The sequence below is a fragment of the Myotis nattereri genome (genome assembly GCF_964212035.1).
Source record: "Myotis nattereri genome assembly, chromosome: 4".
Taxonomy (NCBI): Eukaryota; Metazoa; Chordata; class Mammalia; order Chiroptera; family Vespertilionidae; genus Myotis; species Myotis nattereri.
The window spans coordinates 62699756-63276471 of NC_138079.1; the positions used below are offsets into that span (position 1 = coordinate 62699756).

Below are 576716 nucleotides of genomic sequence, written 5' to 3' on the forward strand. Positions count from 1 at the left end.
GATTGACTAAAGTGAAATCAGACAGAAGGAAAGATATTTTGAACATTTCCACGCTTGGTGCATTGTATAAGAATATGGCAACAAGTAGTTAAAATTGACTACTTGCCTTTTCCCCACAAAACCAACACTAAGCTCCATTACAGCCTAATTCCTACCTGGAAGGCATCTAAGTGAAATGAAACATGCTAATATATCTATAAATAGACTGACTTTTTTCTCACTTATATCTTGTTACTTTTTTTATATTTATAAGCTATGGTAAGATGATAGCATAAGTAAAATTAGATTTTAATTGGGAAAGCCAAATTAGAAAGTCAGAATAAAAAGAAAAAGTAGATTAACTTTTACAATTAGAGAAAGGAAGAGGGGCTTAATTTTTTACAAAGAACAGATTTATGTGCTAAAAATATTACATAAATAGACCTGTATGTGTAGCCACCATTGAAATTCTGACCTGTATACTTTTCATTTACCATCATCTATCTGCATCCACACAAATAAACCTCACAGAAGAAGCAGAATTGTACTCTGCCTCTGTGTGTGTGCGCGCGCGCGTGCGCACACACACACACAGACACACACACACACACACACACAAGCACACCTCCCCACTGACCTTATTGCCTTCTGATGGGTGATCTCTGAGAGGGCTTGCTCCAGGACAAGAGTTTTTACTCAACTCCCGTCAACTCTTGGCCCTGCCCTTCACTTGACTATGCTGATGCATGCGCCATCTCATTCCATTCAGTTCAACAGCTGGGTTCAAGCAACACTTACTGAATCTTCCCTGTGCCAAGCATTGTGCTACATGCTAGAGCAAAACTGGTCCCTATTCTCAACAAATGCATGGACTCGTGAATCCTTTAAAGTTCCTTCATACAAGGGCCTTGTATTCCCGGTAGCACCAAGCAGAATATTTGTTAAATATTTATTTTCTGTCTAAAAAGAAAAAAAAAAGGGGGGGGGGGTAATTGTTTAATTGGAAATCAGTTCACATCTTTTTCCTCTATGAAAAAAAATGTTCATAATGGTGGTGGTGGTTACATGCCCGGACATACAAAAGTTTATTTAACTCCCAATGTCTTTTAAATTCTGTAAGATGGCAAAGAAAAGCACAATTAAAAGAAACTGCACTGTTGTAAATGTATGCCATTTCAAATATGAATTTCATATTTTTAAAAATTGGTACCAACTTTCAGAGTATAAAAAGCAGATACTGTTTGGCCCCATGATATCAGAGGCTTCTTGATCTGTTTTTCTAAGTTAGGAAACCAGGCTCGGTGAGGTCCAGCCGCTCACTGGGAATCACCTGGTTAGGAAGTGGTGGTTCCAGGACCAGATCCTTCTGACGAAGAGCCCACATTCTTCTTTCTACCTGGGGCTGTCTCCAGGCACCTCTGGGGTAACACAAGATATTGCATCAAAACATGGAATTTTATTTAAAATTAGAAATAAAATGTTCACTTAGAAATTCCCAGCGTCCCTGGTAAATTTGATTTCTTCCTTGTGACTTCAAAGAGTAAGCACCTTGGAGAAAGACAAATTTATCCTGAAGCAGTTTTTCTGGAAGTGGGTGAGCAGCTGGTTAACCATAGAGTACTAGGTATATAGCTTTACTAGTTCTTAGTTTCATTTCTAGATAATGATAATCTTTTAAAAATTTCCCTTCAATATACAGATTTGAAAATCAACATACGATAAAGCAGAAAAGAGAGAAAGGAGCTGCTACTTAAATAAAAGGAAATGTTTGTAAAGACTGGTCTTGTTAGGTTTGGACATGAGTTGTCTAAACTTTGGTTTGTTTCTTAAATGAAAGAGTAAAAAAAATCTTAAGACAGTTATTAAGGCATTAGTTGTGCAAGGATTACATATTTTATCAAACTTTTTATGCAAAAGATTAGATCTTCAAGAAAATTAGATTTAAGTAGATTTTTTTTCTTTGCTAGGGTATCAAAAAGTCACCAAAAATGAGTGACCACTTGTAAAAACTGATTTTTAAATGAAAACATTTGAATTCCAGTCCTGTGCTGAAGATAAAGAAACAAAGGCATTTAGAACACAAACTGCTAAACTGAGTGTCAGAAGCAAATCTGTTGCGAGCAATGCAGCATCTCCTGATGTTTCTAAGTTCACAATACATCCTCTGTTTGAAGGCTTAGTCTTGCCCCCTCTGCCCAACTCCATCCCACTTATAATACACACATAGTTTATTACTGCACCAAGCAATGGTAACATATTACTTTTACTTTGCGAGTAGAATATTGCACTTTCCCACATGTAGCTGAGCTGCAAGCTTTTGTTAGCTCCCGTGGGAAATTTGTGGTGGTGTGAAGTGAACTCCTGTCACCACTCAATGGATTGCAAAAATAGCGTAGCACTTGCTAAAGACCTGGATCATATCATGAAAGATTGCACTGATCAAATCAATATCTTCAACAAGATTTGTTGTACCAGCCTTGTTTCAATGTGTGAAATGGATATAGTATGTTTAAGGACATGCAGTGGGTTATTCCCTTCCATTGTAGTCCTGCTAGCTAATCCTTTGGCATGGATTTTTATAAATGTAAAAATCACAAGGTAAGTTTACCCAGACACCTAGGTTGGCACTTGGTGAGCCCTAAGCTGACCACCTGGATGTTATGAGAAGAGGATGTTGTAGAGTCCCACAGACCCAAATTCAAAGCCAGGCTCTGTTGCTAAGTAGACAGGTGACCTTGGACAAGCTACCTAACCCTCTTAGCCTTGATTTCTTTCTATGCAAAATGGAAGTAATAATGTTTGCATCACAGGTTGAAAAGGACCAGACACAGAGCAGGCACCCCCTCTACATCAATTTACTCTCTTTTCTCCCACTCCTTTCTATTTCATGATCCACCTACTTCTCATCTCTATATTAGCCCCTTCCTGGGTACATCTGTACATTTATAGGTGTTTGTGCATATGTGTGGATTTATGTCTTTCTATGCATACCATTAAATATTAAGCCTAACAGTGGTTTTCCCAGCACTACATCTAGGAATTTCAAAATAGCTTCCCTTTTAACATTATTTAACATAGGTCGCTTAAATTATTTAATACCTATTTTTATCTCCATCTAGTACAATCAATAAAAAGAAATATGCCTTTTAAAATGTATTCCTGACTCCAAAATACATAAAAAGGAACTTGTGATTACAAAGGAAAGTCAAAATGAGTTCCATTTACTTGAAGGTTATCTGACAATACGTGGAAAAAATAAGCATATAAAAAATAAAGCATCTATTACAAATTCTAGCATTTTAAAATAAATATTGAATTGTAAGTAGAAAAAATTTTAAATACTCAGAAGGAATTTCAGAGGGGAAAAAAGAGCAAAATTTAACTGAGGGCCACACTCTCCATTTGCATGTGAATTCTATTTGCCCTCAGGATGTACCTGGAAGAAGGGTGGTGGGGAGGCTGAGAACCAGGCAGGTCCTGCTAGGAGTCCTGGGATTCATCGCTGTCTTGGTAATATGGTTTTACAGGGGTGGGCAAACTTTTTGACTCGAGGGCCACAATGGGTTCTTAAACTGGACCGGAGGGCCGGAACAAAAGCATGGATGGAGTGTTTGTGTGAACTAATATAAATTCAAAGTAAACATCATTACATAAAAGGGTACGGTCTTTTTTTTTTTTTTAGTTTTATTCATTTCAAATGGGCCGGATACGGCCCGCGGGCTGTAGTTTGCCCACGGCTGCTTTAGAACATGACTGCAGTCCTTAAGCCCGGATATTAGAGCACAACCATTTGAAAAAGTAGGAACAAACCTTTGTAAGCCAAAAAGCAGCCACATTTGAAAAACTGGTGCCAACATCCAGAGAGTTTGCCCAGAACCTTCATCCCGATACACAGCTCCGCTTCACCCCTCAGCAAGCAGGCACTGCATTAGGAGCTGCATCGCAGAGACCCTTTGAGGAGAGATATTTTGTTTATTAAGCTATTAAAGGCCCAAAGCACGAAATTTGTGCAAGAGTAGGCCTTCCTTCCCCCAGCTGTTGACACCGGCTTCCCTCTGGCACCCAGGACCCGGGCTTCCCTCGCAGCCCTGGCTTCGTCCGGAAGGTCATCCGGAAGGACGACCCGTCTAATCAGCATATTACACTTTTATTACTATAGATTTTGTCCTTATGGCAGAACAATAATTTGAAATATTAATCAATGTATCTTATACCCATTCAAGCAGCTGAACCACTTTAGCATCATCGCTTCAAGGGAAGGATGTTATACAGGGTAGAAACCAAAATTGCATTCCTGGCTTTTGTCATCCAAAAGCCTGGGCCCTCGAGTGCCCTGAGGAGAGGAATTGACAAAAAGAACGTGGATTCGAGAGGGAAAATGTAGAAATCTATTCCTCTCCACCCTTAACTCCTCAGACTAGAAAAATTCCCCAGGCTGGAGAAGATGGAATAGAGATGGGAGGAATCTGTAAGATTATATGGTGGTGCTCCTGGAAGAAGGGCCTTTGGCTCTGTCTCCCTGGCTAAGCAGGAATCCCAAGGTGCTTTGCAACATCTGAGACCAGAGGGCAGCTGTTCCCTTTCCCCAGGATGTGACATGGCTGTGCAGGGAATCCAGGTAGACAGAGCAGGACCCACGAGTGTCTTTCAGAGATGTTCATGCCTCAGCATGGCACATGGCGTGAAAAGAACATGGCACCAAGACGTGGAGAGAGATTAGACCTCAGGGGCCAGGCGAACATGTGTGAAGGACTGAAGACGGGGCAGAGGGCGGGCAGACTCTTTTGCAGAAACCCGAGTGGCAGACACTCCAAGGACCAAAGCTCTCAGACCTCCCACCCTCTTTCCCAGCTCCCTGTGCCTTCTGCAGATCATAGATGCCATCCCAGCGAGAAAGCAAGCCACAGCCTTAGGCTAATGGAGGGTACATTTCAAAGCTGAATGAAAAGCTCAGAGATGACACTAGAGAGGCTGCCAGAGAGAGATTACCAGGTGGGAGAAGGAGTATCTGGGACCTGGATGGGGCAGGAATGTCCCCTCTGGCAGAAGTACTGCCTCTTCTCTCTCTTCCTGAGCCCCATTTACAGTTCTGTTTCAGTTTTGAAGCTGAGAGGGGGGAAAGCATGTCAGAGGGAATTGGGGCCTTTAATTCTGTGCACCACAGTCAGTTCTTGAAGTAACTGGGCCGAGGTGTTTAAAACGAAGTGCAGTTCTCAGCTCGCGGCGCCTCACATTCAGCAACTTCAGGAAGCTCACGCGCCTTTCACATTTGTTCCTTACACCTGAGGGTGAAGCTCTGGGTTTTCTTTTTTCAGCTGCTCAAATGCAGTGTTTGGAGACAGGCACAAGGTTTCCATTCCAAAGCAGTAGCAGTGGAGAATGGAACCTGAGGCACGGCGAGGCTTTTTGGCCGGGTCTCAAGCCATGTCAGGTGCCCCAGAAGGCAGCCTCCGAGGGGCTGTGGGCTCAGACCCTCTGTCCGACTGGAGCCAGACAGAGCCCGAGTCCAAAGGGGGGACTGTGTGCTCCTTCAGACATTGAACAGCTGAGCTGAAAAGACTCCATGTCACTGAGTCTGAATAAAGCAGGCTTTATTTTACAATATGGCATGGGTGTCGGCAACTGATTCCAAAGATAGATGACAGATGAGCCATCCATATCCCAAGAAGGAAAACAGGATTGACTGAATTTTAAGCAAAAACCTTGGAACCACAAAAACAAATACGTTAAGAGCTGGCCAGGGGCAAGTCAATAAATAAAAAGGGAAAGACGCGCGCCCTGGAGTGGCTGCCAGAGGTTAAGCTTGATTACTGTGCATGTGATCTAAGAGAATTTGCATGTAATATACTTCATATTTTTGCTTCTAACCCACGCCATCTCTGGCCTGCAGAGGCGTACTCTGATCCTGGACGCACCTTGCCAGGCTTGGCAGGTAAGGGAAGTGCGACAGCCTCCCTATCATTTGTGGTCACTATGAAATCACTTGCATTGTCTGGGGATTCCTCTCAGAACGTGGGAAGGAAGATGACAAGAGCATCTCCTTGGCTTTGCTTGTCCACTTATGCCTGAAAGTGGGGCATTAGAAGGTGCAGATCTACCCAGTAATATTTCAGGGACACCTGGCGGCTCCTACGCCTGCTTCCTTCAATTACTCCCAGATGCTCAAAATTCTTTTAAATAAATACAGTCTTTCTTTCCACTGTTAGATAGAAAGAATTTCATATTAAGGTGTAAGTGACTGATATCAGATTCTTTCCCCAGGAAGGGTTTTGATAATAGAAAAATAAGAGGGAATGTGAGTTATTATTGACAGCTGATGTAGTGCCTTGGGGGAGAGACGGGATACTGTGTTGGGGGGAAAGATAAAAAACGGGAAGAGTAAGGTTGCGGAAAGTTGATCACTTCATAATTTTTCAGAGGACCAGTCTCAGCCAAAAGTAATGAAATGGCTTTGCTGAGCCAGGTGGAGGTGTCATTTAGAATAATCTACCAATTGAGAGATTTAATATGTACTATATTATTAACAACAATGTAGGTAGAACTCCCACAAAAACACCCTACTAACAGTTGGCCTTCTCCAGGTCTGACTTTCGGGACTATTGAGCCTTTGAGTATATCATAGTCCAATATCTGTCTAGCACAGCTCACTGCTGAGCCTGGAGGACAGTGGCAGGAAACCACCAGAATCCCCTTGGACCTTTTTCAAATGAAGGCCTCAAAATGTTCTTGATCAAAAAGCATTTTCATCATAAATATCCCAACCCTTCCAAAGGTATGTTATCAATTAAACATGGACCTAAACAAGCTAATTTTACATTTCATCTGGAAAAAAAAAAATCAACAATCAGAATAACCTGAAAATTTCCAATCAAAATAACCAAGTCTATTATATATTAGGATGTAATATAAAGCCTCAATATTTAAACAGTGTGGTGGTGCCACATAAAAAGACAGACCTTTGGAAAAGAATAAATATTACAGGAGAAGAATAAAATACATATGGAATTCAGTAGTTGATAAAGATGGACTTTTTATATAGAGTGTTGGAACAAGTGAGTATCATGGGCTAAAGGATAAAATTGGATATATACTTTATATAATATACCAGATTAATCATTTAAATGTGAAAAATGAAACCCCAAAAGTACTAGAAGAAAACACTGGAGAATTCTTTTATAACCTTGGTATAGAAAAGGCCTTTCTAACTGTGCCTAAAAATTCAGAATCCATAAAGGAAGAGAAATTCAGTGACATTTTAAAAAACAAAATCTTATCCATGCAAAATTCATATAAAAGAATTCAAAGGGAAAAATAATTATAACTCACATATAGACAAAGTTCTAGAAAAGAGGAAAAGACTACAATCCAAAGTAAAAATGATATGAGCAGTTTATAGAAAAAGAAAAAGATTACCAGTATCACCCATAAGAGAAAAGCAAATTAAAGCCAGACATATTCTCCTGATGAGACTGACAATAATCTGCAGGTTGGACATCACACTCTGTTGGTGAGGCTGGGAAAGAGGAGCTCTAATTCATTGCTGGTCAGAGTACAAAACAGTAAACCCTGAAGGTAGGCAATTTGACAGTACTCTTCAAAATAACAGTGCATCTGCCAGACTTCCACTTTCAGCCATGATAGTGTAATACAAACTAAATGTACTCTCTCACTTTAAACAACAACAACAAAGGAAGAAATACTTGAAGCAAAAAGAAGCACAGTACAGTTGCAATAGTTAATTTTATGTGTCAACCTGACTAGGCCACAGCATGCCCAGATATTTGACCAACCATTTTGGATGTGATAGGATTGCTGGATGAGATTGACATTTGAATCAGTTGAGTGAATAAAGCAGATTGCTCTCCCTAGAGTGGGTGGGCCTAATGCAGTGATGGCGAAACTTTTGAGCTCGGCGTGTCAGCATTTTAAAAAACCCTAACTTAACTCTGGTGCCGTGTCACATATAGAAATTTTTTGATATTTGCAACCATAGTAAAACAAAGATTTATATTTTTGGTATTTATTTTATATATTTAAATGCCATTTAACCAAGAAAAATCAACCAAAAAAATGAGTTCGTGTGTCAGAGGTTGGCCATCACTGGCCTAATCCAATCAGTTGAAGTCCTGAATAGAACAAAAAGGCTCTCCTCAGTAAGACAGAACACTGCCTTCTTGACTGACTTTGATATGTGTGTGTGTGGGGGGGGGGGGAGGCGGGGGGAGAAGAGAGATCTGATGGTTCTCTGGAGAACCCGAAGGTGAGTCTATGATTGCCATTACCTACTGCCTGGTGACAGTTTCCAGGGTACAGCCCAGAGAGGGAGGGCCCAAAGAATGTGCAGCCTTGCTAAGTAGAGGAGACAGAGTTTAGAATTCAGAGAGGCCAGGATAGTTAGACTTCCCGGGCAAAGTGCCAGGGAGGTTGGAGCTCTCAGAGAGAAAGATTCAGAGACTGTAGTGTCCCCTTGAATCTTCATCCAAGGACTCTCTTGATCCATGAGTTGGTCTCAGTTCTAGGTGACTCTCATGATAGGAGGATCTTGCAGGTTTTGGTTCTTGACTTTAAAGATATATTTTCCACGTAACAGGGTCTCTAAGCCCCAACCCACTACTTCATATAACTTGAGAAACAATGGTCTACTCTTAAGGAAAACTTGAGTGTGTTGCACTCAATGGAAGACATGTGTTTGTTCCAAGTATAGTGTCCTTCTAAGAGAATTTCAGAGGCTATTTTGTCTACCTGCTATTTTTACCTGGTGTATACTTCATCTCTGTGCAAAATGCAAATCAGGTAAGAGTATTAAAATTTTGAGTCAGGAGACTTGTTTTAGCCTTTGGTATGTCACATAACCTCTCTGGGTTTGTTCTCATCTTTATAAAAGGAAGTAGCTCAATTGTGTGATCTCTAAAGACCCCTGAGTTTTAGAATTCTATGAAAATTTCTGCTAATACATCACAATTTAAAAGAATTTATAGCACTCAGAGATACGGCATAATTGCAGTGGTTATAAAATATATAGTTATGCTACTTAATTTTACAATGAGATTTAATTAATTCTCCTTTCCCACTGTCAAAAGCCCCAGTGGGATAATTGTCTTTGCAAGTCGTGCAGAGCTTTGGTACCGTGATTGGACACTATGGATCCCAATTTGCTTTCATAGCAGCAGGGGGAAAAAACCTTGGGAAGCAGCAATACTTATTCACTAGAGAAAAGAACAGTTAAGCAGTTATGTGCTCCTTAACAATGGGAATTCCTTCCAAGAAATGTGTCATTAGGTGACTTTGTTGTGTGAACATCATAGAGTACACTTACACAAGCCTAGGTGCTATAGCCTACTATTTTAATTGTACGTGCTATATATTTTCATACGACTGGCAGCACAGTAGATTTGTTTACACCAGCATCAGCACAAACATGTTAGTAATGCATTGCACTATGGCATTAGGATGGTATGATCACTAGGTGACAGGGATTTTTCAGCTCCAATATATCTTATGGGACCACCGTCACAGAGGTAGTCTGTAGTTGACTGAAAGGTTGTATGTGGCACATGACTGTAGTTGCCATGGAAAAGCCACCTCCATCCTCCTCGTCACAGCCTCAGATGCCCTCCCAGAAGAGCTGTGGCACCAGGTGCCAGCTAAATGCCATGGGAAGGATTTAGCCCAATGGATAGATTTTTGTTCCTTTGGCTGCCTCAAGCAGGTGGCTCCATCTGAAGCAAATGTTACGAATTAGACTTTTTCATATAGCCTTGTTGAAATAACCAGAACCCCTAGGCCCCCCCAAGCCACTGGGGAATGTCTGACTTACACAGTTTTACTCATCTCTCAGCTGCAGCCAGTCTTCAAACATAAACCTGAGTTGTCAGGGGCACTGAAGGGATCTGTGACCCTCCCCGAAGGCAGTTTGCTCCCAAACCAAGGAATGTGTTATATGAAAAAATAAGGGCTTTTTTCTTAACCATCTGTGAGTGAAAAACATTCTTCATAAGTTTAACTGTTTCAAATTGCCATATGTCACACACACACACACACACACACACACACACACACACACACCTGTTTCGGTGCTGGGATCAAGTTGGTACTATAGACTTTGGACTCTACTTGCAACCTTCTGCTTTTTCTTTCAAGGAGACTATAGGTAAAAAGCTTCCAGGTTTGGGCCTACCCAGAAACAGAGCAATTTTAATCTCAGTGGGGGTGCTGTGGCTGACTTTTCTGGAATTTCAACCATCTGCTGCAATTCTTCCTCTCCCCTTTCAACCATCCACTTAAACTGCCCCCATGCTGCCACAGAATCATAAACATCTGAGGCCTCAAACCATGGCAAATAGGGCAACTTTATGTAGTTGTATTTTATGAGAGGGATGGATGGTAGAGAGAAAGGGGAAAAGGAAGAAACTAAAAAAACCTTCTGAAGTCAATTGTCCTTCATTAACTTGGAATAAGACAACTGAGTGGCTTCTTTCAAAGACTTTTTATCTGGTTGTTTGCTTGAATTATTTTTTCTGGAAAAAAACTAATAACTCAGGGCTTTTATTGTCTAAAGTTCATCATTCATCTTTCAAAGCCACTAGAAGATGAAGGAAAAATCCTTAACAGTACCTACAGCCAGAGCTCTTTTGGTCTAATCCTACCAAGGTGACTAAGGAATTGTCATGAGTGCAGTGCTAACCCCTGGAAGTCATTATTTTCTAAATCTGAAAGGAAAACCTCTTATGAAGGACCTTTAAATTGACTCACAGGTATTGCTAAACAAACGCTCTTACAGCAAGCACTGAGTACTGCTGTTCGCCGCCCCAGACCAAGCCCCTTCCTGACTTGTAGGCACACATGTTTCTCTGCCTCAGAGGGTTGAGAGTGATCCCATTCCTCCTGGATTGGGTTCTCATTTAGTCATGACAATGGGATCCCATTTCTAGACAAAGAGCTCTAAGAGACTTGAGACTTTTGGGAGAAGAAACTGTTATGGAAGAGATAGCCTATGTGCACTAATACCTAATTCTCCTTTCCTTCCCGAACATGGCAAATTGTGTCTTCCTTTCTCCCCTGAAGTGAGGCAAAGCCATGCAGAGTTCTGGGCAGTGAAATCTAAGAGGAAGTGACATGTGTCGCTGTAGACCAAAAGATTTAACCACGGAGCAAGACTTTCCAGCCTTCTCTTTTCTCACCACCATAAAATCTGAAGTTCTTTTTAAGGTGAGCGCCTTAATCAGCCTGCATCCATAGGTGAGTCAGCAATTCTGCTCAAGACAGGGAGCATGAGCAAGCAATGTACATGTATTGTTTTAAGCCATGAAGATTTGGAGGTTTATTTGTTACTACAGCATAATCTACTTTATCGTGACTAATACAGCTTTTCTTGCTTTTGAGAAATAGACATAAGATACAAGAATGAATAGCCCTGGAGACTATTCTGTTAGAATATGACTCTTGGGATTATTGCTGCCATCATGCAACTGTGAGGGGACAGACTGCAAATCCACTCAGGGCAGAAGAGGAGCCAACACATAAAAAACTAAAGAGTCTATCATCAACTTCTCATGGGAGACAATAAACATCACATTGCCATGCCCCTTTCAGTCATATGTTCTCTTATTTGCAGCCAAAAGCATCCTCACTGGTACACCACAGAAGAGGTTATCTGTCTCTCTCCTTCTTTCTGTATCTTTCTTTGTCTCCATCTATCCATCCACCCACCCATCCCATCCACCCACCCATCCACCAATCCACCCATCCATCCACCCATCCACCCATCTATCCATCCATCTACCCATGTGACAACAAAATATAACCCTTACTTTTCAGGCCATGCCAGCCCTGGGAAACCAAACCAAACAAACAAAACGACCCCCAGAATTTTAACTAAACCTGTACACAGATTTCCTGGGCTCCATCAAATCCCCTCATTAGTGACCCACTTCAGGAGGCCACAGACTCTTTTTAGGTAGTGCTGGAAAGCTGAGGGTCATCTGTGCTGCAAGGCCTCTTTGTTGGATACTTTTAGTTTTTTACTTAGTCCTTCTACAAATATGTTTCCTGTGTATAGGCTCTATGCTGGGCCCTGCAGTGACCACAGGGAATTACCCATAGTCACTGCCATGAAAAAGAGACAGGGCAGTTGGGCAGGGAGATAAGACAGACAAATTAACAGGCCACCTGAATACAGAACCTGCCACTGTGGTCAACTGCAGATCCCCTGCAGCTTCTCTTCACATTCTCTTTGGACACCATTCTGCCCACCACATCTGTGTCCAATGCAGGTCACCCATGTCAGCAAGCTCTGCATGTTCCATATGCTCCACACCTTCACAGCCAAGGAGCTGTCAAGCTCTGAAAGTGGCTTTGCTCTGACTGCTGCCCAGAGGTGGGTTAGAGCTTCTCTTTAATTCTCAATTTGCCGCCTTGCGGCCCCGCTTTGATTGCTTCAGGACAGACCTTACCTGCAGGTGTCTTCCTAAGCACCCATCGCAGGACTGAAAGGCAATCTTCAGCTCTGTTTCTTGATGCCTGGCTCTGGGACCCAAGATCCTTTCAAAGCTTGAAACGGAAGGAACCCGCCCAGAAGTTGATGCTTAGATGGTGTTTCTGGTACAAGATGATTTTTAGGGAAGAATGGCTATGAATGGAAGGCAGAAAATGCAGGATTAGAGGAAGAAGTGAAACTATGATGCAAGAACAACCAACCTCAGCCAGCCCGGTGTACTGTCCATCAGAGAATACACTCTGTTGGGCTGAAATGACCAGGCCTTCATACTGCTCTGTCTCCATCAATCATCACATGAGAGCGGGCCCAGGAACAGGGTGACCCTGAGCAAGGCATCCTCTGCCGCTGAGACAGACCATGACAAAGCTGACAGCAGGAGCTGTGTGTCCACTGTGCTCCCCACAGCTGGGCAGCAATCCTTCCCTGGGGGGCTGGGAGGCACATCACACTGTTCACTAAGGTCTACCCTTTGGGAGGCTTGGATCCACTTCTCCATATATGTCTAGGGGGCCGGTCCTCCAGGGTTCCATGGGCCTCTTTGAGAAAGGGGAAATCAGTGGACAATTCTCGATCCCAGATGAATCACACCCATCATGTGATGGATTCTTGCTGGGCCTACCCAACCTTCTGAAGTGGTGGGTCTGACAGGACCCAAACCTGTACAGGCTGCCTGGTTATTTCGTGTCCTGTGCTCAGGGCGAACAGCTGCCCAGTTTGCACAGGACTGTGAGATAATAAACATCACATTGCCATGCCCATGATGAGGGACTTTCAGTGCTCCAACTGGAAAGCTGGTCAAGTCTTGGGCAAAACGGGATGTGTTGGTCATCCTACCCATGGTCAGACCTTCTGTCCCTAGAAGGGCCTCGTTAGTGTGCTAGGAGTTGTATTTCCAAAGGTGCGTAATTCTCCACTAACGGTGACATGGCTTTGTACCAGAACCCCGGGAGGCTGCACTGTTGTTCTCCCACTGGGATGTGCCATACATTTTTTGAGGGATCCACCCGGATATTCTTATTCCATGTGTCAAGGTCCCAGGTTTCACAGCCGGGGCCCTGACCTTGGGTTGACTGACCTGTCTCCTTGGCTGAGCCACTCTAACTTGAAGTCCTGGGCCTGGGCCTCTGCTGGCTGCGCTCTCCAGCTGGAGATGAGGAGAGCTTCACTGCCTGCAGCCAAGAGGCTTCCATCCCCGGCTTGACCTTCAGTCGCGTATTACTCCTCTCAGCTGTTCACAATCTTTCTCTGAAGTATCAACAACACTCAGCAATAAGTTCCAGGTGCCTTGTAGATTGCTCTCACTGGTACATTCCCAGCTACGAGTGCACCACCCCCATCGCCACTGAGGAAAATTCTCACTATTGGACCACCCCCTGGTGCCACAAAACGGGGCCCCAATAACCAGCCAGGCCGTGAGGGGTGCGGCTTTCAAACCCCATCTTATCACCCCCAGCTTTCGCAGAGTCTTCTCAGTCCCAGCTGTTGCAAGAGTGACTCTTCAGAGGCAGTCGCTGAACACTGCGGGGAGCAAGGTATGCGTCGGGGGTTAATGCCGAGACATGGAAGGGGAAGAGACAGAATGGGTCCGAGGAAGAAGTTGACCTGTGCTGCGGGCCTGGCAAGGCTTTAGCTAACCTGGTGAGGTCTCCGGAACGTGGAGTCCGTGGAGCCCAGGGCAGGCTGCCCGGAAGAGCGGGACGGGTCAAGTGGGTTCTGCAGGTGAGCCTGACCCGGAAGGAGCCGGCAGTGGGAGGCGGGCTCCTAGTGCGCTCACTCCCAGAGCCCACTCCGCCACACCCGGCCCGGCCCGCAGCGCATGTGCGCCCCGCCCGCCCGGGGCACCGCAGCTACCCAGCTGCACGCTGAGCGAAGGTGGCCGGAGGACCAAAGAATAATTGTGGGTCTATTAGGAAATAAAAAAGCACTGCAACGCTCCGAGGAAGAGAAACATGAAGGCGTGTCCCTCTCCAGATATCCTCGTCCATTGACTCTTCTTCTCCACCTTTCCTAGCCCCAAGCCCAGACTGAAAGCATCTGGGCTGGGAATTTTTTAAAAAATTTCCTGGAAAAGAATCAGACATCTCTGGATGGACCTTTCTTCAGATTTCTGCCAGAAGCGTCCAATCAAACGAAATTCGCTCTGCTTTGTATTTGGAAATCCAAACAGGAAAAGAGAAATGTCTTATCTTGTTCCATAAAAGCCAGTTCTAGAAATCCCACCACTGGCCCCATTTCCCAGTCTCTCCCCAATCATCTCAGGGTGTGCCACACTGACCTTCCTGCAGAGAACGGACAGAGGGCGTCTGCCCTTCAGTATGGCCAGCCACGCGAAGGTAGTGTGGCCACTTTCTATAGGTCTACAGCCCTGAGTGCTTAAAAAGTCACGAGCAATTTAGAGTGCAAGTATTACTCTGAAAATGCTCCCTAATTAATAAATGTTCTACATTTTTATGTGGGAATGTTTAATATTTAATTTTTCAATAATTTTCTCATTCATAATTTATTAAATTTATTTTGTGGCTTGTATTTATTAAAAATTGATATTCCTATTTCTTTTACTCTGATGTTAGATTATTTTTATGCAAAATGAAAAAAAATTGATGCTTTTAAGTCCTAGAACTCTTTTTTAAAGCCTGTCGGTTGCAGCATATTAAGGCTCCAATATCCTAGGCCTTCCAATGTTTTATCAGTGACTATTGCATTTGTGTAGGTCAAGGGATCAGCAACCCTTTAGAGGTAGACTAAGGTGTTCAGCTTTTTCCCCCAATGATCTGGGAATGGAGGTTATTGCAGCATTAAATTTCGTGGTCTAGGAATGATACAGACTTGGAGCCATAATGCTCTACATGTTCCTGAATATTCAGATCCTGAATCAAGATGGGTGAAGTCAGGGATTGCTGGCTCTCGGGGGTTGACAGCTCGAGTGTGTTAAGTTTCCAGTCAGGTAATATAAAAGAAGGGGCGCGGCAGGGGGGGGGGTGCCGGTGGAGAATACTAGGAGTGGAGTTGCTGGTAAATGCCTCAACCATTTAGAACCAAATGTTTTCAAAGAAACAGAACATGCCTGCTGTCTGTGGTCTGGATTGTGCAAGTTTGCAGCCTCTGCAAAGAACCCTTGAGACTTCAACTGAAGTCTAAATATAGGGCCATATGTCCTCCTAGCTGGAAAGAATGCTGTTATTAAACCCCTTTTAACACTGTGCATTGAGGCAGCTTGAGTTGTGATTAAGGTCAGGAGACCACATGTGTGTTAAGTGGACTGGGATACTAGGATATTTCCGGCAAGCACACAGCAGGTCCAGTTCATCCACTGCACACATGTTTATTGAGCATTTACTACGGGAGAAGCCCATGAGGTCAGACAAAAAGAGAGGTGCAAGGGATGAGAAGGGCATATTAATGAGAACTGGAAGCATGAACAGAAAGAAAGCATGACCTTTGCTACCCAGTAAGTCACAAAAATTCTATGAACAAAAGCCCATCAAATAGGGCTATGAACTGTTTAAAAATATGATATAAACTCATTCATGTCAAAATCTACCACTCGTCACATTTTTTTGACAACTTGTGAATCTGCTTCCTCAGCCCTGCTAGAACCGAGGACAGAGTCCACATCTGTTTTATCTTCATTACCCAGCATTCAACCCGGTGGTTTGCTGATATTAACTCCCATGAAGGTGGGCCGAATGAGTGAATGTTTATACCCAGAGCATCTCTAGCTTGTAAGCCACAGGAAGATAGGTTGGAGGTCCTTTTCATCAATATGTCTTCCAAGGAGCCTAGAACAGTGTTTTGCAGTGAAGGTGCTAAATGTATGCTGATTCAGTTGAAGAGAAACCTCTGCTACCCAATCCTTTCCCTGATCCAGGCCTCCCATCCTGGCAATGCTGACTGGGTCTCCTTCAGCTCCAGACACAGCTCACTCCTGCAATCTAGCTGCTCAGCGTCTGCAGCATGTTGATATAATGCATTAAAACATTTCCTCAGCCAAGTGTTTTACACAACATAAAATATTTTCCTATGCTAATGTTTCTTTTATTGCATTTTTTACAAAAAAATTATCACACATTCTACAGATATTCAGCAACACTGACTCAACTGAAACACAAAATAAAATTACAGAAACACCAAATACAGACATTCTCTCAAATTAACTAGAAAGAACTGATTTTTATTGAGGAATAAACCCCACAATGTAAGTTGCAGCACAGTCCTTGCCTAGGGGTCTCTTCCATCAAAGGTGGCATTAGTGGGGGACTTTACTGGTGGGTCAGCTTTACTGTCCCCTCATCTGCTGATCCAGCAATCAGGATAGAGAGAGTGAGCATTCCAAGTTTAAGTTCATAGAAGAGGGCTTATGTTGTAGCTCCAGGGGTCCTAAAGCAGACAAATGCCACACATTGCACAACCCAAAGTGAATGGACGCAAGGAGGACATGTAGACGCAGCAAGAGCTACTGAGTGGAGAGAAACACTCTCCACCGGAGGAAAGTGGGAGTGGCCTCATCCGGGGGAAGGACCACAGCCGTGGGAGAAGGTGACGTGGAGATGTTAGAGGAGAGAGGCTATTAAAGATCTGGACATGGAGGTGAGAGTGTGAGGAGGAGGAAGTGTAGGGAGGATGTCAGGTAGGAAACCAGTGATGGGAGGTCACGTGAGGGCACCTCCGCTCTGGGAAGTGAGGCCACAGCTGTGTAAGGTACTCAGGAAAGACAGAGCGATTGCACAAAGCTCCACTCTAATGCTTCCATTTGCAACTCCAAATCACACCAGTTTGGTCCCCCTGAGTCAGAGGCAAAGAGCCAAGAAGCCTAGGCCCTGGGGACAGGCTGACTAGCACTCATGCATAGAGGCATCACACCTGACCTTCCAAAGCATGACGTATTTCCACTCCTAGCTGGCAGATGAGGAGACCAAGGGCTAGGAAGCTTGAGTAGCTTGCAAAATGTTGCACTCCATAGTGATGAGGAGACTCAGGACTGGAATTCAGGTCCTCTGACCACTCACCACTGGTTTGTTTGCTTTACATCTCTGTTCAAATTTCACCCTCTTGGTGAAGGTTTCCCTGGTGACCACGTAAAACTAGGAATCGTCACTCCATCTTAACACCCCTCATCCCTTTTCTGTGCCCTAACACATCACCATTACAAAAACGAAATACTTGTCTGCTAGTTTATTGATCTTTCCCCCTCCCCCATTACAATGCAAGTTCACTGAGAGCAGAATTTGTCTGTTATTCTGTATTCTCCAAACCTAGAACTGTGCCTGGTACATCCTTGTGAGTGATGTACTAGGATGAGTCCTATTTGATATGCATGGACCAAGGCTTCTGAATCATCTGGAGATTTTATTCAGATACAGATTTTGATACCTTTGGTAGGACCTGTGATGCTGGTGTGAGGACCATGAACCTAGCTATTGGGTCTTCTTTTAGCTCTGATTTGGTGGTGGAAGGAGATGGTCATAGAGGAGGGCAAGGTAGGGCCAGATGGAGGGGAACCGCTCGAAAGAATCTCTTACAGGTAATTTTCTATCTTCAGTAACCCCTCTTTAATCTCATGTGCATCTTGAATGTGTGATATTTCTAAATTGTACTTACGAACTTCTATCCCATAGCACTTTGACAAGGCACCAAGCCTCAGAACAAACCAGGCCACTGTCATGAGCACTTTAGGAGCAGCATTGCCATTGAAAGCCTGGTTCAGTTCCTAAGCACAATTTCAAACAGAAAAGCCTCAAAGGCTGCAGCAAAAGGAACCAACTCTCTCGCACAGGGACTTTCTTTAGGATCTGTTTGGCAAACACGTATGTTTCTTACTTTGAGGCAGGCCATGTCAGCAGTTTAATTTAAGACATCAGATGAGAAACAATCTGTCTGCTCTAACCTTTTGCCGGTGAAATGAACAGCCTCTGAGCCAGTTCTCAGAGAAGACTCTCATTATCCTGGTCTCCGTGACATGGGACACATTGTCTCTCTTCTTGACTTGACCTTAACACATCACTGATGCAAAACATATTTCTAGTTTGAAAAATAGTCATCTAGAAAATAAAACCATTTCACCATCTCAGCTGCACTTCTGAGCCTCAGCACTGTTGAAAATGTGTTTTATTTGTTTGATTTGTACTACTGACTGTGTCTAGCCTATTAAAAAATTAGGGAAATATTTCTGAGCAGAGAGGTACCCTGCAAAAATGCATTCTTTCCATTTAAAACATAAAGTCAGGAGGCATAGATCATCGACTGATTTTGGTCACAATATATTCTTGGAAGCCAAGGGATAAAGAGAATTTTGCTTGTAACTAAAGACTTGTGATCAAATTAAAGAAAAAATATAAAATCTCCATAACTGTTTAAAATACCAAAAATGTGAAGTACATCATGGAGAGTTTCAGTGGAACGGGGAAAGGAAAATTAGGGACTACTTAATTTAATGGGACATTTTCACCAAAATACGTAGCTGCCATTGAAAGAGGTAGGACTAGAATTCAGGTCTCCTGGTTTACAAGCTAATGGCCTCTTCACTATACCTACTTTCTTCCACAATAAAAGTCCTGAACAGTGTGTATGCCTGTACATAACGGAACATTACTGACATGAGGGCCTCACTGTACTCATACCAGTTAGGATTAGCATCAACTACTACTAACATACTAACAGTGGCTAGAACAATGTATTTCCTTCACTTAAAAGAAGCCTGGTGGTTGCCGAAACCGGTTTGGCTCAGTGGATAGAGCGTCGGCCTGCGGACTGAGAGGTCCCAGGTTCGATTCCGGTCAAGGGCATGTACCTCGGTTGCGGGCACATCCCCAGTGGGAGATGTGCAGGAGGCGGCTGATCGATGTTTCTCTCCCATTGATGTTTCTAACTCTCTATCTCTCTCTCCCTTCCTCTCTGTAAAAAAATCAATAAAAAAAATATATTAAAAAAAAAAAAAAGAAGCCTGGTGGTAGGCAGGTCTGGTAGATCTCTGAAGAAATGAGAGACCCACTATTCTTTTTGCTTGATCTTTCTATTGTCAATTCATGATTCAAGACAGACATTGAAATTCCAACCATTATGTCCATACCACATGCTGGAAGATGAGAAGAAAGATAGAGGGGAAGGGGGATTTTTCTTCTGCTATCTCTCTCTCTCTTTTAAAGAAACTTCCACAAATTTCTTCCCGTAATTTATATTCCTCTCTCACTAGCCAGAACTTGCTAGTTCTCCCTTTGTTGCAAGGGAGACTGAGAAATGGGCATTGTAACTCTACATGAAACTGGGGCTCTATTCCTGAGGAAGAAAGAGAATGTGGGTATTGGAAGGCTATGAGCTGTCTCTGACACTGCAAAACTGTCTGTGCAGCACAGAAAGCACTCCTCTGGGGTGTCTACATTTGGCCTCTTTTAAAGCAAGACATCATTAGGAGTTATGGTTCTGGTGGTGGCAGGACACCTTGAATTGGACTAACCCTCCCACGGAAAATAAACACCTGGAAAAAAACAACCCTTTGAAGTCACCGTGGAATAACCCAAACGGGCAGTTATTAAAGGAATTCAACCATTTAAAGAAGGAAAGCACACTCATTGGGCAAGATCCACTTTAACATGGCCTTTCCCTTGAGGGGACTCCCCAGTCTATAGGTACCAGGGAAGTTTAGGAACTGAGCAGAATGCTGCTCTCCAGAGATTTGGAGGGTGAGTGAAGAGTCCAAGAGATCAAAAATTGAGTGAGGAAATCTTGAAAATAAAAGAGATTCAGAATCTGCATATAAAGTCTCCACCAATCCTTGGCTGACTCCTGCACACACATGGGAAAACTGTAAACAGCTCAATGAAACAACAACCGGAAGGCTGAAAGATGAAAAAGACGCTTCAGCTCTGCCACACAGGTGAGAACGAGTTGGGAGTGTAAGTCTCTCCAAATTAGAGGGACTTGGCTATTATTTTTCCAAATGTTTTTCTCCCCCGTTCTTTTCTTCCTCTTTGTCTGGGGTTCCAATGGCATATTATTAAGCCACTTGCACTACAGGCTAGTGAAGCTTTGTTCTTTTTCCTCCCAGCTTTTACTTTCCTCTCCATTTTTCACATTTGATCATTTCTATTGCTATATATTCATATCCTATGACTCTTCTGCCAACTCACATTTGCTTTTAAAACCTATATTCAATGAATTTTCTATTTCAGATATTATACTTTTCAGTTCTAGAATTTCCATTTTTTTAAATATAGTTTCCATTATTTGCTGAGACTCCCCATCTGTTCACTCATTATGACCATTTTTTCCTTAAGTACTCGGGCATATTTATAATAGTTTTTTTTTAAAATGTTGTTTTATTGCTTAAAATATTACAAAGAGTAGTACATATGTCTCCTTTTTATTTCCCCGCTTGACCTTCCCCCGGCCTCCCCTACCCCCAGTGTCTTGTGTCCATTGGTCATGCTTATATGCATGCATACAAGTCCTTTGGTTGATCTCTTACCGCTCCCCCACCCCCCCAAACCCTCCCTGGCCTTCCTGCTATAGTTTGACAGTCTGTTCGATGCTGCTCTGCCTCTGTATCTATTTTTGTACATCAGTTTATAATGGTCTTTATTATCCATAAATGAGTGAGATCATGTGGTATTTTTCTTTCATTGACTGGCTTATTTCACTTAGCATAATGTTCTCCAGTTCCACCCAGGCTGTTGCAAATGGTAAGAATTCCTTCTTTTTTTATAGCAGCATAGTATTCCATTGTGTAGATGTACCACAGTTTTCTAATCCATTCAGCTGTTGATGGACACTTAGGCTGTTTCCAAATCTTAGCTATTATAAATTGTGCTGCTATGAACATAGGGGTGCACATATCCTTTCTGATTGGTGTTTCTGGTTTCTTGGAATATATTCCTAGAAGTGGGATCACTGGGTCAAATGAGAGTTTCTTTAAAGTTCTTGACTGATAATTACAAATATCTGGATCATATCAGGTCTATTTCAACTGACTGATTTATTTTCTTGAGTATGAATCAGATTTTCCTTTTTCTTCCTGTATCTACTAGTTTTTTTTTTATTGCACACAGGATATTGTAGAGCAGGTGTTGTAGAATTCTGGCTTTTGTTATCTTCTATTCATTTTTAACTTTTTCCCATTAGGCAGTTAGATTATTAGCCACTGACCTTGAGGCTTGGTTAGAGAGAAAACACTAATCACCAACAACAGGGTGGACAAGGGGTATCTTTATAGATTCTAAAAACATTAAAAAGATAACAGGGATTCTGAACTATTTTATGCCAATAAATTCTGTAACAGATGAAATTTAAGAATCCTTTGTGTTGTTCTGATACAAAAAAAAATGTAAAAAATAAAAACCCCAAATAGAAAACATTCCCATAGAAAAAACTCCAGGCCATATGATTTTACTAGGAGATTTCCTTAAAACATTTAAGAAATAAATAATACCAATTTTATGTAAGCTTTTTTGGAAATAAAATATTATGAGGCCATAGTATAAAAAGGAAAATAAATGAGAGAATCTATATGATCATGTTAATTGATTTCAAGAAATACTGAAAAGGATGAAGAAAGGTATCAGAGAAATGTAATAAATACGAAGTAATGAAAACTACCAGAAATGGTAACTATCAGGGTAGATATTAAAAGATTAAGAAAAACATTTGAGCCCTGGCTGGTATGGCTCAGTTGATTGGAGAGTCATCTCATATACCAAAAGTTCAAGGGTTCTATTTTTGGCCAGGGCACATACCTAGGTTGCAGGTTCAATTTCCTTGTCTTATGGGAGGCAACCAATTGACATTTCTCTCTCTCTCTCTCTCTCTCTCTCTCTCTCTCTCTCTCTCTCTCTCCCCCTCTTCCTCCCTCTCTCTTCTTTCTAAAATCAGTAAAAACATACCCTTGGGTGATGATTAAAAAAAAAGAAAAATATTTGACAAAATTTAATACGCATTTATAATAAAACCTTCAGCAAACTAAAAACAAAAGGAGTCTTTTCAATCTTATGAAGGATGCTACAAACTAAGATCTTACAAACCTACAACTAAGATCATACTTAATTGTATGAAAGACTCAATGTTTTCCTTCTAAGATTGGGAACAAGGATGTCAGCTCTCATTGTCTATTCAATATTGTACTGGAGAAGTAAGAGACATGCAGATTGGGGAAAAAATGAGCATTATCCTTGTTATTGTGACTAGGACTCTGCAAAACAACTATTAAGAACTAATAAGTGAATTTAGCAACTTCGCTGGATAAAAATAAATTGTACTTCTAAATATTAGTCACAATTTAAAAATGAAAAATATTTAATTATATTTATAATAGACTGAAGTGCACACAATATATAGAAATAAATTTAAAATCAGTATAAGACCTCTACTCTGAAAGCTATAAAAGATTGTTGAGAATAATTAAAGAAGACTTCAATAGAGAAATATATCTTGTTTATGGACTAGAAGACCCAATATTATTCAGATGTCAATTATCTTCAAATTTATCTAGACATTGAAATAAAATTCCAATTAAAGTTCTAATGGGCCTTTAAAATGGCTAATTTTAAAAGACTGACAACACCAAATGTTGCTGAGAATGTGGAATAATTGGGACTCTTTTTCATTGAAACTGGTATATAAAAAACAGTTTGACAGTTTCTCATGAGGTCTATGTTTATACACATGTCCTATGACTAATAAATTCCACTCCTAGGATTATATTTCATAAAAGTATTTGTACAAAAATATTTATAGCTGCATCATTTATTATTCCAGTAAACAAAACTGGTAACAACTCAAATGTTTATTAACAGGAAAATGGATAATTGTGGTATACTCATACCACGGAATACTACTCAGCAATGATTAGTACACAATGGCATGGATGAATCTCAAAAACAATCAAGTGAGAGAAAGACATTAAACACAAAGAATACATACTGTATGGTTTTATTTATAAGTGTTCAAAACAGGCAAAAATAGTGTAATAGAAATCAGCACAGTGGTTGTCTATGGTGGGATAAGGGGATTGGGGAAATTTCTGGGGGGTGTATACACACACACACACATACACACACACGTATCTGTATTTCTATAAACATACACACACACATTCTATATCCTGTGTTATGTCTATTGTATAGCTTGTTTGGGTTGTTTGTTACAAAAGTCTACACATTGTCAAAATACAGAAAATTGTATTTAACTGTATTTTATTTTAGGTAAATTACACCTCAATTGAAAAACTGTTGCTTTTCAAAACATGATTTCCCATCAGTTGGCTATCTGTTTGGTTCTAAGTGAGTACAGTGAAAGCCTTCTTATCAGCACAGTCAGGGTAGATAGTCAACTACTTCATTTAAAGTTTACTAAAATTATTTTTAAAATATCTGTACTTATTTTATTTTTAACATAAAATGCATGTATTATATGTATATTCATTTGCTAATATTTTGATGTACAGCCAAAACCTTTTTTCTTTGATTTGCATTCATATAAACCATCTCCATAACATAACATCTATGATTTCTCATTTCAATGTCTTTAAAAAGGAGTAAGAAATTAAATTCATCTCTGAAGCAATCTAAATGCAAAGTCCTTCTTGGTTTTTATCATTTTGTCACATTCTAAGTTTTGTGTGCCCTACAACTTATTTGAAAAAAAAAAAAAAAAAGAAGACTTTTTTGTGACTCCTTTCATCTGGATTTCTAAAGCATTTAACTTTTTTTTTTTTTAATAGCAGAAGAGTGACAACTCTCTTTTTCCCTTTATTTTATCAGTTTATATGATATTTACTTTAATTATAACATCACAATAACCATAAAATCTCACATTTAGGCAATGATCAGATCCCGTCTCATTTAAATCCAAGCTACTGGCCTCCTTCCATACATCAAGATGTAATAAAGTCACAGGAAGGGGAAGAAAGCTTTGTTTTTTAAATCTATAAACCTCTTACTTAAAGGGTTCCTCACATCTCTTGCCCTCTGCTAAACTTTCACACCAATGTTGTAATCCACGGGGCAACTGTGGCGATCCTCTCTACCCTTTCCTGTCTATCTTCTTTTCTCTGAAATGAGGGGACAATTGTTAGCTTAAAGCTCTTTAAAACCATTATTTCCTAAGTGGCCAATAAACATATGAAATGGTACTTTTCTATTTTATTTTGGAGAATGTAGACAAAAAACCATGATACAATGCCACTGCATGGCAATCAAAAGCAAGCAGGTGATGGATCAGTAAGGACCTTCATACTCTGCTGGTGGAAATGTGAATCAGTTCAACCTCTCTGGAATGTGGCATCACCTAATAACTGAAAATATGTGAATACTAGCACATCCTCTCCTAGGTATGCACCCTGGACATGTGCACTTGTCGTGTGCAATGACACATGTACAAGAATATTTGGGCAGCAGGATTTGTAATTGACCCAAATTGGAAACAAAGCAAATGCTTTCAATAGCAGAGTGGATACACAGTGTTATGTCCACACAACAGAATTTTATGTAGCAATGAAACTGTATAAAGTGGAGTTACACAAAACAAAATGGATGGATCCTACAAATACTATCACGTAAAAAAAAGTGACAAAACATTACATACAAAGGTCATAAAAGGTCAAAACCAGGCAAAGCCAAACTACACTAATTTTCTTAGACTCTTTGGTTAACTATAAGAATGAAGTAGAGCTAGGAAGAAGCGGGGACAGTAGCCTTCAATGGCATAGAATACAGTGGAGCAAATCCAGTCATCTAAATGATGTAATACTGAGAGTGCCTGTAAGAAAAAAGAGAAACGGAGTAGATGGCTTTCCATAAGCATATTTAAGGTTAGATGGTACATATGGGCACTTGAATGTGCACACATACATGTAGACGCTATTGGAATATTTCAGGCTGGAGAAAGTGACTCAGTGGGTGCTCATCCACCTGGTCTAGCCATGTATCTATCCTCAGACCACTCCACATTGATGCCTTTCATCTCCAGATCTCTCAAGTGATGCAAAACCGTGGGAAAAGTACAAGAAACAACCATCCATGTTTACAAGGTGAATAAAAAAGCCGAAAAGCTTGTTCTTGGATGTTTCTCTTTTCTTGGGCTGATGGCACAGATACATAGTTTTATTAGCCAAGCTGAATCATAGGAAATGCTAATTAAATTAGGGGTATTTCTTAGAGATTTTGAAGTTTACTTCCTGGGCTTGGTTGCATTTCAAGAACTGAGGAAGCTATATTACTGCATTTGTATCTACTAAATATCTCAAGAAATTAAGATTGATTTTAATAAGCATAATGCCCTAAATAGGAAAGAACCTAATATCCACCAGTGGTAGAATGAGTAAATAAATTCTGGTTTATTTAAATAATGAAATAGACAGGCTCGACCCTAATTTACTATTCATTTCAACTATAGATGATCACATTAAGAGGGGAATATCTTGTATTACTCAAAACTTTTGATCCCAGATTTATGTGTATAATTGAAAACGAAGTGATAATGAAAGGGGCCCCCCACTGCTTTACAAAACAGTGTAGTGGTCCTTTGATTCCCATGTTAATGACATGACAGTTATACCACAAGAATGCTCACAGCTGTCTCAGTACCACATGGACAGCTGTTGGGTTTAGAATTCCAATGATGGTCAGATAGAAACCAGGAAGTTATGAACGTGATGCTCCCAGCACAGGGGAGGGGAAGGAGAGACTAGTGTGTTCTCTGACCGCTACCATGTACTTAGGTGTGGCAGTGTATAAACTCGGCTTCACACAGAGCTAACCTCCACTACCAATGGGTTGGGAACCTTGCATCTAGGTTTAGCAATTCTTGATAATCAGTTCAAAGTATAAAACATTTTTCTTTTAAAATGTAATACAATATTTGATACAAAATATAGCATATTAATAAAACAAATATTGGTGATGCCACCCTTCAATTCATGAAATAGAACCTACAGATTCAGTTGAAGTCTTCCTTGTGACCCTGCAATCCCAGCCTACTGCCTGCCCACCCAAATTGTGAATGAAGAAGTAAAACTGTCACTATTTACAGATGGCATGATTCTATATAAGAAAAACCTGAAAAGTCCATCAAAAGACTATTAGAAAAAAAGAACAAATACAGTAAAGTTGCAGGATACAAAATCAATGTACAAAAATCTGTTGCATTCCTATATATTACCAATGAAATATCAGAAAAAAATGAACAATTCCATTTGTAATTGCCACAGAAAAGATAAAATACCTAGGAATAAACTTAACAAAGTGAAAAACCTATACACTAAAAAATACAAGATATTGCTGAAAGAAATTGAGGACACACACACACACACAATAAAATGATATTCCATGTTCTTGTATTAGAAAAATCAACATAGTTAAAATGGCTATGTTACCTAAAGCAATTTATAGATTTACTGTAATCTCCACCAGCATACCAATGACATTTTTCAAAGAAATGAAACCTAAATCCTCAAATTTGTATGGAACCATAAAAGGCCCTGAATAGCCAAAGCAATCCTGAGAAAAAAGAAAAAAGCCGGAGGTATCACATTCCCTGACTTCAAAGTATGCTAAAAAGCTATAATAATCAAACAGTATGTATTGGCAGAAAAAAAGAGACACACAGACCAATGGAACAGAATTTAAAGCCCAGAAATAAACTCACACATATATGGGCAACTAATTTTTGACAAACAAGCCAAAAACATACAATAGAGAAAGGAAAGCCTCTTCAATAAATGGTGCTGGGAAAATTGGAAAGCCACATGCAAAAGAATGAAACTTGATTGCTATTTGACATTGCACACAAAAATTAACTCAAAATGGATTAAAGACTTTTATATAAGAACTGAAACAATAAAATACATAGAAGAAAACATAGCTATGAAGTATATGAACCTTGGGCTTAGAGGTGTTTTTATGAACTTGATCCTAAAGGCAAGAGCAATAAAAGCAAGAACAAATGAATGGGACTATATCAAACTAAAAAGCTTCTACACAGCAAAAGAAACTATCAACAAAACAAAAGGAAAGCAACCAAATAGGAGGAGATATATGCAAATAATACCTCCAATAAGAAGTTAATATCCAAAGTATATAAAGAACTCATACAACTCAACAACAACAAAAAATAAAAAATCCAATTAAAAAATGGGCAGAAGATCTGAACAGACACTTCTCCCAAGAAGACATACAGATGGCCAACAGACATATGAAAAGATGCTCAACCTCACTAGCTATAAGTGAGATGCAAATCAAAACCACAATGAGCCGAAACCGGTTTGGCTCAGTGGATAGAGCATCGGCCTGCAGACTGAGAGGTCTCAGGTTCGATTCCGGTCAAGGGCATGTACCTGGGTTGCGGGCATATCCCCAGTAGGAGATGTGCAGGAGGCAGCTGATCGATGATTCTCTCTCATCGATGTTTCTAACTCTCTATCTCTCTCCCTTCCTCTCTGTAAAAAATCAATAAAAAATATTTTAAAAAAAAACAAAACAAAAAAAACCCCCACAATGAGATGCCATTTCATATCTGTTAGAATGGCTATTATCAGTAAGACAAGAAATAACAAGTGTTGGAGAGGTTGTGGAGAAAAGGGAACCCTCATTCACTGCTGGTGGGAATGTAGACTGGTATAGCCACTATGGAAACAGTATGGAGGTTCCTCAATGAATTAAGAATAGAGATACCATATGACCCAGCAATCCCTCTTCTGATTATCTACCCCAAAAAACTCAAAAACATTTATTTGCAAAGATATATGTATCCTATATTCATTGCAGCATTATTCACAACAGCCATGACATGAACACAACCTAAGTGTCCTTCAACAGATGACTGGATAAAGAAGATGTGGTACATATATGCAATGGAATACTACTCAGCCATTTAAAATGTCAAAATGTCACCATTTATGTTAACATGTATGGATCTTGAGAGTATCATGCTAAAGTGAAATAAGTCAGACAGAAAAGGACAAAACCATGATACATAGGATATAAAACATAAAGCAACAAACAAACAAACAAACGGATAGACACACAACAGTATGGCGGTTACCAAAGGAAAAGGGGCGTGGGGGGAGGATGAAGAGGGTGATAGAAAGAGACTAGATTTTGAGTAGTGACCACACAATGCAATATACTGATGATGCATTATAGAACTGTACACATGAAACTTATATAATGTTATTAACCAATCTTATCCCAATAAATTAATTTTTTTAAAAGGCCCCTCCTCACCCAGCTGGTGTGGCTCGGTGGTTGAGCATCGACCTATGAACCAGGAGGTCACGGTTCGATTCCAGTCAGGATACAAGCCCGGGTTGTGGGCTTGATCCCCAGTGTGTGGCATGCAGGAGGCAGCCAATCAATGATTCTCTCATCATTGATGCTTCTATCTCTCTCTCCCTTCCTCTCTGAAATCAATAAAATACATATTAAAAACAAACAAACAAACAAACAAACAAAAGCTCCTCTTCTGTGAAGCTCTTCCTTCCCAAAGCTGCAGCTCTGTCCTGTGTGTGCTCCCTTTAATTGTGCCCATTATTTTACCTGTTGTACTCCATTGCTACTGCCGGTTTTCAAGACTTTCTCCTTCCTAGGCTATGAGCAACCTGAGGATGGGATCTTTAAATACCCAGTGCCTCGTGTATGTTTTTTAATCATTAAATGTATTCGTTTACTTAAAAAAAAAAGTAAATGAGTATATTAATGGCTAATTGAATGAATGAGTTTTTAGGGAATGGGATTGTAAACAAACCACTTGTTTAAACCCTTCAGTTTTAATCTTATCTCAGTAATCACTAGCCAAACTAGAACCACCTAAACCGGGTATTGTTTATTATTCCCAATTAGTCAAACCTGCATAAAGTCCTAGTGAAACACACAGGGCATGGGCCACTGCCTGCCTCACACTCGACCAGCATCAGGGAGACCACTGATTGTCTCTAAAAGAAAACAAAAGACACAGTGGTTTTGTTTCTCTTTTATTGCAACCCATTGCAAGGTCAAAAGATTCACAGAAATATAGATACTACAAACCAGGTAAATTTCCTTTATCCACTCAAAAAGACATTAAAGACAAAGGACCAAAATTTCCACTACAGCAATATATTTCATAGCCTTTATTCTGAAAATACTGTTGACATTTTGGAGAGGATAAAAAGCCCTGCATTAAACATGTTCACATACATTTATGACATTCTAAGCAAAAAACAAAACAAAAAAAATTCTATATTGCCCAGAAAAATCATTTTAAGCCTCAATTCAAAGCATCTAATGAGAACACATTCAACAACCACCACAGGATCACTCGAGGTAATGCATTTTCTGGTTGTTTTTTTGTTTTTGTTTTTGTTTTTTGTTTTGAGATTAATGCTTTGAGGCTGGATAGGACATTTCTAGAGATTTCTACAAATATACCAAAGCGGTTTTCCAGGTTATGTGGCATCAGGCTTTCTGGATTAGTCAACATCTTAAAGAATAAGAGTGCAAGCCCCCCCACCCCCCAACCCAAGCTGAAGCATGTTATAGTGCTGCACTTTAGATCAAACATTGCAACATTAAAAAAATCAATTGTACACTTCTGAAACCATTTGACAACAAACTGTAACACTCCAAAATTATTACAATTTTGAATTGAAATGGCACCATCTGTATCAAGGATGGCTCTCCCTTCCTTAGTCTTTTTTTTCAACTATTTAAAATATAGTGTGACATATATAAAAATTAAACTTTTGCTTATTCATTCAAGCTACTATTACTATTCATACTGTCTTATAAATTAGTTTTGGATTAAAAACCAGTTAAAATATTATGATTTAAGATATTTTTTCAGTGGAGGGGAAATGAAAACAATACAGTTTGATGTGTAAGAAGAATTACAGTTTATTAATGGTAAACAGCTTTTTTTTTCTTACACAAACTTCATTCCCTTAAAATTAAATTAATAATCCATTTAGTGACAGAAAAAACACCCTTGGTGGATACAAACTAGATTTTCCTAACTGATTTGGATTAAAAGCAAAAAATAAAAATAAGAAAGCCATATCAGAAACATGTTGACATAATAAAAAAAAAAGCAGTTGTTTACATTTTTGGGAGTCATTATAAATAAGTGAATGACATCTGAATGTAAAGCTATTTTTTTGTTTCTTAAAGATAGTCTCATTTTAGCAATATTGGGACTTATAGAAAGTTAAACTCAAACTTTAGTATACCTGTTAAAGACCAAAAAAAAAAAAACAAAAACAAAAAAGAAACCCAGCTAGTCCATACTGGGGAAGAATAAATAGCAAACTCACAAGCCAGGGTTTTGTATCTAGCTCTACTGGGAAAGATAATCACTCTTTAGCATAAAAAGGCTCCCTGCTGTCTTGATTATAAATCTAGACAGAGGAAAGGTTATTTGAGCCTGAGTCTCTACATGGATTAACTGTAAATATGTGTGAAATCAAAACATTCATTTATATAGATCTTTTCTTAACTGAAAGGTGTCGATCTTTAAACAAAGAAATGTTTATTTCTGACAAGTGTAAACAGAATCTTAAAGAAAAGACTTTATAATTTTTCTTAACTCATACATTAACCAGCAATAGATCTTTGCAGTAGCATAAGAACTATTTAAAAATAACATGCATATGACCAAAAACCTGCTCTAAAGCCCAAAGCAAAACAAAGCAAAGCAAAAAAAGATTGTCTATTTATATCACTCATTAATATTCTATTAATGTGACTACCCCCAAATCTCAGAAATATAATTTCATAATTACCCAAATTAACAAAAATAATTAAATGATCTGTAGATTTTTTTAAAAAATAACTTCACACTATTAATTACATTGATGACTTTAATGTGAATAATGTGAAGATTAGCTCCAAATATCATTAAAATACATCCGAGACCAGTTACTATCCATGAAGTAAAAACTAACACAATGCTAATGTAAAACTCAACTGAAATATTTAGTACTCAACAGAACGCATTTGTAGACTGATGAATAATTAACTTTTGTGAGCTGGCCAGGGGACTGTTACCTCCAGATACAAATTTCACAAAAGGCTTTATCCTCTCTAGTTCCTAAGTCACCTACCAGATAGCAAGTTGGCCACCCATGGAGACACTGAGTTAGCAGAGCCACAGTGGGCAGCATGCTCTCCCAGTGGCCCGGAGGGAGGCCCCCATGTCAGAAATGACACAGAAAGAAACTGCCCTGGTGTGTGTGTGCATGGATGTGGGAGAGAAGCTGGTTTCCAGGCTTCTGACTACTGCAACATCACGTGTGTTCTGGTTGTCACAGCGGAAGTGCGCTAGTCTATCTCACTAGGAAAGAACGCAGTTGCCTTCATTTTAGGGCATCACCAAGTGGTAGGAATTAGAAGTTCAAAATACTATATTCAATTCTTTTTATTCCACAGTAAAAACATTTTTTTTAAAAAAGAGAAATAAGCCTTTGAACTTAAAAATTAAAAGGTTTGTGGCGTTTAAAATCTTTAACTTTTAAGAAAAACGACCAGCTCACCTGGGACTAAACAGCAATTGCGCTTATGCTAGGCAGTATGCGAACGAAACACAAATATACACACTCGGGTACACACACAGACACGTGACAGTTCAAACCTTCCCAAGAGATCACCCACCCCAAAGCTACACCCCGCCCTGCCCCGCCGAGCGGCCGCGTGGACCTGAGCGTGGGCAGGAGCGTTAGGAGGAGGCCGCGGACATGTTGGGGGTCCAGCCCATCTGATAGGCTCTCTCCAGGGTCCTCTTGCAGTCCTGGAGGACGGTGCTGAAGGTGATGTGGGGGTACTGCTGCACCAGCTGCTCCACCGTCACTTCATTGACCTGAAACCAGACAAGAGTTGCTGTCACACACCTGGACCGCTGAAACCACCAGCCGCCCGCGCGCACCCGGTGCTGATAGTGGCACCAGGAACCCGCCCCGCAATCCCTCTCCGCGGTGTGGGCAAGTGCTCAGTGAGAGGACACAGGCCCTTTTGGTCTGACCGCCCCGGTTTGCTAAATACCACATTCGCCCTCACAGACTTTTAAAAAGACCTAAGATATCAAGACATCAAATGTGTTTTCTAGAAGCATAAATCACTGCGACTTGCCGGGATCCTAAATGTGTCCATTGAAAATCTAGTGCTTAGAAGGTGAGGCTGCAGTAAGTGAGCGTGCGAATGTGCATTTGACTTTGTCATCAACCTGCCGGGCTTTTTAGGACAAGATTGTAGATAGAAATGCTGGGGGAAATGTTTATTTTTTCTTCCCTTTAAATGTTAAGATATTGCAGACTTCAAGTCCCTCTGCGGAAAGGGCTGAATCAATAATTAAAACATACATGGCTGGCAGGTCAGGGATGGCCCCACTAGACCTTAACCATCAGAGATACCATCTTGATTCTTGATTAGACAAGGCAATCAGACAGGCCTAATTAAAACTAACACCTGTACAATTGCTGTGCTGTGAAGGGATTAATTTGTCAATTATTTTTAAGCTGATTGCAGTTCATATCACAGGAGTAGACAGCTTCCTTCATCCTTTAGATAAATAAATGATTAACCGGAGAACCACAGCTTTTAGGGAGCTTTATTTAAAATCTTTACCAAACACTTGGGCATTTTCAAATATGTCAATAGTTCATTTAGACTAAGTAAGCTGGTCTACAGGACGGGGCTTGTGGTACACATTTCTCTGCTCCGTTTTCCTTGCTTGCCCACCACGCGGAAAGAGCAGGACCACCAGGGAAGCCCCAAGGTAACACGAAAGCCTTGCTGTGTGCCTTTCAATCCTGCTTACAAGTACGATGACCACGACGTTCAGTCGTCTGCACTGTTCTGAAATCATAGGGTATTTTCTGGGTGACTTGGAAAACTGTGATATATATATAATGTTTTAATATATAAATCTGAGAGTTGATGTTTCAGCATTGCATTGATGATAGTTAATCTTTGTCAGAATATTTCTCTATTCAAAATTTGCTTGTATAGAAATCAACTTTTATTCTAAATTCAAACAAGACATGCAGTTAATTCTTTTTGTGATACAGAGATGATGTATAACACTTTGTTTTCAAAAATAAGAAGAGAATAATTTTGAATAAAAAGGAAGAACTGATATATGGAGTTGAGAATATGAACTGATGGTCTTAAGAGGATTTTTAAGCAATATAATTTTTTAAAATTTAAATTTATGTTCTAAGTCTTGCCTATGTTGAGGCAGCTTCTAACAGTACATTTAGAAGGCCATGTGTCATATAGCCCTATCTCTCTAGCCTGTTTTTTATACTAGCCACTCACATGACTGAATTTCAGGTTATCAAGCTTCCAAGTTCTGTCTGGCCTCAGGACTTTGCACATGTTGTTTTCTTTACCTGGAATACTGTTTAATACACTTCCCCTTAAAACCACCTTCTCATGCATACTTCCTACTCATTCTTTATTTTTGTTTAAAATTTGTTAAACTATTTTGTAGTCTCATTTGGGTAGCACAGTGACTCAAGGTTTATATACTTTACTAGGGGCCCGGTGCACGAAATTTGTGCACTGGGTGTGTGTGTGTGTGTGTGTGTGTGTGTGTGTGTGTGTGGCGGGGGGGGGGGAGAGTGTCCCTCAGCCCAGCCTCCCCCCTCTCACATACTGGGAGCCCTCAGGCGTTGACCCCCATCACCCTCCGATCGCCTGATCGGCCCCTTGCCCAGGCCTGACGCCTCCGCCAGAGGTGTCAGGCTTGGACAGGGGACCCCCATCTCCCCCCGATCACTGGCTCTGGCCCCCACCCAGGCCTGAGGCCTCTGGCCCAGGAATCATGCCTGGGCAGGGGACCCCCATCCCCCTCTGATCGCTTGCTCCACCCCCCGCCCAAGCCTGACGCCTCTGACCCAGGCTTCAGGCCTGGGCAAGGGGACCATCATATCCCCCCAATCCCCGGCTTCGCCCCCCACCCAGGCCTGATGCCTCGGCCAGAGGAGTTGACCCTCATCACCCTCCGATCACCAATCACCGGATCGGCCCCTTGACCAGGCCTGAGGCCTCCGGCAGAGGTGTCAGGCCTGGGCAGGGGACCCCCAGCTCCCCGCGGTTGCAGGCTCCGCCCCTGGCCAGGCCTAACGCCTCTGGCCTAGGCGTCCGGCCCGGGCAGCGGGGACCTGCAGTGGCAGCGGCCCCGCGATCGTGGGCTCCACTTTAGGCCCAGGCAAGGGACCCCTAGCTCCTGGGACTGCCAGCTTCGACCTTGCCCAGCTCCCATCGCTGGCTCCACCCCTACTTCCTGCTATCACTGGCCAGGGCGGAAAAGGCACCTGATTCTCCGATCATGGCTGGGGGGCAGGGCAAAGGCGGCCCCAGGGCCGCCTTTGCCCTGCCCCCCAGCTCTTAGCTCCCCCCTGGGTTTCCGATCACTGTCAGTGGCAGGGGGCTTCTTCCTGCTTTCCCTTTCGCCTCCCTGCATTGTGCCTACATATGCAAATTAGCCGCCATCTTGTTGGCAGTTAACTGCCAATCTTAGTTGGCAGTTAACTGCCAATCTTAGTTGGCAGTTAATTTGCATATAGCCCTGATTAGCCAATGAAAAAGGTATCGCCGTACGCCAATTACCATTTTTCTCTTTTATTAGTGTAGATTATGTAATCACAAGTCTAGTCACCATCTGTTACCGTGCAAAGTTATTGCAATATTACTGACTATATTCCCCTTCAACTTTCACCCTACTCATTCTTGAGTTCTTCGCTGTAATGTCATTTCCCCAAGTAACTCTGGTCACTGCCCTCTCCCTGCTCCCCTCCCCAAATGAAGTGAGGCTTCTAGGTTTTTCACTCTTCCAATATTGCCAACCTCTCCTGTATAGCACCTATATTACAGAGTTAGTTTATAATTGCTTTATTTAATGTCTATTTCTCCAATGTAGGATCCATAAGAGCCATATCATTTTTTTTAAATCTATGAGCCAGGCCTAATTACTATTGAATGAATGACCTATAATAATAAAAGCATAATATGCTAATTAGACCAGACAGCCAAACGACCTTCCAGACATCTTTCTGGACGACCTTCCAGACAAAGCCGGTGCTGTGAGGGCCAAGCCTCTTGCATGAATTTCATGCATCGTGCCTCTAGTATAACAATAACAACTAGAAATAAAAATTAGAAATCCAAGAGCAAGGGCAAGCTAGAGATTAATGTAATCATAACCACAAAGACCAGCAATTTCCTCAGGAACTCATATTCAGCTCAAGAATTCCCTCCTTCAGGAAACCTTTCCACAGCAGGCCTATCTGCCCATGAGGTTGGGTTAGGCACCCCTGCTCTGTACACCCACAGCTGGCACCCTGTGAACTTTGTCCCTGATTTAAGCCCTCTCACACTGCATGGCCATCATCCCCTTACTTGCCCATCTCCCCTGAACTAAAGCCTCTGCCTTTGACTGAGGTTCTCCAGCTGGGCACATGTAAAGTAGAAACATGGCAACTGCGTTCACACCGTGGACTTTAGAGTCAACTAGAAACAGGTTTGAATCCTGGTTACACTTTACTTCTTTAAGATTTGACTTCCTCAACTGTAGAAACAGGATAAAAGTACTTATATCATAGGACTGTTATAAAGGATTAGCTGTAATAATATGCCTAACACTGTGACTGACTTAAAAAAAGGCCGCCAGACCCTGGCCAGGTAGCTCAGTTGGCTAGCACATTGTCCCAATATGCCAAGATGCCAAGGTTGTAGGTTTGATCCCTGGTCAGGGCATATACAAGACTCAACCAAGGAATGCATGAATGGGTGGAACAACATATCAGTATTTCTCTCTCTCTTTCTCTCAAATCAAGAAGTAAACATTTTTTAAAAAAAACGGACCCCAAATGGTAGATCTTTTTATTCAGCAGGCATGATTATGGAGTGCATGAGTTAACTGTCAACATGTTAGGATGACCAATTCTCTATAGTAATGCTCAATATTGCTCCACTTCTGAGATATTTCAGAAATAAATTTTTATAACATTAGTTATAATGTTCAAAATAATATAATCATAGGGCAAGAAGTAACCTTTAAAATATACTTCGTAGACCTAGCTGGTTTGGCTCAGTGGATAGAGCATCAGCCTGCAGACTGAAGGGTCCCAGGTTCAATTCCGGTCAAGGGCACACACCTGGGTTGCTGGCTTGATCTCCAGTGGGGAATGTGCAGGAGGCAGCCAATCAATGATTATCTCTCATCATTGATGTTTCTATCTCTCTCTCTCCCTCTCCCTTCCTCACTGAAATAAATAAAGATATATTTTAATAAAATAAAATATACTTCATATACAAGAAAGATCTATTTTATATTAAGGCTCTATGATTATCTCTCATCATTGATGTTTCTATCTCTCTCTCTCCCTCTCCCTTCCTCACTGAAATAAATAAAGATATATTTTAATAAAATAAAATATACTTCATATACAAGAAAGATCTATTTTATATTAAGGCTCTTTTGAAGGGACTACAAAATTTCCCTCAATAACACATTCTCTGGAAATCCTCTCTTTTCTTTACCTGATGTTCCCCATGCTACTGTTAGGTCACCTTGCCCCCTCCTGCCATAAATAAACCAGAAGGGTGCAGATCTAGGTAGGGAGAGCTGATGTCACTTGGTCAGAGAGGGTACTCAGAAAATATGTATCACATCGCAAAGGAACTAAACATACGCCAAGCCACTTAGCATTCAAGGAACGACTAACTGAAAAGAGATTAAAAAAAAAAAAAAAGATGGAGAAGGGGACACGTTTAAACCCACCATAAAGATGGGGCTGTTTTCTATGGTACATCCTTTCTACACTACAGAAGGGCTTGTAACAAGTTCTATACCTAGGTTGACAGGCAATTTGTTTTGAAGGTCCAATTTTTAAAAATAGAAAATATCTCCATGTGATAACTGCTTTGCAGGGAGATACAATTCACCTTAAGCAAACTTCATACATGAAAATATGGATTTATGGAGTATATAAATTAGAGAATCATTGTTCACTTTAGTAAAGACTTTCATGGTAGGGTTAACCTATTTTGTCAGCTCTCTCAATGTATTTTATATATCCTTTTGTTTAGCAAAATTCAATTTACCTATTTCTCTTGTACAAAGGAAGATACACTTATAGTTGAGACTGTTAATTTTCTGGCTTTCATAGGTTATGGGCAAGAACAGACAGGGCTTTGGCTTTGTACGCTGCATGAAAAAACGGCACTGTAGTTCCTCTGTGGATAAATGAGTCTTCTAAGCAATCTTTTTGCTAACTGTACTCTGTAAATTCTAGGAAACACAGCAGTGGGGGAAACGCAAATATTCCATTTTAGAGCTTTATCGAGTAGAAGTTATTCAGGGAAATACATGTGGCCCCACTAGGGAAAGTTCCATCTTTTACTTACAGTGTCTCCTGGCATTACAGTGTGGCAAGCTTTACACTAAAGTTACTTTCATCTACTCAGAAGTACAAATTATGCTCACCTCTTTGTATAGACTCTCTCAGCGTTTCGGTGCCTTAGAGAAGGAGTTCAGTGTAAGACACCAGAAGGGGCCACATCGTTTTAAATCATTACGCCTACATACAAAGTTTGCAGGCATTTTTGTCATGCACAGCTCCATTAGCTAGGATGAAAAGAACTGTTCTCTGTTCCAACTCATAAAATACATGTAATATAGAAAAAGACCATAAAAATAAATTTTTAAAAAATTTCCCCATGATCCCTGGTTTTCAGTATTCAATGTCTTTTCCTCTTGCTGAAAACTATCAATGGTACCACCTATATTACACATGCAATTTGAAAAACGCAGTGTATCTTCCTAAAGAAATACATAGCGGTGTCATTTGAAGAAATTACTGTGATTAAAGGGGGGAAAAAAAAACATGTGCCACAGGGTTTTTTCCCAAATATAAGAAATATTGGATTTTACAGTTCTCTCCAAAGACTGCATAACCATAATTTACATTTTCAAAATTATTATAACTCTTTTTAAGGTACTAGCAATTTGTCTGGTATTTTAATCTTTTTTGAGTTAACAGCTATTAGCACTTTTGGAAAATGTGAGGCAAATTGCTGTGCTAATTAAGGTAAATCACACCACGGTTTCATTCTATTGCTGCTGCTATAGGAGGCTGAGGGGAGCACTGCCAGTCTCCAGGACTCAGTTTAACCAATTTATCTAGACCGTCGCACTGTGTCCTCACCTCCTTAGGAAGACCTTCCCCACAAAGCTCCAGATAAGGGTTAGCCTTGGCCTGAATTATTTCCCCAATGATACCTATTGCTCAAAAAATAGAATTTCTGATAAAATTTGCTGAAGAATCTATATATATGAAACCCTAATATGCAAACAGAACAAACAGCGGAATAACAGAACAACCGAACAAACAAACAACTGGTCGCTATGATGTGGGCCAACCACCAGGCGGCGCGCGCATGGAACATAGTGGGCGTCGGCAGGAGGCGGCAGAGTGCAGAACATGGTGGGTGTTGGCCATGGCGGGATGGTGGAGCAAGTGAGCAGGGGCTCCAGACCAAGGCGGGCACCAGTTGCTGCCATCGGGGCGAGTCTCTGGTGGTTACTGAAAATTCTTTGCTCCTATGCATCGTGGTCCCGCCTGAAGCTTGCACCTGCTGCCGGCACCAACCCCGCAAACACCCACTTTTGGCTCCTGGCACCGACTCCGATCACTTGGCACCATCAGTGGGTGCAATCGGCGGCTGCTGGCCCCATTCACCCCTCAGGGCTTCTCCACCTCTCCCAGCTCCTGATGGGCGATCGGGGCCAGCAGCCACCACTCACACCCGCTGACGGCGCCGGCCCCGCTTGCAACCACTGCTGGCGCCGGCTCCAATCGCTCCCTGCCATCAGCGGGTGCGAGTGAGGCCAGTGCCATCAGCGTCAGCACATGGGAGCAGCGGCGGCAGGAGCAGGGCTGCTAGCAGAGAGGGGACCAGGAGCCGTGGTGGGAGGGGCCAGGCGGGGGTACGGAGGAGGGGCTGAGACCTGCTCCTGCGCCCACCACAGCCTCGTGGCCCACAGTTCCTTTCAAGGTGCACAAATTCGTGCACTGAGCCCCTAGTCCATTTATATTAAGTGACTTGTGTTTCCTCTTTGACTCATGCTGTGAAATAGGACATGCTTATTGTAAGGGGACAACTATTTGACACATGTGAGTATATTAAAATCACAATTAGGGATATAATTCAGGTTTGCCTCGTTTTACTATGCTTTGCTTTATTGTGCTTCAAAATGTTGCTTTTTTTTTTTTTTTAAACAAATTGAAGGCAAGATCCTCCACCAGCAAAAAGATTATGACTTGCTTTATTGTACTACTCTCTTTATTACAGTGGTCTGGCACTGAACCCACAGTATTTCCAAGGTATGCCTGCAAAGCACTTAAAATCACTATTTTTTTAGATGGAGAAAAGTTCCCTGCAAAAACTGAACACTATTTAAAATACCAACAACAGTAAAATGTACTGCGTTATTCCTGGGCTATAACTTCCTTGACAACAAGGAGTACTGTAGTCATCCCTTTGCTTTCAGTCTTACTCACACTGCCTGGCATGTTCTTGCCCATTAGAATATAACCTCTTGAGACAGGAGTTTGGGCTGTTTCTGTCACAGCCAAATCCCTAGCACCTACAGAATGCCCTGCACATAGTAAGTGCTCAATAAATATTAGTTGGTTAAGTTAATATGATAGTTCATTAAAGAATGCTTACTGAGTAACTAAAGAGGCACCAAATAATACTTCATCAGAAACTGTGAGGACAAGCTCACCTTGTTCCCAGACTGTTCCCGCCACATGCAGCAGTCTCTAACGTTTGGACATACGGCAGCTCCAAACTCCTTTAATCCTTTGAAGTTCACACCCAAGGTGATTCTTTGTGCTACTCCCCTTTCCATCTGACATCACAGGGGAGCCTCTTTCCAGATAGACCTCCCCTGGGTTTCCAATAGTTTCGCACAGGAGAAACTCATGATGGTGACTCGGCAGTTTTTGCTAGGTCACGTGGCTGTCAGGCAGGACTCCGGGAACGGCTGGGCTGCACCTCAGGTTAGTTGAGGGCAGCCTTCCTTGCTGGAGATCAGGGACACATTACACTGGGCGGAGGACACTGAGAAACATGTTAATGGCCCCTGGACAGGACTTGGTTTCCAAAACTTTGCAAAATCGCACCTGGTTCAGAAGACCTGCTCAGGGTGGCAGGCCCAGGGGAGCCCCACAGATGATGTCACAGTGACCTGGTAACACACGGGACTGTGGACAGGTCTCCTGTCTCAAAACAATGCTATCTCCACCCATTGATTTGTTGGGCTTCAGCAACTCCACATGCCTGGGGGCAACTGGAAATCTGAGGGGCTTTTTGATGACGGTTTTCATTGTGACAGTGGTGTGACTCTTGTTGCAGGGAGCCGGTAGACGGTACTGGGACAGGCTGGTACCGTCCCGAGAGGAAAACTCTCCAAACCAGCTCCCATGCCATCAGTGGGAGATCAGACACGTCTCTTCTCTGCAGCATGGTTTATTTGGGTGAAATACTTGAAATAATTGGTTCATTTTTTATCCAAATGACTAATAAGGCAAAATTAAAGTATGTCCAAGTTCCAGTAAGAATGGAGGTTGAGGGAATGGAAAAAACATTCAGTGAGCATCTACTCTTTCCCAGGCATCTATGCCTTAATGCCCTGATTACAGATGAACAGCGGCTCAGACAGATTTAGTGCTTCACACAGGGGCACACAGCTTCACTGACATTCACTTTCCAGCTACAATTAAGAAAAATGATTGTTGTTTTCACACAAATTCATTTCAAAGTTCTCTTAAATCTCTTCAACATGGCTGCTCTGTGGGAATATAAACGACAATGGATCCCACTTGGCCTGCGAGGCATTGTCATGGTGCTGTGGTCGTGGGAGACGCTGAACCGTGACGTAAACGTGACGGAGCTGCAAGGGCCTCTGGACAGCACTAACTGTCCCCTGCCCCCAACGGCAACTTCCCTTCCTCTCTCCCACCCAGGGGAACGTTGTCCTGTGTCCCTCAGGCAGAAGCCAGCAGGAAAGACAGGGCCCACGCTCAGAGAGAGGGAAGAACAAGGAAGCCAGCAGCAGTAAACCCCAAGGAGGGCCTTCTAGGGGGAGAGCAGGCCGCTGTGGACGGGGAGCTGAATGGCACCTGATCCTCCCCAGGGGGCTGGGAAGGGCTTTGCATAGGACGTGACCTTTAAGTGACTTGTGAAGGACAAAGAGGCACCAGCCCGTGGACGACATGCACTACATGTACACGTATTTGTCAGGGAAGAGGGAAACCCACCCTAAGCTAGAATAAAACAATGGCTCTCCCCCTTGCTTTGTGAGCTCTGTGGTCAGTTTCTCCAGCACACATAGCAACTTAGAGTATAAGGGAGGTGAGGTATGTTCTTGTTTTAAATGGCACTTCTCTGAGGGGGGAGGGTAGCTAAGAAAATGGATCCCCCTGTCTCAGCGGGAAAAGTAAGGGGCCCACAGTATGTCTGTGAAGGTGTCGCAAATAGCACACTCGGCGCCTGCCTCCTGATTCAGGGCTCTTGCCCTCACGCTGGTCTGTCATTCTCCAGACTCCCTGGGCAATGCCACTCACTGCTAACAGCCCCAGAGGCTGACTCCGGGGGGCCCAGCGGCAGAGTGCTGTCTCGCTGGCAGACACCTCCGGAGTCCGTCTCTCCCCGAGGTGCTGGCTCTCTGGCTATTATGGACCCTGGCATTCGTCAGGTGCCCCTGGAGGTCATCCTGGACAACGCACATTCAAATGAGACTCCACTGGCCCCAGGATGGGCACACATGGAAATGAGTAAAATAGGCGTAATGCAACTTTCAGCAATAGCTCCAATTTGTATGTGAATGAGATGCGTCATCTAAGTGCAGTTTAAAATATTTTAAATAGGACACTAAGAAAAAAATAAAAGAGCAGACAATACATTGGTTTTCCCAAGACCCTGCTCAGCCGACAGCATGCACACTGCAGGCCCTGGCAGGTTTTTATGATCCTTTTTCCTGCCCTTTGTGGCAGGACCTCTCACGTCCCCTTTCAGGAGACATGCCGCATCCTGGTGATGTTCCTCCACAGTTAGAGCAGGGAGGCCTGGGATGCCCGGCATCCAGCACCACGTTCACAGGCTCCCAGCTTACCTCTCTCTTTCTCGAGAGCAGTGAGGCGGATAAAGCTGGAGCTACATGGACAGGCCGCAGGCAGCACCCACAGTGAGGGGGATGGGTCTTCCCAGCCTGGTGGAGGCCGTGGAAAGGACTCTGGTGTGAGAGCAGCCTGGCTGCTCCCGCTCTCTACTCTGCAGGCAACTTGGGGGTCCCTCCCTTTGCTCTTCCTTCCTCAGCCACACCCAGGCCTTCTCCATGAGCCGCGCCCTGACTCGGCTACAACAAATGTCTGACACATGTTTGTTGATGTGAGATGACTTAAACTATGGCTGCAACCAAGATTACAATCAAGAATGCTGTGGTTCTCAGTCCAACTATTCTCGGGGTCCTTTAAACCTCCCCGCCCAGGCCATGTGCCAGGCGGCCTGTATCCGAACCTTGGAGGAGTGGGACCCAGGCATCATTATTCTTTACAGCTCCCAGGAGATGCCCAAGGGCAGCGCGGGTTGAGAGCTGCTGGACTAAAGCTTCCGACTGAGGAGCCCCTATAGGGTGCAGATGATATCTTCACTTGGGGGTTTGAAGGCAAGCCCTGAACTAAGATTACTGAAAGGTAAGGAGCGCGTACCTCCTCCCAGGCTGCCCTCCGCTTTAAACTCTGAGTCAGGGGTTCTGGAGAAAGAAAGTTGCTCCCACAGCTCACTAGCCCACCTTTCTGTTCCCCCAAATACTCATCCCTGCCTGAAACAGAAGTATACTTTTGACTACGGTAACCCCAGACTGGTTTCTTCTCCTTCAGCACTGCCTTAGATTTCTAGTGAGGGGTGGCCAGAGGAGGCAGCCCCTGGCCTTCCCAACAGCTAAGGGAGGGAAAAGTGCCCCAAACCCAGTGTTCACATGGACCTTGTGCTTCTGCAAGGGGCCACTCATGAGGTGGGAGAGGACTCAGTATTTATTATACATTTAAAAAGAAAACTGGATTATCTTATTGGAGCCTAAAAGCCACTTGCTAACCACGAGAGTCAGCTGACTGCAGGCTACCCATAATGCACCATGCTTCACACAGAAACCTCACACCCATAGCCCGAGGCCTCTAAGAATGCATTTTTAAATATAGATGTAAGAACTCTGACTCTTGTGAGGCAAAAATCTCATCTAAAAACCCCAAAGCATAGAAAGAGACAGATACTGAGAAGGCAATGAACCTGGCAGGGCGGCAGGCTCATGAATTCAGTCAATTTTGTCAAATGCAGTCATTCCATTTCAGAATCTGCAACGATTGGGAGTGCTATGCTCTGTCAATATCACAACAGGCCTGGCTTCGTGCTGTCTCTTTTTCATGAAATGTGGGCTGCCTGTGAGGACGAGCATTGCTTCTCTTCACTTGAATTAACACAGTGAGAAAGCAGCGGAGAACCCTGAGGACGGGGATCACAGAAACGCCTGCAGTGTTAAGGGAGAATCGGGGCTCGGGGCTCGCCAAGCTGAAGCCTCTAATTAGAGATTAGTGTGACAGGAGTCCCACAACCACACTGTCAGAGAGAAAAATTAGTGACATTTTCATTCCCTGTTTTACCCAGCGATCCTCCACCAAAAAAGATGTTTCAAGCCAAGTTTAAGTTCTAGGCACCAGCCCTGCGTAGGCCACTCTGAGGCCACAAGCCCATAGCCATGGAGTTGACCCACGGTGCAAGTCTGTACATTTTTAAAAAATAGATTTGCATGTGCAGTGCAGACGAACGCCATGACAGACATGTGCGGGACAGGGATGGAGGAAGCCACTTGGGCATTCATCTGCAGCGCTCCAAATGGTTCAGCAAAAGATCAAGTCTTTGAGGAAACCTGTGCCCTAATAAGATAATTAATGTAGTCGCTGAGTGGTAAGTGTGAGGTATTTATGGAACACATCTGGGTGTTTCTAAATTACACAGGCAAAATTAAGCTGGAAATACAATTGAGGATGAAAACTCTCAGAACTAAAAAATGTGTTTTCTCTTGTGCTTAATGGCTTTCTTCTTTTCAGCTTTCGTTTTCTTACACAAAGCTTATGGAGTGGTCATCACCAGTGGACACCTGATGACAACAATTTATTTCCAAAATTGCATCAGGTAGAATTTATGAATTTGACCTGTTTCCTAAAACACATTTATTATCAGCAAAAATTTATTCTGCATAAAAATAATCTATAAATCTGTAGATTAAAAAACCCCTACAACAGCCCGGCCAGCATGGCTCTAGTGGTTGAGCATCAACCTATGAACTAGGAGGACATAGGTTGATACCCAGTCAGAGCACATGCCTGGGTTGTGGGCTCGATCCCCAGTGGAGGGCGTGCAGGAAGCAGCCGATCAATGATTCTCTCTCTTCATTGATATTTCTATCCCTCTCCATTCTTTCTGATCAATAAAAATATATTTTTAAAAACCCTACAAAACAAGTGCTATTTTTGGTTTTCAGAAGAGAGGCTACATCAATCAGAGCATTTCAGGGCTGGCCTCTGAAGGATGCTGAGTCCCATGGCACAGCCGCTGCCTGAACTCTGTGACTGTCTTGAACCCAGGGAGCATACGGCTACACTCAGAATTCCCAGCTACAGGAAACTGGTCTTATACCCCAGGGGTTGTCTTTCTTATTCATTTATTCCCCTCTGCCTCGGTATTTTTTATAATCAATCAAATTATTAAGAAGCAGTGGGATCTAAAGGTTATTAAACTTGCTTTTCGCTGAACAACTTCTATAAACCACATAATAACTAAGTAGATAAACAAACCATATAAATAACGTAAATAAATAAAGCAATAACAGTGGGGCTCTCTGGTTGATGGCTGCAAAGCCCAGGCACCCTATCCTCTTAGCCTGAGGAATCTCCTCAGAAGCACGGTGTTACACAGAATGCAGATGGGAAACACAATCCAATCCATTCACCCATCATCTGTCCATACACCCATCCATCCATCTGCCCATCCATCTATCCTTCCATCCATCATCCAATACATATCTGTTTAGCAACTACAACATACCAGCCACTATGGGAGGGCCTGACAATACAGCACAGGAGATACTCAGGGACCTTACATTCTAATGAGGAGGAGAGTGGTGGGGATGAAAAAAGTAAGAATTAACCACCACAACAAATAAGAGCTACTAGTTAATCGCTTCCTTCAAGTAAGAAACTTTGCCCATATAAACTCACTTAATCCTCTCAATGGCCTATGAGATGGGTGCTATTTTTACTTCCACTTTACAGATGAGGCCATGGAGGTACGGGATCTGGAGAGAGAAAGGCCAGGAGCATGGTGACAGGGATGACGAGAGGAAAGCATTCTCACAAAGGTTAGCAGGTGGGCAGCTGCTAAGAGATGGAGCAGGTTGTGGACAGAGAAGTGGCCGCTGGATTTGGTGACATGGAAGTCACCGGTGACCTTGAAAAGAACAGAAACGGGGCACGGTGGGGATGGAAATAGGTGGTGAGGAGTGGTGAGAAAGGACGGACGACTGTTCACAGCCAGTCCTTCTCAGGAACTTCCCGGGAGTGGCCAGAAAGCAGGGCTCCAGAGGACCGCTGAGGCAGGTGTGCTATGTAAGTGGTTCTTCGTGCAGAAGAAAGGTAAATCTGGGTGCCGGTTTTGAAAATTAATTTGCAGTCTGACAGCACTGTGGCTGCCCATTTGCTTGTCTCCCCCAGGAGGCTGCAGGCTCCATGGGGTAGGAACTCGATCTTGTTCACTGATTTTTTCTGACCTGTCACCTATCAGAGTGACTGGAACATAGTAAGCAGCTCAATAGCTATTTCTTGAATAAATGAATAAAATATTTAATCAAAATTGGCAGGGGGGAAGTTTAGATTTTCTCTTTGAAAAACTACTTGCCAAACAAAATTTGCATGAGGCGCAGCATGGCCAGCCCTGAAAACCTGCTGCCCTATGGCGGGCCTCTCGAGCATGGCCGTTCCTTCCCAGCGGGCACCAGCCCCCCCCCCCCCCCCTCCCCCCGTCTCCTGAGCCCCTGCGGCCCATCCTTGTTCTCACTTTGCAAAGTCAGGTGCTTGCGAGTTCTGGGATTCGATCTGAGCTCTGTTGAGATATTGCTGTTACCTTTCCTATTTCTAAATTAGAAAAATAATATGATCCTGCAACCTCATTCTTTTGTATAACTACTTAAGTCGAATCAAAGTTCCAAGGAGATTATTTACTGCAAAGCAATGATGCTCCAGGGTTCCTTCAGGCAAATGCCAACCAAACAGTCTATCCACGCTACAGCATTTGGGGAACAGAAGGCCTCCTTCCTCCTCTAACACACACACACACACACACACACACACACACACACACACACACAATTTCACTCTACATCCATCCCATAACAGAAGTGAGCAAAACAAACAAACAAAAAAAACAGCTATTTGCAGCACACTTCCTCAAAAGGTTCTCAGGAGATGTTGATTTTTCTGAAGAAACAAACCAAACAAGTCCCAGCCTAGACACCGACTGGCTGTCATACTTGGCAAATCTTTCCTCTTTCTGTTCATCCGCTGGTCTCTAGGTTTCTTCTTCCTCTATAAGTTTGACTGTAAATTGATTGGTCTTAACAATTTTAAAAAGTAGATTCTATGGTTTTTTTTTTTTTTTAGAATTGTGGTCTGAGTCTCAGGGGCCTAGTTTTTGTTTGTTTGTTTGTTTGTTTGTTTGTTTTTGGTAAGATCTTAGCATATATGATATACATTCATGGCTAGGATATTATGAGCCAGGTGGTTCATATCATGGTTAAATATCCACTACATGATTCGGAGCAGGTATGCATACTACATGAGTAAATAATAATGAAAATAATAATAGCTAATAGCAGCTACATTTATTGAGTATTGTCAGTGTGCATATCTTTGGGTTAAGTGCTTTGTTGCAATATCTCATTTAAACCCATAGGCTACATAATATTATCCCATTTTTCAGATGGTGAAACTGAGACTTTTAGTGAGGAAGTTGTCCAAAGTCCCACAGATAGTAAAGCAATGGAAGTAGAATTTGAAAACACTAACGTTCACCAAATAAACGTGTCACAAAAGCTCCAGGCCAGCATTTTCTGGGTTTAGTTAGTATCTAAAGGCAGGAAAGGCCTTTCGGTTACCACTTCACAACAGTTCAGGTGAACAGGGTTGGAAGAAGAGGTGGGAACACTTGGCTAAAATGAGGTTGAGTGGTCACCTCTATATCTCAGCTGATGTGCTTTTCCCTGTTTCAATTACCAGGAATAATCAGGAGAGGGTTGTAAAAATGTGTTTTAAAGTGCTCCTGTGTGAAAAATCACCCAGAGAAACTGTTTTATCAGCAAAAGAAACAAGATGCTGATACTTCAGGTGAAAGACTGAGGTGCAGATTTGGGAGCCCGGCCACTCGCTCACCACCTCTCCTCGTCCCTTTGGTGGAGCACATGGCACTGCGGGTTGTTCATGTAACCAACGGTATGTTGCTCACGACCTGGGGCTACGGGATCTGTATGGTCAGACCACTCCTGCCTTGTTAGGAGAGAATGTTTTTGGTTTTTTGTGTTTTTTTCTTGGTGTGTTTTTCTTACACTTTATTTTCTTTGATAAGGCATACATTTTCAGTCTTAAAATTCGGCTACGGGCAATCTAGAAACAGCTGTGTGCACGTTGCAGGGGAGGGGCTCACCCCTGCAGGTATACACTTTGTTTCATGGCTGAATTGCTACCAAAACAGTCCTGGACACAGTGCTCCGCAAATTATTTTCCCTGAAACTGATTTTTCCAGTTAGTTCTGTGTATTAGTTACAGAGCCCTACATTCTTTTCCCCACAGGGCTTTCCTGCTTATGATTCCTAAATAAGCTGATAAAAACTCCATTTTCTCCACAGAAATATTTAGGTTGTTGAGGCTTTCTCTCACCATGATTACTTCCTGGAAAATGCAGTGGTCAATTCTGCCCTGAATATTTTGATATTAAATTGGGCACACACGACTTGGCCCTGGGTAGTTGAAGGCTGTACAGCAGATTCCTGGCTCTAAAGGGCTGACTGGTTTGTTACTTGTTTTCTATACTGGCTTCTCGTTGACTTGATTAAGCGAAATATCTCTACCATTTAAATGAGGAACCTGTGTGAAAACAAAGATTCCATATGACCTCAAGAAAGAATTTCTTATTTTAAAAAAATCATCTATTTCACTCCCCAACTAAGTACTTCGGGAATTAGGGCAGGTAAAGGGAAAGGGTCTTGGCCATGGCAGTTTGATGAGAAATGAATTAATTTCATTATTTCCATGGTGTGGATCAATAACAGTCGCCTCTGCAGCGGCCCCTGGCCTGAAGGCAGCTGGAAAAATCAATAGGATCACAGAGAAGCCCTTTCCTCCCCCCGCAGCCTCTCTGATCTTTTCTGGGTGGACTCTTCACGCCTGTGTAATTCTAATTTATGTCAACTAGAAATCAAAGAAATTCCGAGAGGCTTTGGTCATAGGACATTGGGGTGGACCTTTCAAAATCTATTTATGTCTCTTCCTTAAGTAACGTGGCCTCCACAGCCCTCCTGGCGCCTTAATGGGCCCAGGAGAAGTAGCCGTCCAACAGAAGGGCAGCTACCTGCTGCAGACGGAGGCAGAGGGATGGAGTTAGTAGATGGAGGTGCACTTTCTCCATCCTGTCTACAACTCTGCAGGGACAGAGGAACTAATAAGCATTTTAAGCAAAATGCTTTGCCAAGAGTGGCTCCCTCAATAACGCTCTTTAATGATACCCCAGACGCTGGCATTTTCAAATCAAATGAACAGTGTATAAAATTAGTTCTGCATGAAGTTAAAAAAAAAAAAGTAAGTGAAAGGGAGCTTTTAAAAGCTCCAGCATTTCTCCATCCAACTGCTTTTCACAAGGCTTTGGCATACGAGAATTGCTACATTTATGATGTTATTCGCTGCTCATAATTCAGGCTCTCTGTCTCCAAACTTCTGTATTAACACGCACGGCAGAGGTTTCCACCGCGACATTTTATCACCGAGGTTTCCTCAACCAGCCAGGCTGCCTCTGGCGAGGTCTGGTTTCTCAGCCAATGCTATGCCACTGGGCTCCCTCCCTTTTCATCAACCTTGTTACCCAAAACATTTTTCATTAACCTTGAACACTGCATTTCCATTTGCCCTACAGCTTTTCCATGAATTTTTTTTTTTGTCTTTTCCAGTTTTGTTCTCCATCCAAACTGCCTTCCGAGAAATGAGGAAAATACATTATTAGGAGAAACAGATCTATATAGAATCTAGCATTCCCTGAAGTTGTGAAAATGATTTCTAGAACCAAAGCCGCCGTCTGTAATTAAGGCAAGCAGAGTAAACATACTGCTCCTATTAGAGTCCCGTTGATTATACAAGTAGTTTTTACTAAATCGCCAAGTAAACGTGTGTTAAGTTGATAGGTGATTTCGGGTCAACTCTAATTCCCAAGGTCAAGTAAGCCTTTGAACAGTCTTTAAGAATATAAATTCACCCCAATTCATCAAAGCCATCTCACACAGCGTTTTCTTCTCTTGGTTCTTACAATGCATTAAAGTTTAGGAGATTAAGTGGCCTCAGCTTCAAAACCCAAAGTAATGCCTGTAACGTGCTTATCTATCCAGCAATCAGAAAAGCCATTCAAACCGGGGCTTCCTAACGCACTTCCTAATTTTACAAGTGCCCGGGGAACGCAGCGTTCCTCAAATGGCCGGAGGACTCCTCCGTCACCACTGTTGCAGCCAAACAAATTTTACTGCTGTTTTGCTTAGACATTGTCTGATAATCTAAGTACATGTTGCTTTCGTCTGCAAACAATATGTTTAATGTTTCTCATCTGTTCTTTGTTTACCTAATGAGAGAAGCGGGAGGAAAAACACCTTCCTGCAACAAATACAATGCGTTTTGTTATTCTTACAATTTTTCAAAAACTCAAGTGAGGAAAAAAGCGTAAGTTTGGTCACGTATAGCTTTCGGATTAAGTATAAGTGGCCCCAAATGAAGCTGACTGCACATGAAAGAAAATATAACCAGCCTTCAATATTTCTCAGAACCACAGGAGCACGGCGCATGCGTCCTGGGACACACAGATGCCACACACCCTCCCTCACCCCAGTGCAGGGGCCCCAGGGACAGCGTCTCTGAAGTGGGGGTAATTGTGCAGACCATTGAGATCTCTTGTTCACTCCTTTGGCTCCACGAAGGGGAAGGATAACTCATATTTATGAATTATTAGTGGTCAGCAGGTTTGGTTAAGGTACAGGGAGAAGAGAGAAAGGCCCAAATGAATTTAGTTAATTCTTTGTTGGCACAGATGATCGCATTGAGGTAGTAAATCGTTGTCTCCATATCCTAATCATAATGTCTCTGTGTTTCCTGTTTTTATCATTTTTCTCCATTATTTTTCGTAGTACTTTCTTTTTGTTTACCTATTTGAATTGTCTGCTCCCCAACTCACCCTTCCCTCCCATTGCAAATCTTTCTTCATCCCTATGCCTGGGTTAGTAAGTTGATCCCCAATACAGCGTGTCCCATGGATGCATTCGTTTTCCTTCGTAAAGTGTATAGAAATGTGATTATTGATATCTTTGTATAGAAAAGAATCTGAAGTTTAAATTTAAGTGAGGAAAAAAAGTAAAAGGGCAAAATCTCCTGTAATCTGAGGTTTTTTTTTCCCTTTCATTTTAATTCTCTTTCAAAACAGGATAGCAGGCAATACACTTTTTTTTTTTTCTCTCCTCTGGAAATTCAAATATTAAACCACAGGCTAATATAATGACATTGATGATAAGAATAATCAATAACACTGAGCATTTTATATATAACACAATATTCTAAGGGCTTGATATAAGTGCACTCATTGAAATGCTCACAACACTTCTACAGGAAAGGTACTATTACCATCCCCATTTTTCAAACAAGGAAACAGAGATACCAAGATGTTAAGTAACTGCTCAAGATGACACAACCAAGTGTCCAGCCCAGATCTAAACCTGAACTCTGGCTCCAGAGACCCTACCCTCCACTACAAACTGCTTTTCTTTGCTACTCAAATTTTTCTTTGAGTCTTGATAAAAATTTGAAAGCAGGTAATGGATAGCATGATACCAATTTTGAAAGCTGAATAGCTGGTTACTCTAGATTTCCATTCAACTAAATCAACCAGGCGTTTCTGTGCAGATTTCACCTGCACTTTGTGTGTGGTTTGGAAACTTTTTCTCTCCTCACAGAACCTCTCATGTTTGCCTCTGAGCTGCCTTAAGCCTGAGGGCGCCGGGCAGCAAGCCTGGGCCCCCGCACCCCCTGGCTGGCCACAGGCTATGGTCGGATACCTGGTGCTAGAGCCAGGGCCGCTCAGAGCAGCTCACAAGTTGGAGAAAGGATTCAAAGGCTGCCCCAGGAAATGGGCAAAACCCTCAGGGGTACCACCATACAGAACAGTCACCCCATCTCACTTTGAACTAACTTGTATTTTGGTAGAAAAGGATCCATTTTTTAAATTTAAAATTAGCAAAATGCTGGGCAGCAAATATATCTGAAATAAGCTCCTATAGTAATCAAACAGTAAATTTCTTAAAAAAAGTTTTTTAAATTGGTTTTTGATTTTAAATTTTCAATGACAGTTTACATTCAACACCATTTTGTATTAGTTTCAGGTGTATGGCATCGTGGTCAGACAATCCTATATTCCACGAAGTGTTCCCCCGATATCTCCAGTACCCAACTGGCACCACATGTACTAGTAGTTATTACAACACTACTGACTATTTTCTCTGCTGTACTCCCCATCCCCGGACTATTTTGTAGCTACCAATCTATACTTCTCAATCCCTTCACCTTTTTCACCCAGTCCCACAAGCCCCCTCCCCTCTGGCAACCATCAGTCTGTTCTCTGAGTCTGGTTCTGTTCTGTTTAGGACATAAATTTCTACAGTTCATCACTGAAGGTGGAGCTGATCTCAACAAATCCAAAGACTAGAACGATGGTGATGTTGAGATGGTTGTGGATACAGCGACCCACTTTGAATGCACACATTTTTGGTGTCCTTGCTTAGGTAGTATTCATGTAGGCATTCCTCTGGCTGAGACTGAGGACCTCTGCTGTCATTGCTCAACATTTCTAGAATACTCTGCCGACTGTGGGCCCTCCCTTTAACTTTTTTAAAAAGAATTTTATTTTAAAGTGGCAGCGTTAGTAGTAGTGATAGGTTTAGTTAGTAGTGAAATTTGAGGGAGACTTGTAACCCTTGGGTCTCAGTGCTGTTGCTTAGTAACAAAGTCAGTCAGCTTTCCAAGCTGGGCTGAGACGATATAATAACATCTCTTTAAACATTACCAATGGGCAAAGGCCTGGTATAAGTTGGGATTTTAAAGCATTTAGAGAACAGAACTGGGTCAATTAACAAAAATGACAAAGCACACAAAGGATTTGGGCTATTCTTCCATTTGCCCCAAATTTGCTACATTTAGAAAATGCATGTCCTTTGAGAGGCACATAATATTTAGTTTCACTCTCTTTTGCTAGATACGTCCCTAACCACCACTTGCAAAAGTATCACACGTGTGTAAATTACTCTAAGACTCCAGCGTTTTCTGAGCAAGTATCTGAAGTGCCTCTTTTCCAAGGAACAGTCCCTGTGCCTGGAGATGCCCCAAGGATGTGCCACAAGCCTGAACACAGACTCCCGAGACCTGGGGTACCGTCTGCGATGAGTGGCCTTGAGCCATGTGTGGTCTTTCTGAGACTCTATATTCTCACCTCCACAGTATGAATAACTATTCCTTAGATCCGTTATAGGGAAAACATCTTCAAAGGGCCCCGTGTTAAATATGGCCCAATTTCCCAAACTCACATTCAGGCCTCTGGGCCAGCTCCACAGACCTGCAGTGGGACCTCTGGGATCGTTTCTCATCGTGTGCTTAAGTGTGTAAGGATGCAAATTCCCATGTAATATCCCCATACCGGCCCATTCCTGCCCCCAGATAGTCAGAATGCATAGTTGTTGGGCCTTGAAATCGCATACTTCGAATTGGGAAAAAACAATCTGGCACTTTCTTTCCACCTTACTGCTGCAGGAAACGTGGAACCCAGAGCAGAACTTTACTGTCAGACCCTGCACGTTGCAATGTGCCATGCAAACATTACACATTTTGTCCATGGGCTTTAAGGGTAGGAGGCCAAAATCAAAGTTGACTATGAGTATGATTGTTTTTTCTTTCTGCATAAGCACAAAATTCATTTTTAAATAGAGAAATGCAAATATAATGTCAGATTAGGTTAGAAAGCCAGGCATCTTACAATGCATAGATGTTAACAGTGCATGTATGGGCATGTATACATATATACCTACATATATACCTACATACATACAAACCTACATACAGAGAGAGAGAGAGAGAGAGAGAGAGAGAGAGAGAGATAATGATATCCAGCTATTAACTACACTGATATGTACGAAATTAACTTAAAAGGTAACTCTTACTTTATCGCATCTCATCAGCCCCAAATATCTCAGAGACTTGCTGCTCTGCGCAATCAGGGTGGCTCCTTGGTCTGTAATTTCTTTACACCATCCGACATCCACCGTCTCTATAGTCATGCTGTATCGCCCAATGGCTATCAGTGCTGTGGGAAGGGACAGGGGGAAGAAGGCAGAATAAACATTAGCAGTGGAAGGGATAAATATCTCATTATTACCATTTCTCCCATTTCCTCACTACATTTGTTCCTAAAATGTTGTGTGTAAATGCATGTTTTATAAACAAAATTAAGTTTAGAATGCTTTAGGAAAGCTTGCCCTATGACAAACCCTTTCACAAAGTGAATGATCATTCCATAATTTCCATTTCATTGGAACACAACTTTTTATCAGTTTTACTCGTTGCAAGGTTACCTGTACTTGCAAACATTCATGTCTGCAGAAGGAATAAATTAAAATGAATTACACATAAAATGCTACAGAAAACCCCAACTAGTAACTAAACTTATCCCAAGATAATGTTAATTTTTTAAAAAAAGAAAAATCCATATAAACACCATTTTGAGGTGTGTAACACTGCATATGAATTTCTTTACTGATTGGCATAAATTTTTCCATCTGTTCATGATCTTAAAATGTAAGAATATATGATATTTTCCACATTAGTCCTTCCTGGGACTGTTAGGAATTAAGAGCACATTATACACACAGTTGAATCTAATTGGTGCCATGCTAGAGTGCAGTAAAGGGAGTGCATTTGTTCTGGTGAATTCTTCCTCATATCAGAAGTATTCTTTCCATTAGCATATAAAATGAAACCTGTCATCTGAAAACTATGACAGTATCTCTAGTCTCCTTGACTATTTAGCTGGTACTAACGTGCAGATGCTCATCCCGTAATCTTTGAGGTGCCCTCCTTATCACTGCTCATAACCAGTCACCCCATCAGAGCGACCAATCAGTGAATGTGGCTCTTTGCTGCGGACTTCTGATTGGACAGACATGCATGCCTCTACCTCTGTGAGCAGAAAAACAGATTTCAGTACCTCCATCCTGAGTACGTTTATGGTGCATTGGTATGTAAATGAAAACCCCCAAAGCAATGCCACAAATATTAAAAAGGAAGAAGTTGTTTGCTAATTATTTCCTCATTCTATGATAGGATGAATTGATTCACTAGATTAATAAGAGCAGAGTGAATTATTCATGTGAATAAATGTTAACTCTTATAGCTCAGAGAAAAGTATACTTGGCAAAATCACTTTGCTAATTACCTCAGTAATTTTTCTTTTAACCAGAAAACTCACGCCCATTCCTTTAAATATCAAAGACAGATATTTAAAGCTTACAAAAACAATAGTCATGATCCCAGTGTTTTCCAGTGAAAATGCTATAAAGGAAGAGAAAAATTTTTTCTTGGAAGTTCCTCATGCCACTAATTTGCAGATGCTCTCTTCTTTGTGTGTGCTATTTTGGTGCTATTTCGGTTAGTTTTCCTAGGAGGTAAGGCAGGGCAAGGGGGCGATCTGCCAAATGCTTGCTGAATCGTCTGAATGATATTTTTGTGTAGTAGAAGCAATGTCCCAGGTCGATCCCATTGGTGTTCTTGACCTAAGAAAACTGTTGTTATCTCTGCTATGGTCATAACTTTCATTGGTTATGATGTCCTGAGGATCCCCTATGATGAACGAAGTAGAAGATACATAAAAAATATTCCTTTCAATACAAAGGGCTCAAACTGTCATTTCAAAAGACCACAAAGCACAGGTTGCAAGATGGCCCTGGGGCGGTAGATTGTGCACCTTTACTGAGGTTGGAGGCTAGAACATGAAAGCCCTGCAGTAGCTAGAAAAAGGGAAAACCAAATGGAGTTTTCAGAGGCTGATTCCTGAGCAAATAGAGTCAATAGCAATGTGTTCTAGGTGCTAAAATCACTGGTGTTTGGTATTTTCTTTTTTTGTCCATATTAAAATAAACAGTAAATAAGACAAATGAAGATACATCAGGGTATTCGATTTTTTTTTGTCATAGTCCGATTTACTGAAGTAAGAATTGAACTTTATTGCTGCTTAACTTGCTTATTTATTCAACAAACACTCCATGAGCTCTCACTCTACAGCCTTCTCACCAATATTTATAGACTATCCATGTACTAGGCACTGGGCTAAGAATTTTAGGTGCATTATCTCACTTTATCCTCACAGCAATGTTATGCAGTCGTATTGTTATTTCCATATTAAAGATCAGAAAATGAGTCACAGAAAGATGGAGTAACTTTCCCAGTATAACCAAATAGCAAATGGGGAAGTGGATAATAAGCTCAGAGCTGGCTCTCAGCACTGGATGCCCACCCAACCTACTAAGTTGGAATCCAGTGGTCAGGCACTGGGACATTGTAATTCACTGCACTACCAGCATGTGGAGCTGTGGTGCGACACAGGGGTCCTGTGCTGGGTCCTGGGGACAGAACGATTCCCAGAGCTCAGAGGCCAGCTGCCGTGGGGGTGGGTGATGGGAGGTTTGGGTGGAAGTGAGGAACAGCCAAGTGAACAGTCACCATACAATGCTCACCCCCATCTCTTCCCATGCCTACCTCCTTCTCACTTTTCAGGTCTCAAGTGAGAGGTCAGCTTCTCAGAGTCATCACCCTATCATTTATTACTACTATTGGAAGTGTTATTTATTTATTTGTTTATTTATTTACTTTTTTGTGGCCCACCTCCCCCATTAGAACGACGGCTCCTATTCACTGCTGTATGTCCAGCACCTAGCATGTGCCTGGTACAGAGATGGTTCTTAAAAATACTAGCTGAATACACCAGTGACTCGAACATGTTTAGGTCAATTATAGAGGCATGCCAAGGGGGGCTGGGAGCCCCTCACTCTTCAGAGGAGGAGCGCTATCATGGGGGCCTCCTGGAAGAGCTAAGCCAGGTCTTGAGGGATGAGTGAGGGTTTTTCAGAAAAACAAAGGAGTGAGGGCAAGGGTGTGGGGCTGAGGAAAAGCATGTGTCAGGGCAGGGAGATGTGCAAGAACAGGGACTGCAGGTCTTCCTGTGTGTCTGAAATTAAAAAAAGTGCAAGGAATTGGCAAGACTTATTGCAGAAATATTTATTCATGATTAGTAGCACTGAGGTAGGCATAAGAGATAGAAAGGGCAGCAAAAATAAGAAGAGTCCTTGATGCCGTGTTTATATTCTAATAGGCGGAACAGATGTGAGACAAACACAAAGTGTGTGTAATTCTAAACTGTAGCAAGTGTTCTGAAGGCTGATCACTGTAAGAATAACATTTAGATGGGGGTGGGGGGGAAGGTACTGAGGAAAGTGTTTCTGATGAAGTTATTTTTAATAGCCCTGCAAAAACAATACCAATTTTAGAAATTACACACACACACACACACACACACACACACACACACCAAACATCTGATGTTAAATACCTCACCAAGGCCCCAATCCAAGTAAGTGGCAGAGACAGGGTACAAACTGAGATAGTTTGTTTCTTTCCAAAGCTAACACTCATTCTACCAACAGCAGCAGCACCAGTGCTGTAGGGGGTGGAGGGGGGGGGGTGGGGCGGGGGGAAGCAGGCTATGTGTGTTCAGGATGTATTTCCTTTTACCACAATTCTGGAGTGAAACATTACAGCTTACAGGTAGCCAAGTATTTGCCTGTGACTATAAGATTCTTTATTGGAATCTTTAAATTCTAAAATGCATACTGAGTAATTTACTTCTCTGTGACTATATGCTACCTTTGGATGTTTTTTCGTTGTTGCTCATGAGCTAGCTGTGAACCATGTAGTGCGATTTCAAATTCACTTGTAGCCTCACAATGTAGTAGAGGTCTGACCTCGGGATGACATTGAACATTTCTGAGCCTCGGTTTCCTCACCTGGACAAATGGGGATGTTGACTCCATGTCCTGCCTACTTCACAGTGTTGGCTTGAGGGTCAAATGAGATAATACATGTAAGGGACTTTGTACTACATAAATGTCATGATTTATGTGATATTTTCCCAAACCATTCTACAGTAGTGCAGTTGATTTAAAATGAAAAGACTTGAAAGAGTTTTGAAAAATAAAAACCTCCAGGCAAATGAGAGCATTATATAAGTACTTGGTCATTATGTCACTGCTATAGTTCTTGAACTGCCTACTCTCCATTGGTGTTCATTAAACCCTTAGACTGCACCTGGGATGACAGGGCTGTAAATGTATGTATGATTACTACCTTCATTAGGGGCTGTTGACACATTACAATGATATTTATTGAGCCCTGAAAAGGGATAAATTATGCAAGACTAATTCCTAATCCCCATGCAATTTTAATATACTTTATGTGCTAAGTGCATCTAATAAAGTTAATTTTTAAAAAGTTACACAAATTACAAGCTGTAATTCAGTAACTCATATGATGATCAAGGAAGGATATAGAATAGATCAACCCACTAACAGGCATTTCCATAGGCATACAGAGTGACTGAAAAACATGGGCACATACACACTTACTTTTGACTAATAAATTCCATTTCTAGGAACCTACCCTGAAAATATACTTCTAATTATACAAAATTACACACACACACACACACACACACACACATGACATATATCCTATCTAATAATAGACAAACATGGTAATTGACCGTACCTTCGCTCCACCTCCCATTGGCTAATCAGCAATATATGAAAATTAACTGCCAACAAAGATGGCGGCTAATTTGCATACTGCAGGCAGATCCCACTGCACTGCCCACCTGGGGCTGGCAGCTGTGCAATCCCGAGCGGCTGGCCACCCCAGCGGGAGATCCTGGCCTGCCGTGTGCGGGGTGGGGCGGGTGAGGTGGGTGGGGCAGGCGGCAACGCAATCCCGAGCTGCCGCGTGCCCCAGCGCAGGATCCGGGCCTGCTATCTGCAACTGGGGGAGACGGGGCAGACACCTCGGGATTGGGTGTGCTATCTGCCACCAGAGGAGCGGGCCTGAGCCAGCAGGTGGTTATCTCCCGAGGGGTCCCAGACTGTGAGAGGGCAAAGGTTGGGCTGAGGGACCCTCCCACCTGCCAGTGCACAAACTTTTGTGCACAGGGCTTCTATTATATATATAAAGTTTTTTCATGGGAGCATTGATTGTACTTGCAAACTTACAGAAACAGCCTTAATGCTCAAACATAAGAGTGTGGTTAAATAAACTATGCCACACCCTCATAACTGAACACAAGAAGCTGAAAAAAAAAATGGGGTAGATCACTGGGGACTTCCAAATCATTCAATGAAGAAATGAAAGTGCAAAAGGGCTTATATGGCGTGCTACCACCACACAAAAGGGGAACATAATAAAAAATAGGAATCTGCTCATTTCTGAGAAATGAGTACGGGAGAGATTACCCACAAAACATACTGGAAGAGTCTATTTAATTATAGGGGGTTGGTGGGAAAAGAGAGGGAAGAAGGGGGGCACAAATGTGGTGGTGAAGTGTGAGGAGGGACAGATACTTCTTGAAATATCTCTTTGGCTATAGCTTTGAATCTCTGAACCATAGTAATGCTTTATATACCTCCCACATAAAAAAATTAAGGCCAACTAGAATGTGGGGGAACCCAAAGTGGCATAAAAACAGCAACAAATAAATCCTAATTGTATTACCAGTGAGCAGCACGAACCTGCTGAATAATATAACCACACTGAAGGGGATGGGAATTAAGTCACTTTGGAAAACATGATTTTGACTGAATATTATAAGGAGCAAAATCAAAAAGAACTGCCAGCAAATATTGTTCTCTAGTTAGTAAATATGTTTCCCACAGAGGTGTGAGTTAGCAATTTAGTAAACAACTTTATGTGTAATCTAGGATTGTGGAAATTGAGTGCCAGTCTTCGGACTGTTAAAGAAATAGGTTACAAATAAGAAAAGGGGAGAAGATTATAATGAATCTGTGGTATTGAACTGAAATCAGAGGTATTAGAGTGAATTCATATTTTTTATATATACACACATACACACATAGTTACATAGACACATATAGAAATAACTAATAAATATCATGGATGTGCATGCATAGTTTAGTACACATACATATATTTCCTATTTTTTTCTGCTGAGAGGGACAAGAGCAATAACACCCCAGAAACAATGACCTACTAGCACCCAGATCTTTATTTCAAAACATTATTCTCCAATAAAAGGAATCAGGGCTTCTCAGAAAAATGGTTGATTCCAGGTCTGGGGCAGGGAAAATACAAGATGAGGCTGGAACATCTTGTGTTCACAACAAAAAAAATGCTTAAAAGGAATGAGGGCATGCCAAAAGGACACTGAATCCAATCAGAAAGAGCTGCCAATGGCCACATCTGGAACAATCTGAGCATCAAATAATGATAGCATTGGATTATAATTTAAAAATTGGAAATGCATCTATAAATCCATACTGATATAAATGATCAAATAAACAAATAGACAAGCAGGGACAGATCTTCCTTACAGAAGAATTCCGATTAAATGTGTATGGAATGAGAGAAATACAAAAAAAATCAGGCGAAAACCACAGTAATCACTGTTGCAGGCAAGATCTACCAGTGGATGCTAAAATCTGTTGGTGAAAGTTTGAGGAAAAACAGATTATGGGCAGAATGCCAAAGACATTTAACAATTTTCAAAAATCATAACTTCATAGTAGAGAGACCCAGCAGATTCCACCTTCCCCAAATGATCAAGGTTAGCATTACCGGTAACAACACATATATGCCAAAATGAATAATATTAACTTACTCATCAGAAAACATCACACAAAACCAAACTGAGAAACAGTCTACAAAATAATTCACTAGTACTCATCAAAAGGGTCAAGGTAATCCTATCTAATAACAGACAAACATGGTAATTAACCATACCTCCGATATGCTTCCCATTGGCTAATCAGGGCGATATGCAAATTAACTGCCAACCAAGATGGCGGCCGACAGCCAGGCAGCTAAGCAAACAGGAGGCTTGCTAGCTCCAGTGATGGAGGAAGCCAAGGTTCCCCGCCTGCCCCTGCCTGCCTCTGAGCTTGCACTCTAAGAAACAATATTGCAATTATAGAACCTAAACAAACTCCAGAAACCTGCTTTCAGCCAGCAGGGCTTCAGCCAGCAGGACCGCAACAGTGTTTCAATTATCGAACAAACGCAGATACCTGCTTTCAGCAGCTGAGGACTCAGAGCTGCAGCCAGGTCTCAGAGCTAAAGCTGGCTCTCAGCTCCAGTGACAGCCATAGAAGGTAAATAAATCCCAGAATTAAAAAAAAGAAAAAAAGGAGAGGTTGGGAGCTTCAGTCGCCCGCCAGCCTGAAAATGGCCTTCAGCCCCTCACCCAGACTGGCCAGGCACCCCAGTGGGGACCCCCACCCTGAAGCAACAAGATGGCGGCTAATTTGCATACTGAAGGCGGGCAGCAGCGGGCAAGGCTGTCCGCGGTCTGGGACCAGATCTGTGACCCTGCCGGGTGGGGGGCAGTGCTTAAGGCTGTCCACGGTCTGGGACCCGGATCCGTGACCCTGCCGGGCGGGGGGCAGTGCTTGAAGCTGTCCAAAGGACCAAGACACAGATCTGTGACCCTGCCGGGCAGGGGGCAGTGGTTGAGGCTGTCTGCGGTCCCGGGATCCGGATCCGTGACCCTTCCCGGCGGCGCAGCAGCTCACACAGGGGCGGATCGGCCGGGGTTGGGCAGGGCAGGACGCCTGGCTTCCACCCAGCCCCAGTCACTCTGGGCAGGTGAGCAGCGCAGAGAGCCTCTGGACAGGGGAGGCAGACCGGTGGAGGGCGGCCTATACTCCCCACATGGCGGTGGTGACAGCTGTGAGCATGCCAAGCGGAGCCTGCAGGCTGAGTTGAAGTAGCGCCTACAGGCCATCAGTGCCCAGGAGTGGTTGTGCAAGATCCGCCTCCTGGCCCAGAAGGTGCAGGATTGCAGGGACAGCCACCATGGCAGGAAAGACTGACGTCCTCCTGGCCACACTACGGGGGTTTGCGGATCTGCAAAGCCAGAGGCCTCCAGTATGCACATCCCCCCTGGCGTGCGAACATCCCCCAGCACACTGTCACCTTCCTGCGCCTGCAACAGTTGCAAACCAAGGCGTGCACAAGTTCCCCCCCCCGCCTCTCCACCGCACTTCCATCAACCCAGCATGCCTAACACCCCCACAGGATGTGCACACATCTTCTCTGATGCGCTCACGTCCTTTGGCGAGTGCCTGGGTGTTCTGGGTACTGAGGGTGGGCGCCTGTGAGATGACAGTGAGAGGGCAGAGTGGTGATGCCCTGTTCCCACAGAGGCCAGTGCAGTTACGAGATCACCTCTAGGGGGTTAATGCAGGTGCTGAGGTGGGAGCAGATGCAGATAGACACACCTGGTGGGCGTGGGCGGCCCTCGCTGAGGTGCCTTCGGTCAGCATTCAAGATCAAGAACCCAGAGGCAGAGAGGAATTCTGTCCTCTCAGTGAAACAGTGGGATAGTCGGGGCGACTGTAGAGGAATGTGCACTTTGGGTGCCAGCACCCATGAGCGAAGGCTGCCCTGACTGAGCCTCGCTTGCTTAGGGCCTAGCGCACTCCTGTCGGGCAGCGGGTGACAGGATGTGCTTTTCTGAATTAATGAGAGAAAACGTTGATTCTCCTGCTGCCCACGAAGGTGGAAAGTGAAGTGGGGAGACATGTGGGGAGTGAGCGAGGTTCCCTGTCTGGGGGTTCCAAATCTGCTGTTGGTTTCTTTCACCGCTGACTAGAGATATACATTTGGGTGTCCCCCCAAAATGTATACACACTTTGAATACCTACTAATTCTAATGGTTTTAAGCATAAGAAAGAAACAACAATGGAGCTGTTATCTGTTAAAAGTGTGGGCACAAACAGGTAGTTGGACATTCCCTGAGGGGTCTCAGATTGGAGAGGGTGAAGCGAACAGGAGGCTTGCTTGCTCCAGTGAAGGAGGAAGCCAACGTTCCCCACCTGCCGCTGCCCGCCTCTGAGCTTGCACTCTAAGAAACAATGTTGCAATTATAGAAGCTAAACAATCCCCAGAAACGTGCTTTCAGCCAGCCGGGCCTCAGAGCTGGAGGTGAAACAGTGTTTCAATTATAGAACCCAAACAAACCCAGAGACTTGCTTTCAGCAGCCGAGGTCTCAGAGCTGGAGCCGAGCCTCAGAGCTAAAGCCAGCTCTCAGCTCCAGTGACAGCCATAGAAGGTAAATAAATCCCAGAATAAAAAAAAAAAGAAAAAAAGGAGAGGTTGGGAGCTTCAGTCACCCGCCAGCCTGAAAACGGCCCTCAGCCCCTCACCCAGACTGGCCAGGCACCCCAGTGGGGACCCCTACCCTGAAGGGGGTGTGACTAGCTGCAAACAGCCATCATCCCCTCATCCAGGCTGACCAGGCACCCAAGTGGGACCCCCACCCTGATCCAGGACACCCTTCAGGGCAAACCAGCTGGCCCCCACCCGTGCACCAGGTCTCTATCCTATATAGTAAAAGGGTAATATGAAAACTGACCCTAACAGCAGAAAGACTGGGAATGACTGGTCACTATGACACACACTGACCACCAGGGGGCAGACTCTCAATGCAGGAGCTGCCCTCTGGTGGTCAGGGTGCTCTCACATGGGAGGAACTCTGCTCAGCCACAAGCCAGGCTGATGGCTGCCAGTACAGCGGTGGTGGTGGGAGCCTCTCCTGCCTCCTCAGCAGCGCTAAGGATATCCGACTGCAGTTTAGGCCTGCTCCCCGCTGGCAAGTGGACATCCCCTGAGGGCTGCCAGGCTGCCAGAGGGATGTCTGATTGCCATCTTAGGCCCAATTCCCCGGGGAGCGGGCCTAAGCCAGCAGGTGGTTATCCCCTGAGGGGTCCCATACTGCGAAAGTGCACAGGCTGGGCTGAGGGACCGCCCCCCCCCCCTCCACCGCCCCGAGTACACCGGGCCTCTAGTCTATATAATAAAACCCTAATATGCAAATTGACTTAACAGTGGGATGACTGGTCGCTATGAACTGACCACCAGGGGGCAGATGCTCAACATAGGAGCTGCCCCGTGGTGGTCAGTGCGCTCTCACAGGGGGAGCACTGCTCATCCAGAAGCCGGGCTCATGGCTGGCGAGTGCAGCAGCGGTGGCGGGAGCCTTCGCGGCAGCACTAAGAAGCAACGAGCTGAGCAGTAGGGAGCAGCAAGCAGGTGGGCGGTAAGGAGCAAGGGGTCCGGGACTGCGAGAGGGCACAGGCCAGGCTGAGGCCCCCCCCCCCCACCACACCCCCAGGGCATGAATTTCATGCACCAGGCCTCTAGTGGAATATAAAAAAGAATAAGTGTCACAGACTGAAGGAGTCTAAGGAGACAAGCAAACTAAATTTAGAGTAGTATGGCTCGGCTGGCGTGACTTAGTGTTGACCCATGAACCAGGAGGTCATGGTTCAATTCCTGGTCAGGGCACATGCCTGGGTTGCGGGCTCTATCCCCAGTGTGGGGCGTACAGGGAACAGCCAATCAATGATTTTCTCTCATCACTGATCTCTGTCTCTCTCTCTCTCTCTCTCTCTCTCTCTCTCTCTCTCTCTCTCTTCCTCTCCCTTCCTCTCTGAAATCAATAAAAAATATATATTTTAAAAAAATACAGAGTAGTATTCTGGATTGGATCCTGGAACAGACAAGGAAATTAAGGGAAAAACTGGTGAAATTCAAATAAGATTTGCAGCTTAGTTAATTGTAATGTTTCAATGTCAATTTCCTAGTTTGCTAATTGTACTATGGTTATATAAATTGTAACTTTAGAGGTCACTGACTATACCTCTACTATTTTTGCAACTTTGCTGTAATTCTAAAATTATTTCAAAACAAAGAGATTAAAACATGGAGAAGCTAATAATAGATAGTGAGTGAACTAAGTAGAGGACTTTCACTGTTGTAAGTGGAAGCAGGTATTATTTTCACACTGAAAGATCTGATATATAAATGCTGGGACTAAAAATACTTTTTTTTTCTCATAGGAAGATTAGTCATATGAGTGCATTAACGAGTGACCTGCATGGGTCATTTTGTCCTTTCCAGTTCTACCTTCTGCTATGGATCTAGGTACCTGGAATAAAATCAGAAGAAATGCCTTAGTGCTTGAAAGAATTAGGGTTAAAATTTAACAGTAGGATTAACGTCTTTCATGTAATACTTGGATAAAAGCCACTTGCAAAGAAATTTCTTGGCACAAATACAAAGAGACAAATATGAAAAGTGCTCTTCTTTGTAGAAACCACAGAAGCTCCAAAAACAAAGAACTGACACTTTCAGAGACATTCGTTGTTGTGTGATGGTCCCCGTGAGGGCCCCCTCCAGCCCGCGGGGATGACAGCAGAGGCTCCCAGCCCTAGCAGGTCAGGAGAAGCACAGGCGCCTAGAAAAAGTCCAGATGCCCACGTCCCACCTCTGGAGCAGCTGCAAGAGCTCCTGTGATCCCGATGTGCAGCCGGGGCTGAGCACCACTGAGCAGAATAACCTACAACGCGGGCAAAGTCAGTCAACTCAAAACAAAAGAACGCATTTTAAGGATATAAATAGCTCATGTGTTCTGACATTGTAAAGCAGCTCTGCCTCTCTTGAAGAGAAACCAATACCGTTTCATCCCACTATTTCTAACTTACATCCCTCCCTTCCATTTTTATACAGTATATTTTTCCAATTAATTATTATGTAGTAAACTCAACAGTGATTGCACTCTATGATATTTTTCCCGTCTGTCCCTTTTTGTAAATATTTTTCTTTATTTCATTCTAATGCAGACTTTATCAGAGTTTGTTTCCTATTAGAACTATTTATCAACACGCCTGTCTTGCTACTAGATAGTAAAGTCCTCAAAGTGGCAAATACAAAGAATGATTTTCTAGGACTCCTGAATCTCTGAAAATTAGTGTCACTTTTTTTTATATATATATAGTTTCAATGAATTTTTTTGGACCTATAACATACATGCAAAAAATTGCACGGATCCCAAAGGTGCTACTTGATGAATTTTGACAAAGTTGACACAGCTGTGGAATAGTCTCCAGACCAGAAACAGAGCACAACCCGCTCTGGCAAAGCCCTGTCATCCCCCGCTCTGGTCACTGCTATCCCCTTAACAGGATAACCACTGTCTTGACACACAGATGGTTATTCTTGTTGTATAGTCAAATACACAGCACTCTTGTATCTGATTTTTTGCTGCCCATTATGTTCATGAGATTCATTGACACTGGTATATGTACTGGCAGTTCATTCTCAGTGCTGTATAACATTCCATCCTACTGCAGATTGGCGTTTGGACTCTCCCCACTCTTTGGCCATTATGTATAAAGCAGCTATGAACATTAGCATACATGTCTGTGTGTGGATATATGTTCGCATTTCACTTGGATAAATACCTAGGAGTGGGATTTCTGGGTCGCAAAAATGAAAGTTCACCTCATCAGAAACTGCCAACATGTTTTTCAAAGCAGCTATACATTCCCACCAGTTATATATACAGATTCCAGTGTCTGCAAATCCAGGCCAATACTTGGTAATGTCTGTATCTTTGATTACACCCATCCTAGTGGGTGTGCATTCTAGTGCCATCTCTTTGTGGGTTTTAACTTTCATTTCATTAAAGACAAATGATGTTGTGCCTCTTTTCAAGGTGTCAAGAATTGTTTTTAAATCATAGCTTATTGCCTGTAGATGAAGAGGAAAGGAACATAGATAATTTTTCTATTTTTAGAATATAGCAAAGAATAGCTTTTTAGACAGCAGATGATTTTTCTTGCCATTTGAAGGAAAGTATCAGTAAAATAAATGTAGTCTATCCTTTGGAGACATGAAAAGTCTTAACATTTCTTAAAACAAGAAAGTAAATTCAAGGAAAAAAAGGTTATAGAAAACTTTCCAAAATGCTCGTTTGTTTGTGGAAATTTCAAAGACAGTGGAGTACACTTTATTTAGGAACTCTAAACCTCTGAAAATCAAGTGAAAAATAAACATAATACAAAAATTGTCCAGCAACAGTGGATAACATTACAGTGAAAACTTTGCCTTTTGCTAGAATTTTCAAGATGCTACATGTAAGGGCATCCACTTCACACAACTCTGCTCATTGCATTCAGAATAGCAGGTAAGAACTGCCTCACAGTGGGAGCAGGCCGGCAGTGGCCCTGGGCCTTTCGGGAGCGGATCTCCTGCCCTATATGTCCTGAAACGGAAGTAGGCATTATGTATAGGCTGCATCTGCTTTCCTTCCTCTGAAATAAACAAGTTGGTGGAAAAATAAGAGTTCAAGTGAAGGATTTTTTTTAAAAAGGTCTTTGAATGCATCAGGAGCAAGGATAAGTATTTTCCCTCCTTTATCCCTTCCTAATTATTTTTATTTTAATAGCACAAAGACACAAATCTGATTGGCTAGGTAGAAATTATGTTTGAATATGTGACTTCCCAAAATGTAACGAGCCAGGGGCGTGTTTAGAACTGACTGTCCTTCAGCAGGAACCTGGCTGGAGGATCTGGTCTCAGAGGTGCTGTGTGTGGTGGTGACCACGCCTTGGAGTGGAACCTCTGGTTCTCCTGAGAGTCTCCTTATTAAATTTTAGAATTCAATTTGAGGAAGGAAAAAAAAAGCCTTACCACTCTAACATGAGCTGAGAACCTTAAGACCCTGGTTCAATGATTCTTTTTTCATTCCAGCCTGCATAAACCTGACACCAGATTTTTCTCACTTTATGAGAAATGAATTATGGGCTTACCTATGTTGGTTTGTGGATATGGAAGCACATGTCAGTGTCATACACCTGCCTTGCCCACCTTTCTGAACTGGACTTTCCAGACCACCATCCAGACAGAGCACGCTCCGAGCAGGTGTCAGACACACGCGTGTACCAACCCAGCGTGCACAGAGCAGGAGGCAGTGCCAGCGACCACCCCTTAAGCAGACACCAAGGCCAGGGACCACATGTGTGGCTGTCAGACTGCCCAGTACACATCGTAAAAGTATCTCGATGTTGAAAGGGAAAGAAACCACGGAAGATGTCAGCAGAGTGAATATTATCTCCACTTTGTTTCAACAAATACTAATGAATACCTATGAACCAGGGAGCGTTTTAGGAGCTGGGAGTGAAAAGGTCTGATTCCTGCCTTCATGGAGTTTGGGTTATGATTACAAATAAATAACTAGAATATATAGTCTGTCAAATGGTGATAATGATTTGGAGAAAAATAAAGCCGGGACCAGGGGTGGACTGCTGTGATTTGAATGAGGGCGGTCAGGAAAGGCCTGATGGAGACAGTGACACTGGAACAAAGATCTGCCGGGGCAGGCGGGCAAGTCATCCAGGAAGGGAAGGCGTTCTGTACGGTGAAAGCCTCGTGCCAGGCGGCTGCTGGCTTGTTCTGGAATGAGCAGAGGAGCAGAGTGATGATCCATGGATGTGAGGTTGGGGAATTAATAGAAAAGGGAGTGGACAAAAATCATCTTACAGGCCAACTGAATGACACTGGCTTTCACTCTAAATGAAATGGGGATACACTGGAGATTTGGGGGTCATAAGTGTGATGTAACTTAAATTGTCAAGGGACGTCTCGGCTTCTGGGTGGAGGACAGAGTGGAAGGGGCAAGAAGCAAAGCAGGGAGACAAGAGGCAGGCCACGGCGGCTCTGCGCAGGGCAGGGGACAGCGGCTGGGTCCAGAGCTACACACAGAGATGGAGAGGAGCAGAATTGTGTGAGTAGATTTTTAAAAATAGGAACAACAGTATTTGCTGATAGACTAGATGTAGCTTGAGAGAAAGAGGAGAGTTAAGGATGTCAAGAGAAAAGAAACATTTTTTTAGCACTTAGCTTTGAAAGACATTTCCTACATGAGATTTTACATAGCTGCTCTTGTGCCCTGTGTGTCTAGATGTCCTTGTACTGCTAGGAATATATTAGTTTCTTCCATTGGATGTGAATTCCACTGAGAGGGGCAAAGACCACTTTTATTCATCTTTGTAACGTCATTGTCTAGCATATAGCCTTTACTTGCTAGTATTCAATATATGTTCACTTAGATATGTGCATCTTAGATATCACAATTAACAGCACTTAGGGAGAAAATGCTCAGAAAGGGTCTTGTTTGTATTCTCTGGAGTTCACACTCATTCTTTTATTCTAAAAATATTTATTGAGTAGCTACAGTATGTCAATCACCGTGATGACTATAGGTTATCTTTGGGAGATTATAGGTAATACATATTTTCTCTTATATGTTTTTGCATTAAAAAAAATTCAACACTAGGCATGTTTTACTTTTACAAAGGATTAAAAACAAGTTTTTAAAAAGGTGCTAACAGACAGATCAGTTACTTTTACCAGAGTAAAGTGAAGAACTTGACATTTCCTACAGTGGGGTTTCTTAACCCAGTGCTCCCCAAGGCTAACATACACATTTGCTGGTGCCAAAATGTAGTAGCTAAAATCATAAGAAATTGTGTGAAAAAAAGCATAAAGCTATTTGCAAACTAAAACTGGATGCAGAAAGTTGAGCTATCATTCTTCCTTCACTGTAACCAGCAGTTGTAACTCAGGGACTGTTGTCCGGAGCCTCAACTAGCTTAGACACTGGCAATCATTTTTGCTTATGGGCCTTTTTACCATAAAATGTGCAAAGGAAAAAAAACATGCAAGTAAGAGTATTTCAACTTGAAATGTTAAAGTTATTGGAGAACTAGATTAAAGTTTACAGAACACTAAACTTTCTATGTTCTTTTTGTTTCTGAGGGAGAAGGGAGGGTCCCAGTTTGGGACACAGGCCCGGCATACAAACACATCTATTCCTAGGCCCGAACACACAGGAAGACTCATTCTGATGCTAATGAAGCTTCAGGATCCATCGTTTATATGGACCTTTACAAGGGTCTGGGTCCTACAAGTGTATTCACATGGTAATATATTTTCATAAAATCTGTAAAAGATACTTTTGTATTTTTTCTTAAAGAGAGACCCCAAAATAATATAAACCCAGGCCTTGAAAAATCCTGAATTTGTCTCCAACCCAACCCAGAATATTCTGATTCAGTGTTTTTGGAGGTGAATGCCAGGAGGCTTTTTCTTATCCTTCTCTTAAAAAAAAAAAAATGTCATCAAGTGATTTTGATACACAGCCAGGTTTGGAAACCACTGACGAAGGGCTGCACACCGATCAGTTTAATGAGCCTCTGACATCTAGGTAGTATTTCTTTCTGGAGCTTTGCCGCTATTGATTAGGGCATAAACCATATAACACTATGTAGTTTGGAAAAAGCTGACAATTGGCAACAGTCGCTTCCACATTGCTGTGATGAATCACAGAGCCCTCGGTGCCGCGTAATTAACTATCCATTTGTATGTACTGGATGCAGTGGTACAGTTCTCTTCAACAGGAAGGAGAGGAATTTGGACATAACATTAACAGTTGTTAACACCAAGCAAATAGAGTAAATTGGATTTATTAAAAAGAGTATGTGTGTGGATTTTTTCCCTGGGAGTTAATACAATTTGTCTCGCTTTCTAATTATAGCTGGGACAGAAAATGGCTGAACCCAAAGACCTCTCACGGCAGCTAATAAACTTTTACTTATAGGGAGAACAATTCTTGGTTTGGAGAATGACAAATAATTTACTAAGCTTTTTCTAAAAGATAGCTAAAGGTGTTTCACCTATATCTAGCTGATGAATTAGCTTTAGCTAATAATCAGTGTCGGGAGACGGGGAAGAAGCAGCCTGTAATTACTTTGAAAGGAATGAAGGAGCAGATCTGATAAAGAAACTAAATCAACTAATTCCCCCAGGGGCATACTAAGTGGGAGAGAGGCTTACTTTACTGCAAGTTTAAAGGGAGGCAAAGATAGGGGACATCAGTAGTTTTACTCCCCCAGTATCCATTCCCACTTTCTGGTAACAAACCCTCAATTTTCCTTAACATGGGGGACTGTCATCAAAGGTTCCCTCCCTTCTCCAGGCTGCAGGTGGGCATGTGTCCCAAACCTGACTCTCCCTGGCAGATATGTGAATTCTGCCTGGAATGCTTCAGAAGAAAAACAGCTGGAGAGATCTGTCCTGAGGGAGAGGTTCACTACGGAGACTCCCATTCGTCCCAACTCCCTTTGATCCCATATTCTTGTCTTTACCACGGCCTACCTTATTTAGTTTTTATTTTGATTCTGGGAATTATCCTATTTTCTTCCAATACTTTCTTGGCTTTTGTTCCTGATTTTGTTTTCGCTTAAAGTAGGTTCTATTGATTTCTGTTACTTGCAACCAAAGAATCTTAACGGAAACAGAAAACTATTTACATGACAACTTCGTTGTTCTCTATGATCACATAAAAACCCCAAAAAGATTCTCAAAAATGCCCAGCTGAGTCACACCCGCAAAAAATACGAATATTTTTGAAAGATATTATTGCATCACTTTAGTAATCAAATTAAAATAACTTTATTTAGATATTTTTAAAAAAATTTCAAACAATGGCTCTATTAATTGTGTAAAAATGGTGCAGTGTATTGTAGAAATTAAATCAATAAAGGGAAGTTAAACAAAAAAAAAGAGTTAAAATGGCCCAGTGGTTGAGCATTGACTTATGAAACCAGGGCACAGTTTGATTCCCCATCAGGGCACATGCCCAGGTTGTAAACTCACTCCCCAGTAGGGAGTGTGCAGGAAGCAGCTGATAGATGATTCTCAATATTGATGTTTCTAACTCTCTCTTCCTCTCCCTCTTTTTGAAATCAATAAAAACATATTCAAAAAAAGATTTAAAATGATCTGTTATTTCCTTTACTTGTCCTCTGAGATTTATACGTTCAAGATGCTATGTGTTGCTATAAGAAAACTGTTTGGGTCACTTTTGTGTTGAATTCTGGCACTTTCTATTTCTCTCTCTCGTTCACCCACTTCATTCCTGGCAGTGTTCCCCATCCTGAAGCAAGGTGGCAGATGATGGAGATGACTCATCAACACGGTTTCTCCTTTAGTGACCTTTTCCCCAACATTTCTGGGATATTGAGAAATAAGAAATTATGTACAGTATTCTTGAAATGTAGGCTAATTAATGTAGGATTACTGCATATAAAATAACAGAGGATAAAAATGAGTAAAAGAAAGTCCTTGTCCTTGCTTTCAGTGTGGTTAGGGAGAATAAATAAAATAGAAGATATCTATATTGTGTAGTAATGTAAATACTGTTCACTGTTGAGCCAAGTACTGTATGATAGCCAACTTTCATTTCTCAGTTTTTATCTGGAGTTTATATTTTCCTCATATTTTGTTTACTTTTTTGGTCTATCATTATTTTTTTTAAATGTTCCTACAAATAGTTCAAATCCCTATCAATATTTTCCCCAAAGCGCAAATACATTAACTTATTAGTTCCATTACCCAAACACACCCTTCTATCTCCATGTTCTCCTTCTGAAGTCCTCTAAACACCTGTTTCTGGCTGAATTGAAGATTATTAGAGCTAGGTGCACAGATATCTAAGGTTTTCTTTTTCAGCTGTCCCATTGGTTCCATGATTTCACTCTATTATGACTTAATAACTTTTATTCATTTTCTTAAGGGTTAATGGGAGATAAAAGTTGAAACCTTAAATGTCTAAAAGCATCTTTATTTTACTTTCACAGTTAATTAATAGTTGGGCAGTGTATAAAATTTTAGGTTGGAAAACATTTCTCCTTAGTTTTGAAGGCACTATTTCATTGTCTTCTAGCTTACTATGTTGCTTTATTTCCCCAGCTTTATTGAAATAGCTGACATATAACATTCTATAAGTTTAAGGTATACAATGTGTTGACTTGATACACTTATATATAGTAAAAATGATTACTTTTATGAGATTTTTTCAGAGATGCTTTTAAGAGATTTGGAGCCACTCATTTCTAATCTGTAGCATGGATCCTGTTTTCTTTCTTAGGTAACTTTTGGAATTTCCTTTCTATCTTTGGAAATCTAAAATTCCATCATGATATGCCTTCATTTAGATTAATTTCCATACAAGGTGCTGGGCATTTGGTGGATACATTCAAGCTGGAAACTCCTTCTTTCTTTCATAGCAGCCTGCTCTTTTTCAAGGATGCAATTGCTTTTCTTATCTCTGACAAGAGTACTCAGGGTTTTTGGTGTTGTTTTTTACTATCAGCATTACCTCTGCTTCCTCTTAACCTCATTTTTCGGTTTGTTTTCATATCTCTCTTTTAAGTTTTATTTTATGAATTCTTCTGCTTTGTTAAGAAATCCTTCAGATTTCTGTTTTTTAAAAATGTGTTGACATCTCTCATCCTCTCTTATCTGCTTTCTTCTTCCCTTCAATGTCTTTTTAGCAAGATATTCGAAGGGAGAGAAGATAAATGCATGTGCTCTATCAGCCACTTCAACTGATGAGAAAGAGCATGGGAAATCTATGGTCTCTCCTAATTGTTCCAGTTTTAGACATTCAGTAAAGATTGCTTCCTTTGGGCTTGACTAAAATATGTAATTAAAGGAAAGGTCAGCATCTCTACATGTATGTCACATACCTAGTCTATTAAAAGCAAAAAACCAAAGGCAGAATAAAAACAGGACAACTTATTGTTAAAGGTGAGCAGTATATTCTGAAAAATGTAAACCTAAAAGTTAAATAATACAAATATCATTTTAGTTATTTTGGTCCCTGCACTATTACTCTGCTCTATATTTTATATTATTCTGCTCTAAATTTAGGTTAATCTGTATGGGTAAGTACAATATTTTAAAAAACCATTGGGATGTACACTATTTTATCAACTAGAATACTGTATTTATCAGTAAGTAAAATAAGATTTGAAATTAAATACCAATTGCTTAACAATTCACCACATAGTCTCAAAGAACAGTTTCTACGATTTGAATTTTTCTGTTATAACATATTTGAAACACTTTTTCTGATTTTGCCAGTACCTTAATACACTAAATATTTTTATTTCAAGATATTTGAAAACAAGTAAACATCTGCTATTTTATGCAAAATAATATCTTCAGTAAAGACACAATTTTTTGCTAAGATAACTGTATTAACATGACTTGATTAGGTATGTCTTTTAGAAAGAGAATTTAACTCAGTTTAATTGTAGCAAATTTTGATAAATTATATTACGCTTCTATTTACTTCATTCCTTTATCTATCAGCAATGTATGTAATAGTCATTACATTCAGTCAACTATTTTTCAGGTCCAGAGAGAAATGTCTCCAAGAAAATAGGCTATGATTGATGGTTCTCTCAAATCAGTAATATCATAAATATTTATATATACAGTTATAAACAAACTATTATTAGTTTAAGCAATGCAATTTATCCTCAGTGATAGTGGTTTTGAAAGTTAAAATGGAGAATTTAGTTCTCTGGAATTTTATGCTTTCAACAAAGCTAATGGCTCCAACTAAAGAATATCAGATAATGTAGTTCTTTATTAATTATTACATTTTATTTCTTTTTAGACATGCATGCAGCATACAGTAACCACTAAGTGCTTAAAAGTATTTGTGTGCACTGAATATATTACTTGGAAGAATTGTTCAGACACCAAGAAATGAAAGATTTTAAATAAAATTGTATCCCCTCAAAGCTTCTATTTAAATCCTTTGTATTTTCTGAAGCTTCATAAAAAAATCTACTGAATTTCAGGTGATGATCTCTTTTTTAGGTGAACTCTATAAAAGCAGAATGCTGCATCCATGGAAGGGAACTAACAAAGTGCAATGTAGTTAATTTCTAGGACATATTTATTAGATGCTAAATAGGGTAAGTCTCTACAGAGAGAGGATTACATCTCAGGAGATTAAAAGACTTGTAAAGCTACTATCTTCTCTTAATGAAGGGCTTATAAACTGCAAATTTTTCCATCATTACACTCAGAGTATATTAACATATCCATGAACATAAGCTATACTGCAGACTGTAATGAAGAACGATACTTTATATTTTAATTGCTTTTATAAGATTCACATAATATCTGCAACTATTCATCAGTACATTATGAATTTTATTAACCCAGATAAAGCACTGTCTCACTTATTTGGTATCGTGGGGAAGAAGGAGTTCCATTTCAGTGAAATAAACAGGCAGAAGAAACTTACTCTTTTACAGTTGGTTAATTAATGGGAGGGTGCCATTTTTTGTGGGACAAAACTTATTAAATATTGGCAATTTAATATGGTTCAACGTATATACCAAAAGTTTCTTATATTAACTATTTTAGACAGAAATATTTCTGGAGAGTTTTACATACTTCTTTATCTTTTTAAACAGCATTTATTAGGCCTAGTCAAACATTTCCTTGATTATTGTGATTTTATTCAACTGTAATAAGAAGCTGTGCTCAGAATTATAGAGGGCTCTTTATTTACAGACTTAAAGGGCCATGTAGGTAAAATAAATGAGAAAGCTGCTTTATTTTGAAACATACACACTTTTCTCTTGCATATCACGTCAGAAATATTCTCTTCCATAAAAAAAAAATGCACTTGCTCCTTTTCTTTCAATACCATTCAGTCCACTAAACCTGCCTTCCCATTCATCACTTTGGATGGAGACTCAGATGCAACAAATATGTTGTTTAGTTTCTTTTAAGCCAGCCCGTTAAGACAATGAACAAAGATAAATAGCAAACCAACATTAAGTGTTAGGGAGAGAATGGAGGTGAATGGAGATTGCGAATATTAAAATGCCCTCCCCAATAGTGGAGGTGGTGGCACACTGGATACCAAATACATTGCAATCAATCTAAACACCCAAGAAAGGTTGCCTTTTAGGGATATAGAATCAGTGCTGCCAGATCTTCAATTCTTCAGGAGAGATTTGAAGTCATTTTTTAAAAACGTGAATCACCTATACTTAAGTGTTAGCAACGAAACAAACGAACAACAACAAAAAATACTGGGTAGATCATCAACATAATGAGAGCTAAGCAAAACATGTTTATGAGAAGAATATGGCCCATGAAACAATCATTTGGAATCTGTGCTCTAATTGTTCCCACACTATGCTGCGTGGTTTTAAGTCTGTCCATGTATTTCTCTCTCTCCTGTTGTCACAGCTATTTTCAGTGGCTCCTAAGATTGCTGGACAGGTCGAGAAATCAGATCATCTCAATCATCACAACAGTACATACAGTTGGAATGAATGGTTTCTGCACGAGTAAAGGACAAGAAGCTTCTTGGAAAATATTTTCATTTACTTTATTGATTCCATCATGACAGCACAGGGCGGGTTTTAAAGATATATTTATTATTGGTGCAGTACTAATGCAACCAGGAGTGTCAGAGGGGCAGGCAAGAACGAAGGTGCCATGTTTTATGACCTTATCACAGAATCCCCTTTTAGGGTACAGATATGATCAAAATTGTTCACACTGTAAGATTTCCAAAAGCACAATTAGGATTATCCTTCGGTACCTGAGCAAAGCATGAGTATCTCCAAGGCTGTATTCCTCCTTCCACAAAGTAAAACAACTATCTGAAGTGATGTACTCTTAAAGACCACTTAAAAATCTTTTCATAATTTCTTATCATCTGCTTTTATTTTTTAAAGTTCTTATTATGGAAATTTAAACACAAAAGTACAAAGATTTTATGCATGCACTTTGTGGTATCTATTTTAATTACACAAAGTGTTCTTTTAAAATAAGCTGTGGGCTTTTAGTTTGTGTTCTAGTTGAAGTTGGCTAATAATTGCTCTCCAGGCAACTGAAGTTTTACTGTAATTTGTATAATAAAAATCACCATGAATGGCAGTGACTAAGTAAAAAGTGAAGAAAACAGAAATTTTGTGTTTTATCTCAGTAATTTATGAGTCTGGAAATGTTCCTTGTGTATTTCATCAAGTTCTATGTAATAAAAATGACTTTTTATTCTAAGAGTTACATTACCGCATATTGCTAAAGAACCCTCAATTCTGGGGGTGCGGGGAGAGAGGACGAGGTGAAGAAGAGAAACAGAGGGAAGAGGAAAGGGAAATCCCAAATTAAGTTGGACTCCTGGTTTCCTGCTTCCAACTCAAACAGGGCGGTTCAGCTCTCTTTCTCTTTTCCTAAATCTATTATGGTTCTTCAAAAAAATGCAGCTTTTAACTAAATAAACATTAACACAAAACTAACCCCTCTTTCATAACTACAAACTGTCTATTCTGTGTCTTCTTAAAGGTTTTCTGTTTACAAAATACTTGATATATCTAAAAGAACTTTATCCCCAAATCATGATTGTATTCAACATTATTTTGATTGATTTTTTTTGCTTTTATTTCTCACACAATCTAATTTTAATTATTGAGCAGGAGTATCCTTAAAACAAGGTGTGTGGAATACCTCCTCAGACTTCTATGCTAGTTAATATGTATTTACTATTTGTGCAATAATGTATACCTTAGAATTCAGTATATACTGCGAAAATGAGAGCTTAAAATACATCAAATACACACAATTACAGACATTTGTAGTTAAATACAGCCAGCAACAGGTAAACCTGAGCATAAAATCATCATGTGTGCGTATGTGTGTGTTTGTGTGTGTACACACGCATTTGTGTGTGTATGTATCCTCTCTGTATAGGTAGATGAGGCCATAAAGATCATTTTTAAGCCTTTGTACATCTGGAATTATTTTCATAATGGAATGTCATATCATATTTTGGGGGTGGAGACTTGCCTTTTAATATATTCTCTATGTTTCATATTTTCTTGGGGCCTCACCTGCCTCAGACAGCTGCGGCCTCCCCTGGTAATTTGTGGGTCTACCTCTGTGCCTCTGGGCAACATTTCTTGAGAGTGAAATATAGGACTGCAGTCAAATTCAGCAGGAACATAAAGGCAGGACCCCACTGGGAACCAACTTGCTATTATGCCAAAATGAACTGCAAAGGAAGAGAGGCAGGCTTCATTCCTAGAGTGCACCTTTTTTCTCAGGGAGTCTAGAAAATCTGGTTAAATTCCCTACATCCAAATGTACATTTTAACCTTTTCCTGGGAACCAGATGAAAGGCCAGTCAAATAGTGAGAATTATTTCTATTAATACATATTTTTTGAAAGCACAAACCTTAAACATCACAGGTATTCAAGCTATGTTATATTTAGCATGTGCATACTAAACGTAAATAAAATATATCTAGAATTTATTACTTTAAGCTTCATATACTAAAGCATAATGGGTAAAAGCTATTTTAAATAAAATATAAAGGTAAAATAAAATATAAAGCAATATAGAGACTATAAATAACATAATAACCAAAGGAGCGAGTTTATGAAGATGTGCTATCTGGTAACATTGTGTTAAGTGCTTTTTAATACATTCACTCAATTAATCCTGATCCTATTTTTGATATAGATGCTCTTTGTATCATATAAATGAGGAGGCCACATTTCAGATGAGGTTGAAAAACTTAAGGACCATAGGCTGTTAAGGCAGTGCCAGGGTCTGGAGCCTGGTTCTGTTGACTGTCCCAGGTTCCAACTTCTCACCTTATACCACTGGATAACTTGATACAACTTATAAAGGAATGAAGGCAGAATGACTTGGTGGGAGAGCATGTCCAGGAGCGTGGCTAATAAATGGGAATTGTTCTGAATAGTAAACTAAAGCAACCAAAGGGATTCCAAGGCAACTAAGGAGCAGAATAACCCTTCATTTAAACAGTATGGAGATAACAAAGAAGTTACACCATCATATACACTTACAATATCTGGCTAACTTATAATAAATACTACTGTTACATTAACTTAATTTTCGTTCAATAAGGCATATCTCTAAAGTAGTTCCCATTCTGCATTGAAAATAATGTGATACAGGATGCACACATAAGGGCTGACATTTCCCAGTCAGACTTAGAAATACAGTCAATTTTTGAATCACAATTAATATCTTAGTAAAAAAGATAAAACTCCTAGGACAAATACATTAATTCATTGATAAATGGAGTAAAATATTAATAGCTAAATTGCACCCCTATTGTCCTCTACCTCTCCTTGACCACACTATCCATTTACATTTCACACATTTACCTTGTAAAGCTCCATGAAGTGTGACTACAATGTAATGAATAAGAGATAGTCTTAAAAGATAACTAATTTGAAGGTGATAACAGTGATCTAAATAGGGACATTTTAGTTTATTGGTTAAAGATCAGTCACATGCTTTAAAGATGACCTATGTTATTGAGCAATTCTATATGCATAGCTACAATACATACACACAAGCTCAGTACTACACACCTGTGTAATCTCAGCACAATACTTGGCTCAAAGGAGCTGCAAATGAATCTCCCTTCAAAGCAAAGCAAACCCTTAACCCCCGCCAACAAAAAATGGAATCAATCAAGAAAAAAATAACCAAAGGATTCCATTTGGAGTCTCCTATACCTAGCAATATGATTTACTTGCTAATTTCAATGATATTCAAATACCTCCTTCTGCAGGCAGAGATACCCATTCATTTATTCAACAAATGACTATAAGTATGTACCAGGTTCCAGGCATAGTTCTTAGGGATTGGAATACAAAATAATGGATCAGGTGGGAAACATGAAAAAAATGTATTTTAAAGCCAAAATGTTGTACATCTACTCAAATTTAAAGGAATATTGAGCCCATTCAAGAAAATCATATATATATATATATATATATATATATATATATATATACACACACACATATACACTAGAGGCCCGGTGCACAAAAATTTGTGCACTCGGCGGGGGGGGGGGGGGGGGGTGCGGGGGTCCCTCAGCCTGGCCTATGCCCTCTCACAGCCTGGGACCCCTCGGGAGATAAGGACCTGCTGGCTTAGGCCTGCTCCTGGGTGCAGCCCCTGGTCGGGCTCAGAGCAGGGCCAATTGGGGAGTTGGGGCACCACCCCCTGTCATGTACAGAGCAGGGCGGATTGGGAGGTTGCCATGCCACCCTCAGTCACGCTCAGGGTAGGGCCGATTGGGGGGTTGGGGCACCGCCCCCTGTCACACTCAAGGCAGGGTCGAAGGGGAGGTTGCGGCGCCACCCCCTTTCACGCACAGAGCAGGGCCGATCAGCAGGTTGGGGAGCTCCCCCCTGTCACGCACAGAGCAGGGCCCATCAGGGGGTTGAGGAGCTCCCCCCATCACTCACAGAGTAGGGCCAATAGGGGAGTTGGGGCACCGCCCCCTGTCACACACACAGCAGGGCAGATCAGGGGGTTGGGGCGCCGCCCTCTATCACTCACAGAGCAGGGCCGATCAGGGGGTTGGGGCGCCGCCACTCTCACACTCAGGGCAGGGCCAATGGGGAGGTTATGGCTCTACCCCGTCACACACAGAGCAGGGCCCGTGGGGTGGGGGGATTGGGGCGCCACACCCTGTCACACAAAGAGCCGCAGGGCGATCAGGGGGTTGGGGAGATCCCCCCTATCAGGCACAGAGCAGGGCCGATAAGGGGGGGTGGCGCCTTCCCCTGTCAGGAACAGAGCAGGGTGGATAGGGAGGTTGTGGCCCCGGCCCCTGTCACACACAGAGCCGAAGGGCGATCAGGGGGTTTGGGCGCTGCCCCCTGTCACGCTGATCCCGGTGCCGGGAGGCCTCGCGGCTGCAGCTCCGCTGATCCTGGTGCTGGGAGGCATGTTACCCTTTTACTATATAGGATAGAGGCCTGGTGCATGGGTGGGGGCTGGCTGGTTTGCCCTGAATGGTGTCCTGGATCAGGGTGGGGGTCCCCACTGTGGTGCCTGGCCAGCCTGGATGAGGTGATGATGGCTGTTTGCAGCTGGTCACACACCCTTCAGGGTGAGGGTCCCCACTGGGGTGCCTGGCCAGTCTGGGTGAGGGGCTAAGGGCTGTTTTCAGGCTGGGACTGAAGCTCCCAACTGCTCCTTTTTTTATTTTTTTTATTTGTTATTCTGGGCCAGCTTTAGCTCTGGCTCCAGCTCTGAGGCCTCAGCTGCTGAAAGCAGGTATCTGGTTTGTTTAGGTTCTATAATCGAAACTCCGTGTCAACTCCAGCTCTGAGATCCCAGCCGGCTGAATGCTGGTTTCTGGGGTTTTGTTTAGCTTCTATATTTGTTATAATGTTTCTTAAACTGCAAGCTCAGAGGCCGGCAAGCCAGGCGGGGAACGTTGCAGTCCTCCTTCACTGAAGCAAGCAAGCCTCATGTTCAGTTTAAGCTGCCTGGCTGCCGGCCGCCATCTTGGCTGGCAGTTAATTTGCATATCACCCTGATTAGCCAATGGGAAGGGTAGCAGTCGTACGCTAATTACCATGTTTCTCTTTTATTAGATAGGATGATGAAAAATCGGTTTATAATTAATTCCCTATTAAGAGCCATAGGTTCAAAGATAGTGATCCTCCTATGTGTGCTGGAGCGGTGAGGAAAGACAGTAGAAGTGGGCTGTGAGCTGGGCTGTGGGCAGAGATGGGCTGAGAAGTGATGAGAGGGCATTCTAGAAAGGAGGTAGGGGAAGCAAAGGCTCTGGGGGGGAATGCTCATGGTGCAATGGAGCTCAACAAGCCTATCAGTGAGTGTGTGAATTTATGCAGAGAAACAGTGGCATCAAAGTGGTAGATGTAGACTGAGGTCTTCCCAAGAGGGTCTTAAATGCTGGTTTGGGAAGTTGAACTCTATTGAAAGCCCCTCAAAGCCTTACACTTATGAATCTGGGACTAGTGGTCCCCTTCGGAAATGTTTTTTCTTCTGTACTGACACAAACTTTTGCTGGCTGCAGCCAAGCAATTGGCCACAGTGATAGGTTCTGCCTAACCAAACCTGTGATACTCTCACTTGTGTATTTAAATGAACATAAGTAAATGTTTAGAGCAACCTATGAGATTCTGGGGGGGGGGGGGAATGAACAAAATCTAACAGAATCCTATACTGTGAATCAATGCAGACCGAGTAAAACCACAGTGAAGGGAGTATTTCCAGGCCGGCCCTCTGAAGACTCATTATTAACGCTAAGTGGATCCTGAGGACTTCAGAAAGAATAATTGCACCAAGTCTGCATGGAAAGAACCACAATTTTGCACAGAGCCTCCAGACTATTAAATTAGTTTCAAATAATGTTAACCTACGATATGTGAACAATGTTTATTGCTTAGTGGCTACACATAACTCGCATGTTCTTTAGACTAACAGAGCTTCCAACCGTAATTAGCTGCCTTGCCTAATGAGCACATAGAACTTCAGGAAGGTGGTTGAATGAAATCTTTCAAAATCCTCAAGCAACAATGTGAATGATGGCAATACAAAGAATAGCTCTTAGTTCTGCGGCCTTTGAAACATTTTCTCCCGGAACCGAAACATTTCTCCAGCCTATGCTGCTTCATAAGCTTAAGTAGCACTGTCTTACTTTTCTTACTAATTAAGGCCTTTCTGCCTCAGGGTTCATTTGAGAAAACGTAATACAAATGGCAGCCCACTTGTATGTTTCCTTCCCACCCTTGCCCACTGGATTCTGAGAGTCTGAATAAAACATAAAGCTGGAATACAGAGACAGGAGAGGTGAGTGGAGGGTTGCACACAGAGACGGGGAAGGCTGTGGATGTTAGGCGACAGTAATGCGGCTTCCCTGTTCCAGATTCGGTAAGCTCCCACTGGGACCCAACAGGAGCTGCTCTCCACTTCAGGGATAAAAGTCACGTACCATGATGTACGTAACAGTCACTAAACTCAGTCAACCGCCCTCCTGCCCTTGTCTTAAGGAGCACTCAGATCTTCCTTTAAGACTCAACCTACCCTGCAATTCTTAGCTGTACTCAGGTGGGACTGAACCCAGCTACAACTCAGGGGTCAAGGCTCTGAAGAGCTTAAGGACACCTGTGGATCCATCCCATAGTGGACATGTGACCTAAGTCACTCCCACCAGAGCAAACCCCAGGCCTTTGGCTGTAAATGCTGTGACACAGATTCTTATTTCCTCAGGAGGCATTTATGAGGTATTAGGTCTTGAACTACTACGGCCCTTTTTGCTAATATGAAGAGAGTCAGCCTGAGGACACTATCAATATACAGAAGGAGGCAAAATGGGAAGAGTTGCAGAAAACCAGAGCTGGAGCCTGAGGACCAAGAACTGCTGGTCTAAACCACACGGGCACTTCCGTTCCACGAGCCAATCGAAGCCACTCCTCCTTTTTTTTTTTTTTTTTGCTTAAATAAATTGAATTGGTGTTTTTACTAATTGCAACCAAAAGATACCCAACTGACAATATTCCACTTATTTGATCAACGATGTTAAAAACAAATATGGCTAGAACACTGAACTACAGTCTTCGTCTTTGATGGAGACACAAATCAATGATATTCTGTACAAAGAAAAACTAGTTTCTTACCATATTTGAAATTGTATAATATATTATTTGCTTAAACCCAAGCATCCCTTCATTATTTTTGGCACTTCCAAAAATTTATTCCATATGGGATCTGGAGGGGGATGTTTGAATTCTAAATGAGGAGCTTCAACCATTACAAGCTGCATAAAACATAAGTAAAACATTTTTGCCAATCTTTTTTATTTGTATGCCTTATTTAGATCTGGGAATCTGACACTAAAAATGGTCTCAGATTCAATGTTGATTTGTATTCAATGCCAACAATAGGAGGGGGAAAAAAGGACCTCAGTTAATGTGTCTTTGGTGTTTTTATTTCAGAGAACTGCTATTTCATAAAAGCAGTTTCCCAGATGAGGTGGGGGCTGAGGTGGCAGAATGGTTTACTCTTTATATGCAAAGGAAAATTTCCACCAATCGTGTGGGAAAAATATACAACAGTCTTTTCTGCAAGAACTTATGAAAGTAATGAGATTTTTCCCCCCATTTGATTCTAAGAAATTTGCAGTGAACAACATCGCTCTTGTGCAGTGTTGGGACATATAATTTTAGAACCTGAGTGTATCTTTTTGCATGTAAAAATAAAAGTAATTTTGGTTCTTATAATAAATCAATAGCTAAACAGGATAGCTGTGTTTACTCTAGCCTCATTCAGCTGCTAGTACCAAATAACCTTGATCCAAACTGGACTTCCCAAACATTTTACCGTGATTGCCAGTTCCCACTGCCTCCATCTGCCTTCAATCAGGCTGCAACTATTGGTTTAAAGCACCTTACACATCTGCCAGCGGATGAAAAGCTCGTGAGGCCAGACCTCCACGCTCACCCATCGCACCGCGGGACTTCTCGCTTCGTCGTTTTGCAGATTATTTTCTCTCACTATAGAAAGGCTCATTTACTACTTTCCTTGTTCCAGACAATAGATTTTTCTTCTTGTGATGGGGCAGCCTAATAAGAACCTAAACTGGTGGCTTAAGGACCTTCTGCGTAGCGCAGACCTCACCTAAGCCCACTGTCTGGTTCAGATGGGGCAGTAAACACGCAGCCCAGATCTCAGGGATTATGTCCATGTTTATTCAATAAAGAGTAGGTGGTTTGAGACGATAATCATCAATCCCTTGTTTTCACAAGGTTTTACAAAATGTAAGACCACCTCAACATGTTTTAAGGTCATGCTTTTAAAGTCTAAAACAAAATGTACAGCTGAGATTGGGAAGGCTCTTACAGCCGAGTTGGGGCTAAAGCCATTGTAAGAACCCCCTTTACCTGCATCCTTGGAGAGCACAGGGATGGGTAGGGTTGTCCCATTTACTCCAATCTCTTTTCTGACATTGTAAATTTCCGTAAGGCTATACTACTTTCTGCTTACTTTTTTTTTTTAATTGTAGTTTTACCTTCATAAAAATGACACCAACTAGTCCTGGGTGGTGTTGCTCAGTGGTTGCAGTGTTGCCTGCAAATCAAAGGGTCTCGGGTTCGATTCCTGGTCAAGGGCACATGCAGGAGGCAACCAATTGATGTGTTTCTCTCACATCCATATTTCTCTCTCTCTCTCTCTCTCTCTCTCTCTCTCTCTCTCTCTCCCTCCCTCCCTCCCTCCCTCCCTCCCTCTCCGTCTCCCTTTCCTCTCCCTCTCCCTCTCCCTCTCTCCCTCCCTCCTTCCCTTCTACTCTCTCTAGAAAACCATGGGAAAAATATCCTCTGATGAGGATTAACAACAACAAAAAATGACACCAAATAAAGAGATTTGGCCATATACAATTTCTGAGAAGACTGCCCTTCCCTCCAAGAAACTCAACAATAAACAGGCATTGTGTTTAATTATTTTATGTGAAGTCTAAAATTTGCTGTTTTTATTCCAGAGCACACGCATACAAGCATCTTCTTTCTTTCTTATATAAGAAAATAAATTTCTTAAATAAACTATCTTGCTTCCTGTGGCTGCTGGACATAAAATGTACCATTTAACTAAAGAATATTTCACCTGCTCCCTTTATCCCATTCATTTCCCACAAAATATTGTACATCCTTCACCTTCAGACTAGATCGAATGAGAAAATGCCTCAAACATACGTGGTTAAATAAGTGTGTTTTCTGAATTAAAAATACTCAGGATGCGAAACCGTTTGCTCAACATGCTCAACATTTAGTCTTGAAGCCTCCTCAAAGGTGGGTCACTAAGACAGAGGAACTTGGGGTCCAAGAATCTATTTAGGCTTTCCTATTTCACAGTCTGTCAGGGCATTTCTATTCTTTCCTAAGGGTGCCTCAAAGAAACAAGTGAAAAATTATTGACTATATAAATCTTAAATATAGTTTTCCTTTTAACTCACAAACATTAATAGACTGCGACCACCACCACTATTACTTATACTTACTGGCTGCTGACAGAACTGTGAGCTCTCTGGAAGCGAACAAATATGGGGGAAGTGGAGGCTCCCCTACTTTCCTATTTTAATTTCTAAGATATCTGAAGGTTTTAAGATGATTTGTGAGGATGCTGGTAGAATCACAGCTGAAAACCTAGAGAATGAGCATTCTATAAAACCCAAGAAGGAAATAATACGAAAGGCTTTAGGAAGCTGTGGAGTTTTTTGAAGGTGAAAGATGAAAGGAAAACCTGCACAAGTAGCACACCAAGAAACAGATGGTCTTTTCACAGAATGAACCAAGAGTATGCCTTCCACAAGCAGGCTTCTTAATGGTAGCATACTGTGCGCTTCTATGCAGATTATTTCACTTGCTAAGCGCAGAGGCGGATAAATAGGGTTAGCTCACTGACATTAAACGACATAGTGTACTTGGAGCTCATCTACTATTTAGTCTGTAAACACCTGATATGCAAAACCGTATGAAGAAACTACTGCCAAGACGGTTGAAAATGAACCAATGTTCAGTGAAGATTTAGAAGCTTGGCTTTCATTTTGCTAAAGATGCTCCCCTTCCTATTTCATCAATGATCCCAGTTCCGTTTTACGTGCTCCATTTAGAATGTGTGATTTCGTTTCATTTTGGCTTATTCTAAAACAAGTTCAAGGAAGCTTAGAACTAGGAGGGGGATGGGGTAGGGAAAAAAACCCTCAGGAACTTAGGTTTTTTTGAGTTAAAGAGAAGTCAAATTTCATCAGAATATTTCAGAAACAAATAGACTGACTTGAGCTTCCGCTGGGCAGACTGAGAAATCAGGGCTGAAAGGTTTACTTCCGTCTAGCACGGGGTCACAGAGCCATCGGTGATGGCCCTCCGTGAAGGCCTTCCTCTGCCTTCCTCGTTGTGGTTTGCCAGCTCTCTGCTGAGGAACCTTTCAGAGGGCAGAGGCAGACCTTCCAACGCCCGGGAAGCCAAGCTGCTCCCTCCGTTAGTTCCCTGGGGGGAGAAGGTGGGTGCCACAAGGGGCCTGCGCCGAAGGAGAAGAGCAGATGTCCCTTGTGGGGGAGCCCTCACTGTGGCAAAGCCAGAAGTGACACAGAGTCTGCACACAACTGCTCACCAACTTCCTCTGACGGCTGAACCCAGGCAGGGGCACCCTTCAGAGCTGGCTGGGGACTCCCCCAAATCCAGGATTGTTGCTGAGAGTGGAGGACCCTGTTACTCAATGTCCAAGATATGTGCAAGGAATCTGGGTCAATATCTTCTCATTAATGTGGGACTAACTTTCCAAACAGGCCTTTTTTTGTGGACAAAAAAAACTTTGAGTAGCTTATATGAACTCTTAGTTTATTACTGATCCCAGTAGCCAATCAATTTCTGAGAATATTTGGAACAAGAATATGGATGTTTGCATTCAGATACCTATATTGCTGACTTATGTACAGGGTGGGACAAAAGTAGGTTTACAGTTGTATGTGAAACACAATTTATTCTTGTATTTTTTTTATTAATTATTGTATTGTTTTCTATATGAACAACTGTAAACCTACTTTTGCGCCACCCTACATACATAAAAATATGTTGAAATATCTATCTATATAGATTTATATTTAATAGATCTAGACATTTAAAGTAGTTATATTATGACACGTATCTCTAAAAATGGTATAAATAAAACCTTAGTGTTCCAGTGAATTATGGGAGCAAAGTGTTTCCACTAGACTTTAAGTTTTTCAAAGACCAGGAATGTGGCATATTCCTTTGTTGACTTCCCGCGCTTAACCTTGCTGAGGGAGTAACTACACCAACCAATCTTTGCCCAGCCCTCCTCTGGATTTAGTCTCTTAATCCAGGAAACTCATGCATGATCTCTTGTTTTTGTTTTACTTATATTTCAAACTTGACCATCCCTCTGCTTGCATTACTTGTGGATTGTACTTTCGGGGAGGGGGGGAGGTTATATTACAGAATCTGGGCATTTGGAACTTAATTTTCAAGTAGCATCTCTATTTTATGTTATACCATAGTAAAACTTTGTTTACTTTGCAACAAATACTATTTGTACCATGTTGTTCTTTTTCTAGGCAGAGAAACAGATTTTTCTCTGAGTCAGAAAGAGGAAAAAATATGTAGGGCCCAGACTAAATGAAGATGGGATTCCTTGTTTTGGCTACCACATAACAAATAATTGAGACCACAACTCTGGCAGTCTTGACTCCTCTCTCCTGCTCACAACTATATTTGCTCTATTAGCAAGTCCTGCTGGCTCTGCCTTCCATCAGTCCAGCATCCAGCATCTTCTTCCCACCTCCTCTGTTCCCACTGGGGTCTGAGCCAATTTCCTCCCCTGCCAGCCTCCTAACTGGTCCTTCTCATTTGCCACTGTCTCCCTAGAATCTATTCTCTGAATATCCAAACAGATCCTTTTACTAGTGAAGTGAGTCAGCTCAAGTCCTTCCTCCTCGCAAGAGCCATCTATGGGTTCTCCCCTCACTCAGAGTAATGCCAAACGCCAGAAAGGCTATACACACTCTGGCTCCTTTGCCACCTGGTCTTGTCTCTCATTGCTCTCGCTCTTGCGCACGCCACTCCAGACACATGGCTCTCATCACTTTTTTCCAGAAAACTCACCATCCTTCCCTCTCATGGCCTTTGCACCTGCTGTTTCCTTCACCCAGACATGTCCAGTCCTCCCTCACCTCTATCTGCATGGTTCAGACTCTCACCTTTCAGATCTTTCTTTTAGAGTTCCCTTCACAGTGAGGCATCCCTCGCTCCCCTTGTTAAAATGGCACTTCTTCCGGCCCTCTCCTATCCCTCCTGTGCTGCTTTATTTGTCTTTATATCACTTAGCTGGTTTTACTTATTTACTTACATTAGAATGTAAAGCCCCTGAGGGCAAGGATTTTTGCCTGTTTGCTTCACTGCTTTATCTCCAGCACCTAGGACAGTGCCTGGGGTACAGTGCTCAATAAATACTTAAAGAATAAATTGAGTGATAACTAAATAGAGCAATTAAAACACTTTTTAAAATTTTGTTTTATGCCACAGTTACAAAAACTCAAACCTTAAGCCAAAACAACCATTATTTAGTGTTGTGACTCTTCTTCAACCACTAGATGTTTCAAAATTGCATATTAGTTCTTTTTTGACAAATTTGCAAATTGAGAACCAAAGTGATTGGACCTGCCACCTTCATATTGAAACTGTGTATGTGAATCTTAATATATGGTCACAAGTCTTAGCAGCACTGACCTGTCACCTAATCAGCAATTGATACAATTTTTACGTTAATATGAATTACTACAAAGGTTTGGAACAACCTAGTTCAACATGAATCTGAGAATATTTTTTAAATGGTCAACTTTAAGGGACAATGGGCTGATGTCTAGGATATGAAAGAATTTACACCCAAAACTCTGAAGTGAAGTTTGGAGAAAATAGAATGACTTCTGTATAGCACCTTTTATAAATCTAGCAGAAACCAAATTCACATCAATGCCAAAGGCAAAGTGAATTTTCCTGCAGGAAGTGCCTAATCCCATAATAAACCCGTTGAAGAGACAGGTTGAATGTTCACCGAGGCTAAGTGTTTAAGAGGTCTCCATGGTGTAATTTATCACTACTACAGCTTTAAAAGCCATGAAAATTGTTCCACAATCCCACTAGGAACTAGGTTGCTCATGTCAAGACCATAGTATACAATTGGTTTATATTTTCAAAACACTTCCTTGTTTATTCCTTGTTGAAAAAATATATCTATTATATATACTACAAAGCCACAGGTTATAGTCATATGAATATTCAAAAGAAAAAATATTTTGAAACTAACACTGTTTGACTATAATAAACTAAGTAAAAACAACATTATATTGTTCATCTGAGAAGGCACAATTTAAATAGATTTCAGATTTAAATGGGAATGAGGGAAGTGGTTATGGAATTTTTATTTCCAACCTAGTCAAAAATTAATTATTCATACATTCTTTTTTTTTTTAATCCTCACCTGAGGATATTTTTTTTTCCCATTGATTTATAGAGAAAGTGGAAGGGAGGAAGAAAGAGGGGGAGAGAGAGATAAAGAGAAACGTCCACGTGAGAGAGACACATTGATTGGTTGCTTTCTGCATGCGTCCCTACTGCGGATAGGAAAATTGCATCCGAGGTACGTACTCTTTTTAAAATGTATATATTTTTATTGATTTCAGAGAGGAAGGGAGAGGGAGAGAGAGATAGAAACATCAATGATGAGAGAGAATCATTGATCGGCTGCCTCCTGCATGCCCCACAATGGAGAGCAAGCCCACAACCCCGTACATATTCTTGACCAGGAATTGAACCTGCGAAAAAACTAGCCAGGGCTATTCAAATATTCTTAACACAGTGACTATATTATAGTGCATGAAGCTTATTCAGGAATTCTATAAGGTGAACATCCCTGCGTTCTTTTCATCATACCACTTGTAAAAGAGAATGTGTGCTATATTTACCAAGTGCAACAGTATTCAATGGTGCAAAACCTAAAGAGAACTTTTTTTGGTATTTATATGCCAAACACATAAAAAGAATAAATATCCTCTCTCATCACTGATGTTTCTATTTCTCTACCCCTCTCCCTTCCTCTCTGAAATCAATTTAAAAAATAAAAGCCCAGCCAGTGTGGCTCAGTGGTAGAACGTCAATCTATGAACAAGGTGGTCGTGGTTCGATTCCTGGTCAGAGCACATTCCAGGGTTGGGGGCTCAATACCCAGGAGGGGGCACGTAGGAATCATTAATAATGATTCTCTCTCATTACTAATGTTTCTATCCCTCTCTCCCTCTCCTGTCCTTTCTGAAATCAAGAAAAGTATTTTTTAAAACAAAGAATAAATTTAAATGTAGTTTGTACAGACTTATTTTTATTTTATTCTGTTTTTAAAACAAACCAATTTAAAAAATTCTGAAAGTCTACAAACACAAGCATAGTTAGTCGACACCAAGGTCTATTTTTAGGGAGAAATCAATGTACAACAATAACTATTTATTACCAGTGACAAGAGGACTGGTAAGGTCTGAGAAGCTTTCTATCATTAATGATAAACTGGAACCTTTCTTAGATGTTAATTCAGAGGGTAGGGTTTTAGAATAACATGTTAGAAGGAGATATGAAAATTCTAAAATTTACCCTCAACTTTAATATATATATATATATATATATATATATATATATATATATATATATATATATTGATTTCAGAGAGAGAAAGGGAGAGGGAAACATCAATGATGAGAGAGAATTATTGATCAGCTGCCTCCTGCATGCTCCACACAGGGGATTCAGCCCACAACCTGGACATGTGCCCTGACCGGGTGTTGAACTGTGACCTCCTAGTTGATAGGTCACCATCCAACCACTGAGCCATGCGGGCCGGGCTACTCTCAACTTTTGATTAAAATTTCAGATTTTTTTTTTTAAAAAAAATATTTCTTTATTGATTTCAGAGAGGAAGGGAGAAGGAGAGAGAGAGATAGAAACATCAATGGTGAGAGAGAATCATTGATTGGCTGCCTCCTGCACGCCCCCCACTGGGGATTGAGCCCACAACCCAGGCATGTGCCCTTGGCCAGAATCGAACCTGGGACCCTTCAGTCCACAGGCTGGCGCTCTATCCACTGAGCCAAGCCAGCCAGGGCTAAAATTTCAGATTTTTACAGGAGGTCTTTGGTTTAGAAATGGAACTTGAGCCCTGTCTGGGGTGGCTCAGATGGTTTGAGCATTGTTCCGTGCACCAAAATATTCAGGTTCAGTTTTCACTCAAATACATGTCCATATAGTCCACATATTTTCATATATGATCTTAGACTCTCAGTAACACAAAATTTGGTATCCACTAGCTCTCTGAATCGATTTTTCATAGCTCAAAGTAATAAGTTGAGAAGCAGAAAACAATGTGGCAAAGGGCAAGGCAGAGCAGGTGGGTGGGCATGAAGGGAGGAGCTGGTCATAGAATGGAATGGAGAAAATGGAGACAGCGAACTAAAATTTTCTTATTTATTTTACAAAACACAACTCCACATGGAACTTAAAGAGTTAAAGCTGAGTGGGCTGTCTTATGGATACTGAAAACCAGGCTGGGACGTATGGAGAGCTAAGAGCCCAAGACTTATGCTTCACTGGTGAGGAATTACGATGACTGGGGCAGGTCCTGTGATTGAGGAAGGGGCCCCAGTACCAATGCTGCATCACATCTGTGATCCTAGCAGGAAGCAGGGCAACTGAGAGGCAAGATCAAAAGAGAAGCACTTGATACCAGAAACCAGGCTTGGGCCAGAAGTCTGGCCAGGGACAAACCCTCACAACTTAGGATGGGGGAGGGAGACACTCCTCCGCAATCTATACTTAAAGGAAATCTCCTCTTCTTTCATGCTTGGGGCCTCCTGTGCCTGAAATTGGGAAAGCAACAACAAATGATTTCTCTCCTTTTCTTCTACCACTGCTGGTCCTCCCTCCACCTCCTGCTTTCCAGGGCTGAGACAGTCACACAACTCAAACCTGATTTGGCTCAGATTTATTGAGTCCTGATTCAACTTCGTTTCGGTAGCCATGGAGCACCTGCTGAATATCAAGTTCACGTTTCCTGTGGCCACACAGGTGGGAAAGTACCTCTGGGTGCTGGCAGAGTGAAATGTGGGTCCTGAAGCTTGAGGCAGGGACCTGGGTATCACCAGATAGATTTTGAGCAAGGATGCCTGCCACTGGCTTCCTGACACAGGTACAAGGGATAGCAGGAAAGCCCAGGAGAGGCCTTTCACGTGTGAAACATTTTATTTCCAAAATGGATTGAGGTCAGATAGAAATATCACAAGGCACACTGAATCTCTGAGTGTGGAAGGTTTGCAATGTGTGCTGTAGGCACCCAAGTCACTAATATGTATGAAAGTCCATGGGACTATTTCACCATGTAATACATTGCAGTGTCTGAAAAATCAATGTCCTAGGGCACAGAAAGATGAATGCAGAGCTTTTCAATTATCTTCTTTTCCCCCTAAAAGTATTTCTCCCTTCAAACAGATTCAAAGGCAATATGATATTGTTTTCATTATGGTTAAGAAGATGTTAGCCTATGCAAGTATCTCACCCAGTTCAAACCCACTGGGTAATAGCCCACTGGGTAGAAGATGATACAGACCCTGAAAACACAGTAGGTTAATAAAACTCTCTTGAGAGCTCAGTGAATGGGGACAAGACATCTTCAGCAATTGACTTGTCTGTTTAACAGTCTGCACCCAATTTCTTTAAGACTGACTTTGTCTTTCTTTTAAACCAACATTTTCTGTCGGTAAATACATGGATTATGGTATTGTTTTAAAATAAAATTTCCTGTCACTCTCACATCCTCAGAAATATAACAGAAGCAATCCTCAAAGCCCAGCTCCTTCCTATTCAGTAAAATAAGAAGCCAGAGTCAGGTTACTGGATCAGACAAAAAGCTAACTTCAATCTCAATTACCCAAAAGACATGGGGTCACCTGCCACCTTTGGAAAAAATACGGTAGGCCTGCACATAAATGATGCAATTTCAAGAACAAGTTTGGAGACTTCCCAGCTTCTTGAGGGCAGAAAGGAATATTCTAGCAGGACATACAGCATTCATTCTGTGTTCTGAAATAGGTGTATTCTATCTAGAGCCTACAGCACTCCCGGCTAGCATTCATCGGCCACGGAGAAAAGGCTTGTCAGCCTTTTGCCAAACGGAATTTTACCTGAAAGGCCAATAAATAATAAAATCAAAAGCAGCATGCCTCTGGGGCAATGGGCATGCAAGTGCACTGGGGGAAGAAGGAGTGGGAAGGGATGAGGCAGGAGTCCAAATAGTGTTAGTGCACAAAATGTGTGAAATGTGATAAATATTTGTTAAAAGAAAATATGACCTAGTATTTCAGGAAATGCTCTGAAGTTTCATGGTTTGGTTGCCTCAAATACACTCAGCCTGTCCTTTTGTCTGGGGACCTATGGCAGCATTTTCCTCTTATTCCTGGTCTTGCTTAGTAGACTCTGCACCAGGGAATGACTGGGGTGCTTGAGCCGTGAGAACGTGGGGATTTACTGAGCCTTTGATTCCTCCTGTTTCTTGGCTGATTCATGTCATCATAACCCCCAGGTACTTCCCAAATACCCTTCCATAGCTGCCTGGCACACTGAACAAGAGTGTCTGCTCCTGGCCGCCCCTCCCCCACAAAGCCTGCACTTGCGGCTCCTCTGTCAGAAAAATCAGGGTCGACAGCTCAGCTCCTCGTACTGAGGGGCTGCCTCTTCCCCAGACTTTTATACTATTGCTGCAGTGAGATAAAATGCATGTTTTTAAACTAGAAAGAGTTAAGGTTCTTCCCTAAAACACTATAGTACTTGGCATGCTACATTTATTTTCAAGGACACAGGATTTTTAATATCCATTCTTTCACTGATTCATTCAACAAAAATTTATTGAGTGCCTACTCTGTGGGAAGCTCTGTCCTTGACATTGGGATATAACAATGAATAAGAGAGATAATATTTTTTTCCCTTCATGGCAATAATATTCCAGTGGGAGAAGTCAGACAAACATATAAAAGAAACAAAGGAACAAGAATAAAATAAAGAACATAAGATAGTGATGAGTGTGCTGTATAAAATTAAACAGGATGTGGTGATGGAGGGTGTTGGAGATGAGGGGCCATTTCACATGAAGTAACCAGACAAGTTCTCCCTGTGGAGGTGACATCTGAGGCCAGGGAGACTTTTGAGAGTGTTCTTTGAGACCTCAGTTTGTAACCTTCACCAGGAATACCAAAAATAGGAAGGAAGTACATAAAATATGTTTTTTTATTTGTCTGCATTCATTTGGTTTGGTTCCCACTAAAGGCTAAACTTCATGGCAGAGAGCCACATACATCTCTAATCAAGTACAAGGAGTCTCATTAGAGAAATATTTATTGCATGTGACTGGGTAAAATACTCCAGATGGTATCTGGGCATTTGCATAGAGCTTCATGTCAAATTAATAATCATTAATTAAGGCTTGGATTTTTCAGCATAAGCAGGGTTGAAAAAAGATAAGTGGTCAGGCCAGCACCAACCCTCTATAAAACTTGCAAGCAGACAAGGTTTGGCCTTAAGGCTGCTCTATTCTCCCTCTAGAATTTATCCTATTCATCACCAATGTACCCAGTCTTCATATTTTACAGTTTAGCAATTCTGGACTTAACCAAGTAATTGAAAGGATCAGCCCTAAAAAGAATCTGAGGAACCCTCCCTTTAACCTAAAAGCAATTTCACCAGATGATCTGTCTTAAATTGAGTGAGCCATCCATCACAAAATTCTTGAGACCAATTTAAGAATTCAACAAAATGTCTTGTGCCTAATAACACTCTTGCTCAGCTGCAGAGGCAAGCTAAGAAGATAATATGTGAAACAGAGTGATTCTGAAATCTTTGCATTTTCTGATTTGTGGTATAATGCAATGAAAGAATTGCTTTGACCCTGTCAAGTGGAACCTCAAGGACAGAGATTTTATCATTTCTTTGCCCGGAAAATTGATGTAAAGATTCAATTTACTTTGGAGTGTCCAAGTGCTTCAGCAACTAAGAAAAAAATGGATTGATTTTTCATATACATGTTATGTAATTAAGTTCTAATTTGATAAAAAGAGCTGATCAAAAAGTGGTGACCATTCTGAAATATTCCTCAGTGCTGAACTCCTTGTAGTTTTAGAAAAATAAATGCTTAAGTATATTTCCTTTTTGGAAGTCAGGTGTTGTGTTTCCATACTAATGTTCTCAACCTTTTTCTTAAAAAAGGAATGACAGAGCCAGCGTTTGAGCACTCCTTTTATATTTCTATGTGTTTTGACTGTGCCACATACAGCTGTACGCTGTAGTTTTGGGGTGAACACCTATGCAGCATCTAACACCCACTGAGCATATCCTCTATGTCAGGCGCTGAGCCAAACTTTACAGCCTTTTGACTCTCTTTCAACAAACAGCCTTGTGAGGTAGACACTGCTGAAGGCATAGACTTGATCTAAGACTCAGCTCCTAGAATAGTACTTAAAACATGTAAGACACTCATTGAATACCTGCTGCATAAATCCAATTTTACAAATGATATAGTAGTAGTAGTGACTCGGAAAGGTAAGTAACCTGCTGTTGGTTCTGCAGCTATAAATGGCAGGGCTGATTCCAGAGTTCAAGCTCTTAACCACATACTATACAGGAGATGGCCTACATGAGGAAGAGGAGTGGGGAGTCTGTTTAATGATTACTTGTTTGCTCTGAGCTTGCAGAAGACTAAGTCATATGTGGGGTTGCTAACACAAAAATTGACATTACTTGCATCCTCACTTACTGACTATACAGTTCTTCTGGCTACCTGCAGCCGTTCCCTAATATTTCTCCCTGCGTCACCTGAGTAAGTAAATTCATGTGTCTGCCCGTGGGTATGGTAAGAGTGTTCCAATGATTAATTTGGTGATTAGCATGTGCTGTGATCTCTGACAAATGTCCTACTTGTCTCATTGCTATTCTTTAGGTCAAAAGTTAGGAAGACAGAATAACTAGCCTGCTTGTGCTTAGGTAAGGAAGCAAATAAATCTCTCCTTGATTATTATCATTATTATTGCCATTAAAAAGATAGTAATATGGAGGGAAGCAGGTAGAGAGGTTATCAGAGGCAATATTTATTTTCTGCTTCAAAATAAATTAGGAACATCTAGTACTTCAATAATTTTTTTTTCCCCAGTCACCAACACACATTGTTTAGCTATCTGTATATGATTTCTATAAGTTAATGACTTTGCTGGCCCATCAACTGGTAACCTATTCATTTTGTTGGACTACTGACTTGAGTTTTGTCTTTTAAAAAAAGAAGCACAATAAAATTACTGATGAAACATATAAAAAAACCAAAATAATAAACAATGTATTAAAAATAAGAAGTGTAAATTGCACAGGTGAAGGAGTAATTTAAACATATGCTACACTTAAAGTCATCTATAGAACAGGTCTTAGTGGTTATTAAAATGATGCCCCTAAAGTCCTATGACTTTTAATAAACACACTAAGTAGAAATATAAATGCGAAATCAATTTCTCTTCAAATATTTAAAATGTTAAAGGTTAATCTATTTTGGTGAACTAGCCATGACAAAGGACACACTGTAAACAATAAACAGCCTTTATTAATAAAAAGCATAACTACATTACATACTAACAATAGTTAAATAACAGCTCAGAGCCACCTCCCGTGCTATAGGCCAGGGGTGGGCAAGCTTTTTGACTCGAGGGCCACAATGGGTTCTTAAACTGGACCGGAGGGCCGGAACAAAAGCATGGATGGAGTGTTTGTGTGAATTAATACAAATTCAAAGTAAACATCATTAGTTTGCCCATGGCTGCTATAGGCAATCGGTCCTTTGAGAGAAAAAATGCAACTGTAACTCCTACTCCAGAATATGTTACCCAAATTTTGGAGAGAAGAGAGCAAGTTCTTAGAGCCTTTTGGAAAGTGTTAAAGTCTTTGAATTTTGTGCATCCCATTTGCCCAAAAGCTAAGAACAATCCCTGCCTTTTATATAAAAGATTATGAGCCAAATGTATAAATCAAAACATACATAAAAGAATTTCTCCAGTTAAGCTCTCATAAGACTTTAACTGTAAACGCATAACGATTCTCTAGTAAATAAAACTGAGAATATAAGAGTTATCTATCACAAAGTTACATTTTTCACTAACAGAGTAATTTTCTTCTGGAAAAAAAAATTCTTCAATTTCAAAAACAGTACTCTTTTTAGGGAAAAAAAACCCCTCAATTAAAGAACAATTATGATGATAACTGACACTCAACATAACCAGTCTTTTCCTGACACATGTTGATTGGTATTCTCCATTTCTTCCAAGAAGTTAAAGAGCAAGCATGAAGAAGGTGGACAGCTTTTTTCACAGCATATTCTCAGTTACTCTTTTAAATTCACCTGTTCTTATAACTGACCTTATTTGCCATTTAGACATTAAATATCCAAATACTTTAAGGATGGCAATTATATTATAAAGTGATTAATTTCTTACCATCCATCTACAGAACCTTTAAAAATATTAAGGCTACCCTGGGAAAAGAGATTATTCGGTAGTTCCTCTCTCCCATAACAAAGAAAATTCTAAATAATAATTAATATGAGAAAATACAATCGCTCGTTGAGTGCTGGTATACCAAACATGGGTACGTCTTATAATCTGGTGAAGAGAAGCAGCTTTTAGACACACAGAAAGAGAAACAGGGCTCCCGGGCCTGCGCAAGCTCTGAGGAGAGCTGTCTCTAAGATGAAAGAGGGAGTGGGGAAGCCTGTGACTAGCTTCGCAGGAAAATACATATACCACAGCATCCATCCCGACCTTTGTTGTGAAACATTTATTCTTTTAAACCTTTATTTACTTAAGAGACTTTGGCTCTAGGATTTATTCTAAGAGACAAAAAGCTACTTTGATTTTTAAAAAGTCAGCTAAGATGACCTTCCCAAAAATATTCTTAGATATTCCTTTTGAAGAGGCTGTGTTGCATTCGGAAATATTGCATTTTAATTTTATCCACAAAAACCCAACAACTGCTACTGCTTCTAAGTGATCCCATAGGCTCTGGGTAAGGAAGGCACTCTGCACTTTTCGGTCACTGGTAAGGAGCTTCAGGATTTTATTTTATGGGAAGGACAGAGACTGGAGAGAAAGAGGCAGTGGTTTTAACAGGATTAATACTTAATGTGTCATTTCTATGAGAGCGAAAGACACGTATGCCTAATCTCTGTTGTTTAGCCCTGGGCCTGCCCACGATGATGCAGTCAGCACCGCGAGAGATGCAGCATCTGTTCCAAACGTGCTCTTAAAACAGAAGTTATGTATTTCCTAATGACTTCTCTGGAAGAATTTCTTGCTAAAGCAGGTTTTCTGTCCCCCCCGCCCCCCTCCCACCCCCCCAAACGTACACTGACAGCAGAAGAAAGAAAACAATCTCCTGGCGTAGATGTAAAATATCTCCGCTCTCCATCCCGTGCACTGCCATTGTACCATGTACCTTGCTTTACATAGCTCAGTAGAGGGGAAATCACGGAAGGCAATGAAAGGTGAAATCTTTCTCGACCTCAAAAGAACTCGCCATATGGGTGCTAAAAAGAAACTCGTCAATATTGAAAACTGGGAAGACTAAACAGGCACAATAGGAAAGTCTTGAGAGAATTCATTTTTAAATGGCTTGTCCTTTTATTTCCTTTGGGGTAGGGTGGAGGATATGCAGCCAAATGCCTCTGAAAGCCTAAATCTAATTATTCTATGAGTTCCGATTTTTCCTGATGCTTCTTTTCCTGCTCCAGTCGCATTACTTAGAATGAGCCCCATTTGTTTGGCATTATTAAAGCTGATAAATTAACCTGGAGGCTCTAAAATTACGTTTACTACTACTCAGTGGGAAAATGTATTAAATTATTATAAAAACAATATTTAACTATGATAGGGTATATAAGTGTATGCTAATAAAATGAAAATATTTTAAATATGTATAGCTTTCTGATTTTTGAGTTTCTACATGCTTCAGCAGATTTTGTTGGATTTTACTCTCAATCTGAAATGTTGATTTACTGAAAATAAGAGCATGGTGTAAAAGGCAAAAATAGGAGTTGGAATCATATACCTATGAAATGCAATGGTTCCAAGAAACATTTGCTGATACAACTGCAGGGCCCCCAGGGCTTTGTGAGAGGAATCAGGAAGGGAGAGGCTGTAGGAGAGAGGCTGCTCCACCTCTGCCCCATCTGTGTGGACAAAGGCGAAGTGTTTCTGTGATGATCACCACCCGGAAGAGGACAGAGTCTAGACTAGAGGAAGGGACGGGAGCTGGGAGCTAGCAACGGTGAAATTTTATTCTCCATTTTCCTACATTTCTACACCTCCAAAGCCTGGATTTATACATCGAATTATTCCTGAAAATATAGCTCTAACAACTTCGTGTAAATTCCAGAAGAAAAGCCATTCTATCAGCAAAGTTTGTTTATTCTACCTCCAAAATATACCTGGAAGCCATTCACTTTTACCCACCTCCACATGGCTACCATCGTCTCTCCTTGCCCCACAGCAACCGAGGGGTCATTCTTCTACCCCCTCTCCAAACCATTCTGCATCCAGTAGCCAGAGTAAACTTAAAAAACTATTTCTGATCATATTTCTTTGCATAATACCCTTCAATGGCTTTTCACTGCAGCTAGAATAAAAGCCAAGTGCACTGCCACTACCTACATAGGACCTACTTATCTGACCCCTTGTGCATTCTCCCTGTCACTCCTGTCATATTGGTTTTTCTTCAACTCACCAAACCCCCTCTCTGTGGAGGGCCTTCGTGGCTGTCGTTCCCTCAGTTTCTTTACCCAGCTCTTCTTGTAGTTGGCTCCTTTTCATCTTAGATACTGCCTTGTAAGAGTAGCCTTCTCTGATATTTCTGTGTAAAGTAGCTGCGTCCCCACCCTATTCGTTACTGTCATAGAATATTGTAAATTACCTTGAGAACTATTTTATTTCTGGGTTAGTTCATGTTTGTATGGATTATACTCCAACATGTATACAAACCCAAGTGGTAGGAGTGACTATGTGTGTTTACTCTAGGCTACGCCTCATATCTAGGACAGTGCCTGGCACTGTCACTCAAGGAGCATTTGTTAAATGAATAAACACAAAAGAAAAAAGTGACATGAACAGGAGATCCAGCATTTCACTTCACTGTGTTACCTATTTTACATAATTATGACCTACAGTACAAACTGTCACTGCATGCTTCTCTATAAAAGTTGACTGGCTTATAGGAATTAGTGCTTTATTAGTAAGTACAGGACAGTGATATCCTTTTTTGAAAAGCTTTGCCAGTATGTTCTACCTTGACATTTTCTATTGATTGATCAAGCACCTTTTGGAATTTAGCTCTATCGTTTTTGCAGTGCTGGGTAGAAGTAAATAATGACATTTTTCCCTGGGACTATTTATTCAGCCTCTGTGGCTAGCTTTTGCAAACCACCACTGTTGGCTGAGCTGAGCGATTGGTTGAACTGAACAGCAAAGCCCAAGGGATGGACACTTTTGAGACTCCACCAGCTGCACTCTAAAACAGATCAGGCAGCAGCGCTGACCCCCCAAATAGTCACTTGATACTGTTTTTGCTATGAAATGTGTAAGAAACCCAGACCTTTTTAGCATTTCTTGAGCTATTTCTGTTAAAGGGATTTTTTTTTAATTGATTGATTTAAACAGGTAGGTGTCTACTTTATTGCACAGCATATTTATTCCTACTCCTTGTAAACAAGACTTCATCTGACATTTATAGTGCACAACAGACAGAATCGCTAGAACAATATGTTTAATTAATTTCTGTTAAAATTTAAAGACACCTAAGGCAAGGAATTCTAGATAAATATTTATCCATGTACTCACTCCATATGATAGGTCAAATGTTCACATTTTACATCCATTAGAAATATAAACGTAAAATATTAATGAAAGCCAATTCTATTAGAATAATTATCACTTGGTGATATACTTCTTTTTGTGTCTGTCATCTTGATATACAAGTGCCTCTCAAACTAATGAACCACAGAATAACTGGATAACTTATTTAAAAGTTATCCTGCAGATCATGATTCGGTAGGTCTGAGGTGGGGTCTAGGAGTCCGCATTTTTAACAAATCCTGCAGGCGAGCTGTTGCTGATGGAAAGAGGCGCACATTCTGAAGGACACGGGTCTTTTCTCTTCAGAAGAATGACTTCTACCCAGCACTTTCCAATGTCTCCTTCAGCACTTTGCACATTACCTGGCATCTCATAAGCATCAGTACATTTTCACTGAATAAACTGTTCACAAGAATAGAAAGTTTATGACTTTATGAAAGATCTAATGGAATATTCTCATTGGTATAATCTATCTTTTGAATAGCAATATTAGCTAATAGTCATTTTTTTTAAAGGACCACATTTAAGGAGTATATTTATGTTTTAAACTTTCTATGAATACAATGAAATTGGATATTTTAATGACTGCCATGTGGCTAGCAGCAGGTGGAATTACTGTGAGGAATAGGAGAGTGCTCTTTACTACTTAATCTGTTTTATGCAGTTCCATTAAACGGTTTGCAATAAAGTGCTGACTGTTGTCTACTGAACTCTCAACCCCAAATGTATTTAATAAAATAAATTTGATTTGTTTTGAAAGCATTATCGTATCTCAAGTCATTGGACTAAGGCAGTCTTTTTTCTCCTTTAGCATATGGTGAAAAGGTTTTTAAGAATCAAAGAAAATCTTAAAATATTCAAATTGAACATGATTTATTTCAAAATAAGAGATATCTGTTAAAATAAGATTAAAGAGAAACTAGAAAGAATAGCACAGGGGGGAAAAAAGCCTCATAAACTATCTCTAAAACAGTGTTTAGAATCCAAATTACTTCTAAGCCTAAAAATCTATCACCATCAAAAGCAAAGAGTCTGCTAAAAAATATAAAGAATGTCTAGCTCAATGTTGATGGCAGACATAAACTAGGGATTCTAGAAACAGGGTATAAGGTCCTAGCTATTAGGAAAGCTGAAAATGAAGAGATAAGTGGTTGGAAGAGAGAAAACAGAACAGCATCTGAAGCCAGGAGAAGGCAGCAGTAACAAAAGGATGGGATTTAGAATCGGAAGATACAAGTATGAAGTCTAGCACTGTGGCCTTGGCCAAGCCACTTTAAAGAAGTCTCAGTTTTCTGATTCGAGTTATGAAATGGTACTGAATGGTCCAAGGACATACTACAATCTATGTTACAAGTGTCTTGTAAACAATTGACTGTTATTTGGATCACCAGCTCTGAGGCACAGAAATAGAATCAATAGGCAAAGAATGAGACAGAACTTGGGAGATGTTGACATTAGGCATTCTACCAGTTTCACCGTCCGCTCAAAATTCACCCCTCACCGATCAGCCCACACACATGGTCTGGAAGGTACATCACTACTATTGACTTACCAACAATGAACAGTCACTTAAATTACACCTACGATAATGTGACTTGAGAGGCTTCCTGATAAGTTAACTGAAACTCAAAGAAATGGAAACTCTAAATGTGTTGTCTTTCTAATTATTTCATAGACATGAGAGATTTGTGTTAAGTGTATAGACTTTAAACAATACCCTGTCCCCCAAAATGTTTAAAATATAGTCACTGAAATGTATCTAATTCTATTTCTTACTTTTTACCACCTATCTTTGATTCTGCTGTGGGTTTTCATCTTAATTTGCTATTCCTCCTTTTGCAAAGTGTGAGGTAGTGTTAAAAGTTAAAAATCGGTGATCTATTCCAGGATATAACACTTTTTAACTGTCTGACATTGACCACTACATTTTTTACTTAAGAAACTTAAAAAAAATGGGGTTGGGGGAGAGGAGGCAAGGGTGTGAAGTCATACCCCACATATTCAGTTTCACACAGGAATTATATAAAGGAAGAGGTCTGGGTTGTTACAGTGAGATGAGGACAGTGGCTGCGCTTGAAGGCAAGGATCTGTCACTGTGCTGCCATGTGACAGGCGCTCAGGAGTCTCTAAGTACAGCCTGTCTGCTGACATCACGGGCGCACATTGTGAGACCCGAAAAACTGTGTATCTCTCTGTGGTAGCCAAAATTTTTTTCTCTATAATTATCTCAGATTTGCTTTACCTCTTCCACTTTCCATGACAAATCTAGGTGTTGGGAAAGGAATTATGTCATTGTTGAATAATCTAAAAGTGAAGATTAAGCAAAAATGCTATCTCAAATGACATTTAACTACATATAGTGCATTGCAGATTTCAAAGTAAACAATTCTAGTTTTTTATTGTCATTCAAGGCATTAAATGAACATTTTATGTGAATTAAATGAATCTTTTTCTTAATTTTAAAATAGTATGGTAGAATAAGCAGACAAGAAAAGCTCAGTTATGCCTTAAACATTTTTTTTTGAAGCAGGGTAACTTCACCAACGGTGTTATTTCTTTTCAAAAGCAGGTACATACTCCCAAAGTTAGAGGTTTTGCTTTTGTTTGTTTGTTTGTTTTTACTTGCTTTCCTATTTTGTTTTCTTAATTTCACTCTCTTCCCATTCTTTCACTGCGCACTCTTTGTTATGCAGACTGGCTTTAGTCACCATATGGGAAAGGCAGCCCTGAGGTCCTCTTTAGGGGGTCGGGTGGGGGGGGGGAGTGGGGGTGAAATGCAGCATTGCTCCGACTGCATTTCAGAGGGCCCCAGACTGCGGGAGTTTCAGGAGCTGGAATCTCTCAGTATGTATTGTGTTTCCTATAAAAGTATGAAATGCATTTTGAACTACTGCCCTACGTATACACATTTTATCACACACTTTAATGTACGCTGTAAAGTACCTGCATTCATGGTAAAAAGGTTGGTGCCGGATGTTGGCCGAAAACACAGTACTCTTGTGATTGGAAAGAAAACTGGTTCTGAAATGTAAACTTCAAGTCAGGTGGTTTGTGACATGAGTTGTTCTACGGAGATTATCCTTGCCATCTACCACAGAAAACAATGGCCAGCAGACCAGCAAGATAATGTGTTTTGTTCTACTGTCCTTTGTACATACAAGGTGCTGTTTAAATCAGGAGTGGTGTTTTTATATATAACTGCAATGTCTATTTCCTTACAGAACATGCAAAGTGTGCTAGATTAGGTTCTTTCACTGCTGGTGTGTGTGAACAACAGCCTTTAAAAATCAATAACTCTTAAGAATTGATTTGAAAGTAATTGCTGTCCCTTTTACATTGGCAGGAGACTTAGCAGAGGTGTATAAATGTTATTGACTCGCGTTAGCTTTTCTGCAAAAACCAAACTAAAGCACATAAAAATCATGCTCTTGATTATCAAAATGATTTTAAAATAAAAGAGGCACACACACATTTCTCTCTCTCCTTATAGATATAGTTTAGATATAGATATAGATATAGATAGATATAGATATGTACCTTATCTCAAAATGTTGGGTAACATTCATTTTAAAAAGTGTTGTCAGGGGTAACAGAATACTTTCCACAGTGATTGTTTGAAATCTTTAAGAAAGAAGATGAATGTGCTTTCAAGGTTTGCCTTAAAAACATTTTATACCCTAGAGTACTTTAGAAGTAATGATAAAATAAAAGGTATATCCAAGAGAATCATATAATTTTTTTCCTTAGACACTTTTGCAGGATGAAAAGATGTGAGCTGGCATACAGGACTAAGCCAAAGAGGAATGTTAGGTAACACATCTGAATAGAAATGCTAGCACCAGTCTGCCCAATAGGCTCGCTCACAAGAGCTCACTCTGCAGCTCAGACTGAACAGAGGAAGAAGCAATGGAGGGGAAGCTAAGATTGTATCACGATAGCAATCTGAGAGGGTGGGGAAGGGTTAGGGAACCAAATACCACCTGGTAATCAATCTTGAGCTGTTTTGCAAGTTCAAGAAATCCTGAAGAATCTGGGTAGGACTGGAGATACTGCTTTAGATAAAAGTTCAATAACACACAGAAACTTAATTGGGAATTCTCTTTTCAACATAACACTCAGTCATACTATGGACACCCATATATTAGTAATACTGTAATTTACACCAGTCACGTTGCTGTATCCCATCTACTCCAAAGAAATCTCATTTTGATGCTCTTATTGAAAGTATGATAGCCAGTAAGAAAACTTGCATTAATAATTTCCTTTGAATTTGGGTTCAATTGTACTACTGGATAAGTTTGAAAATAAACTTGAGTTTTCAAATGCAATATTTTATAATCTCTCATTAAAATATTCTCTACTTGCAATGTTTATATAGCTGTGTATTTTATACTCTTAAATCTGTTTAAACTCTTACTAGCTTGAAATGTCAAAGTACAAATACTTTACTAAGATTTATTGGTTTTGTGTGGCAAGATTAATCAACTTATGGCTGAATGGGGTCAAATAAATTTACTATTTATTTCTTTTAAAATTATTCCCTGAGAATCCTCTAAGTTTGTTGCTTTTCTTTTGCCTTCTGGCTAACTATTCCTCCTCCTCTTGCGCCACCTTCTACGTTGGCAGATCTAACAAGTATTCTTTTGTCCTACTTTTCTTGAATGCGAAACTATTGATGCTCCCACATTAGAAGGACGACTGATGTGTGACACAAAGGCCCCTGTGTAGGTGACGTCTAGAGATGTGCTAAGCAGCCCATTATTTTCACAGTGCAGTGAGCTGCTTGTTGAAATTTTCTGAAAACATTTCCAAGGGACAAGACATCAGAGCCTCCCTTCCTGTTTCATATTGACTTTTGACTTAACATTGGACTAGCAAATCCCATGTGTAAATATGAGGTGGGTGGCAAGACAACTTTCCTAAATATTTACAATGGTAAACTCTGCAGGTGATAAATTACAACAGAAACAAGATGATCCGCTTTACCATGAACTTGTCTTCTACTTTATTTTTGCCTGATATTAAGCAGGTTAGCAGGAGTTTAACAGGCAGTATAAGGGAAGTCAAAGAGGAACAAAAATTAGACTAGACAATTCATCACTGAAAATAACCATGGGTAAGAAAAATGGCTGAGAAGAAAACACAAAGAGCAGAGTTAGCACAGGAAAATGTTTTTTAAATTAAAAAAGAAGTCAAGATAAAACTTGGGTAATAAATAATTCCTATTATTTAGCAAAAATTCCATATTCTCATTTACAAACACAAAAGAGTGTATATTAACTTAGTGATAAAAATATTATACAATGTGTGTGAAACATCCAATAACCATCTGAACATAAATAGGCTGAGAAGCTCAGTCACCAATCGGTGAAGCAGGGATGCAAATCAGCCCCATCTTATTGAATCCATTGTGTGCAGCGATTCTCTGAGAGAAGAATAAAGGGCTCAGAAGCCAGCGTTAGACTGTGATTTTTGTCTTCTGGGAAACTCCACTTAACAACTCTGAATATCATTAAAAGCCTGTGAGACAGTCAGTCAAGGGCTGCTGCGGGCCGTGTGGGAGCTTTCAGAATGTACCGGCACAAAGACAGCTCATGGTCACAGATCTTTCTGCAGACTGAGTCCAGTGGCCAAAATGTTGCCAAGCTTACCCCAGCAACATAGCTTATCTGTCCCTCCTAATCAGGAGATGGACTTTTATCATCATGCAATAATACTGTAAGCTCCTTAAAGGTAGAAACTGTGCCTGTATGTCTTTCTATCCTGTGTCACCATGTGTAATTCTGGGCAAATGGCAGGTGTGCAATAAATATAAGTTGAACTGAATTATAGCATGAGATCACATACTTGTCCCCATTGGCAGAACCCCACACACTGCTCTCTGGCAATATTGAGATTACAGGGGTCGCTGGCAGCACTCTGCCTAATGGTGTGCGTGCTGACTGACAGAGTAGAAAATCAAATCAAGAAGGCCAGCATGACCTTTGAGTCAGGCAGACAGGGTGCATACTCACTGTAGCAACAAGGTCAAGATCAAAGTGACGAATGTCCAACCTTCTAATACATGGCTAGAGACCTGAACTGACCACTTCTGATTATCTGTGCAATTTCATCAGTATCACCTGAGAGTAATGCTCTAGCTAATAGCAAACAATGAGAGAAAAGTGCAAATAACACAATCCCAGACTATGGCAAATTTACCAGCTTGCAAGAGTGCACTTGACAACAGGCTTCTTGCGGATTACGCAAGCCTACCGATTAGACATGAAAACAACTGCTTTATGGTGACCCGAAATGGGATTAACGTAAGCCGGATGAGTGTTAGAAATTCTTTAAAGAACTCAGTGAAGTACCATTCAACATGAAACAGCCAAGCTGTTAAAAATCCTGGGAACACAGAGAAGCTGAGATGAATCTGTGATCAGTAATCAAGCAATGAGGCAGCTCATACTGAGAAATACTATGTGGGAAAACACGATTGGAGGCAACGGGGTCACTAGTTTCTATGAATCTAGGGTAAAAAGGGTTAGCAGTCACTTAGCTGTCTTTTAGCTACATCAGTCTTCACAAATGGTAGTCAGAACCAGTAGCCCTGTCTTTAAATACTAAGGACAAAAATGGACATACTGTATGTAAATATGTGTCTACAACAATTTCACCTTTAAAAAAATCTTCACTTTCAGCCATTGTAAAGCGCCTGTAATTCTAAGAGCGACATCAGTAGGTGACTAAGGCCCTGCGATTTACATCTGCTTGGCGGTGATACATTAGTCTATCTCCAGAGAGCTTCCCACCTAATTTTCTCCATATGTTACCCATATGTTATATTACCATAAACATATCATCTAAAAAACAGCCATATGCTTCACTTGTATACCTGAATAATAGTGGCCCTTCTTTATCCTTTGGTCGTGACCTCTTCTGTGAATTTTGAAATATTTATAGGAATTAAATATGAAAAGAATTATTTTTAAACCAGTGTAATGTAATCCCTGTTATTCATAACACTGCATTTCTAGGACCTACAAACTTAATTTCTATAAATACTAAAATTCTAAAGCTTGAATATTAAGATAGAATTATTACTTATATTTGGGTCAAACAGAATTTAGCACAAATTTTAATGCATCATCCTAAACAATGTTCCTAAATTCTGGAGGTGGAGGATTTTCTCCTATTGGTGACTTAGTCATAGATAATCACCAGCAATCATCTTCATCAACCTCCTGAAATCAACAACAGTTTATAATTACTGAGTACAGACAATAAGCCTGGTATTGTGCTACAGGACATAGTATGTCATTCTTCATTTTATCTAAAAAATGTAGTAATGCTGTTTACAGCTACACAATTCTCAGGTGGAATTTACAATCCCAGTGCCTAGGGCCTGCAACGTGAGGAAGAGTAAATGAATGATCTCTTTGCTTGCTGTCTTTTGTCTCCACACTTTCTCCTTTCTAGCCTTCTCACTCACTACCAGAGCCTCTGCAGGCAGACCACGGAGCAGGAAGGCTATGCGGATCTGGTTTCAGTGAATGCCTCTGGGTGATGACCACAGCCATAAAGTATTAGTGTGCATATAACTTTTTATTTCAGGTGCTTTAGAATAGGAACCCAGTGTCAGTCTCTACCCTGGGTAGACTCTCATTATTTCATGGCAGATTATTTGGGGGGAGGTAGCACACTGTTTCCAATATTTTCTATTTACAATCATGTAAGATTGTATAGAATAATTCTGTCCCACTACAATCTCAATTACCTCACTCTCTCTCTGTAGCATATCCTTTCAAAATCCAGGGTCCTCTGTTTGTCTTTCAGTATTCTCCCAGGCGATTCTGTGTAGCTCTGTGTACTCCTTTCTCAGAGTCAGCCAATCAGGCCTTGGAGGAGAGGAGCAGGCGGACGCAACCAACTGGATCAGACTAACGCAAACTTCACTGACCGTGCTTCACCTGTTTCATGATCTTTCACCATCACAGATAACACTTATATGGGTGTACCCGCTTTTCACAAGTTTACGTCACTTCGCTTTTATGAAAGGCCTACATTAGTTCCTGTTTTCCCTAATCAAAGAAATCCAAAGAGCATTTTCCCTTTTAGAAATAAAGGTGAAAGAGAAAATAGCATTCAGCCTTTGTTTTGCAGCAAACTTTTACAAAGGCAGCTTGCTAGTACCCTGAGCAGCAAGAGCGGCCCCGCCAAGCTCCTTCCCAGGGAACTATACCAAGCATCTCAGCACCAAGCCCCCACAGCTTTGAGCTGTTTCTATAAACATCTATGCTTTATCTCCATTTATCCTGTGCATCCATTAACAAAATGTGTCCTAAAGTAACTGCTTCTTCGCTTTGCACCATATTTCAGCTTAAGAAAGGTTTCATAGGAATGCTCTACTTTCAGATAACGGGGGAAACCTATAGTTACATCCAGAACAAAACAATTAGGAGGTAATAAGAATCATAGCAGTTAACATAGTAATTAATGAGTACTATGCATTAGGTCGTATACTAACCACAAATAGTATCCTATTTAATTCTCACAAGCCTATGAAGTAGGAAATAGTATTATGCCCACTTAATGGATAACGAAATTGAGGCTTAGAAACATTAAGTAACTTGCTCCAGCTGACAAAGCTAGTAAGTGGCAGACCTGTCATTTAAACCTAAGTAGTCGGACTCTGGAACCCCTGCTATTACTGCTCATAAAAGGAATTTTTATAATAAATTTCATTCATTCATATGCGGCGTGCTCACTCTATTTTAGGCACTGTATACGGTAGTAAGAATAATGAGGCATGAGCCCAACCTTCAAGCAACCCAGTGTTTTGGAGGAGGGGGACATGTAGATAAATAGTGATAAGTGAGAACCGAGCGCACGCCAGGTGATGAGGATCCACAGTGCAGAGAGCAGCGAACAGCGCCTGAGAGACCGGGGAAGGCGCGCTGAGTACGGTACCGTCGTGCAAGGGGCATCTTAAACAATGGAAACACTTTGGTTTCTTCTCCAAAGTATTAGTTAACACATGGAGATGGGAAATATGATTGTAATCATCTCACAATATAAGTAACTCAGATCATTACGCTGCACACCTTATACAGTGCAGCATTTCAGTTATATGTCCATAAAATTGGACAGGAAATGGAGTCGCTGGAGGGTGTACAGAGCAGCCTAGCTTGAGCTTATGCAGACAAGTGGCGGAGCCATTTGGGAAGGATCTTAAATGCTAAGGGGTCAGACCCGTGGTCGGCAAACTGCGGCTCGCGAGCCACATGTGGCTCTTTGGCCCCTTGAGTGTGGCTCTTCCTAAGCCTTAGGAGTACCTTAATTAAGTTAATAACAATGTACCTACCTATATAGTTTAAGTTTAAAAAATTTGGCTCTCCAAAGAAATTTCAATCGTTGTACTGTTGATATTTGGCTCTGTTGACTAATGAGTTTGCCGACCACTGGACCATTCTCTGTTGACAAAGGGTTTTAAAGTGTGAAGACACACAATTTGCTTGGCATTTTAAAAGGCAGGATTCTCCAACCTGGCTTCATATTTGAATCATCAGGGGTTCCTTTAAAGAAATACTGGAGCCTCCTTCCCACTCCCACAGAATCAAATTCAGTTCATCTGCGGGAGGGGACCTGGGCATCGGGATTTCTAAAAGGTCCCTAGGTGATTCAAACAGCAGCCCAGGCTGAAACCACAGCTTCTCAGCTTCTAGTGTCTAACTGATGAAATAAAAAAATAGACTTTAGTTAACATTTGCCACATAAACAGCAAAACGTAACCACCAATTCAAAAGATTTTGCCTAAGATAATGATTCTAAATAAGGTCTCACATGAAAGCATTGCTAAATCAAGGGGGGGAAAAGAGCAGCACTTCTGCTTGTGAGTGCATACTGAAGGGGTAAGGGTTTGCTGGCAAGATGTGTACAGCCCAGATGATGATGGCAGTGTGGGAAAGCCAGGACATCGGAAAGGTTAAAAAGAAAATCAACCACATCTTTAAAACCCTTTTTTCCTAAAATTCCCTGATTCTCTCTCACAGCATCTTGGGTGACAATGGTTAAAATGGATGATACCTTTACAGTATTCTATAGATCCCTGACTAAGCTCGGCGGCAGCACTGGCAGACACTCTCTGCTGAGTTACACATGGAAGCACCTGCAGTAGTAACAGTCAGTCCGGCTTGGGGCTAGAGTGACGGATGCTCCACAGTTTCTTCGGATGCGGAGCCACTAGGGACCTGGCTGCAAGCATGTATTTTTATAGACACCTCAGCTAATGTGAAAGTCCTAATGCAAACTTCGGTGCTTGGGAACATTAAATAGGTTTGGGATGTTTCCCCAGAGGGTTTCAGTTCCATTAACACAAGACTTGGTGGCTGAAGACGGATATAATCCTGATCCCGTGTTAGAGATAGAGACAGAGAAACGCTTTACTGTCTTCAAGTTAACACTCACATTTCAAAAGATAAGAAGGACCTTTCAACGTTGAGAGGACTGAAGAATTCAAGTGGAACCTAATTCAGCATCTTACACACACATACACCCTTCCCCCCAAAGAGCTCAAGTGGCAGAGTATAGCTAAATTATTCCAGCTGTTCGAAGAGAGGAAGACAGAGTTTATCTGTTACGGATACTGGCCCTTGGCCCGTGGAGGTTCTGACTGTTGGCTCTCAAGTGGCTAGGAGGTCCAGCTGCACGTGAAAATGTCTGCAGCCAAGTCAAAGGGGCCACAATGGTCACTGCCCATGGAAGGCCACTGTGCACAGATGCTCCTGTGTGGACCTTCCACCTCATGGCACAGGGCTAAGGTCTGATCATCAGCAACACCAGCAAATCTACTGAGCTCCTTCCTGCCATTCCCTCCGGAGGCCTTTCCCCATCACCATGGTGCCTCATTCATGTATGACAGGCTGTAAAGCAGGGGTGCGGGTGGGAAACCTTTTTCTGCCAAGGGCCATTTGGATCTCATCATTCGAGGGCCATACAAAATTATCAACTTAAAAATTAGCCTGCTATAATTGGTCGAAAATTTAATTAACTCACCCCTAATACCTTGGCAAGGCCAGACCAAATGATTTCATGGGCCTTCTACAGGCTGGACATTCCGCACCCCTGCTAAAGGAACAAACAAGACTTTGACCTCTTGGATAGTTTAGAGAAGTGGAGGGGTTTCCATGGACATTTAAGACTCCCCAGGGCCAGGACCCATAGCCATTTCCCCTTTTTCACCAGCCCTCAACCCCACCCGTTCCAGAACACCACCAACTCTGCCAAGTAGACTTCTGCAACATTTCCTCAGCCATCTCTTCCTCTTCATCCCTGCTTTCACTGTTCTGGTTTGGTATCTCATCATTTAATTTTTTTTTTTTTTTACCCAATACAGCCCAATCATTCTATCTAGTTGATCTTCTTGTTTCCAGTTTATTTTCTCCTCAATCTATCTTCTACTCCAGTGGCCAGTAAACTATGGCCAATGGCCAAATCCTGTCCGCTGGCTGTTTCTATATATGATGTGTAGCCAGAACGTAGCCATACCCATTCATTTATGAACCATAAATGGCTGCTTTCATGCTGCAGTGGTGGCAGAGACTACATGGCCCACAGAACCTTTATTTGTGTGTGAAGGAGTATACAATTCTATGCAACTTTATCCTATGTACAGATTCATGTAACCACCATCTCAATCAAGGTACCAAACTTCCATCACCACAAAACACCTCTTTGTATTTACATTCCCAGAAGTACATTTTTGATCACACTACTTCTGTGCTTAAAAGACTTGTGGCTACATTTGGTGGTGAGTGACCAAACTGCAGATGCCAAATACAGTATTTCTAACCACACTAAATAAACTCCTGATCTTGAAGGTGCCTTGCATATCATTGCTAACTTTGTCCTTCGGTGCCCATGCTGTGTGTTTTCATATCATACCCTTCATTCTACTTATCCTCTCAGGTTCAGTCCAAATGTTATCTTTACCATGTAGCCATCCTTTTCTCCTCCCAACGGTCAGATCCTCCCTAGACACCTTCTTTATTTCCTTTGTACTTGAAAATAAATAAATAAATAAGGCATTTACTTAGTTTTTCATTCATCCATCTATCTAGAGATCTGGTTGCCTTTCTAAGCCATTAGGTCCTAAAGTAATTTTTTAAAAAGCTCTACTTTCTAAAATCATGAAGTAACTCATTTAATTGTTGCTATAACTCTAACAAGTTGTTTTCCACATAGGATGTTAAAAAATATGCTCTTAATTTTAAGAAACTGAAGACAAAACTGTGAGAACTGCACAGTGGTTCTCAACCTTCCTAATGCCGCGACCCTTTAATACAGCTCCTCATGTTGTGGTGACCCCCAACTATAAAATTATTTTCGTTGCTACTTCATCACTGTAATTTTGCTACTGTTATGAATCGTAATGTAAATATCTGATATGCTATATGTGTTTTCCGATGGTCACAACCCACAGGTTGAGAACCGCTGCTAGGAATTGGCTTAAATATACCAGGATTAAACTTCCAAATGAGGATAATGAAGATTTCATGACCTTATTCATATTGAGGATTCTGTTATTTCAAAATAGTTTGAGAATTTCTCCTATATGTCTGCCTTCAGAATCACTATATTCATACAAGAAAAGCAGTCTTAACAGTTTGCAGTTACATAGCATTTTAAGTTATCTAAAAATTAAACTCTCTAGTTTCATCATCAAACTTATTCTAAAGGAGTTTTAATCCTTTCCAAAAATTAAATTAGCCCTTACGGGGAAATTTTACCAATCTGGTAGATATTAAATAATTTATAGTAGGTGTTTTCTTAATGTAATTTGAACAAAAAGGAATTTCAAAAATAGCAATGACAACTATATTGAAATAAATATTTTTGTTTGGCTATTAACTTTGACAGGAAAGCTACATAGCCCGGAAGGTATTTTTGTTTAATTAATTAAAGGACACTATGCAGGATGGAAAGCTCAATTAATGATTAACCACATTTGTAAAATATTGGATTCAGGTGGATAACAAATCTAAGTATAAAAAACAGTAAAAATTTTAGGAGAAAATGATCTTTATATATTTTGAACAGGAAAGGCCTCTAAAAGGCAAAATTGAAAGAACAAAACAAAGCAAAAGATGATAAATTCAACTAAAAATGAAATTTAAAATGAAAAACTTGTTCGCAGAGGTACCATCAACAAAATAAAGGAGAGTCACAGATTTGGAGAAGACATTTTCAAAGCATATAACTGACAAATATTAACATCCAGATTGCCTAAGAATAACTATAAATCAATAGGATAAAAGCAATCACCTAAGCAAGAAAAAAAAAAATATCAACAGGCAATATAAAAAAAGATGAAACTTGAAGGTCCAAGCAACATACCTAAAAATTCCCTATCTCATCAGGAATCAAATAAATACAAATTAAATCCATAATGAGATACCATTTCATACCAATCAGACTGGCAAACATTACTAGTAAATGCTGGCAACACCAAGTGTTGGCGGAGATGTTGAGCAATGAGAGAAATCTTATACCTGATTGTGGGTATGTAAATTAGCACAGCTTTGTAGAGCAAATTGGCAACATCTAGTAAAGTTGATGAAGCACTCCTACATTTATTCTTAGATACAAAGATATATATGGATATTTGTGGCAGCACTGTTTGTAATGGAAAAGAGAAAAATCACCTTATTGCCCATCAAGTTCGGACTATTTATATAAAGGCAAAAACAGATGAATTAGGACACATACCAATGTGTGTAAGTCTCAAAAGCATAATGCTTATCAACAACAAAAGCAAGAACATAAAATGTATATAGTAAAATACCATTTTATATGAAATTTTAAAACCTACAAAGAAAGTATCTATATTGTTCAGAGATAACATACAAATGAAGCAAAAGTGTATAGATGTGTACGGGAATGGTAAATACCTAAACCAGAAGAGTGGTTACTTTTGGAGGGGGAAGACAGATCTTAATTAGGGCCTTTATATCTGTCAGCATGTTTTTTTAGGCTCTGGTGTACTGATGTTTGTGTACTATTCTCTATGCTTTTCTGAATAACTGCAATTTTCACAATCACTTTGAAAACAATTCTTTTTTAAGGAAGTTGCCATAACATGGGCCTAAATCTAATAGCTAGACATATTCTAGTCTCTGACAACAAAAGTGTAATTTTAAGCTCCTCAGACAGTGTTATCAGTTCTAGAATTTGGCCAGACATGCTTTCCTATTTACAAGTAGGAAGATGGCTGGGGGACCCAATCGCTCGGTATGGTCAGATGGGGTAGTGACAGGGATAGGACAGCGGGTGGGTCCGCACCCTCGCTGCTACATTCCCAGAGCCAGAATCTAATAAAAGAAGGGCATTCTCAAGCACAATGGCCAATGTTCCGGTCTTAGGAATTTTATCAATTTTACCTAATCTTAATTCACAAATGTGTTTCTTGAAACCATTGTAAGGGACAGAATTCTCTGGATACATTCTGGATTTGAGGTGGCTCTGTATTATGAGTCCTTACAAGTATTTATCAAATAAAAATAGTGTGTATAATACAGCACCACCTTGTAAAAAAATGAAGGGAAATAAGAAAATTGTATGTGTTTGGCTTGCATGTGTGGAAAAATACCCATAAAAGGAAAAATTAGAACAGTGGCTAGCTGTTAGCAGGAATGGGTATTGGGCAGAGCCAATGACAGGACTGAGAGTGTGACTTTTCACTATACACCTTTTTATAGCTCCTTTATTATGAAAGACATTATTTTTCTCACTTTCTTCTCTCAGTGCACTCCAGTTCCAGCTTCTTATGCCTATGTGACCTTTCTCATGGACTGATCAGTAAATGATGGCTGTTGGTCAGGGCCTGACAGGTGGAGTACATGGCCATTACGTTGGCATTGCTATGGGCCCCAATTTCAAGGGCTCAGCTTCTTATGTACTAAAGATTTTGATTTTCGCTCCCAAGTTGAAATGCCTCATGCCTATTGCATTCTGCCTATAAACCTTAAGCTCTGCTGACAGATAACATGGTGCCGGCCTTGCCTGGTCTGTGAGGTACTCGGGTTTCTTTTGGTGCCTGGAATATGCCTGCCAGTCCTCTTGGCAATCTTGTCACACCTTGACCCCTAGCTCCTGGGTGCTTACTGGCTGTTCTTATCCTGTCTTAGGTTTGGCTGACCTTGACCCTTTGCTGCTGATTCTCACCAGGGAATCCACTCTAAGCTCCTATCCCCTCTCTTCTCACCTGTCTCACCTACTGATTCCTAAAATGTAGAATCCTCACTGATATGCAGGTATGGGCAAAAGTAGGTATATAGTTGTATGTGAAACACAGTTTATTCTTGTATTATTATGTAATAACTATTGTATTATTTTCCATATGAACAACAGTAAACCTACTTTTGCTCCATCCTGTAATTTTTTCCTATGATCATTTCCACCAAACAGATAGAAGCTACTTCTTCCTTAACTTAGAATTTGGTTTCCTCTTCTACAACTCCTTTAAAGCAGGGTCCTAGATCACAGCTTCAAAAATAACCATGGCACTTGCGAGAACCCTACACTGAGGACCTAGGGCTTCAGGTTAAATAGAGTACAACTTCTCTGGTCCTTTATTTCCTCAACTCTAAAATGAGCAGTTTAGTGGACATGAGCTGTAAAGGGCCTTACAGAGCTAAAATTCTGACTCTCCTTTTAAAATGTTTATTCTCTTCAAACCTCCTTCCAGCTCTATTCCATCTTCCATCTAAACATTTCGAACATACTCAATAGAACAGATGTTTAGACACATGTAGCCATGATTTAATCTCAGAGATATATCAGCGGAGACTAAAAAGCTTGGAAACATACAGGAACAAATGGGAACTGCTGCCTGCCAACCTTCCTCATGGGAAACAAAGCATTTTCTTGTGGAGAGAAAAATCTCTCGAGGAATTATGGTTAAAAAGTAAGACTCCATTTTCTCCTAAGGACACTTATATACTTTTCCTTAAGAATATGTATATATAATAAAAGCCTAAGCGACTGTTTGACAGGTCGACGGAACAACCAGTCAAACCAATGACCCATTGCTATGACACGTACTGACCACCAGAGGGAAGACGGTCAATGCAGGAGCTGCCCCCTGGTGGTCAATGTGCTCCCACAGCGGGAGGGCCACTCAGCTGACCTATGGGCACTGGCTGGCAAGCACAGCTGCCGGGCCTGAGCCTCTCCTGCTTCTGCTGCAGCGCTACCAAGCAGCAGCAGGAGCAGCAGGGCCAGGATGAGTGGAAGCCGTGGGGCGCCCAGCCTGGGCTCAGGCTCCGCCCTGGCTGCCTGCCGCTTCATGCACTACTACATCCCTCAGGGGATGCCAGACTGCCGGTTTCAGCCTGCTCCTCACAGGCCTGTGGGGATCGGGCCAAAATCAGCAGTCCAACATCCTCCGAGGGGTCCTGGATTGAGAGAGGGCGCAGGCCAGGCTGAGGGACCCGTGCACGGAGCCTCTAGTAAAGTAATAAAAAAAGTCAATCTCTGGAAAGCAAGTGGTCTCTTATTTTAACTTTAACCTGTAACATCCATCCATTCGGTCACCCACTAAGATGTTTTCTGGGCTCATAATCATGTAGCTAATTTGTTCTTTCTAACTAATTTGTATTTTTAGCCATCACTGTCACCTTGTGGCTCAAGCCAGAAACCTGGGAGCCACGCTGGAGTCCTCCCTTTCCTTGGCCACATATCCAACCAGCCACCAAACCCTGAAGACTCAAACTCCAGAACAGACTTTGAACCCGCAGCTTTGCTGCTCTTTTGTCTGCACAGGCCTACCTTGCCTTCTGCACTGTGGACATTCTCCTCTCTGCTCCACAGAGCAGCCTGAACCTGCGGGTCTTCAACCCACACACCTGGCTGTGCCACTCCCCAGGGAACCCTCTTCAATGTCATATGGATGGCTTTTGAATCAAATCTATACTCATTCCCTAGCCTTCAAGGCATGCAGGATTGTTTCCTGTCTGTTTCTATCTTTACTAGCTATGTGAGCTCGAGAATGTTATAGGATCTCTCTTTACATTATAAATTTTATGCTATAAAATACAGCTAAGATGTAGAACCTGCCTGTAAAGTGCTTATGAAAGGTCTTGGTACAGACCAAGTACTCAGTGAGTGTTAACTATCTGAATATTTTATAGTCAATAAAGACCTACAGAGCGTCCACTCTGTATACTACACTAGGCACTTCAACTGTTTCTAAAACTTCTCCCAACATACACCCTTCCTCATTGCTATATCAAAAGAGATTATTACATTTAACTGACTATATAAAGTCTTACACTTGGTTTAAAGTATCAATAGCGCTCCAAACGTGGCTTAGGGCACTTTCACTGTTAATGTGAAAAGCCCTTAAGAATTTTAGTTGATTGCAAGCATTTAAGAGAAAAGAGCACAGTGGTTTCCACACACCCTCTCTACCCCAATGCATACATATACACACACAAAAAGTAGTCTTAGGCCATGATATTACTTATATCTAAAACAAGTGAAGTCACCTGTTGCACTGGTCACATATTTAGTTTTATTATAGGAACCGTATTTTAATAGTGACATTATTGTGTAAATTAAGGGGCTGATTTAGGACAAGGAGGAAGGTAAGTGGCTTGTAAACAATGAAACATATGAGATAGTTAAGAGAACTGAGATAATTCAGGGGTAATTAGCTTTGGGAAGAAAAGACCTGGAAGGAAGGATAGACAAGACATTTCAACTATCTGAAAAGCCTATTTATAGAAAAGACACTGTATATGTTCTAAAGAGCAGAGCTATACCCAAAGTAGAGAGGTCACGAGGAAGAGGACCTCCATTTTCACTATCAGAACTGTTCAAGAACAGGAGGAAAAATACTTGGGAGAATAACAATTGTCTCTTCACAGGAAAAGATGAAGTTCAGGCTGACTGATCAACCTCTGAGAACCATGTGGAAAGAATTTCCTTTTTGGATAAGAGTGGGGACTAGATAATAATAGCTAACATTTACTAAGCACTTAATGCTGTGCTAAGAGCTTTACAAAATTACTCATTTAAGCCTCACAGCAACTTTAGGAGAGAGATACTACCATTTTGCTGATGAGGAAATGGATATAGGGTAAGTGATTTGCTTGTGGCCCAACAGGAAATAGCCAGAAACAGGAGTCAAATCTAGGCTGCTTGACTCCAGGATTTGGACTATTAGCCTCCATGCTACACAAACTTCTACACTAGCCAATTTATGCATGTGTTACACCTCTAATTTTCCTGTTTCCACCTCTCACAACTTTCTGCAGTCACTTGTTGACTGGCACCCATATGCCTGCAATTTCCTGTTACTAAGATTTGTGAGAAAAGGAAGTTTTTCTGGAATAGATGAATGAGTAACATTTCCTGGAGACATATAGGAATTCAGATGTACAGAAGGGGAACATTAGCCTAAGCAAACCCCCATGAAAAAGAAGTCTCTATAAACCAAAAAGGACCCTGCAAGCGATGCCGCTGACCATTCAGAAAGAGAATTTCTGAGATGGCTTTAGATACGCAATCATTTAAAATATGAAATACTGCCAAAACCGGTTTGGTTCAGTGGATAGAGCGTCGGCCTGTGGACTGAAGGGTCCCAGGTTTGATTCCGGTCTAGGGCATGTACCTGGGTTGCGTGCATATCCCCAGTGGGAGATGTGCAGGAGGCAGCTAATTGATGTTTCTCTCTCATCGATGTTTCTAACTCTCTATCTCTCTCCCTTCCTCTCTGTAAAAAATCAATAAAATATATTTTTTTTAAAAAAAATAAAATATGCAATACTTAAATAGGGCCAAGAGAAAAATCAAAAGGTATAGCAGCCTTTAAAAATACCTTCTTCTTGCCATTAGATTAAAAAACGATAATTGCAGGAAGTTATTAAAATGCTAACATTCTGAAAATAATCACTATAAAATATTCCCCATAAGGAGAGAGCTTACGAAGTAAAATGTTCTGAAGTAATTTGAGACCCAGATAAAAACGGGGAGGATAAATGAGATAACGGCAGCGCAGAGCAGCCCACAGAATGCATAGATATTCTGTTCCGGTAAAAACTTTTGGGTGTATTACTCCGCTCAGATGTCTCGTATGGTCTCACCTGGCACAATTCTGATGTGATAGTAAAAAATAGAATTTGCTCATTTAGAACATGTTTTAGAACTGGGTGAGAAATAATTTCCCTAAATTGAATATTTGGGAACCAATTACAACCCCATATCTGCTATTAACCTCAAAATAGGTAATTGCAAGTTTGCGTCTAAATCCATTTGTCATAATAGGGCAAATTAAGAATCACATGATGGATGTGATTAATGTGTGACAGTTATCATGAGCACCATGAGGCCAAACTAATAACAACATCAAAGAGAAATTCCAAATGTGATGCAGCCATGAAGGCAAAACTAATTTTCAAATTATAATAGCAATATCCCAAGAAAGCTAATGTTTTCTTTGTGTGCCGGTCGCGGCTGGGCATCTGGATGAGGGCCGGCCACTAATGTCCTAATAAATGGCAGGCACACACTGGAAAGGCTGTCATCCTGTGGCGAGCTGAGCACAGTTGTTGCTGCCGCTGTCCTAATGGACTGGCCAGGCGGTGGGTCACAGGGCGCCAGAAAAAGGTGAGCCTCATTACTGGCTGAGGCTCAGCGCAAAATGTGCCTGAGAGTTCTGCCTCACGCTGCATAAACACGTTTTCAGTGCACACAGGTAATACTCCCCCTTTATTCTTAGGCAACATTGCTGTTATATATATATATATATACACACACACACACACATACACACACACCATACACACACATATATTTGAGAGACTACCAGAAGACGTGGAAAATATTTGGAAGTGTCATAGCAAGCACTACCTTCAGGCAACAGTCACCTTGGAGTTATGATAGAAAACTACCTGCAGATTCTGTGGGAACAGGGACTTCCGTTTGCTACCTGGGGGGAACACCCACTCTGGCAGGCAGTGGGAATCTTGGTACTGCTGGGTGAACCACAAAAGAAAAGGCAATGACCCTACCCTGCTAGACTGAGTGCCACGAGATCAGAGAAAAGAGCTTTTTCATCTTCACAGCCCCGGCACTAAGCATGGTGCCTGGAGTAGGTGGCCAAGAAATAAAGGACAGGTTATAAAAGAGTTCAAAGCAAACGGGCTGGGGATACTGGCTCTGCCACTGACTAGCCTATGATGACCCCAGGCAACTTATTTCAACTCTTCGAGTCTCAATTTCTCTCTGCAAAAATGAAAAACAGTTGTGAGAATTAAATTAAATAATTAAAATATTTAGTATATAGTTGTGCTAAAAAATGGCAGTTGATTGCACCAAATACATTTGAAAGGTGCCTATAAAGTATGAGGGAAGGGAAGATAGAGAAAAAAGTCCAAGATAGTCACTTTTCCTGGAGCAAAGGTGGCAACAAAAGTTCTCTGCATTGCACTCAATGAGGTGACTCCAAGTAGCCTTTACTTGTCTAAGTAGTGGGTTTTTTAAAAAATACAATTGGCTCTTTAGCATTTTTCTTACAATTGTTAAAAAAAAAAAATCTATACACCCCTGGCCGGTTTTGCTCAGTGGATAGGGCGTCGGCCTGCGGACTGAAGGGTTCCAGGTTCGATTCTGGTCAAGGGCATGTATCTTGGTTGCGGGCATATCCTCAGTGGCGGGTGTGCAGGAAGCAGCTGATAGATGTTTCTCTCTCATCAATGTTTCTAGCTCTTTGTTACTCTCCCGTCCTCTCTAAAAAATCAATAAAATATATTTTGAAAAAATCTATACAAAACCAATACATTCTCGTGAGAGTAAATACTGGTTTGGATATACATTTCTTACTTCATTTTAGCTCAACAATTTTTTTGAAACTTAACTATTTTAACACTTGCAAAACTTCAAGGATAGAAATACACATAGAAAAACAAACTCCCTCTTTATGTCAAATCATTGGTGTACGTATGAACATATCTACCAGTTTAAGAGTAGAATAATAAAATAACCTATTATTCTCCTTCAAAATTTTACATTTATTCTTTGCAGTCTTTATAGTGACTTTCCTATAATTTTATCTCTTTTGATAGGATAAAAATTTGACTTTTTTGCATTGGTAATAGTCTTAAAATTAAAGTGAGTACTTTAGGTGTTGGAAATTTTCCTCATCTGCCTCCAACATTACTGAAACTCTTATTAATCTCAGTATGGAGATTATACAGAAATATACCCATTTTTCAAGGACAAAAGCAAATACTAATTCTTTAACCAAGCTTTCATACTGGTTTTCATACTGAGAAATCATCAATTCATTCAGGTCTCTCTTTCCTTTAATATCATGGAACACTGACTGAGTTTCCCAATTATTTTGATAATCATATATCTTATGATTAATTAACACACTTAAAATTGATTTGCATTTCTCATAAAACCTAGAAAAGTTTATGCATATAGTAGCTACTCAATAAATTCTCAATGTATTGAATCATATTTCATTGTAACTTATTATTGGCTGACGTATCTCAAAAACATGAATAAGATGCTTGTACATATTTTATGATAGTTTTGAATATTAAAATAAAAAATTGACTTCTGAATAAATAGTCCTCTTAGAACATCATCTTATTTAATATAATATTTCCAAGTGAGAAGAAAGGTTAATAATACTATGCACAAAATAAAATGGAGATAAAATATTTTATCAGGTATTATAGATATTATCAAAACAGGGCCATTTAAAAATAAACATTTTTCCTGACATGTATTTAAAACACACAAAAATAATTTTACATAGCAACAGCTTTAAGAGGGCAGTGCTGCTCATTAGGAAAGATCAGCTCAGGCAGTGGGCTGCATCGTGCCCTGAACAGCAGTCAACAGGCCTGAAGAGCGATGGAGAGTCCACTGTTACAGAATACTGGGCTCCTCAAAGGGAAAACACCCTATTTCAATTTCCTGCAACTAACTTAGGGAATCATTAGTAGGCAAAGACTGCTGATTTTAATTGTTCAGACTGGTACACAGGGAGAATGACAATCTCAAAAGTAAATTCTCTTCTCCCTCCTAATTAGTAAAAGAAAGTTGACATACCATGGCATATTCATGAGTCTACAATAGAGGCAACAGAATTTAAAAGAAGAGATGAATGAAAGGATAGCAGATGGAGAGAAAATGGTTTTGATGACAGATGACTAGGAATGAAGGAAAATTGAGATAAACTAATATTAGAAAGCTGAAATAGTTAGGGCAAAATTAATAGATCTGAAAAGCAGAAAAGAAATGGAAGAAAGTTAATTATAGAAAAACTGACTTTTCTCATTTTTATTATTATCTATAAAATTAGGCTCAAGGACCTACAGATTGTATAATTACTGCTCAGATACCAAATGCTGCTCTGAAGCTGGAGATTTACTCTAAAAAGCCATGCAGGAAATCCATCTCATTAATTTCCCAACACACCTTAGATATGTTAAGTAATGAACATGTAATACATTTTGAAAATTGACTCTCTAAATTTTACTCAACTTCAAGGAAATAAAATTAGCCTTTTTAATTATAAAACAATTTCTTAGAAGTGTTGAAAACTAGTGACCTTGAAGGAATTTCATTTTTTTTAACATATATTTTATTGATGTTTCACAGAGAGGAAGGGAGAGGGATAGAAAGTTAGAAACATCGATGAAAGAGAAACCTTGATCAGCTGCCTCCTGCACACCCCCCACCGGGGATGTGCCCGCAACCAAGGCACATGCCCTTGACCTGAATCGAACCCGAGACCCTTTGGTCCACAGGCCGACGCTCTATCCACTGAGGCAAACCGGTCAGGGCGGAATTTCATTTTTTATTATATCTGTTAATATCTGAAAATTGTTTCCATCAAATAACAAAATAATTTATATGAACAAAATTAATGCATCAAGCAAGAGGAAGTACTGGTCCAAAAGAACCACAAACTCTCTATGTTTCACAAATCAATTCTCTCTCTCACCTTAATCGCTCTTAGTCTTAAGAAAAACAAAAAAATTAGAGGAATATCAGTAGCATGAGTTTGTGATTTTTAAAAAACAAACAACCAAGATTCAAAGATGTTTCCCTTTTTTTTTTTTTTTTTTTTTTGCCCAGCTGGCATGGTGACCTATGAATCAGAAGGTCACAGTTCAATTCCAAGTCAGGGTATGTGCCCAGATTGTGGGCTCAATTCCCAGTAGGGGGCATGCAGGGGGCAGTTGATCAATGACTCTCTCTCATCATTGATGTTTCTCTCTCTCCTCTCTGAAATCAATAAAACTATATTTAAAAACAAACAAAAACAACAAAACAAAACAAAAACAAACAAAACATGTTTCACTTTTAAAAAACTAATAACTGAGAAAGATCACAAAGATGTCACTTTGCCACAGACTGATCCTGAAACCACCCTAAATGTTGATTTTGCAATCAGATGAGAGGCAGCCACTATTGCAGCTCCCTGTGACAAGACTCACCAAAGGAGATGAATGAGATCATCCCATTGATAAGGTCGCAATCGATCTGAGGCAGGCCTTTTTTAAATTAGCAAAATGTTGCAGCATTTTAGTGTCATCAACAGCCTTTCTCTATGAAAAATGCACTGGCTTATGGAAAACTAATTTTTAAATTAAAAATTTTTCTTATTAAAAAAATGTCACTATACCTATTTTTTCCGAATTCATTATTTCAGACTCAGATTCTCAAGGTAGCCTACTCTCATATCTGGTTTCAAGAGCTTTCAAAATAAGTTGTATTCACTAATCAAAATCAATGTCTATGGCTAAAAATAACCAAAAAAAAAGTTCCCTAAAACACTAATTGATATCAGTCTTTTAAATAAAATTATGATCTTAAAATGAAAACATCTTTAGCAATATCTGAAATGACAACTCAAAAACCAAAGACCTCTTGAATTAATCTGAAGAACACAAAACCAGCCCTTCAGCTTTCCTGGGAGGAAAAAGTGGACAGAGAATGAATGTTGAAATTATAAATGGCTTGACTTTAAAACTTAACCATCATGTGGCAAGAGAAACCTATTTATTTTTCCTTCAAGTAAAAATCATTGTAAGTCTTCCAGATATACATGCATGCACATGATGGATGGATGGGTGGGTGGATGGATGGATGGGTGGGTAGAGATAATTTTATTAACAACTTTAGAAAAGTGATTCTCAAAGTGAGAATACACATCAGAATTACCTAGTGTACTTGTTAACAGCTCAGATTCCTGGAATCTCTGCAGGTACGGCAAGGAATCTGCAGTTTCACTCTGCTTCCCATGCACTTATTCTGCACAATAAAGTCTCAGAACCAGAGTCATAGAAGGACTTGGTTGGCCACTTCCCTTGTACACAGCTTGGTGCTGGCAATCTCTAGCTTTCTTTCCCAAGGTAAAAGGTGAAGTGGTTAAAGGTTAGGTGGACTGAAGGCTCCAACTCTCTTCCTTCCCTTTCAAATTTAACTTTGGCAAGTGACTTGAACTCCCTGATATTCAGGGTCCTCATCGTGAAAATAAGAATTTTAGTACCTCACAGAGGTGCTTTGGGGATTAAACAACATTTATGCTAAGAGTCTGGCACACAGAAGGCTCTCAAAGACAGTGTTATTAGTTCAATGTCCACAGTGACAATTAACTTGTTCTGCAGCTGGCCCACGGAATGTACCTCAAGTCAGCAGCCAATAAAGAAAACTATTTTGGGAGTGGTACGCTCCTAACTCCCCCAAGACGAGGTGACTGATGAAACGCTGAGAAGTCTTATTCCCACATCACAGTATTAATTCAGCTTATCGGACAGTTGAGGGGGAAATCAAGAAAAGCACTAAGGAGAAATGGCTCCAAAACGAACGTAATTAAGAACATTTTTTCTCCTTGCCGAAATCTAGGCACTGACAGTGTCAGGAAGGTGGCAAGTCAATCTGCATGAATGCCACACTTAAAAGTAGGACATAATTTATCCCTTTCAGGACTGTGAGGTTGATTCCTTTCATTTTAAATTTACACAGCTTCACTGCTTTGATTAATATAGTCAATTCTTGATTATTCCTTTCTTTCCTTTGTGCTTTAGCAACCTTCCGGTATCACTGATTAAGAATCTTTTTATCAGAAGTACACAGCTAAGAGGACAAAGGGCACTGGCCTTATAGGTACTCCAGGTGATGATAACGGGGACAGAGACCCAGGAAGACTGGGTGTAAACAACATCTGCTCCCACCGACTGTTCTGCGATATTCAGCCAATTAGTGTGATCAGGAAGTAACAGGCTAATAAACAGTTTTAACACTGGAAAAAAGAGAAAGGAAACAAGATTCTTCCATTTGTTAGGAAAAAAAAAAATGGCTTCAGGCCAAATTACAAAAGAAAATCACTCAGGAAGAAAAGAATCTTTAATTCCTATTAAGAATATATATTTAGAAATTAATTAGTTAAGAAGTACTATACCTAAAAGAGGTTGCATGGTCACCTTTCAGAGATTCATGCAGATTTTAACTCATTGAGGATACCTGACTCCTCACACAGGGGAACATTCCATCTCTCCATCTAACTCAGGTACAAGCCAAGATGCTCTGTGCTCAAACCCAGTGTAAGTACACGGTTACGTACACAGAACGAAAGTAAGCACTATTGATTGTGTTTTGACTACATAGTTTGTAAATATCTAAAATGTAAGTGTGGCAGAAACTTCCTAGTGATTCAGTTGGATTGAGAAAGAAAAATGCTTAAACACAGCCCTCATTTCCCATTTTCACTGAGCAGTTTTAAGATGACCTTGTTGATTCTACGGAGTGAGAGAAAGCAACATGCAGAATGTGTCCCTGAGCTGCAGTTTGGGACCCAGGCATCCTGTGCAGGGCATGGCCCTGTGTCCACGTAATAAACTCTTAACTATTGCCGCTAGAGAAAAGATCCAGGTTGAAACAGTACGGCGCCATGAAACACAGGTGGAAAGCATAACTATCTCCCTTATGATGATGAGTCAACTATGGTACAAAGACATGGAGTGAATCATGAATATAAATAGGAGAAAAGATAGCCTAGATTCTGTGTGGTGTATTTTTTTGTCGGTTGGTCTCAGCACATAGAATTGTTCTTTAATTTTTTTTTAAGTTTAAATATCTCCTTTTGTTTTATCAGCCATCAATGTTTCCCCCTTATTTAGCTCTAAGACTCATCTTGACTAACATAAAATCTTTACTTTCAGAACTAAAGATATGCAGTACTGACCTCAAAGTGATCTTCATTTTGACCAGCTTAACATTTGATAATCAACATCTCATACAGCTTCTCCTACTTCCTTTTGTGAAGAAAGAAAAGCCTGAATTATGGATCTCTCTATAGTTACACAGCCACAAGTTAACTGTACTTAAAAGCACCAAAACACCAATGACTTAGCTGCAGATACACTTATTATGCACTCCTCTTATAGTCTCCTTTAAAAAAATTATCGTCCACTTCTCTTTAATTTTATTTCAAATTGATGTTACACAACTAGAGTTTGGTAGAAACATGACAAATTAGAAAGAAAGAATGTATAAGATCCTCCACTATCCTTTGATTGATGCTCCTTCAAGACTACCGCTCATGTCCAAGCTGTGACTGTTTCATCAGCAGCCTAAGTGTAGTACAAATCTCATGGAGGCTTTGGGATCACTGACGCATGGCCTCCCTTCTTTGAGAAATGGTGCAAGAGCTCTTAAACGAACCCTTCTACGGGTGCTCCTGGCATGCCCCTAAACAGTACTTTCTTCTAGGCCTTGTTTCTTCAGAGTATGTGGCTGCCAGCTGGCACCCTATGGCCCAAAGAGATAACTTTTCCTTCTGTTAGACAGGCCTGTGCTTTCTCAGAGGAATCTAACTTAAAAAGTATAACATTTAAGATGACATGGAAAATCGTCCTGACAAATTCTAAGAATAAGAAAATAACGGCATGGAAGAAAAATGGCATCAAGTGCAAATTTTATAGGGATTATTGCACATCGTTCAAAATTTTGCATCTTCAGTTTTATGAATGGTGGGGAGATCACACATTTTCTTAAAATAAATTCTGCCATATTAGAGTTTAAAATGTCAAGAATGGACAAGGTTCTATGGAAATTAGTGGAGACATGAAGATGGGGCACTTTAGCATCAGAAAGTGACTTGAATCATGTGGTCTCCATGGTAACAGCCTTGGTGCTAACATCAAAGGGCCTTCTCTTACATGCACAATAAATATCCCATGATATTTCTGAGGAGTGCTTGGGCCATGGACTTGTTCTCCTCATGGGGGGCGGGGCAGGGGGGAGGCTCTGCATTAGGGCTGATCACTAACTTTAGTTAGGGATGCTGAAAGGTGAAACTACAAATCACAGAACCCTGGGTCTAGCAAAGTACAAAACGCCTTTTATGAAGACGAGTGTTTGGGAATAATTTAGAAGAACCTCATGTATTTTCAATTTATTTTTATTCAGTTACACAGAAAGTTAAAGTATTTTGAGTTGTGATCATTAGTTAATATATAGGGCTGCTATATAATCACACATACACATACTCACACAGGCAGGCAACTCTTCATTACCCAGACAGGTTTTATTTCTGTATGCATTTTGCAATGTGTCTCACCTGCCTTTCACCTGGTTCTAATCGACCTCATAATACCCCCCTTTCACTCACTCATCAAAGTCATGAGTTCATTTGCTGTGTACATTTCACTGTGAAAAACAAAAACATGTTGATCTCACCAATCTTATGTTATATTGTAATATGAGTAGCTTTATTATGCAAAAAAGTTCACATCCCCAATGTACAACGTTTTGTTGTAATGGTTCTTCTATAACATGAGGTCTATGACTGCCACTTGTTACTAAAAACATCAGTTTCAGGTCCATTCCAACTGGGTGGGTCTTGACTGACACAGAATAAAGCTTAACGTGATTTGCTAAAGTTGCGGTTAGAAATGGTCTCTGAGTTCCCTGTTTCTTTATACTTTTTTTTTTTTTTTTTCCTTTGGAAAATGAACATGGCCTCACAAAGGAAGAAAAGCTCTGGGAGACTTATTCAGCACTTTCTAATAAAATCCATACTCACTGCAGGGAATGTTTCAGTAGATCTGTTCTCAATGACTAAAATTAATCTGTGTACCTTCCTTCTCACATGGCACACAAGTTTCAGAGCCTTACTCTGTTGTGGAAACTGATATTAAGATTAATCAAGAGAAGGAATGATATGGGCAGAAGGCAAATTTGGAGAATTTGTGGTTTTTCTTGGTTCTCAATTCCTTTTTATATTCGCTCCCCTGGATACCCTGCTTTCCATGGGAGCCAGAGCTCACTCATTTATTCATGGTTGCGGACTCCCCTTTTCCTCACTAAGCTTCCTAACATGCACACTTGCTCATTCATCTCCTCTCAAGAGTAACCCCCAAAGGTTCCCAGTAGACTGAAAATACAAACATAACAATCTGCTATGCTTGGGTTTGACAGGTTAACTACAATTGAAAAAATATTGTAATGATTATTTAACAACTATTTACTGACTCTGTGCCGGGTACTGTGCTAGGAAATAGAGATACAAATATTTATGTCACACTGCCAACCCTTAGGTAGTTCCAATCTAGAAGGAAGGAGGAGAGGACTTATTCTCAGTAGAGGTGATGTGGATTTCCAGAGGGTACGCACAGGAAGTGATGGGAGCACAGAAAAGCGGCAGCAGGCTGGGGACCAGAGGTGTCCTTGAGAAGGTCAAGATTGAGCTGAGCACAAGGCCATAGTGAGAACCAATGTGCCTGCAAAGAAGAGGGGGTCCAGGCAGAATATGCAATACATGCAAGAGGCACAGACATGGGAACTTCCAGTTCAGTTAACTTCCCATTAACCAAGGAAATGCCGATGGGGAGTGGGTATCAATGGTGTAGCACGGATAGGGGACACAGTCATAGATGATTCAAACAAAATCAGGTTAAAACAAAATCAGCCAAAACCTGGAACAATGTGGTAAGTTAAAAGTAATGTAATATGTTTTCCCTAATAACCATTTATTTCTTAAAAGTCACCTGTTTTGAGAATGCTTTCATGTGAGAAAGCCTATCTCAGTTACATGGCTTTCTCAGCTAAACTTTTTTTTTTTTATTTCAAGTGATTGGGATTATATGTATGTGAGAATAGTGGGAGGGAACAAAGGAGAAGAGATGGGTTCTTGGAGTTTGGGGAAGAAAAAAATCAAGAATTTTATAATGGTAACTTGTATTTATTAATTCCTTAAGATAAATGTGACTCCTAAGAGAGTGAAATGCCTTTGTAATACGGAAGGGGGACACAGCAAATGTTCACTACAGAGCTGTTAAATACATTTTTGTTCTCTAATTCTTTTAAAAATTATAATCATTTAAAGTAAAATATATACACAGTTTCTCTTTGGAAAGTCCTAGAAATTAAGAGTGATGATGATGCTTGTACAACACTGTGAATGTACTTAATGCTATTGAATTGTACACTTAAATGCAGTTAAAATGATAAATGTTTTTTTACCAAAAATTAAAATATATATAAAGATATGTATATGTTAGAATTTATAGTACAAAACTTTTTATGTTGAATAAAATGCCATCAACAACAGTATTTAATAAACATGCTTTCTCTGTGACTGCTAACATTCCACTATATAGTTACCAACGATCTATACTAATAAAAGGGTAATATGCTAATTAGACCAGATGTCTTCCGGACATCCTTCGGGACGTCCTTCCAGACAAAACCGCAGTGGCTGTGAGGGCTCCTGGACTGTGAGAGGGGGCAGGCCAAGCTGAGGGATCTTTCCCCTAGGTTCTGGGTGCGTGCAGCTGACCAGAGGGTGAGAAGCCTGGGTCCTGGTTGCCTGTGGCTGGCCAGAGGTGGGAAGCCTGGGTCCCAGGTGTGGGGTCCAAGGCAGAGGCAGTTAGGGGTGATCAGGTAGGCAGGGGAGCAGTTAGGGGTGATCAGGGATCCTGGGTGCCTGCAGCTGACCCAGGTGAAGCCAGACTGGGTCCTGGGTGCCTGCAGCCAGCCAGAGGGAGGGAAGCTTGGGTCCCAGGTGTGGAGGCAGAGGCGGTTAGGAGTGATCAGACAGGCAGGTGAGCAGTTAGGGGCAATCAGGCAGGCAGACAGATAAACGGTTAGGAGCCCAGACTGTGAGAGGGATGTCCGACTGCCGGTTTAGGCCCGATCTTAGATCGGGCCTAAACCGGCAGTCGGACATCCCCTGAGGGGTCCCAGATTAGAGAGGGTGCAGGCTGGGCTGAGGGACACCCCCGCCCCCCACACAAATTTCATGCACCGGGCCTCTAGTTTATTATAAAACACAAAAACTAAGCACAGAATATTTATCTCTGGGAGCATGAAAAATCAATTGTGATACTTCTCTATGACATTGTTTCCTATTGTCTTTAGCACACTTGAATTTTGGATATGCAAATCAACAATGTTATTGTTTGGAAACTCACTCTAGGGTTTATACAACAGAGAGTCAAGTGTGGGAAGTAGATTCTTTTCTAGTCCATGAGGTTAATCATCAGATAGTTCAGGACATCTACAAATTCTGTATAAATGTTTATGTGTATCTTCCTCTGCTGGGACAAAGGAGCCCTAATGTGTTTATCATCTAGGCAAATGTCCAAAGAAAGGAAGTTTGAGGAATGTGAATAAAGTGGAATCATTTTTATGTTAGTAAGAGCTTTTTAGGATTTACTGCAGTCCCCCTATAACACAGACAGGGGAATTCACCGCACAGCTGCTGATTTTTTACTTTACTTTGTGTATGGATGACCTGGCATCAAGCACAGGCTCCCACTTTCTTGATCCAAATGGATAATTTTGCCCAAAGAGATCACTTTGTCCTATGCGCTTTCATGTGGTGAGCTAGCAGATTTTTTGCTGCCTTATATGATCAAATAACAACAATAAAATTCACAGGGGAGGCAGTGCACGGGCAAAGCACAATTAGAGTCATGAATAATTCTCAAGGATAAAAATTATTACTTAGAGAATAAACACCATGAAATTACTGATTATCCCTTTCAAAAAAATTTTTCCAGAAGTAAAAAATACTTAAATACAAATATCCTAACTGGATCCTAACTGCATGAGTGACAACCCTGAGCCAAGAAGCTGCACCGACTCATATTTTAAATGAAGAATCTTAATAAAAACGATAGTTCCCATTAAATGTTGTCCCATTATCATTAGCACACAGTTAAGACTATACAGAATGGATAGCTTTACCTTCAAGGCTATTTCTAGGAAGCTAATAACTGAGACCCCAAAGACTTCAATTTGCATAAAAAGAAGGCAAGGCTACATTCACTCAGGTATACAAATGGCAACCACATAGACAAAAGCTCTAAGAACTCATAATCTCCTCTTTTCTGATTTCGTCAGGGATGGCTGGCTAATTGGAGGAACTCATGAAAGTTCCTTACAATCCAATTAGCACTTCAGTGCAATTAAGTGGTAGAGGCTTCCCTATTCTGCAGAGACTGGCTTTGATCTTGCAGTGAAAAGTGTCCTTCCTTAAAGCTGAGGTTTTGATTTTTTTCTCAGTAATTAGTGCTAATTGTAAACCCAAGCCTGACCTGCTATAAACAGAATGTTTTACCGCATTTGACACTAGGACCTTAAATCAGTGTTCTCTTTTGTCTATATTGTACTTACTTATTAGAAATCTGGCTATTTTGCTCATTATTTGATGCACAATGGATAAGTACACTCTAAAGTCAGCTGAAACAAATGCCTTGATCTTAAGAGCTTGTGTGGGTATTTTCACTGATGTCTTTCAAGCCCAGTTACCATAAAAGTAGTTGATTGAATTTCACTTAAGGAATATACTGTAGTTTTTTCCACACAAAGACTGACTATTCAAAAGCAATTTCTAAAGAGTTTTAGTGACCCTTGTATGTTTGGAAAATAAAAACAAAAGATGAAAATGGTCTTTTCATAGGAGCAGACATAAAGAACTGCATAAATCAACTGCAGCCGTCTGCTGAAAAACACCTATTATAACAGTGTCTGATAAATCAACTCCTTGTTTAGATACATTAAAATGAATGAAAACATCAGCCTATTAGTGAGTAGGCCAATGAGATATCTCTACATGGAAATAAGATGCTGCAAAATATAAAATCCCATAACTTCTTGAAGGTATAGGTAAGACGCTTTGTAATTAGCAAACATCCTCTACGCAAATATAGAGCAGCTGGACGTCAGTGAGGACAGTTCTCCCTCAAACATGCATTTAAATGTACCCCATTCCATTACTTTGTCAATGGTTTCTTCACAGAAAAAAATGCAAATGAAGCCAAGCCCGGTCCAGGTTGTACTATTAGATATTCTGAATTACGACCAATTTAGTGACATTGAAGCAGATATAGTCTAGAGCACAGACATAATTATCAGAGTGGAAAATATGTATCTAAATACAAATATACACTGCACATAAAATAGGATGACACCAATTAGCACTCTTTAGAAATAGCTATGTTGGTGATATAGAAAAAAGAGTCTAGAAATAGTATTTTCTATAAAGGAAAATATGATTCAATATGACTAAAACAAATAATAGGCCAGATGGGCTCTTAGAAATCATCCCTTATTTTATGCATTTTAACTCTATCTTAATACTTAAAAAAAACCAAAGTTTTATATTCATGTAGTTTAGGAATCAAACAATAATAAAAGGTCCGTTAAACACCCAGGGGTACTTGTCCTATCCTTTCCCCTCTCCTCTCCAGAGGAAACAACTTCCAGCTCTTTCAGCCTCCATGTTTTCAAATCAGCTATGACTCCTCTAGGGAGACAGCTCACAGGGACGAGCCCCGACTACCTGCAGTTTGGAGCTCCACTCAGCCATGTGGGCAGATTAGGCTTGCCCTGTGTTTTTGGCATGGTCCTTCACCCTCTTTAGGCCCTGCAGTCTCCAAGTCCTGAGACTTTCTCTTTCAGTCTTCTGGAGCATCATCTAAGGGGAGTAAGTGGTGAGGTCATCTGACCAGTGAACTGTGGGGGACGGGAGATTAAGAGGTCTATTGCAACTTGAACATATTTTCCAGCAATCCCTGTTTTTAGTATGCTTGCCTTTTATCTATCCTTCAATGTCTGAGACTTCTCTGAGAGGCAATCTGGCTAGCTATTCTTTGATACTCTCAACCTGCAAGCATTTTTGTTTAACTTCCTTTCCCTCTACTAAATCACTTCTCATTCCTTTAAAAAAATTTATTGTGATAAAATATATATTAAAAATTTGCCCTAACCGGTTTGGCTCAGTGGATAGAGCGTCGGCTTCAGACTCAAGGGTCCTAGGTTCGATTCCAGTCAAGGGCATGTACCTTGGTTGCGGGCACATCCCCGGTGGGGAGTGTGCAGGAGGTAGCTGATCGATGTTTCTCTCTCATCAATGTTTCTGGCTTTCTATCCCTCTCCCTTCCTCTCCGTAAAAAATCAATAAAATATATTTTTAAAAAAATTCGCCCATTTTTAAGTGCACGATTTGTTGGCAACAATTATACTAACATTGTATATCACTATTTATTTTCAAAAATTTTTCATTATCCCAATTATTTATCATTCTTCCATTTTCTTTTCAGCTTCATAGATTGTATTTTGGGGCTAAGATGATCTCCTACTTTAATCACAGTTGTGTTCCTTTTTCCTGGTTTTGGGTCTGATATTTAAGAGGAAGGTGCAGAAATCTTTTTACTCTATCATTGTAATACCTAAAGTCCTATCTTCCTATTTTAAAGATGGGACAACTCGGGCCTGGAAAGATTAAACAACTTGAACTAAATACCAATGTCATTTGCCTAATTGCCCAGGTAGGGCACTTTCCATTAACTATACTACTTATATCATTATTGGGCAGTTTGTAAGTTTAGGTCATCATTTTCTGGTACAGTTTTAAATTGTTTATATGGAAGAGTTTGAAGGTGACGTTTCTGTAGAAATTACTAGAACAGTAACTGTTGGATAAATGCTGCTTAGTAACTTAGATCTTCCTAAAGTCTTATGGTGACAGCAACCAGGAAACTGATTAATAGAATTAAATCTCTGGAATTTCTTAGATGTACAAGCATGGAAGAACTTGTTGACCAGTGTTGACAATTAAACTATCACCTTCTCCTAGAGCTGGAAGTCTATTTTAGGAACTGTTTAATACAACATTTTCACTATTTTACCTAGCATGCATCTAAAATGAAATGTAAATAAAAGCTTAAACATCTGATAATGTAATATCAAAAGTGATAAACTAATATTTTCTGTACTTGGATGTAGCTATTTTTATGTTACAAGTCATTCCTGCATTTATTCCATGTATCACTGTGGCCATCTATTTGAAAAGGAAACAAATAACATAATCTAATCTCAGGTATAATCTGTTTCACTGATGAACTGAAAAGAAAAAGGATAGTGTAATTTAAATAGCATGTAAGCTTTAAACCTATAGTTAATCTGAGGAAAGGAGGAGAAAAAAGAGTAGGAATAACAAGGACAACAATACTAAAGAAACAGAACAACTATACTGTCAGGTAGGTATCCTCGTCTCCTATGTTTCCATGTTTTATAGATGAAACTAGGGGCCTGGTGCATAAAATTTGTGCACAGTTAGGGTCCCTAGGCCTGGCTGGCCATCAGTGCTGATCAGGACCCGCGGCTGCCGGCCAGGGCCTCCCTTCATTCCATACTTCCCCCTGGTGGTCAGCGCATGTCATAGCGAGTGATAGAACTCCTGGTCTCCTGGTCAAACTCCCATGGGGACACTTTGCATATCAGCCTTTTCTATATATAGATAGCTGAGGCTCAGAGAAGCAAAGTAACTTGCCTAACATCACACAGCCATAAGTGATAGAGCTACCATTTGAACTCAATCCTAGTGCTCTCAACAACTCAGCTATGTGGACAGATTAGAGTTCCCAATAACTCTAAAACAAAGTTTAGTTATTTGAATAAAGTAAATCTAAGAGTAAGCAGAAAATATTATAGTAGACTCATCATGGTGAGGGCAGGGCAATTTCTTCTCATTGAAAGGCAATTTAGTCTCTTCTTTTAAAGTAGACACATCTGTTACTCTTGATAAACCATTCATAAATATGGAAAACACTGGATGAGACACACTAAAAACTATGCCCATGAAAATGTAGCTGAAAATTTGTTCTTACTTTTAAGCATATGTCTAGTTAAAATAAAAAACATCAAGCCACAACAAAAATATTTTAACACAAAAATTATTTTACACACCAACAATTTGATTAAGAATCTATAAATAAATTAAAAATGGCCACTGAACAAGCATTCAAAAGTAAAGTCACAGTAAGTGCACTATGTACCTTCTCCACTGGAAAGCCTTTGGACCCTCCCTTGGAGTTGAGTCACTCTTACTTTAGGTACAATTCTAACAAGCTAGATTTATTTTTCTCTTATTCTAGAGCACATCAAAAGCAAGAAACAGAAAGAAGTGAGATAGTGCTAAAAGTAAGAACATCAAAACATAAAGAAATAAGCATGAAGAACTTAAAAACAAAATAACTGGAGAAAGATGGTAGCTGAGGTCAGAGGCTGTCCAACCACAGCCTGCAGACTGCATCCAACCTCCGCCTGTTCAATAATAAAGTTCTCCGGGAAGTCGCTGTGCTCACTGACTAGACACGCTCGTGGCTGCTTTGTCAGGGCACTGGCTAGCGGAGTAGCAGCCGCAGAGACTAGCCTCCAAACCTGAAATATTTACTATTTGGCCCTTTACAGAAAATGTTTTCCAACCTCATGGTCTAGTTCATTAAAAGTATGGATAAATAGCTTTCCATACCTCACTGGCCCTGGTGGGCTCGGCACATCTGAGTTACCCAGAAATTGTTGGCTTATGTTTAGTGTACTTTAGTATATGCACAATGTTTAATGAAGCATTGAAAGATGTGAGGCATTTTAGAAAGGTTTCTAGGAAAAATGCTTAATTATTTAACTGACACAGCCCAAACATTTCAGTTAACCAGAAAACTGTTTGGAGAGAATGCCCAAAGAAATGACATATTTCTAAAGGAAAACCTAGTATTTCAAAAAATAAAACTATTCAGAGGTTGAAATCTTAAATTATTCCCTGGCACCTGGCTGGTGTGGTTCAGTGGTTGAATACTGACCCATGAACCAAGAGATTATGGTTCCCAGTCAGGACACATGCCCCGGCTGTGGCTAAGTCCCCAGCGGGGATCATGCAGGAGGCAGCTGATTGATGATTCTCATCATTGATGGTTTTATCTCTCCCTCTCCCTTCCTCTCAGAAATCAATAAAAACATATTTAAAAAAAATATTCACTAGCAAAAGGTGGTGGACAATATGCAATAATTTCAGGTGCCCTTGCTAAAATATCATGCCCCCACCCCCCTCTCCCCGCCTCCCCCAATAAGATGAAAGTTTGTGCTTTAAGTCCCTTCAGGTGATCCCTGTCTCATGACTATAGAAGCCTCCTGTTCCCTAATAAACTGAGCATGTTGGAAACACTGATATCAGACAAGTGAATGGGCATTTTTTGAAGAACTGTTGCTGTAATTTAAACTATTCCTTGATCTTCCCCCAAAGCATGTCAGAGAACCTAATTTTCATAAAACTTTCTAACCCAATTTGAACAGTCTAATGTGGACAGTGGGGAATAAATGGGTTTGGTCAATGAAGAATTTATGTGATATGTTAGTAAGCTATCCAGGCTAAGTCTTACAATTCTGTATTTTGAACACTAATGCCATGCTACATAACTTTAAGACGGTGCATTTCAGAAAAACCTCACTAGGGCATATTTGCATATTGGAAATCTAATTAACCCGGGCATATCTTGAGGCTTTCAACAGAGAACATACAGTAACAATTTTTGTCAGCTGAATGCTTGCTTAAGGCTAAGTAAGGATATTATCATCTGGTGCAAGTTAACACTCAGCTCCCAATTTTTAGAGTGGGGCTGTCTAATCGGAGAGACAAAACCTTTTCCTCTCTCTGGGCCTGTGGTTCAAGGCTTTGGCAGAACAAGGAAACTCCGGCCACTTCAGGAATACACCATGACATGCCTGTGAATGCCCTGCTACAAATCCAAAAACTGTCTCTGCTCCTCCAGCCTTCAATAATGCAACTAAGAGCAGCCTCCCTTGCAGGAACACTTGGATTAGGTGGAAAAAATAATCCACCGCATTGCTTAGAGAGTAAAACATCCTTTTTATAGTTTTTGTGGGCAAACATTTCAAAAGGAACAGGGGTTCAATGAGGGGCAATGCCTGACTTGCTCCCAGCTGCTACCTCCTCTGTGCTGAACCTGAATGTCCCCCAGTGGGGTTTCCCTCTTTGCCTAGGCCGGAATCTCAGCCCACTGCCAAGGAGGGAGCAGAAGGAAAAGACCAGTTCTTGGACTACTGGCTCCCCACCACAAGGCAACACTAATTTCTATGGGCTCTGCTCTCTGTGTGCCTGGTAATGGAGGTTGTTTGTGGTCAAAGCCCCACACTTCCATGATTTTTCCTTTGCAGTTTTGCCCATTTTTCTTGAGTGAAAAACACCTGCTGTCCTTGTTACTGTCTCTCCCCAGGGATTGCTGGCAGGAATGAGGCTCAGACTGCAAAACACTATTTCACCCGCTTTGCCAAGTTTCCTGCGATGCCCCCGTTAGAGAAGCTGATAGAAAAACATTGCTCAGGAAGAAATGGGAGTGGCTTATGCCTGCAATTAGTTAAGGATAAAACTGGATTTATGAGGAATCCTGATATGTCCAATGGAATCTAAATACATTATGCTAGAAATTTCAGGAAGTAAATAAAAATAATTATAAACTTAATTTGTAACCATACACCGTCAGTTCTTGTTTTGAAATTGCAAGCTTGTTCCAACAGGATATATTAGGGAACAATTTGCGCATAATACAAATTTCATGTTTGTTTATGCTGAGTTCTTGGTGAGCTACACCAGGTGAGCAGAGGAAACTGTACCCAGCTGAACTATGGAGAAGTTTACTAAAGACACACAAGCACCCACCTCAAACTTCTCCTTGCACTTCCTGTGTTATGACGCAGTTATGAGCTGCATTCATGCCCGTCTGTGGTCACAACTTCCCACTGGATTCCAGATCACCTCCCTCCACCACTTCACCCTCCGACTCTGACTCCCACGAGTAAATCAAATCTTTTCAGGGTCTCTGCCATACCTGCCATACTTATTATAGTGTCTACGAACTACTGTAGCATTAGCCTGTATTCCTTGGCTATTGGACATGTGTAAAATTGTGCTACCATTTGTTATTAGGGTCCTACTTTTTTAAAGTTTTGTGTGTCCCTGATGAAGTGTTTGAGTGCTTGCACCTAACCCCATTTCCTTGGAACTTACAGCTTTCTGTGCAGCACAATGAATTTAGAAACATGTGTGTTACCTTATAACAGAACCAACTGCAAATCAGATTTCATTGTCTTACTAAAGATCAAAGAAAGGGCAGAGGACAGAATCAATAACATGTTAGTTGATAAAAATGAAACAAATATTTTTATAGATCTTGCTCGGTAGAAACAATCAGTTCATATGATAGTTCTCTTGGCATTTTAGAGAACTGGGCTCCCTTCCTCCCACACCCCCAATTCAGCTCAGATGTCAACTCCTCCAGCAAACCCTTCCCAAACTCCAGAAACGACCACAACCTGTCTAAGATGTACCTAGTAGGCCCCACGTGTTTCAAGGCTGCCTACTCATACCTTTGTCTCAGGCCTTATCATAACACATTGCAATTCTGCTTGCTTACTTGACTGTGAGTTCTTTAGAGGCGTCTTTGCACATGTATTTTAATTGAGTGTGCGGCGTAGTGTCTAGCACAGGGGAGATGCCCAGCAAATGTTTGCGAAGGAAGAATAAAGGAATGTCCAGTTATTTGTATCACTCAGACTTGAGCATAGCACTCTGCACAGAGAGGGCAATCAATAGACACTTGTTGAATGAAAGAAATCAGAAAATAAGAAGTATACTTATTTACAGATAGGAAAATAGTAAGCAAAGGCATCTCTTGAAATTGTCAAATAAAGACTTAAGATAAATAATGTAAATTTATCTTTCTAGATGGATCACAAAGGAAGAGGACTGTGATATTTTGTAACTGTGATATTTTGTTAAATTCCTCAGGGGGTTGTCTGGCTCAGTCCTACCATAAAGCAGGCCAACTTTAAAGCCTTCCAACCAGGTGGGTGTTCGTTCTACTTTAAACGCCTTCAAAGATTCTCTTGGTAGACTTAGCAATGCTAAATGATATTTTATAATCAAGAAATCCCTTCCCATGGAAAGGCAAGTTCTCCCTTGCTACTTTAATTTTCTTTGGTTCTTCCTTCTGGGGGAATGGAGAGCTGGTCAGCACTCTTCGTCTAAGTGTCTGTATACGATGAGATGGTCATTAAGTCATCTCTTAGCTTTCTGTTTTCCTGGCTAAGCAACCGAACTCCTTTAATCTTTCCCCACGTGACCTATTTTACATCCCATTAAGCATTTCTGTTGTTCTTCTACAGACCTTTTCCAATTTTCACACTTCCTCTTAAAATGTGAAAAGTCAACAAAATAGTTTAATAAACGCGTATGCAACGCCAAACATAACAAAGGATTATTTCCTAACTCCCCAAATCCCAGCATCATATGTGTTTTATAGCATGCTTTACCAAAAGCCAACAAACTCTTACCACCTCTCCCTGCCTGCCAGGCCTCATGTACTCTCTGCAAGCCTGGTGACTGCACCCGTGCTCTCTCTGTGAATAGTTGTTCCAAGGTGCCTTGAGCACATGCAGTGCCCTCTGCTGCTCTCACCAGCTGGTTGAACTAGGGCTTTGGGGTGTGAAGCACAGTCCAGGTGTGCCTCATTTTAACATCGTAGTTCTGGCCACAAATGAGCTAAAGGGGCCTTTTGCAGAGCAAAGCTGGTCTTTGTGGTCTTGTTTTCGGGTGGGCACCACTCTGCTGACTCACCTTGAGCTCACAGTCCTTTTCTTCTTTTATTTGTGCTTAGATAATCTTCCTCCCTCTGCTGACAGTATAGTTTGCTTTTCTCTCTCAGGGTATAACCTTGACTTTGTTCCGTATTTTTGAAATGTGATTTATATAATTTATTAAGATCATTTTGAATTCTGGTTCAAGCTTTCCAAGTGTCTGTAACCCTGTTAGCGTAGTGTAATCTCCAAACTTAATCAGTATGCCTTTTATTCCGTCGCCCAGGAAAGAATGAAAATGCAAAACGAACTCTAATGTGGGCACCAGACTGAATCCTGAAGATCCTGAAGGCCCCTGTGGCTGTGATAAGGATTTTAGAGGGTAAAACATGCACACGTTCCTAATGGTGATGAAATCTACATAGACAAAATCATCTTAGTTTTTGACAAAGGGTCGCAACTTATGAGGTGGAGTTACAGGTGATAGTAAATTGATAATGACTCCATTCGTTGCTTTCCTTTAGCCTATGTGGGTTATTACCTCATAGAAGGAAATTATACCACTCTGGGTAGATGTGCTAGCCACCAAACAGAAAGATAAAATCATAACTAAGATTTTTAATGGTGATCTTTACTATACTTTATTGTCACTGTGGAACTTAAAAATAAAGTAATACCTAATTATTTAACTACTTAAAATGTAAAATCTAAGAAGCTAAAGGAAGTGATCTTAGCAATGGAGGTGGCTGTGACAGTGGTGCTGCCATGAGAGAAAGTTGCTGAATGACTTAACAAAACACAGAGGTAAAAACTAGTGAAAAGTAAGATTAAAATTAAATACATTCAGCTAAAAAAAAAAGTCCCTTTCCTTCTAAACTACAAACTAGATATCCTATTTGCACAGTTAAACAAAGAAGAGTAAAGAAATTGTCCTAATCGTTGTAAAGACTTTTTTTTACTGGTACTTTTTAACTCGGTGAGTTAATTTCCACTCAAAAATATTTGATCCTAGGGCAATTTCTATCAGACAACATTTCTGTCACTGATGTGACAATCTCCAAAAGATATAAACAACACACCTAGAGTTAATTGACAACAATGTCCTTAAACAACACTGTTCGGTCAATCAAAAATATTTGACTACCTGGCCAGTGTGTCTCACAGGTTGAGCATCGAACTAGAAACCAAGAGGTCTGGGTTCAATTTCCGGTCAGGGCACATGCCTGGGTTACTGGCTAGATCTCTAGTGGCAGGGGGGCGGGGGGAGGGGGATGCGTGCAGGAGGCAGCCGATCAATGATTTTCTTTCATCATTGATGTTTCTATCTCTTTCCCTCTCTCCTCCTCTCTGAAATAAAAAATATATTTTAAAAAATATATTTATTGACTGAAGATTTGATTGTTATACAATCTTTGATTACTTCCTATTTTCTTTTAGTTCCAGTTTTAGTTATTTCAGTAATCTTAGACTGCTTGGTTGTGTTGTGCAACTCTTTGTTAGAGCTTTACAAAACTGCACAGAAATGACTCAAGGGAGAATTACAAAAAATTACTCACTAGATTCAGATTTATGGAATGTTTGAAAAAGGGGCATTTGCTGATAACAGAAAAAGGAAATAGATCAAATGAAGAAAAAAATCTGAGCTGCATTGTTCAGCAAAGAGTTAGTGAACTAACCTTGGAATTATATTCTATAAACATACAATTCTCCCCCATTTAGTGTCTGCTGTCATTACACTCTGTCTGCATATAATGTTAATGCATCATTTATTTATATCAAAGCCTGCCCTAGACAAGCATTCTAAAAATATAGTAAGATTACAGCCTTTGTTCTGGAGTAAAAGGACTTGCAAAAGTTCTCAATCTTAAAATATGCTGTTTTATAAAATAAATTCTCAGGTATTCAGTGTCCAATCATTGAGCTATGAATGCCTATAAATATGCTCAAATATTCTCCTCTTCCTTCCTTTCCTTCCTGTAATGGCTTTGACTGCTCTTTTGCACACTGAGGACAAGACAGGCTGGGTGACGCAAATCCATCAATTTATAGCCCTGCCACTTCCCTATGGTAATCTTATTAAGGTTTTTGAAATATGTTTAATTAATAGGATTAACTCCAAGGTCAAATAAACAGATCACATAAAGAAATAATATCATAATATATCATTTCATTTCTAACATAGCATCAGTGTATATAATGCATTCTTGCTAAAAACTACCTATTATTTTTTATTTTATTTTACATAATGTTCAAGAATGAAGAGGTAGATGAAACTTTTAAAAATTAATACATATTATTTAATTTGTTTGAGCCCAATCTATCCTATCAAAGAGTACTTGAAAAATGTGACATTGCCAGAGATTTTGATACTTTTGTTTTTAATCCTAATCTGAGGATATGTTTACTGATTTGAGAGAGAGAAACATTGAAGTGAGAGAGAAACATGATTAGTTGCCTCCCTTATGTGCCCCAACCCAGTAACCGAGGTATGTGTCCTGACTCGGAATAAAACCCACAACCTTTTGGTGTTCAGGACGGTGCTCCAGCTCACAGCCACCTGGCCAGGGCTAAATATTTTCTTATTATAGTGTTTTTCATTGTAATGGCATCAGGATTCATGAAGTTTGACTTATGAATTGAAATGGGAAGAATAAACTTAGTTTTCTTCAATAATAGAAAAAAGAATTCTAGAAATTGAAATAAAAAGGATGTATGGAATCTGAATCCATCTAGGTGTAAACTTAGTTCATTTTTATTAAATGATAATTGGAGTTTTTGAAATAACAAGTTTATAAATGTTATATAAAAATAAAATATTATACCAAATATTCCATTTAAAAGGTTCAACGAGGAGTTTTGCTCTTACTATATTTTTCTGATTTTCCCAGCTTAGATAAATCTGATTATTGAGAAAAAAACTTAAAGACGGTTGACCTAATATAGGTAACAAAGTTTTCAGGGGATATGGTTAATATGCCAACATGAAGGTAATTATACCAATACTGGGAATGCTGTAAAATGGTTGTATAAGATCAAAATGAATATGAATGTTAGTTGACACCAACCTTTGTTTTGTAATACATTTAACAAATGTGGACATGATAGCAGGAAATTTAACAAAAGGTTAGAAGGGTTATGTTTGTATGTTTGAATGCTGGTGGTGGTGTTTTTTTCCCTTTACAATTTTTATATCTTTCAAATATTTGTCTATAAAGAGATATCATTTTTATAGACAGAGAAAAAGGTGTTAATGTAAAAAACTTTACAAGCCAAATACAATTCTGAGAAGAATGGAATTCTGCTAGCATTCTCCAAGGGGTCATAAATGTTCTATATGACGCACGATGACGCCTGCCAAGGCTGATACACAGCCATTTGGAAGAATCACGACTTCATTTTAAAACTCTATCTTATCTCCACTGGTTACACATATAAAGAACATTTTAAGTATTAAGGAATCAGAAGAATCTAGGATTCTCTTTCTGCAATTTTTCTTCTCACTGCTGGATTCCCCTCAAACCAGATTACTGAAGTTGATATAAGAATGACTGAAATAAAGGGAAAAAGATATTTGAATTGTGCCTGCTTATTTGAAGCAAATACAGAATACTTCAATAAAGAGTAATTGGGTAAAATTGTTAATTTTATACAGTACTAGCCACCAGACAAAAATGAATTTAAAAAGACCCTACCCTCTCAGGGCTCATCGTGTATAAACTCAAAGGCTAGGTGGAGGTGACATTGGTGGCAGGAGGGGTGAGCCATGATTTCCTGCAGTTCTACAGCTTGGGCGTTCAGTTTGACTATTTGGAGATGCCTGTTCCAGACAACAGGGAAGAAACAATTATGGGAAATAAGATGTATATAGAAAAAGGGACAGATTTCATTTAAAAAACCCCGCTTTAATGACATTTTTCTCTTTTTGAGACAATTCATGTTATGGCAAGCAATTAGAGAGAAAAAAGGAGAGTAAAAAAAAGATCATGGAACAGATTTCAATGTGAATAAGTAGTGTTTAAACTGAGGTCTCGAGCTATAACATTAGAAATAAACCACAATTGATTCTAGTCTTGCAGAGGGAAATTTTAAGTATTAGAATACACTAGGAGAATGAGAGACATTTAAATCCACATGCCCCTTCTCTCCCTTCCCTCTTTCCAAGCTCATTATCATTGGGAATTTACTAGAAAAGAGGTCTAGACATCTCAAGGGTATTTGCTATTTAAGTACCAAATTAAAATTAAAAAATGCTCATCCCTTGCCACAATTATAGGACAAAAAGTACATAGTTTGGTATACACAGGAAGGGGCTAAGCCTTATTCATGTATTATTATACTAAATTATTCATTGAAGACAATTCTTTCTAAGTAGGTTTACAAAGAATCATAATATACTGTTTGGTAAAAATGGGGTTTACTAAACTGTGCATATCACAACATGTTTTTTTTTTTTCTCCTTATTTTTTTTTTTAAATATATTTTATTGATTTTTTACAGAGAGGCAGGGAGAGAGATAGAGAGTCAGAAACATCAATGAGAGAGAAACATCGACCAGCTGCCTCCTGCACACCTCCTACTGGAGATGTGCCCGCAACCCAGGTACATGCCCTTGATCGGAATCGAACCCGGGACCCTTCAGTCCGCAGGCCGACGCTCTATCCACTGAGCCAAACCGGTTTCGGCCACAACATGTTTTAAAAATGAAAAGCAAATGATAATTTCTGAGTGATTTATTTATGGGTTATTTACTTTCTTTGTAATTATCTGTATTTTCCAAATGATAAAAAAATACACACATACAACTTAGTAAGTGCCCACCATCATGTTAGGAACTTTAAGTTGATTAATGTTAAATTTCAAAGACCCTACAAGTGGGTATCATTACCTGTAGCTTACAGAGAAAAAAAATTGAGGCTCAGTTTAGTTAGTCCTACTTAGATAATTACATGTCAGAGGTCAGATTTTTTTCCCCAAAGAAATAATACTAATGAACAAAGCTGAACTGTTCATTACTGTTGCATGAGGGGCAGCATGGGCCTTGGCAATTCTTTATAGCATTGCCTGAGAGTCTTCACCTGATCTCCATGGATATTCCATGGACTGGCTCCTGGAAAACATGATTAACAAACTCTACATGGACACAAAGGTGTGCATTTCTCTGGGCAGGAGGTTCATAACATTGATCAGAAAATGACTAAAGTGCTTTTCAAGAGAGAAAACTAGCATAGTTTGTTCTTTTAATAAACTTAAGTACAATTCCTTGTATGGCTGGTTTCATTAAAGACAGCACTGTGATTCAAGGAGGAGCTGGGAGATTGGGAGGGGCTGGGAGAATCAGAAAGCAGCTGCAGCCAGACCAATCCAGGCCAGGAAAGCTGGCGGGGAAGCTGTGCTTGAGAAGGGAAGAGTAGTGGAAAGCCATGATTCTCAAACTTTAGCATGATCAGAATCAGCGGGAGGCCTGTTAAAGCACATTGCAGAGCCCCATCCCCAGGGTTTCTGACTCAATGGGGCTGTGGTGGGGGTCTCTCAAAATCTGTGTTTCTAACACGTTTCCAGGTACTGGTGATGCTGCTGGATAGGCAACCACACATAAGGGTTGCGGCTTAGGCTTGGGGCCCAATAGGGTTCAAATCCTTGGTCTACTACTTACTGGATGTGAAATCACTGACAAGTTACTTAACTTCTGTCTACCTTAGTTTTCTAATCTGTAAAATGGGGATGATTTTACATAATGAAGATTAAATGGGATAATGCATGTGAAGTGCTTATTCTAGTGCATGACACACATTAAGAGCTCAACAGATGTTATGCATGAATCCATAAATTCAATGGCTCCATTAACATACATATAAAACCTCCTTGGATTAAACAGAATTATATAATAGTGAAACAATTCCCATAGGATAGGGTAACATATTAAATAAAAGTAAGCTGGATATACTATACAGTCAGCCCTCTGTATCCCCATGTTCTGCACTCATTAATTTAACCAAAAGTATTCTTTAAAAAAATGTTATGTTGTTGCTTAAGGGCACTCTGTAATTAGGCCTACAATGGTTGTGCTTGTATTGAATATATACAGACTTATTTTTCTTGTGATTATTACCTAAACAATGCAGTATAATAACTGTTTACATAGTATTTAAATTATATTAGGTATGATAAGCAATCTAGAGATGATTTCAAGTATACAAGAGGATGTGATAGGTTGTATGAAAACACACCATTTTTTGGTACATCTACACAATGGAATGCTATGTTGCTGTAAAAAGGAAGGAACTCCTACCATTTGCCACAGCATGGATGGAGCTGGAGAGCAGTATGCTAAGCGAAATAAGTCAGAGAAAGATAAATATCACATGACCTCGCTCATTTGTGGATTACAATGAACAACATAAACTGATGAACAAAAACAGATCCAGAGACAGAGAAGCATTGATTAGATGCTCAAACCTCAAAGGGAAGGTAGGGGAGGGTGGGGGTAAAGGGGAGAGATCAACCAAAGGACTTGTATGCACGCATATAAGCCTAACCAATGGATACAGACACCAGGGGGTTAGGGCATGAGAGGCGGGGGGGGGGGGGTGTAATGGGGGGATAAGGACACATACGTAATACCTTAATCAATAAAGAAAAGAAAATACACCATTTTTTATAAGAGACTTGAGCATCATCTGGATGTTGGTAACTGCTGGGAGAGGGTGGTGGTCCTAGAACCTATCCCCCATGGATACCAAGGGATGACTGTAGTTTAAATTGTCTTTTAGATAAACTCTATGAATTATAGAGTCAGGCTAATTATATCATTGCTATTTCCTTAAATCTGTAGCATTTCAATCATGGCAAGCCCCTAAATGCTAAGGGAATCCATGGAAACCACACAAAGTAAACATCCACCTACCCATTAGTGCCAGCAATTATTTGGCATTTGTTATGTTAGTTAAACTGTGTAATGATGTGTGAGAAATCAGTTTCTGCTTCCTTGCCCCTTTGCAAAGCTGGTTTTCCAGCCCAGCATGCCTTGCTGAGGCTCCGGATCCGACAGCTGTGACTCCGGGCATTTCTCTCTCAAGCCCCTCTGGAAATGAGGCTGCAGGCATCACAGTCTCCAGGAAAAGACTACGAGTCTATTACAGGGGCTTGATTATTGATAATGACCATTTCTATTTTGGGACTAACAGCTAACTAGGACTTTTGTTGTTCACTTTAACAAGTATTCATCATGAACCCTAAACTATATCCTAAACTATATTCAGAGAACATTAAATTGGGGGGCATGTATACAGTAGAATACAATGTGCTCTTTAGAAAGAAAATAATCTAATGTCTTTAGATTTCAAGAAACATATCCTGCTTACTTACATTTTAGATGTACAAAGGAACAGAGATAAAATAAATAAATAAATAATCTTTAACAAGAACAGTTTGAAATCTAAAAGCATCTTCATGTCTTCACAAATCCTTAACCTCTCTAAAGATATTAAAGGTCTACAACTACACAGAGATTTTATTTAATAATATTTTCAACTCAACAGGTATTGCCTATGTCTCCTTAGTAAAGTATTCTATATTTAATTCTGGGAGACATACAAAAGTGGGTAAGTATTAGGGAACTGATATGCTCAGAGGAGTGGAGACAAGATCTGGAGGGGAAGAGGGAGGGCATCGGGGCCATGGGTGAGGTCACAGAAACTGGCCTGAGGATGAAATGTTTAAGGCGGAGTGGGTCAAAAGAAGCCCAGTTTGTTCTGAGTAGGAGTTCATGTTGGAGAGAAGAGAAAGGGGGTGAGAGGGAGACAGTACTGTGGACTGGATCATCCTGTCCATAGCCATAGAAAGGCCTCATTAGCCAGACCTGATGTCAGCTTCACTTTTTTTCTTTTCTTTACTGTTCCTGCACCTCTGTGCTGGTCACAGGTAAACCTAAGAAGGTGATCACAAGGAGTGGCCCCAGCGGGGTGTCAGTGCTCTTGTCAGTCTCCACAGGAACAGGTTTGACCTAGCGGGTAAATCCTTGCTGGGAGCGGAATAGAAAGAGGTGCGAGCTGCTCAGCTGGGGCAGGGAAAGGTGGAGGAAGAAGGACCAACAGCCCCCACCCATGCCGTTCAGCTCAGAGCAAACCAACGGTATAATGAACATGTGCTCTCCTCAGTCAGATGAAAGTATGTTTTCTTTCCAGAAACCTGGGTTGGCAGGGGCAGCTTCTGTTTTAAAGCATAATATAATATGGCACCCTGGCAGGGGACGGTATACAAGAAAAACATTCTCCTTGATATTCTTGCCAGCGTGTGAAGGGAAGAAAAACCAATGAATAAACATAGTAAGGAAAAACAAACGTTTATTCACCAGCCACACCCAGCTGACTTTTACACTTCACCACATTGGTTGACCTCGTCCACCACTTCCCTTCATTACAGTTGAAGACACAATGCCTCCCAACGGAGAAGGCATGTCTGCGTTTAACTTTATTAGAGAGAAATATGTCCCAAGAGATCTGAACTAAGCCCATTTAGGAAAACGACAGACACAGCTGCTTGCTCACTGTGAAACATTTCTAATATGATGTTGGGATGGAGTGGGGTCCTGATTACAATGATGATTTAATGAGAACTGTTTCACAGAATATTTTTTAGGTGAAAAAAGAGACGCGGATGAATGCGGAGCACAAGGGCAAAATATATTTGAAAATAACATTACTCTCCACTTAAAGTCAGAGAGCTTCTCATCTTCAACTGGTCTGCAGAAAATACGTGAATGGATTTTCTTTCATTTGTAAACAGAAAAGCTTAAAAGGATTTTTGTACTTTAACATACATCAGGGCATACTTTACATGTTTCTAGTACCAGGCCATAGATATTGACCTTATCTGTACAAAAGATTTTTATATTAAGATGCCAATGAAAGTACCAGGTCCATATTAAAAACCAATCCTTCAACATTCAGTAACATAACTAAGAAGTACACTGTTTCATAATCCTTTAGCTCAATGCTTTCACAAATATAATAGACTAGAGGCCTGGTGCATGAAATTCGTGCACTTGGGGGGAGGGGTCCCTCAGCCTTGCCTGTGCTCTCTCACAGTCCAGGAGCCCCATGATCAATTGCCCCAAAGAGGTAGGCCCTGCCCACCTGGCTGGGGCTCTGCAATGGATTGCCCCCGCAGAGGGAGTCCCTGCCCACCCACTGCAGCCCGCTGATCAGTGGCCTGGGTCTCCCTTTGTGGGGCAATCGTGGAGCCCCCAATTGATCGATTGCCCCACCAGCCAGTGGCCTGGGCTTCCCTCTGCTGGGCGATCATGGGGCAATGGCCGGGCCCCCAACCAATCACATCGCACCTGCCTTGGCTGGCCTGGTGCCAGTGGGTGTCATAGCGTGGTGGTCATCCGGAAGGTCAATTTGCATATTATGCCTTTAGTATTATAGATGGCAATGAACTTTCTATGAAAACACACTAATATTTCAAAATGGAGCTTTTGCCTACCGAGAGCCAGAGCAAAAACACATCCACTTACTTAGGGTGCTGCCTGGCTACACTGCACTTACGCAGATTTGAAGTTGATAGGACCCCAGACAAGGAGCTATAAACCATTTTACTGTGCATGCATCCTGATTACAATGTCACGTTAAGAAATGGAGTGCAATCTGTATTCATGTCATATTTAATAGATTTCTAGTAAATAGCCCACAAGTGCTACTTCTAAAAGGCAATGAAATATATTAATGCCCTGTTGTACTTTCATAATTAATGCTCTGGCAGCATTTCCATTATAATCAAGACTTGACTGGGCAACAAAAGGAGTGGTTTTCATGTTTCCTGGCTCTGACCACAGTGCTCCCCTCAGGCCCCACTGGCGTTCTGGGCCATGGGCACACACCTGTGAGGCTAGACTCAGAAATCAATCTGGGAGGTTGGCTGTTAGCAGCCTCCGTTCTTACCAAGTCATCCCCTGTCTTCCCTGGATTGCTCGCCCGCTCCTTACTCTGCTGAGAGCCCTATTTCCCGTCATCAGGAGTGGGCCTGATGGCTTCCCTTTGATGCCATTTCCCTACCCAGATTTAGTTGCTGCCTTTCTTTTCCTCTGGAAGCAACCTGGCTGCCCTATGTCTTTGCCTTTTGAATAACAATGAATGAACTTCATAAATAAAACCAATATGAGATAGCAAAGGGATGGGGGAATACCGTTGATGGGGAACTCTCTTCAAAAAAAAAAAAAAAAAAAAGAATTTACCAGAAAGTTCAGAAAACAAAACCATAACCTCCAAGGGTCATCCCAAAGCAGCGCTTCTAAACAGTTAAGAATGCCAGAATAGCTAAGCTAGGAAGGAGAGGAAGGCAGGGTCTTGGTAGGACTGGAAACTAAAGCACACATCAGAAATGGAAATGCAAGAGAGTCGGCAGGGCGAGGAATAACAGAAGTAGAATGAGAGGAGGAAGAGGAAGACATCATAAGGAAGTTGGGACAGGTGTTCCAGGTCAGTTCAACCTGCTTTGAGGGGAACGAAAAGAACTGAGGTGTGAAAGAAGAAATGGAGTAGCCAATGCTGCCCTCAAACAAGCAATTTTTTAAAATCTTGTTATTTCCACCGCAGGCACACTGTGTGCTCTGGTACAGGTGGGGTTTTTGATTATCAGCTGTCCCCCCTATGAGCTGGTTGCATTGAACTGGGCAAGTTATCCAGAGACCATAATATTAACTTTCCTCAGCTATTATGGAGGCAAGTTTAGGTACTTAAAACACTTCTAAGAGTCACAGTCCCTTTTCCATCTCCTATTACGAACTTACAAGCTTTTAATTTTATAAACTTCTAACATAAGTTGTACTCAATTCTTATTTTTACCAAATTCAGACATGGTATGTTACTATTAACAAGTGGGCACATATTATTGGAATAACTACATTAACCAAGGCCTAGTCCCCAGAGGCACTCTGGATCTAGTTCCTGGGCATAGAAAGCTAGCCATGCAGCTGCAGTGGCCAGATGCCCATGAGTTCCTGGTACCCACTTGCTCTAACATACATTGCATCCTTCTAAAGACCTTTCCCTTTGCTCAAAGCCAAACAAGGTTTTGTTTCTTGCAACAGGAATAACCTAAAATAGTTGAGTCAAAGTCAAATTAAAATTAAAAATAGTTAACGTGCCATCTAAACTTCTACCTCTTTGGCGCTGGAATTATATGATCAGGAAAATAATTTGTTACACTTTTAAGATGGATAAAAGTTATTTAAATACTAGAGGCCTGGTATTGGAATGCATGGGAATTGTGCACTGGAGGGGGTGTGTGGCCTGTGGGGATCAGCCCATTGTGGGAGCACTGCTCATCCTGGTCAGCTGAGCGTCTGAGAACCCGCCCTCTGAGTGGCTTCTCCCTGGTCCGTATCTTCCTTGGAGCCAGAGCACTCGCCTCTCCAGGGGACCCGGTCGAGGTCAGGCCCAGGGACAATAGCACTGAGAGGCGGTGGAGTAGGCCTCAGTCCTGTGGCGGCCACAAACCGGCCTCCCAGCCTCCAGGGTCAGCTCGGCGAGCCTGGCAGCAGTGCTGCATGGCCTGCGGGTGTCCGGAGGACAGAGCAGGGAGTGAGGAGGAGGAGCCTGGGGAGTGAGGAGGAGGAGGCAACGATCGCAGCCCAGGTTCATGCCCGTTGGCCTGGGGTTCACAGTGGGAGCAGCCGCTCATCCTGGTCAGCTGAGTGGCACTCCCACTATGGTAGTGCACTGACCACCTCTGCATTGAGCATCTGCCCCCTGGTGGTCAGTGTGCATCATAGCGACTGGTCGACCAGTTGTTCTGGTCGTCCGGCCCTTCGGTTGCTGGGCTTTTATCATGTAGGATTGAGAGCTACTATTCAGGAAAGTAGTATTCACTTTAGTACACAATAAGAGTAGTGTGCATAGAACCCTCATATATGCATTTTTGTGCTAACACAAGAAACTGTTTTTGTTGCTAAAGATATATGTATATCCTTCTTTAGAGTGAAAACTTTATACTAACCTTTTGCAGGGAATCAGAATGAATTAGTATGGGGTATACGAAAACCTACTATGTCACTGTGCCAGAAGTTTAACCAGCTCCTTTTCATGGAAGTTTGAAAATGTCAAGTTCATTTTTAAACCCATGGCTAGTTTCATCTACTTTAAACTAAAAGTGACAAAATAGAAACTGACTGGAGGGAAAATTCTGCAATCCACTGTTCTTAATATTTGATAATCCATGTGAAGCAGGTTTACTACAAACTGCTGTGACAGAACAAAGATGACAGATAAACTCCTGTGAGCAAATTAATTGGAAATAGATGCCTCAGTCTTGTGATCCTATTTCAGTTTCTGAAAGAATTATATGCACCTTCAGAGCATGCCCTGTCTGAGGATGATTAGCCCTGTCCTGCGGGCATCGGCCGAGATGGCATGTTGCCAAGGGTCTCAGGAGAGAGAGAAAGGTTCAGTGGAGGTGGTGCGGACTGTAGCTATTCCAGGATTACCTTGGAGAACATTCTGGCTTTTCTGTTGAAAGCCTGTCAGAGTTTCATATCTATTCTCTGTGTGTGTGTGATATGTGTTTTCAAGCTGCCCTAAGAGGACCTTCTCAGATTGATCTCGTGTTTTTTTTTGTTTTATTTTTCACGTTTGCTATACTGCTGAGAAACATAATATAAAGTAACTTCAGGCATTGGATCAAGCCATCAATATCCACATATCTTTTTCCACCTTTATTATGATTTATAGACGTCAGAATGCTTTGCTATCAAACTATGACAACTAATCCCTAAGAGAACTCTTAATGTTTTCCATTTGTCTGAAAACAATAACACTACGCAAGAAGTAAATGGTGAACCATATATCTATACATTTGCAGCTAGCAAATTTACAGCCAAATGTTAAACACCATAAAAAATGCTGCTAATTAAATGATTAAATATCATACAAATTGTAACTTGTAAATATATGGTAATTTCTCTTGGATTTGCTTCAAAATAATTTAGTGCGTGGGAAGAGAGTAGAGAAGGTGAGAGAATAGATGAAACAAGTCTAGCTGTCTATTGGTAACAGTTAAAGCTGGTAATATGTACTTAGGGTTTGACTAAAGTTTTTTGTAGAGACTTTTTTTAATGTTTGAAAATTTCTGATGACAAAAACATAAAACCTAGACACCTAGAAACTTTAGAAGGTTATATTATTATCTAATGTGGTTGAAAATATTTTACAGACTAGGAATATAATCTACTGAATCATCAATATTAAATCTACTTTGCACAGTAACCATAGTAAATTTGAGATAAATTATATCTGTAGCTAGAGTAAATATTTCAATATCTAATATTGATGTTTTTTATATTCATAAATGTACTTCTTGACTTCTCAAACTAACCATAACTAAGTTAATATAAGGAAACTTGAAATAAACAATTATTTTAATAGAGACTTTTTTGTTGGCATGTTTAACGTCTAATCATATAAGATGTCAATGCTTTCAAGTTAAACTATTTTTTAGGCTAAGGAAAATGACAAATTTAAACATAAGGAAAAAACACAGTTCACTCAAATGTTGTAACAATATATTTACATGTGTATTACAAAGCTAACAAACATGTAAATATATTTATCATTTTCTTTTCAGTGTGAATCAGGTTGTAAGAAATATCTCCCTTTACACTAAAAGAACTCAAATCTCAATATCATATCTTGATAGTCTTAAAATTTAACAGAGATACTATTGAAATCAAATAAACTTTTAAAGATAGACCCAAATTGCAAAGGTAAGTTAAAGTAGAATAGTATTTTAAATGATATTTTATTGGAATTATTTTGAGAACTTGATGGTTATTCTCATTTCAAAAAGCATAATACAGTACATTAACACACTAATTTTTTTAATTAATAGAGTAACACATTTACAAATATGTAGCCTTATTTATAATGACAATTTCAAAAACTATCATTCAAAATGTAACAATATAGTCCAAGGATCATACTCGAGGATGGACATATCTAACAAATAATATAATTTTAACCTATAAGACCAATTGTGGAAAAATTGTGTTTATGTGGGTGAGCAATATTTTTTTTTTTCCTAATTACAATGCTACTAAATTTTTCAAAAGTCTATACAAATGTATTTACATCTTGAGTTCAAAATTACCAATAAACTTGGGCCAAAAAGTCACGTAAGTGAAACTTTAACACATTTTTAAGCAAAAGAATTAATAAAAGAATGGCTGGAGATGATCTGCTCCTTTGAGAAGGGACAGGGAAACACAGGATTGGGAATAAAATATAGTACAGTCATACATGTTAAATATTTTGTCTGTACAGTCCTTGGTTATTTTTTTAAGTGTACAGAAAGAGAAAATATATTTTCTAAGTGATATGCAGACGCTAAAAAACAGGTAAGCTACTCTTATCTGCTATTGCTTAATGTTTTAACAAACACTCAACTTTTCTAAATATTCAGATTCATAATGGTCAGATAGGTAAGTAAATTTTTCTTCCCCAGGTGCTAAAACCTATCCTGAAAAAATTACAGTTTTATTTTAAAAGAGTAACAACATTTAATTACTGAATGGAATATATCATAAGCCAGAACTTTGTCTAAGTTCTCTCATGTCTTCCTTCCGAAATGCTGCATGTTTATTCAAGTGAGAAAAATAACTCATGTAAAGTTAGTAGCTCAAGACACACACTGAATAAGACAGCAGTAGTGGCTTGGCCTGATGCCTGCTCAGACTCTCTGCATATTGTCTGTCCAGCAATCAAGCCTGTCTGCAGTGGGCAACATCTTTTTTGCGTGATGTCTACAATAAAACATCATGTGTAATGTCTACAATAAAGATATCCAAAGCCAAGTAATTTAGCGTATTCTAGCACATGTCAAATAGACACTCTGTGACGACCATGGCTGGTTATGAGAAAACTGGAGAATTTGTTTTAAATGTCCTTAGGAACAAATGAGAGGCTCTGCTCAGGCTAAACAATGAATAAATTTATACCTTTTATTTTTAATCAAAGACAATATGGTACTTTGATAGTGTTTAATTTATCCTGGATATATTAGGTGAAATTGAATTGATGCTGACAGCTAAGAGAATTATTAACTAAAAGATTATTTTTGCATTTATATTTTTGTTATATATGTTTAAAAACAAAAATCTACTAATGATAAATTTTTAAAATATGTTTTTATTGATTTCAGAGAAAAAGGGAGAGAGAGAATAGAAACATCAATGATGAGAGAGACTCATTGATCAGCTGCCTCCTGCAGGCCCCACACTGGGGACCAAGCCTGCAACCTGGGCATGTGCCCTTACTGGGAATCGAACCATGACCTCATGGTTCATAGGTCGATGCTCAACCACTGAGCCATGCTGGCCAGGCTGCTAATAATAATTTAAAATCACCAATAAAAATAAGAATATTACCACGTTTCTTTTGTGCACAGGGCCAACTTAATATTGCCTTTTTTAAAAAAAGAAACATAACTTTAAAAGATCAAATGACAAAAAATTCAGAAATGTTCTTCATAATATATGCTGTATATAATACAGCTACATTATCCTGAATTATGTGATTAGTCTGAAACCAAGTAAGCGTATATCCAGGAGTCTGGCAAGCTATCACCTTTCAACTCATTATCACTTTTTTCTACTGCAGAAAAAGATTAATTTGAGAGCTTACTGGTCAAACACTTTTCCAATTTAAAAAATTGCTCAATCATTTTCTCTTGAATATGTCATAAAGGGTGCTGATGCTTTTGTAAAAAAAAATCAGCATCTTTACAACACTAAAAAAATGATATGAATTGAATATATAGGCTTCTACAAATAGTCCTTTTAAAAAGTAGTTTAGTGTTAGAAGTAGTATTCTTACAGTGCGCCAAAAAATACTTTTATATAAGTAGAACAATGCATTTAAATTACAGATCTTTTATTACATGTGAACAAATCATCAAATACACAAATAACCAGTACTAATGATAATAGACCAATTTGAGATGTTCAGTTTTTAAATGTGAAAATTTTGCTTCAATGGATTAAAAGAATAAAATTACTCATCTAGATATGCACTACATTTGAATTTTTTGCTCCATTAATTAAATGTAAAAGTAAAAAACAGCATGATGATCTGATATTTTTGATTAGCTTAATATAGATAACTGCCTACCTGGAATTTAACCCCAAGCTACATTTTCTCTTCAATAGCAACAAAATTTGGCAAAGTAATAATTTTGTGCAAAGAAGTTTACCCTTGATTACAACTGATAATGAAGAGGGTATTCCCAAATGGCTAGTTAACCTCATATCATGTATATTTGCCCGTGGGGGTGTTGTCATTGGAACATCTAAATAGGAGTGTATTTAATGGAGTTTGTAATATTTCTAGATAAAAAATGAGGCCACACTGTGACTCACTAAATTAATTTTTCCATCAGGTCCTCCCATTGGAACTTCTGGTGGATATCTAAAAGAACCGTCAGCATGGGCTCCAGGAGGAAGCTTTGAAGTTTCCTTTCCGTTCCTCCTCTAACCACTCTTCATTTCTCTCCAGGAGGAGGAGTGTGGATCTCAAGACTGATCCCAGGAAACAAACTGCGTAACCTACTCCAGGGATAAACCTTTCAAGGGAAAGATCTTTTCTTTACTTGTGGTGGAGTTGTTGCTCTCTCCTGGCATCCTTCTCTGAGGCTCCACCCAGCCCCCTCCACGCTCCCCCTCCCCCCCCCCCCACTCTGCTCCCTGCAGAATGGGCAGACAGAACGGGGACTATTGCCCAGAGAGGAAAGGCATGAGGGGGTGCAGGAGGATGTGCCTTTGGTTTCAATGGATCTGCTCATTCTCAGATTGGTGTTTGGGGCGAATGGTGTGTTTAATTAGAGTTCTGTACTCGGTGTGGGACCAAGATGTTCATCATGTATTATTAGGTGAGTAATGATGAATGGTGTAAGCAATGCAGTCAGTCTCTGGAAATTTGAAGTCTAGCTCCATCACTTAAAAACGGCATAACCTGGGGCAGGTTATATAATTTATTTGTATCTCAGTTTTCTCAGACGTAATATGGAAATAATAATAATAATAGAACCTTCCTAGTAGGGTTGTTGTGAAAATTAAGTTAATAAATACGGAAACCCTTAAAAGAGGCCGGACACATAACAACTGCTCAATAAATATTAGCTCCCAATATTGAGAATTATTTAATATTAGAGACCCAGTGTACGAAATTCATGCATGAGGGTGTGTGTGTGTGTCCCTCAGCCAAGCCTGCACCCTCTCCAATCTGGGATCCCTCTCAAAATCCAGGACTGCTGGCTCCCAAACGCTTGCCTGCCTGCCTGCCTGATTGCTCCTAACCGCTTCTGCCTGCTAGTCTGATCAACGCTTAACTGTTCCCCTGCTGGCCCAATTGCCCCTAACTGCCCTCCCCTGCCGGCCTGGTCCCCCCCAGCTGCCATCCCCTGCTGGCCTGGTCCTCCCAACTGCCCTCTCATGCAGACCTGGTCCCCCCGCAACTGCCCTCCCCTGCAGGCCTGGTTGCCCCCAACTGCCCTCCCCTGCAGGCCTGGTGACTCCTAATTGCCCTCCCCTGCTGGCCTGATTGCCCACAACTGCCCTCCCCTGTAGCTCATCTTGTGGCCACATGGGGTGGCCATCTTATGTGTTAGAGTGATGGTCAATTTGTATACTGGTCATGACTAATTAGCATACCCAGGCTAATGAGCATATTCCTCTCTTATTATATAAGGATAAGAAACATTGATAATGCAAATCATGCTTGACAAGCAGCTAAGCAGGGGAGGACAAAAACATAAACATGAGAGGCAAGGCCCTTCTCTGCAAGGAGCCTGTCTCAGGCATTGCACATGCATCTTCTCCGGGCTGCTGGGATTTATTTGTCTGAGTCAGGATTTCTGAGGTGGTGTAGCATCTTAATAACAATCTAATTTTATCCTTGTAATGGACACTAACTATCTGAATGAGGCCAGGACCAAATCCGAGGCTGACTGGCTAACCTTCTGTTTATATTTGAAGAGGCCCAATTTTATACTTCAAGCTTGACTTAATGACAAAGGATTATAACCAGTGATATTAATAGGCATGTGAAAGTAAGACTTCCTGAAGAAGAACTGAAATGTACCCAACTGTAGATAACTGGAAGCCAGAAACTCAAAGGATGCCAGCTTTTCTTTCCAGCTCCTGAGGTCTGTCTTGTTTCCTAAAAGCCTCTGGTGTATCTAGCATAACCACACATCTAACAGTGTGGGCAGTGTGATCAGGGGGTGCACGTAAATGGTCCTTATAAAAGCAGAGACAGGAGTATACAGGGCTGAGTGTAAGGAGCAAGGCTGAAGCTTCATGGTTGGTAGGCCTGGGAAGTGCCATGGAAAGCAAATGCCAGCCACACAGAAGACACTTTACACACACACACATACACACACACAATGTATAATGTATAATGTATAATGTATAATATATAACATATAATATATAATATATGTTTAAATCTATATCATTTTGCCGAAACCGGTTTGGCTCAGTGGATAGAGCATCAGCCTGCGGACTGGGAGGTCCCGGGTTCGATTCCGGTCAAGGGCATGTACCTGGGTTGCGGGCACATCCCCGGTGGGGGGTGTGCAGGAGGCAGTTGATCGATGTTTCTCTCTCATCGATGTTTCTAGCTCTCTCTATCTCTCTCCCTTCCTCTCTGTGAAAAATCAATAAAATATATTTTTTTTAAAAAAATCTATATCATTTTGATTTAAAGAGGAATTATTAAACTCATCAGAGAAACACTAAATAACATTAGCAAAAAACCTATAGAGCTCTGCCCATCACCTCTATACCATTACCCCTCACCCTACTACAGGGATGGTATTTGTACTCTCCCTTCAAACCCCCAAGCTACTCAGAATATCTGAAAACGGAACCAGGGTTGGATGTGCTCATCTCAATCTGATCTTTAGAATCATTGCTGAGACCCAATCTCTGGTTTCACTGGTCTTGGGTGGGACCGGCCACTGGTGTTTTATAAAGCATACCCAAGCCCAAGTAATTCTAAGAATTATTTAGCCTGGGCCCTAGTTCGATGCTTTCCTGCTGAGAGCAGTTTATTGGATGTAATTTCTGTGCTTCCATGCAAAGAACATATGCATTGTCATTACCAGTGGGTGCTATCTGAGTCTTACTCTGTATAAGTTATAGCTCTGAGTGAAGACACAAACATAACTGAGAGCATTTATCCTAACTACTGATTAAGCCAAATTATAGGTAAGATTAAAAAATTAAATTCCAAGGTGACTAACCTTGGAATACTATGTAACTAACTTTCACCCTCTCCCACAGAAATAACCTGAAGGCCACTCTTTCTGATCTAAGATCCTCTTGCTATTTCACCTCTTTCTGTTTGTGGTATTTAGATACTGTGTATACTGAGAGAAAAACAATCATGCATTGTTTAGCTGCTATTTTACTATCTTCTTTCATCAGCTTGCAAAATGAGGAGTCAACATAGTTTATTTTCAGGAGTACCCTATATAAAACATACTTTAAAAATAATACTCCACTGATTTAATGAAATAAAAAACTAACTGCCTAAGTCAGAATTTCTTTCAAAGTAAATGAAAGGAGTGATGAAATATGATTTCACCTGTTTGAATCTAAAAATACAGAGATAAAAATCACACGCACACACAATGACTTTTAAAGATATAAAATTGGGGCAGGTATATGACCATGTAATTCTGGGATTTTCCTTTTGACAGATAAGAACTAGGAAGAAGTAGGTATAAATCACCTTTCTTTATACTATAAATCAAATGATCAATAAATTCAGTCAGACCAGGAAGGAAGGAACTTTCTATGTGAAAGCATAACATAATGAATATCCTACACTAACCTGAAAAGTATAGTATTAAATACAGAGAAAAGTGAAATTTTCTATTATCCCTCATCAGATAAGAATGCTCTGTCTCCTTGAAACTGGAACTAGAATCCAAAAACTGCTGGCCTTGAGAAAGGCATGTAAATAAGACTAGGCTCTTCCCATATCCATCATAATTTGTAGTGTTAAAATCCTGCATTACTAAGCAGATGTTCCTCTTTGTCCTATGAAAAGGATAACTGATGGCGCTTATGCCATTGAAACAGGAAGAACTTACATCAGTTCTACATGTGATTTGGTGGGCAAAGTTTTAAAGCTTTTTTTTTTTTTTTTTTTTACCATGGAAGATTTACAACATACACAAAAGTAGAAAAAAAATAGTACATATAATGAACTTCCATGTATCTATCACCTAACTTCAGTAATTAACGCATAGGCAAACTTGTTTCATATGTACCACTACTACTCCCCCTACCCTAATAGGCACACTGACTGGATTCTTTTTTTTTCTTTTTTTTTAAATATATATTTTATTGATTTTTTTACAGAGAGAAAGGGAGAGAGATAGAGAGTTAGAAGCATTGATGAGAGAGAAACATCGATCAGCTGCCTCCCGCACACTCCCTACTGGGGATGTGCCCGCAACCAAGGTACATGCCCTTGGCTGGAATCGGATCTGGGACCTTTCAGTCCGGCCGATGATCTATCCACTGAGCCAAACCGGTTAGGGCCTGACTGGATTCTTTTAAAAGAAATGCCAAAGAGCATGGCATGGCGTTGGGAGCGGGGGTGGGGGTGTGGTGGGCAGGGGGTGAGGAATTCATCAAGCCCTTTTCCACCTTTGCATAATTAGGGTTTTGTTTTCTTTTTCAAGGCGTATGTCTTATACTATTTTCATTCCTAAATTTTTTTTTTCCTATGTCCTGATGTTTTTATAAGCTGGCTTGGAAAAAAAGTTTTTCTTAGACAAGCATGGTAATCATTCTTAATCCATGTGTATTTCTGATGTGGAATCTGACTCTATTAAAACATATCATCAGATAAGAATTTAGAGATGCAGGGATTTACTAACCCTCGTCCGCCCCCCCCCCCCCACCCATTTGCAAATATGTTCTAAACAAAATACCACATGCGGGTGCGCACATACAGTGCGATTGAAACTTCGTGGCCCATGCGCAGAAGTCAGTATTTTGTGGAAGAGCCACACTCAAGGGGCCAAAGAGCCGCATGTGGCTCGCGAGCCACAGTTTGCCAACCACTGGTCCAGACAGATGCTTTTCATTCTTCTAAAGCCAACACCACCAGCATATAGAAAAAATGTCTCATATATTTTCCTTAAACTAGTTAATCTAACGTATTTTTCCCTAGGATGTTCATTTCAACATGTAGTATCTTCGTTTAACATATGCTTAAGAAAGGGTACATGTTATTTTTCTTTAGGAATCTTTCTTTGAATCATGCTTCTTTGTATTATGTTGCTATCTTAAATATTTAAGTCATGGAAATGCCAAAACATAATGTGGTGAGAAATTGAAATTTCTATCTGATAATGCCATAGCCAACCAATTTCTGAATAGAGCCCATCCTGACAGGTCAAGCTCACGTTAGACTAACACCCTTCAGCTCAAGAATACATATTCCCTTCAGTGTTCCAGTGGTGGCTGTGATGCAGGGATTGGAAGGTGAGAATTAGCTAGTGGAGATGTTCAAAATTACGTTAAAATCATACAGAAATTATCATTCTAGTTAATTTGACTTATTTTAAAATAAATTTTAAAGGTAAAAATTATGTCTAATTTACCAAGAAGGCTTGGAAGAGACAGGATAGCACTGATTCATAAAGCTGGATTTTTTCATCCATCTGCCCTAGGAGAGTGCAAAATGATTGCCAATAAAAACTAGTGACATGGTATCAAAATTTTTAAAAAAAAAGAAAATCCTCACTTTTATGCCAAATAATCCCAAATGTTAAAAATATTCAATGAAAAAAAATTCTTTTAAATTATACTGCTTGACATCAAAAGAATTTGTGGTAGGACAAAATCTGTGTGTGTGTATGTGTGTGTGTGTCTATTAGCCTTCCACTCTTTGAGGCTACAAACAATGAACTTAAATATAGTTTATCGTCAGACTAAAGATTGTTAAAATTACATAATTAAAATATTAAACATAAAAGACAATAAGCATACTATAAGACTTATTTAGATATTTTCAGAATGTTCCATATGCTTAAAGAAAAAAAAATTTAAGAGGACAAGGAGGCAAAATTAATCTATATGTTAGAAGTAACAACACTGACTGCTCTTGGGTGAAGATAAGGATGGGAAAGTTTCATGAGGTGAGACCTGTGGGCACTGGAAATGCTGTTTCTCTAACTGGATGCTGGTTAGAGGGGGTATTCAGTTTCTGAAGATTCACTGATACATGTGTAGTTTTCTCTATGTATGTTTTACTTAAATGTTTTTTTAAGCAGAAAATGAATTAAAATGGTATAAGACTATTTTATATTATATCACCTGAAGCATTACACTATTTCTGAATTTTTATATATTAGTACATATTTTACAATAAAAATATATATAACACAATATAATATAGAAGTTATTTTTTAATGAAATTTATGGGTAGACATCCTATATAATAAAAGGCTAATATGCAAATTGTCCCCTAGGGAGTTTGACTGACCTGGAGTTTGACCGCTCACTATGATGTGCGCTGACCACCAGGGGGCAGCACAGAACAAAGGAAGGCCCCGACCGGCAGCCAGCAGCCAGGGGAAGGAAAACCCCAATTGGCCTTGATCGCCAGCCAGGCCTAGGGACCCTACCCATGCACGAATTTCGTGCACCAGGACCCTAGTTGGTTAATAAATTTATAGAGGTTTTACATATACAATTCTACAAGACATCATATGTATATTGTACTGTGTGTTCACCACCCAAGTCAAGTCCCCTTCCATCGCCACTTATTCCCCCTTTACCCTCTTCCATCTCCCCCTTTCCCTCTAGCGATCACCATACTGCTGTCTGTGTCCATGAATCTTTCCTGTGTTTTTTTTTTTTGGTCTTCTTCAATACTGTGCAAGACCAATTATTTTCTATTTAACCTGATTTATTTAAAATACATTCTCCTTTGAGGGTTTAGAAATAATTTTGTATATGACTTAGCTTCCTTTTAGAGCAACTAAATGAACTCTTCAGTATAGAATATTTAAACTATCTCTATCAGATGAAACAAAAGAACCAAAAAACAAGAATATATTCCTCATTATTCCAATAGGCCTTATTTTAGAGACTATAAAATTTCCTTTACTTTAAAGGAAAAAATATCATATGTCCCTTAAGAGTTTGAATATATGTGTATCAATGTAACCAAAAGCCTAATAAACTCAAATTTCTGAGAGCTTTTATAATTATTCAAGATCTTTAAAAAGTTATTTTTGAAAAATTATGAGATGTGCAGTAAGAAATTCAAGTAGTCTGGTCTTATTTAAAGTTTAATTTAATAATATTATCAAATAAAATAAATAACATTAAATAAATTAAATAAGTAAATAGTATTAAATCAATGCGTATTTAAATTGGTTCTGTGAAACCTAATAAAAGGCATAAAACGGCTCTTCTAAAAGAAGGTGAAAGTTCTGGACATGGAACATAGGGAATGAAAAAACACAGACTTGGAAAAATGCCGACATTAAAGGAGTCAAAACCTTGGGACGGCGGCTGGAGCAGGACAGTGGGAGAGCCGAGTGGAGGAGACAGCCCACCGCAAAAGCAGCAGCAGAAGACACTTAATTTTATGGTTCACTTATGACCACAAACTCAACAACTTGAACCATAATGAAATGCTCATAAATCACTGCAAATTCTGAATGTCTTATATATCTCACGCCTGATTTTCACCTTTTTTTATACAATACTGCTCATTGTATTGCCCAGCTTTTCTCTCCAAATCCTGCCCACACTAGGCTGAAATCTTAGTCCTCTCTGAAATCTTTCTTGAGCACACTCAATTATCCTTTTCCTGCTCCAAATCCCTCTGACACTAAGAACTTAACTCTTACGTACGAGTAAGTGTTTTATGAAAGAAACACATTTTTTTTTTTTTCTGATGGGAGAAGAAAGAACAAATGCTATCTACACATTTTCTCATTGAATCTTTGGAACAGTCAGATACATGGATGAAGAAATTGAGACTCAGGGAGACTAAACTGCCTGTCTTCACACAGATGTTAAGAATCAAGACTGGGCTCTGAATTTGACTCCAAAGAATTAAAGCCTCCACCTTCAAGTAGATGAAGACGTTGGAGGACAGAAAGAATTACACTTCACCGTGGTGCCTCTCCCAGAAAAGTGCCTAGCACACTGCCCAAGCCAGATGTAGATATAGAAAACATTAGAAGGAAGATAAAGAATTTCCACATGTACATACACCCCATCAGTGGTGGGGCAGGGGCTAGATACTGTCTCCTGGCTCTTTCACACCACTCTCCTCTGAATACTCACAGCACAGAGTGTTCAAGGAGCAAAGATCCTGTCTAAGCATCTTAGTGGAAAGGGTACCAGATGTAGGCCAGAGAGATCTGGGTTTAAATCCTGTCTCTTCCATTATTTTGTACCTTAGACAACATTTGCAAATACTCTGAGCATATTTCCTTAACAGTACAACAAAAGTAATATAGAATATAGAGGGATTATAATGTGAAGACTTCTGGAGCCAGGTACGTTAAATTGCTAACAAAATACTCAGAGCTAGTCTCTGCCCCCTCCCAACTTACTGCTGAAATTCTGAACACTGGTATTCTACTAATGCTTCATCATTTGCAGGGGTTCATCTGAAGCACAGTCTGGAAATCAGGTGTGTGTCCTCTACAGGGGATCCACTCCACACAGGCGCCTGTGACCCCTGCAGGCATCCTAATGAGAGAACAGTGCTCCTTGCTATTCATTACCCAAGAGCATTAAGGAGATGAGATCTTGAAAACAATTTCAAGATTCATTATCATACCCAACAATACAGGTTTCATTACAAGAGGGCAAGGAGTTAGAAAGGACATGGTTTCCTTTTTTATTTCTGTCTGTTCTGTTCCTGTCTTCTGAGATGTCAGATAAACAGTTTGCTTTATTTATAAATAACATTTCAACTAAAAACAAAAGGATGATATTATGAAAAATAAAAAAGCCTCAGAAAGATGAAGAAAAAGGTAAACATAATGCCTATTAACTAGATGGATGAAGTCACACCCTGAGTCACCAGGCCAAAAAAAAAGAAAAAATAAGAATAAAATCCACATTCAGTGACTGTTTGCATCTTTGCCACAAAAAAACGAAAACAGAAGTCACATTGACATCTCTTTTCTCCTATTTCACTAAATTTAGAATGAACCATGAAATATAATTTTACACTAAAGACAGTTAATCCAGAGTTGCACTCTCCCATGCAGTAGCCACTAGCCACACATAGCTACTGAGCACTTCAAATGTGAAATAGTACAAGTTGAGATGTGCTGACATTCAAAACACACTCAAGCTTTCAAAGACAGTATTAAAAAAAAGAATGTAAAATATCTCAGTAGTGATGTTTTTAATTGATTATATGCTGAAATAATTATATTTTGGATATATTTTAGAAATATTTGTATTAAAATATACCAAAATAAATTTCACTTGTTTTCTCTTTCTTCAGTGTGACACTAGAAAAATTTAAACTGCAATATGTAGCTCACATTTATGGCTTTCTATTGGACAGTGCTGGTTGAGAAAGAGAATCAAAGATTTCTGAGCCCTGGCTGGGTGGCTCAGGTGGTTGGAGCATCGTTTTGTACGCCAAGTGAAGCAACCAACTGATGTTTACATTGCTGTTTCTTTCTCTTTTTCTACCTTCCTCTTTCTCTAAAAATAAATAAACATATCCTTGGGTGAGGATAAAACAAAAGATTTTATATTCAGGAAAGTGCCAAAATATAAGAAATAGTCTCTTCAACTCAAACAAGAGGGGTTGAACTTGATTAAGAATTCCATTAGCAAACAGTTTCATGAATCATAAATGTGCATGTGATATTATAGTAGATATTTAGCATGTTATATTGCCACCTGAAACATTTTTGCATTTTAAGATTACAATCTGCAGAGAAAACATTTAAAGAACTTTAATTTTAGAATATATATTTACTATATATATATTCAGAATTAGTTCTAATATATAAATATAAATGCTGGATAAGCTGTCACTGGAACACCAGAGTTCAGTATAAATAGATATACATATAAAAAATTTGAAGTCAGAAACTGAAAAGCAAAAACCTTAAGAAACCAGAGATTTGTTCTCCCTTTCCGAAGCTTCTCTGATAGCTCCCCTTTATTGGTCTCTTCACTGATCTCAGTACAACTCATCCTCCACACCACTGTTTCGAGTTCTGTTTTGGAAGATAAATTTGATTCTGTCGCTTTTCTCCTCAAACACCTCCAATAACTCCCAATATTTATAGCAATGAAGTCCACATTCTTTAAAGTTTGCCAACATCTCACTCCAAATTACCTTTCCATTCTCATCTCTGAGAATACTCCAGTGCAGGCACATGGCTTGCCCTTTTCAATCTTGCCAAGCTTGCTCATAGCTCTGCTGCCCCTGTCTCCCTCCTTGTCTGCCGGTGATCTCACCTTTCCTTCGGTGATACCTTGGTGACTCAGGGTGGCCTCTTCTATACTCACCAGGCATCTGGTATGTGGATATCATCATATACCCCACTCATCACATTATATTGTACATACAGATCTATCACCCCACCCAATATCAGTTTGACAGTGAGTAGAATAAAGATAAGAACCTTGGTATTTCACCTTTGTGCCTCTAGTATCTAGTACAGTGACAGACATGAACTAAGTCTTCAATAAAGATATATTGATTGAAATAAAACAAAACTCTTATATTTCTGAAACATCTAGCACTTTCTTGCAACCATGACCTAATCCCTATTGTTCTACCACAACTTAGAATGCTTTTCTTTTTGAAATGTTTACTCTTGTTTTACTTTTATTAGAATAACACATGTATATTGTTTACTTTAAAGTTAAATATTACAACCAGCAGTGCTATTTCCAAAACCTACCTCCTGAAATCAACTACTTCCACCTCCTTTAGTATTTTTTTTTTATTCTTCCCTCAGGCCTCTTAAGGAGGACATAGGTAAAAGAAGGCAGGTCTGCCTCAAATATTCATTCTTCCTTAAATATCTTGTTGAGTACTTTATACATCATAGATACTCAAACACTTGTTGGTTGATTAAATAAATGGATAAGTGAATATTCTTGCTCTTTGGTGCGTGTGCACAAACCAGTGAACATTCTGAAGTGGTGATGCATTCATATACCACAGTCAAGGGAAATAAACAAGTTAAAATGGGGCGCCAATTTAGAATAAGTAGGGAGGAGCTAACAAAAGGTAAGACAAGGTGGGCAGAAACCAGGAAATCCTCCAAACCAAAAAAGTCAGGATAGAAGTTATGTGAATGAGTTTAGAAACAGGTATTTTAAATGTGCATTCCAGCTGAATAGCCTTGGGCAAATCACAGGACTTTCCTGGGTCTCAATATTCTTATCTGTAAAATAGGGATAATGCCCCTCCCCTTCCTTTAAGTAAGGATCCGGCCTGCTCTATAAATGAAAGCTGCTTTATTATTTTTGTGAGTTTAGATGGGAATAACAACAACTACAACATCACCCTGGCAACCTTGAAAATGAGGCTGTCTAACCAGAAGCTTCTTGCATACCTACTGCTGAGGCTTCACCTGGCTAGGGTAAAAGGGAAAGAAGTGGTTAAACTTTGTAAGGGGCAGTATGTGGGCAGGATATGAGAACAGGTTCCTTTCAGGAGCACTAATCCTACTCCCATTAATATGACAGTCACCTTTTTGTTTGGTTGGTTGTTCAGGAAGTCTACCAAGAAACATCAAGTTTCTTTGATACATGGCACACTCAGAAGCACAATAACAATATTTTAGAAATGACAATGGGATCTGATTACTGCTAAAAGTTAATACATATACTTGATGGAAAAGTAAATTACATAACATCCTACACTAATGTAATCCATACAATGAGTTGAAACTCTATCTTCAACTTTCTATTAAGACAGAAAGGCCAGAGTCTCAAGACAATAAAATCTCACTAGAGAGTATCATATACCAGAACCTTAAGTTGCTCTCAGCATCTCCACAATGATTCAGTGCATTAAAGATAAGTGATTGGTTAAAAGCATTTAAATCAACATTATGTTCCTGAAATTTTCCATGAACAAAACAATATCCATATAGAAGGATTTTTAAAAAATGATTTCGTTGTAAAGGAAAAGAGAAACATAGCACAATAAATTATATTAAAGCATTTGCTAGTGAAGTAACATCATCTGCTAGGTAGAATTAACCCAAGGTCTTGAATCACGAAGTTCTCATAGGTGACAGCTAATCAAAAACACCTGTGCTCACTTCCATTTACCAAAGACACATGAAATTTATGAAATAGCTTCTGCGCATGATCATTAAATTGATCTGCAAATATAAAACCTCAAAGCAACTAACAATATTATAATATTGTCCTCATTGCCCTAAATAACCTAAATAAAGGTAGAGGGAAGAAAAATTCTCTTCATGGATGGCAGTAGACCAGCGGACCTCAACCTATGGGTCGCGACCCCTTTGGCAGTCGAATGACCCTTTCACAGGGGTCGTCTAAGACCATCCTGCATATCAGATATTTACATTACGATTCATAACAGTAGCAACATTACAATTACGAAGTAGCAACGAGAATAATTTTATGGTTGAGTCACAATATGAGGAACTGTATTTAAAGGGCCAGAAGGTTGAGAACCACTGCAGTAGACTTTGCTAGTTTTGCAATATTGTTTGTAAATAACAACTGAAACCATTTTACTGGTTGTGATCTAATTTTTTGAGGGGGATCCCAAACAGAGAAATAAAAATGGTACGTATGGATATTTTTATGTTTTTAATGAAAGCATAACAAGTCAAAACCAAGTCTCAAAATGAAATTAATTTTTAATTAAATTATTTCATCCTTACAAATGTTTAAAGTTATGCTCATTACAATAACAAAAACAAAATTTAAATAATCTGAATTTGAATATTTGAGAAAATTAAAAATGTATTTCTTTTAACATAATTCTTTGGCTAAAAGTGCAGAGAGAAATTAGTTTCTTAGTGTCAGCTCACCCGTGTCCTAGAAAAAAATAAACTACAAACAAACAAACATTCCATGGGTAATATTTTCAATATATACTCTATTGGTGTTTTCCTCCTGTGCTGTTAAAGGTCTTTGATAACTCTAATAACGAGAGAGAGAGAGAGAGAGAGAGAGAGAGAGAGAGAGAGAGAGAGAGAGAGAGAATGAGAAAAAGAGAGAGAAGGGAAGACAGAAATGCATAAATTATCACTGTCTTGCAAGTTATTATTTTCAAACTAGTGACCTGATGCATCAATTCGTGCACATTGAAAGGAAATTAATTAGAAGATGGCCGGTGGGGCGGGACTGGGCGAGACGGGCCAGACATGCCCTGGAGCCAACCTCCCATGGTCCCTCCCCAGCTGGCTGCACCTGGGGTGGCACCATGGCTTGAAAGGCATCTGCAGAGTGAGCCGTGTCCCTCTGGCAGTGGGGTTCCTCGGCGTGGCCTGTGGGAATTGGGCCGAAACAGGCTCTCTGACATCCCCCGAGTGCACTCTGCAAAGTTGCTATCGTACAGGGTGTGGAATGCAAACACAAGTGTGCAGTAAACCAGATTCGGGGCTGACAGTGGCCCAGCAACAACATAACCCATGGCCAAAGGTGAAATCATGCGGCCCTGCGAGGAACTGGGCTCCCTCCTCTCTGGTTTTGGGGTGTGTCACCTGAGAACCCACCACTTCCAAGTCACTGCAGCTCGGCAGCTCCTGTGTTGAGCGTATGCCCCTGGTGGTCAGTGTGCATCATAGCTACCAGTCAGATGGACACTTAGCATACTGACCTTTTATATATATAGATGACAAAAATTGCAACTCACAAAGTTGTAGGTAAAAGCCCCAAAACTAAACTTTTCTTTCAAAGATTATTGTGCTCCAGATATACTAAAAATCCTTTTACTACAAAATAGTTAGAAATTCTGGATAAAATATAGTAAGCATTCTTTTAAACATATTGCTGATTTTGTAAGAACATAAGAAAAAAAATTACCATTAAACCCAGCAATTCTTCTCCTAAGTATCTATTCAAGATAAATGAAAGCCTGCACCTATACAAAGACTTGCATAAGAATGTTCATAGCAGTATTACTCATAAAAAAGTAGAAACAACTCTGAATGTCTATCAACTAGCAAATAGAAAAACAGAATATGAAACAGTCATTCAATTGAATACTATCAGCAGTTAATAGGCATGAAACATTGATACATGTCACAACATAAACTTTAAAACATAATGCTAAATGAAGGAAGACAGATGCAGATCACATCTTATATGACTCAATGTAAATGAAATGTCCAGAAAAGGCAAATTTATATTATAGAGAAAGTGCAGCAGTAGTTGCCTGAGGTTGGATATGGAAACAAGGATTAACTGTAAACGGAAATAAATCCGGATTTCTAGAAATTAAAAATATGATTATGGAACAGAGAGCTTAAAGTGAAACTTAGTGCTCAACAAAAACATAATAAATTGAAAGACAAATCTGAAGATAGCATCATTTCCAGCACAGGGAAAAAAGTACAAAAGAAAGATTGATAATCACAGCACAAGAAGGTCTAATATACAATTAATTAAATGTCCATAAAAAATAATATAAATAATGGGGGAAAGTTAATGTTTAAGAAAATAATTATTAAAATTTTCCCCAAACTGATTCCTCAGATTCAAAATGCTCTACAAATTCTAAGCATGATAAATAAAAAAAACATAAGTAGAGCTAACACAGAAAAACCGTATGACACTACCAAAAAAAAAAAAATGATATTACCAGCAGTCAAAAGTAAAAAGACAATCACTAAGGACCGATGATTGACTGCTCTCTCAATACAATGGAAGCCAGATGACAGTGGAATAAATAATATTTTCAAAATACTAAAAGAAAATAACTGTAATTCTAATACTGGGTACCCACCTAAGTATTATTCAAAAACATAGATAAACTAAAATATGATCTGATATTTTTAAAATATCCTAGATAATAAAAAGCTAATATGCAAATTAGAGTGGACGGTGGAACGACCTTCCAAAACGACCTTCTGGAACAACCAGGGGGCGGGGCCGCAGGGCCATGAGGCAGCCAGGGCTGCAAGGGCCAAGTCCCTTGCATGAATTTCGTGCATCAGGCCTCTAGTTTGTGTATAAAAGCCTCAAACATTTTGCTTAATGAACACAACTTTTACCATTCTTAAATAAACTGACAAATAACAACATTATCCTACTTAATTCAAACAATTAGGTACAAAATTATATATTACTAGAGGCCCGTTGCAGGAAGATTCCTGCAAGAATAGGGCTTCCTCAGGCCTATTCCTGCAAGAATAGGGCTTACTGAGGCCGGAGAGAAGCAGTGGAGAAGGGAGCAAAGCCCTTCACCCAGGCTGGCCAGGCACCCCAGTGGGGACCCACACCCTGAAAGGGGTGTGGCCAGCCTGAAAACAGCCCTCAACCCCTCACGCAGGCTGGCCAGCACCCCAGGGGGACCTCCACCCTGATCTGGGATACCTTTCAGGGCAAACCAGCCGGCCCCCACCCATGCACCAGGCCTCTATCCTATATAAAAGGTTAATATGCAAATTGACCCTAACAGCAGAAGGACTGGGAATGACTGGTCACTATGACACACACTGACCACCAGGGGCAGACGCTCAATGCAGGAGCTGCCCCCTGGTGGTCAGTGCGCTCCCACAGGGGGAGCTCTGCTCAGCCACAAGCCAGGCTGATGGCTGCCAGTACAGCGGTGGTGGTGGGAGTCTCTCTGGCTGCAGCTTAGGCCTGCTCCCCGCTTGCAAGTGGACATCCCCTAAGGGCTCCCGGGCTGCCAGAGGGATGTCTGACTGCCAGCTTAGGCCCAATCCCCCGGGGAGCGGGCCTAAGACAGCAGGTGGTCATCCCCCAAGGGGTCCCAGACTGCGGTAGGGCACAGGCCGGGATGAAGGACCCCCCCGAGTGCACAAATTTTTATGCACCGGGTCTCTAGTATTATATGATACATTCTTGCAATATTTTCCCACTATATCAACTAGGAAGTTTCCAATCCTGATTCCTCATTTCCCAGCCCCAGGAGATTTAGTAATAGAAATACCTGCTTTAAGAGATGTTTGGAAAACTGACAGCTTTTTCCCCAAGAACAACACACTGGTCAGAGGACACTAGTTAGGGGACACAGGTGTCAGTCCATTTTCCCAACTGTAGGTCTTCCCAACTGTAGCAAAGGACACTGCTACACTGGCCACATTTCAAAGGTTTCCCCCTTGCTTAGTTATGTCATTTTGGGACCAGATTAATACATTAGGCACAGCAATATTCTTAGTGATGCTGCTGCCTGATATTAGCTAAGCTTTCTCCCTGTTGCAAAAATAAATTGGAAATCCGAAGGTGCCTGTGCCTGCGGCCACGTCTGGGCTGCGTGTAAGGTGTCAGGGTTCCCTGTGAGGCTGGGCCTGGCTGGCCCCGAGGCTGGAGCAGAGGGGTCCAGAGACAGCAGTGCCGTCCTGTCAGATGACTTACCCGCTCCATCTCAATCTTAAGAGTAAAATATCTGTTTATTAAAAAAATAAAACTGAGCAGAGAAGGCAAGAACTATAGTGTGCTGGTGGTTACATGTCTGCCCTCTAAAAAATATAAAATAATTTTAGTATTTAAAGTCAATCTAAAGCTGATTTAAAAATCCTACAGTGGGTCAAGAGGTAACAAAACCATTTCCCTTTCTGAGTGAGAATATGACCTTTGGTTAACGTCCTGAAGATGTTCTCCCTTAAAATGGTTCATTAACCATGTAACTAGGCAACATTGCTTACAGTAAGAGGGACTCTAATTGGTAGATAGCACCTATCTGGTGTGAGAGAACTTTCAGGACTGGAGGGGTGCCCCCGCTTTAGATTCCCCAGGTGCAGTCATTCTTGTAACTGGACATGTAACTTTTGGGGATGCTAGATGCTATGCCTATTGATTGTTCCAAGAGATATTAGTTCTTGGGGGTTAGAAGCCTCCAAGCCAGAGCAAGGCCCACACCCATGCCAAGTGGCCCTCATCTCCTTGCACTGCAGCCTTCATCTGGAGGATGAGCGATGCTTCCCTGGCTGCTGGGGGACTGTGCCGCGCACCGTCGCAAGGTGTCCCACCGGAGAGGGCTGTCTGACGCTGCACTGCCGCAAGCAGCTCCCATGCCTCACGCTGCTGGGAGACTGGACCAAGGATGGCCCATGTCTAAACGTTCGGCTGAACCTCTTAAGATCTTATGGTGTCCTAGGCACCTAAATGTTTCATTTTCAGTATTTTTTTGTAACCCAGGATAAATAGCATATTGCTAAAGTCATGAACAAATTAATTTTTATAACGTTTTCATTTATTCATTCAATTCACTCAAGAATATTTTTAAAGGTGCATCGTAGCTGCTCTGTGATAAATGGACTGTAAGGGAAGAAGACAAATAGGGAATACAACTAGGTGGCTAACGCAGTTGTCAGTGGAGCTATTAATATGAGCAATACTTGGAGGGTAGCACGCACTTGGCTTGTTAATGGACGTGATTAAAGAGACAAGAATCGTGAGGCCTCAGGGGCAGCCCAGTTTTGGCTGTGATGCCACTCACCGAATCAGAGAAGCCAGCAATGGTCATGAGGAAGGGAGAGGCACGGTGGTGAAGAACAAACAGCCATCTACTCTGCTTCCAGAAGAGCCCCCCGAGAGGTAAGCACTTACAGGAGCCAGGGAGAGGCAAGGGAGCTTTGGGAACAGGGACGACACAGCCCCAGCCTTAGCATCAGCATTACACACTTCCTTCCTCGCACGGGAAGCAGGGGCAGGTAAAGAAGAAACAGGAGAAACTGCAGAACACAGGTGCCGGTGTGCAGCACATCACGTGTTAAACGGGAACACCCCCAAGTGCAACTTCCGTGGCTGTTCAAGGAGAAAACCTTCCACGATGTACTTGAGGATAACGGATTTGCAGCTATATGGTGCTTGAGAAATGTGCGATGGCTGTAATTTAACTCCCTGTATGTGGGCTTCAGGATGCACAGTGGCATATTCCAAACCAACTTTTAAAGAAAATTGCATGGAATTTTCAAGACATCGGGAGCGTTCTTAGAAGTTATGCAGAAAAAACGGGTTTTTGATAGTCATGATAACACTCAGTGCTGCCAGCTCGCAGGGAGGCTCTTCTTGCCTCAGTATGGTTAGAATTACTGTTGACAATGTTTTAATTAAAAATTTGAGAGATTCAAATGGGAGAATATAGGTCACTGAATTTTCATTCACCGTGCAAGTATTACTAGTGGCAGAAAGCAAGCTTTGTGAGCGAGGGTCCACTGTGGGCCCCGGAGCCCATCTCCCCCGCGGTAGCTGGGAATTGAGTATGTGTTGGCGAGAATGATTTGGCTTTCAGTCAGCCAGTCAGGGGACTGAGCATGCACAGTTAGAGACCCGCCTGGCACAGAACAGAAGCCCAGTTCACAAAACACTCAAGTCCACACAAATCATACATTATCACCGCAAGCTGGAGGGGATTCGATCTTTCCTAGCAGGTTGTAGATTTAGATAGATTTGTAATAGTCCAAAAATACACTATGCAGCTCCAGAGCCTAATTCTACAATTTTCAACTGGTTTCCTAAAGTTGAAATAAAAAAGAGGTAAATATTTGTAGAGCCCGCTGCATGTAAAAAAACGGTTTAAGGAGCCTTAGCCAGTACCGGGAAACCTTGAGAAATTACAATAGGTATCTAATTTAAATGCAGTAGCTTAAAATAACTAATTTTAAAGTATATGCTATGTAGGGTATTAAAAATAAAGACCACTTGCCTGAATAAAAAGTTAAAATTGTATTTTTGCATAAATCCGAGAGAGTAGAATAGATTCCAAATCAACAGTGTATCCAGCAGAGAAGAATGAGCTGCATGGGGAAAGCAGCACAACTGTGGAAAGGCTATGGCTTCCCACATAATTTGCGTGTGTGCAGGAGAGAGTCTTTCTTCAGATGTGTGCTGGTTGGTAGCCTATCTGTCCTCAAAGGCCCCCAGCTCCAGAATCAGTGCTTTCTTCCACAGAATGATGAATGTGATGGATGATACTGACATGTGTAGCACTCACTGAACTTGCTCTAGCCCCCAAATACTGCGGAAGTAAAAGAGCATGACAGAAATGTGGGCAAAATATGCATATGGGGAGTAGGAGACCAGCCTTCATCACGATACATTTCACGAGCATGTAAGTAACTCATAATGGTGTCCTGGTAAATACTACACACTGAAAGCTTTGGCAACAAAGACGCCACAGCTTATGTGCAAATTCCAGCCTGCTTGCTGAACTTACTCCCCTTTCTGCTGCTCAAGAAAGATATGTTATCAGAATCCAAGTGAGTCAGAAGAAACCACGAAATCTGTTCTAATTTATAATTTTTTAGAAAGTAAATCATTTGCCAACCTTGACTGCAAGGTGTGTTGTAATGGCAAAGTTGAAAACAAATGCTTTAGAGGACTTTGTCCAATTTCTTTTGTAAACTAGAGCAGAAGGTATGATTTTCAGAAAAAGCCAAGTACATTTGCCTCAACACAAAATAGGACTGATTGAATTTCAAACTTCATTTATTTTGTAGAGCTGAAATGTTAAGTTCCTTATTCTGTTCAAAATTGACTTGAATCTTATTTATTATGATATATATGTGTATATATCATGTATGTATGCTATTATAACTGCTATGTTTTATTATATATATATATATATACTCATATATATATCATAATAAATAAAAGTAAAAAAAATAAACTATATTTTTTTTCTCATACATTTAAAAGAAGTTTCTACTGCCCAGTTGGCATGGCTCAGTGGTTGAACATTGACCTATGAACCAGGAGGTCACGGTTCTATTCCCTGTTAGGGCACAAGCCTGGGTTGTGGGCTTGATCCCCAGTGTGGGATGTGCAGGAGGCAGCCTAACAATGATTCTCTCTCATCATTGATGTTTCCATCTTTCTTGACCTCTCCCTTCCTCTCTGAAATCAATAAAAGTATATTTAAACTATATATATATGTATGTGTGTGTGTGTGTGTGTGTATATATATATATACACACACACACACATACACACACACACACACACACACACACATATATATATATATATATATATGTTTTAAAAAGAAGTTTTTGCTTACTAAAAGGTGTGACTGAGAATTTCAAGTACACTCCCTGCAAGCATGTCCATGAAGTGCCCTTCTGGATGGTCTTGGCGTGGTCATGGCTCTTTCCTGCATGGCTGTCAGGTCCTCAGGACACCAGAGAAGCACCTCTGGATTCCATATCACAAATGTGACTTCCCAAGGCTGACTGTGGAGATAGCCTCAGACACACAGAGGGCAGGGCAGGGGCTGGATCCTACTAGGAGATTAGTGATTTTAAATCTAAAAGAGCAGAAGTAAACTTTATGACAGGAAACAAAATATCTTCAGAGCAAACCTGCTTTCTTGGAGAAGATCCTAGAGCCATATGTGAGGAAAGGTTAGTAGGAAGGGAAAAAATGGGAAATTTTACCTAATTAAGAGATAGAGATGATTAAAAGCATGCTACAAGTAGTGAAAAATCAAAGAGTATTTAGGCAGTTTTCTACATAACTTTTTATGTTTCTAAGAGTTATTTACCTGAAAATAGTATCTTGGCAAGTGAAATTTATATTGTATTCATATGAAGAGAGCTAATTTTAAAAGGGTATATAATAACAAGTAGAAAAGTACCATAACTCCCTGAAGACGGAGAAAGTTTTCTTTTGTTTACTCCTTATTGCTAATTTTTAAAATCTCCATTTCTCTGCCCACACTCTGTCATTCCCAAGGAAAGACAAGTTGCTTTCAGGCATTCGGCACACACTGGATCAGCCACATCAACTCAACACAATTGTTTGAAAAGTTGAAAAGTTCAAACTATTTATTTAATGTCATGCAGACAAACCCAAGAAAAGGAACGAATTTGACTGATGAATTCTAGGTGATTCAGTCTTACAAACCCAAGGGACTGTTTGAGGATAAAGCTTAAAATGAATAGTTCAACATTAAAGTTAAAAGTAAGTTTGATTTACTTAATTAGGAAATTAAATGAATAAAACTACCTTTTTGCCTCAGGAGGCAGTGCCATTTAATATCTATCCTAAACTAAAATCACGAAGAGAATTTATTCAATTCTCTTACTCCCCAAAATACGAGACGGAAAGAACATTAAGCCCTTATTTCATATGTAATAAGATCAACATACGGGACTTGACAAGCTTGGGAAGGTTGGCACCTTCTACCTTGAGAAGAATGGTGTCCACTTTCACCAAGGAACGCCACCCATTTTTTGCTGTTGGGCAGGTCACTGACTGGCTGATCAGGTTCCTACCTAAATACCTAAGGAGAAATGGAAACAGAGCAGTGTTTTCCAAACTGCTGGTCATTCTAGTAAGTGATAAAATCAATTTAGTGAGAATCCAACAAGCATATTAAGTGCAAAATGTATTTTTCACTGCAATATGAGGAAATTTGAAAGCCCCAAATGAGATTATGTAAGGCCATATAGTTTGAACACTTTTCTACTCATTTCCAAATGGGCCCAGGGGGTCTAATTTTAGCACTTAAAACAAATGCAGAGAATCTGAGCTAAATAAAATCAGAAGGAAAGCTCCAGAAAGCTGATGGCGTAGCTAAAATGTAAAACTACGTCTCCTTCCCATGCCCCATGCCTAACTTCCCCCAAAGCAGAAAATGTGGGAAGGATTACGAGAGTATTGGGGGTGGGGGAGACTGGAAGTTTGTAGTGTGTTGGGAATCCCTAACTGAGGATGCTTTAACCCTGGGGCTGATGGTGTTGAGTTGTAATGGGGAGGCCGTAATGTGATGAGATATAGAATAGGCTTTAAGCTGGAGGAATACAAGGCAGTAAATACAAGATTCAGGATGCAGAGAAGATGAAATTTTCCACATACACAAGCCTAATTCACTCAAAGAACCAGAGTTCTTTAGAAAAACAGCTGATATCATGTCCCTGTCAGGAAATGCATAAGCTAAACCTGGTATATCTCAACAGAGTCCGTCTATGTCAAAGAGTAGGGAACCAACTTGAAGAAGTGTCTACCACCAAAGATAGACCAGTTGAATATCAATAAGAAAAAAATGTCTGTGATGGATTGTTCAGTTTATGATGATAATTTAAGAAAGAAACAACAATTCCTCATTGCTCATCTTTGGAGGATGAGGGAAACCAAAACAATATTTTGAAAACTGGTAAATAAAGAGACAGACTCATATATTATTTCTTCCTTTCCCATATACATTAAACTCAGGTAAACTAAAAGGCTGATAAAAAAAAAAAAGGTGCTCTTAATATAAGGAAGTCCTGCTAACAAATGAAAAGAGAAAGACCTGGTACGGCTTAATTGTATCATGGTTAGTGGATATAATGATGGGAGTCTAATTAGTGACAGACATAGAGTAGAGCCAATTATTTTAATGTTTAATTTATATTTTGCTATGAGTGTTTCCTTCGCTTTCTAATGGGAAACTTAGCAGATGTTTGTTTGTTTTTCTTGGTTTGGTTTTGTTTTTTCAAAATAAATCAGATGCCAAGTGTGTTAAGCAGTCTAATTAACCAGTAAATAGAGTAGGAGATTTAGTCAAACATCAACTGGGAAAAGCAAGATTATCTCAAAGAGAAGGTGAAACTCTTGGAGAGCAAGTGAAGGAGACATAGTTTGATGCTTTAGAAGGAGGCATGCAGCTCTGGGTTTTTCCTCCCTTTCTGCTCCTCCTGTTCATGATACCTCAGAAAATGAGGAGCACTAACATTAAAGGCACAGAGAAGACAGAGCAAATCTTCGCTGGAGAGAGAGTCAATCGGAGTTGGTAGAGAACATTCTTGGAGGAAGGTCTCCAAAGGGCAACTGAGGCAGATTGTGACAGAGCCCTGCAAACTTCAGAGTCAAGTATAAGGAAGATGAATGTAAGAGAATAATTGCTTGTGTTTACAACTGTGCACCTTCAGAAATATCTGTACTTTAAAAAACTGCTATGAAATTTTGTCATCTAATGTTGGCTAAAATTGCTTTTGAAGGGTCATTTGAGTGAAGAAATCATCTCTATATGAAAAGCAGAGAAAGTTGAGAATTATCTGCACATAACCCAGTAAAATATTTCCAGTGGGGAGATTTTTAGTTCCAGCATTGCTTAATTAATTAAAAGCTGTCCAGGCTCAAATTTCTCATCTATTAAAGAAGAGTAATAATATTTCTTCTTCCTTCATAAGTTTTTGGTAATAATTTCAAAAAGGAATGTAAGAAAATTTTATTACTCATGAAGAATTACATGCGGTTTTGAAATGATTAATAGAACATTTGTTCAATATATGAATACACACTGAACATCAATGAGAGTTGTCTCTAGCTTCTGGCTAGGGACTGCTTAATCATAGCATGTAACTGATACTTCTTGTCAGCATAACAAAGTTATGTGTATAAGCACATTAAATCTATTAAGTTCCATAACTACTGGTATATAATTAGATCCCATGGAGTCGCTACTTTGTAACATTGGATTTTTTAAAATATACAGATGGACAAACATGGTAGTATAAAATCATTATTAAAACTCTGACAACTGGGAAAATGCAAGTTTTCTAGTAATAAACCTAAGCACATCACTGACCTGCAAGTGATAATGCAAGAGACTGACTTAATAGTGAATCTGTACCATACTGTTACTCACAAGCCATGTGAACCCGAGTCTTCCCAGGCCTGTCTCCACATCTGTAAGCATGAGTATTAATAGCACCTATTTGAAGTGGGGTGTTTAGGGGATTGAATGAATAATGTCCACAGAAGACATCAATATATGTTAACTATTATGATTATTGTTGTAAAAGTTTTACATTGGACTTCTTTTAATTCAACTGGATACTTAATTAGTAGTTAAAACCAAAAGTAGTGTATCCTTTTATATATGTTAAGTGAAGTTGTTACCATGGGAATGGTGAAGACGACAGGAAAAGTGGAGATTAAAGTTGGAGCTTACCCTGAATTTTCAACTAGAATATTTTCATAAGGTTTCTTCAAAATTTGCCCATGTGTGCACGTAATCACTTTGGCTGATTTCTGTTCTTTCTTTAGATTAACCAATGCATGCAAACTCATCCATTCAGACACCTGTTCTTGCTTGGAGCCTTTCCTGAGGCAGTACTCCCTGAAATGCACTTCCTGTTCATCTCTGCCCCACCCCCCCACCCCCCGCACCCCGCCCGCCATGTCTCCTACACCATGAATCCTTCCCAACAATTTCAGCCTCTGATGACCCTGACCTCCTGAGCCCCAACATCTTATAGAGCCATGTAAATCTCTGACACCATCATATTGCTGAATGTTAGACAACTTTTTCTTTCTCAACACAAGAGTAGCTACTTCTCAACCATCTCAGTATTCTCCACAGCATCCAGCCAGCACACAGACAGCAAATATGTGCTGAATGAAACAAACATAAAACCAGTAGAGAATAAGTCCCAGGATTGCAAAAAGTTTTGAAACATCATACAGATCAATTCCTTACCCAAATGCTTCCATTTTCCCACATCCCCCTCAGAGATGATCTCAGCTTGAATAACTCCTGTAAGAGGTAACTCACTACCACACAAGACATCTACTTTCAAGAAATTTTAAACACTAGAAAGTTTTTTATGTGGAATACTAGAAATCTAGTATTACTGCAAATTTCTTGGTGTTCACTGCAGTCCCCTTTAGCTCTACTCATCAGTGATAAAATACTGATAATAATAAATAATGATTCTATTTATACTACAGGATAATACAAGGAAAACAAATGCTCAGTCTGTATACTCCAGAGTACTAAGCAATGCTGGGAAAAGATAGGAACTCTGTGAAAAATGACTGTGTGACTGAAACAAATTATTTTATCTAGAAAAGAACTTCACAAGATTAATGTTAAAAACAGCTAATTAAAATTAAAAACATTTTTGAAATTTGAAAAAATAATTGAGGGAAGAAAAGTTGGAAAGTTAATATTTCAGTTACTAATTCAGTTAAATCTGGAAATTTAGTATTTAATTAATAAAACTAATAAATGTATTTGGGGGTGTAAGAAAGTTTAGGGGTAGGTGCATTTGTCTTTTAAATGTAGGTTAGAAAGTTTCTTAATTCTAAAAAAATGTCTATTATATATAAAACTAGAGTTGGCCTTTGAATTGGTTACAGGAATATATTCTTAAAGAAATGTCTTAAGATGTCTTTCTCAATAGATTTGAGATCTGTAGTCTAAGATGGCAAAACATAATGATAAGCATTGTTATTGTTCAGTCTTTTATTTCAATGTTATGTAGTTGCAGATCTAGCACGAGATAAGAAATAGGGAAAAAAGTCACAATTTTTTGTTGTTGTTGAGCAAAGAAAAGCATTTAGAAAACGTGTAATTAAATTCATATCTTTGGTGAAAAAATCATAACCATTACTTAGAAGAAAGGAAAAAACAACAACATAATACTTGCTAAGTACAGCAGTAGACATATAAATGCAGTAGTGAGGAACTCCAGGAATAAAATAAAGAAGTTGAAGTGAAGAGAAATAACTTTTAAGATGGACATATAAAAAAAGGAAAATTTGAAACAACAGATTTAGCAATTTGATACTATTTTGCTAGAAACAATATAAGCTATCTATATTTAAATGATAGAATGGAGAGAAAGCATGAATAATCAAGAGTAAACAATAAGATATTCTTTTTGACTTGCAAATGTACTTTCTAAAAGTTCTTTTCTGTCACTTGATAACTATTAGAGTTATTTCTGCTGACAAAAGGAGTTGAATGTTATCCAGCAATCTTTGAAATACAACTCGAAACTGAAACAAAACATAAGAGGGAAAAGATGGGAATTTAATTTTAAATGGAACATCACTGTATGTAATGCATACCTAATAATATAAAAAAGATGATATAATAAAAAAATTATTTTTAGTACAATATTTTTTCTTGGATAATTTATCAGTGTTGGTTTGACTCTATGTAACCCAGAAGGCTTGTTGGGATTTCTTTCTGTTTTTTCAGTGTGCTTACTTTGATAATGTATCCTGGGTCCCCATTTTGGATTAGCTAACAGTTAAAGAGGTTTGGTATCCCTATAAGAGGTTGGGAATGTAGAACTATTAATCTTTCAATAGCCTTAGAAGGTCAATAAGGCTGGGGTGAGGCATGGGTTACACCAAAGCAAAGATTAATGTGAGCGGACCACTCTCTGTCATTCTTCTTGTCTGAGAGGAGATGCATTACCTTTTTACCGCCCCCACCCCTTTAAAAAAAAAAAAAAGTAGGCTAGCCCTGTCCTCTGGATCCCACCAGAATGAAAGCTCCAAGAATGCTGAAACTATACATGGCTTGCATCCACCACAGAGCCCACCACACAGTAGATGCTGAATCAATATTTGTTGACAGAGTGAACACATATCATGTCTGTCATGTGGCAGGCCAATGATAACCATGGGAACAATGACCTCGTTGACTTGGGAGACCTTTAGTCCAGAGCAATCCAAAAGCCTCGTGGCAAGCTTTTGGGTTAGGTTTGAAAGTCCCAGATCAGGCAGAAGCGCACTTGGATCGGGCAGAATAAGGGTCGGCTGAAGACCATCGGGGAGAGCAGCCCAGGCCTGCAGGAGTGACAGAGGCGCTTGTGAAGAGCAGAGTGAGCCATAGGTTGTCAGTGACCTTGTAGCCCCCAAACACCAGTGTCAGTAATTGAGGGTGTACAGTCCTCTTTAATTAAAAGTTATCTGACAACTTAAGAAGAAAAACCAAAGGATGTCCTCTAGAGAGTATTTCTTGGACCCTCGGGGGTGTTAAAGTCAAAAGAAATGCAATGACAATCCAGAAAGAAACCTGGATCCTTTTTACACCTGCCCCCTGACACAGGGTCACGCTGGTAAAATTCACGATAGAGACCACAAATAAAGCTAAGTGCTCTACTCGTCCATTTCATTTATTACACCATCCATTCTGTGCCTGCAGCCCAAGAGGAAGACTAGTTTTGACCTCCATGGGCTTGAATGGTCCAGGTTGATTTCTGTTCCTTGTTTTCCTTTGAATCCTAAATATACACTTTCCCAAGGAGGAAAAATTTCAACAGAAAAGTCTTAGAAGGTGAGTGGAAAGGTGGGTTGGAAATTCTTAACTGACAAATTACTATAGAAACAAAGAAAAGGATAAGGGGACTCAACAGAAAACCATCTAAACAAAAATGAAGATAGCATCGACAAGAGGTAGGTCAGAAACCTAACCCAGCAAATTAAAGACTTTAAACTTCCTGCTATAATTTTGTTATTATTTCCTATAACTTGATTTAGACAGCTTAGGTATAGAACTCAACTAGGGTATAGACTAACAGGTCAAACTTCTAAATAACGATTCCACAAGTGAAAAGCCACACTGAGAGGAGGAGGAGAGCTGATTCTTCTTAAAAAAGAGATGATTTTTATCCTAAGAACTGCCAACTGGTATGAGTATCCATATGTCACCAGGAATGACACAGATGTTTTATATTCATTTTCACTACCTTTGATGGTGAGTATTATCATGTGCCTAACAGATGATAAGACTAGGAGGTTAAGTAACTTGCTCAAGGTCACAAAGGAAAGAAGAGGCAAAGCTGAAATTCTAACCTAATCTCTAACTCTTACGGTTGAGTTTTTCCCACAGTACTGCCCATAACATATATTTGTTCAGTAATAGAAGAGTGACAATATTAGATTTCTCTTCAGGGAACAATTTTCCAAGACTATATTTTCCATTGAGCTGTGTCTGAATTATTGATTTGTTTATAATTGCTATCCCTTACCATAAAGATTTATGTTCAGTCTGGGGAATAAGAAGTCTATTGGAATGATAGTTTTCTTCATGACAACTACATCATATATAAATTAAAATAAACATAACTTCATAACGACCTGGCCAGGTGTTGCTAAGTATTATAATAACACATTCAACATCTGTGAGCATCTCGACAAAAATTACAAATGATACGCCAGGCAAGCTGCTGTTTCTAAATTAATGCATCCTGCAAAAAAAAGTTTCAAAACTCTCAGTATACTATACTGAAAATAAGTACAAACATGAGAAAGGAAGAGAGGAGACAAGTAGCTGGAATATGAGTAAAGCAACAGGAGGCAGAGTAGGGAGTGGTCCTCTTGAAGGACGACATTTTCCCAGTAACAGGTAACATCAAATTTTACAATTTCAGCCTGGCCGGCATAGCTCAGTGGCTGAGCCTCAACCCAGGAAGCAAGTGGTCATGGGTTCGATCCCCAGTGTGGGGTGTGCAGGAGGCAGCCCATTGGTGTTTGTCTCTTATCTCATCAGTTTTTCTGTCTCTTTCTCCCTCTCACTAAAAATTAATAAAAAATAGTTAAAAACAATTTTACAATTTCTAAGCAGCCTCCATAAAGTTCTATAGAACACGTTTCTACTTATCCCAGTTAAAGAAGGAGCGAGGCATGTGTTTTTCCTTCCTCATGTTTATAATTCACACAGGATAAGGGATCACACAGAGCCCTCCCTAGCAGAGCAGTTACCTCAATAACATGCTGTTTCTCTGGTTACAATGAATAATCCTTTTTGCTGTCTTTTTTGACAAAAATTATTCATGTGTTGTTGGCATGGAACCAGGAAAAAAGAGAAGAGCTGAGCGAGCTTTCAGTAATTTGTTCAAATTTTATAATCAAATAGCAATTATATGACAATCTCATAAACTATCGACCTTTTCCTCTCATCCTCCATGGGGCCCTAACATTTTGAACAGCAGAATCAAAAAAGGCACAGAGACATTCACCACAAACCCTCTGAATGCTGCAGACCGGAGGAAAAAGGAGAGAGACAAGGTGGGACAGAGCCTGGAAGGACTGAGGAAAACCGCGATGGGTTCTCATCACCATGGGGGAGTCCCAGTGTTCACTTCTGGTTCCTCTCACCTGCACTGGATCAGGGACATCACTGAGGCAAGTTTTACAAAACTGCTGCCTGGGCCCTATCTCCTAGACATTCTCATTTGTGAGTGAAGCTCAGGCATCAGTGTGTTTTCAAACTCCCCACGTGATTCTAATATGCCCTGACCTAAATAATGGAGAGACATGAATAAGTGCAAAGCATAATGGCAAGGTTTGAACAGGCTTTTCACCTCACCAGAAGAAAAAGAATCCAAAATCTCAAAACATCAAATCAAGAGACTATCACTAACAATAAATAGCAATGAACAATGGCACCAATAACAAAACAAACCTCTTCCAAGACCTATGAAAGGGAAGGAGAAGAATTTTGTGTGAAACTTTTATCCATCCCCCTCCCGTAGGAAAGCAACATTTATCAGTAGAATATTCTGTGCTAACCATTAAACTGAATGCCCGGCCCATAAAGGAGTATGAAGTCAAACATTAATCGCACACTTTACAAATGAGGAAACTGAGCCTCAGAGAGGTGAAGGCCAAAGGACAAAGACAGAACTTGATCCCAGATCTGTCTCAAGTGCGTAGCTTTGCTCTTCTCCATATCTTCTGGAATGTTTCTCTGCACTGTCTAACTTAATGGATGCTGTAACAGAGTGTAATTTCAGGAACATTTTCCACTGTGGGACCTTGAAGGTTTCATTCTAAGAAACTTAATCCATAGCTCTCCTGGCTATTAGCAGGCTAACATTGGTGGTGAATAGGTAAAGGGAAGGAAATAAAGTTGAAGCGGCAGATAGAGGCCTAATGGTAAAGGACCTTGAATGCCAAGTAAAGAGTCTGGAATGAATGACTGTACTACTTAGTTAACAAATCTATATTTACTATTCTCAAAAAATAAACTCTGAAAAGAAATTAGGGTTATTTTTAAGCCAAACCTTTTTAATATTATGTTTAAATTATAGTTTTAGTAGAGTTTTTCCAAAAGATGAATTTAGCAGCTGATAAAATACAACCCTCTTACTCAGGGCAGCTGGGCAGCCTGACATCCCCGGAGCGGAGTGGAGTAGTAGCATATGTCACCATTAACAATGAAAACTTAACAGGTCACTAGCTTCCCTCAAGGTAGACAGCATATCCTCAAATATAAATGCACAAATAAAACATCAGAAAAGAGAAAAGAAACCCACTTAGATCTCCAAAAAGCCAGATATCTGTCTAAAACTTCTATATTTAGATCAAATACACAAATTAATAAGAACAAATATAAACCTAAATAAAAAAGGAAAAACTAGGTTATTTTTCTTTATTTCTCCAACAGGATGATTTCATACCTTTCATATTTTTATAAAACAATATGATTTTTCTCCACCTTAACTGAATACTGAAAATTAAGATAATTTAAAACATTGCATACAAATGTATACTGTTTCCTTTACTCTCTATATATCTAAACAAGGACATTTCCAATGCTTTAAAAAAAATTGAAGCATTAAGACATTTGGCATTTGGAATATCAGCAGGAATGCATTTGATATGACATTAAATTAAGCAAATCATCTCAATGTAATAATTTTAGTTATATTTATTAATCAAATATTTAATTATCCTGATATTAATTTTCATTGTATAGATCTTTTAGCCATATGTTTTAATCCTATGTGAGTGTGTGCATGTACGTGTGATTACATGTAGCAATAGTTGATAGACATGTTCATTTTACTCTGGTATAGTCTCACAATTTCTTGCTTTTTTCCCGTTATGATCAGAGTTAGCCCAAATAAAGATAAAAGTCTCTAGGAAATATTGCTCTTGATGTCTCTTTAAAACCTTTCAAAGACTCTGTAGCTTTTTATTCTTGAAAAGGATTAGAACAATGGCTCATTACATACCATAATCTGTGATTTTGCAGGACACCAAGTACAGCTCTTTCAGGTTTTGTCCTTCCTTTGCGATGACCTCCACACACCTGAAACACACACACAAAGTGGTGAGTTACACTAATGTGTTTCAAGTTAAATTACAAGAGGTTGGCCAGGACCATAACAGGAAGAGGTCAGCATTTGATGAATGCCACAGCTCTCTTCTTTCAACAAACCTCTTTCAAGGTGTTTCAGGAAAAGGTATTATATTCCTGCTTTAAACTCAAGTGCTCTAATACCTAAATGACTTTAATTAAATACATTTATGACTAGTGCATCTTTTACAACCAAGCTATGAAAAAAGAGATACTCCTATAATGTTACATTTGGTAATAAAAGGCTGGTAAACATATACTATATAATGAGCAGGTCATCCTATCTAATAAAAGAGAAACATGGTAATTAGCCGTACGGCCGCTACCCTTCCCATTGGCTAATCAGTGAGATATGCAAATTAACTGCCAACCAAGATGGCAGCCGGCAGCCAGGCAGCTGACGTGAACAGGGAGGCTTGCTTGCTTCAGTGATGGAGGAAGCCAAGCTTCCCCGCCTGCCTTGCTGGCCTCTCAGCTGCACTCTAAGCAACACTGCAACAAATATAGAAGCTAAACCAGGGGTGGGCAAACTTTTTGACTGGAGGGCAACAATGGGTTCTTAAACTGGACTGGAGGGCCGGAAAAAAAGCATGGATGGAGTGTTTGTGTGAACTAATATAAATTCAAAGTAAACATCATTACATAAAAGGGTACGGTCTTTTTTTTTTTTTTTTTTTTTTAGTTTTATTCATTTCAAATGGGCCGGATCCAGCCAGCGGGCCGTAGTTTGCCCACGGCTGAGCTAAACAAAACCCCGGGCTTCAGCCAGTAGGACCGCAACATTGTTTCAAATACAGAAGGTAAACAAAGGCCAGAAACCTGCTTTCAGCAGCGGAGGTCTCATAGCTGGAGCCGAGCCTCAGAGCTAAAGCTGGCCCAGAATAAAAAAAAAGGAAAAAAGGAGCAGTTGGGAGCTTCAGTCACCCGCCAGCCTGAAAACGGGCCTCAGCCCCTCACCCAGGCTGGACAGGCACCCCAGTGGGGACCCCCACCCTAAAGGGGGTGTGACCAGATGCAAACAGCTATCATCCCCTCACCCAGGCTGGCCAGGCACCCAAGCGGGACCCCCACCCTGATCCAGGACACCCTTCAGGGAAAACCAGCCAGCCACCACCCATGCACCAGGCCTCTATCCTATATAGTAAAAGGGTAATATGCCTCACAGCACCGGGATCAGCGTGACAGGAGGCAGCGACCAAACCCTGTGATCGCCCTGCGGCTCTGTATGTGACAGGGAGCGGGGCCACAACCTCCCTATCTGCCCTGGTCTGTTCGTGATAGTGGGGAGCTCCTCAACCCCCTGATCGGCCCTGCTCTGTGCGTGACGGGGGGAGCTCCCCAACCCTGATTGACCCTGCTCTGTGTGTGACAGGGTACGGAGCCCCAACCCCCCTGATGGGCCCTGCTCTGTGCGTGACAGGGGGCAGCGCCCCAACCCCCCTGATGGGCCCTGCTCTGTGAGTGACAGGGGGCAGCGCCCCAACCCCGTGATCGGCCCTGCTCTGTGCGTGATGGGGTGGCGCCGCAACCTCCCCATCGACCCTGCCTTGAGTGTGACAGGGGGCGGTGCCCCAACCCCCCAATCAGCCCTATCCTGAGCGTGACTAGGGGTGGCATCACAACCTCCTGATCCACCCTGCTCTGTGCATGACAGGGGGCGGCGCCCCAACTCCCCAATCGGCCCTGCTCTGAGCCCGACCAGGGGCTGCACCTAGGGATTGGGCCTGCCCTCTGCCACCTGAGAGCAGGCCTAAGCCGGCAGGTAATTATCTCCCGAGCGGTCCCAGACTGCGAGAGGGCACAGGCCGGGCTGAGAAACCCCCTCTCACCCCCGAGTGCACAAATTTTTGTGCACCGGGCCTCTAGTTAATATTATAAAATAATATAAAAATGATTATAATGAAAGTGTAGACTATACAGATGGATGGTGATTATAAGTGGATGATAATATTGCTATAGTTCAATTACGAATATGGGCTTGAATAACTGAAACACATTGTTTTGTGAAATTTTATTTAACATAAAATATGCTTTAAAAATCTATAACATTTGCCAAAACCGGTTTGGCTCAGTGGATAGAGCGTCGGCCTGCGGACTGAAGGGTCCCAGGTTCAATTCCGGTCAAGGGCATGTACCTTGGTTGCGGGCACATCCCCAGTGGGGAGTGTGCAGGAGGCAGCTGATCGATGTTTCTCTCTCATCGATGTTTCTAACTCTCTATCTCTCTCCTTTCCTCTCTGTAAAAACTCAATAAAATAAAAAAATAAAAAATCTATAACATTGATTATAGAAAGAAAAATTTTTGCACACATAAGAACTTTAAAATCTTTTCATTTAAAGTGGTTTCTACTTAATATTTTAATGAATTATTGCATAGACACAGGCCATTTCAATAATACTGATATAGATATGTAAGATTTATAGTCTTTTCTGGTTTAAGTTAAAAGGTTTTGAATGGTACACTCTGTTCTAATAGCCTTAGTGGGACATGTAGTGCAGAATTGAATGAACTTTAAAAATAATGATTAACAACACTATCCATTTTGTGGCTCAGTTCACTATAATATCAGAAAAACCTGTACAGTCCCAGTGACACATGGGCACATGCAGCCTTCAGTGCACTCCCTGTTTTAATCTTTATAAATAGCAGGTAAGTAAAAGGGTAAAAGCAAAAAGAGTCATTAACCTTTCCTAGGAAGGAAGGATCAAGTAATTTGATACCTATGTGTATAATCCATCAAAAAATTACCGAGCAGCCATCTCTGTCTCTCAGATATTTTATTTGCTGTCTGGCTTATTTGTAGGTATCTTCATAAAATGTCAGGAAATTTTATGTAATTTTACTTCCTATAATTCATTATTGAAAGTTAAATTAGTTATATAAAAGGCACATTTTTCTTTAAAATATATTTTTATAAAATATTATTTTAATGGAATGATAAACATTTCAGAGTTCCTCAGAGTAACTGAATAAACATTCTTTTGGGGGTATTTTAAAAAATTATGATAAAAATTGATAAGGACTTCCATCACAATAAAAGAAAACTTAAAGCTTTAATAAAATATAATTATGATTGATACAGTTTATTATGAAAAGAAATTTAAAAACCTAATTCCATGTCATTTGGCTTTAATGTAGCATTTTAATAAAATCAGAAAAAGGGAAGAATAAAAGGAAAAAGGAAACATTACTGGCAACAACCATGTTTTCTATATAACTTTAAAAACTAATTTTCACATGCTAAGAATAAAAAATATAGGTCCTGGATAATTATAAAATCTTTAGTATTTAAAACAAAAGTCTGACTACTTTCTATCATATCAAGAAACATATTTTCCCAGTCCTCCATTACCAACCAAAAATGTTAGTAGAACCAATATTTGTATGGCCAAAATGAAAGAAAGTAGTGCAGAAATAATCGTCGTATCATTTATTTTGTTCTCATGCTCTTTTCAAGTAGTTCAAAATGCCCAATTTTATATTTTTTTATGAAAAAACTCTAAACAAATGCAATATCCTACTTATGTTCCTGCCACTTGATCCTGTATTAGACATGCTACCAGCACATATAAACATTAAAGATACACAGAGCAGACTACAAACAGCAAATAAGACAAATTGATTTTCCTACACAAGTCAGATCAAATGCTATTTCATAGGCAACAGGAACCCGTATTCATGTAACACAAGATAATCAATCACTGGATGGAAACTGTCCTAAAGCTGATGAAAGGCCATGAGCATCGGGTTTCCTCACTACACAGCAGAGACAAGTTATTATGAATAGATTCTGCAAATATATTAAGCTTACTCAAGGGGCAATAACAGAGATAACACATGATTAGAAGTAAGCAGTAAGTACCTTTCAGACAAAAAAAAAAAAAGAAGAAAACTGTAAGATCCTTTGCTTTTACAAAGGATCACCTATGATTTTTTGCTCTGTTTTTGACAGTTCAGTTACAAACAGTTTTCCAAATACTTTTAATTACAGCATGCTAGAAGTTATGTATTTCAGATAAGAATTCATGAAAAATTATTTCTTGGAAGATTTGTAGCAAACTTTAATGTTTTGAATTTGAATATCATCGTTTACGGATATGATATTTGAGGAGAGAAACTCCAAGTTCTGTGAATCTGGATTGAAATTCTTAACATAATATTAAAACACAAAATTGAGAGGTTCAAATTAATAGTTAAAATAGCTACTGTTTCCAGAGTTGAAAAATGGAACTAGTTCGCATTATCCTGTTATGACAATTGGTGTAAATGGCACCCCTCCTCAGGCCTCTGGCTAGCGCCTGAAGTGCTGTGATCAGTCTCTAGGTCTAGTGTCCAGGCAGCCTGTGCCTACAGCAAGTCTGATGACACATGATAGGTGGGGGGCTGTCCTTTTCTCCTGAAACTTTTAGAGTCTGTTCTAAAATATACTCACAGAAATGCCCTAACATAACACAAGTCCGTGCACCACATTTACTCTAATAATTCTACTCTGTTTTAAAAGAATCTTGGCTCTAGTCATGGCCTTCAGTGTGTTAACATCAGAGCATTTCCAAGTTCACTGTACATATCATATGCAGGCAACAAACAAGGTGGTAAAGCTTAGCAACTGTTTAAACTAAAGCTTAGTGATCATTTAAGCTTTAAATGATATAAATGATTATAGGTGTTCATGTAAGTTGTTAAAGAAGTGTTTTAAAAATGGTAGCAATAAGAGAGAGAAATATTTACAAGGTGATGATCTAAAAGTAAGGAGGAGAGTGACAGAACCAAAGACCACATTTCAAACATTTGCTCCTCTACCCCCTTTCCTACTCACAGATACCACATAGGAAAATATTCATTCATCTCTGTGATAAACTATAGTTTTGTCACTGGGGGCAAGCAGTGAGTCCCTAAACTCAAATTCCAGAATTCAAATATTTCCCATTATTAACCCACCCCTTTTCCCACCATCCCTAAGAGCAAACCTCAGAATACCATATGACCCATATTCTCTATGGGTCAGAATATTATGGGTTACCCATGTCATGCATGACAATCAAAGGAATCAAAAAATCTGGAAAAGAACTACATCCTTAGGGAGAGTGACAATCTATAATATTATTAAAGAGAAATTCGTAACAAAGAAAACTGGCATAGCGGGAAAATGCGGAAGAATGTCAAATACTGTTAAAGTGGCCCATGAACATTAAACACAAGCCCAGTAGACCATCTTCCTGAGTTCTGAGAAGTAAAGGGAGACATCTTAACGAGAGGAAATAAAGAATCAGAAGACATGCATACCAGCCTCACCTTCAAGAAACCACAGAATCACCATCTGCCTTCCCTAAAGCCCCGCATCAGCATTCTCTATAAAATGAGGGCCTGTGTGAAAAATTTCTCAGACCAAACGTCCTGGGTGCGTTTAAATATATTTTAGTTTATTCTGAACTGCCACCCCTCAGATTATTTTCCTGCTTTTATGTTTGGGCAGGGTTGTGAAGAGAATAAAAAAAATTGCACCCCTTGTAAATCCCAGAATAACAGCTGTTGAGTACACACATATAAACTCCATTAGAATACTGAAAAGGGCCAGAAAACCTGTTCCAAAGTATTCAGAATCACCCGTTATAACAACATAAGTTTACGCTCCCTTGCTTTTGATAATTTTTAAAATTACCTAAAATATTTGCTGAAAGTTGAAAAGCCAAAAAAAGGTTTCTTTTGTGAGCTATACAGGATTTTTCTTTTAAAGAAGAGAAGGTATTTCTTAGTTTCAGTGGAGGAAAAATCTGTCTCCTTAGCAATAGATTCCTAATCACCTGATTTATGTGAAGGGTAAAGGTTAATGAATTAAGCTGTGTAAGCTTCAAAACTATCAAAGGAATTCAAAAGAGCCTTGAATTATGGAAAACAATGGCCCATCCTACATACATACCAAATTTTATGGGTTTTTTTGTCTCCTGCTTAAAAGCAGGAACATGGCATTAGTGACAATTGAAAAGAACTAATGAGGAAATATGACTACATTGCTTGCAAGAGGAGTGTCCTAGGAGACCTTGTTACTGTTTGTGATGTGCTTCAAGCCCAAAAGAAGCTAATTGGAGCTGCCAGACACTGGTTTGCAAATCTCACTTTAAAGGACAGGCTCAATCACCTTAGAGGTGTGAAAAGAAATGTCCCCATTAGAGATGCATTAGTATGTGGCTTGGTGAATTTCTAAATAAACTTTAAGATGTTCTTCCCCTAAGTCACTTTTATATTTGAATAATTGATCTATCTTCCAGCAAAGGAAAAAAATACAAGACAAAACAACCCCAATGATTTAAAACAAAAGGTATAAAGAGTGCTGTAAAGTAATTGGCAAATAAATGCAATGGGGAGCTATGTATGTTTAAGGTTGAATAAACTCATAGATCAAACCTTAAAATTCCTGAAACACAAACACATCATAAAAGTGATCTATGTGGTGGTTTTGAAATGGAGCATCATTTTTATCATTTTGTGAAACTAAACAAGCCAACAAGCCACCCCATGTTACATAGATTGTAAGTGGGTAAAGGCATAAGAAGCTGTCACACACACACACACACACACACACACACGCACACGCGCACACGCACACACACACTCTCAAAAGGATCCACAAGATCTAAAGAGAGTAACAAGGGAGCAAATTCGGTCCAATTCAGTGCTGTGAAAGCTCATCTTGACTAACTCATATGGGGTCATTTAAATGATAGCAGAGGTCACCAAAACACAATTTGGCATCTTACAAAAAGAAAAATGATATCTGGTTGATTTTTCTAATGCCTTAAGTCAAGTTTTACTGAAGAATGATCCAATCCCAATGCAGCAAATGAGTGGGCATGATTTACAGGTATGCCCTACTTTCAGAAAACATACTGTATAAAAGATTTCTATGTACAAAAAAAATAATAATGAATCACCAAGAAAACACATACAAGATGAATCAACACAAGAATCTATTAAGAGTACATTTTCCTTATTACACAGATACTAGTATACAGTTTCCCTTATGAGCATCCTATTTATAGGTACTTTTTCTAGTAACACCTCACCTTAACCTTAGAGAAATAGCATGCAATACTTATTTTCAATCTTGACCTTAAATAACTGCACATTCTGACACATGAAAGAATACTTCGGGAAAGTGACACATGGCATCAAAATGATATACGGAGAGCTCTTTGTGTTATGGTACACTTTCTTGTAAATGTTCTTCTATCCCATTAACACAGTACCAAATATATACTTGAATCAATTTTTTATGTAGACTTCTAAAGATATTCTCATAGAACATCTCATAGAAATGTTGCCTGCAGGAGAGATTTTTTTTTTAAAGGTTGACTTGCAATTAAAATGCTAAGTTATCTACTCGAAGCATGTTCTTAATATACCAGGGAGTAAAAGGCTAGGAGGGACATGCAAAATGTCACTAGCTCCACAGTTAACAATTATCTTGGGACACTCATTTAGTTATAACTTACCAAATGTTATTCTCTGTAAAGCCAATATCTGATTAGTGAACCTAAGATTAACTTATGTATTTGCTATGTAAACAGTAGAGAACTGATGTCCATTTTGTAACATGCAGATACTGAAAGGTTACAAAATGAGAATAGGTTTAGTTTTAATGACATCCATCTTACTGGCCTACAAACTTAAATGTAATTGAAACTTAAGTTTTATGATTTGCATCTTGGCCAACAGAGGTGTCCCACCCCTGAGGGAGGCATAGCAGATATTGCCATTTGGTGATTCTTTCTGGACCACCCTCTTCTGAGTATCTCTAACTGGAGAGTAAGCAGGTTTCCTAACTGGAGAGTAAGTAGGAGTCAGCACTGAAAAGGAATGAATACAACAACGAAGTCATATTCTCTAATATATAGGATGTTCCCAAAAATGTATACACACTTTGAATAGAATTATAAAGGCAGTGTTTATTAAAATACATTTCATTTTCATTTAACAGCTATCAGCTGTTAAAGTGTATATACATTTTTTTGGGGACACCCTATATTTAGGAATGACTATTACAAACTAGCTCTTATGAAAATATTTTATTTCTTCATTCATATAGCAAAACATGTTTTAATTTACTTTGAATGTTACTTAGAGTACTTTAAAATGTTTTTCAAATAGAATAAAGACTGTAATATTTTTAAAATGCATATTTTCTTTATGCTACTAAGAAACAAGATGTTTTAAGTTCTTTCCAAAGAGGAGAAAAGAAGATCAAACTAACATTTTTGTTATAAACTTGGCTCTGGCTTTAATATTTCAGAAATTTTACCCAAAACTCTTATTTTTAATTTTAGCTATTGTTCCATCCTTTTACCACAATTACACTAAACCATTATATAATAACATGAGCTAACTTTTTTATGTATATTCCTCAGAATATGCAATAGGCGAAAAAAGAGTCTAAGCTTTTACTTATTTAATTTAACAATGTTTTATTAAGTGTAATCTATGTGCTAGAAATAATAAAAGATATAATCAGAAAGCCACATTGTTATTAAATGATGAAAATATACTTATAACCTTGACAGATCAAACAGTATTATTTTGTTGATATTAATGTTGATACCTAGGAGCAGAAAAATTGTATCACTATCTCTATATCTACTGAAAAGCAACTAAGAACAATTATATTTTAGGAACAAAGGAAATGCTAGAAAGAGAAGGGAAAAGGGTAGACAAGACTTCCTGAATTTAGCAGTTTATTCATTCTTCAATAGGGAAAATATGTAATTACTTTTAAATAGGAAAATTTCAGAAAGCCCCTCCTTCTTTAAGCTTTTTAGGGTCCATCAATTTATTTATTTGTTGTTGTTGTTGTTAATCCTCACCCAAGGATATTTTTTCATTTATTATTAGGGAAAGTGGAAGAGAGAGGGAAAGAGAGAGAGAGAAACATCTATATGAGAGAAACACATCGATTGGTTGCTTCCTGCAGGAACCTGACCAGTGCCTGAGCCAGGGAGAAGCCTGCAACCAAGATACGTGTCCTTGACCAGAATTGAACGTGGGACCCTTTGGTCCGCAGGCCGGCACTCTATTCACTAAGCCAAACTGGGTAGGGTCAGGCCCATCAATTTATAGCCAATAACTCTTGGGGAATCCAGGCAGTACTCAATGATGATACTGCTAAAACTGGTGCTATCTTATGGTATTCTGGCATATTTTAAGATAGATTGCAAAAGCAAAGATTATATTACCCTACATGTAACAAAAATTTACTGAGTGAAAGCAAAAACCTGGGCCCTTAAGACAGTAAAAGGCAAAGGCAAAATTCTGAGAAGTTCCAAACACTCCCCCGCCCCCCATTTCCTCTGCTCCTCCCCACCTGCTAATAATATAATAAGTAAAAATTTCAATGGTAAAACTAGAACTATTTCCAAAGACCTGTTAGGCTTCCAAACAGCTAAAATAAAATTTAGGTGGAATATTAAACATAGAATTGATCATAATCTCCCTGCCCATCTCAACATTCTTTACCCTCACTGTTACAAGTATTGGTAAGAACGTCTCAATGCAAGACATCAGATATTTTAAGCTCATCTTTAATTTAAAGTGGCTAAGAATATTGTCTTAGTGGAATATAAAGGCACCCAGAAGATGAGGTTTCAGGCAGCATCTAGGAAAGAGTTAAGTACTTCCTCACCAGAAGATGCACAAGTCGGCTTTGTGGTGACTAATTGCCCCTTTCACCCCTGTACTCTGGGAGTTGGCCTATGCTTCAATACCGGTTTTGTGATGCAGCGGAAGACTGATGTTCAACACAGACCTCCCATGACCTGCGGAGCCAAGGAGTTAACTCGGACAAGATGCTGACAAAAGGTTTCCTTCTCACTTGGGAAGGTACAGAAATTCTTTTTGGAGAAGCCAAATTCTCAGAAGATTATATATAAAACACAGTAGGTAACGGCAATTTATAAAAGTCAGAAGAATGGCTATACTTTAGCTAAAAACGATTCTCAACATTCCAAAGTACTAACTCAAAATTGTGCTTAAGAAATGATTTTAGCAATATATTGGTACAATGAAGACAGCACCTAATTTGATGTCTTTGGAAGCTTATAATTAGATAGGTGTAATAAGATACAAAGAAAAGCAAATCAACATTCTCCATTCCAAGCTTTTCCCAAGTGCTTCAAGTACTCATACTTGGGAAGCCTGCACTTTGTCATTCATTTTTAAGCTCAGCAACTTTCTGGCCTTATCAAAAGCCAGTAAAATGACTTTTACAGGTGATTTTAAGTAGCAATTATGTAAAATGAATTACTCCTGCAAGTGGGAGAAAAGAATAGGTGAAGGTGTCTTGTTAGTTTCTAAAAAAAAAAAAAAAAAAAAAAAATAGCCCGAGGAAGGAGTTCTGGATTAGGGAGGGAAAATTCAGGCAGTGGGAACAAAGTGACCCACATATTTATTCAGAAAGAAGAAAGATCACATGGACTTGATGGAGGCAGGGACACACATACATTTGAGCTCACTGACACTGAGCTAGGTTGAACTCTGAACCATTTGAGGCTGATCATCCCTGCTGAATTCATAAAACCTGCTTACAAGGCTCTGGTTCTGCTGCGCTTGCTTCCGGGTTTCTCCCATATCATTACCTATCAGTGTTCATGTCAAAGATAAAATAATCTTTGCTCTAACAGTTATAGGAAAGAATGGAAGCAGATCATGTTTAGTTATTTTGGTACATTATGTTTACACAGAGAGATAACTTTTTGACTTAAAAAATTACATTTACACTTTTAAAAAAGAAAAAAATGTAGCCACATATTTCTATAATGGCATTTTCCAAGGATTCCCTTATGGAAAGTATGCATTTTACATCTTTAAAGTCCCAACAGAAGATGATAGCTGATTTCAGTTAATTTTTATTTATCTGAAGGACAGAGAAACAAAGTCGTTCCTAATTTCTTCTCAAATAATATTCAAATGAATAGAATGAGATTTAGAAACTCCAGAAAAAAGCTATTGGAACCTTATACTTAGCTTTTCTGGCTACCAGGCCAGTTCAATGATTCCTGGCATTAAACGTCTATTTGTCTGTAAAATATACTTCTAGAGGATTCTTTCTTAACTCTATCCATCAATGCAAAGGCTTAATTATCAACAATCTAATTTATGTTAAAAGAATATATAGTATATGGGTGCTTGAATGTGTATACACATACAATTCTTAACAAATACATTTTTCCCTTACCAATACCACCATTAAATCAACAAAAATATAATTGTGGTAAAAGAATTTTAGCAGCCTAGCCCCTGAAATGCCATAGTCACTAAAATCCAGGTTGTTTTGCTTGGGCTAGTCATCAAGCCTGTTCATTACGAAGGGAAAATAAATCTCTTTGTTCTCAGAGAGAATAGTGAAAAGCTAATGAAACCAGTGCGTAAGACTGATAGAAACCATGGGGGGTAAGCATCACCCATTTTCTCCTCTCAAAAAGTTGCAAAAACAAGACAGTAAGAACACAGGGAAAAGGGAGAAGGCATATTTTACCATCTGTGTCAGACAGTGGGTACCTTGCAGGCAACATCATGTCTGGCAGCCTGCAGGAACAAACAACACTCCCAACCCCGTACTCATGGTTTTTTGGTATTTTAAAAGGTAAGTCAAAGTGCACAGCGCATTTCCGGTATATTTCCAAATGTTCTATTGTTGATTGTTCTAGTTACTGATCTGTCTGCATAATCAACAAATCATGTAGCAAAATGGAGTAACAGTATTAACATTTCTGCTCTGCACAAAAGAAACACACATCTCTCAAGTACCCAACGCCATAAAGGAATACACTGGTGTTCTGAGGAAGAAGCAGGACTGAGAGCTGAAAAGAAGCAATTTATTGTTTTCAAAGTCCTTTGTGGAATAAAGACGAAAGAGCAATGCCAGGTGTTTGAAAGGGATGTCAGGAAAATGTGCGTGGAGTCAACTGATCAGTTCTGTGCCTCTACAAGTTCTGAGGATGCTGTGAGGTTTGTCATGTGACTAATAGAGTTTTATTTAAAAAATGAATTTTTAGCACAAATTCCTATTATGATCTTTTACTGAAAGGTAAATACATGGTCATCAGACACTACACACTTGGGCCATTTAGAAAAACGTGGGACTTTGTGAAAAATAATGGCAATTCAATGTCATGTCATACTTTGAAAAAGCTGAAAAAAACTCTATAAAGGATAATAATATACGCAAGTCAGTGAATGTGCAATACACTTAGGGACGCATTATTTGAAGTCTTGGCTTGAATGAAGGTTATGTAAATAATACTGTAAAGAGGAAAAAGAAGAAAAACAATATATAGACTATATAAAAATATATAACATATATAAACATATTCACATTCTATATAATAAGAGGCTAATATGAAAATTGTCCCCTCGAGAGTTTGACCGACAGACCGGGAGTTCTCTACGGCTTCTATCACTTGCTATGACATGTGCAGACCATCGGGGGGCAGTGTGGAACATGGCAGGCGAACAGCTGCAGCGGTGGCAGGGCACTGAGGGAGCAAGGGAAGGAGTTGGGGAGGTCGGGAACCTGATGGGCCCTGATCACCAGCCAGGTGATCATGCACAGGGCCTCTAGTATTTCATAATTACTCAGGGGCCTACATTTATTTTATTTGTTTACTTCTATCCAGCTTTATTCCACCAAGAATGCCTATAAAACTATAAAAGGAGTATTTGAGAGAGTAAAGGAAGATAGAAATATGGATAGTAAAATAATAAAGTTGGGGATATTACTCACCCTCAGGGATTCACATGATTCAATCCTAAGAAGCTTCTACCAGTGGGATAAGGTATTGGAATAAGCTCCCAAGGAATCAAAGGAAAGAGGGAAGTATAACTATAAGATTCATAATATCAATCATTTTTTTAAAATCTGATTTTCTAAAGAAGCTATAAAAAGATTACATATACTTGAGGCATTTCTAGGGAAAGGCTGAAGTTTCAAGAAAGCACCAAAATATTCTGTATTATTTAGAAAAATTCCTCTCATTTCTTAATATCACTGTGAACTTGATCCATGAGAAACTAGTCTCTCAAAAAGGGTAAAAAGTATATTGCACATGATAAATAATATAATACAATCATAAAACAGAGATAATGCTTAGCTAGATCAGATTTTTACTAAATTTTAATGTTTCATGTACAAAACCAATCAGTTATGAATAATGGAAATATGTTTTGAATGCTCAGATTGTCAAAGTGTGTGTGTGTGTGTGTGTGTGTGTGCGCGCGTGTGTGACATACATCCTGGTGCTGGGAACATAATTCAACTTCTCTAAGTCTTTTCTGTAAAATGGAAATTACAATCTACCTCCAAGGATTTTGTAAAGGTTACATTTTATGATGTTTGCAACGGTGCTTTTAGTTATTTAACAAACGTTTACTATTTAACAAACGTTTACTAACCCCTTGTATGCCCCTAACTATATGGATACAAAGACAGATAAGACAAGTCTTTACCCAAAGGGAATTCACAATCTAGTCAACTGAACATCTGCCTCACTAATAAGACAATGCTATTTAGAATAGGACAGAATTTCCTAAAGTACATTTCTCAGAAAACTAGCACTCTGGGGCTGTAATAGTTGACATATACTAGAAAGAAATGAATGGTCCAGTAAGTTTACATTAAAATCTAATCAAAATTTTCCTTACTTAAAAAAAAAAGAAAGTGTGTGAAGCACATAGGACAGCACCTGGCACAAAGTAACCAATTAAATATTAATAATTATTATTCAGGGTCTAGCACAGAGCTGGGCATCTTTTTTTAAAAATGCCTGCAGTAGGCCCCCAAAGATAATAGAACCTATAAATGTTACCTTATATGGAAAAGAAACCATGCAGATGGGATTAAATTAAGGATTTGGGGAAGGGGAGATAATCCTGGGTTAAGTGGATGGGCTCTAAATACAATTCCAACTGTACTTACAAGAGAGAGGCAGATGGAGATTGGACACAAAAAGGCAGTATTACCCCAGACACCCAGACTGGAGTGGTGCGGCTACACGCCAAGGAATGTTCAAGCCACCAGACACTGGAAAGAAGAGGAATGGATTCTTCCCCAGAATCTCCAGAGGAAGGCTGACACCTTAATTTAGGCCCAGTGAAACTGGTATTGAGTTCTGGCCTCCTTAACTGTGAGTGAATAAATATTTTTTTTTTGTTTTTAAGGTACCAAGTTTATGACAATTTGTTATAGTAGTCATAATAAATAAATGCCTAGTAAATGTTATTAAAATAATCACTGGATTACACTATGGCACCAAAGAATATGGTTTCTAAAGATAACAAGCTAGTTTCAATGAAGGTAATGTAACTGAATAAGCTAAAATTTTAAGTTGTAAAAGGGACAAAAAAGAAATCCTTAAAGAAGGCTATCATATCTTCAGCCTTAATTAGAATTCCAACAGGTATAGTCTTCTAAACTTTTTTAGAATAAACCCTTACTTTTCTCCAACATTTTATTATGTAATTTTTCAAGTATACAAAAAGTTGAAAGAATTGTTCAGTGAAAACCGATTATCCATCATACTCTATAATTAACATTTTATACATGTGCTTTATCTCAGATGTATCTATCTCTCTATCCATCCAGGTTATCTATCCACCAATTTATCTTACTTTTTTATCCACTTTAGAGTAAGTGCAGACATAAATACATTTCATTCCTAAACACTTTGGCATACATATCATTAACTGGAGTTCAATGCTTATAATAGTTATATTTTAGTAAGATTTACCTACCATGAAGTTCACAAACCTGAAATGCACTCAGTTTTGACAAATGTATATATCTGTCTACCTTGCACCACTATCAAGATCTAGATTATCCTTAGCACCTCTTATAGAAGTAGAAGGTTTTGGTCCTTTAGTAGAGGATTCATGAATAAATGGACATTTATTTAATTTTAAATGATGCAAATTTTGGTTTTTTTGTTTTATAATCCCTCCCTTAACTCTTTAAACAAACAACTACTATTCCACATCAGGGCAGAAAAAAGGGGCTTCTATTATACGTCTGTTTTGCTGTTTTTTAATAAAAGTTTTTGACCCCTTTATAAATTGAGTCCGAAGATTACCTGTTTTAAAATCTTGTTCAAAGTATTTCAACTATTTAAATTAATTCATAATACAATTAAAATGGCATAAATTGAGAAAACATGTTTTATAGTTTTAATAATGAGTATCATATAACTACAACTATAGCCTGTTTGAAGGTGCAATCAAAGGTTACTAATTCTTCTGATTTTTCAAGAAGCTAAAGTATTAAGTGAGTGGTACTTACTAAACAACTTTTCGTATCTAGGCATTTTTGCAAAATTGCTGAACAAGATTAATATCCACATTAATTCAACAATTTTAAAAGAGTATTTAGAGAGGGTTGGGTATATAATTTTTAGCTCTATTTACATCCCAAAGTAGAAAGTTCAAATTTCTATTTACTAGAGCTATTCAAAGAATACACACTTCAATACTTCAAAAACAGGACAGCAAAGTAAGTCATGCCAAAAATAAACAATTATACTATTCTTTTAAAAAGAAACCTATGGTCTCAATAAATACAATCTAAAGCTACAGACCTTTCTAAATTATAAACAGCTGTGTTTTGCAGTTGACCAAAGAAAAAATATACAATTAAATGTACTGATATCAACTGGACATGGTAAATACTACAGCTTTGAAAAATTCTTTATTTATATTCTTCCTACTTAAGAGAGAATTGGCAACAGCTTAAAATGAAAATAAATGTTCATTTTAGCTAGCTATTAGACAATGAGATAACTTTGAACTTTGCTCTAAAAAGAAAAACAATGCTTAAAACAAACTTCTTTTCCAAAGCCAAGTTATATAAAATATTCAAAGTCACTTTTACTAAGTACCAGAAATTTAATATATTTTCCTTTTAAAAATTATCAGTCTTCATAAAAACAGCTGAATATCAGCACTAGCACAATTCTGAGTTTCACTCATACACTTTGAGGGCAATACTATAATCACAGAAAGCTACCAAAATCCTGATCTGTATGTTCTAATAAACTTAAGTGGAAAAAAATTTATCTCAAATATATTTTGTTATAGATTTGATTTAATTACAGCATCCATCTCAAAATTGTTAAAAAAAACACATGACAAAGCAGCAAATCAGCTAATATAAATACACAATAAATTAGTGCCTAAACCCCATGCCAGAATTCTTCATCATCATCAATTTTAATATGACAGGGTTGGTTGTATAAGAAATAGTAAAAATGTTGAAGCATATTACATTTTATCTTGGGAAAAAAATAGAAAAGTTTCTATTATAGTGTCTCTAAATCAAACTTTTTAAATTATAAGAAATATTTAGGTATAATAAAATCTTGAATTATGAACAAGCATTTAGAAGTCAGACACTGTGTCCTCAAAAATGCAACAGGCTACTGCCCAAAGACACCCAACATAAGTTACCAATAGAAATCTCTGATTGATCATTTGGAGTTTCTACCCTCACTCGAGAATGGGCTTATTTATATAAAATAGACACTGTGGACTTAGTTGTCAACCTTCATACCTTGCTGTGGGAGGAATATGAGGAAATGAATACACATGGCAGAAGTATGAACTGGCAAAACCACAGTTTTATTTATATGTCTATGGACCACCATTCATGTCCAGCAGATATACTAGGTCCTAGTGGTACAGGATGAGCAAAACTAAGAAAACTTTTCAATGAGTATGTCCTGTGACCCAGAAATTATATCACTGCAAGCACAAATAGATAAATTATGGTATCCAGATGCAGGCATGTAATAGGATGATACATATGTTCCTTAACATATAAAGATTTGCTAAAAATGCAAATCACAGAGCAACGTGAGTAATGTGATCCTTCCCGCATGATTGTTTCCTATTTCTTACATATTCTTAAATTGGTTGGGATTCAATATCTTTCTTTCAAAGCAGCAAGTTAATTGCCAAATGATTTGTAGGAATAAGGAGATCATTTCTGAGGCTTTGTGGGCTTGAGGTTTTTACCTTGCAGCTGATGAACAGACATTACATATGTAAGAATACAAAGGCAGAGTGCCCACTTGGTAACACAGCTGTGATTTGGTTTAGATATTTTGGGCAATAAAGCAGCTATAAAAACTGTCAGATTGTGTCAGTTTGGGGCTCAGATCTGGTTTTGTGTCATGATACATGGCCACAGACCAGGTTATTTAACCTTCATGGTCCATTGTTTTAATAAAAGAATGGAGATAATGACTTCATAAGGTTATTGTGAGGATTAAATGGTATAATAGTGTTCCACATTCACAAGTGCTCAATTATTATTTAAATTGGTAGCTATTTTAAATACTTCTATATCAGAAAACAAATATTTCTAAAATATTTTCAGTGTGTGTTTTTTCTTTAGTTGTTTATGTTAAAATTCTCAACCTGAGAATGTTCTTCTTCCAACAAAGGAGGCTCATCTTTAATCAACTCTCATGGCTGAGTAGTAAACAGAAAGAATTTCTCATGCCAATCTGTTGATACAGTGCTATACCCAGAAATGGAACTTAGTATACAGAAATTCATGGACTCGTACACTCTACAATAAACTCCTGGAAAAACATCAATGAGGTACTCTTTGCCATCTTTTATGGTATGAATATAGAATCTGGTCTATGATTTTTGGAAATGTAACCAATTTAAGCACATGTTAGATGGAACACAATGCTACCAATTATTCACATGTTTTGAAATGTTTCCTCAACAATGCAGCTTTAAAACTTTTCTGTCTACCCACTTAACTCCTACAGCAAATTATAAAATTCCCACCTAACTAATAGCGCTTGTTAAGTGGATTATGAAAACATAGCTGCAAGAGATAGGACAAAGCCATCAGGACTTTAGAGACATACCCAGGTAATCTAGATTTCTCTCCTAAATAATTAGGAAGGAAATGGAGATTTATCAAAAAGGACAGGTAAGCTATCTACCACCCAAAACATTTTACAAATGACTTCACAGTGGTTATATATAGAAATGGAAAATTTAGGCAAAAAAGTTTGACACAAAAAAGTATAAGATAAACATAATATATGTCTTAGAATAAATTTAAAATTTTAGTGTTTTGTTTTTTTAAAAAGTCCTAAGCTTGCCCAGCCGGCATGGCTCATTGGTTGAGCGTCAACTTATAAACTAGGAGGTCACAGTTTGATTCGCCGTCAGGGCACATGCCAAAATTGTGGGCTTGATCCCCAGTGTGTGGCATGCAGCAGGCAGCCAATCAATGATTCTCTATCATCAGTGATGTTTCAATCTCTTTCTCCCTCTCCCTACCTCTCTGAAATCAATAAAAATATATATTTTAAGAAATAATAAAAAAAGACCTAAACTTTTTATACTAAACTATTAAAATTTCACATCAGAAATGAATTTCAATAGAAAACACTTTAAAATCATTTAAACAAAATGTCAACACCAATAGTATCTTTTACTGTGAAATGAATAGATTTAATAATGACATACCTTAAATGTGATAGAACAAAATAAACAGTATGGTTTTCATGTAAGAATTTTCCCATAGTTCTAAAATGTAATTTTTAAGCAAAAAACACATTTTTCACATTTAAAGTTCCCAAAGACTTATAAAATTTTAACTCCTTTTCCCCAAGCTCTATAAATTCCCCTTTTTGGAGCCTTTCTGATGATGCACGGATTTGATCTATATACAATTCAGCTAAAAATTAACTGCACAATCTTCAAAAACTCTAAATCTTTTACAGTTGTGCAGTTGAAGATGAAAGAACTTGTATACAAATGTTTAAAAGTACAAAGCCTTCCTATGCAAGACAGAAAACAAGGGGCTCAGTTCATTACCTTAAATCTGTCCTAACGGATTTTGTTAAAAAAAAGTATGCTCTTTTCAGAAATCCCACTGCAACAGATATTTCACTGGAAACAAAAAGGTTTCACTATCAGACTAACAGTTGGGAATAATTTTACTACTACTAAAAATAAGTATTATTCAATGGAACTTCAAAACAATATTTTGAAATTAATTATACATCTATTATTTTGGTGTATACCTAAAAAACCCATGCAAAGTTGTTTTATCTCCATTTGATAGGTTAGAGGACTGAGTAAAGGAGACATTAAGTTCTGGGGCCAACAATATTACATTTGTGATCATTAGCAATGACTTAGTGATGGAATGAGTCCAGATTACTCCCTCCTAGATCTAGGACCTCTCAGCTAGAAAATGGAAGAATAAAGGTAGCTAATACCAGTGAGCCTCAATTAATGGTAATTTGCTGAATATTTACTTATTTAATTCTGGGAAATACTATTCCACCATTTTACCATGTCCACATTATAACTACAGAACCACAAGCTCAGTCTGAGAGTAAGTGGCAGCTTTAAGCTGAGATCTGCATGATTAGAATTACAAAGTTCATGCTTTTCCCCAAAGAGAACAAACTTAAAGCTAGATATAATTAAGAAACTAAGATATGCATCCTCCCCTACTATTCTGTCTACATGGATACTTTCTTACATGAGAAAGGAGAGAGCGAAATCCACTCAAACACCAGGTAAGTGGGGGCAGGTCTGATGTTCTTAGTACTATATTCTGATATTCCTACACATCTTCCTAACACTGAACATAGCCCAATGCCTTGAAGCCTTCCACAGAAGTTGCCTCTGTTGGCTAGCACAAGCTAGGAGAAGGGCAGATTTGGGGAAGAGGAACACTCACTCTATTTGATCGGTAAGTTGAGAAGAGCAAAAACAATTTCCCAGAATGTACAGACTTTCCATACAAAAAAGAGAGATCACCAAAATCAGGTGGAAAGACACTGAATTTCTAGAACCCTCAGACCCTTGGGTCATAGTGCAAAAGCATAAAAAAAAGCCCCAAGCAGTATTGCTGAACCAAGGCCTGTTTCACTCAACTTTCACTTGAAAACCCTATTAATATTCCAGGGAACAACTTCTGATATTTCAGCCTAGACTCTGAAAGTAAGCTATGGGTATGGACCAGACCAGTGATGGCGAACCTTTGAGCTTGGCGTGTCAGCATTTTGAAAAACCCTAACTTAACTCTGGTGCCGTGTCACATATAGAAATTTTTTGGTATTTGCAACCATAGTAAAACAAAGATTTATATTTTTGATATTTATTTTATATATTTAAATGCCATTTAACAAAGAAAAATCAACCAAAAAAATGAGTTCGCATGGTTCACATGTCATAGGTTCGCCATCACTGGACCAGACTGTGCTTTTCTCTTAGAACAATTACTATATAGTGGAGTCCGTCATAGTGCATGATCTGCTAGGTACTGACCTGTACAGCATTCTTCTAAAGGTAAAGACATAGAATAATCCTGGGGCAGATGAGACGAAATGGCGTAATCTCTGGAAAATAGACCTGGCAAGGCCTTAAGGGTCTCATCCCTTCATTTACATATGAAGAAAAAGAGCCTAAAGAGATGGAAAACCACCTGCTCCAAGATCACAGGACTTTGGAAAGTGGCTGCTGTGCTAATGAGTAATGGCCTTTCTTCACCAAGCCAGGCCAGGGTGCCAACTTAGCAGGGTGATCTGTTAGAGGTGCCACCTCCAGCACATCCTGTCATCAACTGCTTGCCTGGTCCAGGGCCACTACGTGGAAGGCTAAGGAGTATCTGTGGGGACACAGAATACTGCTTCAAGATGCTGCTCTGCCTTCTTGCTTTGCTGTTCTGTTCACCAAAAGAACCAGCCTAAACATGGTCAGCTTGCAATTTTGAGCACGCAATGTTTGCAGTGAGAATATCAGGCATGTATCTGACATCCTAAGATGTTTGTTTCTAGGCTAATATACACACAATTTTCCCCAACTACTGTACTGGAAGGCATTTATAACACCCCAGATAATTTCTAAATTATCCTATATAATAAAAGGCTAATATGCAAATAGACCGAACAGCAGAACAACTGAACCAAACAACCGGTCGCTATGACATGCGCTGACCACCAGGGGGCGCGTGCGGAACATGGAGGGCATTGGCCATGGCAGGATGGTAGAGCAGGTGAGTGGGGGCACCAGACCAAGGCAGGGCGCTGGATGCTGTCATTAGGGCAAGCCTCTGATGGTTACTGAACATTTTTTGTTCCCATGTGCCATGGTCCCACCCAGCACTTGCACCTGCTGCTGGCGTTGGAGCTGTTGCTCACACCCACTGCTGGTGCCCGGCGCCAGCCCCGATCACTCCGCAAGGCTTCTCCAGCTCCCCCTGCTCCTGAGAGGTGATCAGGGCCAGCAGCCACCTCTCACACCTGCTGCTGACACCAGAGCCACTGCTCGCACCCACTGCCAGCACCGGAGCTGCCGCTTGCATCCACTGATGGCGCTGGCCCCACTTGCACCTGCTGCTGGTACCAGCCTCAATTGCTCAGTGCTGTCAGCGGGTGTGAGCGGGCTGGCACTGTCAGTGTGTGGGAGCAGTGGTGGCGGGAGCAGGGCTGCTGGCAGACAGGGGACCGGGGGCAATGGTAGAAGGGGACAGGCGGGGGCACAGAGGAAGGGCTGAGACCCGCTCCTGTGCCCACCACAGTCTTGCAGCTCACAGTTCCTTTCAAGGTGCACGAATTTGTGCACTGGGCCCCTAGGATAAGATTAATTTGAGTGGAGGGGAGAAGAAATTAAGTACTTTTTGACAAATCTATGTTTAAAAAAGTGTTTTTCTAGTGGAAATAAATGTATAACCTGGAATTCAGTAGGAAATTCTAAGATTCTATATATGTAGTAATATTATGCCGAGTATATACCTACATTTTATCTAAATATCTCTATACCCATATATGTGTCTATCTATATAGGCATCTCATAGCTAAAATATATACTTTTGGGTATCAATAAATTCTGCTTCATTTCATTTTTTGGTTAAGTGGAAATGCAAGTTTTTCTTAGTTGAATCAGTAATTATTTTATTTAAGAAATTAACTGGTTTGCATTGTAAATGGAAAAGAGGTACAGTGAGATCACGTGGACATCCCTCTGCTGTTCAGCCAGTTTGTTATTTGATATCCTTAGGTCTCAGTCACCCACCTCTACTATGATTGTATGGGCCACCTCTAGCACTTTTTAATATATATTTTTCAACAGGCAAAAAGTGAGTTCACAGGATAGTGAGTTCAGTAATCCCGTACATAGTAGTACCTTAGCCACGTCTCCCACTCTCAAGTTACATCTTTAAAAATCCTTTCCAGAAATCCATCTTCCTAAAGTCCCTCTCATCACAGAAAGCAACCACCTCTAACCTCTACGTTTAAATCTCTAAATTTCCCCATCACTCTTTCAAAGACACAGCCTTCCTTAGTTTTAATTTTTCTCATCCCATCCCCACTTCCACACTCTAGGCCTCCCTTCTCAATATAAATCAAACTTCCCAGACTCCTTTCACCTTCCACTCCCCACCCCCATGCACTGAACCAGTCTGCACAGCATCACCAAAGTGGAGGTCAGAGAAGAGCATTCTGGGACCTCATTCCTTTGATCTTCTCCATCCCCAAGGCCCTGCCCCACAGATCCAGTGCAAGGCAGTTTGAGAACCACAGACCTACATCCAGATGTCCTCTGAACAAGATGGTCATTTATTATTGATGGTAGCATTATTTTTATTTTTTAAAATTCTCTATTTCCTATTAATCTCTTACTCATTCTCTGACAACTAAGAATCCACATTTGAATTAGTACAGCTGAGAGAGAGACAGAGAGAGGAGGTGTGGATGGAGGGAAGGAGGGAGGAAGATTGATTGAGATTAATTAAGTGAGGGAGGGGCTCATTCCTGAGAACCAGCCCTTCCTTTCCTGCCCTGACTGGACCTTGTCCACCCGCTGGCTGCCTTGCTCTGGACCTCTGATCCGCACTCACAGAACTCTCAAAAGTTTGACCCTAAAACCCTGTTTCTTTCAAGTTGAGTTCTTTTTGTAATTTTGGTATTTGAAGGCAATAAATGAATGAGTCAGGTTCATGAAGTTACTCTCTCTTATAGCTCATTTTCGTTACGTCACTATTTTCTCTAACTGAGCTATGACAAGAATGTGATAGCGCTGATTTTTCACTCTCCACAGTTTTGCTACTCTTCTGAGCACAGCATATAAATTGATATGCAGGTCAAAGAATCCTGAATATTCTCACAGATATATATTTAATTAAAATCACGACTTCCGTTGTTGCAGGTGTGGGCTTCCTTCAGTCATTTAGGCTCTGTAGGCTCATTTTTCCTACTTAAAAAAAAGACCGGGGAAAATGCTACTTATGCATAAAACACTTTGAGCTTCCCAGATGAAAGCCCGCATATATAAGTATAATGCATGTTTATTGCCTCTTCTCTGATGAAAAGTGGCAGCCTTCTGCTTGAAATGGGATTAGAAATTCTGACTATAACAGAGAAGAGGGAAGCACAAATGAGTAACAAGCAGTCAGAATAAATAAAATTGAAAAGATGGAGAGCGCTCCTTTTAGGAAAAGAATATCAGTTATGAACTTGTGGTTTAATTTGGCATGCTTTCCACTTATAAAAAAATTGGGCTCCACTGCATGTATAATGAGCTACAAGCAGAAGGTACATGCAGTAGAACATGAATAAAAAATGACCTTTTCATTTGCTCTTCCGTAGCTTGGCATTCCTATATTATTAAAATATAATGTATTAAAGATTAAGTAAGCATATTAGCATACAGACATCATGCTTATGTGGCTATGGATATGTAAGTTATCCAACATAAAGCTAGATCAATCTATATAAAATTCACATTTTTAATAGTATAGTTATTAACTAAAAATAACATAAACTTTTATAACGACAAAGCCAACTATTCTATCAGAAATGGAAAAGAAAGGAATTGGGAAAGACTCTCTAAAGAGATCCACAAATAATAAGCACAAGCTATTTGGTAGCTGAGAGTGAGCTGGATGCTATGTTCTAGGCAACATTAAGTAGATAAAATCCCTAGCCTAATGAAATTTAATAGACTCCATCCAAGATTTAAAATACTAAGGCAGTTTTCATACCAACATTTTTGGGAAAGAAGAAACCATTTATTAAATATTTTTGCTGTATTTATTTCCTTTTTTGGCTTATTTTCCATTCTCACTTTTTCTTTTAGACATATAACACATAAATTATAGAATTTTAAGAGAATGCACAAAAAAGTAATTGCAAAAACATAAACAGAAATATAAAATTATCAACTTTCCAAAGGGCAGGTCATTTACCTCATTATCATGTAAGCAATAAATGTTCATAAAAGAAATTTTGGAGTTCAGGCAAATGAAAAGAGAAAAAAGAAAAGTCATATGAGTCAATAGTCATTTCTTATATATTTCTTTTTACTGTGCTCCAATACATCATTTTTTGTTTGTATATGTATTTGTTTTCTTTCTTATATCTCATACAGTATTATAGTAGAGACACAATATTATATCATGGTCTTTTCAGTAAAAATGTCGATAAGTATTTTATACCCAGAACATGTGTTTCTTTTTTACTTAAAATTTATTTTTTCCTTTCTTTTACCTATCATAATGGAAAGCGGAAGTTCCCCAGAACTTTTGTCATTTGTCCAGAAAGCAGACTGTTCCCCAATGGATTGAGATGGTGTATTGGTATCTAAATTTAGATAGGGACCAAAATTTCCCCTACTCAGCTATTTAAGAATTTAGTCTCATATCTCAGTTACAGAAAAGCCTGAGGTGAGGTATAAAATAAAAGCTTGTCAGTGACCTTAGCTTAACTGGGTTTTTAAAGACCTGAACTGTCAATCTCTCTTCCACAACTCTCCCACCTCAGGGATCCTCAGCCTACCATGGTTAATGTGTAAGGAAATAGCCCAATCTTTGAACTACTATTCTTAATTTCTCAGATTCACAAGTGAAGGGTTTGTGTATATATCTATAATGTAAGTGTGTATTGGAGAGAGATTCCTTCACATATGCAGTCATTAAAATGAATAAAATTCTTCTTTGTGTTAAGAAAATTAGGTAAGATGGAAATCACATAAAGATGTCCTAAATTTAAAATTCTGTGGAAAAGCAAACCTTTATTTTTAAAATTATGTAAATGCAACAGACATTTATAATAGACTAGTAGCCCGGTGCATGAAATTTGTGCACATTAAAAGAGAATTAATTAGCAGAAATATTTTAATATTGCTATTTGCCCTTTCTCTATAATAGAAGTGTGAAAGATGAAAGGAAATTAGTAAAATGTATATGAAAATAATATATAAATTTATTAAAAAATAAACAGTAACAAAAGGATATAACAACAAAGGCATGATATAAAAACAACAAAAACATGATATAAAAACAACAAAAACATGATATAAAAACAACAGTGATGCAAACAATGATTGATAAAGTGATTACACTTATTCTAATATCTCCCTGCACATCACATTAAGTGTGAAAACACTTTCAGAGTGCTTGACTAATTTCCCTTGTGCTGAAGTATTTAGAACTTTAACTTTAACGTCACATGCTCTTCAAACTCGAGAGAAAGCAACATATAACTGACCATGTGCAAAAAACAGGTTCAGGTAGGAATATGCCTACTCTGTCTAGAGTTTGTCCTTGTGATTTATTAACAGTCATCACAAATGCTGGCATCATGGGAAACTGTCATTGAATCAATTTAAATGGGAGGCCAGTGTCAGATGGGGACAAATCAATTCTTCGAATCAGAACAACCTCTCCCTCTGCAGATCCTGTTAACACTTCAGCTTCGATAATGTTAGGTCATAATCTTTTGATAATAAATCTGGTACCATTACAAAGACCCCATTTACTATTAAGATTTCTCAATAGCATGATGATTGCACCCACTTTCAATTTTAATTTATGACACGGCATTCCCAAAGGAGTAATACTGTTAAGAAATTTGATGGAAAATTTTTCTTTTCAGCATAATCTGTGGAATCAATGGAATCATCACTCAAATATGTGTGAAAATCTCCATTGAGTATATACAAAATTTCTTCATTTACTTTTTGAACATGCTCATTTTTTGGACAAAGAATTGCATGTTTAGATATATTTTTAAAATTATCTATAGAAATAGTATTTCCAAAGGTAGCTTCAATAATAGATTCATTACAAATTATTTCACAGGGGATTTCAATAATATCCATTCCTAAATGAAAACTGCTATCAAGTTTGCCATCTCCAAGTTTTACTAACCATCCACTACAAGCAGAATCCTCTGATCTCATATTTGTTGTAAGAGACAACTTTCTGAAACATTGCATTACTTTAAATTCGTTTGTACTATGGCCAATCACATAGCATGTAGTACAGTACTGAGACATTGTTGAAAATCCCCTCCAAGAAGGAGAACTTTCCCACCAAATACAACATTCAAATTTATGTTAGTAATCTATCTATGGCATTTATAGCATGACTGGATGCCATGGTGTATTCATCAATAATGAGAAGTTGGGCCTTTTTAATAGTTTTAGCAACTTCACTGTTTATATCGAGTCTAGAAATTGAAGTTTCATTTAGTGGAATGGGTAATTTATATTGGGAATGAAAGGTGCTTCCACCGAGAAGTAAATTTGCAGCAATTCCTGTAGACGCTGTGGGTAAAACAGTACTACCACGACCTCTAATATAATGTATTAAAACTTTATAAAGATATCCCTCCATGCTCTAAGGGCCGGTTCCTGCCTCAAACCTCACCCTTATGGGAAACAGCTCAGGGAGGGCGCAGCTGTAGCTAAGGGGGCCCAGGACTCAGTGCGGCCACATTCCGAGGGCAGGTTCCTACCTGAAACCTCGCCGCCCTAGTGGGAAACAGCTCAGATAGGGTGCAGCCATTTCCAAGACAACCCCTGCAGGACTGACTGCCTTCGGGCTGGTCGAGCCTCGGTCATGACGTTACACCCAGGGTTTTTACTATATAGGATATCTTTCTTATTTTTTCTGTTGTTCTCTTGGATAAAAAAAAAAAAACAGTGAAGTTTACTATGAATAAAACTGATCATCTACTGTGCATTATTTCTCAATTTCTTTTTCAAATTATTTCTCAAGATAAATGGCAATAACAAAGACACAATAAAAATGACAGTAAAAACAGCTTTTTATAGTTTTAATTATTTTTTCCTTTTGGGCAATAAAAATGATTGTGGCATGTTTGCATGTGTTATATACTGAGAAGCAATAATACTGTTTAAGTATTCATAATTATAAAGATAATTTTTACTTAATATTTTTAAATATGAAATAGACTGCTTCAGGCGCCTAACATTATAGCCCTGTTTATTAATATATACTGCAGGCACTCTTATATTTAGGTCAATCAATCACTTACGGTGCTTTATATTCTATTCTGAGGTATTCTGCACAGAGATATATTCTTTCATGAGTCCATCAAATTTCGCTTCCTGAAAAATAATTTCACAATTTATAATACAGATGTGTACTCATTTTTCCACTTCTCTTGGGATTTGAGCTCATTGTACTCTATGAAATAAAAACTAAAGAACTAAAACCCAAGGCAGGGGAGACGATGGACGGGTGGTAAACCACATGTCTTCCAGCCCTGCCACAGGCACAGAGCAGAAGTGGCATCTGAAGGTGCCAAGTGGAGGCCTGGCAGGGCGCTCCAGGCAACACTTTCATCTGAGACACTACGTAGGGACCTAGTTCCCACCTTAGCACTCCAGAAAGGACTCTGTGCTTATAGGGAAATTAAGAAGCCTCTCTGGGGTAAACTCATGAAAACCGAACTGCTATGTAATGAATTTATTCACTTAGATTAACGCACCACTGCTATGCAGGCTGGATCTCTGGCCTTGTCAGGTTAGTACATTCCCACCCACACAGAAGCATACGGTGCTACAGAGTTTGCGTGATGGACAGAATCAGGCCTACAAGGCTTGGTGATTGTATCTCAGAGCTCCCAGGCTTAACCAGTTCAGAGCAGTCTTCGTTCCTGGTGGTTCCATCTGTCAGAGGTTCTCATCTGCACTGCTTCTTTTCATTTTAACTCCTTAAACTTCATTTTACACATTCTACTTATTTTTAGGTAAGCATTACATTTAAATGATGCAATAGTAAGACAGTGAAGATGAAGTCCACCTCCCTATCACTTCTCTCTATAGATGCCCAGTTTCTTTCCCTGGAAGCTAGCTACCCTATGAGCAATTTCTTGAGTAGCCTTCCACAGATAAGATACTCATATATAAATATATGCCATATATATGTGTGTGTGTATGTCTGTGTATGTTTTATAGATAGATAGATAGATAGTCTCCCTATAAATTACAGCAGAGTATACATGCTGTTTTTGTTTTTTTACTTTTAAACTTTCATCTACAGAACATTTTACTTCTAACATGTCTATTGGGCACACAAATAATACATACAATAAATATCCTTAAATATTATTTCACTCATGTGGGAGTTTATATGTTTGATAAATACCTAGAAGCAGAATTCTAGGTCAAAGGGTACACATTTTTTTTTTATTTAGAAAGTATTACCAAATATTTCCACATATTTTATAAGTGAAACCTGAAATTTGAAAACCCAACATGGCAATTAACCCTTTTCAAGCACTATCACACTGAGTATATCTTAACACAAGAACTGAAACAAAACCAATGTTTGGGTAACAAAGATTTAGTTTACATTTATAACTACCTGTCATTTCTTGTTAAAAAAAAATCAAAATATCAACAATTCTACATTATGGGATAACACAGTATTCTGAAATACAGTTTATCATCTAATAAGTCATATGGTGAGATTTTGATCATGTATTGGCAGGTTTTCTCGAATTGCAGTTTTCTATTAATTATGCTCGAACATTTATTGACAGCAGTTGCTCTACTACTTATTTTATTTCATGGGTCAACATTTCACATTTATTCATATTTTTAGATAGCCTAAGGTACTTGAAGAAAACATGTTAACATTTTTTAAAATCTTTGTTTCATTCAGCATGTGAAATACCATAAAGGTGGTGATTTTTGCCTGTGTAATTTAGCATGTCATGTTAAAATGTGCAATAACTAAAATACATATATAACATTCAATTTTCAGTTAAATGTTTTGACATACTTATTCTACTAAAATATCAAAAGTTAAGTATCATAAAAGAACCATGAAATATTTTGTCAACAATGTTTTTGTTAAAGCTAGCAAAAAAAATATTCTCTCTACACCAATAAAATATTTCTTATTGCTAACAGACGTTTTCTGACAAGCATTAGCTCAAAATTAATGTTTACAACCTATGCTGATGCCTGAGAAACAACAGTTTTAAACAAAACACAAAAACAAAAACAAAACAAAAAAAGAAACATATTTGTACATCAGTGTTAGGTAATGGGATCATTAGAATACTCTTGGCCTTGGAATGATGCAAGAAAATATTTAGGGAACATCTGATTCTGCTGAAAACAATATCATAAAATTATTTGTTAAAACAAATTCCCGAAGGTGTGAGTGTGATATCACATACACACTATACACACACACACACACACACACACACACACACACACACACACCCCATGGTCTACAGCAAGAAATGTTTTTATGTTTTTCATAGGACATTTTGTTATTTTGGGACAAAAGCTAAGAGAAATAAGAAAACCTACATGGAGAACATGCCCTAAAGTTAACAACGGAATGTTTTGTGCAACTATAACATCATTTACTTTCCTCTTTTGTGTTATGATATATCTACATTAAGTAAAAGGTTTTGTATTTTAAAAGGTGGATATTAAAGATCTAAGAGCCCTGGCCATGTGGTTGGAGTGTTGGCCTGTGCACCGAAGGGTCATGGGTTCAATTCCCCATCAAGGACACTTATCTCGGTTGCAGGTTCTCTCCCAGTCCCCAGTTGGGGCACATGTGGGAGGCAATCGTTTGATATGTCTCTCTCACATGGATGTTTCTCTCTCTCTCCCCCTCCCTCCCTCCATCAACTCTCTCTAAAAAGCAATGGGAAAAAATATATATACTCAGGTGAGGATTAACAACACAACAAAAAGATTTAAGAGAACAGAACTGAATTAAACAGTTTGGCTTATGGTAAATCTATTTTAGAATGCTTTCCAAAAAAAAATCTGCAAGCATTTTGTTTACCACCACAGATTATTGGTCATACTATTGACTGGATTAATGACAATAGTAAAGGAATACTTGCTTTGAAGAATGAAATTTTGGCTCACTCTGATGATCCCTGATGTTTTTAGATTTTAAATATTTATGTGGAATTAGTTAAAGGTAGTTGGCTACATCTCTATCATTTCATTCTTTTGACATTACGTGAATATTTTACTAAAAAATAAGACTAACAAATTGTTACAAATTTTAAAAGAATGCTTATTTTATTTTTAAAGTAGGAATATTATGGACAAACCTTTTTTAAATATAAAAAGATAAAAAATATGAGCGATACTGTGTGCAAAAAAAAGAATAAGTGGAAAAAATTAAAAACAAGACTTTTGGATAAATATATATGAAATATTAAAGCCAGAGCCAAGTTTATAACAAAAATATTAGTTTGATCTTCTTTCCTCCCCTTTGGAAAAGCTTTAAACATCTTGCTTCTTAGTAGCATAAAGAAAATATGCATTTAAAAAAATATTACAGGCTTTATTCTATTTGAAAAACATTTGTAAAGTACTCCAAGAAACATTCAAATTAAATTAAAACATGTTTTGCTATATAAATGAAGAAACAAAATATAACCAGAAGAGCTAGTTTGTGTGATAGTCATTCCTAAACATATTAGAAAATATGACTTTGTTGTTATAGTAATTCTTTTTCAGTGCTGACTCCTACTTACTCTCCATTTAAGAAACCTACCCAGTGTTAGAGATGCTCAGGGAGAGGGCGGTCCAAAAAGAATCACCAAAAGGCAGTATCTGCTATGCCTCCTTCAGGAGTGGGACACCCCTCCAGGTAAAGGTGCAAACTCATGAAACTTAAGTTTCAATAACATTTAAGTTTATAGGCCACTCAATAGATGTATCTCATTAAAAATAAAATTAACTATTCTCATTTTTTAACCTTTCAGTAGTATCTACATGCTACAAAATGGGCATCAGTTCTCTACTCTTTACATAGCCAATACCTAAATTAACCTTCGGTTCCCTAATCAGATATTGGTTTTCCAGAGAGTAACATTTGGTAAGTTAGAACTTAATGAGTGTCCCAAGATAACTGTTGTTAACTGGTGAGCTGGTGACATTTTGCATGTCCCTCCCAAGTCTTTGACCCATGGTATATTAAAAGCATGCTTTAAGCAAATGCCATAGTGTTTTAATTGCAAGTCAACCTTTAAAAAAAAAAAACACCTTGCAGTCAATATCTCTATGAGATGTTCTATGAGAATATCTTTAGAAGTTTATATGAAAAATTGAGTTAAGTATATATTTGGTACGGTGTTAATGAGATAGAAGCACATTTTCAGGAAAGTGTACCATGATACAAAGAGCTCTCTATATCACTTTCATAGCATGCGTCACTTTCCCGAAGTAGTCTTTCATGTGTCATTATGTGCAGTTGTTTAAGGTCAAGATTAAAAATAAGTATTGCATGCTATTTCTATTAGGTTAAGGTGATATGTTACTAGAAAAAAAAGTAACTATAAATAGAATGCTCATAAATGAAACTATATTTCTGTGTAATAAGGGGAAATGTAGTATTAATAGATTATTGAATTGATTCATCTTGTCTATGTTTACCTTGTCATTTATTTTTTTGTACATAGAAATATTTTATACAGTGCGTTTTTTTTAAATTGACCCTACCCCCACCCATGGAGACTGCACTGCCAGTGACTAAATGACGGGCCGCAGAGGATAGTACTGGAATTTCATGGATTTGGAACCCTATTCCTCATCACTTTCCCTTACAAGGTTGGTCCCCTGGGATTGAGGTGACCAGATGATAGCTGAGTCACCCACCTTCCTAGGGAACACAGGCCGTTTTTCACCACCCTGCAAAGATCTGAATAGCCAAAGAAACACAAGAGTGCTAAAAACAAAAACAAACAAACAAAAAACTTGTGATTTAGTGCCACCTACTGGAATACAATAGAAACACTACTTCTTATCAATCTAGAGAAGTGCCACTCATACACAGATGGCTAGACAGAGAAGGAGTCCATCAAATACCATGAATAACCAAGGTAACAAAACAAATCAGAAAGAAAGTGAAAAAATATCCAGAAAATAAGCTGAAAGACATAGAAATATGTCTACTGAAAGAGGGAAATTACCAACCAAGAATAACATATCCAGCAAAGTTATCCTTTAAATATGAAGGTGAATGAAATAAAGACTTTTCCAGATATACAGAAGCTGATGGAATTTATCACCAGAAGATCTCCACTGCAGGAAATACCCAAGGGAGTTACTCTATCTGAAACAAAGAGCAAAAGGTCACAAAACTACAAGTAAAATCACCCACAAACTTATAGCACGAACAGGGATAATTTCTGAAAACAAAAACAAGAAAGGGGAGAAGGTAAAGGTCTGAATTGGAAAAGGAAGATGGAGACTAGATGCATTCAAAAGAAAAAGGACTACTGTATATGTGTAACTTTCATTTTCATAAATTTAATGGTAACCACACACACACAACAACAACAACAACAACAACAACAACAACAACAACTGAGACATATAATGCTAAAAAAGAGGAAACAGAGGGGTAAAGTATGGAATACTTCCAAACAAAATAGGTAGAAACACAAAGGAAAAGAACTAATGGAGGCACAGAGCTACCAGAAAACAAAAGGTAAACTGGCTATAGGGAATCCTCATATATCAGTAATTACCCTAAGTGTAAATGGACTGCATTCATGAATAAAGAGGCATAGAGTATCAGATTGGATCAAAAAACAAAACCCAACCACATGCTGCCTTCAGGAGACACATCTAAGCTGCAAAGACTAAAATAGACTCAAAGTGAAAGGATGGAAAATGATTCTCCAAACAAATAGCATCCACAGAAAGGAAAGTATAGCCATATTTATATTTACAAAATAGATTTCAAGATAACGAAGGTAACAACAGACAAAGATGGACATTTTATAATGATAAAGGGAACACTACATCAAGAAAACACAACCCTTCTTGATATATCAGAAAACACTGAAATGTATACAGCATCGACTAACAGAAGTACAGGAAGAAACTGAAAAAACACAGTCATAGTAGGCGACCAAAATGCTCCATGGACAGCTCCAGATGGATCAGCCAAACAGAAAATCAATAAAGAAATAGCCACAAGTGACACATTAGACCAAATGGACATAATTGACATTTACAGAGCCTTTCATCCCAGAACATCAGATTATACATTCTTCTCCAGTGCACATGGAATATTACCAAGAGCAGACCATATGTTGGGACACAAAAACTAGCCTCAACAAATTTAAGAAGATTAAAATCAGACCAAGCATATTCTCTGACCACAATGCTTTGAAATTAGAAATCAACTGCAAAAAAGAAAGTAAAGAAAAAACAAATATACAAATATGTGGAGACTAAAAAGCATACTACTGCCCTAACCGATTTGGCTCAATGGATAGAGCGTTGGCCTGCGGACTGAAGGGTCCCAGGTTCGATTCTGGTCAACGGCATGTACCTTGGTTGCGGGCACATCCCCAGTGGGGGATGTGCAGGAGGCAGCTGATTGATGTTTCTCCTTCATCAGTGTTTCTAACTCTCTATCCCTCTCCCTTTTTCTCTGTAAAAAATTAATAAAATACATTAAAAAAAAAAACTGAAACATTTTTCTCTCAAATCAGGACCAAGACAAGGATATCCACTCTTGCCACTTACTCAACACTGTTCTGGAAGTCCTAGCCAGAGCAATCAGGCAAGAGAAAGAAATAAAAGGCAACCAGATTGGAAGGAAGAAGTTAAAGTGTCACTTTTTGCAGATGACATGACTCTGTATACAGAAAACCCTAAAGACTCCACCAAAAAACTATTAGAAACAATAAACAAATACAGTAAAGTTCCAGGATACAAAATCAATGTACAAACATTCACTGCATTCCTATATACTAATAATGAAATTTCAGAAATGTAAATGTTACTTTTACATTTGCAACAAAAAGAATAAAATACCTAGGAATAAAGTTAACAAATCATGTGAAGACCTGTATGCTGAAAACGAAAAAGCATTTATTTTTTATTATTTTTTTAAAATATATTTTTATTGATTTCAGAGAGGAAGGGAGAAGGAGAGAGAGATAGAAACATCCATGGTGAGAGAGAATCATGGATCAGCTGCCTCCTGCAAGTCCCCCACTGGGGATTGAGCCCAAAACCCGGGCATGTGCCCTTGACCGGAATCAAACCTGAGACCCTTCAGTTCACAGGCTGACGCTCTATCCACTGAGCCAAGCTGGCCAGGGCAAAAAAGCATTATTAAAAGAGATTGAAAAAGACACAATGGAATAGAAAAATACTTTGTGCTCATGGATTGGAAGACTCAACATAATTAAAATGTCCAGCCTGGCCGGCGTGGCTCAGTGGTTGAGCATCAACCTATGAACTAGGAAGGATGAGGTTCGATTCCCAGTCAAGGCACATGCCCAGTGTTGTGGGCTCGATCCCCAGTGTGGGACATGCAGGAGGTAGCTGATCAATGATTCTCTCTCATCATTGAGGTTTCTATCTCTCTCTCCCTCTCCCTTCCACTCTGAAATCAATAAAAATATTAAAAAAAATAAATAAAATGTCTGTATTACCCAATGCAATATACAGACTTAATGCAATCCCAATGACATTTTAAAAATAAATAGAACAGCCCTAATTGGTTTGGCTCAGTGGATAGAGTGTTGGCCTGCAGACTGAAGGGTCCCAGGTTCGATTCCGGTCAAGGGCATGTACCTTGGTTGCGGGCACATCTCTAGTAGGGGGTGGGCAGGAGACAGCTGATCGATGTTTCTCTCTCATTGATGTTTCTAACTCTCTATCCCTCTCCCTCTCTGTAAAATATCAATAAAATATATTTTAAAATAATAAATAAATAAGTAAATAAATAAATAAATAAATAAAACAAAAAAAATCATCAGATTTGTATGGAACCACAAAATAACCTGAATAGCCGCTAACCTCAGAAAAAGAGAATGAAGCCAGGGGTGTCACACTACCTAACTTCAAATTATATGACAAAGCAACGATAATCAAATTATATTGGCAGAAAAAATAGACGCACAAACCAATGGAACAGAATTGAAAGCCCAGAAATAAAACCGCATGTATGGGCAAATAATTTTTGACAAAGGAGCCAAAAATATATGATGTGGGGGGGAAAAAGCCCCTTCAAGAAATGGCGCTGGGAAAATTGGAAAACCACATGCAAAAGAAGGAAACTAGAATACAGTGTGTCCCCATGTACAAAAATTTATTTAAAAATGGATCAAAGACCTAAATGTAATATCTGAAACAATAAATTACATAGAATAAACCACAGTTACACTAAACTTATGGATCCCAGTCTGAGAAGATTTTATAAATTTGACCCCAAAGGCAAGGGAAGTAAAAGCAAAAATAAATAAATGGGATTATATCAAACTAAAAAAGCTTTTGCACAGCAAAAGAAACCACCAACAAAACCAAAAGGCAACACATCAAATGGGAAAAGATGTTTGCCAACCACAGCTCATACAACTCAGTACCAAACAATCCATCCAATTAGAAATGGGCAGAGGACCTGAACAGACAGTTCTCCCAAGAAGACATACAGATGGGCAACAGATACATGTAAAGATGCTCAACTTCAGTAGCTATTAGGGAAATGCAAATCAAAATTACAGTGAACCCTAGCCAGTTTGGCTCAGTGGACAGTGTGTCAGCCTGTGGACCAAAGAGTCCCAGGTTTGATTCCAGTCAAGGGCATGTACCTCGGTTGCAGGCTCCTCCCCAGTCTGGGCTCTGGTCAGGGCTCCTGCAGGAGGCAACCACTCAATGTGTTTCTCTCACATCAATATTTCTCTCTGTATTTCCCTCTCTCTTCCACTCTCTCTAAAAATCAATAGAAAAATATCCTCGGGTGAGGATTAAAAAAAAATTAACAATGAGATACCACCTCACACTTGTTAGAATAGTTACTATCAACAAGACAAGTAATAACAAGTGTTGGAGAGGTTGTGAAGAAAACCTCTCATTCTATACTGGTAGGAATGTAAACTGGTACAGCCACTATGGAAAATAGCATGGCACTTCCTCAAAAAACTAAGAATAGAGTTACCATATGACCCAGAAATCCTTCTTTTGGGTATCTACCCGAAAAATTTGAAAACATTAATTCACAAATATATATGCACCCCTATATTCATTGTAGTATTATTCACAGTGGCCAAGACATGGAAACAACCGAAGTGTCTTTTGATAGAGGATTGGATAAGGAAGATGTGGTACATTTATACAATGGAATACTACTCAGCCATAAGAAAAGATGAAATACTGCCATTTGCGACAACTTGGATGGACCTTGAGATTATTATGCTAAGTGAAATAAGTCAGTCAGAAAAACCTAAGAAACATATGATTTCACTCATAAGTGGGATATAAAACTCAAATTCATAGATACAGAAATCAGTATGGTAGTTATCAGAGAGAAGGGTGGTGGGGAGGTAGTAAAGAGTAACGGGGGCCAAATATATAATGACGAAAGATGATTTGGCTTTGAGTGATGGGCACACAGTGCAATATACAGATCATGTATCATAGAAATGTACACCTGAAACCTATATAATCTTATTAACCAAAGTCACCCCAATAAATTTAAAAAATAAAAATAAAAATTTAAAACACACACACTAGATTCTATAACCTCTAGGTCAGGAAATCACAGAGGTAAACTAAACTTCCTGCTGATCCATTGGAGGAAAGAAAAATTATTTTTCCTACCCCACCTCTCACCCCTGCCTTCACTGTTTAGTCCATAGAGAAAGCGGCCTTACTTTTTGTGGTTCAAAGGCGGTCATACCCCACATAGCTGAAGAAAGAAATGAGAGCTGACAACTCCATATATATATCTTCTTAATTTCAAAACTTACCTTGTGCAGATACCTAAAACCAAGTTCTATAGTGCTGATAACTGATTTTTTTCACTTTAACTTCTAGACCAGTGGTTATCAACCTTCCTAATGCCGCGACCCTTTAATAACCCTTTAATACAGTTCCTCATGTTGTGGTGACCTCCAATTTCATTGTTACAAACTGAACATAATTAAAGCATTGTGATTAATCACAAAAACAATATGTAATTATATGTGTGTTTTTCTGATGGTCTTAGGCGACCCCTGTGAAAGGGGTCGTGACCCACAGGTTGAGAACCGCTGTTCTAGACTACTAGCTATAATTATTTTGAAGCTAGACAGCACTCCAGTGGTCAAATAATAAAACTAATCTGTAGAATATTCTTAAAAGAGAATTACTAATCTGAGTTACTTGCTTGATTCTTTATTGCTGTGCTAAGATATTTCTTTGGACACATGTAATATATTTCAAATTAAAATATTATGCATTAAAACAGCAGATTAAGTAGAAGTATTTCTCCATGTAACTGATTTGTAAATGAATCTTTCAAAGTTGGATATCTCATCATAAATTAATATGTTTACTATGCCATTCCATTATATCCAATAAGGTCCCACAAAGTCAAATTCTGCCAAAGATTCAATAACATCTAATCTTGAGGCTAATGATGGTTTCCTTCAGAACTGCATTCATCTACACAAAGCGTGGTTGTCTTTAAAAACCACTGTTAGGTTCAGAGACATTAACTTTTAAAGATACTTTTATCAGTTCTTCCCTATTACTAAAAATCTGATCTTTCATGCTGGCAAATGCAAAGGGCTTTTTATGACAGTATAAACAAAGAAACTGCTGTAAAATGAAAAGTGAAAAATTATACTGTTTAAGTCACCAACAGGGTTTATTTAACAAGGATATACTTTATCACTACAAATGCTTTGAACCCATCTCAGTAGATGCATCTGCTTTTCCTACCGTCATTTCTATTGCATAGATCAAAACAGTACTCATTAGTATAAACTCATTAGGTTAGACCAAACCTCAATTGCAAGGATCTCAGCATTTCTGAAAACACAGCTATAAAGATATCCAAGTTAATGTCACTTAATTAAAAATATATAGTTTGCCTTGGACACTTTTTACTAACCCTGATCCTTATTATCTGGACTAGGGAGATTCAGGTAATTTAGGGCTGAGTAGTTGCAGAGCGCAGCAGCGCATAAAGACCTTCTAAAATAGAGAGGTCCAAACCCAGAATACCCACCACCATGTAACTATTACTGGGAAATGCAATTTTAATTTGCAGCAGGAATTTAAGGAAACTCTTTGGTGTAAATAAAAGTGAGTCTTTAAAAAAGAAGAAATTCAATATGTTTACATTTGAAGCAGATAAGGTATTGCTATAACACTTCTTTTTAAAACCAAATCAAATGCAGTTTCTTGATAGGAAAAGAGCCATCTGAGCTAGTTAGAATCCAAAGCAACTTGAGATAAAATTTCACAAAATGAAAGACCAATTTGTGAAAACATTTTATGTTTCTAAGATACAAATGGTATTACAGCCCACAGGTGGCACTGCTGGGACAAACTCAGTCACCTTACCAAAATTCCCAAACTGTGACCTCGGCTTGGTTGCCAAAACTTGCGCCTTTTAATATCCTGTTTCAAAAGTAGGAAGGAAGCTACTCATATTTTCGTGATCCTACTATACTTGACCTATCTGTATGAACTCTGCAGGTAAAGACAATGGAACAAAATCTGTAGCAGGTCCTGCATCAGGACTCAGTGACATTTGACAAATAAAACTCCATGTGTGCCACATATTTCATGGGTAGGCATGCAATCAGACAGAAAACTTCATCATATTATTGGCATCTCCAGTTGTGCAGATAACTTCATTGAAGTGCATGGACTCCTCATTGTGCCAATCTCAATCCAGATCCAAACTGACACCAATTTGATTTCAAGTCACCTTCCTCACCCACAGCACTGTGAGCTGTGGAGCTGGTAAGAATCAGTGTCCTCTTCTGAACTTGCCCTGATGTCACAGAGATAGTAGCTCTACTCCTTTCCAAGCCTAATCTCTTCAGTCCCCCTGCAATACTGTGATGTGTAATAAGAATATATGTTATTATAGAGCTGGGATAGAGCTCCTAAAACCTCTGAAATTTCCTAAGTAATTAGAGGGCTAAAAGTGTCTTTTTTATATTAATGAGGTGGCTTCTGGATTGCATTTAAGGATGTGGGCAGGTAGCTAGGAGAACCAACCCCATGATTAAAGAGTTGGAACTTCCTGTCCCTATCCCATCCCCTCCCCCACCCCATACACCTCTCCCGAAGGAGACGGGTTGGAGGTTAAATCAACCATCACTGTCCAGTGCTTTACTCAATCCTGCCTATGAAATGAAGCCTCCATAAAAGCCCAAAAGGAGAGAATTTAGAGAGCTTCCAGGTTGGTGAATACTGGGAGATATGGGAAAAGTGGCACGTTTGCAGAGTGCTTGGAAGCTATACACCCTTTGCCCATACCTTGCCCCATGCATCTCTTCCATCTGGCTGTTCCAGAGTTATATCTTTTTATAATATACCAGTAATTTAGTAAGTAAAATGCTTCTCTGAGTTCTGTGACCCAAGGAGGGGGTTGTTTGGAACCTTCAATTTATAGCGAGTTGATCAGAAGCACAGGTAACAGCTTGGGCTGGCAAGTGACATCTGAAGTGGAGGCCAGTCTTGTGGGACTGAACCCTTCACTGTGGAATCTATAATATCTCTGGAAAGATAGTTTGAAAATTAATCTAAATTGCAGAACACCCAGCTGATACTAGAGAATTGCCTGTAGGTGTGAGAATATAAAGGCAGCTTGGGCTGGCAGCCTGAGAATATAAAGGCAGCTTGGGCTGGAAGCCTGGGTCGTGTCCCCCTCAGCCTGCATTCTGATGTGTATGCTTGCTAGCCTGTAATTAAGCCCCAACCCCCTTTCTGCTTGTGTCCTAGCTAGCCTTGCAAAACCTGTTTCCCTGAATGCTTATCTTATAGGGTCCATAAAACCATACACAGCCCCACAAGGGGATCTGACTGCTGGTGCCAGACGGGGTCTTGGTCGCTATCTCACTTCACCCCTTATAACCTTCACAGGGGCTGCAAGAGCCCTGAAAATTCCAGAAGCCTAGTCCATATTTGGGAGACAAAGAAACTAGGGGGATAAAAGGAAAAGCCCCACCACATTTGGAGCTCAGCTTTGTGTACCGATTCCCCTGAGCCAGCACCAGTGCTTCCTGTAATAAAAAGTGCATTTTCTGAATCTTCCGAGTGCCTGGATGTCTGTCTTCCCACCGCTTGGAAATTTGCCGTAATAAAAAAAAAAAACCTCACATATTGGAATTTGTAGTCAGAACCCTTACCCCTTATTCAAGACCTGACCATTTTTATTTTTCCCTCTTTTTCCCTCTTTCCCAACTTTAGCCTTTCTCTCTCTCTCTCTCTCTCTCTCTCTCTCTCTCTCTCTCTCTCTCCTCTACCTTTTCCCTCCCTTTCTCTCTTTCAAAATCAATAAAACATATTCTTGGGCAAGGAATAATAATAACAATAATAAACTTGCTACTTGGTTCCCCTTCTACCTCATCTGTCATTATCCCTGGAATGGAGATAAGAAACGCCCTAACCTTTCCAATAGAAATTGACAGGATTAAAATCAACTGGTATAAATACGGATGTAACAAGACAATAAACACCAAAACTTCGCTGGAGATCCAGAGTACAGTATAATCTAGTTTCTATCCCCTATATTTTTTAGTACAACTCCAGAAAAATTGCCTAAAGTCACAAAAGTCTAGATCAGGATCTCATCCTTCACAGCTTTGAAATAATCTGGATTTGCCAAATACCCCATTCATGAGACAGTATCAGATTGATTCTCCCCCATCTTCCTGATTGCTTCTGGTTTCATAACGTGATGTTGGAGGTCTTTCCTCAGCTCCCTGGAATACAGTAACCTCATCTATTTCAATTGATGGGAAGGTACATCACTCTGCCTGAATGACTCCCAAATGCATTCTAGGCCCTGATCTTTATTCTTGTTCTTTATTCCTACCCCACAGACTTCCCTCACATTCAAACATGTCTAAAACCAGTCATCCTCCTTACCTTTTCATATTTTACTTTACCTAGCTAAAGTTTTAAAGAGCTCACCTGACAAAATGTAAAGAATTAAGTAACAACACCCCCCAAAACAATTCTTACCAACACCCCCAAGACATCACAATTTATTGCATAAATGAGAGATTTATTACTACAAATTCAAGTGTGAGCAATAGCAAAGTTAAGAACACCATCTGCAGAAACATTCCCAGAGGGTATAACAAGGAAATCCTCAATCATATCTTGATCTCCACCACTAACAACACTTTTTAATTTATTCCTCATTAACTCTTTTGCATTAGACACATTTCAGATGCCTAGAGGCAGACTAAGGGGCACTTGGTCTTCTTGACATCAAATATAAGTTGCTTTCAGCAGAAAAATGTTATAGAGTTAAACAATTAGGCACCAAATCTGAGGTAAGAAGGGTAAAGATCTATGGGATCATGCACAAAAAATTATTGAAATAGATATGCTTATTTCATGAGAGACTTTTTCCACATATTTTTGCTTCAGGAGGAATACTGTTAGTTCTATATCAAATTACAAAAGTCAGAAATGCCAGTAAGGCTACATTTTAATATTTCCTAGTAAAGGGTTTCAGAACAGGCCTCCTCAACATGTGCAACATGGATTATTTTGAGCAGAAGGCAATTGAGACCCTGTGGGTTCAGGAGAACATTCTGCTCCTTCCTAACTCCCTAGAGCAGTGGTTCTCAACCTTGGCTGCACATTAGAATCACCTGGGAATCTTTTTAAAATCCTGACTTCTGGGCCTCATCCTCCGGATTCTGTTTCTTTGTTATGGGGTGGGGCCACAACATTAGTAACAAAGAAACAGAATTTCCGGAGGATGAAGCCCAGAAATCAGGATTTTAAAAAGATTCCCAGGTGATTCTAATGTGCAGCCAAGGTTGAGAACCACTGCCCTAGAGGAATCTAAATTGGGAGGCTTGTCCATAATAGGAGTTATCACCAGAGATAACCTTTTGTGACCTACCCACAGGGCAAGACAAACTTCTAATTACTGAACATCTGCTCTTCCTATCATGCTGCGAATGACCTTCCTCCCTTCTGAAGCCCGGGTGCTTTGCCTCATTCCTTAGCTCAGAATGTCTAAATTTCTGTGTCTAAATGCTCATATTTGTGGGGTCTTTGATTCTCTCCTATCCTTATGTGGGGTTCCCATACATATGTATATAATTAAGTTTGGTTATTTTCTCCTGTTAATTTGTCTCATCTCCACTTAATTGTTTGGCTAGCCAGAAGAACCTAGACGGGTATAGGAAAATTTCTTTCCTTCCCACAACAGCAATAGTTGGTTAAATGGCAGAATAAAAAGGACAGAATAAACAAAAACTCTGTTTATACTCCTGTTACTACCCTAGTTATCTAAATATTAATAAAAGAAAAGAGAGCAGGGGAAGTGAGGCATTGTTAAACACGGTCAGGTAGGGGCACTGGGCCTGTTTGCTTCACCAGGAAGCTACAGCTTCACACACACTCCAGAGGATCTCAGCATTGCCCCACCAAGGATTAGCTCCCTTCCTTTCCCCCTTTTGGTACAGGATGTGTGCAATAGGTGTCAAAGCAGTGCAGGAGGAGGTGCTTTACCACAGAAACCTGTCAGTCTTACCTGGAAAGGGATCATTCCTCAGGGGGTGGACCCATCAAAAGCCCACCAAAGCTTGGAAAGCTGACTGGTTATTTTGAAAAAGCACCTGGTTCCTCCCAAGCCCAAGAATACGTAATCTTTGAGATTACATATGCTTTTCCTCAACCCTTCCCCCAGATTAGTTTTCCTTTCCTGCCTCTCTCTCTTTCTCTTAAGCTCCAGGGGGTCCTTCTTTTGCCTTGGTACTTGTTTCCTGAGTCCATTTCTTCAATGGCTCACTTCTTCTACTTCTCTGACTTTCTAAATAAACTTTTTCTTATAGTTTGAGTCTTGGCTCTGAATTCTTTCTTAGCCAGAACTAAAGTACCAAGGTTGCTCAACCAAGGGCCGGTCTGACTCCACTGGTCTAACACCTAGTGCCATATCTCAGTCAACATCCCTTTGCACCTCTCTGTAAATTGGCTTCATTCTCTCAGAATCATTTTCTCCATAACTTAGAACCATGGCTGAGTAAGCTCTGGGTTCATATCGTCCCATCTTTTGCACTGGACTGATGAGCTTGACCTATTTATAGTTGATCTAGAACAATCACTAAACAAGTTCTTTCAGGAACACTACCTCAAAGATCTGGAGCCAAACACATTTGATGTCTGAGAAGATGGTGAAATGTGAACAGCAAAGTTGACATGGTTAGTCTTACTTCGACAGGAATTGTACTTCCTGGGCTCACAAAGCTGGGTGCTTCCTAATGAGAGCAGTGGGAAACTTTCACTGAGCACCTTGACAATGGTGCTGAAAGCTGATGTGTATAATGATGGGGCAAAGTGATCTTGAAACTCTCTCCACATGGGTCTTTTTTAGAATTGTGGACATATTCCTGAAATAGGAAGTCTCAAGATAAAGTCTCTGACTCCTGATTAAATATAAAAATAATAAATAGTAACTTATAAATAAAGTATTTGATGTTGTTTGATGTGATGAAAGCCACTGGGTGGAGTTTCAGTGCTGTTAAAGATAAGGCCTTCTTTATCTATGTTTTAATCCTTTCTATTATACGAGGACTAGAGAAAGTCATTGGAGAAAAATAACATATACCCCCAAACTAAAAAATCCCATCATTATTAACCTCTGCTTGAAAAGTTAAATGTGTAATTATAGGCTTACTGGGAAAACATAACCAACATGCTTATAAAAAAATTGTAGTTATTTTGTGGGTGTGAGCAATGAGATTTTTAAGGATTATCTCAAAGGGGGTTTAGAATTGGCAAAGTTGTGAAGTATTTTAGCAGGCCTGTCTCTTGTTTACTACCCAGCACTTGCAATGGGCCTAATTTACACAACAATTACTTAGAAGTAACACCTATGAAACGCATTGGTGATTAATTGACTTGGCTATAGGAATGCAATGCTGTTTCTACATTGTTGTTCACTTCCACCTAGTGTCCCCTAGAGCACAGATCCAATTAGGAAACAAGGCAGGGAGGCAGCTATTAAGCATAGTATTTCTACATTATACAGCACTTTCCTGAGAATTGAACACCACCACCTACTGTCTGGAGGCACTTGATTTATTCAGTACATGAATGAATGAGTGAATAGAATTTAAAGTAAATATCTTAGAGAAGAAGTAAAAAACAGATAAAATTCAACTTATTAAGAGGTGCTTTTAAAAAAATAAAACCCAATTTTCTCATAGAAATACCAAGGATAATGATCTGGCTTATGGATTATTCCTGTCTATACTGAGAGTAGAATTTGCCTCGGCAATTAGATGTTTCCAACCAAACTGGCATGGGGAAACAATTCTTCTGTTCCAACAAGGATGTGCACTTTCCACTCCATTAGGGAGAAATCAACACAGCCTTTGCACTTTGAGAAGTTAGGGCCCTACCTGCCTTTAAGATAAAAGCCATTTGACAGTAACAGGGTCACAAATTATGTCCATGCGAGTCATGTTCCCAGTCTCTGCTGCATTTATACCTGTCACTGGATGAATTGTGTGGGGTGGGGGGAGTCCTCTTCCCCACTGGGTGCTGCTAGGGGTGGAATTCTTATGCTATCCTGAGAAAAAGAATTTTTTGAGACTCACATGAGAGAATGAGTGATTTCTATTTGTGTGGAATTAAATCTCTGTGTTTCTAAACTCCCATTTTCCTTCCTCCAGACATAGAAGAAGTGTAGCTGGGGCTTCGGTAAAGCTAGAAGCCAGTGTCCAGAGTTCCCTTTCCATGTTGGAGCTGGGTCCCGTTCAGCATCAGGCTATTTACAGTCCATTGTGTGTGGGGCCCACATGTCCCAAGGCGGATGCCAGAAAGCCAAATGTGAACCATGAGCCAAGTGTGCCAAGAGGAACCAGGAGCATAAGAGCACCCAGAGGGTGAGCTCCTGTGTTTAGGGGGTTAAGTACCCCGAATCTTCATGGGCTTGCAGTGTCCACGTCCATCTGGCCAATGACCTCTGTTCCCAGGTTTGACTGACAAGCACCTTCTCTAGTCATCCCAACTTTACCGGGCATGTGTCTATCCTCCCTTTGTCCAGTCTCCCCCATCCCCTCCCCGGTGCTTGCAGGGAACATGCCTGTAATGTCTGGACTTCCCTCTGCTTCTTTCCTATTATTAATAATTAGCTAATTACAGTGGTATCATACCCATCTAGTTTCCCTTCCTTTTTCCCCCTCTCCAAGTAACTCTCCTCTCTGCTTATTGAGTTGAACTCCTGCACTCTATGAGCTGCAAATTTATCAAGAAAAAAATGCTTGAGTTCAATTCTACTCACAGCTTGAGGAAACTGCCTTCCCTGGGGCAGCCTGAGAGGGTGAGCGAACTTGGAAGGAGGAAGCACACAGGCGCAGCTCTAATCCCACCTATGTCTCTCCTATCTGACCTTCAGAAAGGTACTCAGTGTCTCGGAGCCAGTTACACATTTACATATGAGGACATATGTAAAATAAGAAGGGTGACAGAGGATTTCTCCAAGTCCCCTCTAGTACCAAAACACTAATGCCGTGATGCAGACTGTAGGCTCACACTGTCGGGTTCACATCTCAGCCCAAGCAAATGTGTGGCTTCTCATCTCTAAAATGATGATACACCTCATACCATTGTTATGAAAATTAAATTACTCAATACTGTCAATTTCTGCCCAGAATAATGCCTGACACATACCAAATGCTCAATATATGTAAGTTTTTATTCCAAAAAAATTCCAACCACAGATAGGTGTGCAGGAGGCACTTGACACTGCCTCTGTTTCACAGTAGACAAAATTTCACATAGCAGCAATCTATTGTACTATTTCAAATTTTCCTATTTCCAGTGCTGAAAACATTCCTTTATAATCTGTAATGCGCTCTAGAATATCATCTGCAATGACAGCCCAGAATGACCCCCCCCTATAAATTTCTTTTTGTAAACATCAAAATAATAATGATGTAAACAAAAAATTATCATGAAAGCATTATTGTTTTGTCTCCAATCCCTTTTGTAAAACTTATTTCCCAACCTTTGAAGAACACATTGAACTATGCTGTCTTCAGATCATCTTTGACCAAGAGTAATAAGAAAAGCTTGTGGAACTGAAGTGAAAGTAGTTGAATTCTTGCAATATTTAGGGATAAGTGGAACCTTAAGTAGTATTCAGATAATAAAATGTGTTATTTAAGAAATGTTGCCCTTATCAATCAGCTAGTTGCCATTGGGAAAGAAACGCTGTGCATGATATTGCTAAAATTTTATGGAATTCACGCATTGTTTTGTCTGTGCCAATGACTGAAAGAGAAGGGGGAAGATAAGAAAAAAAATAGAAGCCCAAAATAATCAATGTTTAAGTTATAAAATATGGAAAATATTAAAGCGTGTAAAAAATCCACCTAATGAATATTTTTTTAAAGAGGGAAATAAAGCAAGAAACATTAGACCACTCTCCCTCCATAGCTTCTCTCTCATGCCCATCTCAGAAAACACACACACACACACACACACACACACGTTAAAATAGCAACTATTTCTATCATGTACATACGAATAAACATCTTCCATTCCTCTTCTCCAGCTCCATTCATATTCACAAAACTTTGCTCCCTGAGATTTTCCCACTTGTAAACAAAGAATCAGTCTCAGTCTGTGAAACCATTAAACTATAGATAGATTAAAGGATACTGGAAATGTAAATGTTCTCATAAATTATGATGAAAAACAACCGACGCTATATGTGGCATAACTGCACCACAACAGAGCAGGCAGCCATATACAGGGATCTGGGCCATGAATCCCAACCCTCCAGTGTTTAGAGACCAGCTTAGCAGCGTCAGTATAAAGGATGACTGACACTTTAGCTAGGGAAGGGGAAAAAAACAACTTAAAAAATGGAAAATAGTTTCAGACTGATTTTCATAAGAAAGGTGAAAAACTCACTGTGTTTAATCGTTTCTACTTAGCAAAGAATTTTTCTTTCATATTCATATAAAGGGGCTTTCTTCTGTGTTATCAATAAAAACTAAAACTGACCTTCCTCCTGGAAGGTTAAACTTCTAGCTTCTGTTTGAAACGCTAGAGTGCCTTTTCTCAGAAGAAATGCTACACATACGTGCCGTGAGCAATGAAAAAGAATACACCATCGCTCCGACCCTTCATTAGTCAGAGGATCTTGGCAACAGCAATGCTACTTGTATACGGTCTCTGCATGAAAAACTGTTTTCAAAGGTAACCTTGCCAAGGGCTGTGTTCTGTCTTGGCAAAAGAAAGCAAACTTTACTTTTCTACCAATGGGTTTGCTCTGCATGAGAAACAGGTGTAAGGTACGAAACGGGACTTCGAACGGTAGCAAAATAAAACTCACTCAAAATAAGTTTCATCTGGAAAAAAAAAATCACAACTCTGAGATAATAAGCCTGCAGGGCTGACATGTTTTTGCAAAATGCAAATCATGAAAACTAGTTAAGGGATTAAATGCTCTTTTGCAAAAATGACCATGGAGATTATAATCATTAATTAAAATCATGTAAATAAATTTCTAAAAGAACTCTCCCTTTTTTATTATCTCATAGGTTTCAAACAGCCTAATGGTAAAAAGGTTTAGTCTCAGAAGAGATCCTCTAATTAAACTAGAAATCTGGTATAATTAATAAGTGTCAGTCTGCAATCTCAACCACTTAGTAAAGGCAGAGAAATCAAATGCTGATATTTTATAAAAACTCAAAAAAAAAATCTCTAAGACAATGAAATTTTTATAGTCTCCTTCCTATCTATACAACAGGCATCCCAGATGGGACTAAAAATTAAGTGGATAAATATTTTAAACACTAACAATTCTTATATTCTAGTATTATTCATTTTTCTTTTCTCTTTGGAGTTTCAACTTGACCCAAAGTCAGCTCTCAGTGATTTAACTTGGATTTACATTGTGGAATTATCTAAGCTCCTTGTATCTTTTTTTTTTTTAATATATTTTATTGACTTTTTTACAGAGAGGAAGGGAGAGGAAGAGAGAGTTAGAAACATCCATCAGCTGCCTCCTGCACACCCCCTACTGGGGATGTGCCCACAACCAAGGTACATGCCCTTGACCGCAATCGAACCTGGGACCCTTGAGTCCACAGGTTGATGCTCTATCCACTGAGCCAAACTGGTTAGGGCTCCTTGTGTCTTTTATTCTCCTCCACCCACCTCATGATTATCACCACCCAAAGGAGAAGCAGAGCAAAAAATGACAAGATGAAATTCAAACATACCAATTACCAATGTTGACTACATTTGTCGTGCATAGGTCCTCCGTCCTCCTTCCCTGCATTAGATGTTCAAACTCTTTGACAGCTTTAGTGTTTACAAGTTTAATCTATCTCCCAAATAACAGCTCAGAAAACAAGGAGAATTAGGTTTTCAGTAACTAAGTTTTTAGTATATAGCTTGGTCTGTAATTATGCCCACGAGGTAAGGACAATCAAATACTATCAGCAACAACACAGCCAGGGGTAGTTATCAAAAATCCCATTGCATGTCTCGGGATTTGTTGGTGGCCTTCCCGCCCTTCCTGACAGCCCCTGACTTCTCCTGGAAACCCATGGGAAACAGACCCTACCCGCAGCTCCTTCTCTACTCCTGAGCGCCTTCCCACCTCTGCCACCCTGGTGCACACACACCGGATGCTCTTTTCTGGGCTGGCTCGAGGGAGGGCGTTGTGCAGATGTGGGACCATGGCCTGTTTGCTACAGCCAGAGAGGTCAGCAGGTGGAAGAGACCTTCGATACACTGAAGATGACAAAGTCAAAAGACCCAGGGAATGGAGCTGGAGCTACCGATTTAAGGAAACCCACCCAACCTCCAGGCATCTGTTCACATAATCAAGTGACTTTTCTGAATGAGTGGGAATAGCTACTAGTATTGTTACTTGTAGCATAAAGAATCCAAACCAACATAAATATATACAAGGCATTCAACTCAATTTGTGTAACATTACAAGACAGTATGGTAGAGACTCACTCAGATGCCCCTTCAAGCAAGGATTTGCTGCCAAGTGTGGGGTGCAGGAGCACCTGCCTCAGCTGTCCTTGGCTGCAGAGAGCCATCTCACACAAGCAGCAGCCTGCAACGGAGGCCGAGCAAGGGGGACATAAAGACCCATCCATTTTAGCCCTAAGCAGGACACCTGGACAAGCAGTGCTCACTCCACAACTCCCTGCAGGGTTGGCCAAAGCCTTGTTTCATCTGCATCACAGTTTGAGTTTTCCTGCTGCCCAGTCCTTTTTCCTTTCACAGGAGTTGTTCCTTAATAAATATCTTAGGCCCCCGACCTCTATCTCAGTGTCTGATTCCAGAGAACTGAACAGTGACAGATACAGTCTCTGTCCACTTTCACATATAACACATTATAACAAAATAAACAGAAGAAAAACAAGTGCTATGGGAAATCATACAAGAAAAATTCTCACCAAATCCCTGTAAACAAAATGCATAACACAGTTTTCCAAATATTTCCCTCCCCTTTTCCAAACTTCCATTAATAATACAGTCTCCTTCTGCCACATATAGAAGAAATCTTGGTAAGGGAGGAAGGCATCCTATCTAATAAAAGAGAAACATGGTAATTAGCGTACGACTGCTACCCTTCCCACTGGCTAATCAGGGCGATATGCAAATTAACTGCCAGCCAAGAATGGCAGCCGGCAGCCAGGCAGCTTGAAATTAAAATGAGGCTTTCTTGCTTCAGTGACGGAGGAAACCAACGTTCCCTGCCTACCTTGCCGGCCTCTGAGCCTGCAGTTTGGAACACTGTAACAAATATAGAAGCTAAACAAAACCCTAGAAACCTGCTTTCAGCAAGCCGGGATCTCAGAGCTAGAGTTATACATTGTTTCGATTATAGAACCCAAACAAACCAGATACCTGCTTTCAGCAGCGGAGGCCTTAGAGCTGGAGCCAGAGCTAAAGCTGGCTCAGAATAAAAAAGAAAAAGAAAAAAAGGAGCAGTTGGGAGCTTCAGCCCTCAGCCCCTCACCCAGACTGGCCAGGCACCCCAGTGGGGACCCCCACCCTGAAGGGGGTGTGACCAGCTGCAAACAGCCATCATCCCCTCACCCAGGCTGGCCAGGCACCCTAGTGAGGACCCCCACCCTGATCCAGGACACCATTCAGGGCAAACCAGCCAGCCCCACCCATGCACCAGGCCTCTATCCTATATAGTAAAAGGGTAATATGCCTCCCAGCACCGGGATCAGCGGAGCCGCGAGGCCTCCCGGCACCGGGATCAGCGTGACAGGGGGCAGCGCCCAAACCCCCTGATCGCCCTGTGGCTCTGTGTGTGACAGGGTGCGGTGCCCCAATCCCCATCCCCCCTTGGGCCCTGCTCTGTGTGTGATGAGGTAGAGCCATAACCTCCCCATCGGCCCTGCCCTGAGTGTGACAGTGGCGGTGCCCCAACCCCCTGATCGGCCCTGCTCTGTGGGTGATAGAGGGCTGCGCCCCAACCCCCTGATCCACCCTGCTCTGTGTGTGACAGGGGGCGGTGCCACAACTCCCCTATCGGCCCTACTCTGTGAGTGACAGGGGGGAGCTCCCCAACCCCCTGATCAACCCTGCTCTGTGCATGACAAGGGGGAGCTCCCCAACCCCCCTGATAGGCCCTGCCTTGTGCGTGACAGGGTAAGGAGCCCCTACCCCCCTGATGGGCCCTGCTCTGTGCATGACAGGGGGCAGCGCCCCAACCCCCGGATTGGCCCTGCTCTATGCGTGACAGGGGGTGGCGCTGCAACCTCCCCATTGACCCTGCCTTGAGTGTGACAGGGGATGGTGCCCCAACTCCCCAATCGGCCCTACCCTGAGCGTGACTGAGGGTGGCATCGCAACCTCCCAATCTGCCCTGCTCTGTGCATGACAGGGGTGGCGCCTCAACTCCCCAATCGGCCCTGCTCTGAGCCTGACCAGGGGCTGCACCTAGGGATTGGGCCTGCCCTCTGCCACCCGGGAGCAGGCCTAAGCCAGCAGGGCGTTATCTCCCGAGGGGTCCCAGACTGCAAGAGGGCACAGGCCAGGCTGAGGGACCCCCCCTTGCCCCCCCGAGTGCACAAATTTTTGTGCACCGGGCCTCTATTTATATATATAAAAACCCAGCAACCATTAGGGCAGAAGACCAGAACGACCAATCGCTATGATGCGCACTGACCACCAGGGGGCAGACGCTCAATGCAGGAGCTGCCTCCTGTGGTCAGTACACTCCCACAGCGTGAGCACCGCTCAGCCAGAAGCCAGGCTCACCACTGGTGCGTGCAGTGGCGGTGGCAGGAGCCTCTCTCACCTCCATGGCAGCACTAAGCAGCAGCAAGCCAAGAGGTAAGAAGGGAGCAGGCGGGCAGTTAGGAGCGAGGGGTTCTGGATTGCAAGAGGGACCGGCCAGGCTGAGCGACCCCCCCACCCTGTGTACAAATTTTGTGCACCGGGCCTCTAGTTATTTAATAAAGTAGAGTAGCACAACTGAGTTAGCTTGGAACCTACTTAAAATCGACAAGGCCTGTGAGTGGTGTGATATTTCTCATGAGTCACCAGTTTCGCTTATTTTTTAAAGTCACTTTGAATGCTGCATTAACAACTTTTTTCTCATTATTGTCCTCTTTTATTAAAGGGGGCTTGATGTATAATCTGGGTAAGATTCCAGTATTTAGGTGATGGGCAATAGTTGTTTTCAATAAAAATTTGCTGTGAAGCATATTTCTTTTAAGTGAATCCCATTTTTTAATTAACTGCCATGGTAAACTTGGAGATCAATTGAATAATAAAAAGATCACACCTGGGAATGTAGGTTTTCTTTCAAACTAATATAGTTAAATGTTTAAATAACTTCAATAAAACAATAATTTAGGGATTCTATTCTCATTGACTAATCAAAGCACTTCTTACTCTAGTCACCAAAGATATTCATATCACAAAGTCCAGGGACACGCATCAATGATTTTTTGTTGACTTCTCTAAAGCATTATCATTCCCTTGACACTGCTCTTCCTTTGACTTCTACGACACAACATTCTTTTAGTTTTCTCTCACTTTTCTGCCTCTCCTCTAAACTTTCCAGGCTCATTCTCTCTGACAAAGTCATTATAAGGCATCCCTTCAGGCCTGGTCCAAGGCTCTTTCCTGTCCTCACCCTCTACACAATCCCTAGAATTCACAGCCATGGTGATGGTTCTTGAGTGGCCTCTATCCACAGATCACTAATACACAAACGTGCAGACCACGCAGAACATTTCAGTGAATGCTTCAAAAGCACCTTCAATTCCACATGCCAAAGACTGAACTCATAACGGCCCTTCTTCCAAGCCACCTATCTCAGAGAATGGTACTCCTATTAATCCTGCAATGAAAAACCCAAACCAAATAGTCTAGTGACTTCTCTCTCCCTCCACTGTCTCCCCACAGCCAAATTCATCACCAAGTTCTACTGGTCCTAGCTCCAAAATATTCATGTCAGGATAAATTCTATCTATCTATCTATCTATCTATCTATCTATCTATCTATCTATCTATTTATTTTCAACCAATGAACATGTAAAAGCTTGTTTTAGCTCATGGGCCACACAAAAATAGGTGGTGAGTTAGACTTGACTTACACTAGATTGTGGATTAGGGTCTTGTAAAATACACTAGGGGTTCCCAACTCCAGACCTTACTAAATTTGTGTTACATGATGGTATTTGAAGGAGGTCTCAAATGTCTGGTTCAGTTTTGTAGGTTGTTATGCATTAACACAACAACATACACACACTCAACCTTTATTTTTTTTATTACTACTAAAATAAAGAATGAATTAACTTGTGCCACCGAGTTTTATCCTCCCATCCCCATTTGGGGAGTGGACTCTACTTAAAAGAATCTCTTCTCTTGCCATTTTGACTTAACAGAAGACTAATACAATGTGAAATTAACAAAGCAAGCTATTGAAACCAAGCAAAACCTGAGCAAGCACAACTACTTTTCTATGTGAATTAAGATTTTTCTTAGAAATGTGCAAACTGAACAAAATACAGAAATAATTGAAAGCTGAGGCCAATCCTGCATTGTGATTGCTATCCAAAGCACATAATTTAAAACTACTACTACTACTACGAATAATAAGACTAATTAACATTTATTGAGTCCTTGCTATAGACCTGCCCCTTGATACTTATTTCCATTTAATTTTTTTGGTTCATTTAAGCGGCCTTATTTTTGGAATAACTTCTTGAATAAATATTATGCACATATATTTAAACTTGTATGGCAAAGTTATATTTTAAAAAATCACATTTCTCTGTTTTCTGTGTTGGGGTTTTGCATACAATTTCATTTGGAAAGGGAGGTCTGCTCTCTGACACTATTTTTCCTTTAATATGCCACCCACTTTGGCACTTTATTGTATGTTCTTGTTACTGTTACTGTTTATGACTCTGCTGTATGTTTTATATGAATCTTGCTTCTTCTATGAGCAAGCTGTTAAATACACTCCTTGAGGACAGACACCAGACCTAAAGCTTTTTCTCCCATTCTTTACACTATATCTCCCACTCCTTACATACAAAGCATATACCCCAGGACCCCAAGAAATAGACTGCTGCTTATGTAAGTGAATTTTCAACTTAATTTGCGAATTCCATAAATCTACATTTTGACTAAATGCATTCCATTTAAAATGAGGTGCATATAAGAATTCTTATAAAAATTTAATAAACTCTAATCCTTATATTATATTGCAGATTAAAATAATATGTGGGTAGCAAAATAAAATATTTCATTTTAGTAACAGTAAAAACTAATCTATAACACGTTTTCTTTTGTTTATTTATGTGTCACACTCCTCTGTCCAGAAAGCACAATATCCCTCTTCTGTTTATATTCGGGCGTTAGCTTTGGCATCAGACTGCAATCTGCTAGGCTGAGAAAAACTGTGGCTTCAGACATCAAATCTTTTTCAGTTCCATATATTACTTTCCATACTAAAACTTGTTTTAATATGCTGACCGAAATTAACTAGTGTCTTTGTTGTGATTAACAATCAAAGAATGTCTACAAAACCTCTGGTTCATACGCTTGGACCAGTCCATATCTGGACATTTTCTAATGACGAGAGAAAGGTGGACACACTGTTAACTGAGACTCGCATTCTCAACCTTGAGGCTAGAGCTGAGTGGGTTTATATTTATATAAATAGAGAATTTACAAAATGTGGAGTTGTTTTCTTTTCATTGCCAAGAAACATATATAGAGCTCATTAAAGACTTTCCTGAAATGAGTACACAAACAGGTCTTTTCAATTACATACCTGAGGGACGAATGTTTCCTGAAGGGAACACAATAAAAATAGGCAGTAAATACTGGGTTTGTGCATACTGTTGAGATGTATCATATATTTTTAAAAATTTGGTCACATTAATTTTGTTTTGAAGAAATAACTATGAATTGAGGGACTAATTAAAAGTATTCTCTCTTCGATTCCCAAATTAAATAAATACTAGTATATAATCAATCTGTGAGATAATTACCCAGAGGCTCAACAAAGAGGGAAATAAAAGGTTTCTAAACAATTTTCTTAGACAAATAATAAAATGACTATTAATTAGATTTTTAACCTTACACATACACACACCTTCACATCCCCTCTCTCCCACAACTCACTACCATGCTATTCATGCATATTTCTAAGTGTCCTAGGAAGAGTCCATTAAAATTCAATTGTCATAATTTATTAAAATTTGGTACATATTTTGGTGTTTATAACGATCATCTTTCTGTATTTTACATGCCTGGTCAAATCTGATTATAATAATCCCAATAAAAATCTTAACCTACTTTAAACAATACAATGCAGTAGGTTAGTGCATAGTTCTGCATCACCCCCCCACTTCATTTTGTCAGTGATGTACTCAGGAAAAGCGAAACTGTATGAGGAACCAAAGTCAAATCCACTGATGTGGAGCATTAAAATGATTAATAAAGGGTATTTCCTTTAGATTTATAATAAGGAGCTCTATCTTGAAGTGTATTCAGAAACTGAAAAGGTAATTTACACTGCTAGACATTCCCCTAAGAGTTTTGTCTAGCATCTTGGAAGAATTTTCTTTAGCACCCATTCATGCTCACAATCCTACGCTGACAGTTTTAACATCTTTTGATTTAGTAATTTTACTGCATTTATATTTGCAAAGATTATATGCAGACCTGAGAATTAAGTGGTGGATCTGTCTAAGGGTAAGGACAATAGAATAAGATGTAAAATCTTTAACTCAGTAGGGTGTCATGTTTTATTCTAATGCCTAACTTTATTTCAAGATGTAATGTAAAATGTAAGATAATGTGGAAAGAGACAGGAACATGATTTTTAAAAGTCAAAGCCATTAAATACTTAAAAAGCCACAGATTCAGGATGATGGAGCCAGGACTCATCCACAGGTACCAAAGTCCTTAAATTCAGATGTCCAGATTCTCCCTTGTAGTTCCTTGGTCACACATTATTCCAAAAGAGCAGCACGAAGTCTACGGTTTAAACGTCAAAATCTGCACTTGGCGCAGTATGCTCTCTGAAGGATGCACAGTTAAGAACCTTGGGCTCTTAAACTTAAAATAATTACTGAAGCGCTGGCATAAAACACAGTCTGTGGCACTTAGCAGCATGTGCCTTTTCAGTCATTGTTTTGCTCAAATTAAGCTCCCTGCGACCAGTTGGGTAATCAAGAAGCAAGGGAAAAACACAAGGGAAAAGCTCTTCTGTACAAACAAGTTACAAAATCATCTATAATAATAAAAGGGTAATATGCTAATTAGACTGGACATCATTCCGGACATACTTCCTGACGAAGCCAGGGCCTGAGGGAAGCCAGCCCAGGTCCTGGATGCCTGCTGGCGGCCGGAGGAGGGACACAGCCTGGGTTCTGGGTGCCAGAGGGAAGCTGGTGCCAGCAGCTGGGGGAAGGAAGGCCTACCCTTGCACAAATTTGTGTGCATTGGGCCTCTAGTCTATATATATAAAACCCTAATCTGCAAATAGACCAAAATGGCAGAACAACTGGTTGCTATGACATGCGCTGACCCCTGGGGGGTGAGGGGAGGCAGGCGCGGAACATGGTGGGCATTGGCAGCAGGCAGCAGAGTGTGGAACATGGTGGGCATTGGCCATGGCGAGATGGTGGAGCAGGTGAGTGAGGTGCCAAACCAAGATGGGGCGCTGGTTGCTGTCATTGGGGTGAGCCTCTGGTGGTTACTGAAAATTCTTTGCTCCCGCTGGGCGCTCACACCTGCTGCTGGTGCCCGCCATGCTTGCACCCACTGCTGGTATCAGAGCCACCATTTGCACCCGCTGCTGGCGCCAGTCCCGATCGCTCAGCACCATCAGCGGGTGCGAGTGGCAGCTGCCAGCCCCGATAGCCCCTGAGGGCTTCTCCACCTCCTCCTGCTCCTGAGGGGCAATCAGGGCAGCAGCTGCAGCTCGCACCCATTGACGGCGCCAGCCCCAGTCACTCCATGCCGTCAGCCAATGCGAACAGGGCCAGTGCCATCAGTGCGTGGGAGCGGCAGAGGCAGGAGCAGGGCTGCCAGCAGACAGGGGGCAGGGGGCCGCGGCGGGAGGGGCTGGGCAGGGGATGGAGGATGGGTTGAGACTGGCCCCTGTGCCCACCACAGTCTCACGGCCCACAATTCCTTTTAAGGTGCACTAATTCATGCACTGGGCCCCTAGTCTTTCTGATACAATGGATAAAATTAATTATGTATCTCTGTGTAACTTATACCCAGAAACTTGTTCAAACTGAATGATTCTATGAGGGAGAGGCAACTATTTTATGATCAGGTTTCCTGAATACAAATGCCAGCAGGACAAGTATGTAGCACTATGTATACAGTATGGCTATTTTGAGGGGAAAAATCCAGGAAACCTCTCCCTACTCACTCATTCTATTTCTCTCAATATCTTTACAGAAAACTATTTCTAAACATTGTTTTGTTCATTCACAATAAATAGTAGTTTCTCATTCATGTATAAAAATGGGTCTGTGATTAACACGAACACTGCAAATGTGGCTCCTGGTGTTTAATGGGAGAAAGGTCTTTTTGTAATTAAAGATATATTACTTTTTAAATCTGGAGTAAGGACTCTCATATTGTGCTCTAAATTGTTAGTCTAAACCATTCCTGGGGGCTAATCATTACATGATTTACTATGATTAGAAACCTTATGGAAACTAAAGCAAAAATAAAAAGAATTTTAAAAGCCTAAACTTTGAAAAGCCATATCAAAATTGATAGAAACAAGGGAACAAATACATAAACCAGTTAGTGACCTTCTATGGAAACTCGGCTTAACGTTCCTTTTGGCATGCCTAGTTCTTGTGCATATTATCAGAGCATTTCAAAATTAGTAGAGAAGCAATACTACTGATCATCACACAGAGAAAAAAACTTGCTTCTCTGGCCAAAAATGATAAGTGATATCTTTAGCTTTTCTATTTTTTATATAAGTGACTTATATTATAAAGCAAATGTGTCATTTATGACATTAATTTAAAATCATAACATGCTATAGGTTTACATTTGGGGGGCAAGGGAGTCATCTATTTTTCTTCCTATTAATAATCAATGTTTTACAGAATGCTGCTTTTGGAGATCTCTAAGTTACTTTTATAAATACCATCAGATGGCAAAGTTGTTTACCTACAATCTACACTAATAAAAGAGAAAAATGGTAATTGGCGTACGGCGATACCGTTTTCATTGGCTAATCAGGGCTATATGCAAATTAACTGCCAACTAAGATTGGCAGTTAACTGCCAACAAGATGGCGGCTAATTTGCATATATAGGCACAATGCAGGGAGGCGAAAGGGAAAGCAGGAAGAAGCCCCCTGCCACTGACAGTGATCGGAAACCCAGGGGGGAGCTAAGAGCTGGGGGGCAGGGCAAAGGTGGCCTTGGGTCCGCCTTTGCCCTGCCCCCCAGCCATGATCGGAGAATCAGGCGCCTTTGCCGCCCTGGCCAGTGATAGCAGGAAGTAGGGGTGGAGCCAGCGATGGGAGCTGGGCACGGTCGAAGCTGGCAGTCCCGGGAGCTAGGGGTCCCTTGCCTGGGCCTAAAGCGAAGCCCACGATCGCGGCGCCTCCCGCTGCCACTGCAGGTCCCCGCTGCCCGGGCCAGACGCCTAGGCCAGAGGCGTTAGGCCTGGGCAGGGGCGGAGCCTGCAACCACGGGGAGCTGGGGGTCCCCTGCCCAGGCCTGACACCTCTGCTGGAGGCCTCAGGCCTGGTCAAGGGGCCAATCTGGTGATTGGTGATCGGAGGGTGATGAGGCATCAGGCCTGGGTGGGGGGCAGAGCCGGGGATTGGGGGGATATGATGGTCCCCTTGCCCAGGCCTGAAGCCTGGGTCAGAGGCGTCAGGCTTGGGCGGGGGGTGGAGCAAGCGATCAGAGGGAGATGGGGGTCCCCTGCCCAGGCATGATTCCTGGGCCAGAGGCCTCAGGCCTGGGCGGGGGCCAGAGCCAGTGATCGGGGGGAGATGGGGGTCCCCTGTCCAAGCCTAACACCTCTGGCGGAGGCGTCAGGCCTGGGCAAGGGGCCGATCAGGCGATCAGAGGGTGATGGGGGTCAACGCCTGAGGGCTCCCAGTATGTGAGAGGGGGCAGGCTGGGCTGAGGGACACTCTCCCCCCCACACACACACACCCAATGCACGAATTTCGTGCACCGGGCCCCTAGTATGAAAAGAAAGAAAGACTTGGAACAGAAATCAATTGGAACCTCAAACACTTTCTTGCTTAATATGTGGTATTTATTTAACCTTCACCATACTGTTAGGAAGAAGGAGAGGAGATAGCATTTATGCCCATTATGTGGGAAAACTCAAGATATGAACAGACATCTCCTCCGGCCTTAACCCTGTATACTATATAGAATAAATCAACTGAGTAGCTATTCAATTTAACAGAATGTTATCTAGTACTTAACTGACTGGATAATTTTCTGACAACTGAGATCATGTCTCTGTTACTTAAACAGATCTTAATATTTGTTCTGCTAGGAATATATTCTATGTTAGGAACCTTTATGTACAAGTTATAACTGTTAAATTGGGCCAGAGGTAGTAAGTGGCAAATATAGTACACTTTATTCACAATGAGGGCTGATGTGATAAAAGATGGCATCAAGTATAGTTTTCATCTTTAAGTCAGATGCTAGAACAAAATGACACAAATTCAACTGTTTGGAAGGAATAAGACATTTTTATGAAGAAAACTGTCTTCTTCGAAATAAGCCAAACCGAGAAATCTATTTCCTAGACAGGTAAAATCAATGCTGAACATTGTCATGCTGTCTATGCCAAAACATAATTTTTTAAAATAGAGACAAACTTGTTTTTTAAAGGTTTAAAATTCTAAAAAGCCAAAAATATACTCAGTTTGTTTAAACAGCATGATTGCCATATTAATCTAGTTATCTTCCTAGATATAGACGCAGTGTTTTATTTTAAAACTGCCATGCTTGTTAGCAAGTTCATAAAGTTAAGGAGTCAAAAAAACATGATTGATAACTGCAGCACAAAATATCCCACCTGATTTTGTTAATAAATGCCAGTTATCCTTTGCATATGCACTGAAGCAACAACTTACTCAGGCAAGGAGAGCCCACACATGAAGCACTAACAAAATGATTTTTCAGCTCAGTAAGAAACCATTAGTTCATTCTAAAAAACACTGTTCTTGTGCAAATGAAAAATACAGAATTTTTCAGACATGAGCAGGAACAGCTCTTAATTTAGAGAGTCACCCACACAGGACAACCCTAGTGCTACAAGGCCAATTTTCTCCATCACGTCCTTGGTCGCAGTTGAAAATTAACACCAAACTTAGAGTTATTGTCCAAAAGGACCATCATATCATGCTACTTTAATTCTCCAAATAACAGTTTCCACTATCTGATAAGTTTCTTACTTAACAACCCAGAACTCCTAAAATGAAAAGTTTATGAGAGCAAGAAACTTGCCTATTTTATTCAACACTGGGTTTCCTAGAAACTTAGTAAACTATTAGTAGACACAGTGAGTATTTGTTGAGTCAACAAATGGACAAGTGTAGGGTTAGATGTGATGGAAACATAGTCACTTCAGTAGGTCCTCAATAAATATTTGATGAATGTACTCTTTAAAGACCAGGAATTAATCCAGACTACCGTGTACTACAAACATGATTTTCATTATCTAGTTAAGAAAGTCCACATGATATAGTATGTGCATTTAAAAAACAATCAGACATGGCTTTAATTTCTGAACATTCACCTCCTGTCCCTTTTAATTTGGAGTTAACTTGCCACAGAAACTAGTATTTTTTGAAAATCTCTCTCAAATAGAATGCTACCAAACTTTCCAAACTGAAGAAAGTAACTTTTTATATGGAGGGAGTAAAAGATTATAAACATGAATACATGAAAGGTGCAGCCTTATTCTGTTCATAGATGACCATTCACCTAGACTCTTAAATACTTACTCAAGGAAATACTAAGAGTAGCACCAGAGCAAAGCAGAGACATCCAAGACTCGCTGTGCTTATTGGACAGTCATCAGTGTCTACCTGGTTTCTTGTGCATCTGACACCTAAATGAACAGCCTCGTTGGAGTGAAGCTTTCCCACTGGGAATCCATCAACATATGCCCTCAACCAAGCAATACTGTAAACATAGTTTTAAAAACTGAACTCTAATGTAGTTGATTAGCCAAACAAAAATGAAGTATAAAATAGCTTATTATGTGATATAAATAGACATTAACATATGTAGAAGCTACTTTCAGCACATGGAACATCTTTCATTCTCAACTGATATTCTGTTGACCCAACCTTTTCCACGTCCATAATGGTATGACAAGTCACACCTACACAAATACATCCATTTTCTTTCTTGCCTTACATGCCTCATATGGTTTACTGCTTGTATTGCAACATAGTAATATTCTAAATTGTGCAACTGTGGATAACCTATATTAGAGACTAACTTAACTATCCCAATTAACTCAATGACCCTAGCATTTTAGTTAACATTATTTCTAGCTTGATTTTTTATGTCCATATCCTCCACTTGCATTCTAAGTGCAATCACTGAAGAAAAAAATATTTATATGTCCTAGAATTATTTGCATATCAGAAAACATTTTAAAGTTTTTAAAAGTATATTATATTTTTAAATTTTTTTTTAGTAAGAAAATATTTCATTCTCTGAAACCATCATTCTGAATTATCAGAAAAAACTGTTAGCTTTTTTTAATGAAAAAATCTCAAACACGTAAAAAAAGTACAGGAAATAGTATAGTAAACATTCATATATGCATCCCCCACCCCCGCCAGATCAACAATGATCAACTCATGGACAATCTTACATCATTTATATGCTTGCCTGCTTCTCCTATACCCGTCCCCACTAGAAGTTGTTTTTTTAAGCAAATCCCAGAAATTATGTTGTCATATTTGTAAGTACTTCATATTATATTTCTAACATATCCTCAGATTTTTAATATTTACACAATGCAGGTCTCTTTAATGGTTTTATTTACCTGTCTATACCCTTCCAGGAGCATGGTTTTATAACATAGAACTAAAATGCACTATGAAAGGACTCCTAGGAGGCTCTTCTCGATAATTCACAATATAAACAGCAGTTTCAAAACAGCTAAAGTAAGTTTATATTCCTGGCTTCTTTAGGTACTTTCTGGCAGGCTCTGATTACAGAATTTTTGTTCTGTTTTTAAGAATCAAAATTACAGCCCGGCTGCTATGGCTCAGTGGTTCAGCATCATCCCATGAACCAGGGGGTTATGGTTCAATTTCCAGTCAGGTCACATGCCCAGGTTGCAGGCTCGATCCCTAGTAGAGGGCATGCAGGAGGCAGCCTATGAATGTTTCTCTCACATTGTGATGTTTCTATATCTCGCGCACTGAAATCAATAAAAACATATTTTTTAAAAAAAGAATAAAAATTACAAAGGGAAAGCAAGTTATCATGTCATAGTTTTAATCAATCACTAGAGCTTAACTTTTCCACTTTGCTTTCAAACGAAAATACTCATAAGAAGATCAATTCATTCTTAGAATTCAGATGTACTGAGACAAATTTAGATGTTTGACTATAAACATAGAGATTGGAACATCAGAAATTCCACAGCAAAACTATGTGGTAAGTTACCACAGCTTTCAGAGGGAAGACAGTTTGGGGGGAGAAAGAAGTGAGTGTGTACACTGCTCTCTAGCTTGAAGAGTTTGTTCTTGGAGTCTTTGATGTCAATTTCGGAGAGCCACCAAATGAAAGGGTAGGGTTTTGTCATTTTTACATCAGCCACTTGTTTCTGGGCATCCAAGAAAGAAAGGCATTCAAGAACCTCTTCAGAACTTTGCTTTCAAAGTTTAATTGTGAATGGAATAGCATAGCAGGAAAACAGAGAAATTCCATCTGTGTACATGGACCTCTGTCCACAGGCCAAGATTTTATTTCCAAAAGGACACAGGGCCTTCTCATCGAACAATGCCACGGTTAGCTCATCAGACCAACACAGGGCTTGTGCCAGGACGGCTCAGCCTTTCGATGTTCCACTATTCATTACTCCCTGGTGCTTGCCAAGAACCAAGCTGAGCCCATTCAGTGTAAACTTAGCGCTGGGCGCAATCAAAGGAGCTCCAGGAAAACAGGACAAGTGCTCTGTGTGCGGACTCCAGCCGCTGGCAGTGTCTATTCATGTAACCCTGTTCCCGGCTAATTCTTCTCATTAAGAAAATGGCATTTGAACTAAATTGAGTTATCTCTCTGCTGTATTGTAACATTCACTGACACAGAAAAGGAGAGCATGCTTATAATACGTCATTTTAAAATATACTGTGAGATAGAAATGTTCTAACCCGTCTTCTCCCACACTTCACAACTGGCAGGGAAACTGGACAACAACTACCAACTTCTGATCATCACCTACACTAACCTGTTGCTTTTATTTGAACTAACCAACATTTTTCAAAACCACTAAAAATATAGAATCAAATGTACAAAGGATGCCACTTTGGTTTGGAGGAATGATAAGGAAATACTTTGTAAAAATTTCAAAACAGACAACACAGAAGCAAAAAATCACTTGAGAAAATGATGTATTTAAGAGATGGGTGTGAATCGTTCACCAGTTCCCAGGGTGGCCGGGCCCCAGGGTGGAGCACTCAATTCAATTGGAATGTGAGTGTCCCCAAGAAATGCAATTAAACAGAGCCCCGCCCCCCATCTCCAGGGGATGGTCACTACAGACTAAGGGTTCTTTTCTCTAAGGAGTAAGATTCATGGAAACGGAATACGGAGAGATAGAGGAGGCATCAGAGATACTAATCCCAATCAAGACAAACACATAAGTGACATGCACTACTTTAAATACTAAGATTTCTAGCCAGTTTTCAGTCTCAAATTAGGAAAAAAAAAATTATTACATGTTTTAATTTCCTTTTACTAAAAATGGCTTTGCTTCTATCACATTTTTAGAATGAAGAAACAAAACCATGAGTGTGATGATTAAAGAGAAGGGATTTTGAATCAGACATAGCTGAGTTCTAATCCTGATTTCACCACTACCTGGGACCTTGGGCAAGTTATTTAATCTTTCTTAGCCATCGGTTCCTTAATTGTAGACAAGAAATAATGCCTCCACAGCTTTGCGTGTAGCAGTGGGACTTCTTTCTATTGAGGCGTAGTCCTCTCTGGTAATCAGAAAAGCTCCCGTCCAAAGCTTCCCTCCCTTTGGCCCTTCTTCGGTGTAGCTCTCGTTTACATTCACCATTGTACACACGGTTCCAACAACAGAAACACAAGGCAAAGACCTCCACGAGGAGACAAACACAACACAGGCATCGTTTTTCTCTGTCACTAATGCCCAAAAGCATTCCTAGCAGAAGAAATATTTAAAGCACGCCTTTTATAAGATTGAAAATCTTATGACAAAGCAACTTTCTCATGACATTTTTTTCCACCAATAACACTTACTATTCTAAATATTGTAAAGTCAGAGTTGAGTGACTACATAAAAGAGGTAATATTGACTAATAGGAAAAGGTAAATGCGTTATAAATACCACACACACAAAAAGCCAGTCAGGGGAAGAAAAGAAGATATCTGCCATCAGAATTACTGGATACTTTGCAAGTATGTATAACATCTTGTGAAGCTGTAGGATTGCTCCATTTTCTGTCTTTAACAGTTTAATTTTATGTGATCCAGTTCATCTGTCCTTACTCTGCTTAAAACCATCACCTGTGAATTCGCTCGGATAGAATTTGGAAAGCAATCAGAGAAAAAGAGACCCATTTCATCAGTTTTATACAATTATGCAGAAGGTCACCTGTATTCAGTAATGCAACTTCTAAAACTTCAGAAAACGTCCTGCAGTTTACAATTTAAGCTGCAGCCATTTCGCTTTCCACTGGCATGAAGAACTTTTCAAGTTCAAACAGCATTTGTTAGAAAACACAGTCTGGGCTATTGCTTCCGCTTCAAAAACAGAGCATTTGTTGTTTTTCAAATGACCATTTAGTCAGTGTATCCTATCATTGATATCTTTAATGCAAACCTTTAGAATAAGACAACACTTACCTAATTTAAGAAAAAAGATAAGCATTGCTCAACAGAGATTTGTGAGATGAGCATTAAAAGTAAAAAAAAAAAAAAAAGGTGATATTAATTTCGAACCTTTATGTCATGTCATGTATTTTAGCTGGCAATCTCAGATCCTTGCAACAAAACTTTCTATTTTTCAACTGTTCCAGGGCAAATAAGATACTGTCTCTTTCCTTTGCCACAAAGCTTACATCTCTCTTACTTTAATGGAAGAGGTATTTTGGAAGTCAGTGGAGCTCTTAGTTTACACTTGAAAGTTGAACAGGTCTCTTCTGTAGTTTTTGTATTGACTATATTTATTTCACTTCTCGGAAAGTTTCCCTTCATTCACCCCTTTTCTCAGTCCACAGCCAGTCATTCTTAAGCTTTCTGTTGATGTTCCCTTTTTATTCCCCTCTAGCTGCTACCCTTTCCTTCTCCCACAAACCAAATTATTCCTGACACTATGCCTTGTGCTGGGCATTCTCACATTTCGGTCACCAAATTTCTCTCCCTTCATCCAAATATTAATTTTACAGAAAATTGCATTTCTAAATATGTTGTTCATCAGAAAGACTATCTACGTTGAAAATAAAGAAATTAATGAATCATCTAAGACTTTTCCTGGATTTATAGATGATCACATTGCGAGACAGACTCAAAATATCCCATTCAACCAACAATACGTATGAAGTGTCCCTTACAGGCTGGGCCTCTGCGCATTCCTAATGGGAGAACAAACACTTAAGATGCAGCCTGTGTCCTCCAAGAAGCTTCTTATTTTAGCTGGAAAAGTAAGACTAACGCACATTAAAAAGTTAAATAAAATCAGATAGAAAGAGTGACGAATTCATTCAATGAGTGTAATAGATGATTCATAGCTTTGTGACAAAGCAAGTGTCACAAAACAACATGTATATGATGTTTCCATTTCTGTTAAAAAAATGTATTTGGCCATGTATGACAAATGACTGGAAGGAAAAACACAGGGAACATGGGACCAGACAGGACTTTGCCTTTTTCTTCACACAATTCAGATGTTTGTTTTTAAGTATGAGTTACCTTTTGTATTAAAAAAAGAACTGATGCTACATAAAATAGACTCAGATGGGTGAAGAGAAGGCTTCTTGAAAAAGGCAGAACAACCCTGGCCTGGTTGCTCAGTTGGTTGGAGCTTCGTCCCCTACACCAAAAGGTTGCAGGTTCTATTCCTGGTCAGAGCACATACCTAGACTGTTGATTCGATCCCCAGTTGGGACATGTGCAGGAGGCAACCTATCAATTATCTATCTCACACCTCTCTTCTCTCAATTATCTATCTCACTTTTCTCTCCTCTTCCTCCTCCTCCTCCTCTTCCTCCTCCTCCTCCTCCTCCTTCTTCTTCTTCTCCTTCTTCTTCTTCTTCTTCTTCTTCTTCTTCTTCTTCTTCTTCTTCTTCTTCCTTCTCCTTCTCCTCCTACTCCCTCTCCCCCTCCCCCTCCCCCTCCCCCTCCCCCTCCCCCTCCCCCTCCCCCTCCCCCTCCCCCTCCCCCTCCCCTTCCCCTTCCCCTTCTTCTTCTTCTTCTTCTTCTTCTTCTTCTTCTTCTTCTTCTTCTTCTTCTTCTTCTTCTTCTCCTTCCTCCTCCTCCTCCTCCTCCTCCTCCTCCTTCTTCTTCTTCCTCTCTCTCTCTCTCTCTCTCTCTCTCTCTCTCTCTCTCTCTCTCAAATTAATAAACATATCCTTGGGTGAAGATTAAAAAAGAAAAAAAGGCAAAACTGGAGTGGGCCTTAAAGGATAGGCATGAACTAATAGGCCAGGCTGGTGGCAGAGAAAGCGCAAAGCGTTACGGAAAAAAAGTTGTTGGCACTTGGCAAGGGATTGAAATTGTGCCAATTTTCTGCTGTATAGAAAAGTCTGAATGCTGCAAACTGGCAAAGGCTTTGACATAATGTTGTCATTATGCCATTAGATCTTGCATATATTTCTCAAAGTTGCTTTTAAGTACAAAAGAAGATGATGGAGAAAACATAGCTTTCTTTGAATTCAAGTTATAAACACAAATAGGAAAAATGTGGGAAAATTTTTAAATACTAGAAAAGTAAGAGAGCTATATTCAACTGTTAATTATCTGTATTCATTTCTTACCCTAGACAACTTACAAAATTCCTCCCCCAAAATAGGAGCAGACAAGCTTTACTTTGAACATTTTTGCTGATGTAACTACTTCTAAAGTTAACTAACAATGACAAAGAGAGGAAAGACACTTAAAAGTTTTCTTACAGTTTATATTCTTTTAGAAAAAAAAAAGCCCTTAAACAAAAATACTTAATATTTCCCTCTATTTATTTACTTAAGAAATATGCATCAAAGAGAGAGTCAGAAGACAGTGACAGAAGCACCGAGAAGAAGCATCTGATGATCCATATGTGCAAATTAGTTTTATGGGTTATTTTAATGGACCATTGCTGGAGAGCAGGGACTAGTCCTATTTGAAATAGTGGGAAACTGAGGCTCATAGAAGTGAAGTGACTGATTTGTTCGAGGCCACTTAAGCAGTAAGCAGAAGATGGGCCTAAAAGCCAACTCTAAGGCTCTGTCTGCTCTACCACTACTACCCATCTGACCACGGTGGACAGCAGAAGATTGAGAGTGTAAAGGAACCACACAGCACAGGATCCCAGGTCTCCTGATAGGAAAATTGAAATGAAATTTAAAAGACAGGCAGTAACAAGTGTTGGCAAAAATGTGGATAAATTGGAATCCTCACACACAGCTGGCGGGACTGTAAAAGTGTGCATCCATTTTGGAGAAGAGTCTGGAGTTCCTCAAAATATTTTTTTAAATATATTTTATTTATTTTTTACAGAGAGGAAGGGAGAGGGATAGAGAGTTTGAAACATTGATGAGAGAGAAACATCTATCAGCTACCTCCTGCACACCCCCTCCTGGGGATGTGCCCGCAACCAAGTACATGCCCTTGACCAGAATCGAACCTGGGACCTTTCAATCCACAGGTCGATGCTCCATCCACTGAGCCAAACCGGTCAGGGCTCCTCAAAAAATTATACATAAATTTATCATGGGACCCAGTCAGGAGGAGACACATATACAGAGGTGGACAAAAGTAGGTTTACAGTTGGGAGTATGTGAAAGTCTAACCTTATATTATTTTTTTATCAATTATTGTATTAATTTCCATATGAACTATAAACCTACATTTGCCCATCCCTGTATATTCTCTCTATATATGTATATAGAGAGAGGTTAATGAAATTCATTAATTCTAAGAGAAATGAAAAACTATGTCCACATAAAAACCTGTACACAAATGTTTATAATAGCATTATTCCTAACAGCCAAAAAGTAGAAACAACTATAATATCCATCAACTAATGAATTAATAGACAAAACGTGGTATATCCCTGGAAAGTTATTTGACAATAGAAAGGAATAAAGTACAAGGTAAATGCTACAACATGGGAGGATATTGAAAAAATTGTGTTAAGTAAAAGACGCCAGATACAAAGGGGACATATTATATTATAATATGAATTCCATTGATATGAAATGTCCTGAATAGGTAAATCTATAGAATCAGGATGTAGGCTGGTGGTTGCCAGTGGCTAGGGAAAGGGGGTAATAGGAGTGACAGTTATTGCTGACAGGGTTTCTTTGGGGGCTGATGGAAATAACCTAAAATTAGATAGTGGTGATGGTTTACACAACTCTGTGAATATAGTAAACACCACTTTAAGATTGTGAATTTTAAAGAATATTAAATATATCTTAATAAAGCTATTTTTAAAACAGGTGAAAATTTTTAAATAGAAATAATTTTAAATAGAGAATATTACAAAAAAAAATAACAGAATTCTTTTTCCTAACAACCACTGAATTTTCAACACAACTGTGAAAAGTATATTATTGGCATTTTTTGTTAATTAAGTGAGATAAAGAAATGAGAGTGTTTAAACTATAATTAGGTATTATTTTATAATTCCGTTTTTTGCAGCTTGAAACCCTCATTTCATTTGGTTCCTTTAAGGTAAACCTCATTCTTTTTGTCCACAAGTCTTAAAGGCATGAGAAATAAAACCGTGATGTACAAAACTCAAACTGCCTTATAAAATGCTTTGTTTGAATGGAATATGAAGAGATAAGGCAAATGATATTTTTGAAGGGACAGATGACACATACCTAAAGTAAATATGCCCCTGGGAGCAATAGGAAATTTGCTAGGTCAGAATGGGCAATTTCCTCAGGCTGATGCATATAAACCCTTCCCACCTCTTTGTTCTGCTCATCTCTTTCTGATGTCATGTACCCTTCTAATGGATGTCTGCCAAAAAATACTCTTATTTTGATTCTGTTTTTATTGAAATTGAATTAATTATATCCTATGCAACATTTTTTTCTAAGCCTATATTCCTCTTCATTTTTCTAAAACTTGAAAATGTATATTCTGATATGTAAACAACATTCTCTTTTTCCATTTGATTCAACGCATGGGCTTATTCCTCATGAGATGGATGCTGCAGTGGTCAGAGCAGAACCCGGAAGACAGATTTCCTGGGATCTAGTGCTATTCCTGCTGCTCATTAGCTATAATTCTATGAATGCAAGGTAAGTTACTTGACCTTTCTGAGGGCTGGTTCCTCATCTTAAAATAAGAAAATAATAGTAATTCCCTTGCAAGGTCGTGTGAGGATTAAATGGGTTAACATATGTAAAAAAACTTCAACAGTGTTGTGTGCATAATACAACATAAGCACATCCTAAGAGCGAATTCCTTGGCGAAGAAAACAGAAACAACCTGCAGTCCTGCTTTATCTGCAGGTTGCACTAGGGTCAGCCTCAATCTCTGGCTGACAAAGCACGGGACAAGGAGCAAGACTGCTGCCTCTGTCCCCTGTCCTGCCCGCTCCACTGAAAACCACCCGACTGTCAGACTGTCCATTGCCAGGGGGTCTATATCGGAGAGAAGGAAGGGTGCTGGTTCCATCACTATAGAGAGATAGCAGCACACAACAAAGTAACCTGCACATAAATGAGCTATTTTAGTTCCCACTGCTTCTTTTTATTGTCCACTATTGCCTCCTTTTTCTATTCTGTTCCTGGTTTATAAAAGTGCTTTCTAAGTATTCTTTTCTCCCTCTCAATTACGTGTGGCTGTCAGTCATTGCTGTACTGCATAGGAAAGGTCACAGGGGTGGAAAAGAGGGAACAATCTTAAAGAAATTGATCTAGAATCTTTAAAAAAAATTCTGTAATTCTTATGGTGACAAAATAATAATATGACTATTCAGTATATTGATAATGCTGATATCCAGGCTGTTACCTCCTTGCTTAAATATGGAATTGTCTTAGTTTTCTGAATAGGAGGAGAAGAGGGGAAATGGACTAAAAAGAGTTGACACTTTTATTTTCAGAGCTAGCCCAAATTCGGAAACAGAACAAGCTTTGGGAAAGCACTTAACACCTTGGAAACTCCCTGCCGTAGCTGCAGTGTGGAGCAGCGGCATGGGGTTGGTGTTGAATACCAAGGGTCATCAGAGTGGTCATTCTCGACTCGACTCTTCATTTCTCACACACAATCCAGCAGCAATGCTGTCTGGTCTAGCCCTGAAACTTACACTAAATCTGACCACTTCCCACATCCTCCACTCCTATCATCCAGGCCCATGCCACCATGATATCTATGTAAGCCATTATAATACATTATAATGCTCCTATCCTTTCCCTTGTACTGTCTATTCACTACCTATCTGCCAGGATGATTCTTTTGAACCATAAATGAGATCATGCCATTCTCGCATACAAAATCTTCCAAGTTTTCCATCACATCTAAAATCCAGACCCCTGTGCGTGACCTGTGAGGTACAACATAATCTGCCTGCTGTTTAGGACCCCAACCTTATCTCCTATCCCTCCTCCCTTCACTCACTTTTTGTTCTGGCTGTGCAGCTCTCCTTTCTGATTCCCAGATACACCAACCTGGTCCTGCTTCGAGGACTTAGTGCCTGCTATTTCCTCATTGGCTCACACGCCTCACTCCTTGACTTCACTTAAGTCTCTGCTCCAGTGCCAGCTCCTCAATGAGGCCTACCCCTCACCATCTTATGGGAAATTGCAAACAATAACCCCTGGGCACATACCCTCTTCCCTACATCCACTTAAGTTGTTATACTGTTCTTACCACCATCCGTTGTAAAGAATATTTTTACTTGTTCATTACCCATCCCTCCTACTGGAATGTACCTCCACGAAGACAGGGTCTGTCTGTTTTGTTCACTGTTGTAACCCCAGTGCCAAGAATAGGGAGCTCAGCAGGCATTTGCTGAATAAATGAATGAACAATTAGATAAACCCCAGTGCTTAGAAAACTATGAAACGCTCTGAGCTCTTTGGATACAGGAATCATTTTTTACCCTTGAGGCTGAGCACCCGGGAAGTTTGAAAGATGGGTAGATGGATTTGTGAGTGAGAGAAGTGTGTTGAAGGATACCAGGTAAGGATATATCTATATTTTTTAAATAAAGATATGAGTAGCTACTACAAAAGGTTTTCAAATTTTCCTTTGGCTTTCCTATTGCAAAAACTAAATAATTTTTAAATCCTCTCCATTTTTTCAGCACTAAGTAGAACATCTTAGGTGTCCCAGATCGGTGTCCTCACTAAAAACAAGACTAACTGGGGGAAAGCACCCTCACTGGTCTGGTTTTCCAGTGGCCAAAGGACAAGAAACTCAGACAAATGCCTGGGGTTTGCAAAAGGAAGGACCAATGGTGATGGAGATAATGAAATACTGGCCAGCACTCTGCTCCCAGGGTTTCCAAATATGCAGACTTGTGATCTTTAATTATTTTATTAGATATGCTCAACCTATACAATGTATATAAGCACAATACATGATTATGATGTTTTATGATATTTTTAACAGAAATACCACATTTACATTTTATCTGAATCACTTTCACACGTCAGATACATTAAACCCATTGAAGGCGGGGCTCTTAAAATTAGAGAAATTCTTTTTCTTTGGAATAGATTTTCTTCTAAAAATCTGTCCTATGACACAGTCAAAGGCCTTTATTCTATCCTAGCTAATGGGTCACTAAAGCTATTGCATGATGGTTTACAGACACCAAGCGCAGTTGTTCCTCACAGAACTCCTGAGGGAAGGATGCCCTGGCTCCTTGGCTCCTGGGCCAGCCCGCAAAGCTCTCACCGCTCTCCCAGCCCTCCTCACTTGCTTTAAAATAATAAAAATAATAATAAAATGAAAGGATTTCAGAAAAACCAAGCAGAACCTGAGCAGAAGTTTAAATTAATATAAGATCCTCTCTTCAATTTTAATTTGAAACAAATTCTTCAGTAATCCAAGATATTTATTTATATTAACAATTGAAATGAACCAAAATACGTATTTTAAATATAGAATTTCTGTCATTTTTTAGCTGGATATTAATAATCACAGTGCATATTATAGCTATGCCATTCAAAAAAGGAACTAATACATGTATCATAAACAAATGTGCCACTTGGTTGTAGGAATTAGATTTTAATTAATGGGCCCTTTATCAAATTTGTCAATAAAGTTTACTGCTTGAAAGTAGTTTCCTTTTTACAGCCCTAATTTTCACACTGAGGAAAAGATTTTAAATAATTTCAATTTTCAAATGCTGAATAATGCAGAATTTTTTCAAAGTATTTTTTATTTCCCTATTTAAGAATTTTTTTTATTTTTCATGAGAATCATCACTTGTCCATCCTATGGTGGTTTTCCTTCTTTCTTTTTAGTACACTGTCATGTTTTAAAAAAATGATTTGTGCCTGAAAAAGATCACACCACCATTTTCTGTATCTAAATTTTAAAAATAAATAAATTAAAGCCCTACACATTTTAATTAGAATGACATTTTATGTGTGTTTCCTTGATTCTAACTAGTGGTTCTAATAAAATACCCCAATAGTTAGGAAACCTGGGTCCTAAGCCTCCGTGTCCCTCTTGTCAGTACACTGAAGAGTCCACATTCATCAGCATCACGTCTCTTTCACCGGGACAATGGTAACAAGAAATCTTCAACAAGTGTTAGCCTGACCCCCTTTCTTTTTCTACAGATCCAGCTGAGCAGCAAAAACTGCTTGAAATTCAGCAATCACGTTTCTCACTGTTCCAGAATGACCTATTTCGCACTAGAATGAACCAGTGAATTCATACATATAAATAGCTATCTGCAGATGCTGCTTTCCAAATATGAACAGAAATAAGAAAAAAATGGGGAGGGGGGGCTGTAGTTGAAAAAGAAGGTTTGACTGAATTGGTGCTTTTAAATGTTTGATGTGACAATTTAGAAACAAAGCAGGTCTACATAACAGATATCAAGGTGACATTTAAAGCCTTTAAACTGTCAATAAATAATATTTATGATAGCATAAGCTAAACTACGTTAGACTTTTTCTTAAAACATATATAACATACTTATTGTGTATCTAAACTTTTATAGATAACTAAGAAAAAAACAAGTTGACATATTTCTGAGCAGAATATGACTATAAATTAGCCACAGTACCCTTAACCCACAAAAACTTATTGAACATCATGGTGCACAAGATCTGATGATAAGGTACTTCCTGCAAACGAAGTGTTTTGAGACCTCTGATCTCTCAGATTTTTCTCAATCTTATCATCTATCAGCTCAATGTATAAAACTGTACATGCCAGTTTCTCCTTTGTTCATTTCTGGATTTTCAGTGAGTAGCAAAATCCTATCATAATAATGAACTCTCAATGATTATTTGCCAAATGGATTGATTACTTAGTCCCAGCCCTGGACGAACTTACAGAAGGAACTTCAGGCACATTCACAGAGAACCCACTCCCTGGCTCAGTTCAGAGCTCTGTGTCCAAGCCTAGGACCCTCGAGCAGATCTTGAACTAACAAAAGATTCTGACTTCAGGCTCTGATTAAATGACCAAGAATCTGAAATAAATTAACTCTAGGTTAAATATTTTAAATGTTATAACATTAAAGCTTCAATGGATTCTGCAATTTCCGCTTCCAATCATGATGAGAACAGGAACCAAATTTATCCTACTACCTCAGAAAATCACAAAGATAGGCAACATATATAAAAAACAATATTTAGACCCGGAACAACAGGCGATGCATGGCAGTGATATCTGAGAACAGAGAAGCAAACAAGTGAGGCCTACACATAAAATACTCACTGCCTAGAGCAGTGGTTCTCAACCTTCTGGCCCTTTAAATACAGTTCCTCATGTTGTGACCCAACCATAAAATTATTTTCGTTGCTACTTCATAACTGTCATGTTGCTACTGTTATGAATCATAATGTAAATATCTGATAAGCAGGATGGTCTTAGGTGACCCCTGTGAAAGGGTTGTTCGACCGCCAAACGGGTCGCAACCCACAGGTTGAGAACCACTGGCCTAGAGGGTTTCCAGATCACTGCCTGGGGAAGAAGGTCCCAAGCAGAGTTCAGCATTCTAGAACACCATGGTGGCTAGAATCAGCTGGGTTAGGTACCACAGGAACGGAGCTGCATAAAGAGCAGGTGAGCAAGCTCTGCAGATATGCACAGAAGTCCAGTCGAGTCTGGCTAAAAACTGGTCTGGTTGTCCACAGAAGGACACTACTGAGGCTAAGGAGTTATCATTTAGGAGTAAGTGGAACAATTTGTGCTCACAAAGGCCTGGGAATCCCCGAGACTTCTCCTAGATCTCCTAATCCACAGGGCATCAATTCGAAAGGCAGCATCTAACAGTCTAATATTCACAATGTCTGCCATCGAATCAAAAATTATCACACATGAAAAGGAGGAAAACTTATCCCATAACCAGCAGAAAAAGCAATCAATAGAAATAGTCAGAAATGGCACAGATGATAGAATTCGTGTATCTGGTATTATAAATATACTGCTGCTTTAAAAAGAGAAGCAAGCATGAGCATGATCAGGAGAGAACTGGACAATGTAAAAAGATCCAGTTCAAACTTCTAGAGACGAAATGGTATGCCAACATATTTCAAGGTCAAAATATTCTACATTTAACAAATATTATATTTTCCTAAGTCTTTAACTTCCTCTGATACTTAACCTCTAAAATGGGTAAAGTGGGGGTAGATAACTATGTCATATCTCATTACAAACTTTTTCTTAATCTGTCATTCATAGTTTTAATCAATCTTTCTAATATTTCTCATCATTCTACTCCCATTTATAGTTAGAAAGTTACTCCTCTGAAATTACACAGCATACCACGATCCCGTTGAATGCAATCTAGACTTTGTCAACACCTCATCCTATCTTTCTCTTATCTCTTACTTTACTCTTATCTAGACCTCTATCCTCCAGATGTGCGGGTGTTGTAGAGAAGGCCAGTGTCATTTATTAGGTGAGGCACTGGGGACATAACTCTAGAAGGTAGTCAATGAGGAGCTCTATAAGAAAAGACAAGGGAAAGGAGGAACACACAGTATATCTCATTACAGTAGGTGTGATCTAGTGTTTTTCAGTATAAAATACGAATATATGCTACATCACTTTAATAATCAGAATAATATTACTGCATCTCCCTAATTTAGGTCCTATATACAGAGTAGTTGACTGCTAATAAAGTCACTAGTTTAGCAAAGAGTACTTGTAACTAATAGGCATAGTAGTTTTCAAAAGGATTAACGTTGATATCTGTGAATACAGAACATAGTCAGTAACTACTGAATATAAAATCATGTACTGGAAAATTCTATATTCTTAAATTTTGCTTTCAATAAATATGTCAAGGATGGGAAGAACCATGAATAGGGATAATATATGAATCAATCCAGTAAAGTAAATGAGAAATATTGGCAAGTGGGAAGCAAAAAGTACTCTTTCTCAGAGGTAGGAAAACTACAGAGGGACTCTCATAGCAGACCCCAAGACACCCTCACAAACTGATGAGCCTCTGAGAAATGTTCCCTTAGAAGTAAATAATCCTCACAAATGACACAACTCTAGGGATGCCTATTTTTAAATCCCTTCTTGCGACCCTGGAAAGTCTGTCCCCAGAATCTCTATGCAATGTGTCCTCTGCTTAGAACACCACGCCTGAAAGAGCCACCCAGAAATGCAGCTGTGCAAGCTGTTCTTTGGAAAAATGGTTTTTCAGAAGAAAAAGTACAACAGAATTAAGGCATAAATAATTAAGAAATATACATTGTTATTTTTTCTATTTTTTAGAAGTTTTACATATAGAAGAAATTTATAAAAATTAATTTTAAGCATCATTTAAACAAAAATCATTTTCCAGTTTCAGGAATAGACACGGTGATAACTATTTGGCTTACACAGCAGTTCTGTATATGAAGGTCAGAAAGCTACCATTGGTCATCAGTGTCTGTGTTAAATAAATAATACCCCCCAGAATAGTTTATACATAATTTTGTGAATATAACACATACAAGCTTTATTCCAACCACTATAACTTCACATTTATTAATTTATTGTGCATAGCAACAATTTATTTATTCTTAAAATACTTTTGATTTGTTACCATATTAATGAATTCATTTCCTTCAATTCCCTATAAATTGGAGTCCCTAGCTTACAAATTACTATAAATTTAGTATGACATCGAGCATAAATCATCATTTACATTAACTGATTGTTATTGTTATTGAAAGACAATTAGGTACATATCACAAATGTCTGGTTGAAACAAATTAGGCAAGAAAATAATCTTATAGACAAAAATGAGAAATAAAGTTGGATATTCACCAGCCCCACATTCTTTGCTTGTGATGGTGTTGAATACTAATGACTTTTATATTCTTATCTGTGGACATTTGTTTTTCAAACTATGTGTATCAGAAAGACATTCAAATGGGCAAAATTTACCCTGATATTGAATGGAGCACAAAAATGCAAAAATGTTTCAAGCTTGGTTGGCTTTTCAATGCTTGAAAAGGGAATTAGAGATAGGCCACTGCATGCTAATCACACCGCTGCATCTACTCATCACATTTAAATTCTTGGGTTGAACATATTTACCATTGACTTGTGATGCTACATCATTTTTAATATTGCTCTCAAGCTGCCAGATAGAATTCTGTCCCAAGTCTAGAGAACCTAGGTAAATGACAAACAGGTTGCAGATTTCTTTTCTTATCTGGAATATTAAGACAGTGCCTCTAATCCTATACAGAAATGTAGTCCAAAAAACGCTGCCATTTCAATATGGTGTGTATACAAGATCATAATCCCCAAGCAATTTTTTAAATGAATGCATCAATCATCTGACAACTGGGTAAATTCAAGGCATACTAGGAAAAAACTGAGGCATAATCATCTATAATAATAAAAGGGTAATATGCTAATTAGACCAGACGTCATTCTGGAGGTCCTTCCTGACAAAGCTGGGGCCAGAGGGAAGCCAGCCTGGGTCCTGGGTGCCTGTCAGCGGCTGGAGGAGGGAAGCAGCCCGGGTCCTGGGTGGCGGAGGGAAGCTGGTGTCGGCAGCCAGGGGAAGGAAGGCCTACTCTTGCATGAATTTTCGTGCATTGGACCTCTAGTTAGAAAACATAAATTTTTCCAGGTACAGTAACTTAATAGAACAGTAAGTACTCAAGGTATGCAAACATAACATAGGTCCTTCCCAAGTACCCATAGTAAAAATCAGAATGTTCTTACTTATTGGGGAAGAGGAGGGGGGACATATAAAAACATGAGAAGCATGGGCTCTATTTATTAACTTTTAAACCTATATGAGAGAATTTAGTTTGTGTGTATGTATTAAATCTGGTATATAAAAATATATGATAAATTTAAAATATACTTTTCTTTACAATGCACATATTATCATATACATAAACATTAGTCCCCAGAGGTGGTAGCCAATATTCGGCTCAAACTGCTGGGGGAGAAGTGGGAATGCAGACACAATATTTCCATATCTTCCAATTTTAAGAGAAAAAATTAATATAGCTCCCTATTTTTATATTTTTACAACTAATAAAAAGTTTAAAAAGTCATTTCTCTAGACAGTTCCACAAAGTGACCTACATATATAAACCGTATTAGTAATGAGCAACTGAGCAAGATGAAAGGAGTAGGAATTCGCCATTAAAAATGCAAGAGAAAGGCCTGCCTTCAGATAGTTAAGGTGTTCATCTACTTTAAAAGCTCATGCAGCTAGCTGCCCTAACCTAGCCAGTTTGGCTCAGTGGATAGAGCATCGGCCTTCGGACCATAGGGTCCTGAGTTCAATTCCGGTCAAGGGCACATACCTTGGTTGCAGGCTCCTCCCTGGCCTGGGCCCTGGTTGGGGCTTGTGCAGGAGGCAACCAATTGATGTGCTTCTTTCACATCGATGTTTCTCTCTATCTTTCCCTCTCTCTTCCACTTTCTCTAAAAATCAATGGAAAAATATCCTCCAGTGAGGATTAACAAAAACAAACAACTTTATTTTGTTGTTCACAATCAGACTGAAATTAAATTACATAAAACAAGTGACCACCCTCCGCGACTACTTTTTGTTTCTTTTTAAGCTAAATAATCATTGGGTTAACAATGTTACTGAATAAGTCCTGGTTTGGAAGAAAGAAAGAAAAAGATATAACAGAATTATGAAAAGAAGATGACAGTGAACAAAGGAAATATAGTAAACCAGAATGAAATTAGAAAAAAAATGAGGAAAACCTTAAAGGCAAGGAAGAATATAACTTTGAAAACAGTTAGACTCAGCCTGATTTCAGTAAAATGACTCCAGAAGGAAGATCAAGGAGAAATCCAGGGAAGCAAGATAGAAAGTCAGTGCAGAGCCAAGTCAGGTAACGAGAGATTAACAGCAATCCAAGGAAGAGTAAATAATATCATCAAATTGGAAAATTAAAAATAGTAAAAAGGGATAACATATGGCATAGGGATTATAGTCAATACTATTGTAATGACTGTGTATGGTACCAGGTGGGTACTAAAATGATCAGGGGAATCACTTCAAAAATTGTATAAATGTCTAACTACTATGCTTTATGCCTGAAATTAATACTGAATGTCAACTGTAATTTAAAAAATTATTAATTTAATTAAAAATAGCAAAAGAGATTAAGATAAGGAATAATGGGATGAAGGATGTACAACAGTTTTCAAGAAAGTTACGGGCACAAAAAATTTCATCACACTTAAAATCAGCTCAGATAGATCCATCCTGGAGTAAACTCCCGAGTTTCTGTAATATTTGGAAGGCTATCTTGCCTAGGATTGAGAGTGCATAGGAAAATTAAGTGCATTGGGGTTATGGTTTGAAATGTGTAAAGGAATTTCATTACTCAAGCTTGAAAATGGTGTGAAATGTATACAGTAATTCAGTTTTCAAGTTTATAATTAATTGATCACTAATCAAAGAACAAACTTAAACTGAGTATTTAAATATCACCTAAATTTACCAGATTTAAAAATGACAATTGTAAATTGAGCTAAGAGGCTTATAAAAACTCATTTTTAAGGTTTGAAACTTTTTAAAAATGAGTAATAATTAAAAACGTAATGAAATGAGTATTCCTTTCAAATAGTATTCCTTCAACAATAAAGCACTCACATGACTCTATGAAGATGACATCAATTCTTTCAATCAAAAGATAAGTACCTTTTGTAACAACCTGACATATCAATAGGTTTCCCATGAAGAAAAGTGGTCTGTAGTTTTAAAAAATGAAAAGCTCGGGAAGAAGCTATTAACCACACTCCCCTCTTGGAAATTTCTAATGTACATTATTAAGGTTTTGAGAAATAAATATTTCACTTTTATTTTTGCTTTGTCTAAACACAGGAATTCATTTAATACTTCTTAACATCTTGCAGAATTGTGGAAGGTGCTCCATGGAACACAGTTTGGGAAACCCTATATTAGGCAGTTAGGGAAAAGTCCATCAAGGATCCTTCTTTGTCAGAATGCAGGCTCCATAAGGAATGAGAAACAATTATAGGGGATCAGAGTCTCTGTTACTTGGTATTACCACACACAGTTGGCATGGCGACTGCCTTAATGAATTGGAATAGTTTGCCCCAGGAGATGTTCACATGTTGCCAGGGTCCAAAACTGTGCTTTCTTGAGCCTCTTCTTTTCTCTAAACCCCATCCATATACACATGACTTTCACTGTGATCTATATCCTGATGGCTCCAAAATCTTTACCTCTAGTCCTGACTTACATCTTCAGATCAGACCTATGACTCTCAAAGTTTATCCTTTCCTTTCCACTCTGCTTTTCACTTCTGATGCTCTGAATGTCATAATTATTTCCCTGGACCATTGCAACAGTCTCCCATCAAGTAGCCCTGCTTCCGCTTTCCCACTCACCCACTGTAAAATGTGGCTGTACATCATCCTTACAGGATAGTTTCCTAATTTCTTAGTGTGACAGCCATGGTCCCTCATGCTCTGGCTACAATTCACTGCTCTAAACCCCTCTCTCACTATGGCCTCCACACTTACCCTGTGTTGTAGACACTTCCAATTTCTAGCCCTTCCTAGTACGTGCCATGGCCCTTCAAATCTCTCATCTTTACATACCTGTTTGGAAAGCTCTTACTGCTCTCTGCTTCCAAAAAGCTCCTACCCCATCCATTAAGACTCAGGTGAATGTCATCTCTTCCGGGGAGCCTCCCCTGCCCTTCGCATACTTCCCTCCCTGTGCTCATTCACTCGACCTTATTCATGCATGCAAGAGACACTCGTTTTGAATTGCTGCAGTCACTTGCTGTATATGTCTGCCTCGCCCACTAAGACAGGGGTGGCATAGGTTATTTTCTAGGCATTTAAGAGAATTTTTAAAAATATCCAGTACAGTACCTAAATTGAGTCAATACCTCTTAAAATAAAATCTTAAGTTTGTAATTTGACCATTTTCATCCTACCTTCTTTTAACCCTCTTAGAACCCTAGCAGAAACACCTATCTCACATCCTTGTCTATTCCTTCCACTGATTGTTTTTGCTTTCCCTTTATGTCTTTTATTCTTTTTCCTTCCTTCCTTCCTTATCTTCCTTTCTTTCCTTCCCAACGATAATTCACAAATGTCACCTTCTGTCTTCTACAGCTAAAGCATAAAATGTGCTGAAGTTTCAAATATCTTAATTTTAATATAGGCCTCTCTCGGTCACAAACCCACATGCCTGCAGGATGTGAGGATCTGAAGGGCTTGAGCTGGTTCAGCTGACAGCATCAGAGACCTCAGTCCCTCTTCCCCTCAGGAGAAAATTGACTCAATTCAACAAATATGTACTGAACAACCACTAAGGACAAGTCACCAGTTAGGAGAGATGTTAGGAGTTTTGCCAGTTTTCCTACCTGGCAAAACTACTCATGACAGCTAGCCTTCCATTCTTTTGGACCCTATTTCAACACTCTAGGGCTTCTAGTCAATTTACTACCTACAAATAACCTTTCCTAGTCACTTTCCTTCTGTGATTTGTCCTTAGAGTTTAAATATAACTTAGGCATTTAGTTAGACAACAGGATAGAAGATTTTATTCATTAGTATGTTTACTTCTACTTGTTTCTCAATTTTTCTCTGTGTCTCTAGGATTTTTCTTCTCTTGGAAACAGGAACATTGTTTCCTGCTTTATTTGTTGTTGCTGATGGAACCTAGTAGAGTGGTTTGCATACATTATGAACTCAAAAATACATGATTATAAAAGGCAATATTCCAGGATTATGATTTTCCTGATTAATGTATTAATATACTTCAACTAACAACTCACTGAGTTAACACACTTTTTATAATCAAGTTACTACAAAGTCAGGATGAGACAAAAGCAAAAGAGGATGTCAGTACCATATTAAAAATACCAATAAGTGTGAGAGACTGTGACATTCCAATAGCCTGTTATTGCTAAGTGCCCAGGGTGAGGGCTGCACAGGGTCAGAGGGAAGCTCGCACCTGACCCTGGCATGGATAATCATGTCCCGAGGCTGTGCAAGGGGAATGCCACTAGTCCCAAATCAACAAGCTCATTCTATTCATAGCCTGGAATAAATTAGGCATTCCAGGGGATGGAAACTGCTGTTCTCCCCAGGAGGAACCAGGGCTCTATGAGCAGGTCAGAGCACCTGCCCTGGGCACGTCAGGTGCCCAGCCAGCTGTGAAGTTCTTCCTGGCCTTGCTCAGTTGGAAGCAGCATAATAGGGCCCATTGTTAACACTGAGAAAATCAAGTCTCAATTTTAGAAAGAATGCATTTCCCATCTCTCCAAAACTCAGTAAAGAAAGTTCTGGAATGCAGACCATAAGGATCAATGAAATTGCAGCATTAATATGTTTGTCAGAAAATTAAATAAGTACATCTCACACTCCAATGGGGATTTGGCTGTATAATCAGTTGTTACATGAATTAGACATTTGGCAGAAGTTTCTGTGTAATGAGAATACGGGCCAGCACGTCTAGTCATTTTGATACTTATTTAGTTCACCGACACTATAACGATAACAATTCCTGATCATTTCTCTATGTTTTCAAATAATTCCAGAAAACAAGATTTAATAAAAATTAACCTGTTACTGGATTTCCGTGATGACAACTTCATGAAATACATTAGCTGGGCTGCAGATAGTGGTGTCTGACTAACGCCCAGCCACTGTCGATCAGGCCCTGGCACCAGCCCTGGCTCATGCTGTGCATTCACCATTAAGCTGCTGAAGTGCTAACATATGCTGCATTTGTGCCATTAGTGTTGCCTTCACAATTAACATTCACCTACCCTTCATCCTGTTGCCAAAGCTAGATGCCGGGTGAAGGGGAATTTATTTGAGAGCAGCACTTTAAATTCATCGCAATAAACACCAAACTCCCTATAGCATAGGGAGAGGGCAAAACATTATCCTATTCCAGCCCTGAAGACTTTAGGAACACAGAGGTTGGTCCATAAGCTAAATAAAACTAGTTTAAATCAGGTAGCAAAGCACCCAATTTATCAAATTTCATGAAAAAATGTAGCTTATATCAAGATGGAAGTTCTATGAGCAATCCCATTGTGTTTCATTTAATCTCATCTTTGTGAGGGCACATCAGATTAACTACTGTATATAATAAGAAGGCATTTTATGGAAAAGAATAAAAGCCATTTTTAACTGCATAGAACTGGTAAAGAAGAGCTCTGTGTACTGAATATGTACTTGAGTGCTATTAACAATTATGACCATGAAGTTCACATATCATGGAAAAAAAAAATCTTATTAGTTTATTGTCTGATCAAATTTTTCACTGATATCTGACTAGAGCAGTGCCTGGCAGCATGGTAAGCACTCAAGCATTGATTGATTGACTGATTGAGTGATTGGTTGATTGCTGGATGGATGGAATGAATAAATTAGTCTATCCTTATCACCATGTTTATTATGTTATTTATATTAGGCAAAAGCTCAAAAGAATAAATGGGTTTCAGATTTAGTCCATCACTGTAAAATAATTTCTAAGTAAGTAGCTACAACATTAAGAAGTCTTAATGTTCTGTGACAATGGAATATATAAAATGATGATAGACATGTGTACTAGTATACTCACAACCTACAGAAAGGCTTGACAAAAATGGAAAGAAAATATTTCTAAGTTATACAAAACAATTCTATGCATACTTAATGTAACTGTTCATTATACAAATGAAAAAGGCTACATAAATCTAATACTGTAGATATAAAAATGTTACGTTTTCATCACCTTATTTTTAAAGATATTGAAAAAAGACACTTCACATTTATATTCATCCCAAACATTTTACATTTATATAGATAGTAATACTCTAATTCCATGCACTGGAAGAGGATGGAATCAAATTAATAAATACTAAAAACATCTTTGAAAGGCACTAAAATGTTATTCTTGAAATTATAAAAAAAATTATAAGTCAAATTCTGAAAATGTATTGGGCCTTCAGAATAAAAATGCAACAATAGCAAACTCTTATAAAGGACTTATTATGTATAATTAAATACTATCTTTAATATAGTTTTTTATTTTATAATTTGTATAACTTATAAAAGAAAATATCAAGTAACATATGTATAATACATACACATACATACATACACACAAATATATATATTTGATCTTCACAAAAATTAGTGAAGTAGATTACCATCATTCCCTCCATTTTAAACATAAGGAAACTGAGGCACACAGAGGTTAAGTAACTTGCTAATAAGTTACATAGCTAATAAGTAGCAGTGCCATTATCCAAAGTCAGACAAACTGGCTCCTGAGTTCATGTTTTTAATCACTATGCTGTATTTCATACAGAAATGGGTTTTAATTTTTTGTAAAAGTATCATAAATTAAGGCAATTGTTAGAAAATGTAAAGATAACCACTTTTAGTGTCTTCTAATAAATCCAATTATGAATTCTCTTAAAATGTGCACCTAACTTATATTACCATGAATGGGAGGTACATGCATACAGAAACACACACACACACACACACACACACACACAACACCTTAAGGAGAAAGATCTGAAATTAGTGCCGGGGTCCAACCCCAGCAGGTCCAGGGGTCCCCAAAGGTGTGGACGGAGTCGGCGAAGAAGGAACAACATGGAGGCAGCATTCAGTTGATCAGCAGCCTAGCCAGGATCTCTAGCCAGGATCTCCAGCCAAATTCTGGTCTGGATCTCCAGCGAAGTTCTGCTCAGGATCTCCAGCCAGGTTCTGTGTCCACGTTCTCTTGCTAGGTTCTCCAGCCAGGTTCTCCAGGTTCTCCAGCCAAGTTCTGGTCTGGATCTCCAGAGAGGTTCTGCTCTGGATCTCCAGCGAAGTTCTGGTTAGGATCTCCAGCCAGGTTCTGTAGCCATGTTCCCTCGCTAGGTTCTCCAGGTTCTGTCCAGGTTCTCCAGCCAGGTTCAGTCACCAGGTTCTAGTCAGGTTCTCTTGCCAATTTCTATGCCGGGGTCCAACCCCAGCAGGTCCAGGGGTCCCCAAAGGTGTAGACGGAGTCAGCGAAGAAGGAAGGACACAGAGGCAGCGTTCAGTTGATCAGCAGCCTAGCCAGGATCTCCAGCGAAGTTCTGGTTAGGATCTCCAGAGAGGTTCTGCTTACGATCTCCAGCCAGGTTCTGTGTTCATGTTCTCTTGCTAGGTTCTCCAGGTTCTCCAGCCAGGTTCTGTAGCCAAGTTCCCTCGCTAGGTTCTCCAGCCAGGTTCTGTTCAGGTTCTCCAGCCAGGTTCAGTCACCAGGTTCTAGTCAGGTTCTCTTGCCAATTTCTGTAGTCAGGTTCAGTCCAGGATCTTTTGCCATGTTCTCTCGCTAGGTTCTGTCTCTAGGTTCTGAGGCCAGTTTCTGTCCGGGATCTTTTGCCATGTTCTCTCCAGCGAAGTTCTTCTGTCTCTAGAGAACGTTCTGTGTAGGTTCTGTGCCTCCTGGTTCTGTCTTCTAAGTTCTGTCTTCTAAGTTCTGTCTTGTTACATCTGTATTTATACCAGTTGATTCCAATCCTATCAATCTCTATTACAAAAGTTAGGGCGTTTCTTATCTCCATTCCAGGGAGTAAAGATTATGTAGCTTAAGCATGATTGTTCATAGTTAAAGTGATTAATTACCCGCCTGGCACTTAGTTAAGAGGTTTTATTCCCTCCCTAACTTCAGGGGAAAATCCCTACCTGGGGAAACAACCTTTCTCAGAGACCTTGGTTAAAACACATAGTGCCAAGAAGGTGAGCAAACATATTAAGAACAGTATGCCATATATGCCAGGTCCCTTGAAACAGCAAGCATGGACCGGCTCCCGGCAAATTAGAAAGAAAATCAAAATTACTTAATACTATATGCCAATTTTGTATTCATACAAAAATAAGACTTGAGTAACATATACTCAAAAGTCAGTGAGGCAAATGACTTTCAATAGTGTCGACAGCATTATTTGTCAGCAAAAGGCTTTACAGCAAGCATGTGAAACTCAAAGGCTACCATGCGCCAAATAAACAAGGTTTAAGTTTATGTGGGCCACAAAAACACAAAAGCTTCCATTTTCATAGAAATGTAGGTTTATTTCGATAGAGACATGCTGAGTACAAAGGGCTGAAATAATTGAGTAATCGTTAACATAAAATTAATATTTTTTCTTGAACGTTAACTTACCAGTCACTGAATAATTGCACAAATTAATAAGCCTAACGCAAATAAACCTATTTTTCTTGTTCTCCAAAAGTGAAATATTTCCTGTTGCGCACACCAAACAAGTCAGTCCAAGACTAATGACGTGGCTATCGGCTGCTAAAATATTCGCTGCTGGTATTAGTGGGGAGAAATGGTGCGCCTGCGTGTAAGGCGCGTAAGGGAAATGAATGCAACACGATTATAGTAATCAGTCATTAGCGAACGTTGTAGTTCGTTATTGATAATTATGTATAGCAGGATGCTGTAAGAATTAAGTTATGAAATGTTTATTGAAGTGTTTCTTACATATCGTTATATTGGCTGGGCCACAAAAATACTCATTGCGGCAGGTCTGACACGCTTGCTGTACAGAAAAGGCCCACGAGGAGTTGCCCAGCCGGCGCTGCCCCATCCCTCCTGTGGAGGGCTCTCGTTCCAGCAGCATTTCAGAAAAGCAGCACAGGGAGCGGTGTGCTCCCACAGTTACCCCTGGTTATTGGCGGGGCTCGCACATTCATCAGCCTAGCGTTTCGTTCCCGAGACGAGAGCATCTGCTTCTCATTCTGCCGACACATGACCACAATCAGAGCCGAGGCTTACAAGCTTTCTGGTTTTTCACCTTCTAGTCTAACTTTCACTCTTTATCCTTTAGAACAGTGGTTCTCACCCATCCTAATGCTGCGACCCTTTAATACAGTTCCTCATGTTGTGGTGACCCCCAACCATAAAATTATTTTCGTTGCTACTTCATAACTGTAATTTTGCTACTGTTACGAATTGTAATGTAAATATCTGATATGCAGGATGTATTTTCATTGTTACAAATTGAACATAATTAAAGCATAGTGATTAATCACAAAAACAATATGTAGTTATATATGTGTTTTCCGATGGTCTTAGGCGACCCCTGTGAAAGGGTCGTTCGACCCCCAAAGGGGTCGTGACCCACAGGTTGAGAACCGCTGCTTTAGAAGCATATCATATAAGATATCCTATTTCATCATGTTGCATCTTCTTTCAGGAAAGGGAGCTTTTGTTCTGGTTCTGCTGTTGTGTGCATGTGCTTGGGTTTTGTTCTTTTGTGTGTTTTTTCTTTCTTTTTTCTTTTTTTAATTGCCACCACACAGTTGTGGCAAAACCTTCCATAGGAAACTGGAATTACTGTTGGAATTACTCAAATATCTCTCTTTTTAATGCAACTTTCTCCTGGGGTAAGTGTATGAGCCTGTTAATTCCCCTTAACCTCACCCTTTTTCCCCCTCAGTACAGGCAAAGCTCCAAAAAGTAACATAAGGCAACTCTTAAAATAATTGAAGGAGGCTACCTAAAGATCAGCAATCGTGATGTATGCCAATTCCTAAAGACAAATCCTACAGTAAACATCTCTGCAGGCACTGAAATATGCTCAGCTACTATAGTTACATTTCCCTTTGATAATTTTAATGTAAACAAATTACATTCTGGTGTTTTGTGTTATTGGGTTTTCAGTAGAAACATATCACTGGCTCTTTTCCTTAGAGCTGACTTTCCAGAATGAAAGAAAAGCCCAGCAAACCCTATTTTCATCCTATGTCGGCACAATTCAAACCATCAGCTGATGACCCCTATTCCTGTCTCTTCTATACGCCAATAAAAAAATCACTCGCAAAACACAGGATCTCCTAGGTTCTGCTATTGGGCAAAGGAGAAGTACAATCAAGAACCTGCACTCCTGCCTGGCCAGCGTGGCTCAGCAGTTGAGCATCGACCCACTAACTAAGAGGTCACAGGTTCAATTCCCGGTCAGGGAACATGCCCAGGTTGTGGGCTCGATCCCCCGTGTGGAGTGTGCACGAGGCAGCCAATCAATGATTCTCTCTCATCATTGATGTTTCTATCTCTCTCCCCCTCTCCCTTCCTCTCTGAAATCAATAAACATATATTAAAAAAAAAAAGAACCTGCACTCCTAAATGGCCAGTCAAAAGCAGCACCTTTCTTCCTACACAGAACATACCACATTTTATTAGGAGAAAAATGAAGAAATGAAATTCCTGAGTATCTCAGGATGTGGGGTCCTTTCCTGAGTCCCAACAGCAGGGCATCTACCAATTAGTATCTTCGTGTAACTATATGAAAGCATGCACTAGGTGGGAGCCAGTGACAGCCAGTTTATTTGGAGTAAAGAATCATTTCACACTCCCAGTGTTGACATGACTAAACTGCCTTGACAGATTAGATAAACACTGGATTCATTTCTGCTTACTTGAGTCTATGGTTTTAAAGTTTGACCAATGTCACTAATTAAATCCTACAAATGCATCTTAAACACTGCAGACGTCAGGTCATCCAGAAGTTAAGCTGGTTTGTTTTAAAGGCATTTATATTCCTGAAATAAACACATAATAAGCATGGCAACTTCATTAGATATGAGATGTCAGAAAAGAACCAAAGTTATGCAAGAAAACTTAATTTTAGTCTCATTCATGCAAATTTCTAAACCTTCCACCTGGCATATTCCTGAACCCTTCTGGGCCTCAGTCTCTTCATGTGTAAATGAGAACGCTAGACCAGATAAACCCTATGATTCCTCAAAAATTTTAAACTCAAACTTAAGCAAATGTATCTGAGCTTTAAAGAACAAACATAATTACAGGTATTTAAGCCCTCGAATAACTAAATTGGACTGTTACAACAATATGCTATGGTACTAAAAACATTTCACTTTGGCTCAACATGTTATTCTACTTTAATAAGAGTGCTACCCAGCTAGTAAGCAAATACCTGTATATTGAAAATATTTTTACAGCAAGCATAAACAGTTTGACAGTAATTTGTATCATTCTCATGGGAAAATAACTTCTCCAATCTCATCTTTCTAGTCTATGTAGCAGCACCAATTTATAGGCTATAAAATTTAAAATCTCTTCTGTGCATCAATTATAACTTACGCAGCTCCCTGAGCAGCATTTAAAAAGCAAGGAAGTGCAAACAATATTCTGCTTGCTGACATAGTAAAAAATTTAGCTAACATAGCTTTAGAACTTTACAATTTAACTGCAATCAAATATCCCTTTTCAGATAAAGGAAAACGACTAAGGCAATATCCTAAGTATAAAACTCCCTGTCAAATTTAAACCATCCCTGAAATTATCTAACTAATTACCCAAGGAAAAGGGCTGTAGGTTGGAAACCTGGCTAATAACATTGTTCCTTGTTATCAGTGTACTAGAAGCTATAAAACCTTGCATTTTATTAAAAAGAAAAGAAATGCTTTTTAAATTACAGACATGTATATCTAAAAAACTATAATGCAACTTAGGAAAGAAATCTTAAACATTAGAGCCTTTTCTGCCTGTACTATCCAGAAAAACAACAAGATAAATGCATACATAAAAATAAATTTGAAAACTTGAAAGTAGGTCAGGTCAAAACTGAACAATATGAGTGATATTTAAATATCAATAGGGTTTAAGTTAGACTGAAATAAGAACTTCCTAAATGAGATTTATATCTATGAATCACTATAGGAGTCTTTGGTAGGGAATAGGTAATGACATTTTAGGAGGCCTTTAAAAATGGCAGATAGTTTTGATTGATGGTGATAACTCTGGTCAGCCATGTTAATGGATATTTTGGGTGATATTTGCATATAATGTTCACTGTGTGATCAGAACTATTTTATGGTTTGTGCATTGGAGAGGGGGAATACTTTTTAATGGTATTATCATGCAAATAATATCTAAATCAAAAAGGCACTAGAAAAACCATTGCTTAGTCCATAAATGTTCTATTTTCCTGAGAAACGCCATCAACTAAAACAAAACACCTGTATATTCTCAGTCCAAAGGGCCCAACCAGGCAACAAAAATTCTGAAAGCCCACAAGTGTAAAAATCCTGTTTCTCCACTCCTTGATTTTAGAGTGCTCTGATGAAATGGGGCTTTTGAGGATTTTTCAGGAGCAATCAGGTGCGGTTATGAGAAGTGCACAGACAAGCATTTTCTGGTCAGCTGTAAACCAGAGATAGTCCTAGGGTACCCTGCTAATAGCACGTGGCTTACCTAAAATAGAAAGCATAATTTAGCCTCTAATTTGATCAGTTTAAAAATCAGGCAGAAAAAAAAAAGTGGGCCCTAGCCTAGAACCTGGCATATGAGATATCAGCCCAAGAAGACATGTTCTTAGAAACTATTTTGGAGGTTTGGGAGGTAAAATTAGATAAGGTTCACTCACGTCTCTCTCTTTTTCATTTAAGATTCAGTTTCTTTTGTTAAACCACTAAGCATTTTTAAAAATTTGTCTGCTGAAGTAATAAACCTAAAATTTTCATTCAATTCAAATCATTCAATTAAACTTTCATTCAATTCAAGTTACTGATTTTATTAACATTCTATGCTGCTAAAACCCTAGGAGAAACTGCCAGTTTATATTTTCACCATAGGCATAATTTATTTTGATATATGTACATGTATCATTAATCCTTAGAACAAACAGATAGCATGGGTCAGCTAAAGTCCTATTTTTCTAAAAGAAGGGTCAGATAAAAGAGCTTACCAACTTTAACACTATTAAGGCACAACATTTTAGGCAACTAGGGTTAGTCTATTGTCCAGTTCGCTAAAAGACACATTTAGAAAAATAAAAGGTGAGAGAGAGTAAAAAACTTAGAAGAAAACATTTCAGTATCACTGAAGAGAGCGTTAGAAACATCACACAGATTCCATTTAGAGCCACCAAAAGCCTTTGGGTATCAAAAACCCTCAAATCAATACAAGTTCAATCTAGTCTTTGCTTCTCTGAATTACACTTTGCTGTTGTTGTTTGACATATGCCAGTAGAAATACGGAAAAAGATATAAATATTAAATTCAAAAAGCCATTTTTTTCTAAGAAAGTAATTATAAATTTATCAGATTCAAACTTTTATGTCTTTGTAGAAGTAGCTTTCTAATTGCTTATTGTCCTCACTACAGTACAAATTGAAGCTATGGTGAGGCCACAGTGATAAATTCTGATATTCAACTACAATGATGTACTAATATCAAACCGCTGCCATTGTCCTGTTCAAAACATAATACAATGGAAAACTGTAGAAAAGGCTGGGCAGGCACAAAGGGGCTAAGTATCGATTCCCTTTTCAAAGCTGCCATCAATGCTCGCTCTACTCATGCAAGTAAAATGCACAGTTAGCATAACTAATAGAACTTGGGGTTTCAAAGGTTATTGGCACATACTCATTCCCTTAACGTTAGGATGATGATGAGGAAAAAGGTGTTTAGAAAACATTATAAACTAGGAAGGAGAATATGCTGTGGCAGGCCATTGTTCCCAAAAAGAGCCACCTTTACTTAATGCAAATTATAAAAATTCTGCTTCAAAAACCTATATGGAATATGATACGAACTAGAAATCAAAGTGGGGTTTTTTGAGATCACAGTTTTCACCATTTTTTAAAAAGCTTCTTTCCTAATACCAATTTCTTTTAATGAAATCAATCTAGTAAAAAATAAGCAAGGATTAAAAGTTGATTTTTAAATACGTTGTGTGTAAATTCATCCAAATATTGAATAATAAACCCATCAAGTTTTTTTTAAATCAGAGTTGTGAGTCTTCATGAAATAATTATTTTTTTCTGCTGTCTCTAATGATCAATTATGAAGAATTTCTCCATAACCCTCCATTAACCAGAAAATCTAATCAACATCCAGTCAAAATTCTTAGCTTTTCACTGGATTTTCTCCTGTGACAAACCCAGTGTTTTATGCTCTTCATTTCCAGTATTGTTTCCTCTAATATTAACAGTCAGTTGTGCTACTGGGGATTTTTTTTTTGTCATTTAGCCTGGCTCAGCTTCAATGCTAAAAATGTTATTACAATAAAAAAAGAAGCTATGAAATAGATGAAAAGTGAAAGGGTTAATATAACCACAGTAATTTATCACCTTATTATAACTTGCCCTGTGGCACCCAGAAACTCTATGATAAAAACAACAAAAAACCTTCCCTTAACTTAACACAATACTTCTGAACACAATACTTCTGATGGCTTATCATGATAGCTGATTAAAATAACTAAATCCACAAGAGTCTACAAAGCACAGTTAAAAATTATGTGACTATCCATGGCACAATTTTTTTCAAAGGCTTTAAAATTTTAATGAGATATAGATCGTTAGCTAAAGTATAGCTACCAGTGTATATTTCTGCAGATAACGCTGGCTGTAAGGAAAATAAACTTTTCAATAACATATATAATTTCAGCAGGAACATCTTGATATTTAAATATCTGCAATATAAAAACAAGCTCAACCAAATTCAATTAATACATTTGTGTTCAGTTATGTAAGGAGCAATTTCCCCATCTAGCTATTTAAATGGAATTTTCTAGTTGATGTGATTTTTAAGTAGATGTGATACCAATTGCTACAGAGAATTGCATTCTCAGAGAATTGTATCAAATAGATTGACTTAAAATGCACTGAAGTCCATTATTGTTAGCAGAAAATCTGAATTTAAGTATTTTCTTTCAACTATAAGCAATCAATCTAACCTATATTGCATCCTGACGGAGCACATGAGTTAAGAAAGAGAAAATAAAAAGAAAGGCTCTTATAAAACCATCTTTTCACGAAGTAGGATTTTACCAATTTGTTCTGCAGTTGTATAGGCTGTCAGGTATTATGAAATCAATGCTATGTATTCACTAACTGTCAGTCACAGGATGACAGTATTGTAAATTAAGGGGATGCATCTTGAAGCAGGGTTGCATACACATATTTCTAAGGAATCCATTTGCAGTCTGATTTATGCTCTTAAAATAGACAACTTACCACTATCTGCTGAAATGTCTCACAGGTAAGAAACTGTCTAATTGAATATCATTTTCCTTTATAATCAAAGTAGGCTCTCATTTAGCTTCAATCACTTTGCAGTTTTAACCTTAATATTTTCTATACAGTGAAAAGGAGTCAAAAGATTTCAACGAACAGTTTTGAATAACATTAGTAATTTGAATATATCTCTACTGAGATGAAAATTACTGAGTAAAAATATGTCATGGTAGTTACATAACTCCTGAGATTATATCAAACATCATTCCTTAATGCAATAATTCATTACCATGAGTGATTGAAAAATCCACTCAACTCTGTCTAGATTCTAGAACAAAGATTTTTTCAAAATAAATGAAAATACTATTGACTAGCATACTAAGATCTTTTAAATTTAGCATAACATTAAATTACTATTTTAGAATAGATTTTTAAGACTATTTTTAGTCTTTTTTTCTAAATAAATGATGTCATTTAATTACATATATTTAATCTAATACCAGTAAAAGTTACCAGGCAATTTAACAATCACAGCAAGTTCTAATAACTCTATGTAAACAATTCTATCTTTAATTTTTTTATTTATTAAAATGATAACATTTTAACAGGAGAAAATTTGTTTTAAAGGAAGGATAATAATACTTAAACTATTTTTATTTTTCATGACTCTTCCCAACTTTGTCACACATATGTATATAACTGTGTACATAATAATAAATGTAATTGCTTTGAAATATAATGTTTATTATAGGTGAGAAAAGAAACACTAAAAAGGTTTGAGAAACCAGAATTCAGACTTTGAATAGGAAAAAATTGAAAGAAGAATAATTTCTCTTTCTCTCATACAAACATGAACTTGCCATTCCAACTTAAGAAACACAAACCTTAAAACAAGCAGAGAATCACATTTTAGTAATCAAGAAGCTGAGAGTGGACGTGGAAAAGATATTCATACCTATCTGGGTATAGTAATATAATTTTGGGGAGATGAACTTGAAACTACAATCAAATTATGATTGCCAATGTCATTATTAGGTCCAGGGATGTGATGTCAGGGCTGATGTTCTATGTGTATTCAGTTTATATGGATAAAGAGAAAATGGCTATCTATTCAAGATGTTACTCCAGGTAGTAAAATGTAAAAACCCAGAACAAGTTCCTATGTAAAGACAGCTGCTGAAAATTTCTCAAACCAATTATTTTCTGTTGCTACCTTATAGGCCCATGTATCAACTTGTAAAGCAAAACTGTAAAAGTCTGCTGTAATATCCCATTAAGATGGCCACAACCACATTGGTCAGTGTGCTGAGAGTGGAATAGCTCTTAGAAGTTCAATTAATAGCCCCATATTGTTGTGACCTAACCTAAAAGAGGGACTTTAAAGTTCTAGTCCTCATTTTTAATATATTTCTCATTTAGACTTTACTTCTGACAAGTAAAGATAGAATAAGTAATATTTTTATTACCCCAGATTTTTGTCTTTCTAAACCTTCAAATTTTAGAAAAACAGCAAAACTCAAGAGACATATCAAAATATATCTCTATGCAATCCTTGACTCTGCTACTGAAATAAATAACATATTTCACACAGGAACAGGAACAATTTTGCAGGTTTAGAACTGCTCCTGTTTTATGTCTATTCTGACACAAACTTCTTGGTTCAAGTTATTTCTGACACCAGTTAAATTATTACTCCCCGGTTACATTAAAAGGTTCCTTGAGCATCTAATGAATCTTAAATAATAAATGTGTTTCCTTGACTATTCACCACTGGAAGGTCTGAATTCTATTATAAATAAACCCATGACTGTTTGGTAATAATATTTTGCTGTAAGAGTGATTTGTGAAAGATGTGCAAGCAGCCCAGGAATTCAGGTACCAAAATCACAAATGAAGAGACCCCAGAGTCCTCATTAATAGGATGACTATGAATGATTTAAAATTGTAGTGAGGCAGATGCTCTACGGAAAGACAACTTACATAGCATTATTGGTTTTAATAATGAGAACCCACACCTTTAAAGGAAAACCCTAATAAAGCATTCCATTAGAAAAAAATGTGGTGGGAGGAGGGGAGAAGATACACTCCGTACAAGCTAATCACCACTGTGAATTCCCTTATATTCTCAAAGCAGCAAGAGACCACATTTTCATCAAAATATAAATCCTTACTACAGAGGGAATTTAAGAACATCAGTTGGTAAGAAAGATATAATTATTATAGCATTTGTTATAATCAGGAATACTAATTACTATAGAGATACAGTAATTACGGTTCCATTATAACTTCTAGGTTTCTCTTGTAATTTCTAAACTTATCTCAATAAATGTCCAGGCTAAATTTTAGGGATTTTTTTTCATGTAATCATTTAGAGTAACTGGCACACAAATTTACATGTATAATCATATTCAAACTAGTATTCTACTAGAAGTATAATCATGTTTTTCCAAAGAAAATATATTTTAGCCCTAGTTGGTTTGGCTGGGTGGATAGAGCATTGGCCTGCGGACTGAAAGGTCCCAGGTTCGATTCCAGTCAAGGGTACATACTCGGGTTGTAGGCTCGATCCCCAGCAGGGGACATCCAGGAGGCAGTCGATCAATGATTCTCTCTCATCATTGATGTTTCTCTCTCTCTCTTCCTCTGCCTTCCTCTCTGAAATCAATAAAAATATATTTAAAAAATATATATTGTATATTAACTTTGATCGAAGGCAGTTACTTTTAAGAAATAAAAAGGGTATACAATTCACACATAGCTTTGAAAATTCAAAATTATCTCTTACATACAGGTAACAATGATCAAAACAGACTGGAATTTGTCGGTTATAATTAACATTAAATAAAAAACAATGGACAACCCAAAAATCCTCCTAATATTAACATATTAGCCAAAGTGAACACACTACTTAAGACTACTACTCGTGTGTTCTCTATGAACTTTTTTCTATATATAATATATTTGGATATTTATAATAATAAATACCCCAAAATTATATAAATAATTCTCTTTAACAATTACATCAGACAGACTTATGTTTTCTAGCTGATTTGACTGGCAAATTTAAAAAGTTAAATTTCAATAGTGTTTCATTTAAGTAAACAGTGATCTACAAGATGCCTTTACTTCATTATTACCTCCTTTTAACAAACAATTTTTTTAACGATGGTGGTTAAAGGACTTACCTGTTCCCACATGGCAGCCTATGTGACCATTACCACAAAATATTTAATTTTACTTTGCCAAGCCTACCTTCTCTCCATAATTCCAAATATGACTAGAACATTTCCATTTGCATTAATTAGTTTACCTCAAACTCAGCACATAAACATGAAACCAAAAGAGAGAAATGTGACATGCTTAACAGTATTGTTATAATGGGGGTGGAGTGGGGGGGGGGGGGGAGGGGTGGCGGGAATTAGAAATAATTTTAATAAATGTTTCTTTTAAATAGGGAAGTTGAAATGGTTAAGTAAGCTGTGGTGAACACATATCAGAAGCACATTTGGCAGCAATTTAGTAATTTATATGATCATTCTCATGATTCTGGAGGAGCATGGAAGCAAACATTGGTGAAACCGTACAAGCACTATGATTAAATTTTAAAAGCACCATTGATAAAGGGTTGGAGAAAACATTAAAATTATGAAATTTTTAATTAGTTCAACTTCTCCCAAAATTATGACATTTCTAAAGTAAATTTTACCTCTTCTCCTTCTGTCTGTTCATATGTCCAACATTATTTACATTAAGTTTGGTCCTTTCTTTGAAAGGTTACCCACTAGTACTATGCCTAGGAAAATTGGGCACAACTGTAATTTTAGTGCACTATATACAAACTAGAGGCCCGGTGAACAAAAATTTGTGCACTCGGGGGGACTGGGGTCCCTCAGCCCGGCCTGTGCCCTCTCTCAGTCTGGGACCCCTCGGGAGATAACGACCTGCTGGCTTAGGCCCGCTCCCTGGTGGCAGAGGGCAGGCCCAATCCCTAGGTGCAGCCCCTGGTCGGGCTCAGAGCAGGGCTGATTGGGGGGTTGGGACACCACCCCATCACACTCAAGGCAGGGTCAATGGGGAGGTTGCAGCACCACCCTCTGTCACGCCAGAGAAGGGCCGATCAGGGGGTTGAGGAACTCCCCCCAACACTCACAGAGCAGAGCCCATCAGGGGGGTTGGGGCTCCGTACCCTGTCATGCACAGAGCAGGGCCCATCAGGGGGTTGGGGAGCTCCCCCCTGTCACGAACAGAGCAGGGCCGATCAGGGGGTTGAGGAGCTCCAACCTGTCACACACAGAGCAGGGTGGATCAGGAGGTTGGGGCGCCACACCCTGTCACACTCAGGGCAGGGGAGGTTATGGCTGTACCCCGTCACACACAGAGCAGGGCCTGTGGGGGGGGGGGGGGTTGGGGCACCGCCCTCTATCACCCACAGAGCAGGGCTGGTCAGGGGGTTGGGGCGCTGCCACTGTCACACTCACGGCAGGGCCGATGGGGAGGTTATGGCTCTACCCGGTCACACACAGAGCAGGGCCCGTGTGTGTGTGTGTGTGTGGGGGGGGGGTTGGGGCGCCACACCCTGTCACACACAGAGCAGAGCCGATCAGGGGGTTGGGGCACCACACCCTGTCACACACAGAGTTGCAGGGCGATCAGGGGGTTAGGGAGCTCCCCGCTATCAGGCACAGAGCAGGGCTGATCAGGGGGTTCTGGTACCTTCCTCTGTCATGAACAGAGCAGGGCGGGTAGGGAGGTTGTGGCCTCGCCCCGTCACACACAGAGCCGCAGGGCAATCAGGGGGTTTGGGCGCTGCCCCCTGTCACGCTGATCCCTGTGCCGGGAGGCCTCATGGCTCCGCTGTTCCCGGTGCTGGGAGGCATATTACCCTTTTACTATATAGGATAGAGACCTGGTGCACGGGTGGGGGCCGGCTGGTTTGCCCTGAAGGGTGTCCTGGATCAGGGTGGGGGTCCCCACTGGGGACCATGGCCTGGCCAGCCTGGATGAGGGGATGATGGCTCTTTGCAGCTGGTCACACACCCTTCAGGGTGGGTGTCCCTACTGGGGTGCCTGGCCAGTCTGGGTGAGGGGCTGAGGGCTGTTTACAGGCTGGCGGGTGACTGAAGCTCCCAACCACTCCTTTTTTTCTTTTTTTCTTTTTTATTCTGGGCCAGCTTTAGCTCTGAGGCTGGCTCCAGCTCTTAGGCCTCCGCTGCTGAAAGCAGGTATCTGATTTGTTTGGGTTCTATAATCGAAACACTGTTTCAACTCCAGCTCTGAGATCCCGGCTGGCTGAAAGCAGGTTTCTGGGGTTTTGTTTAGCTTCTATATTTGTAACAATGTTTCAAACTGCAAGCTCAGAGGCCGGCAGCGGCAGGCAGGAATGTTGGAGTCCTCTGTCACTGAAGCAAGCAAGCCTCATGTTCGCTTCAAGCTGCCTGGCTGCCGGCCACCATCTTGGCTGGCAGTTAATTTGCATATCGCCCTGATTAGCCAATGGGAAGGATAGCGGATGTACAGCTAATTACCATGTTTCTCTTTTATTAGATAGGATCTTTCCTAATAGTTTCTGCATTGGGATTCTACCTGTCAATTTAGTCTTATTTACTAACTAGTGGCCCGGTGCATGAAATTCATGCACGGGCGTGGGGGGGGGGGGTGTCCCTCAGCCCGGCCTACACCGGGGATCGGGCCTAAACCAGCAGTTGGGACTCTCACAATCCAGGACTGCTGGCTCCTAACTGCTTACCTGCCTGCCTGCCTGATGGCCCCTAACTGCTCCCTTTGCCAGCTTGATCACCCCTAACCACCTCTGCCTGCTGACCTGATTCCCCCCAACTGCTCCGCCCTGCCAGCCTAGTTGCCCCTCAGTGTCCCCCCGCTGGCCTGGTTGCCCCCAACTGCCCCCCTGCTGGCCTGTTCACCCCACGCAGCCTGCTGTTCAGTTGTTTGGTCATCCCCCACTAACCCCCCTGCCGGCCTTGTCGCCCCACGCAGCCTGTTGTTCAGTCGTCCTTCCGGTTTTCTTGGTTGTGATGGCCACTGGCTTTTTATATATTAGGGTAGCAATAATAAGCTATTCAAAATTATGAGAAAAATCTAAAGTTTCTACTTTATTTTCTCCACTCATTCATTCAACCTTCCACTCATTCACTCAGAGCACAATTGAACAGCCCATTCTGGAGTATAAATTTTAAATTCCTGGAGGGCAACACTGAATCCCCAGTACCAACCACAGTGTCAGGAATACAGACAGCATGCAGAGATTGATTGGAAGAGATGAAAGAAAAAAATGGAGAGGTGAGGCAATCAGAAGGAAAAGATGGTATTCTGTATGTAGCAAATTAAAAGAAGGTGGGGGAAGGAGGAGGAAAAGAAAACAGAACAAAAGTGTGAAAAAATGCTTAGGCTATGGAATCAAACAACTCAGCTTCAATTCTGTGTCTACTAGTTGAAAATCTTGAGTGTATTTAAATTTGATGTTCCCTTTTCCTCATCATTTGAAATGACAGTCCAATGAGTTGTCATCTGTAAAAGGGTAAGCAAAAATCCAACACAGAGTTGGTGCTCAGTAGTACAGGCACCTATTAATGCCTCACTGCACCTTACAGCAGTGATGGCGAACCTGTGACACGCGTGTCAGAGGTGACACCCGGACTCATTTTTTTGGTTGATTTTTCTTTGTTAAATGGCATTTAAATATATAAAATAAATATCAAAAATATAAATCTTTGTTTTACTATGGTTGCAAATATCAAAAAATTTCTATATGTGACACGGCACCAGAGTTAAGTTAGGGTTTTTCAAAATGCTGACACGCCGAGCTCAAAAGGTTCACTATCACTGCCTTAAAGACTACACTTTTAAATCACTTCTAATGTTCTAATACTACAAATTTAAGCACTGCCAGTAAAATGAGGCTGAACATGGGCTGTCATTATTAGCTGTTTTAAAGATTATTTAGCAAAGCCCAAAGATTTAGCTCCATTTTTCCCGAAAATGACAAAAAACAATAGCAACTCTTAAGATAAGTCCCATGACAAACAACTCTAGTATTTGTTATATGACTGTAATAGTCCACTGAGGGAAGTTATATGAAAGGGAAAATAAAAACCCTTGTATTTATCTCAAAATGTGAGTTGGAAGAAAATATATAAATATATATGTGGTAAAAAATACAGAAAATGTATCAGGGAGCCACAGAATGAATCTTTTTTTGTTTAAGAAATCAATTTATAATAAAAATAATCTCCTCTTAACTTTGTCTCATTTTTAAGTTGTAATTAAATACATAGGTTTCTTTAAACTGGGGTATATTTGTATGTCTACCCATACGTTTTAAAATAGTAAATAGATGTAATTTTAGAAAATGACAAATAAAAAAAAACAGCAACTGATTTTTTTCTCAAACCGCATAACTGAATTGCAGCCACTTTTTCTGGGATAATGGCAGAGCTCTCTTTCCGAGGAGTGCCTGGCACAGCATAATGAAGAAAAGAAAAAGCATAATTGTATCTGCAGAGGCACCACAGGGGACTATTTTGTGACAAGAGTAAACACTGGAGGTTCTCTGTGAAGAAGGTTTTAAAACCCTACATATGTGTAAGATGTGGCTTATACTGCGGAATCCATTGATTTCTAGACCTAATTTCAACATCCTCCTGGCTCCTGAAGTCACCCATAGTTGGCAGTTTCTTCTATAGGAACCCTCAGAGTATGATTCTTTGCCCTCCGCTCTGCTACATGTTGAGCTCCATTATATTTCCTTTTCTTTCTCTTCCTTATTGACAAAAACTGCTATAAATTTGGTATTTAATGATTTTGTATATAAATGATCAAAATATTATTTAACTACATTTTTATCATAATGTTTTAGATATAAGTAGTACTGTTATTCTTATGGTCCAAATAAATGCTTTATGATCAGAAATTCTCAGATTTAAAAAGCTTAACAACCACCTATGTAATGTATTCCATATATACTGGCAGCTTCGGAATTTCATTAGAAGACCATGGGAGTATCAATTAGATGGGAGGAGGGACACCTGTGGAAATCATCTTACCAGTGTGTTTCTATAACTGGCTCCTAGCATTTACATGCTATCTGTTAGCACAGATTTGGAGGGAGAAAGCTGGTGCTGGTTGTGAGGGGAGCTGAGACTCCCACAAACCTTTCCCTGATACATCTCCTTCATGTTTAAAGGGATGGTTTCAATGAAGAATAGGAGTGAATGTGCTATTTTTGTTCCTGGTGATTTTTCCCTGACATTCAAAAGGGCAAGAATTATGCAGGCATCTGGGATGTTGATGGGAAAAGAGCCATGGCTAACTTCAAACCATGTCTGTAAGAGATTCAGTTCTCCACTAATGCCTAAGCATTCATCAATAGTGAAGTGAAGAAATCTAGATTTTTCTACTGTCTATTGTCCTTCACAATTCTTTACACTCCTAAAATGTCTAAGTCAACAGCAAGGAACTTAGGCTACATACACATGGAATTTTGAGAACCAGAGACAGAAAGGGAATAAAGATCTTTATTATAAAAGGTGATATTTGCATCTGGCATTTTCTTTTCTTCTCAATTTTGGATTGGGGGTTTTGGGGGTTGAGGGGTAGAAGAATAAGGTAGCTATTTATTTTCTAATCAATCCCTCTAATCTCTGGAGTAAGGAATATCTCCAAACGCCAAGAAAAATGAATTTTTTACATGTGTATTTTTAGGAGGTAGCATGATGGAGACAAAGAAGTCCTAAAATATTCACCTCTTCTTCTCACACCATATAATCGTCAATGCCTCCAACATAGTTCTTTGTAGGCATGGCAAAGATAAGGGGTAGTTCAATCACCAATAAAGCAATAATGGTTACTATTTCAAAACAGTAGAGAGAAAAAGTAGGATTACTTTTGAAGAATACATTTTACTTAATCTGAAAATGCATATATACATATATGTGTGATGTCTATACGTAAAAGAAAAATATTACAGATAAGTTAAACCTCTTATATTTGGAAATGGGAAGACCCCTTTTTATCTATTTATGAGCTTACCTTTAGAAAAAATTCTAATTACTATTGGTTAATAATTCTTCAATCATTCATTTCCTATAAATAATTCTCATTCATTTTCACAAAAGAAAATAGGCTAATGCATTTTAAGCCTACTGGATATTAAAAAAAAAAAAAAAGGATTCAAATATCAGATCCAAAACCACTAAGTGGTAGTGATAGCAAGTTTCAGTAACATGTTCCTTGGTGTGCTGTAATCAAGTTTAGACTTTGGTATTTTTTGTCCCAAAGTGGGTTGTGACCATAAGAACTAGGCAAGCATTATGAAGGCTATGGTCAAAGAAGTAGCTATAAGAACTACTATAGCCACTCCATGCAAACAAACAATGTAGTCTTTGCACACACCAGAGATATATAAAACTGATCCCTCAGAAGAGAAGTTGATAATGATATTAAACTTGCACTGTGAATAGAGCCCAACCCAGTGAGAATTTAGAGGGCTCAGCAGTCCCAGAAGTGTCTGTGGGTGGTTATTATTAGGATTGTGGTCTAAACTCAGAGGGAACCTCATGTTTCTAAGTTAGTCTGAGAAATTGTTTTGTTTGTTACACTTTTTCTTAATATGGCAAAAAAGAAAAATTAACAAATCCAGGATTGTTATTTTGAAATCACTTTTAATCTATTAATTACTTTAAAACTATAACTTAAAATTACATTTATATATAAAGAAAAGGTAACTTTTACTTTAAATTCTAAGTAACTCATTTGGTCAGATAATATCACCCAATCTTATAAACAAAAGATAATAAAAATTAAAAACTAGAGTTATCAGAAATTCTACATTGTAGCACTGTACAAGTTGCCATTAACTGAAATTCTCCATGAACTAAATACATCTCCTCTATGATAAAAATCATAAGGTTAATAGTGAAATAGGGAAAAATCTTAAAATGCCTGTTATTCTTAAGGAAGGACAATTGCATTCAGTGTAAGCTCTTATAAGTGTCCTTCATTTCATTCTAACGCTATAAAAATTGGTTAACCTGCACATGATATATAGCACCCTAAGGCTGCTTTTTCTCTCCTTTGCATTACTTAGAAAGCTTTTACCCTGCTCTTTGCCTCCATGTCATGATGTTGCTCCTTATCTCTCTACCACCCATGTTCACAAAATCAAGAATGTCACCCTTAACCTCTTATGTTTTTAAAAATCGATGTGATCACCTGCTGGTAATCTTATGCATGAGAGTAAAGTAGCTGCCACTTTTGAAAAAGCTGCCATAGATGATAACTGCACACTGATGAGAGTATTTAATTATTCCAGAACTTATCACCACCTGACAATTATCTGCTTTGGAAAATGCACTATACTTGTGAACTGCCATTTCTAGTGAGAGTCAGGAAATCAGTTTTCAGATTTACCACAGTTTCTGGACAGCTATCTCAGTAGTGCCCTTCTTCCTCATTATAGTCTAACATGACCACACAGACACTTACTTCATACTTTATTTGCTGAACGAAGTGAAACTTCAAATTATGGGGAAAAAGAGCAGCATCACATTTAACTTTAGGTCGAGTTAAAATTGATTGAGTTGCTAAGAAATACAATCTATGCCTAAACCAGTGATGGTAAACCTTTTGAGCTCCGCATGTCAGCATTTTGAAAAACTCTAACTTAACTTTGGTGCCGTGTCACATATAGAAATTTTTTGATATTTGCAACCATAGTAAAACAAAGACATATTTTTGATATTTATTTTATATATTTAAATGCCATTTAACAAAGAAAAATCAACCAAAAAAATGAGTTCGCGTGCCAGAGGTGACATAGGTTCGCCATCTAATATGGGTATACTTCTAAAATAAAAACCCCCACAACTATTAAAATTCTAAACTGCTTACTACTTGAATTTTAAGTTACTCTGTCTAATATTTCGAGAATCTTTGTACCTATTATTTGTCACTACCCATAAAAGTTTTCAGGACTAAGATGTTTATAATGCAAAGATAACTTAAAGATGCTAAATCAAAAAAGACAACAAGAATATTGGCAAGATAACAGATTATTCAGTAATTTGCCCAAAGTAATTTTAAAAACAGACTTTATCTAATTGGGGAAAAGAATCTTAAAAGCAAAAGTAAAACAAGGTCAAGCAAAGAGAATATGGTTCAGACTACAAACATCAAAATTACTGACATTTATTAGAAAACCTTTACTTCCCATTTTCTCTTTCTCCCTGAAATGTCTGGCTAGTTTTTCATTGGCTTTACTCTAAATATGCATTATCCACAGAACTTAAGTATAGAGTATAAAAGAGAAAGTATAAAACTCTTAAATTTTTGACTATCAGTAATTTTGGTGAAGGATCTTGTGTGGGCTTTTGGATTACATGTAGATTTTATGCTTTCCTACTATTCTAATGCCTAGAATAACTGGGACTAATATCAAACACACAAGCAAACACCTCTTAAACTGATCAAAGATAAACCTGATGATAATGCAATAGGAAGAAGGGGCAAAGAGAAGTTATAAACTAGCCACATAATTTTATTCTTCCTCTCTCTCACTCAGGACCTTTGCCCTGAGGAACTAAGGAGTCATTCACACATTTGCTATTGACTTATTGCTGCTTTAGTGTCTGTTTTGTGTGGGGCAACAGAGAGACACTGGAAATACAAAAATAAGTTAAGACTCAGTTCCTGAATTCATGGAACTCGAAATTATACGGGGAAAGGCATGAAATTCTGTGATAACTACTATATAAACAAGGTATGAAAAAGAGGCCACAGGAACAGTGGCAGAGGAGATGAGGTGACCAACTTAAAAGAGAAGACCTGGGCAAGCTTTATGGAGAGGGCCACAGAAGAGCTAGACTTGGGGTAAAAACTGCCTCGGATTTGCTACGTCATTGGGAAAGAGCATTTATCTTCCTTCGAATGACTTCATTCATCAAGGAATAAACTAGTATTCTTACATGACCACTTCAGAAATCTTTAATACACAGATGAAATAATCTGACTGAAATAAAGAAGCTTCTGGGCATAAAGCAGGCACTTGGAGAACTAAAATCACTTTGTGTGTGTGTGTGTGTGTGTGTGTGTGTGTGTGTGTGTGTGTGTGTGTTGGGGGCAGGACGTGTTTTGCTGTGATTATGTACAGTGGTTAAGTAATGAAGAATACTCCCGAGTAAAAGTAGGAAACACTAAGTAGGGAACAACTTATGTCTATTTAGCACCTGAGATATAGCATTTGCTAATTTTAAAACTCACAGAATTATTGAGTCTGTTCTGCCATCTACAAAGTTGAATTCATGGAATTTGACAGCTGTCTTATACCATCCTGGGTTCACAGCCTCTCCAGATTCGGTTTCAATCAACAATTTTTGAGTTTTCATAACTGGGCTGCTGAATTTTGCTGGAGGTAATACAACAATCATGTGGACTGGTGCCAGTACAAATTTATGGTTTCCAAGCTCTCAAAACCACTCAGCAATTCCACATTCTGCTGGTCAGCTCCCTCTGCCACTTCCCACAGCAGCTCTTCCAAATTTCAGCTCCTGTCTGAAGGGCCCCACCCAATTCTTTCCTTGTCTCAAGCTTTTATCTCGGAACTCTTTCAAAGAACCATTAGAGACCATGGAGCATGCACTCCTTTCAACTTATTTTCCTCCACAAACCCTACAAATGTTTAATCAGCATCTACCCTCTGTTCTCAGGCATAGAGGATATCTATCTATCTCTCCTCCTCAAGGTTAATTCTTCCCGAAATTCCTTATTCCCAGCCAAGCCCCTTGAATTCCTCTTATAACTCCCTCCTAGAATTTCCCTCTCCTTTCACTTACATCTTCTCTTTCTCCTTCCTCCTTTGACTTGGCCTCTAAACCTGTTCAAGTCTCACCCACCTTAAAAAAACAACTGAACTCTTCAATCCACTATACTCTGGGGTTTTCCCCCTCCACTTCTTTAATAAAACAGTTTTCACAAAGTCAGCATGATCCTAAATGCTAAATCCAAAGGTCTTTCCTGAGGCCTTCATTTCATAACCATCTCTGAGGCTTCTGACACTCCTTGAAATTTTCTCTGCCTTTGGTTTCAAGTAACAAAAACTTTTTTTCTAAGTCCTCTTTCTCATTTTCTCTGGGGTTTCAGCTTCTTCTGCCCACCCTCTACCAATGATGTTCGCTGAGTTGACACCTGGTCCCTCATGCTCTCGTAATTCTGAGAAAGTGTGTCCATACCCAAGGCTTTAATAGCTGCCATATATTGACATCTCCCTAAACCAGACTCAGATTTCCCTCCCAATTCTACCCTCTAGATTCAACAGCCTAGTAGATATAAACTTAAGGATACCCCCACAAAATTAAAGATGACTTACCTTATTCAGTGAATTACATCCAAAGAAACTTGAGCCATCCCTTTTTTCACTGCCTACATCAAACCAGATGCCAAGATTCTTTAATTCCATCTCCTAACCAATTTTTTTAAAATTTATTTCCCCTAATACCTCCTCCCTATCCCTGCTCCAAGTCTGGGCATCAACATCTTTTACTGGACTATGCAGATTGTTTCCCTACAACACTTTCCCTTAAATTCCGATCTGGAGCTCCTATTCGTCCTAAAGCAGTGATGGCGAACCTATGACACGCGTGTCAGAGGTGACACGCGTACTCATTTTTTTGGTTGATTTTTCTTTGTTAAATGGCATTTAAATATATAAAATAAATATCAAAAATATAAGTCTTTGTTTTACTATGGTTGCAAATATCAAAAAATTTCTATATGTGACACGGCACCAGAGTTAAGTTAGGGTTTTTCAAAATGCTGACACGCCGAGCTCAAAAGGTTCGCCATCACTGCACTAGACCTTTCCACACTATATTCTGATTTGTTGTAATGTCTGTGTGCTTGCTATCCTGAGAGCAGGGTGACGAAAGGTTTTCCTTGCTTTGTAACTGCAGGACCTCAAACCTCACTCAAGCCATTATAGGGGCCAATCAATTTATTTTTCAATGATAAAAGGGCACTGGTCTTTCTCTTTCTAGTCACCTTTCTCTTTCCATACATTTATATAATTTTTTTTCCTATCCTCACCCGAAGATATGTTTATTGGTTTTTAGAGAGAAATTAAGAAATATTGGTTGCCTCCCATACATGGCCCAACCAGGATCAAACCCACAACCTAGGTATGGGAATCGAGCTCGCAACCTTTTGGAGTACAGGATGATGCTCCCACCAACTGAGCCCTCCAGCCAGGGCAAATTCTATTTCTAAAAACAGATCTAATCAGGTTATAGCCCTAATTAATCTGAAGAAAATAAGGAATTGCTGAAGGTCTTTACAAAAACTTCAAGATGGCACCCAAGTAACTACATGACCTACTCAAACACTGTTTGCTCCTCCATAATCACTTTCTACTCTTTCATCCGAGATTATGTGTTCTTTTATGCCTCCGGGCCTACACACATGGGTACTGCGTTCCACCAGGGTCCATGTGGGAAAATCTCCCTCATCCTGTACGACATTCCACCTCCATAAAGCACTTCGCATCCAGGCATCCCACCTCTAGGAGGTATTTCTGACTCCAGCTCTCTCCCCCCAGGCTGAGTTGACTCACCTGCCCAATGGTGTAGCTCTAATATAACTTTACATTTTTACTTCATGCACTTTCATTATTTCTTTAAAAGTTTGTTTCTCCTATTAGAATGTCAATTCCTTCAGAGTTGGGACTATTACACTTATCTTTAACTCCCTGGCATATAAAAGCCTATGTTAAAAGTGCTAGCAGGGTGTATAATACGACAAGCATATACAAACACAATAATACAAAGTGGGCATTAATTCTAACCCACTTTAATTGGCATTAATTTATCTACATTTAAAATATTCTCTTCCTCTTGTCTTATCGTTTTTGCACTGGTGCTTTAGAAACTACAAGAGGCTACACTCTAATTATAATTACTTTGAATTCAATGTTTTGCTTCCCCTATAATCTTTTTTTGCAAACAGTAATTTTTCAAAGACTGTTTTGGGAATTTTTCCCACTCTACTTCCGGCAAAAGGAGATTCTGAAAAGGTGTTTAATGAGCTAAATCTGTACAGACCCAAAATGATACAGTAAATGGTAAATCAGTTGGGCTTGAATTTCTAGATGCTCCTTATTATTTCCTTAAATCAACTCAAAACAGCAGTGCACTGGCACCACAAGGGCCCCTCTGCCCACCACTGCTGTTTGTTTACAAACGAATATCAATTTTCTGAACTGTTTTTACCTCTGGAGCCTACATAAGTAATACTAATAAATAATACTAGTCATTGTGTTTAAAAACTAATTGGAAACAGAAAAAAACATAAGAAGAAAAAAGATGAGGAATTGGAAAGATTTCTTTTAAACTGTAAAAAGTCCTTACATGATGAATTTCAATGCTTAAACAATAAATTTATGATGTACCATCAGGTAGGATTATTAAGATAATAAATATATTCTTCAACAAATGAATGTGGGCTAATAATGTATTTTACCAGAAGAACAGTATTCAGATATACATTTTAAAACAAACAGACATGCTATTGCTGTATTTATTCATTGTTGCAGTATTTTATAAAGAATCTGAACCCAGTGCAACCCCAGGCATCTGTTTATTTCCACACTTCATACAATGAAGTAGTCTCCTGACTCTACCCTGCTCTCTCCTGCTCTGCCTTTACCATCATCAGCATCTAAAATACCTCCATTCTCATTTATTTATGTGACTATTTAAGTATATTTTGAAGCCCAGGACACTCTAACAAAGTCACTAACAACAAACCTTCACTGACCCCCTTAAATGAAGTGAAGGTGTTTCTACTGGTCTCCTGTTACATTGCATTCCTTCTTGGGGGGGGGGGGGGGATAAAAGTGCGGCTGCTTTCTTAGATGGGTACTCATCCTGCCTGTGAGAGCTTCTGCAATTTTTCTCCATGTGAATGTTGGAGAAGACTTCATTTTGGCAGGAAAAATACAACTCACATGCTTAATTCTTTAATTTATGTCCCAGGAAACAGATAAAGAGATCTTGATTTTTAAGAAACCTGAGCTAAGGGAAAGAACTTATGATTAAAAAATTATAGAAAGATGTTATATTTCTTCATCTACAGCTATTAAAAAGTAGAAAGCAACCAATGTTTCTAACCCGATAGCAGAACTAAGGATGCCTGATAACCCTGGAAACCTTTCTTTGGTTCTATCATTCTTTGCTATTTCCGACACACTTAGACCAAATTAAAAAGAATCAAAGTTAAATGAAAGTTTCTTAAATTTGAACCATTTCTCAAACAAAGTAGGAAACTGTCTAAGGCATCAGATTACTGTAATCTAGCACATTCAGTTTTACTCTAATGCCCTCTAAGAGTCAATGTAGTACGTGTTTTTAGGGAAAATGATTCTCTTTTTTTTAAAGATTGTATTTCTCTAAGAAAATCAAATTTTTACAAAGAATGTTTTTTGTTGTTGTTAATAAATAGGAGACATAACATGTATTAGCTAAGAATAAACTATTCTTGTAGTTTTTTGATTAGAACAATCTAGCCTTTTTCATTGAGTTAATGTGTTGCTTTTTCATTTTTTGATGAGTTAGTCTTACTTATTTTTTTATGATTTTCTTATATCCAATAAAATAAGTATTATTTTGTTTTAGTTTCAGATGTAGAGCATAGTGGTTAGAAAACCATATACTTAAAGTGGTCCCTCCAATATTGTAGTACCCACCTGGCACCATTCATAGTTATTACAATACTATCAACTATATTCCCTTTGCTGTACTTTACATCCCAATGACTATCCAGAGGAAGGTGATTCTTAAAAGGTGTTTATTGAGCTAATCCTATATGAACCTAAAATGATGTGATAAATGTTAAATCATTTGGGCTTATATTTATGTACTTTCGTGAACCAATACAACTATACTAGAATTATTTCTAACATAAAAATGCCCTCATTTAGTCATTTATCAACTGAAGAAAGCAATTTCCCACAGCAAAAAAAAAAATTAAAAATTGGATATAAGAATAAAATTATATTAAAATGCCATAATAACACAGATTTGGCAAGTAGCCAAGGGTAGATATAGACCTTTGCGGATTTTTCTTTCAAAGATATACCAATCATTCCAACATTTCTAATCATTTGAGAGTCAACTGCTATAGGCAAAAAACTGTACCTAGTAATTCTGTACTGCCAATATATTTTAAACTATTTCATAAGTAAGTATTGCTTATACTGTATGTCTAGTAGATTTTGCATACTTTTTCTTATCAGAAACTTCTTTAACACATATAATCTACTGAAATTCTCCAAATAAGTTAAATCATAATAGGAATGAAACTGACAAAATCTTTTAGTTGGCCTGTGGTATCTGGAGAAACTAGTAAAATGGAGCGCATGACTCTGAATCTCCATATATATTGAAAATAAACATGTTTAATATCCAAGTAATCTATTGAGACTCACAGAAGATAATTTTGCAAACTTTTTTTATATTTAATAATGCAAATGCAATAGAGAAGCATAACATTTTAAATGTATTATTTTAGAATTATGCAGCTTTAATCCAAACCCATCAGAACCAATAAATTAATGGCTTTAGAGAAAACAGTTGCTTCATTAATCTAGTTTATGGCACTTGCCAATGATGAATTGAGGAACATACTTTGTGATTTTAAATGTATGCATGAAGTTTACTTAACACATCATTTTCTACTTCTGTCATCGTGAATTACGAAGTACTTGTAGAATAAAAACATCAAGAACAAAATAATTAACTTAATAACAAAAGCAAATGAGTAGGGATCTTGTGGCAAAATTCAGAACTCTATTCTTTACTACACCATCTCAGACCCCTTTCTCAGAACTGTTAAGAGCTAGACCAAACTTAGTTTGTGTAATCCAACATCAGATAGGTCAACACAAGTTCCATTGTATCTCCCCACCAAACTAAACACATGCTAACTCATCAATTTCCTTCATTTACTTTCACAAATCTTAAGAAAGTGTCTCACAACGTATATTACTGTGGGGGAGTCAAGGATATAAAACAGATTATATGTTTAGCCCCAGTTCTGCAAATAAAGAAAGTGGATTATCCGATAAAGATAATTATTCTATAAAACAGGGAGGTGAGTTTTCAACAGTTATTTGAAATCAGAACTTCTGGTGCCTCGGTGAGTTTCCAAAGGCCGTTTTTAAAGGATGGAAAAAGAACCCTTACAGAATATAGCACTACATCTCTGTTGTCTAAAAAAATAAATCTTTACAATTCAGAAACAATCACTTATCAAGACAGAGAAATGCACAGAATTATGCACAGGCTATTAAACCTCTAATCACCAAAGTAACTATCCTAAAATTTGAATTAACTTATCACCTCTTTGGAACAAAAATATTTATAAATCCCCATATTTAAATGAGGATTGTTTGAATTCATGGCCTCTAAAATTACTCTGGGATAACTTCCTATTTCATTATCACTGTAAAGGGACATAATGGGAGTTTCTCCCTCCTAACGCAGGTCCTAGTATGCCATTACTCATGCCCTCATCTAAGAGGTAGGAATCCATCTCACTGCTTTAGATGAATTTTAGGGAAATAAGATTCAGACTCTTCCTTTAGTTTAATAAACCAAGGCTTTTGAGTTGCAATGACCTGGTTTTTAAGCTTCAAAAGTCTTAAAGACTTAAGTCATAAGGGTGATGCCATCAACCAAAGATCTAGAAGACTTCTGGAGAGTCAGTCACTCCTCTCACCTCCAAAACTATCTAAAATTCCCCAAGAGGAGAAGATATAAATTCAGAAAAACGGTGTCCTGGGGTGGACACACTGGTAGTGAAAGCTGGAAACCAGGCAAATTCAAGCAGAAAAAGATCATGAAATCTTGTCAAAGACCAGAAAAACAATAAGAACTCGGGTTTGTCATATCCAGCATGAAGTTGGAACAGAATAAAATTCTCCTAATGCAGCAGCACCCTCCTCTCTTATCTGCTACGCCCCGCTTTTCCAGCACACACACAGTCAATTGAAAGTATTTTGTTAAGAGAAAATTGGCAGGAACATAATTTTGATGACCTTTCTTCACAGAAAAATGGAAAAAATTACAATTCTTTCCAAAATTAAAATGTAAATATGCATCATTTATCAAATTATATCTTACATTTATTTTTATAGAGATTTTATAGATACTCCTCTTTTGGGGTTATTGAACTATTTACATGTTTTAAAGGCTTACTCTGTTTTTACATAATGTGTATATATATACATTTTTATATAACTTTTATTAATGTGTCATTATAGTGCAGTTATTTTAGAGTTTTTTTCTCCATTTTAAAAGAACTTTCCATAAAATAAAATCTATGATCATGGTTTTAATTTCCCTTTAAAGGACCTTTCTGTTTTGTTCATTTTGTGTCTTCTTGAAATGTAATTAAATTTTTAAAGTAATATTAAATAATTCAGCAACTCAAATTCAAATAAGTGCTTTCAATATTAATAAAATGATTAAGGTTCATTGGTGTCACGATAGTGAATCAAATAGAATAATTGTAATATATTTACTTTCACATAAATGACTGACATTATTTGACATACAGACACTTTCCTATAAAATAATCACTGAAATTTCTTATTGAAAAGAAAAAAAGATGTAGGGAAAATGTTTAAAGTTCACCACCAGCTGGAGGAGCACTTTTAAAAATAAAAAAATTTCTTTTAAACTCACATTAGAAGAATTTGATATGGATGACAGCTAAATAAAAGGTAAAACCTTAAGGTTAGCCTTGATTCCATCTAAAATTATTAATATATATTTTAGAAAATAAAAGCACTTGATTTGTTTTTCAAATTAAGAAGTGATACAGGGCATTTTTATGAAAGTGGGAAATAATTTTTAGATACAATAAATGTAAATATCAATCCACATATTCATTTTCCATAGGATGGTGTGATTATGCTACTGGAATAAGCCATGGAGAGAAGAGCAAATTAATTCATCTTAATGACTCAATTTCTTATAGAATATAGTTCTAAATATGAATTGCCTTCACTATATACTTTATAATTTAGAAACAGTCAATATCAAGACCAAGTATTTTAAGATCTATCTGAGGAAATAATCCAGAATGTAGCACAAAGAGATGAAAAATATGACGAAAAGGTAATGAGATATTAAGTAGGAGTTAAATATAAGAAAACAACATATATGTAATCAGAACACACAGCATATGAGTAAGTTAAAATTTCCAAAGAGATAATGGCAAAGATTATTGAGAACTGATGAAAACCAATCTGCAGACCTGAAGAGTCCAATAAGTTACACGCATAATAAAAAGAAATTCACACCACACTCAACACATCATAAAACCACATTATATTAAAGATAAAGAGATGTTATAATCTGCCTGAAAGTAAAGACTGATCATCTATAAAGAAATATCAATTAGACTCACAATAACTTTTTAACTGCAATAAAGAATGCCAAAAAACACTAAAATATCTTCATTGGCAGGAAAGAAACTAACTTATAAACCATAATTTCATACTCAGTCACACTGTCTCCCAAAAGAATAAAGTAACAGCATACTCAAAAGTACAAAAACAGAATGAGCCTCTCACTAAAGGATATTATAATGAACACCATGGAGGAGGAAGGAAAAATGATCCCAGATGTAACGACAGAAATGAAAGAAGAATTGGTAAACAAAAATACTCATAAGGTATATGGGTAAACCTAAATAAACATCAATTGTATAAAACAATAATAATTACTAATGGGAAAGAGGAAAGGTAAGTTTGACAAAAAAATACATATTAATTACCTTTATATTCTGTTAAGTATGTATATTAAAATAGTGAGGTAACTATTAAAAGAACCAACATAGAGCACATAACTTCCAAATAGATTTTAAAAAAAAATGCTAGTGAATCCAAAAGAAGGTAAGAGAAAATGGGAGAGAAGCAGGGAAGTTAGGAGAGTTAAATAAATTTAAAAAATAACTTGGTTCAAAAAATCCAATGTTAGAAATCACATAAATGCAAATGGATTGAACTCTGCAGCTAATTATTAAACTCTTTAAAAGAAAGCCAATGTGCTATATTAATATCAAAAAAAGACACGTGAAGTCAAAGACATTAATAGAGAAAAAGGTCATGACAGAATAATAAAACATTCTCAACAGAAAAATACAGAAATTCTAAACTTGTAAGAATCTAATAAAGTGGCCTAAAGCAAGAAAAGATATATAACAATTAAGAAACAAAACTGTTGCCGAAACCAGTTTGGCTCAGTGGATAGAGCGTCAGCCTGCGGACTGAAGGGTCCCAGGTTCGATTCCGGTCAAGGGCATGTACCTGGGTTGCGGGCACATCCCCAGTGGGAGATGTGCAGGAGGCAGCTGATCAGTGTTTCTCTCTCATCGATGTTTCTGACTCTCTATCTCTCTCCCTTCCTCTCTGTAAAAAATCAATAAAATATATTTAAAAAAAAAAAGAAACAAAACTGTTATCATTTACAAATGTTGTGATTGTCTATGTAGAAAACCCCAAAGAATCTACAACTAAATTAATAAGAGAATAACAAAGTTGTCAGATACAAAAATTAACATTAAAAAGTTGTATTTCTACATACCAGAAAAAGTTAGAAAAATATTTTTGAAATATCACTTACAATAGAAATACCATGTCTAAGAATATTTAACAAAATATGTACTATCTCTTGCTGATGAAAATTATGAAATTGTAAGACATTTTAAAAAGGCTTAAATAAATTGAAAAGCATGCTATCTAATCTGGGAAATTCAAATTAAAACTACAGTGAGATTTCTTGTTAATAATGATGAGGGAGGTTTCACAAGCATCTGTGAGAATATGGGCAAAGGGATGCTCATCCACTGCTCTTTTGAGTATAAATTTATTTGACTACTTTGGAAAAGTTTGGCATTTTACGACTGTTCCAATCCTAGGTCTATGCCCTCAAAAACCTTTTGTACATGTGCTTGAGACATATGTATAAAGAACAGTCAGCCCAGCCAGTGTAGCTCAGTTGGTTGAACATTGTCCCATGCACCAAATGGTCAATCGTTTAATTCCTGGTCAGCACACATGCCTGGATTGCAGGCCTGACTCCCAGTAGAGGGTGAGCAGAGGTGGCCAATTGATATTTCTCTCTCTCTCTCTCTCTCTCTCTCTCTCTCTCTCTCTCTCTCTCTCAAAATCGATCTATATATATAAAATCCTAATATGCAAAGTGTCCCCTCCGGAGTTCGACCGACCAGGAGTTCAATGGTTCACTATGACGTGCGCTGACCACCAGGGGGTGGTGCGAAATGAAGGAAGGCCCCGGCAGCAGCCAGCAGCCACTAGGGACCCTACACATGCAGTGTTTTGTGCCTCTAGTAAAAACATATTTTTTAAAAAAGAATAGTCATATCAACAGTTCATAATAACCAAAAACTGAAAACAAACCAAATATAATACAGAAAAGATAAATAAATGCATCCAAAGATTACAGATTGATACCTCATAAAGGTCTCAAAGGGTACTAGTACAACAGGTCAATTGAGTTGACCCTCAACATTATCATATATAATTCTGATGGCAGCCACCAAATGGTGCTATTGGTGCTGGGGAAAATATAGAATATTGAGCCAAATAAAAATAGGTCACAACAATATCATTATTACCTATGCAATGCTAACTTTGTGTCAGTCACTGTACTGTTAAGACAGTATCACTCCTCATGACTCCTGAGCAAAGCAGGGTTCTCACTTTCCTCATGATAAAACCAAGACTTGGGTCCCTCTGTCAAGGCTGCACAGTACATGGCAAAGGCTATGGTTCTACTTGTGTGACTTGCAAACCTGTTCTCTTCCCACTACTATTTTGTGACACATAACACAGTGTAGCTTATAGGATGACAGTGATTGATATACATATCTGATTCAATTCCCTGAGGGTGGGAACTATATCTGACTTGTCCTTATGGCCTTCAAAGTAAAAATACCTTCAATTTTAAAAATACCTGAATTATGTATGGAGTAAACCCTTTAATTTCTCTAGCCTTTTCATATACATGATATCATTTAAACCTCCTAAGGAATTATCTGTGGGAGGTGTGTCAGAAACATAATGAAATAAAGGACTGCTGAGTCAGATGACATAGGCTCAAATCAACCATGTCACCACAATGCAGAACGAAGCTGAGCCTTGGGTAAGTCATTTAACAAAGTACATACTAAGGGCTTTTATGGGGGAAAAGGCGACTTTTATTAAAGTCAAAATAGCACAACTAAATAAATGATCAAGCATTTTTACAAATAAACATTAAGATAAACTGCCATTTGAAGAATGACTTAGCTACCAATTTTTTTCCTTCAAACATAGTTTCTAACTGGTACTCGATTTCTCATTATTTTGCTGTCTCACCCATTTATATTCCTTGGTCTCCACTTTTACGTGTGTTAAGCATGTGTTAAGCATAAAAGAGCTGGGCTCAAGTCCTAGCTTCATTTGCTACCTTAGACACATGAGTCTCTTTATACAATCCATGACAGTGGCTGCAGCTTAACATTCCAAACACCAACCCTCATATCGCAGCCCAAACTCTATACTTTCTGGAAGTCACATCCATTCCTTTTCATACTAAGTTCAAGTTCATTATCCATTACTTTATTATGAATAGGAAAGATTGGCCCTAACTTTAAGATAGCCTACGTTCTCTAAGAGTTTTCTTATGTACCATGTGGCTCATGTTTTAAAAATATTCCTTTTTACCTTAATTTTTTTTTTCCTGCTCCTAAGTCCAAGGTATTAGAGAGAGAAAACCATTGACAGAGAATTCTTGGGAGATTTCCCTGGATCCTACACCCCTTAACTTTCAATCTTGTATAGAGTTAGGGATCTGATACTTACTTGGTTGTTTTTAACTTTTAATTTTGAAAATTTTCCCAAACATACTGAAAAGAAAAACAAAAAGAAAGGTATACCTGTAAACCTTTTACATAGATTTAATAATTGTTAACATTTCACCACATTTGCTGTATTGCTGTCCAACACACATTGTTTTTCTTTGCAGAATCATCTGAAAATAAGTTTTAAACATGTAATTTTTAATAAATGCTTTAAAATATATTTCCTAAGAACTAGAACATCTTCCTATTAAGTCACAACACTACTATTATACCCAAGAAATTTAATTTTGATACATTTTTCTCTTATACAATCTCCACTTGTCCCAATATGTTTTTAATACCTTTTTGCCCCCTGTCCAATGAAGGATCATGCATTGCATTTAATTGTCATGGTCCTTTAACCTTTGCTTTGCTTCTCATCATACTGACATATTTTAAGATTCCACATCAATTATCTTATAGGATGTCCCATAATCTCCATGTGACTGATTACTGCTTTGCAATTAAATTCATAGTAAGCTTTTTCTTTGACAATAAGACTATAGGAGATGCTGTAATATCCACAGGATCACATCTGAAGACACATAATGTCCATTTTCCCCATTATTGATGGTAATGATTGATCACTTGATTGAGGTGATGTCTGCTGGATTTCACCATTGTAAAGGTAGTTTTTGCCCTTCACAATCAATAATCTGTGATGTTACAAAACTATCTTTTCCCCAACAACTTTCCATACAATAGTTTTATTTTAGCATATTGATGAATCTGACAACCTTAGTTTTTACGTAGGCCCCTCATTCCTTATGGCTGCTATATTAACCAAACTTGCCCTTCTCAGGTTGCCTGATTAAATAACATACCATAGGTTCTTTTGTGAGGCCTATAATTTTGGCATAATAGTTTGCTGAAGTCCTCAGTGTAGAATCCTTTATTTTTCCTTTCTAAATCTTTGAACTTTCTTCAAATGAAAGCATCAAGTATTGTAATTTACATACTAGTTGTCTCAAAACTCATATTGGACATACTCTAGTCTATCTGCTTGCTTTACTTACTATAAAAAGGACAAAGAGTCATCCAAATATAAGCAGAACTATACTAAGCCCTTCAAACTTGAGCCCATCTGTCTCATTGGTTAATAAGAAAATTCTCTTTGCTTCACTAAATTACAAGACAACCTGTCAATCAAACTCTTCAGCTTGTCTCCTAAAAGATTTGTACCAGGTTGTCTGTCATATCTCCAGAGTTCTGAATTTGCTGTGGATCTTACTTCATCAGCTCTAATGAAGCAAGCTACACAGGAAGGTGAGATAAGGTTTCTATCAAAATCTTAATTCCCAAATCAGAAGTCAGAGGGCAATCCTAGGAAGAACAGCCATCTATAGACACCTAGAAGAAAGTTTACTTAGACAGATAATTACAATAGTGGAACTTTTGAGAATATAACTATGACCTAGCCTCCAATGTTACCCATAAAAATCAAAACCAATCTATTTTACAAAACAGAAAGGCACTTTAAATAAGGATACCTATGTTTTTCACATTTTTTCCTCTGTGAAAAACCTGGCAGAATTTTAAAATAAGTGATCCAGAGATCAGCAATATGCATTAATTCCTACAATAATGAAGACAATATGCTCCAATGACAGAGTTTATTCTCTGGACCTTAATGTCAAAGATTTAAAAAAAAGGACTTAAATGCTACATTTTTCCACAGGGAAGCCTAAATGGCCCGCAGAAACCACAATGAGCAAGAAATACTACTCTCAACTTTGCCACTGTGATCAATTTATCTATATAAAAAAAGATTAGACTTTATGAGTTCTACAGATTTTATATTCAAGGTCATCCATGAACCTGAATATATAGGGGACTAAGACATAAAAAAAAATAAGTAGATACCAAAATAACTTCTTGCAATCCCCCAAAGATTTAACCAGAAGCACAAGATTTAAAAAGGTAACAATACTTAGTAATCAAGACAATTTAGTGCAATATATTAAAGAATAAAAATTAATGAACAAATCAATGATAAACAAAACATAAATTTTAAACAAAGATCAGTTGTTCCTCTTTGTCTTATGACCCTACATTATTGTACAACAGGCACCACCATTTCCCATCAGCTGGCAACTACCTCCCAGGCCATGAGTCTGTTCGCCAACAGGGTTTATTGGTGCTGATAATAGTGTCCAACAGAGTGGTTGATGTGCTTTATATATCATATTTTTTAACTATAGACTTTTATTTTTTCTATTTGATACAAAATATGAGAGGGGATTTTAATAAGTGGATACAAAAGCACACATTTTAAAATTTTTGCCTCTGGCTATAATATGGCTCAGCAGGGCAGTAGATGTAAGGATTCATTCATTCAGTGGGAAAAGCACTGAAATACTGAAAACTAAATACCTCTAATCCAGGAAAGCTTTCAGTCTCATAGAAATGAAAAGTCAGTTTAAAAACAAGTGAAGTAAAGTGCAAAGAACCATAGAGAAAACCAAAATGCTGAAATTCAAGATCAGAGCTTCCTCAGTTGGGGGAAATGAGAATTAGGAAAAGATACCTCCCCGCCCCCTGAAGTAATGTACGGTGCCAGGTTTAGCAAATGAAAATACAAACATTGCATGGATATACAGGGGTGAGCAAAAGTAGGTTTACCGGTGTGAGGACATGAAACAGTGTTTATTCTTACATTGTTATTTATTAATTATTTCTTATTTTCCATATGAACAACTGTGAGTCTACTTTTGCCCACCCCTGTATTTATACTAAAAAGCATCTGTTGTTTTTATCTAAAATTCAAATTGAACTGGGCGTGCTGTATTTTACTTGGCAATCCTAAAGTGGTAGATAGCATGTATGTTGAATCATTAAATATGTATCTACATAAGAAATTTTTATTTTCCTCTTTTGAAACTCTGATTCAACAAATTGAAAGCATTATGATACAAGGCACTGAACTGAATTCAAATTCAACTATGGCACCAACTAGCTGGATAACACGGTATAAGTTATTTCTGTGAACTTCTGTTTGTCCACTCAATATAATGATATTATTTGCCCTACATTCCTTGCAGAGTTGGTAGGCTCAAGAAATCTAATATTTCTGAAAATGCCTTATGAGGTGTATTAGTGAAATAAGAAATTTAAGATCAAGCAATGTTTTATTGTGAAAGCCACCACCTATACTGCTGATCAAAAAGGTGGTAATACCACAGTTCCATGAAAGATGTGAGGAAATTTCACTGGAAAATATCAAGGACTAGCTTGCCTTCTTGAATACAAAGCTTTATTCAAAGTTTACCCTCTGATAAAGGGTAAAATTCATAAGAACACTCATTTCCACTGTTGTCAGGACTGTCTACAGATGATTAATTATTGTGTAAAGTGTGTTTAAGAACTATATTTTAGAACACGCTCAAACACCTTTAACCTGGATATCTATGTGTCTGTCTTGGGTGTCCAGAGCCCAGTCAACTTGTAAAATTTTCTCCTTGCAGGCAGCGTTTCCTTCTCCAGGCTGTGTAAGAATTCCCAATTCTATGAAGGCTGAGAGAGGCAAGGAAGCTGCAGAAGAAAAGCTTGCATGTAGCAGAGGCTGGTTCACGAGGTGTAAGGAAAACAGCAATCTCCATAACATAAAAGTGCAAGGTGAAGAAGGAAGTGCTGATGTAGAAGCTTTAGCAAGTTGTCCAGAAGATCTAGCTAATATAATTAATGATGTAGCTTCAATAAACAACATATTTTCAATGTAGATAAAACAGCCTTATTTTGAAAGAAGATCTAGGACTTTCATAACTAGACAGGAGACGGGTAGTCAACACCTGTCTTCCAAGTTTCAAAGGACAGGCTGACACTCTTATTGGGAGATAATGCATCTGGTGACTTTAAGTTGAAGCCAATGCTCATTTACCATTCTGAGAAATCATAGAGCCCTTAAGAATTAAGCTAACTCTACTCTGTCTAAGCTCTATAAATAGAACAACAAAGCCTGGATAATAGGACACCTGTTCAAACATGGTCTACTGAATATATTTAGCACACTGTTGAGACCTACTGCTCATAAAAAAATAAAAAAAGATTTATTTCAAAATGCTGCTGACAATGCACCTGGTCACCCAAAAGTACTGATAAAGATGTACAACAAGATTAAACATTGTTTTGATGCAACCCATGGTTCCAAGGGTAATTTTGACTCAAGTCTTATCATTTAACAAATGCATTTCTTAAGGCTATAGCTGCCACAGAAGTAGTAATTCCACTCTTGGATTTGAGCAAAGTAAACTGAAAACCTTCTTGGAAAAAATTACCATTCTAGATGCCAGTAAGTACATTCATGATGTATGGGAAGAGGTCAAAATGTCAACATTAACAGAAGCTTGGAAAAAGTTGATCCCAACACTCATGGATGACATTGTGAGATTCAACAGTTCAGTAAAGGAAGTAACTGCAGATATGATGGAAACAGCAAGAGAACTGAAATCCTATATTTAATTAAGGTATGTGCAGATATGATACTATTGCACACTTAACAGATTACAGTATAGTGTAAACATAACTTTTATATGCACTGGAAACCAAAACATTTGTGTGACTTGCTATTTCAATATTCACTTAATTGAGGTATTCTGGAACCAAACCAAAAATATCTCTCAGGTATGCCTGTATTTATTAACCCTTTTGTACCCAGCACCTAGCACAGTGCATATATATATTTGAGTTCATAAAATTAATGAGAGGATGAAATCCTCTATGTAATATAAAATGCAAACATATTCAACCTAGAAACAAAATCTCCGTACTTGGTTCAACAAATAATTTCTGGAGAAATGTGCATTAATGTAAATCTAGTTGCAAAATCCTATTTATATATCCTGGACATAGTATAGTGAAGTACAAAAAATAATAGTTGTCTTTTTCACAATTTAAGGGTTTAAAATATCTGGAGTAGAGAAAGTATTAAAGCTTGCTGACATTTTAGCATTCTACTCTGAATCAATACCTATTGTTTATTTTTCCATAACTAAATTATAAATGGGTTATTATAAAAACACTTAATACCAATAAGTTTTCATAAAAACAAGTCTGAGGAATCATCTAATGGTTCCATATAAAATAGAGTTTTTAAAAAAATAACTTCTAGTTTTACATATCAAATAAAAAACAAAAAAATAATAGCAGCAATCATACTCCTGTACTAAGAATAATAATATGATTTTAATGTGTATAATTAACTCTTTTGCATGCAGACACTAAAAGAATATTAAAATAGTGAGGATAGTATAATTGGTAATACAAAGCACTAAACAATAATCTTTTAAAATTAAATTATAAAATTTTATTTTTAACCATTATTGAAATTATTTTTTATTCAAATTAAAAAACAAGTTTCAATGAATCTATTTTATATAATGAATCAAAACAAAATTATATCTAGCTGTTAAATATGCAAATTTCCACCATTTCATAATATAACTCATGTATTATTTGATTTTTCATCTCATATACTCCTATGATTAACACTAAACAAACTGGAAAAACAGTAAGTGACAACAACATACAAATGTGAAGTGATTAGGGAAAATTCTTTTAAATCATTAAATGTAGGGGAAAGGGCTTTTATTCCCCAAAGACTTTTCCATGTCAAGTAATTCATTTCATTGTATAACACAGATTTATTATAATATATCCTGTCAATAAACATTTTACAATTCTAAATCACTACTAATATATCCTGTCAATAAACATTTTGCAATTCTAAATCACTACTAAATTTTTGTGCACCGGGCCTCTAGTCTACACTAATAAAAGACAAAGATGCTGATTGACCGTACCTCGCTATGCCCACCAGCCAATCAGAGCGACTATATGCAAATTAACCCAACCAAGATAGTGGTTAATTTGCATATACCAGCTGGGAGCGAAGTAAGCCAGGCGGCGGAGGCGGGACGGAAACAAGCCGGGCCGGGTGGCGGAGGCAATCGGGCTGGGGGGCAGAGATGGGAGGTAAGCAAGCCGGGCGGTGGAGGCGGAAGCTAAGCCCACCTCAGCGGGTTTTGCTTTCTTCTCTGCTTCGTTCCAGCTGTAGGAAGCCCTATTCTTGCAGGAATCTTCCTGCAACGGGCCTCTAGTTTACCAATAATAACCAGTTACAAAACATTGAAATACAATAGCAAAAAAATTACTGAATACATAAAAAATAATTTTAAAATGAAATATATAGAATGTATAAGAAAATTATAAACCTCAGAAAGAAGGGATTAATAAGCAAAAAAGAAGTGTTATATTTTATAATATTTTAAGATATCATCAAATTTCTACAAATATAACTATATCTATAAAGGAATCACAACCAATTTCTGATACCTTGTGTGTGTGTGCATGTCCATGTGCATGTGTGCACAGGTCATTGGGGTAGTTGGCATTTTTATTCAAACATTAGTAAGTAGAGACTGAAACAGAAGGAGCAGAGCTAGGGACTATTCCAACGTGGCATTAAAGATATACAGACTGGGGATTAAAGATCCTAAAATCAATTCAATCCAAAAGCTAATTCATACAGCATCAAAAACAAAGTCACTGTCACTGACTGTGTAGTAACGTGGAATGTCTCAGCTCCAGGCTGATTTAGAGCTAACCAGGCTCAGTGAGGTTAACATGACTTTCAGTTCAGGGAGTTCAAGATGATAAATCTCAGTTTTACATTTTCTCTTGGGTGTGGAAGTCCTGGAAGAAGATATATAGCTATATATAGATACATAGCTATGGGGAGTGCCAAAGCCCCAGAGTTACACCTACAAGGAAAGGGGAACCAAGATCCTGGTCCCCAACAAGTAAATAGCAGTATCCCCATTAGTAGTTCCATCTTTTAGATTTGTAAAGGACTCAGAGAATCAAGATCAGAATGTCTTTGGCCAAATACCCACAAACAATTACTGTGAGTAGAGGAATCTACTCTAGAATATCGAGTTGTAGGTATGGTCTCATATCCCTCACAAGCCTAAGTCAGACAAACTCAATTTTCCCACCTCCTTTTCCTTGATTCCACACACTAAGCAATTTGATTCAAATAACAACTGAAGTAAAAGGATCACTTAGGAAGACAACCCTTCAGATTTATAAAAATCTGGTGGTGTGCGGTACATCCTGCACAGCACATAAAAATATACTGAGCCCTAACCGGTTTGGCTCAGTGGATAGAGCGTCGGCCTGCGGACTGAAGGGTCCCAGGTTCAATTCCGGTCAAGGGCATGTACCTTGGTTGCTGGCACATCCCCAGTAGGGGGTGTGCAGGAGGCAGCTGATCAATGTTTCTCTCTCATCGATGTTTCTAACTCTCTATCCCTCCCTCTTCCTCTCTGTAAAATAATCAATAAAATATACTTTAAAAAAAATACTGAGAAGTATTCAGACTTTTCATAAGGGGTGAAATTAACACAAACATTTCATTTCTATCTTATTTTTTTTAATTTGTACTAAACCCATGGTGTTTTTTACATTAAAATCCTTAAATACTACATTAAGATATAAAAGTTATAATGGCAATGTTACCTAAGATCCCAGGAATATTCTCTCATTAGGATAGTAAAAGGTTCATATATTTTTTCCTACATATAAAATGAAACATGACTGCAATAAGAATTTTAGTTAAATAGTACATCCCTGTTAGTCACTAGGAAAAGGGTTAGAAAACCTAAATCTCAACAGGCTACTTTACTTTGCCAAATACCTAAAAATAAAAGGTTCAACCAGGGAGTTGAAGTGCCTGTCTACTCGTTACCATAACCAGGTTTTACAAAATACAGACCCCAAAATCCATGATGAGACACAGTGAAAGAATTTATAATTATAAGTTGCTTGCTATAATCTCTTCTCCACAGCACCAAAGACCTTTAGCAGGGTGAGTGTACTGTACTCCAAGATTAGATTTATATATCCTAGAAAAAGGGGGACATGGTGATGAACAGCACTACATTGACATAATGGGTCTTAGTGGTTATAAATGTAGCTGTTCCCTACGTTAATGGACCATGACTAGACTGACCTTTTCTCTATAATTGTAACTACAGTAATTAGACAAACCAGTACTTGCTTCTGATAAAAAGAGTAGCGGAAGAAAGCTCTCAGTCATTAGCTTTGAGAATGCAGAGTAAAATTAGGTTGGCATTCTATTGGGAAAAAGTTAGCAACCAATAAGAAAAATCACTTTTCATAAGTTATGTTCTATGTTTACTTTAATGTCCTAACTAAAGACAAAAATCCCAGAGGAAAGCCCTTTCTCATACGCATAGAGGCAGGGACATGTTTTATCAGCTAGCACTGAAAGCTGGTATATAAAAGGCAGCTGAAGGAAGTAATAGCATAATATGTGTAAATCCAGGATATATAAAGTTTAATGTACAATAATTAAAACCTATCCACACATGCAAATTAGAGACAATTAATTCCTTCAATTATAGGAATAGCAAACAAGATTTCAGTATACTCAACAGGGTTAAAAAGAATGAATAGAAATGAAAAAAATGGAAACTGGCAAAAGTATCTTACAATGATTCAGTAATCCTTTGACTACGTCAGGGGTACATATTGCTAAACCATAAACTCTGTGAAGGCAGGGAGCACATATGTTCTGCTCACTGCCCTGTCCACATGCCAGGCCATGGTAAATGAATAAAAACATACTCAGTAATTTTCTCTCACATATCTTGATTCACACAAGTAACGACTCATAATGTTTATGAGACACAAAAGAGACAAGTGAATCATGAATGCTTCTTTAAAGAGTTCACCTGGAATAGAAAATAGTGACACTGGACAACTTATTCTCATGTGCCTTGGATCCCTCAGGGAAGCAGTTCTCAACCTGTGGGTCGTGACCCCTTTGGGGGTCGAACGACCCTTTCACAGGGGTCGCCTAAGACCATCGGAAAACACATATATAATTACATATTGTTTTTGTGATTAATCACTATGCTTTAATTATGTTCAATGTGTAACAATGAAAATACATCCTGAGCATCAGATATTTACATTACCATTCATAACAGTAGCAAAATTACAGTTATGAAGTGGCAACGAAAGTAATTTTATGGTTGGGGGTCACCACAACATGAGGAACTGTATTAAAGGGTCGCAGCATTAGGAAGATTGAGAACCACTGCCCCAGGGGATGTTGGAGAGCTGGTTTCAGCCTGATTCCCGCAGGCCAGGCCAAGGGACCACACTTACTGGAGGGACCCCGCTCACTCTGCAGACAACCTTCAAGCCACAGCACCACCCCAGGTGTGGCCACAGGGAGGGACCGCGGGAGGTTGGCTCTAGGTTGTGTCCAGCCCATGTCACCGAGTCCCACCCCGCCGGCCACCTTCTCAATAATTTCCTTTCAATGTGCATGAATCCATGCACTAGGTCACTAGATTAATATATGCAAAAGCCCTTAGAACAGTGACCAGCAGAGTCAGAGCTATGTTAAGTGCTGTGGTATCTGCTCTTATTCTGGAATAATATGCAGGGAGGTTCTGAAAATCCTATAGCCAGTCACTAGTCTTACTAGCCCTCTCCCCTCTGTTCTATTCCTGAGAAGAGACCATTTCTTAGTCAACAAGGTGCTGCAAATACTAAGGTATTAAGCAAGTGTCTGGCACATCATAAATGTCCCCCCATCAATAAAAAGGAATACAAGTTGCATTGAATCAAACAATAATATTACAGTGTTATTATCTGATCAGGAAAAAAGTCATCGGGGCCCATTATGATTCTAAGCCTGAATTTCCTAGATAATAATCCAAATATGACAAGCATTTTTCTCTAACATTTGATAATATCTAATTAAGCGACACTTATAATAAAAGAGCTTAAAATGTTTCTCATTTTTGCCAGGGCCCATCACAGAGTCAACCTCTATCTATAATAATAAAAGCATAATATGCTAATTAGACCGACAGCCAAATGACCTCCAGACAACCTTCCAGACGAAGCCGGGGCTGCAAGGGCCGAGCCTCTTGCATGAATTTTGTGCATTGGGCCTCTAGTTCCTTTACATTCCGTTTTACCATTTATTTAATTCAAAAAGTAAACTCTCAATTCTTTTAATGTATCATTGTGACATCAATGGCAAGGAAAATAGATAAGAAGATTCAACTGACAATTAACTATTAGGAAGTGGGCTAAGATGTCAACAATGCAGGACTTTAAAACATTTTTTAAAACCTGTACTGAAGATACGGAGAATTACACATTGCTCAAAATGTGCTTAGCATTACAAGTACATTTGTGTGCAAAATAATGTTAGAATTCTTAACAAATAGTGGAATTATTTATAATTTAAAAATTTCCACCTAACTGCCTAATTCACCCTGAAATATTTCTCCCCTTTGGTTTCAGAAAAATAAAGTCTCAGTAGCTACCATGATGCAATAATGCTGGATCACCTAAAACCTGGCAATAAACTGTTTTTCCAGAGTCTCCCTCCTAACAATAGTAAGCAGTACATGATAGGTAAGAATGAGCTTTCCTCTGAGCAAATGGAAATAAGATTGTCCTCTAAATTAAACTACAAAACTAATCCAAAATAAAACAAATAAGCAAAAGTAATAGTCAAAATAGCTCCCTGCCCAAAGCAAAAATTTGACATCACATCATCATCATGACACCCACAGAAAGAAGATACCAATCGAAAAGAGGGAAACCATACAATCAATGATCTAATTGTTAGGACGGGCACAAACCAGGACTGTGCTGCACCAGCTGAGACACAGGGGCACCCTAAACCACAAAAGGAGTTGGTCTTGTTCGAAAATAAGAATATGAAGCAGTAGAGCAAACTTCCATGTATTTTAAAGGGACCCTATTTCATGCATATACCATCCATTTGGTAATTGATAATGTTTTAGTCCAAGTCTGTTCTTAGGATGTAGTTTTGTGTTGTTATTTAACTTGATTATGTAACCTTTCATTTACTTATACCTTATTTCTTCTGGTATATGATGGGTCTTTTTTTATCACGACAATGTCTTATGTTTCTTTTCAAATCCCACATTCCAGTATTGCACACTGAAAACTGTAGATAGAAATCAATGCTCACTGATAGAAATAATAATAACTATTATTATGGGGGCATGTACTGAGTTGTTAATTATGTGCCAGAAACTGTGTAATCACATTAAATCACACAAAACTTTATGAAGCGCTACTGCCATCCCTATTTTATAGATAATAAAATAAGACAGGGAGATAACTTGTCAATAATAAACAGGTAGGAAGTAGCACAGCCAGGATTCAAATCCAGGCTGCCTACCTAACTCCAGAGCCTGTGTTTATAACCGCTACACAAAACTACCTCTTAGTGGAAAATACACTTGTGCCTAAATAATTTATTCCAAGCTTTTTTCAATTATTCAACTTTAAAGTCATTTCTAAATGCTCCGAAATTGTTGATGATAGCATCCAGAGCTGGTATAGGTAAGGACAAACACTTTTGCAGGGATATAGACATGCTATGTAATCTTCTCTATAGAAAATTAAGCACTAGGTTTAAAAATTTTAGATATGTAGGCTCTTGCATACAGAAATTCTATTTCAAAAATTTGACCCTTAGGAGACAAAACTAAAGGTGTGCAAAGCAATAGGTATAAGAATGCTTATTATGCAATTATTTATAGGAGTAAATATTGGAAATAATTAAAATGCCTATCAATAAGTGATTGGTTAAATATACTGTGCTAAAACCCTACCAAAAATCCATGAGAAATGGTGACATAGATCTATATTTATAAAAATAAATCCACAGTATATTGTTGACTTATGAAAACACTGCAAAATATTATACACAATGTAAGTCCAAAAGAAGGAAGAGAGAAGTACACACACATATACTCCTGAAAGGATGTTCCCAAAATGTAAACAGTGAAAATGTCTGGATAGCTGGATTTTAGGTAGTCTCAATCTTTTAAAAAAATATTTACTAAAAATCTACTTATGTGTAATTTGTTAATTTGCCATTCAAAGGGGCATAAAAGAAATACAAGAGCCTACAATCCAGAGACACTCCAGTCGGTTCTAGGGCATGAAAGAAAATAAATTTTGGGGCAAAGAAGTGGCTAGTTTGGTGAGGGAAAAGTCAGCATCATGGGACACCACAGCCTTAGAGTCAAGGGGAAGCAGTGTTCAGACTCCACCCTGGCCCACCAGCTTCATGAACCTGCACAAGTCACATGACCCTGAACCTTGGTTTCAAAATTGCCAAATGAAAGAGTCTTATCAGATGTTCTCAGAAGTTTGTTTCCATTCTAAGGGTCTGTGGTAAAAATTTTCAGAAAGAGCAGGTAGGAATATGGCAATTGCTCAATCCCTTTTCTAGTCACAAGTGGGTTATTCTGAAGTGTATTAGTCTACACGTTAGTTTGTATAAGACGGAAAATACCAAAGCCCAGAAAATGAGAACAATGGAAACCCACAAACATACTCAGGCACTTACTGAAAACACGGCTATCCCTAAGGAAGGCGCCTGTGAGAGACCCACCATCATCCCAATAAAAGCTAATTTCCAAACAGTTGATAGTTCTCTGATAACATCCCACTTTTATACAGATAAAAAATGTACATATATCTACCTGACTGTGGTATTTATATTTCTACTAACAAAAATCGAAGGAAAAGAGTGAAGTGACACTTTGATGTTACATTCCACTGTTATTCAGACATTATCAATAATCAAATCCGGAGAGCTGCCAATAAAAATAGAAGAGACCTCATTAGCATTTTAACAAACCTGTAAGCCACAGGCTGGAAAATCAGAACAAGATGAAGCAAAGGGAATCGCAGATGCAGGGACCCGCTTCAGGCTGCCTGCCCTTTAGCAGTCCCCTGTGCCCTCCCTGCTCCACTCCTAGGAAACATACTCCAGAGACTTCTCTGCACCTGAGACCTCTTGTACACCTGCCCAAGCTCTGAGGTTAAGGGGCTGTGTTGTAGCCTTTTTTAAAACTGAGAACAAGTAACCTGATTTTAAACATACTTCAAGAAAGTGCTGATCTTGCACTTACAAAAAGCATTGTTTCAGATAGTCAGAGTGTAATTTAATATGTTAACTAATGGACCCAGATGATAGATGAAGGGAAACGTGGTAACAAAATAAAAATAATAATAATAAAAAAAGAGCTATCCACAATAGATGAAGAGCCAGGAGCTTACAGATGGAAGCTGAACTCAATGTCCTTCCAAACGACTTCCAAAGCAGGTTCTGTGGACTACATCAAACTCAGAATTACACAGACACTCCAAGTCACTGGTTCATTTTCCTTCATTAAGTTTTCTATATTTTTCTAGAAATTAGAAAATAAGAGCCTTATTTCCTAGAATATTTTGAATTTCCTTTAATCTCCTATTAGTCAGTTGTATGTGTGTGTAGATAATGTAATAATATTTTGAAAAGTGCAACTTATTAAAATATATTTGGATGAAAACTGCAAGTAAAATCACTTCACAAAGATAAAGCATCTATTTACTAAGGGATCTTGGAAACATATAATAATGAAAATATGTAATATATTACATATTAATATAACAATATTATGAAAATATATAGTAATGAGTACCCTGTAATTGCTTTATTTTCTTCAGAGAATTGTGAATGCTTCAGTGTTACTACACAATAAACAATAAGTAACTTTCTAGTGTCTTTAAAAAGTTTTATACATTCGCTGTCAATTTGCAGGAAACCGTGTGGCTGCGATGGTGATAAAGCATCCATGATGGATGGTACCACCCAAGCCACCATTCTATAATGAACTAATGATTCATACTCAAGGTGCTTTTGAAACATGATTAAGCCTCCAAACATTTCACTAAGGTACACTCTCATTACCCCAGCCTTGTATAAGAGAACTTAAGTTTACCAAGGTGACACAGTGAATGACTCAACGATGAAAGTTTGGAACAAGAAAGAAAGCTCTATTCATCAGTATGATGGAGAAGCCTTTCGGGGTAGTTTATCCCATTGCTATGAGTCTCACTGACCTTCTTTGGTGGCCACTGGTGTTTGCTAAAATGTCACTGACCAAAGAACTCCTTACAATGCTATGCATTATAAAATGAATATGTCAAGAATCAGATGAAAATGCCATCAGGGACACTGACAACAATAAAAGAAAATATTCCACTGGTTTAAGGAATAGAAGAATATCTAAGTAAAAGGGGGAAAATTACCTGAGAAAATGTCATTGGAGACCACACTTTTTAAAAAAGTAAAATAAACAGCTTAAATAAGGGAAGAAGACACAAATTAAAGGGGAAAACATTACCTGAGAATAAAATGCTCTGTAATAGATCAGAAAGGTAAAGAAAGATGCCTTTTACGAAGGCATGTGGAAAAACTAATTCTTGTTTAGAAATTGTCCTGGTCATGGGAGAAAGGAGTGGGGAGATGGAGGCAACATGTACAATACGCACCTGTGAGAGCTGTTCAGATCTGAATCCCAAAGTTACTCGCCTTTTCACGTTCATGTCAACATGAACGACATAATTTCTGAATGTCAAAAGTGGCACAGCAAATTAAATAGAAACTGAACAAAAACTTCCTCCTTGTTACCCTTAAAATAGGAAGTCAAAGGTTGTTGCTTTTCCCAAGTTGAAGTCTTTGGAAATTTGCACAAATTCTTAAAGTCAAACAACTCTGTAGGACATGCCTACTCTTTGGAAATTTTTTTTTTTAATGATTACACCGAGAAAACTAGTTTTATCCTAAGACTTGGGATATTTATTCAAAATGGATCTAGTTAGCCCTGGCCAGTGTGGCTCAGTTGGTTGGAGCATTGTCCAAAACACCGAAAGGTTACAGGTTTGATTTCCGGTCAGGACACATGCCTAAGTTTTAGGTTTGATCCTTGGCTGGGGCGTGTATGGAATGCAACTGATGTTTCTCATATCAATGTTTCTCTTTCTCTCTCTCTCTCTCTCTCTCTCTCTCTCTCTCTCTCTCTCTCTCTCTTTCTCTCCTCTCTCTCTCTCTCTCTGTCCCTCTCCTCCTTCACCCCTCTCTAATGTCAACAAGCATAGACCAATAAAAATTAAAGAAAAAAATAATAAAACAGCTAGTTTGCAAATTGTGATTACTGAAATCAATGATTCAGGTTCATTACTGATAAGAATCTATCTTTTTGTATATCCTGGAATTTTTGTCTGTATATGATTGGCACACTGAAATAGATTTAATAGAACTTTCAAAATAACACAGGTATAGTGCCTAAGGACAAACCAATTTGAAGATTAACCATTGTCCAGGTTTAATCCTAGGCAGTTTGTCCACCTAAATGCTTACAGGACACCATTCTCCCAACAATAAAGTGAAAGCAATGCTTATATGACATTAATAAAACATAGAGAGGTGCACGTCAGGATTTCCTGTTACCATGGAGTAAATCCCATGCTCTCCCCTATGCATACTCTCAAGGCCATCGGTGTGGGACATGACAAATTCTAAATACCAAGTGCAATGAAAGGCAGTGTACAACTAACAGTGACAAGTTAGTAGAGATAAATGCAACCATTCAAATTAAATAGTGGGAAACTAGTGTCAGGGGGGAAAGAAACACACGTACAGTCTATGTGCATACAATAAGCAACGGGAGTGTAGCAAAACCATGTGAGCTTGTTCCTTTCTGAGCAGCTACATTTTCAAAATGGGAGATGGCTGTCGAGTGGCAGCAGTGTCCCTGTGGCTGTCTAAATGCCTGTCAGGGCTTGCTGGGTGACACTTTATAATACTCTACACTTCTCCGCCTCTAACAAGCTTCACTATTACATCTGACCTGGGGATGGATGGCTGCCAAAGCCATCACCAAAAAAAGAAAAGAAAAATGCTCCTCTATACTGTAATGTGATCTCTGTACTAGGAATAAACTTACAAAAGAAAGATGGACATCTATTAAAAGAAATAAATTATTAAACAGTTCTAATTCTATTAAGACTATAATATCCAAAGTATTAACTGTATGGGCAAGTAATATGTATTTCTTCAAAGACCATTATTTAACAGATGTCTATAAACCAATAGAAAGAAATGTTATAGAAGTCCTTTTTATTCCCCCTTCAAATTCATTACTACAGTTTATTAATGAAAGCCAGGGTGTTATCCTGACATATTTTGTCATCCCCTTTCAGAATAAATTACTGCCGCAAGGCTATCACCTTTCTCTAGGGTTTTTCTGCCCCTGCCTTCTTCATTCTGTTTTTTTAATCCAATAAGGTTACCATGTTGTCAATCAGACTAAAACTGTATCCATGTACCTCACATATAAACCACCACTCTATGTTAGAGAATTCAATGATGTGTAAAGCATTTTTTAAATATATTTTATTGATTTTTTACAGAGAAGAAGGGAGAGGGATAGAGAGTTAGAAACATCGATGAGAGAGAAACATCTATCAGCTGCCTCCTGCACACTCCCTACTGGGGATGTGCCCGCAACCAAGGTACATGCCCTTGACCGGAATCGAACCTAGGACCTTTGAGTCCGCAGGTCAACGCTCTATCCACTGAGCCAAACCGGTTAGGGCTAAAGCATTTTTTTAAAGGCTATTAAATGAGCTTGAATTTTTTTACTGACTTATTTTGACTTGTGCTATTTCTTAACTAACGTGAGCAGTTTGTTTTGTTGTTGTTTTATTCCTGTTACCTTAAAAACAAGCTATGTTCTCTAGGTTTTATTTCCATCTAATCAATCAACAGGCATTTACTGAGCTTCTGGTTAGGGGCCCAGTATTGTGGAAAAGTCACAATTCCCAGATGCAGTTTTATTTTCTACGCTGTTATCAATGTAACATTATAAGAAATGTATAATCCATCTGAGTCTAAATTAAAACTAAAAGGAAAAAATGGAACTTACTTTCTCTCCTCACCCCAAACATAAAATAAGATTCACCAGATATATGTCCACACAAAGCACTCATGTGTAATACAATATCAACATACAAAATTACGCTGGTCACTTATTGGTAGAAAAAAAGATTAATCAAAATAAAAAATAAGAATTCAGTTTAAACTTAAGTTAAAAGGAAAACATATGGAAACTATATTTCCCCAAATGAAAACAATTCTCAAAATACCTTAATAAATCATGCAGGAAATGTTCCCAGGCTTTATTTAACAGGCGACAAACCCCGAGGCAGGTCTGATTAGTGTGCTGGTGTGGTTGGTAAATGGTCAGATGAGCTATGTTATAGATGTCAGAACCACTTACTAGTATTAACTAATTTGTTGATATATGGTTACTGTGTGATCATGAAAATTAAAAATAAATGCATTTCAAAATGAAAGCATTTGAAAAGATTCTACTTCTATTCTTGGAATTTTTGTGGTAGGTATTGGTGCCATTATTGCCTATATGACATAGAAGTTATGTCCTTCCAAGACTTATTTATAGAAAATATAGATGTTGACGGCAAAAATATAAGGGTGATTAAGCCTCAGCCACAACTCTGCTAAAGAAGAGTCTTCTCAATTCCATCTCTCCCTAACGACAATAAAACAGAAAAGGATATATTCTTAATACTACAAAACACTACAGTTAATTTTAATACATATAAATTCAAGGCCTTATATTTATGTATTCTTAAACTTGTATTTCCACTATTCCTTTCAGACTCAAGGTGCTTATGAGGCCAGAAGAGGCGGTGCCTTTCCCCCTGTATCCTTAGATGATTATTCAAGATTAAATAACATAAGAAACTGCAATACATGTCATTTTATTTTAATATTTATTTTATACAATGACATTTATTTTAATGTGATTATTATGCTATTTAGCTACCACTTATATTTAGTGGACTCCTTTGGTAGGTTTAACTGCTTATTGCAACTAACTGTACTTGTAAACATAGAATAAGCTACCAGAGGCAGCTGAATAGGCTGGCTTGAGGTCAGGCAGATCTCCATTCACTCCTGACTCTGCACTTACGAGCTGTGATCATTAATCAGCAAGGTACTTTACCTCTCTGAGCCTCATTTTACCGCATCTATTAAGTGAGGTGTAATGATACTTATGTCACTAGATTGATGTGGTAATTAAATGAGATAATGAAAATTGGAGGGGGGGACATATGTAATAATTTCAACAATAAAGATTAAAAAATAAAAATAAATAAATGAGATAATGAATAAAATACTCTTGCCTAACTAATATAAACTTCTCAACACAAAGCAGCTACAAAGTTAGACTCAGTCAATAGCTGTATCACAAACCACATCAAAACTTAGCAGTTGAAAAAAAAAGCTCCTATTTGCTCATAGCTCTGCAGGCCAGCAATTTGGACTGGGCGCAGCTGAGCAGTTCTGCTGGTTTCACTCATAGGACCACAGGAATCAGAAAGCTTGACTGAGTCTGGATTTTCTAAGATGGCCTCACTCCTCACATGTCCGACAGGTAGTCCTGACTGTTGGCTAGACCTCTGTCTGTGTGTGATCTTTCATCCTCTGAGAGAACTACTCTGGGTGTCTGCAGGTGGTAACAGCATTTCAGAAAGGCCAGAACAGAAGTGGCAAGGCCTCTTGAAGCCAAAGCTTGTAAGTCCCACAACATAATTTTCACCACATCCTATTGGTCAGAGCAAGTCAAAAAGACAGCCTAGATGCAGGGGGATAGAGAAACAAATGCTGCCTCTTGATGTGATGACAGGGAATGTCACATTTCACAAAGTATGCCATCTTTCAAACATAAATAATTGCAAATTCAAGTTTTGAAGGCCAAAAAGTATTTCCCCAAACTAGAGGAACACTGCTAGGCTGCTTCAATGACAGATTTCAAAATAAGAGCCACATCCAGACACAGTGACTGATTCTCATTTAGGTTTCCTTATTTTTCTGTGTTTTAAGAGTCCTCAACACCTTTCTATTTGATCTAGTCAATAAATTTATTTTCAGATGCTTTGATACTTTCAATAAGCAACTTTCTATTTGAACACTCCACAACAGGTAGTATCACCAAGAAATCTGGATCAAATATAAAGCACTTCTAGAAACTACAAAGTTTGTAAAAGAAGTAAAGAAAATATATCATTATAAAAAGTACATACACTTTTGTTCTTCTCCATGAAAATAATTCTTAGAGAAAATTTAGTTTTGTGATGCTGTTAACTAGTTAGGCCCAGATCCATTCATACTGAATTAAGGATAAAGAAAAATAAGTTAAAGAAAATAATGTTTATCTTTCCAAACAAACAAACAGTGGAATGCTAAAACAAAACTTGAAAACATATCTTTAATTTATTGTATCAATAAATTTTTAAAATGCCTTTCTAAATTTCTTGTCACAGCCCAGAAAGTCACAAAATAATAATTGCTACCAGGACCTCCTTTAAGAGGTGTGTCTTTAAAATATATACTTCAAGAGCCAAAACTTTATTTGTTTTGGAGAATTTCATGGGGCAGGATATGCCACTAAACATACTGCATAGGAATTGCTCCTTACAGGAGGAAAGAGGTGAAAGTAAGAGCTACTTGTTGCCTGGCAATAGGGCGAACAGAGAAGCAGTTTAGGAAACGGCTAATTGCTCCATTAGTAAGTAATATTTCTACATTCTCCGGTGAAGAACTGATTCCTAAACTTGCCATTTTTTTCAGCTGAGGATCAGTTACAACATTGCTTCATTGAGAAAGAGTTGGAAAATAAAATAGTTTTTAATTTTAGACAAACTGGTGCTGCCAGAATTGTAAATTCTGAATGACAGAAAATTTCATTAACATGAAGTGTGCCTAATCTGGTTTTTAAGACATTTAAAAATCTGAATTACATTATGAGAAGTTATATGAGAAGCCAAATACACACTCAGCTAGAGCAAGTGCCACTAGCCAGTGCCATCTTTGGTGGTTAGGTATTTCTCCTCCAATGGCGCACCTTAGTGTGAACTTATGAAATTAGATAATTCTAATTGATAACTAGGGATTAAAGATAACCCCATACTACAGTCCTATAATACGTAATCTACTCAACTTATTTTAAAGGAAATCTTGTAAATGACTAAAATCCTCTTAACTATGCTTTAATTATTTCAAAGTCCTATATGAATGATAGATAGTATATAGATAGGTTCACATGGAATAGTTATCACTTTTGAAAAAATAGTGACTATTCCAACATTTGATAATTATACTGCTTACAAATCTTAATTGCCAGGATTTCAAAAGACATTTCCAAAGTGCATCTCAAATAAACAGAAAAGCAATTAGCCTAAATTAATTGCTTTGCTGATGTGACTTGCAGTAGGTATGCTTGGTGGTTTTGAAACTCCTGCCAGTGTTTTCACAACTTGATGTTCTGATGGTTTTTGAGCCTATTTTTCACACCAGAGCAATTAACCAGATAATTGTTCTAATGTGAACCTGGGCCTTAATCAGTGTGTTTAAGTTCATAGTGGCAAATAACCAAATATTAAGCATGCATTTATAGAGTACCACGTAGAACCACTACAAAAATACTTAAAGAAAAATTGGCAATATTGGTTCTCATACAGCCTGACTTTTCTCACCAAGAAGCAGAAAAAAGCTGTGATTGTCTTCTCTGCTACTTTTTAATTAATATAAGGTATCATTATAAATGAAAGGCAAGTAAAGTTTCTAGTTCTACATTTAAAAGTATTCCAAAGACCTTAGTAAAAGGACAAAACCCAATGATTCAACATTAAAATCCTATCTATTGTTAAAAAAATTAAATAAGGCTAAGGCTCTCAGATAAATGGCATGCAATAGATAAAGCAAGCACTAACTGAATCCAGACAATGACATGAAATCCTCACTTTATCAAGTAGCAACTTTATTCAGAAATAAATCTGGAAGGAAGGGAGCATTTGAACCAATTGCCTGGATTTCAGCCAGAGTACAAGCCATATTTAAAAGCATATTTATATATCCTACAAAAAAAAAAAAAAGCACTTGCATAGTCCTCTCAGACACAGGTATTAAATGACTACTCGGAGCAAGGTGCCAGGGGCTTAAGTGGGGGCAGAGGCCCAGAGATGAACACACTGGTCCCTCTTACAAGCAGAGAGGCTCATAAACAAAACATGATGCAGCCACACAACAATACATGCCACCAGTAAAGTGATGTACCATAGCTTCAGCTCAACAGTGACATGATACAGGAATTCATTATAAACACCATTATTATTTCATCTTTGCTTTAAATATAAAAGAACTCACATTCATTTTAAGAGAAATTATTAGCAGTGCAATTAATATTTAATAAAACAAGTTTGCTTTTGTCTTCTTCAGTGAAATTATATATTTTATCAGTTAAAAAATGATATATCCTTTCCTTTTGCAAAGGGGTTCAAGCTGAAAGTACTCTGTCATTCTTCATGTTTTCATGTCTTCTTTCTTAATTTCTGAAAGAACTGTCACATGGAAAATAGGCCAGTCCCACACATGTTAGGTCTGCCATTTTTAATTATTACCAATCAAGTTCCAGCAATTTCTCCTCTGGTTATACATTTGTATACCTATCTTCTAAAATATTTCTTTATGCCACTGTTCATAAAACATTTTAAGCTGAAGCAAAATCTCTTGCACTAAATTAATAACTAATCACAGGAGATATTTACCATCTCAAGCCTTTTACAAGAAAATTGTCAGATTTAATCACCTTTCTCATATTTTTACTATTTACTGGGCTTCATTTATCATGCATTATAAAATTTTGACAACAGTGAATTATTTTAATTATCATTTCTGGTTAGGGATTAAGAATAAGACAACTCCTGGGGAAAGTAGGGGAGACAGAGATGGTTGTAAAATTGTCCAGCCAATAAACTATTATCATTTTCATCAATAAATAAAGATTTTCTTCATTATTGACCATTTAAAAACAGGTTTGAGGTTAGGAAGCCTCCAGATCTATGGGTATACAGCTTTGCTTTCATCATCATATCAAATGTGCCCCATTCTTTCCCATAACTAGAACATGAATTCTGATTTCATAACTCTTAAAACATGTTTTTTAGTCCTGCAACTAAATTCTTAATATATCTGTTACTCATATTTATATTGCCTAGAAACACATATTTAGAGTAGTACATCCAAGAATACCAATAATATGATTCTATAGAAGCTTTTGGTTATTATTATTTGGATAACTGTTTGCTCACTAGGAACCAAAGACAAAAGCCAAAATTTAAAATTACTACTATATCTTAGGAATGCCATCAAATTAACATTATTCTATAAGGCAAAATAATGTGAACATGGAGAATCAATAAGACAAACTCAAATCTAATTTCCACCCATCTTCAGAGTTGGAGGTAAAAATCAAACCAGGCTAAGACATGTACATCTCACATATTCTTCCTTTCAAGTGATTTTACTAGGTTAAATACTCTAGTGTTGTATACCAATTAATACTTCCCTAAAAATGATATTAGGCAATTAGAAGTATTAAAAGGACCGACCAATGTCAGAACCAATATCACTACATACCAAAAAAGAAGAAATTCATTTACTTGGAATACACTAAAAATTTCACCTGCAGATGAATGCACAAATCATTTTATCAGAAAAACTTCCCTTTTACAGAAAAATATCATCAGTTCATTGAAAAACCATATACATTAGAAAAACAATATATATTATTTATGGCAATTATTTCTTACCAAAGGTACTAAAACTTCTAATAAAGTTAACTGCCTTTTTTTAAACTCAGTAATATACCCAGTATTCTTCTTTACCTGAAATGGTTAAATATTTGCTATAACTGACAGAATGCATTTTTATATGGTAAAATTTTTAAAAGTAAGTGAGTATCATCACATGCTTATATACCCATTCAAATTTCATTTGTGAAATTTTTTCTGATTCCAACTATGAATCAGGTATGGTACAAGACACAAAAGTTTCTACTTTTCCTCAAGTAACTTAGAAGGAAATGAACAGTATTTACAAATGGTTTTGTTGGAGAAAAAATTAATATTATTACAAGATTAGTTGTTTTAAAAATCTACAACTAATAACCCATGGGCAGACAATAGTGTGGTGAAGGGGGCGGGATCAGGGTGGATGGGGTCAATGAGGGGGGGGGAAAGGGGACATCTGTCATACTTTCAACGATAATGATAAATTAATTTTTAAAAATCTACAACTCAGTGTATGCAGTAAGATATCCGAAAATGTGTCCCCTCTCACATATCCCATAGGGAAAAGAGGAGGTTCAATTCTAATGAGGTTCAAAATGCTCAAGCATCATCTGAGGTCTGAGGTAGGGTGACCATATAATTTATCATCCACATCGGGGCACTGGAACACAGGAAGCAGCAGCAGCAGCAATGCTGAACCTGACCGAATTCTACAGATGTAGTGGTCCTGAACCAATCAGGACCTTCAGTCACTCCAGGTCTGAGGCGGAACAAGGCGCTGGGAGACAGTGAGCATCACCTGGTTACAGGCTAGACTTTGAGGACACACAAAACCAGATCCCAGGCTTGGTTGCACCACTTACAGCGAGCTGTCTAACCTCACTGAGCCTTAATTCCTTCATTTGAAAATGAGGTTAATTTCTTCCTCAGGATTGTTGTAAAGATTAAATAAAACATTGTATATAAACACTTAGCACATACTGTGGCCCAGGTTGGAATAAATGGCAGCTACTATTAGCTGTTGCTATCATCCTTGGTCCAAAGGAGAAAAAATATACACTCTGAGCTCACTAGCACTACAAAAATCAACCATGGTTTCAAATGCATTTAAGGACATCATTTTTGTAAACAGTTTGGGAGCCTGAATAATACTCCAACACCATATCATTTTCTGAGGATAGTCTTACAAATAACTGTGACTATAAAGGAGTGTTAAAAAGTGTGCCAACCTCAAACAAGTGTCATTAGTTCAGAAAGACTCCTTTCTGTTCCTACAATCCTCCCAGAACTTGGTAAAATCTATTTCTTACTATTTTTGCAAAAATATAAATAAATATCATAGAACATAGAACTATGCAATAGGTTACAGGAATAAGCAAAATTCAGTTTTAGTAAAGCTCCATCTAAGCGGCCTAGCCACATAATTAGGTACCAAATGTATGCAGACAGACTGCTCCACATTCTACACAGGCATGTAAGTTCCACCACAGAGCTGCTTCCATGGTCGGCATTATTTTTTCTGCCTCTTCATTTCTAGTTTTCAGGCTCTTATAGGAGAAAACTGCTCCAGCATCACATTCAATACTCCAAGGTGAAAAGTATTCCTCTCCTCCAGACCGCTTAACTTTAGCCGAAAACAAAATATTCTCAAACTCAAATTCAACTATGCTTGGTGATTTAATGGACAGTGCCCCCCCCCCTCCTTGGGCAATCTTTAAACCTCAGTCTCTAGGAGAATTAAGTAATATTAGGGGATTGAAATGAAATAAAATTTGAAGTCCATTGTGACATGACATTCACAGGAAGATGGTAGATTATCCACCCAGTCTTCAAACACTTATAAATACAATATATAGCATATGTTCCAAAACAATTCTTGGAAATAAAACACAATGGGCACTCAGCAAATACTTTATATCACCAACACCTGCTCAAATCCTCTCTGAACTTTATTTCTAAATGTCACCGTTTTTTATTGAATCAATGGAAATTTGAAAGAAGAAACAGAATAAACACCCAGAGAAGATCAAGGGAGTTAGAAAAGTCTTTATAGAATGCCATCTTGAGTTTTATGTGAGCCGGGGTGCTGTCAGTCCCCGTGAAAGGGGTGGTGAGGAACCTGTCACTCTCCATCCTCAACCTGAGTATTCCTAAAAGGCTAAAAAGGGCTACACAGGAATGCAAAAGAGAAAGAATATTATTAAGATTTTTCTTAATATTATAAACAAAGGAATCATGAGTTAAATACTAAGCACTGCAGATAAATTCACTTTAAATCACAGGCTTGAAGTTGAGGGAGTTCAGTAAAGTAGTTCAACTTTCTTTATAATTCAGGAAACTTTTTTTATAACACTCCTGTTTGAACCCTAAGTAGGAGTGAGTTCTCCTTTTTGGAAGGTAGTCAATGAAAATAAAGGTTTTAACTTATTTTAAGCTGAATCCGGTTCCCCTGTAACTTGCACCTGTTGGCCAAAGTTCTGATGTCTGAAATCATGGAGAAACAATTTAGGTAGACTGATTAACTCTATTAGCTCTGAATATATTTTATCAGACTCAATTTTAAAAACTATTCAATTTAAAATCAGAAATTCCTAAAAATCTCTACATGCTGAATATTAATAAAGGAGAATTGTAGATTGGCTGGAGACAGGCAGATAATATGAAATAATAGATCATGCTGGAATGGTGAAGAAATGGAGAATGGCCAAAGAGAACAGCACATTCCTCATCCTGGGAAAACTGTTGACATGAGGAAATGTGGTCCAATGTTGCAAGACGTGCAACTTTTCCCAGAGAAGGCTGAAATTCACAATTTTCATGTGAATTATGCCAATGTTGAAAGTGTTGGCAAATAATTCAATTTTTAAAATATCATATAGGCCAAACAAAACAGCTCTGTGGACTGAACTCAGCTGTGGCCCACAAGTTTACAACTTCAAGTGATCTTAAAAGTTTTATTTAAAGAGAAAATATCTACAGTTACTATTTTAAACACTAGTATACATAAAGTGAAATACCAACATATTGCAAATGTTATTTTATACTTGAAAGAAACTAGTCAGAACAGTCTAAGATTTAAAATTCTCCAAATTTTAGAGTGTCCACTGATGCCATAGCCTCCTTTACATAAACACAAGATTCGCACAGCAAATTAACTCCTTAAAGAATATTCAATAAATGTAACTTTTTTTTAAGTTGCAAATACAAAGAAAAAATCTCTAGCTAGGCAAGATCAACTGCTTGGCAACATAATTTACTTTAACAACCAGCTTGACTTGTGCTGTGGTTTGTGACTTTATCTGATGGATGTCAGAGAATCTTTGAATTCTCTTATATTGTTATCCTCTACTGTTATCGTAATTCAGATAACGAGATAGGGTGATCTACTGTCAATGAAGGAATCATGTATTTGATAATGGGTATATATATATGATTGAACTTTGTTTTCAGGACTAATGATAAAAATTGAAAATGGGAAGATTAATTCCCTCTTTGATAGCTAGTTTAAATATTAAAAATATCTTTTGTAAAGATCTATTAAAATCAATTAGATTTCACTTAATTCTTATTAGCCAAAAAGAACAAAAGAGCCATTATAAGCATATCACTATAAAATACTCAGAACCATTCAATTTTTTCACACATCAGGGTTTTTTTACATCCAAAGCACGCTGCTTTTGACTCTGTGCCAAACCAATGAAAACCAAATTGAATGTGAAATAACAAAAGATTTATATCAAATACAAATAAACATTTCAATAAACTTGGAGTCAGAGAGAATAGAAGAGACATAAAAACCAGATGTTTAATTTAAATCACTGGTAGAAATAGTCAGTGTCTTCTTTTTATAAACCACTTATATTGTATTTGTATTCAAAAGCAATGGTAAATGTCAAATGACTACTAGACCATCCTTCTGAATACAAGAAAATATCATGCTGTTTAACTCTCAACACACAAAAAGTACTTTTAGAAAAACAAAGATAAAGAACAGCATGTCTTAGTCACACAGATCAATTCAAGAACCTCGAAATGCTAAAAGGCACCATGAGCTGAACAGTAAAGACTGTCAATTACTACATATTTAAAATTTTTGAACTTCAAAAGAATGTCTTAAAAACTTTTAAATCCATGATAAAACTTGTATCTAATATCTGAGAAGAGTATCAAAGGAATCTTTTATTAAAGCATTAAACACAAATCCTTTTTACATATACTATATATATTATCAAAAGGTTCTATCATACTTTAATTATGAAAGAAAATAATTAGGTTAGTTTTGAAAAAAGAAAACTAAAAATTTTACATAGAAGTATCACTTGTGTGTGAATCCCAACTATGAAATGGAATATTGACTCATTAGCTATTTGCTTTTTGTTTGTCTTCACCAGTTTTTATTGCAGCAATGACAGAAAAATACATCCATCAGAAAAGCCAAAGTCAAGCAAGTCCTCTACATTTAATAGGAATACCATAGCAAACGCTGATGAAAGAATTAAATGAGGACATGTGCAAAGTGCTTATTAATTACCTGGGTAATAAAGTGAATGTGCTCCCCTTTATCCTTACATGGTTCACTATCATCTCACTCATTATGTCTTATGTCACCTAGAGAGCAACCATGAAACCATGAGAGCAGCAGGGAATCAGTGCCCACTGACAAACACAGTACCAAGCATTTAGTAGGGGTTCCTAAATGCTTCTGATTTACTAGAGGATAACAATGAACAGATGTAAAAGAGTTGCTAATTGATAGGCTAAATGCATTAGTGCATCCCAGTGCCCTCTATATGAAAGGTTACAAACCCATCTGAGCTAAGTGCTAAAATTATAATTAAATCTGATGGGAAGTCCTAGATTTATACCAATATTTTTACAATTATTACTTAGCTTAGTGAAAGAGTATGGCAAGAACAATGAGATGAGTAATTTAGATGATACTGCAAAGTGCGTTTGAATGTTTGAAACTTCGATTACAGTACACAGGATAAGTGCGAGCAGTGTAATTAAAACCTAAGAGTCTGATCTTTAAAACTCTATGCTCAACCTCATTAAAATGCATGTTTTCTCAATTAATCCAAACTTTTCCATTAAAAACATAAAAATACACTTTCATTCCTTGAAAATAAATCTCTACAGCACATATATTTAGGATCAAATACAAAATAACCATTACAGCTAAGTAGGAAAAACTGACTGAAACAGTAAGAGGTTTGGTAGATGGCGCCTAACCAAAGGAAGAAAAGGCCAAGTGAGAACTGCCCGGTGTCTCATTTGTAAAAACTAAGTAAGTTTTTGAAGAGGGCTTGTGGATTGGAAATCCCTAAATATATTTGTTCAAATAATACAAATCTAAGCAAACTCTTTGTAATGGTTCTGAGATAACCCTTATAATCATAAATGGGCTGAATCTTATTTACTCTCCCAGTAACTGACTGGGCTACACAGCAGGTACGCCGAAAACTGTTGTGGAATAAGAGACAATCATTTTCATAATCATTTTGTTGCAGAAACAGTTTTCTCCTTTTAATCTGATACATTACTAGGAAGTTTATCTCAATATTAAGCTAATGGTAAACACCTAAAACCAGAGGATAATTTTTTATGTACTTTATTTTGTTAGTTGTTATGAAAAACATTTAAAAGATTTTAAAGTTGTCATATAATTTGTTATGAAGAATGCTGATTATAGAGAAAAATTTTATTTAAAATTTTTTTATCAATTTCCTTTAGGTTTTGATATACTTCATACAGTGACTATTACTAAAAAACAAACACCTTTTATAAATGATGACTATGTGTCCATTCTAGATCAGTAAATTTTTCAAGACAGAGCCAAGTCAAAGTATTACATACTTTAAAGAGTAATGCAGGGTAATTTAAGAAAACATCATTAGAATTTGCCATAGTTGGGGAAAATAGATCCTATGCAATATTATTTTTAAAGTATAGAAGGAAATTAAAAGTGGTGGGAGGTGAAACCTATATAATTTTATTAACCAATGTCACCCCAATAAATTTATTTTTTTTAAGTGAAAGGGGAAAGTGTCTTAAAATTAAAGTATTATCAGACACAAACTTAAATTATTGTTGCTATTTGTGAAAAAACATTTAAATCTAAATAGGTTCTAATTTTAGGTGAAATAGTGCTTTCTATTTTGAGAGCAAAATATTTTTGGAGGTCTATCTTTAAAAAAAAACTTAGTCTGGAAAAGTCACTGGGCAAAAACCTGTCTCATGCCTATATATAAGAGCCTACCTAAGCTAATCAGTAGAGGTACAGTAGTTACTACTTTGCAGTTGTTTCCATTATAAAAAAGTCTACTCTCAAGGGTTCTTGAATCATTTTTCCCTTCATGCAACATTTCAAAGAAATATAATTTTATCACTGTTTATATGAAAAAAACTGGCCGTTATACACATCTTTACTCTATGTCCATCACATGACTTACCCTTTCAAAACAAATTATACAGAGAACAAGATGCCATCCTTGAGAAAGGATCTGTGTGTATAATGTTTGAAACAATTTCTAAGAATCATTTTCCTTGATAAATAGACAGGGAAATTAACCATAAAAGTTGCAAATGTATTAAAGTAACAAATAGCAATATATCCTGGATGGATGACAAAGAAAAAAAATTCAACAGACTTCTCTTGTTACAACTGTTTAGGCAAACATTTTAATCTGAGCACATGAAAACCGTGTTGCAAATACATGTCATGGATAGATTAAAAATAAACAGCTAGGTTTTCAAAACTTAAACATATCTACTTGAAAAGGCATGGCTACCTTAAATTTTCCTTAAAGTTGACATGCCTTGTTATAATGATAATTAGTATGTGGTACATAGTACACATGTTTTCTTCTGGAAAACTGTTTTTAAGATATTACATTTGTTACCTGTCATTTATGATCCAGTTCAGACAGAGATTGAGAGAGCTAAGATTTTTGCACCTCTTGACAATTTCCATCACGGTTTCATTATCCAGTTCAGTGATATGACGTAGGTCCAAGCTGGAAAGGTTCCTTAGCTAATGAGATAAATAAAATGAAAGATGAAAAAAGTAAATGTTACATTCATTCTCAAAGTAGAGTATTACAGTACAATATTTAAAATAGATCACAGAGTATCATAGTACAATATTTAAAAATAGATAATAAACTATTGAAATACTATTTTACATAGTAAATGAGAAATGAGGGCAGAACTATATGGTGAATATATGAATGACAACACATTAAAATCAAACAGATTTTATTGAGAAATAATAAAAATAAAAAGCTAGCAATCTAATACATGGGGAAGCTGTTAAATGTATTACATTATGTACCCACAAACTGATAAGATTATTCTCTTTAACATTGTTTGATTTCAGATATATATATCTTCATGTTTATGATGCCACTTTTGCATAGTTTTTCTCATTTTTTAAAAGATGAAATATGAATTAAGTAGTGAATTCAGAGATATCTTGGTGCTATTTTATCAATGTACTCCAAAAAGTGTACTATTCCAGGTTGTGTCGAAAGCAATATAGCATGTTGTTTAAGAAGTAAAGTTCATCTAGGCACCACTTTCCCCAGTTCTTCATTTTCTCTACTCTTTCCTGATGTTTCCTGTCTTCCCCTGATGTTTAGTCTCTAAGTAAAGGAAATTAATCGTATTGTTTACACGAAGATGGTAGGATCTTAATTATCCTCTTCAAATGAACTACATTTCAAATAAGCTATCTTTGCTTAACAACATTTACTTGTAAGAGGATCTAAGCTCTTGAAAGAAATGCAACTCCAATTGAGACCTTGCTGAAGGCCTTGTGGGATGCTGGACAAAAACCAGCTTGTATCATCTGAACTCCCGGCCCATGGAAACAGTAAGATGATAAATATACGTTCATTGTTTTAAGCTGCTAAGTTTGTGGTAACTGTGCAGCAATAAAAAATTATTACAGAATGTCTTGAGGATAAGCCAGGTTTCTCTTAAGGGAAGGGGGATATGCTTAGTCCCTTTAAACACGGAGGGTCGCTGCCCTGCCCTAGATGCATGTGCTCACAAACGCACAGAGGAGGCGTCGGTCCACACAACCCCCTCCTCTATGTGTAGCTTCAGCTGCCAAGAAAGTACTTTCTGGGAAGACCGGTAGCTCTGATGCAGCCATTACTTTTCTATGTAAAAACCACCATTTTCTTAAACCACATTATTTCCACCGTTAGCTCTTTTATACAGAGTATTTTAATCCCAACACCCAATACCGTTTTGCTGTTGGAGATGTACTGTTCTGAGAACATGTGAAAAACTAAATAGCCTCTGAATTGCAGGTGCGGGCGGCTTGCTGGGCTCATGCCCTGAAAGCAGCCTCATGCCTGTACCACAGGAAAATCAGAAATACAGGAAAGGCCTCCAGGGCTGCTTGAAAATACTTGAAGCATGACTATTAAACCTAAGAATGTTAAGGATGAATTTTGCTATGTATAACCATGTACATATGTGAACTGTTGAACACAGCCACATACAATACACAGAGAATTCCATTGTTTTCCTAATTATCCTTTATTATAGTCACTGGGAAGTCACATAATGATAAAAATTTACCCAGCCACACACATATCTCCTATACATGTGTATTTCAGGGTCCAGCACAGCTTCTGACACAAAATTTCTATGTGAATTCATACATATCTTGTGGCTTCCTCCACTGTAAAATATCTCTTTGTCACAATAGTGTGAATATACTTAATCCCCATGAACTCTACTCTTTAAAATTATTAAAAAGGCAAACTTTATGTTATGTACTTTTTACCACAATAAAAAATATTACTTCCTCCACCCGAATAGAAACATACAATAAAACTCCATGGAGATGAAAATGGCACGTTGTTGGTGCCAGTTCAGTCCCCTCACATTAGGGAAAATAACTGAGGACCAAAGGGGTTTGAGCAACTTATTAAAGTACAGATAACAGGGAGAGAGATGTGAGCAAATCTAAACTATCTTATCGACTTGGGGAAATGTAAAGGTATTTTCTAGAACAATGGAATGGCAAGGAGTAACCATTCCAGTAACTACCTACATGTGATAAAACTCTAATTCTGGCTGATTGACTCCTGAGCTATCGGATCCTGCAGCCAGGCCTCTTCCCCAGTGCAGGGTCAGACAATGACACTGGGCCTATATGCTTCTTGTCAATAAATGGAACATTTCTCACCCCATCAATGGAGCACAGACTCATGCATGAGGAAACAGACTGACTTGGGCTCCCGCATGCCAGCATTCTACTGAGATCCTGAAGAGTGTTTTACTCTTGGATTCAATTACGGCTCATTTTTTCATGAGCTGACAGTCACTGACTATGCTCATGTGGCCTTCCCATGACCATTTTAGCCAGTTCAGCTTAAAATATGACAGCATCCAAAGGCAGTCCCAGGAAGACACATACTGAACACCTGTACGAGATGTGGCATTTTCATGCAAAACTCCACAAACAGCTCTGTCAAATCCATCACATTCTTTCCCTTGCTATGGGAATTTCATAATAGTGCCCTCCAGGGTTTCATAAAAAGCTACCTGAAATAATCCTTCACAGTCTGAAACAAGTAATTACATGTAGGAAACTGACATTTTAATTAAACTTACTTTCCTTATAAATTCATTGGTAGTCTTGGGTTATACAAATCACAGAGGATTTGAAGAAGCAAAGCCATACAACACAAGATCTTCTAAATATTTCCCTCCAGTTTTTAAACATTTAGTAAAGTATTTTAAAAGAAATTCAAGTCAGAATGTAGGTAATCAACTTTCAGTTTAAAACCACTTTTATTGGGAAAAATATTACTTTAATCAATTCAGGTCAAAAAGACTAAAATTAGCCAATGATCGGTATGACGGATATGTACTTAAGTATAACATGAGACACTAAAATGTTACCTAGGAAACACAGGCTTGGAGGATTATAAAAAAACCCTAAATGACTTCCAAATTTTCTTAAGACTCTGGAAAAGTAAAAAAATAAAACAAAATTCTCAGTTGTCCAGGTTGCCTCCAGTAGATGAGGCAACAGAAGAGGACTCACAGAATCTTGGCAAAGACAGATAGCAGGGATGTACCACTGTTTCAGGCTATGATGCCAGCTGGAGGTGATAATTTTTGAAAAGACTAAATACGTCTGTATAGTTAAATATGTTCAAATGTCAACTGGTACCTAATTTACTTCTTGCCAGCCCTGCAAACATTGGCTTCACTGGAGCTGAGTTTTAGGCAATTGGTTGTAATTTTTAGGGATCAAAGCCAAGGGTTAAGACAGGCTGCCTCGACAGGGTTAACTGGGGCTGTAGATCAGTACCACACACTAATCTGCCAATCACCTGTCAGACTGCCAAGATGATTACTGGAGACCAAAGGCACCCAGAGACTGGGGTTAGAGAAAGGCACGTAGAAGGAAACTGGGAAGATCCTCCTGCTAGGGGCAGGGAAGGAGACACAGGAGAACGGCAGGGGGTTTTAGCATGGGTCCTTGAATGGTAAACTGGAAAAAATATGAAAGAAAACTAAGACTACTGCGGATGGGAAGGAAAGGGGCAGAGAGGGAATTCTTGTCCCTGAGCGTAGGAAGGCTTCCACACTTTGACAGGCTCTGATATCTACATTTAGAGAAGAATTTGATTGGCAAGACAGAGAATAAAGGGCAATCCTTCTGCTCATCAACTAGGCCTGTGCCTTGGCTTAGTTACAGCTGGCATTCGAGTACGGAGATAGTAATAAAAGCTGAATAAACCACACTTAGGACATCACGCAAATCCTTCCCAGCACTCATAGAACTGAGAACCTCAGTGAGAAACGAAAGCTTTTAAGTAGAGAGCCTGAGAGCCTGGCAGAGACAATACAATTTTCTCATCATGAAAACAGGACTTCCAGGGCCTTAAATGCTATCCCACCCACAGCAATGACCATGTTAATTCTCTGGAACCTTCACCCAGTATTACTTCCAATCGCTGCCTCTTACTCACACCAGGCTGCTGTCTTTTTGCTTTATTTCCAAATCCAAAGCCGGTTTGGTCCTTCCATTCTCCTACTGGATCTGACATCTTTTGCCATTTTTTTCACATTCTGTTTTGCTTTTTAGGTAACTTTACTGCACTGCTTCTCTTCAGAGCTTTCCCTTCTAACTCCTTCTTGCCACATCACCAGCCAGGTTAACATTCCTTAAATAACTTCGATCATATTGCCCACCTTGTCTGAAACCTTTAGGAAACAATATTTCAACTGCAGAAAGGAATCCCAGCGCTTGCCCATTGAGGCCCTACAATGATCACCCCTACCACTCCCTGACATCTGTTAAACTAGCTCAAATCTATTTCCCAGACTTTGAAATGTTGTTCTCACTGTGCTCAGAGAGCTGTGTTCATTATTTTAAAACAGATTTCACTTCCTGATTACTTTAGAGAGAGGAAAAATTGGTGAGTCTTGGAAATATAATACACTTGCCTTGACACAAATTACTAACTAGGCAGTCCTCACATAACTATGCCCATCAGGCAGGAATCATCGATTGGCAACAACTGCCAAGGGACCATGGGAGCAAAGTTCCCTTCCTGCTACAACTACTTAGGGGTCTCCTCTTTGTCTCTCCCTCTCCCCTTCCCCTCCACCTCCCCCACCCAGCATTAAATAATATAAAACAACATTCTCATTCGGCATAATTAAAGGCCATTTTAGAACAAGAAGCATAATCAGTTCTCTATTTACATATCTGTTCTTAAAATGAAGACCATTAAAAATGAAAAAAAATAAAAAGCCTCCATAAGTTGTCAGAGTTTTGATGTGTGTGGCAAGAATTTTGAGTAGTTCACCAAAATTTTAATCACTGTCTTCTGCTGCAGAAATGTGAATTTGTTAATTGGATTTCTGCTCCTTGTACCAATTCAGAAAGGGTGTTCTGCTCCTCCTTTTCCACTCCGGCAGGCAGCGCAGCCTCTAATTGACTTTTTTCCTAATACTTTTCTTTCCCCCAAATTCCTTTCTTTTCTCCACATAAGATTTCTAGAGCTCGTAACAAGCTACAAAGAACACTAAGAATTAGCAGAGTTGAGAAGCCCTGCCACTTTTTATAGAGCAAAAGCTGACAAACAGAACTTTTCTCCAATTAAAAAAATAAAGTGTTCATACTTTCTAATTTAAATAAGAAAAATAAAGCAGAGCTCAAATCAATTAAGGGTAAATTAAGTCAAAAGTGAATGCAAACACTTCATCTAACTGGCCTGGTTGTGTACTTCTCTGTCAATTTCCTCACACCGAGTTCAGAAATTTGGGGGGGAAAAAGATAGTTCATGGAATTTTGAACCCAGTTTAGTCACTTGCCTCCACATATCACACTATGATGTGCTGAAAGTTTTAGAACTATATCCCAAATAAGAGTTTTACTTTATTATTTTTTTAAATATATTTTTATTTATTTCAGAGAGGGAGGGAGAGGGAGAGAGGGATAGAAACATCAGTGATGAGAGAGAATCATTGATCAGCTCCCTCCTGCATACCCCCTACTGGGGATCAAGCCTGCAACCCAGGCATGTGCCCTTGACTGAAATCGAACCTGAGACCCTTCAGTCCTCAGGCTGACGCTCTAGCCACTGAGCCAAATCAGGTAAGGCTGAAACTTTATTTTTATTAACAGTAAAATAACTGAAATGCCATTAGCCCCAACATGAAAAACTTATCATATCCAAGCCAAGTAACCTGCACACTGACCTCTTGATTTTACACTATTAAAGCAAAAAAAAAAAAAAAAAAGTATTCCATTCTTTATTTCTAAATGTGGAAAGCTGAAAAACAGAGGCATGACAATGATGATTTTTAATTGAAAAAATATTCTGGCATGTATTTTTATTTTCTGTCATTCCAAAAATGTTATGGAACTGTCGTACCTTTTCCATAAATGTTGTACCTTTAATCTCTAATTAAAATGTCTTTTTTTTCTTTCTTTCTCCCTGGTTTAGAATATGCAACTAGGACTCACCTCCACATAGAAAATCTCTTAGCCTTACACTCTCATTTCTGGGCCTCGGCCTAAAACCAAAGCTCCGAGGAAAAAGTGCCTAAGCCTGAATTTCAGAAATGAGTATTCCTCTTCTGTGACCAGGTTGTTTCAGAGAGAGTGAGCCAAAAAGCCCTGGCAGCCGGATGAAAACCACCAAGCTGAGCCACTTGGGCCTTCCATACTCTCAGAAACATTTCCCAACACCAAGAGGGGCAGTGGGAGGCCCTGTGCACAGGGGCCTGCAGCTTCTCTCCGAGGTGAGGGTTACCCCATAGATCTGGAGCACCCTATGTCACCCAGGAAGAACACAGCTACCCCACCCATCAGCAGCTTTCTCTCCTCTCAGTCTCTAAACCATGTGGCAGAGAAGAAGCATTCCAAAGCCTATGTGTAATTCTTTCCTGTGTTAAACACCCCCCACCCCGAAGTCCCCAAATAAAGCCCCAAATACCCCTTTTCTAGTTGGAAGACAAGTCTGATATTAAGGATCTAAAAATGAACCGATCAGATCATTCCTAAAAAAAATTTGGGTGCAGGTTTGGAAAAAATACTCTTTCTTCCACAATGTTCATTTCTGGCATTGTATTTGATTTAATTACTTGTGGCACTATCCAAGTGCTGCCTATAATAATGAAAGAATTAACGCTTTACAGATGAAAAAAGCCTAAGACTCAAACTTTTTAAAGTGAACATAAGGATTTGTGCCCAAAATCCACATGAGGAACTCTCCTAACACTGAATCAGTTCCCATTTGTTACACTGAGTTTTACTTTTGTTCTACAATAACAATTCCAAGAAGCAACAGCATTTTGTTTACAATATATTTAAATTTGGAACTGGTAATTTTTTAAAAATCTTTATTGTTGAAAGTATTACATATGTCCGCTTTTTCCCCCTAATTGACCCCTTCTAACTGGAATTGATAAATTTTAGTTCCTGACTCCCTAATAACACTCAATGTTATGAGCTGGAAGTGAATGATCTAAAAGTCTAATTTGATGACTATATTAGTGTCAGTTACCAATAAGAAGTGGTAAAACAGAAAATATCTTTATAAAGTTTTTCTTGATATAAAAAATATAAAACATGAAATTAACGTAGATAATACAGATTTTTTCAAAATAAACTGGAAAATTTTTATAACTTTGATTTATATATTAATGCACTACTTCCTAATACAAAAAAACAAACTGTTCATCTGTAATGCTGTTCTCTCAACCAATTTTTTCCATCTATATGTTGAAAAGCTTCAACCAATGAGAAAAATCTGGTATACATCTAAGGTAAAAGTTTAAATATTGATTTATGAATTACTTTAATATTATTTACTTTGAGTCACAGATCTTCTTACATCAATGAACAGCATTTATTAAAATTAAAAGATTTTTTTAATTAAAAATTCCAAAGTACTGACATGATAGTATGTTACTTTTTGTCAGTCAAAACCATTAAGGTATATTTAAATTAATTGGTAACTTATAACCAATAATTCAAATTATAGTTCGCAACAAATAACTTCTTATTTAGTCAAATATTTTTCTTTACATTTGCCTCTGTGCACTGGCATTATACATTATAGCTCAAAAAAACATCTAAATTTTATTCTTGCTAGAAGCACATATAAAACTGCCTTTCTATAATTAGGCAGCTAGCCCTCTATCCTATTCTTGGCACTCACATGGCCTTGTACTTCCATTAGTCTTAGTTGTCATGTAGCTAGCTGCCCCTATTTCTTTGGTTATAGTTTGTCTACATCTAGGAAAGATGTATGACTAGTGATAGTCTAAAGATGGGTCAAGTCCAGCCATGGGCAAACTACGGCCCGCGGGCCGATTTGAAATGAATAAAACTAAAAAAAAAAAAAGACCGTACCCTTTTATGTAATGATGTTTACTTTGAATTTATATTAGTTCACACAAACACTCCATCCATGCTTTTGTTCCGGCCTTCCGGTCCAGTTTAAGAACCCATTGTGGCCCTCGAGTCAAAAAGTTTGCCCAGCCCTGGTCAAGTCTAATTTAAATCTTATATTATGTGCAATTCTATGATTTGTGCTTTGATCTCCATTGTCACAAGATTCTCTGAGAGGAAATAAACACCAATTCTATTTTCTCAACTGTAAGAAACACAAAGTGATACAGAGAGGACGGTGTATTGGGTCTAAGCAGGAAAACAGAACCACTAATTTACTAAGTTACATGAAGAGAATTTCATTAAGAAAACTGGTTATTCTGATGAAGGAAAAGTTGAGGAGATGAACTGGAGAGGGTGTGAGCCAGAGCCTTAGCAATGGCAGGAAGCCAAAGGCACCCCAAGGGTGGAGGGACAAAAGGAAGAGTCAATGTTACTGTGACCCGTAGGCCATGGTCACACACACAATCTGGAGCTGCAGGGGACCTGTTCTGGGCTGGGGCCAAGGAGTGGCTAAAGTTGCTACTAACAATACTTCCTTGGAGGAAGGGAGGAGAGCTTTCCCTCCCTTTGGGTTCCTGCTCCCCAAAAGATGCCGCCTGCAGAGTGAAGCCCCTATGATATAGAAGAGCATGCTTAGAGGAAAGGAAGGAGCTGAGGGCAAACAGACCGAGGACCAGCACAAAGCCATGGGGAAGAAGGGGGGGAAGGAACCAGTTTCCAGCAACGAAAAGAAGTAGTCAGTCTAATAGGAGTTCTTTGCAACAACCCGGAGCAGGGATAATTGCCAGAGTGCCCGTGCAACGTGCCTGAGAAACCCCGGGTGCTAGCCAACGTGTTCTCTTCTCTGAGCCAGATGAAAGCTGTAAAAGTGAAAACGTGAGCTGCTTTCCCCAGCACTGGCATATTGTTTCATTTTTAAAGATCCAAGATTGATAGACAACTGAAAAATACCTCTGATCAAACATAATAACCAAGCACTTTCTCTAGTGAATATAACAGAGAAAGCTCCAGAGGGGAGCCTTTTCTTGGGGGAAACAAAATGTGTTGGCCAATCAGCCCACTGGGATACAATCAATAGAAAGGAAGTCTACAGTGGGGGAAGCAGCTAAGTTTCTGAAGGTTTTGTAAATACACTGTGATAAACTACGTTTGTGTAAATGCCTGTGATACCTCTGGGCTGGAGAGCAAACATGTGAGGAACTCAGTTGCCTTTAGTCAACGGACTCTGTTGGATTCTATTACTGGGCCAGTGTGTCTGCAGAAGAGGGAGATCAGAACCAAACTTTATTCCAAAAAGTAATATGGAAAATGAGTAACAATATGTAATAACCTAAATTCTGGTTAAATATTGAGGTTCCAAGCTAAAATTTCAGAACACACTCCTACTGTCGTATAAAGAACTTAACCTCTGACTACTACAGAGTTACTATGGAAAAGAATTCTATGTTTTCAAAGAATATAACTATAATAAAGACACATAATCTTCCTTTCAGTATCCAAGAGCCCACACACTGACCTCATGTGTTAAGAGACCAGATAAATATAGTTGAAATCCATTTTTACAAGGTCATCATTATAAACATCATGCAATGTTAAACAAAATTGTAAAGAAAAATCAGATTATTTGGATTATCTATTGATGACCAGTTGACACAGGATGAGCATGTATTATGTTTAAATGTGTGTGAGACTCGATATATAATATGTTCACATGCAGGCACTTCCTATGGCTCATCTGCCCAGGTCAAGTGAAAATAGTGCTTAAATAAGACAGTTGAATTAACTAAAAATAAAACACTGTTATAAATATTTAAAACTAATAAGTCAATATGTGTCAATGTTTTGTTATCAATTGAATATGTTTTAAATTAATTAGATTCTATTAACTCTGTAATTTTCAGTAACTGTTTATTTTAAATTAATAAATGAAATCACCTTACTTTTTTTTCCTCAGTAGTCAATTTCTTCATTAAGTTACATTATGACTATTCTCACTGAGCCTCAAACCTGGTTTCCCTAATTCATATAGTCTGTTCTTTTGATTTAGAGATGAGATCCCATCTGTGTCCAGTATCACTTTTTACACATAAACCACAAGACTGAGTAAGGTAGACTCACACTGATCCTTAAATAAAACTTCTGTCAAAAAAACAGTGTGAATGAATTGAAAATTTAAAAGAACATGAAAGCAACAACTCCTAACGTCTTTCTTGGATAAAGACTGACCTCATGTGTTAAGAGACCAGATAAATATAGTTGAAATCCATTTTTACAAGAATATTTGAAACAAAACCCACAATTTAGAAACTAGTGTATAATAAAAATTCAAAGAGTGAACTGAGGATAATATAAGCAGAGTAAAATAATATTTAAAATATAAAGCCAAGATCCAAGAAAGGCCCTTTCAAAAAAGATTGCCAACTTACCTCATTTCATATTTATATATTTAATTGAAGCCTAAAGCAACCATTTTATCAAAAGAGATGTGACAAAGAAACTCATTTTTTCATTTTACTTGTTAGAACCTCCACAAACTGAGTGATTTTGAAAGATGAATTCATTTATTCTACTACTGTCACATTAACACACTCTGCTATAGCAGCTGCTGAAATGAAAATGTAGCACAAACACATACTAGTATACATGACTAGAGTATGAGTAATAGAATTATAAAATATAAGAAAAATAGCCTTAATGAACAGGTATCACTGACTCAGAATGAAAACATAAATTTGTAAATTGATACAGCTTATGTAGACATTGCCTGGATTGAAAAAATTTATTTTAGAAAAATAAAAAATAAAAAAAGGAGTCACTAATTTGTGTAATAATATTAAGGAACAACAGTGTATTACTCTGATTCTGTGTATTGCTATGTAGGAATTTTTAAAATACTTTTATCAAAAATACGATTTTAGTTGTTCAGTATGTTAACTTAAACAAATCATTAAATAACTCTTAAAAGGTCAGCAGGGAAAAGAAAAAAAAAATGAAAGAGCAGACAAACAGTTATTAATCTTAACATCCAGCACTGACCTTTAGGTAGAAACAAGGTTCATGAAGTTTTTAAGGAAGATTTATTTTCATGAAAATTATTTTTCATTTTTATTTTCATGAAAGAATATTAAGTGGGTTAGGACTACAGACATAAGAACTTTCATACACTGTGATGAACATTTTTCTCAGTAATTAATTAATGTTATTTTTCATCTGCTTCTTTAGCTATGTAAGAAGCACTCTGCCTCTACAGCCCGGGAGAAAGGCCGGTGCTATTCCTGTCTTCACTTCAAAGGCAAGGAAACTGAGGCAAAGAGATTAGGTGATTTGCTCAAGGTCCTACAATCAGTGGTTACACATTAGCTCTGATGACAGCAGTAAGTGGTTTGCTGTTGCAAACTTTTAAGAAAAAATTAATCGACCAGACACAGATATTCTCAACACTTGGATTTTGGCTTAACTCCTAAAGAAGAACCAAAAAGGACCAAAAACACAGTCATGCAACACAGATTCCTTCATAGTATTCACACTACAGAATATTTCAGAGCTTAATGAATTTAAGAATATGTATTTTTCACATACAAAATATCACTAAAGTACTATAATTAATCAGAAACAAATAAATTGTAATAGCTGACTAAACAGCTATATCACCCCTAAAGTAGCAAAATAAGTAGTATGTTCTTCCTTTAGAACAAGACAGTTTAAACAGATCAATTCTTTGGAAATTTAAAAAGCAAAAAAAAGTCCATATTTTATTTCTAGTCTCTGAATAAGTAAGAAAATGAAGATGAAAATTGAGTTAGCTGCATGAATAAACATACTTTCAGTTCCTTATGTTAAATTGACTTTAAAAAATAATTTTTGTTTTCCTTTAGAAAACATTTCATATTTTCAAACGTAAGTACTTTTAAAATGTGAGGTTTTTTAAAAAAGTTATTTAAATCTGATTATGGTCTAAAAAAATATCAGGAGCTTAGGCATTTTATTTAGCTGTCACCTTCCCCCCAAAAAAACTGTTTAAAAATAAAAACTAGCCGAAACCGGTTTGGCTCAGTGGATAGAGCGTCGGCCTGCAGACTGAAGGGTCCCAGGTTCGATTCTGGTCAAGGGCATGTACCTGGGTTGCGGGCACATCCCCAGTGGGAGATGTGCAGGAGGCAGCTGATCGATGTTTCTCTCTCATCGATGTTTCTAACTATCTCTCTCCCTTCCTCTCTGTAAAAAATCAATAAAATATATATTTTTAAAAATAAAAATAAATAAAAATAAAAACTAGCAAACATAAAAATCTTCAGTCAAGCCCATACCTGCCATATCCCAAGGAGAACTCCATTCCTTTTTACAAACTGAATAACTGAAGCAACAAGGTTTAATGTAGTACAGAATTAATATTACTACTTAATAAACAGTCACAACTTTACAATATATTAACAATCGAAAAAATACATCTATCCCTAAATTATGAAAATTTTTATATAGCATATACTAAGAATAAACTTTTTTTGTCAAAACTTCCTTGCCATCTTCCTTAATAGTCATCCATAATAATAAAAGCGTAATGTACTAATTAGACCAGACGTCCTTTAGGTCGAAGCCAGGGCTGCGAGGGAAGCCCAGGTCCCAGGTGCCAGAGGGAAGCCAGTGCCGGCAGCCAGGGGAAGGAAGGCCTACTCTTGCACAATTTTCGTACATCAGGCCTCTAGTTTAAAATAAGATCTACCTGACTGATTGTAAGCATTTGAACTGATCTAAATCAATTCATAAGGGATATGTGGCATTAAATTCACGAACCCACAGCATTTCTGAGGTTTGCACCAATTACATGTAAAAATAATTTGCCGTTTGACATTGCAGATTCCATAAGCCTATTTGTTCAACTGATTTTTAAATTATATTAGGATAATATATTGTTAAGTATTATGCTGAGCATCTCCAATGCTATTATGTGGAGAAAAGGGAACCCTAGTACATTGCTGGTGGGAATGCAGACTAGTGTAGCCACTATAGAAAGCAGTGTGGAGTTTTCTCAAAAATTAAAAATGAAACTGCTATTTGACCCAGTGATCCCACTTCTAGGAATATATCCTAAGAAGCCTGAAACACCAATCAGAAAAAATATATGCACTCTTACGTTCATATTAGCACTTTTTACAATAGCTAAGATCTGGAATAGCCCAAGCACCCATTAGTAGATGAGTGGATAAAAAAGCTGTGGTACATTTATACCATGGAATACTATCCAGCTGTAAAAAAGAAGGAACTCTTACCCTTTGAGATAGCATGGAGGGATCTGAAGAGAATTATGCTAAGCAAAATAAGCCAGTCAGAGAAAGACAAGTATCACATGATCTCACTTAAATGTGGGATCTAATGAACAAAATAAAGTGATGAACAAAATCGACCCAGAGACATAGAAGCATGGAACTGTCTGATGAATCACAGAGGGAATGGGGGAAGCGAGGGTGGGAACAGATTACCCAAAGAACTTATAGACATACTAGAGGCCCAGTGCACAAAATTCGTGCACGGAGGAGGGGGTTCCCTCAGCCCATCCCTTGGGGGATGTCCGACCACTGGGAACATCCTGATTGGGCCTAAACCAGCAGTCGGACACCCCTCTCACAATCTGGGACCACTGGCTCCTAACCACTCACCTGCCTGCCTGCCTGATTGCCTCTAACTGCCTCTGCTTGCCTGATTGCCCCTAACTTCCCTCCCCTGCAGACCTGATCTTGCCCCCAACTTCCCTCCTCTACTGGCCAATTTAGTTCTGATTGGTCAGTTTCTATGCCAGTCAGCGTCTCTGGGCCTATCAATGGGGCCTGATCAGAAAGGTGGGGCTGATCAGCAGCCCCGGTGGAGGCCTAGAGAGAAATGGAGGTGAGGCTGTTGGCCAGGCCGGGAGAGAAAGAGAGGCAAGTTCTGATCAACGGCTGCCACAGAGGCTACGGATCAGACCCTGCCTCTCTCTCTGCAGGCCTCTCTCCAGGCCTGATCCACAGCCCCCTAGGCAGTCAGTGCTGGGCCGGGGCACCCATAGTGGCCTCAGTCAGTGCTGGGTCACCACGGCAACCCAGCACTGCCTTCCAGTCTGGTCAAGCCTTCAGTAATAAACGGTCATTATGACTCTGGCTCTTTATTATATAGATATGCATAACCCATGGACACAGACAGTAGGGTAGTGAAGCTTGGGGGGAAAGGGGGTCACTGGGGGGGAAAGGAGGATATCTATTACTTTCAACAATAAATATAAATTTTTAAAATTATGATATTGAATAGTATCCTATCTAATAACAGACAATAGGCAAATTGACCATACCTTCACTACGCCTACCATTGGCTAATCAGAATGATATGCAAATTAACCGCCAACAAAGATGGCGGCTAATTTGCATATACCGGCTGGGAGCAAAGACTGAAGACACCGTAGAGGGAAGCCAAGCAACTGAGCCAAGGTAGCAGAGACGGGTGGGAGAGAAGTGGCAGAGACAGGTGGAGAGAAGCTGAGTAGGAGCAGCAGAGACGGGCGGGGTAGGAACGGCAGAGAAGGGAGCGAAGCCCTATTCTTGCAAATGGGCCTCTAGTGATTTTATAATGTTACATTAATAACACTTTCTGACACCTTGCAGGCTTGTTTCTTATTATGAAAATTTTTAAATATAAAAAATGTAATGAGAATAGTGTCATGAATCCCCATACCCTATAGCCCAGCTCAATTATCTGTATTTTGTCATTTTTTATCTCTTTCACTGGCTTATCCATTTTCTCTTTTCCTTCTTTTTATCCACTTTTTAATATTTTAAACCAAATCCCTAACATTATATAATTTCATTAGTAAATCCTTAAGTATATATCTCTTGTTGATAAAGTTTTTAATATATTAACAAATATTTGGTAGAATTCACCAGTGAGCAATCTGAGCCTTGAGTATTACTGGAGAGAATTAACTACAAATGCAATTTCTTTCAGAGATATAGGGGTATTAAGATAATCTATTTTCTCTTGAGTGAGCTTTGGTAGTTTGTATCTTTCAAATAAATTTTCCATTTCAAAGAATTTGTTGAATTTACAGGCATAAAGATGCCCATACTATTCCCTTGTTATACTTTGAATATCTGTACAATCTGTAAGTTATGTCACTCCTCTGAGTCATGAAACCTGCAATTTGTGTTCTCTATATCTCTCTCTTCCTTAGTCAGTCTGAATAGAAATTTATCAAATTTTATAAAAAAACAGCTTTTGGTATTATTAACTTTCTCTGTAATTTTTATTTTCCATATAATTTACTTCCACTTTGAACTTTATTATTTCCTTTCCTGTTTACTTTGAATTTAATTTGTTCTTTTTTTGTCTCAAGTGTCAAAAGGTAGGAGCTAATGTCATTGATTTGCGACCTCTCATTTTTTTCATATATAGGCATTCAGTGCTATTACAGTAGTCCTCCCCTTCCCTGTACAGGATACATTTCAAGACCCCAGAGAAGGCCTGAAACTGTGGATAGTACCAAACTCCATATATGTTTTTGTTTCCCTATACATAAATGCCTATGATAAAGTTTAATTTTTAAGTTAGACAAGAGATTAACAACATAATCGAATAATTATTGTAATATACTGTAACAAAAGTTGTATGAATGTAGTCTCTCTCTCTCTCGAAATATCCTCTTGTATTGTATATACATCCCAGGAGGGATGGATCAGAATGGCAAGAGACTTTATCACACTACTCAGAACAACACATTTAAATTGAAAACATATGAGTTGTTTATTTCTGGAATTTTTCATCCAAAATTTTCAGACTATGGTTGACCGCAGGTAACTAAATCCACAGATGGGTGAGGGGAGGACTACTGTCATGTTTTCGAAAGAGCACTTTAGCAGCGTCACACTAAATCCAATGCACTGTATTTCCATTATCCTTCATTTAAAAACACTTTCTAATTTCTCTTTTCATTTCTTTTTTACTCATGGTTTATTTAGGGTTGGACACACACGGGACCCACAGATCTCTGCAGCCCTCTATGTGGTTCTTGCCACCGGTACTCTGTTCTCTAAATCCTGGCTGCCTTGGTCTCCCTGGACTTTCTTTTCTGTCTCAACTCTGACAGTGAACTGAGTTTCGCCTGGATTGTGCCTCCGGTGCTGTGAGTTGGCACCTCTTTCGATGCATTAGAGGCGATCATAGGGCTCTTCCTGTTTGTTTCTCATATCTCAGGGATCATTGTCCTTGATATCCAGTGTCTTGAAGACCATTGTTTCATATATTTTGTCTGGTATGTTGGGGAGCACAAGAGACTTGGTTGGAAAGTTGTAAGAAAGCCATTCTGGTAAAAGGGAAGTGTGTGGAAGGCCGCCTGCCCTGTTTATCAGAATTCCGACTTAGGGGAGTGTCAAAGGCAGCGCCTCTAATTATTCCTTGACCTTTCCAAGCAAGTCTGTGTATGTGCAGACCGCTGGGTGTTTACTGGAATCCTTATGCCTAATCCCTGGATGCCCTACCCTAGAGTACAATGTAAACATGTCTTCCCAAGATTACTCACCCTACTGATTGTATCTAAAGATAAAAATTCCAATAAAGGCCGAAACTGGTTTGGCTCAGTGGATGGAGCGTCGGCCTGTGGACTGAGGGGTCCCGGGTTCGGTTCCGGTCAGGGGCATGTGCCTGGGTTGCGGGCATGTCCCCGGTGGGAGATGTGCAGGAGGCAGCTGATCAATGTTTCTCTCTCATCGATGTTTCTAACTCTCTATCTCTCTCCCTTCCTCTCTGTAAAAAAATCAATAAAATATATTTAAAAAAAAAATTTTTCAATAAAGGCCTAACAAAGCAGGCAATAGAGGAGGCTCTGGCCACTAGAGCCAGGGGCCCCTTAGGCCTCTCTTGCACAGTCAAACTGTGTCTGAGTAATCTGTTCATCGGGTGTTCAGGCGCTGCTGGTCAGCCCCAGTAGTGTGTTGTTCTTTTTTTCTTTTCTTTTTTTTTTTTTTTTTTTTGGGGGGGGGGGCGGGGTTGTTTCAGAGAAGAGAGTAAATCTGGTCCTTATTACTCCATGTTAGCTGAAATAAGAAATCCATTTTTGTTTTGTTCTTTATATATCACTATGGACTCATGACTTTTATACATCTTGTTTGTTTTAATCTATTGCAATCATTTTCCTTTTTGAGGCTCAAAGTATCTCAACTCAGGCCAGTGAGAGCTACTACATGTTGGCTTTTGGGTCCTTTTGACATGTTTCTAGTAATCCCTAGAGTGGCAAATAATATTTAGGCACTAGGGGTTAACTATTTATTTACATTTGGCTAAACTTGTTTTTAAAAAGTAGGAGGAAGAGCAAGATGGAAATATTTTATGTTTATAAATAGGTACACTACAATAAAAAAGAACATACCTGTGATAGAGGAGACTAAATTCTGCCACATATGACAACTAACATCCTCAACTGTTAAATAAAGATCTCAAAAGTTCTCATCACTTCTTCCCAAATATGGATCCCCATGTTTCCAACCACAGGCTACTAAACCTGACTTTATCTCTCAAGCCGCGTTCACTCAGTCTTAACTGTTTCTGGACTCTCGTTGACATAGTCATAGCAGCTTAGAAGGAAGGCCTCCCACTCCAGTATTGTTTGATACTAGCAGAATCTATCTGAAGACTAAGGATGTGTCATCAATAAATATTGCCAAGTAGATTAGCATCCAGCCAAGCCTGAGAACATCTAAGTGAAATTAAGTTCAAGGGATCATTGTAATAGGATATCTCTATTAGCAAACTGAGAGCCAGATATTTTCTAAATCATAGAAAATTAAACATATTTAGATTGATAGCTCTCAACACTAGGGGTCTGACATCTCCCTAATTATTTGTGTAAAAATTACTTACCATGATTACAATAAATTATTTAGAAACTACATAGCATGATGATACTAATAGTAACTAAACTATCTGGGAGCATTTATATATTTACAAAATCTTGTGAACACAAGTTACATTTTGTGTAATGTCTTAGTACGTAAACACTGTCAGAATGCAAATATTTTAATAAAAAAGCTTTTATTTTATTAAAACCTAAGTTCTACCCTTGGTTTTAAAGAGGTAAAATAAGTAAAATAGCTTTGCAAAAGCTATGCATGTTTAAAATGCTATCTTTCCTTTGCCAGAATCGAGGACACCAAGTATTTCACCACAAGCCAGTCTTCTCATCACAGACTTTACTGAGCAGCAGAAACGACCTTCAAAACTCTGTGGACCAGCCTTGGTATAAATTCAGTAGATTCTGACTCGGACAGGACAAACCGCCAATCATGCTCTATAATATTTTAATTTTTTTAAATTTATCTTTATTGTTGAAGGTATTACATATGTACCCTTTTGCCTCATTGACCCCTTCTGGCCCACTCAGTCCCCTTACCCCAGGCCTTCACCCCCCTATTGTCTATGTCTATGGGTTATGCATATATGTGTATAAATTCTTTGGTTAACCTCTTCCCACCCACCCACCAACCTCCACCTTCCCTCTGAGCTTCCACAGCCTGTATGGCTTATAATCTTAAGAACCTTCTCAGCAAATGGAGCCTTCCAGTGCACACATTTGCTGTAGCCGCTATTTTGTCACAGAGAGTAATTCTGATCTTTTATGTACCAGTGTATCATAATTTTTGGCTAATCTCAAAATGCTCAGAGAAGCACTTAGTGATCCAAGAAGTCTTGTTTTGCCTTTAATGAGTACAATTTCTAGTGATAGTAAATTCCCACATATGGTCATTGTAACACTTGTGCACGATCTGCTCATCCGAAGGCTTTTCTACTCTACACTATAAACAGCAAAGATGTGACTTAGAAAAACACTCATCTACCAAGATGTTCAGGCATGATTACAGGAAATGAATAAAAAATCATAGTTACACATGGTTATACTAAGATGATCTCATAGAGCAATAATTGAGAATAAGGTGCCTACCCTCTTTCTCCATTGGCTTCAGGTTCTGATCCTCAAAATACAATTAAAGCTGCTCAGTCACTTAAGACACAGAACAATCACAGCCTCTGCTTTAGATATACTAGACTAGAACAGTGATTTGATTATTTTTCTCAAAGTTTACTCTGATTTTCCAGCAATTTAGGAATCATAGCACCTATGCTAATACGTATTAGTAACTAACATTTATTTAGCACTTATTGCAATCTTGATACTGAGGCAAGCACCTTGCATATATTACTTCAATTAACACCCTGAAAATTTATTTTTTTGTTTAGCTAATAAGTGGCAGAGCCGAGCTTCAAGCCCAAGCTGACAACAGAGCCCAGGCTCCTATCCACTGTGCCTTATTGCTACAGTCCTAGGTAACTTTTAAAAAGTTGCTCTTTTCCTAGAGAGGAAAAAATAAAACATTAGTTACTGCTAAACTGTAAGCTTAAACAGACCTGAGGAGACCAAGCCCAAGCAAACATGGGCTCTTACCTGTTTTATTTCAGCCTTGTGCTGCTAAAACAGCTGTTTTCTAACAGTAGTGAATTGAATCTCAGATTTTAAGTGGAAAGGGTAAGACTCGTCCATTCTCCTAAGTACTATATAAAACAGTTAAACTATATGCAGTGACAATTAGAGACATATCACAGGTAAATTTTATAGTAGCCAGTTTTTCTCATTACATGTAAGAATTAACTGCTAATTATTTTAGAGCTCTGGGAAGCAGAAGAGATGGCACGTAAGTGAAAGATTACAAAGGAACTAGCATTTCCATCACTGCTAAAATATGAGATTTCATACATTTGGTGTATGTGAAAGCTATAAGGTTAATTTCCTATATGCATTCACCTCTCTTTCACCTTACATACTCAGCTTAACAATACACAGTGACCACGTTCCCTTCTTAAAAGCCAAATGTTTAGAGGACCTAATGACGTATGAACACTTAAAACTTCAATCAAAACACCTTCTAAATGCAATACATTATTGTTAGCATTTAAATAATTCTTGTCACGTATATCAGTTTATTTCATGCGTATATTTCATACTTATTAGCAATAAAAAAGCAAAAAATAAGCTGCTTATTTAAAAAAATAAGTGACCCGTTTTAGAAAGGATGGGTTTGACACTGCTGCCTAACACTGGCTTTAACTTTATCAAACACTAGCATGCTTCTATAATGACCTATTTCTCATTCGGGACCTTTACCAATGACAACTGGAAACCCTAAGGGGAAGTAGCAGGGCACCTACCTTAGTTAGGTGAATGACTCCTTTAGAAGTTACCGAACAGCCCATGAAGCCGACATACTGAAGCTCGGGACAGTGCTCGGCAAAGGCTTTCACGGACTGATCTGTCACCTGGGGAAGAGACGTGAAGCAAGTTATTCAGGGGCATTCCAATGCATTTCAGGCGTCAGCTCCTCATATTCCCTCTGCCCAACTCGCACCATCCATATTTCCCTCACCATTAGATCGTTAGAATCAGTTTGCACACATGTTGAAGTATTTCCTGTGGGCTTGTGAAATCCTCCCTTCACCCCACACCTCTCCTATCATCCCATGTTTTTCCACATCATAGAAAACATCTCGAAGATGTTGATACCATCTACCTCCACTTCATCTCTCTCTCAACACATACTTTTATTGACATAATTCACACACCATAAAATTCACCTTTTCAAAGGTTACCGTTCAGTGGTTTTTAGTATCTTCACAAGGTTGTGCAACCATCACCAATATAAAATTTCAAAACACGTTCATCACTGAAAAAGGAAACCCTGTGCCCCTATTGGCTGTCACTCCCCTAGTCCACCCGCTGCCCCTGACTACCTGGCAACTTTCTGTCTATGGATTTGCCAAGTCTGGGCATTTTTTTATAATTAAAATTTTACAATTGGTTCCTAATGTGCAACAATGATCACTTTATAAGGTGTCTTTCTCCCTTCCAGTGTTTCTTCCAAGAAATCTAGTTTTGCTCCTCACTGCTTCAGATTCTTCCAATTTGGATGGTATAATGGTTAATTTTATTCGTCAACTTGACAATGCCAGGAGGTACCCAGATATTTGGTTCAACATTATTATGGGTGTGTCTGTGAGAGTGTTTTTGGATGAGATTAACATTTGAAAAGGCAGAGTAAAGCAAGAATGCCCTTCCCAATGTGAGTGAGGGGGTCTCATCCAACCCACTTAATGGAACAAAGGCTGAATAAGAAGGAATTTCTCTCTGTCTCTCTGTCTGTCTGTCTGTCTCTCTCTCTCTCTCTCTCTCTCTCTCTCTCTCTCTCTCTCTCTCTCTTTCTCTCTCTCTCTGGCTCTTTAAGACCTGGGGCATACATCTCCTACCTTCAGACTCCAACTTGTACTGGAACTCACACCATCAGCTCTCCCATTTCTTAAGCCTTCGGACTCAGACTAGAACTATACTATATACTATCAGTTTTCATGTGTCTCAGATTACCTACTGCAGATTTGGGGCCTTCTCAGCCTCCATAATCACAAGCCAATTCCTTACATTAATTTCTTTACACACATACACACACACACCCCTCATACTGATTCTGTTTCTCTGGAGAACGCTGACTAATGCAATACCTATTAGAATCCCAAGAAATTTATTAAAAACTCAGAGCCAAAAGGGGTGAGGCCCAAGAATCTGTATTTTTAACAAGCCCCTGAATGACTCTTAGGCATGTGAAACTTGAGGCCTCATTGCTATAAAGAAGTGACGCTGACAGCTTTTGGCATTTGTACCTGGCCCTGATATATTTAAACAAACGGCAGGATGAAATTCCTTTTTGTCTCCCCCCACCTCCAAAAAATTTCCATGTATAAAATAATCTTATAATTGTGCTAACATTTTCTTCCCTGTTCCACAAAGTTGTAGCTTATAAAAGATCAAAATATTCTCTATCATACGCTTAATTTCAGATTCACTTTCCTCATAGTCAAGCTGAAATTAAGTTGGACACTTCTGTTAGTTTTTCAAAGAGTAACAACTTACATCTCTTTTGCATTAGCTTTAATATTGGTGGCTCTTATGTATTCTGGATATTGAAAAATAAAGGCATGTGGAATAGCATTAATTCTAAAACAACACAAGAGCATTTTCCTAAAATAGCAAAACCAACAGCATCCATAGTACATCTGATAAAAGATTAATTCTGCCCTCAAAAGTAAAGTATGCTTCAGCATATTAACACTAAGGGTGGCACTGATAAATTAAAAATGGGCCTTCCTGACTTTCAGCCAAGATATGTCTCCGTTTCACGGACATCTTCAATAGCCTGCACACTGGCCCTCTTTCTGATACTCTTGTCCTCACAAATCTATTCTCCATTCATCAAGCCAAGTGATCTTTCAAAGAGCGTAAATCAGATCATGTCAGTCTGCTCTTAAAAATCCTCCAGTGGTACCAATTATCCTAAGAATGAAATCCAAACTCCTATAATCTACAAGGCACTGCATGACCTGACTCTTCCCTGTCTCTCCCATCTCATTTCATGTCAGCATCTTCTCTCCTGTTCACCATGCGACCGTCTCCCCATCTATCTCATTCACCACTCTATCCCCAGTGTCTGGCACAGGGTCTGACAACAACAGTAACTTCGAAAATAAAGATGAACACATGGATGAAGTACTGTCTTGTGTGTGGTTTTTTTATTATTATTATTTGTTTTTTTATTGATTTTTTTAAGAGAGAGAGGAGAAGAGAGAGGGAAAGAGAGAGAAACAGCAATTGCCTGCCTCCTGCACATCCCCTACTGGGGATAGAGGCACACCCAGGCATGTGTCCTGACCAGGAATTGAACCGGCAACCTCTTGGTGCATGGGACAATGCTCAACCAACTGAGCCACACAGGTCAGGGCAGATGAAGTACTGCCTTGATGCATGTCAATGACTTGTTGGTTCAATAGTGAAAACAAATCTTTTTTTTAAATTTTATATGTTGACACTATTACAAATGTCCTCTATTTTCCCCACCATTGCCCACCCAGCCTCCACCCACCCTCCTCTGGCCTTCACCATACTGTTGTCTGTGTCCATGGGCTATGCATATAAGATCTTTAGCTATGCCAAGAAAATCTGAACTTTGATCTTATTGGTTCCAAGTGGCACAAAGAAGCTAAGAATGAGATAAATGGCTTCGTGAAGGTAAGGGCAAGATTTTCAAAGAAAGCAACAGCTGCACTTTGATTCTGGAGTGAACTGAAAAATTAATGTGAGGAAATCTGTGGAATTCTGATTTCACTCCAATGCTCAGACCAATTCAAGGCCTTCTTTCCACCTCCAAGAAAAAAGAACAAAACAACAGGGACCAAGGGCATAGCGAGTCTACTTCCCAGGGGATTTTCCAGGAGGAACAGTAACTTTTCATTACTTCCTTCATGTCTTGCAGTCAGAGAGGTCAGTGGGCCTATGGGGTGCCCTCACCTTCTGAATGCAAAATAAAGCCAGCATGAAGAAACCTGCATAGACTAGGTTCTAATTGAGCTTTTTAACCAAACAGCAAAAACATTTCCAGGTATTTGATTTCAGAGAGATTCACTAGAATAGAGAAGCCATATGGATTCTAAACTGAGCTGGAACCGAGCTTAGTTGTCTGAGTATCCCCTCTGACATGTAGCCGGTGTTAACCACATGAACGGGACACTGAGTCAGGAAAACAGAAGAGCAGTGACACCAGCATCAGCTACCCCAGGCCGCTGAGCAAGCAATGTCTTTAAAAATAAAAATGGCTGTGACTTCATATTGAGTAAGTCTTTTTTACTAGTAATATGAGAATGAGCTTAAAAATCTACCAGATCCCTTGAGTTCCAACATACTGCAAGCCTTTAACTGATGAAGCTATTCATTAAAGAATATTGAACTTCAAAGTCCAGCAGGTACACACAGGGCAGCTAAAGATTGGCCAGGAGGCTATGCCTGCAGCAGAGCCCATGCCTCCAAGGAGACAGTGGCATAACACACCAAGGGGTATCACAGTAAGGCTAGCCACAGGCCAGACTCAGTAAGCACCCTCATCAGACAACTGACAAAGAAGATGTGAAGTACGATGATGATAAAAATACCAAGTAGAAGGAATTTTATTAATCTACCTAGTAGCTACACCATTACTGGAGTTTTAAAAGTGAAACACGAAAAAAAAAAAAGTGGAACACCATAAAATTTCTGCATTTATTTAAACAACTATTTAAAGGCTAATGTAATTTTTTTTTTCATTTTCACATTCCTTTGCTCTTCTGTATTATGTTTTTCATAGGGTATACTATGTACCTTACAATTAATGCACTAAAAAGCCTTCACTTTTGAAATAGTATTACAAAAACACAAAACAAACGACCACTTGTTACATAAAAGAAAACAGTTAAATATGGAGACAAACACTTATATGAACTTGCTTTATGAATCATTTCAGTAATAAAAATATATCTTTAGTAAATTTTAAAATCTAAAAGGAGATTATGTAAACATAAGTAATTTTCTTTTAAACCATGGGAAGACACCTGTATTTGTTGAGCACATATTATGTACCAAGTACTGTGCTACATACAATGATTAAGACAGACTGCCGTCATGGAACTTACAATCTAATGAAAAGAGCAAATGCTAAACAAACATAACAAGTGTGATCCTATTTAATATAGTCATTTGCAGTAGTCAATGAATTTTTACTTTTTATATATGCCATAATTACATAGTTCACATGGAAATAAGCCAAAAATATGACTAAAAATTATATTCAATTACTACAAAGTAGATTTTCCCAAACATTCAATTACATGCCTCTTATCATTTTAGTAGACAGTATAATAAACATTCCTATTATATGTCATAAGAAAAACAATAATTATTTAAGAATTCATATTCATTAATTTGACTTTAAATTAGCATGATGTAATTATTTCATTAAGTAAATCAGAAACACAAAGCAGTTAAATTTAATTTGTTTAGCTTTTTATTATGAAACATTTTAAAAATATACAAAAGTACACAAAAACAGTAAAATAAATCCCATTTACCAATCATCTAGCTTCATTAATTACTAATTACAATGATTACTAATTATTACTACTGCAAATCTTATTTCACCAATAGCCCAATCCACATATAAAACATCACATCTACAATTGCAACAAAAAAATTAAGATACCCAGGAATAAATTTAACCAAGGAGGCAAAGGACCTGTACTCAGAAAATTACAGGACACTGAAAAAAAGAGATAGAGGAAGACATAAACAGATGGAAGAATATACTGGGTTCATGGGTTGGTAGAATCAACATCATTAAAATGTCCATACTACCCAAAGCAATCTATAGATTTAATGCAATCCCCATTAAAATACCAATGACATATTTCAAAGACCTAGAACAAACTCTCCAAAAATTCATCTGAAATAAAAAAAGATCCCAAATAGCTGCAGCAATCTTGAGAATGAAGAACAAAGGTGGAGGAATCACAATACCAGATATCAAGCTATACTACAAAGCCACTGTTCTCAAAACTGCCTGGTACTGGCACAAGAACAGACATATAGACCAATGGAACAGAACAGAGAATCCAGAAATTGACCCAAGCCATTATGCTCAATTAATATTTGACAAAGGAGGTGAGAGCATACAAGGGAATCAAGACAGTTTCTTCAATAAATGGTGTTGGGAAAATTGGACAGATACACACAAAAAAATGAAACTAGACCACCAACTTACACCACACCCAAAAATAAACTCAAAATGGATAAAGGACTTAAAATAAGACGGGAAACCATAAAAATATTAGAGGAATCCACAGGCAGCAAAATCTCAGACATATGCCAAAGCAATATCTTCACTGATACAGCTCCTAGGGCAGTGATGGGGAACCTTTTGAGCTCGGCGTGTCAGCATTTTGAAAAACCCTAACTTAACTCTGGTGCCATGTCACGTACAGAAATTTTTTTTATATTTGCAACCATAGTAAAACAAAGACTTATATTTTTTATATTTATTTTATATATTTAAATGCCATTTAACAAAGAAAAATCAACCAAAAAAATGAGTTCTCATGTCACCTCTGACACACGTACCATAGGTTCGCCATCACTGTCCTCGGGCAATGGAAACTAAAGGGAAAATAAACAAATGGGACTACATGGCCACTCTCTGCTTCCTTTCCAACCTCAGCCTGAACACTCCTTCCTCTCCACGCCACTGACTGTCCTCTCCCCTTTCCTGCTTTTCCTGTCACCTTATCTCCTTCCTCTGATTCTTTCCTTTCCTTTACCTCATGTTTCTTCTGAATCTTCTTTGCCCTGTCGTCACACTTTTCTTAGCTTGCTAGTTGGTCATAATATGGAATAAAAAGATTTTAAGTATAATTATTGTACTAATTTCAAATTGGTGATATTAAACTTTTTATTTATCACACACACAAAATTAAGATTACATGACTCCATGGAACTGCTGTACTCAGACTGCCGAGTTGTGATCCAGCTCCACATCTTATTAGCTATTTAGAAATTATTATCCAAAAAGTATAAAAATGGGGTTCTTGTGAGCATTCTAACAGAATCCCATGTGCTGGGCACATACCATATACAAAGTGCTCAATGAAGGTTAGCCATTACTCAGTGCATACATACACTTCCTTCACCAATTGCTTGGAGCTGGCATTTTGAACATTATTGTACAAAGTTAGCTTTTATTCCTAGCATTATACTTGATAGAATATAATGAAAAATCAACATTTAATGAAAATCTCTGTTATGATGTGTCCTACCTACCCACCACCAAGCCACTGGAAACAGAAATGACAATAGGTAAACTGTTCTGCTCTATGCAGTTCACCAGGCTGAAGTATGTGTCGGGGCAGGGGCAATGCAAGTTAAATAAGATCTTCAATTGGTAAGACAAGTTTAACTAACTGTACACAACAGGTTTACCTGTATTTTGCAATAGATTAAAATGATGGGTAATAAAAGGCAGAACTTTATTTTGTTGGAGTACATGAACTGTGTTTTGAATGTTCTAATTTGATAAATCATTTCACTCTAATAGCACTTGGGTATGACAACACACCCCTACTATTAAAAGCCTTTGGAAAGCACAACAGAGCATAAACACCCCCAAGCAGGCTTTGCCGCGCTCCTACACATATACTGTCTTGGGTAATAAGTGGAATAGGAGTTTATCTGTGATTATAAGGTTCCCACTGAGGTGTTTAATATGAATATATGAGTAGATTCAACTTAAATGTATAATATTCAGTAACAAAGAACACATTCCTCCCTGAAAGGCTTATATATAATATGCAAAAAGTAAATGCATAGAAGTAAGAGCACAACCTTCAAAAAGTCACTTGTGTTTGTGAAAATATTTCAGATTAGGCTTTAATATTTTAACACGAGAAAATGCTTCTCAGAATGAATAATATCTACCAAGGTATAAAGCCCTAACAATCTGTGTTTTAATCATAAGTGAAAGACAATAATCACTTGCTTTTTAAAAAAGAGTACAAACACCTTAATGTATGAATATAGGACAATTCTCACATATTCATGTTTAATGTTCTTTAAACAAGAAAACCTATCATTAAAAAACATATCCTAAAATTAGGTTATACATTTTTCATCATGTCAGACAAATACATTCACAGCTCACTAAATGTTCTTTCTTACATTTTAAATACCTTATAAAGCCCCAGTTCCTTTCATAAGGTTCCTACAATAAATAGAAGATGGTGCATCTGTCATCCACCTGACCTACTCTGTTTGGTCTGCACACTTAACCTTCAAAAAGGAAGCCATGCTATGTAACACAAATGTTAAAAGGGGGCATTTTCTTTGTAAATTTTGGCAGAATAAAAAAATATATTGTATAAAAGTTTTATTTTAGTGAATTTTTACTATTTTTTAAATTTATCTTTATTGTTGAAATTTTACAGATGTCCCCCTCCCCCGCTTTTTGACCCCTACTCCCCACCCGGCTACCTCCTGATCTCTTTACTGCACTATTGTCTGTATCCATGAATTATGCAGATAGATAGATAGATAGATAGATAGATAGATAGATAGATATAAATAAATAATAGGCTAATATGCAAAGTGTCCCCACGGGAGTTCGACCAGGAGACTAGGAGTTCTATCACTCACTATAATGTATGCTGACCACCAAGGGGCAGCGCAGAATGAAGGAAGGACCTGGCCGGCAACCGGAAGCTGGGGAAGGGAGGCCCCAGCCGGCAGCCAGAAGTCCCAGATCGGCCCTGATCCCCGGCCAGAACTAGGGACCCTACCCATGTATGAACTTCATGCACTGGGACTCTAGTATGCCCATAAATTCTTTGGTTAATCTCTCCCCTTGCCTCACCCCTTCCTTCTGAGAATCATCAGTCTGTTGCACACTTCCATGCCTCTGGATCTATTTAGTTCATCAATTTATTTTGTTCATTAGGTTCCACATTTAAGTGAGATCATATGATAAATGTCTTTCTCTGACTGGCTTATTTCTGGCAAAAATGTTAAATAAGCCATCATAAAAATACTTCAATGAACAATTACAGATATCCTTAAAGCAAAGTTTAAATACAACAACACACACACACAAACAACAAACAAACAGAAAGTCTCAGTAAAGAAATAAAAGGCCCAGCCAGTGTGTCTCAGTGGTTGAGTGTCAACCTATGAACCAGTAGGTCACAGTTCAATTCCTGATTGGGGCACATGCCTGGGTTGCAGGATCGGTCCCCATTGGGGGGCATGCAGGAGGCAACCAATCAATGATTCTCTCTCATCATTGATGTCTCTCTCTCTTCCTCTCCATTCTTCTCTGAAATAAATTAATATATATATATATATATATATATATATATATATATATATATATATACAAGAGGCCCGATGCACGAAATTCATGCAAAGGCGTTGGCACCAACACCTGCCTGCCACCACCACAGCCAGGGGTCTCTAACGCCTCTGCCGTGGCCCCTGCCCACCGCAGCTTTGTCTGGAAGGAAGGACATCCGGAAGGACGCCCAGTCTAATTAGCATATTATGCTTTTATTATTATACTAATAGATTTTAAAAAGAAAGAAAAGATATAAAGAAAACCAAATGGAATTTTTAAAATTAAAAAGTAAAATAAACAAAAGGGAAAAAGCCACTAGATGGTATTAATAGCAGAATGAAGACAAGAGAGAAATGAATCAGTCAAATTGAAGACAGACTTATAGAAAGTTCCCAATATGAAAAACACAGAGAAAATTGATTGGGTGAAATGACAATAGCCTTAGACACCTATTTCACTAAATAAAAAAATTTAACGTTCGTATCTTTAGTATTCTAGAAAAAAAAAGAATGTGATATTAACATTCAAAGGTGGCAGAATTTTCCTCAAATTTGGTTAAAATAAACAAACACACATTTAAGAAGATGCATGAATCCAAAACAGGATAAACCCAGAGGAATACATACCAGGAGATAACATCATCAAACTCCTAAAAAACTAAAGATAAAAATATTTTGAAAGCAGCAAAATCTCTATAGTTGTAATTTGAAAAACAATTCAATATTACAATAGATTTCTCATGAGAAATCATAGACACCAGATGAAAATGGGGCTATATTTTTCAAATGCTAAAAGAGCTGTCAAGCCAGAATGTTATATCAAGCAAAAATAGCCTTTAAAATGAATAGGAAACCTAGATAAAAAAATAAAATTTGTTGCTAGCAGACCTACCCTGAAAGAATAACAAGAGAAAGTTCTTAAAACATAAGGAAATGATAAAAGACGACATCTTAAAATACTGGGAAATAAGAAGAGGAAAAGTAAAAACATGGATTACTACAATAGACTTTCCTTCTTCCTTTGAATTTTCCAAATTATACTGGACATTGAAACATTCAAGCAGAAACAGACTGAAAAATTTCCAAAGCCAGGTCCAACCAATCATAATGCTCCTCTTCCCACTCCTTTCCCTTCTCAACCAACAAATGAATACACTGATCTTTTTTTTTTTTTAACATATTTATATTGATTTCAGAGAGGAAGGGAAAGGGAGAGAGAGATAGAAACCTCAATGATGAGAGAGAATCACTGATTGGCTGCTTCCTGCCCGCCCCACACTGGGGATCAAGCCCGCAACCCGGGCATGTTCCCTGACCAGGAAAAGAACCAGTGACCTCCTGGTTCAAGGTCGACCCTCAACCATTGAACCACACCTGCTGGGCTGCATACATTGATCTTGATCCCTTGGCCTAGAGAGCTACCTAACCCTTCTTGACCCTGAACTACAATGGTTAGTTACCCTGTATCCCAGTTACTGCTTTAAGAAAGGAGAATTTCAGTCTCTTGCCCTGCTAGGGAGGGTGTGAGACAAGCCAGGAATGCATCTGACTGATAGAACACCTCTGAACATGAATTTTAACCATGTTTTAAAAATGAAGCCTGATTTCTACTTATAATCAGGCCAAACACAACTAAATATACAGCTTTATTCTATACCAACATGTTAATTTGTAGGAACATATCAACTGGTATTATAAACAGCATCATGCATATTTAATTACAAATCAGGAGAACTCTATAGTTAACTTACTCAAATAGTAAAGCTGGTTGTTCTGCTACCCTCATAAGGACATAGGCTTGCAAAAGAGTGCAATAGTGCAATTTTCACAGAAACAGAAAGAAAGGGTGCATTGCACTCTGCATTCAGAAATGCTATCTACTATGTCCTCCTCCAAGCAAGATGCCCTGAGGAGCAGTGCAGAGTTGAGAACAATAATGTGACCCATATTATCTGGAACATTAGAGGTCACCTCCCACAATTCGACATTTTCCTATACTCACAAAATATAAGTGCAGGGAAAGTCACACTGGAGGCCACCACCTTAGGGCAGGAAAACTCTTCTTTCCTTTACCCAAAAGTAAACCCCAATGAATGAAGAGATTGTGAAAATTGTTAGGAAAAGCTGAAAACTCTCTTCTACATTTTTTGTGTGCTAGGAAAAAAAGTGACCTTTTTTTTTTTAAATGTTACATATCCAAAAAAGCCATATAAATCTCTTTAAAGGTTTTTAAAAGGTTTAAAAGCCAGGAAATTTAGATGTTTCAGCACCATTAATGCTAACCTTGGCACTGTGACTGCTACCAATCAATTTTTTCCTTTTAGAAAGAATGAATAATTTTGATGAATGCTATTGCAAATTACACACTAAAAACATAATTTTTTATATGAATGGAGCCAATGTTTTTTGGCACGCTTGTCACCATCACAGTATAACTGCTAATCTTCAAATACAGTTATTAACAACTTCAGAAAATCATTTAGAAGACCAATTCTCCTTTTTAAGGTCAATGATTACCACAGTTAATGGCCAATTGGCTTTAGCTATTACTGTCCTGACCTTTACATCATGTTTTAAACTAACAAGACAATAAATAACTATTAATAATGACCTATTTTGACGGGTGTTTTTAGTGACCATCAATGCCCATGCAAAGCCTCACTGTTTCTGTGTTTTATATAATCACTCTGTCACTTGCTGATTTTTACTTGCTTCCTTGTTGTAGCCAGTGATATTTTATCATGAAAGCAGGAATAAGGGTAGAGGATGAGGATACGGTAAATCTGAGATAACCCCTACTGGCATTAAAAACATACTAAGTAAACAGGTATTAGTTTGGAAAATATAAAGTTATAAAATGAAAAGTAAAAGCCATTTTCTCTTCACTTTCCTTTCCCAAAGGTTCTTAAGTTTCTTACAACTGCTTACAAAAAAAGACAGTTTGAGTTTATTTAAAGCATATGTTTGTGTATACTATATGCACTTGTTTATTCCTATTTTTAATTTTATATTTATATAAGCATATGCAAGGTGTCCCGAAATATGTATACACACTTTGAATAATTATAAAGGCCGTGTTTATTCAAACACATTTCATTTTCAAAATTGAGCTATCAGCTGTTAGGTTGTGTACACATTTTCTGGGGGCATCCTGAATACAATGCATGTACATGATACATTGTTCTGCAGCTTTCTTTTTTCGCTTATAGTATCTTGGAGACCCTCCCTATCAATATGCATAAGCCTATCTCCATTACCTAATAGCTGCATAGTATTCTATCATGTGAAAACATAAATCTATTTAACCAACCCCATACTGATGTATATTTAAATTATCTTCTGTTTTGTTTATTTTGTTTTGTTATTGAATAATCTTGTGCATATATTTTGGAAAACATCTACAATGACTCTTTGAAGTGCAACTCTTGGGTCAAAGAATACATGCATTTTCAATTTTGGGAGTGCTGGCTACACTGTCTTCCAGAATTACTACACCGATTGACATCAGCCATGAAATAGAACATCCCTTTCTGCACACCCTTACCACCGCCAGGAATTATCACACTTATTTTTGCCAGCCTGCAGGGTAAAAAAAATATCAATGTTGTTCTCACTTGGAATTCTTCTTTTATTGGTAAGAATATAAATCTCATCTGTTTAATCACAGATCACTGCTTTCAGCTTTACTATTTTCTTATTTTGTGACAACAGAAAAATCAGTCTGATCCCTTTAGTTTAGAAACTGATACATAATAGCTTCTCAATAAATGCCTGATCCCTTATCAGGTGAATCAAAAACCAGTTTAACAAAATCCTCCTACAGTCAGATTTTATTTTATTTTATTCTGATACAGTCTAATAGCTACTCTTCAAAATTTACAACATTACTTGACACTGAGCCAAAAGAAGCTAGCAAAACTATAGGACAAGCAGGCTACCAACAGAAGGAAGCACAACGTAAACATACAGCGGTCGGCAGAGTGGGTTTACAGTTATGAGCATGCAAAACAGTGTCTATTTTTATTATTTATTAATTATTGTATTATTTATTTGTATTAGAACTGTGAACATACTTTTGCCCACCCTGTATTGCGCAGTTGTTTTATTTTAGCTATCATCATAATTTTCTGCCCTGTTATGTGTAACACATTTTTTCCCACATTATATAAATCCTTTGTAAAGCTAATAATATTTCACCACTCCTACATAAGTGTTTTACAGGTTTTATTCTTTATATAAACAGCATATCATATATATATACTTCTACAATTTGCTTTTATCTTTTCATTCAACATTTTGTTGCTGAGATGTAGACATACTGATACTTGTAGATCTACTTCATTAATTTAACTATTTCCCAATTCTTTATTATAGTGACTTATCAATGAATTTATCAATTGGTTTTAACTTACCACAAACAATACTGCAATGAGCATACTCGCACATCTCCTAAACACATCTAATATGGCCTCTGTACCTAACAGTAGAACTGCTGAGTCTTAAAGAAGCTCTTGCACAAGTGTTAGGATATGAAGAAAAGAGAACTCCCTGCCATTACTGGTGAGAGCACACACTGTCATAAGCATTCTGGAGATCAATATGGTCACATCTTGAAAAGTTGTTTAATCTGTTTGAACTAGTGTATTCCTAAGATTCTTCCCATAGCTGTAATTTCATAACTGAGATATTTTTTATCATATATAAAACTGGCTTAGGTGTTGAGTAGTCAGAGCAATTAAACAACAATGAAAACATATTAATATAAGTGAAGAACAGAGCTTGACAGTATTGAAAAGCATCATGAGTACAAAACCACCTTTTTATTAAGGCAAAATACCATGTTGATAACAAACTCTGACAAAGCAGAATTCTGAAAGAACATCATTTTCACATTGCTTCTAAAATTTCTAGAACAAATGAAATGACTAAAATGAAGTAAAAAATCTATATATGTAAGAGGCTAAGTAACCATCCGACCAGCCAGTACATATGATGCACACTAACCACCAGGGGGCAGATGCTTAATGCAGGAGCTGCCAAGCTGTGGTGACTTGGCAGCGGTGGTTCTCAGGTGACACACCCTGGAACCAGAGAGGAGGGAGCCCGATTCCTTGCGGGGCCACGTGATTCCACCTTCGGCCGTGGGTTAAGTTGTTGCTGGGACACTGTTGGCCCGAGTCTGGTTTACTGCCGAGCTGTAATTAATCCTTCTGATTTCCTTTCAATGTGCACAAACCCATGCACCAGGCCACTAGTAGTGATATATTTAGTGTGGATTCCAGCAGTCATTTGTTATCTGAAAGTTGGCAGTGCACATATGCCTGAGAATTTAAAACCACTTAAGTATATTGTACTACATATAGATACATGAAACACATATCAGACTATGTTTTGCCTTGATATGAGAGTAAAAAGTCATAAGAAATAATTCTAGGCCCCCAAGAGAGCATAGAAATCGAATTTCCCTGGCAGCAGAGAAAAAAACACTATTTCATTCACAAAGCTGAGTAACAGGTAGTGCTACTGTCCTTATGTTCTAATCAAAAAAATTCTCAAATTCTCATCATGCATAACAAACCTGGACTACCATCCAGATGAATCCATTACACTCGGGGTCTTAGAAAAGGAAAAAGCTACTACGAAGGTTGGAGGCCCCTGAGTAGAGTCTTTACATTTCTAAAGGACTAACTTGGATTCTGTATTAATGATCTATGAAACCCCAGATAACTATAATCATAAATCAGTTCAGCAAGTAAAAGCAGATTACCACTTCAATAAAACGTGCTCAGAACAATATTCAAAACTGTTACTGCATGATCAAAGCATTGTTGAAGCTAATGTAGAAAGGCAAAGCTTTCCCAACCTGTATATAAAATTTCTCTTTAAAAAGACAGCTCATGTGAATTACAAAAAGAACATTTTATTCTAGAAAAACAGGTATTTTAAAAATTCTTCATTTCTGTGCATTAGCAGGTTTTCTATAATGGTATTTCTTGTATTTAAGCATGTGGAATGATTTCTTGAAGACTACCTTCAAGTGATTCATACCTATTAAAGGTATTTCTTTAAATCCTTACTGATGTTTTCATATTTATTAAAGTATAGCATAAAGTACCACCTCTCAAAAAGTCCTTTGGATGGAGAAGCACTATCTTACCATTTAATAGTTGTTTCAATGTCACTCATAAAATTTTATTCCATTCCCTCTATCCTTGTTTTCTTTACTAGAAAAAAGTAAATAAAGTATGTCAGAGTTTGACACCAGCTGACCCCCCTATTTAGCCCATCCCCTTGGCTGTAATATCTAGCATTAGCCATTAGGTATAATTGGAACTGGACATAATTTAAGAAGTAATTAGGCAAAGTAAGAAATCTATAAATAAGTATCCATGTAAAAGTAATAACAAATGTGAAATCACCTTTTCATATATTACAAGTATCCTAAGATAAATCTGTGATTTGAACTCATAGAAATAATTAAAGCATGAATACATTTCATAGAATACAAAACCTTAAATTTAAGGAATTTTCAAGCTATATTATATTAAAGAAACTTACTGGTAAATGAGAAACTTAAAATAGATCTAAAAGGGTTAACTGTGCTTATAGAAAGAAATAGGAATAAAGTTTTTAAAAACTACAATATATTTAAGTCCATGGTGTCAGATTCCTCACATCATCTTCCAACATCTCGTGGAATCAATGCCAAGAAGAATCGCCGCAGTATTGAAAGCAAAAGGTGGCCCAACGAAGTACTGATGGGGTGGTCATAATAATCTGGCCACTCAGTGTATTTAAAAGGCCAGATTATTATGACCACTCTAGCAGTACTTCGTTGGGCCACCTTTTGCCTTCAATACTGCAGCGATTCTTCTTGGCATTGACTCCACAAGATGTTGACAGTAACAGTATTGAATTTGACTTAATTGTATATTCTCTGGTGTTTCAGAAGAGAAAACACCAGTTATCAATTTTCAAAATCCTCTGCCTATACATAGCTTCTTCCCTAATTCAATACCCACCTGGAGAGGAAATAGCCCACGCCAAGCTTTCCTTCTCTCTACTGTTTAAATCATTGAGGTGACTAAGTTTGATGATCCAGTAAGGCATCCTAATCACCAAGGCATCCTAAAGATGTCACTGACTCCCAAGAGATGAATTAAACACTGGGACAAAATGGAAATAATAAACACCTCTAATTCCTCAAGCATTAATTCTGTAACATTGAAGAGTGACATATTCCTGTTCAAAGGAAAGATACACTATGTTAATTTGTAGAGATAATCCTATATAATAAAGAGGTAATATGTAAATTGACCATCATGCCCTCGCACAAGATGGCCACCCCCATGTGGTCACAAGATGTCCACCCCCATGTGGTCACAAGATGTCCACCACAAGATGGCCTGCAGGAGAGGGCAGTTGTGGGCGAGCCGGCCAGCAGGGGAGATGGCCTGTGGGATCAGGCTTAAACCAGCAGATGGATATCCCCCGAGGGGTCCCAGATTGGAGAGGGTGCAGGTTGGCTTAGGGACAACCCCCTAGTGCACAGATTTCATGCACTGGGCCTCTATTACTTAAAAATTTGACATAAGCCATAATTTCACAAACACATACTTTTACCCCACAAAGGTGAGCTACTTATAATGATGAGAACAAAGAATAAAGGATAGCCTGACACCCTGCTCTCTCCTCAGCAGGGCTACCAGAGATACTACATCATGCCCTTCAGGAAATCCTTCAGTCTCAATGTTTAAGTTATCAGAATAGACTATACATATGTGAGCTACTAGGTCACGGACTTATTGCAGTAGAGCACTGTGCAACCCACATACTGAACAGTTTCCTTTGTACACATATCTATGATATTAGCAATGATTTAGTACAGCTCTTTTGAAAGTCCAAAGGACTTGTACAACTTAGTAGAAAGGGTGTTGAATATTACCTCCATCAAAAAAATTACTTTATCAATCTTAAAGTTATATACATACATATATCTCGATATACATTTGTAGTTCATTCTCTGGCATATTAAAATATATTTTTTCCAAACTCCTGAAGAACATTGAGACAGAACATAACTTTGGCAAAATATAATTATTTTATGAATAAAAAGAAGTATGTGCCAGTATCCTGAAGGCTTAATTTGCATTTATTTTAATATATTTATACCATAAAATGGATGTTAATTTTTCTATTTGGTTGCTCCCTGAATCTTTTTGGTAGTGTTTTAGAATACTATAAACTTAGAGACGGATGTGATTTTTAATGTTTGCTCATTAATCCCTACATTTAGCAGATTTGGGGGGTACTCATAAGCGACAAAGACTAGGTTGCAGGTGTACGGGAGGTTTTTAATGTAATCCAGTAGCTGAGTTTTAATTCAGTAGCAATGGGTTTTCCTAGTTTGTGGAAATAGAACTGTGCTGGGCTCGAATCTACCCTCAGCCCCAAGCAGTACTCTGGGGTTTTGTCTATGGAAAGACTTTCTCGTTGCACCTTCTATGATGTCATTTCTAACATGTGAGACACGTTAGTTTATTTCCACACATTAAGTTTATTTTCACACATTAATTGCTTTAAATTGGTTGAAAATCAGATAAAGTCTTAAAATCCAAACTAATGCAAATTCTTCAAGGTTTTATAAACAATACCTTAAGACAAATCACTAAGGAAAACTCAGATTTAAAGATGTTACTTAAATTAGATTCCACACTTTTCATCTGGAGAGGGCGAAGAAATAACACCTAAAACACAGAGCTGCTGTGCCCAGCAAAAAAAAAAGAGGCACATGACAAACATGTGCAAATTTTAGCAAAAACTGTGAATACTGACTACTCTGCTGACTCTGAAAACAGCCAGCTCCCTGCCCTTAGAGAAGCCACCAGCCCTGTCTTGGCCAGTCTTCTCAGCTATAGAACCAAACCCTGGGTTCTCACCCTTCCAGTCAGAAGAGTCACGGCCCAAAAGACTGGTCTGGAAGGAAATCTGAGAGCATCTGGTTCCTATCTCATATAAATATTATAACCAATCTTTTAGTACCTTTATTCTCTGCCCCATCATAGATACTAAACCAGCCGTGGGCAAACTACAGCCCACAGGCCGAATCCGGCCCATCTGAAATGAATAAAACTAAAAAAAAAAAAAAGACCGTACCCTTTTATGTAATGATGTTTACTTTGAATTTATATTAGTTCACACAAACACTCCATCCATGCTTTTGATTGTGGCCCTCGAGTCAAAAAGTTTGCCCACCCCTGCACTAAACAAACAAACAAAAAAAACAAAGGGTGGCCGAAACCGGTTTGGCTCAGTGGATAGAGCGTCGGCCTGCGGACTGAGAGGTCCCGGGTTCGATTCCGGTCAGGGGCATGTACCTGGGTTGCGGGCATATCCCCAGTGGGAGATGTGCAGGAGGCAGCTGATCGATGATTCTCTCTCATCGATGTTTCTGACTCTCTATCTCTCTCCCTTCCTCTCTGTAAAAAATCAATAAAATATATTTTTTAAAAAAAACAAAAAAAAAAAACAAAGGGTGAAAAAGAAAGAAACATTTGTTCTGCTATAACTAAGAGCAAAATTAGGGGGGGAAATGGAGCTACCGATGAAGACATTCTGTTCCTGCCCACTGGATTTCTCTAACTGCAAGTGTCTTCCTAGGTAAACTCCACCCCACAAAACGCTGATCGGAGCAAGACACAATAGAACAGAGTAAGATCTAGAACAAAGCCAACTCTCAGCCAATCATAAACGAGGCCCAGATCACTAGAAACATGAGCTGTATTATTAGCGCAAGGCCAGAGGGAAAGCTCAGAGTCAGAAAGGCTCAAGAGAGTCTGCTCCCTGGCAGGTATTGTGTACTCTCTTCCATGTAGGTTATTTGCACATATCTCCTGACAAATCATAACTTCCTTGGAAGCAAGGATTATTGTCTAATTTACATTTACATCCCCTGCTATGCCTGGCACATTACAGACAGGCAATTGATATTAGGCAAATTAATTAATTGTTGATCCTTTCTAAAGAAAAATCAATGCTTATCCTGACATTCAAACAAACCATCAACTATGTGAAAGTCAAAATATTTATCATTGAGTAAAAGTTGGTTTGTTCTTTATTTTTAGCTTTCATTTTATTAAAATTATATATGCATCTGGCTTGAATTAACAAGTAACTTCAGAAAGCTTGTTTTTTAAAAAATGGCAAACTCCTCTCCCCCCTCTCCAGTTTACCCCTTCCAAGAAGGAATAAGCATTTTCAGTTCTTTCAGATGATTATTTTGGAATGTACTTCCATTTCCCTAAACACCATGCTCATGTTGCTACTTCTTGATTTCACATTTTAGGCATCATCTGTTGACTTTTCAATATGAAAATAAAGGTTGAGCTGTAATTTCTCCCCCTCTCCCCCCACTCCGCTCCAACATACACACAATCTTTCCTATTTATATTATAACTAGAGGCCCAGTGCATGAATTCGTGCACAGGTGGGGTCCGTCAGTCTGGCTGCTCCCTCTTGCAATCCAGGACCCCTCAGGGGATTTCAGACTGTGGATTTCGGCCTGATCCCTGATGTAGTAGTGGGGTCGGGCGCCGCACCACTCCCGCTCATCCTGGCCCCACTGCGCCTGCCACTCAGTAGCGCTGCCATGGAGGAGGGAGAGGCTTGTGCCACTGCAGCTGGGCTTGGCAGCCATGAGCCTGGCATCTGGCACCCGAGAGTCAGCTGAGCGGCGCTCCCGCTGTGGGAGCGCACTGACCACCAGGAGGCAGCTCCTGCGTTGAACACCTGCCCCCTGGTGGTCAGTACGCGTCATAGCGACTGGCCGACCTGTCGTTCAGTCGCTTAGACTTTTCTATAGAGAGAGATTCCATTAGATTCACATTTAGCATTTACATAATTATGACCATATAAACAATATTCAGAGGGAAGCATTGCAGTAAGATATTATTACTTCTTTTCTGTACAGCTTTTTATTTCTCTGCGGTTAATAAATATTCTGGGGTTTTATTGTTGTTGTTCTATATCTATCTTGCTTTGTGTTCTGAGTAAGCATGCATCATGAATTCAATATCATATTCTTTTCCAGAAGACAATTTAAAAGTTTTGATGTTCATTATGACTGTTGTGGCTCTTTGGCATTTTCAGGAGCAACACAAATATTTAAATTGTTTTTAACAGTATTTTATAGTCAGAACCTGTTGCTTCACTTAATGGGATTCTATTAGGCCTAGGTCCATGGTCGGCAAACGGTGGCTCGCAAGCCACATGCGGCTCTTTGGCCCCTTGAGTGTGGCTCTTCCTAAGCCTTAGGAGTACCCTAATTAAGTTAATAACAATGTACCTACCTATATAGTTTAAGTTTAAAAAATTTGGCTCTCGCCCTGACCGGTTTGGCTCAGTGGATAGAGCATCGGCCTGCGGACCGAGAGGTCCAAGGTTCGATTCCGGTCAAGGGCATGTACCTTGGTTGCAGGCACATCCTCAGTAGGAGGTGTGCAGGAGGCAGCTGATCGATGTTTCTCTCTCATCGATGTTTCTAACTCTCTATCCCTCTCCCTTCCTCTCTGTAAAAAATCAATAAAATATATTTTTTAAAAAATTTGGCTCTCAAAAGAAATTTAGATCGTTGTATTGTTGATATTTGGCTCTGTTGACTAATGAGTTTGCCAACCACTGGCCTAGGTCATAAGCTGCCTGGTTTTTACATTGGTTACAAATATTTTCAATGTTACAGAACTTTACACTAATCAGATCTCATTTTAAAGTGTTTTTAATGTGGTGTATGGAAGCAGCACAAGATATGGAAACAGACAGACTTGATAGAGAATTCCAGCTTACACTAACTGAACAGTTATTTACTTCTTTGAACCTCAGCTTCCTCACATATGAAATAGGGATTATTGGGATACCAAAGGTTGATTTCTGATTTCTTTAGCCACTGGAATAATTTAAGAATAACAAAAAAATGTGGATCAAACTGCCCATAAGCATTTTTCTACAAAGACAGAATATAGACTATATAGAATTAACTGAAACTTACCAAGGCCCTAAATAACAAAGGGACAATCCTGAGAGCTAGTACAGAGTACGTGAACTACAGTCATTTGAGCCCCCAAAGCCAGGAAGAACAGCAAGTTAAGCTGCAGTAATTATTATCAATAACTGAAGAGTTACTATTTTGCAGGCACTACCTCCTTTACCCTCATTGTCAGCAGTTGTGAGGTAATTTTGCCCACTTTACAGATGAGAAGCTGAGGCAGAGTGACAAATTCCCTGTCCAAGTTCACTAATACTATGTGGTAGATGAGGATTCAAATCTAAGAATTCTGATGTGCAAGTATGTGCACGTGTGCTCTCAGTCATGGCCTGATGATGCCTGCCATGAAGATTTGAACAGTAATTTAAATGGGTGAAATGATTTTAAATTGATCACACATATTATATTAAATTTTTTTAAAAGAAAGGTCTATTTGTGCCTGGATTAGGGACTTAGGAATAATCCTCTGAGGTTTGCCAAAGGTTCCAGAAGAAAGTGTGCTTCTACCCATCTGCAGCTACTAATACCAGCCATCCTCTGACCTTGGAGAAAGATCACATTAATGAACCGAGGCAGGTATGCCAGCAGCTGTAAGCTACCTCACAGGATTATACATAGAGCTATGGACTCAACTGTGTCCCCCCAAAACTCATGCTGAAGCCTTAACCCTCATGTCTTTATCTGAGACAGGGTCTTTCGGAAGTAGCTAAGGTTCAGGTCTTAAGGGCTGGACTTTATGGGGTAGGACTGTGGCCTCTTAAGAGGAAGAGAACTTCTCTCCCTATCCCTTCTCTGTAAGGACACAGTTAAGAGGGGAAGTCTGCAGGCAGGAGAGCTCTCACCAGAACTGAACTCTGCCGGACTTAGATCTTGGACTTTCAAGCTGCCAGAAATGTAAGAAAATAACTTTCTGCTGTTTAAGAAGAAAGCAACACAAATATTTAAAATTTTTTAACAGTGTTTTTGGTATATTGTATGGCAAGCCAGGCAGACTACAATAGAGCAGGAATTTAGGCAGAACTTCATAATGTTAGGTTAGCTCTCTTTTCTTCCTCTTTCTACCCTGTCATTCCTTGGAGCGGGGCTGGGGGGAAGGTAGCAAAGAAGCAGTCAGTGATTGAAAAGTAAAATAATGTGAGATTCCCACAAGAGGAATGAATTCAAGTAAAAAATACAAAATTTCTGTTTACCGTTCATTAAGAGATTAAGTGGTATACTGTGAAAAATCAGTCGGAGTCAGAAAACCTGAGCTCGAGGAAGGCTTGGACCCTTGTCTGTGAGAAGGCTTTGGCCAAGTCCTCTAATCTTTCCATTTGCTCAGACATAATCAAGGAAGTCAGGCTAGATGACCTGTTATTTCTTTTCTGTGGAAACTCTCTGGGATCCTATAATCTAGGTGGTGGAACACTAGTCAACAGAAGAGTCTGCTCAGAATATATTCTTAAAGTGGTAACAGAAAATTTAAAAGAAATTCCAGTGACACGAATAAGGTCCTAGTAGCCAAGAGAAAAACTAAACATAATATGCAATATCCAGAGCTTACAAATTTCCAAGGCAGTCTGTAGATCATAATAAAAGCAATGACACAATTTCCATGTAAGTAACAAGTTTCTGTGATTTAGAAGTGGCAACTCCCCCTTCCCCCCAACAATAAGTCCTTGGCTTTTCACATCATTTGAACTGGAGAAAAGAAAGAACAAACAACACTGTTTTTCAAACTGTGAGAATCAGGAATTGAAGAGATTTTATGTAGAAGGGAGTCCAGTACAAAGCAAGTATGTTGGTTCAAAAAATACATAGTACTACCCACCAAAAATTCCTATGAATATGGAATATGTGTGTTTGTGGAAATCCTTGTCTTAAAAGTTTCTGAACAGTAAAAAACTGTGAAACCTGTTTCACTTGAAAAACTAGAATTGAGCATAGTTTCAAAGACTTCAGAGGATTTGGATATAAACAATTATTCCCAATGTACCTCAGTGTAGCAGGCCTGAAACTGAAGCTGGTCCCTGGCTCACATCCTTGGCCTGCCATTATTTACTGGTTGTGGCATTATGTCCAGCAAACGCGACCTCTATGAGCCTTACAATTTCCTCCACACAAGGTCAGTTAGAAATGAATATGATTAAGATATGTAAAAAGGCTTTGCAAAATGTTGCTAAAAAAAGTAAGAGCACCTAAGAAATCTAAGGCATGTTCAGTTTCTCCATGTCACAACGTGATAATGAGATGTAAAAAAAAAAAAACAAAGCAAAACAAAATAAAAGCAAAAAGAATTCCCAGGACAAAAGAATCCTATAAGGATAACAAGAGTACCAAAAGGAAATTTTTTCAATAGCTAATAAAATCAAGACTTAAATACCAGAAGGCAATGCAATAAAATACTAGTCTTAAATTTATCAATTTGAGATTAATAGTTTTTTTACCTAGGCTAAAATGAAACTTGCTCTCTCCACTACTGGCTTCCTCCACAAAATTCAATCCTGGAGAAACTGTAGCTTAGTGAAGGAAATACCAATAAGGAACCTGAAACAAGCAAAAAAAAGCAGACACGCCGAAACTGGTTTGGCTCAGTGGATAGTGCGTCGGCCTGCGGACTGAAAGGTCCCGGGTTCGATTCCGGTCAGGGGCATGTACCTGGGTTGCGGGCACGTCCCCAGTAGGGGATGTGCAGGAGGCAGCTGGTCGATGTTTCTCTCTCATCGATGTTTCTAACTCTCTATCTCTCTCCCTTCCTCTCTGTGGAAAATCAATAAAATATATTAAAAAAATAAAAAATAAAAATAAAGCAGACAAACAAAAAGAAAACTGTGCATGCTTGAATCAGGGTGCTGCAGCCTAGGACGTAAGAAAACACATTTTTGGAAAACCTTCCAATGCTACTTGTGCCTCTGCTCTGAGATAAGCAAAGTATACACTTTCACCACACCACCAAAACTGGGCAGCAGAGGTCTGGTTGTTAATGCCAACAGAGTAATACAGGTTCTTGTGAGATATGGGTAAAACCATCAGGTAGAGAAGAGGCAATGAGTGGTTAACAAGAAGTCAGTGGTGCTAGAGTTCAATGCCAGATTAACAAGGACCAGAAACTGACCTTCAGCCCCTCCTGATTCCCATTAAGAGATAGAGTAGCAACATCCTAGGAATAAGAATAGATCTAGAAATCCAGATACTTAGGCAACTATTAAGAACATCAACAATTAAATGAACACACAAATATAAACATAGAGTATTGTTTCTTTTTCCATTGGTTGGAGTAAGGCAAGGGTAAAAGATCAAAATGAAAAGGGCAAAGCCATGTCACTCAACATTTCTAGAAGCAGGGTGAAAGAGAATAGGTTCCAAGACTTCTTGCCCAGACTTATCCTAGAGTCTAGGTAGGACCTAGACTAAGCATTCCAATCTGGCCCACAAAATGAGAGACAATTAACCAGAAAGTATTGCCACTGCTGTTTTGGAGCGTGCCAAAGTAAACGAAATTGTACTCATGGAAATTTAAACCAAAGGAAGCAATGACCACTAGGGGGCACCAAACCAAAGCCTGGATGAGGATATATGTGGCTCTCACTCCAATGCCCAGAAATCCTGCCTGGCCTGCTACCCAGACTTGCTCTAGTTATTTCATCAATATGAATATCACACATTCTTGCACTTACACAGTTAAAATTTTGGACTCCCTTTATCTTTTGGAGAAGTGTGTATATATCTGCTGACGCAGAATTATTGGAATAGATGAACCCAATAATTTAAAATAAGCACAATACGCTGAAGACAAGATATCAGTAATATAAAGCATGAATAAGAAATCATTTTAATTATTGGTATAAAATATAACAGCTATAATAAAAATGCAGTAGAGGAAATAAACAGCAGGATGGATACAGTTAAAAGATGAATTTTTAATTGAGAAAATCAGACTGGTGATCTTTCCCAAAAGGCAATAAAAAAAGGATAAGATACAATAACATGAAAAAGAAGTCAGCAAGTGGGAGCAGATGTGTGAACATCCAGATAATAGGTGTCTCAGAAAAATAGTGAAGGGAGGAAAGCAGGTAGAGAACAAAGTAAATCTTTCAAGGATTACTTAAAATAATGTTACAGAACTAAAGAAAAATGAAATATCTTAGAAAGGAAGGTGTCTCTAACAAGACAAATAAGGAAAATTATACCATGACACATTATGGTTAAATTTTAAATCAAAAAGAAAAAGACAAAATTCCTAAAGCTTCCAGAAAGAAAAACTTTGGAACAACACTGGACACACAATATAATATAGTAACATTCTAAAGTGTTGAAGGAAAATATTTGACTCTAGAATTTTATATCAAACCAAATTGTTTCTCAAAGGTAAGGGTAGAATAAAAATTACTCAGGCATTCCAGGAAACAAAAGGTTTGTCTCACAAAGGCCCAAACTGAATACTTTATTAGGTAATCAAATTTTAAAAAGGAAACAAATTCAGGAAGATAATGATATAAGGGTTACCAAGTTATTTTATCTGCTATTATCTCACAAACTAAGTTAAACCTAAAACAAAGAAATGGAAACCCTTAAATAAGAAGCAAAAAAATAATATTAAAAGAACAATAAGGTAGGAAATAAAGAGTAGAAATCAACAAAGTACAAACAAAAAGCATATGAGAGATTAACAAAGGCTGCTTTTCCTGAAGGTGGAGAATAACAAATATTGACAAACTTTCATCAAAGACAGAGGTGAGGTGCGGACAGAACAAAGATGCAAGATACAGAATGGAAAGGGGGATACTCAATATTGAATAGACTTCTGAATGTGTCATAACAAAGATAGGCTAATGGATGAAAGTCAAGATAAAATGGATACATTCCTAGAAAAACACTGCCAGAATTGGCAATAGATGAAATAGAGACCCTGAAGGTACCATAAAGCATGAAATAAATTGGAATGGTAATCATAATTCCCCTTTCAAAAAGCTGAAGGCCCACGAGGGGGCTTTAATAAACTTTTTAGAAACATTAATGGCTTTATAATACAAGTTGTACCAGCAAATAGAGAGTGTGAAAACTCCCAGCACATTTTGGAGGCTAATTAATGGAATTCTGATACCAAAACCAGACATTATGACAAAAGAAAATATGGACCCATTTCACTTATGGAGATGGGGGGGAAAACAACTTCCAAATAAAATGTTAGCTAACTGCATTCAAGATTATATTTAAAAAATAATAAAGAATGATGCCATGAAGTGTTCTGCAATGCAAAGGTGGTTGTATATCATCATATGATTAACTCTATCAATACAGGAAAAGCACATGATAAAGTTTATTACCTACTTAAGATTTTTCAAAAAGCCTTAACAAGTTAAACATGGAAGAGAACTACAACCTGAACTTAGCTCAACATCTGATAGCGAAACTCAATAGTGAAATATCAAATAAATTTTCAGTTTTCAATTTTCCTCACTATCATTGCTCTCATCACTCACTATCCACAATTCATGAACCATATATAACCAATTAATTGAGATAATCTTACTCCACCAACCAGCTGAATTCAGGCTGTAAGTAATCTTCGGTAACAAAGAATATCTGTATAGCAAAAACTGACATGAAACATTATATATAATGTAGAACACATTTTTCTCTTTAAAATCAGGAATGAGTAAGGATTTTTGTTTGTTTTATTTCAAAGAGGAAGGGAAAGGGAGAAAGAGATAGAAACATCGATGATGAGAGAGAATCATTGATCAACTACCTCTTGCACACCCTCTACTGACAACCCAGGCATGTGCCCTGACTGGGAATCAACTGTGACCTCCTAGTTCAGTGATGGCGAACCTATGACACACGTGTCAGAGGTGACGCGAACTCATTTTTTTGGTTGATTTTTTCTTTGTTAAATGACATTTAAATATATAAAATAAATATTAGAAACATAAATCTTTGTTTTACTATGGTTGCAAATTTCAAAAAATTTCTATATGTGACACGGCACCAGAGTTAAATTAGGGTTTTTCAAAATGCTGACACGCCGAGCTCAAAAGGTTCGCCATCACTGTCTAGTAGTTCATGGATCGACACTCAACCACTGAGCCATACTGGCTGGGTGGCACTACTACTCTTAAATACAGTTCTCCAACTCTTAGTCAAAATAAAATGGGGGAAAAAAGAACATTTTTATAGACTGAAAAGAAAGCGGGGGAAATCAATACTTTTACATGATATACATACCTACCTAGAAGAAATCAACAACATTTTCATAATAAGAGAGTTCAGCAAGGTTATCAGATAAATTAAAGGGTTCTGATCTTAGCATCCATGAACTCTAATGAATTCATAAATTTGGATGGGAAAATAAATTACATTGCTACATTCAGAAACTTTTTATTTATTTTCCCTAACTTCTATTAGATGTTACTATCACTTTCCTCTACTTAGTACTTACTTCAATTACATATATAGGCAACAAACCACAGTATTTGTCAATAGCAATCACAGCTGTTTCCACATCACATTACAGTTGTTGAAATATCTTGAAATAGCATTCATTCACTAGCCATTGATACATTTTTTTAAAAGCATGCATCTACTGGTATGTATTTTTCACATGTATATGTACTGTAACATTAGCCTAAGAAAGTTTCCATAGACCTCACCAGGTTGCTAAAGTGCTCATGTCACTTAAATCTTCAAAAACCATAATTAGGGGCAAAGAGAAAATTATCTTCATTTGAAAACACAACCCAAAACAGAAAGAAAATTTCATTATTCAATGTGGAGTATTTGTTTTAAAGAATCTTTCCACCTTTTTCAATTAACACCTTTTTTTCAATTAACTCACTTGGTCCCAGCTGAATCAGAAAGATAACAGTTATTTTTGTCCCAAAAAGTTTCAGAGCAACCAAAACATTAAAAGGTGCTCTGTCCCAAAAGAAGGAATTGAAATTATTTAAACTGGTAAAGAGAGAGTAAACAAAAATATTGTCAACTCCATGAATCATACAAAGTGAAAAGATCTCTATGCTAGCTCTTTGTTTCAATGTTTTAAAATTTAGAAAAAATAAAGAGGCTTAAAATGAAAATAAAGGGATTTCAATACGAAATAAGTTAAAATTTTCTGGCACAAGTGAATTAGCAACTATTCAAGATTTCCATCAGGAGGTCTTGCTAAATCTCAAGGATGAGAAAAAAAGTGAGATTAGCTCTCCAAACTTGCCAGCTTTATTGACCCATGACAGTAAGAATCTTCACCAAAACAAATCTCAGTATAAAAGTACCAATTAAATTAATTCTAATTTCAAAAAAAATAAGCAGTCAATTATTTTCTACTTCCCTAACTGGCATTTCCTAATGCTATGTAATATTAGTAAACATAAAAAAAAATAAAGAATTACAGCAATAGTTGAGAAATATATTTTTAATTTTTATTGACATTGTCATAGGGTCAAAGCCATAGTTCTTTTATTCATGACCCATAAGTTTGTTCTGTATTTAAAAACTTATATAAATTAATACTGCCAGGAACATAAAACTCTATTTAGAGAAAGCAACAGAATAATTTATAATTTTATTTTAATCAATGATTTGTCTACATTAAAAAGATTTTTTGTTTTAATGTTTGGACATTAATTACTTCACAGCTCTTTTAGTTGCTTTTTTGATATAATTAAACTAAGGCAAATGTTCTCTTACTTGTTGAAATATTGATTTATCAGTCATTCCACCGAAATCAGAGAAAAGAACAAAACAAAATTATTTGTACTCATCTTTAGTAAACGACTTTCAACTTGACATTTAAGGATACTAATACAAGTCTGAAATCTATACAACTGCTCCAATTAATCATATATACATTTTCAAATGATAGAAACCAAAAGCCATCATAGCCAAAACTACTTGCTTTTCTCAACTACTCCCATGAATATCTAGTGTATACTCAACCCAATAGCACTTTATAATGATTTAATGAACAAAATCAATACATACTGAAGATTCTACCTGTGATTCTTAATGGTCAACTGTATTTTGCCAGTCTCCATATCGTTTGTTGAGAGAAAACTAAAGCAACCATTGTTTTTAAGGCTGACTTATACAGTAACATGCTTACTTCTACCAAGAATTAAGTAACTTGTGCTATTATTAAATCCTAGAGGCCCAGTACACAAATTCATGCATGGGTGGGGTCTCTCGGTCTGGCTGGCAATCGGGGTGATCAGGCCGTCTCGCCAACCCCATCAGGCCGATGGGGGCCAGCTGGCCAGGGAGGAACCACAGGAGGTTGGCTAGCCAGCCGGGAAGGGACTGCAGGAGGGCTCCAGGGCATGTCCAGCCCTCTTGCCCAGTCCCCATTGGTCAGAACCCAGAAGCAAGCTAACCTACTGGTTGGATTGTCTGCCCCCTGGTGGTCAGTGCACGTCATAGCTTAGCATGTTGGTCAGACATTTAGCATACTATGCTTTTATTATATAGGACTAGAGGCCCGTTGCAGGAAGATTCCTTCAAGAATGGGGCTTCCTGCGGCTGGAGCGAAAACGCCTGAGGCGGGCTTCGCTCCTGCCTCCTCCACCCCACTTGCTTCGCTCCCGCCTCCGCCACCCCACTTGCTTCGCTCCCGCCTCCGCCGCCCCTCTTGCTTCTCCACAGCTTCGCTCCCTTCTGCAGCGCTTGGCTTCCTTCTACATTGTCTTCAGTCTTTGCTCAGCGCCTGCATATGCAAATTAACCGTCATCTTTGTTGGGTTAATTTGCATACTCATCTGATTGGCTGGTGGGTGTAGTGGAGTGACACCAATTTGCATGTTTCTCTTTTATTAGTGTAGATTATATAGGATCTTAATTTCTGAAAAACAATATTTAACCAGCATTTAATGAAAATCTGTTATGATGTGTCCTACCTACCCACCACCAAGCCATTGGAAACAGAAATGACAATAGGTAAACTGTTCTGCTCTATGCAGTTCACCAGGCTGAAGTATGTGTCGGGGCAGGGGCAATGCAAGTTAAATAAGATCTTCAATTGGTAAAACTAGTTTAACTGTACACAACAGGGTTACCTGTATTTTGCAATAGATTTAAAATGATGGGTAATAAAAGGAAGAACTTTATTTTGTTGGAGTACATGAACTGTGTTTTGAATGTTCTAATTTGATAAATCATTTCACTCTAATAGCACTTGGGTATGACAACACACCCCTACTATTAAAAGCCTTTGGAAAGCACAACAGAGCATAAACACCCAAAAGCAGGCTTTGTTGTGCTCCTAAATACACACTGTCTTGGGTAATAAGAGGAACAGCAGTTTCAAATACATTTTCTAAATTTTATTTTAAAAAATCAACATTCATTTATCCATTATAATAAAAAATAGGGATGGCATAATCAACTATATGCCAAAATAATTCCCAACTCATTTTGGTTCTTAGTTTGATAACTACTAACAAGGCACAACGTTGGCTAATTTAAATTACTGTGTCCTAGGCATGTTCCACCCTCTAGTAGTTGGTAATGAGAAAGAAAAACCAGAGGTTTGCAGGTAGGCAGATAATGGGGGAAACTGGAAGACTCATAAACCAGATGGGCAGCTCATAAGTAATCCAGAGATAAATGACATTTCTGTTTTCATTTTATTCTAAAGGGGCAACAGTTGTAATGGAGTCGGGTGTGCATGTATGTATGCACACATGTGCAAATGTGCCATGGCGTGTATACCCAACTATGCCTAGCACTTTCCCCTTTTACTTTCAAAGCACTTTATCTCAAAGTATACGGTTTAAAGGCAAATTTGTAACTATGAAATGGCCCTGGTTCAACCTTATCAGAAAAGGGCCAGAACTTTAGATTATCTAAATTCTCATGGTTTTCTTCTGAGATGCATCAGACACGTGGCATAATATTTCAGTCAGAGCAGAGAGCCTGATTCTTCACCCCTTCCCTGATAAACTGTTCAGTCAGAACTATGTTGAATTTATTTTTAAGTATCAAACTAAAAAGCCAGAAATCAACCCCTAAAAAAATGGCAGAAAGGAGAAATTAATTTTCTTTAAAGATATATAACCATCATTCAAAAGAAGTTTATATCAATTATTATATTTTGTAACTCTTTTATAGGTTTTTAATTAAAATACTTTAAAAGTGATTATATGAATTGAGTTACCTTGGAATATATATTTCCTTATACTATTAGGAAAGCTTTCAATCTTTATGTGAGATCAGAGCAAAAGTATTGGGATCATTATCTTAAGCCAGGAGAGAAATAATCTGAAGAATTTAATGCTAATAATGTACCAAATATTTCTAACTTCATCAACTCAGATATATTGGATACAGATGGAGAAATGTGTAACTTGCTTCATTTTTTAAATTAAGACTTTATTTTCTAAGAGCAGATTTAGGTTCACAGCAAAATTTAAAGGAAGATACAGAGATTTCCCAAATAACCCCCACACTCACACATGCATAGCTTCTCCCATTATCAGCAACCCCCACTGAGTGGTACACTTGTTACAACTGATGTTTCAACGACACTGACACATCATAGTGTCCCAAAGTCCTTAGTTTCCCTTAGGGTTCCCTCCTGGTGCTGCACATTCTGTGGGTATGGACAATGTGGAATGACATCTATCCATCATTACGGTATCATACAGATTATTTTCACTGCCCTAGAAATCCTCTGTGATCTGCCTATTGTTCATCCCTTCTCCACCAAATTCCTTCATTTATATTCATTTTTCATATCAGCAATATATCATAAAGCTGGAATCTTGATTCTCCACACTTGTAGCAATCTGAAGGGAAGCAAGAATATGAAAATATGGGTATTGGGCCACCTCCTCACCCCCTCTTGCCCCATTTCCACCACCCACACAAACTAAGATCTCCCGAAAAAGAGGGCCATTCATCTTTGAATCTCCAGCCCCTAAGACAGTACAAGAATAATGTTAGCTGAAATCTTTGAAATGAGGTTTTTTATTCACCGACTTACTTTATTACTGGAAATATTAAATAAAAAACCTTGGTGCTGCCATAAAATGCATTTCACCCTATTGTTCCTTAAAATATCAGTGTAAAGTAGTGTGGTTATGACCCCTCAATGTACGCAGCAAGTACCAAAGCTAAAAGGTCTCCTCAACAACTCTGAGGCTAAGTTTCCAAACGTGTAAATGAAGACACTAGATGGGGCTTGGGCATATCATGCTAAGTGAGATAAGTCAGACAAAAAAAAGTTAAGAACTATATGATTTCACTCATATGTAGGATATAAAACTGAAAGAAAGAAATGTACAAAAAAGAAAAAAACAAAAACTCGTAGACATAGACAACAATGTGGTGGCTACCGGAGAGAAGGGGGTAGAGTTAGGAAAGAGTAAAGGGGGTGTCAAATATATGGTGACAAAAGACTATTTGACTTTTGTGAGGTGGTGAGCACACAATGCAGCATACAGATGATGTATCATAGAAATGTACACTTGAAACCTATATAATCTCATTAACCAATGCCACCCCAATCCATTTAATTTAAAGAAAAACATTTGAAAAGTAAACCTCCAAGCATCCAGAAGATACCATGGAAAGCGAAAAGGAGGGAAGACAGGCATGTTACCATATAAAGGGTGAGATTCTAAGAAAACAACAGAAGCTCGTAAGAATAAAAAGGCAGCCTTAATTATTGAGAAATTCTCTGTATCTGTAGATACCCAGCCCAAAAAAAATGTATGTCCTCTTTGGGAAAGTGTCTATTCAGATCCTGTGCCCATTTTTTAATCAAATTGTTTGCTGTTCTTCTTTTCCTGGTAAGTTGTATGAGTTCTTTATGTATTTTGGATATTAACCTCTTATCAGATATATATGATATGCAAATATTTTCTCCAATTCGGTAGATTGCCTTTTCATTTTGTGGATGATTTCTTTGCTGTATAGAAGCTTTTTAGTTTGTTGTAGTCCCACTTGATTATTTTTGCTTCTGTTGGCTTTGCTTTTGAGGTCAAAACCAAAAAATCACACCAAAGACCCATGTCAAGGAGCTTCAGCCGATGTTTCCTTTGGGAGTTTTATGGTTTCGGGTCTTTATCCATTTTGAATTAATTTGTGGGTATGTAAAACAGTGGTTCAGTTTCACCACCATTTGTTGGACTCTCCTTTCCCCACTGTATATTCTTGGTTCCTTTATTGTATATTAATTGACCATATATATAGGTGTAGGTGTATTTCTGGGCTCTCTGTTCTGTTCCATTGACCTATGTATCTGTTTTTTTTTTTTTTTTATGGCAGTACCACACTGTTTTGATGGCTACAGGTTTGGAATATAGTTTGAAATAAGAGAGCATAACTCCAGCTTTATTCTTCTTACTCAAGATACATATATTATCTTACTTAATTAAACACACAACTACAAATGTTGGTACCATTATTATCCTGATTTAGCATATAAGAAAATAAAGGAGCAGCAAGGATAACTAAGTGCTCAAGTCCACACAGGGAAGTGACCATTCACAATTAGAGTCCAGGTCTGTGTAATCCCAAAACCAGAGCTAGTCAGCAATATGAACACCATCTCCACAAATAATTATCATCTTACTCAGAATTTTATGTATGTGTGTGTGTGTGTGTGTGTATATAGATAGATATAGATATATATATATAGATATATATAACTTAATGACCTTTATGAATATATGTATAAATTTAATTACCTTCAAGATTACTTTATGAATGCTCAATAAAATATAAATGTATAACTCATAAATGAGATGACCAGGACACTTCTTTCACCATAAAACTACAACAACAAGAGATCTGGTTGGCTGAGGTAGAGCCTATGACACAAGACTCCAACAAACCACTTGGTCAAATAAATAGCCAGGTCCAGCTTTTTGTTGTTTTGGTTGCAGGAGAGAGGATTAGAAATTTAAATCAAAACAGTTACATGAAATCATTAAAACAATTTTTAAATAACATGCCACAATTTTCACCTTCTTGATGGCACCGGCCTATGGTAAGCCTACTGTGACATATCCAGAGTACATTTTCAATGGACTGGAAAATAGTAACCATGCCTCCCTTTGCTCTCATGCAGGAGAGGTGGGAAAAAGGAATGAACTAGTATCTTCGTAGTGCTATTTTGTGATAAGAACTATAATGCCCCCATAAAGACTGTAAGATTCACCCTTACAATCACCACACGGTAAAAGTACTATTACTCCAATTCTGCAGAAAAGAAAATGGGGACAAAAAAAGATTTCTGTTTCCTGATTAGATCTTCCATCCAGTAAAGGATGGGGCCTAAATTTGAAGCCAAAAGTAACTCTAAAGCCTCAACCAGTGATTCCAGAAGTAGCCTTGGCCATGCTCACTGTGCAATACATACCATCATATCCTTCACTCCAAATAGCCTAACTCAGCACTCCTCTATATTTACTGTCCCAGAGCCAGTGAGGAACCTGGGTAGAAGGAAATTCATACACTGCACGCAGATTTCCCCTTCAAGGAAATCAAGAGGAAATAATTTGAAGAGATGCTAACCACAAAATGTTTATCACTGCATTAAAACTTCAAAACAAGTAACTAGAAAATAAATTTGATCAAGATTAAATTATCCTTTATGTGTGTTCTTTACCCAGATACTTGAGGAAATACCCCTGGAGAGAAAACAACGTTTCTACTTCCAAGGATGTAATGAATTAGCTGAATTTCTTAAATGTTTCTCAACTTTTTAATCTTTTATATTTCACTGCTTCATCGAGCCATAGACCTTCAGGAAATGGACATTTAAAATACTTGAATTGCTTTGTTAGAATATAAAAACATAACTCTCAGAGAAGCTATCAAATGACCTTGATGATCTGCACAACATTCATTATAGACTGGTAAACATTTGTGAAAATCCTTGCTGTGATGATTGATTGCACTTTTCCCTGCTTCAGTTACCTCAAACTAAATTGCCTGTCATTAAAATGATGACTTCTGTCAATGTAGCTTCTTAATCCTTCCTCAGTCCTTTTGAGCAATGACAACCTTAGAATAATATATTGTAAGTCTTTATGGATCAATAATGCTCAGCATAAAACACTGAAATCTACCACCAAGATTTTTATCCCCCTATTTATAATGATGTCTGACAAGCTAAGTAACAGTAAAATGTCTAAGGAAAAAAAAAGACATCTAACAAACAAGTCAAATACTATATATAAACAGCATATGCCAATCTAAAGTTAAGACTTTTGAGTGAAGCTCAGTGTTAGCAAAATGCTTTTATCATCCTAAAGTAGTTACTGACGCAGATGTCATTTGCAGACTACTCAAAAAGTTATTATTCAGGTCCTTACTGAGACATTTTAGATGATTTATGGGGATGTTATTTATGTACAAAGGCTCCTCTGCAATGTCAGAAACAGAAAGATTCTATTTAAAAACTATAAAAGATAAGTCAACGAGCACATTCTGCTTAATTTTTTTGGCATAGGTGATTAGAAAAGACTTTTTTTCATGTAATATAAATTTAGATTGTACCTTGGACATTTTTATATGGAAATTAGATTATAATTGCCTTTAAATACTACAATTTAAATGTTTTCATTTAAACTAAAAAATACTTTAAATAATTACCACTATATCAATGAAACAGAGCCACGACACTGCTCTACAATCAGCATCACCTCTTTTATAGGAGTTATATTACCTATGCCTTCTCTGAATCCCATTAATTCCATCATTTATTAAACTCAACTAACCTGAAATCCCTGCAAGAAAAGGGAACACTCCTGCAACCTATGGGTGGAATTGTAAATTGTTGTAGCCACTATGGAAAACAATATAGGTTTCTCAAAAAATTAGAACTACCATACAACCCTGCAATTTCTTTATTCAAAGAAATCCAAAAGACAAATTTGAAAAGATATATGCACCCTGGTATTCATTTCAGCATTAGCCTATATAATAAAAGCCTAACATGCTAAGTGTCTGACCATTCGTTGGACCGTTCAACCAGTTGCTATGACACACACTGACCACCAGGGGGAAGACTCTCAGACCGGTAGGTTAGCTTGCAGCTGGGGTCTGGCCAATCAGGACTGAGAGCAACAGGCCGCACATGCCCTGGAGCCCTCCTGCGGTCCCTCCCAGCCTCTAAAGCAGTGGTTCTCAACCTGTGGGTCGCGACCCTTTTGGGGTCGAACGACCCTTTCACAGAGGTCGCCTAAGACCATCCTGCATATCAGATATTTACATTACAATTCATAACAGTAGCAACATTACAGTTATGAAGAAGCAACGAAAATAATTTTATGGTTGTGTCACAACATGAGGAACTGTATTTAAAGGGCCAGAAGGCTGAGAACCACTGCTCTAAAGTATTTCTCCTAATTAATTTCCTTTCAATGTGCACAAATCCGTGCACCGGGCCTCTATTTTACAGTAGCCAAGCTATAGAAGCAACCTAAGTGTCCATCGATAGATGAATGAATAAAGAAGATGTGCCGAAACCGGTTTGGCTCAGTGGATAGAGCGTCGGCTTGCGGACTGAAAGGTCCCAGGTTCGATTCCGGTCAAGGGCATGTACCTGGGTTGCGGGCACATCCCCAGTAGGAGGTGTGCAGGAGGCAGCTGATCGATGTTTCTCTCTCATCGATGTTTCTAACTCTCTATCTCTCTCCCTTCCTCTCTGTAAAAAATCAATAAAATATATTTAAAAAAAAAAAAAAAAAAAAGAAGATGTGGTGCATATATATAATAGAATATTACTCAGCCATAAAAAAGAAATTAATCTTGCCATTTGTAACAATATGGGTGGACTCAGAGAGTATTATGCAAATTAAAATACGTCAGAGAAAAACACATTTGATATGATTTTGCTTATATGTGGAATTTAAATAACAAAATAAATAACAAAACAGAAACAAATTCATAAATACAGAGAACAAATTGGTGCTCATCAATTATAAAATAGTCATGAGGATGTAAAATGCAGCATAGGTACTATATTCAGTAACACTGTACTTACTAAGTATGGTGTCAAATGGGTACTAGACATCTGGGTGAGCACTTAATAAGGTATATAAATGTCTTAACTACTATGCTGTACACCTGAAACTAATAAATATTGTATGTCAAATGTAATTGATTATTTTTTAAAACCCATACTTATATAGCATATAATACATATAAAATACTAGATTAAGTATTGCACTACTTCCATTTGCAATAAATGATATGAGTGGAATAATACCAAAACAATTATTCTTGTTCACTTTAATGATTTTGTTCTCTCAACTCTTAATTGCCCACACCAACAGAAAGAAACATCAACATGCACAACAGAAAATCACAGACAATCCACCCTTGGTGAGTTGGATCTATACTAAAAAGTTAGGCATCACATAAATTTGTCAGTATCTAGCACAGCTGGGTCATCATCTGTTCTCCTGTCTTTTAAGAAAACTCCCCTAATCACATAAGACAACTGGTGGCAGAGAACTGAAATTAAATAGCAGTAGATATGAATCCCAGTCTCTTTAAAATCCAAAATAGACTATACACACATATTTATATTTCCAAAATTTCTCTAACCCAAGTTCTAAACTCTTTTTACTCTCATTACTTTACCCTTTTCTTAGAAAGTCATTAACAAACTATAATATAAATCTGATTAAATGACTTTGGGACCATTATTCTTACTTTTCAAAACTCTATCTTCTGGGCTTCAGATCTTTAGACCTCCGACATTCCATCTCAAACATCGCAAACATGACACGCTTACTGCTGAAGTACACCCCACTTCCAAAACTATGTCCTCTTTCCATTAGGGCCTAGGTTAGTGAGTAGTAGCAACTCAAGCTAGAAACCTAGAAGTTGATCAGAGCAATTTAAAAAAAATTCTGAACCCAAAATCCAATTAACTATCAAGACTTGTTGGCCAACTCTACCTCCTTAACATCCTCTCTTTCTGCTCTCACTGCCACTGCCTTAGTCGCCCTCCCCATCTCTTTCGGGTACTACAGCACCTATTTCTTTCACTTTGTCTTTCTACCCTCATCCTCCACACTATAACCAGAATATTCTTCCAAAAATGTAAATGGGTACATTACAATCCTGCTCAAGATTCTTTAATGCTTTGCCAATGTATTTACAGGAGAAAATCCAAAATTCTTAAGATAACTTCCAAAAAGCTTTTATAGCCTACATCTCCAATCAACCTCAGAGCACACAGCCCCTCTTCCTGGCCCTGCTCTTTAAATGCCTCCACACCTCTGCACATACTGCTTCCTCAACCTAAAACCCCTTCTTTAAAAATAATAATAATTCTTTATTCTTGAAAGTATTACGTATGTCCCCTTTTTTCCCCTACTGACCCCCTTCTAGCCCCCCACCCCCTCTCAGGCCTTCAGCACCCTATTGTCTGTGTCCATGGTAAAACCCCTCCTTATTTTCTATTACCACCTAGAAATACTCTTCAATTCCCTGTAAACAAACTGAAGCATCATCATTTCACAAAAATCTTCTCTAAATCTCCAAGGAGATTTAAGCACTGCTCTAAGTTTCTTTTAAATCATGCCTCATTATGGCACATAACACTGCATTTTAATTCTCTATTAATATGTCTTTTTCTTTCTAAATAACACTTAATTGGGAAATATCCAAACTTAAAGCATAGTATCAGTTGTTTATTAGATACCAAATAAATCTGTTGAATAAACACTGTATATTTCTATTATCTTCTTATTAATCTGAAAATATGGTTATCACTGATACTTTAATATTAAAATATTTATTGGTAAGTTATGCAATGAAGAATTACCATTATAAAATAAAATACTGCATATTTATGTGAGTTATATAAAACTGAAATATTTTACATGAATTTTAAGACATGATTAAAAGCATTTTAATCTAAAGTGTGAAAACTGTGAGTTCAATAATTTAAAGATACTGCCAAATATGGAGACAATCATAATTTTATTCCTATAAAATAATTTTTAAATATCAGTTTCTTCTTTTTTTTTTTTTTTTTAATATATTTTATTGATTCCTCACAGAGAGGAAGGGAGAGAGACAGAGAGTCAGAAACATCGATGAGAGAGAAACATCGATCAGCTGCCTCCTGCACACCCCCCACTGGGGATGCGCCCGCAACCCAGGCACATGCCCTTGACCGGAATCGAACCCGGGACCCTTCAGTCCGCAGGCCGACGCTCTATCCACTGAGCCAAACCGGTTTCGGCATCAGTTTCTTCTTTTAATATCCCTACATGATTTTGAGCACACAACTTTTAGGGAATAACATACTATTAACTAAACAATAAAGTATAACTTTAAAATTATAGGTCTTTAAACTATATTTATTCTTTAGTGTTTAAATTCCCCAAATAAATTAGATGTTTACAAAATCATATTGTGTTTTATAAAGTAAAACATATTGCGCATTTTATAATCATAAGATGAAAGAACATACAAAAAGTAAACAGAGAGCTATCTGCAGTTAAATTATTAATTGTCAATGGCACAAATTATTTAAGAATACTATCAACAGTAAGGATCTCACGCAGGAGTAATGTGTCAATCATTACAAAAAAAAATTCAAAGCCGACACACAAAATGTTACACAAGCACAGACTGTCAAATATATACTTATTTCTAACAGCATTCAGTCATAGAAAATAATTATATTTTTTTAAAATTATGCCATATGTGTATTCTTAAAGATATTAGGTTGCAAAATATAACATCTAATCCAACAAAGGATCAAATATCTTTTCACTCTATTGTCTGAAATATACTTTTAAAATTTCAAAAAGTTGTAAACTCCTTAAAAATACATTTATAATCTAAGCTAATATTAACATTAGTCATTCTCATTCATTATGAATGTTTATATTAATTTTTAAGGAGAACTGTCTAGGTTCAGAAGCATAATGCTTTTAAACTTCATCTTACCAATGCCAAATTATAAATAAAAATCTCTAATTGATAAAATAAGATTTAACAACACACACACAGACACACACACACACACACAGATTTCTTTTTCTCTTGGCATTTCCTTATGTACCCACCTATTCTCCCTCCAAAACCCACTGAAAGAAAATCAGGGAAATCATTTTGAACATAGCTGGAAGTAAAAAAAAAAAAATAAGTAAAAAAAAGTAATCAAGCAAAAATGATGGGAAAAAACAAAAACATTAAATCTAAGACGCTGTCAGTCACAAACAAGTCTATTTCTGCCATAAGCTTGTGACAGGCTGACTTACTTCAAAAACCTCACAGTTACCCTTTAAAACCTACTGATATTACTACAGTCAGCCTATCTTCAAAAATTAAGTAAATTAAAGCCTATGCTAGGTCTTCATTTTTAAACTTAAAAAAGTCTACCTAAAAAGATATGGTGCCAATTTCTTATTTATTTAACAAAATTTCTCTGTATCCCCAAAAAACATTTTGGTTAGTAGTTAGTAACATTACTTTAACATATTGTAACAACTTTAATAAAAGAGTACATAGGCCCACCTGGTGTGGCTCAGCAGTTGAGCATCAACCCAGGAACCAAGAGGTCAGTGGTTCGATTCCCAGTCAGGGCACATGCCCAGGTTGTGGGCTCGAGCCCCAGGAGGAGGCATGCAGGAGGCAGCCAACTAATGATTCTGTCTCATCTTTGATGTTTCTATCTCTCTATCTTTCTCCCTTCCTCTCTCTCTAAAAATCAGTAAAAACATTTTTTTTAAAAAAAGGTTATATAGTTACCTATATACATGTGCATATCTTTTTAACTCTGAAGGACAGACTTTCTAAAACTCTACACATATCAATTATTAGGTACTAAACTTAAAAGCAAATGGTTTTCAGGTACTTAAGAAAATAGTTCAAATTAGTTTTAAAATGTGATATTTAACTACAAAAAAAATCTTAAGAACTTTGCTTCAAATTTGTTTCTTTCACAAATTCTAAAATATTAAAGTTTATTTTAATAAGCAACAACTGTTAACATTTATTGAGCATTTTACTAGGTACCAAGCAATCTTCTAAAACACATTACATGTATAATTTAGCGACTGAGGAATTAATTAAGTAAACTGCTCCAGAAGACAAAGTAGAAGAGCTAGAATTTGAACCCCAGGAAGTCCTGCTGAAGAGTCTATACTTTTTACTATAAGTTTAGAGCCTCTTGTGTGCCAAGGACTATACTTTGTACTTGGAATTCAAAGTTCAAACAAAGAAACAAACCATACAATCACTGGTTTATTAATGATTTATCCTATCTAATATAGAGGGAATATGCTAATTGACCCTCACACTGTCACAAAGATGGTGGTGCCCACAGCCAATAAGGAGGGAATATGCTAATCAACTGCCCCACCCTCAAAGATGGCAATGCCCACAGCCAATAAGGAGGGAATATGATATTTGACTGCCACACCCTCAAATATGGCAGCACCCACAGCCACAAGATGGCCAGCAAGGGAGGGCAGTTGTGGGCGATCAGGCAGCAGGGGAGGGCAGTTAGGGGCACCAGGCTGGGAGGGGAGGGCAGTTGGGGGCAATCAGGCTGGAAGGGGAGTGGTTAGGGGCAATCAGGCAGTCAGGCAGGCAGGTGAGCGGTTGGGAGCCAGCAGTCCCAGATTGTTAGAGGAATGTCCGACTGCCGGTTTAGGGCCGATCCCACAGGTGTCCCAGATTGGAGAGGGTGCAGGCTGGGCTAAGGGACACCCCCGCCCCCAGTGCACGAATTTTGTGCCCCAGGCCTCTATTACATATATAAACCAACAATCTTCTAGTGATAGAGACCTTCTGGTAATATACTCCAATTGCTAATAGAGCAAAACTCACTTTTCATAAAGGAGATAAGATTTGTTTTCAAAGAGTGAGAAGGGGGGAAAGTTAGGCTAGAAAGGGAGATTGGAACCAGATTATAAGGTCCCAGTGAATGCCATCCTAAGGAATTTAGATTTTACTTGTGGCAGGAAATTGACAGCCAAAGAAGAATTTTTAATATGGCCAGTCAAATGTTTTAGTAGAAAAACAAAACAAAAAACTTTTCAGTGCTACTGACAATACAGTGAAATTGGAAAGAGACTAGAAACAATAACAGTAGGAAGCTTCTGGAATAAATCAGAGAGATGCGAAACACTGAAGTAGGGCAGGAATGTGGAGAGAAGGCTGAATGAAGAGTCGTTTTTAAAGCTTAGAAACTGAATTTGACAGGAGAGATGAGAGACAGGACTGAGTCTGAAGTTTCCAGCTTAGAAGGCTAAGAAGTGAAGACATTAAATGGAAATAGGAAAAGCAACAGGAGTTGAGGGGAATTGGGATATGATTTATGATTTGAAACAATCAAATACAGCAGACATTAAAAGTCTTAATTTTATATTTAAAAAATTTGTTATTACTGGTCTGAAATATAAAATACCAATGTTAGATTCTTAAACTTGTTTATTTTAGTCATATTTATACTACTTTATTGCTAAGAATACATCTAATACTAAGCATGAAGTAATCTCTTCTTAGGAGGTATGATCTAAAATAAAAAGATCAATCTCCCTAAAAACCCAAAAGCACTGATTTATTTACTGTACATTATTAATCTATGAGGTTCAGGACTTGGATACAGTTGTAGCACTCACTTTGATGTCAGTAATGGAAGAAGTACCACAGATGCCTTCTATACCCAGTCTTAAAGAAAATAAATTTTAATATATTTGAGAGTATCAATGTCACTTTAGACAGTTTTTGCTTTGCACTGAGTAAGTTAGTAGCTTATTTTATTAATATTTGCAATAACATCTATTATTAAAGTTAACATTTAAAATTAGTAATTTGCTTTCTTAACGCCTACTTAAGTTATATGTATCCATTTCAAATGAAATAAAATATTCAACAAAATAAAAGTCTAAAGTTACAAAAAATATATAACTGCAATAAAAATAGTAATTGTTGCTTTTAACACAAGAATTCAGTTATCTTTTTTTACTTCAAATTATTAAAAAATAAAAACAAATAATGATTTCATTTTCTTAAAAATTAAATCTATCACAGATAATAACATATGAAATATCTAATGTCTGAGAGTCTTTTCATCCATATCTACATTGAAATTCTGGCTTAATGATCCTTACTTTGATAATTTCCAGACAGGGCAAATAAAATAATCACCTCTTTTAATAACTTCATCAATAAACACAGGGTTAAGACCATTCACTTCCTTAAAAAGGATAACTTACTATTCAGTAGTATACAGCAAAGTTAGGAAAACTTACCATTAGATGGATCATTTTATAATTTACAATAATAAAGGCATTCTAGTGAACTTTATTAAGTAGAGCTTTTAGAAAATCTATATTGTGACAGAATTACATAATATATAGACCTCAGTAATTAATGAATTTAATCATTCCAACAAAATTATTTTGCTGAATTCACAAACTGAAATACATTAGTTTGGCCAACAGGTGGTGCTCAATCTCTGCTTATAAAGAAAATAAATATCCCAAAAGTATATTCTAGTTCAATGAAAGCATTTTAAGAGTATGTGGCAATTTTTAAAACTCAAACATCAAAAAACTCAATGCATAAAACATTATTTTAACTGTTTCTATGTAGCAGGAAAGTAATTTTGGTTACTTCACAAAAGAATTTTAAAACTGATACTGACTGCCTATTCATCTATAGGAGACAGCTAACACAGTTTTTAAAAATGTTGCTGAAACATTTCTTTTATAAATTAACATTCAGTACTGCAAAAATGTTAAGAAACTCAGAAATAAACTTTAAAATATTATCCTAGTGTTCATTATAAATTAAGAAATAACTAATTTAAGTTATTTTTTACTAGCTTTACTCATAATGTAGAATTCTAAGTATTGAACATTGTACCCTTTGCTAGAAAGGTAGTTTTAAAACAAAAATTATGATATTAAGCTAAACCAGAATCATTGTATTTTTGAAAATTCAAGCTTCTGTATAACATTACAGTCTTTATTTGTAAAAACAGCTTAAGACTCAATGCCTGACTGAATTCTAAATATAAGCTACTCTCAACAGAACTTTAAAGTACCAGAAGTTTTACAATTCCAAATTTATTATAATCATTTAATTTTCAGACCCATGTTTATTTATTCCATTATTAACCACTCATTAAAAACCCAAGTTAGTTCTTACATGTTTTTAAAATAAAAAATTTAAAACAATATATATTTTAGCACTTTAATTTTACATATATATATATATATATATATATATTATTCTTGCAGTTTTTAAAATGAGAGCCTTTTCTTCCATATCTACATTGAAATTCTAGCTTAATTTAAATAATAATTAAAATAAACTGTCAGTTTTATATAGTGCCAATATTTCATTATAATACAATATAGTACTTTTTTCTCTATTACCTAATTTCCAATATTGATACCTAACTTAAATAAGTAGCCCCTAATTTTTGTTTCTACTCTAAAGCTGTCTGATTTATAACAGTTTTTCAAAATGTTTAGTACTTTTAAAGTCACTTAGTCAAGATATACCGAAACCTTGTTTTCTTTTAAATTGATGGTAGTAGAGTTGTATCTATATGACATATGGAATAAATTGCTATGTAACTAGTTTAAAGCTCCCTCAGCAAATACTTCTCTTCTTCCTTAAGTAAACCTGAGGTTCTTATCCCCACCCAAAATACCATTAAGGCCTATTTGTGCATACACAGGATACTTTTAAACACTTCTTAAAATAATATCTACACAAGCAGGTTTACACTGCAGAAATATGTGCTAATAAAAAAAAAGAAAAGAAGATAGTAATTTCTGATATAGCAAAATGCTTAAGTCACAATGCAAAAAATTTGAAAAAGAAAAGAAAAACCAGCAGGTAGGCTCATTTCTACATAGTCCTCCCATTTTAGGTAAAGATACATATTTTTTTTCCTAAATGAAACTCAGTGGCTTTCACTTTTCAAAGAATTGCTAAAATGAGTATCTATAGTTTGAAATGCAAAAATATGTAAATATTAAAATTTAAAAGAACAAGGCTAGTCTGCCCCTGTCCATGACTGGCTGCTTGTGCAGGAAGGCCTGGTCCCTAGGTAAGTTATCCACGCTGCAGAAGCTGATTGAAGCCGTGCCTGTGAGAGTCGGAAGGCTCCCGGAGGAACTAAATAGCGTGGAACACAATAACACGATAAAATGTCAGGCGAGAATCTGAAAAAAAGGGCAGATGTCATGGAAAAATCATTAGATATTTCTTCCCAGAACATCTGAAATGATGGGCAAATGAAACTAAATCTTAGATCCTACACTAAAAGGTTTCAGAAAATGAATTTTTTAAAGCTTAAAAAGAATGTAACCATTCTCACAGAGAATTCTGATTACAGTTGTGAGATTACAGTTGTAAGTTTGTGGAATGGGTAATTTTTTCATTTAAAAAATCCTTTTATTTTATAATTAAAGACTTTATAAAAAGTGGCACAAATACAACACAGTTTTCATATCTCTTCAAACCCACTTCCTCTAATATTAACAAAATGCATAGGCACAGTACAATTTTCAAAAATTAAAGATTAACTAAGGTACAAATCTTATTTATTTTCCCCCTAATGCTTTTTTCTTCTGTTTCAAGGTCCTAGCTCGGATCCCACATTACACTTATTTCTTTCTGGGTTTTTTTCTTCAATTACGGTTTCCATTCAGTATTATTTTATATTAGGTTCAGGTGCACCGCATAGTGGTTAGATAATCAAGTACTTTTCAGAGTGGTCACCCGAATGTTTCAAGTACCCACCTGGACCCATTATGTATTTATTACGGCTATTATAATTGACTACATTCTCTATGCTGTAATTTATGTCTCTGTCACTATTCTGTATTTTGTACTTCTCAATCCCTTCACCTTTTTCACCCAGTGTAATCTGTAATTTTTTTTTGCAATTGATATTTTACCATGGACAAAAGTGTCATGGGTATATCTCACATTTATTCTGTTGATCACCTGAAAACTACTGATGGAGTTTTTATAAATCCAAATGTTTTCTACAGTAAATCTTCCTTTATATATCAACTAGAATTAAAGAATAAAACAAATTCAGGCATTTACAATTTTAATAGGGAAAAAAAGTGCAAACAGCAAAAAAACCCTCTACCTTACCTCTTTAAACTCACAAAAACAAAAGCAAATGCAAAAGGGCAACTTTTAAAACCAGAAATATATGGTCACGTATCAACATCTTACTTGAGATTTTTTAAAATATATTTTAAACTAATCATTGGTTCTGTTGATTAAATGATTTAATATTTATATCTCTGACTCAAAAAATTTTAGGGACTTAAAACCTAAAATAATTTTCAAAAGTTTCCCTCAATTGATACCAAAGAATTACTCCTGATTTTAAGAAATTATAGCAAAAAGGGAAATATATATGTATATATACACACATATATGCACACACACATATATATCGTTTATATTTTATATATACATATACATCCTTTAATATTCAGCTGTGTCAAAGACTTAAAATTAAGGATTCTTCATGCAGAGATGCACATTCTCTTCTACTTGTTCAAAGTATCCCAATTTAGAGGAAAATAGATTCATGATTTTTTTTTCCATGTACTATTTTTGGTATTGTATAATAAATGCTTCCAAAAAGAAAGATAATAGTTTTAATTAAACATGTGGACCAAATTATGTACTGTTGATAAAAATTAATGACTATAAAAGATTTTTTTGAAACATGAAAATTTTTTACTGTACATAAATATGTTTAACAATCCTCTATATACAGAAGACATGTATACATTCTATGGGGTTTTGTTTCATTTTATTTTGCTATGATAGTAATTTAAGAAAACCTTTAGGAAAGCTCCTAGATTTAAAATTTATTTATCAGTATGAAATAACTCCACTTCTTTTACACTAAAAAAGGGATAACAAAGAAAAAGGAAAAAAATGAAGATGTATATTTCTGCCTATATTTTTATTACCTAAAATTTATATAATAAAGGTCTATATAGAATTTTTTATATACATACAGGTAAAGTTCTTCTAATTCAAAAAACGAATAAATAGCCGAACCGGTTTGGCTCAGTGGATAGAGCGTCGGCCTGCGGACTGAAGGGTCCCAGGTTCGATTCCGGTCAAGGGCATGCACCTTGGTTGCGGGCACATCCCCACTGGGGGACGTGCTGGAGGCAGCTGATTGATCTCTCTCATCGACGTTTCTAACTCTCTATCCCTCTCCCTTCTTCTCTGTGGAAAATCAATAAAATATATTTTTTTAAAAAAGAAAAAACTAATAAATAAATATAGTAAATTAATATTAAAGACCATATATATGCTTATAGTTTAAAATAGCTTAAAAGATGGTTTATAATTATATCGTATATATAATACATATATATAAATGAAAATAATAAAACTAACAGACATACTAAAGTTTTTTTCTATGAAACTAAACTGATTCATGGAGCAACTATTATAGCATTTTAACTGCAGCTTTTCCCTGCATTTTTTGTAATTACTGAATTTAAGAAAACGTACAGATAAAACTGAGAGATCTCTGAATTCTGTTATTTCCCCACTTATTAATTATGTGACCTTTGGTTTTCCTTTTTGAAAAGTTTTCTAAACCCAGTCTTAAAATGGAGGGGGCACATATTTATATAGATGAAGTGATAAAAACGTAAGATTATGGGATCTAGAGTAGTGGACACACACACAAAAAACCCCACATAAGATGAGTTCAAGAACTTAAAAAATGCATATTAGTAAAGGACATTTTCAAAATAAAACAAGTCATCTTTTCATGGAGAACTGTTGGTAATAAATGTATAACAAAATAATTTTAAGGCAATAATTTCACTAAATTTCTTAGCACACAATTTCTGCGGTTTTTTTGTTGTTGTTGTTAATCCTCACTCAAGGAAATTTTTTCCATTGATATTTAGAGAGAGTAGAAAGGAGGGGGAGAGACAGAGAGAGAGAAACATCTATGTGAGAGAGACATATCAAATGGTTGCCTCCCACACTTGGGGATCAAGCCTGCAAATGGGGTAAGTGCCCCTTGATTGTAATTAAACCTAAGACCCTTCAATCCGCGCACAGGCTGACGCTCTAATCACTGAGCAACCAGATAGGGCTATGCTGTAAGTTTTTTGCAGCACTTGAAGTTACATTTGGCAAAAGTTAAAATTCTATATTAACTATTATCTGAATGGAATTGAAATTAATTGTGGCAAGTTTTGCATTTTTGTTTTCAGTTGCAAAATCATAGATCTAGCCTTAAAAATATAAAAGGGCAAACAATGGAGTAATAGTACTCATTCTTATATTAATTATAACTAAAAAATTTTAGTATTCCTGGAAAATGTTTCCTATCTAATAAAAGAGTAATATGCAAATTAACTGTCACTCCATCACAAAGATGGCAGCGCCCATAGCCACAAGATGGCGGTGCCCAGTCCCCTCAGCCCCGCCGCTGGAGTGTTTGGGCCTGTCCGCCCGGCAGGGGTCCCAGGGATCAAGTGGAGAGGCAGGATCCACCCGCTCCAGTAGCAGATCAAGCCTCGCTGCTCTACAGCCTCTAGAGTGTCTGTGGCCAGCAGGGCCTGCTTGGCTGTCACCACGGTGACCTGTGAGCAGGCAAGCATGCCCACAGACAGCACCCAGCAGGGCCTACTTGCCCATCGCCATGGTGTGGAGCAGTCAGGCCCTGCAGAGAGCAGAGAACCACAGGGAGCGGGCCCAAGCCGTCAGTAGGACATCCCCTGAGGGCTCCCAGATTGGAGAGGGTGCAGGTCGGGCTGAGGGACACCCCCCCCCCCCCCGCACAAATTTCGTGCACTGGGCCTCTAGTATCAGTATAAATGGAGTAGGTTAATAATTATTTACTAAGAGACATGGTTTTTCTATTAAGTATAGCCACCAAAAGTTTGGAATCCAAAGTTTGGCACACCCATTCCTAGAATGATAATGTCTTTTAATTTATAAATATATATCATGATCTTTAATTCTGCTAATAACAAAATCCAAATATTTCTCCTTCTTAATGGGAGATAAAAGTATTGATATAACAGAAAACTAATTTTAAGAATACCTCCTAATTTTAAGAATACCTCCTAGTAGGATAGGCAATCCAACCATTTCTCATGTTGTGATTGGAATATGACATTTCTGTGCACCAACCCATCATAAGTCTTTCTGAAAATATTGCCCTAAATTTTGACCAAAATTCCAAATGAAAGTTATAAATACATATTGCTTCCCTTCTCTACTAAGTCTTAGAATCCTTTCTAAATGAGTCCTTAGCCTGAGGAAATAATCACTTTCAAATTGACACTTTTAAATAAATGAATTAGCTTATCATTGCTTTGGCCTAAGCAAAGCCTTAGAAAATTAAGATAATGCAAAATGTGTCTACAAATAAAATCTGAAACTTTTCTTCTAACAAAACAATTTTAATTGTGATAATTTTTCTCATCAAAACCTTAAATCTAATTTAATCATTTAAGAAACACATTCATTGTATTAATTTAAGTGATTTTTAATATATTTCAAGAATACTATAAGGAATATAATGCTTATACTTTGTGGCATATTTTAATACAAAATATTCATTTAGGCAATGGATATCCCTTATAAATAGACTAGTAGGTTTTCTACAATGTCACCTGTGAAATTCATATATCTATGATGAAAGACAAATCAGTGATAATTCATAGCTCAAAATAATTGTTCATTTTATAAAAATAAAAGTCACTGAACTTCTTTAATCCAAAAATGTCACAACTAAATTAACATGTAACTCAATGTAAAAAAAAAAAGTGATTTGCATTCACTTTCTAAACACAGTACTTAACACCTAAAGCTACAAATACTAACATTTTCAGAAAACAGTTATACACAAACTTGTACAGTTTCACCATTATATTCAAGTGTCAGTGAGTGTTTGTAACAACTCAAAATACTGAACTTCTTTCCAAGGCTCAGAAGTTCATGAGATCCTCTCATGTGTAAGAATGCTTCAAAATATAGTCCCTTTAAGAACTGTTGTCTCAAAATTACCTGATATAGTTCTCAAATAACAATCAAATATTGAAACATAATGTATGGCTAAAAGCAGAAAGCAAAATGACCACCACTAGATGAGCCACCTAGAACACATTTCTAGTACCAGATCAGTTCCATTTGACCAGAATCATTAACCCCAAAACACACACAATCTCTCTCTCTCTCTCTCTCTCTCTCTCTCTCTCTCTCTCTCACACACACACACACACACACACACACACAATATCAAAGCTACCCATTTCTTTTATTTTAGTCTTCCAATGTAAGACTAACTGCAGACAAAGACAAGTCAAATTCCTTTCTTTCACTGTGGAAAGAAACTCTGAACTTAAGAGGGATGAGTTCACTCAACATAAAATAGTATATGAATTCCTAAGACTTATTTTTTTACTTCAACTAAAGGCTTCTCACATTTAAAATAAAGAGTTTCAAAACAGCAGTAGTATTTTAACTACAAGAGCAGTTTTCAAAATTTGATCCAGAGATTCTCAGCCAGGACCTATTGATGGTACCTGTTAGGTCAAACTATGTTAGTAATAATACTAAAACATTAATTTCCTTTTCCACTTTCATTCTCTAACCATACATAAAGTGGAGTTTTTCAGAAACTATGTAATCTGTAACAGAACCTACAACCAAGATTACTCTACCCAGCAAAGCTATCATTTAGAATTGAAGGACAGATAAAGAGCTTCACAGACAAGAAAAAGCTAAAGGAGTTCATCACCACCAAACCAGTATTATATGAAACTATTGGCCCAGTGTATGGATTCGTGCACATTGAAAGGAAATTAACTAGACGAAAGATTCGTGCAGTAATTAATGTTACTGCAAAAAATTACATGTCAAAACAGTATATATAATATAGTATTATAAAATTAAAACGTGTGTGACTGGTGCCAGTGAGAGCTTTGTATGTATCATGCATGCGCAAGTCAAAGTTTATTTTTAAATTGCTAGTGTATGTCATGTATACCAGCTGATCAGTCAGTTAGATGGTCAATGAATAAATCGCGATGTGGTTCACGTTGAATGTCAACAAAAACAATCAAATTCACGATTAACAATGACAGATCGAAACACAGCATGCGACTGGCACCAGCGAGAGCTTTACATGTATTGTGCATGCGTGAGTCAACGTTTATTTTTAAATTGCCAGTGTGCATCATATGTACTGGCTGGCAGGTCACTTAACCTTATATATAGATAGATAGATAGATGATAGATAGATAGATAGATAGATAGATAGATAGATAGATAGATAGACAGATAGATACAGATATAGATAGATAGATAGATAGATAGATAGATAGATAGATAGATAGATAGATAGATAGATGCTGAATGGTATTCTAGAAGAAGAAGGAGAAGGAGGAGGAGGAGGAGGAGAAACAGATAAAAAATATGAACAAAGTGGCAACAAATACATATCTATCAACAATTGAATCTAAAAATCAAACGAATAAAATATCTGATGAACAGAATAAACTGGTGAATGGAATAGAATCAGGGGCATGGAAATTGAACAAACTGACTATTCTCCGAGGGAAAAGGGTATGGTGGGCAGGGACTGGAAGAGATTAGACAAAGATCTTATATGTATGTATGCACTACCTATGGACACAAACAATAGGGTGGCAATGAGCCTAGGGCAGGGCGGGAACCGGGTGGAGGGGAGGTATGGGGGCAAAAAAAGAGGGACCTCTGTAATAATCTCAACAATAAAGATTTTAAAATTTTTCATAAATAAAACTGTGTAATACAATCACCTTTTAGTGAAGATTTCCTCTACTTAGTTGAAATTAAGCTAGAAAATATACACAAATATATCCATCTGCTTTACTTTTAACCTTTGGATTAACAAGAATAAAAAATCAATTCAAATAAACTCCAAAGAAAAGAAAATCTCTTACAATTACTACTGACAAAAAATAAATAAAAAGGTCTAGCACCAAGAGCGCTCTTATCCTCTCTCCTTCACGTGGTGTTTCTACCTATCATACTCAATATTTCTTTTCTGTTACCTCATGTGTCAGCCTTATACATACTCAAAAAATTACTTCCTTCCCCTATGAGGAAGGTCTTGAGACTGCCTCATGTTCTTTCTTTAGAATAACATGAAAATAAAAACTTTCTATTAGGAATTGATTCATTTTCCTAATTTCTAATTCCAAGTAGAGGAATTTGATCAGTTATTGGGGAAAGTAAACCTTCTAAGCTTCAGTTTCCCGATCTGGAAAACAGGGAGATAATAATACCTACCTTATGTAGCTGTCCTAAATCAACAAGTCTTAAAAGATAAGCCTGATGGAAAGGGGGGGGGGGGGGGCAGAGAAATTGGGGCAGGAAGAAGTGAGTGAGAATGGCATGTTCAGAAAACCACATGTGGATTCCACCAAGGAAGAGTGGGTTTGTAAGGGCATAGTAGAGACAAGGCTTGCTAAGTAGGTCAGGCCAAGAGGGATACTGCCAAACATTCTAAGGCATGTGGGTGGGATCTCTACCCTATCTATATAAGTGGGAAACCCACTGGCATGTTTTACCCAAGAATGTGAACACAGAAGAAAAATACATTGACAGAAGGGGCGTAGATCGCAAGTTCAGTTCAATTGGGTTTTGGTCATGCTCAATTTGAACTGAAAAATATACGTAAAGACTAAAACGAAGAGAATTATTCCGTGGTCTCAACATGCAGAGGGTAGCTGAAGTAAGAAGTCCAGCAGTTGGTAGTCCGTTTCCAACTATTCTGTCTAATCTCTACAGAAAGAAACATCCATACACTTACCCATCCAGTTCTGGAACTGAAGTTCCTTAAAATATTGACCTTTACTGTGTAAGACAGCTGATTGCTTCCATTCCAATAAGAAAACAACCTGCCAGTTTGGATCTAATAAATTTCTATCAAAACCTACTATTAGATCTTTTACTGACAGAATAATGCTGATCTATGCTACTGTTGTAGTACTAAGAACAGAGTGTGATATCTAAGAGCCATTACACTTGGATCTTTAACTCTTATCCATAATTGTGTGCACAGAGAAATATATAAATTTGTGTATTTTAGAGGATCTTTTTACTTTGAGGGTAAATTTCTATCTATTTTCTTGAAAAATATGGAAGTATAGCCCTAACCGGATTGGTTCAGTGGATAGAGCATCGGCCTGCGCACTGAAAGGTCCCAGGTTCGATTCGGGTCAAGAGCATGTACCTTGGTTGCAGGCATATCCCCAGTAGGAGGTGTGCAGGAGGCAGCTGATTGATGTTTCTCTCTCATCGATGTTTCTAACTCTCTATCCCTCTCCCTTCCTCTCTGTAAAAAATCAATAAAATATATTTTTAAGAAAGAAAAATATGGAAATATATTTACTATTATTTTTCTGTGAGGATTTACATATACAGGGAAAAATACACTAAGAAGTGCCTCAAGTAGTCCTGAAAATTTAATTTTGTGATGTATGTCATAAATAAGAAAAAACACTAGTGGTTATGCATTTGATATAACTTACTAAAGGATATAGGTCTCCAAGAAGAATTTTTACTACTTTTAGGTCTAAAACATTAGGTTCAACAATTTGCTGTAAGAAAGGCAGTAAAGAGTTTGGTTAATTGAGAACATGAAATTTAATGCCACACTGTCCAGATACAAACATTGGCTCTGAAATTTACTAGCTGACATTTCTCTGTGCTTTAAGTTTCCTAATTTGGAAAATGGAGATAACAACAGTACCTATGTAATAAGAATGGTATGAGAATTAAGCTAATTAGAATATGTAAAGTGCTTTGCAGAGTGCTGGATTCAAAATTTAATGTTTGAATTATTATTTATCTTGGAATAAGTTATCCATCCAGACTGTTACTTCTTTTAAGTGAAGGGGTCTTTACGTGGTTTTTCAAGTATTTTATCATTCTCAGTATGAGGAATAGGCTTCCATTTTTACATCATGGTATCCACAGAGTACTGAGCCATAGTATTTTAAGTTGAGTGCAACTGGAAAGTCTTATATAATAAAGAACTTGAACCTTAATACTCTCCCTCTCTTCTCTATTTATCACTTGGGAGTATATAAAAATTCCAAAATATTGACTGGTAATTGCCTATAACATTAAATATACTAATTCACTTCAGTAATCATGCCTTCCTCAACCCCTGTCATTAATTTGTTCTTATGCTTTCTTTTTTTATGGTATGCTTTGTTTTTAGGTATCCAAGATGAAACCCAATAAGTAATAGTCTGGGATCACTGACTACGAGGTCAAGTAACCCTATACCTCTCAATTATCCCTGAGTGTACCACTGTGTATAACACAGCAATGTTATTGATACTTATAGTCATCCTTTGAGCCAACAAGAAAAGACTAACTATCTTAATATATTCTATTTAAAAAATATTTTACAAAGATTGCCTTTTTTAAAAAGGTTCAAATGAGAGAGTTTTAGTTATATAGTCTAGGGCAGCCGTGGGCAAACTACGGCCCGCGGGCCGTATCCGGCCCGTTTGAAATGAATAAAACTAAAAAAAAAAAAAAAAAAAAGACTGTACCCTTTTATGTAATGATGTTTACTTTGAATTTATATTAGTTCACACAAACACTCCATCCATGCTTTTGTTCCGGCCCTCCGGTCCAGTTTAAGAACCCATTGTGGCCCTCGAGTCAAAAAGTTTGCCCACCCCTGGTCTAGGGTGTTAACTCTTTTGTAATGTAAGTACAATCCTATCTTATTATATATATATATATATGTCATATCAACCAGATTCTGTTCAACATATCTTTCCATTTGCTAAAGATGATCCTTTCAAAAAGGTACAAAACTGATATGCTGACAGCAAGTTCTGTTGGACAAAATATTCTGTATAACAAATTACATTTACTCTTTGCCCATGAAGAGTAATAGGAAAAGGAAATATGTCAGGTAATAAAAAAATTGCTTCTTTTGAGATTTGTTGTTGTAAAATATCAAAGAGTAAAGAAAAAGCTGGCCAAGTTTTATAAGTATCTCCAGTTTGATTTAAGTTTTGTCTGTATGTGGATGTGGTTTACAATATAACTATTTCATTTAAGTAGTGTGCTATGGGAGAAATAATGAGATATGATTTTACATGTCAGATATCAATGAAAATACTTTACAGAATCATGTGCTCAGTTCTATTTGTTCTTCTAAATTGACAGAAACATGGCCTGCATATTTTTATCTCCTTTAACCTAAGGAAATTCCTACTGCTGCCATTTCTCATTATCTTGCTCTTTTAAAAAATGTTTTATCAACTAAAGTTAAGGAATGAGAAAGAACATTATTGTATTAATAATAAAAATAACGAGGGTGGTACTAGTAACAATAATAGTAGATAGAATAATAACAACAACAATGACAAATATTGGTGGTTTTCATTTTTTTGAGTGCCTAGAACATAAAGGTACTGTGCTAAATATATTATATACATTATCTCATTGCAACTATCCTATGAGGAAGATGTTCTTCTCATTTTATGGTTTATAAAAATTGAGTTTCAAAGAAGTTAGGTAACTTGCACAAGATGACATGGCTAGTAAGAGGTAGAACAGAAATTCAAGCCAAGTTAGATTCCTTAATAATACACACACCCCTGACTCCTGCTAGTATATTATGCAGTCAAATAGGTTTTGCTTTATGGAATTTGTGGTAGAAATACTAATCTACTTTGGGAAGGAACCTCATTGTAGAATATATATAAGCAAGTATTCTACCAAATTGCTTAACTACTAAGAGAATCTGCATGAGCATTGTGACACCTCTAGCTACTACTTAGAACAGAATTAACTTTTGCCCTCACTTCCTCTATCCTTCCCCTTCAATGAATGAGAAAACTTGCTTGAAAAGGAAATAAGTCAGGTATTATTAATTTTTTAAAAGCATAATTATTCCTTTAATGATTTTATGGGATTAAAAGATATATAACACACGGTATAGAACAGGTAGAGGAAAAAGGGCACTAATGCATTCTGTAGGTGAGAGCACAAACTGACACAACCATTTGTCCTGAAGGGCTATCTGCCAAAGCAAGAAATTCTAAAAGCAAATACCCTCTGGACCCAAAAACTTCACTCTCAGAATATATTCCTGGGAATTATGGCAGAGGTAAAAGGAAAAAAACTGATATAGCAGTAGGGAATTATTACAGGACTAGAGGCCTGCTGCATGAGATTTGTGCACTGGGGAGATCCCTCGGCCCAGCCTGCATCCTCTCACAGTCCAGGAGCCCTCTGGGGATGTCCAACTGAAGGCTTAGGGAGTGGGCTTCTAAGCCATCAGTCAAGACATCCTTAGTGCTGCCACCACCGCAGCCGCTGCACTTGCCAGCCATGAGCCCAGCTCAGTGCTTCTGGCTGAGCAGTGCTCCCCGTGTGGGAGCACACTGACCACCAGGGGGAAGCTCCTGTGTTGAGTGTCTGCCTCCTGGTGGTCAGTGCACGTCAAGGAGACCAGTCGTTTCATGGTTTGGTTGATTTGCATATTAGCCTTTTATTATATAGGACTAGCGGCCTGGTACACGAAATTCATGCACGGGGGGGGGGGGGGGGGTGGTGTCCCTCAGCCCAGCCTGCACCCTCTCCAATCTGGGACCCCTCGAGGAATGTCCGACTGCCCATTTAGGCCCAATCCCAGGAACTTCCCTCTCACAATCTAGGACTGCTGGTTCCCAACTGCTCACCTACCTGCCTGCCTGATTGCCCCTAACCGCTCTGCCTGCCAGCCTTATCACCCCCTAACCACTCCCCTCCAGCCCGATCACCCCCAACTGCTCTCCCCTGCCAACCCGATCACCCCCAATGGCCCTCCCCTGCCATCCTGGTTGCCCCCAACTGCCCTCCCCTGCAGGCCTGGCCACTCCTAACTGCCCCCCCCCCGCTGGCCTGATCACCCACAACTGCCCTCCCCTGCAGGCCATCTTGTGGCCACATGGGGGCAGCCATCTTGTGTGTTGGAGTGATGGTCAATTTACATACTGGTCATGACTAATTAGCATATCATGGCTAATTATCATGTCCCTCTTCTATTTTGTGTTGGAGTGATGGTCAATTTGCATACTGGTCATGACTAATTAGCATATCCAGTCATGACTGTGAGGGCATCATGACCAATTTGCATATTACCCTTTTATTAGTATAGATGTTTATAAAAGTAAAATATCAGAAACAACCTAAATATGCAATAAGTACTAGTACATAGATCATAGAACACAAAATAGCTTTTAAAAATAATGGTATAATTTGTATTTACTGACATAGAATAAGGCACATGAGATAGTTTAAAAAAGACAACACAAAACAATACTTAGTATTAGTCATTTTCTGTATTAAAATAAAGGGGTCATTTTCATCCTTTAAAAAGAAATAATCAAGATCCCTAGCAAGATGCATGTGCAAAAAGTAGAAATAACAAATCCAAATAAATTGATCAATGTATACTTCCCAGCCATTAATATTCTATCAGATTATTCCTTGCTATGGGATAATGTTCAAAATGCATGAAATAAGCCAGTCAGAGAAAGGTAAGTACCATATGATTTCACCCATAAGTGGAATCTAATGAACAAAATGAACTAACAACAAAATAGAGACAGACTCATAGACAGAAGAACAGGCTGACAGCTGTCAGGGTAGGGGGATGAAGGGTGGAGAGGTTGAGTAAAAAGGAAGAGAAAAAACTTATGGACACGAACAACAGTGTGGTGATTGCTAGAGGGAGTGGGTGAAGGAGGAGAGCATGTGGGGGGTTAAATGGTGATGGACAGAGATCTCACTTCAAGTGGTAAACACACAATACAGTCTATAGGCGACGCACTGTATAACTGTGCACCTGAAATTGTGTAATTTTGTCAACCAGTGTCACCCCAATAAATGCAATAACAAGAAAAAAGAGAGTTATGTCACCAACTCAATACACAGTAGTAATGCCATAAACATAGGATAACATGTTTTGGGAAATACAAATTATATTACATAGAAAAATAATGAGAACATTCACTCAGGTAAAAGCAGTGATTGATTTGTCTTTTAGTAATGAATCATGGATAATTTGTGATTCCTGCCACTTATGCCTGGTGCTTTCCAAGCTTTCTTTTGTGAAAAGGTACTGACTTTATAATTTAAAAAAAGCAAAAGAAATAAACGGTTCTCTACCTCTTATCTTCTTATTTTTAAGACAATACTTAGTCTGTATCCAATACTTCACTGAACACTATGTTCTATTTAGAATAATTATGAGAGATAACTAAATATCACTAAAGTGTTCTCTAAAATTAAAAATTTCTATCAAAATGCAAAGTATCATTCAATAAATTAAATATTTAAGGTTTTTTTTAAGGCAGGCAACTTTCTGTGCATGAAGAGCTACTCTTAAAAGATTCTGTTTGAGAATAATTCAAGGTCTCCTGAAGCATTAGCAGGATTTTCTGGAACAGGATATCCTATAGAAGATTTCCTACAGTTTTAAAGTGCAAGGTCTCACAGAACCTGTAAGATTTCTGCGTGGACTATCTTCTTTAATAGCTGCAAAAGGGACAGTGAGGCTAAGAAAAAGCACTTACCACACTATTATCAACTTACCCTCACCCTTAAAAATGAGACCTACCCATTCCTTTGCTACCCTATTACTAAATGTAAAAGCTGTTTTGCTCTTAAAAAAACATCTTAAAAAATCCTTAGACTCAAATTTGCTCACCCTATTTCTATTTAATAATCCTTTTAGGCTTTCTGTATTTCAAAATGTACAACTATGTCACAAACTACCCACTTAAACTGTGTAGTTTCAATAAGTAACCTAAATGTGGTTACAATATATATAATTTGAAATATTCTAGTAAGGTACTTACATTAAAAGTTGTTTTCCATTAGAACTTTAGATATTGTTAAGCTGTTTCAAAAAGAAATTAGAGATATCTACTCAGAAATTAATACATTATGTAAGTTAGAAAATGTGTTCAATTTTATTGTAGGGCCCTGCTCTCACTGCCATATTAGGCAACCATGACGCCATTACGTAAGCATCATAGTGTGCAATTTAAGTTTCTTTTGTTTTAAACAAAAAGCAACATGGGCCCTAGCTGCTTTGCCTCAGTGGAAAGAGTGTCAGACTGCGGACAGAAGGGTCCTGAGATCAATTCCAGTCAAGGGCACATGCCCGGGATGCGGACTCAGTCCCCACCAGGCAGTCGATCAATGATTCTCTCTCATCATTGAAGTTTCTATCTCTCTCTCCCACTCCCTTCATCTCTAAAATCAATAAAGATTAATAAAGGAAATACACGATTTCAAGCATTCCTCCTATATAGCCCAAGACTGAACGTCCACTGACAGTTTTCCTTCACTATCTGTTACTGCCAGTTCGGACTTAACTTCCTTTTCTCTCCAAACTATCAGAAGACTTCTTCAGGTAAGTCCAGCCATTACCATTCTAGCTTTAAGTAGGGAACTATTCAGGACCAGATCAACAGACGTTAAACTTGGGACTGAAAGGGAAAAAGGAATGAGGGAAAGGTATGCACCACTGAAATTATTGCAGTCTATGTTCCGTTCCCTCTGCAGAAGAATGGACATATCTACACTTACCTCCAATACTTTTTATCACCAATTCTCTTTATGCTCCTTCTTGGAAATGATCAAAGGAAGTCTGAATGCCCTTCTAAATACACAGAAAATGACTTTTGGTTTCTGGGCTCAAAAAAAATCCACCTCTCAGATTTTTCCTTGCTTCCCTATGAGTCTTTTTATTCCTTCTACAACTCTTAGAAAACCTCCAAAAAGATAGAAGACTTGCTCTGCTAACAGTAAAAGAGAAAAAATGCTAACACTATTTTGTGTGTTAGTTGAGGAAGAAAGAAATTGAGGAACAAAATGAGTAAGTGACAACAAGAGACAAATAATGAACCTATGGAAGAGAAGAAAAAGAAATGAAGGCTGTGTGTGTTCTGGGTAAAGTTCTAGTCAGACCCTTCAGCTTCTGAACCCGAAAACCTGTCTCCCACTCCCCAACACCCACTCCTGTGCCTCCAGCTGGCACACTGCTGGATTTCCTGCTGTCCAGGTCATTGGAGCTACCAGGAAGATAGAATTGTGTCCTTTAGACCTCCTAAGCTAGTGCTCTGAAGATATTTTTCTATAGAAGCATTTGTATTAAGGGTGGATGAATGTCATAATGCTACCACTAGCATTACAGTTTATGTAAATGGCTGTTGTAAACCAGATCAGGAAGCCATTACAAAAACATTCCTAGAAAGAAAAGTGTCCCTGGTTCTACTCAATTCCTAAAAAAAAGAACTTTAAAAAGTCAATTCTTGAAAGATTGCTCATTTGTATGTCATGAACTACCTATATTTCTAATGCAACCATAGCAAGGACAACATTTCCATGTAAAAGCAATTTCCCTCCTTCAAGAAAATGAGTCTCCTTTCTCTGAACTTAAATAACCTAAGTAGCAGACTGGCTGGTTGTTGTAGTCCAAACCATTGCTGGGAGGCATCCCAACAGTGGGTGAGAGTAATTTTACGTATCTCCTATTTAAGCAGTCACATATGCTGTGACACTGCCCAAATGCCAAAGCGTGAGGAAAGAAACTTTTATAAACCTAAGTTTCAGCTGAAGAGCCTTTTAAAACTTAAGAGGGGAAAGCCTGCTATTCTAATTCTAAATATGTTGAGGCCGGTGCACGAAATTCGTGCACAGGGTTGGGGGCCCTCAGCCCAGCCTGTACCCTCTCCAATCTGGGACCTCTCGGGGGATGTCCAACCACCAGTTTAGGCCCGATCCCAGGGATCGGGACTAAACCAGCCATTGGACATCCCTCTCACAATCCGGGACCGCTGGCTCCTAACTGCTCACCTGCCTGCCTGCCTGATCGCCCCTAACTGACCCCTGCCAGTATGACAGCCTGTAACTGCACCCTCGCCAGCCTGGTTGCCCCTAACTGCCTCTGCCTGCTGTCCTGATCGCCCCTAACTGACCCCCAGGCGGCCTGGTTGCCCCTCACTGCCCCCTCCACCAACCTGGTTGCCCCAACTGCCCTCCACACCAGCCTGGTTGCCCCTCACTGCCCTCCCCCTGGCTGGCCTGGTCACCCCCACTTCCCCCCTCGTTGGCCGGGTCACCCCATACTGGCCCACTCAGCCAGCCTGGTTACCCCTCACTGCCCCCTCTGCCAGCTTGGTCATCCCATGCAGCCTTCTGTTCAGTCGTTGCATGAGGGCATCCTGACCAATTTGCATATTACCCTTTTATTAGTATATATTTTTTTTCTATCCTTCAAAATACAACTATAAATTTTTTAATATTCTGAGGAAAAACAAAGGGGTAATTTTTACTCCATTATTATTTGTAGACCAAGCTATTATTTTATGTCCCACCCACAAATATACATTCTTTTTCTAAGGTCCCTGCAATTAAAATGCTCCAATACTACCAATGTCTAAGTAACTGCATAATTCATTTCAGTAGTTAAAACATAATCTCCCATTTCACCATAATAAGCTAATTACAGAGATTGTGACTTCCTGCTTTTAGGTCAGACCCAAGTTACATAAAATAAAACTGTAATTTAAATTTAACCTGTTACAGGCTCCAACTGATGATTTCTGTAACATTTTTACATGAAGGTAAATATTTCACACAAAGCCAAATCTCAATTACTGAAGACTTGATTGTCCAATGCTCAAGCTGCTTCTATTTTTCCTTCAAACCTCTACTTTTGGCTCTCTTTCACTTATCCATTTAACAGAGAGAAGAATTTTAAGAAAAGCTGATGCATAAATTAGACAATTCCAAGTTTTTAGAAAGAATTCATCTATTCCAACTTTCTACCTGATTACTAATCCTTCCAACCATATTGATGTACACATAAACTCTTCCATTCAGGTAAGAACCCTGAATCACAACTCCTCTTAAATAAGTCCTACCTACCACTTACATTTACTTTCAGTCTTGTGCACCTGTACTAGATACACATCTTTTGGGAGCAGATATTTCAATTTGAAAATAATAGGCTAAGTATCTTCAAAAAGCAGAGGCTTAAGGCCATTTAATTCCTACTCTACCTTCTGCCACATAGATGTCTATCACTGTTTGTCAGAGAGGAAGTAAAACAGACAGACCTAGTTCTGTCATTCATCTATAGTAAGCTAACAACTGTAAAATATACCCTTAGTACCTATACTAAACTATTCTGCTCATTCACATTTCATTAAGAATTGGATGTTGGCAAAAGAAGGATTAAACACAGGCTAGTATCAAGTTTGGTGATTGCCTTTAATTATTTACATGTATATCTATATATATAAAAGCCTAAGTGACCAAACGACCAGATGACCAAATGACCGGTCGCTATGGCGTGCACTGACCACCAGGAGACAGATGCTCAATGCAGGAGCTGCCCCCTGGTGGTCAGTGCACTCCCACAGCAGGAGTGCCACTCAGCTGACCAACAGACACAGGGCTCTCAGCTGGCTGCTGATGGCTGCCTCAGCCCAGAGACTGCAGCGGAGCAGCAGTGAGCCTACCGAGCAGTGATGGCAGCAGGCACAGCAGGGCCAGGATGGGCAGGAACAGCAGGCAGGAGCAGCAGGCGGCACTGGACTGATGGTTTTGGCACAATCCCCACAAGCTACGCCAAGGGACCCCACCGGTGCACATATCTGTGCACCAGGTCTCTAGTATTATATTTCTATTATCCCCCTAAGCACTACTAATATATCATTTCACCCAACAGTCTCCGTGATAACACAACATATTCTGTAAAATCCTATCTAATAAAAGAGAAACATGGTAATTAGCCATAACTTCGCTACCCTTCCCACTGGCTAATCAGCGAGATACGCAAATTAACTGCCAACCAAGATGGCGGCCAGCAGCCAGGCAGCTGACGCGAACAGGGAGGCTTGCTTGCTCCAGTGACGGAGGAAGCCAGGTTCCCCGCCTGCCGCTGCCAGCCTCTCAGGTGCTCTCTAAGAAACATTGTTACAAATATAGAAGCTAAACAAAACCCCAGAAACCTGCTTTCAGTCAGCCGGATCTCAGAGCTGGAGTCGCAACAAAGTTTCAAATACAGAAAGTAAACAAAGCCCAGAAACCTGCTTTCAGCAGCTGAGGTCTCAGAGCTGGAGCCAAGCCTTAGAGCTAAAGACGGCTCTCAGCTCCAGTGACAGCCATAAAAGGTAAATAAATCCCAGAATAAAAAAGAAAAAAGAAATAAAAGAGAGGTTGGGAGCTTCAGTCACCTGCCAGCCTGAAAACAGCCCTCAGCCCCTCACCCAGACTGGCCAGGCACCCCAATGAGGACCCCCACCCTGAAGGGGGTGTGACCAGATGCAAACAGCCATCATCCCCTCACCCAGGCTGGCCAGGCACACAAGCGGGACCCCCACCCTGAAGGGGATGTGACCAGTTGCAAACAACCATCATCCCCTCATCCAGGCTTACCAGGCACCCAAGCGGGACTCCCACCCTGATCCGGGACACCCTTCAGGGCAAACCAGCCGGCTCTCACCCGTGCACCAGGCCTCTATCCTATATAATAAAAGGGTAATATGCCTCCCAGCACCAGGATCAGTGGAGCCGCAAGGCCTCCCAGCCTGGGATCACCAGAGCAGCGAGGCCTCCCAGCATCGGGATCAGCGGAGCCGCGAGGCCTCCCAAACCCGGGATCAGCTGAGCAGTGAGGCCTCCCGGCACTGGGATGAGTGGAGCCACGAGGAATCCCAGCCTGGGATCAGCGGAGCCATGAAGCCTCCCGAACCCGGGATCAGCTGAGCAGCGAGGCCTCACGGCCCTGGTGTCAAGCGGAGCCGCGATGCCTCCCAGCACTGGGATCAGCGGAGTCGCGAGGCCTCCTGGCCCCTGGAGCAGCGTGACAGGGGGCAGAGCCAAAACCCCCTGATCGCCCTGTGGCTCTGTGTGTGACAGGGGGCGGGGCCACAACCCCCTGATCGCCCTGTGGCTCTGTGTGAGACAGGGGGCGGGGTCACAACCTCCCTATCCACCCTGCTCTGTTCGTGACAGGGGGAGGCACCCCAACCCCCTGGTCAGCCCTGCTCTGTGCCTGATAGGGGGGAGCTCCCTAACCCACTGATCGACCCTGCTCTGTGTGTGACAGGGTGCGGCACCCCAACCCCCTCCCCCATGGGCCCTGCTCTGTGTGTGATGGGGTGGAGACGCGACCTCCCCATCAGCCCTGCCTTGAGTGTGACAGGGGGTGGCGCCCCAACCCTCCAATCGGCCCTACCCTAAGCGTGACTTAGGGTGGCATCGCAACTTCCTGATCCGCCCTGCTCTGTGCATGGCAGGGGGGATCTCCCCAACACCCTGATCGGCCCTGCTCTGTGCGTGACAGGGAGGAGCTCCCCAACCCCTTGATAGGCCCTGTTCTGTGGGTGACAGGGCGGACTCCCCAACCCCCTGATCGGTCCTGCTCTGTGCATGACAGGGAGAGCTCCCCAACCCCCTAATCAGCCCTGCTCTGTGTGTGACAGGGTATGGAGCCCCAACCCCCCTGATGGGCCCTGCTTGTGCGTGACAGGGGGCAGCACCTCAACCCCCTGATCGGCCAGCTCTGTATGTGACCAGGGTGGTGCCACAGGCCCCTGATCTGCCCTGCTCTGTGCGTGACAGGGGGTGGTGCCGCAACCTCCCCATCGACCCTGCCTTGAGTGTGACAGGGGGCGGCACCCCAACCCCCCAATCGGCCCTACCCTGAGCGTGACTGAGGGTGGCATCGCAACCTCCTGATCCGCCCTGCTCTGTGCGTGACAGGGGGCGGCGCCCCAACTCTCCAATCAGCCCTGCTCTGAGCCCGACCAGGAGCTGCGGGGCAGGCACCTAGGGATTGGGCCTGCCCTCTGCCACCCGGGAGCAGGCCTAAGCCAGCAGGTCGCTATCTCCCGAGGGGTCCCAGGCTGTGAGAGGGCACAAGTGGGGCTGAGGGATACCCCCCCGGCTCCCCGGCCAGTGCACAAATTTTTGTGCACCGGGCCTCTAGTATGTTAATAAATATCACCATTTACAACTCTGTACATTATAGTTACTTAATGCCTCTCAGCCTTAGTCCCAAAGCACATCCAAAAATCATTTTTGAACATCCAATAGTTAGTTATTTTACTTTATAATAAAAGATTTACATAGCATAGTAAAAGAACCTGATAAAAAGTGGATCTAAATATAAAAATTCTTGATAATATGAATAGTTACCATAAAGAAAATGTATGCTTTGCAATCAAAATAGAGGATGATGGGAAATACCATATTTGGTGGAAAAATGTTAAAAATCAGTAATAGGGAAAGGGGAGATAAGAAAGGGTAAGGTGATGGAAGGAAACTTGGGATGGTGAACATACAATACAATATACAGATTATGTATTATAGAATTGTACACCTGAAATCTATATAATTGTATTAACCAATGTCACTCCAATAAAAAAGTAAAAAAATTTAAAGAAATCAAAATAAATTAGTAAATCTAGTTTAAAAATATATGAGTTCTTTGTACTATTCTAACATACCTACTTTGAAATTTTTTCAACGTTAAACAATTTAAACACAAAAATGAAAGCAAGAAGAACCATATTTAAAGCATTTCTTTAATACCACCAATCTATATATATATAAAAACCAGCTACCAGAATGCCATAACAACCACAACCGGTCGCTATGATGATGCCCATTACGGCCAGCAAACCAGCCCAATCAGGGGGTGGGGCCGACCAGCCAACCTCCTGCAGCCCCACCCCCCACCAGCCGCGCCCTTGATCTCCACCCTTACCCCAATAGGGGGCAAGGACAGCCAGGCAACCTCCTGCAGCCCCTCCCCCAGGCTTGCCCCGCCCCCGATGGGCCCCCACCACCCCGATTGGCCCACAGCCCCTCCTCCCATCCTGCTACGCCTTTGATCGGTCCCCCTACCCCAATCGGGGGTGGGGCTGGCCGGCCAACCTCCCATGGCCCCTCCCCCCAGCTGGCCCAGCCTTGATCAGGCCCCAATCAGGGCAGCCAGTCAGCCAACCTCCTGCTGTCTCCTCCTCCCCACAGGCCTGGCTCCTATCCACTGATTAGGGCTGAGCCAGCTGGACCCCACCCATGCATGAATTCATGCACTGGGCCTCTAGTCTATAAAAAGAGAATAGCTTTAAATGCTAATATTTTCCCACATTCTTCCAAATATACTTTCTCCTGAACTGTGATAAAAGAAAAAAAAAACCTAATATTCAATACATCCTTTAATATAATCATGGACTTTGAATTATCTGCCAATACTGAAATGGTATAATTGAGCCTGTCTGGCATGGCTGTTGAGCATCAACCTATTAAACAGGAGATCATAGTTCAATTCTTAGTCAGGGCATGTGCTCAGGTTGCAGGCTCGATCTCCAGTGTGGGACATACAGGAGGCAGACAATCAATGATACTCTCTCATCACTGATGTTTCTATCTCTCTCCCTCTCCCTTCTCCTCTAAAATCAATAAAAAAATTATTTGTTAAAAAAAGAAAGAAATGGTATAATTGAAAAGTTTTGAAATTGTTTACAAAGACTAGATTTCTTTTTTTAAAATCAGTATGAAAGAGCAAATTCCTAAGATTATCCCACAAGTGAGTTCAGAAATTAGCACAAGGGAACTAATACAACATTTTATTCATATGGTTGGCACATATTATGTTATGTCATACTAATATTTACTTCAACCCTAAATTTTGTTCTTTGCCTGTAAACCTACTTTTGGTCCACCCTGTATTTCTTCTTCCATGTTACAAATTCAGATTAGTTCAGTGTTCTAAAGTCAAACAGGCTGTCTATGCTACCCAGAAATTGGACCCCCCTAAAAAGCCAGAGTACATATTAACTTTCAGTTTCTGAAATTACTACTTATAAGAGTGATAAAATATGTATATTTCATTTCATTATTTTAAAATCCGGCAAGAAAGACATGAAAGTCTTAAGAAATAATACTATAATTGTAAAACAGTTATACTTTACAAAATGATTTAAAATCTATAAGTTGTCTCATAACTTTGCATTCTATGTAATAGCAGGTATAATAATACCAACTTAATAGGTAAGTTTTAAAAACTATTCTATTATTAATTTCATATAATTTATTGTCTTATTTTAAAAGTGTTTTTTTTTTCATTTTCTTATAGTTTTATGAACAAAAGGATACTCAACATGTAATATATCATCATGTTCACTAGGATAACTTTATCTAAAAATTAATGAAGAATGATAAATTAATTATTTATACAATTGTTCATTAATAAGACTACAAGAACACAGCTCATTAGAAAGGAGAAAATAAAAAAAAAACCTTAGGAAAACAACACATCAATGAGGTCACTATATTATTGAAGTAAAATGAAAATAAACACACATTCAAACAAATTCTTAGTTGTATTTTTTAGAATCAATCTAGAGCTGAGATCTAGAGGTGAAGATGAGAAAAAAATTAGCTTGAATAGCCTGTTCAGAGCTTTACCTTTTTTGAACGTGTTGTTAAAAATAGAAATATCTTACTTAGTAAGATCATGAAGATTCTCTCACTTATAATGTAATATTTTGTTGCTTTTCAGTTGTGAGCTGAAAATATGTAATTTGGGTATACTTTTAGTAACATTGCTGTAAATACATTGTGCTATGCTATATTTCAAAATTTTTCTTATGTTATTAAACTAAAATTAACACACTAAAAATTACAACTTTAAGCAAGTCTACTAATAATTTTCTTTCACTGTCTTACTTCCATTTGCAAAAGACACCTTTTTTTCCTTCCAAAAATAGGAACCTTGTCAAGAAAAAAAATCCTTTAAGCAACAAAGCATCAGCACCATAGTCTCATAAAAACTCAAAGAATTCTCAAATAATTGAAATTATGTTTACATGTCTATATCATTTAATAATTCAATTAGGAAAAAAATTTAATATCTTCCAAATATTTTAAAATATAGAGAGAATATTTAAAAACAAATAAACAGCTCTAAATCTATATAATACTTTAGATTTGACAATGTTAGGAAACATTTATTTTTGGTCTGTAGAATAAGTCCTGTAAGTAAACAGCCTTCATTTAAAGGTCCCAAAAGAGGCACAATATCTAACTGAGTCTAACTGTGAAGCTGCCCTGCAAACTCACACCTTGCTGATGAGAGTGTCATGGCATCTATTTAACAGAGTCTTCAGAAGGAGAGCTCTCTGAAAGAGGACACGCAGATCTATCCCGAACATTATCTATCATGATTCATAAAAAATGATATACTATGAATCCCATCAAATGCTATCCTTAAGAAAGATTAAGACTTTCAATAAAATCCATTCTGTTTACCTGACCCTCTAAAAATACAAAGGAAAAAAAACTGGTGACACACTGTTATTAAAATACTTGCTAAGCAAATATATTTTTAAAAGATTAACAACAGAAAAATTATGTTTGAAATGCAAACCATTTTACATGTCAGTATCAATTTTAAGTTATAAATTCTCATGAAATAACTGCCTACAATAAATTCTGTCATAGTTACAAACTGAATTTAAAAGACATTTAATAGATGACCCTATCTTTCACACATAAGCACGAGCCATTATTATATAGAGAACTTTTACATAGCAGGCATTCCAAGTTTATACACATAAATGATGGCTGTCTTTGAATAGAAACTGTAAAAGTTTTAACAATAAAATATCAAAACAAAAAAGAGAGGAATATCTTCAAATTCAGAAAGCAACACTTATTTCCTGGATTCAATGATGCCTATTTATTATTAGACAAACTAGACTCAATATAGCAGTGGTTCTCAACCTCCCTAATGCCGCAACCCTTTAATACAGTTCCTCATGTTGTGGTGATCCCCAATTTCATTGTTACAAATTGAACATAATTAAAGCATAGTGATTAATCACAAAAACAATATGTAATTATATATGTGTTTTCCGATGGTCTTAGGCGACCCCTGTGAAAGGGTCGTTCGACCCCCAAAGGGGTCGCGACCCACGGGTTGAGAACCACTGCAATATAGTTTAGTTTCGTCAATTAAGTAGTCATTTTTTAAACAGTATAATAACATTCTAAATAAAATAAACAAATCATAAATTAGATAATACCATACCAGAAGAGACCATAAATTAAAAAGTACACATTGGTAATTATGCTGTTGATATTTTAGAGATCAGTAGTCACTAAAACACACCAAATTATTGAACTATTAGAGATCTTATGAGTTATTATAAACCCAACTAATTACATAAAATATCAGTTAGACAGTAAGCCAATATCATTTTCTCAATTTTGCTTTTTAGAAAATTACTTATTTCTGTATTTATCCATCACATTTAAAATTCTTTATAATAATAATTGTACATGATGGTCCTGATTTCTAGTTATGAGCTATGTTTCCATCAAATCCATCAGGTATTAACTAAGTGGAACAGGTGCTTTGTTAATTGTTAACTCTTCTGTAGAATATTTTTCATTATAAAGTTGTTGAAAACATATGTAAAGTTGAAATATTAGATCTTTAAAAAATTACTCCAATGTATATAATGTACTTGTTAAAATCATACTCCCAAAACACTGGTCATAACTTTTTTTTAAAATCTGATATAAAAGGCACTTTTAATGAATATTAATTATCTGCAATCTGCTAAAAAAGAAAAATACTCTAAGTGTACTCTAAGTATTTTAGCATAAAAATAAAGATATGTTACAAAAAAAGATTAACTACCTTAAGTACGATAAGAAAATATATCCACACATTTTAATATTCCATATTCATAAAAAAGTATCCCAATATGCATACAATACTTAGTCATATTTAAAATATTATCTTAAAACAATATGATTAAAATTTATTCCTAAAAGCTACACAGAATTTCAGTTGACTATCAAATGGAACAATGTAATTTAGCATAAAACTACACACACCTTACCAATGTGGAGATTTAAATGCAAAAACATTTAATATATACATCCTATCTATCAGTCTATCTGAAAATAAACAATCACTTGAGACTTAATTATTTTTAATAAAATTGCATTTGCCAAAATAAACATTTTAATAGATCATTAAAGTAACATTAAAATTAAATACATGGTTCTGGTTCAAAATGCCTTTTATGAAACCAAACATTTCAATGCTTGTAAATACAATAAAATAATATACTAATAGGTAGCCTATCAAAGCTACAAACAATTATCTTTCCTAACAAATGAATGTTAGGTTTCCTAATATAGAGGGGGGGAAAACCACACACACAACAAAAGATATCCTGTGTTCTTAATAATTATCAACTAGCTTACTTTTAAAAATACTAATGAGCTATATCCAGTATATAATAACTCAAAAATAAAATAATAACAGATCCAGTAACTTAATGTCTTAGCAGGTTTTCACACTTCCTACAGCTTTGCTGAAACAGTCAGTAAGATGCACAAATATCAATCAAAAGTACTTTATTTATTACATACCTTATACTGGGCTATATGTTAATACATTTATAATTATTTATATTTTGATTTTTAAATAAATCTCAAATAATCCAACATTGCTAAAAATAGTTCCTTAATAACCAATGTGCAAAGAAGCCCTGAAATTCTGATACAAGAAGTGAAAACCAGTTTTAAAGACTGATAGCATTTCATATCTTTTACTATTTACGAATATGAAATATCATTGTAGTTCTTCCTCACCAAAACTGTGTTTAATTACATTTTCTGGCATTGTACGCAGTAATAGATAAGAAATAGCAAACAATAGCCCAATGAGACTTACAGTCTGGGTACACGGTACACAGAATCAATAGCACACAAGATAAAGATACAACTTGACTGTTTTCAAATAGTGAAATGTTCAACATTCCCATTAATGGCATTCAAAATTATAAGCCAAAAAAGAAAACAACCACAAAATTATAAGCCAAATAAGCAATGGTTATGAAAACAACTATCTAATATTCATTATGATTATGATAGAACAATTAATAATATAAAACCTTTTTAACTCTATAGTTATAAAGCTCACAGAGGAAATTATATATTCATTTTTAAAAGTAAGTTGTAACATATTCCCAAAGCAGGGCCAAACCCAACCATGACTGACAATGTCTTCTCTGACACAGATGGAACATTCTGCTTTGTCTATTCCCCCTAAAGACACAAGGTGAGAACAAGCAGCACTGCCTTCCAATAGTTTTATTCTACACATACAGACAACAAAAGAAATATTTCAAATAAGGCATTCCACTTAAAGTTTTCTTGCATGTAACGGTGTTAGATTTATATAACCAATCTAAATCTTGAAAATGACCAATCTATAGGCAAAATTAGTATAACAGAGAAAAAGGAAAACAAACCCCATTAAGACATTTTTAAAAACATTAACATGTACTGTCGTTGAAGTTTTTCTGGATATGAATATTATCAATGTAACATTACACCTATGGTAAAACAAAGCTAAGCATCATATGTCTTGGATTAAAGCATTCTCAATTTGATTAAGACAAGCAATTACCATTAGGGGAAGGTTACAGCTAATGGACTGTAACTGAACACTGTAATGCAAAAGTATTAACAAATGAAACAACTTGAATTATTTAATATTTTTAACAGACATCTGAAATAATCTAAATGTTTTAATGTTTTCCTATCAGCATTACATTAGTATTTCCTATATACTTGTCAAAGTTTATTTCTAACTAAATGCATACTAATTTTGAAAATAATTATAAACACACCTAAGAATAACATCCTTTAAATGAACAAAAATCAATAATTTAAAAATATATTAGATACAATTCTCTTTTAAAAAGCAACATAATTTAACGTTTTTATAATTTTCACTTTTAAATTTAACTATTTCTTTTTAAATATATAACTTCAATTAATTTTACTATAAAAAAGAGGTTAATTACCTCTAGAATCTAGGTTAGACACCATCAAAATGTGAATAGCAATATTTTTCTCAAATACATGTATTCGAGATGTACAGTAAAAAATAAGTTTATCAAACATTACCTAAAATTGTTTTGGTCCAAAAGTGATATGTTGGCCTTGAATATTATTTCTATATAATTTTTAAAATTACTCGACTTTGATACTTCTTCATTTTAAAAAATCTATTCTCTTACATCAAAAGCATATTCTAAGATGATTAGATTCTCTTTGAGAACATTTAGCATTACACACTTTCTCTCCTTCCTACTTTGAACTTATTCCATCATTTTTAATCCTCAGTATTTTCCTGTTCTTTCACTTTGAGCTTTCTTTCCTTACCTTCTCTTTTATGCCCTTCTTTGTTTTTGTCTTTTCATATTGCATTCCTTCTTTAAGCCAGCAGTAGGAAGCCAAATGGCCTATGCCACCAAGTTTAGGATAGCTACAAAAAACAAATTCTTACTATTTTTAAGGGGAGAAAAACAAGCCAGTTATCATCTGGGAGAGGATGAAGGGATTTTAACCCACCAGACAAGCCTGTCCAATAAAACTCAGACTTGAACCAAGTGATTATAACTTCTCATGCACACACATACAGCTCTTGGAAAGCATCCAACATTTTTTTTTTATTTCCTCTCTTGTCTAGGAAAGACGACTAAAAAAAAAATAATTGAACTATAATAATTCTATCTCTTTCACAAGTCTATTGAACACAAGTTTATTGAACAATAAAATCTTTATAAGCTAGGACTTTAAATGTTTTGACAATTTTTAATTTCATTTAAACACTTAAATCTCAGGGAAGGCTAAACTCTGTTTTTCTTATCCTATAATTTTTGCTCCAACTATACAGGTACTAATTACTAAATATGTAATTGCTAGAACATTCAAAAATGAAAAGCCCTACATTTTGCAACTAAAAAATAACTAAAACAATTCCATAAGCCTTCATACACTTAATTTTCAACATGTCATCATATTTGAGTAGGCTATTTTCAGTTGTTAAAAACTAATTAACTTTTTTAAATTTTATGATAATGCTGATTTTAATTTCAGAAGTCATAATGTATTTTTTTAAAACACAGGTTTAATGCCAATATGCAAAAAAAGCTTTAAAGTCAAACAAATGATCACCAACTGATTCAACTAGCAAGGGTGTCCAAATACTATTATTCACTAATATATCTAATGAGAACAATTATCATTATGCCTAACAGTTGCTGCCAATAAAAATTATTATTCATTTTATTTCTACTACCTATCTATCATAAGTCATGGATGCATTTGTTATGTTCAAATCTATAGCAATACTCACATTTAAAATCCTTAATTACAGAACATATAGCTAATAAAGCACTGAATTGGAAGAAGTCAATATATAAGTGACTGACTGGAGATATATTCACAACTTTAAAATATGTATTCTGCTTCTTTGAGGACAGAAGAAAATGAAAGAGGCTTCTCCCCAAGTGCTGACCAAATTAAATGTATGTCTTTTATTCATACAGATTTGAAAGAATGGTCACTCTTTCCAAACTTCCTACATATAAAAACCCCTAATTTATAGAAATGCAAAATGGTGTTGAATACTATTATCGAAATATATCTGCATGCCACTGTCATAAGAATATTCCAATGTCTCTGCCATATACCAAGTTATGCAATTTATAATTTATTGTTAATGCTCCTGAGTACATTCCAGTCCATTCAGAAAGTGCTGCTTCTTTCTACTTTAACTCAAACTTCAGAGGCCAAGAAAGAAAAAAAATGACAAATATAAATTATTTTTAAAATATGACTCTGTGAGGCAAAAGTTCTGTAAGCAAAGGCTAAAGCCTAATGACAAACAGGAAAAAATTTATTTAGAACTCTGATCACATACAAGGAACAAATATCTCTAATATGTAAAAAGTATCTAGTAGCCTAGAAAAGAAAGATCAGCAACTTGGTAGGAAAATGAGGCAAGGATAAATAATCACAGGAAAAATATCCAAATGGTTTTAAACATATGAAAGGATGCCAAATCAGAATCATAATGGGAGAAGCATAAATGAAAACTCAGATACCACTTCTTGCCTATCAAAATGGCAAAAATCTAATAGATTGCCAACACACTATTGGCAAGGCTGTGGGAAACAAGCAATCTCAATCCATTTCCATTGCTTACAAGAATGCAAAATTAGATAACCCCTAAGTATATCAACACCTGTACCCACTGACCTAGCAATTCCACTTTGGGAATGTCTTCTACAAATACATTTAAATTTGTACAAAATAATATATGTATAACTGACATAATATTTCTTATAATATCAACAGTGTGAGCACAACCTAGGTGTCAACAATCAAGTACTGACGGGAAGAATCATGCTACCTCCAAACAATAAAATATTACATCACAGTCACAGAAGAGAAAAAGAGAGAGATTTTTTGAATCTATTGTAAGAGGTCTGTGACTTGGAAAAAGTAGTATAGTATATCTACAAATTTAACTTTTGTGTAAATAGCATGCTGTTTTTTGTGCAAAACTATCTGCTTTTTGCATAAGAAAAGAATGTGAGAATATACAATTCTACTTTCTTATAGTTGCATAAGAAAATACTTGTTACACACAGGGAACAAGGGAGAAGATGGACATCAGTGAAAGCAAGATTTCTTGGTATGTGTTTTTTAAAATAAATTTATGTTGTAACCAGTATCCTTTTTAAAAATAAAATAAAAAGTGCTGACTTTGCCAGATATTGAAGGGGAAAACTACTATTTTGGCTTTGTAAAGTCATTTGTAAAATTGGCATCAATTATTTAATAGATGTTCCCAAACACGGTGATAAGGTTGCAAGTTACATATGAATACCTACCAATACAGTCATTAAAGGTATTACTTGGGAACTAACTGAATGCAAGGCTCCTGGGGGGGGGGGGGGGGAGGGGGGAACTAATCTTCAAAACTTTATTGAATGCCATTATTGCATGGTCAGTTTATAGCTAAAAAATGTATACTACGTGCATTAGATGTGACCAATATTGTCCAATAAAAACTGACAGAAAGGGCCCACAGTTAATACTATATTCAATGGTAAAAGACTAAAAAGCTTTTCTTCTGATATCAGGTATGAGGCAAAGATGCCCATTTTTTTGCCACTGCTATTTAATAAACTACTGGAAGTCCTAGTCAAAGCAATTAGGCAAGAAAAAAATAAATAAAAAGCATCCAAAATGAAAAAAAAGTAAGTAAAATTATCTCTTATAGATTATATGACCCTATATATAGAATAACCTAAGGTTACACCAAGAAAATTCTTAGAATCAATGAATTCAATAAAGTTGCAGGATACAAAATCAACAAACAAAAATCAGTTATATTTCTCTATACTAACAAGGAACAATCTAAAAAGGGAATTAAGAAAACAATCCATTTATAATAGCATCAAAAGTAGTAAAATATTTAGGAATAAATGTAACTCAGGAGTGAAAGACTTGTATACTAAAAACATTGCTGAAAGAATTAAGACACAAATAAATAAAAAGAAATACATGTTCATGGGCTGGAAGATTTAATATTGTTAAAATGTTAATACGACCCAAAATGATCTACATAGTTAATGTAATCCCTACCAAAACCCCAAAGGCAATTTTGACAGAAACAGAAAAATTTACTCTAAAATGCGACCCTGAATAGCCAAAACCATCTTGAAGAAAAAAAAAAAATGTTTAGAAGTCTCACAGATCCTGATTCCAAAATTTATTACAAAGCTACAATAATTAAAAAGCTGGTACTGATATAAAGATAGATTTATATACCAACTAGTGGCCCGGTGCATGAAATTCATGCACATTAAAAGGTAATTAATTAGAGGAAATACTTTAGTATTGCTATTTGCCCTTTCTCTATAATAGAATTGTCCGGCCGGCCCCACCCCCATTGGGCAACACCAAGACCCGACCGGCCTCATCCCCGTCAAGCCCCGCCAAGCAGGGGATGCAGCCTCACATCCCAGCGCTGAGGTGGGGGTCACGACCTCAGGTCACCTGGCCCCAACCCGCCACACCGCGACACCCCAGACCTGCCATGCCCATCAATATACCTCCTGGTGACCGGTCATTTGGTCGTTATGGATGAAAATAAAGCCACGCATTTAAGCATGAACATTCATTTTCAATGCCTGATTTGTCTACGTTCTCTAAATTGCAAAATAAATAAGATCTTCAGCCAGATAGCATCATAATGCCAAGTTCTTTATATAATGACACATACCATTCTCTCCACTCAGTATGCTCCATTTGAATGGATTAAATGTAAGTGACTCATATGAAAGGCACTGCTGCTTGCTCTTAATAGAGGAAGCATTAGCTCATTACCTAAAGCCATAAAGTGGTTTAAATGACATATACTGACTTGAAGAACAGAAGGAAAAATAAAATAATAAAAAACAACACAAAAAAAAAACAATATTCAGTGCTGTGGACGGCAGGATCCTCTCACTTTCCTTTTTTTTTTTTTTCTGCTTTTCCCATGAACCTATTTACGCTCTGCCTCAAAATCAACACAGAAGACAAAATTAGATGCTGTAATCTGCATTTTATAGTGCCATTTGAGTACAAAGAGGTGCTTTTCAATCTTTACTTTTTTTTTTTTTTTTTTAAATCAACACAGCTCAAACTTGCTCCCAAAGTTCCAGGAGCCAGGCCAACATGGCTGTGCAGACACACCTTTGCTAGGTGCTGTTAGGCTTCAGGACGGGTGCAGGGAACATGCCAGGTGTTGCTTGAAACAAATCAGCTCTCCTCTCTACATAGCAGGAGTCTTTTCATTATAAAATGCAAAGCAGCAGCGGTTTTCCATTACCCCCATCCCCAGCCCTCCTCGTCCAGGGGTGTAGGAAGGGGCTGGGAGGATATTTACTCTCAGCTCTTTGACTTCTTATTTAACTGAGCCCAGTGGCCGCTGCTTCTCTGACCACAACGCCAGCCGGCTCAGGGCTAGCTGCGCCTGGAAGGCAAGCGGCAGAGCTGAACAGGGGCTTTGACCAAGTCTGAGCTGGGCTTGGGACATCGGGAAACTGAAGGAGCCCATTTAGAAAACCAGGGTGTATGGTGGTCCCTGGCATCCTGTGTCGCATAGCTGTGCTTGGCTTCCCTCCACTCCTGCAGCTGGGGAGTTGAGGCTGGGAGTTGGTGAAACTCGCTCACCTATTGGAACCCGGATTTGGGCAGGGAGCAGGGCCTGGCAGCCAGAACACGTGGGTCATAGCAACCCCAGCAGGTGGCTTTCCCCACGCCCAGAAGCCACAGCCAGGGGGCAAGTATGGGGGCTGCTCCCAAAGACTCTAGCCCCCCCCCCGAGCTCTGCACCCCAGCTCCCTGCTCTCCCCCTTTCACCCACAGGCACCACCAGCATGGTGTGCCCCAAGGCTTGGTGTGCAGACACCAAGGTTGCAGGTTCAAGACACTCTCCGCCTCCTCCTCGCACTTTGAGCCATAAGCGCCAGCAGGGACCTTTCCACTAGGTCTTGGTCTTTGGTCACTGCTGAGGTTTTCAGGACTCTCTAGGCCGGGGACAGCCAGGACCTTTGCCTCTGACCTACGCTGTGCCTGCAGCCTGACTGGGGTATGTATCCCCAGCCCAGGGAAAGCATGGGAGCATGGCTGGCCAGGGTGAGGGGCTAAGGGCGGGGCGGGGGGGCGGGGATTGGCTAGCTACCCCACCCTCAATTGGGGTGGGAGAGGCTGATCAGGGGTAGGGCTGGGGGAGGGGCTGGTTTCACTGCACATGCAGCCTGCTGATCAGTTGTTAGGTGACAGCATCCTGGCCAATTTGCATATTTCCCTAGTATTAGATAGATGGAATAGAATAGACAGCCCAAAGATAAATCTTTCCATATATATCAAATGATTTTAAATAAGGGTGGCAAGAACAGTCAATGGAAAAGGACAGTCGTCAACAAATGACACTGGGAAAACTGGATATCCACATGCAAAAGAATGAAGATGGACCCTTACCTTACGACACATACAAAAATTAACTAAAAATAGATTGAAGACCTAAACATAGAGCTAAAACTATAAAACACTTAGAAAAGATACAAAGGGGGAAAGCTTCCTGACATTGGATTTGGCAATGATTTTTTTGGATATGGCACAGCCAATAAAAGTAAAAAACAGATAAATTAGACTATGTCAAAAATGTAAAATGTGCATCAAAAGACACAATCAACATTGGAAAAAGGCAACCTATTGAAGGGGAGAAAATATCTATGAATCATATATCTGACAAGGGGTTAGATATATTATATATTCAGATATTTTGATATATTCACAATATATAAAGAACTTCTATGACTCAATATAAGCAACAAAATAACCTGATTTTAAAATGGACAAGAAGCCCCGGCTGGTGTGGGTCATTTGGTCGAGCATTATCTCATGCACTGCAAGGTCAGCAGTTTGATATCTGGTCAGGGCCCACACCCACATTACGGTTACTAGAGGCAACCAATGGATGTTCCTCTCTCTCTCTCTCTCTCTCTCTCTCTCTCTCTCTCTCTCTCTCTCTCTCTCTCTGTCTCTCTCGGCAACCAGTGGATGCCTCTCTCTCTCTCTCTCTCTCTCTCTCTCTCTCTCTCTCTCTCTCTCTCGGCAACCAGTGGATGTTTCTCTCTCTCTCTCTCTCTCTCTCTCTCTCTCTCTCTCTCTCTCTCCCTCCCTCCCTCCCTCTCTCCCTCCCTCCCTCTCCCTCTCCTTTCTAAAAACATTAAAAACATATTTTTAAAAATAAAATAAAATGAGCAAAGACCTTGAATAGACAATTCTCCAAAGATATAAAATGGCCAATAAGCATATGAAAAGATGCTCAACATCACTAATCATTAGGAAAATACAAACCCACAATGAGTTAACATCTCACACCCATTAGAATGGATGCTATAAAAAACAAAAACAAAAAAAACAGTAACAGTGTGAGGTGAAGATATGTAAAAACTGAAAGCCTATGCACTGTTAGTGAGAACGAAAATGGTGCCGCCACTGTGGAAAACAGTATGGTGGTTCCTCAAAGAATTAAAATCAGACTTATCATATGATCTCGAAATTCCATTTCTGGGTATACACTCAAAATAACTGAAAGCAGGAGTCTCAAAGAGATATTTATACACTATGTTCATAGAAACATTATTCACAATAGCTAAAACATGAGAGCAACCCAAATTCTGTCAACAAATGAATGAATAAACAAAATGCAGAAAATATATAAAATGCAAAATGTATTAAAAATGGAACATTATTTAGCTTCATAAAAGAAAGAAATTCTGACACATGCTGCAACATGGATGAACTTTCAGGACATTATGCTAAGTAAAATCAGTGAGTCACAAAAAGACAAATATGGCATTCCACTGAAATGAGCCCTGAAGGAATCAAGTTCATAGACATAAAGTAGAATGGAGGTTGACAGGAACTTGGGAGAGGGAGAATGGATGGGCCTTGCTTTTTAATTAGTATAAAGTTTTAGTTTTGCAAGATGAAAAGGGTTCTAGAGATTGTTGCACAACAATGCAAATGTACTTAGCATTACTAATCTGTACATTGAAAAATAGTTAACATGGCAAATTTTATGTTATAAGTATTTTACCACAATTAAAAGTAAAACAATGGTTAAAAGAGCTTAAAACTGATACAAAGGCACTCACTGCCTTTCATGCAGTGCCACCATCAAATTCAGTCAAGGAAGAAAAGGAGAGATCAACCAAAAAGCATGACTTCTGTAACCAAAACCTTACCAACGAAGGAGATTCATTAACTTTTACCTTAAAGGAAGAAAGAATCCAGAAGGGCAAATACTCAGCAAGATAAGTTAGGCAAAAACCCCATCTGAATAATAAGTGAAAGACCTGAAGAATAAACGGGATTTATTTTGGAAGGTGGGAAAGGGAAAGTATTCCAAGAAGAAATAGAGATAAAAACTACTGTAAACAAAGACAAAGGAAAAGAGAAATATTAAGATCAGATTCCACATTACTATCTATAATACAGTTTTAATCGGTTTTTAAGCAAAAAAAAAAAAAGTATTATTGTTGAGAGTAAATACCTTACTAATTTGTTGGAACTTGTTTATAGGTAAACATAAAGGGGAGAGGGGTTGGCACATGACAAGCATAAGGAGGTAATGCAATTCACACACACAAAAAAAAGGGTTAGGACTAAAGAGGCAGCAGTAGGACTAGAGAAGCAAAGAATCAATCAAAAGAAATAAGGCAGTCTAATGATGAGTGAAAAATAGAGAAAAAAGAGAATAAGATATAAACAATGGCTAAAATTTTCTAGTCTATGAGACACAAAAAAAACTAACATTCATTCAAAAATTACATTTGAGCACTCGTCTAGGCTGAGGCTACATTAGTGAACAAGGCAGACAAGCCTACTTCTACTGAATTTACATTCTAGTAGAGCAGTGGTTCTCAACCTTCCGAATTCCGTGACCCTTTAATAGAGTTCCTCATGTTGTGGTGAACCCCAATTTCATTGTTACAAATTGAACATAATTAAAGCATAGTGATTAATCACAAAAACAATATGTAATTATATATGTGTTTTCCGATGGTCTTAGGTGACGTGACCCCTGTGAAAGGGTCATTCGACCCCCAAAGGGGTCGCGACCCACAGGTTGAGAACCGCTGTAGTAGAGCATCATATGAGTACACGCTGGCATTTGCATTAAGTTTCCTAAAGTAATCACCAGAGGGATGAGCAGGAGGCTTTCACTTTTCACTTTCTACTTTTCTCTACTAATAAAATGTTGTAGTCTTGCACAGGTATTTTTAATGACAACAGGGTTATTTAGGCCTCATATTTCTCAGTATTGAGTAGAATCCTTGCAAATGTTTTAAGATTATGGTTAGATTTCTATATTTATCAAGAGCCTGACAGATAAATGGCCAAAGGAAAAATCTTACTGATCACTTAAGAGGAGACTACCGCTTTTATATAACTATCTGAAGTCACTGTTTTTTTCATGCTACAAATGAGAAAACCATCTCTGAGACATTTGTCCAAGATTACTCAGCTAAGAGACAGAGGTACTACCTAACACTGTATCTTCCTAATTCAAGCTCTATAGCACTTTCTATTATACCACAATGGCCATTCCAAGGAAGATAGTGTTTTAAAGTTAAAATGTGCTTATGTAAGTACTTCTGTCTTTATTTAGGTATAACCTGCCACTTTCCAAAAAGAAATTAAGGAAGTTCATGGAAATGTACCCTACAAGAGAAAAACAAATAGAAATGAAAAATGAAACAAGAGAAAACAAGGGTTAAAAAAGTTATTCTATAATAAAAACAGAAGTCCTGAATGCTTTCTCTTAGATGAACTATTAATTTATTTCTTGATTTCTCAGATGCTAAAACAAAGAGGAAAAGGAAGCCAAAACATCTTTTCTAAAATTCACAGTAGTATAATAATAAAGGAAAACAATTGCACAGAAGTCTAACTTTCCCTGATACTATGACCAGAGGGAGTATTTAACTGAGCTTACTCATAAGGGTGGACTCCATGTTATATAGTTGACAATGTCCTTATAAATATTCTAATAACTAAAATATTAACCCAATGGAATAATACCAAAACACCACTCATTATATTTAACTAGAGGCCTGGTGCACGAAATTCATGCACTGGGGGGTTGGGGGAGGGTTCCTCTCACAGTCCAGGATCCCTCTCTCCTTACCACCCACTTGCTCACTGCTCCTTACAGCTCAGCTCACTGCGTCTGCCCCCTGGTGGGGAGGGACCACGGGAGGGCTCCAGGGCATGTCCAGCCTGTTTCCATAAGTCCTGATTGGCCGGACCCCAGCAGCAAGCTAACCTACCGGTTGGAGCTTCTGCCCCCTGGTGGTCAGTGCACATCATAGCAACTGATCAACCAGTCAACTGTCTGCCCCCTAGTGGTCAGTGCACGTCATAGCGAGTGGTTGAGCGGCCTTAGAATATCATTAGCTTATTACACTTTAAGTGATTGACCGGACACTTAGCATATTAGGCTTTTATTATATAGGATATTATATAGGACTAGAGGCCCAGTGAGGAGGTACCCCATGAGGGTCCAGGACCCGCGCCTGACCCGCGTAGCACTGGCCGGCCGCAGCCTTGTGTCCGCTGGGGTGGGGGCGTGCTCCAAGCTGCGCAGTGACTGCTCTGAGCACTCCCCCAGCCGCCACGTTGTGTCTGCTGGGTTAGGGACAGGCGCTCCTGTGTGTTGTGTCTCCGCTCCAGCCCGCCCCCAGCCCCAGCCTCCCCGCAGCCAGTGGGGTGGGGGCAGCACGTAGTGCCCTCCTGCCCATCTGCGCGCGCAGCTCCTCCTGAGTGGTCGTGACGCTCGGCTAATTAGCATATTCCCTGTTTATATAGATAGAGTCTTCAAGGATTACTAACCTTGTACTACCCAAGTATTGCAATGGCTCAGTGGAACAAGTCTTTCTTTAACAGCAAAGCATCCTTATACAGAACTATCATTGTAATAAACATACCATGTTTTACACTCTATAATAGCTCCTTTAATTTTAATTAAATATTTCATCTTCAAATATTTCATCTTAATTAGGTAACTAAGATGAAATAACGTACAATTTATCATAATTAGCAAGTAAAAGATTATCTAGATGCTATCATTTTCAAATTATTACTCTTAAAATGTAGTATTCAACATATGAAAGTTTATGAGTCTAGGCTATGACAGGGCTCTATCTTCCCCAAAAGGCCCTTACATAGGTGAATACAAGACAGAAGGAAATCACTCATGTTAGTTAAGAGTTACTATGAAGTAAGTGGGCTGGCATCACCCAAGGAAAATGGGTCTCTAGATGCACAATGGTATGTGGTTAGTATTTAATAAATGCTTAATGAGTGAATAAGTGAATGACATGAGGTTGAATTTATAAAAAATTTAATTGATCCATGTGGCTAATAATCATAAAGAAGCAAAGGAGAATATATTTTCCAGCACTGTATCACCTACAACTACAGCAGCATTCATTTCCATGCTTTTAATATCATTTTCTAGGGTATAAAAGTCAATCCACTCTCTAATCTCTACCTTTAAGCTTAACTTCTATTCTCTCAAATAATATAAATCAATGTATTTAATGAATGCTGTAAGCCATGTGAAAACCCTTTTCCATTAAATCATCCAAATGATGGGTGTACACTGAGAAAAACCAAAAAATTATACCAGTATATCTTTATAAAATTATTTGATACTTTTTAAAGTCACTAAAGGAATTACTGTTTTGTTCATTTGTGCATCATATTAAATAAAACTCAGTAAGTAAACTATATGAAGCTTCTCAAACTACAACTCTAAACACTATGTCAACTGTATTTATCATTGATAAGCAATCTCACCCAGATATATTTTAGAGGGCAAAGATAAACAATATGAACCTCTCAGACTACTTCATAAAGGAAAGAAGCATAGTCCATCACATGAAGGAGAAAACAAAAATTATCTCATTTTAAACTCATATTATATTAATTTAAAATCAAATATGCACACAAATGTGTGTGTGTGTGTGTATTCATGAGCTCTCCATTTGAAAAATCTCCTAAATTTATTCTATATTCCACATTCTTGTGAATGAAAAAAAAATGATAACTTGTAAAGTGGGGAAAATCTGTTGTAATCAAAGTTAAAATGTGCCAATAATATTTTGTTATATCACTCAATATTTATAAATAATTAACCAGTCTGAGTATTGAATATTCTTAGTTATAACCCATTTCCAAAGAATTAGCAAAAGTATAAAGGTAGATATACATTTTTATTTTTATTTGACAAAGACTACAGGTTAAAAAATAGGAACTGGAGAAAAAAACACCTGTAGTCAAGCAAATATTTTTATCTAATTTCACCAAAACTTGTGTACCAGATCAATAATAAACTACTGACCAATCTAATTAACTAAGGTAGTGGGGGGAAAGACACACATCTTTCTACAAATTTGTGGCTCTGAAATTACAGGAAGAAGGAAGTCTTAAAATCAATACAAATACTTAATGTAGTTTTTCTTTTTTCCTCTGAGAACCTGTCATTGAGTCAATAATACATCTAGCAATCAACTAAATTCAGTACATTTTATCCCTATAAAAATGACAATGGTTGGATTTATTAAATTAGCAATGACTCTCTAAACTAATAAACAAAACATAAACATCACTTGGTAAGCCTTAAATTCACTTAAATCCATACTAAACTGGTAATTAATTAGATATTCTGACCAACTACCCCATCACCTAAAACAGTCACTTTTCTAACCCAAACATCAAATCACAGAAATGGCTGTAATTGCAGCAAACAAAAACTAAGAAAGACCATCATTTAGAAATGAAAGATGCACAATGCGAGGGGTCAACACATTTATTTAATCTAAAAATTTAAAAACAGAGAAATATAACAGAGACTCTAAATCTCACTTGAGTGTTACGTTTAAAAAGTATTGTTTAAGATCAGAAACATACTTCCCTTAGATTAATTTACTAAATAATACATTAGACTATCTGCTAAAGCACTACTTTTACCAGATCATCAATGATTAAAGTTATAATTAGGTGCTTGAAAGAAATAAAGTTTGGTGACTTATAAACTTCATTCCTACTACATTGAAACTTGTTTATTAGTACTATCTCTAAATATATAGTGATAATAAAGTTAATATGGGCAACCTTTATTATTTTATTTAACAGAGAATGACTTCTCTAACTTCTAGATAACTAAAGTAAAAAATGTAAACACCCAAATTGCTCAAGAATAGGAAGTAAAAGTCTTCTGTACTCCACTTAAGCTTCCATTCTGACTTTTAATTCACTGTACATCAAAGAAAATCAACTAGCTCTGACACATAGGACTATTCCCTTCAGTGATCAGGCAGGTGTTGAGGCCAGAAAGAGCCTATTTTCCACAGACCTTTACCTTGTTTGATCAATAGTTACTTTTGATCTGACACTGCCCTCTCTCTAGTAATGACTTCCCCCTCATAGACCCTACCTCACATCTGTCAGAAAGAATAAAGGGCATCAAACTGAGACCTGACAACGCCTATGGGCCATGCGATGGGCTGCCAACTGAATGTTCCCCAGCTCCCACAATTTCCAATTCAGTTTCTTTTGTTCTGGTAGGTACAGGGTTAGGGTACCAATGACAGCAGAAAGGATTATGCACCAACTGTGAAACCAAGCCTTCTTGAATGTGTACCTTTTATCTTTGCTTCTTCATCTTCTTAAATGCTGCAAACTTCATGGTGGTTACTATGAAATACATATTCAACAAGTGCAATAGAAAATTTGTTTAAATCCTTTTCCAGGAGAAAACAAAGGACACAATATATTCAACTATAAAGCGTTAAGGAAAAAGTTTCAAACCCATGATGTGAGATTAGGAAAGGCCACTTGCCAAAGAGCATGTTAATAGTAAATGAAACCACAAAAGTTTTACGAGCACCACTATTCAGTGGGTATTGCCACTGTCAAAGATGGAAAGGTCCCCTAAAACAATGCACACATTCACAGGAGACAGTCATTCCAATTGTCAAGTTATAGATTCTTATACTAATGTAGTGTGAGAATAAGTTAGTACTGAGAAAATGATCTAGTCTTTTTAAATAATGTGATGAGTATATGTAACCTTTTTTTAAAAAAAAAAAAGCATTAATAATTATTTTTAAATGCTAAAAAGTAGAAAAATCTGGTCAAATACATTTGGGAATCATTTTAATCATAATTTTTCAAGTGTTATTAAAATATTGCATGGGTTCTTGAATATTCATCTATTAATAAACCTAACCCAAACACACACATGCACAATGATGGATGCTCATTATTCAATAAGGGATTTGCAGGAAGTTTCAATAAACGGGTTTGCAGGAAGCAGGTTTAACAGCCTTCTAAAATCACTTTCAAGGCTAAGTCACTATCTTTTTTTTTTTAAGAAATTGGACTTTTCTTAACTTTTTAAAAGTAGGGTCAGAAGAAGGAAGTACGTGACCAATAATTCATGCATGCAAACTTAATGTACCTTTAATATTATAATGAATAAAAAAATAATTAACCTTGGACATGTACAAATACAGAATCTCAAAGGTGGGAGTAAGCATTAAGGTGATTACATGTTGATTCCAATAAGTGAAGGAAGTTTCAGCAACAGCTGAAAAAAGATATGCCTTGATAGAAAGAAAGGGGAAAGGCACTGGGCAAATGCATACACTGGTTTGAAAATGATTTACCTCTATGTAAAAGACTATATGTGAAATATCTCCTATTCCTATACAGATCAGCAATCAGCGTAATTACATTCTTTAAAAAAAAATTATTGATTTTGTAATCTAAAAATATTATCCTATAAAGTATATTTGAAAAAAATTGTTTCAAATAGACTTTAAAATAGATGATTCCTTTATACTTAGACTTGACAAAAGAAAACCATCTAAGTATACTAAAAAAAAAAAAAAAAATCACTTCCAGATTGAAAAAAACAACAAAACACAAATTAATCCAAGGTTAAACAATACAGCTGGCTGAACCAACATGTGGCTAATATTTTTCCTTAAATTTTCCAAATGACAATTTTCTAAGAAAATGAAAAAACAAACAGCATTATTCTAAGATACCTATTTATGTTTCATTTTAGTCTTTCTATAATTTTTGGTTCTATAAAACTATTAGAACATAGTAAAGAACAAAAAATGATAAAATAAATGCAACTAATTTATGCAATTAATAATTTTATGCAAAGTAATTTTAAAAACACTTATAAGTGCAATTTCTGTATGTTATAATACTCTCAAAGCATGCAATTTCAAATTTTTGTTCTAACAAAATTTTAGGTGAGATCTGCTTGGTGTACTTTTTTGGTACCAAGCAACCAAGGTATGCATCAAATAGTGTATTTAACAATCTCTTTCTAAACTACAACAATAAAAACAAGTTCTTCTAAGCAAACTCAACCACAGAGGCAAGCAACTTGTTAAGTTTCACCTTTTCAAGAATCAAGTGATTAAAGTATGACAAAAGAAAAAAGACCACAATTCCTAGTAGTCTTTAGAGATTTTTGTTAGGGTTGTCTGAAAGCAGAAATGAAAAGGAAACGCATTGGTGGAAGCACTTAAATCAAATATATTCAATGGGATATAAACCAAGAAATGAAAACATATCACAGGTAACTTGCAATTTAAAAAATGTTAAAACCACAAGTTTCAACACTCACTTTTAAGAAATCATTTTGTACTTAATTCTTGAGGAGGACAGACTCATTTGGGATTTTACTTCCTCGAACTATCATTGCCACTCCTCTGGTATGAACACTAATGAAGAATCACTTGACACTGTTACAGAACAAAGAATATTTCACCGATTCAGTTATTAACAAAATTTTTTCAAGAACTAAACCAAAAGAACTTTAGAATAGAATGGTTCATCTTCATTAATAGCCCTTTTCAGAAACTTTAAAATTTTTGTCAGAAAAAAATTAACTTTTAAGATATGGCCCCCTGGTTAGATAGCTCAATTGGTTGGAGCATGGTCCTGATATGCTGAAGTTGTGGGTTTGATCCTGGATCAGGGCACATATAAGAATCAACCAATGAGTTCATGAATGGGTGGAGCAGCAAACCAATGTTTCTCTTTCTCTCTCTCTCCCTCTCTCTCTCCCTCTCTCATTCCTCTATCTAAAATCAATAAATTTAAAAAATATATTGGGGGGAAAAAGGAGTCCTAACAACTAGCCATTTAGTCAAAACATTGACAAATATACATTAGTTACCCTTTGAGACAGCATAGAAAGACCTAAGCAAAATAAGCCAGTCAGAGAAAGACAAGTATCACATGATCTCACTCATACGTGGAATCTAATGAACAAAATAAACTGATGAACAAAATAGTCCAGAGACATAGAAGCATGGAACAGATTGTGGAAATCTAAGAGGGAAGGTGGTGGAGAGTGGGTGGGTGGGAAGAAATTAACCAAAGAACTTGTATGCATATATGCATAACCTATGGACACAGACAATAGGGTGGTGAAGGTGGAGGCAGGATAGAAGAGGTCAATGGAGGAAACAGAGGGGACATATGTAATACTTTCAACAATAAAGATTTTTTTAAAATAGATATAGTTTTTTTAAAATAAGACATCATATCCAATTTCAAGGAATTTACATGACTAAATTAAAGCCTTGAAATCTACAACAAATTACCAATGGGTTAATAAAAAAAGAGGTAATACAGGAAGCAGAAAGAATATGAGAAAGCAATAAATTTGGTAGAATTTTTAATGTTTGACAAAAAATATTTAGCTGAGCTTGAAGATACGAACACATATTGGAAGAAAGCAAAATGATAAGAAAAAATGAAGAGGAAATGTACAAATCAAAAATGAAATGAGAGGCCCCAGATGGTTTGGCTCAGTGGGCAGAGCATCAGTCTGCAGAGTGAAGGGTCCTGGGTTCAATTCCGGTCAAGGACACATGCTCGGGTTGCAGGCTCCATCCCCAGTAGGGGGCGTGCAGGAGGCAGCTGTTCAATAATGATCTCTCATCATTGATGTTTCTCTTTCTCCCTCTCCCTTCCTCTCTGAAATCAATAAAAATATATTTTTAAAAAATAAAATGAGAATAGCAACTAGTAACTGAAAAAATCTTTGAAGTTAATTAGGCACTACAGATCGCAGAAATGATGAAGAGAGTATTTTTAGCAAAAGAATTCCTACAGAGCATTCCTAGATAATAGATAAGAAATGGAAATCTCTTAGGTCATGACTGAATTTCAGAGGAATATACAATATATTTTTATCTGCCACACTATTTTCCATTTAGTTCTTCATTCATAATCTTAAAACAATTGTAATTAAAATGTATAATAAATTTTATATGGAACTGCCTACAATTATATATAACTTACATTATTACTGTATCAATGGAAAAGGAACATACATATGTGTGTATATATAATTGTGTCCTGCAACAACTTAAAATACATGATATATCAAACTACTTAAATTTTATCTTCAAATATTTAAAGCTAGGATTAGTCAAAAGACATTAAAAAATATTTTTGGTTCCCCAGAGAATCTACAAATCAGAGCTTACCTAATTCTACCATGTTCTGAGAGGAATCAAACTGAAAAGCTAGCATAACATGATACAAATAATTGTATAATCTATGGGCATTCATGTGTGCATTTAAATAACAATGAATATAAATATATATCTTCCTCTTTATTTCATCAAAGATATATTCAATAATAATACTGAATGTCAACTGTAATTTAATTTTTTTATTTTATAAAAATATATTCCATAAGAGGAAAACAAAGTAAGAATAACCACCATAACATAGTTAAAATAGAAGAATTTATAACTGTTTTTCTTTGGATTACAAATTCTATATGTATTCATTTATTTATCATGTTAAAGTGAATGATAAACACATATTTTATGTTTAAAAACAGACTATAAAAACATGGTAATAAACACCACAAATTTTCTATCCCCAAGAACACTCCTGAATAAACCACTTTTATCATATTCTAGAAACCAAAAATACTAAAATGCAACACCTACTAAAGAAAGATACTATATATTTTTTTTTAAATATATTTTATTGATTTTTTACAGAGAGGAAGGGAGAGAGATAGCGAGTTAGAAACATCGACGAAAGAGAAACATCGATCAGCTGCCTCCTGCACATCTCCTACTGGGGATGTGCCCGCAACCCAGGTACATGCCCTTGACCGGAATTGAACCTGGGACCTTTCAGTCCGCAGGCCGACGCTCTATCCACTGAGCCAAACCGGTTTCGGCGAAAAATACTATATTGATCTTGTCTGCAACCAAAATGTGGCTACACAAAATAAGAGACAATAAAAGGGTTTAAAAACAAGTAGATATCAAAGGAGAACAGACTTGATCTTTCATCTGGCTTTTCAACTTCTCAGCTACTAAAAACCAGAGAATGCAACCCAAGGAAAAGAATTTATCCGACACTCTCATAACTATTCTTTCTTCTACTTACTGCCCAGGGGGCAACCTCATGCCAGACCTTCAACAAGAACTTCAAGGAAAACAGAAAAGGAAGCCAACTCAGGTAATAGAAATAAGCAAAACTTGCAGCAAGAGCCCTAACCAGTTTGGCTCAGTGGATAGAGCGTCGGCCTGCAGACTGAAGGGTCCCAGGTTCGATTCCGGTCAAGAATAAAAATTAGTAACATGTGCCTTGGTTGCGGGGACATCCCCAGTAGGAGGTGTGCAGGAGGCAGCTGATCGATGTTTCTCTCTCATCAATGTTTCTAACTCTCTATCCCTCTCCCTTCCTCTCCGTAAAAAAATCAATAAAATATATTTTTAAAAAAACTTGCAGCAAGAATAGGAACAGTACTCACCAAACAGGATGCCTAGATAGGAGCATAACCTGCAGAGCTTTTGCATGAAGAGAGGATCACCTGGTGACAGCCCAAGGGGCATAGCACTTTCATGATAATGTACTTGTTTATAATAACTACAAGAAAATGCTGGAAAAGAAGCATCCTATCACCAGAAAGCCAGATTCAACGACAGTTTATAAATGATATTCAGAAAGGCAAAATAAAACAAAGCAAAACAACTAATTTTTACCCCCTTATTCCTACCCACTAAAATAATAACTGGTATTAAGTCTTGGAGTCTAAAACCCTAACAACTCATTACTGTAAAGAAAAATATAAGCCAAAATTTCTCCCTAGATCCAAACAATACATCTCACTTAGTGACTGACAGTCTTAAAAAGGTAACTAAAGAATATGTGCTCACAAATGACAGGCTTAATGTACTCCCAGCATCCCACTGCCAGCTAACCTTATAAAATTTATATCTGCTTAGACTAAAGACTGGGCTCTTTATCTCAACCAACCATCTCCTATTGCCAATACTTGAGCAAAAAGTCAGAGAGACAGTACTTATGTCTGAGAGATACTGCTGTTTGATTTGCCCCAAATCTCTTCCTGATTTTTTTAACATGCAGTTCCAAAAGAAAGTTAACAAAATTATTTTTTAAAAGGGATCTAAACTATAGAATATATAAGTAGAAAATAAGACCAGCAAAAAAATTCCAACACTAGGAATAACCTAACAACTATAAGTATTAAACTCAAAACAAATTGGATATTTTTAGTAAACCAGAATTTGATTCAGAAACAAATTTAAAACTATGTTAACACTATTTGGACTCTCCTATGTTTAACCATAATGAATTCTGCATTATTAACATTGGGTTATCTGTACTAGAGCTTTAATATCAGGCTAGTTTCCTCCTGAGATTCTGTTAGCATTTGAGCATCCCCTATCATCAGTTGGCAGGTCCCCAACATTTCTGAACTACTTGTAATATTACTAAACTAATATAATTAGGCAGGTAAACATGTGGGTAAAACAAAGAAAAATTATTTGGATATTACCTAAGTTACTACCTGCCCTCCATACCACACTGAGCGGGAGAAAGCACATGTACACACATTCATTCTTTATAATTTTCTATGCTTTTTAAATGATAAAATACAACTCACTTATGTTTTTAAAAAACCAGGACACCTGGTGGGTACAAAAGATATCCACAGAAGAAAAATACCAATAGATGTTTTTAAAAAGAGAGTGAGAGGTCAAGCTCTAGCAAAGAATAAAAATTAGTAACGTATTTCTTCCTCAAATTGAAAAATCAGCCAAATAACATTTTAACATTTTTCCAATGTATTTGTCTGCCAAATAACTAATGTCTTTAAAGTAAGTCGTTCAAAAATCACTTCAATAAAATAAAACTAACTTTATTAATGATTAGAAAGTACAAGTAAATGTAAGTTTGACAAGAAGAATAAAAATTATGTCCTAATATATCAGAACTGCATATTGTTAAAAACAATTGCCCTAATAAATATTCCTTGAGTACATTAATGACTGGCTAGATAAATCTGATACTTACGTAAAAAATGGCATCAATCATACAGTAACCAGATCAAAGAAATTTACTTACTAGAAAAGTAAAAAAAAAAACTACTGACTGCATATTTCAGCTATTTTTCAACCTTTTATTTATATACTCAAATTCATCTTCTTTCAAAGCAGTTCCCAAAATATTTGAAGGAGTATGCTTTTAAAAGCATGTTTAGTTCAGTAGTAACCCATTTGTCACTAAACTAACATACACTGAATATCTATTATGTGCCAACATGACGGGGGGGGGGGGGGGGGGATAAGATAAAAAGACAATTAGATACCTTCCTGCCCTCAAAAGAGTTGACAATCTATCAGAAAGCTACACCTGTGAATCATGATCTCAATTACACATGACAGTTTGTCATGATCTTGCAATAATTTGAAAACATACATATCTTAGCTCCCTATAATTACATTTTTAGGTATATATATCCTAGAGAAATTCTTTACAAATAAGCACAAGAATTTTATCACAACGCTGCCTATGATGATGAAATACCAGAAGCAATGTTAAGTCCTTCAATAGGGAATGAATAAACAGGACATATATTCATATATAGAACACTAACAGTTAAAAAGAATGAGTTACATATTAATTATGGCTGGCTCTCAAAAACAAAAGAAAAATGCAAATTACATACTGATATATACTTTGTAAGACCAGATATTTAACCAGATGACATCAGACATAAACTATATGTGACTACAAACTAAACAATACAATACTGTTGTTCACAGTATCATGTATGTTAAAGTTTTTTTTATATTTAAAGCATTTTGGATCATCCTAGTAGTTGCTTCTAAAAGGATAGTAAGCCCCGACCGGTGTGGCTCAGTGGTTGAGCATTGACCTATGAACCAGATTCGATTCCTGGTCAGGGCACATGCCGCTGTCAAGGCTCAAGCCCCAGTAGGGGGCATGCAGGAGGTAGCCAATCAATGATTCTCTCTCATCATTGATGTTTCTATCTCTCTCTCTCTCCGTCTCCCTTTCTCTCTGAAATCAATAAAAATACATTTAAAAATAAAAGGATAAAGTAAGATGACATTGGATGCAAAACAACAAAGACTTACAGTTTATCTCTTTCCTAATTCAAGAAGAAGAAACAAATTAACAAAATGTGAATAATTGCCAATGTTTGTATAATGGGCATATGAGTGTTGTTATCCTTTCTAGTATTCTGTATTTTCCCTAATTTCTCAAAATTTAAAAAATAACTTATAAACCCAAAAATATGATCATGCTCACATTTGGTGAAATCCCATGCTATAAACCCCATTACTTAGAGATATCCAAATTCCTGAGCATAAGACTTCAGAAACTAACAACCTGGTCACTACCTTCCTTTACAGACCCAAATATTAACATTTCCCCGACCCACACTGCCTGCAAGCTAATCTTACTGTAACATACACTACTTATTAGACATTCCATATATTTTCCTGATGCCTGTCTTTGTTAATGCTGTTTCTCCCAATTGCTATCACTTTTCCCCAGAAAATGTTTGCTTCACAATCATCATATTGCTATATATCATTCAAGACCCAGTTCAAATGTCACCTACTATTTACAGAATTACCCATTCCTCCCTTACCTCTCGCACAAGTAACTATTTTTACAATTGGCACTTCCATAGCACTTAAGCCTAGACCAAAATCTCCTCTCTTTGGCAGTATAACTCTTTTTTAATTTCTCAACACCTCTCATATGTGCCTGGCACATAGTAGGTATTCAAATGTTAACTAAATTGAATGAACGTTTGAAATAGAGTTAAAATTTCTGTTAAATATGCTGAACAAAAATGAAATGGTATTAGCATCTGAATCTAAATTTCACACAAAAATATAAAATGCTATGACTTTGCAAAGTAAAAATTTTTACATAAAGAGTGTAATTCTACTATTAAGTTAATTATGTCCATATTTGTACAAGATCAAGATCAACATTAAGCACTATCTTGAAGAGAGTTTTCTCCTTTGATAATTTTACTAATTTTCCCAGAAAAGATTTTAATATATCTCCATTGGTACTTACAGCTTCCCCTGAAATCAGTTGTCATCCTAGCAAAAAATCTTCTGCTCATGGCAATAATTAACTTCTTCCTTTGATGTCTCACACTACCTGTCAGTGTTTTAAAGGGAGATAATGCCTTTTGGAAATTACTGCTTGGTTCAAAGACATATGGATTAGCCCCATCTGTAATGTATCCATGCAAATCAAAGGGGCTTGGGGACAAAGGTTGGGAATCTAATAGCTCTGGGTTAGAATCTTAACTTTGACATTTAGCTATTGTTATTTAATCTCTCTAAGCCTCAATTTACTCATCTGTAAAATGGAATAAAAACAAGCTACTGCTTATGGTAGTTGTGAGGATTAATTATTTACAATTGCATAGTGCCTGATACATTATAAATACTCCATAAAAAGTAACTACTAGTAACTATTTTTTTAAATCAACAAATGACAGCAAGATCCATAAATTCAGTATACAATAAAATGCATCTCAGTATCTTTAGGTGGCCTCCTTTAGAATGCCACATTCATACATCACTGCTCACTGGAAACTACACTCTGTGTGCAAGTAAATACCTCATCCATTAAGAGGGTAAAGGGCGCCCTGGCTGGAGTGGCTCAGGTGGTTGGGCACTGTCCCATGCACCAAAAGGCTGCTGGTTCGATTCCTAGGTTATGAGCTCAATCCGTGGTAGGGGTGTGCAGGAGTCAGCCGATCAATGTTATGCTCTCCCTCTCCCTACCCCTCTCTCTAAAACCCAATAAAAAATATTTCCAAAAAAACATAAGGGAAGAGGCAATGAAGGTGAATATCTACTCTGGGAGGCTTTGGAGGCTAACATGAAAATAGAATCCCTCACAAATATAAATTATTTATGTCTGAGGTTACAAGTAAACTTACCTCACAAGGAATGCTTGAGAAGTAAGATAGCAGTGTAGGGGGAGAACCGAGGGGAGGAGAGGACCAAATCCTTTACTATATGAACTGTGAGTGGAAAAGTAAAGGAATGAAGAAACACATATAATACTGAGTTAACTACTACTATTTAGGCTTTGATGCAAATGTTTACCTTACATAGCCCAGCTGATGGTAACATGACCACCAGCCTATTTACTTCACTGTTGTAAGAGCCTCAAATCAAAGCAAGCAGCAAAAAATAATTAAACTGCAGGTAAGCTAATGGGTGATGTTAGGCACTGACACAGCCCAATTCAAACTGGTAGGCTCCAGAAAGTAAACTCTGGTAGGGAGAGGAAGAAAAGTAACCCTTATTGAAGATGTCCTGTTTGGGACCATGACACACATTTGGTACTTTCCCTCTTAATTTCACTTAGTCTGATCCTCACAAGAGCATGTTTGTAGTAGTATTATATCCTTTCTGCAAACAAGGAAAAGAACGTACAAAATTTAAGATCACCCAAATCAAAGGAGTAAGAAACTGCAGGATCAAGGAACGAACTGAGCTCAGTTTGATTCACACAAGGCTTTTGCCTCAATTACCCCTCAGATGCTTCCAGCCTGGAAGAAAGCCTGGAGCTGAATTTAGATCCTATGTCATCAGTATAAGCCTCCAAAGGATAATAAAATTAAAAACAATAAAAAACAATGTTACAAATAATGTTACAGCAGCAGCCAAAGGACTCTAGGAGATGTCACAGAATTATAACACCAGTAAAAAAAAAACAATTCACCGGAAGGTTGAAATAAAATACAAGGTCATAATTAACTTTCAGGAAAATCAAATTTTAATCAGGAAACATTTCCCTAAAACTTCCTAAAATCCATTCATAATACAGTACTAATTTCTTGATATTTCAGAAATCTACAATAGGTCCCAACTCTACAAAGCAGAAAATATTTTTTAAAACAATAACAAATACACACAACACATATAATCTAGTATCAAATATGATGACCATGGGACTCAGGATAGAAGCTATTTTCATAATAATTCATAAAATCTTCGGAAAGTACTTTAAAACATGAGATTGGATAACAAATGACAATATATCTGACCCCATCATTTTACAACTTAATAAAAAGCTGGCCAAAGAGCTCCTCTGTTCAAAAAGTAGAGAAGCAGAATTTGAAGCAAAGAAAGAAGCAGAGATAATATACTTAATGATGTTCCTAGACCATCGATAACTATACACGCAAACTAAATATGCCTTTTAAATAATTTTGGAGCAAGTATTGCACAGGAGTGATATGAAAGCTATCGCCAGAAACAGGGAAATTATGTATATAATATGCTAGACCCTCACTATAGTTTGTATTCCTCACATCTATTTCTAGATTCTATACAAGAGTTTTATAGTGAATGCAAAATACATCCATGTAGGTACATGGCACCCCTCTAACTCAAAAATGACTAAAACAGAAACTCATTCTCTTTTCAAAAGATTTTAGATGTAAATCCTCAACTCTGCCTCACCATAATTCATTAGTCTTAAAATGTCAAGTCACTGTCCTCAATTTCCATCTGAATGAAAGTTTTCCCTTTGGTAAATACAGGCATCCTTCCCCTATTCTAAAGTTTATCTTACTTAAACCAGTGCCACAAATAAGGATATTTGAATATCTTGCTACTTTGTGTAAAATAGAAAGTTCATCTTTTAACATTCTAGCTGCACCTAATAATTCAAATTATTTCAACAAAAAATTTACTATTAAAACAACCTAAAGACCAAAAATTAAAAATAAACCATAATATCTGCACAAACTGTGTAAAAAGCATTACATCTTGATAGTTATATCAAAGACACAAAAAGCTGACACTGAAATACACAAAGGCAATGCTGCCATCTAAAGGCCAAGATATAACATGGGGAAAGTATACTCAGTCAAATATTTCCAATGTATAAAAACAATCAATTGGATATTTTAAAATCAACAAAGTTTATATTTAAATAAAAACACTATGCTATGATGCTACATAGCATAGATGCTACATAGACTGCACAACAAAACTCTAAGACTCTTTTGAGAAAATTCAATTTAATAAGAGTTATTAGCAAAATAACTTGGTTGATTAATATCTGCACTGATTAAATTATGTTGGCATCCTTACAGACACAGTATTCTCCTAAATGTTTCTATTAGTTGTTAATTTAAAGTTTTTGTCCTATTTAACCATGTCTATATTTCCTATTTGTAATGACATGCAATATCAATTATATATCTGCATATATAAATATTATTTGCGTTTAACCACTTTTATTTCTACTTACCCAGTTTTAAATATTCATTATTAAATGACTAATAATAACACTTATCAGAGTTAAACAAACCAACTACTTAAAATTATAGTTTTGCAAGTAATTCAAGTATTTCTCCTTATTTCATAAATTCCCAAAACACAAAGCAAAGTTCCTATGGAAGGTTAGTTATCAATAACTCAATTGTCCAATATAAAGAGTTCAAATTATTCTAAATTTTTCTTTCTATGAATCTTAAATTGGAAAAAAAAACTTTATTAAACTGAACTTTAATATCTGGTGAAATTACTTCAAGCTTCCAATAGAATCAAATATTTACTATATAACCCTATATACAAAACTGATTCCCTTGGCATTTAAATATATAACAACTTTTTAATGGCACACAATATTAGGAAAAATCTAATGTGAATATAACTAGAACCTTCAAAACACACAGTTATAAAAAACACTAGAGGCCCAAATTCATGCACCAGTGGAGGTCCCTTGGCCTGGCCTTCAGGATCAGGCTGAAAGCAGCTCTCCAATATTCCCCGAGGGGTCCCGGATTGTGAGAGGGCACAGGCCAGGCCAAGGAACCCCACTGGTGCACAATCAGGACCAGGGAGGGACGCAGAAAATTGGCCAGCTCGGGAGGGGCTGCGGGAGGGCTCCAGGGCGTGTCTGGCCCGTCTCACTCAGTCCCAATCGGCTGGACCCCAGGAGCAAGCTAACCTACTGGTCAGAGCATCTGCCCCCTGGTGGTCAGTGCACGTCATAGCAAGCAGTTGAACAGCCTTAGTATATCATTAGCATATAACATTTTGATTGGTTGAACGGCCAACCAATATGACACTTAACATATTAAGCTTTTATCATATAACATATACAGTTAATTCCTTTGGGAAGCCACTAAAATTTTAATGTGTCAAAAAAAATGTTTCTCTGTGTTTAATCAACAAGAAAACAAATATTCACTCAACAAATTATTCCCATTATGTGATAAATACAAAAATTTTAAGTTGGGATTACCATCCTTAAATTTATCTTGAGTGTAAAGTGGAAACCAATAGACAATAAATACAGTCATAACCTCATAAAACTACTAATTTTTCAGGTGCCAGAGTTTGTACTAGACAACTTAGGACATTATGTCATTTAATCTGCAAAGCCACAATGAGCAAAAGAACAAGTATTAACCTCATTTGCAAATGAGGCTCAGAGAGATTAAGTAACTTTCCCAGACTCACAAAGCAAGTAAGTGAATACCAGGATTCAAACCCAGAAGACCTTATTCTCTCTACAAGATCATACTGCCGCAGTAGTAATTATTAAGTTTATACTAAATGTAGTAAAGAGTGAAATATTTTTACCATATAATTTCAGAGATAAATATAATTGTAGTAATAAAAGCATTTACTTTTAATTCATAGTGTTTCAATATTTCTAACTAGAATCTTTTAAAATAGCACTGTCTTATTTGAATTGATGGTGCTTCTAGAAACCTTTCAAACCTTACATTAACATATAAGACGTATTTATCAAATTTTATAAACTAACTCAATGGGGCAACAAAAAGATCTCTTTATTTTGGGGAGACAATTAGAAAGCAAATCTTCTTTGTAAATATTCTATATATTCAAGGCCATTTTGCCTATTTTAAAGTGCACCTTTTTTCAGCATTGAAAATTATACTAGTACCTCCCCAGGGACAACTGTTTCTGTTAACTTGTACTATGTATCTATTAAATCAAAATAAAATGGATTTGAAATATTATTCAGTCCTAAAAAAGAAATGAATCTCTGTCACATGCTACAGGGATGAACCATGAAATTATGCTAAGTGAAAGAAGCCAGACACAAAAAAACACGTGTGATTCTATTTACATGAGATGTCTAGAACTGGCAAATCCACAGAGAATAGAAAGTAGACTGCCAGTTTCCAGGGGCTGAAGAAAGGGAGAAGTGGGTAATGATGGCTAATGAGCATAGGGTTTCTTTTTGGGGTGATGAAAATATTCTAGAACTGGTGAAGATGATTGCACAACTTTGTGAATATACTAAAATCACTGACTTAATACACTTTAAAAAGATGAATTTTATGATATGTGAATTATATCTCAATAAAAGAAAACGAAATGGCTTTAAATATATTACACATAATACATTAAGGGTGAATAGATTATACACGTGTGTGCTTAAAATATAAAGTTTATGTAATTGCTAAGATTATTTACCTCAATTTATTGAATCCCATTTTTATCATATTTAGTTAAAGACTCTACTTTTAAGTGTACAACTTTCTGATTAAAAAATCCTAAATATCCTGAATTATTACAATCTCTAGGAGAATCCGAAGAAACTACAACCACATACTTGTATTTGACGACTGAACTTTAATTTTTCCAATATACCTGAGTGGTCGACTGTCATGCAAGTGCCACATACAAGCACCTATACAGCTGGAGAATCAATCTGTAAAATCATTGTTTTGAGACAATTCTTCTCCTAGGTAATATTTGCCTCTAAACAACCAAAAATAATAAGTAGAAGAAAATTTATAAGCTAAGTTCTAAGGAATAATAAAGGTAAGAAACAAAATTAAAAACACAAAAATGATATAAGCACTTACTAATTTGTTTTCCTGCATGTATATTCTTTGCAATTTCAGACAGCCCTTAGCTATGACGATCATGCCTTCATCTGAGATCTTGTAACACTGGCCGAAATGAATATCTTTGAGTTCTCTGCATTTTGAGCCCAGCTGTAAACAAAAAGAGTTGGCCAAATGCTTAGAAAATAACAAAGGTAACGTATTTCTAGCAATACCAAAGTTAAATAATTGTTTATAAACTACTTTTAAAATAAAATACAAGTAGTCTATAATTTAAAACAGTTGTGTAAGCCTTTCCACCTTCTAATCTACTTCCTTGCTTCAACTATTGTATGCCCTCCTACGTGCCTAGATTGCTTAACACTTCATATCTTTATTTCTCTTGAAATAAAGAGTGTAAATTAGTAATAAAAATTTTCCTAGAGGATTACTTACCATTTCTATCAGTTATAGTGTTACACTGAGTGGGACATCAGAAAAAGAAATAAAACAAAGGTCCCGCACACAGACACTAGGGGGGTGAGGCATGTGCAGGGGGTGGGGGTGGCCGGGGAGTGGTCAATGGGGGGAAAAGGAGACAATAAAGAATTTTTTTAAAAAAACAACAAAGGTCCAGTAAGTGAAGGAAAGTACCAGTGAGTCAAAGAATGTAATTCATGATATTCTAGTTCTACTTCTGATTGCCCCAATGAATTATTTCTGTCCTTCGGCTCAATTACTCTGAAAACGAAAGAAGGCTGAATATGCTACCGCTAATACTCTAGTTAGGACTAGTGATTTCCTAATTGAAATCCCAACTGTACCTTAAATAATTAATGAACAAGCACAATGCTCCCATTTAAAAGCATTTAGTATCACAAAGAACAAATTACATGTATTTATTTTGAAAATCTACAGTGGAGGTTAGATCATCAAAACAAACTATCAGAAACTTACTTTAATAACAATCTATATATCAGAAATTAACAAAGTTACATAAAAACATTAAAACCCAGTGTTGGCAAGCATTCAAAGTACGTTAATAACCACTGGTAAGAGTGTAAATTAGTAATAAAAATTTTCCTAAAGGACTACTTACCATAAATTTAAAAAATACTAAAATGGGCCTAAAAAACACATGACTCTTTCTAAAGATATACTAAAAAATTAACTAAAGAGGGATGGATAATTGGATAGATATATAGTAAAGTTAAGCATATTAAAATGTTAATTATATAATCTAAGTAGTGGATACATAAGTGTTTATTGTAAAATTCAAATTTTCCATATACTTAAAATTTTTCCTAATAAACTCTTGGAATAATCAATCAAAGGTGTGTCAACAAGATTTAGCTATAAGAAATTAGCAGAAGAAAAATGTTTTTAAGTAGTAAAAAATAGAAATAACCTAAAGGTATGAATAAGGGTGCTTTCATAAAATCATTATATAGCCAATACAATTGAAGTATACACAACAAACAAAAATAAAAAACTTTACACAAGTTTTTATAGTATAATCCAATTTTATCTGAATAACAGGACATCTGATATGTTGCTAGATGAGGAAAATCTTAAGGATAATGGTGAAGGTCAACTACCAAAGCAAGAGAGCTTATATACAAGAAGTCCACCCTGAAGCTCAGGAAAATCTGCTTTAAGAATATAAATTTTCACCCTTGCTGGTTTGACCCATTGGATAGAGCATCGGCCTGCGGACTGAAGGGTCCCAGGTTCGATTCCAGTCAAGGGCACCTACTTGGGCTGCAGGTTCGACCCCCAGTCTTGGTCAGAGCACATGAGGGAAGCAACCAATCAATGTGTCTCTCTCACACTGATGTTTGTTTCTCTCTCTCTCTCTCTCTCTCTCTCTCTCTCTCTCTCTCTCTCCCCCCCCCCCTCTCTTCCACTCTCTCTAAAAATCAATGGAAAAATATCCTCAGATAAGGATTAACAAAAATAAATACATAAGTGAAGATAAATGTTGAGTAAGTATCTTCATATAGATATGCTAATGCAACTGGGGAAAAGCTCTAGGCTCCATTAGTATCTATATAATAAAAGCCCAGCGACCATTACGGCAGATTGATCGGAATGGCCAGTTGCTATGATGCACCAGCCGCACGGGCTGCCACCAGAGCTGCTGTCGAGCCTGAGAGGTCCAGAGCCAGTTGCGCGGCCACTGCTAAGGTGCTGGTAAAGAAGAACGTGAAGGTGGCCAGCATGAGTGTGCAGCTTGAGATTAAGGCTCTGTGGGACGAATTCAATCAGCTGGGCACCGAGATGATCGTCACCGGGGCTGGCAGGTCAGGGTGCCCCTCTCCCTGCTGCGACCCTCCCCACATGCCACATGGTGCAGTTTCAGGCAGTGGGCTTTGGCCCGATCCACATGAGCAAAACTGAGAAACGGGGTGCGGGGCATGGCCTGGCCATCTGTGGGCCCCTCGTGGCACGGGCCAGCTCCTTCGCTCTCCAAGTCTGGCTCTAGCAACAGTCGCCTGGCATGCCAGGCCAGAGGGTATTGCTTGGGAGGCCAGGAAGGCGGTGGACCTCCACCCGACCAGCAGCCCAGGACCTGGCACCACCAGAAACAGACCAGCTCAGAGCACACCAAGCTTGGGGGGAAGGCAGCCACCTGTGAGGGGCCTTGCCACCAGCCGGATCCCAGTGGATCCCACCTCGAAGGAAACTCAGTCTTTGGTTCCTTAGTTCAGTCTATCCTGGCTAACGAGGAGCAGCTGGGCACATTTTAGGAGAGAATCAAGACTCTGAAACAGTGTGTTCTGTTCTGTGAAGATTGTAACCCAGTTGTCTTAGACCTAAATTCCGGGTGATTGTGGGGCCTGGCTCTGCCACTGGGGCCCACATCTTCCAATTGGCATGTATTTGTTGTAAGGGCCCAAAGAGAAGAAGAGGAACAAGTTTTTCAATGCAATGGATTTGACCAACAGACAAATGGGAGGGCTGGGCTGTGTCTAATGTACACACAGAGACACCAGCTCTGAGTCCAAAGGGAGCTCCGGGCCTGTTTGCAGAGCATTCTGGTTGTTTCTGTTTCCTTGCTGAGGCCATCTTCCCTGGGAAGCCTGGGGCCCATGCTCAGCTCCAGCTCAGTGGGTCTTCAGGCCCCTCCCCCCAGTCGGCCCCGCCCCCGATCGGTCCCCCCACCCTGGTCAGGGACAAGGACAGCCAACCTCCCATGGCCCTTCTCCCTGGCCGGCCCAGCCCGATCAGCTGTGATTAGGCGAGCCGGCCAGACCCCATCTGTGCACAAATTCATGCACTGGGCCTCTAGTTAAGACTATAAAAAACTAAAGTGAAGGGAACAAGGGGGCATTCATTAATTTCAATAAAAACAAAATTCTAAAGAGATAAAGGTCGGTTACATAATTGTAAAATGTACACACTGAATACTTATTTAACCAAAACTATAACGGAATGATGTTGGAAAGAGAAGGAAGGATCAGTGAGCTAAATCCTCCACTTCCATAGCTAGACATCAGTACAGTTGTTCTAAAAGGAACAAAGCAAGAAAATGCAGACATGGAAGGAAAATGCTTCTTCTGGAGGAGGTCAATTAGTCTAATTGACTAGTTAGTTTGTGTTTAATAAACTGGATATATTCAGCTCCTTTCATCCTTCACCTTGGGAACAAACCGCCCACAGGAAGCAAGCAACCTCCACTTCTACAGTGGCAGGCTCTGCTGGTCTGGCCCATCTGATCAGTGACACGGATGGCTAGACCCAGCCTTTAGTGTCACTGCAGAAACTGGTGTTCTCTTTTAGACATAACAGGAAAGACTGCATCACTGCTATCTGCACTAATCACTATTACCCTACCACAAGTGTCCTAATGTTCCAGACCATCCAGCATTGAGTTAACAATCATATTTAACTCGATTACTAAACAACATTTTCCAACCTAGTTTTTCTGAGTAATAAAGTTGATACTTTTCCTCTGTCACTATTCCTTTATCTTATTTGTCAATTTGTTCAGATCCTAGGCAATAAAGAGACCTCAATACTTAGTGCACCCACCAGGACTGTTGAGAAATAGAAGAATAGAATCTACATAAAGGGAGTGATGAAGGTATTCTTGTAGGTTCTTAGACGTCAGTGTGTGTAGATAGCATGGTGGAGTCTCATGTTAAGACAGGTAAAGTCATATTCCTGCAGCCTGAGCAAGAGATTTAAGCTGATTGCCCTCATGTTTTGGTCTAGCTGCCCTCAAAGGACATTAGCAGCATGGGAGCCCAAACCACTTATTAGGGGAAAATGCCTCATTTATAATTATAACTGCTGTCATTTAGTCTCCCTGCAGAAACTGATGCTCTGATTTAGACCTAATAGGCAAGACTGCATCTGCATGAGTGCTTTCTGCACTAATCACCATTACCCCAACCACAAATGTCCTAATGTTCCAGACTATCCAGGCACCAGAGTCGATCATTATACCCAGGTATTTTCCAGTTTTGCTGATGTGTTCAAATGTCTCAATGGTGCAACCATCTGTCTATCACCCACAAAGAAAACATTCAGAGGGCACCAACCAAACCCTGTAAGAATATTCCTGTTAAATATGCCCTGAATTTAACACAATTAGTCCTCTACCTAATAGTAGTATAACTCTGCTAAATACATCATTCTCTCTCCAGGAAAATAGTGCTAAAGACATTTTAGCTCTGTCCCTGACAAAATGGTGAGATGTTAGTAAGACCCCTAGCCTCCAACTGAGGCACCAAACAGGTACCTCAGAGCCAGGCCCTGGAGTTAGGCCTTGTCTAGACTCGTGGTTGGCAAACCGCGGCTTGCGCGACACATGCAGCTCTTTGGCCCCTTGAGTGCGGCTCTTCCACAAAATACCACATGGGGGCACGCACATACAGTGCGATTGAAACTTCGTGGCCCATGCGCAGAAGTAGGTATTTTGTGGAAGAGCCACACTCAAGGGGCCAAAGAGCAGCATGTGGCTCGCGAGCCGCGGTTTGCTGAGTCGCAATTTGCCGACCACTGGAGACCATCCAAGTTAGAGAGGTTTGGGAAAGACCTTGGGCTTTTCATAGATCTACCATATGAAACATAAAACTGAGTGTAAACAAGATCAAGGTGATCATCCAGTAATTGCAATGCCTTTTTTTTTAAATAAAATCAATGTCTGGTTTCCAGACCAGCACGTAAAGAATTTAGAAGCTGCCACACCATCCTAACAATAAATAAAAAACTGCACTGAAAAATCAACAACTCTCCTTATATCCATCAAAAAATGTTACAGGGAACACCACTGCCCCACCACTGGAGAGAGAACAAAAAGTGGATGCACAGAATCACAACTTGCAAGGCAGACACCAGCCATAGAACAAACCTCCCTCTGCAGGAGCTAGTGCCAGGGAAGGAAACCCTCAGCCATAAGTGCTCTCCTCCTGTGTCAAATAAATAATTTTATTTATTTTTTCCTAGCAAGAAGTCAGTACCTAAAGAATCTACAAGCACCTCAGCTATTATATCCGTAATACTTCCTATCCTACTAAGGAACACTCTGAAATGCGAAGTAATCATCAGATAAGAACACCTTTCTGGTTGATGTCCTCTGGATGTATAGCACCTCTCACGTGGGTTGGATACTGGAAAACTGCTGCCTGAGGGCCCTTCCAGGGAAAGGAGGTTATTAACTTTGTGGAATTTGACTCCCACAACAGCTCTCCATTCACACTCTGCCTGTACTTCGTTGCTACTTGTATCTGACACTCTACAATCCTAACTATTCACCCCAGAAAATGGGGGACCTAAAACATAGAACCCCAGGTTGTCACTTTAAGATGGTCTAAATTGTTATCAATACCATTCTAGTATCTGGTTCTCTAGGAAAAGTACAAATCAGAGGCCTCCTCTAACTCAAGAACAACTATGTGTCAAGGGCACCCACCAGTCAACCCAGAAGGAAAGTATTTAATGAAGTGGGTGTTGGTAGCCACTTTACTTAAAAGAAGCCAGCCCAGCCCGGCCAATGTGGCTCAGTGGTTGAGCAACAACCCAGGCATTGAGAAGTCGCCAGTTCAATTACCAGTCAGGGCACATGCCCAGGTTTCCAGCTCTATCCCCAGCAGGGGGTGTGCAGGAGACAGCCGATCAATGTTGATGTTTCTCTCTCATCAATGTTTCTCTCTCTCTCTCTCTCTCTCTCTCTCTCTCTCTCTCTCTCTCTCTCTCTCTCTCTCTCAAATTAATAAAAACCTATTTTTTAAAAAGAAGCCAGCCCAGCCCTTGTCAAGTAGCCCATTTGGTTAGAGTGTCATCCCAACATGCCAAGGTTGTTGGTTTGATCTCCACTGAGGACAGATACAAGAAACAACAAATGAATGTATAAATAAGTGAGTAAGTCAATATTTCTTTCTCTCTCTCTCTCTCTCTCTCTCTCTCTCTCCCTCTCATCAAATAAATATTTTTTTTAAATCAAAACACTGCCCTGGCTGGATGGCTCAATTGGTCAAGCATCATCCCATACACCAAAAGGTTGTGGGTTTGATTCCTGCTCAGGACACATACCTCAATTGTGGGTTCAATCCCTGGTACATGCCCTTGACTGGGAATTGAACCCACAGCCATTCAATGCACAGGCCAATGCTCTAACCACTGAGAAACACCAGCCAGGGCTCTACCAGTGTTCTGACAAATATTTTCTTGAATGCCAAGAGCTTAAACACAACACCAGATAAAATTTAAAATATACACACACCCCAAAAAAATACTTCCCCTAGTCCTTACAGACAGGTTCTGTGTTGGGGTCCTCCTTCAACACTCAGCAATGCCGTTTACAACACTGCATTGGTCTTCACTTCCAAGGCAGTTCCATGTCTTCCCAAGTCTTTCCCAAGCATTAGTTCTGCCCTAGAACATATATTCCTATGGCTTTCTAAATGCCCCCATATATATACTGGCATCTCTGATTGCCCTAATTTCCCAAAGGAATTCTCTCCCTGGCTTTTCCTCTCAGAACATAGGTGATCTACTGCATAAATCAGCCATAATCTGTTGTCCCAAGCATCTGAAGGGTTTTGTTTTTGTTTTGTTTTTTTCATTTGTCTCACAATGGTTTCAATCAATGGCTACTGTTTTTCCACCATGAATAAATTCTGAATTGGGTGAAACAGATCTGAGCACCATGCATCAGTTCCTCAAGAAGCTCCAGGCAGCTTAGAAAACACAAATAGAGTCATTCGTCTCCCTCTGGAATTAGGAACCTCAGTCCCATACTGGGTACGTGAGCTGCTGTCTTCAAACCTGCTGCCAAGCTGGGGAAGGTGTGGAGCACTGATAAGTCAAAACGCCACAAAGCTTTCCCACCACTGTCAGTGCCCTTTTCTTGGTTAAGCATTCACTTGTTTGCTACAAAGCACTGTTAGTTTTCCAGAGTGCTGGCAAAGTTGGTTCTAACAGTTTCTGCTTGTTTCTTCATGTTTCTGTGGAGAAATGTGGTTTTGGAGCTGCCCACTCTGCCATTTTCCTGATATCACTCTGTATTTTTATTTTTAAAGACTTAAAATCTTGTAATGTAGCAAGACTGAAATTTATCAATGCAACACTTATTTTTGTGCCTTTTTAATTTGAAAAGATGCCTATAGACACTATTTCTAGAAATTTCTACAGAGATCCATGAATTGGATTGAGATGTTATACTGCTAAAATAAAATACAGAGTCACATAAAATATTAACTTAAAGGATACAATTTCTTAGATTTATTTGAATACTTTGGCTACTGCTATCTCTTGTTTTCTGGCAAGGGCCAGATGGTAAAATAATACTAAAATACCTGAAACAGCCTATTATTTTTAATTAACTAGCTCTTTCTTCCCCATAATATGTGATTGTAGTTTTATGAGATGAGCATGATAGAAATACATTCCATTGGTACAATTATTAGCAGTTATTCTTATAAAAAGAAAAATACCGCCGAGACCGGTTTGGCTCAGTGGATAGAGCGTTGGCTTGCGGACTGAAGGGTCCCAGGTTCAATTCCGGTCAAGGGCATGTACCTTGGTTGCGGGCACATCCCCAGTGGGGAGTGTGCAGGAGGCAGCTGGTCGATGTTTCTCTCTCATCGATGTTTCTAACTCTCTATCTCTCTCCTTTCCTCTCTGTAAAAACTCAATAAAATATAAAAACAAAACCAAACCAAAAAAATTTAATTACATTAATAAAAAAAAAATACCAATATTCACGGTGGTATTTAAAACAAAACAAAACACAGTATTCAGCCAAAAACAGCCTGACTTTTAGGTGTTTCATCATAAGTTTGAGAAATATTATTAAGTAAAATGCAATTATTAAAATATTAAATTTTAGATCCCCAAGAACTCCAAATAGAAATACTTTATGTAACTGCTTTTGTAAACAGAACTAAAAAAAAAAAAAAAAAAAAACACTTTCACAAGGTATTCGCTAAAGTCCATCAAAATTATACTTATGATAGAAATACACAGTAAAACATTATCAATAAAGTATATGCATTGCATTCTAAAACATTTGTCAGTGTTTACTAACAGGGGAGAAAAAAAAAACACCTTGCAACTTGATCTGTAGAAACAATTCAATAATTTGCTATGTTTATAAGTAAAAAAATAATAATCCCAAGAAAATTCATAAATTATAAATAGCTTATTCTAGGCCTCTTATTTATTATATATATTTTAAGTTGCTAATTCACTAAAACTATAATACACTTCCACGGCAGAACTTAGCAAATATCACTGGATCATGAAATTAATTTCCTAAGTGGATCAAGGCCAATATTTATTTAAAATAATACAGAAGTAGACAAAAGTAAGTTTATAGTTATTTGTATGGAAAAAAAGACATGCAGGCCCAGCCAGTGTGGCTCAGTAGTTGAGTGTTGACCAATGAACCTGGAGTTAATGGTTCAATTCCCAGTAAGGGCACATGCCCAGGTTGCAGGCTCAATCCCCGGTGTGGGGTGTGCAGGAGGCAGCCAGAGTGATTCTCTCTCATCACTGATGTCCCTGTCTCTCTCTCACTCTTCCTTTCTCTCTGAAATCGATAAAAATATATTTTAAAAAAGTACATGCAGGTTATGATTATTACAATAGCTTTATTAACTCAAAAGAATGTCACAATGTTACTATAAACCTACTTTTGCCCACCCTGTAGTACAGAATAGAAAATATCAATGTGAACTGTACATAAAGCTACATACTGCTTCATAAAACTTTTATTTCTATTATATACACTGAGTGGCCAGATTATGATGACCACCTGACGTTTATAGGCAAATTAGCTATAATTTCGCACTATAGCCCTTTAGCTATAAGTTGCTAGAGGGCCAGACCATTATAAATAGGGAAGCAGGTTGTTTACCACAACAGTAGAAGTGATTTTTTTCTGAAGATATGGGTAAACAACGCAATTTAACAGCCTTTGAACGTGGGATACACACACACACACACTGGGTGGCCAGATTATTATGACCACCTGACGTTTGTAGGCAAATTAGCCGTACACTGCATCGTATGGGATACGGAAGCCGAAGGCCTGTTTGAACACCTTTGCTGTCTGCAGTTACCAAGATAAAACGTCTCCAATTCGCACAGGAACATAAGGATTGGACAGTCGAGCATTGGAAAAAAGTCATGTGGTCCGATGAATCACGTTTCCAGTTGCGTCATGGAGATGGCAGAGTGAGAATTTGGCGGAAAGAGCATGAAAGCATGTGCCCCACATGCATGAGTACAACCCTTCATGGTGGTGGGGGCAGTGTTATGGTTTGGGGCATGTTTTCCTGGCATGATTTGGGCCCTAAGTATCATTGCTGTTCAAGTTCATCCTATCATGTTGATGGCGTATCCCAATGGAGATGGCTTCTTCCAACAAGACAATGCGCCATGCCACGGTGCTTGTATTGTGCAGGAGTGGTTTCAGGAACATGAGGAAGACTTTACCTTGCTTAGGTGGCCCCCGTAATCACCAGATCTCAATTCAATTGAGCATTTGTGGGACGCAGTTAAAAAAGCCATTAGGCGGCTGACTCCACAACCATCAAATCTCACAGAACTGGACAGTGCTATTCACCAGGCATGGTGTCAGATTCCTCGCATCACCTTTCAACATCTCGTGGAGTCAATGCTAAGAAGAATCGCCACAACATTGAAGGCAAAAGGTGGCCCAACGAAGTACTGATGGGGTGGTCATAATAATCTGGCCACTCTGTGTGTGTGTGTGTGTGTGTGTGTGTGTGTGTGTGTCCCACGTTTAAAGGCTGCTAAATGGCGTTGTTTACCCATATCTTCAGAAAAAGCTCACTTCTACTGTCGTGGTAAACAACCTGCTTTTCTATTTATAATGATCTGGCCCTCTAGCAACTTCAGCGCGAAATTATAGCTAATTTGCCTACAAACGTCAGGTGGTCATAATAATCTGGCCACTCAGTGTATATAGAAAAGGCATTTTCTTTCTACTATACCACAATAGCATTTCATCAGAAGAATGAGGCTAAAATAGGAGACCCTTGCTATTGCACAGTCTTAAGCATAGGAAATTATTACTCTCCACACTGCAATAAGGTTACTATGTAATTACTTAATGTAAGGCAGTCACTTAAGAGAATTACTTCAGAATGAAAAATATTCAGATTGTTTTACTACTTCTATTAGATTATTACCTTATATATAACTAATTCATCATTCAGACACCATGCAAATCTGAAGCAAACATCTAATCTATCATAAATTAATGGGTTCCAAAATACCTCACATTCTAGGAAATATTTACTTAGTCTCAAAATTGTCAATTAATTCATATGTAGTCTTTAAATTTAGGGATCTTCATTTTTATTTCTAACTTCATCTCAGATCAGATTTAAACCTAGGACTTTACTGACACTCGTTTTTATTGGGAAGTGCATCCCAATTCTAAATTTAAACATTATTCTTAACAGTTCTTAAATAGAATTATTAATGAATTCTTTCAACAAATGTTGGTCTAGGGTACTGTAGGGAGAGTTGTAATGTGCATGGCCTCTGCCTTATTCGAAGTCTAGAAGAGTACAGTCTACTGGCTGGAAATGTGGAAAGACAATAGTGGCTTTGGAGAATCCAGGCTAATTCTCAGCTCAACCACTTGCTAAACATTAGGCAAACTCATATATCTCTCTATGCCCTAATTTCTTCCTTTACAAAATGAGTTTAATATCAACTATTTTGCAAAGTTATTGCAAGAGCTAAATGTAAAAATACAAAAAGTACCTAGTACAGTAGTAGGAACACTACCAAATATTCAAAATTTTCACAAATTCAGGGTTTGCCACATAGAATCTATTCAATATTCATTGACAAGAAACCTTAAATACCATTGCCAAAGGGAGTGGATCAAACATAAAATATATTATGATACTATTTCTAATCCAATTATTAAGCTAATAAATATGGATAATTACCACCTTTTTTTTCATTTTCTACTCCCTACTTCATTTTCTACTTCATTTATACCTTAAAACAGGTATTGCAAAGCATATAAGCATGTTATTTAGTAACATAAAAGTTAAAGGTTAATTTTTAAAGCTCCATGCTAACCCAAACTGCATACTATTGTTACCTAAAGCAAAATTTGGTAAAAAAAATTAAGTAACAAAATAAATAAATTAATAAAATGGTTGGTTACAGAAGTTCAGGTACTCACTCCAAAACACAAGCACGTTAATTTATCAATTATAACAACTGCACACAAATCCAAACAAATAATCATGTATGTATATATATATAAAAAAAATGACTTCTTTTAGTCTTTTGGAATTATTTTTAACACAACAATCTTTTAAAGTGCTGCAACAAGAAGACATTTTGAGTTGAGATGCCAAAATTTACCTGTTTGAGTCCTTCATCAGTTAGTTTGTCCTGGTTGCCCACATGAACTTTCTGAAGTAAAGGGCAGTGAGAGGCAACCGCAATAATGGAGGTGTCAGAAAGCTGTTTACACCTGTAGGCTGTATACCTAAGAAGTCCAGGACACTTAAATGCTAGAACACATACGCCAGTATCAGACATACTGCGACAATCAGAAATGTTGATTTCAATTATATTTTGACTCCTTGATGCAATTTTTTCCAATAATTCATCAGTGACCTGTGAGAGAAAAAAAAGCAATAAATTTAAACTTCTGCTAAATGTAGAAACTTATTTTCTATTGTTTTATTAAATTTCCCCCAATAAACAATATAACTAGATTATTGCACGAAAACCACAACTGAAAGAAAATCTTTCTACTTAATATTAAAGGATAACAAGAACTATGATATAATAAAAAGCATATTTGGCTTTTGTCTCTGGGTCCTTGAACAGACCTCCTAAAACCTTGGAATTTCTTGAGTGATAGTGTTCATGTTGGAGTTGGCTTATTCCAACTCACAAGATGTATAATATGCACTTCTTTCCAAATCAATGACATCACTACATGCAGTGACATCACATTGGTAGCTTGAAATTAACTACAGTAGGAGTATTCATACCACAGAAAATGGCAAATATTACAAATAAGGGCTTTTTATTTGTTCATTCGTTTTCAAAAGCCAGTTGTTACATATTTACCAGCACACCACTACTAACAATATCATAGAAGGATTTAGAGCAATTTTAGTACTCTAAAAAAATCCTATTCTTATTGGATATTTTTATATATTTCCAATGTCGAGTATTGGCAAACAAGTTTAAAGGAAGAATTGAAAATGGTTTGCAGTAAGTACTATTAACTTGTTTTTTTCTTAATGTATGCTAGCATATAAACATTTTGGGCAGCCAGGCAATGAGGAGGATTAGAAAATTCTTCCTAAGTAAAATTAAAACAAAGAAGTTATCATAGCCCATTCTGCTTCTATTACTTCATCTATAATAACAGTATATGGTTAGTATTATTAATATTGTAATAATAATATATTAATAGGGATAATAATAGTGCAACTCATAAGGTTATTGAGAAGATAAAATGAATTAATATGTGAAAGCCAATAGAACAGTATATGGCACATCGGCAGTACTATATAAATGTTTGCCATCATTTTCTACTATTAAACTGATATTCATGATATGACCCTTCCAAAAAGAGAAAAGTTTGTTTTAAAAGGGTAATGAAAAATGAAAATGAACAGGAATAAAACAAAGAGGATTAAGAAGCAACCCAAAATTACCAATGCAAACTAGAAATTATCTTCTTGACCATAAGAACCTAGTTTTAACTTAAATTCACACACAAAAATACTAAAGCACAGAATTACAGATTATAGTCATTTGAATTATCTTGAGAAACTACAAGATGAAAGAAGTAATTTCTGAAGAGGAATAAAGTGTTTTAATAAATCAGATTGAGCGTTTCTGAGAATGAGTCTACATATACCTGCTGACGGCTACTAAGATCCAGCTGCTTCCAAAACTGGAAATCTAAACAGAGGTCACGCCAGTACTTGCAAACCAACGAGGCAGAAAGGCAACGTTCATCCAGGGATAAACTGGAAAATATCTGTGAATAGAAAAGAAGCCACACATGTGCTTAAACATTTCAAAGGCTTTTAAAAAAAACTAACTTTAAAGCACAAAAACATGTTGAATACAAGTAGCCATTATTAGAAGAGTCATTGTTAGAGACTGTCCTAAAGAGAAAAACATGGTGTGGGAGTAAAAAACATGGACCAACATTACCTTTCATGTAAGAAAAGGAACAAAGGAGAGCAGGGGGATACGTGCATGCATGTGTGTACGCATGTGTGCATGTGTACGTGTGTGTGCGTGTGTTTGCCAATATTTAAAAAAATTAAAAGGATAGGCCAAAAATTAATTTTAAAAATACTCATCTTTAAGGGAAGGGAGAAAAGGTTAGAAAAGAGAAAGAGATGAAAGGGAGACTACTCTGAAGATACCTGTTTTACAGTTTTGACCTTAGAACCAGGTAAACTTTTTATATGTTTTTTTTAATGTCATAAAAAGGAAATTTTTACCTTGACGATATTTTTTCCAGAATTTCATAAACCCAATTAATCCCAAGAAAACTATCACTTATACCAAATATAGAACATCCTACAAAATATGTGATGACTCCTCAAAAAATCAAGATCACGAAAAACAAAGGAAGGCTGAGAAAGTATCAAAGACAAGAGGAGAATAAAGACGAATGACAACTAAAGCCATCGTGAACTGGAAAAAAGCCATTTACGTTAAAGCACAAAAACATGATGTGAGACCAATGCTGATCTCACACTTCGGCAAAGGTATCGTAGTAATGTAAGATAATTAATTTAGGGGAAACTGAAAGTGCGTGAGGAATATTAAGAGGAGTCTGTACTATCTTTGTAACTTTTCTGCCTAAAATTATTCCAAAATTAAATGCTTATTTTTAAAAGAGTTTTAAAAGTAAAAATTATTTTTCAATGGTCAGGATTAGGACCAATATTGATTTGTTAAAATTAAGAGACATTATCACAAGTATAATTGTGGACCATACTGAGATCCCGAATTGAACCAACTGTAAGATACTTCAGAGACAGTCGGATAAAACTGAACATAAAAGAGATAGTAAATGATTTAAGAAAAATTATTTCTAACTTTTTAGGTTGTTATAATATTATTGTGGTTATAGTATCACTGTGGTTATATTATTTTTTAAAGTTATTATCCATTTTAGATACAAACTTTAGTGTTTATGGTGAAATGATATATAAAATTTGCTTTCAGATACTTTATTAAAAAATGGCAAAAGATAAATAAACTAAAAAAGGCAGAATATTGAAAAACTATTGAAATTAGTGGAATGATACATGGGGAGTTCATTATTTTCTACTTAGGTCTGTACATGAAGATTTCCATAATATTAAATTAAAATTTGAAAATTTTAATAAGAACATGTGCTCTACACTATATTGTTTTATCTGGTTTGAATTATGGCTTTACCATTTATTATCCATATAATCTTAGGCAAATTACCTTAACTTCTCTGTATCGTAAGCTCCTTATCTATAAAATGGGAATAATATAGTTTTTACCTGATGGAGTTATTGTGAGGACTAAAGGAGTAAACAAAGTTTTTGGAACAGCATCTGGAACAGAGTGAATAGTATGATTCTTAACTTTGACCTAAAATGATACCTCTATACAGTCAAATGGTACAGAAATCTAAGCCAGAATCTCTACTATGTTTAAATCTTGAGCATTGGGACAACTGCCAACTGCTGTTCCTTCACAACTATTTTTTGTCCTCCAAGGGTTAAGTGGAAATAGGCTTTAGAATCATTGGCAGAGATGTAGTTAAGCCCACTACAGCCCCTTACCCCCATTCATGACAACTAAAACCACTGGACAACATAGCAAAAGCAATTACCTCGAGACTCCAAAAGATTAATAACATATGGATTGGGGAGGTGAGCCAAACTTAAAGAATGACCAATAACAGGAACGAGTTTCCTATGTTATTTTTCCTTTTCTCTACCAGTGTGGAACTGAGGATGGCCCCTGTACAGAACTACATGACAGGCATAACTAATGAAAACAGAGAGAAAACCATCTCTCTGGACAGAGGGAGGACTTCTGTGAAACAGAGAATGTGGGAAGAGTCCCCATTCGGGGTTTTCTTTCACTTTTCCCTATTCTCTCTACTGGCCATGTCCCAAATTCAGCCTCAGTCACAGAGCTGCAATGTGGCAGCTATGCAGGCACCTAAAATTCTGTCAGCCCATGTTTTTGCCAGAAGCACCAGGAAAAAACTCTGTAGACCAAAGAGTGTGAAAGGAACCTCCATTACCTTTTTCTTACCGCTTCATCATGTAAACAGCCCAAGTTCTACAAATATATATAGCAGCACAGGCATATAACACGATATAACTCTGAGGGAAACTCCATCTTTCTATCTAGAGAACCAGGAAAAGAGACCACTAGGTCAAAGAGTGTGACAGAATGATCAAAGGAGAGATCTGGAAAGAGCACCCCTAATTCAGTGAAAGAAATGACAAAAAAACCTGAGTTAACCACAAAGCTACACATATGTAGAAGAAACCCAAAGTAGCACAGCAATGTCTTTGAAAACTGAGGTAACAATGGAATCACAGGCCAAGGAAAATAAGATAGAACTTTCAGTCTAAACATAACATTTCTGATCCCTGGCAAATCTGATAAATCTAGACATTCATAAACTCAGTGAATCACAATAAGATTAACTCAAAGAGGTCTACACTAAGACACATTATAATCAAATTGTCAGAAGACAAAGAGAAAACCCTGAAAGCAGCAAGAGAAAAACAATTCATTACATACAAAAGATTTTCAATCAGATTAACATATGATTTCTCATCAGAAACAATGTAAGCCAGCAGGCAATGGGATAACATACTTAAAGCGCTAAAAGAAAAACTCTAAACCAGGAATTCTATATCTAGCAAAATTATCCTTCAAAGATGAAGACAAAATTAAGATTATTTCCAGATAAATGAACATTGAGGGATTTTATCACCTACAAGAAATGATAAAGGGAATCCTTCAGACTGAAATGAAAGAGCACTTAAAAGCACAGTGGCTTGTAAGCACACCCAAAAAAATAAAGAACACCCATAAAGCTAAGTATTTATGCTGGCAAATATAAAATTCAGTATTAATGTATTTTTGGCTTTTACTCCAATACTAAATGATTGAAAAGACAACTACATAAAATAATAATTATAAATCTATGTTAATTGTATGGACACAAAACATATAACAGCATAAACATAGAAACGTTTTTATATACCATTTAACACTAAATTGGTATTTGTAGTATAAATGCCTGACATCAGGCTTTTAATTGCCAAGACATCTATTTCAAAAGACATCAATCTTGAATAAGCATATTGTTAGTTATATGACATAGCTACTAGCAAAACAACCAGATAAGGAACTAGGTCACCACCACCCAAGAAGGTCTGACCTTCAGAAAGGCCTGGGTAACCTAGACTGACGGACCACTTGAGTGGCCTCATTTCTCCTTTCCTGCTCTAATTCCTGCCCGAATTCCTGCTCTTGTGCTTTAAGTTCACCCATTGAAGTAAACCCGCAAAACCCTAGACTCCCCACCCTTGAACCTTACTGAAGGCAGAGCCCCAAGTCCACATTCTCAAACTATGACCTGACTATGTGGACCCTGAGTGTACCCTATTGCCCTCCAGAATCTGCAAGTAGTAAATCATGTCCCTCAAAGTTCCCCGATGGTTCCTTGATGAAGCGTATCCTGCAATCATAATTAAGAACCGAAAGAGCAGTCCCAAACGTAAATAAGGCCCTGCTGGAGGAATGCCTCGAGCGTGCTAGGACAGAGGTGTGCCTGCGCAAGCACTGTAGGCATTTCTGACCAAGGACACTCCCATCAATAGGCTTCAGACCAAACAGTACAATATTACTCAAAATGAGATTGTTATAAATTATGCTGTTAATTATAAACCTCAGGGCAAATGCTAAGAACGTAACTAAACACAGTCATAAATCACTTAACAGGAATATATTCTGAGAAATGTGTCACTAGGTGATTTTGCCGTGTAAATACCATAGAGCACACTTACACAAACCTGGATAGTATAATAACCTACTGCGCACCTAGCCTACATGGTATAGCCTGCTGCTCCAAGACTACCAACCTGTACTGCATGTTACTGTACTGAATACCCCAGGCAACTGAAACACAGTGTATTTGTGGAGAACCATAATCTCCGTGTGGATTGGAAAGAGCACATTCAGGCTTAGCCATTTTCAAGTCGGCTTTGGCCCTTGCTTTCTGCTAGCCACGCCCAGATCCTCATGCAATGTCAATAGTTTCACAGCAAGCCCGAAATAAAAATGGAGAGCTTATCCTCCCATGGTTGTCTTATTTCCAAGGTCTGCCTGTTAAGTTCCTAGCTGATCCCCCACTCATCCCACTGGCACCAAAACCTGAGTCTTACAAATATGTGGATTTTCCCTGTTTGTTTTCCACCAAGTTCATCACTTTTAGTTGACAAATACAGGTTTACTCACTGCCCCAAAATGACTTAGCCTCTCTGGCATCAAAGCTGCTGGTTTTCCAAACTCTGGTTTTTGCCAAAAGTACTGGGGCAGAGGGCTACAGAAGGGGCTTCATTCAAGAATGTAGACTTCCCCTATTCTCACCTGAAGCTCTAGTAGTTTCCCTAAGAAAAAGAATATGTTGTCTGCCTTTGGTCAATTTCCAAAGCCCAGATAATTTAGGGCAATTTTATCCAGTTTGTTTTTTTCATAAAGAGGAGTCACCAAACTCTTCATGCATCCATAGCTGGAAGTTCCTCTCTTATCGATATTTTTATGCTCACCCTCCTCATTTTACACATGAGAAAACTGGGACTTAAGGAGACTACATCATCTGTGTACAATTAAATCACTACATGGATTTAAAGGGCTAATTTTTCCCTTAACAAATAGAAAATATGTGGACCATGGTCAGTATAACAAAGAAGCACCTTATTTAAAATATGTCTCACTTTGGACAGTACCGTCTTGAAACGGTTTTCTCTCATGTAAAAGTGAGATGATTGTTATAAACCACAAGTAATTGACTAAATCTGGGTGGATCTAGATGAGTCTTCTGCATCCAAGTGAAAGGAAATTCACTAAGTAGGTAAAGGAAAGATAAAACCAATACCAAAGATGGATAAAAGTAAAAAGACAGAATACTAAGGACCCAGCTAAGCCACATGGGAATTACAAAACCACACAAAATGTAAAATAATAAATGTTTGTGGTTTTAAACTGCTAAGTCCTGACATAGTATGTTGCACAGATATAGATAGCATGCTTAAAGATTCCTGCTTTCACCCAGTCATAGTGGCTCAGTGGTTGAACTTTGATCTGTGAACCAGGAGGTCACAGTTCCATTCCCGGTCAGGGCACATGCCTGGATTGTGGGCTCGATCCCCAGTGTGGAGCATGCAGGAAGCAACTGACCAATGATTCTTTCTCATCATTGATGTTTCTCTCTCTCCCTCTCCCTTCCTCTCTGAAATCAATAAAAATATACTAATTAAAAAAAAAGATTCCTGCTTTTGTCATTAAAATGCACCCATATCCTAACTCCTCAGAAAATTACCAGTCGTCCCCAAACTATCTTCGTAACAAACATCTGTGCACATGTCCCTACATTTCTGTGGGAGGCACTAAGACATAAAATTTGTTCATTGGCTTAAAGATTATATAGTCAAAGGCAGTTCTGAGTTATCTTTGGTAATATGAGATTCAAGAAAAAGCATTTCAAAGGTCATTTTGAAGAAAAAAAGAACCCAGGTCTGTAAAGGACTGACCCAGAACAACATGTTTGAAGAATAAAGAAAACTCCAAGGGGAGTGGGGGTGAGGGAGGGCACTGAAAAACTGGATGGCACGTACATCAAGCCAGGAAATGGCTTCCTTTGACAGAGGCCCATCAGCAACGTGAACATGACAGAAGTCCAAACTCCATTAAGGATGTAGAAAATCCAGGATCTATCATCTGAAATCTTTGGCTTTTCCATCACTGCCCTCACAGCTTTCACAGTGTGAAAGACGGCTTACTCTTAGTTTACCCTTGGAAAAAGGAAAAGAAACCCAAGGACAAGCAGCTGCCTTGAATGGTATGGCTTGAAAGCTGTACACATTGCTTCCACGCACGGCCTCAAACCTAATATTTAGTCACACAGCCACACCTATCCACGAGGGGCTAGGAAATGTGCCTAATTAAGTGGTCACGTGCCTGGCTTGGATTCTGTTACTAAAAAGAATATAAGGGGAATGGATACTGGGAATCAGCAGTGACTTGTAGTCATGACCTGGATTGAAAACAAACTTAATGTTCTTTTTTTATTTTAAAGATATTTGTATTGATATTTAGTGAGAGAGAGAAACATGAATGTGAGAGCAAACCATTGATAGGCTGCCTCCTGCACACCCCCTACCAGGGAACAAGCTTGCAACCGGGACAGGTGCCCTGACTGGGAATTGAACCAGTAACCTTTCAGTGTATGGGATGATGCCCAACCACTGCACCGCACAGGCCAGGGCCAAACTTAATATTCTTGATCTTAAGTGGCAGATCTGGACAACATAACTAAGCTATTCATTATCAGAAAATGTATGTCATATTATTGATATAACCTGAATTAATCACTACCAGGCTGATATTCATATATTTCTAAACCGTGAAAGATTCTTGGGGTAGGGGGCATGATTTTTCTTTTCTTTATTTTTTATTGAGGTATAAGTGACATATAACATTATATTAGTTTCAGGTATAACATAATGATTCAGTATTTGTGTACATTACAAAATGATCACCACAATTAAGTCTAGTTACCATCCATCACCATACCTAGTTAGAAAATTCTCTTTTTTTTTCTTGTAAGAACTTTTAAGATTTCTCTTAGCAACTTTCAGATATGCAATACAACCTTATTAACTATAGCTACCATGCTGTATATTATTTTCCTATGACTTATTTATTTTATAACTGGAAGTTTGTACCTTTTGAAAGATTCCATTTTTGAGTGAGACATTAGTATAAGATATCAGAAGTTTATTTCAGACTGAAACAACTTCCAAAACACATTGTTGCTTAACACTTGGTCATGCCTATCCCGTAGAATCTTATAGTACTTAAAAATCAACAAAACCAATACCTACTTTGGACCATTTCATATCTTGATGCAGAAATCATATCTGCTATAAGATATTACTGCAAAAAGGAGTTAAGGTTTATGAGCAGGCGGGCTGTATACAAATTATATAAATATTTGAAAAGAAGTAAAGTGGAGTAGTTTTCTTTTTCTTTTTTCTTTTTATTTATCCTCACCTGAAAATATTTTTTCCATTGATTTTTAGAGGGAGTGGAAAAGAGGGTGGGAGGGAGGAGAGGGAGAAACATCAATGTGAGAGAGACATATCCACTGCCTGTAGCTATTTTACATTGACTATGCTGGGTATTGTAAGAGATAGGTATTAAAGGTGCAACACAATATTCCAGACTACATGTTGTATGATGCCATTTTTTTTTTTAGAAATTCTTTTTTATTTTAGAGAGAGAAGAAAGGGGAGGGAGCGAGGAAGGGAGAGAGAGAGGTAGTAGATCAGTTGCCTCCTGTATGTACCCCGATCGGGATTGAACCCACAAAGTCAGATATTATGAAATTTAAATAAGAATAAGTATTATTCTAAACCCAGTCACTAAAGACTTTCGGTGGGGGGAGGAGATACAATGAAATAATGTATCCTTTTGACATATGTCCATCATTCTTTGAGGACTTCCTTGTGTCCTGGCACAAAATACTCTCCAGTGGTCGGCAAACTCATTAGTCAAAAGAGAGAGCCAAATATCAACAGTACTTCCTCAAAATAGACTCACCCAGGCCGAAAACCGACTTCTGCACATGGGCCACGAAGTTTCAATTGCACTGTACATGCGCCCGCACGTGGTATTTTGTGGAAGAGCCACACTCAAGGGGCCAAAAAAGTCACATGTGGCTCGCGAGCCGCAGTTTGCCGACCATGGCCTAGGGCAGTGATGGTGAACCTATGACACGCGTGTCAGAGGTGACACATGAACTCATTTTTTTGGTTGATTTTTCTTTGTTAAATGGCATTTAAATATATAAAATAAATATCAAAAATATAAATCTTTGTTTCACTATGGTTGCAAATATCAAAAAATTTCTTTATATGACACGGCACCAGAGTTAAGTTAGGGTTTTTCAAGATGCTGACACGCCGAGCTCAAAAGGTTCGCCAGCACTGGCCTAGGCCCATCTTGTACTTTCCTTGTCCTAGCTCTAAAACTGCCATTTCTCTATGGAGCACTGATTCCTTTTATTGGAGAAAGGGATTTAGAAGCAAAGATGTGTACGCCAAATGCACTCATTACTACTGGGTACTGATGCTCCAAGACCCTCTCAGTGGCAGAGCTTCCATTATATGCCCATTGTACGACCTTACAATACCACTTGGGCTCCAAACTGGCCAAGACTTGGGCAAGACTAAAATAGGATATTTAGCCAAAGTCAAGTAACTCTTATGTTAATATTAAATGGTTCTATATTTGCCTTCACTTATCTTCCCTTACATTTCTTATCATTTATACAACCTGATACTCCAAATTGGCAAAGAACTACTCAAGGTTATCCCCTTGACAGCTACTCAGTATAAGGCAAAATTTACAGACTTCTTAAAATGAAAACAAATCACACCTTTTGGTAGCCTGATTAAGTTCATCAAGATTGCTCTGCATTCTTCAGCAAAGAAAAATCTTAAATCTGACTACCTCAGGACACTCCATTTCAGTGCTGACTAAAACCATTCCTAGAACGCCAGAGACATACCGTCTAGACTAGAGGTTATTTGGTACTGGAGCCTTAAAGCAAGCATTCAGGAAATGCTACAGGTAATTTACTGTTACCCACTAGTAATCTACATTCAAAGTTTAAAAAGTAGTATTTTTTTTTTCTTTGACTCCTATTTGCATTGCTTTCATCCTTGTTACCATACCTGGAGGGAAAAAATAGATCAGGTATGTAAGCTTTCTTCCAAAGCCCATTTATCTTATGAAACTTTTCCTTAAACACTAAAGCAACCTGGTGGTAATAAAGCTGTAAAAATAAACGACTTAGCACCTACTGACACATTATCAAGGGTGCATGCATGGTGAGGCGACTTCCTAATGGTGCTGGTGGATTTTGGATCTCTCACCTGGTTTTCTTTGGAAAGAAACAGGTCTGCTGGCAGAGAACAAGATATCTAAGCACAGCACACAAAGTCTCCAAATGTAAATATAGACCACAACATAACCAGTTACTCAAACAGTAATTATAAAGAAATATATTCCACTGCTATCATTTGGTAAAATTGTTGCATAATGGTTCTACCATATAAATATCTAATTGTGGTATTAGTAGGCAGGATTACTTAAATTATAAAGGCAACAGGTAGCAAAGATCGAAGCTAGCTTATTTGATCCAAAACAATCCATTAACCACTCAATGAGCAAATGTAACAGACTTAAGTGCTTAAAAACAATGCTACTCTCACTGTTGACCTTTGAAGACCTAGTTCCTGCTTCTCAAATTCTTATATTAAAGACCACAATTCAACCCTACAGACCCAATTTTAAATTAGTCTCTGACTCATGATGACTTAGAAGTCAGTCCTCTGGTGTAAGCTCCCCCTCTCCCCACTGTCCTGCCCCTTCTCCCCATTCAGGAATCTCCTTCATAAAATTTCTGAGAGATTATTCAGGCCCTCCCACACAGGACGTTGAAAAGATCTCTGGAGCTGGAAACACTAAGCTGGGTGCCAGCCCAAGGTCTGCCATTCACTCTCTGAAATGTCTTGGGGTAAGTAAGCCACTTGACTTCTCCAGCCTGTATCTTCATGCATAAGACATGAGGAAAGACCAGATGCTATCAAAGGTCTCTTCCTGTTCTGGTTACATAATTATGGTTTCCAGTGAGGCTCACGATTTCAAGAAAGAACTAATTTCATTTCTACACAGCTCTTATTGTTAGAAAGGACTTTCTAAATTTCCAAATACAGTCATTCTTCAAACCTGAAATTCCACTCCTTGACATCTACCCTATAAAAATATGACCACGTGTACATAGAAAAAAAATCCATTAGCATCATCTGCAGTAGCAATTAATTAGAAATATCCAATACTAGAGAAATAAATACATATGGGATACTATGCAACAGTAGTGTAACACTATGGGATACTATGCAACAGTTAAAAAGAATGAAGGAAACCATATCCTCACTAATGTGAAAAGACCTCCAAACCAAACTATAAACAAACAAACTATAGAACATGAACATTTCGATGCCATTTATGGAAAAAAAACAAACAAAACTATGAAGGTTTACCCAGGACTTTCTAAAATGAGGGGAATGTTCTGGATCTGCACAATCCACACAATAGGGGCCAGTCACCCATGACTACTGATGTGGTTACTGTAACCTAGAAACTGAATTTTCAATTTTATTTAATTTTAAACACTTTGTTTTTAATATATTTTATTGATTTTTTACAGAGAGGAAGGGAGAGGGATAGAGAGTTAGAAACATCGATGAGAGAGAAACATCGACCAGCTGCCTCCTGCACACTCCCTACTGGGGATGTGCCCGCAACCAAGGTACATGCCCTTGACCGGAATCGAACCTGGGACCCTTCAGTCCGCAGGCCGACGCTCTATCCACTGAGCCAAACCGGTTAGGGAAATTTTAACCACTTTAAATTTAAATACCCACATGTGGCTAGCAGCTATCGTACTTGAATGTTTCCAATGGAGATGATGGATTTGTGCCTCTATGCAACAACCCTTCCTATACCGTAAAAAGGAAAGAAGGAAGGAAGAAAGGGAGGAAGAAAGGGAGGGAGAAAGGGAGGGAGGGAGGGAGAGACATAGCTGCCTAAGTCTTCTCTTCTCCAAGCCAAACACTTCCAGTTCTCACCAGACACAGAGCCAGAAACCTCTCAACATCACATGGCTCTGTTGTAGCTCAGAACAACTCTGAAGTCAAGATATAAACATTTCTTAGACACTTATCTTAGTGGTATGGCATATTCACCCAGGGTCAGCTCAGATTTCTAAACATTTGGTCATTCATTTGTTCATAAATATTTACTGAGTGCTACTAAATGCCAGGCACTGCACTTAAGGGAGGGCACACAGCAATAAACAAGATCTATGTCAACAGAGCCTATGCCCCCAAAAGCCTTATCCCTGAAAATTCTATTTGGGCTGATAAACACAGAAAAACCTTGATTTCGATTCATTCCAGACAGTACAACTCACTTGTTGCTGAATACAACTAGGACCATAAAACAACACCACGTGAAAAAGAACAATGTAGCATATAGAGTAAGTTTGCCTATGGGGATTCTCTTTATTATGAGATCATGTCATTTCTTCTTTCTTTTGTATTAAAATGTTCCCTACCTCATGAAATAACCAGTTTTGATAGAAAGCAGGAATACCTGGTTTTTTATTTCGTTTGTCTTTAAACAGTCTTACCTGCCAAATAACAAGAGAGCAATCAACCTTCCAAACCAAATATTTGTTGATATTTTCTTTGTCTATGTCATCCACCAATTTAAAGGACTCAAGAAAGTTCCCTCTAATCATACAACTTGACAAAAGAAAGATAACCCAATAAAAAAAAAAAAATGGGTAACGGACCTAAATAGATACTTTCCAAAAGAGGACATACGGAAGGCCAAGAGACATATGAAAACATGCTCAAAGTCACTAATCATCCGAGTGATGCAAATCAAAACAACAGTGAGGTACCATCTCACACCTGTCAGAATGGCTATCATCAACAAATCAACAAATAAAAAGTGTGAGGATGTGGAGAAAAAGGAACTTGAACCCTTGTGCACTGCTGGTGAGAATGCAGACTGGTGCAGCCACTGTGGAGAACAGTATGGCGTTTCCTCAAAAAACTAAAAATGCAACTCCCATTTGACCCAGTGATCCCACTTCTAGGAATATATCCCAAGAAACTAGAAACACCAATCAGAAAGGATATGTGCACCCCTATGTTCACAGCAGCACAATTCACCATAGCTAAGACTTGGTAACAGCCTAAGTGCCCATCAGCAGATGATTGGATTAAAAACCTGTGGTACATCTGCACGATGGAATACTACGCTGTGGTAAAAAAAGAAGGAATTCTTACCATTTGCAGCAGCATGGATGGAACTAGAGAGCATTGTGCTAAGTGAAATAAGCCAGTCAGAGAAAGATAAATATCACATGATCTCACTCATTTGTGGAATATAATGAACAACATAAACTGATGAACAAAAACAGATCCAGAGACAGAGAAGCATCAATCAGACCTTCAAACCTCAGAAGGAAGGTAGGGGAGGGTGGGGGTAAAGGGGAGAGATCAACCAAAGGACTTGTATGCATGCATATAAGCCTAACCAATAGACACAGACACCAGGGGAGTAAGGGCATGAGTAGGGGGGTGGGGGAAAATAGGGGGATAAGGACACATACGGAATATCTTAATGAAAAAAATTCCAGATTAAAAAAAAATTGTCTAAGTCCATAAACAAACAAAAAAGTTCCCTCTGCTCTAAAATGCACATCCTGAACACACAAAGGAGGCAATTACTCCTCCAACAAATATACCTCCATAAGAGTTAAGTCATTACATTTTGACACAAGTTAAGCTTATGCCTCCCCCCCTTGCTGTATAATTTTCAAGAACAATAACATCAAAACAAAACAGATAAAAACACAGGATTATCAATGTGCAAAAAGTCTAATCACACAAAGTATATCCCTGACAGTAACAATTGCAATTGATGTCAGTTACTTCAGTAACAATAAAAGTAGCCAAATTTTTATCTAAGTTATTTGGGGCTGGTCTTAAGTATCATCCACTGTGAAAAAGGAAGATTACATGTATTAAGCTCCTGAAAAGGGTGGGAGGGGAGAAGAGAGAAAATGAGGGAATAAATAACTTGTTAATAATAATAATACAAACTCTATCACATAATTAAGTTTATCACAGCAATGACAAAATTGCAAATTTGAGTTAGTATTCGAAAGTGAGACAAAGCTCCCACAGGACACCCACCTCTTCTCCACTCACCCATTCCCCAACAACAACAAAAAAAATCTCCCCTTACTCTCCAGAAACCTGTATGCTTTCATGTTACGGGTTAAAATGTAGGAAGCTAACACAGCATAGCATAAACAAGAGGGTTTTCCAGTCAAGCAGGCTTAAATTCCTGGTACGCCTCTTACTCTGCGTGTGACCCTGGACAAGTCATTCAAGCTTTGTTACAGCTTACCCCACTAGGCTGTAAGCTCCCTAGAGCAAAACCACTTGTAGACGTCTGCCTTTGGACTGTAGGCACATAGCATGAAAAATCAGTTCCTTCTTGTATACAGTAATGATATTAACAAAATCTGCCTCACAGCGGTAACTGGAAGATTAAGTTAGATATTATGCATATAAAGCTCTGGCATAGTGCCTGATCATAGTACATGTTCAAAACAAGTTAACTGTTACTGACATCAATGAGCATCTGTCAAACCTGAAAGTAGCTCGAAAACTTTCGAATTCTAATATATAAAGTCTATACCCAGTAAGGGCAAGTTGCTCAATTAATAAAAAACATGTCACAGAAAACCTACAAAGAGTTTCTAAACCACTTGGGCTGGCGATCTAATAACAGATGAACCCTGAATTGTGCCTCACAAGCCCGAGCTATTAAAAGACATTCAGGAGATTCCAAGTTTTTCTAACTTCAAAAAGTAGGCCATAAGCATCCTCCCCATCGGTTTCCCAACCTCCCCCTGGGCGCCTGTCTGTCGGGGAACCCCCTCCTCAGCGCTTAGAGGGAGGAGAGAGCGAACCCCGAGGAGGGGCCGCGTTGGGGGCGAGCGCGCATCCCCGCGCCATTCGCCCAGACCCACCTTGAGCAGGATGGATGGCGGCAGCTGGTTGATGTCTGGGGTTTCGGGGGGCGGCTCCCGATGACAGTCGCAGGGGTTTTCGCGGGGCTCCTGACAGTCCGTGTCGCCGCATTCGTGCTGCTGCTGGGCAGGCGAGGGGGCGGTGCTCCCAGCTCGGACAGCGTCCCCGCCGGCCTCGGAGGGGGCACCTTCGGAAGCGGGAGAGGAGGGCGGGGGGCAGAGGGGCGGCGGCGGCGGCTCGGAGCCCTGGCAGCACCCGGCATCGGGGGGCCGGGGAGGCGAGGCGCCTCCTCCCGCAGGGCCCCCGCCGCCGCCGCCGCCGCCGCCGCCGCAGCCCCCGCCGCCGCAGCGGGGCTGCTTACAGGGGGTGCAGGCGGGCACCCCGGCCCCCTTCCGCTTGCACACCATCTCCGGGGGCGTGGGGGGCTCGGCCGGCGGCGGCGGCGGCGTCGGCGCCCGGAAGAGTTGCACGGCGACCGGCGGCCCCAGGAAGCGCACGGGCCCCACGCTGGCCAGGAAGAGGCTGCGGCCCTGCTGCTCCCAGGCGGCGGCCGCGGCCAGCCCCAGCTCCTTGCAGCAGGAGGCCGGCGACGAGGCCGAGGCGGCGGCGGCGGCGGCGGCGGCGGCCGAGGACAGCAGGAAGCGGCGGGCGACGGCGGCGCAGTCCTCGGCAGCCAGGGCCGCGTAGCGCCGCGCCAGGTGCTGCGAGGAGGCGGCCGCGGCGTAGGCCCCGTCCCGCGGCGGCGGCGGCAGCGGCGGCTCCTCCTCTGGGCCGGCGGGGGCGGGCGCGCCGGGGCTGTGCACGATGAAGCAGAGCATGCAGGGCCCGCGGAAGAAGCAGTCCCGGCTCCGGGGCGCCGCCGGCTGCGGGGGCGCCTTGGCCGGGGTCCGGCGGGGCAGCCTGAGAAGCGGGCGGCGGCGGCGGCACCAGCTGCAGCAGCGAAGCCTCTTCTGGCTCGGGCGGTTACGCGGCTCCTTCGAGAGAAGGTGGCCCATATAGAAGGCCCCGGGGACGGGGACCGGGACGGGGCGTGGGAGGCCCGGAGAGTGGGCTCCCGGCAGCGGGGCAGGCCGCTCGCTGGCTCGGGCTCGGGCGCGGCGGGTCGCCCCCGGCGCACACGCTCACACGGGCACACACGCGCGGCGGGGGTGGGCGTCCGCTGGGGCCGCCTCGGCGCCCGTCGGGGCTACATGCTGCGCCCGGGGAGGCCGGGGGAGCGGGGGGCGCGAGCTGGGGGGCGCGACGGAGAGACGGAGCCTGCAGGCTGGGCGGCCAGTCCGAGCCTGACCCACCGGCTCAGTCCGTCACTGCGGCGGCGGGGGGAGCGCGGGGTCCCGCTCGGACCATTTTAACTGCGGCTCCGCCGGCGGCGCGCGCGCCCGCGACGCGGCTCGGAGCCGCAGGAGCGCGCGGCCCGCTCGGGGAGGGGCGGAGCCGGCGGCGGCGGCGGCGCGCTCGGGGCGGGGATGCGGGGACGGGGCGCCGGCGGCTCCCCGGGACGGGACGACCGCCGGACTGGGGCAGCCGGGAGGCTGGCCGGCGGGCGAGGGCGCGGGGCGAGCGGGGAGCGGCGCGCGCCCCTCCCTCCGGGCGCCCGAGGTTCCCCGGGGGCCGCGGGACCCACGCCCCTTCTCTGGGGCGGGAGGAGACGTTTCCGAGCCAGCTGTGTGACATCCGTTTGCAAAGCCGCGCTGACGTCTCTAGGTGTAAGTTCAAGAACTGCCATTGGCCGGGAGCCGCTCGGCTCTTCCGCTCACCCCACCCGCGACTCGGAGACCGTGGCCGCTGAGCAGCGGTAAACTGTTGCGCCAGGAGGCCGCCCTGTGCCGGTGGAGGGGCAGAGGTGTGACCCTTGGGTGGTGCGCACCGGCGTTCCCACGGGAGGGGTTCTGTGGAAGTGCAACACTACTGTGTTTCTCCACTTGTCATACTTTGTTACTTGTGGCGGACTACTGGCCCTATAACTTTAATTCAAGATGAAAGCATGTATCAGATTACCTGTACACACCAGAAAGAGAAGTTTCTCAGCGCAGCGAGTCACCCAAAGTCTCGGGCTATGAGCTATCCAGCCATCCGTGTGCACCCTTGGACTCCCATCTATCAATTAATCATATACTTAAAAAAAAATTGTGCAGTGCCTACTTTATGATAAAAATGGTTCCAGGTAGCCCTGACCGGTTTGGCTCAGTGGGTGGAGCGTCAACCTGCGGACCAAAGGGTCCTGGGTTCGATTCCGGGGAAGGGCACGTGCCCAGGTTGCAGGCTTGATCCCCAGTGGGGAGCGTGCAGGAGGCAGCCAATCAATGATTCTCTCTCATCATGGATGTTTCTGTTTCTCTCTCCCTTTTCCATCCTCTCTGAAATTAATAAAAAATATATATTTTTTTAAAAAAATGGTTCCAGGTAGACCTTGCTGACTCAGGTGAGAAAGGGGAAACAGGCTTTGCAGACAACCAGGAAGGTAAGACAACAGCTAGCCTGGTACCTGGTGTTGAGAGGTTAGCTTTCACAAGGGAGAAGAAATTGAAAGAGGCTTGGTGATGGGAATAAGCCAGTACAAAGGAGGAGATTATAAGAGGTAATCAATACAGCAAGGCCCTTGAGAAGATGGAATGGCAAGTACCTTAGGAGGGGTTCCATCTTCACTGTGACTGGAAGGAATAAGGAAAGGACGGATGAAGAATGGGTACAGATAGGTGGATGTTTCTGGCAAGGAAGTGAAAGAGTTGCTTTCTGGTGGTCTCTATTTTCCTTTAAGTGGGGCCTGGTTACCTGCTGAAGGAAAGTGGCACTACGGATAACTTGAGAGGAAGCAATATTGCAAGAGAAAGCACAGCCGTGTAGGGACCATTGAGCCTGTGTGACCCTCCCACCACAGTGGCTGGCTTCGCCCAGACATACCATCAAACCTTTGCTAATAACGCCCTCTTTGTCAAGAATGACTTTTGTTTTAGGTCTGTCAGTATTCGGGGATCTCCCTTTCTGAGCTTGATCTCAGTGAGATGGAAAACGAAGAAACCTAGAGGCAAAGATTTATAAAAGGGTTTTATGTACCTGTTACTACTTGTTACCATCGAATGCATTGCCCGAACTACAGTTACCTACAGATATTATCCACACAGCTTTCATCCCTCTGGCTGTAGAAGGATCTTCCGAGGCCCCAGAGCTTAATTTTTGAGGATAGGAGGTCAGGAGTGACTGGGATTGCCTGAGCTTATGACATTGTTTGCCATCTCTACTAGGCTACACTTGGAACAAAAAGAGAGGGATTCTAAGCTTTTTTTATTTGTACTGTGTCAAAATTGTGGACCCATTCGTTTCATGTAAGTTAAACACACACAATGACCTAGCATTTGCACTAATAGATATTGATTTTTAAAAATGTACATATCCACAAAAAGACTTGCACAGAAATGTTTACAGCAGCTTTATTCCTGATCACCAAAATCTACAAGCAGCCCTGATGACCATCCATAGAGAATGCATCAACAGGTATATTCATTCAACTGAATACTACCCAGTAATTTTTTTAAAAGAAGAAGAAAGATAACAACATGATGAAACTCAGAAATTTAGGCTGAATCAGACTTTGGTATTTGGGGTCCTAAAACCTCTACCTAGTTTTAACAATCTCCCCGTGTGATTACTGCACAGACAGCTTGGCACCATGCAGATCTCGCAAGAGTTACACATATCATCTAACTTCTTGTTTCAGAGATGAGGCACATGATTCTGAGACTTTTGAAGTGGTTTCTGAAATTCATAGCACAAAGTTCTTGCTTCCAATTCTAGAGCCTTTCAGGCAACCTGCGGGTGGCTGTTTTTCTCTTTACCACAGCATGTAGCAGAGGGCCTTGTATATTACAGCGGTGATTAAGTAAACTGTTGCCAACACTATGAGTATTAGAACACACTGCCCTAAATAATAACACTGATGATAGTCTAAATATTTAGGAAAGAATTGCAAATAAGAGTTATAAATTGCTATTAGAGATCATTGTAGAACTTGACTGCTTTGTTACAAAAAGAAAAACAGCCTTGAACTACCGGAGCTGGGCTGGCACCGCTAAGCCCTGATGTCACTGGCATTCTCAGATAGGTCTGAGTGTTCAGTTGAACATAATTTCAGAAAACACCCACATCAGACATAGCTGCTCTGTGACCATAATAGACAAGACAAAAGTAAGACCCCTCCATAATCATATCTAACCACAACAAAAGACATTCTCCAAACCACTGAAATGTCCATTCTGGCTAAAATCAAGTGACTTACGTTTCTTGACCAGTTAGTTAAAACCTTAGCCTTGCTTCATTCTTCCTGCCTTCTAGATAATTCTCAAAATACCCAAGCATGGTATTACCTCTGCTTCCTGACAGCATCCATTTCAAAGCAAAGCTTTGATCCTTCCCAAAATCACCTTCCACAAGGCCAACCCTGTAATAAGTGTTTACAACACCTTCCTACTGAGACCCTCCATCGTTCCTCATGGCGTGTTGTCTGCTTTCCTGTGACAAGTCAAGAAACTCAACTTGGTTTGGCTGTGGATGTGTTCCTGCTAGTCTTTGGCTGGAGGGCATTCACGTTTGTTATAATCAAATGTCACCACCTTATCCAATCATTCCTTCCGTGTGCTGCACACCTTACACTGACGCAGTGCTGTGTTATCAGTTAGATCATAATAACACTGAAATGAGATAAAATGAATTCCTCCTTTACTCTTCCCTCTGACGCTGCTTTTACTTTGTTTATATGTACCTCATTATCACACATTTATTTTGTCTTTTTTTTTTTTTTTTTAACTTTCAGTCTCTTCCAGTAGAATGTAAGCTTCATGAGAGCAGATTTTGTTTGGTTTTTAGGAATATGATCTGGCAACTGTATGGAAGATGGACTAGAGTAGGAAGAGACTTTAAGCAGAGAGATTGTACAAAGGGTCAATGTTAAAAGTATGAATGAAGGCCGTCATGGTGGGGATAATGAAGTAGGGGTAGAATTGAGAAATATTTCTTTTGTGGAGTTTTTAGGATTTAGTGACTTATTTATGAATTAGGTAGAGACGACAAGATGATGGTTGGGGGGGGGGGGTTGAAGAATTCCAAAATAATGACTTATTTTCATATTTGAATACAATTTAACCTTGGGGTAGACCTGCATTAGGACATAGATTCACACTAAAAGCCATTGTGTAAATTTAAAATGTTGAAAACAGTTTAACACGAAAGCCTTTTCTTTTTTGCTGACATAGAATATAGTCCCTTTGAAATTCACATTTGCCTATAAATGTATAAAAAGGGCTTAATGCTTGCAGATGGGTAATGAGGGTTGCTATAAATAGCTAAACCATCCTATGGCACCAATGACAGAAGTAGAGCACAGTTAACATGCCACTGATGCCACCGATTGTGGTCGGTACAATGGGTGGACTACAAGGACACTCTGGGGGCAGAAGGCATTGTTGTGTGCATCCAGAAAGCATGCATCACCCCGGCTGTTTAATTAATTCCTTGCTGAATTGTGTTTTTGTCAAAATACTCAAAGCCAAGGATAATAGCCAAAACAACAAGCTTTCAGAGAATTCCATTCAGGAGGGCAATCTGTACTCTCGAATAGTTTCAGACACGGGTTCAGCTGCTGCCTAGACTGTTCTTCCCTCAGCTCTTCTCATGGCTGATTCATGCTCATCTTCCAGGTCTCAGCCCAAATATCACCTCCTGTCACAAGAGCTCTTCCCTAGTTAATCTGTCACACCACCCTGTCCATTTCCTTCACAGCAGCTACCACAGTCTGCAGTTGTGGTGGTTCAGTATTGGCTGATTATCACTCCCAGCAGAATTAGCCCCTGCTTTGTTTACTTGAGAATCAGCAGCACTTACCAGCTGCATTTTAAAGGGAGCTTATCCTGGGAGGGGCTGATGTAATCAAGCCAGCTCTTTAAAAGGAGTCAGGGAGATTCAAAGCATTGGATGCTTTTGCTGTTGGCCTTGAGGTTGTTGTGGAGAGGGCTGAGTGGCAAGAAATGGCAGGGGGTCTGGAACTGAGTAGCCCCTGACTGTTCTGAATTTTGCCAACAAATAGATAAACTTGGAAGATAATCCCAAACTACAAAAGGAATCGTTGCCCCGCTGACACTTCGATTTCAGCTTTGTGAGACCTGAGCAGAGAATCCAAATGAGCCTAATTCAGGGCTTCTGGCATCTAGAACTATGAAATAATCAATAGGTGTTGTTTTAAATCGCTACATTTGCGATCATTTGTTGTGGGAATAGAAAATGTATTCAGCCACCAAACACAGCCAACTCAAGACTTGTAGTTTAACAGGAGAAAGCAAAGCAATAAATTATCCATAACTTTACAAAGATTAATTCAAACTCATGAAAGGAAACAGTGAACCAGAGGTTAATACACAGAATTCGTTGTTCTCCCGTTCTTATATAGATATATGGGATAATTAAGGCCACAGTGTTTAATTTTTTATTTTTATTTTTTTGCTTAAGACTCACATATTTATCTTTTTCTCTACTTAAATGAAATTAATCAGCCACAAAGGTGTTTTACTACTTATATTTCCTCAATTTTGTGCCCAGCTCAGTCCTATATTAAGTAATGTTTTCAGATTTTTAATTAGTAAAGCAAGGCCTTTAAAAAAAAGGGGGGAGAGGATTAAGTTACATGTGTCTCCCTAACCAATTTTATGTTTTTCCTCCTTGGTTTAGTAACAATTGGGTTTCTTATTATATAATTGTAAAATAGTTATACAATGACTCACAGTAAACACAGTTACTTATAGTGACTCAAATGGCAAACCCCAATTCTACATGTTGACAGCTTTGTGATATCAGTATAATACCACAAACTATTCAAGAGTACAGATTGTCCTCCTAAATGTTGACACTCCAAATTTGTTACTTCCACTCCCAAATCTGATTACCAGTAAGTAGCAGGTCACCCCTTCCTGACCTGTTCCCTATTAAAAACTGGTTTTATTTACCAATCTAGAGATAAAGAGATAAAGCAATTATAACCACGATCCACCAGCTGGGTGAATTCAAAGAACCGTCTAAAATCACATGTGTAATCCCTCCTGGGACTAAGTGAGGACAGAAGAAGGGAGGATTGTGGTGAAACGGGTAACTCCTCTCCTCCAATCTTGAGTCTGATACTATTGACTTCATTAATCCCTGGATTATTAGACTTTTGTCTTCTGTTGCCTCCTTCCCCAAGTGCTCAGATGTTGTTCTTTGTCACTAAGAGAGCGGATAATCCTCCTTGGATATAGAAAGGGATAATAAAGTATTTTTTTTTTTTTTAGTTATTTTCCTCTCTAAATATACAAACTTGGAGTCATACCTAAGTGTGAAAGCAATGGAAGAAATGATTTAGAATCTGGCCTCTTAACCTCATAAATTACATATAAATTCCCTCAACTTTCTGGAAGGACACTTTATCATCTTAGCGCCTGTGTTATCTCGAATATCTTCGGGTTTCCATTGTTTTACTTGCTTTTCAATGACACATTACTGTTTGTAAGTCATTTTTAACTTAGCTTGTGTGTGTGTTCAGGTATGCCTACAGCATGCAGTGATGCAGATGCAACCTTAGTTGGGGTCCATTATTTCCCACTAACTACATGTCAAGACAAAGGTACAGGGGTTAAAATGTTATTGTCTAAAACCCAATAGGCAAGGCAGACATAAATATATTCTCTTCTAAATTTGGTTGTCCGACAACACTTGTTATTGAGTCACCTCTTCCACCCGCACCTGAAAAATGGGAATAAGTGAAATATCAGTGTTGGGGTCTTTTGCCCCTCTAGGGGGATTTATTTCAACCTTATTTTGGAAATGTGTGTGTATGTCTAGGGCTTCTTGCCAATTCCTATTGTTTTGTCAATGATTTCCCCTGACAAATCAATCTAGTATTTTCTCCTATTACCTTCCATATTTGTAAAAATTGATGTCCCTAAACATGAATGTATCAGATCTAATTTGAATAATTTGAATCTTTATTCGACTACAAATCGCAGGTGTTCAGGGCTGACCTGCCACCAGGTAACACTCCCACAGATAGTGATAGGTGCCATGTCCCCGTGCTGCGGACTAGAGGAGCTCTATTTCTTAAATTAACATAGTTGTTTTCCATGGCAACCATGAAAGGATAAATAATCTCCCCATCACCAACAACATTCTACACTTTCTTTTTTAATGAAAGAGGGAAATTGACTTTGGAAGTCTTAGGAGAATTAAAGTGTTACAAATCTTCACTAAATAGATATGTAGAGCACATAGTTATTGGAAAGTGACAAGAGTCTATGAAGAGCTGCAAGAAAATGTGTTATTTCAAAAGGAACTTTAATTCTAAGGGAAATTAACCCTAAAACCCACTCTAAATGGTATTGCCTATTTAATGCTATTTCATCTACTTTCATTACCACCCAGCTTTTCCTCACCCCTAAAATATCTCATTTTTGAATGTGACTAAACCTCCACAGTGTTGAGATATGCTTTACAGTCTGTTCTTACAAGTATAGTTTTGGAGAACAGTCTTTGAAAAAAGTTAATAATCCTTTTCAGGCACATTATAGGGAATATTTGCTAAGATCAAGTTGGAGAATGATTACTTTGAATAGAAACTTTGAAGGGTGGGTTAATGGGGGAATAATAGTTTCTAGTAAAATAAAACGAGCATGGAATACATTTTCTGGGAAGCCATTAGGATGGCATATGTCTGTGTGAAAGAGAGCGCGAATGAGAGCAGCCATGCTAAAGCTTCTCCTTGTGTATGCTACCATCAAAAATAATTTTCAAGAAATACCAGACACTCCCTAACTTTAACTTATTCTCTTCCTTTGGTAGAGAAATTTTAATCTACACAAACAAGTAAAAAATGTCAGGATTGGAAAAATTCTGGCAGCCTTCTGACTAGACTGGGGTAGGCATCGGGGCTTGGTTTGTGATCTCAGTCAAAAGTGAGAAAGCTCAATAGGAGGAAACATACAAAAAACAATAGAGGAAAGACTTTAATGTTTTTTGAGGTGGGTTTTTCTAATGGCATTCAGTCCAGAAACTATCTGCCCTCAAAAACATACAGCTCAACATCATTATTCATTAAGGTAATTCAAACTAAACTTGTAAGATGCCTTACTAGAATGGCTAAAAACTTTTTAATGACATAAGTGTTGGCAAGAATGTGGAACAACCAATATTCTCATATATTGATATACTGATGGTGGAAATACAAATTGGTACAGTTACAAAGGAAAACATGCAGCCAGAGTCTTCTATAATTAAACACACAGTTACCATATGATCCAACAATCTCTGTCCTAGGCATTACCAAAAAGAAATGAGAACGTATGTTTACACAAAAGCTTATATGCAAAATTTATAGCAGCTTTAAATGTAATTGTCAAAACATGCACACCACTGGTGAATGAATAAATTGTGCTATATCCACACATTGATTAAATCTTTAATATATACTAAGTGAAAAAAGTCAGACTCAAAGGCTACATGGTCCCTAGCTGGTTTGGTTCAATGGATAGAGTGTCAGCCTGTGGACTGAAGGGTCCCAGGTTCGATTCTGGTCAAGGGCATGCACCTTGGTTGCGGGCTTGATCCCCAGTAGGGGGTGTGCAGGAGGCAGCTGATCAATGATTCTCTCTCATCATTGATGTTTCTATCCCTCTCTCCCTGTCCTTTCCTCTCTGAAATCAATAAAAACATTTTTTTAAAAAGGCTATATGGTGTATGATTTCATTTATATGACCTTCCCAAAAAAGGCAAAACCTAGGGACAGAAACCAGAACAGTGGTTGCCAAGATTTAGCAGTAGGGGGAGGGGCCTACTGCAAAAAGGCAGAATGAAACTTTTGGGGGAGTTAGAAGTATTCTGTATTGGTATGGTGGTGGTTACATGATTGAGTGTATTTGTCAAAACTCATAGAACTATCCACTAAAAAGGATGAATTTTACACTGCATAAATCATATCTCAATAAACCTGACTTTAGAAGAAAGGACTATAGGAACATAATTTATAAAACATCTAATCTAGACTCTTCAAAAATTCAATGTCATGAAAACAAAAGTAGGGCATCTGGACTAGATCCAAAAAGACTGAAGAAACAAAAACACCAAATGAAATGTATGGACCTAGAATGGATTCTGGTTTTAAAATAATTTAACAAAACAACTAAGAAAGTTAGCTTTGTACAAGTAGGGATATTTGATGATCCTATCTAATAATAGACAAACAGGGTAATTGACCGTACCTTCGCTACACCTCCCATTGGCTAATCAGCATGATATGCAAATTAACCACCAACAAAGATGGCGGTTAATTTGCATACATAGGCTCCAAGTGGTGGACAAAGACTGAAGGTGAGCCGGGGCCGCGAAGACAGAAGACATCTTTTTACAGAGAGGAAGGGAGAGGGATAGTCAGAAACATCGATGAGAGAGAAACATCAATCAGCTGCCTCCTGCACACCTGCTATTCGGGATGTGCCCGCAACCAAGGTACATGCCTTCCACTGAAATCGAACCTGGAACCCTTCAGTCCCCAGGCCGATGCTCTATCCACTGAGCCAAAATGGTTAGGGCCCCATATTTCTTAATAGTGGTACCCTCTGGTAAATGAAGTGGGGGTGCAGGAATTGAAGGACCCAAGTGGAAATTTCACTTACTGCTCTATAGATAATACTTTATAGATTTCAAAGTGCTAAAAGGCTTTTGGATAATTTCTACTTTTCTTATGGGAAAAGAGTTGAGTTAAGGTGGAAAGAAGCTCATCTAAAACCTTATCATTTTTTTATCCTTAGTCTCACATCTGTACAATAAGACCAAATTTTTTTCCAAAACACTAAGACGCTTTTTAAAATGAAATGCTCTTTAAATGGATGAATATCTAACTGAGGTGTAAACAATAGTATACTACTACATTTGTAGGAAATTCCAGAAAAGAATTTTAAGGAACACTCTCAGTGATAACAGCATTATAGGAAAAATATATGCCATCCATGGATAATATAGTGAGTTTTCAACACAATAGAATAATTAAAAATTATTTGTAAATTGTTCTTAATCTTGTAGTAATAAGAAATTATGGAAATAGGACTTTTTCCTCTTCCATTTGAGAAAGCTATAGAGATGTTACAAAGATTTTTTTAAAATATATTTTATTGATTTTTTACAGAGAGGAAGGGAGAGGGATAGAGAGTTAGAAACATCAATGAGAGAGAAACACCGATCAGCTGCCTCCTGCACACTCCCCACTGGAGATGTGCCCGCAACAAGGTACATGCCCTTGACCGGAATCGAACCTGGGACCCTTTAGTCTGCAGGCCGACGCTCTATCCACTGAGCCAAACCGGTGAGGGCTGTTATGAAGATTTTTAATTAATCAACATAAGTTGCTTAAAATGCATAACATTTTTCCTGCAGCAACATTGTTAAACATGTTAGTAAGACAACGAAGATTGTATTGGAAAAGATGATTCAACCCAAATGGGCTGAGCTGTGGTACTAACGGTAGGCCTCAATAGGTATTTGTAGTGTGAGAGAGTGAATCAATAGGAAGGACCAGGAGATCATGAACTCTGGGAGGAAGGAACTGGTCGTCCTTATTCATGTTTGCATCTTTAACACCCTGCTTCATAGTTGGTGATCAATAAATGTTAAATGAATAATCTAAGAGTTACCCTCACTTTCCCTGGGTATGGAATTAAACTTTTAATAATAATGTATGTTTGTCTTAACCCATTGTTAAGGGATACATTTAAAAGATAAAATCAGGATGAATTAATAAATGGAGAAACTAAGATGGCGGCATAGATAAACACCGGGAAATAGTCGCTTCCCACAACATTTGAAAAATATCCCAAAGGACGGAGCAAACATCGTCCAGAACAACAGGAAGGCTGGCTGAGTGTAATTTCTACAACTAGAAGAAAAGAAAAGCACGCTGAGAGCCAGAGGAGCTGCGGAGGCTGAGTGCAGAGGTATGGCGGCGGCTCGCGCGCGCGGAAAGGGGGTGGCACCTGAGGACGCGTCTGTCTTGTTGAATCACAAGCTCCCGAATGCTCTGATCTCCGGTTCTGGGAAGTCTCTGGGGACCCAGGACTCATACAGGGAGAGGGGAGAGGCTGCTCTGTCAGGCGGCAGCGGGCGAACTTGAGGGCGGATTTCCCTCAGAGGTGCTTGCAGCCGTTACCGGGACACTGAGACGCCGGACTCCGGGCGCGGAGAATCAGCCATAGCTTCTTTCCCTGCCCTTGTGACTCCCTGAGACCCCGCCCCACCCAGGCTGCAGCAGAGGCTTTTGCATGTGAATGTACCTAACTACAGCCCAGCCAAGCAGACCCGGAACTTCCAAGAGAAGGCCCAAGGCCCCGCAGCGGCTTGCATTGCTTCACAGCTGAGCCTCTTCCTGGCTCCTCCGGCTGTGTGGCCTCAGGCAGGGGCTGAATTAGCACCTCCTTAGATCCAGGAACCACTGTACCCAGTGGTCAGAGGGGGACCATTCTCCCACTTCAGACACAGCTGCTTCCCACAGCCAATTGGCCTGGAGGTCAATTCCTCCCAGTGATCCTACAACAACCAAGGCACCAAGAGTGCACCAAGAGTGTCCACCCCAGGTAACTGGGGAGGCTGAGCCACTGGGCCCTACAGGACACCTGGCGCGCAGGGCCACTCTATCAACACAGGGAAGCAGCCAAAATGCGGAGACAAAGAAACAGGTCACAATTGGCAGAAACGGAGGAGGGCAGACGACTGGACATAGAGTTCAAGGCCACGTTTATAAGGTTTGTCAAGAATTTTATGGAAACCGCCGATAAATTTAATGAATCCCTCAAGGAGTATAGTGAGACCATGGAGGACATGAAAAAGGACCAACTAGAAATTAAGCATACACTGACTGAAATAAAGAATAATTTACAGAGATCCAACAGCAGACAAGAGGATCCCAAGAATCAAGTCAAAGATTTGAAATACAAAGAAACAAAAAATACCCAACCGAAAAAGAAAAAAGAAAAGAGATTCCAAAAATATGAAGATAGTGTAAGGAACCTCTGGGACAACTTCAAGCGTACCAACATCAGAATTATAGGGGTACCAGAAGGAGAGAGAGGGCAAGATATTGAAAACCTTTTTGAAGAAATAATGACAGAAAACTTCCCCCACCTGGTGAAAGAAATGGACTTACAAGTCCAGGAAGCGCAGAGAACCCCAAACAAAAGGAATCCAAAGAGGACCACACCAAGACACATCATCATTCAAATGCCAAGAGCAAAAGATAAAGAGAGAATCTTAAAAGCAGCAAGAGAAAGACAGTCAGTTACCTACAAGGGAGTACCCATCCGACTCTCAGCTGATTTCTCAACAGAAACCATGCAGGCCAGAAGAGAGTGGCAAGAAATATTCAAAGAGATGAATAGCAAGAACCTGCAACCAAGATTACTTTATCCAGCAAAGCTATCATTCAGAATGGAAGGTCAGATAAAGAGCTTCACGAATAAGAAAAAGCTAAAGGAGTTCATCACCACCAAACCAGCATTATATGAAATGCTGAAAGGTATTCTTTAAGAAGAGGAAGAAGAAAAGGGAACTCTTACCATTTGCCACAGCATCGATGGAACTGGAGAGCGGATAAATACCACAAGATCTCACTTATTTGTGGAATATAATGAACAACATAAACTGATGAACAAGGACTGATCCAGAGACGGAGAGGCTTTGATTGGACTGTCAGGCCTTGGAGGGAAGGTAGGGGAGGGTGGGGCCAAGGGGGAAGGATCAACCAAAGGACTTATATGCAAGCATATAGGCCTAACCAATGGACACGGACAACGGGGGGGTGAGGGGATGAGCGGGGGGGGGGGGGCGCGGGGGGGGGGGTAGAGGGTACACATATGTAATATCTTAATCAATAAAAAAATATAAAAAAAAAAATCAGGTCCTACCAGGTTTTGCTCAGTGGACAGAGCATCGGCCTGTGGGCCCACGGATCCTGGGTTTGATTCCGGTCAAGGGCATGTACCTGGGTTGCAGGATCCTCCCCAGCCCGGGCCCTGGTCGGGGCTCAGGCAGGAGGCAACCAAGCAATGTGTTTCTCTCACATGGATATTTTCCTCTCTGTTCCACTCTCTCTAAAAATCAATGGAAAAATATCTTCAGGTGAGAATTAAAAAAAAACAAAAACAAAACAGATAAAATCATAAACCTTGTACAAAAATAAACGTGTTAAAGAATGTTTCAATTAAATTACTGAGGGAACTAGAAAAATACAAAAATCCAGTTCAAGTCGATTCTGATGATAAGACAGAAATAGAGGCGATCAGAAGTGCTGAAATGAATCTGTTAATAGATTTTTTTTTTTTTACTTAATGTATTTTTTATTTTTTTAAATTAAATCTTTATTGTTCAGATTATTACATTTGTTCCTCTTTTTCCCCCCATAACTCCCCTCCTCCCAGTTCCCACCCCACCCTCCGCCCTCACTCCCACCCACTGTCCTCATCCATAGGTGCACGATTTATGTCCAGTCTCTTCCCGCATCTCCCACACCCCTTACCCCCCAAGAATAGTGAGTCCATTCCCTTTCTATGTCCCTGATTCTATTATAATCACCAGTTCATTCTGTTCATCAGATTATTTATTCACTTGATTCTTAGATTCACTTGTTGATAGATGCGTATTTGTTGTTCATAATTTGTATCTTTACCTTTTTCTTCTTCTTCCTCTTCTTAAAAGATAACTTTCAGCATTTCATATAATACTGGTTTGGTGGTGATGAACTCCTTTAGCTTTTCCTTATCTGTGAAGCTCTTTATCCGACCTTCAATTCTGAATGATAGCTTTGCTGGATAAAGTAATCTTGGTTGTAGGTTCTTGGCATTCATCACTTTGAATATTTCTTGCCACTCCCTTCTGGCCTGCAAAGTTTCTGTTGAGAAATCAGCTGACAGTCGTATGGGTACTCCCTTGTAGGTAACTGGGTTTCTTTCTCTTGCTGCTTTTAAGATTCTCTCTTTGTCTTTTGCTCTTGGCATTTGAATGATGATGTGTCTTGGTGTGGTCCTCTTTGGATTCCTTTTGTTTGGGGTTCTCTGCGCTTCCTGGACTTGTAAGTCTATTTCTTTCACCAGGAAGGGGAAGTTTCTGTCATTATTTCTTCAAATAGGTTTTCAATATCTTGCTCTCTCTCATCTTCTGGCACCCATATAATTCTGATGTTGGTACACTTGAAGCTGTCCCAGAGGCTCCTTACACTATCTTCGTATTTTCGGATTCTTTTTTTCATTTTGCTTTTCCGGTTGGGTGTTTTTTGCTTCTTCGCATTTCAAATCTTTGACTTGATTCTTGCGCTCCTCTGGTCTGCTGCTGGGAGTCTGAATGATAGTCTTTATTTCAGTCCGTGTATGCTTAATTTCTATTTGGTTCTTTATCATAACATGGAGCGTCTCATTAGATTTCTTGAGGATCTCATTAAGTTTATCGGCGGCTTCTAGACAGTTCTTGAGAGACCTTAAAATTGTGGTTTTGAGCTCTGTATCCTTCATTTCTGTCATTTCTGTCCTGTTTCTTTGTCTCGGCATTTTTTATGCTTTCTTGGTGCACCCCCTAGTGGTCTTTGTGCGCAGTCTTGTTGTAGTTAAGCCTTGATTGTTGTGGGTAATACTGGGGGTGATTTGACCTCCAGGCCAGCTGGCTGTGAGAATCAGCTGTGTCTGCAGTGAGAGAACTTCTGTCCTCTGGGGAGGTGCTAATCTAGCCTTTGCCTGAGGCTATCCTGCAAATGCCTCTGTGCAGGGTTTGGGCGGGGCCGGTCCCAGGGGATCTACAGGGCTGGCCTAGCGAGCAGTTATGGCTGCTCTCAGTCCAGTCCCCAGAGGCTCTGCCTCTCAGAGTCCCAGCAACCACTGCAAGCACCTCAGAGAGAAAGCTGCCTTCGAGTTCCGACGGAAGCCAGACAGTCCCGCTTCTCCCGTTTGAGTCTGGGTCCCTGGAGACTCGCCCAGAACTCGAGCTCAGGGCCTGGGACTCCCTCCTGATTGAAACAGACAACCGTGCCCTCAGCCGCCAGCCCGCATCGTGCGTACCTCCGCACCTTTGTATTTTCCACACTGCGCCTCCTCTGAGTCGCGGTATGCTGTTCTCTTTCCTTCTAGTTGAAGAATTTCCCCTCAGCCAGCCTTCCTGTGGTTCTGGGTGATGTCCGTTCCGTCTTTTAGTTGTATTTTTGAAGTGGTTGTGCGAGGCAGCAATCTCCGGTGTTTACCTATGCCGCCATCTTGGTTCGCCCGCTAGTTATTCTCTAGTTTATTTTTAATGGTCAAAATGCATACGGAAATAATCAATTACACCTTCACCAGTAAAAATCATTGTTATTACTAGCAGGTCATTACAAGTGGTAAACTTACAAGCAATGGAAGTTACAAATAATGATGAAGGCTGGGCTAAACCGCACCTAGCATTTCATAGGACACCCAGTAATATTTTTTCATTTTAAGGTAGTTCACAATTTTTTCTGACGGCCTTATCTCCTGTTAATAATTTCAAAGATTATTCTTAATAACACACACACAAAAAAGGCAGGTTTGGTTAAGTTTGGCCTTGATTGTTTACATAGATGAAGCAAGGGGAGGAGTCCACAAACTACAGCCTATGGGCCAATTTTAGCTCTATGCCTTGTATTTCATACCTCTGGTGAATAAGAATCGTTTTTACACTTTTACATGGTTAAAAAGCATCCAAAGATGAGTAATTTTTTGTGACACATAAAATCAAATTTCAAATCTTCATAATTAAAGGTTTATTGGAATACAGCTATGCTCATTCATTAGCCTATTGTTTTTGGCTGCTTTGTCACTAGGCAGAGTTGAGGTGTCACAGAACACATGGCTCGCAAAACAAAGCCAGGACGGGGTGAGGCAACTGAAGTACTTCCCTCCACACAAGATTTAAGGGAGAACTAAAAACTAATCAATGAATAATGAGTGACTAATAGTTTGATGCAATATTTTTGAAAATCAAAAGGAATGCAAATAAGTGAACAAAATGTCAAAATTTTAAACAAAGACAGGATCAGTATTACGGATTTGTTCTTTTGCTTCAGGCTCCAATACGGCTTGGCATGACACTGCTGTATCTCTCTCGCCTCCCCTGGCCCTGCTGAAAGCCTTAACATTTTACTACTGGCTCTAAGAGAGAAGATTATGAGCAACAGTGTTAACCAGCCTTGGAAGCTTCCTTGAGTTTGCTACCCAAACTTAAGCACTAGGCATTAAGGCCACAAAATAAAGTTCTAATTGGGAGGTTTTGCAAGGAAGCTTGGTTGGACATCTTAAAAACTCCTATTATTTGCTATCCTGAGGGTAAGAAATCAAGGAGCAAAACTTCTCTTCCCCAGATTTCTCCTGCAGTACCTATAAATTTAATGATTTCCTCTCTTTTTGAGGCCCTCAAAATTGGCTAAGTTTCCTGACTTGCCTAAGTGAACTTCCTCTCATCATTTGTTAGCTTGGGACCCTGCAAGCCAATTTTCCTGGGTGGGCTTCACAGTTATTGGTTCCATATGTAGAGTCAACCTTAATTTTCAATAAAAATGCCTGTTATAGCTGATTAAAAAGCATCATTCTCAAATCATATATTCCAAGCAATTTGTCCAGTTATATCCTGGTGTAAAGGCAGACCGATTCTTATTGAATACTAGAGGCCCGATGTATGAAATCCATGCAAGAGTTGGCCTTCCTTCCCCTCAGCTGCCGACACTGGCTTCCCCTCTGGCACCTGGGACCCGGGCTTCCATCCCAGCCCCAGTTTCATCCGGAAGGACGTCCAGAAGGACATCTGGTCTAATTAGCATATTACACTTTTATTATTATAGATGTGTATATAACTAGATTGTCATGAACAGCAGTAAGACTTAGTAAAAAGTTTGTGAGTTTGGGGAGTCAGTGAGAATCAAATGCCATGTAAAAATGTTTTATTTCAGCTTCAAAGGCAGTTACTAAATTATTGTGGGTTAGGTTGCTTAAGAAGAAAGAAATAGCTTCCTTATATATCCAAGACATAGAACAATAACACATCAACAGTATTCCAAACAAGTAACCACAATAAAATGTCCCTCATTTCCCACGTAGTCCTCTCTAAATAACTTTCGCTGTGCTAGATCTTGGTTAGCTGTCTGCTCTTATAAAGACCTGAGTCTCTGGACTAAAAAGAGTTTTGGAAATTCTGACTCAGTTCATTGGTAAGGTCTGAAAGTTACTTAAGTGATATCAACCTGGAAGCCTGAGCAAGATCTGTTTTTTAAAATGCCAATAGTTTGAAACACTTGGTATGGTCCTTTTCCACCAGTCTCTCAGACTGTCCTTATTTGTTGAAGAAATAAACTCTGGGCTGTAACTTAATGAGTTACAGAGTCCTGAGGAAGCAAGTACTAGTATCAGAATAAAAATTCAAAAAATAAATAACCTATCTGTAGATTATAAAGACTCAAAAGGCTATGGTTCAGTTATTACAGCAACCAAATATATCACAATGAAAGAAAATAAAATTCTCTATTGGGGTACAATATATTACTATTTCATGAGTTTTGATCCAATTTCCCATGAAAGTAAAAACCTATTGTAGACAGCAAGGGTACTGGCAAAACGTTAGGGAGGTCCCATAACACATGCAACCTCTGAAATTTTATCTTGACAACATTTGTCAATACAAACCCATCCTAAGAAACAGTGAGCATCTCTTCTTATCTGACAACCCTTCCCATATAATTCTCACAGTAGGAACATATCAAACAAATCCAATTATTTCTAGCATCTCTCTTTTCATAACATGAAACACCAAATCTTTGTGACTTTTTTCCCCCTGAAAATCTTAAGTTTTAAAACATGCAATACCTGGCTATTTAGTCAGGGACACTGACCTCTTTTCCCTTAGCTTATCAAGAAAAAAAAAATGACAACACAACAATAGCCATCAGTATGGATGAATCAAAATTATACCTTCTTTTTTTCTTTTCTTTGTCAGACAAAAAAAATATATTGTTTGGTGTGCTGCCAAATTTTAGTAATTAGTTTATGTGTGCCATGAAATGAAAAAGGTTGAAAATTGCTGATATAAAAGATATTTTCTTTTTTCTAAATTTAGGCTTCTGGTATCAGGTAGACAATTTCAAAAGAGTTGTCAGATGATATGTGAACATTTAATTAAGGTAGGTTCGCAAGTTACTAAGAAACAATACTTGGTTACTTATTTAATCAAAATGTCGATAAAAGACTTTTAAGGTCAACATAGAAGGTAACATGATTGTAAAGAAACCTAGCTCTTTCAAAAAAAGACTTGGTTCTTTTTTTTTTCTTTTAAGCACATTAAAATCAACATAAAACACAAACAACACTGTTCTGATAAGCCACAGAATCTCTGCTATACAGGGAGATAATATGAAAGCAAAAGAGACTGAGCTTTCATATTATAAATGAAGGTTATTAATCAGTGAACCAAGCAAGTAAGTCATTAAAACTGAATACTCTTTGGTAAAAATTTAACATACTTTATAGCCTTTTTTTCAAACTCAGTTATTACAAAAGCAAAGAAAATATAATTCACTTTTCAAATTTTCTTCACTATCCTATTTTATTTTATTTATTTTTGTTAAATATATTTTTATTGATTTCAGAGAGGAAGGGGGGGAGAGAGAGAGAGAGAGAGAGAGAGAGAGAGAGAGAGAGATAGAGAAACATCAATGATGAGAAAGAATCATTGATCGGCTGCCTCCCACACGCCCCTCACTGGGAATCCAGCCCACAGCCTGGGGATGTGCCCTTGACAGGAATGGAACATGGGACCCTTCAGTCCACAGGCCAACGCTCTATCCACTGAGCCAAACCAGCTCGGGCTTCACTATTCTATTTTATAATCTAGAATAAACTGACCCTTTTCTTCAGGACTGTCTTGCTTCTTTTGGGCTGCCACAACTAAATACCATAGATGGGCAGTTTAAACAACAAGCATTTGTTTCTCATAGTTCTGCAAGCTAGCAAACCAAAGGTCAAAGCACTGGCAGATGCAGTGTCTGGTGAAGGCCCACTTCCTGGTTCGTGGACAGCTAACTTCAGCTGTGTTCGCCCATGCCCTGAAAGGGGTCAGGGAGCCGTCTAAGGTCTACTTTATAAAAGTACTAATCCCATTTATGAGACCTCTGACCTCATGACCTGATCACCTTCCCAAAGCCCCACCTCCTAACCCAGGTGTGGGCAAACTTTTTGACTCGAGGGCCACAATGGATTCTTAAACTGGAGCTGATTACAGGGCTAAGTTCCAAGGTAGAGAAGGAGGGTCTCCAGCCTATTTAATGCCTCAAAAGACAAAGAAAGCAGTGGTCACCCTTCTTAGGGGGCCCCTCTGTCCCTCCAAGAGGGACAGAGTTTTAGGATTAGGAACTTAGAGGACACCTTTCTTAGGTGACCCCTCTGCACACCCTATGCCAAAGGGAGCAGAGTCTTAGGCTTAGAATTTAGAAGTAAGGTTTTAGAGGTAATATTTGCTTGCAATAAAGTGTCTGTACTTTTTACCTACCACCTTTTGTCTATGGCTTCATTCTCGAATCCATCTGGACAAGAACCAGGAAAGAAATCACCGGGCTCAATAAACAACCCGAATCAGTATGATCAGGTTTCCCCTTCTCCATCACCCGCTAGGAGGTGTCTGATCACCCTGGCCTATCTTTAGCAAGAATCCTGTTAGGTTGATTAACTAAAATCTCCCTGACCTTGATGTTTCCCCTTAGTAATTTTCCAGCCATTGGTATAGCAATGTCCACCCACCTCTTCCACCTTGGCTATAAATTCCCATTTGTCAATGCTGTATTCCTCCTATAAAAACTCTTTGCAGTGGTCTCTATACCTAATCTGATTGATGGTCCTAAGTAAGTCTGCCTTACCCATCTTTAACAAATTTCATAGAATTTTTTTCTTTAGCAACGGCTTAGAGAAAAACTGAGGGAAATTATGTAAATGCTTTTCATTAATTAAGGAAATACAAGAAAAGAAGTGATGTGATGACAGATGAATTTCATTATTCTCATTTTTTAGAGAAAGCAATCAATAAAAATTTGTATTCCTCTTATCAGCTCTTTTATCCAAACTTTTATGATGGTATTCTTCAAACAGCTAGAATAGACATTTTCCTTTCTCTAAGCTGAATTTCTAAGATTATTTTGAGAAAGAACCAAAGATATATATCAAAGCATAGCACAATATATATTCATCATTTTACAATCATTTTCCTCTAACACAGTGGTTCTCAACCTTCTGGCCCTTTAAATACAGTTCCTCATGTTGTGACCAAATCATAAAATTATTTTCGTTGCTACTTCATAACTGTAACGTTGCTACTGTTATGAATCGTAATGTAAATATCTGATATGCAGGACGGTCGTAGGTGACCCCTGTGAAAGGGTCGTTCGACCACCAAAGGGGTCGCGACCCACAGGTTGAGAACCACTACTCTAACAGGAATGAATGACTTACTCTGGTTGTGCCAAAAAGTCATAAACATTGTACACCACCACCCAAATCCTTGAAATGTTCCTTATATCTTGTAAGATACCACTTATATCTTAGAAAAACATAAATATGTTTATGCTTTATAAATCTGGTAGAAATCTTAAGAGATACATAACAAATTTTAAAGTTGAATACAAGATTCCCTACCTTGAGGAGCTAATAATAGGGGATAGGATGTGAATAAACAAATAACTAGGAAATGAGGCGAATAGAGTGCCGAGGAAAGCAGTAAGGCCCAACAAAGGATCAGTGAATCTTCAAGTGGAAGGGTGAGAGATCTTTTGAAAGGGCTTCACAGAATAGGGCAGATGAGAGGGTTTTTACAGGATCATAATGATAATGATATTCATTAACATTTGTTAGTTAGATGCACTTCAGTGCTGCATGTTGGCGGTCTGGAATAAAAGATGATTTTGGAAAAGCAATTTGAATCCAGGGAAGGTCAAGTGTTGAATTATACCCAGGAAACCAGCAATAGATATGCATACTGTTAGGTTTGATCTTACCAATATCCCATATTCCTCAATTTTTCTCACTCTGGAATTTTCATGATCTCTCAGTTGCTTTAAGCAGCCACCTCCTGCCCACATCTTTCCAGTGAGTTTAGCTCTTCAAAAAACTCATTTTCACGAGTAGTAATAAAAAATACACAATAGTCCAACTATATCAACCTCACACTTTTACATAAAAGTAGAGAAAGGTTTTTGTGTTTTTGAAGTCGATGGTGGTTGTCTCAGAATTTCCTAGGGGAGGTTTCAGTTACCTCTGAGAAAAATGTTAATAGTTTTGTTTGGTTGTTTTGTGTGTGTGTTTTGTTGTTGTTGTTTGGGGGGTTTTTTTTGCCCAAAACTCACCCTTGCCCCACCTTTTTCTTCCAAAAAATTCCCATTTTGATTCCATCTTCAGTCATTATTTCAGTCATTGGGTACTTCCCCCCTACTACCCCAACACACACACACACAGACACGCACATCCTCCTCTGATGGTAACAGTGCATTTAATTGGCCCAATGTCAGCTATTCAAATTCCTCAGGTGGAAATAGGATTCATTAACGTCTCAATGACTGTCATCTCTTATCTAAACCTTTCCTGCAACACAAGAGGAAAGTCTATTTAGATCCAACAATTCTTTGGTAGAGTCTCCTCCCAATCATTTATAAAGATGCTAAGTAAGAAGGATTCTACCACTAATTCTTAGGAAATCAACCCTTCACACTTCTCATTAATTCCTTCCATTTGCTTTCTACCTCCAGGACAACTTTTAGTTTTAGACAAATCCCACCTATTTCATTTTCCTGTCTTATTTCCGTAGTGAATTGTTAGGAAGAACTATAATGTCAGCTCGTAGTCCTCTTTGTCCACGTTTCCTGCTTCACAGAAATGCAATAAAGCATAATTTTATTTTGCAAATCACCACCAATGTACTATGTTTGGTAATCTAAACAATTAATCCACTATCTTAGTTGCATATGAAAGTGAGAGAAGGTTAAGGCAAATTACTTCACTGGGAGCCAATTTCCTTATCTGTGCATTACAAGCTTCTTAAATGGGTAATGAGCAATTATGAGTGAAAAGCCTAGCACAGAGCCTGCAGGTTCATAATCACTGTTGTTCTATCTCAGCCCAGCTCAGAAACCCCACCTCTTCTGTACAGGCTTCTGAGTGTCCACAGCTATCGCAGGTCGCACAGGCTGGCCAATGGTGGTCAATTTTATCTGCAAATGTGTCCACATTTTTATTCACTCCCCTCCACCTTAAATCTTTTCATTAAACAAAGCAGGATATGTGTGTGCATGCATATATTTTATCAACAAAACTTGCAGCATTTTAAATACAAATTTCTCTTTAATAAATTAACTCACATATATCCATTTTTGAAGGATTATTTATTCATCCAATCAACAAATACCTTTGAGCATCTACTCTGCACCAAACACGTCTAAAATATAGTGTTGAATAAAACTTTTTTTTATAAAAAATATATCTTTATTGATTTCAGAGAGGAAGGGAGAGGGAGAGCGAGTTAGAAACATCAATGATGAGAGAGAACCATCGATCAGCTGCCTCCTGCACACCCCACACTGGGGATTGAGCCTGCAACCCAGGCATGTACCTGGACTGGGAATCGAACCATGACCTCCTGGTTCATAGGTTGAGGCTCAACCACTGAACCACACTGGCCAGGATTATAAAACTTTCTTAAAGTGCTTGAGTCAGGGGGCTTACATTCTAGAAAACAGAATTTGTGTTCTGGGGACTGGGACTATTTTACATAAGGTGGTTAAGAAAAGCCTCCAGATGAGGTAACATTTGAACAGGGCAAGGAATGCAATGAACAAGTAGGTTATGCTCGTGTGTGTGTGTGTGTGTGTGTGTGTGTGTGTGTGATGCAGTAAATGCAAAAGTCCAGAGGTTAGAGTCCCAGAACAGCAACTGAATCAGAGTGACTGAGGCAGAGCAGAAGTTACAGAGGTGAAAGCAATATCAAGAATGACCTTGGCCCTGGCTGGGTAGCTCAGTTGGTTATAGCATTATCCCAATATGCCAAGATTTTGGGTTCCATCCCAGTGGGTACATATAAAAAGCAACCAATACATGAATAATTGGAACAACAAATTGATGTTGGTTTTTTTTTCTCTCTCTCAAATCCATAAATTTAAAAATTCTAAAAAAGAAAAGTATGACTTTTTTTTTTTTTATCATGATAATGACTTCATTCCGGACTTTACTCAGAATGATTTGGAAAACCACTAGCCAGAATTCCATTTCAAATTGAGTTTCTCTATGAAGGGGTTCAAAACAAATCTCCCCAAATGTGCTACTTTGGCATGTGGATTATTTTGAACTAAAGACAATTAAGTCCCAAAAGACTCATGAAGAACTTTTTACCACCCTATTGATAGCCTAAAAGAACTTAGACAGAGGGCCATGTTCAGGAAGAAAGGTATCACCAGAGATAACTGCAAAGAGTCTGGGCTGAGTGTGGTGAGCTGGGCAGCGCTTGGCAGAGCCTGTTCAGTCTTATCTGTATCCCATTGTTTCTTCATGGTGATGCCATTGTGATAAGCTGGTTATTATTTAACAGGAAACGAGTGAAAGGAGGGACCAGATAATATAGGCATGCCATTTATACAGCTCTACCAAAAGATGCATTTGACAGTTCCCCACTCATTGATGGGGAAAGGGACTGGATAAACGCAGTTTAGACCAACGCCTGGTACAGTTCTTGGTGATGTGGGGAGGTGATTGTCTGTCAATCACGCCTGGAAACAGGTAACTGGCCAGGATGGGCGAGGCCACAGCAAGCTTGAGAAACCTAAATATATAAACTTATTCTAGACAACAGAGCCACTCTCTCTTGGCTCCAGGGTGCCTGGCTCCTGTGACTCCTGTTGCAGGGGCACTCTAGCCTGTGCCCCGTGGCTCATGGCCATGTGGGGCTCCACACAGGGAATAATGGACTTTAATTAGCTTGGAAGCTAAAGCACACTTGGCTGCAACATGGAGTGGAAACTCTGGACACTGGCCTTGTTTCTGGCTTGCTGAACTCCCAGCTGCCCCTCTTCCAGGACTGGCTTGGGGGAAAGGGGACATTGGAACCCAAGGAATGTGACTCCACACCAGTAAAATCTTCCACATCCCATCCTCCCATGGAGGCTTCTCAAAGTGCTTTCTTCAGCAGCGCCCCAAGAGCCCCCACCTCACTCCCACAAGTGACTGGAGAGTTTAATTCTCTGGTAGCATTTGTCTGACAGACATTCGCTCTTCCCAACTTCCTGTGAATTGTCTTCCTTCCCTCTGAAGTTCCAGACTTCTACCCCCACCTTGCTTCTTTTTATCTCAGAATGGCATATATGCCTCAATTGTCTGACTGGGAGAGAGCCTCTCATGTCTACACGTGACTCCCCTTCATATGAAATTAAATTTGTTTTTCTTTTGTTAATCTGTCTTATGTTAATTTAATTATAGACTAACCAAAAGAACTTAGAAAAGAAAAAAATTTTCTCCCTTATATATACTTGTTAAAAAAAACTAATGCTGCCTGGCCGGTTTGGCTCACTGGATAGAGTGTCGGCCTAGGGACTGAAGAGTCCTGGGTTCGATTCTGGTCAAGGGCATGTACCTTGGTTGCAGGCACTTCCCCAGCAGGGGGTGTGCAGGAGGCAGCTGATCGATGTTTCTCTCTTATCGATGTTTCTAACTGTCTATCCCTCTCCCTTCCTCTCTGTAAAAAATCAATAAAACATATTAAAAAAAAACAACAACAACAAACAAACAAAAAACTAATGCTTAAAATTGACTCAGTCTGTACATAATTTTGTTGCTACCCTGGAATATACTCTTAATTATATAATAACTAGAAGCCTGATGCACAAAATTTGTGCAAGGGGCTCTACCCTTGCAGCCCTAGCTGCCCTGGCTGGCCCTTACAGCCCCTCACAGCCCTGGCCGGCCCTCACAGCCCCTCACAGGCCCTCTCAAGCCCTCACAGCCCCTCGCAGCCCTGGCTGCCTTGGCTGGCCCTCACAGCCCGGGCTTCGTCCGGAAGGTCATCTGGACGGTCATTCGGTAGGATGTCTGGATGGTTGTTCTGCCACTCAGTCTAATTAGCATATTAGCTCTTTATTATATAGGACTAGAGGCCCAGTGCACAAAATTTGTGCATGGAGCGGGGGTGTTCAGCCTGGCTTGAACCCTCTCACAATCTGGGACCCATCGGGGGTTTAGGTATCCCTGCGGGATTGAGCCTAAACTGGCAGTCGGACATCCCTCTCGCAATCTGGGACCACTGGCTCCTAACTGCTCACCTGCCTGCCTGCCTGATTGCCCCTAACTGCCCACCTGCCTTCCTGATCATCCCTAACCGCCTCTGTCTCGGCCCCCACCACTGTGGCTTTGTCCGGAAGGACATCTGGAATGATGTCTGGAAGGTTGTTCGGCTGTCCAGTCTAATTAGCACATTACGCTTTTATTATTTTAGATTATCTGATGCAGAGTTTGGCAAACATTTTCTGTAAAGGACCATACAGTAAATATTTTAGACATTTGGGTCCATGTAGTTTCTGGTGCAGTTACTCAACTTTGCATTGTAGCATATAAGCAGCCATGGGCAAAAGAATATGGCTGTGTTCCAATGAAACATTATTTATGGACAATGAAATTTGAACTTCATGTAATTTTTAAATATCATAAAATATTATTTAACCCCATTTGAAATTTCGCAAGTAATGTATGCACTTATATATTAAGACAGACATATACATATACCTTAAAATGTACTGAAATCTTCTTAAATGAATGTAATTTTAAGTCCTTAAGGCCAAAAAGAAATAAGGTTATATATAAAATACAGAAAGAAAAAAATAGATTTTGCAAATAATCTGAAAAAGACAGCTATATAGATTTTTCCTTTCCATTTGCATGGAAAATTTTTTCCCATCCTTTCATTCTTATCCTGTGTGTCTTTTGTTCTGAGGTGGGTCTCTTGTAGATAGTATATAGTTGGATCATGTTTTCCTATCCATTCAGCTACCCTATGCCTTTTGATTGGAGCATTTAATCCATTTACAGTTAAGGTTATTATTGATAGGTACGTATTTATAGCCAATTTAATTCTGTATGTCTAGGTTTCTCTCTCTATTTCTTCTTCTCATTACAGAAGTCATTTTAGCATTTCTTGTAATGCTGGTTTGGTGGTGATGTACTCCTTTACCTTTTTTTTTTTTGTCTGGGAAGCTGTTTATTTGACTATCTATTTTAAATGATAGCCATGATGGATATAGTAATCTTGGTTTCAGATTCTTGCTTTTTGTTACCTTGAGTACTTCATGCCATTCCCTTCTGGCCTGTAGGGTTTCTGATGAGAAATCAGGTGTCAGCCTTATTGGAAGGACATCTATATTTTAGTAGCTCAGAAATAAAATAGAAACTATATTTACAAATAAAGCTTTAAAATTATTTTTCTCAAGAATCTAAAACTAAAGTAGACTTAACTTCTAGGCAATGGATGACCACTATCACTGAGTGATTTCCAGGGTACTGGACAATTTCTAGCACCTCCAAATACGTTCACCACCAGGTTCATGATACCTAAAGTTTCTTTAAATAGAATGAATCCTTTTAGTCCATAAATACAAAGTTCCAAATAGAGTTAAGATTCAAAGTATTACAATACATAAGCACACCCATGGTGACACCTGAAAACTTTCCAACATGTACAGTCACATAAATAGTTTTAAGGGAAGTCAACATCCTTATATCCCTTTCCTAAAATTGATCTTCCTGAAATGTCTGAGTCCCCATTGGTATGAAAGAATGGCATACCCATCTCCCACCCCCATCCCAAATCTCACCATAGTGCTAGGCTCTGGAATATAAACACTTCTGAGGAGCCAGAGAAATATCAAAGTTTTTGCAATGATAAATTAAAGCATACATACTTTGTACAAATTTCTGTTAAGTGTGAAGGCTACCCTGAGAAACAGGGTGTTTGACCCATTTTGGGACACCAAATTCATGAGAGAACACGAAGAATGGATAATGATGCCTGTTCCTCTCAATGCAAATGAAATGCTTTTGTAGGCCACCAAAAACTTGAGGGATATGGGATAAAATCACCAGATATAAATGCAACGTCACTTCTTTAGATGAATATGTTTATTATTCAAAAAGGTAGTTAGACCTGTTTCATCAAATCCTATCTTGAGACCGTGATTTTAATTATAATCAACTATCCTATTTCATCTTGTAAAATATTATTTTGTATTTTCTATTAACAAGAAATAGACTTGTTTAAATATATAACAAAATATTAGTTCACTTAAACATGTGCATGAAGATGCACAGATTTTTCTATTTATTGTAAAGGATAATTGGGAAAAAAAAGTGTTTAAAGACAATTGTCCTAGAGAAGTGGACAGGGCACTGGTTCCTGTGGGGAGAACAAGAAGGCAGAGAAGAGGAGAGGCCTTGGGAAATTTGGGGAGCAGCACAAAGAAAATGTTGGTGAAAAATCCAAACACGCATCTACTTTGCGAATTTCCCAAAGAGCAGCCCTAATACTATCTACCAACCCTACCCTCTTCCCCCTCTCCTCCTTTTGCGACTGGCCAAGACAAAAAGGAAGAGAAATCAGCTTTAATGGGGTTTCTGCTGTGGGCAGGGTGGCAGTTTAGGATGGGCTACTTTGAATAATTTCAGTGGACCTTGGGATATAGGGTGGTCTCTAGTTATCTGGTACCTGGCGCTGGGAGGAGTTAAGGCATGGGAAATATTGGCTTGATGTGTAAGAATTAGACAAAGAAGTGGTTGGGGCTACAGGTTTGGGAGTGATCGGTTTGTATGTGGAAGATATGCTCCCAGCCTAGTCTTTGCTAACTCTAAGGATTGGTTAGCCCGGGGAGAGGCAGTCTCTCTGCAGCCAGCAAGCTTTGTAAGATGTCAAAACATCAGGAAATGGGGCACTGGCTGGGGAGCTCAGTCGGTTAGAGCATTGTCCCAATAAGCCGAGGCCATGGGTTTGATCCCCCGCTCAGGGTACATACAAGAATCAACCAATGAATGCATACATAAGTGGAACAACAAATCAATGTTTCTCTAAAAAGTCAGTAAAAAATCATGAAATGCAGAAATTAAAGAAAAGATTAATACAAATTATCTATACATATCTTTTGCCCACTTTTAAAGTTGCTTATCTTATTATTAAACTCTAGGAGTTCTTTGTAAATTCTGAATAATAACGCTTTATCAGATTTGTGTTTTGCAAGAATTTTCTCCCAGTATGTGGCATGTGTTTTATTTTTTTGTTAATGGTTAAACAATTTTTCTTAAAGTTATTATATCTTTTCTTAGTATAAAATTGCTTAGTTCAGAGATTTTCAATCCTGATTTAGACATTAGAACCACCTGAGAAACAAATGTTTTTGCCTGCCCTCCCTCCCCCCCAAGATTCTCATTTCATTTGTCACTGTACTGTATGTACCCTCTGCTTTGATACTTTTTAAAGTTCCCAAGCCATCCTAATGTGTAGCCAGGGCTGAAACCCACCATGTCAAGGAAAGCGCATAACAAGACTGTTAGAGGCCTGGTCAAGGATAGTCGAAGAGTGGGGCTTGTTTGACATTCTCTGTTCCCCCCAATCAATAGTCCAGACCCATGGCCCACTCCCTTGGATATCATCACCTGGTTGCTTCTCTTCTGAATGCCTCCTATATGCCAAGTCCTGTGTTTCACACGTTTATGTATACTACCGAATTTAATTCTCTCAGCAACTCTGTAGGAGTAGATCTGATTGCCTCTTCAGGGATAAAGGAAATAAGCTAGAGAAAGACCAAGCAAATCACTTACCCAAAACACCCAAAAACGTGAACTCCGTGTTCTGACTCTAAAACGCATGTTCTTTCATCTCCACCTCAATTTCCCAACCACGAGGCAGCACCAGGTTGAGTCAACACTGCTCATTATATAACACCCTTCTTCACCAGAGAACGGCATCTCGTGTAAGGCTGCAGAGAGAGCAAGATATTTGAAGGGGAAAGAAAACTACAGCTTCATGCAAACGTCCTCAATAATTAATTCCCCAATGCCTTTCAGATTTGCTAAAGCAGATTTCCTACAAGAAGCCAGCAACTGCTGAAGGTGAAAGGGAAGAAATGAGTTCCAAAACATTTTCATATTTAAGAAATTCACCCTCACTTTTAAAGCTAGGCTACTAGGAGGGTGGAGGGAGGCCTTCATTAAAAAATAGCCCTTTCCAGCCCAGAGGAGTGAGAGGAAAACCCCTGTTAAGTAGAAGAGAAAGAAATACATCCCAGGAGAGCCTCCTGATGTATTCTCTGAATCTCATCTGAAAGTTTTAGCTTCTGGCTTTACACTCAGGCTATCAAGAAAGAAAATAGGGAGAAGGAGGGGGAAAAAAATATCAAACTACATTGAAGGCTCTCATTTAGAAAAAGTCACCAAGATATTTAAGAATAGAAAGTTGGTTAAGAAAGGATTATTTTTTAAAAATTCTCCTAACTAATATTCCAGAACCCCTAAAATCTTCACAAAGACACTTTTGAACCACTAAAGCTCAAACAAAGAAAATGGTACAACTTATTTAAAAGTGTGCAGTCTTAGATCTTTACGACTGAGGAGATAGACTGTTTCTTGGGGAAAATAGAGAAGCTCTGTGAAAACTCATAAGAAGAAAAAAGGAAGCCTGGCTGCAAAGTAAACAAAGAAATAAAGAGAATACTGTTAATGGGGGAAAATTAGTCAATTTATGTAAAAATCTTCTTAGATACTTGAGGATATGAGTTAGACCACCCTGATGCTTTTAGATTAGGCTGCTGGAAGAAGGGTAAGAGGCATCAGAGTTGGTGTGACAACAGGAAAACATTCACAAAAGTAGTTATATAAATTAAAGGAAAGAAAACAAAAGAAAAAGGGGGCAAAGAAAAGAAGAAGAAAGCCCTTTGTGCAAGATCTCCTAAATAATGAATTCCCTAGGGTAGTGGTTCTCAACCTTCGGGGCCTTTAAATAAAGTTCCTCATGTTGTGACCCAACCATAAAATTATTTTCGTTGCTACTTCATAACTGTAATGTTGCTACTGTTATGAATCATAATGTAAATATCTGATATGCAGGATGGTCTTAGGCGACCCTTGTGAAAGGGTCATTCAACCACCAAAGGGGTCGCGACCCACAGGTTGAGAACCGCTGCCTTGGGCCTTTAATAATTAAGATAGCCCTAATCGGTCTGGCTCAGTGGATAGAGTGTTGGCCTGCGGACTGAAAGGTCCCAGGTTCGATTCCGATCAAGGGCATGTACCTTGGTTGTGGGCACATCCCTAGTAGGAGGTGTGCAGGCGGCAGCTGATAGATGTTTCTTTCTTATCAATGTTTCTAACTCTATCCCTCTCCCTTCCTCTCTGTGAAAAATCAATAAAATATGTTTTTAAAAAATAATAATTAAGATAAACTACTTCTGAGAGGGAGTGGGAATGATATTAGAGAAAGAGTACATACTACAGGTTTATCATTTCAATTACACCTTTGCCAATTCTCTAAATTCCTATGCCCTTCATCTTTCTGACACGTCTGGCAAAACCCTTACCTGGATAAGCCCACCTGTCTGCTCTGATGGTGGCTGCAAAAGCTCAGCTGCGTGTTGGTGACAGAAGCCACATGGCAGGGAAGATTGGCCCCACTACAAACTCACCACCGTCAGACACGCTGGATTTACCCAGGCAGCTCGCGGTCTCGTCTCCATGAGGCCATTTCCTCCAACTTCCAACCTTCCCCTCAGTATGCCCAAACCTTTGCACTAAGTAATTACCGCATACCCTATGACACAAAGGAAATACCAGAAGTAACCGGGACACTCCCTCACCTTCCACTTCCACATACGCAGACTCACCTCCGCAGTGTGGGCACCCCTCCTGTCACCCAGGCACAGCACCTCATACCTGGGCAGTGCTCTCCAGGCATGATGCTCAAGCAGTTAGCGATCTAGTGAATTGGGTCTTAGCATTTCCTTTTCTAACTTTTTTTAAAAAAAATTACGGAAGTAAAACCTAGGCCCTACCTGTGTCATCCCAGATGAATTAGGAGTGGTGCTGCGTCAAGGAATAACGCAATTTGCACTTGGCCACTCATTTATCTCACCCGTGACTCCTAGCCCAGGCCTACTTCTCAGGGAATGGGAGCTGCCCTTCTTTACTGTAACTGCCTAGGCCCTGATTGGGAGGGTGGGGGGGCGGGGGTGGAGCCCCGATGACATAGGACAGTGATGGCAAACCTTTTGAGCTCGGCGTGTCAGCATTTTGAAAAACCCTAACTTAACTCTGGTGCCGTGTCACATATAGAAATTTTTGATATTTGCAACCATAGTAAAACAAAGACTTATATTTTTGACATTTATTTTATATATTTAAGTGCCATTTAACAAAGAAAAATCAACCAAAAAAATGAGTTCATGTGTCACCTCTGACACGCGTGTCATAGGTTCGCCACCACTGGCTTAGGCCCTGGTTGTGGGGGGTGTGGGTGGAGCCCCTCTGACATAGGAAGACGCTCTAAAGAGGGGAGGTGGATGCCTGCACTGATCTTTATCAGCTCCAGCCTGTAGCCAAGTTCTTGCACTATCCAATGTGACCCAACACCCCAGGGTGGCACTTGGGTGTGGCTGCTGCACAATGCACTGCACTCACCAGCCCAGGCGCTTGTCTAGGAGACAAATGTGGAGGAGAAAAAGGAGGAGCTAATGGAGACCTGCAGCCCATGCCTGTCCCTGGCGTCTGGCCTTCAGCTACTCTACCTATACATTCCTCTCCCTTCCACAGAGCCTTCTCCTCCAGGCGCACACCCCATGACCAAGGTGCTTGCCACAGTTGGGGGTTAGCACTGGGACACAGCTCCCTCCCTCCAGCTTCAGCACCGTGTCTGCAGTTGGTCAGCTGTGGGGAGGAAGCCACTGTCCATGCTAGTTAGATAGGAACTGGCCATACTAATTTCTAATGTGTTTGATTTTCAGTTCTATTCCTGCCCAGGTGTGGAGGCTGGAGTACCCTCCCTCTGACCCTGGGGAATGTGATGGCTGTCAGAATTCTTGGATATGTGTGAGAGGATAGACATTCAAGAGGAGATACTTAATTTCCTACTAGTTAAGCATTTGGGAAACTGAATAATTACATTGAATAAAGAAGATATTAAATGTAAGTCAATACATTTATACATGATTTTGTGGAGCAGTTGATTATTATTATTTTAAAAATCTTTATTGTATTACACATGTCCCCTTTTTCCCTCATTGACCCCATCTAGCCTGCCCCTTCCCACCCCTTTCACTCCCCCCAGCACTTCACCACACTATTGTCTGTGTCCATGGGTTGTGCATATATGCATACAAGTCCTTTGGTTGAGCTCTTTGCCCCGCCCACCCACTCCTTCCCTCTGAGATTCAACTGTTCCAGAGCAGTTGATTACTTTTTAAATGTGATACAGTGATCCATTTAAACCTGTAGATTTAGGTATGCCTCCAGTTTTTGAAAGTTTTAATAATTGTGCTGCCGAAGGCCTATCCTCTTATTCATACCAATTATTTATATTTTGGCTTTCAATTGTCTTTCTTTTGAATCTATTATCCTTTTATTCTAAATTAACTCCATTATTTTGTCTTCTAGTTCCTTTTTGCTGTAGGGTAAATTTTCTAAATTCTGTAGAGTAAAACAAAAACAGTTGTTTTACTTAAAACAACTTTTGACGTTCATAAAATATGAAAGTACTCATTTTAAAAAGTTTTTTTTAAAATATACTTTTATTGATTTCAGAGAGGAAGGGAGAGGGAGAGAGAGATATAAACATCAAAAACGAGAGAGAATCATTGATCAGATTGGCTGTCTCCTGCCCGCTCCCTACTGGAGATCGAGCCCACAACCCAGGCATGTGCCCTTGACCGGAATCAAACCCAGGACCCTTCAGTCCGCATGCCGACACTCTATCCACTGCGCCAAACCAGCTAGGCAAAAAAAATTTTTACTTTTTGTTTTATTGTTATAAAAAGGAGCCTTAAAACACAAATGACATACAGTAATTCCAAGTGCATAGTTGAATGTGATGAACTTGTATGACCACCAGATGTCAGTCTTGCTTCATGCTATAAGTGCTGTGATGTTGATTTTCAAATGGTAAAATATTTTTATCAGCAGGGAAGCATTACATCCTCTAATAAAGCAATAAAACATAAAAGAGAGTTCATTTGATAACAGGAAGATAAAAAATTAATTGACTTTAATTACCAAAAGAAAGGTAATTCTTTAAAAACATGTGTCACCAAAAAATGAAGGAATTATCCCATGGAGCTTAGCTTGCTTTTATGTACTGGCTTTATTAAATTGACATGCACAATGATCCATTCATAGTTTATTTTATGACAGTACAATTATGATGAAAATTTAAAGTACCATTTTATTCTAAGTTTGGTAGAACTGATGAAGTTTAATATAAGTATAAAGTAGAAATTATTATATATGTTTGAATTTTCCTGTTAAAGAAACAGTGTTAACCTTTTTGAAGAACATTTTTTTCAATGGTATGTAAGGTGACTTAATTTCATAAGTACTATACAAATTTTAAGGATTTTCACATTTGAAAAAATGTAATGTCAATATGTTAAATTGCTTTTCAATTCTCATTCTTAAAACTTACTGTGCACTTACTAGATATCTGGCACTATTCAAAGCACTTTATATGCTTTCACTCATTTAATCTTCTTAATAAACTTAGAGTTGAACATATTGAGTCTCAGAAGAGTTTAATAAACTACTCAAGACCTGGTTTTCAAACCAATGAAGTCTGGTGCCAGGCCCTACTGCTATGTCATCCAATAAACTTTTATATGCCAATAAACTTAAAAATTTGTAAGAGTTAAACTACCATAGAATATACACTAGTTAGGTATTTTAGAGTAGTTTTACAAGTGTAAAACTAGACTAGATTATTTTTGTGTCTGTCTTACCTACTCACTTTCAGAGGCTAACATTTCCAGTAGGAGCAAACTTACACACTGTTCAGCAGCTGGAAATATATACAAAACAAAACAATGAAGACTTCTAGGTTAAGGTGCTGACAGGGGTGTGATGGTGCATCTGATTTTATTCCTTCCCAAACCATACTAAAACTACAGATAGGTTTTTTCTTTTTGCAGTTGTATTGATATATAATTGACATATAACATTGTAGTAGTTCAAGGTGTACAACATAATGATTCAATATATGTATATATTTATATATTGCAAAATGATCATTACAGTAAGCTTTAGAAACATCAATCCTCTCACATGGTTACAAAATTTTTCTCTTGTGATGAGAACTTTTAAGATCTACTTTCTTAGCAACTTTCAAATACTATACAATACACTATTATTAACTGCAGTCACCATACTGTACATTACATCCCCATGACTTACTTATCTTACAACTGGAAGTTTGCACCTTTTAACCAGAGACAAGGCATATTTTAAACATTCAAAAACTCTCGACATGGTGAAAGCAGAAGACAACAACCAACTTGGAAGGTTGAAAGCAGAAGGCTGAGAGCAAACGGACTGCAAGAGCAGATCTCAAGCCAACAGCCAAGAAAGCTGAGAGGGAACACAACTCACAGCTGACTCCAGAGCTGGGAGGAGGCTCAGGCCTGTTGGCTCCATGCCTGTGGAGCTGGTGGCGAAGTGTGTCTGTGTACGGGAGTGTGTGCTGGGGTCATGCTGTAATAAAGAGTGTGGGGCAAATGTTTGAGAAATGGTTAGATTGTAAAATTTCCCCCTCTGTCCATTGTCCATCCAAGCAGAAGGCTGGAAGTTCATCTCTGGAGAAGTAACACAGAACCTCTGTCCAGGGGATAACAGGGAAAGGAATTCCACCCACAGTTGAGGGAACTTGGGTAAAGTGCCAAGAATGGGGGGTGGGGTGGGGATTGACCATATATTTAACTGAACGTTGAAGCAGAGACCCCCACCCTTCATCTTTCATTTAGCTTCCAGAACACAGTCAACCAGACACTTGCCCTTCGGTCAGTGTCAGAAGACTCTTGGAAATATGATCAGACTGAGAGGGGTACCTAATACATGAACATTATGGCTGTCCCAGCAAATGGTCCTCCCTCTTCTTTTACAGAGAAGCTCTGGGTTGACAGGCCTCCTTCACATGCTTTTTAGTCCCCGGCTCTTTGCCAAGGGCAGGAGGCCGAGGGTTTTCAGGTGCGTGAGGAAAGTTGGTAGAAGGGCAAACACAAACAAAACAGAAACTTGGAGAAACAGAAACTAACCAGATAGAAGAAAACTAAAAACACAAACAACAAAATCCAGTGTTTTTAATATCCTCAGAGAGATAAAATGTTACTATGAAGCAAGAAGAGAATGCAAAAAAATTTATAAAGAACAAAAAGAAGTTTTAGAAATTATAAACATGTTAGCAGTGGGGGAAAACTCAGTAGAATGTTGGAAGATAAAATTGAGAAACCTCCCTGTAAGCAAGGCAAATAGAAAGAGATGGGAAGTAGGAATCAAAAGATAAGTTAGAAAACTAGTTCAGAGAACTCAATGTTCAAATAATAGCAATGCCAGGAGGAGGAACAGAGAGACCTGAAGTATTCACCTGCTGAAGGATGTGAGCTTCCAGACTAAAGGGGTCCAGGAAGTGTCCAGCACAGTGGTCACAAGTAGACAGAAAGACCTGGAGAGCAATGAGAGGATTGGCTAAAAGACTCCCTGTGTGCTCACTGTCATCCTCTGGCCCATGAGCTGAGACCCAGCTTACTTTCTCTGCCTAGGGAAAGGCTGCACCCAGTTTCCGCTCCCCAAGGGATCAATGACTTCTGCTCCATGGGAGAGAGGGCGCTGCGCCTTCCCACAGACCATGATCTCCAGGTGTGCACAGCTAGTATTCTCCTACAACTCCTATAGAAGTTGGCACCTCCAAACCAGACTAGGTAGTCCCCTCCCCTTGGATGTAGGCTGGCTTAAGGGAGTTCCTTAATTAATGGAATGCAGTAGACACTGCATTCAGAGACTCCCAAGAAGAAACCCTAAGATGCAGGAGCTTCCACCTAGGTCTTTTGGAGCACTTGTTTTGGAACCCAGCTGGGTGCTGAAAAGAAGCCCAAGCAGCCCCGTGGAAACTGAGGTGCCCCTAGAAGTTTTGGCTGGGCTTCTAGATAACAGCTAGCATCAACTTGCTTGTAAGTGAGTTTAACTTGGAAGTTGAATTCCCAGCCCCAGTGGAGCCACCCCAATGAAAACAGTGTGGAGCAGAGAAGGACTATTTTTACCAAGTCCTGTCCAAACTACAGGCTCATGAGCAAAATAAAGAATTGGTGTTGCTATGTTTTGTCCTGTTTAACCTGTTAATGTAGCAAATTGCATTAGTAGCTTTTATGATGTTGAACTCCATGCATTCTTGAAATATACCCTTTTCAATCTTGATGTGCTTCCACAATGTGGACCCATATGAGCATAATCATCACCATCTATGAAAAAGTACATTTACTAAGCAAATTAATAATCTTAAAAGAATGCATGAAAAAATGTTTCACCTATTTCAGACATATGAGTAGAATATGATTAAGTGGTCCAGAAGGATTCCTGGCTAGAAATGCTGTAAAAAAATCAGTTTCCTTCCTTCCTTCCTTCCTTCCTTCCTTCCTTCCTTCCTTCCTTCCTTCCTTTCTTCCTTCCTTCCTTCCTTCCTTCCTTCCTTCCTTCCTTCCTTCCTTCCTTTTTCTTTTTAAAAACATAATTAGACTTTTATTTAATTTGGAAGACTCAATCCAAGTAAACTAGTTTTCTTTATTTTTTTAGCTATTTTCAAGGTTGCATTTGAAGTTCAATTTTGTATTTTTTATGATTCAACTTAAGGACTTGATTAACGGCATCCATTTAAGAAATAACTGAAGCTTCACTAATCTGAAAAAATCAGAGGTGGAATTTTGTCTCTCACTCCTCTCTTTCCCTCTCTCTCTTTCTTATCACAATGAATGTTTCATTTAATGAGTGTAATCAACTGTTTATGTAGAAATGGAGAAACACAATGAGCCTTGAAAAGCTTTTGAAAATGAAAAGTAAGGGGGGAAAAGTAACAAGACAGCCTAGAGGCTTGGGACTGCTCTAGTTTGAAAAATTTATCAAATGAAAAGACATTTATCTACTTTTCAGATACAACAACATTTAGGGTAGAGAATACATCCCCCGCTCTCCAATGCCTATTACACACACACACACACACACACACACACACACACACTCCCATATACCTCCCAATCCCTTTTAAGGTGATATTCTTTTTTTAAGAAATATATTTTTATTGATTTTAGAGAGGAAGGGAGAGGGAGAGATAGGAACATCAATGATGAGAGAGAATCATTGATTGGTTGCCTCCTGCACACCCACTACTAGAGATTGAGCCCACAACCCAGGCATGTTCCCTTGACTGGAATTGAACCTGGGACCTATCAGTTCACAGGCTGACACCCTGTCCATTGAGCCAAACTGGCTAGGGCTAAGGTGATATTCTTTTAACGAACTCCCCAACATGTCCATTCTTCCTAAGGTGGAATGGATGGGCCCTCCCCTTCCTCTACTATCCTACCACCACCACCTTAAGAAACTTACTTTCAAGAAACTTACATTCTAAGAAAAAGTGAAGAGAGAGCAAGAGACCTAGAAACATGAACAAATTCCTTTTGGGTGCATTTCCATTTCTAAAGTTTTTCAATAAAAATTTCCTCAAACAGACTGCCTGATTGGAATCATTTATTGAAGGCCCAGGCAGTGAGAGACCAGCATTCATCGCGGAGTGACACTGGCAGACAGTAGAGCTTCGGGCTGGGAAGTTGTCATTATGTAAATGTGCCCCCAATGACAGCCCTCCTCAGAGGACAAATGATTCAGTGACTTCTTAATCAGCTTGTCTCTAGCAATAATAATCTGATCAGTGGTCACCTAATGAAAAATGAAAGAAATGAGTGCCTTTTCCAAGCACTGAGCTTCTAGAATTTCAGGTTATAGACTGTCATTAAGCAGGAAGCTGTCGGCTGGTTGCATGTCACTTCTCAAAGAGGCCGACCTTTGGGAGATGCTCCATGCTCAGGTCGATGACTTGATTCCTCCTGCCATATTCAGTTAATGCATTGGTCTGGATGATTTGCTGCTAAGGGGCCCTGGCCATTTATTCATTCATTCACCATTTCTTCCACAAGCACTTACTTCAGGTCACTGTATGTTAGTCATCTATCCTGGGAATATAAAGATGAATAGGACGCTTTCCAGTATTTGGAAGCTCTCACTGAGTGGGGTGGAGGGGGTGCAAATATAAAAACACTTAACTGTGATACAATTATATCAAGCTGTAATAGAGATAACAAATATACATGTGTATTGCATATTATTGAAAATGGCGGCCCATTGGTCAGAACCAGTTCACAGAATTTGAAATGCTTTTATTTGGGGCACGTGCTCCTCAGGTTACCAAAGACTCCACCATACCTTATTCTTTTAAACTTAGTCTGTTTTATTCATTTATGCCACCTTTCCGGCTCTTGTTAAAGCACTTAAGTTTGAGATCCTGGTGTACAGACATGTCTAAGGAGCAGACACCTACTATGAGATGCCATATTATAATTTGACTTAATCACTGTTCTTTTTAATTAGTTTTTTTAAATTGTGTGTGGTATGTTAAAAATTCTTAATCACACTCCTCTTAGGTATGGAAAAATACCTCACCAGCTACCTGTGCTATGTATCAGGAAAAATAAACAAATTATAAACTTGCCCATCAATAGTATCTCAATCTGTTTCCATTTTAATTATCTTTTGGGGGATGTTCATAATCTTTGGTCCCAGTATTCAGTCTCTTTGTCTTCATTCTGACCTGCTTCTCTCCAGGTTGTGTTAGATGTGTATGTTTTTGTGAACCTCTGAGTTTGTGGTCAGAGAAGTGTTCTCTGAGTCATTGCTGGCTCTACAGCCCATGACTGTTCAGCTGCCCCTGGACTGGTGACTACACAGGGAAGATAGTCTATGGCCTTTTGTGAACTATTTGGCACAGACATCACTGTTTAGTCCACAGTCAAAGTCATTTGTCCCTGGCTCAGACATCTGTACTCATGGCAGTCTTTTTCTCCTGACCCTAAGCTGCTGCTTATGTACAGTAGCCCTCTTAGCATTTAAAAAAATATATATTTTTATTGATTTCAATGTTAATCATACCTTTACAGCAACATCTAGACTGGTGTTTGACCAAAACCTGGGATACCATGGCCTATGTGACACAAAAGTTAATCATCACAGGAACCATAAAGAGAAGTGAGTTTATTGAATACTTTTAAGTTCAAATAGTACCAGTTAGATGACCTCTCCCAGAAGAGTTGCATGTATTATCCAGTATTGTAGCAGGTAACTATGAAGCCAGAAAAAACTATTCATTATGATAAATGAGAGAGACTGTCTATAGAAAACAATGAGAAATATAACCAGATGTGATTAGTAACTTCAAATTCATTATTATTGTTTGCATGGTTAAAGAAAGCTCACTCTTGCAGAGAATTTGCTGTGTAATAAAATTAAGCCAGATTTATAAGAACCAAGAGCTCTGGACGGAAAAATAAAAAGAATGTGCACATCAGCAATATTCATTTAAGGTTAAAAGATTTTTACTATTACTAATCAAGGATTTAAATGAATTACCCCTAAGATATAATACTATTTTGCTCAGGACAAGATAGATGTCCTATTCATAGCCCAGATGAAAAGCACGTATATAAAAAGAAACAAAAAGAAGGAAAGGAGGAAGTTGTCGCTAGTATGCATTGATCTAGATTAATGGTTGCAGTGTGCAATGTTGTAAATTTAACTTCTCTTGCTGTTTGTGCATTAAAGGGTACTCAACTGGCCTGAAAAAAATTAATGCAACTTCTAAAAGTAGGCCAACTAATTTATAGGCAATAGCTTACATACCAGGAAAACTGGATCAATACGTAATGCTATATTTATTTCCAAGAAACCTAGCAATATTTTTCTCACTGAAAAGTGAGTACAGATGAAGTCAATTGGAAAATGCTTTTTTTTCTTTTTCTTTTTTTTCTGAGGGTGGGATGAGCATGAGGAAGGAGAACATGAAACAACATCCAAGGAGCAGAAGAGGAACAAGAAGAGGAAGGGAAGGAACAGGTGGCAGGAAAAATCTGATGGACCTTCAGCCTGGCAGAAGGAAGATGCAAAAATCTAAGAACATGGGTCAAAGTAAGGCCAACACCAACAAAAGAAAAGCAATCTTCCCTGGCATTATGATTACTAGAATCCTATTCACTCCCGCTTTTGTTCACTCATGTCTCAATCCTCTCTTTGTTCAATTTGGTTTCTGGAGCACTTACCAGGTGCCAGAGCCTGATCTTGGAACTGATGCTATCAGAGGCATAGGCGGCCTTGCTCTTGCACAGCCCACATCCCCTTAGACTTCTTGGGAGGCTGTCTGCACACAGTTCCTACCTGGGGCAGTGTTGCTCAGGTTTCTCTGCTGATGGGGTTCTCTAGGCCTGGCCTGTGCGCAGAGCTTCATTAACACCTGTGAAGGGCTCCTTAACCAGCGAGGCCCAGGAGATGTTCGATAAATGCCCAGCCTCCTCCCCCTTGAAGGGCTGAGGCCCAGTTTGGTCTTAGTGGTGACCCGCTCATTTTATTGGCTTTCCTTCCTTCCCTCTCTCCTCTGCTCCTTCCTTCTCAGTGCTGCCTGGGTTACCAACCTCATACACCAAATCTTTTTTTCTTTTCTTTTTTTTTTTTGGGGGGGGGGGGTGGGTAAACCAAAAGCTAAGACAGCCAGGAACAAGGCAGATAAGTTCCTGTTGTTGTGGAAAGAGAGGCAATAAACGAGTGAAAGAAAGGAATACACAAATAATTTATTCTGATTATCATCAGAACACAAAGGAGATAACCACCAGGATTCTAGAGGGGTTTGAGGGGAGGGGGGTCTTTTCAAGGTGAGCATGGAGGGCCCCAGTGAGGAGGTGACCTATGGGCTGAGGCCTGAGAGGAAGCAGTCAGGTATGTAAAGAGCTGGGGGGGAGGGGGGGGAAAATCCCATTCCCACAGCTCTTTCTTTCCTCCTCAGCATCCCAGGGTTCGTGGGTCCACATGGACCTGGCTGTGGCAGCAGCCTGAAAGCGGGGCTGTATCCACTGAGAAGGAAGGGGTCTTGTAGGGCAGGATGGGCCTCGCTGCTCTGGGCCCAGGCACCCTAGGGCCTGAGTAATCCTGCCTCCCTGAGACCACTGCCTAAATCCCTGGCTCTGTGGTAGGTGGCCTTTGCTGCAGCCTTTGCCCCTTCTCTAGATCCCTGTCTTTCCCTTCCAGCACAGCCAGCAGGGTCTCACCCCCACCTTTTTCAGTCCTCAGAAGGCTCCAGTGGAGGAGGGAAGACCCCATGTCTGCAGCTGCTACGGTTTCCGTTCTTTCTCCCCCCGCCCCCCTCCTCCTCCTTTTCCTCCTCCTCCTCTTCCCATCTTCAATGTTTTTATTGATTTAAGAGAGAGGGGGAGAGAGAGAGAGAGAATCATCCATGAGAGAGAAACATTAACATCGATTGGCTGCTCCTGACTCCCCTGCTGGGGATCAAGTCCGCAACCCAGGCACGTGCCCTGATGGGGAATCAGACCAGGACCTCTCGGTGCCTGGGTCCAGCTCAACCACCGAGCCACACGGGCCGGGCCACTCCTTTGGCTGCCACGTGGGCCGCTCTGGGTGAGGAAGAACTTGTGAAGCTAGAGGACAGGGGTTTCCTTAAACCAGGCCTTTTCTCCATGCTTCTCCCATCCGAGGGGAAAGAGCCAGGCTCTCCTCTGCAGGGTCTGGGCACCTGCCTTTCCTGCCTCCCCGGAGGGGATTTGATTACCTCCTGGCAAGAGACGCTGGGAGGTGGGGGGTGAGAACACGCCATCGAATTTGGTAGCAAAGACGTCATTTTTGTAAGAAAATGCTGTTGATCCCTTTATAAAATCACATCTGGACCTGCAGTGATTGGGGCGAGCACGGCCGACCGGGGAAAGATCTTTCTTCTTTAAACTCACCGTCTGCCTGCCATCTCCCTCCAGGGCAGCTCCTGCAACTTAAAACATCCGGGTCCTGAGGGCAAAGCCAGGGCCCGGGCAGCAGGTGTTTGCAGTTCCGTCTGCACCCCTCGCGCCCGCCTCCCTGCCCCCTCGGAGTTCCGGTTCCTGCTGCAGGTGGAGGCCTCCCTCTTTCCCAGTGACCGGCGGCCGCTCCCAGGCCCTGCGTCTGTGTCCGCAGACCGACCCGCAGCACCTCCCTCGGAGCCCCGCACACGAGCTCACAGGTCCCCAGGTCTGCGCCAGGTTAGGAGCCGGTGGCGGGGGTCGGAGGTTGTTCGCTGCCCATGCTCACCTAAGAGAGAAAAATGTCCGCATGGATATTGCCTTGGAAATGAGCTCATGGCGTGTTTGGAAGACCTGGGTAGACAGGACATGGAAACAGAATGAAAATAAGATTCTTTGAGATCTTGGGCCATAGTTTGAAAAAGGAAAGACAAAAAAAAAAAAAAAATTGAAAAGAATGGGAACTGGAGGAATCCACAGGGTGAAGGACTTATTTTTAAAAATCAAGATGAGGGATACTTGGGAATTTGAAAGGAGGGGGGCTGAAAGAGGCGGAGAGAATGAAAGGCTGCTGGAGAGGAGAGAATGTGAAAGGGAGACTTCTCAGTGCCACACCTCGTGTCTTCGCCACGCTGTACAGCCCACAACATGGACAACAGCCTCATCCATCACCACTTTCTCCTCCTCTAGGTCCTTCCCTCCTCCTCTTCCTCCCTGTCACTGACTTAATGTGTTATGCTGACCCTACTTAGAGAGAAGGGTTTGGTAACGGTGAAGGTCTCTGAATCTGCTCCCCAACCCAGAGATAACCGCTGCTGTCAACAGTTTGGTGAATATGCCTACAGATTTTTTTTATATGCATATAAACACAAATGACTATTTTTGCTATAATTCACTTCTACAAATATCAGGTCATCTTATAATATGTTAGAAATTCATTTTTCCTTCTATAATGACACATTTCCAAAATTTAATACATCTATGACATCTGTGCTGAGAGGCAGTATTGCCTCGTGGCTGACAGGAAGCGTTCTGGTGTTAGACAGCCTGAGTTGGAATTCTGGCTGAGCTACTGTCCTCTCTTTGCAGGTCATTCTCCTGCTTAAAATCCTCCAGCAAAAAGAGAAAGTGAAAGGATATAATACTAATGATTAAAATTTATAAAAAAACCATAGGTAGATGAGAGACTATCACTTTTACAAAAGAATATTATATGCAACTCTGTGGCAATGAATTTGACAATCTGGGAAAAGTTGATGTTTCCTAGAAGAATAAAATTTATAAAAATTGAGTAAATAAAAACCTGAATAGGTCAATGATCATAAAAGGGATGCAGAAGATTTACCATTTGAAAAGGTACCAGGTCTAGTGTTAGTTGCTGTAGAGGGGGGAAATCCCCCCAAACAAAAACATACCTCTATTTGTAATGAATTTATACCTTATTAAGACAGAAAGTTTTCAAAATCAGCTGTAAAAAGTTCCATTTAATAGAGCACAGGTTGGGCCAAGCAAAGCAAGGGCGTGAGATTGGTTAGGCTTACTTCTTGTTTCTTTTATTTACAGTAAAGGTATTCTATAATCAAATACCTTGCATATAGAAATGTCAGACACACAGTTTTTGCCTTATTCTTGTACTCTGGAAACCTCAAGATGGCAGTATTTTACTTTGGAAGGAGGTATGCAGTGCCCGCAGTACCCATTCTGCTTTTCTATTCATAACAGCTCCCAGGAGTCAGGCATTTGCTAGGGGGAGGGGATGGGACACAAGGTGGTAGATGTGTTTCAAAATATTCTGACTTTTTACACTCTTCTCTATTTTACCATCCACAAAGAACTTCTGTAAATTGGCAGTTTGTGTAAGCAGTTTCTCTACAGTCATTATAGAAACAGGTATTTTATTCTAGCTGCATCTGTACCACTCCAGCTAAATAGCTGTTTTTTTTTCTGTTCCCAACACACCACTTGAACAGGAACAGTTTTTATTTTTCATCTGGGAAATTAGGCAGTAAAGAGTCAATATGATAACCTGAAATGGCTGACTTTTTTCCTACCTCCTTAGAGCCTCTTCTCCAAACTTCGTATCATGTCACTCTTTATTCCCAGCCATCCAGTGGCATCACTTTGCAACTATTGTAAACCTAAACTCCTTACCACGCCCTGCATGCCCTACAGGTCCAGCCTGCTCCACTTCTACGGCCTCATCTTCTATCATTCTCCCTCTTGACTGCTTACTAGTCTTAGCCATGAGAGTGTTGCTGTTCCTTGAACACAGTGAGCTTATTCTACCTCAGGGCCTTTGCACTTCCTGAACATCTCTGTTTTTTGCATGGCTCACTTCCGCATTCAAATCTCTTCTCAAGTGTCACTTCTTGAGATAGGTCTTGTCTGATCACCACCCCCCTCTCTCCCACCTCATCCTTACCCTGCTTTATTTTTCATCATTAAGAAAATAAGTCTACGTATTCATTTGTCTATCTTTCTCAAGCAGAATATAAGTTCCATGGAGGATTGGGGCTTTGTTTTGTTTACTCCTGTCTTCCTAGAACCTAGAAACCTGCCATATTAAGTGGTTTTTGAATGAATGAAAAAATGAAGCAAATTTCAGTCAATCTGATGTCTCTATTTATCTCTTTTTGTGTGTGGAAATGTGCCAGATGCTTGAAAGGCAGCAGTTCAAACCCTAATGAGGCAGTTTTATTGACACTGACTCATTGAAGTTTTTAAACACCCATGATTCTCTACATTTAATTTTTTTTAATATATTTTATTGAGTTTTTACAGAGAGGAAAGGAGAGAGATAGAGAGTTAGAAACATCGATGAGAGAGAAACATCGACCAGCTGCCTCCTGCACACTCCCCACTGGGGATGTGCCCGCAACCAAGGTACATGCCCTTGACCGGAATCAAACCCGGGACCCTTTAGTTCGCAGGCCGACGCTCTATCCACTGAGCCAAACCGGTTTCGGCTACATTTAATTTTTTAATAGACATTTAATTTTTAAAAGTCTCCCCCAAATTGTCACTAAAGTAAAAGGGGTCAGATAAATGAGAGCAGTTAGATATTTTTGGCATTTATATAATTTTAAAAAATCAAAATTGGCATCAGATTATTCTATAATCACATGTGGAGTTAATTCTTAAATAAAGTTAATATTTCTGAGAAATTATGCAAGTTACCAAAAAGTACTTGTCACCTATGTCAAAAGAGTGTCTACATTACTAATCCTGGATGATATTTTGTCTGCAAACAGCTCTGAGGAATAGAATATTCAGGTTGCAAAGAGAAAAGTGTAAATAATTAGGATGGAAATTCATTTATGGCTGTGTCTTTTTTTTTGGTAATAGCAATATACTATGTCCTCAATTTATAAATGGAATTGCATCTGGATGTAAGCATGTGGAAGGAGAAATTCTGAAAAGTTCTTAGTAAATGAAAAGCAATTCATTAAATATGAGTCTCATATCTATGGATCTAGTCATATTTACAATATTTGATTGAGTTTTTAAACTACATAAAATCCCAAAATTAAATCCTATCTAATAAAAGACAAAAATGGTAATTAGCCGTACCTCCACTATCCTTCCCATTGGCTAATCAGGGCGATATGCAAATGAACTGCCAGCCAAGATGGCGACCGGCAGCCAGGCAGCTTGAAGTGAACATGAGGCTTGCTTGCTTCAGTGATGGAGGACTCCAACGTTCCCTGCCTGCTGCTGCCGGCCTCTGAGCTTGCAGTTTGAAACATTGTTACAAATATAGAAGCTAAACAAAACCCCAGAAACCTGCTTTCAGCCAGCCGGGATCTCAGAGCTGGAGTTGAAACAGTGTTTCGATTATATAAAGAACCCAAACAAACCAGATACCTGCTTTCAGCAGCTGAGTCCTAAGAGCTGGAGCCAGCCTCAGAGGTAAAGCTGGCCCAGAATAAAAAAAGGAAAAAGAAAAAAAGGAGCAGTTGGGAGCTTCAGTCACCCGCCAGCCTGAAAACAGCCCTCAGCCCCTCACCCAGACTGGCCAGGCACCCCAGTGGGGACCCCCACCCTGAAGGGTGTGTGACCAGCTGCAAACAGCCATCATCCCCTCATCCAGGCTGGCCAGGCACCCCAGTGGGGACCCCCATCCTGATCCAGGACACCCTTCAGGGCAAACCAGCTGGCCCCCACCCGTGCACCAGGCCTCTATCCTATATAGTAAAAGGGTAATATGCCTCCCAGCACTGGGATCAGGGGAGCTGCGAGGCCTCCCGGCACCGGGATCAGCGTGACGGGGCAGCGCCCAAACCCCCTGATTGCCCTTCAGCTCTGTGTGTGACAGGGGGCGGGGCCACAACCTCCCTATCCGCCCTGCTCTGTTCGTGACAGGGGAAGACGCCCCAACCCCCTGATCAGCCCTGCTCTGTGCTTGATAGGGGGAAGCTCCCCAGCCCCCTGACCGCCCTGCGGCTCTATGTGTGACAGGGTGCATTGCCCCAACCCCCTGATCGGCCCTGCTCTGTGTGTGACGGGGTAGAGCCATAACCTCGCCATAGGCCCTGCCCTGAGTGTGACAGTGGCGGTGCCCCAACACCCTGATCGGCCCTGCTCTGTGGGTGATAGAGGGTGGCGCCCCAACCCCCCCACCATGGGCCCTGCTCTGTGTGTGATGGGGTAGAGCCATAACCTCCCCATCGGCCCTGCCCTGAGTGTGACAGTAGCGGCACCCCAACCCCCTGATCGGCCCTGCTCTGTGGGTGATAGAGGGCGGCACCCCAACCCCCTGATCCGCCCTGCTCTGTGTGTGACAGGGGGCGGTTCCCCAACTCCCCTATCGGCCCTACTCTGTTAGTGACAAGGGGGAGCTCCTCAACCCCCTGATGGGCCCTGCTGTGTGCATGACGGGGGGAGCTCTCCAACCCCCTGATGGGCCCTGCTCTGTGAGTGACAGGGGGCAGCGCCCCAACCCCCTTATCGGCCCTGCTCTGTGCGTGACAGGAGTTGGCGCCACAACCTCCCCATCGACCCTGCCTTGAGTGTGACAGGGGGTGGTGCCCCAACCCCCCAATCGGCCCTACCCTGAGCGTGACTGAGGGTAGCATCGCAACCTCCTGATCCGCCCTGCTCTGTGCATGACAGGAGGTGGCGCCCCAACTCCCCAATTGGCCCTGCTCTGAGCCCGACCAGGGGCTGCACCTAGGGATTGGGCCTGATCTCTGCCACCCAGGAGCAGGCCTAAGCCAGCAGGTCGTTATCTTCCGAGGGGTCCCAGACTGTGAGAGGGCACAGGCCAGGCTGAGGGACACCCCCCCTCCCCAAGTGCACAAATTTTTGTGCACCGGGCCTCTAGTCTACACTAATAAATGAGAAAAATGGTAATTGGCGTACGGCGATACTGTTTTCATTGGCTAATCAGGGCTATATGCAAATTAACTGCCAACTAAGATTGGCAGTTAACTGCCAACAAGATGGCGGCTAATTTGCATATGTAGGCACAATGTAGGGAGGTGAAAGGGAAAGCAGGAAGAAGCCCCCTGCCACCGACAGTGATCGGAAACCCAGGGGGGAGCTAAGAGCTGGGGTCGCCTTTGCCCTGCCCCCCAGCCATGATTGGAGAATCAGGCGCCTTTGCCGCCCTGGCCAGTGATAGCAGGAAGTAGGGGTGGAGCCAGCGATGGGAGCTGGGCACAGTCGAAGCTGGCAGTCCCAGGAGCTAGGGGTCCCTTGCCTGGGCCTAAAGCGAAGCCCACGATCGCGGCGCCCCCCGCTGCCACTGCAGGTCCCCGCTGCCTGGGCCGGACGCCTAGGCCAGAGGCGTTAGGCCTGGGCAGGGGCGGAGCCTGCAACCGCGGGGAGCTGGGGGTCCCCTGCCCAGGCCTGACACCTCTGCCGGAGGCCTCAGGCCTGGTCAAGGGGCCGATCCGGTGATTGGTGATCGGAGGGTGATGAGGGTCAACTCCTCTGGCTGAGGCATCAGGCCTGGGTGGGGGGCGGAGCCGGGGATTGGGGGGATATGATGGTCCCCTTGCCCAGGCCTGAAGCCTGGGTCAGAGGCGTCAGGCTTGGGCGGGGGGTGGAGCAAGCGATCAGAGGGAGATGGGGGTCCCCTGCCCAGGCATGAAGCCTGGGTCAGAGGCCTCAGGCCTGGGCGGGGGCCAGAGCCAGTGATTGGGGGGAGATGGGGGTCCCCTGTCCAAGCCTGACACCTCTCGCAGAGGCGTCAGGCCTGGGCAAGGGTCCGATCAGGCGATCGGAGGGTGATGGGGGTCAACGCCTGAGGGCTCCCAGTATGTGAGAGGGGGCAGGCTGGGCTGAGGGACACTCCCCCCCCCCCCCCCACACACACACACAGTGCACGAATTTCGTGCACCGGGCCCCTAGTTATAATAAGTTAAAAATATTCTATTCTAAAAAAATATTAAGGTAATTCCCTAAATTCTTTTTCAGTGATAATAAACAATTTCAGCTGAAATATGTTAACTTCAAATTCTTTGAAGTAGAATTAGGAATAAAAACAAATAGGGCTTGTTGTTTTTCATAGTAACTTACCGAGTGACCTTGTCAGTCATTTTTCTAAATGCTCAATACCTTAATTCTTATTTGTTATTTTAAAACAGTCATTTTGATGATTTTGTTTATGTTTTATCATATTATAACTAATAATAATAGCTATAATCTACAAGTGTTTACAATGTGTTAGGCACTTTACCCAGCACATTCAAATTGCTTAATTAATACTTGGCTAGCCGTGGAATCCAGTCACTATTTATAATAAAATTTCAATGGGAAAATAGACTCCAACTTTAAAAACACTAACTTTACAAATGAAATTTCTTAATGATATATTTACAAGAATAGAACTGCCTGAATTGGGCGACTGCAACTTCAAATGAATGGAAACCTATGTAGCATGACAAATTGAATTAAATTAGAAAAGCTTCTGTGTGTAGGAGAATATTGAAGCTCCATCATGTTTTATTTCCAAGTAGCATTCTTGGCATTTAATGATATTACTGTGAACAATATTGCTTTCTGCAAATTTGTAAAGCTACAAAGTCTGATGCATACATAACGTGCAGTTACTTTCATAATAAGCATCAGCTATCTGAATTTGATCTGTTGACTGTGGTGTGGCAAATTACTTTAGTAGCAATGCCTCTCTATTCACTAAAGAAAAAGTTGCCTTTGTCCAAATAACCACAACATCTCTGATTGCCACGATCAGCTAAGTTTTCTGCTATTGCTGTATCTGCATTGACATGATTCAGTGCAATTTTGTTAATATTCTTTGACTCACTTTATTTTGTTAATTATTCTTTTTTGTTAATCTTCACCGAAAGATATTTTCCATTGATTTTTTTGTTGTTGTTGAACAAAAATAGATCCAAAGACATAGAAGCACTGAACAAGCTGTCAAACCTCAGAGGGAAGGCAGGGGAGGGTGAGTGGGTGGGAAGAGATCAACCAATGAACTTGTGTGCATATATGCATAACCCAGGAACACAGACAATAGGGTGGTGAAGGCCTGGGGTGAGCTGGGAAAGGTCCATTGACTTTTAGAAAGAGTGGACTAGAGGGGGAGGAGACAGAGAGAGAGAAACATCGATGTGAGAGAGACACATCGATTGGCTGCCTTCCACATGCCTGACCAGGGTCAGGGACTGAGCCCACAACCAAGGTACATGCCTGGACGGGATTCAAACCTGGAACCCTTCAGTCCACAGGCTGAGACTCTATCCATGGAGCCAAACTGGCTAGGGCTTGTTTGACTCACTTTTGTTTTGACTCACCACAGGTTAATTCATTTTGGGAGGTCAGTTTGACAGAGAACCCCAAATCTCAAAGCGATATGACTAGATGGCAATTTATTCCTCTGGCATGATAGATATAAGGGGCCTTGAGGTTTATCCTTGCTCAGCATCCATTTACCTATATTGAGGGGAAACCATCTTTCTTTGGGGAAACACTTTCTTCCACTGATTCAGCTGAGGCCTATGACTCAGCTGCATTGAACCTCTCTCTGGAGTCAGTGGTTTCTACATGACAAATGAGAGCATTTTATGTCTTGCCACAGAGGTTTAGTTTAGAAGTAGGCCTGTGACGCAAGCAGGCTAGTCACAGCAATAAACTCCAGAGTAGGGCTTTCTGCTGAAATCAGTGGGAAACAGAAACTCTCTTTTGTCTTCTGAGATTGCTAACCTACACCTTCTGATAGCCATTTGCCACCAACTGAGGCCATCCTGAGAATGAAAGCAACATGGGGTAAGCCATGTTTGCGTACCAGATCTAGCTTCACCTGAAACCAATAATAAACCCTTAATTTTACATTGGCTTACGTTACATTAGCTTAAATTGGTTGCGTTGGTTTTATCCCTTTGCAAATAAAAGAATCCTGAATAACATAATGGGATGACCACAAACCAAATCTCAAGAGCAGTTACGTGGCAATATTTGCCTTTCCAAGGATGTAAACAGTCATATTGAGGACTTCTATTAATATCAAGAAGGTGGGGAGGCCGAAACTGGTTTGGCTCAGTGGATAGAGCGTCGGCCTGTGGACTGAAAGGTCCCGGGTTCGACTCCGGTCAAGGGCATGTACCTGGGTTGCGGGCACATCCCCAGTGAGAGATGTGCAGAAGGCAGCTGATTGGTGTTTCTCTCTCATCGATGTTTCTGACTCTCTGTCTCTCTCCCTTCCTCTCTGTAAAAAATCAATAAAATATATTAAAAAAAAAATCAGTAAGAAGGTGGGGAGGTGGTCCACAAAATCAACTGTTGACATGTTCCTGGACATCAGCAAGTGCGCTGCAGGTTGCCGTAGCTGTGTTTCAGAATTCTGCTCTGCTGTCCTTTACCCTTTTCATAAAGCGGGGGTGGCAGTGAGCAATAATTAGGGAGATGCTGGTGCTGTATCATCTTGTCAACTCTATCATGTTAAAGCAAATCTTGTAGTATTTGTTTGAAAGGTATAGTAATTAATATATAGAAGGGGAAATCCCAGTTGAGATACTGAAGTTTCCGAATGATGGACAGGCTTTTGAATTTCGGCTCTAATGTACAGCTTTTTGATTATGGTTAAGTTACTTAACCTCTCAGCCATAGCTGCCTTTGTTTAGAATAGGAATAATAATAATCGTGCCTAATAGAGCAGTGGTTCTCAACCTTCCTAATGCTGCGATTCTTTAATACAGTTCCTCATGTTGTGCTGACCCCCAACCATAAAATTATTTTCGTTGCTACTTCATAACTGTAATTTTGCTGCTGTTATGAATCATAATGTAAATATCTGATATGCTATATGTGTTTTCCGATGGTCATGACCCACAGGTTGAGAACTGCTGTAATAGAGATTCATGTTGTTGTTGTTTTTTTTTAAAAAAAATGTAAATGAGTTAATGTAGAGGGCACCTTAGAGCCTGGGCATAATAAGCATTCAACATGTATTGGTTATGATTATTATTATCTTAATTTTAGGTATCATAACATGTGGCCCCGGAAAGGAACCCCAGATTCCCACATGTTGTTACCATCCTCATCTGCTCTTCCAGACACACTTGGACAAGAGTCTGGCAGCCCAAGGTAAAAACACATGACTCCAGGATAAATCTTAGCATGTTTTCAGTTTCTTGTGGGTTAATGATTAATATAGAAAAGCAACAAAGTATGACTGCCATATCGGGATTGTATTCAGCCTTGAAGCAATTTCCATTTTTATGTGTTCACTTAGACCAGTTTATATGATAAGAAATCAATGAGAAGAAAACTGTGTTGGCAAGAACTCTGCCTAGTAAAAAAAAGATGTTTTCTTGGACCACATATGCCTTTAAACATTGTTATTTAAAAATTTGTTATTTCCTTGCAAAGATGTGATTACAGCATTACAAGGAGGATATTGTAGTCACACAATAGCCTTTGTTCAGCTCTCTTGAAGCAAATGTTATAGATGTCAAGTGTAAGTACAACCACATGTCATAATGGGGAACTAAATAAAAGATGTAGCATCTGTAATTGGTCAGAAAATGAGAGAAAGTTGGCTTTTTTGCATATTTTAAGCTATTCTTTTTTGGCTTGAATTACACAATATGAGCTTCTCTTACAAGAACAAAGTTATTACAGAGAGAAAAGAAAGCATTAAAATAATTGAATGAAGATATTTTACTGAGGTAATTCGACCTTAGTTTCAAGTAAATAATTACTGAAATCTTTCAACTTATGGCTGCTTTTAATACCTTTTCTACCTCCTTCTTCATTGTCAAACTGTCACCTCTCAAATATTACAATTGTCAGAATGCCTGAGTCTAGAAGCAACCCATTTTAATTTCTTGCTTCTAATCTGCAATGGAGAGGGGAGTTGGATTTCCTATAAAATAAGAATGAATGGGCTCTGAGCAAGAGTCACTTTTCTAATGGCAAATTAGGTGACCTTAATGTATGAGTTTGTGACCCCCTCTCCGGATATTCAAAGGCTGCTGTTACTTACACCTAGTTTTCTCAACCATGTGTAGATGAGAATGCAACCTGGGTTAAGTTAAGTGCTTTTATTTTTATTTTATTTTATTTTTTTAAATATAATACTGGGTGGTTTTTTTAAAATACATTTTATTGATTTTAGAGAGGAAGAGAGAGATAAAAACATCAATGATGAGAGAGAATCATTGATCGGCTGCCTCCTGCACGCCCCCCACTGGGGATTGAGCCTGCAACCCTGGCATGTGCCCTTGGCCGGAATCAAACCTGGGACCCTTCAGTCCGCAGGCTGATGCTCTATCCATTCAGCCAAACCAGCTAGGGCGTGAAGTGCTTTTATAACAAATTTAAAACTTCAGGGAATTTTTATATAGCTAAGCTCTGCACTTATGCATAATTTATTTTCCCTTGCTCTTGACATCCAAATGGGGGCATTTAATCTCAAGAGGAACAAATCCTGATTCTATTATTTTATATCAGTTGTTCTTCTGAATTGACTTTCTCTGCCTTCTCTAGCTAATCCAAGACAATCATTGACCTCATCGTTTCCTAATTATACCTTGCATGCTATTGCCTATATGCATTATTTAAATTGTTGCTTCAACTTTAGCCACATTCCTACCTCTCTTCATCCTCTCATGTTTCTGAAGTCATCTCACCAACTAATGTTTCTATGACTCTAACTCTGGTCCACATGAATCACTCCCCATTCTAATTGCTTATAGCTGCATAATCTTTTCCATTCCTTGGGGGAACTGATCAAATGTTATCACTTATTGTTCTCTATTTGGGATTATATAAGCTTATTATTTCTAAGTAAATATGCTATTATCTGCTCTGAGCATTTGTATGTTCTTTTTTTCAGTAATATCTTTTATATTCTTCCCATCATCTTATATTATGTCAGGCAGAAAGGAAGTGACATCTATTCAATCAGGGATTACGGAGCAGCACAGGAAGGCTAGTGATTTGAGCAAAATTGTTTGATCTTCTTAGTTCATATCTTTGTTTCTCCTGGCAAAAGTCTTTTTTGGATAAAGTTGTCTGGATGTTGTCATGCTACAATGGAGTGGGTAGGAAAAAGCAATTCTTTGCTCACTCATGTACATCTGTGTAAGGCTTTAAAGAAAACATGGGCCCTGGCCAGTGTGATTCAAGTAGTTGGAGCATCGCCCTGTGCACCGAAAGGTTGAGGGTTTGATTCCCAGTCAAGGCATGTGTGGGATCAAACCCCTGGTCAAGATGTGTGTGGGAGGCTATTCAAGATGTGTGTAGGAGGCAACCTATCAATGTTTCTCTCACATTGATGTATCTCTCTCTCTCTCTCTCTTTCTCTCTCTCTGTTCCCCTTTCTCTAAAAGTCAATGAACATGTCTTCAGGTGAGCATTAAAAACAAAAAGGAAAAAAAGAAAATGGGCTTAAAGTACCAAGTTACATACACAAAAGGTGAGGTATCAGATCCACCTATAGACATAAGATGGTTTCACGCATTTTTTTCAGACAGAGAATTTTTGTCTCAAGCATATGGTCCAGATGTATGACTAGCACAGCTTTCTAATCACGGATTCTTCATATTTCCAAATATAGAAGAACATCTTTTGTAATTCTGTTATTCCCATCTTAATCTTTATGTTTTGTCAAAGGGAATTTTTCCCAGTATGTTTCTTCTCTGTTTTGAAACCACTCTAATGGAAAATTTATTTAATTTTTACATATTCTGGATGAAGGTTATTTTATTCTTATTCTAATCGCTTGTTAATGAGTCACATCAATCCCTTGAGTTTTCCTGACCAAATTCCAAGTGTTTTTTTTTTTTAATCGTAACAAGATGGTTAATACTTATAAGAAATGAATAAAATCCTTCTTGAAAATAAAATGTATATCAACAATTGGGTAAGCCATCAGAGTCTCTACTTAATAAATCATTAAACCCAGTGAAGGACTCAAAGGTATCTGGGTTGTTTGGTTACTATAGGACGCTAATGATAGTAAGGTCAAAAGAGCCTCATTTCAACGCAATTATTTTTATGCTGATGAAATTTCTGCTGTAAATATATCTACTGTTCTTCTAGTGTAAGTAGATATCTCAGTGATCTATCTGCTCTGTTAGGAAGGAAGAAAGCTGAGCGGCAGCCTCATCCCTCTGGGTGGTTTCATAGTGAAGAGCCCACACATTGTGACCACACATCAATGAAAGCTCTCTTGTGGAAAATGTGTGCTTTGTTAAAAAAGGGATTTATTTGCATAAGATTATTCTGTCAATTTTGGGTGTCCTGTTGATATTAATTATTCCATTTGAAAATTTCAAAAAATTTAAATTTATTTTAAAATGAGCAATACATGCACATACGAAAATTCTTAAGCGTTATAAAACATATGTACAGTGAAAAATAAGCCTCCTTTTTTACTTGTTTCTAGCACAATCACTATTATCAACATTTTTGTATCCTGCTAGAGCTATCCTATACATATACATGCACATAAAAAAATCCATCTACTTTTATACAAAATGCCAGCATAATATATTACATTTTCACGCTTTGCTCTTTCATATAACAATATATCTTGATGATCTCTTCATATTCAGCTATTTTATTGGCTTTTATAGTAGTATAATATTCCATTACAATTCTTTTTAAAAAATGTATTTATTAATTTTAGAGAGAGGAGGTGGGGGGAGAGAGAGAGAGAAAGAGACATCAATTTGTGTTCCACTTATTCTTGCATTCATTGGTTGATTCTTATATGTGCCCTGAATAGGTATCAAACTAGAAACCTTGGCGTGTCAGGACAATGCTCTAACCAACTGAGCTACCTGGCCAGGGCTCCATTGCAATTCCTAAATACACAAAGAGCCTCTGACACTTAAAGACATTTTTAAGATGAAAATACATTTCCTTTCCTGGTAATCAGAATACATGATATTTTATCTTCCTATTCTTATTTAGAAGATTTTTGTGTAAGAAACTCAACATGTTTGCTTATGCAAATGTAATACGGTTTTTCTTACTGACACTTTCTGGCTAGGTGACTTAGGACATGTTATTTAAACTCTCCCAGTGAAATTTTTTCATTTGTAAAATTGGGTAGTACATCTCAAAGAATTGTTGGGAAGATTAAATAAACTAGTGAATATGACACATTTTAGCTCAATATGTGGCATATAGTGCAATATCTGGTCGGCAATAGTGACACAATGAGAGTGAGATGCAGTCCCTGTCTCTAAGGAACTCACAGTCTGACAAGGTAGAATGACATATAAACCAATGTTTTCCAGGTAAGGTAGAGGAAGAATACCAAGAGTTTAGCCCAGGGCCACTCTATAGTCTATGTCATGCTGTTTTCTCCTTGAAGGCTATATAATTTTATTATCCAGTAACACCCCAATAAACTAAGAGTTTTCAGCTATAAAAGAGAATACTTTAAATTTTTCACCATAGGTAGCTTTCTGGAAAGACTAGATGGGACCAGATACCTCTGAACAAGAAAAGATTTGAAGGGAGAGTCTTAGAGAATATGGAGAGGAACAGGCCAGATTCAGGGAGAGTGCGAAGCCTTGAAGCAAGGCTAGGCCCTGGGACCTTCCTTTGTATCGTAGGACCCGGTCAAATTTGCTTTGTGTGAGGGCTGAAGGACAGGTCTACAAATGGTTACATCAGAAGGCATACAATCTGGTATCATCAGCTCTGAGGTAGCTAAAGTACTCTAAAGAAATACAGTTTGAATAATGAAGTAGATAAAAATCTGTGGAAGACTCAGGGAGATGAAAACTTACCTGAATCTCAAATTATTCATGCTTCACTGGAGAACAATGAGGCAGAACTTTGGCTTTTATTATTGCTCTGATACAAAATAATTAGTTTTAATTTTAGATGATTTCACATGCTTATGTAACACACTAAATTCTATTTGGATATTAACATTTTTGTTTTGACCATCCCAATTTGAGATAATTTACTTGAGGTTATGGAATTGTTCCTTTACATATGAATGCATTGAATTTAGTATTAAGATATATAGAAGGCTTCTTCCCAGTCCTCATAGTTAATCAAATAAAGTAATTTTTCTCTCTGATGCAGAAGCAGAGATGAATGGAACTTCAAACTAAAATTAGATTAAACCTATACAGCCATTGAAGAACAGAAATATACTTACCCTTTGCTAATATTTACTACAGGAGAACATTCTTGTTTCCTGATATTGATCATAGAGGTGCTGGCTACACATGACAGTTAAATTGAACTTAAGTCACAAGTTGAGTCTCTAAAATTGCAAAAGTGGTTCAGTTGTTTCCCCACAACTAAGAATATTGGCTATGTAGTGGTAAACAGAAACAACTTAATATCAGAGTTGTTGACCATAGCAATCACATGTGGTTAGCCATAGATAACCTGTTCAATTTTTGCTGATCAATAGTTCCCATACAGGTTTCAAATCCAGAATTTCTTTGGTTATGTTGCATATTCTGCTTGTTTTCGGGCTACTAGCAGAAGTGTTATGGATCTCTTATAAAGCTTATGGATCTCTTATAAAATTCTTGGCACTTTTATGTATACTTAAGTAGACTAATTTAATTATTGTTTTACAGCCCTTAAAAAAGTTGACTAAAGCAGAGAAAATAACCATTCCTCACGTGATATCGTAAGTTCTATTGCTATAGGGAAAGTCAAAAGAATGTCTGTAATAATTTCAAAGATAGCTAGGTCATTATTTTTTATTTAACCAAAAGGTATCAATATACTTTTAACATTAAAAATCCTGATTTTAGTATTAAGGTGATGAGAACCAAGACTTTAGGTTCTCAGGCAATTAGAAATTAATAACTCTAAATGCCTTTAAGCCTCCAGTGATCACAGACTATGCAAACCTTCCTCAGAAAGAAATGAGTCTTATGATGTGTGTTTTTCAAGAGTTCTTGTGATAAACAGGACCTGAAGAAAAGTTTTAGATTCCCCATGAAATGTGGAAATATTTAAAACATCACAGAAAATTATTTTTTCACTTTGACATTATACATTTTGAATTAAAATGTATATTTAGGTTGAATAGTGGTAGTAGAAGTAATTATATATCCAGACATATCTTGTCTACACTGTTAAATTGTCTACCTGTTTTTTCCCTGAAATAACAGGATACCCAGACTCTAATATTTGGAGATAATTGTCATGACTTAACTGTATTTTTAATGTGAGTAGAGATAAAATTGATTTAGGATGTCTGAGACATATATTCTCTCCCAAATTATAAGGATGAAGTTCATGCTGACAAACTCTGTCAAGTGACATTTCTTTAAAAAACCATTCTTGACATAGGACAAGAGGCAAGAAACTATATTTTCATAGCTGAGAGTGACACATGACCAGGTTTTAGTTGCCTTCGGTCTGGCTGTAGCCACCAATGGTATGTCTTCTACTGGTTTTTTTTTGTTGTTGTTGTTGTTGTTGGTTTTTTTGTTTGTACTTGTTTATCTCACTGTTTCAAGAACATTTTCTCATAGCACTAAGTGGAATGCTGTCCCCTCCTTCCTATCTCAAGAGTTACTGTGGTACTATCTCTTTCTTGTGCTTCATGAGAAGCAGTGGCTTTCTCCAACACAGTGAAAGAGATGAAGATCTACCACTGCTTAGCCGCACCTAAATGAGCTGGCTTAGTCAACACACAATCCCTTTCCCTTCACATTTCCTATTCTCACACACTGAAAACCTAAGCCCATCTGAAGACGAATGACTATTAGGATATTGATTCTGAAAGGTTGATGGCACTTTCTTGAGAGATTTAGATTTGATCAGATCATCCCGAGGTTCTTTCCTTTATCTTTGACGTTTTTTGCTTCCCCTTCTCATTGCTCACTTCCACCAAGGGAGAAAAGATTCAGTGGTAACTAACATCTAGTTCCTCTCATAGTCATTTCTAAGAATACTGCTTTTGTTTACTTGCTACTTGAGGATTCTTGAAAGAAAAGTGCTATGTGCTTGTAAAAAATATGAAACATATCTTTTAAGTATTTGTAAAGAGATTTACCAAATTGAAAGACTCAGAATGAAATTGAACAACTCCTTGCCTGGAGAAGTAAACCAGGAAAATGTCAGAAAGCACTGTATTCCTCTGAAGCTTTAAACACTCACTGTGAATGGCCCAGCCCAATTGCTCAGTTGGTTGGAACATCATCCTCTACTCCGAAAAGTACAGTTCCATTCCAGGTCAGGACACATACCTAAGTTGTGGATTCGATCCCTGGTCAGGGTACACATGGGAGGCATCTGATTGATATTTCTCTCTCACATTAATGTTTCTCTCTCTCTCTCTCCTCCATCCTCTCCCTTTAAAATCAAGAAAAACATATCCTTAGGTGGGGATTTAAAAACAACACTCACTGTGAGTTCAATTTAAGTTTTTAGAGAGAGTAAAAACTAGAGTGAAAAAATGTGGTTGTGTTCAGTGGGTTTCACTGAAGTTACTTTTTTTCAAATATCATTTTTGGGAGAAATCTCCCTTGCCTAGTTCGAGGAGTTTTCATAGTGACAATAAATCTATAATCTGTGGTGTCTGAAAACATGCAAAGTGCTCATAAGGAATCAAATGGCTTTGATATCTTGTAATGTCTACTAAAAAGAGGCAGTAGGAGGATCTAACAATTCATGGAAGTGGTCACACTCTAAGAACTACTTTAGGGAGAAATACCACTAGTGGCATCTTGTAATGCAATAGTCTAAAATACTATATCCTCTTCTTACTCAGGAAACAATTCTCAAGTTTGAAATTTGGGATAGCAAATAAAACCACAGGGAGAGGAAACACCTATGTCTTATATAGAGTACAGCCTGCTTGTGATGGACACACTTCAATCATTCATTCATTCATTCATTCATTCAGTGAACATCTATTGAGCATCTAGTGTTATGTGCCAAATACTGTTAATTCATAAATAATTAAGTTTTTATTTCTCTCAAAGAAAGATTCAGGTGAAGGAAGATGGATATGTAATCAAATAATTATACTACAAGGTGATAACTGCTTATATGAGCTGTTCAGAGAACAAAGTGACAAATGTTTGATAGATATTGCCAGATGTAATTCTATAACAAGTCACACTCTACAGACCTTACTATTCTATCCTTCCTGTATTCATAATAGAGATAATGCTGTGTACTTCCTGGCAAGGCTGTTGCATAGGACCATAGACTACAGTGAGCATTATATGCCCTGGAGGCAAGCAGTGCACCACCTACATAGACCAGTGGTGGTGACCCTGCCTAGCACATGCCAGACCCTCCACTTGTTTAAAAGAAGAGATGAGTGGATGTTCATGTAGAGGGATGGCTTAAAGAGTATGCAACTCAGGTAGAAGAAGAAAGAGAGAGAACTATAGAAGTGAGGCAAATTCGTTTCAAAGTAAAGTCCTCTACATAACGATAGAGAATACCCCCACTTATAATTGCAGCAAATATTTAAGAATAAAGTGAAGAAATTTCTAAAACCTATACAAGGTAAACCTTGAAACACTCCTGAAAGACACAAAGACTTGAACAAATGCAAAGTATATTCTGTGTTCTTGAAGAGGAAGACTCATGACATTTTCTTTAAGTAAAATTATTAATATGGTGCTACTCTGATAAAAACACAAACAAGCTTTAATATGGGGTTAGGAAAGTTGCTCGTAAAGTTTGCATGGAAAAGCAAACATGCAAGAAATATCTGGAAAAACACACACTAAAACAATAATAAAGCCCTTATAATTAAAGCAGTGTGGTAGTAGTGCATAAATAGACAGACTATTATAAAACTGAACAGAACAGAAAGCCCAAACAGAAACCCACTTCATAGAGAAATCCATTATATGATGAGGGTGCATCTTGAATCATTGAGGCAAAGATGGACTTTCATAGCCATTTGGGAAAAAGTTTAAAATTAGATCTCACAATATACACAAGAATAAATTTCAGGTTCATCTGATATCTAAGGGTAAGATTCTAACAGTTTAAATACCAGTGAAAAATGAGTGAATACCTCTCTAAGCTTAGTGTGGGAAAGGCTTTGTAATTATGGCTCAAAACTGAGAGACAAAAAAATAGAGTGGTAAATTTAACCACAAAAAATAAAATTTTTCCACCACTTCTGTGATATTCCTTCCAAAGACACTTAATCTGAATCTAGACATAAGGAAATATTAGACAAACCTAAGTTGTGGGACATTCTACAAAGTAACTGGTCTATCTTGTTTTAAAGTGCCAAGATCCTGAAAGTCAAGGATGGAATGTCTCCTTCCACACTGAAGGATACTGAAGGGATGTGATAACTGAATGGAGCACATGACTCTGAACTAGATCTTTTTGTTTGAAAAGACATTATTGATACAATTGGTGAAACCTAAGTAGGGTTTGATAATTAGATGATAGTAATATGTCAATGTTAGTTTCCTGAATTTTATGCTTGTATTTTAGTTAGAAAGGAGACTTTCCTTATTTGTAGGAAAGTGACATTAATGTTTGGGATCATGGTACATCAAGTCAATACGTCACTCAAAGGTTTTTTTTGGGGGGGGGAACCGTTTTTGTACTGTATTTTTTCTGTGTTTCAGATTTTATATAAATAGACACACGTATGTAATACATAAGATATAGAAAATTACCTCAATAAAATTAATGCCATAGGAAAAATTAAATTACAAAATTGATATCAGAAGAGATTTAATAATACAAACAGACATTGCCAGAGAAGAAACATGGAATGTGTTGAAATAAAAATCCCCAAAACATCATCAGGCCCAGATATTTTCACAGGAGAATTTTATTTAGCTCCTAAAAGACCGTCCTAATGCTATATAAATTGTTATAGTATATAGGAAAAGAACTAAAGCTTCCAACTCCTTTTCATAAAATGAGAACACATTGATACCAGAGCTCAAATATGGCAGGATAGAGAAAAAGACAGATCAAACTTTCTTATGAATATCAATGTAATAAATCTAAATAAAACATCAGCAAATAAGACCCCGCAACACGTTAAAATGATAATAAACCATGACCAAGTGGCATTTTATTAAGGAGTGTAGGAATAATTCAACATCAGAAAAAACTATTAATATAATTTACCATATTAATAAATCAAAGTAGAAAAATTATGATCATCTTCATAGATGCTGATAATGAATTTAATAATGCTCAACATCCATTCTTTAGAAATAATCTATAAATAAAACAGGAGTCAACATATATCTTTTGTCATGTTAAAGAAAAATCCATCTCTACCCTCAAATGACATTATGCTAATTTAAGGTTGTACTCTGGAAGTGGTCCATAAAGTGATGAGCAAGACAAGGCTATTTAACATTGTTCCAGAAGTTCTGGTCAACACAATTAAGCAAAACCAAGAACCCAAATGAATAAACATTACTAAAAAGGAGGTTAAGTATTGTTATTTCAAGGTGATATAATTGTATATATGGAAAACACAAGAGAATTAACTGAATAACTATGTAAACACTGGGAAACTTCAGTAAGGCATCAGGGTATAAAATTATATGGAAATAAATACCCAATGTAGATAAAGAAACAAACAATGTTGAGAAACCCAACTACTAGTGGGCTTCAGTATTTTCAGTAATACCTTTGGAATTTTTTTTTTCTAGAATTATTATGTAGATACACTTCAAAGATGAATTACCTGAGCCCATTTTTGTTCTTTTATAGGTGGTATGACTTCCCTCTGGTAACTTCTAGGATTTTCTCTGTGATTTTGATAAATCTCAGTTTCATTCTAATGTGGTTAGATATGCATTGGTTTTACTTTCTTCAGGACTTGGTGTGTCCCCTTCCACTTGAGCCCTCATGTCTCTTTAAAGATGGAAAATCTAAACTATTTTTATTTAAATATTGCCTCTTCCCATTCTCTCTATTCTTTATATCTGAAATTTCAGTTACTTACATGTTGAACCTGATCTTGCTATCCCTCACATCTCTTAATATCTCTTTTACATTTTCTACCTTTTTATCGTGCTCAGTGGATTTTGTACACTCAATACTTCATTTTTGGCTGTGCAGTAGTCCCCCCCTTATCTTCAGGGTTATATGTTTCAAGACCCCCAGTGGATACTTGAAACCATGGATAGTAGGGAACCCATATATACTGCTTTTTCCCCCATACATAAAGTTTAATTTGTAAATTAGGCACAGTAAGAGATTAACAAAATGGAAAAGTTATAGCAATATAATGTAATAAAAATTATGGGAATGTGGTCTCTCTCACAAAATATCTTATTGTTTTGAACTACTCTTCTTGCTGTGATGCATTGGTGGAACCATTCCATAAACATGATGGCCGCCACCCACACTTTCTGATTATGTTGCCAGAACACTGGCAGATAATTTTTTTGTTTTGCAGATAAATTTTGTTTTTATTTTTGAGAGCATGTGGGTTATTCACTCTGTACAATACCCTGGCTTTATCATATGTCCTATAGCGTTGCCACATGGCACCAGAGTTAACCTGTTCTTGCATGTTTTATGCCCTGGTGACTCCTTTGCACTTTATGAGTGCACATACTATTGGGCATCTTCAAGAAGAGCCTGGTTTCATCACTATTGAAGATTTGCTTTGGATGATATCTTTCTCCTTAATCAACTTCCTTAACTCTGCCAGAAATGTGAAAGCAGCTTCTTCATTGGCAGACACAGCCTCTCCAGTAATTGTTATGTTTTTCAGTTCAAACCTGTTCCTGAGTCTGTGCAACCATCCCTTACACGCAGTGAATGGCTTGGTGTCAGTTATTTAAGGGGATCCCTTGCTGAGGTCTTTGAGGCTCCGTGCTTTCTAGCGCAGCACATTGCCATCATGGGAACATGTTTTCTGTTCATGTCTCCCACCCACACATCTAATGCTTTTTCCATATTAACTGAGCATTTATCGTGCATTGTGACTGTAACTTTTGTAGTTTGAATTGTGATAGCAAAACTAGCACAGATTTCTTTTTCCTTCTTCACAATTTCATGGATTGGAGATTCGTTCTTAGAGTGTATCTTGGCAACCTCAGAGAGGATTCTTTTTTCTTATTAAATTGAGAACTTTCACCTTTTCACTTAAAGGGAGCACTTTGGCATAAATGAGTGGCTAATATCACTATTCTTGCACTTTGGGGCCATTATTAAGTAAAATAAGGGTGACTTGAACACAAGCACTGCGATACTGTAACAGTTGATCTGATAACCAGGAGGGGCTGCTAAGTGACAAGTGTGGGGAGTATACATAGCATGGAGATGCTGGACAAAGGGGTGATTCATGTCCTGGGCAGGATGGCGCAAGATTTCATCAGCCTATCCAGAATGGCGCACAGTTTAAAAATTATAAATTGCTTGTTTGTGGAATTTTCCTTGTAATATTTTGGATCATGGAATCACAGGTAGCAAATCTTGGAAAGTGAAACAGAGGATAAGGTGGGAGACGACTGTATTTTTGGTCTACTCTTCAACTTATACATTGAGGGTTTAAAAAATATTAAGCTAATTTATAGATTAAAATTTTTCAAATTCGATTTTCATGTATTTGAGGTAGAGGAGAAATATTTCACATAGTTCAAAGTGTCATATTGACCAGATGATTACTGTGTTTGTTTCAAATTTTGCTAATGTAAATAATTTTGAAATGAATATCTTTATTCACAAGAAAGGTGTTGTTTTTTTTCACTTTAGATTAATTTCTTTGGAACAATTGAAAGTGTGCATGATTTTAACATTCTCAAGCTTATTGTCAAAATGTGCCTTAAAAGGATGAGCCAATTAAAATGTGATTGGCAGCCTATACTAGCGTGACTCTGACACTTCAGCAGCATTAGATTTATTTATTTATTTATTTATTTATTTAGTGCTGGTATAAAGTTTGAAATGGTATCTTCTTTTTAAAATTTTCATTTATTGGATTATTGTTAGGACCAAACATTTTTCCACATTTGTTTGCTAGCTGCATTTACTCTCTTGAGGATTGTCTCTTTATGCACTTTACACTTCATTTATTAGTCTTAGAGTCTTACTGTTGTTCTTATTGATGTGTACAACTCCTTTCATAATACTGATATAAACCTGTTGTCATATTTGTGGCAGTTTTCCTCCCAGCCTGTGGTTTAATTAATCTATAAATCGCTGTGAATGCATTTATTCTCCTTGAAGCAAAACCAACCCTTTGTTCATTTTAGTCAGCTTAAAGCCGACGAACACATTTTCTTCATGGAGACAGAAACTGCAGCTCTGTTTCCAGCTTGCTGTGATTCAGAATGGCCTGCGATGCTGTCCCTCTGAGGAATGGAGATTACCGTGGAGATGGCCCCAAGATAAAGCTGCATTGCTGCAGTGTGGACAAGTGGGGGCTGTCCAGCCGAAAGAATTATGGCCAATATATGGTGGAGTTATTACAAGATCAGCACACAAATCTAAGCTAGCTTGAATAACCCACTTCTGACATATATTCACATAACCAAGAAAAATTCCCAAAGGAATGATTGGACATACCAAATAATCTGTCCATAGTTAGGTTTCAAAATGTAAATGATGGAAACACATATATATTGAGGCTGGGTCATTTTCTCTCTTCAAGTAATATGGGCTGAATTATGAAATAAGCAGTTCGTCTAGTTTTATTTTAAGAATGGCTGTGAAGATCTGCGGGTCTTATATTTAAGTAGGCATTATAAAATTTGTGAATATAAACAGTGCAAGAGATTAAACAGGGGACATAATTAGGAGAACCATATCATATGTAATAATCAGTATTACTCAATTTGGAGCTAATTGGCTCCCAAAGAGACAAACCTGAATCAGTGCCAAATGACTTACATTGAAATGGCTGTGGCCAACATCGCTAACATTATTAGTAAAGCCAGAAGCAGAAGAGCCCTCTCCCTGAATGGGATGAAAGTTACATCTTAAATGTAGGTTCCACTTCCTCTGCCCCAGTAGAATTGCTTAGGTTTGCCCTCAACAGTAGGATTTTTTTTTAAATTTTTAAAATATATTTTATTGATTTTTTACAGAGAGGAAGGGAGAGGGATAGAGAGTTAGAAACATCGATGAGAGAGCAGCATCGATCAGCTGCCTCTTGCACACTCCCCACTGGGAATGTGCCCGCAACCAAGGTATATGCCCTTGACTGGAATTGAACCTGGGACCCTTCAGTCCGCAGGCCAATGCTCTATCCACTGAGCCAAACCGGTTAGGGCAGTAAGATTTTTTTTAAAAAACTGTAAATGTAGGCTGGAGGGGGTCAATGGGAGAAAGAGGGGGACATACGTAATACTTCCAACAATAAAGAGTTATTTTAAAAAAGAGAAAAGAAACTGTAAATGTCAATTTAATTGTCTTTGGGGCTCAAGTCTTTCTCCCCAGCACAAGGTGACTCAGAACAAGTCTTTGCTGCTGTACAAGAGCTTCCGCTGTCCGAGATTTCTCCCCTCTGCTCAGTAGTCCCAGTGACCCTCGCCAGGGAAGCAGCCTTCAGACCTCACTTCTCCCTATCTGCTCGCACAGACAGTCATAATCAAGAGAAACCAGAGCCGCTCTTCCTCCTTTTTATTTCTGAAAGCTAACTGGAGTGATGAATTTTATTTCCGACTTCCTACACAGAGCCACAAGATTCATCCTCCACTGCTTGGCTTCTACTTCTCAATAAAAGCCGTTATGCTAACCATGGTAATCAGTTCTTTTCACTGGCAATAAAGCACAAATATCACAGGTTTGAGTTCATTTTTATAAGAAGCACAATTTTAAAACCTTTAGAAAGTTGAAGCCTGGAGCTGGGTGGTATAATGACCTTTCCTTTCAAACCAACATTAGACCCAGATTGTATTTCCAAGTGAAAATGCTGCTGGGCCAGAGAAAGTGACCTTTGGCTGAATGACTACTTGTTACCTTGTCAACTTCGGTGCTGCCTAGACATTAGGAAGAACTACCAAGTAATAAACTATTTACAGTCTGCACTTATCTATTCCCTGCAGGGCACTGTGTGAGGAGGGAAAAAAAGCAATTGATTTTCTCTATTCGATCGTCATCGTCTCTATACTTAGGTCATCTAACTGCCTAATGCTGCTTATGATCAATTCTCAGGGTGCCTGATATAACAAGGACGGTGGATTTTTTTTTTTTGTATGGGACAGATTTTAGAAGCATAGTGCTTTTGCACAACATAAAATAATACCTAGAGCCCTAAACAAATGAAGTACAGAGACAAAAAGGTTTTCCTATTGTAAAGGATCTCATCTGAAGCAAGCTATAAGAGGAATGTCTAAATTCTTTTTCCATCCATGTCAAACATTTTTACTCTGATAAATTAAGAATTATCTTGAACTCTGAACATTTTTTTGGAAAAATGTTTTAAAAAATGAGTCCACTTAGTCACTCCAAATCTTGGTTTTCACCTTTGAGATTGTTTAATTTTAAGAAGTTAACTGAATAACATGTAGCAAGAAACTGATTTTTTATGTGGTGGAAAAGGCTTTTAGACAAGGAAGCCATCAGGATACTTTAAAAAAATAGAAATAAATTGCATGTAAATGTTTCAACAGGTATTTTTTAAAATAAGTTTTTATTGATTTCAGAGAGAGGGAGAATGAGAGAGCGACAGAAACATCAATGATGAGAGAGAATTGCACATTGGCTGTCTCTTGCACACCCCCTCCCGGGGATCAAGCCTATAACTCAGCATGTGACCTGACTGGGAATTGAACCGTGAGCTCCTGGTTTATGGGTTGATGCTCAACCACTGAACAACACCGGCCAGGCTCAACAGGTGTTTGTTTGGTTTTTTAAGATCTCATGTTCATCAGCATCAGGACTGTCTGGGCACCATAGATCACAAGAAGCCTAGGACGTGGTCCTGTCTTCAGGTTACATGGCCTTGCTGGAGACACAAGGCATGTAGAAATATCAAATGAGTAGAGTCCAAGCTAGCCTGGACTATATATTCATGTGGGGCTAACATTAGGGCCTTGTGTTGGGAAACAGGTGAGGCGTGAGCCGAGCTGTCAAGTGCAGTGAGTGTGGCTTATGAGGGAAGCAGAAAGAAAGCTCCCACACTGGTCTATAGGACTTAAGATTTTTGAGCAATGGAAGATGAGTCTATAAAGAGGGATGGTTGCCGAAACCGGTTTGGCTCTGTGGATAGAGCATCGGCCTGCGGACTGAAAGGTCCCAGGTTTGATTCCGGTCAAGGGCATGTACCTGGGTTGCGGGCACATCCCCAGTGGGAGATGTGCAGGAGGCAGCTGATCGATGTTTCTCTCTCATCGATGTTTCTGACTCTCTATCTCTCTCCCTTCCTCTCTGTAAAAAATCAATAAAATATATTTAAAAAAAAAAAGAGGGATGGTGAGAGGTTATAGAGGAGAAATATGAGGTTGGACTTGGACCTAGATCAGTGATGGCGAACCTATGACACGCGTGTCAGAGGCGACACGCAAACTCATTTTTTTGGTTGATTTTTCTTTGTTAAATGGCGTTTAAATATATAACATAAATATCAAAAATATAAATCTTTGTTTTACTATGGTTGCAAATATCAAAAAATTTCTATATGTGACACGGCACCGAAGTTAGGGTTTTTCAAAATGCTGACACGCCGAGCTCAAAAGGTTCGCCATCACTGACCTAGATCCTTTGGGAAATGCCTTTTATTTTGAGCCTTTAGAACAGTAGTCTCTAGTAGGGTGCACATACACTAGGAATTGCACAAGACAATTCATTGGAACTAAAGTTGTAGAAATTTTACTTACATTTATTCTGTTTCATCTTTCAAATGGTTCTGTTTTTAATTTTTGTGTGAACAATTCTATAATACATCATCAGAATATTGTTTTGTGTGTTTACCGCCCTAAGTTAAGTCTCCTTCCATCAACATTTATTCCCCCTTTACCATCTTCTACCTGCCTTTCCTTTTGGTAACCACCATACTGTTATCTGTGTCTATGAGTTTTTTCTTAATCTCATCACCTTTTTCACCCAGCCCTCCAATCCCCTTCCCCTCTGACAGTTGTCAGTCTGTTTTCTATCTCAATGAGTTTGTTTCAATTTTGTTTGTTAGTTTATTTTGTTCATTAGATTTCACATGTCAGTGAAACCACATGGTGTGGGAAAGCATAGGACTTGGTTGGAAAGTTTGTAAGGAGGAATCTTCAAAAGGTTGGGGGCCTCTAGGGGACCTTGCCAAAGGCAGCAGCCCCTGCCTTGACTTTTCCAAACAAGTGAGAGCCCCTGGGACAGTGTTTTACTGGAATCTTTATGTTTAGTCTTTAGACGTCCTTGCTTAAAGGACACTGCAGATGCGTGTGTCTTCTCAAGGATACTTACCCTGCTGATAGTATCTAGAAGTTAATTTTAGTTCAAGCTGTTGCTACAATAAAATTCTAAGGAGGCAGGCGAACGGGCTGTTTGATTTCTCAAGCCACCCAGTCCCTTAGCCCTCTCTTTCACAGAAACGTGTGTCAGAGTAATCATTCATCCATTGCTCAGGGTCTGCTGGTCAGTCCCAGCAATATGGTGCATGTCTTTCTCTGACAGGCTAACATCACTTAGCATAATACTCTCCAAGTTCATCCATGTTATTGTAAAAGATAAGATTTCCTTCTTTTTTATGTCTGAGTAGTGTTCCATTGTCATACAGTTTTCCAAGTACAAGTCTTTTACATCCTTGGTTTGGGCACTTGGGCTGTGTCCAGATCTTGGCTATTGTAAATAATGCTGCAATGAACATAGGGGTGCATATGTTCTTTTGAATTAGTGTTTCTAGTTTCTTTGGATTTATTTCCACTGGGTCATAAAGCAGTTAAATTTTTAATTTTTAAAAAAATCTTTATTGTTGAAAGTATTACATATGCCCTCTTTTTTCCCCATTGACCTCTCCCAGCTTTCCCCTGTTTTCCACCTCAGGCCTTCACTACCCTATTGTCTTTGTTCCTGGGTTATGCATATATGCAAGTTCATTGGTTGATCTCTTCCCACCTGCCCATTCTCCCCTCCCTTCCCTCTGAGGTTTGACAGTCTGTTTGGTGCTTCTATGTCTTTGGATCTATTTTTCTTCATCAGTTTATATGGTTCATTATATTCCACATATGAGTGAGATCATGTGATACTTATCTTTCTCTGACTGGCTTATTTCACTTGGTGTAATGCTCTCCAGGTCCATCCATGCTGTTGCAAGTGGTAAGAGTTCTTTCTTTTTTATAGTTGTGTAGTATTCCATTGTGTAGATGTACCACAGTTTTTTAATACACTCATTTGCTGATGGCACTTACTTAGGCTGTTTCCAATGCTTAGCTATTGTAAATCTCACTGCTTTGAACATAGGGGTGCACATATTCTTTCTAATTGGTGTTTCTGATTTCTTGGGATATATTCCTAGAAGTGGGATCACTGGGTCAAATGGGAGCTCCATTTTTAATTTTTTTGAGGAAACTCCATACTGTTTTCCACAGCGGCTACACCAGTCTGCCTTCCCACCAACAGTGAATGAGGGTTTCTTTTTCTCCACAACCTTGCCAACACTTGTTGTTTGTTTATTTATTATTGATAACCATTCTGACAGGCATGAGGTAATATTTCATTGTGGTTTTAATTTGCATTTCTCTGATGATTAGTGATATTGAGCATCTTTTCATAATAGGACTGATAAATGAATTTAGTAAAGAAGCAGGATACAAAATAAATATCAGTTGCATTTTTATACACTGATCATGAGTTATCAGAAAGGGAAACTAAGAATACAATCCCATTTCCAATTACATAAAATAATAAAATGCCTAGGAATAAATTTAACCAGGGATGTAAAAGACCTGTACTTAGAAAATTATACAACACTGAAGAAAGAAATTGAAGAAGATGCCAATATGTGGAAACATATACCGTGTTCATGGGTAGGAAGAATCAACATCATTAAAACGCCCATACTACCCAAAATAATCTATAGAGTCCATTCAATTCCTATCAAAATACCAATGATGAATTTCACAAAAATAGAACAAGTGTTACAAAAATGTATATGGAACCACAAAAAATGTCAAATAGCCACAGCAATTTTGAGAAAGAAGAAACAAATTTGGAGGAATCATGCTACCTGTTATTAAATATACTGAAGGCCATAGTAAGCAAAATAGAATAGTACTAGCATAAAATCAAACACCTAGATGAATGGAACAGAATAGAGAGCCCAGAAATAAACCCACATCTATATGGTCAATTAGTACTTGACACAGGAAGCAAGAACATACAGTGGGGTAAAGATAGTCTATTCAATAAATGGTATTGGGAAAATTGGACAGATACATGCAAAAAAAATGAAACTAGACCACCTTCTTACACCATATACAAGAATAAGCTCAAAATGGATTAAAGACTTAAATATTATACAAAACCATAAAAATCCTAGAAGTAAACATAGGCAATAAAATTTCTCCTCCATTGAAATATTATGAGTTTATTCCTTTATTATCATATTTTGGGGGTCTAGGAGAGGATTTCTAAATTTGCTACTTGAACCAGAAATCCCAAATTGTATCTTGAAATATATAATAAATGTATCATATTTGCATAGAATGTTAACTGTGAATAAGAGATGTTGAATATGTTACTAACTGACATTGTCATTTAGGCTGGGAAATTTTGGCCTAAAATAGAATTTCTTGCACTAAACTCAAGCTGAGAAAATCATATTATATAACCTTCACTTTTTGGTGAATTGTTAAATATGGCATTCAGATAAATGCCTCCGATAAAATATAAAATGCTGACTAAGCACACAGTTGTAAAACACTCATCAGACCCAATTTCAGAGAAAATGCAAAACCTCATAGGAAGCAAAAAGATAGAAGGAGAAGATGTAAAAGGGCAATGAATTCATGAATCAGCTAATAGAGCTTCCTGTATCAGAAAACTGAACCCCACATTTCCCATCAACATTTAACATGTCCATATTTCCGTTGGAACATCGTTACTGGGTTGACTGTAATTGCCTCTTTAGGCAAATGGTTCCACTTTCTGACTGAAATTAGCTCCAGGAATATTTTCCCAACTTCAGTTTGAGCTTGCCCTTTGCTCTTGCTTTACTGTTCTTCAGACCTCTTCAATCTAAAGTTGTTTTTCTCTTAAGTCAGACACTATTTCTAAGTTTTGTTCTTTTTTTTTTTTTATCTGAAATGTCAGCTTTGAAATAGAAATAAATCAGCTCTCTTGACCTCTACTTGGTAGTTTTCTTTTCTTTTCTTTTTTTTTTTAATATATTTTATTGAATTTTTACAGAGAAGAAGGGAGAGGGATAGAGAGCCGGAAACATCGATGAGAGAGATCGATCAGCTGCCTCCTGCACGCCCCCCAGTAGGGATGTGCCCACAACCAAGGTACATGCCCTTGACCGGAATCGAACCTGGGACCCTTGAGTCCGCTGGCCGACGCTCTATCCACTGAGCCAAATCGGTTCGGCAGTTTTCTTTCCATATCAGCATATTTTTTATTTCTAGAATTTAAAGTTTCTGTTAACATTTTCTCTCTAAAATTCAATTTTCACATACATATAAGTGAATCTTTTATCCAAATACAAAATAGCACCCTAACTATTAGGTGGTGAAAATTCTTGTATCACCTTTTAAATTACAATTGGGTTGACCTTTCTTTAATAAATTCAGATACATATTGTATTTAATGTGCTTTTAGATATGTCTCTTGGGATGGGCTCCTAATACCATCTTCAAAATCATGTGCTACTCACTGTCTTATGTAAACTCTTTCTGTGCCATCTACCCATAGTCTTCAAGTCTTACTTTATCAACTGATCAGCCCCACAGCTATTCATGCAAACTCTGAACCCAGTCATTCATTCACTGGACACTATTTATGTGCCACACACACTCTGCTAAGCACTATGAACCAATAGTGAATTAAATACAAACTTGGCCCTGTTCTCAAGTTTGGAGTCTGGGAGGGAGAAAATGGTATGAAGCAAGAGAATGGAGTTCACTGTGATGGGGTGAGAGGTATTCAGGAAAGCTTGCTGGAAATCAGAAATGCAATGCACAAATATACTTATTTCTGTGTATATATGTAAGTGATACTTAAGAAGTATCTGAGGGCCCGGCTGGTGTGGTTCAGTGGTTGAGTGTCGACCTATGAACCCGCACATGCCCGGGCTGCAGGCTCAATTCCCAGTGTAAGGAGTGCAGGAGGCAGCCGATCAATGATTCTCTCTCATCATTGGTGTTTCTATCTCTCTCTCCCTCGCCCTTCCTCTCTGAACAATAAAAATATATTTTTTAAAAAAGAAGTACTTGGGGCTTCAACAGTAATAGCTTTTTAAAATAACAGCTTTATTGAAATATGTCACATAACACAATTTACCCATTTAAAATATACAATTCAATGGTTTTTGTATGTTACTTTATTTTTAAAAATTGTGGTAAAATATATATAACATAACATTTGCCATTTTAACTATAGTATTTTTATAAAGAATAGTTTTATTGATCTTTAGAGGGAGAAGGAAAGGGAGAGGGAGAGAGAGAGAGAAAGAGAAACATTAATGTGAGAGTGCAACATTGATTGCCTGCCTCCTGCACATCCGCTACTGGGGATTGGGGATCAAGCCTGTAATCTGGGCATGTGCCATGACTGGGAATCAAACTAGCAACCTCATGGTGCATAGCACAATGCCCAACCAACCGAGCCACCTGGGTCAGGGCCATTTTAGTGATTTTATCACAATTCAGTGATATTAATTATAGTCTCAATATTATACAACCATTACCACTATCTATTTCCAAACTTTTCACCACCCCAAATCAAAACTCTATATGTATTAAGAAATAATTCCTGGGAGAAACTAAGATGGCGGCATAGATAAACACCGGGAAATTGTCGCCTCCCACAACAATTGAAAAATACCGCAAAGGACAGAGCAGACATCATCCAGAACAACAGGAAGCCTGGCTGAGTGTAAATTCTACAACTAGAAGGAAAGAAAAGCACGCTGAGAGCCAGAGGAGCTGCTGAGGTGAAGTGCAGAGGTACGGCGGCTCGCGCGCGCGGAAAGGGGGTGGCACCTGAGGACGCGGATGTTTTTTTTGAATCACAAGCTCCCGACTGCTCTGAACTCCGGTTCCAGGAAGTCTCTGGGGAGCCAGGACTCATACGGGGAGAAGCTGGTCTGTCGGGCAGCGGGCGAACTTGAGCGCGGCTTTCCCTCAGAGGTACTTGCAGCAATTATCGGGTCACTGAGACGCGCGACTCCTTAGGAGAATCAGCCATAGCTGCTTTCTCCGCCCTTTGACTCCCTGAGACCCCGCCCCACCCAGGCTGCGGCAGAGGCTTTTGCATGTGAATGTACCTAACTGCAGCCGAGCCAGGCAGACCCAGAACTTCCAAGAGAAGGCCCAAAGCCCCGCAGCGGCTTGCATTGCTTCACAGCTGAGCCTCTTCGTGGCTCCTGCTGTGTGGCCTCAGGCAGAGGCTGAATTAGCACCTCCTTAGATCCAGGAGCCACTGTACCCAGTGGTCAGAGGGGGACCATCCAGATTGCAACTCCTCAGATCCATAAGGGACACACTTGGGGAGCAGACTCAGTGAACACCAAAGCCCCACTGAAGCAAGTCTTGCCCCAGAAGGGTGTCTTCAGCACAGAAGTTCTCCCACTTCAGACACAGCTGATTCTCACAGCCAATTGGCCTGGAGGTCAGTTCCTCCCAGTCATCCTACAACAACCAAGGCACCAAGAGTGTCCACCTCAGGTAACTGGGGAGGCTGAGCCACTGGGCCCTACAGGACACCTGGCGCGCAGGGCCACTCTATCAACACAGGGAAGCAGCCAAAATGCGGAGACAAAGAAACAGGTCACAAATGGCAGAAATGGAGGAAAGCAAATGACTGGATATAGAGTTCAAGGCCACGTTTATAAGGTTTTTCAAGAATTTTATGGAAACCGCTGATAAATTTAATGAATCCCTCAATAAGTATAGTGAGACCATGGAGGACATGAAAAAGGACCATCTAGAAATTAAGCATACACTGACTGAAATAAAAAATAATTTAAAGAGATCCAACAGCAGACAAGAGGATCCCAAGAATCAAGTCAAAGATTTGAAATACAAAGAAACAGAAAATACCCAACCGAAAAAGAAAAAAGAAAAGAGATTCAAAAAATATGAAGATAGTGTAAGGAACCTCTGGGACAACTTCAAGCGTACCAACATCAGAATTATAGGGGTACCAGAAGGAGAGAGAGGGCAAGATATTGAAAACCTTTTTGAAGAAATAATGACAGAAAACTTCCCCTACCTGGTGAAAGAAATAGACTTACAAGTCCAGGAAGCGCAGAGAACCCCAAACAAAAGGAATCCAAAGAGGACCACACCAAGACACATCATAATTAAAATGCCAAGAGCAAAAGATAAAGAGAGAATCTTAAAAGCAGCAAGAGAAAGACAGACAGTTACCTACAAGGGAGTACCCATACGACTGTCAGCTGATTTCTCAACAGAAACCATGCAGGCCAGAAGAGAGTGGCAAGAAATATTCAAAGTGATGAATACCAAGAACCTGCAACCAAGATTACTTTATCCAGCAAAGCTATCATTCAGAATAGAAGGTCAGATAAAGAGCTTCACGGATAAGAAAAAGCTAAAGGAGTTCATCACCACCAAACCAGTATTATATGAAATGCTGAAAGGTATTCTTTAAGAAGAGGAAGAAGAAAAAGGAACTCTTACCATTTGCCACAGCATGGATGGAACTGGAGAGCAGATAAATACCACATGATCTCACTCATTTGTGGAATACAATGAACAACATAATCTGATGAACAAGGACTGATCCAGAGACGGAGAGGCATTGATTGGACTGTCGGGCCTTGGAGGGAAGGTAGGGGAGGGTAGGGGTAAGGGGGAAAGATCAACCAAAGGACTTATATGCAAGCATATAGGACTAACCAATGGACATGGACAACGGGGGGGGGGGGTGAGGGCATGAGCGGGGGGGGGGGGGGGTAGAGGGTAACGTGGGGACAAGGACACATATGTAATATCTTAATCAATAAAAAATATATTAAAAAAATAATTCCTAATTCTCCTTCCCCCAACCCCTGGTAATCTCTATTTTACTTTTTGTCTTTATGAATTTGCTTGTTTTGGGGTACCTCTTACAGTGGAATCATTTCATATTTGTCTTTTCAGGTCTGGCTTATTTCACTTAGATGTATTCAGAATTCATCAATATTGAAGCATGTATCAGAACTCCACTTTTAGAGCTGCATAATATTCTACTGTGTATATACATACCACATATTATTTATCAGCTCATCTGTTGATGGACATGGGTCATTTCTACCTTTTGGGTATTGTGAATAATACTGCAGTACATGATGATATATGAATATCTGTTTAGTCCCCTGCTTCCAGTTATTTTGAGTATACCTAGGATTGGAATTGCTGGATCATATATTAATATTATGTCTAACTTTCTGAAGTACCTCAAACTGTTTTTCACAGTGGCTGCACTGTTTTACATTTCTAACTGTGACATATGAGTGGTCCAATTTCTCTACATCCTCGCCAACATTTGTGATTATCATCTTTTAAAAATTATAGTCATTGTAGTAGGTGTGAAGTGGTGTTCTATTTCTAACTTTTGAAGAAAATTCAGACTATTTTCCAAAGTGGTTACACCAGGATGTGAGGGTGATCTGGCTGTGACATCTGTCACCCCATTGATCACCAGGGTTGATTCAGCTGATCTGGCTGGCTGGGCGGGTGTCCCTTCCTCCCTCTCTGATGCATGTGCGTCCCTCCCAAAGCTGCCCGCCGGCACTCAGTCGAAGAGGATGACCTTCCCCCAGAGGAGAAGACTGGTTTTCAGTCAAGGGTATACGAGTAGCTGCACTCCCCTGCTAGAACCTCCAAACAAGCTCTCCAAGTGGCTGTGCTATTTTACATTCCCCAGCAGGCATGAAAGTTTTGAATTCTCACCAATACTTGTTATTATCTGACTTTTTTATTTTAGCCATCCTAGTGGGTATGAAATGGTATTTCTTTTTTATTATTTTTTTCTTTATTGATTAAGGTATTACATGTTTGTCCTTATCCCCCCATTGCCTTCCCCCACCCACCCCCACTCACTCCCCCCACCCCCACTCATCCCCCCCCACTCATTCCCCCCCCATTCCCCCCCCCTCCCCGTCTGTGTCCATTGGTTAGACTTATATGCATGCATACAAGTCCTTTGGTTGAAAGGACTTATATGTTGAAAGGACTTCATTGTGATTGGAATCTGCATTTCTTTAGTGGCTATTGGAATCTGGAATCTGCATTTCCTTAGTGGATATTGAGTATCTTTTCATGTGCTTATTGGTAATTTGTATATCTTCTTCAGAGAAATGTCTATCCAAAACCTTTTTCCATTTTTAATTGTCTTACTTGTCTTTTCATTACTGAGTTGTAAGAGTCCTAACAGTTCTAATAGTTTTATTTCCAAGTTAGTGGGCAACATTATAAGAGGGGCACTTTTTCATCCTAATATAAAAGATGCCTTTTTATAACCACTGGGGTGTTTTTCTGAATCTTCCAATACTGCAAGAATTTATAGGGTGTAATTAATTCCCTTATTTAATTCCATTCAATTCTAAAAAAGAAGAGAATATATCTTTAAACCAAAGCAGTGGTCAAATAGTCAAATCTTATTGTTTTCCCCTACAATGTTACTATTTCCCTGTACAACAATTTTCCTTGGCTTTTAAAAATTGTCTTGGATTATTGTTTATTTCCAAAATACTTACATCTACTTACACTAGTCATTCCTTCTTATTTGGTTAGAAGCATTGAGTTTATAATTACATCATTTATACCACAAAACTGTCATGGGAAATTTTGATTCATGTCAATTGTATTCAGAGTTATGAATGAGAAATTGCACATGGGATTTATAAAGCAATTCCTACATACAAAGCACTCTTCAGACAGTAACTAACTGTATTTTATAATTTACCTGAAAAATAAATTTATTACTAATAATATTTGTCCTAATGTCAAACTCCACGAAACAACCACTTGACACAAATGTCTAATGTGATATAAGTTAATTGAAAAGAACCTCTGCTTTTCAACCTGAAGGCAACTGTTTCCCCAGATGTCATATCACTTACTCTCTTGGCACATGTTTTTTTCAAAAGCAATACATCAAAATGTTACTAAAACTTGATAGATTATACCTTGTCTTAGTAGAAGAAGCATGAATAAAAATCTGCCCTGTGGTATTTGATTTCAAGATAAAAGGAAGGTAAAATGATTTCTTTTTTTTAGTTTGAAAGGTAAATGCTTTGAGAAATGATTAACCAGTTTAAAGCAGTTTGAATTTCAAGTGGATTATTTGTGGGACATGTTCAATGATTACTTAGGATGAAAGGAAGATTCAGAGCCACGAAAAACCAGTTACTAGTATTTTACTTATACAGCCATGGGGCCACAATAGCTCACTTCCACAAACTGATAGATAGTAGTCAGAATACAGTCCTAATTACCAGGTGTTTGGCCCACAGCATATATACATTTTTAAATTTGAGCTAGTTTCCAACATTTAAAAAATGGCAGATTACACATACTAATTCAGATTTCTAACTTCTTTTGAAAAAAATCAGTGATCTGGTAAGTAGTCCATGTCCTTGAGTGGCATTTGTTTGGAGGTGAGTAGCTGCTTTCCCTGTTAAACAGAGCATGACAGTGTACTTCGCCAGACCTGGCTCAGGTTATGCATGTATGTCACCTGCCCAGCTTCTGTAGTCACTGGAGTGTGCTACAACAACAAAAAAGTAGAATATTTTAGTTTTTCTCTAACATATCTGTGGTGTCTATAGCAGAACTCTAAGATGGCCCCTAAGATTCTTAGCCCCTTTGTACAACCTCTGTATAATACCCTCTCTTGAGTGTGTCTGAACCTGTGAATACGATGGAAATCACTCTCATGATTACATTACGGTATATGGCAAAAGAGACATGATAGATGGAATTAAGGTCTCTGATGGTTGACTTAACTTAAAAGGGAGATGATCTTAGATAGACCAGACCTAATCAGGTTAGCTCTGAAAGAGACAACAAGCAACAGCAAATACTTTTCTGTTAATCTCAAGGAAAAAGGAAACCATTATGTTGTAAACTATAATGCTATCCTAATAAAAATTTTAACAATTTTTCAATGGAGCTAAACAGGTTGATTGCAAAGTTCATATGGGAAAATAAAAACAAAAGAATACTTAGGAAGACATTGAAAAGTAACATTTCTGAGAGAGGACAAGCACTATCAGACATAAGAACATACTACAAAGCTTTCATCATTAAAACTGTGGCTCTGGTACAGTGATGAACAGACAGATCAATTGAATAAAACAAAGTCTATATATAAAATCAAATATATAAAAATCTAGTATGTGGTTAAGACAGTATCTCAAATCACTGTGTGAGACATCTATAATAACAAAAGCGCAATATGCTAATTAGACCGGACATCCTTCTGGACGACCTTCAGGATAAAAGCCAGGGCTGTGAGGGAAGCCCAGGTCCCAGGTGCCAGAAGGAAACCATGCCAGCAGCTGGGAGAAGGAAGGTCTACTCTTGTCAGAATTTCATGCATCAGGCCTCTAGTATTTAAATAATTTCCTAAATGGATCAGAGATCTAAATGTTAAAAATAAAACAACACAGGGAAACAATGGTGAATTGATTTTTGTGGAGAAAGATTCATTTAAGCAGCACTCAAAATCCAGAGGCAATAAAAAGGAAACATTGAGCCCTAGCTGGTTTGGCTCAGGGGATAGAGTGTCAGCCTGCAGACTGGAGGATCCCGGGTTCGATTCCAGTCAAGGGTATATGCCCAGGTTGCTGGCTCGATCCCTGAGGGAGGGAGCATGCAGGAGGCAGCCAATTGATTATTCTCTCTCGTCATTGATGTTTCTCTCTCTCTCCTTTCCTCTCTGAAATCAATAAAAAATATTTTTTTTTAAAAAAGGAAACATTGATAGATTGGATGACATAAAAATTTTAAATTTTAGCATGGCAAAAAGTGTTAATAAGTGAAATTCAAAAAACAGTTGCCAAACTGGGAAAAATATTTTGCAATAAGCCTAAGTGACCAAACGACCAGTCGATCGGTCACGATGATGTGCACTGACCACCAGGGGGAAGACACTCAACACAGGAGCTGCCCTCTGGTGGTCAGTGCACTCCCACAGCCAACCTCCCGAAGCCAGCCAACCTCCAGCAGCCACTCCCCCTGGTCGGCCAACCTCTTGCAGCCCTGATCGACCTGGATCACCAGCCAGGTCGAGGGACCCCGCCCATGCACGAATTTGTGCACTAGGACTCTAGTCAATATATAAAGAACGTTAAAAACTTCTTTTAATAAGAAATCTTCAGAAGGGAGAGAAAATGGCGGAGGTTTAGACAGACGTGTCGGTGCCTTGTCCCGGAGCAGATAAGGGCGGGCAGCTGAAACGGGTAGCATACAGTCCGAATAAGCAGAGGAGATTCAGCTGAGACAGTCTGCAGCCAGGAAAGACAGAGAAATCCTAGATAAAGGGAACGGTTAGAGGCTGAGGCTGAAACCTCTCCAGGTGCGCCGGCACAGCCGCGGAGACCTTGCCATCTTGGGTGACTGTCGCCGGCATCCAGAGACCAGCTACTAACCCGGCAACAACGGCTCTCAAGCAGCGCGACTACGTGAACTCAGAGGAACTCGGCTTCTCCCCACAGAAAGCAGATCCAAGCAACAGCGGCCTCCTGATCTCCACACGCTCTGTCTGAGGAACAGCTGCTGTGGGTGAAGCCTCCCTCCACCAGCCAGAAGAGCCACAACAGCTGTGAACAGCACCCATCAGAAGACCCGCTAACAACAGAGGAGCAGCTGCTACCACAACCGCCCAAGGAGCAACCACAGCCCGAGGAGCCACTGCCACCTAGGGAGCAGCCACTGAACGACTCAATATCTATATACGTCAGTGAGATCAAACATGGGTAGACAAAGAAATCCCCAAAGGAAAGAAAAGGAGGACTCACCAGAAAAGCAGCTAAGTGATACAGAGGCATACAACATGACAGAAAAAGAATTCAGAATAAGGGTCCTAGAGTGCATACACCGGATGGAGGAAAAAATCGACAACTTATCCAAGAAGCAAGAAGAAACAGATGAAAAAATCGACAACTTAACTAAGACCCAAGAAGAAATGAAGTGCGATATAGCTGCAATAAAGAACACCATTGAAAGTATCAACAGTAGACTAGGAGAAGCGGAAGACCGAATTAGTGAATTAGAAGACAGGGAAGCAAAACACACCCAAACTGTACTTCAGTTGGAGAAAAAAATTAAAAGACAGGAGGAGAGCCTAAGGGAGCTTTGGGACAACATGAAACGAAACAACATACGAATAATAGGGGTGCCAGAACAACAGAAAGAGGAACAAGGATTAGAAAACCTATTGGAAGAAATAATATCAGAAAACTTCCCTGAGGTGGGGAAGAAAAAAGTCACACAAGCCCAGAGAGTCCCAAGCAAGGTGAACCCGAAAAGACCCACACCAAGACACATCATAATTACCATGGCAAATGTTCAGGACAAAGAGAGAATCTTACAGGCTGCAAGAGAGAGACGGAAAGTTACATACAAGGGATCTCCCATTAGATTATCAAATGATTTCTCAACAGAAACACATCAGGCCAGAAAAGAATGGACGGAAATTTACAAAGTGATGCAAAGCAAAGGACTGAATCCAAGAATACTCTATCCAGCAAGGCTATCATTCAAAATTGAAGGGGAAATAAGAAGCTTCACAGACAAAAAAAGGCTAAGGGAGTTTATCACCACCAAGCCAGCAATGCAAGAAATGCTAAAGGGACTGGTGTAAAAAGAAGAAATAAAAATCCCAGAAAGAAAACAGCCACACACACAAAAAAAGAAATGGCTACAAACAAGTACCTTTCAATAATAACTTTAAATGTAAACGGGCTAAATGCTCCAACCAAAAGATATCGAGTGGCTGAATGGATAAAAAATCATGACCCATACATTTGCTGTCTACAAGAGACCCACCTCATTAGAAAGGACTCACACAGACTGAAAGTGAAGGGATGGAAAACTATCTTTCAGGCTAATGGAAAAGAAAAGAAAGCTGGGGTAGCAATACTTATATCGGACAAAATAGACCTCAAAGTGAAGGCCATAACAAGAGATACGGAAGGCCACTTCATAATACTAAAAGGATCAATACAACAAGAAGATATAACCCTGATAAACATATATGCACCCAATGCAGGAGCACCCAAATACATAAAAAATCTTCTGGTAGATATCAAAGGAGAGATCGACAACAATACAATCATAGTAGGGGACTTTAATACACCACTGTCATCACTGGATAAGTCCTCTAGACAAACAATCAGCAAAGATACAGCAATACTAAATGACTCACTAGATCAGATGGACTTAATAGACATCTTCAGAACACTTCACCCCAGTGCCACGGAATATACATTCTACTCAAGTGCTCATGACACATATTCAAAAATAGACCATATATTGGGTCACAAGCAAAGTATCCCCAAATTCAAGAAGATTGAAATCATAAAAAGCGTCTTCGCAGACCACGATGGCATAATATTAGAAATAAACTGCAATAAAAACAACCCAAAATACTCAAACACCTGGAAGCTGAATAGCATGCTATTAAATATTGATTGGGTTACCAATGAAATCAAAGAAGAAATTCAAAACATCCTGGAAACTAATGACAATGAAAACACAACAATCCAAAACCTATGGGACACAATGAAAGCAGTCCTGAGAGGGAAGTTTATAGCTCTACAGGCCTATCTCAAAAAACAAGAAAAAATGGTAGTAAATCAGCTAACTCTACAACTCAAAGAATTAGAAAGAGAGCAACAAGAAAACCCCAGAGTGAGCAGAAGGAAGGAGATAATAAGGATTAGAGCAGAAATAAATAACATAGAGACCAAAAAAATAATACAGAAAATCAATGAAACCAAGAGCTGGTTCTTCGAAAGGATAAACAAGATTGACAAACCTCTAGCCAGACTCACCAAGAAGCAAAGAGAGAGGACCCAAATAAACAAAATCAGAAATGAAAGAGGTGAAATAACAACAGACCCCACAGAAATACAAATGATTGTTAAAAAATACTATGGACAGCTCTACTCCAACAAACTAGACAACCTGGAGGAAATGGACAAATTCCTAGAAAAATACAACATTCCAAAACTCAATCAGGAAGAATCTAAAAATCTCAACAGGCCAATAACTATGGAAGAAATTGAAGCAGTCATCAAAAAGCTTCCAGCAAACAAAAGCCCAGGACCAGACGGCTTCACAGGGGAGTTTTACCAAACATTCAAGGAAGAACTAAAACCTATCCTCCTCAGACTACTACAAAAAATTCAAGAGGAAGGAACACTTCCAAGCTCATTCTATGAAGCCAGCATCACCCTAATACCAAAACCAGGTAAAGACAACACAATGAAAGAGAATTACAGGCCAATATCCCTCATGAACATAGATGCCAAAATCCTCAACAAAATCTTAGCAAATCGGATCCAGCAGTACATCAGAAAGATCATACACCATGACCAAGTAGGATTTATCCCAGGGATGCAAGGATGGTACAATATCCGCAAATCAATAAACGTGATACATCACATAAACAAATTGAAAGAAAAAAACCACATGGTCATATCAATTGATGCAGAAAAAGCATTTGACAAAATTCAACACCCATTTTTGATAAAAACTCTCAGCAAGGTGGGAGTAGGAGGATCATACCTCAACATAATAAAAGCCATATATGACAGGCCCACAGCCAACATCATTCTCAATGGACAAAAACTTACACCATTTCCCCTAAGAACAGGAACAAGACAGGGATGCCCCCTCTCACCACTCCTGTTCAACATAGTACTGGAAGTGTTAGCCATTGCAATTCGGCAAGAAGAAGAAATAAAAGGCATCCAAATTGGAAAAGAGGAAGTAAAACTGTCCTTATTTGCAGACGACATGATATTATACATACAAAACCCTAGAGACTCCATCAAAAAGCTACTAGACTTAATACATGAATTTGGCAATGTAGCAGGATACAAAATTAACGCCAAGAAATCTGAGGCATTTCTATACACCAATAGTGAACTTTCAGAAAGAGAGATTATAAAAACAATCCCGTTTACCATCGCACCAAAAAAACTAAGCTACCTAGGAATAATCTTAACTAAAGAGGTAAAAGACCTCTACTCAGAAAACTACAGGACGTTGAAAAAAGATATAGAGGAAGACATAAACAGATGGAAGAACATACCGTGTTCATGGATTGGTAGAATCAACATCATTAAAATGTCCATACTACCCAAAGCAATCTATAAATTCAATGCACTTCCCATTAAAATACCAACGGCATACTTCAGAGATCTAGAACGAACTCTCCAAAAATTCATCTGGAATAAAAAAAGACCCCGAATAGCTGCAGCAATCCTGAAAAAGAACAAAGTAGGTGGGATCTCAATACCAGATATCAAGTTGTATTACAAAGCCACTGTTCTCAAAACTGCCTGGTACTGGCACAAGAATAGGCATATAGATCAATGGAATAGAATAGAGAGCCCAGAAATCGGCCCGAACCAATATGCTCAATTAATATTTGACAAAGGAGGCAAGAACATACAATGGAGCCAAGATAGTCTCTTCAATAAATGGTGTTGGGAAAATTGGACAGATATATGCAAGAAAATGAAACTAGACCACCAACTTACACCATACACAAAAATAAACTCAAAATGGATAAAGGACTTAAATGTACGACAGGAAACCATAAAAATTCTAGAAGAATCCAAAGGCAACAAAATCTCAGACATATGCCGAAGCAATTTCTTCACTGATACAGCTCCTAGGGCACTTGAAACTAAAGAGAAAATGAACAAATGGGACTACATCAAAATAAAAAGCTTCTGCACAGCAAAAGAAACCATCAACAAAACAACGAGAAAACCCACTGTGTGGGAAAACATATTTGCCAATGTCATATCTGATAAGGGCCTAATCTCCAAAATCTATAGGGAACTCATACAACTTAACAAAAGGAAGATAAACAATCCAATCAAAAAATGGGCAAAGGACCTAAATAGACACCTTTCAAAAGAGGACATTCAGAAAGCCAAGAGACATATGAAAACATGCTCAAAGTCACTAATCATCCGAGAGATGCAAATCAAAACAACAATGAGGTACCATCTCACACCTGTCAGACTGGCTATCATCAACAAATCAGCAAACGACAAGTGCTGGAGAGGATGTGGAGAAAAAGGAACACTTGTGCACTGCTGGTGGGAATGCAGACTGGTGCAGCCACTATGGAAGACAGTATGGAGTTTCCTTAAAAAACTGAAAATGGAACTCCCATTTGACCCTGTGATCCCACTTCTAGGAATATATCCCAAGAAACCAGAAACACCAATCAGAAAAGATATATGCACCCCTATGTTCATAGCAGCACAATTCACCATAGCTAAGATTTGGAAACAGCCTAAGTGCCCATCAGTAGATGAATGGATTAGAAAACTGTGGTACATCTACACGATGGAATACTATGCTGCTCTAAAAAGGAAGGAACTCTTACCATTTGCAACGTCATGGATGGAACTGGAGAGCATTATGCTAAGTGAAATAAGCCAGTCAATGAAGGAAAAATACCACATGATCTCACTCATTCATGGATAATAGAGACCATTATAAACTTTTGAACAATAATAGATTCAGAGGCAGAGCTGCCTCAAACAGATTGTCAAACTGCAGTGGGAAGGCCGGGGAGGGTTGGGGGGCAGGAGGTAGGGGGGTAAGAGATCAACTAAAGGACTTGTATGCATGCGTATAAGCATAACCAATGGACATAAGACACTGGGGGATAGGGGAGGCTGGGGGACTGTCTAGGGCGGGGGGATAAAATGGACACATATGTAATACCCTTTGTAATACTTTAAGCAATAAAAAAATTAAAAAAAAAAAAAAACAAAACAAAAAAAAAAAAAAAAAACAAAAAAAAAAAAAAAAAAAGAAATCTTCACACCTATCCTGGATTTTAGGAATACTCAATGTTATAGCAGCTTGATAGCCCAATAAAAATCACAAACAAGGAACAAATAAGCTCCAAAGTCAGGCATTCCAGGCAAGTGGTAGAAGTATAGCATGTTCCAGCCTAAATTTAATCAGTTCTGATTTTTGGCTTTGGCTGAATGCTTGGGGAATCATAAAGAAAATGTATTAATACTGTAAATTTAGGGGTTGTCTTTTTTTGGCCTGATTTACATAGCAAACACACCAAAGACTCCTTTCTTGCATTATTTTAAACCATCACTATGAGTGATGTTCTTTGTGTAGTAAGACAACCCTGAAGGTATCATGAATCAGAAAATCAAGGGTACAGAGATTACAAGAATAACTAGAAGCCACTACGTCTATGAGAATTTGTACTGATGAGGAAAGAACTTCGCCTGCTGTGCGAGAATTTCACCTCTCTTTGTAACAAGCAGAATGTGAAATAGCAGGAGCCAGAAATCCTCTGTTCGACCCCAGGACAAGAATAGCATTATCCTCACAGTCGATATTTAAACAGTATGTGCTCTGTATGTGCGCTCTGAAAAGCTTGGGGCATCTTGCAGACTTCGGTAGGAATGGAACACACATCAGCTTTTTTGAGGATAGTTCAGTATTTTGAAAACCCCAACTCACTTCTTTAGGTCACATTTGATCAAAGGCTAGGTCTCAGCAAAATTCCAAAGCAGGCAATGCTTTTTATCCTAATCTTTCTTCTGTGCACTCTTTCCCACATTGTTATCATTTGCAACCCAGCCCAAAGCATTGAGAATCCTTGGCCCACTTACTTCTATCAAAACACCTGCTCTTGGCTCCATCAGGAAATGGTAATAGGGTGAAGAAACAGTAAATACTTTTTCTTATATCTCCATGTTACAGCCACTACATCATCCAGTTATGCAAACTGGAAACCTGGAAATAATCTTCATTATCTCATCATCTAACCCATGACAAATGCTGATAGTCTCTCTTGGGTAATTGATAAAGTCTCCTAAGTGATCTAATACATTCATTCTGGCTTCCTTACTATTATTTTTTTTTATTACAGCCAGAAAAATCTTTTTAAGAAACATATCTGATCATATTAGATCGATTGTTTCTCTACCTATCTCTTCGGTCTCATCTCACACCAAAATTGCTCAGCTCTATCAATGAGGGTTCTAGCCAGAATGACATGTTATAATCAAGTTGGATAATTGTAGAATAACTTAATAAGGGCAGTGTTAGTGGTCTCTGGGCTAATAGTAATGAGGTACCAGGATCACCCAATGCCTGAGGGCAAGAGGGGGAAGAATTATCATAACCAGGAGTTGTTAACTATATGGAAATATTGGCTGACAAGTGCTGTGGCCTTATATAGAGGGATGCAGATAATGCATGACTAATTGTCAGGGAAGGTGCTGGGAAATAAGTAAACCAACCCATTCCCAGGGCCTCTCATTGTTTGAATTCAACTGAAAGTCAGAGTCTAGAAGAGACCATCCTGACAGTATATCAGCTTCCAAGGGCCAGAGCAGGGCAGAGAAGGCTAGACAATGGGGGAGGGGCAAAGGGAAGATAGCTAGGATATTTACTTTCTAAATCAGGAAGAATTCCCTTTTTTTCTTTCTTTTTAAAATTTTTTTCCTTTTTATTAAATTTATTAGGCTGACAAGCGAGAATATTCTAATATAGAAAGAGTACCAAACCAAAATAAAAGTCACCTCATATAACCAATAAAAGACAATCATAATCACAAAGCTTGAACGTCAGATGAAATAATAGTCTACTTAATCTGCTGTGTGGAGTTTTAGAACAAGATTTCCCAGGTTTACACAGAGTTTCTTTTTTCATTGGCCATAAACAAGAGTTATATTTGTTTATACTGTCATCACTAAAACCCTCTTTACTGGACAATGGGCCCCCGACATATCGGTGTGAGTCAACCCAATTCAGAAATATTCTCTCTCATTAACCCTGGCTTAACCACTGTGGAGATTGTTCTCTACTAATTACCTCTGAAAGATTTCACTATGATTTTATCCTAATGAATGAAAAATCTATTCTTTTTTTCACCTATTTGGCATCTGTTGTTATTCTCTATTTAAAAACTATAAAAACATGTGTAAACAACAATGATTATATAAACACATTAACATTGAAGCAGAGTGAGTTGCTTAGATGAAATTGACATGCCTAAAAAACAACAACAACTCTAGCAGGTGTTCTATAAACATCTTTCAGCCATTTAAATTGTGAGGTTTCTCCTATGGGAAATAACTATGTGCTGACTATAATATATTTAGAATATGTAGGCAATATTTTCAAGACTTTTACTTCTAAACCTTTGGCAGATAAGATATTCTGAAAAATCTCTTCTGCTGCACAAAGGTAAGATACTTGGGAGTGTGACCGAGTGATGGCTTTTCAGGTTCAGAACTACCCCCGCAGTTTGAGGCAATACAGTGCCAGTAATGTTCAATTCACTTAGTGTGGCTCTCCTCATGTACCTTCCCCACCAACCCCTGCAATATAACCATTATAGTTGATTTGGTGTTGATCAACCTCATATAGTATTTCTTTATACTTATATGAATATGTATCTTTAAGTACCAATACTATTGTGTTGCATATTTTACATGAGGGGCAGTTTGTGTGTCCCAGTAAAAGCTAACGGCCAGGTATTTGTGGCGGAGATGGAAACAATAGATGGGTTCAAGAAATATTTAGGAGGCAACCTTGACAGGGCTTGGTGATGATGATAGGAATACAGAGGGAAAAGGCCTCAAAGGTGAGTTCTAGATTTCTGAAAACTGGGACCCACTGTCATCTCAGCCTGCCTCGTCCCCCAACATAGGACAGAATATTTAGTTCATTATTTTCACTCATCTCAGCTTGCTTTTGAGAATGAGGCTTCTCTGTCACCATGTGGCTTCTATAAATGTTACCAGCAGTGAGCCCAGAAATGTTCAAAGACACTAAATATATTTTCAAAGTGTCTTTCAATTCACTATGGGTGAAAAAGAGGTGAAGTGCCTCCTAACCCTTTCACTGTCAGCAGATTTTGCCTAGTCAAGTAACATAAGCTTTCCCTGTGTGCGTGTCACCCACCGTGTGCCTTTGAAAAGCAGCTACCCTGATGGTGAAAATGAAGTCGAGGGACTCTCTGGGAGCTCGGTGGGCGAGGCTGACTTGCTCCCCCTGCCTGCCTCAGAAAGAGCTCTGGATTCCGCACTTCTCGCCACGTGGGTCTTTCCTCGGGATTTATTTTCCTCAGATGAAGGGACATTGAGTGATAACAGCTCCAGCTTTGTGCCATCATGACCCACCTTAATCAATCACAGCCTCAGACACGGGGCCAAACAAGATGCCAGAAGCAAATCTGAGTGAGAATTATGTTCTAGGCAAACCTTTCCAACTCTTCAGATTGCAGTTTATCACTCCAGTCTGAGTGGAAGGTGAGTTTAGACACCGGAATAAAAAAGTCGTTTATCGCTGTGAGGAGTAGCAGACAGGCATACCCCCAAAGACGTAGCAGTGGAGGGAAATAAATGTGCTCTGTCAGCCAGACGTTGCGGTCTCTGGCAGGGAAATGCGGTAGATTCCAATTTGCAGGCCCTGCTTGGTTTCACTGCTCAGCTGGTTGTTCATCTCTCTTGTGTAAAAATTTCCAGGCTCGGGTGAGAAATTTATACAAATAAATCAAAGGATCAGAATCAAATCACTTTGGTATTGAAAACTCTGTGATCCTTTCCTCTGGCAAATACATTTTGCTTCAGCTGGACTGCTTCCTTGGCTCTTCACACTCAACAGTATGCGATGCTCAAGTTAGAGCAAGGTGCTTTAGCATTATTTCTAAACCAGTCTTAAATGTGCACAGCAGTTGAGCATTTATCCAAGAACCAAGAGGTTGCTGGTTTGATTCCAGATCAGGGCACAAGCCTGGGTTGCAAGCTCTGTCCCCCAGTGGGGGGCGTGCAGGAGGCAGCCGATCAATGATTCTCTTCATTGATGTTTCTATCTCCCTCTCCCTTCCTCTCTGAAATCAATAAAAAATATGTAAAACTAACTAACTAAATCTAAAAAAAATAGAAATATGCAGTTGGTGCTGTCTGCTCTACCTGTACCAGGCTAATGGTTCTAAGGACTCAAATTTGCAGATTAAAATACCTTCCATTCAGAGCCACTGAGTGTGGCAGCCCCAGCAGACACTGCCCCTGGCCTTCCCTTTGAGCCCTATCCTCTGGGTAGAGGGAAGGGGTGCCCTTCAGATGCCCCTTTGAGTGTGGACCGAGGCATCCTCTTTGCTGACCTGTGAACCAGCCTCATAACCCCATTAAATGCCCCCTTCTCACCTGTAGCACAGTCTGTGGTACCTGGGGTGGTACCGAGGGTGGCCTCTAATGTATCAGACTGCAGACCTTTCCTTTTCACCTTGTGTAAACTGTTTGTAACTTGGATTTTACTGTTATTTCATAAAGTATTTTTTTTTTAAATATATTTTATTGATTTTTCACAGAGAGGAAGGGAGAGAGACAGAGAGTCAGAAACATCGATGAGAGAGAAACACCGATCAGCTGCCTCCTGCACACCTCCCACTGGGGATGTGCCCGCAACCCAGGCACATGCCCTTGACCGGAATCGAACCTGGGACCCTTCAGTCCGCAGGCCGACGCTCCATCCACTGAGCCAAACCAGTTTCGGCAAGTATTTTTTTAAAAAATATATTTTATTGATTTTTTACAGAGAGGAAGGGAGAAAGAGAGGAATAGAGAGTTAGAACATCGATGAGAGAGAAACATCGATCAGCTGCCTCCTGCACACCTCCTACTGGGGATGTGCCCGCAACCAAAGCCCTTGACAGGGATCGAACCTGGGACCCTTCAGTCCGCAGGCAGATGCTCTATCCACTGAGACAAACCGATCAGGGCTCTTAAAGTATTTTGTCCTAGTGGTATCAGAACCCTGCCTCAAGCCCTGCCCACTACTTTTCATTCTCTTCTAGGGGACCGAAATCTGTTCCTTGGACCCACCTCTTAGATTCTACCCCAACACTTGGCTAAAGCCTTATCCCACCCAGCTAAGTTTGCCTCCTTCTACTCCAAAAATTCTTTCTGGCAAACTTCACCTGCCAGATCCAAGTCAGATCAAGCCCAGATGTGCTTGACCCCCTAAAACATGGTGAGTTGTCCTGCTGTGAAACCATACCCAGCCTGATGCTGGCATGTTGGGCTTATTCCCTTCTTGCAGGATCACTTTTGAGGGTCTAGTGGACAACACAAGAGATGACATTATCTACATATGTAAAAGGCTAACATGCTGAGTTTCCTTCCCTCCATCCAGGTAATGACGTCACGTAGCAACACCCGGCTTCCTCTCCATAGCCACCACTAGCCTCCTTGCAGTTTCTTCAGCCCAGGAACACAACTTGTTTTATAGCCAGGTGGAAACACTTTACACTATAACCAAATGTCTGTGAAGCGTTTTCCCGTGCCTCATCTCATTTGATCCTCACAGAAGTCCTGGAGTAGGTAGATAGGAAACTCAGTGAAATCCTATTTTCTTTTCATTAGCCGGACAGCTTAGAAACTTGACCCGACTGAAAAGAAGTAAGAAATGTGGACCTTGAAAATGACTTTAGGTTTTCTCACTGCACAGAATATAGTCAAGCACTGCTGCAGTTAAATACTTTACCCTTTGTTCTCCCTGCATGATCTACAGTAATAATCTGCTTTGTGTTGATATTTACTGTTGTGTTGCTGACGATTACCTGAAAGAGAAGTTGGGGTACTTCACTGGGCTGGAAAAAGTTTAGCTAAGCCCTGGCTGGTTTGGCTTAGTGGATAGAGCGTCAGCCTGCAGACTCAAGGGTCCCAGGTTTGATTCTGGTCAAGGGCATGTACCTTGATTGCGGGGACATCCCCAGTTGGGGGTGTGCAGGAGGCAGCTGATCGATGTTTCTCTCTCATCGACGTTTCTAACTCTCTATCCCTCTCCCTTCCTTTCTGTAAAAAAATCAATAAAATATATTTTTAAAAATTGAAAAAAATAAAAAAATGTGCACTTCTAAAAAAAAAAAAAGTTTAGCTAAATCAGAAATCCGGTCTAATTAAACAAGTTTGTTCTATATATCTATAAAAGGCTAAATTGAATCGCACATGCACAATACATATAAAGCTCTCACTGGCGCCAATCACACGCATGTGTTTTGATCTGTCATTGTTGATCGTGAATTTGGTTGACACTTCTATTATAGAGAAAGGGCGAATAGTGATAGTAAAATATTTCTTCTAATTAATTTTCTTTCAATGTGCAGAAATTCATGCACCAGGCCACTAATCCTATTATAAATCCATATGCTTGGATACTTAAGTGTAGGCCAAGTTTTAAATTACTTCAAGAGCCTCTGGCAGCAAAGTTTTAAATTTAATTAGTGAAACATGTTAATAAATACCATATTCTTTCTATCTTTGTTGTATATGAAAAGCTCAAAATATTTGGAAATCAATTCCCAAACATTGGACCTTCTTACATTGTGTTGGCTGGTGACAAAAACTTTCTCATCCTGCACTGTCATTCTCTCCTTTCTGTCCAAGCTCCGCTATCTTTTCGCCCCCAGGGAACCCTGAGGAATTTGGACAAAAGGAGGAAGTTAGATATCTGAGATGCAAGCCATAGGGTTCAGTGGTTGTTTTTCTTTGTGGTAGATAGGATGAGATCAGCCCTTACCTTCCTAAAGGGACTCATAAAGCTCTGGACATAATGAATTCTATTCTGGGAAATAAACCAAAAATTCAAATGTGGATTTTTTTTAGTGCTGCACTCCAGTGATCCAAAGAAAATAATGAGTTGAATATTTGCAGATATTGTAATGGGGCTGACTGCATTGTAATCTGAACACATATTTAAGACACATGAAATCCCTGTACTCCCTGGTGGCCCCCCAGGGGTGACATCACTTGCTATGAGGTAGAGAGGGAGTAGCTTAAAGAATGTAATGGAAAAATCCCAAATGCATATGTAATTGGTTATGAATTTCAAGAAGTTCACTGTGTTTATATCAGGAAGACTGACTGCATCTTTTAGGAATCAGGAGTCTCATTGCCGTTACCACAAACCCACAAACTGTCTGTGGAAGATCCTCTTCCTCTTCCTCTTCCTCTTCCTCTTCCTCTTCCTTGTGCACCCAGATTTTGTTGGTTAGAAACCCAGACCTAAACATAAGGACCTTCAGCCACTGCTTTTTTTGCCGGACTGGGGTATCCAGGGACAGGGTTAAAATATCCCTCCTTGTCTCTAAAAATCTCTTCTCATTTTCGGAGTGAGAGGATTTGGGTAAATGGCTTAAGTGTCACCCCAGTTCTGTGCAGGGGATACATGTCCCAGATGTCACACAGCACCATGGAAAGAGCCCTGCTCTGGCGTTGGAGTCCCTGGCCAGGGCTTACCACCCTGACTATTCCTAGCTGAGCGACCCGGGATAAGTGCCATAATCTCCCTGAGTCTGTTTCTTCATAAGCCAGAATTGTTGTAAGAACTGAAGATAATAAATAAGTATTATTTTCATGTTCCCACGCAGTAGAAATTCATAGCCAGGAATAGCTATTGTAAGTATTATTATCTTACCATCTTCCTCTCCTATCACTTCTTCCTAAGAATTCCTTAGTGACAACTAGGTACTGAGGAACATTCTGTTTCATCCTTTCTCTTGAAGTGGAATAGGTACTAATGCAGAAATATTGTCCACAATGCCCACCCCCCTCAACTTACCCCAAACTGCCGAGAGTTCCTCAGCCTAATGCACACCCCACAAGAGCCTCCTTGCTCAGAACCTGAACATGCGGAAGTTGCCTTGGTTCACTCACCTATGCGGGGAACCCTCTCCCACCCTCAGAGAGCCCCATCTACAGTTATCAGTTAAAATGAGGCTGCCTGCATGGAGCATGGCATCTGCTCGTGGGAGGCTCAGTCAATGCTTGTGCTCCGAGGAGTAAAGGCATTGGCGTGTGCACCACACTTTGCTTAGCTACCAGAAATGGTCACCTATTTCTAACTTTTAATAATTTTCATCCCATAATCAGGACTTTACTTCTGACCATAGAATGTAAATTTACATACTTCTCTAGTGTGTAGACATGTAACTTTTTTTATGTCTCCATGCTGAATTCAGCTGACTCAGGACCCAACCCCATCCCACTCATTGTTTCTTTAAATGGTGAGACAAACAATCTTGATTTTGCAGATTAAAGGTGATTTAGTCACAGTCAGTTTAACATTTAGTCTCTCGGT

The 576716-nt window shown here is 38.7% G+C and overlaps 1 protein-coding gene across 1 annotated transcript; it reads right to left on the reverse strand.

Annotated features, from left to right (window-relative positions):
* Window positions 1-29416: 29416 nt before the first annotated feature.
* FBXL17 (F-box and leucine rich repeat protein 17) lies at window positions 29417-482647 on the reverse strand (the record flags this gene model as incomplete). Its single annotated transcript, XM_081090051.1, has 9 exons — window positions 29417-32287; window positions 54056-54198; window positions 188133-188209; window positions 334572-334702; window positions 354830-354937; window positions 454225-454356; window positions 466054-466311; window positions 467576-467698; window positions 481652-482647. 9 exons carry the CDS (start codon window positions 482645-482647, stop codon window positions 32147-32149), a joined length of 2109 nt encoding a protein of 702 aa, XP_080946177.1. The 3' UTR covers window positions 29417-32146.
* Window positions 482648-576716: the final 94069 nt, after the last annotated feature.